This window comes from Anguilla anguilla, chromosome 5 (genome assembly GCF_013347855.1).
Source record: "Anguilla anguilla isolate fAngAng1 chromosome 5, fAngAng1.pri, whole genome shotgun sequence".
Classification (NCBI taxonomy): domain Eukaryota; kingdom Metazoa; phylum Chordata; class Actinopteri; order Anguilliformes; family Anguillidae; genus Anguilla; species Anguilla anguilla.
The window spans coordinates 27,069,213-27,567,856 of record NC_049205.1 but is presented as its reverse complement, the minus strand read 5'-3'; the positions used below and the strand labels follow the sequence as shown (position 1 = coordinate 27,567,856).

At 39.9% G+C, this 498,644-nt stretch overlaps 4 protein-coding genes and 2 pseudogenes across 7 annotated transcripts; 2 read left to right on the top strand and 4 right to left on the bottom strand.

Annotated features, from left to right (window-relative positions):
* Positions 1-104,026: 104,026 nt before the first annotated feature.
* On the bottom strand, positions 104,027-318,279 carry LOC118227486 (tryptophan 5-hydroxylase 1). 4 transcript variants are annotated; one of them, XM_035417998.1, is made up of 11 exons: positions 318,232-318,279; positions 120,804-120,941; positions 120,145-120,328; positions 119,913-120,013; positions 119,638-119,705; positions 111,448-111,644; positions 110,747-110,882; positions 109,623-109,749; positions 109,411-109,506; positions 106,305-106,438; positions 104,027-105,904 (listed from the first exon to the last, which is right to left on the bottom strand). In XM_035417998.1, the coding sequence occupies exons 2-11, from the start codon at positions 120,939-120,941 to the stop codon at positions 105,730-105,732; spliced, it is 1,356 nt and encodes a 451-aa protein (XP_035273889.1). In that variant the 5' UTR covers positions 318,232-318,279; the 3' UTR covers positions 104,027-105,729. The 4 variants fall into 4 exon arrangements, with proteins under 4 accessions (XP_035273889.1, XP_035273886.1, XP_035273887.1 ...); XM_035417995.1 differs by lacking the exon at positions 318,232-318,279 and adding an exon at positions 154,420-154,576; XM_035417996.1 differs by lacking the exon at positions 318,232-318,279 and adding an exon at positions 154,420-154,576 and having other exon boundaries at positions 106,305-106,378.
* LOC118227487 lies at positions 222,548-224,109 on the top strand (annotated as a pseudogene).
* Positions 257,865-277,719, bottom strand: LOC118228156. Its single transcript, XM_035419493.1, has 3 exons — positions 276,521-277,719; positions 273,699-273,718; positions 257,865-258,045 (listed from the first exon to the last, which is right to left on the bottom strand). Exons 1-3 carry the CDS (start codon positions 277,547-277,549, stop codon positions 257,865-257,867), a joined length of 1,230 nt encoding a protein of 409 aa, XP_035275384.1. The 5' UTR covers positions 277,550-277,719.
* LOC118228155 (mucin-5AC-like) lies at positions 291,511-373,151 on the top strand. The gene is made up of 47 exons (XM_035419492.1): positions 291,511-291,797; positions 292,147-292,261; positions 298,599-298,689; positions 298,777-298,883; positions 299,041-299,257; positions 299,463-299,588; positions 299,791-299,908; positions 303,129-303,267; positions 313,511-313,621; positions 314,085-314,154; positions 314,628-314,765; positions 314,992-315,156; positions 317,473-317,567; positions 317,684-317,810; positions 317,901-318,156; positions 318,302-318,354; positions 320,090-320,190; positions 320,290-320,441; positions 325,877-326,015; positions 326,158-326,268; positions 326,493-326,672; positions 326,785-327,024; positions 327,105-327,261; positions 327,353-327,481; positions 330,329-330,479; positions 330,587-330,630; positions 330,744-330,883; positions 343,869-343,989; positions 347,431-347,658; positions 347,762-347,940; positions 348,664-348,835; positions 349,158-349,405; positions 349,557-349,740; positions 361,671-361,854; positions 361,997-362,175; positions 362,279-362,348; positions 362,941-363,071; positions 363,886-363,920; positions 365,302-365,467; positions 365,655-365,753; positions 365,889-365,929; positions 366,204-366,326; positions 369,675-369,773; positions 370,879-371,007; positions 371,731-371,770; positions 372,428-372,551; positions 372,740-373,151. Exons 1-47 carry the CDS (start codon positions 291,511-291,513, stop codon positions 372,954-372,956), a joined length of 6,528 nt encoding a protein of 2,175 aa, XP_035275383.1. The 3' UTR covers positions 372,957-373,151.
* Positions 373,152-395,474: 22,323 nt separating this feature from the next.
* On the bottom strand, positions 395,475-396,733 carry LOC118228154 (annotated as a pseudogene).
* A 6,047-nt stretch (positions 396,734-402,780) lies between these two features.
* psmc3 (proteasome 26S subunit, ATPase 3) lies at positions 402,781-480,466 on the bottom strand. The gene is made up of 12 exons (XM_035418649.1): positions 480,325-480,466; positions 479,697-479,777; positions 477,259-477,384; positions 475,124-475,228; positions 474,308-474,370; positions 457,167-457,304; positions 450,980-451,123; positions 450,324-450,472; positions 433,674-433,770; positions 416,418-416,563; positions 403,670-403,751; positions 402,781-403,266 (listed from the first exon to the last, which is right to left on the bottom strand). Exons 1-12 carry the CDS (start codon positions 480,364-480,366, stop codon positions 403,156-403,158), a joined length of 1,284 nt encoding a protein of 427 aa, XP_035274540.1. The 5' UTR covers positions 480,367-480,466; the 3' UTR covers positions 402,781-403,155.
* Positions 480,467-498,644: the final 18,178 nt, after the last annotated feature.

Here is a 498,644-nt window from a genome sequence, read left to right as displayed (position 1 = left end):
TGCAAATAGCCATGTAATTTAGTAATGTTACATTGACATCAAATGTAATACAAAATCTACATCAACAAATAATATGACCTCTCATGTTACACAAAAAAACTTTTTAGGGTTCCATAACGCTAGCAGACACCGGGAAAAAAACAGTAGCCTACGCCGCTCACAGTCACAAGTGAGTTGAAGAGCGAGCCTGTTGCGTTAGCTCCATCTACCCTCTCTGGCGGACCAACCACTGATGGGTGATGGAAAACGCATCACTAAATGTGTGCCGCTTGTGATTTTTTCTCGGGAATGTCGCCACAGACACCCAGTTTAATCATAAATTATAATAATAATAACAATATAAATTAATATAATAATAAGCTCAAACGCCCTTGTGTTACCTAATTCAGCGATAGGCTATATAGTGACTTAACAGACATTTATTTTAATGAAAATCTTCGAGATTGTCACTTTAAGTGTATTGTAGTAAGAATGACACTTATTTTGTATTTCTGCGTTACAGTTTTACACTTTCTACATAAAACTTACCAGAAGAATCCAACCGGTCTCTGAATCTCTTTGTGTGGTTAAGAGTTTAGCTGGCTGTATAACTGAGCTCAAGGTGTAAGCTTAGTGATGACAGTACAAAGTCTATGGACTATAGTCAGAGCAATGCTGACCATGCAGTGAGCCACGTTGACAGAGTAGCGATAGTCAGGGCAAAAGCTACCAGGCAGCGCGGCGGCGAGAAGCAGGCCCAGACACACATGCGCAGGAGCAGTGCAGAGATGTGGCCATGCAGACGGTGTGGCGGTGAGCACCAGCCCCGACAATGTCCCACATATGGAAAGGAATGTCACTTTTGTGGCATGAAGAACCACTTCAACCAATCAAAGACAACCAAAGAAGGTCCACTGCATCGAGGAGGACGACGGATCCAGTGATGCATCCGGAGAATTATTTGTGGGCTCGGTGGCGCTCACAGGAGAAGAGGACAAATGGACTGCTACATACTCAGCCAACGGCACAGACATTGTCTTCAAGCTGTACACAGGAGCACAGGTGAATTTAATACCAGAGACTGACCTGCGGTTAGCGGTAAAACCTGACGTAAATGAACAGAAAAAAGTGAAACTGAGCATACCGTGGAGAAACAATTCCCACTCTAGGTACATGTACTCTAGTGCTTGACATTGCAGGTAAACCAAATGAGGTGCCTTATGTGATTGTGAAAGGGAACAAATCACCCATCATAGGGTTGAAAACCTGTAACTCCTTGGGGTTAGTGAAACGGGTACACATTGTCAATGGTGATACAGATGCAGGTGCAAAGGTAGAGGATGCTTATGCAGATGTGTTTCAAGGTATAGGGAAACAGTACAGCATAAAGCTAGAGAAACCCAACAAACCAGTGATACATGCAGCTAGAAAGGTTCCACTAGCCTTAAAGATGAAACCGAAATCTTTGATCCAAAAATGTCACAGCTAAATACAGAATAAAGTGTGCAGTCTACTGAAAAGACATGATCCTTTTATCTTTTTCTGGTTTTAACTCATCAACTAATTTATACTAAATATATGTTCTGTGTTTGATTAAATATTCTGATCACGAGCATTGTGTTGTGATGGGTTAGGAGTCCAACATGTCCAACACACATAGGTGAGAGACGCATTTTCTGCAATTGATCACGATTCTGCATTTAATGTAGCATACCTATGGTCTCCACAGAGAAAGAATGTTCAAGTTTCTCTCACCCCCATCTCTTCCTGCACATTTCACTAATTGTTCACTGCTCTGCAGCCATACAGTTAAGGGTGCAATACTAAATACAGTTTGATTCTATGTCCCCTCTCTCTACACTATTGTTCAGCCTGTTTTTATGTTATGATTAGTATTTCTTCCCCACATGTGAATTAAGACATACAATGCTTTGATGTGCCAGAGAGCTTTGATTTGTGTGTGTGTGTGTGTGTGTGTGTTTGTGTGTGTGTATGTGAAGGTTCTGGCCAGGTCTACATCACTGGGGACAGATACACCATGGCAACCCAGTTACTTAATTGGTCATGTTACCATGGTAACACACATCCCTGCTCTGTCTTTCAAGGGTAACAAATTCTTTCTGCCTCTCTTGGCTACAACCTCTCCATCACTTTGATCCTTTTCTCTGCACCAGCCTTTTCCGTGGTTCCTTGTGTCAAGCTTTTTCCTTTCCTTTTTGACATTTTTCCTCCCACTCTCTTCTCTACTGATAGTGTGACTCTGAACACTTCCCTGAAGCAGACATTGTAGAAGCAGTTTCCTATTATCTTTAAGAGTCTCTTGTTTGTTTCTAATTGTTATTGTAAAGGTTTTACAGTCCTTCTCCCCACAAACCACACAATCGTCAGTTCTGGGATGCACACAGGGTTTATTGTGCTCTGGTAACCAGTGCGTCCATACAAACAAAACAAAACACACACATGATAAGGAAGGGGATTACACCGTACGTCGCTCCTGCGTGCGTCTCTCATTCCAGCACTCTGGTCTCACTGCAGGCAAAGCATATAAACAATTACCAATCAAATGTAATTGCAGACAGCCGTGGTTACAGACCGAGTAAACCGCTCCCTCTCCGCCTGCAGATGGCACCTTAACCACACCACCACTCCACAGTTATGTTCTTCCAGACTTTACAAAGACATTAAGAACTTCCATATGTGCTATACTTGATATTGTATGGTAAATGTAAGTATACCTAATAAAAGTAAATGTAGTTTCCTAGTTTTTTTTTTTTTTGTAATGGGAGTTAATATTTCAGTAAGGAAATAATCTGAACTCAATAATAAATATTTTAATAAAACAAACTCACCATAGTTAAATGAATTGGTATAACTGTCATATGTGTGTCCAACCCAAACCACTGACTGCATTTACGCTTCATGTACCCTCCAACAAGGTATGTGGGTTGTAGCAACATGTTTCATTCCTTTATTGAGTCCACACAGACATAGTGTTAACCTAATGTTAGCTAGCTAATTTTAATTGAGACAGAGACTGTTGTCGCAACCTTTAGCTAGTTAATGTTTGCGCAACTGACTGTAAGTTTAAAAAACGTATGGTCATCAATGAATGTCCTGTACGTTAAAGGCAATCACTAGACTAACTTTAATTCTAATTAGCTTAATGTTTTGTAGAAAATCCCATGGGAATCTCCATTCAAAAATATTTTCATGGTTACAGATAGCAGCGGCAAACGCTTTTCTGCTTGGCTAATAACAGCAAGCTAAAATTAACTAGCTAGCTAGCTTGCTCAGTTCATCTTGGGCTGAAGAAACAGTTGCTGTAGTCAACATTATTTAGCTTACCTCAATGTGCTTCCTCAAATTTGATGGCACTTGTTTCCCTGGCTCGTGGCAAAGAAAGTAAACACTTTTAGATTAGTGCAGATTAGTAATGCTGATTTAGATTCTGCGTTTCAGAGTGTTCTAGCAAACAGTCTCATATTCTATTCTCTTAAGATTCTGTGTTCCCACGTGTCCCCGTGACCAACTGTAAAGGCGGACTGACGTCTTTATAGATGTCTTTCTATAATACATCGCAGGCCCATTGTTTCATTCTTCCATTCCTATACCTTCAGATTCTGCGTTTCCATGGCTGTGTCCCAAACCGCATACTTCCATGCTCCGAATGCACATAGCGAGCATGCCTCCATCTTGGCGTGCAAGTCCAAACCGAATGCGGTAGTGTGGAGCACGGATAAATTACCTGGATGCGCACTTCGTTTGATCAAAATTTGAAGTGTGCATCCGTGCATGCTCAAGAAAACTGTCAAGAACAACGGTAATGGCGGATGACAGGTTACAGATACAATCTGTGGTTTGGTCAATGCCATATGAGGACTGGAAAGCCTACTCATTCTTTTATTATGATTATGTTAATGTCAGCTACCCATAGGTTTTTATTGGTTTGGGGGATTGCAGAGGCATGGCAGGAGTATTTCCTAAAAGAGCTGCAAACTCTGCCTTACAATATTCAATCTACAGCATTACTCGAATTATACTGTCATTATCACTTGAATCCTCAGGGGAAGTCAGCAGTCAAGAAAGGTTTTGGCTCATTGCAACTGGATAATCCTACATTAAAATGTATGGCTACATTACATGGTCTTGGTTCTCATTTTGCGCCAATAGCTGTCCTGCCTGTTAATATACAATTGACTGCGCCGTTGTGGTCCACTGTTTTGAGTCGAGAGAAATGTCCCTGATATCAATTTCATTTAAGATGGCTGGATCCATAATGTGATCTCACTATTGCAGATACAGTGCCTTCGAAAAGTATTCAGACCCCTTCACTTCTTCCACATTTTGTTACGTTACAGCCTTATTCTAAAATTGATTAAATTGATTCTCATTGATCTACACACAATACCCCATAATATCTCCCAGTTTGTGTGTGGGTTTCCTCTGAGTACTCCGGTTTCCTACCACATCCAAAACAATTTCGTCAACCTATCCTATATAATTAAAGGTTGATTGTCATAGCTGCTAGATCTGTTCTGTGTGTATTTGTCTATGGAGTGTTTGCCCTTGCTGCTCCAATACCTACCTGACAGACAGGTTTCAAATTTTGGAGTTTGAAGTTAAAGTAATAATCTTGAAGATTTTCATTAAAATAAATGTCTGTTAAGTCACTATCTATCGCTGAATTAGGTAACACAATGGTGATTGAGCCTATTATTATATTAATTTATATTATTATTATTATTATTATTATTAATATTATTATAATTTATGATTAAAGAACTGGGTGCCTGTGGCGACATTCCCGGGAAAAAATCACAAGCGGCGCATAGTTAGTGATTAATTTTCCATCACCCATCAGTGGTTCTTCCGCCAGAGAGGGTAGACGGAGCTAACGCAACAGGCTCGCTCTTGAACTCACTTGTGTGTGAGCGGGGTACTGTTTCTTTCCCGGTGTCTGCTAGCGTTACAGAGAAAGGGGGGGGGGGGGGGGGGGGGGGGGGGGGGTTATGGAACCCTAATAAGTTTTTGTGTAACATGAGAGGTCATATTATTTGTTGATGTAGTTTTCGTATTACATTTGATGACAATGTAACGTTACTAAATTACACAGCTATTTGCACAGCTAACGCTAGCTACCAGACCATGTCAAGAAAGGCAACATTAGTTTAGACAACGTTGCGCACAGTATCCATCTCTCATATCAGGTAACGTTGCGTTAGCTAGCTAGCTAATGTAATTAACACAATCTAATGTCAGCTAACAATTAGAAAAAACGCTAACTAACGCTACCGACCGGTACCGACCTCGCAAACCGTCTATCGAATGCGATGCTACCTTGTTGCAACGTTGCAGTGTAGCTAACTAAAGGCCAGTTCAGATCAATGATTCGCAACGAGACTGGATGCAACCTGCAAAATTCCAAGACGTCTGATTGTAAACGTTCTAAATCTGCACTTTTGAGACCCCAGGCAACGGCTTCAGACACTCTGCAACTAACCAGTTGTTATTATTTTATTATGCTTCCTCATATGTTCCTTCAGCCTTGATGCCCTTTTTTGATGAAATCTCCTTTGTTTTTGTTTTATTATTCTTGTTCTGATTGCTAATTTAACACCCAGCTCAGCTTTATTCTCGAACAGTTTAGCTAGCAAAACCAGAAACAACAAGGCAGTTGTTTCAAAAAATATCACACAACAATCATTCACGAAAAAGACTGTTTATTGTGCACAAGATACATAATTGCACGAACCACAGCGAATCCCGCAAATTCTTCTCTGCAGTGTAAAGATGTTCATACCGAGCAAAAGGTGGATAAAGAACATTTGTGGAAATTGATCATCACTAATTCTACCTCAGGTCTGCTACAGCATTTTAACCCAGCTCGGCAGTGTAAAGACAGCTTAAGTTAGCCTAATGTTAGACAATGAATATGTACATAACATTACTTGTATAACAATCATTTTTTATTCAGTAAATAATAAATGTAATAGTTGGCATGGCCCAGGTGCCAACTGACTGACGTCACACAGGCGACACTGGTTGGATCTATGGGAAGTGAGGTCCAAAAACACACCTGCAATTACCGCTTCTCGCCATTGGTGCCGCCAAAGAGAACGAAACGGAAATCTTTGAGATTGTAACTTTAACCACTTATGAAGTGCCCCCTTCTTTAACACAAACATGAAAATGACATACAAGACCTACATCAAATACATATTTAAAGTGTTTTAATTACTTTTAAATATATATTTTAGAAATGATTTGAAATACAGCATTTACAAATACTGAGTATTTAATTATAAAATGTATTTGAAAAAACATTCAAGGAGCATTTGCACGTATTTGCAAATGTTTAAAAAAAACAATTAACCTCTTAGTGCACACCACCTAGTGGTCGGCACGCCAGCGTGCCTAGATTGTTCAACTCAGACATTCATTGCTCCTGCAACCAAAGCATGAGTTGAAAACAGAAACGCTTTGTTTTAGTTTCATTAGTAGACGATAAACGACAACTATGCCGAATACAGACGTTCGCAGTGCCACCAGGCATTGTCGCTCTGGTCGTTCATTTAACCCTCTGGGGTTGAGAGCTCCGCCGGCGGAGCTCGACAAGATGAAATTAACTTTTGTTTCTATTTGGATGATTAACTTCACGTGCTGTTATCATACAGACGCAACACAAACATTGACAGAAACCTTAGAATCGCGACTTTCCCATTGGCAAATAATATGAATTGTTTTAAATGTTCTAAATTTGATTAATTAGATCATGTATGCTTCGTTAAACTTTACTCATTACTATGTGAATTTCGCTCAGCAGGAAGTCCGCCCAAATCGCATTCACATGTTAACAACATTATAATTACTCTCCATAGAAGGAGACTAAAGGAGGGGCGATGCGAGATCCATGTGAGAAATGCCAAGTCTGCGAAAGCGGGATAGAATGTCAAAGTGTCGCCTAATTCACTTCTTTTGAGGTGAACATTTCGTTTAATTTTGGAAAATGGTCCGTCCGGAAGCCGACACTGATGAAGAGCGGTGTCATTTCGAACAGCGAACTGATCCAGCTGAGGATCAACTTCATGCGTGAGTTTATTTCTTATGATCATATTGGTAAATATGTGTACTGTATTGCAATGTATCTGTGTGTTTGTAGGAATATCCAGCAATGTGCGCGTTTGTAAATTCCCACACTACGAACGATTCGAACTATTGCATCTCAAAATTATAGGCTAGGCTCTCTGCGTCTGGTTGTGTTAGAAGTATCAGGTAGACTGTATGTTTTTCGATCATATTCATAATAAACAGCTCATGCCTGGCGTGTAGTGGCGTGGCTAGGATTCTAAAACTGATGTCCTTGCACAATCGATATTAGCATACTCTAAGTAAGTTCGGGAAATAGCAATAAAATAACCACTTAGCTAAACAGACCTAGCCTACTTCAGATTGAGGCATTGCTATTGATGAGTTGCGTGTAGTTTAGTTGGAATATCAGTGTTTATTAAGTTAAGCTAATGTTTTTTCGTTGATAGCTTGCATTATTTGTAAATGTGTGCTGTATTACATTCTCTGTGTGTTTGTAGGAATATTCACTAATATGCACGCTTGTAAATTCCCACACTACGAATGATTCTAACCATTGCTTCTCAAAATTATAGGCTATCTCTCTGCGTCTGGTTGTGTTTGTTTGGTTCTTTGTTTGTATATGATGTCACATTTCATAAATTGTGTTTTCATTAGTTAGTGGTTTGTCCCTTTTTTGTAAAGCACATTTAATTTTCACCTGTTGAAGGAAATGTGCTATATAAATTCTCCCACGTCACTCCTCTGCTGCGATCACTTCACTGGCTACCGGTCGCTGCCAGGATCCGATTCAAAGCCCTGACCCTTGCCTACACTGCCGCCAACAGGACAGCCCCCATCTACTTGCAGGACATCTCCGCTCTGCGGCAGGGCGTCTTGTAACCCCTCCCACCCGCCCAAAGGGATCACAGAGCTTCTCCACCCTAGCTCCCCAGTGGTGGAACGAACTCCCCGTCCCTCTCCGAACCTCCCCCTCACTATCCATCTTCCGCCATGGCCTGAAGACTCATCTCTTCAGACTATACCTAGACTAACCACCACCACGCTGTATAAAAAAAAATATATATATACCCTTTTTCCTGTCACTTGTTACATGTTGCCCCATCCCTGCACTTCTTGGTAATTTGTATTTGTCCTAATACTGTAGCTTATTCTTCTGCCTAGTTGGCTTTGCAGATGTTAGACCAGGATAGTGTTCATTGTTCTCGGCTAGAAATAGCTGTACAAAATAAGTAATTGTACCTTACTGAACCCGTGTTCAGCAGTTGTCTACGATCATGAAAATGCACTTTTGTACGTCGCTTTGGATAAAAACGTCTGCCAAATGAATGTAATGTAATGTAATGTTTGATTTGATTTCACATTTCCTAACAATTTTGTTTTTATTATATTTGCAGAGATGCTTATCAGGAAACACGGCCTAGTTCACCACTAGCTAAGAGGCCAGGCAGACGTTGCAAGAGTACACCAGTCTCATCTCATCTTCCATGCAGTTTACTTCAATAAATGTTCTAAAATCAAAAGTTGTCTTTGTTTCTGTCTTCTAAATGGCTCACTGAGTCTTTGTCTTAGTGGTGGGGAGGCATGCGGCCAGGTGTGAATAGCCTACTTAGCTGGCAGGTATTCCTACCCAATGCATATTCATTACAGAAAGGCCATTTGCCCTCCCATTCTCACCTGGTGTTGAAAAATAGTAGTCACAACACTAACTTTTAGCAATTTATTTTATATTTCTCATTGGATTTGCTAAAATATTTTGTCATCTTTTGATACCCAAGACCTTGAAGAACACATTTCAGTGACCAAAAGTCTTACTCACAATTGTTTAGTGTGTTTTATTACAACATTCCTGTGCATGTTCAAAACTACTGTTTACAGTTTGTGTGTTTTTAGAGCAGTTTACAATCCACACATTATTATGACCTACTTACTGCTGCCATATTGTTGTAGCTGAGTTTGTGCTGAAAACAAAGATATGAAACACTTTGGAATCACTGTATATAAAGTTGATGAAATTTACACAAATGTCAGAGCATCGCACAATCACCAGTGTGCCTCATTTTACCCTTAGACCCCAGAGGGTTAACAAGCACCCCCTCCCTGCAGTCTCATCTGCAACTACACCCCCACCCATGACATAATGGAAAATATTGTTTTTTATGAACGCCCAGATAGACAATATTCAACCTGAAAATAAGATATCATTATGGCCAGACAGTTCAATTTTTGTTTCAGCTAACCAGAGAACACTCTTCCAAAAGGCTAGGTCTTTGTCCTGGTGATTACCTGCAAAATTAATTCTGGCTTTTTTATGCCAGTCTTGGAGTAGGGGCTTCTTCCTTGCGCGACAGCCTTTCAGGTCATGGTGATGTAGGATTCTCTTAATGGTGAATTTAGATACTTTGGTACTTGATGCCTCCAACTCGTTCACCATTTCCTTTGTTGTTGTCTTGGGATTCAGTTAAACCTTTTGGACGAAAGTTTGTTCAGCCCTGGGAGTTCATTTGTTCCTCCTTCCAGGACGATGCAGTGTCTGTGTGGTCCCAAGATTTTTATATTTGCATACAATTGTGTGTACAGATGCTTGTGGTACTTTCAGTTGTTTGGAATTTGCTCCTAACGAGGAACCGGATTTGTGGAGGTCCACCATTTTTTTCTGAGGTCTTGGCTGAGTTGCTTGGATTTTCCCACGGTATCAAGCGCAAAAAGGCAGTGGCTCTCAAGGCAGGCCCTTAAATATAGGCACAGGTGCCAATTAAATCCCAAAGAACTCCTAACTACCTAATTATGACAATTGGCCAATCATAAGCTTTTAAAAAGTCATTACATCAATTTCTGGAATCTTCCAGTCTGTTTAAAGAGACAGTCAACTTGGTGTATGTAAACTTTTGACCCACTGGATTTCGGAATAGTGAATTGAAGCTAAAATAAATCTGTCTCTAATCGATTGTTTTAAAATTACCTCTGATGTGAACAAAGTAGATGCCCTAATTCACTTGCCAAAAGAAATGTATGTGTTACGAATTGAAAGCCCTACAATGTTGCAATAACAAAGAGGGTGGAACTGATCGTAACATTTAACCACCACAACCACTAACCTACACAAAGACGCAACCAACACGCGGAGGTTTTAAAAAAAGAAAATGATTATTTATTACGTACAGCCTAAAGTAATTTCTAGACTAACAGTGTCAGTCTAACTAAAATGTCCGTAAATCATAGGCTATTTATCAGAGCCTCACCGGGCAGCCAGTACAGCGGACCAAGTCCTCCGTGAGGCCGGTCCTCTCAACCAAGTCCAACTGCAGGGATCCCGTGATGTTTAGCATCCTCTGCTGGTCAGGTACTGAACTGCCGGATACGGCGACTAATCTAAACCTATTTGTTAACTTAAAGGTTGGATAGAATTCTCGGAGCAGAGCAAAGTCAGGCGTGGCTTTCAGCAGCAGATGAAAAGACGGTTCTGACGTGATGACGGCGTCCAGCTGTTATATAGGCCTGCATCTTTTCCTAAGCGTTGCTCCGCAACGGTCCCCGGCGTCCCCAGCTACGGCCGCATCTGGTCCGGTCTCCGAGCGACGACAACGGCGTCCTCGTCACCGTGCATCCTCTAAAACGGTTCCTCCGCGACAGTCGTGGGTGCGTCCTTCCCAACAGCATCCTCCAAGTCAGGTCACCCGGCAACAGGATGCATGTTTACCTCCACCTGTATAGGGAAACACAAACAACCAGCAATACCCAGCCAAAAACCCGAAACAGTAACATCCCTTAATAATAATTGTGTTCTAAATAATACACTGGGATGTAAGACCCCCACCCTTAAGACAATAGATAAATCATGTAAAACATAAACACGAAAAACAGCAACAATTTATTTATTGTTAATGTGAATAGGGCACTAACACGTCCCAGGATAATGTCGAAATCATACACCTAAAAATAAAGAAACTCCACCGCCTCAGTTGCTGCTAGTTTTTATGCATGCGATGAAGAAAACGATCTGTAATGATCAGTCAATCGGGAAAGCGAGTAGATGCGCACTTTACCGTTAGAAAATACGCATTTCCAGCTTCGGTCCGTTGTAATGGACCGATGCGTTGCCTGAACACTCTTTCGCCTTTACACTCATAACCAAGGCAAAAGTAGTGCTCCGAGACACCATCACAAACTGTATTCGGCTGCAGACGATCAGCCCGACAGTCACCACTAACAAGACCGATCACCTCAGAACCAGAACGATACGCAGGTGGAACAACAATCTGACAGTCAATATTCCAGTCCTGAACAGGAGCGTCCATTGCTCTCCACATGCGTGTTTGCAAACCGTTTTTCAGAAAAAATGAAGGTATGATTTTACCCAAAAATCCAACATACCTGACACAAAATAACAACCACAAATCCACGTTTCGGTGCCTGGATTCCAGTTGTTTCTGCGAATTGCAGCGATCGATTTCCTTCTCTTTTCTTTAGCTTTCGGCAGTCTGTAAAAAGATAGCTCCGATTTCTTGTTGAATGTCCATGGACCACTGGTTCTTTGGTAAGTTGTAAGGATCACTGTCGAGTCCAACTGCCTTTAATTTAAGTAGATAATCGTTTGTTTTACTCCCGGTTTTGCAGGTTCCTCTACTAAAGGCAGCCAGGTCGCAGCATGTTTTGCCACTCAGTCCGACAGAGGGGGCGTATTCCGGAAAGTGGCGTCAATACATACCCTCTATATAAATATAACTCTGAATATATGAATACAATTCTTGAATATATAAATGTAACTCTGAATATATAAATTCAATTCCCGAATATATAAATATAACTTTAAATATATAAATATAAGCCCGAATATATAAATTTAAGTCTGAATATATAAGTGTAAGTCTCAGTATATAAATCCAATTCCAGAATATATAAATGTAATTCTGAATATATAAATACAATTCCTGATTATATAAATGTAACTCTGAATATATAAATATAATTCCTGATTAAAGCCGCAAGCATTGTTGGGAGGGGTCCAAGCAGTGGCACTATTGCGCCCCCTATGGAGCAATTTTAAAATGGTTTTGTCTTCATGATCATATACCTTCACCCAACATGTCTACTGAATATCATGATGATTGTATAAAATATTGATGATTTACGGCCAATTTTGTGCTAAGAGACACTGTCGGATTACTTAGTTGCGTCGCCATGGATGTGTCCTAGTCGCTTGATGTAACGGCATTTACTATGTCGTAACACTTAGATGGCATGTCGTAACACTTAGATGGCCCACCGTGTATGTAGAGCTGCTGTCCTTCCGCACTGCAACTAAAAAAGGCGTCAGACTAGTGTTTCTCACAATACCAAAATTTTGACTTTGATACCGATACCAGGTTTAGTATCACGATACTCAATACTGAAACGATACTTCAAACTTAAACGATACTGATTCGATACTCTGTACCTAACGATACTGAAATTACCTTAATAGATCAGAAACGTAATGTCCACAAGGGTTGACCTCATTTTTGAATTCACGGTTTATTAACAACCTGGTTTATTAACAACCTTTAAGTTGAAGCCTGTTCAACATATTAATAAGAATAGGCCTATAGTGTTACAACACTAAACAATAGAAACATATATTAAATATATTTAAAACATTAAACAGTTGTAAACGAAATAATCTTGAAAGAAGTCTTTCACTTTAAATAGATCTAAAAACTGCATATTTTAATAACAATACAGCATCTTCATATAATAAAATATTTCCAAATTAGAACACATATTGCTACTGAAGTGTACTGAGTAGAAGCTTGCGCTGTATCAAAGAGAAGGAATGCACAAGCGCACGTCACCTGACTTGGCTACCTTAGTTGCTACTGCCATCTAGCGAAGATTCAGACAAATTACACCTTTCATCCTCTCAATCAGTAATGCAGGAGACACATTTCCCTGGCTTTTACGTTTGACCCGAAAGTACCGAACGTCAGAAAATTCTCATACCGAACCGTCTAATACCGAAAAGGTGCTGAAGTTTCGGTATACCGTGCAACACCACGTCAAACACATATTCCAATCCATTACTCAGCTTAGCAGAGAATGCACATTTCAGAGCGCCTCAGAGACAGATAGAATAATAATACATATTTCAAATAATAAATACGACATTGAAAAAAACAAAACAAAATATCAACTCGCCATCCCTGCTACCTGCGTGCTGCCCGCAGAGTACCGTATAATTTCTGAATATATGAATTACATTTATATATTCAGAAATTATATTTATATATTCAGAAATTATATTTATATATTCAGAGTTATATTTATATATTCGGGAATTGAATTTATATATTCAGAGTTACATTCATATATTCAGAGTTACATTTATATATTCAGGAATTGTATTTATATATTCAGAAATTATATTTATATATTCAGAATTACATTTATATATTCGGGAATTGAATTTATATATTCAGAATTACATTTATATATTCAGCTTTATATTTATGTATTTCCTCTGTTTGGCCCCTCATAATATATATAATGTTTTCTACATCACTCAACATTATTGTATGAGAGTGACATGTCATTGTGCCCCGCCTCTCTACAAATAAGTATATATTACTCATTTACAGCAGTCTACATTACATTACATTACAGGGATTTAGCAGATGCCCTTATCCAGAGCAATTTGCACAGCATTTACACTGCATATACTACTCCGTGTATGCCTAAATTGAAAATGAGCTGGCTCAGAGTTTACCCACTTTTTTACTACTACAACACAGCAGGTAAGTGAAAAGATGCAATACTTTTAATCTGAAAAGGCAACACAACAAGCTGGAATGAAACATAAGAAAATACACAAGAATAAATAAGAGAAATAAGGCAAGAAAGAGAAGCTAACACAAAGAACAAATGAAGAATGACAAAAAATCCAGGAACTAAAAAATATGAAGGAAAGAGCCAGCCACAAATTATTGGATAAATGTAAAAGGGCATAGAGATGTACATCCAACTAAAGAAGTCCTCCAGAAGTGTTGGGAACATGGTATGGCGGAAAATTCAAGTTTTAGCTTAGTGGGAAATAAGTTAGCAAAAGAGATAGGTGTATCGAAAATTGAAGTTAGTCCAACTAATAATTCCTGGAATGGCTCGATGGTTTGTATCTCTAGTGGTTGATTTATCTTGATGGGAAGTATTCAGAGTATATAGATATATATACAGATAGCTCCAAGGATCCAGAAGGGGAGACTACAAGATCTGCTTTCCTAGGTCCTGTCACAAGAGTTAAAGTGCTAAAACATGCATCAAATTATTTGAGTGTCTATATGGTGGAGATAGCAGCAATAATGATGGTGTTTTATGATTTAAGCCTGAGAAGGCTCTGATATGCTCAGATTTTTTCTCTGTATTAACTAGCCTAGTTAACTAATATCTTACTGTGAGGCGGTGGTGCGGTTGTGGTGCCGGCTGCAGGCGGAGAGATAGGGGACTGGTTTAGCCGGCCGGCAATCGCAGCTGTGGGCAGTTACCTGATTAAATCTAAAACTTTATCTGCACTGCCTGCAGTGAGACCAGGGTTTGACAGATACGCATGGTTACCAGAAACAGTGACAGCAATTGTGACAGCTACAACAACAGCAACAGTGCTACGAGGACTATCGGGAAGGAGTCAGTGGCGGATTTGGATGGAAGACATTTGGGCGCAAGGGCAATGGAATCTCCGCTAGGGCAGGCCTTAAGACAGCTCTCAGACTTGCAGGAGAGGCAGACGGCTGCCTTGTTCAAGCTTGCTCAGAGGCAGGCAGAATATTGGGCCCTCCTGCGGAGTTTGCTGCGCCCTGACCCAGCAAGACAACAACCCGCGGTTGCCTCGGCGGGCAGATGCGCCGGGCTACAGATGCCTTGCATGGTGGAAGCAGAGGACGTGGAGGCGTACCTGGCTATGTTTGAGGGTACTGGGCAACACAAGAGTGGGCCTTCTTGTTGGGGAAGCCCAGCAAGCGGCGCACAGCCTGCCGCTGTCCTTGAGGGCCAACTACGAGGACCTCGTAGAAATCCGCGACCAAGGAGGACCGCTGGCGCCGTTTCAGGTACCTCTGCTACGCTGGCCGTCCCTTCGCCCTGGTGCAGCAAATCCAAGATGTCGCAAATCGGTGGCTCCAGCCAGCAGTGCACTCAGCGGCGGAGGTGGTGGAGCAGGTAACACTAGAGCAATTCTTGCTAAGCCTGCTGAATGCTGCTGCTGACTGGGTGTGCTGCCATCGACCCATCTCGCTAGAAGCTGCCGTAGCCCTAACGAAGGACCATTTACCATGACCATTTACCATTCTTGCTTTCCCGCTGCTGCCCCATCTGCTGCCGCATCTGCTGCTCCTGCTCTGTGGAAATTCCGGTCTCCGAGGCCAGTTCCCACACCAAAGAGAAGACCACCCGCTGGACCCTCGTCGGTAGCAGGAGCGGCGTCTGCTGCTATTCCTCCTATCTCTTTCTCCCCCCATAATCCATTCCATCCCGTTCCCACAGGCACCCCGACCCCCAGAGGCCTCATAAAATGCTTGGGTAGGAGCGCTGGCAATGTAGCCGATCCGGCCACAACCGTACGGAATGGCCCCTGATGGAGGTCGGGTTGCAGGCTTGCCAGCACCCTCCCTGGTCAGGAGGGAATGTACCGGATACCGGTAAGGATCCAAGGGAGTACACACCAGGCTTTGTTGGATTCAGTGTGCAAACAAACCATGATGCATCAAAGCCTGGTTCAACCTGAGGCATGGTTGAAGCGTCATGGGTTTCAATAAGGTGTGTGCATGGGGATATTCACGATTACCCCGTGGTATCAGTGGAAATTCTTTATAAGGGGAAAAAACATGGCATAAAGGCTCCAGTTAGCTCCCCCCTGTCGCATTGACTTTTATTAGGGTCAGATTGGCCAGGGTTTTTAAATATAATACATGGTGATATGGGAATGTGATCATGACCGACAGGGAAATGTGAGCTGTGTGATGTGTTCAGTGGTGACGCGTGGTCGCCCGATGCTGCCGAGGAAGGGGTGGAGCCAGGAGGAACTCTCGCAAGTTTTTCCCATGCTTCCGCCATACAACTCCAGGTAGACTAGTCCCTCCAGGAAATCGCGATCTTGCAATCGCAATAATTAATGCAAATTCAAACAAACTCTGCAATATTTGCGGGGGCTTGCAATTTAGCAAAATTCCCATGATTTCTCCACATTAAATGTCCAAATCCAGAGCCGTATAAAGAGCTCTGGATTTGGACAAATACGTATCAAAATGCGTCTGTAGGGGCTGCGGTCATAAAGAAATGCATGACAAAATGGTTAGGGAAAGTAATCATAAGTACTTAACTGTCACAGGAGTCTTCAATAACATTGAATGGTGATCCATTTTGTGAATAAATTTGTTCTCTGATGAAACAATATCTTTGTTGGCAGAGGGCTCCTTCGGACAATAAGTCCATTTAAAGCACTTATTTTTACAGAAGATGTAGCCTATGTATTCTATATTGCAGTCACATACTGTCTGTTTTGTAAAGCTAGGTCACTTTTATGACTCAGGAATTTTTTTTGTAACTTTGAGCCCATGGTTCTTTATGTTCAGAAAATAAAAAAAGATGAGAACTAAAATATTTCCATGCTATTTCTGTTATGTGCAGTATGCTTATTATCATAGGAAGTGATGACATATGACTCTTTCTTCATTAGGTAGTAAAAAAAAAAAATCACAATTTTTTCCATCTACTTGCAATTCCCTCAATTTTACCGCAAAACAATCACATAAAACTTTGCAAATTGCATCACAATTTTTGAGAAAAGCCGCTGCAAAATCAAGCATTTTTGATCGCAACAATCACTAAAAAAACTCTGGAGGGACTAGTAGACTTTCCTCTTGATCAGTCTCGGGATGATACTCTACGCTTTGCTTTCTATCAAGTGATGTTAATTGATGGTCACCAAGTGTGCCCCAATGCCACACAAGCTCACCCTTATTTTGTTATAATTAGAGACAGACTATATTGAGTGAGTCGTGACACTCAACCCGAAAAAAAAATAACCCAGTTGTTGGTTCTAAAAAGCTGTCGGGAAATGGTTTTCCAGGCGGCTCATCATAATCCTATGTCTGGTCACCTCGGGGCAGATAAAACACTGAACAGGCTCATGACCCGATTTTATTGGCCAGGCATTCTGGCCGAGGTGCAGCGGTGTTGTGTAGCTTGTCCCGAATCTCAGCTAGTTAACCCTGCGGCCACTCCAAAAGCAACTTTGCAACCGTTGCCATTAATGGAGATCCCGTTTGAACATGTGGGTATGGATCTCATCGAGCCATTGGACCGAAGTGCACGGGGGTATCGCTTTGTGTTAGTGCTGGTGGATTATGCAATGCGATACCCCAAAGCAGTGCCATTGTGTAGCATATCGGCTAAAAGTGTTGCACAAGCATTGTTTCAGATAATCTCCCAAGTTGAAATCCAAAAAGAAATTCTAACTGATCAAGGCACTTACTTTATGTCACGCACACTGTGCAAACTGTATGAATTATTAGGAATTAAATTGATTCAAACATTTGTGTTCCATCTACAAACAGACGGACTGGTGGATCGATTTAATAAAACGTTAAAAACAATGATTCGTAAGTTTGTACACTAGGATAGTAAAAATTGGGATAAGTGGCTGAACCCTCTATTATTTGCAGTGCGTGAGGTGCCCCTGGCCTCCACGGGATTTTCTCCCTTTGAGCTGCTTTTTGGTCGCCAACCACTTGGTATATTGTGTACGTAAGCAGGATGGGTCTGTACGGTTCTGTGTTGATTATCGCAAGGTGAATTAAATCTCACGCTTATCCTATGCCTAGGGTCGATGACCTCATGGACCGGTTTTTTCACAACGCTGGATTTGACCAAAGGCTACTGACAGATCCCCTTAGCTCTGGGGTCCAAGGAAAAAATGACCTTCTCCACTCTGTGTGGCTTATACCAATTTGTCACACTTTCTTACGGGCTGTTTGGGGCACCCGCCACATTTCAACACCTGATGGACGGGGTATTACGTGCTCACTCTGCATATGCTGCGGCCTACCTGGATGATGTGATCATTCACAGTGACACCTGGGAGCAGCATGTGGAGCAGGTGGGGGTGGTGCTCGAGTCTCTCAGGCGTGCGGGGCTTACAGCCAACCCGAAGAAGTGTGCAGTTGGAAGGAGGGAGGTACGGTATCTAGGGTACCACTTGGGTGGTGGGCAGGTGTGTCCCCCTGGTGGATAAGACGGCAGGGATTGCGGCCTTCCCAACGCCCAAGACAAAGAAGAGATGAGACGGATCTTGGGGCTGGCAGGCTATTATAGGAGATTTTTTCTACCTTTCTCTGAGCTGACCAGCCCCCTGACCGATCTGACCCAAAAGGGTGCCTCAGATCTGGTCCAGTGGACAGAGCGGTGCCAACAGACATTTGAAAGTGTAAAACAGGCTCTCTGTGAGGAACCACTCCTCTATATGCTTAACTTTTCTCTCCCTTGTCTGCAGACTGATGCATTGAGCAGCGGGCTGGGGGCCGTTTTGTCTCAGGAGGTGGAGGGGGTCGACCGCCCTGTGCTGTACATTAGCCGAAAGCTGTCACAGCAGGAGGTGAAGTATAGCACAGTGGAGAAGGAGTGTCTAGCCATCAAGTGGGAGGTCGGCGCTCTCCGATATTACCTCCTGGGGCGCTCTTTCACCCTCTGCTCGGACTGCGCTCCCATTCAGTGGATCCACCGCATGAAAGATGCCGATACACGGATCACTCCTTGGTGTCTATCATTACAGCCCCACAAATTTAAGGTGATCCATAGGCCAGGGGCGCAGATAGTGGTGGTGGGCTTCCTCTCTCGGTTGGGGGGGGGGGGTCTGTTATCAGCCGGATGGCTCCCCGGCCTAAGTCGGGTGGTGGGGGTATGGAGGGGGCAGCGTGGTTGTGGTGCTGGCTGTAGGTGGAGAGATGGGGGATTGGTTTAGCCAACCAGGAGTAGCAGCTGTGGGCAGTTACGTGATTAATTAATTCTAAACCTTTATCTGTACTGCCTGCAGTGAGACCAGAGTTCGACAGATGGTTCGCACGGTTACCAGAGACAGCAACAGCAACCGCAACAGCAACAGCTACAACAACAACAATAGCAGCAGCAACAGTGCAGCTGTATAAAATAAAACATGTGCATCTTGCCACTCCGTGCCTGTGTGGGTCTCATATCACACTTAGAAATACAGTTTACATTATATAATGTATGACATACTCCAAATTCATTCAAGGATCAAACAGGTATCAATATGACTTTCCCTTGAATCCTAGCTCATGTTGGAATAAAGGGAAATAAGGAAGTTGATAGCCTGGCTAAACATGCTATGGACAGGGATTGAAAATTGGTATGACAATTAAATTGAGCAAAGCAGAAGCTAAATATTTAGTTTGGAGGAAAGTGGAAATGATGTGGCAGAATTATTGGGATAAAGAAGTAAAGGGTAAAGTACAGTACATCTTTATCAGATTGAGAAAAAAGTTTATATAAGGAGGCAATTTGGTACCAGCCGGAAAGAAGAGGTCGTTATTGCAAAAATTAGAATAGGACATACGGAACATTACGGATCATTGGAGGGTTATGTGATTATTGTCAGGAGGAGGAGTCAGTTGAACATTTCATTAGGATTTGCAGAAGATACCAGAGAGAGAGGGAGGTAATGCTTGAAGGAAGTATAAGTTCAGAGAATTAATTTACATCAAATACTGAAACCATTAATAATACAGCACGTTGGTCTATTGTTCTGGGTTATTTAAGAAAAATCGGGTCTGGAAGGCTGTTCCATAGTCTAGGGTTCTGACAGCAAAAGCCACATCACCTTTGGATTTCAACCTAGACCTACAGCAGGCATGTGTGTTTTCAGCTTAGTGGGCCAAACCTAAATCTCAGCAATCACCTGAAGGCCAAAATATTTAAGTATTTAAGTAAACAACTTTACAACATTTAGCATGTTTCAGCGCTAATACCATATATACCATTCTGTCCATGTATAACCAATTTTGTTTATGTAAACCGGGCAGACAATACTGCAATACATGTATTAAAATGGAGATGAAATTTCTTTCATGTATATCACTTGTACACAAAAGTACACAATGACCAAATGAATCTGGACACCCCTTGGTCTGGGGCTGTTCATGGTTTGAGCTTAGCCCCTTAGTTTCAGTGAAGGGAAATCTTAATGCAATGATGCTTCCAACTTTGTGGCAAGTTCGGGGAAGGCCTTTTTCTGTTTCAGCACGGGCATTGTGTTTCAGACAATGCCCGTGGGCAGAGAGCAAGGTCCATATAGAAATGGTTTTGTTGAGATTTGTGTAGAAGAACTTAACTGGCCTGCACATAGCCCTGAACTCAACCTGAACACCTTTGGGATCAATTGGAAAGCCAAATGCGAGCCAAGCCTACTTAATAAATCTGACCTCACTAATGTCCTTTTGGCTGAATGGAAGCAAATCTGCAGCAATGCTCCAACATCTAGTATAAAGACTTCCCACAAGAATGGAGGTTGTTATAGGAGCAAAGGGTGGACCAACTTCATATTAATACTCATAATTTTTAATGTGAACTTGAACTTTTGGCCATGTAGGACATGTTCTGAATCATCATTATAGGGCATACTTAACATTTGAGAGACAAGTTTATCTCATTCACATCACCTTTTACATATAAAACTTATTCACACCAAATGAATTATTTACCAGGGACCATTGAAGAAGATATACCTTTTTTCATTCCCATTCATCCCTTCATGTTTAGGTACCCAATGCGCAGGCATTTCTGGCTGAATTGAGTGGAAAGCTACAATAAAACCCATGGATAAATGCCAGTTGGGGTGTTCTGGGTGAGCAAGATTTGGAATTATGTATGTTTGAGGCCTACATTCTGATGCAAATTTGAACACAGAATCCGCTTATAGAATGAGAATGCAGTTTATAATATCTAATTGCGTTTTTAAATTGCATACCAAGCCTCCATAGTATTCCACAGATGTCTTCATCTGAGGTGAAAAATTAGATGAGATGGGGAAGGCAGAAAATGTATCTCATAGCTGCAATTAACACCTTCAGAATGGAAAAACGCAGAAGCTTCACACCTTGCTCAGCTCGTAATATATTCACATGCAGGCAGAGAGAGAGATGTGCACAAAGCTAGTCCTCCCACAGTGCCAGCAAAGCTAAAAATACCCCTTCTCAACCATGCGACAATCTCACAACCTCTCTCCCTGGGGGGAAGGGTGTTGAGCACAGCCACACAGTCCCTCTGTGTCCTTTGTCAGCATGTGTTTGCTGCATTGAATAGGCCTGTGGTATCATGTGGCTGTTTTGTGTGTGCATGCATGCGTATGATCATAGGTGTTTTGTATGTGTGCATGTGTGACACTGCACAGATATATTCTCAGATGCTGATTACCTTCAGGTGTGCTTCTCCAGACAATTGCAGGGAAAGACAGATATTTGGGAAATTGAAGAGTAAAAGCCTATAACTGTTTGTCATCTTTCCTCATTTTGCTTTCCCCTGACCTATTTCAGTGCTATGAATAGCATCTCTCAGGTCTCTGCTTCCAATCTGGTTCTTCTGCTTCATCGCCCTCTGCCACTGTTCCCTAGGAGGGAGGGAGGTTGAGGGAGCAGTGGTGGGATAGCAGGGTACTATCTAAGTCTGATGTACCATATGTTCTCTTTACTGGGACCATAAGACAAACTTAATTTGTAAGCCTTTTCCATTGTAGAGCCAGCATGGCATAATATGGAGCCAGATAAGTTTGGCCCAGTACAATGTAACTGCTTTTTCTTCACATTTGTGTACGACAAGAGCTCAAGCACCAGCCAAGTTAATAAGCACAATACCACCTCCGCAGTAGTGGAATTCACTCTTTCCAACCGCTAAGGTGTCCAGGTTTCGCTTGATACTTACCACTTAATTGATTACTTAAAGCAGTTGATTAAATCAGTTGACGTACCTCAACTAATTTTTTGGGGTCAGAACTGGTTACTGAATTTAAGGTGAAAGCAAAAATCAGTCCTGCAGTTGCCCAAGGGCAAGACTGAATACCGCTGTTTCACAGTATTTATTTGTGATTTATTGTTGTGATCAGCAAAATAATGTATTTTCGTCATCCTGCCTCCTCATTCTTTAGTGCGGTTACCAGTACAGGCAGCTAATAATCCAGCTAGCTAGCTCGGTCAACAGTGGAATGTGACCAGTCCAACAATAACATTAGGAGGCTGAAATGGAACTGACAAAGGTCACCCCCAACCTCAGAGCAAGAATAGTATTACAGGAACACCACATCGCCTTTTCCACTGGGTTGTAGCAACTAAAACAGGCAGGATGAAATGTCTTGGAACCAGGGGTTAAATTGGGGGTGGACGGCGTCCACCCACCTTTGGTAAATAAATAAATCATTTTGACCGGTAGTTTTACAAATAACTATGACAATCCAGTCCATTTTTCGTACGCTCCAGTCCATGTGTTCCCTCTAGCCAGTTACTCGCTCAACCAATCAAAAATCAGAAGAAAAAAAAACTCAGGAGGAACAGTCATTTATATAAGCCGCGTTTCCACCGCAGGAACTTTACCCCGGAACTAGGAACCTTTTGAGGAACTCAGTGCGTTTCCACCGCAGGAACTAGGGTCTAAATTTAGTTCCGGGGGCTTTATTTTACCCCCCAAAAAGTTCCTGCTCGGGGGGTAGTACTTTCCGAAAGTACAGGAACCTTTTGGGTGGAGCTTGCAGCGCTGAACATTTCTGATTGGTCGAGTACTCGCAGCATTTTTTTGTGTTTGTTTTCAGCCACCATGTTTAAAAATATTCAGCCGCAAACCAATTTATTTTCATAATAACTTCAAATCAAACTTGTATGTTATGTGGCGCAGTAGCCTAGTTTTGGTTATAGCCTGCCAACGTCTTGGAATTATAACGTGTGTTCTTCTGTTCTTTTCTTGCTTTAGTATTCGTTTTATAAATTTTTTAAATAAAAAGCATTCGTGCTGGGACAGCATATTACGTACCAAAACATTCAGACGGATTAATTCGGTTGCTGAATATTTTCTTCCGGATTTTCTTTGTTAGCCCGTTGTAATAGACTCAAAAGGTTTGATACAGTTATGTGAGGTATGCGGTAGTTCTGCGTAATTTACATTGGTGATACAGTAAAAGCAAACTGGAAATCACCTTCCGCACTTTTTGTCAGGGTAAAATAACAGGTTAATTCTAGTAATCGTCCCGTTAGCTTTTTCAGACTGCCGTAATTTTACTCTGCCATTCTTCAATTCCACAAAAAGACCAGGAAGACTATGCACTAATTTATGGTGCATGGTTCGCATCTGGAGGGCACACTTCGCTGCCCGGCTAGCAGTAACTTCGAAGGAAAGCAAACGGTGGCTGTACCACTACTAATTAAAATTTTCACGCAAGTCCGAGTTTTCGTTCTATTCTTGTCATTTTGCGATTTGCGATATGGAATTGACGATGAGAAAGTAATCAAACAGCAAGTTGTTTACAACGTGTGCATGTTTTCTGCTGTTGTTGCCAGTTATACATATAAATGTGAATGCATTCGGTCGCTTCGGATGTCAAGACATGAAAGTGAATGTTCGCATGAAAAAAAAATGAATGTGTTTGTAACTGTTTTATATATCCTCTCAATCTGACTATTGGCCTGTTATATCATATTTGTTGCATAACAACGGTCCAAGTTCAACTACCAACGACAGTTTTGCTTGACAATGGTAAAATAAGCCCAAACGGCTGCAGAAGAATATTTCAATTCCAGGTGATTAAATCAATAAAAAAATTTAAAAAATACAGAAGTAACCGTATATAATCATTGTTGGTAACCCCTTTGTATATAAGTGGAATAAACCCCTCTGGGCTGTCTCGGTTATTAGGAAATAATGTAGGCTACTTCGGTGGTAGTATGGGGTTACAGAAGAAATCATAGGACAGATGGACCGACGACAACGTCGTTTTTTCATACGTCAGTGGGCTAATTTGCCTAATCTTCGCGGGACTTTAGACCGCGGTGGAAACGCAGACAACCATGGGCTGAAGGAATCTTTTAGTTCCTTGAAAAGTAGTTCCTGGGACTAAAAGTTCCGGGTAATTTTGGAGGAAACACGGCTATAGACTGCCACAGAAAGAAAAATATTGTTGATTGTCTTGATTGTTTGGAAGCGGGTGCGGTAGGTAATTTCATTAACATGTAATTTCATCTATGCAACATTTTAAAGAGAGATGAATAAACAGCCCCCACGAACGCCGGCTATTATTAACGGCAACTTTGATTGCTTGAGCAAAATCTGCAGGTTTCTGGTCAGCAGCTAAGCTAGGATTGAATATTTCCCACATACATAACGTTTTATTCAGCGGCGACTGGTGAGCTGAAAATCGGTGGGGCGCAAAACTTTCCTTTAAACTAATCATTGATCTCAACCTGTTTTCATTAGTAATTTTCCTTTGTAATCAAGAGTGCCAATGATCGGATTAATCAAACGGCAAGTAGCCTAACACACAGCGTCTTCATACCGTGTTAGGGGGATTAAATCATAAATTCAATTTATAAGTTAAAAATCCGTTTTAATCACAAAGTAGTCTACACTTAACAAATAAGATACACCAGTCTGTTATCTACCGTGTTAGCTTTCAGAATAACAAGCAAAAACAAAACCTGCACTTCAATTTTGTTTACAATCTATGCATTGAAGATATTTGCCATGCATACAAGTGCGAAGAAAGAAGTGCATGTATCCACAAATAATGTTGATTAAAAATGTGCACAATTTAGTACTGCAAATAAAAATAAATGTAGGCTATAAGGCCTAGGCTACTCGCTAAACTGCCTATTTGGGGAGAGCTGGCATATGATAGTATTGAGTAGCCTATTTTGTGGATTAACCCTCTGGGGTCGAGAGCTCTGCCGGCGGAGCTCGACAAGATGAAATTAACTTTCATTTCTATTTGGATGATTAACTTCACGTGCTGTTATCATACAGACGCAACAAAAATATTGACAGAAACCTTAGAATCGTGACTTTCCAATGCGCCCATTGGCAAATAATATAAATTGTTTTAAATGTTCCAAATTTGATTAATTAGATCATGTATGCTTCGCTAAACTTTACTCATTACTATGTGAATTTCGCTCAGCAGGAAGTCCGCCCAAATCGCATTCACATGTTAACAACATTATAATTACTCTCCATAGAAGGAGACTAAAGGAGGGGTGATGTGAGATCCACGTGAGAAATGCCAAGTCTGCGAAAGCGGAATAGAATGTCACATGTCACATTAGAGTGTCGCCTAATTCACTTCTTTTGAGGTGAACATTTCGTTTAATTTTGGAAAATGGTCCGTCCGGAAGCCGACACTGATGAAGAGCGGTGTCATTTCGAACAGCGAACTGATCCAGCTGAGGATCAACTTCATGCGTAAGTATATTTCTTATGATCATATTGGTAAATATGTGTACTGTATTGCAACGTATCTGTGTGTTTGTAGGAATATCCAGCAATGTGCGCGTTTGTAAATTCCCACACTACGAACGATTCGAACTATTGCATCTCAAAATTATAGGCTAGGCTCTCTGCGTCTGGTTGTGTTAGAAGTATCAGGTATACTGTATGTTTTTCGATCATATTCGTAATAAATAGCTCATGCCTGGCGTGTAGTGGCGTGGCTAGGATTCTAAAACTGATGTCCTTGCACAATCGATATTAGCATACTCTAAGTAAGTTCGGGAAATAGCAATAAAATAACCACTTAGCTAAACAGACCTAGCCTACTTCAGATTGAGGCATTGTTATTGATGAGTTGCGTGTAGTTTAGTTGGAATATCAGTGTTTATTTAGTTAAGCTAATGTTTTTTCGTTGATAGCTTGCATTATTTGTAAATGTGTGCTGTATTACATTCTCTGTGTGTTTGTAGGAATATTCACTAATATGCGCGCTTGCAAATTCCCACACTACGAATGATTCTAACCATTGCTTCTCAAAATTATAGGCTACCTCTCTGCGTCTGGTTGTGTTTGTTTGGTTCTTTGTTTGTATATGATGTCACATTTCATAAATTTTGTTTTCATTAGTTAGTGGTTTGTCCCTTTTTTGTAAAGCACATTTCATTTTCACCTGTTGAAGGAAATGTGCTATATAAATAAAGTTTGATTTGATTTCACATTTCCTAACAATTTTGTTTTTATTATATTTGCAGAGATGTTGATCAGGAAACACGGCCTAGTTCACCACTAGCTAAGAGGCCAGGCAGACGTTGCAAGAGTACACCAGTCTCATCTCATCTTCCATGCAGTTTACTTCAATAAATGTTCTAAAATCAAAAGTTGTCTTTGTTTCTAAATGGCTCACTGAGTCTTTGTCTTAGTGGTGGGGAGGCATGCGGCCAGGTGTGAATAGCCTACTTAGCTGGCAGGTATTCCTACCCAATGCATATTCATTACAGAAAGGCCATTTGCCCTCCCATTCTCACCTGGTGTTGAAAAATAGTAGTCACAACACTAACTTTTAGCAATTTATTTTATATTTCTCATTGGATTTGCTAAAATATTTTGTCATCTTTTGATACCCAAGACATTGAAGAACACATTTCAGTGACCAAAAGTCTTATTCACAATTGTTTAGTGTGTTTTATTACAACATTCCTGTGCATGTTCAAAACTACTGTTTACAGTTTGTGTGTTTTTAGAGCAGTTTACAATCCACACATTATTATGACCTACTTACTGCTGCCATATTGTTGTAGCTGAGTTTGTGCTGAAAATAAAGATATGAAACACTTTGGAATCACTGTATATAAAGTTGATGAAATTTACACAAATGTCAGAGCATCGCACAATCACCAGTGTGCCTCATGTTACCCTTAGACCCCAGAGAGTTAATACTCAAGGAAAATCATGGGAAGATTCCGCCACTGCTTAGTGATTAAAACGGATTTTTCTAAATCGCATTTATCATTTAATCTCCCTAACACAATGCGAAGAAGCTGTGTCCCTTTCCAATTGATTAGTCAGATGTTTGCCTGCTTGTTAATCACTGAAAATTAATTAAAACAGTTTGAGATCAATGATTAGTTTTAAGGAAAGTTTTGCGCCTCACCAGTATTCTTTTTAAAACATTGTTTTCCTTAATTACAATTATGTGCACAACTATTTTGAGCTGAGACATTCATTGGTTGGTCCTTTTTTCACCCACCTCCCACCGGATCTCAGGGTCCACCCACCTCCCAAATCACAATTTAACCCCTGCTTGGAACTGCATCAAACCAGTAACTGGTCCATCATGTGATGACCAACTTAGCAGGATTTTTGGAATAACTATGCAGTAACAAAGAATTGCAAGCCCTAAAATCACGGATTTTAGTTATAGGTACATGTTTACATTTTATTTCCTGCAATTCTACATCTGTGATTATTACTGACTGAAAGCACCACTTAAACTAATGTGTCAAATTGAGAGTACTAACAGCAAACAGTTTTTTTTTTAACTGATAAGTTGTCTCCAGGTTTAAGTTAGCTATAAATAGAGAAACTATTTTCAAATACAGCAAGTCGTTGTTGGATTTTTAAAAAAATGCACGTGCCCATGCTCAAGGATACATCGCTTAGTAAAAAGTAACTAAACTTTTCTTTTAGAAGGCAATGAAATGTTGAAAATACATCAGATATTCAAAAAAAAACCATTTGACGTTGGTAGGCTACTCTCTTTTATTGATCTATTATTCTCCATAGTTGTTCGTGTTCTAACACTATTAATTTCCACGAGGTCATGAAAATTAATAGGAGTGAATCAAAAACCGGGAAGATGCCATTAGCAGCAGGGACAACTGACGTTGCTAGTATTCACACCATGCATATACAATGGGGTAAGGTCCACAAAATTACTTATGTTATACCAAAGTGAAATATCCCTTTAATGAAATTCAAAAAGGCCTTTATGATTTGCAGTGTGCAGAATTACTTTTGCCATTTTAACTCTTGCACCTGTGCTAAATATTCATCTGAGCACGAGAAGCATCTTCTTATATTCTTAACGAAATTCAAATGTTAATATTACAAAAGCATCACATATTACACTTTGAGTGTGTTCATCTCAATATAAATACTGTGTTAAGTGTATGTTCCACCCAGGTGGAATTAATGGGGGCTTAGGGCAAAACTACCCTATAAATTGGGTCATATGTCCTTGAAAATTATTTAATGGGTGTTACGTCCCAGTGTTTTTTTGTGCTTTGTGTTTTGTTGCTGCTACATTTCTGTGATTTCAGTGCTAGTTTGTACTTGGCAGGATTGTTTGTTTGTTTGCTGAACAGGTTACCCTACAGGGTACAGAGTCCTGATCTATGTGGTCACTTCTGGCACTACGATCTTTACTTCACTCTAGTGTGTTTCTTTTGCACCTCTGCACCTTGAACTGATGCACTTGTTGTACGTCGCTCTGGATAAGAGCGTCTGCTAAATGCCTGTAATGTAATGTAACGTAATGTAATGTCTCCCCTACAGCCGGAGGTAATGATGTCACAGCCCTGTCACAGAGATGAGGATCTGAAGATGTGGCTGAGAGAGGACCCACGCCATCGCTTGGCAACTAGTCTAAAGGATGCCTGTTGTGAGGACGCCGGGACCATCGCGGAGCAGTTTTATTAGAAAGTTGCCGGACTATATATTGATTATGTACATCATTTTATGTTAGTCTCGGTCTACAGCTCGGAGTTACCTACTGCCTACAGCCCACGTTGTCTGTTGACTGTAATCTGCTCATCTTAACAACACCACCTTTGCTTATGAACTTTTCTATACCATGTTAGTTGCACATAGTAGCCTTCGTGCTACCTTTTAGTCATAAAATTTTTTTATATATTGTAGATAAGAGTGCAAATTATATGGATAGTCAGCTATAACCCCAGTTTCTAACTTGAAACATCTGTATGGAAATGAAGGATGAACTTACAGAAAAGAGGACCACCTTCAACTCTGGCGTGGGTTCTATCTACCTGCCCGGCAACCTGCACTGAACCAGTATATATGCTTAGATCACCTTTAGGACAAATAGATTTAATTCCTTGCTTTGCTGTATAATAAACGCCGTCTTGCCTTTTATATATCACTTTGTGCTTAACTGGGTCTTCTTTCGGGTTGTGGTTATTGTTGAGGTGGCTTTGTGTTCCATCCGATAGAGTACACCTGTTTAATGTAACACAGATGAGTTATGAGTGGTAACGGGGGCAAAAAAATGCCCACAAAATTTTATTTTATTATTTACTTATTTATTATTGATTGTTTTTCTCATGCATAAATTTCCATTCTCTCCACCCATAATTTTGCAGTCTAACATCAGAACGGTCTAAAACACACAAATTTTATGGATCCCACATTTGTGTCCAGTGCACACCAGTGCAAACCTCTGATGTGGCACCTTAGTAAATATGGAAAAACGCTATTTGTCTCATTCGCATCTATAAAAGCCCCACAGATGCTTAGTAAATATGGCCCTAAGGCAGTGTTTCTCAACCCTGGTCGTGGGGACCCACTGCCCTGCATGTTTTAGATGTCTCCCTGCTCTAACATACCTGATTCAAATGAATAGGTCGTCATCAAGCTGATATTTTTGTACGATTTAGATTTTTTCACTTTGGTCTATATATACCTGCGAAAACCACAGAATTATTTCATCCTTCTTCAACCTTCAATGATTCCAATGAATTCAAAATTTTTAGGTAAAGTGACAGTTTTCAGAACAGCAACAGAAAAACACTACTTCACATAAACAGCTACACCACCCCCCTTTCCGAACTCATCTGTATCTGATGGAGGATGGACATTCGACCTCTGAGTCTGGCGATCCTCTGACTTTTTTTGAGGCAGCTCCTGCATTCCAGATGGGGAGTGAGTGTCGGCATAGCGTGGTTAGTTAGCGAGGTACGATAAAGTTGGTTAGTGAGGTACCTTAGCTAGACAGTGGTAGCAATCCATCCGCAATCTTGTTTTGTTCAAAATCAAAAAACGATAAAAACAACTAAAATCAAATATTGATGAAAACAATTTTTTTTAAATCTGTGATTGCTTAAGTTAGTAAGAGTAATAAAATGGCAAACACATTAAAGGCACAAGACTGACGTGGGGGCAGTCAACTCACAAGGAAGCCATGAGTTGAAATGTAGACATAGCATCTAAAAATGGAACTATTAAGTGATAAAAGCACAACACTTGTTAACTCTAGCAATTAATATCACCATGTCTGTTCGAAAAGAATATTTCATTGTATTAGCCAGTTAACTAATCTAAAGGCATTCATTACCCTGGCTTGTACAGTGAAAATTTAACCATTCCTTCACAGGAGAGTTGATACGGATATACTCCACATACATCTATGTGAATATATTTCAATACATTATATGGCAAAAATATCATGTTTGTCTGCCGTTCATTTATTGCCTAAATTTTTAAGAAAAAAAAAAAAACGGTCCACCCACTAAAAAGCCCTTCCCTCCTAACACATGCACACGCACTTTGTGACATCTGGGTACTGGAGAGAGAGGACAAGTGTGTTGAAAAGTAGGGAGATGAGTGCATCACATTACATTTTATTTGTTAGATGTATAAATAAGTGCATACAAAAGTTGTTGGTTGCATCCATGTCTCATTCATAGATACAAAAGAAAACATAACGTCATCATAATTAATAGAAACAATGAACATAGCTGTAAGGAAGGGCAGGGTTCCTGGATAATTTCTGCTATCCAGACAGCACCTGCTCCCTCGGATCCCTAGGTTTAACTGTCACTTGAGGTGTGATCACCACGGGGTGTTGGCAAGAACACTGACAGACAAGGATTCCAGTTCTACGTTCACGTGTGATCAGGTATGGTCTTGTGGCACGTACGCACTCCTATCACATGGTCATCTCATATTTGCCAGATAAGAATCCCCCTCTGTCCTCTCAGTCCAGTATCCAGCCACTAACTGGGGTGGGGTTGAGATTGACCATAAACTATTGTGCGTGGTGCCCTGTGCTGATTGGTGTGAGCCTACTGAGGTCGGTTGCCGAGCAATAAACCTCCCCAATAATCTTACTGTAGTGCCTAAGGGGGCAGGGCCAAAGGGTTAGCCTTAGCTTGACCCAAGGCAGAGGCAGAAGCGGGACCCCAGAAGCATTAAAACCAGTTCCGTTGGGTGATAACAGAACTTAATCTATGGAATGTGGCTCCCAACCCCCGGTCCTGCTGGCCTTTCATACAATAGCTATAGTTTTTTGTAAGGGAATTTTTTAAATAATTTATTTTAGTTATCTGTTAGACGGGGCACGGAAATACCCTCCCCCTCTTAGGCTTTTATTTTTATATTTTTGGCTGGACCGCAACAGCGGGGCCAGCCCTACAAACATGAATGTCTGTGACTGAGTGAGTGATGAAGTTACACCATTGGTCGGCCGAGTTATTAACATTTTTTCCATGTTTTTGTTGAAGTTCCAGGCAGTGTAAAAGTTGTTTATGTAAAATGTGTAAAATGAGTCAAATGTACATGCAGATGGCAGTTTTCAAAGGAAAAAAATACATCTGTCTTGGCTTTACACTGTCCTATCCACTTTTAATATGGGGTTTTGTCTTTATTAAAAGGAAGATAAAGGGTTCTGAGGTTGAAAATAATATAAAAATAATACCTTTAAATTTGTGATCTAAATCTCTCAGCTGTCGGCTCTGTACAGTGAGTCAGAAAGTTAAAGACCCAAAGCGTCATCTTTTCAATTATACCATTAGCTTTCACTGACATTTTGGAGAGGAGAAGAATGGGCCAGTACTGAAATTTTAATGCAGAGCAATTAAACCTTCAAAATAGCTTAACTGGGCTGGCTGGATGAAGACAGAAGAGGATAATGGGGAAAACAGGGGTGGGTTAGGGAATGAGGGGATGTACTAAAAGCTAATTAATAGACTTAAAGTCGGACTGAAATTGCTTCGCTTATATTTTGTACTACCCTTGGTGGTAAAATAGGCAGCGTCAGCTGTATTATCAAATCATTTACAATTTATAATTTTTTGTTTTGAATTATAAAAATTGGTGTTTTAAAAATTACTGCGCCACCTACTGCGCTTTTTTTCCACATTTTTAAAATAGAGCTTGTAAGTGTAAACGTCACCAAGCCACTCCCCTCGTTTTCCCGCAAATTTGTCAATGGGAAAATGAATGGGGCAATTTTCAATAAGCGATATTTTTAGTTACAAGTCGGGAACCAGTTAGCTATTGGTATGCGGTACTCATGACATATATGACTCATGAAATATAATATCAGCAGCACGATTGACCCATGAGAAGTACAAGGTACAACGTTGTGTACGTTTAGTACGCTTAGGAACTACACATACCGGTACTGTGCTCACGACGCACGCTTACATCGTCACGGCTCAGCTGGAACACGCTTGCGCCCTTCTATTTCTAGTGTCACTTCGATATCGTATTTCAATTTAAAATTACTGGAAATAACAGATTTGTTACTATTAAGTTATATTGTTTATTTCACATCATAATTGTACGGTCGTGATGACAACATGATTTCCTTTCAGGGATCTATTAAGTACAACCATAGACCGTATAAAATAGTACAAGCTAACCTAACTAACTTAAGACGTAATTTCAAATGGAATATAACGTCATATATATTTTTATCACAACACAACAACAATATAGCTAGCCAGCATGGTTTTCGATAAATTACCGACAATATATTTACTACTTACTATGTTTTAATAAAACTATTTATTAGAAATGGTCTATCTCTTGCCTACTGCACCCGTCTTGTCTAAGTGCACTGTGATTCTGATTTTTCACAATGTGTGTATTCCTTTGTAAGTGCTGTGAGCAGACTGGAAGTCTATGTTACACCGAAGCCTTGCGAAACGAAGTTTCGTTACATCGTGTACTGTACAGCATATGGTTTGTAATGACAAATAAACCTGACTTTGACAGCTAGCTAGCTACCTGCTGATCCAGCCATTCCTAACGTTAACGTTAGCTAACCGAAACTTTATAAACGATATCTTTCATGCTGGCGCTAACAGACCCACTATTCTACTCTGGCTGTATATGACCTGCTCTACATGGTCAGATTTGGAATGATTTTCTCCCTTCTTAACATTATTGTCCTGACCATTGAACAAATGCATTAAGCTAACCTGTGACACCGCATTTGTCGTGGGTATAGCTAGCTAGCCACCGGTGTTGGGTGCAGTTGGCCCTGCTGGTCCAGAGTCAGTTATTTTCTTCTCCTACTAATGGTTAAATTTAGGACCTGTGAAGGGAAATCTGATCCCAGACCAGCAGTTAGGGGCAGCCAAGGCACCGCACTTGGCGGGTAGACTTACAAGCACACGTGGTTGTGACGTTTATCGTGCGACATTGATTTTAGTGTAGTTCAGGACCACCAACATATCGTAAATCGAAATAAATCCGTTATTTTTCCCTCCAGAGATTGAAATAAATAGAACCAAGCACATGCTACGGCAGAGAATGACGGTCCCAAAAAAACGTGAGAAATCTTTTATTTTTAATCGCTATAGATATTTTACAATCAATGATTTTTAAAAAGTCAATAGGATTTTAACATTGGGCTGTGACGTCACGAACCAGACGCCCCCTGGAGGCAATTTGACTTACAAGCTCAATTGCCGCTTCCTTACGTCAGGAAGCGGTCTCATTTGCATGCAGCCTATCACAGCGTGTATTTGCTTATGATTGACACTGAGGGCTAGGCTGCATTTGCCACTGTCAAGTCTGGCAAACATGGCACCTTGCAAGCGGCACTGTTGTGTTGAAGGATGCACAAATACTGACTCACTACACGCAACCCCGAAGGACACAAATGTAAAAAACAAGTGGGTAGAATTTTTATCAGGTTCATTAGTGTCAAACAACACAAGAGTCTGCAGTCTGCATTTTAAACCAGACGACTTTTTGAATTGGGCGCAAAAACAGAGTGGATTTTGCAAAGAACTGCGACTGAACCCTGGAGCAGTCCCCACAATTCGATCAAGCACAGTACGGAGCAGTACGGAGGATAACCACAAAGTAAGTTTCTTATATTATTATATTTTGGATGTATAATTACTGAGTGTTTGAATTACCTTTGCCTGGCTTACAAGGGGGATATCTAACAGCTACATTCGCTAACGTTAGCTGACATAGCTAAAAAGCAATCTTAGCATCAACATAATTATCACACGAAATAAAGCAACAATTCAGGAAAGCCGAATATTATTTATCTAGCTACGGAGATTTGTTGACTTTGTGCAATATGACAACTCATTTAGCTTTACCTATCTACTGAAATGTAGCCTGTCACCCTATTATTTTATCTTGATGGCTGTCACAGACAACATTTTCCCACCATTCGCACTATTTTTTTTCGAGCCATCGTAATTTGAGTTTGACCGAGTTCATTGTACTAGCCTACTGGGAGGGAATTCTGACTTCAGCTGTCTATTTTTCTGTCATTTTAAAATGTATTTTTAAAGTATTTTTCTGCGCGCCATGGGAAAAACCGGAGGTCACTCTAGCTGTAATCTCAGCCTCAGATGGTCCATCCACTAGCTGTCACTCAAAACGCAAGGAGTACGCCCTCGACCTCGCCCACGCAGTATCTGACCTCCATAGTAACATGATAATAACATTTTTGTGATATGTCCAAAACTATAAATTTTTATCATTAAAAAAACAAAACATTTTAAAACCATTTAAAAACAATTTTGCAATGGTATAGAATATAAATAATGATACAGCATTTCAAATTTCAGTCCGACTTTAACTAAAAAATTTAAGGCAACATTTAGCATCAAGCAGTTTGAGTTCTACCAGATTTCAGTTGGATTATGAGGTTGCTACACACATCTTTAAGTGAAATCTATGCATGAACATAATTACTTAAGTTGACTATATTTATTAAAATTTAAACAATCTTTTTTTAGTTGGAACAAAAGTCAGTATTTTCAGGTAATCAAAAAAACAAATGTTAGGCAATGTATTTAGCACCATTTCTATGTCATTTGACATTACCTTGTAGAGCACATTGGTAATAAACATCTGTTCAAAATCACAATGCAAGTATATTTGATTTTTGTATTTTTTTTTTTGAAAAGCCGATCCAATTTATAGTCTGTTTTATGAAATTATCTGTGCTGCTTTCCTCCAGTCACAACTTTTTTCAAATGTCTATATTTAGTTTCCTTCTTGTTCTAGCTTGTCAGTCTAGCTTGTCACATGAAAGATAACCTATCAAAATACAATTGTTGATGGTGTCACCCGTCAAAACAATCACTTTTAAACCATGCCAGCTCCACTTCATACTGTTGTGTAGTACCACTTCTTACCGTAGCTTCATCAACACGAAGCTCATGGAACCCTCCCCACCAATGGATTTCAGCCCTGCAATTCATCAGTACAATCCCAAAACATTACAGACAAAAACTAAATTATGGATTATGTTTTTTTAATAATTTTCATTAAAATTTTATAATCCCAGGTGGTGACATGTCTCAAATCTTTGAATCATTGGACGAGAGTTGTCCCTGAATGTTCAGAGTGAAAGAGTCAAGGTGTTGACTCTTTTGGGGTCGACTCACGACCACTAATTTGAGTTAGCAGATGGCGACCAGCTCCAATAAAATTCCTGGCTCCTAAAATGAAGTTCAGGTACTTTACTAGCATAATAATTTCTTGTAATTTTGCACAGAAATAACAAGATTAAGTTTGTGACATTCTTGTTTGTTTTGTTTTTTTGTAACAATAGGCTTACGACAATATATTTGAATTAGACTATTATTAACATGCACAAGTATTCATAAAGATTAGCAGTGGTTGAGAGATTGCAGGAATAATATCTTATATTTTTTTACTTTACAGCAATACACATTAAACAGCAGATCATTTTTGTTACATTTATCAACCAACTTATTAACCATACTACTTACAGCCATATATCTGTCAAAACGAAAAAAGAAAGAAAACCTGAGATATCAAGCTTCTTATCTTAAAAGCAATGAAACTATTGAGTTTCATCGCAAAGCATCTTTTAATAAATTTAGCAACGATGAAACTGTGCAAAAGGCATCTGAAATAATTCAGCCGATTTGAGGTGATACTACATGATACTACAGCTCCCATGAGCACTGAGTGCAGACTGCGTACCTATCCCATTGGCCCATCCAGTTTGCTCTCTCATGCCTCCTCAGTCGAGCTGTGAGTATAACTGAAAAAAGAACTCGGCTGAAATCCAACCATTGCCAACCATGGCGCAGCATTCAAAATGTATATACGCTAGTGGAGAGCACTGATTCAGATTCTGCGGTTGTGATGGGAAAACACGGAAATTGACAATGGTTGCATCGCCAAACACAGAGAACAACAAGCGTGAATCCTCAATAGCTGCGACCGCACACGCGCATGCATCCATGTGTGCATGCATCCACGCACACACCCTCACACAAACACGTGGCCTCTTCTTTGGCTCATGACCAACCTTTCCACAAAATCCTGTGCAAATCCGTGAATCCATTCGGGAGTTATGCACCTTTTTGTGATAGGCCACGCCCATCGCCACGCCCCCTCTTGGCAAATCGGCCTGAAAGTTACTCAGCTCTACCTTCGGTCATGACCAATGTCCATGCCAAATTTCAGCCTCCTGGGGCGAAAACTGTGGCCGCTACGGGGTGGGACACTTTTGTGGACTAACCGACCAACTGACCGACCGACAGACCGACAGACCAACAGACAGAGCTATAGAGCTGCAGTCACAGCTAAAAATACCTCTGTAAAGGAGCATAAACTCTGACAGATGGATGTCTATGATTTCAGAGCCAAAAATTTTCACCGCGCCTTTTGGCACTGCAATAATACATTTTAAGCATTACCTTTTTTGTCAGTTCCCATACACATTGGTAATTTCTTAACACATTATGTAAATGATAGTAAACAGGAATAAAGGTGCAGATAAATGTTTTTTCTTTATTTAAATCACAGCACAAACAATAAATCGCAATAACCTCAATTGTTAAATAAACTTAAAAAGTGCTGATGATTAAAGTGTGCTTGACAAACTCAAATAAATAAATCAAACTCAAATAACTCAAACAAAAGTGTGCACTGCTCCCGGAGGAGTACAGAACGCGGTTTCACACATACACGCTAGTGATGCACGGATCGGCTCTGACGTCATCCGAATCGCATAATCCACCCGCCACCCACCCAAACAAATTATTTTCTCCAATTTAGAGACCCGCACCCCTACGACGGCTTATTAGGGCCACATTGAGTGGGAAAAAATTCTGGGAAAAAAGATTTCGAGAATAAGGTCGTAATATTACGAGAATAAAGTCGTAATTGAGAAAGAAAGGCATAATAGTACAATAATAAAGTCATAATTTAATGAGAATAATATAAAGTCATAATATTTCAAGAAAAAGTCATAATATTATGAGAATAAAGTCGTAATTTTATGAGAAAAAATCATAATATTACGTGAATAAAATCGTAAAATTTCAAGGAAAAAAACAATTTTTCTGAAAATATATTACTAGCAACCAACAAAGCGGGTGAGAGGACAGCCTAATGGCAGCCTGAGCCTGCAATTTCCTCCAAGTCCGTGTGGTTCTTTTTTTGGAATAGAAAAGTTTCTTGCACAATCTTTTCAAAGTCCTGTTACTTATGATAATGTGGTGCTGATTTATGGGCTCAAATTAATGCCAAAAGTATTTTGTATTTGTAAGCAATGACTTGTGCTTGCAACTTATGGTTTGTGTTTGTACTCTGCGAGTTGAACCTGTAAAAAAAACGTTGTGTTTGTGGATATAGATTTTCGTGAGGGTGGAGGGTCACGTCTGTAAATGAAAATCTACATGTGTTTTGTGAGATGAAGTGGTTTATTAACATTTGTGAACAGAAAAAGTACGAATGCAAAACAGTTTTTTACGTGCAACACTCCATCTACATGCAACGCCCAGTTTACAAGAAGACTTTTGGCACTGTTTTTACGCATCCGGCATGGAGAGCATTTTCAACTATCCAATCAGCGCTCCAGTAGAGACCAGGGTTGCCATGTTGAGCAATTTTTCCCCATTGAGTCTCCAAGAAGGTCATTATTAAAGGGAATATTGCAGGTTGGAGACCCCAGTGAATCAATGTGTAGGAAAATGAAGTGAACTAGATCTTCGTAAAAAAATATACTTATGTATACACTACCATGACTTCTGGAGTCATTTTGTGAGAGAATTTTACTTCCACATCTTTAAAAAAAAAACTAAAAAAAAAAACCGCCAAACCCAGAAGTGGCGTAACAAAAGGGAGCACGGTCAAGTTTTACCTGGGTACCATGTAATTCTACAGTCAATATCTGGGAATAAATATTGAATAAATATACAACCTTACCATTGGATTTACAAGTAGAGATATCCCTTTTGAGACTGAGTGGTCATATATTGTCTTGGACAATCTGTTTGTGAAATATACGTGCATTTGTGACGCCTGGGTACCTTGCAAAATAGCTGTGCGTAATACCACACGTGTTGTTTACGGCGTTGTTTCCCTTTTTAGTACAGTCTGGCTTGACTGACACTTCATTTATTCAGTAGGTGAGAGTATAAGCTTTCTAACGATGTATAACATGTCTAATTTTGCTTTTGGAACAGCGTTTTATAGGTCAGAGGAACCGAAAGTTCTCATCATCGCATTCACTTACACATTCACTCTGTAGTAGCAGACGCTGAACCTGATGAAAACGTTGTCAACGATATTATGTAAATTCTTGGAAAATACTATTATTATTCAGGACTTCTGGGCACAGCTAAGCCATATGTTTGCTGATAGACCTAGCTGACATCGTTTTTTGGAGCAAAAAAAAAAAACAAGCGAATAGAACTCTATCATTGATTTACTGTCTTTGTCGCCATCTACTGAACACAAGTAAGATTTCATCATTGCTAAGTAAGTATTAGGCTACTGCTCAAAATATTTCGGCTATATAGCCTACGTTATTTTTGAAATTGAGTGTCTTTAAATAGGTTAATGGTATTATATAATGTGGATATTTCACATATCTCACACTGTAATGTAAGCGTTAGTTAGCAGTTTAATATTCTTTACGAAATGTAGGCCTATACTTAACCTTCACTGACGGGACTTCACTGCTGCATCTCTCTCCCCCTTCTCTCTCTCTCTCCTCCCTCTATTTCCTCTGAATTTGTGCCCTGGCTTATGTCTTGTAAAAAATGATTAAAGACACAGAGACACACACAGAGACAGACCTGCAAAATGTCAGGCGCACCGGTGAGACCAATGAAAATGTTTAGTCGCACTTGACAGATTTTTGGTCGCATGTGCGACCAAAATGGTTGCACTCTGGAGCCTTGGCAGAGCTTCAATGTTGCCATTATCAAATGAACATAAGCACATTATATTCACACAATGCTCTATACCATCCAATAAAGCCAGTTCTCCTTCTATAAGCAAGTGATAAAATAATTTTTATTTGATTTGCAAAAGTTAAACGATCTTGAAGGTAACCTTTATTGTAGGCTGTGCTTTCATTATATGTAGAATAGTGATTAAAACTGATTTCTCTCCCACACTCACACACACACACAGGGGCGTCGTAGTAGGGGGAAAAGTGGTACTGACTACCCAGGGCCTGACTGGGGGGAGGGCCCTCGAAAAGCCTGGAATGGTGCGTGAGAGGCATGGATCAAGAGAGGAAGGGGGCCCACAGAGACTGCTTATGTATAGGGCCCAGAATTTTGTGCTACACCCCTGCACACACACACACACACACACACACACACAGAGTTTACTGAGGTTTAATAACTATAATGGTTTAACGTTTGTACCAAAATGACCAAATCCAATGGGAGTCTTACTCTGTAAACCTAGAGGACATATTTATTCTGAAAAAATAAATCCAAATAATTGTTTTGTATTTTCTTTATTATGTAGTGTATTAGAATGTATACAACACCAGGATTAAAGTTTGGAGTGGATTGAACCAAGTAGTAACATTTGACATGTGTTTTCCCTAAGGTGGGCCCAAATGTACCCAAAATCACTCTAAATGGCACCAAAACTCTCCAAAATAGAATATGGTGTATATAGTTTTTCCCAGCCACATTGCACTTCTAGGTTCTTATTCCATTGTGGGTGGTACCCTCTGGAGGCCCACCAAACAAATATTCTTTATTTACTAATTCTCTCTTTTTGACAAAGCCCTGTATTTCAGTTAAATGGTATCCTTTTGAAGACCTTCTATGTACAAAATGTGTTCATAATGGTTACTGATGGTTATTCATAAAACAAACTAAATTCATAGAAACAATTAAACCTCTGACCTGCACTCTGCTGTAATTTGCATATGGATGAAACGAGGCACAGCATCTCAACATCTCTTACATTCGATATCAAAGATTACAAAATAATTTCACAGGGAAGTGTGAAGTGGGGGAACTCATGTCTTTCACCATGAGGCTCATACGCAGATGCACAGATCAGATCAGAGCCCACAAGGAGGGAAATTACAAAAATATCAAATCATAAACTATTTACAAAAATATAGTACGCTTTATCACTACTGCTGTTTTTTATGCAAGTATTTGTCGATAACAAACAAAGCTTCGATAATCAAACTTCCACTCCTACACAATGTGAAAATGCAAAGTGAAAATAACTGTGTACGCAGCAGGACCGCCAAGATATCATTTCAGCTAGAAAGAAAGCCATAAACCACACTCGAAAGCTACGAAAATTTGCTTGAAATAGACGGCACTGTTAGGTTACTGTAATGTGTACGGTATTTTGTGGGAGGAAACGCCGTGGCGTGCGACTATCCCGTCCTTTTCCACCCTGGGTCCTCCAGACAGACAATAGGTTTGTCACCTTGGACAAACTAGATGACACCTCCCTGGCCGGTTGCCTCCAGCCTCCGTCGTCTCCTGCGTCACTAGCTGCCCCACGGCAACTGCCCTCACCACCGACGTCTGCAACTAGGCAAGCGCTCGCGGCTGACAGCCGTGTTAAGTCACGCAATACGCCTGGACAGCCTATTCCCCGGGCTGCAGCCGGCTCTCGGATCTCTGCCCCCCGGCCTCCTCTGCCCCCCCGGGCTGCAGCCAGCCCCTGGAGCTATGGCCCTCTGTCACCGCCGCCATCTCCTCCTCTGACTTCCTTAGTCATTGGTGATTTCATCGTCAGGCACATAAAGGACAGATCGGCTGTTACCCGCTGTTTCCCTGGCGCCAAGGTCTGGGACATATTAGAGCAGATCCCTAGCCTCCTTCGTGATCACCCACACGTTCGAAACATCATAGTTCATGTGGGTACTAATGACACGGCTAACCAACAGTCTGAACTGCTCAAAAGTGATTTTATTGATCTTTTTAACTCACTCAAAGTGTGCGGAAAACAGGTCTTTATCTCCGGACCGATTCCTCCTCTCGGCCGAGGGATAGGGAGCTTCAGTCAAGTCCTTAGCCTTCACACATGGCTACGGTCTGAATGCTGCAGTCACAACATGATGTTCATTGACAATTTTAATCTCTTCTGGGAACGTTCATCCTTTTTTAGTAAAGACGGCATCCACCCCAGTGTACTGGATGCACGCAAACTCTCAGCTAACATTTTTTACCCTGTTCACAGGGCCCCACGCAAATGACTGTCCACAACGACATGTCTGGATACACCCCTGGCCACAAATTGTCAACTGCCATCTGTTGGGTTGCAACCTCTACCTTTCACTACGTTACCGATTGCTACTGTTGTTTCTTGTAAAAGGTCTTCTATAGCAAAAAAATTAAGAGTAATTTAATCACCATCAATACTATGCCGACAACCCCCATGTGTAAAAATGAGAGGCTTAATATGGCTCTTCTGAACATCAGGTCGCTGACAAATAATATGTTTTTTATTGATGATTTTATCTCTGAGCATAAACTAGACTTTATTTTAATGACAGAAACCTGGCAGTCGTCAGCTGGCTCATTGAAGCCTCTCCCCCCAGTTATAGCTTTCTACAATCTGTTAGGGAAGGGAAAAGGGGTGGTGGAATTGCCTCAGTTTTTTCTGACATTTTTATCTGTACAGCAACCTCTTTTGGGAGCTTCCAAAGCTTCAAATATCTAGCTATATCACTCAGATCAAAGTCACCCACCCTAGTTATTACTCTCTATCGCCCTCCTAGACAATGCCCCAGGTTTTTGTCTGAGTTCTCTGATTTTATGTCTATTATTCTTACTAGCTACAACAGTTTTCTTTTAACCAGCGATTTTAACCTACACATAGACAATGCCACTGATTCCAGGGCCGCTGATTTTATTAATCTCCTAAACAGCCTAAATCTGGTTCAGCACGTGTCTAGTCTCACACATAACCGTGACCATATTTTAGACCTAGTTATCTCGAAGGGTATAGATGTCAATATTTCTTCCATTCTCGATATAATTGTCTCGGATCACTGTTGCATTCTTTTTAACGTCAATATGGAAACCACTGCCAAAAATGTTTCAGATTGTATCGTAAAGAAGCGTTACATCGATGCCACAGTAACGGCACGTTTCTCCACTCTGATACGCTGTTCAGCTCTGTCCACTTCAAATTCATTGATTCATGATCTCGCTAACAATTTCAATGAAAAATTAAGAAAGGCCATAGACTCTGTAGCTCCAATGAAAATAAAAAAATGCTCTCGTAGCCAAATTATACCGTAGAAAAACAGTACTACTTCTCAGCTGAAAAGGAACTGCTGCCAAGCTGAGCGACTATGGCGCAAAACTAAACTGGTCCACCACGATATTTCTAAGGAGCGTGTTGCTGCTTACAATAAAGTTATGTGGAAAGAGAGACAAACCCACTTCTTTAAGATTATCTCTAATAATACCAATAATCCTGCAGTACTATTCTCAACTATTGATACTTTGTTGAATCCCACATCCACTGCCCATATTAATAGCCAAGACTCCTCCAAAAATTGTGAAGAATTTGCATCCTTTTTTAGACAAGATTACTAAAATCCGTGCTGGTATGGCGAGTCCCAGTGGAAGTCCTACACTGGATCTTCCAACTGATCCTCCCACTGCATGCCTTAGTACCTTCACTGAGATAAGTGTACCAACTCGAGCACTTAGATCATCCACAGCGGGCTTACTTACCTGTGGTTAAACAGAAAAAAAGTGGTGAAAGTGCTTTCTGCTATTATGCACCAAAACTCTGCAACACTCTCCCACAAAACATTAGAACAGCATACCCAGTTGGCAATTTTAAAAAGCAGCTGAAAACTTTCCTTTTTAATTTGGCTTTTAATTAATTTTTATTCTTTCCATTGATACTTATTCATATTTTTATTTCTTGTTTTATAAATTTTTATTGTTATCTTTTATATTTTATTTTACTCATTTATTTTACTCATTACTCATTGACTCTTTCATATTAAATATTTTATTTTATTCATGTTTCTATTTCAATAAACAGTGTTTTATTCTTCTATGTTTTAAACCCTTATAACTGATTATGATTGCTGTGCTTTTCCCTGTTTTTGCCTTTGTTTTTATTTTTCCTGTTATGCACTTTGAGCTGCAGTCTGTATGAACGGTGCTATACAAATAAAGTTATAATTATTGTTATTATTATTACCTGCACTGTGAATCAGTGACTGATTAAAGCAATAATTTCAGAGAATGTTATTTTTAGATGCCAGCGTGTAATTGGGGCTATACGAATTTAAACGGCAGAATCAAGATCAGCTTAAACTATTTTTTTAAGCCTATAGGCCTCTGGGTTTCTGCTGTTGGGGAGGGACTGCTGGCTAATGCAGGCTGCTCTTACTCCCCCTGTTATGTGAGGTGCTTGAGACATGGTGGACAGAAGGCCCTGACCAGCAGTGGGAATCAGGCAGCAGTGCAAGCGGGATACCAGTCTGGGGACTTTTTTATATGGCAGGGGTGGGGAACCTTTTTCCTATCTGGGGCCAGATTAATATTTGCATATACGACAGTGGGCCATAGACTGCTATGAACTCTCATGTTAATTGCAGACACATTTATTCCATGTTATGCTGACTGAATGTTCATATGTAAACTGAACATACCTTAATTTCAATGTGATGGCTGACTACACTTCAGCCAGTTATGGAATGTCTGGTGGCACTGATGTTGTTGCCACAAGGAGCTGGCTCTCCAAGTTGATGTCTGTCAATCTCCAACAAAGTCTGTCCTTTACAAGTGAGAGCTTGGAAAAGAACTGTTCATGGCAGTATGTGGTTCCGAACAGTGATTCCATCTTAAGCGCGTTTCGTCAAACTCGGAAACTCGTCAACGCTCATGTTTTACTTGTAGAAATCTAGCAGATCCATGTTGCTGTGCCTGGCCTTTCATCGACAGTTGTTCTGCAGTTCAATGATCTCTAGCTGCACGCACTCCGGTACCCCTGGTAGGGTTGTGCGTAAGCAAATATCAAAATCCGTTGCATAACTTGCATGTCTGCAGGTGTAATATCTCTCAAGATTGCTCTTTTTGAGAACGGCACAAGCTTCTCCACAAATTAAGCAAATGGGCTTGCCGTTCACTTCCACAAAAAAGTAACCCTCCATCCGTTTCTCTTTAAAAACACGACCTTAAGCATCGGCTTTTCTTCGTTTTTCCATTTTCCAAATTAAATGGTACATTTGAAATATGACTTGCACAAGTGACGTTGCTAGATTTTAATTGGTGGAAACTGTTGCCATTGTATTGTCTTTTGTATTTCTTAAAGACAAAGTTTAATTTTGTTTTTCAAATTATATTATAACAGACTTTTTTTTTCAAAACAGGAAAAAATATACTGGCTATGCAAAATCTAGGAAACTCCTAGCGGGCCATGTGATATTGACTGGAGGGCCGTTTACGGTCCACAAACCAGAGGTTCCCCACCCCTGTTATATGGGATGTCGACAGGCTGATGAACTGATGCTGCATCCCTGGTTTTCTTTTAGTTTATTTATGTTCTGTTGTTTTGTTTTTATGTGTTCGTGTGAGAGTCTGTGTTCGTTTCTGCCCTGTCACTAAGACAGAATATGGGTTCCCTCGCAAAAACAGTGTGTGGCACTGCAGGGGCCTGAGGGGTAGGGATGCTCACTGTGTGCATAGAGCAGTGGTTCCCAACCTCTTCCGACTCACGGCCCACTTGGAAATCTCAGAAGTGTTTGCGGCCTACATTCGACCAGCACATTTATTAGCTGCGACCGCAGCTCTATAGCTCTGTCTGTCGGTCGGTTGGTCCACAAAAAGTGTCCCACCCCGTAGCGGCCACAGTTTTCGCCCAAGGAGGCTGAAATTTGGCATGGACGTTGGTCATGACCGAAGGTAGAGCTGACTAACTTTCAAGGCCGATTGACCAAGCGGGGGCATGGTGATGGGCGTGGCCTATCACTAAAAAGCGCATAACTCCCGAATGGATTCACGGATTTGCACAAGATTTTGTGGAAAGGTTGGTCATGAGCCAAAGAAGAGGTCACATGTTTGTGTGAGGGTGTGTGAGGGGGCGTGGCGATGGGTGTGGCCTATCACAAAAAGGCGCATAACTCCCGAATGGATTTACAGATTTGCACAAGATTTTGTGGAAAGGTTGGTCATGAGCCAAAGAAGAGGTCAAGTGTTTGTGTGAGGGTGTGTGAGGGGGCGTGGCGATGGGTGTGGCCTAGCACCGAAAGGCGCATAACTCCCGAACGGATTCACAGATTCGCACAAGATTTTGTGGAAAGGTTGGTCATGAGCCAAAGAAGAGGTCATGTGTTTTTGTGTGAGGGTGTGCGTTTGTGCCTTGGCTATGAGTTGGGTGACCCGATAGGATGCTTCCACTGCCTTTGCATTCTCACTGCCCATACATGACGATTCGATTACTTTCTTTTTGTTTTAATATTCCCTGAGGTTGTTCTCTAAAAATTCTAACGGCTTGGGCACATACTGTTCATGTTTTGTCTCAAGCTGACGGCGCAATTTTCATGGCTTTAAAGCTTCATTTGACAAAATCTCAGAACACACAACTGTTCGGCTTCAGTACCAGTCCAAAAAAATCCCAATGCACTGTACTTTCTCCGAACCTTTCGTTTTTGTTTGACGGGTGGGACATCGCTTGTGGATCCATCAGTCTCTTTCCTTTTCAGTGTCCCTGATGCTAGCCAACTATCCATTTTGATTCGCCAGTTTTACCAAGCAAGCTGAGACTAAACAAGTTCATATCAAAATGTAGACTATGGTGCATGTCGATCGCAGTCTGGCTTCGGCTATCAACGTAGCAGTCTACCAACGTAGTACCATAGGTTCCTATCTATCGGTTTATCACAGTAAGGATGCATTTTTTAAGGAAAAATTAAACGCATTAAAATGGCGAGTTCGCCTTTAGCTGACTGGTAAAGTATTTGACTTGGAGTGTTTGGTGCAGGTACGAATTTGAATCTCACCTCGGGCGAGTACATTCTTAACTGTAACGCTAATGATTTGGTGGCCCACTTGCAATGTGGCGGGCCACAGGTTGGGAATCGCTGGCATAGAGTATTAGTGTTGATTTACCCCCATATGCAGAGTAGTGTGACCTTTGCCATATCACTGGTGTGTGTGCAGTTTGGGGCCTGCTTATTTGTCTGTCCTCTGCCGTGGGAAGGAAAGAGACCCTATCAATGAACACCAAAAGTAAAGACCACTAATAAATAGAATGCCTTAAAATCTTGATTTTGCCAAACTGCCACCCAAAACTGGAACCCCTGCTGCTTGCCATATCCAAACCTCTAATGATGCTGCCAGTGCTGGCCTGGAACCTCATTACCCTCCTACTCTTTACTTCTGATTGTTCTTCCTGGGTCCATCACAGGCAGTGCCCAACAAAAGAAAGGGAACACCGTCACCAGGTACTGACCTGGTTATTGGAGTGAACAGGTGAGCTCTCCTTAGTAGTGACAGTAGGGGCAAAGGAGATGTGCATGGTGTCCTGTGTAACCACCTGTTTTTATCAACGGTGAAAACTGTGAAAGATTTCCTTATGCTTTTACCTGTCTTGCATTGTCTGTGGTTTTGAGTCCTGGCAATGGGGAAGAAGGGAATGGGGAATTTCACTCCTGATATTAATGAACTTTTAGTTCTGAGCATAAAAACAGTAACATTAGCCAATGTTTGGCATGGCCCATAAGTGACCGAATTTGTGTTTTGTTTTTCATGAAGTAGCTGCAATGTAATTAACTACTTAAAAAGCGTAGCTTTAGTTTAGCTAACTACTTTTCTTTTATTTGTAGCTATGTTGTAGCTTAATCACTTCCCTTGTTAAGTATTTTTTAGCTTAGTTAACTGTAGTGTTGGGGAAGATACTCTGAAAATAGTTATACTCAATCTATCCAGTTGGTGGTTAAACTAGGTGGAGAGTCCCACTGGTCTGCTGTAGAAGTAGTGTCCTTGATCCTATGTGGAATGGCTGGCCATGTGACTTGATGATAGTTTGTGCACTGATGCTGAGGAAATTCTCCTTGGTAGCAAAGGTGTGCACTACTTTATGTTTCTCAATGAAACCAACACCATGGCTTACCAGAATATTCTGCCGTGAGTATTTAAAAGGAAAGTCTTAGCTTGTCGCAAAGACAAATCCCTGTCTCTTATAATACAAAGTTCATCACAAGGCCTGATTTTTACAGGGCCTAGTCTGTTCTCATCAGGAACACAGGTAACATTTCAAAGCTCAGAGCTAGACCACTCAATAAAGTCACTCAGCAAAACTCAACATGAAAAACAGGTTCCTGTGTGTTGAGTCCCTTTATCCAACTAATGAATCAGTGTGGACTGAGTCACAATGAATGGGAAGTCCATACCACAATCATGACTGTTACCCTGAGGTTACCTTGCTTTCCCATTCTTTGGAGGAAAGGTGGCTGGAATTGCATTCTAGAATGGTAATAAAACAAATTCCCCTTCTGTTAATGGACGAGAAGGTTCTTCTCTTTGGAAAGGGGAAAATACGATGATAAAGAATGTTCAGAGTAGTTTCATTTTTAGTTTTTACTTTACCGATTTTAAGTTAGCTAGCCAGATTTACTCATTATTGACCTACAATGCAATGCATAAGCATTTGGACAGTGACATCATTTTTGTTGTTTTGGCTCTGTACTCCAGCACATTGGATTTTAAATTAAACAATGAATATGATGTGAAATTCAGACTGTCAGCTCTAACTTGAGGGTATCTATATCCATATCAGGTGATCCGTGTAGGAAGTATTGCTCTTTTTATACATAGTCCCCCATTTTAGGTCAGTCAAGAATATTCCACTTTTAGCCCTAAAAACTCCTTTGTTGCGTTTACAGTATGTTTTGAGTTATGGGCCTGCTACACGGTGAAAAGAAATTCAATGAGTTTTGAGGCATTTAGTCAGGTCTGAGCTTTAGTCAGAATTCATCACACTGCTGCCATCAGCGGTTACATGATCAATAAAGACAAATGAGCCTGTTCAAGTTGCAGCTATAAATTGTGATCTTCTTTTTAAAGAGTTTGCTTCTGCACTGTACTGGTTTTGGATACAAACATACTGAAGCTGAAACCAGGCATACACACAGATGCTCTAAGTTGTACAGTATGCAGAGAATCAGACATACATTGAGAAAACAAACAAAAACACTTGCACAAACTAAGATATGCATATGCACTACACACCAAAAGACACAAAAGCTGTCACTCATGGACTGTTTTGAGCACATTTAAGCACTCTGCTGAACCAAGGTTAGCACTGGCCTTCAGCAAAAAATTTTCTGTGCAATGCTTTCCTCTGCTGGCCATAGTAGGTAACTGCATTCCAACTGCTTCTTCTTTGTCCCAGTTTGGATGGTAGATACTGTATGTCTTCCACCAAGTAATGCCCTGGCAGAACATGCAATATACATATACTGGACAGACAGCTGAGCACTTTTCAGGCTTTTCCACAGAAATGAACAACAATGACCAGAGATTCCTACTCCTGACAAAGATTATCTTCTTTACCCTCTGACCTCACATAAACATTACATTATATAAACATTATTTTGACAACATGTTAGGCCGTAAAATCTCAGACTAAATTCATACTCTTGAATCAAAAGGATACAGCCAGCGTTAATCCATGTCTGTGTTGGCTAAGTGGCATTTTATTTAAAAAAATAACCATAATTCTGGATGGTTAGACACCCAGTGTATTGATCAGTTATGTAACAAAAAGATGAAGATATAAACATATTTATCTGGCAAGGCAGCTTCTTGAATAAATGTCAGACCAACTTAATAAATATGCTGATGTAATCACTGTGTAGACTTGGGTTGTGTTATAAAACTATTTTCACGAAATTTACTTCTTGGTCATGAGCATTTGCCAACCTCTTACTCTTTTAGATCTCCTTTATATATTTTTTTCAGTGATCCATTATCTTTAGAATAGCTATTAGCATTTCCCAGGGAGGGTGTGAGAGTTTTGGGTTGGGTTTTCCCCACTTCATCACCCAATCGTAGTAGGGTTTGGCATCCTGGTCTACCTGTGCCAACTTTGTCCTATGTCATAGGGTGTATACTCATAACAATTTGAATTGGTGCTGGATGTTGCATGAGGAGGCACACTTTGAGTAAAGTGGAAATTGAGTCTCTCAAAGACTGATTTTGGAGGCTCTTATCTTCTTATTTATAAATGACCGTCACCTTGTTTAGGACAATGAAAGCAAATGTTACTAATGGGGCATTGTGTTGCAGAATCAGGAGGCGTTAGAGGCAAGCACGGAGTATAAGAATTAGCTTTACTCAAGACAGTATGCATCTCCCTCCAATTCTTCCTCATCAACACACTTCCCCTACATCACATCCTCACTAGGGTATTCTTCCAACTATTGTCAGGAAAGTAACACAATGCCTCCTAGTGGTAAGTATACACTCAGCCTGTAACATTTACAACAGTCTAGTATTGGACACAACACAGGGTCTGCTGGTTTTTGTTTTCACCTTAAAATCAGCACCCTATTGATAGCCAAGACACCAAGTGAGTTGAGTTAACTGTGTAATCAACTGCTCTAATTGATTCATGAAGTGCAGTCACAATGAAAACCAGCAGACCCTGTAGCTCCAGGACCAGGGTTGGAGACCACTGCTTTAAAACTTCTGTCCATGGAATGAGATTTTCACTGTGTTCACTTGTATTTATTCTTCTCACACTCAAAATTGTTATGGCTCCGGTTCCAGATCATTGAATACCCTGTTTTTGTTTTTACAGTATTTCTGCATATTTCCTGTGTTTCGTGTCTCGCACCTGCTGCTTGTTTGTTGTAATTAGATAATTGATTTCTCACATTCTGCACATGTCTGGTAGTTTTCAGTTGTTGTCTGCAAGGCTTTCTCTGTGTATTTAAGTTCCTGGTTTTCTTCAGATCCTAGTTGCTACTCCTTCATGTCTAGTTTATGCTTACCTTGTTTCCTCGTGTTGCCGTTTATTGTTTGTACTGGGTTTTTTAAGCCGCCTTCAGTTAAAACTTTAAAAAAATTATTTACAGCCTCTGCCTCCCTGTGTGATCTCTGCAACTAAGTCCAAACTTTTGTGAACCATAACACTCAGTCCACACAGTCAGATTGACTGATTGCTAAAACTCTGATGTTTCTGCCACACTCAACTATGTCCACTCTGTTTCCAGGCTGTATTCCATTGTTGAGTGGGAGTGGTTTTAACAACAGCTTAGATTCATAGCCCCCCTCACATTCACTCATCTGTCTGCTGCCCTCTTGGGACAGTAATAATGTATTCCATATAAAGCAAAGTTGAATGGAATTAGGCAGTGGGACTGCTAGTCCTTAAAACACTATGGTAGAAAGCAATGCACAACCCACAACAGCGGCATCAGGGTTAGTTAATCGTGATACTGAGAGGTGGCTATAACAGGGATCTAATCAGGTAGCTAGTCATTTGTGGGGAGCAAAGATGGGGTTCTTAATCCAGCATTAATTATACTGGCCATCTATCAGTGAAGGCCGCTGGGTCTACGCAAGCTATTTTACCAGTCAGCAGGCCACATTATGTGAGGTATATGAGCCTTGTGAAAGTTACATGATGCCCAATTATGGGGTAGCCAGGCGATTAAACAAAAGTATGCTGGGGTCATGTCCTTGCTGTGGGAGGAAGGGCAGGGTAGGTGGATGAGCAAATTGCCTGAATTAGTCCATGCCTATAATGTTGACGCCCATGAATTCACAGGCTTCATCCAATTTTTCCTGATGTCGGAATGGTCATGGACAGCTGGTGGACATGGGTCCCAGAGTGAACCATGCATCAGAAACAGTTGCATTCCTGTCCTAATCTACCAGAGGACGGCCCTCAGTGGAGGACCGTGGAGAGCTCACCTGTTCACTCCAATAACCAGGTCAGTACCTGGTGACGGTGTTCCCTTTCTTTTGTTGGGCACTGCCTGTGATGGACCCAGGAAGAACAATCAGAAGTAAAGAGTAGGAGGGTAATGAGGTTCCAGGCCAGCACTGGCAGCATCATTAGAGGTTTGGATATGGCAAGCAGCAGGGGTTCCAGTTTTGGGTGGCAGTTTGGCAAAATCAAGATTTTAAGGCATTCTATTTATTAGTGGTCTTTACTTTTGGTGTTCATTGATAGGTCTTGTTTTGCTTTCTTTGTTCAGTTGTTTTATAATATATTAAGTTTCATTGTATTTCACATCATCGACTGCCAAAGCCAGACCTGGGTCAAATAGGCCTACGTATTTGTTTTAGAGTCAAATACTTTTCTGTGCTCTATTGATCTTCCCTGGTGTAATTGAGCCTGCCAATATGACCAGAAGGCGGGGTTTACACTTTTTGAGAGTATTTCATTGGTTCCAATACACCAGACCAGATCAGTAAAGCTTAGAAAAGTATTTGAATCCAAAACAAATACGTATTTGACCCTGGTCTGGCCAGAGCATATTGTTTTTTGTGGAAGTGTATATCCTTATGTAGAATGATTACCATTGTGTTTTTACTTAAATCTTAGCTTCAAAAACCTGTGTTGTCTTTGCAAACAGTGCTGTTATATTAGACGATTGAGAATGATTAAAATGTTCTAAAGCCACAACCTGTCAATAGTGCAATCATTGTGTGGGCATGTACTCATACCCATTGATTCTTGGAAAATATAACTGACATTGTGAAAGTCTTAAGAGCTCTGAACTACTGTTTCACACAGTTATAACCCAAAATAGTATGCCAGTCTTGGGCTTTGAAAAACTCCTTTGTTACTTCATCAGTATGTTTGGGATCATTGTCTTGCTGTAGGTTGAAGTGCCCTCCAGTAAATTTGGTGGCATTTGCTCCAAATTTTACTTCAGATTGCATTTGCTCCAATTTTACTTACTTTGTATACTTCAGAATTTATTCTGCTGCTGCTGTCAGTAGTTACATCATCAATGAAGACGAGTGAGCCAGTACCTGTGGCAGTCATACATGCCAAAACCATAACACAACCACTCACCATGTTTCACAGATGAGGTGGTATGCTTTGGATCTTGGGCAGTTCCTTTTGGCCTCCACACTTTGCTCTAGCCTTCACTCTGATACAGTGAATCTTGGTCTCATTTGTCCTCAAGACTTTTTCCAGAACTCAGCAGGCTCTTTCAGGCACTTCTTAGCAAACTGTAACCCCGCCATCCTGTTTTTGCGGCAATCTAATGGTGTGCATCTTGCATTGTAGCCTCTGTGTTTCTGTTCATGAAGTCTTCTCTGGGCAACACTCACTGACTCATCCATATCTGCCTCCCAAAGAGTGTTTCTGATCTGTTGGTCAGCAGTATGGGTGTTTTCCTTCATTATGGTGAGAATTCTTCAGTCATTAACTGTAGAGTTATGCCTTGGCTTACCAAGCTATTTGTGATTTATCAGCTCATCACTGCCCTCTTTCTTATTACTGATGTTCCAAACAATTGATTTTGGTGAGCTTACGGTTTGGCTTATTTCTCTGACTGTTTTTGTCTTGTCAGCCTCATAATGGCTTCCTTGATTTTCATTGGCACAACTCAGGTTCTCATATTGAAAAATGCCAATAACAGACTCCAAAGCCAATCAAAAGGCTAGAATGAAAACTAGCCTTATACCTGACTAAGGAAGCAATTGAACACTCCTGTTGATACCATTTGTCCCAAACAATGCCCTGAAATGGGCGGACTATTTATCAAAAAGTGCACTTTCACCACACATGAATTGTTTGATTACAAATCAAAAATTGTGGAGTACAGAGCCAGATCAAGAAAAAATATGTCTTTGTCTGAAACATTATCCCCTTCACAGACATGCCAAATCTCGCCAATCCTTGCCCTCATTTAGAGGGTACGCTATTTAAGGCTTTATAACTCTAGATATGAATATTACAAAAAACAAAAACATTACAAAAACATTACCACACTGTGTGTAATCATTACCTCTCATATGTTTTTCTGTACTCTACAGAATGTGATGTTTCCTTGTATGGGAATGGGACGAGATTAAAACAATATTCCACAGTCCACCACGTTTTGGCAATGCTCAAGCTCACATCACATTCAGTGCATGAACACAAACCCTGCTGAAGCTACCAACGAACGCTTACATTACAGTGTGAAATATCCTCATTATAAAATTCCACTAACATATTTGAAGACACTCAATTTAAAAAATAACTTACACAACCAAAATATTTTGAGCAGTAACATTTACATATCGACAAAGAAATCTCATCTGTGTTCAGTAGATAGAGACAGAGAATCAATGGCGTCGGCTCCTCTCCTGACTTACTCCAGAAAACTGTCAGCTAGGTCTATCAGCAAACATGTGGCTTAGCTATGCTCAGAAGAGGGCGACTACCTGCGGGGCAGCGGGCCGGGCAGGAAGCTCCTGTGGGGCAGCGGGCTGGTCAGGAAGCTCCTGCGAGGCAGCGGGCTCCGGCGCACTGGGCTTGGAGTACTTCTCGGCCAGAGGGGGCATATCCACGGCCCCCCGGAGATACTCCTCCCAGTGAAATGCCGTTATTACTAGGGCTTTAAAGTCACAACACCCTTCAAGCCTAGAGTAAATTAGCCCACCGTGGAGGGAGTCCCTCGTGCCGTCCAGAAATATCTGGCACACGATTGACTGGGGCAGGTCAGCCTGTACGGCTACAGCGCTAAATTCAGTTGCGTAATCCAATACATTACGCGACCCCTGACTGATATCAAAGAGTCTGTCGGCCATCTCTGGCGACAGGACTGGACCCAATGAGCCTCGGAGCGACCACCGGCTTGCTCCAGACCGGTGGCATGTCTAACGCAAAAAATGAAAACCCCAGGAAGGAAGAAGGCAAAAGAGGGAAAAAAAATCTCTGCTTGGTCCCGAATTGGCTGGATCCTTCTTTCAGGTAAGGCGAGGGAATGGACCCAAACGCAGAGTAAAAAACTCAAAATCCAAAAGGGGTAAATCCAAAACAAAACTTTACTCTTAATAAGAACAAGCACCAGGGAATACAAAAACAAAGCCACGCAGGGCAAGTCTCAAAAAACCCAAAAATAAAACTTCAGAATGCAAAACAAAGAAAATCCAAAAATGCGTAGAAAACAGAACGTGGGCGGAAACACAACAGGGAGCTCTCTCGGGCAGAAACACACAGGGCAGAACACAATCAGAAACACACAAGGATCCAGCACCTGAGTCAGGGAAGACAAGAACTTAAATAGACCAGACACTAACGAGACACAGGAGGGCACAATGCACAATCAGACCACAGAGGGAAGGGATAACTAGACACAACTGAAAAACAATAATAGAATAATTGGAACCAATAAAACAATTACACAGGGAAAAGGAACAGAACTACCACCATCTGGCGGCCCAGAACGGAAAAAACCGAAAACAGGAAAAGAAACCTGATACCAAGTTTCGCTTATGGAGCTCGCTGTATATATAGGAATAGTGTGTTAAAGGGGAATAATGGCCTTGAGGCAATAGAATAGTTATAAATCAAAATGCAATCCTCACTGGCAAGGTTCTATGCTCACATCTAGTTTGCATATGCCCAAAATAATTTTTTTGTATTCAAATGAGAAATAATATCTTATAGCACCTTCAAAAAAGTCGATTTAATCCCAGGTTTGCCTATATAAGTATTTGCTGCAACATTTTAGTTTGTATCTAATCTAGCCTTCTCTGTATTACACATTCTTCTTCCATGTAAGAGGAGCTAGTTTCAGTTCTATGAGCTGCTGGGCATATTGAACTAAAAAATAGTATATATTCCAGAGAAGGTCTACTCATAAATCTTTTTATTCTGATAAATATTTACCTAGGAATCGCGAGGACATGCACAGGAAAATGTCCAGTGTTAATTGTTTGTACCTTACTGAACCTGTGTTTTGTAATTGTCCAATGACCATGATATGCACTTTTGTATATCGCTTTGGATAAAAGCGTCTGCTAAATTTAAAAAATGTAAAATGTTAAAATGTTACTTGAACTCTAACATTATATATATTATAAGGGCTGGAAAAAAACGCAATCAATGGCATGACGCGTGGGTGCACTGGGCATGGCTATTGACTGTTGGTACTTTCAGGACCAGAGATGAGAAGGGCACAGTGCAAAGCACGTGGCACACCTGGAAAGAGGGCTGGATTTTACAGAATATAATATCAGTGGGTGTGATGCAGCTGGATTTATTAATAGCCAATCAAATAACGTCTTTTCATTCCCTTGAGCCGTATGCAGAGTGGTAGGCTACTGCTGCAGTGCATACAAATCAGATGTTTTTCAAAAGAGAAATGTTTTTTGCATGTGGGAGGAAGAGAGATGGGCAGTCACTTGTTTTTTTTTTTTTTCAAAAATTGAGACCGAACGCATATCTCATAAATAAAATACATTTGTTTGCATTTGTTTGAATTTTCTTTCGTCAGCATTAAAACATACCTAAACGTTTATTATAGGCCAGTTTTAATTTCCCATTAAACCTGTAGCTAAATAGCTTAAATGCATTATGCTATGAAATAATGACAAAAGCATCTTAAAGGTTTACTTCTTTAAAACCATGGAAGACCATACAATGCCAATGATCCCATTCACATCATTAAAATGACTTGATGTTACTAAAATGAAAGAAAGAAAAATTATAACAAGTCCATCATTACTTCATGTCATGCCCATGGCATGGCTTAACTAAACTGAGTAGGATTGAATGAGTTTTGGTTTTATCATGTTTTAAATACACTTATTTTGATTATTTATCTCCTGGTTCAGGGCAGCATGTGGTGCAGTGGGTAGTACGTTCGCCTCACAGCAAGAAGGCTTCAAATCTGGCCTGGGGCCTTTCTGTATGGAGTTTGCATGTTCTCCCCATGTCCGAATGGGTACCCCGGTTTCCTCCCACAGTCCAAAGACATGCATTTAGGCTGATTGGAGACTCTAAATTGCCCATAGGTATGAGTGTGGGAGTGAATGATGAGTGAATGGTGTGTGTGCCCTGCGATAGATTGGCGGCCTGTCCAGGGCGTATTCCTGCCTCTCGCCCAATGCACACTGGGATAGGCTCCAGCACCCCCTAAGACCCTGCCCAGGATAAGCGGGTATAGATAATGGATGGATGGATAGATTGCTGGAATTCCTGTTTAAAAATAAGCATAGGTTTGCATTACATACTCAAAGGCATTGCTAAGCAATGGAACAGCAAGTCTGTCACCATGCAGCCTAGTTGTCACATGTACATATCAAATTTAAATTTAACAAACACTCCTGGGCAAAAAAAAAAGGGCCAAGCCCAAAATGGTAAAAAAAAAAAAAAAGTTTTTAATGGTCTTAACAACAAATCTTTGGTCAGAAAATTAGCAAGAATTAAACAAATGCACTCCTGAGACCTCCTGCGCCACCATTTGCTCGTTTACTTTTGCTGCAGTGAACAATGATGTGTATTCTGTTATAGCAACAAGATAAAACCAACAATAGCCCTAAGGTATGCCAATACGGCAGTGAAAACTCACACTGAATAACAAAATAAATAAGACAAATATTTCTCAAATGATACCAAGTCATTGTCAATATCTGGGACTAAATATAGAATAAATATAAAACCTTACCATTGGTTTTATGTGTAGAGATGTCTCTTGAGAGTCATATATTGTCTTGGACAATCAGTTTGTGAAATATACACAAAAATGAGGTATGGGTATGTTCCAAAATAGCTGTGCGTAATACCACACATGCTGTTTACAATGTTGTCACCCTGTGTAGTACAATCTGGCCTGATTGACAATTAATTTATCCAACAGGTGACAGAATAAGCTTTCTAACGATGTATAATGTCTAATTTTACTTTTGAAATAGCATTTTATAGCTCAGCGTAACCAAAGGTTTTCTTTCATCATCCCCACCTTACACATTCACTCTGTGGTAGCAGTAAAAGACACTGCACCTGGCGAAACATTATTGATGATTTTCATAATTTCTTGGAAAATATTATTAATATTGAGCATAACTAAGCCATATGTTTGCTGATAGACCTAGCTGACATAGTTTTCTGGGGTAAGTCAGAAGAGGAGAACGACAGCATTGATTCTCTCTCTCTGTCTCTATGTATTGAACACAGATTGTTGGTTAGCGGTATTTTATAATGAGGATATTTCACGCTGAAATGTAAGCATTTGTTGGTAGGTCAGTAGTGTTTGTGTTTCATGCACCAGCTATGACGTGAAAGCTAGAACATTGCCAAAACGTGGTGGAAGGTTGAATATTGTTTTGATGTCGTCCCATTCCCATACAAGAAAAGATTAGGCTACATGCTGTAGAGTACAGAAAAACATACAAGACATAATGATTACACATTTAGGTACTGTACCACATTGTGTGACAATTTTATTGCATTATTTTTTAATCTGATATCAATAGGCCTCATTCACCAATATCTTCGTAAGTTTTTTCTTAAATTTGTTCTTGAGAAAGGTCCCAAGAAAAGTCTAGGTCAGATTCATGACGTGTTCTTAAACCGCAGAATTGTTCGCACCCATGTTCTTATAATGATGAATCTCATTGTCCTCGTAAACTGAAAGCGCGTGCCAGTTGTTCCTAATTAGTATAGGTAAACGCCCCGCCAATCCCCATAAAAGGGCATGAGACTACAGGGCCATGTGCACACACAGAAATTGAAAATAAAAGTTGAGAGAGAAGTCAAGAATGCCCAAATGAAAATCTAAATACAGACCGGACACCAAACGTAAGAAAAACTTCAGTAGTTCTGAAGTAGAGGTACTGCTGCAGGAAGTGAACAGCAAACGACCTGTCATATTTAGTAGCATCAGTAGTGGATATAAAATAACACAAAAAAGAAGATGCATGGGATGCTATTACTCATTCAGTGAACGCTGTATCCGGAGAAGGGCGTACAACTGATGAGGTAAAAAAAAAAAAAAGGTTTGATGCCAAATCCGAGGCAAAAAAATGCTGGTGGTAGTGGGCGCAAGGAATTGCGTGTTATGCATTCAAACGACAAAGCGCTTCTCGTCACATTAATACTGCTAATTAAATCAACCGGCAGTAAACTGCATCGGAGAAACTAGCTGTTTCAGCCCGTGTGCTGCACAAAAAATTTATTGCCAGTCATTTTGGTGTCACCCCACTCTGATGGTGTCACCCAGTGCAGTCCGCACCCCCCTAACGACGCTACTGAATAAGTGTTCGCTTCCTCAACATGTCCACGTGTTTAAAAAATGTTACCTAAGTGCTTAGTTTGTATTCAAAATTTAAACATTTGCTTTTTCATTATAGACCAAACATTGCATAAGTGAAACCCCCAAAAATAAAAGGTCACTACAATGGTTTGATTTTTATCATTTATTTACAGACGAACTCTCACTGAGGCAACAACCTTCTGAGGTGGAAACTGGCACCTTAATGCTTTGTAAAATAATGAAAATAATTATTTAAAAATATTATAAATGATAAAAATATTATTGTAATTTAAATCCTATAATATTATACAACTGTAGAATTGAAGAAAACATAATAACCAATTATTTTGCACAAACATTTCAGCACTCAAATGTGCTTGAGTGTGCGTAGATTCTGTTCTTACCTAAGAACAAATCCCAAATAAAACATTGGTGAATGTCAGAATCTTCGTGAAAACTGCGCAAGTGGGTTTTAAGAAGAAAATTCTTCTTAAGAACGGTTGGTGAATGAGGCCCAATGTTTCATCTTAAACCTTCATAAGGGGCACATTTATGCTCTTTATAATGGACAAAAATAATTTTATTCATTTTTGGAGAGATTTTGGATATGCTTCTGGACCCCTAGATATTTTAGACCACTGTACTGGAGAAAAGCTTGTAATTCCCACTTGAAAATGATACAACGGTGAGTTTGTGTCAAAATAGTAAATTAGTAAATTTGTAGTGAAATACATGATTATGCTGTGATTTACAGCAATGTATAATTTAGACATTTTGGATAAATTTGGAGACACTGAGTACACTGCTTACTTTTTTGCTTCATAGATCTTTAGTAGTTCTACATATCTATCTTTAGATTTTACGCACTTGCTGTCAAGGAGTTTTTGATTCAGGACATGCGTGGAAGAATATGCTGTTTAATCATTGTTTTAGATTATATACTCTAACATAAGTGATTAGAAAAGTATTATTTTAACCCTTTTCATGTGTAATGGCTAACTCCCATATTTTTACCATCGCGTGAGAAGAGAACATGCTCTTCATTAAAATGCTTAAATCTCAAGCATGAGATAATGACATGTGCTTTGAGATACTCAAATGCAACTATGCAATTCTGTTATGATTCAGGACGGTTCCATGAACAGGAGATGGGCCCCCCTTTCCCACATGCTGCAAAATAATTGGGCCCGGTGTCTTATCTTAGTTATGCTAGCAAACTGAAATGTCAAGGTTGCAGGAAAAGAAAGTGTCTATGTGTTAATTATGAAAATAGGTAATTTCTGGGAAATGTTTTTTGCAGAAGAAGTGTACGTGTGGCATGCAACCAAGTACTGAACCTAAAAGGTAAGATTCCCTATAAAAAGTGTGCAGTTTCTTTGTTATGTTGAGTTCATTGCGGTATGCCAGGGATTCCCTGTTGGTCCGCACCTACTGTCTTTGCGCTCCTACAGACTCTGTATTAAAGCCCTTGTGATTTGAATTTATCATTGCTTTCAGTGTTGAGTGTGTTTTAATTCAACATACATGGAATTCAGTACACCCGACTGAATCTGCTGAAGAAATGGCGATATGGTTTTTACTCCACAATTTTGGAGAGCCAGCCAGGAGGGCAATACCCCAAAAGACTGACCTGCTTCTGTTGAAGGATAGAGGACTTCCTGACAATAGAAAATAGAAAAAGGATAGCAGACGCCTCTTATGTGAAAAGTCTGTGTTAGTGTCAGTGTTGTCCTCCGTCCGTCAACAGGAAAGGGCTGTCTGCCCAGGTGACGCCCTCTTTGGGTGAGTTGAATTCTATTGAAACAAAGGATTGTTGTTAAATGTAGCCAGGTTGATGGCTGGAGTCAGGTTGATGATTCGGAGCCAGGTTGATGGCTCAACGATCAAAACCTGTATATAACTTTGATCGGCTGCACCATATGTAGCTAGGTGTTGAGAGTACTATGGTACTGTGATTGACTGCTTCAGCAGGGATACACCATAACTGGTACCTTGGCTGATAGATTGCAACATAATTAAAAACTAAATAGTCCTAACTGCAGCCTGGACTGAGTCGACATTAGTGTATAAACTGTATAAAGTTTTTGTTGTTAATGTGCATGTTTTAATCTGTAAAATTGTAGAAGAAGAAGAAAGATATAAATCATGCTCCTAAGTGATTGAAATAGTAACATACTAAATTTGAATCAACAAATATACAAGAAGAGTATTGTATGTCTGAGAATCGGACAGATTTGGACTCACTGTCCTGGGTTTTTGTTTAACTAATTTTGGTCTGCCTAAATATAAAAGATTATTTCCCATCAAGAAAAATTGAGTGGTTTATGAAATGAAAAGAGGGTAAAAGCAAATTTGTATACGTTTATATTATTGGGTGTTAATGTGTCTTTGGTTGTGGAGTATATGTGTCTCTGTGTATATTGAGCGCTCATGCTGTAGGTACCATAGCCTACAAAAGACACTAAACTACAAAGCTCATATGTCCACCTCAGAGTGACTCATTTAACCATGCCCCCTACCACAGCTTTCCAGCTACAGTATTGGCTTACTGTGAATTCGAAATGTGCAACAATCAATAAAACGGAGGTTGCCGTTGTTTCGCTCTCTGTTACATTTTCTCTCCCTGGACTCGACACCCATCTCCCGTCTCCCTCTCGTGTGAGTCCACATACCAGGAAGAGTTCGCAAGGCCTGCAACGGAGCAAGTCATGTATACCCTCGGCTACCGGCTGTGGGAGGAACGAGGCGCTCCGAAGCGCTCCTATGATTAGCGGTGTTTGAAGAACCAGGAGAGCCACGCACGACCGACGCATCCTGCAGGTTAAGTCCCACGAAGCAAGCGACCCGGGACAAGGCTGAGGCTGCATGTTTTTGGAGCCAGAAAAGAGCGGCTGGCTTCCCCTTTCTACCACAACTCCCACAGAATTTGTACTGGAAACCAGGAATTATTTCCAACAACGAAACCAAAGGGCTCAAGTAAGGCTGTAACTCTGGGCGTAGTGTAATTAGCGACAAACTGAATCTAGTAATGTTTATGACTAAATGTACATGACGCTTCTAATGGTTATTGTGTTTTAATGATTAATGTAAATGTTATGTATGTTTGGTTGGTCTAAGCCAGTGGTGTCAAACTCGTTGCCATGGAGGGCCGTGTGTATGCAGGTTTTCATTCCAACCAATTAATGCTGCCTTAATTGAGTCCAATTACTCATTCAGCTATATGGGTTTAACTGCATTGAAGCACAGAATATAAGAAAATTTTTATTTAGACAATGCGGGTCACCATAGACGTCGGGTCACCATTGTGCACAACCCTGCATCCCTAATTCAGCAAATAATTTAACTAATTATATAATCAAGATCTGAGGCTGGGATGAAAACCTGCATACACACGGCCCTCCATGGCAACGAGTTTGACACCACTGGTCTAAGCCATCCACCACGCTGCAATAGTTTTCATATATCACACACAGCTGATCATGCATGTTACCTATTTCAATTACTAACTAGTCATAACACAGCATGATCTCGAAAAACGCACACTTATAGCCATATAGCCAATATCTTTCATCTGTTCGGTACGCTTCATGTGCCATTGTTTTTTCACTGCTATGTCTAGTTTCAAAAACCCCTCCATTCACACACTCCATTTTGTTGAACATGTGTCCGCGGTACACAGCCCTCACACAGGAGAACATACACGCACATGCACACACTCACAACATCCAACACTCCCCACACACGTGCACTCACATAGTTTATTGTACCTCATTGTATACTCCTGGGCAAAAAAATGTGCCAAGCCCAAAATGGCAAAATATTAAGCTTTTAATTGTCTTAACAACAAATCATTGGTCAGAAAATTAGCAAGAATTAAACAAATGCACTCCTGAGACCTCCTGTGCCATTGTTTGCTCCTTTACTTTTGCTGCAGTGAACTGTTTGGGGATAAGCTAGAAACAGGGAAATTCACTTAAACAGTAGACAAATTAACATAATGTCAAATAAAAGAGTCATGTTTTGTATTTGGTTGCATATCATTTGCATGCCATGACTTCCTGATGTCTGTGACCTATCAACACCATCAGAGTCTGGATATCTTATTTTCAGGCTGTCCTACGAGCAATACAAAACTATCTTCATTTGAATTGATCTCTATGGGAATTGGGGGGGTTGGGCCTAGATTCAGCTGTAAATTGTGCTGATACAGTATGGAACACATGTGATGGTTAAACGGCTTTAAGTCATCAACGGACCAAGGTATCAAATGAGCTTCAAACCACCATGCTGCTGCCAGATATGCAGTAGATACTACAAGCATTGTTTCTCCTGATTAATTTTCCTGTTGAACTCAATGGAAAAAAATATTCAGGAGAAACAACAAAGAATTTGTGGGGCGCACACTAAAATATAAAAAAACACCCTAGATACAATTACAGGGACAATTAAGGAAAAGAGCAATAAGAGTTGGAATTAGATGAACAACATAAAGCAGTTTTTCTTTATAGTAGGCTAAGCAGCGGTTCCCAAATAAAAATAGGCCGCCATCATATGTTTCCCTTTACTCAAATAAAGAAAATACGTCTGCAATAGTCTCAGATTATGTTAATGAACTGCTGTCAAAAATTAATCAGCTTCTTAATATATTTGCATTTCATGGGAAGAGCGTGAGTGCCTTAAAGAGTAGCATTGGGTGCGTATGAGTGGTGCGGACTGCATGGGTGTGTCTAATGCTAGAAGTGTTCAAACACATGTGCCTGCATTTGTAGCATACTGTAATAGCCTGACTTAATCTATCTGTAATTATACAAGTGCGATTACCTTTGTGTATGTAAAACAAGTGTAGGGTGACACTGTAGTAGTCAATCAATCTACAGATTAATTTACGTTGTGTCCACATTAATGCAGTTTAAAAAGGGGCGTGCACACACATTTAGAGGGGCAGGGGCTCAAGCCAAGGTTTCTATACACAGAACGCTTTAGCAGTTTTATTTGTAATTAATTATTTCCTTGATTTAGTTGCATTTGTTCTATTGACAGCTAACGTTGTCACGTGACAAGAGCAGCTGCTGCCTCTGTTGCCCTATCATCTGACATTTTAGTTTTATAATGACTTTGGCGATTTAATTAAGTTTAATAATAGTAACTATAATTATTACAGCAGCAACAACACAAAAACAACAATATTTATTTATTTGGTCCTGAGGGGTATTTCAGCCACAGTGGCTCGAGCCAGTGGCTCTGCACAGCTGAGTTTAAACATTGTGCAGAATGTTTTATGTGTGGTCAGGTGACATGACTAAATTAGGAGTTCTGTCATAAGTGGAAAATGTTATTTAAATGAGTGGAACCCAATAAAAATCAGGATACAAAATTATTGCAATTGGCTGATAAACATACATCTAAAACAAATAGTGATTTTCTCAAGCAAAATGGCTTTTAGCATATGTTAGACGTATCGATATAGAACGCAGCAGATATTCATTTCACATTACACCAGATTATGCGGCAACAACAATGAATCGTGGCTTCCAGGATAGCTCTGGAAGCACGATGGAAAAAAAAACAGGAGGGAGGTAGAGGAATGACGAGAATGATATTAAAACCCCAAATAAAATAAAAACATTGTCATACAGTGAAAGTATGTTGCTTGTATGACAGCACAGATCACAGTAAGGAAAGAAAAGTGGATTAAGTCGCTGCGATATTACAAAACAAATGCATACAACTTTTTCTTTGTTACAGCAGTTTACTAGAAATGAACAGAACGTGTTTTAAACAGCAACTGAGTGTTGACTCCGCCAGTTGTTCTGCTAGCAATGCGAGCTGAACCAGAACCCACTAACTTTCTCCTTCTAGTTTGTAGGTGTCCTTATGAAGATTTCAGGGATGATGTGTGGTGAAGAACTGAATTGGAGATGCTTTAACAAATTGTTGTGTCAATCTAACTGAAACTGTTAGGTTTCTCCGTAGAACAACCCAAGAAGTCAGAGAAGCAGATGATCTTGAGCAACTATGAACAGATTACACAGTGCAACACCACCAGCCAAGGACAGCTGGAGTAGCCTACGTTTAGAAGAATTAAACCAAAAGCCTTGTCAGAATCCTTGGTTATTTATACAGACCATAATCCTTTAATGTTTCTTAATTCTATGCAGAATTCTAACCAGCGATTAATGCGATGGTGTTTGTTTTTATAGTTACAGGTACAACACATTAAGGGGTGAGAAAATGTGTTGGCAGATGCTTTGTCCTGGGCCTTTGCCTGAAGGCTTGTTTGCGTTTCGGTCCCTACTCTCTGTACTCTCTCCTTATACTTTTGTTTTCTCTCTGGAAATCCTTTATGGTGAATCTCTCTCTCTCTCTGTCTCTCTCTCTCTTTGTGCATGCTGGGAGTGGGGTCTGTGAGTGTGCGGTAGGTGAGTGTGCAGTTTCACAGAAAGTATTCCTTTTTCTTGTTTGATTCAGATTTGTGGTGGATTGTTAGTGCATTATATGGTGTAGTCTTTTAGTACTTTTTTTGTGATCGGTGTGCGGTGGTAGTTTTGTGTTGTTTGGAGCGGGGTCTCGGTGCAGATGCCGCCTGGGGAGACGCCCTCCCTCTCGCTTCGCCATGGAGTGAGAGTGGTACTGGACCCGGCTGTCACAGTGGAGGAGGTTCTCGCTGTCCGAGAACAAGTTGGCCATGAAAATCTTTATTAGGCCTCGAGGATGAATAAAGCGGTGGTTACTTTTTTGAAAGAAGAGCTCAGCTGATTGAGAGTGGCATATATCTTAATGACATGTTTGTTCAAGTTTCATCGCTAATTGCTCCGTCAACCAGAATAACGATTTCTGGTGTCCCTCCGTTCATCCAAAATGAGGCTCTCGAAAGATAATAAAAATAGACAGTAATTTTAAAACTTCTGGACTGGGCTGTAAAAATGAGAAGCTCTGTCATTTCAAATCTCTACGGAGACAGGTCTATATGTTAATTCTCCATCACAGACCCTAGAAATTTCTTACAGAGTTAAACATGAGGGTTTATTTTACATGGTTTATGCAAGCTCTAGTAACTTTAAATGTTTTGAGTGTGGTGATGTGGGCCATAAACGCTTTGCTTGCCAGTACAGACATCAGGCTGCGGAGCAGGGCTAGACTGGGACAAAAAATCAGCCCTGGCCCAGACCGGCCCACCACAATCGATCACACACCACCCATCTTCGCACTCCCCTGAATATGTATACCAACTGTGCCACTCTCTAAAAACACTAAAGCCGTGTAATGAGTAAGAGGGAATCAAGGAAGATTACGAGAGAGGAAACATGATAAATACCTTCAAGAAGTGGTGTTGCAAAATTGTATACTCCACTGTGATGAATTCACTGCGATGAATCCTAAAACAAGCGATGGCATCCTGTGTGTGTGAGGGAGAAAGAGAGAGAGAAAGTAGACATGATAAATGATTGAGCAGATGATCGGTGTTTTCCAGACAAAGTAGCATTGAATAAACTGTAAACTCACCAAGTCAAAAAGGATGCGGGTGAACTCCTTGGATGAATCCTTAAAAAAGAACAAGTGAGGGCATCCTGTGTTGTCTGTGAGAGAGAGAGAGAGAGAGAGAGTAGATATAATGATTGATCAGATGATCAGTGTCTTCCAGATAAAAGTAGCATTGCATAAACTAACCTCACCAAGTCAAAAAAGATGCGGGTAACCTCCTTGGATGAATCCTTAAAAAAGAACAAGTGAGGGCATCCTGTGTATGTGAGAGAAAGAGAGAGAGAGAGAGAGATGATAAATGATCCTGTAAGAGAGGGTGGGGGAGGTTCAGGCTTGAAGAAAACATAGAGAGCTGCTACATTACAATTAATATTTTCATAATCATTTTAATAATTTCATCTCACCTTATTAGGCTACAAGAGCAGCTTTCTCAATAGCTCACTCTTCTCAGTGACCCTATCAATGACCATGTTGGAGTCAAACGCCATGAGGATGTCTTTCTCGGTGGCCATCAGTAAAAACGTCTCCAGCTTGTTTGCTGACAGGCTGCTCCTAAGTCTGCTTTTGATGAATTTGAGCATTGAGAATGTTCTTTCACAGGTCACCTGACTCAGGGAAAGGGTCAGCAGGAACTTGTACGCAAGCCCAAGGAGATGATATGCATCTGACAGCATGTTGAGTACTTGATAGCAGCACAGTGGGCAATTTTTTCTGGAGGTGCAGATTTTATTCACAATATCAGTCTCCTCTTCCTTTCCTGCAGATCCATCTTCCACCGTTCTGGTCTTGTATTCATCCACATGTGATGCTTTAAGCCTGTCCCACTGTCCAGCTAAACGCTTCCGTTCTGACTGTAGATTGTCCACCGTAGCCCTGCTGTCAAATTTGATCATACATTTAATGAGGTCTTGAAGTGCATTATTGGGAAGAGAAGTGGTCCTGATCTGATGAAAGTTCCTGAGGCCCAGCCATGCCAAATCAGCAAAGAGAGTGCCATGTGTCATAAATTACATTACATTACATTCATTTGGCAGACGCTTTTATCCAAAGCGACGTACAAGAAGTGCATTTTCATGATCGTAGACAACTGCTGAACACGGGTTCAGTAAGGTACAATTACTTATTTTGTACAGCTATTTCTAGCCGAGAACAATGAACACTATTCTGGTCTAACATCTGCAAAGCCAAACTAGGCAGAAGATTAAGCTACAGTATTAGGACAAATACAATTTACCAAGAAGTGCAGGGATGGGGCAACATGTAACAAGTGACAGGAAAAAGGGTTTTTTTTTTTTTTTTTTTTTTTAAATATATATATACACAGCATGGTGGTGGTTATTCTAGGTATAGTCTGAAGAGATGAGTCTTCAGGCCACAGCGGAAGATGGATAGTGAGGGGGAGGTTCGGAGAGGGACGGGGAGTTCGTTCTACTGTGGATGGCCTTGATAGCTGTGTCCAGAATTGTGTTGTGTACATTCACCTCATATGCTCTCTCAGCATCGCTTAGCGCCTCATCTTGAGCCACCTCTCCGGCCCTGCTTCTTTTCTTCTTTGTTCTTTTCTGAGGCAGTGCAGCCTCCACTTCAATGTCTGTTCCTTCCTCCCTCTCTTCAATGTTTTCATTTGTCTATTTGACAAATGCGTCTACAGCTGCCTTCACAGTTGTGAAAACCCTGGCAATGCTTTTGAGGCTCCCTTGTGTGGCAATCACCATTTGATGGGCGGAGAGGACGTCTATCCCTTTTGTCTGGAGGTACTTGGACAGTGGAGTGGTTTGGTCAAATACACTCAGGAATATCTGTGCTGTTAACATTGTTTCATATCTCAGGAGTCCCTCTTTAAAGCCTCGTGCTTTGGCACGTACAGTTGGCTTTTCTTTTGCCTGCTGTTCTATGGCTGCCAGTGTGAGCACTGCATCGATGAAGAGGCCGTCCTCTGGTTTACCAAAATGTCCAATCACTTTCTTCAGAGCATTGTGCTTGGCCCACTACCATGCCTCTCCAATTGGAGAGAGGCGTCTGTGGCTTTTGTCTTGGGTTTGTTTCTCCCACAGATTGACCCTCTGACAGGATTCCCTGATGAACACAGCTATGTCATTCAGTAGATTGAACAGTGTTCCACTTTCGATGACTGTTTGAGTAGTGTCAGCCAGCACAAGATTAAGTACGTGAGCATAGCACCACACATGCACATGAGTGGGAGACTGGGAGGTCATCAATGCTGAAAAACCTTTGTACTGGCCCTGCATATTGGACACCCCATCTGTTGCATTCCCTATACACATGGCCTTGTCCAGTTTCAGATGCTCTAAGACTTCTGAGATCAAGTTCACAAAGTATTGCCCAGTGGATGCATAGCACTTCACTACAGCGACAAGCCTCTCCTGCACAGCATACCTTAAGATTACTGAACACTGATCCTGACAGGTTATATCCTGTGTTGTGTCCAGCTGAACAGAGAACATTCCAGCTTTCTGGACATTACTGGAGATACTCTCTTGAATTAGATGCCCAACGGTATCTATTACTGAGTTCACAGTAATTTTGGAGAGTAGGGTGATGAGAGACCCTCTACCTCTTGTTCCACTGGATTGATGTACTTTCTTGCTCTTCTCTATGCAATCATCAAGATGCTCTTTTAAGCAGACATCATACTTTCCTAATAAAAGGATGAGCTCCAAAAAGTTTCCATGGTCTATGGTGTTGTAATCCAGCGTATATGTTGCCTCATTCTCCACCTACCTGTAGCTCAGCCCCCTCTTCCCAAGCACTTTAACCACATCCACTACACACTCCAAAACCTGGCATCTCTTTCTCACTTGTTCCCTATGAGCAGACATCTGACTGCCAGCGAACATGCTGTTGATATCTGCTTTTGAGCACCTTAGGAAATAAGCTTCGGCACAGGTTCGGTGTGCAATGCTCTTTTCGTGCTCCTCTGTACGCTGGTGTACATGCCTCCAATCTGACATTCCAGTAATGAATATGCTGGTGTCAGTCCTCTTCCCAAGTACCAGACATACAAAACAAAACAATGTATGATGTCCCTCGCAATATGTGAGCCACTTTCTGCTGGTGTCATCTTTACAGATGAATACCTTCTGCACTACTGGATTTCTGGTATTCTGTTGCGGGTGGTGATCTAAAAATATTTGTAACATAGAAGGCTCAGGGCGGGCAAAGTAATCTATGTCCTCCTGCTCCTTGCTCTCCTCTCTCTCCCTGACACTCTCCTCCTCTGGGGATGCTAGCTCAACCTGGCTCAACGTGACATGTAGAGAGACACAACTGGGTGATGTTTTAACATAATGATACAGCCAGGTCAAGAATTATTGGATTCTCTGATAAAGAGGTGCAAACATAAGAGAGCTAGCTTGCTAGCTGCTAGCAAATGTTCACTAATGTGCACAATGTGTTAGCTAGCCACTGTGACCTCCCAACACCATACAGGGTTCATACACTTTTTCACCAATGATTTTCAATGACTTTTCCATGACTTCTCCACAACCTTTAACTGAATTTCCATGACCAAAACAAATGACTTTATCTCAGCGGGACGATTTAAAATTATTTATTGTAACACTAAGTAAAATTAGGTCTGCATCTGAAACATATGGTGCCTCTCTAAAACAAATAAACACCAGTCAGACACACTTAGATACATTCTTTCATATTTTAATTCGAATAGTTTAACATTTTTGTCAGTGTCTCAAACAGTGCTCGAAATTGCCACCATTTTGGTCGCATATGCTCCTGAAATTTAATCTGTGCGACCTCAAAATAATAATTGGGAGCATTTGTGCGAGTGCAAATAATTGTTCTGGTGCAACCTTTTTTTTTATTTTTCCAGTCGAACGTCTTTCTCTGTACATTCGCTAGTTAGTACACTCAGTATGTGCCTTGTGAGCTGACGGTGACCCTTCTAACCAATCGTGAGCTTGACATTCTTACTTTTAATGCTGATTTTAAATAGGTTAATATTAGCCTTCAATCACTCCCTTTCGTTGCACTCCACTGTCACGCGACACAGAGAGCTAACGCGTTAACTGAAGTTACCTGAAGACAAATGTTTATGTTCAATTTATTAGCGTTATCGAAAGCTGAAAAGTTGAAGCGAACGATTACGGCATTTTGTTTTGAAACGTTAACGTAGTGTTTTGTGTAGCGACCCGGTTGAAACAGCTAGTTTCTCCGATGCAGTTTACTGGCGTTTGATTTAATTAGCGGTATTAATGTGACGAGAAGCGCTTTGTCGTTTGAATGCATAACACGCAATTCCTTGAAGAGTCGACACATTATAGGCGTGACAGTTTAACTGTTACTTGTAAACCGTACTGTTATATTGTCGTTTTTTATCAATAAAAAATCTATTGCATGTATTGTTGGTGCTCCTTACATTTTGGTGGGTGCTCCTAACTTTCTGAAGTTGGGAGCACCAGTGCTACGATACATTTTGTAATTACAATTAACAACTAAAATAAACGTGCATCTGCAGTTTCAACATTGAATATCCAAATATGTGCTTTCTAACAAGCTAACTGGCTAACGTAGCTACGTTAAACGTAATTTGCTAATCATAACAAAAATATAGCTAGCTAACTGATTTTATGACATTCTTGAGTAACGAATACCACATGACTGAAACTGCGTTAGTTCTCAATGAAGGAAGGAGTTGGTAGTGGACTCAGACTTCTGGACCCGACTGTATGTGAGGAGAAAAGTTTAATATCGAGTGTAATCTCATTCACAAAGCAAGTTAGTTTCCAACATTATAACACAGTCATGCTACCTAGCAAGCTTTTACAGTCTAATTTTCAACACAACTACAACTATTTGTACACACCAACCATAGACCGTATAAAAACAATCATCAACCCATCAAAGCTAGCTAGCTTGCTAACGTTGTTAGCGTGACACTCACCCAGGGGAGGACGGCAGTCGTAGTCGTGATCCGTAGTTGCAATTGCAGCATCACTATGCTCTGCTTCACCTTCCATCTCCTCTCCAAATCCAACATCACCTCTTCTCAATGTGGCTGTCTCTCGACTTTTAGTTTTACCCAAGTTATTCCAAGCAAATCGGGAAGGCACTGACTGCGCAGTAAGGTACTTGCGGCCGGACTCAACATGAACATGCATGTCACTCCTGACAGTGCAGTCCACCCACGTAAGTGCTGTACTTCCTAACGGTAAAATCTTCTCCCTCATCTCTCCTAATCACATGAATCAATTTCTTTTTTTGGAGTACATCGATGGGAAAGCTGTGAAAGGACAAATAAGGCTGTTTCTGCTTCGAATTGGTACACAGGGGTACGCTACAAAACTGGTTGCTCTTCATCACTGCCATTGTTTTGGTGGCAGTTAAGATAACCGGAAATGAGAGACCCCTACATCCAGTTTACATACCCGGAAATGTGAACTAGGCCTATTAAGGCACTGAGCCCAAAGGGGTTTAAAGATGTGATTAGGCCGGCTCAGTGTCACTGACACTGTCAAGAAAAAAACCAATGGGCCGATCTACCTGTTTTATGGGCCGGTCAGACATACAAAAAAAAGCAGTTGTGTTGGCCCAAAAGGCACGTCGGTCCACCAGGAAAGTGCCCGGTCTGCCAGATGGCCAGTCCAGCCCTGCTGCGGAGGAAGGTGAAGCCGATGCTCTGTCATCGGAGCCCGAAGCAGGGGAAGGTACAAGCGATCAGGGAGACAAGGAGAAGCCTCAAAATGCACCCTCCCCAGAGGTAGTAAGTGCAGAACAACAGCTTGGTAAAGAGCAAGCAGATCTAATCGAGGGCATGACAGTCATTAGTGCTGCAGTCTCAAGTGAGGACTCCAGATGAAGTTGGACAGTATGATCAGGCTAGCTTAGAGGAGGAGGGGTCTGAGCAGCTTGTTTCGGAGAGCCAGAGAAATGAAGACAAAGATGAAATGGAATATGATTCGGATGGCACGTCAGTAGCTGAGTCAACGTCTCGCACTGGTGACTTATATACATTAAATGAGATTAACAATTTTCTTGACGAGACATTTGGAAAATCCATTAAAGTAAAGGATTTTTTCCCTAACACTGTGAAACTGTTTCAGTTCTTCAAAAATCTGCAGGCCTCAACGTAGTAGATGTCAAAAAACGCTACTGATTAAGAAAGCATGTGACTGCCTTGAGCAAGGGCAGGCAATTCCGTTCCTGGAGGGCCGGTGTGTATGCATGTTTTTGTTTCCATCAATTAGCCTGGCTAAATGAGTCAATTGGCTGTATACAACAACGCTGGTTCACTCGTAGATTACATCATAGTAACACGTTTCATTCAGAGACACGAAAACAGTCTTCGTCTGTCATAAAAATTAAGGGCTAATTGAGTAATTAAGGCCAGAAGTTGGCATGAAAACCAGAAACGGATACGACCACCATTGTCCACCTCTGACCTTGAGGAAAGAGGCTTTGCCAAAAAAAGGAAAAAAATTTAAATGGATGAGAAACATTAAATAGCACAAATGAGTGTGAATCACAGGGTGTCTCTGCTCTATCCGTTTTTTCTTTCTGTTTTTCTGACTCCACTCTATTTTCTTTATGCAAGTTTTGAGGGTTGGGTCTTTAAATATCAACGGTGGAAGGGATGGTCAGTAGAGGGCTCTGGTGTGAGAGCTCTCTAAGCAGAAGGGCTTAGATGTTGTTTTACTTCAGGAATAGTAACCTTTAGTTAATGAGGTTGACTTGGGCTTGTGGTGGAGGGGTCAGCACTTTCTTTGCCATGGGACTAATGATAGCGCAGGGGTAGCCATTCTTTTCTCTCTCGGTTTAAGTGTAAATATTTTATCTGCTACAGAGGTAGTGCAGGGTAGGGTACACAAGGGGTCAGATAAGGGAATTAATTTTTTGTTTTGTAAAAATCTATGCTCCAAATGAGGGTTCAGAGCAGGTGGAGGTTTTTAGGAGGTTGAGGGACATATTAGCACAGGGTGACCACAGGGAATGTATTGTTTTAGGGCGTGACTTTAATTGCACTGTGGAGTTTGCACTTGACAGAACAAGTGAGGAACCACATTTACAGTCATCCATTATTTTGTCCAGAATAAAAACTCTAATTCTAAAGAGTTTCATCCATCCTGTTGGTTTCATGGATCACCATCTAGTCACCACTGATATATGTCTTCAGGGGCATCATGCAAGCCAAAATTCTGGGGGGGAGGGGCACAATTAGAGCAGGGGCATGGGGGTCCTTCTCCAGAAAAAAAAGAAAATAATTACACAATATTCTGCAATTTGACATATATATTCAAAGTAGGGCTGTCAAAGTTAACGTGATAGTAACGCGTTAAAGCAAATTCTTTTGAACGCTACTAATTTTTTTAATGCACGATAACGCACATTCTGTTATGAACGTTTCCCGACCCTTATGCTGCGTCACATTAAGATAAATGGCGGCATTTGTAGTTTGTGGTAAGAAAGAAAAATGGTGTATTTAGGCTTTTCATGCATTTTCATTTGGGTGTGTGATTATGTGATATGCGTTAGTATCATTTATGTTTCCCATTCATTATAGCAATATGTGAAATTTAAAAGTTACGATATCCATCAGCAACTTTTTTCGCTAGCCAGCTTAGCTAGAAAACGTTATTTTGCTCAGAAATAAATGCTGCAAATGATATAACGAAACACCTGACAGTGATACAATATTTACATTTCAGTACTACTGCAGCCTAACTAGTTTCGCGGTTTCACTCTATTTACTCATTTAATATACTCCTTAACAATAAAATAAAGCAGGGTTTTCTGTGGGAATCCATGTTTCCCCGAGTAAAACAGCATGAACGCAGTTTCTCATTGTCTGGGCATAGCTATTGTTCAGAAGAAGGGAGCTGCCCTGTCATCCGACAATGTAAACAGGCTTGTCTGTTTAAGCAACTGGCTTGGTGCAAAGAAATAGAAGTAGCCTAACTGTTGTATCCAAAGAAATGGAAGTATAGCCTAACTGCAATATCCTAGTTTGAGTCCTAGTTCTGTATTACACTCCCTTTCCACTGTTTCCTGCTCACTTTATTTATTGTTTGTTTTATTTTGTATCATCTTGTTTTGATCCCATATAGTAGAAGGGGATGTTTTTGTGAGCCTTTATTTTCCCCATGTGAGGTTGGACACAATTGCGTTGTGTGATTTGCTTTAGAAGTGCGAGGGATCCAGGGAATGATCTTTGAGTAATGGAAAATTTAGCTGACCAATGTACCTGTTGTACAATGTGTCTGTTGCTGCGATACATTGAGGTCCATCATTTTGTGTTAATGCTTTAAAAAAAAACGGGATGGTTTAGTGAACCTTTATAAGTGTAAAGTTGGACACACTACATTGTGTGACTACCCATATTTAGAGCCCGACCGATGCCAGATTTTTGGGTCCGATGCCCGTCCCGATTTTGGAGAGTCCTAGCCCACCGATTACCAATGTTTTGACCGATATTTTGTCAAAAAATGCAACATTTTCAAATTAATTTGAAAAACTTATATTTTATTAAAGTTTCTATATTTAAGAACATTTAACTTATAAGCAAACAAATAAAAATAAAAATAAACTCACAAAAAACTTTTTAGAAAAAAAAATGTAAAAGATGATATTAAATTAAATATATATATTAACACCATCTTTAAGTGTGTGAAATCAAAATAACTCCACACCTTGCTTTTACTCCTTTCTTTTCCAGCCACCTATAAAAAATGAATTTAAAAAAATCAGTTTTCCAGTTTCATGTATTTTTATGAATATTATTATTATAATTGTTGTTGTTGTTGTTATTAATTTGTTATTATTATTTTTTGGTATCTATTCGCAGTAAATTCATTATATTTTCTTATTGTATTCCTAGTACATGATCTCAAAGAGTAAGGCTTTATCTAGCAAGCTTCCCTGTCCATAAGAATTCGGTGGTGAAAATAACTACAATGCGCTCTGACGCGTGACTAGATGACACTCGCTTGCAATAACGCATTAGCTATTGACAGAGCCTCATTATTTCTTATTATATATTCTCAGTAAGTTAAATGAATTATATTTTCTTATTTTATTTCTACTACATGATCTCAAAGAATAAGACATTATCTAGCGGAGCTAATGAGTGAATCAAGTGTAATGTTAGATGAAATTAAATTGACTGGATGAAATACGTGAAAAAACTACAATGCGCTTTCGTGCAGGTTACCCGCGCTAACTGTTGGTTGATTCACTTCTCCAACAGCAATCCTTCTCTCATGTTATCACGATAAAGCTAGATAACATGGCTTAAAATGATCCACGTTAGAAGTGTTTTATCGGCGTTTTTACTGTCTGGTTAGCTTGCTACGATGACGCGTGACTAGATGACACAGTCGCTTGCAATAACGCGTTGGCTATTGACACAGCATCATATAGTAGCTAATATCATTATCTCAGATAAAAAAAACAAATGTGTGATGCATTCAATCACCATTTTATTTTGGCTGGTCATTTATTTGAGAATACAGCGATGTCCTCTGGAAATGTAGATCCTACGCTGCTTATGTGCTCACTGCCACTTCATAAAGGCTTGCTAGCCAGCTAGCTTGCTAAAGTGAACCAAATATGTTAGCTAGCTCGCTCGCTTGATAATGAGGATTGATAAACATAGTGGTCGTATAAACGCATTTAATTAAAAACTTTCACTAAATATACATACCTTTATTGCGGCAATCGATCTGTGCAGACAAGTCTTGCAGTGGAGAATATTGGATGAGGCACGAGTGACAAACGTCTTATTACAGAAGTAGAGCATCAGCTGCTACAGTTCACACTTGTATTAGAGCTCCCTCTACTGGATAATTCTAGTAAATAGCAATTACAACGTTCGAACAGACAAGTACAGATAAATAATCAGTTTTTTTTTTTTGTTTATTATACTTATTTAAAAATCGGGACACATCGGCTGCATAACTGCCGATCCCGATGTCATCAAAAAAGTCAAATAATGGCTGATATATTGGCCAAACCGATATATCGGTCGGGCTCTACTCATATTATAAGTAATTTTAAATTTAACAGGTCAATATGCAAAACTGTTGTTGCCTGTTGGGCTTGAGTTTGCCATGTTATGATTTGAGCATATTTTGTTATGCTAAATGCAGTACCTTTGAGGGTTTCTGGACGATATTTGTCATTGTTTTGGGTTGTTAATTGATTTCAAATAATAAATAAACATACATTTGCATAAAGCAAGCATTTGTCCACAACCAATTGTGTCCCATAAGAGTATTAAACACTTGAAAAATATCCCTTTAAGCTACATTTTGAAAAGATAAAAAATGTGCAATTAATTTGCGATTAATCGCGATTAACTATGGACAATCATGCGATTAATCGCGATTAAATATTTTAATCGATTGACAGCCCTAATTCAAAGACTTTGGGGGGATTATTTTAAAACGTTTTTGTAGCTCAGTAATCTCCCACTTTATATTAGGGTAAATACTGTATATTTATTTGGAGATTTTCATGTCAATTATTTGTGCTGTTATGGTTATTGAAAATGACACTCACTTATTCACTTACTTCGACACTAGCTTCTACACTGCTGCCACTTTTCTTTAAAAAGAGCTAAATCTTGTTTGCTTCACCCAAAAATTTTAAGGGGCATAAATTCACATAAAAAGACTATATTCACAGTGCAAATTAATTTAGAGAACATAGATAAATAAAGCCACAGATGAAAAAAAACCTGCCAACATGGTAATAGCTGTATTTTCAAACACAATGCATAGGAAGCAGCATGAGAACAGATGAGATTGTGCTGACATCACATAGCAGTGTCTGCTCCATTGCCAATAAAAGCTCAGACTGAGCAGTAATAACCTATTTTCCAAACTGCTCAGCCTCCTTCATCACCACTAGCCTAAGTACATATAACCTGTAACCACACCTACACACAATTAAATCTGCATAAATTTCCATGAAGTAAAAATAGCCTATCACTATAAATCTCACCTAAGATAACCTACCGCTTGCACTATCACCCTCCTGACTGAGGACAGGGCTGGGGCTTTCTGTCGTTTTTTTTTTAAAGAATGATGAGATTTTCCTCTGCATCTTGACCTGGAGATATCAAATGGAATTCAGTGTTTTCCTAACTATAACCTGTGATAGTGGTGGTAAAAAATCAGCTCACTGCCATAAGATTCACACAGCTAGCTCTCCTTTACCAATATGAAATAGGATGCTATGCTAGCACAAGTCACGACTAGCTAGCGAGCCAGAAGGCTAAACAACCGGATTGAGGGATGGCTACTAACTTTAGCTGGTACTAACCAACTATCTTGCAAAGCAAACTATGCCTATATTTATCAAATGCAATTAAGTGTGTATAACTAATTGCATTTCATTTTGACACGTTTGAAAAAGGGATTGATGCTCTACTAACCACTTCAGCAACACACCATTAAGCTGTAGCCTGGTTTTTCCTCCAGTATTGATGCGCAACAGAGTGCTGTGTGTGTGCGTACCTGCTGTTGCGAACCAATTTCATCCAGCAACTTTTGGAAGAAACCAATACCATAGGGAAAGGGGGTGTGTGACTTTTTGAGGTATGATCTATGACAGTGGTGTCAAACTCGTTGCCATGGAGGGCCGTGTGTATGCAGGTTTTCATTCCAGCCTCAGATCTTGATTATATAATTAGTTAAATTATTTGCTGAATTAGGGATTCAGGTTTGTGCACAATGGTGACCCGACGTCTATGGTGACCCGCATTGTCTAAATAAAAATTTTCTTATATTCTGTGCTTCAATGCAGTTAAACGCATATGGCTGAATGAGTAATTGGACTCAATTAAGGCAGCATTAATTGGTTGGAATGAAAACCTGCATACACACGGCCCTCCATGGCAACGAGTTTGACACCACTGATCTATGACATAATTTGAAGACTACGTTTGACTCATAACATAAAATGATCATAACTACATATTATAAAAAATAATTATAATAAAATTTAAAAAAATATAAAAAATCCAGATATCAAAAATCTGGTGGGGCATGTGCCCCCCCAGCTTGAATGAGCATGACGCGTCTGTATGTCTTTCCCCCGGCATGAGGTGCAACTCATACTGGCATTTTAATCTTAAACTGCTACAGGACACTGTTTTCTGTGAAAGGTTTGGAATTTTTTGGGAAGTATGGAGGAGCAGGTGTGCAGAGGAGTTTCACTCTTTGAGGCAGTGATAGGAAGTTGGAAAGACACAGATTCACATTTTTTGTCAACAGTACACTTCCCACTCAACAGCCAGGGTAAGGGCAGCAGTGGAGAGGCTAGAGCAGGAAATTCAGGAAATACAGGGCAACTTGGTGACTTCTGGCATTCCTGCTCAAGAGAGACTGCTGCAGGGGAAAAGGAATGACTTGAGTATTCTGTTACACGAAAGGGGGAAGGGGCCATAGTGAGGGCACAGTTCACAAATATTATGGATATGGATGCACCTAGTGCTTTCTTTTTTAATCTGGAGAAGTCTGTTTCTCAAAGTAAGCAAATGGCCTGTCTTCGCCTCCCAGATGGCAGGGTGACTGATGAGCCTGCAGAGATGAGGAAGCAGGTTGTAATTTTTTATACTGCCCTCTATGGGGTGGACGACAGTAACTGGGACTGTACTGAAGAGCAACTCCAGGGCCTTCCTCAGTTGGGAGCAGCAAAGCATGCTGCCTTGGACTCTGAGCTCAGCCTGGGTGAGCTGACAGTAGCGGTAGGACAGCAGGCACCAGGTAAAGCGCCAGGCATTGATGTCCTACCAGTAGACTTCTATAAACATCTCTGGAATCATTTGGGGCCTGATTTTCAACAAGTTGGAAGTGGCTCACTACCTGCTTCCTGTCAACGTTCTGCTCTCTCCCTACTGCCAAAGAAAGGGGACCTGACTCTTTTAAAAAAACTAGAGACCTATCGCACTTTTATGTGCTGACTAAGCTTCTGTCGAAGATACAAATAGGCTAAAAAAATTATGTGGAGCTATTTGTCCATAAAGACCAGTCCTATTGTATTCCAGACAAGAGCATAATGGAAAATTTGTTCCTAATGAGAGACCTGGTTGATGTTTGCAATGTATACAATCTTAATATTGGCATTTTATCCTTAGATCAGAAAAAAGCTTGACTGGGTTGATCATGTTTTTTTGTTTTTCACTTTGTGGGCCTATGGTTTTGGGGAAGGTTTTTTTATCATGTGTAGGAGCACTGTACAAGGGGGCTTCACGCATGGTGAAGGTGGGGGGCGGGCTCAATCGTCCGTTTCCTGTTAGGAGAGGGATTAGGCAGGGCTGTCACTTATCTGGACTATTATACTCATTGGCTATTGAGCCACTTTTATGCAGACTCAGGACAAAGCTAACTGGGCTATCCCTACCAGGGGTTCCACAGGAACCACCTTTAGCACTATCAGCCTATGCAGATATATATTTTTATTCAAAATCAAGATGATGTAGAGGTTATAAAGGACAGTTTGGGGGTTTATGAGAAGGCCTCCTCTGCTAAAGTAAACTGGGAGAAAAGTGAGGCCTTGCACATCGGGCAGGGGTGGGAGGGGACAGCTCCCAGTCTGCCAGGGGGTCTGAGATGGGGGACAGGAGGGAAAGTTCTGGGTGTTTTTTTAGGGAATCATGTTAGTTTTTATTTGGCAGGATTATTTTTTGTCTGATTCTGATTAGGCAAATATGATTGCAGTGCTAGTTTGTACTTGGCAGGATTGTTTGTTTGTTTGCTGAACAGGTTACCCTACAGGGTTGGAGTCCTGATCTATGTGGTCACTTCTGGCACTACGATCTTTACTTCACTCTAGTGTGTTTTTTCTGCACCTCTGCACCTTGAACTGATGCACTTGTTGTATGTCGCTCTGGATAAGAGCGTCTGCTAAATGCCTGTAATGTAATGGAATGGAATGGAATGAGGAACACCAGAAGCAGAATTGGGAGAGTGTAGTGGAGAAGGTGTCCGCCAGGTTGTCTAAATGGAAATGGCTGCTACCCCAGCTGTCGAATAAGGGAAGAGTACTAGTCGCCAATAACTGGGTCGCCTCAATGTTATGGCACAGACTAACTGTTCTGCGTTCACCAAGGGGCCTAGTCAATCAGGTACAGCAAATGATTGTGAACTTCTTCTGGTCTGGACAGCACTGGTTAAGGGCACCTGCATTATATCTCTGAGTGCAGGAGGGAGGGCAAGGCCTCATGGACATCCCAGCCAGTAATATGGCTTTCAGACTACAGGCTGCACAGATGCTGCTCTATTCCTGTGGTCTAAACTGGCTGGATACGGCAGGGTGGCAGGCCTCACCTACGACAAGCAGGTGTCTCTGCTGTGAAATGAAGAGTTTGACTGGTCAGAGTTGACACCATTCTACCAGTCAGTTTTACAGACGTGGTAGATCTTTAATGTCCAATGGAATCCTACTGCAGAACCAGGCATGTGGCTCTTTGAGGAGCCATTGCACTTCAGCAATTTTATAAGAACTAACTGTCCTCTCCCGGCTTGCGGGCTAGTCTCTGGCAGGCAGGCTGTGTCAAACTGGGGCATTTGATGGGAAAAACTCTGGTTAGGCTGGAGGAGTTGACTAGTATCCAATCTTTCAGGCTGCCGCACATGCTGGTTGCACATCTCTGGCAGGGTTAACGGCGTCAAGGTGGACTGAGTTTTTTGGTCTGGTGTCTTCCCCAAAAGGCTGTTGGCAGTCCCTTTACAAGCCCCCTGTTGACAAATGGACGGGCAACCTCCAGTTATGGATTGTGCATGGGGTAATAGCTACAAACAGACATGTGTAGATCCTAGTGTTGGGGAGGGTTGTACTTTTTGCACACAGAGGGAAACGTTATGTCATCTATTTGTACAGTGTCACAGGTTGAGGTGTTTGTTTAATTTATTGGAGCAGTGGTTTCAGTTTTTAGGGGTACCATTTTCTTTTGAATTGTTTATATTTGGGCCTCGGTATTGTGCAAAATAAAGGTTGCTTCATGTTTTAATAAACCTGTTGTATGGGCTATCAAAGCTTTCAATTTGGAAAACCAGAAAGCACCACGCTGACGGTCAGGGGTCAGTTGACCCAGAATGTATGCTAAAGGGACTCCTTGCAACCCGTAATAAAGTGGATTTCAGTTATTATATACTGACAGATAATTTGGAGGCTTTTAGAAACACATGGTGCATTGACGAGGTGTTGTGTTCTTTTCAGGGTGACGTGTTGGTACTGCATTTCTGAAACACATTGTGTTTCTGTTTTTATTTTTCTTTCTTTTGTTTTTTGTCTTGCAAAAGGTAACCCATTTACTGCAATGGTGTTTGTTTTTTTGTGTATTCTGTGCTTGTCTTTCAAGTTAGTCAATGTATTCGTGTTTCCTTTTGGTTTTCCCCTCCCCCCTTGTGAGTCTTTTTAATTATTTCAGTTTTATCCTTTTTTTTAATTTCCTTTCTGTCATTGTGTGGATACTTTTCAATTTTCTTGTAACATAATATAAATGTAAATATGTTAGTCTTTTTTTATCTATTAACTCTTTTAACTCTTAAACTCAAGCTCTCTCTCTCTCTCTCTTTTGTCCCCACCCAATGGTTTCCTGTCCAATTTACAAAAGGCCATTGTTATTTTTTTTGGTTGTGTCAGGAATCCTGCCTGATTCTCTTTGTGTTCCGGTTTTAGTTTTGTTTATTTCTTATTTTCTAGTGTTTATTTATTTTTATTTTCAGTTTACTTTGTTTTCGCTTGCAGTTGTGTTTCTGTGTTCGTGTGCTTGGGTGTGCGTTTGTTATTGTTTTTCCCCCTTAGGTTCCTGGTTCCTGCCCACGCCCCGCCCCAGTTCCGCCGGTTCCTGGTTTTCGACTTTTGCTTGTTCTTTTCCGACCTCGAGATTAGCCTGCTCGTCCTGTTTCTAGCCTTGGTATTTTTGACCCTCGCCTGTTTATTCGACCTGCTCCCGGTTCCCGTTTTTGTACCTCTGCCTTGTCTTATTGATTTCCCGGATTTTGACCCCTGCCTGTACTTTGACTAAGAGACTGCTTCTGATTCTGTGCTTGGAAAATAAATCGCATCTTCCACTAACTCTGGTCCGCTTCTGAGTCCTACCCCAGACCCTGACAGGTTGGGGCAGCACTGGCTCAGGGCAGTGGTGCTACATCTGCCCTTGCTGGAAGGACAGGGTCTCATAGACCTGGAGAGTCATGTGATGACTTTTTGCTTGCAGGCCGCACAGAGACTTCTCCATCATGCTGATATGAGCTGGAGGGAGACTGCCTGTTCCCTGCTGAGGAAAGCAGGTGACTGGGGGCTGGACCGGCACCTTTTTTTGATGAACTTACAGGGGAAACTGTAAACACTGCAGGCCTTCCAGACTTCTACTCCACTATGCTGAGGGCATGGTCGGATGTTTTTAAACTTTCTAACGATGTATAAGGATAATAAATAAATAAATAAATAACATGTCTAATTTTGCTTTTGGAATAGCGTTTTATAGGTCAGCGTAACCAAATGTTTTCTCATCATCGCATTCACTTGTGCATTCACTCTATGGAACTAGTAAAAGACACTGCACCTGATGAAACGTCAACAATTTTTCGTAATTTCATGGAAAATACTATTATTATTGAGGACTTCTGAGCATAGCTAAGCAATATGTTTGCTGATAGACCTAGCTGACATCGTTTTCTAGGGTAAGACAGAAGCGGATAGAACTGTATCATTGATTTTCTGTCTCTATCTGCTGAACACAGATAAGATTTCATCATTGCTATTTAAGTATTACTGCTCAAAATATTTCGGTTATATAGTGTCTAAAAAAGTTAGTGGTATTTTATAATGAGGATATTTCACACTGTAATGTAAGCATTCGTTTGTAGTTTAATAGTTTTTGTGATGTATGCAACAGTGATGACGTGAGAGTTGGAACATTGCCAAAACGTGGTGGACGGTTGAAAATTGTTTTCATGTCGTCCCGTCTCCATACAAGAAAACATACGAGGGAACAGAGTATAGAAATACGCACAAGAGGTAATTATTACACCTTTAGGTACTGTACCGCATTGTGTGACATATTTTTGCATTATTTTTAAATCTGATATCAGTGTTTCATCTTAAACCTTCATAAGGGGCTCATTATGCTTTATAATGGACAAAAAGCATTCTATTCATTTTTGTTTTTTTGTGATCAAGTTTTTTTGTTGGTTTTTATGAGAAAGGTTGCAGGTACAAGCCCAAAAAGTTACATTCATTCACGTATAAGACAAAACAGGAGAAATGATATCCTAATGTACCTGCTGGCTGCAACTCCATATAGCATAATGTAAAAAATAAAATAAATAAATAAATAAATAACAATAATAATAATAAACATGTAACATGCACACACATATATAGCTTCTTGCGCATATTTGCATATTATTGCACATTATACATAATATTGTTACCTTGCAAATAGCAAATAAAATAAAAATAGTGATAAAAATAAAACAACAGGCCGGTATACATATATATATATATATATATATATATATATATATACACATGCATACATATACATACACATACACATACATACATATATACATATATACATATTATATATATACACACATACATATACGCACACACACATACATACACATGCCTATACTCATACATAAACACTATTATCCCATTATCCCCCTCCCTCTATAGATCCCCTTATCCCTCCCAGATGGGTGGCAACCCCCCCTCCTTAACTCTTCAATCGTATCAAATCAGCAACCCCTTATCCCTTCCCATCAAACCCTGTATCCCACCACCAACCACCATTGAAGAAAAAAAAAAAAAAAAAACATAAATTGGGCATCTTTGGCATATTTCTAAGGTAGAGGTCCTTACTTTATAAGGTAAAGGACTCAACTTGATCTAGAATGGAATTCCAACTCTCTATTGTCTGGTAATTAGCACCGTTTAATCTTGCTGTAGAAAGTTCCATTGATACAACATCTTGTAATAACTGTTTCCACTGGTTAAATGGGAGAGTATGTGGAGACTGCCATCTGAGTGCCAACATTTTCTTTGCCGCCATGCTACCTGCTAGCCAGAAACGTCTTTGGAATGTGTTTAAAATTAATACTTCATCATCATTAAGGAGCATAAATTTTGGACAACAAGGAATATTTATTCGTAGTACTTTGGATAAGTGTTTAGCAACCTGTTCCCAAAAACATTTAGCCATGGAGCACTCCCACATCATGTGTAGGAAGGTACCAGTTACATTTAAGGGACAGAATAAGCAATTTGGTGAGTTCGTTAGTTTAATTCTATAGCGTTTCTGAGGAGTTAGATAAGTTCTGTGAACAAAATTGAAGTGGATCAGCTGATGATTTGGGTTTCGGGATGCCATGCTAATATTTCCCCAAACTTTGACCCAGTTGATATGTTGTATGCCAAAACCAGTATTCCAAGCTTGAATGACAGGCAATGAGGATGAAGATCTTTGTAATAAATCTTTATATATTATGGAGACCTGTCCTTTGGGTAAACCTGATATTTTTTTAATGAAAGTAACTAAGGGGTGAATGGGTGGTTGAGACCATGGGACTCCATAGGCCCGCATAGCAGACCGAAGTTGTAAATACAAGAAAAAAGAAGTACCCGGTAAGTTATAAGTTTCTTTCAGATCTGAAAAAGTTCTTAAGCCATGACCATCCATGACATCGCTCAGTGCGTGTATACCAGAATTGGCCCACTGATGAGCCACAAAACGGAGGCCTCCTTTACGTAAGGAGGGATTGTGGAATAAGGGAGTCTGGGAATGCCACATAGTATCCCAATTAAGTAGTTTTTCGTATTTATGCCAGATTGATACTGCGTGAGCAATTATTGGGCCAAAATGTAATCTACACTGTTTCAATGAGATATCTATGAAAAGTATGTCCTGTAAGGGGGTAGGAGCAACCATATTTCTCTCCATGTTTATCCAGGGGGCCTCACAACCTGAATCAAACCAACTTGCTAAAGGACGAAATGATAAAGCTTGAAAATACAGTTTAAAATTTGGTACAGCAAGTCCACCAGACTTTTCCATTCTGCAAAGTTGATCATTTTATACAAGCTTGCTTACCTTTCCATATGAATTTTGATATACTTCTATGCAGCTTATCCCAGTAACCACTGGGTGGAGCAATGGGAATCATAGAACTACAGAAATTAACTTGAGGTAATATATTAATTTTAATGATAGAGATTCTTCCGGATAAAGAGACAGGTATATTACACCATTTATTGAGGTCATCTAGGATTGACTTAAGAGTTCTATTATAATTTACCGATACAATTTTTTCAATAGAAGGAAATATATCTATCTATATCTATATGCCCAACTATTTAAAGTGAGATACAGTAGGGATCTCATGAGTGGGGATATCTTTGGAAGGGATTTTAAGGTACATTAACGATGACTTGGACCAATATATTTTAATGACTTGAGATTGAGCTAAAATTGTTAAAAATATCAAGTAGGTTTGAGAGAGATTGAGAGATATCCTCAAGGTACAACAAAATGTCATCAGCGTAATGAGAAATTTGATGGTCAGAAGAATTAACAGTAATTGGTTTGATAGTTTTAGATTGACGGATAGTCTGAGCTAATGGTTCCATGGATAAAATAAACAATACAGGTGAGATCGGATCGCCTTGCCTACTGCCACGGGTAATTTTAAATGAAGGAGAGCAAATATTACCTGTTATAACATTAGCTGACGGATTAGCAAATAATATTTTAATCATATTTATAAACGTTGCACCTAGTCGCATATATTTTAAGACAGACCAGAGATATGGCCATGCTAGACGATCAAAAGCCTTTTCAGCGTCAACAGAAAGAACAGCTGAAGAAACTTTAGCATTAGAGGAAGAATTAACAATATGAAGGAGACGGCGTAGATTATCTAAAGAGAGCCTTTTCTTCACAAAACTGCTTTGGTCTGGGTGAACCAGTTTAGGTAAAAACAATTCCAGACGATGAGATAAAACTTTAGAGAATAATTTGACATTGGTGTTAATCAAAGACAGGGGGTGCCAACTGGAACATTGGCTTGGATCCTTGTCTTTTTTTAACAGAAGTGAGATTAATGACATATTCACATCTCTTCCAAATGAACCTTTAGAGATGGCTGTATTAATCATCTCAAGTAATAATGGGCCTAGATGATCCCAGAACTTCAAATAAAACTCAGGAGGAATTCCATCCCACCCAGGTGATCTACCTTTGTTCATAGCTTCCAAAGATGCCTTAAATTCTTGCAGAGATATTGGAACATCCAGTGAGCTTGATTCGGTCGCTGATAGAACAGGAAGTTTAAGACCCTTTAAAAACTTGTCAACCTCTCCTCCCTCCGAGGTATATAATTTATTATAAAAATTAGTAAATCTGAGGTTAATAGATTTTGAATTGGTAAGCAACTCACCGTTTTCTGACATAGTAGTTGCAATATTCGCCAGATGGTCACTATTAGGTAATTTATTAGCCAAAAAGTGACTGGGTCGATTGCCATGGAAGTAATGGTTGACTCGAACTCTGTGGATAGCAAATTCAGCTCTTTTCCTGATCAGGTTATTTAGTTCAGTCTTAACCTTGGCCAGTGTGGAGGCTACATGATGAGAATAATCTCTCTGTTGAGAGAGCTCTAAAACAGATAGCTAGTTTTCTAATTCAGATATTTTCTTCTGTTGTGATTTATTAAGACCTGAAGCAAATGCACCTGCATTATTTCTTATAAAACCTTTAATGGCATCCCAAATTATCCGAAAATCATCAACTGAATTTTTATTGATCATTAAGAAATGACTTAACTCAGATTGAAATTGTTCACAGAATGTTTGGTTGTCCAATAATGTACAGTTAAAGCACCATCTGGTGGCTCTTTTTTTCTTGGGAAATAGGCATGATGATCTGATAGACGCATGGGTCGAATTTCTATTTTTTTAACAGAGGAAAATAATGATGAAGATATTAAAATAAAATCAATCCGGGAGAAGGATTTATGTCTATTAGAATAAAAGGTAAATTCCCTGGTGCCTGGATTATGAGCACGCCAGGTATCAATAAGGTTAAAATCAGATAGCAAATGTCTTAATGCATTTCAATCAATCAATCAATCAAATTTTATTTGTATAGCGTATTTTACAGCAGTTGTCACAATACGCTTTACAGGCCTAAACCCCCACAGGAGCAAGCCTAAGGCAACAGTGGCAAGGAAAAACTCCCTGTGGCAGAAACCTTGGAAGGAACCAGGCTCAAGAGGGAAACCCATCCTCCTCTGGTCGGCTCAGGGTGCCGACTGGTGACCAGCATGTCAGCCAGTTTTATAAGATTTGTGATGTGGCTCAGATGATGGGTGGGGCCGGGTGGCGGTGATGGGGAACAGCAGGTGGCGACAGATGTGGGCAGGGTGGAGGCAATGACGAAGGAGGGGCTGGACCGCAGAGGTGGGGGAGACCAGATGACTCTCGAAGCACTCTCAAGGGTTGGGGCAAGAGCCCCACCGGCAGCGTGGGGAAGAGGGTAGAAACGGCAATTAAGGAATTTGCAATATAGCAGACAGTGGGTAAGGTGGCAGTAGTATATATTGGGCGGACCCCGCCAGGAGTAGAATATGGCTGCATATCTACTAGGACAGGGATGGAGAGCCCATGCAGTCATGAGGGGTAGACAACCATACCCGCCTATCAAGAGCCAGCCCATGTAAAGTCGGGTCACAGCTGATTGACAGGTGACAGTAAGGAAAGGATTGCCACCTACAAAGCTCTATGACTACAGGCTTCTCGCACCCTGTCTCCAGACTACAACTGATTGTAAGCCTGAGCATAGAGGTGCGTTTTTAATCTAGATTTAAATATTGAGACTGTGTCTGACTCCTTTATAAATTTTGGAAGCTGGTTCCACAATAGTGGGGCTCTGTAGGAGAAAGCTCTATCACCTTTTAGGTTTTTGGAAATTCTTGGGACTACCAAGTAGCCTGCGTCTTGGGATCGGAGTGACCTTGTGGGCTTATAAGGTAGGAGCAGGTTAGATATATACACAGGTGCAAATCCATGCACAGCTTTAAAAGTCAGGAGCAAAACCTTGAAATCTATCCTATGCTTAATGGGTAGCCAGTGAAGCGACGCTAGTACTGGTGTAATGTGCTCATACTTCTTAGTTCTGGTCAAGATACGAGCAGCTGCATTCTGCACAAGCTGGAGACTCTTTAACAAGTTATTAGGGCAGCCAGAAAGCAGGGCGTTACAGTAAGCTAACCTAGACGTAACAAACGCATGGATCAATTTTTCAGCATCCCCAACTGACAGGAAATGTCTAATTTTAGCTATGTTGCGCAGCTGAAAGAAGGAAATTCTGGATATGTTTTTATATGGGTGTCAAAAGATAGATCAGGGTCAATGGTGACACCAAGGTCTTTAATGACCATATTAGGTTCAGCCAAACAACCATCACAGTTTAAGGTGAGAGTAGACAATTTCTCCCTTAATATTTTGGGACCTAAAACCAACATTTCAGTCTTATCTGAATTTAGGAGCAGAAAATTTGAAAGCATCCAAACCTTGATATCTACAATACAGGCCTCTAACCATGAAAGCGGCAGTGCTTCGCCAGATTTCATTGAAATATAAATCTGGGTATCGTCCGCATAACAGTGGAACTCTACGCCATGTGCCCGGATAATATTGCCAAGTGGAAGCATATATAGCGAGAAGAGTACTGGTCCTAGTACTGATCCTTGTGGAATACCGTATTTCATTACTGAGGAGCTGGACTCTTCTTCTTTTAATTTGACAAACTGTTTCCTGTCACATAGGTATGATCCAAACCATGCGAGTGCCTGTCCATGAAGTCCAACACAGGCCTGGAGTCTGTCCAGTAGAATTCCGTGATCAATTGTGTCAAAAGCTGCACTCAGGTCGAGGAGCACAAGAACCGACAGAGTTACGGTCGGCTGACAGTAGTAAATCATTTGTAACCTTGATAAGTGCGGTTTCTGTGCTGTGGTGGGGTCTAAACCCTCAATACATTGAGATTATGGTCTATTATCAATTCGTTGACAAGATCTGCTTTTGGAGTGAGTGATCTAACATTTAATAGTCCAATTTTTAAGGATGGTTCACTATGATTAGTAGAAACGTGCCGTGTTTTTATGACAATTAAGTTATCCACATCAATTCCACGGTTAGCTTTACGTTTGGCATAGATGCGTGGAACAGACACAGTCTCAATATAACAGATATTAGATTCTAGTTTAAAAGTATCAGTTAAAGGGGCTTTTGAAATACTATTTCTGTTAGCTAGCTCTGAAACGCACCTTGCAGACAGAGGCGTAGGGCCACATGTCTGGGACACAGGTATAAAGAAACGAGGAGGCAAACACGTAAGGTTAGAAGCCTGCAGCCTGGCCGGCATTTGTAGACCGAGAATTATGGTTGACTGCCTTAGATTTATCCCACATATGATCTACAACAGCATTCATGTCTGACCCAATACCCAGTTGAAAATCAGTTCGATCCATCAATATATTGGTCAACGATTGAAAGAAATTTGGTTCATAGGAATTAGGTGCATACGCACTAACAAAAGCAATTTTTATACCATTATAAATACATTTAAGGAAAGCAATTCTGCCCTCCTGATCATTACCTTTGTCTACGATAGAGATTTTTAGCTTCTTGTCAATGATTATAGTGACTCCCTTAGTTTTGTTTGGGGGTGAGGCGAAAGCAGCTACTTTATAGCTGTTATTTTCTAATCTATGTACATCTCTATCACGTAAGTGAGTTTCTTGTAACATGGCAATCTCAATTTGATTTCTTGCTAAAATATCCAGACAGCTAGCCTGTTTAATAGCACTGTTAAGACCTTTAAGATTCCATGAAAAAATAATTAATGAAGACATTTGATTTTGGAGGAGTAAAGTATGGATGAAATATTTATTTCTTTGTTAATAAGGATCCTAAATTCAAAACAAAACAAAAAAACATAATAAGTACCACCCCTTGGTCCACGCTCAAAGTAACCCAACCCAATAATAGGAATAAAAAAGTAAATAAATATAATGGTAATGGTGTCCCTCCCAGCAAATCCTCCCCACCCTGCATAACTATCGCAGGGTTGCAGCATAGCTACAAATGGCTGCCCATCCCCTAAAGTCCCATAGGGTGGCGATGGACCGGTCAACTCCTGGTGCAACACTGTTGGGCAGCGCCAGGTAAACAAATGTCTCAAAGCATCTGCGCCATCTGAATTAACTATATGACAACCTCCCATTGCCCAAATAAAATCCATTATACATTTTCCTTGTATTGTACCTAGTTTCCCATTGGTAAGCGCATTGCCCCATCATGCCGACCAAAAGAAAAATAAAAAAAGAGTTTAAAAAAAAAAAAAAAAAAAACAACACCGCCACCCACAGGTTCATCATATGATGGACTAAATAAAGACTGTAGAATGATTTAATTTGAAGAAAATAAGACCGTAATATTAAAATAATGATGATGACGACGAAGATGACAACAATACTAATATTATTATCAATATCATCACACCATAATACCAAACACCAGTACCATTATGACAATAGACAATCATAAAAGTAATACGAACAAGATAAATAAAATAAAGTAAATAAGATTAAAGAATAATAATAATAACAACAATAATAATAATAATAATGACAATAACAACAACATGCTAGAGTAGCTGGTAGTAAATAATAATAATAAAAACACTAACAATAACAACAACAAATTGTAAACATTACCATTGACGTCATCATCTTCATCGTAGTCGTCATCACTACTAAACTCTACCACCCCATGTGCATTATAATAGCATAATATTAAGCCAAATCGGTAAGAAGTCAACAGGGACAGACAAAATTAGATTGTCCTAAGTATCGATCCTGTCCCTTTAATTCAGTATGTCAGAATAGGTTGTCCAAGGCTAGATAAGAAGTACCTAATATTACTAATAGGATATATATTAAAATATGATATTTATAATAGTATATCTATTAAAGCTTGGTATTGATAACAAGATATATATTAAAGCTTGATATTCATAATTAGATATAAATTAAAGCTTAGTGTTAATAATGATTTATATATTCAAGCATAGTATTAATAATAAGATGTATATTATTATGGTTATTATTTAATGTTTGGTATTAATAATAACAATAATAATAATAATATCCATTAAAGCTTTAAAAATGTGACAATTAGTATAAGATAGAAATAGACTAAGTTACTTGGCGTGATAGCTTCATATCTTCCAAGTCCTCATAAGGCACGAAAAACAAAAAAGAAATGAGTGAATACATGAACAAAAGTAATAACAATATAATAAAAATAGAGAAAAACAAAATTATCACGCCTCGAACACATACAGTAGGCAATCTAACCAACATAGTATCACATTTCATAATAACAACAACAACAAACAGAAAAAAAAATAGGCCAAATCAGAATGACCTGTACATTATAGAGAAAATTAGATCGTCCTATGTGTAGATCCTGTCCCTTCATTTCAGCATAGGTTATCCAAGGCTAAATGAAAAAGTACCTGATTTAGGAAGTCATTGTATGGATGAATAGATCAATCAGCCGTTGATCGGAGTAGCATCGTCCTCATCTTCTCCACGATTTATGTAATGATCGAAAAAGTCCTGTGCGTCTTCCGCAGTGGAAAACTTGTGTGTTGCATTACGGAAGGTCAAGATGAGTGTCGCGGGGTGGATAAATCCAGATCTCAGGTTAAGCCTCCACAGCCCCGATCTCACCTGATTGAAAGACGCTCTTTGCTTCAGAATTTCAGCACTGAGATCAGGGTAAATGCTGATCTTTTTCCCGTTATAGGACAGAGAACGGGATTCTGCTGCCAATCGGATGATCTTTCTTTTTACCTCAAAACTGTAAAGCCTTGCAATCATGCAACGAGAGTCGTTCCTGACAGGGCCGGTGCGATGCGCTACACTTATCAGTGGTACGGGACCAATGGTCTCTTGACCAAACAGATCATTCAGAAGCTTGATTGTAAAAGCAGTGGGGTTACCGGCTTCTGCACCCTCAGGAAGGCCGATAAATTTTCGGCTATGATTCTCAAGCTGGTCGATCTTCTGTCTCAGATATTTGTTTTAGTTCTTTATCTTATGTTGTTCTCATTCCAGTTCAGAGAGGCAGACGTCAGCTTCAACAGTGGCCCGCTCTAAGTCGGTAACTTTAACGTTGCAGACAGCCAACTGGGATTTCAGCTCTTCCAAGCATTGATTAACTGGTTGTAACTTGGTGTCCAAAGCTGTAGTAATCTCTTCTCAAACTATTTCTCTCATTACAGTAGCCATTTCGGCAGTAAACGTTTTACTCCCGCGCGTGCCTTGAGCCATGTTGAACAAGCGTATAAGAGGCTTGTTAAACCTTGTTAAGCGAACAGGTGAGAGCAATCCCGATGACCTCGTCTTCCTCAGTCTTTCTCTCTCTAAATAGTTCGGCGTTCAATCACAGCATAAATTCTCACGAATTAGCAGTCTTTTTCATAAATAAAAAGCGTTAGGTTATTTAGTAATAAGAATCCATCAAATACATTTTAAGTTAAATAAGCAGGACTAGGAGAGAAGCAACCAAGCGTGTCACAGCATGCTACCGGAACCGGAAGTACCATATTAGTATTCTATTCATTTTTGGAGAGATTTTGGATATGTTTCTGGACCCCTAGCTATTTTAGACCACTGTACTGACAGAAAGCTTGTAATTCACACTTGAAAATGATGCAACAATGAGTTTCTTCATTCAAACAGTTGATTTGTAGTGAAATACATGATTATGTTGTGATTTACAGCAATGCATAATTTAGACATTTTGGATAGATTTGGAGACACTGGTTACACTGCTTACTTTTCGATTCATAGATCCTTAGTAGTTATGCGTATCCACCCTTCGATTTGACACACTTGTGGTCAAGGAGTTTTTGATCTAGGACATGTATAGTTTAACCTGCTGTATATTTGCAATCTCTCAGTATTTCATTGCAAATTGATTTTTGATTTTTTTCCTAGACATTTGCATTTGTGGCACTTTAGTTTACGTTCATAATTTAGGAAGAAATAATCTAAGTTAGTATTGTAAATGGTACGAATGTCTTGCTTCATTTAAGCCATTTTCCAAGTCTCTCTAATGCTCACGTCTGGAGTTATAAAGCTTTAAATAGGGTACCCCCTCAATGGGCAAGGATTGGTCAGATTTGGCATGTGCGCTAAGGGGTTAAACTGGGGACTTGGGGGGCAGGGAGGTCAGAAAGTAAAAATGGTAGGGAAGTGCAGACTGCCAGGATGGAAGCTGTCAGGGCTTCCTATAATAGTGTGACCAAAAAGTTGTTATAGTGTAATAGTGTTAAAGCAAAGTTGTAGTAAGGGTGGCTTGGGACGGCAGGGGGTGAGGGAACAGGAGAGGATGTGTAGAAGTAATAATCTGAACCGTCTTTGCTTACATGCTAGAAGTACAAGAAAATAATACATTTTTGGAACTTGAGGCTGCTATAAATGGGGGGGGGGGGTTATGACATAGTTGGGATTACAGATACATGGCTTGGAGATGAGGATGGGGATGAATATAATATAGAAGGGTACAAACTCATTAGGAAGGATAGATCCAGTAAGGTGGGGGTGTAGCTCAATGTAAAAGAAAATTTTAATGTGCAGAAAATTCCATAAATTGACCAGCTTTTGCCTAGTGAGGACAGCATAGAGGTAATTGAGCCACTTGGGACTAGTGATCATTCTGCAGTTAGATTTGATGTATTATGGAAAATTAACAAGGCCTCCTCTGTGGCCAGAATTTTTAGAATTTTAGACAAGCCAATTTCAATGAGATGAGAAAATGTAAGTAATATTGACTTGGTGAAACTTCTGAACTGCAAGACTGTGACTGAAAAGTGGGTGATTCGAAAGGGTTATTCTTGAGGCGCAATGTCAATTTATTCCAAAGGTAAGGAAAAGAAAAAAATAAACTATATAATATACTGTATATATAAAATGACAGCACTGAGAGTAATAAGGCTGAATATTGTCATATGCATGCTAAGGTTAAAAAAGAACTACGGGAAGCCAAGAGATGCAAATTGCCCAAGATGCAAAAAGTAGTCCTACATGTTCCTTTCAATACTGTAGTTGGAAAAGAAAAGTCAAAGAGGATATCAGGTTCACCAGGAATGAATAAGCATTGCTTTCTAAGAATAAAGCTATTGCTGATGCCTTAAATAGTTATTCTGTTGAGAGTTTTACTAGAAAAGTCTAATAATAGACTGGAAGGCATATTCAGTACTCAGAAAGTCTTTGAAATCAGATATTGAAATAGAAGATAAAGAAGTGCTGCATGAATTACCCTAAAGACAAACGAGGCAGCAGGTCCTGATGGCATATACCCAAAAGTACTCAAAGAGTCAGCTTTTAAACCACTGGCAGGTATTTTTAGACAGTCCTTAGAAACTGGAGAAATACCTGAGGACTGGCAGCGAGGGAATATAATATCAATGTATAAGACAGGGGACCGTACTGATCCAGGAAACTACGGGCCTGTAAGTTTAAATTGCATCATGTCAAATACTGGAATCTATCATTAGAGACAAGTAGGAAGTATTTCTTGAAAATAGCAATATCCTAAGGGATAGCCAGGATTGTTTTTGTAAGGGAAGGTCATGTCTGACAAACTTTCTGGTATTCTTTGAAGAAGCTACAAAGTGTTTTAATTATAACAAGGCATATGGTATTATCTACTTAGATTTCCAAAAGGCATTTGATAAGGTACTGCATGAGAGACTTGTTAGTAAAATTAAGACAGTAAAAAATCCAGAAGTGGGCGGAAACCTGGCAAATGAAATTTAATATAGCCAAATGTAAAGTTATGCATGTGGGAAATAAAAACATTAGGCAGGATTACTTTATGGGAGGAACAAGATTGAAATGTGCTCAGTTTGAAAAAGACTTTGGGGTAATAGTTGTGACGACCCGCCCCCTTTTGGGTTGTTTCTGTTCACTTCTGTTCTACGTTGTCATTCTAGGTTGGGAGGCGGCTCATCAGAGCTGAGGGCGTACACCTGGATCTGGGCGTGTCCTCCAGCATAAAGGCTGCTGCCAGTTCCCAGTGCGGCCTCTCTCCAGTCCGCTGCACACTTAATTAGTTTGGTTATTTGGTTCACTGCTTGCAACACACACAACATATTCTACACACACACACACACACACACACACTCACTCACTCACTTACACCACTGATTCTACTGACGCTCATATACATAACATATTTGATGTAGTTCATTTCATTACCTCTGTTAATAAATTATTTGATTATTTAATGGTTTCATGTGTCCCCCATTTGTCTTTGTTGCAACCTGAGAGCCAGGGGTTGTAACAAAATGGGGGCTCGTGGTTTAAATTAATTTCTAAATTTGGGTAAGAATTTCTTTGTAATTTGTTAATTTGTTGTATTGGTTTAATTGATAGCGCTGTTTGGTCACTTTCAGCCTCATATGAGTTCTATTGGAAGCGTAGGCTGGTAAGTGTATTGGCTTTTCATTTGTTTGGCTGTATAGTCATTTTGGGTTAAGTTGTGCTATTTGTTTAGGGGACACTGATTTTGTTAAGGTCTGTATGTCCTAAATTGGATTATTGTTTGTGCGCTGTGTGTGTAGTGGGGAGAGCCTGTTGCTAGGGGTATTGTGTAATATGCAAAATTGACCAAGGTAGGTAGGGGCTGCTACCTGTGTGCAATTAAGTTTCAGAATTCTTTCCCTGTTAGGAATAGCGGCGTGTCTCCTTTGGGGTACGTTGGATTAAAAACCTGTAGTGCTGTGGTGAAAGTGATTAGTAGCAGTTGTCTCGGGGGCACTTCCGTGGTGTTGAGAGGGTTGCCGATTGCCAGTCGCTCCCTCGCCCCATCGGGCTTTAGGTGCATAAGTACCTGTCACCGGTAGCCACATGAGGACTAGGGAAGAGTTAGTTAGCTTCATGGTTAGGCAGTTAGTGGGGGAGTTCTGATTCTGCTTCTCCACACCTGTTTGATGTTCGTAACTTGCGTCTTCTGCCGCAGTTCAGTTCATCCAGACCCTTTCTTCTCTCTGTTTGAGCGTGTTGCGGACTCAAGGGGGTGGCCTGACGCTGATTGCACTTTGTTACTGCAGTGCGTCTTGACGGGTAAGGCGCAGGAGGCATATGCTGCTGTCAGTTCAGCTGATAGTCGTAGCTATTTGAAGGTGAAGTCTGCTGTGTTAAGGGCGTATGAACTGGTACCAGAGGCTTACCGACAGCGGTTCAGGTCGTGGAGAAAGGTAGAAAAGCAGACACATGGTGAGTTTGCTAGGGACCTGGCTACTCATTTTAATCGGTGGTGCGCCGCTTTGGAGGTGGAAACGTTTGAGGACCTGGCTGATCTTATTGTGCTTGAACAGTTCAAAGATTCAGTCCCTGGCTACATAGCCACATACATAAATGAGCGTAAAGTTAAGACTGCTGCAGAGGCTGCTGTCCTAGCCGAGGAGTATGTTTTAACGCACAAAAGTACTTTTGGAGATGCGCACACTTGCGAGTTGTGTTGGCCTAGGGCAAATGGTTCACATTCCGCGAGGCAAAATGTGTCAAAACCAGAATTCAGTTAATTCAATAATGATCGTGGGTCAAGTGGGAAGTTTGATCCCAACAGAGTTTGTAATTACTGCCAAGGGAAAGGCCATTGGAAGGCAGAATGTCCTGTTCTTAAAAATAAGGCTATGCTCTCAGGAGGTAGGGGGCAGGTGAAGCCTATGGCGTTGGCTGCCCCATCCAAATTGGTAGTCCTTTTGCACAGTGCCCAGAGCAGTTGCAACCGCTAACATCCTTGTGCCGCCCTGATAGTCCTGACTATTATTCTGACTACTCACCATTTATTACAGAGGGTTATGTCTCACTTGTGGGAAGTAATGTGAAAGTCCCAGTGAAGATATTGCGAGACACTGGAGCTATGGATTCTTTCATTTTGGAATCAGTGCTTACTTTTTTTTACAAGTCTGATAAGGGATCAAGGGATCAGCCCCAGCATACCTCCACAAGATATTCAAACCCTACATGCCAGCCAGATCCCTCCGTTCTGCTACCTCAGGACGCCTAGCACCTCCCCCTCTTCGCACCTGCACTTCCAGAACACGTCTCCTGTCTGTTCTGGCCCCACGATGGTGGAATGACCTCCCTGTGGAGGTCAGAACAGCTGAGACACTGACCCATTTCAAACGACGACTGAAGACTCACCTCTTCAGGCTGCACCTCTCCCCCATCCCTCCCTACCCCCCTGTAAATGACTGTAAGCTTAGGGTTGTAACTAGGCAGCTGTTTCGTAGGTGACTTAGGTGCATTAACTGTCTTAACTACTGCTTGTATTTTTTCCATAGACTGCGTTGTTGCCGTTCTCGTTGTTTAGTGTTAATCAGTTTAACCTTCAGGGTCCAAGTTGAACTATGTGGTTGTTCCCTGCACTTGGACCGGTACTTCTCTCTAGGGGTTTCGTCATACTTGTTCCTGGTTATGGTTATACACTTTGTTATACGTCGCTCTGGATAAGAGCGTCTGCCAAATGCCTGTAATGTAATGTAATGATACAGGTGACAGCGTCTTAGTACGGGGCATGGGCTTAACCACATTGTCTGTTCCACTTCATCAGATGGTGCTCATGTCTGATCTGGTGCAGGGGGAAGTTGTGGCCGGCGTCTGCCCAGCGCTACCAGTTGAGGGGGTTCATCTCATCTTAGGTAACGGACTGGCTGGGGGACGTGTTTGGGCTGATGGGCCGCCATCTCCAGTTGTTACCCCTTCACCGATTCTCCCGGGGGAGTCAGAGGACAGTGCTCAGAGGTTGCCAGAGGTTTTCACGGCCTGTGCTGTGACGCGCACTATGAGCCGTGCTACACCTGAACCAGAGCTTGAGCCTAGCGGTAAAAAAGAGGACTGTACAATGCCATTGCTACCCTTGCCAGATTTGTCTGTCTTACCTTTTCCTGTTTCTTTATAGGACGTGGCTAGGGAACAGCAGGTGGATCCCACCTTGAAAGAGCTCTGTGACAGTGCCCTCCCTGCTGGCAAGGGGATCAGCCTTGCGCGTGGTTATTTCATCCAGAATGGGCTGTTGGTGAGAAAATGGGTGCCCCATGGGGAGAGTTTTGTTGGCGACGCCATGGTGCAAATTGTAGTACCAGGGAAATTTTGTAGCTTGGTGTTGGAGCTCTCATGATCAGTCGGGACATTTGGGGGTGAGGAAAACATACAACCGTATTCTGAGATATTTTTTTTGGCCTCGTTTGAAGAGGGAGGTTGCCACTCATGTCAAAACATGTCACACGTGTCAGCTGACAGGGAAACCAAATCAAAGCATCAAACCTGCATCCTTGCATCCCATTCCAGCCATTGGTAAACCATTTGAAAATCTTATTATTGACCGTGTTGGTCCCCTTCCGCGTTCTAAATCTGGTAGTAGCTACTTGCTTACAGTCATGTGTCAAAGCACTCACTATCCCGCTGCGTACCCATTACGCAACATTACAACTAAGGCTGTAGCGAAGGCATTGTCACAATTCATTTCATTCTTTGGTATCCCTAGGACCATTCAAAGCGATCGCGGCAGTAATTTTTCTTCTCACATGTTCGCACAAATTTTGAAGCAACTTCGTGTTAAGCATAAGCAGTCTACAGCTTATCATGCGCAGTCAGGGCGCTTTGGAACAGTTCCACCAGTCGTTAAAATCGCTAATGCGTGCATACTGTGTGGAATTGGATCGAGACTGGGAAGAGGGGCTGCCTTGGTTACTCCTAGCAGCCAGGGAGGTAGTACAGGAGAGTACTGGGTTCAGTCCGAACGACCTCGTGTTTGGTCATACTGTGCGAGGGCCGCTGGCTGTGCTGCAGTTTGACTGGAGGGCTGAGGACCCTCCTACAAACCTCATCGGTTATGTCAATGGTTTTAGACACCGACTCTATGCGGCTGGGGAATTAGCTAAACATAAATTGGCAACCTCACAGGTTAAGATGAAGCGTCTTTATGATCGCAGGGTTGAGAGACGTCACTTTTCGGAGGGGGACCAGGTCCTCGCTCTTCGGCCTATAGTGGGTTCACCTTTTGAGGCTAAATTTGTTGGTCCATACACTGTGGTCCAGCAGGTTTCAGAGGAAAATTACCTGATTGCCACTCCCCATCGCAAAAAGTCAAATCAGCTTTATCACGTCAATCGGTTAAAGCCCTATTATGCGCACTCATCTGCCCTGACGCCACCAGAGATTAGGGCATTCCCATACAATGCCCGTCCGGCTCTCACAGTGGGTACCACTTCTGTCACCTCCGCTCATGTGATGGGAGTGGGTGGAGGGGAGGGGAGTATCGAACCTGATGACTGTGTTCTGCATGGCCGGTTGAAAAACTCAGAGTCCCTGGGTAAGTTGGAAAGCTTGCGCAGTCATTTACCTGAACCGAAGTGCGTCGAGTTGGCCAAATTAATCAGGTGTTATCCTGTTTTGTTTGGAGATACGCCATCACGCACACATTGGATCGAGCACGATATAGATGTGGGAGACGCTCAACCGATCAGGCAGCGTTTTTATCTTGTTTCATCAGAGAGACGTAAAACGTTAGACTCCGAGATAAAGTATATGTTGGATAACAATATTGCAGTTCCATCGTCGTCCAGCTGGGCCTCACCGTGTTTGTTGGTGGATAAAGTGGATAAAACGCATAGATTTTGTACTGACCTCCGAAAGGTTAACAATGTCACCAAACCTGACTCGTACCCTCTTCCTCGAATGGAGGACTGTGTAGACTAAGTTGGCTCCACTAAGTTTGTTAGCAAATTCGATCTGCTAAAAGGTTACTGGCTGGTGCCCTTGACAGCAAGAGCGCAAGAGTCCTTCATCACCCCCTCTGGTCTGTATTCATATACAGTTATGCGTTTTGGCTTGCGAAATGCGCCAGCGACCTTTCAGCGCCTCATGAACCGTGTCATTTCTGGTCTCGAGGGTTGCACGGTATATTTGGACGATGCAGTGGTCCACAGTGACTCGTGGGACTCACACCTCAAACGAATCCGTGCGCTATTTGACAGGTTGGCGGAGGCGCGCCTCACAGTCAATTTGGCGAAGTGTGAGTTCGCCAAAGCGACTGTGACGTACCTTGGTAAAGTAGTCGGGCGAGGTCAGGTGCGACCGGTACAGGCTAAAATATGGGCCATCCAGCAGTTACCCTCCTCCTACCACGAAGAAGGAGTTGATGCGTTTCCTTGGCCTTGTGGGCTACTATCGTAGTTTTTGCCGCAATTTCTCCACTCTCGTTGCCCCGCTCACAGACCTGCTTAAAGGCAAAGCTCAGTTTGTTTGGTCGCCTAGCTGTCAATCGGCTTTTGAGAATGTCAAGTCAATTCTGTGTTCAGAGCCTGTGTTAGCTGCTCCTCAGCTTCATCAGCCTTTCACACTGCAGGTGGACGCCAGCAACGTGGGTACTGGTACTGTCCTCCTGCAGACAGATGCGCATGGGATTGATCATCCTGTCAGCTTCTTCTCTCGCAAGTTCAACTCGTATCAGTACTCCGTAGTTGAAAAGGAGGCACTTGCGCTTGTTTGGGCCTTGCAACATTTTGATGTTTATGTGGGTTCAAGTGTGCCCATAGTGGTTTATACAGACCGCAACCCCTTGACATTTCTGAACACTCTACAGTGCCCAAATCAACGGCTAATCCGTTGGTCACTGTTTCTGCAATGTTATTGCCTGGATATTCGCCACATCAAGGGCTCAGTAAATACCGTCGCTGACGCCCTGTCTCGGGCTCCTTGCCCCTAGTAACATGTTTTTTTTCTTCTTTTGTCCTCCTCTTGTTGCCCTCTCCTTCTATTCCCGTAAATTGCTTCCTAGGAAGGCCTACTGGGTTGCTGAAGGTGGAGGGAGAGTGGCAGCCAGAGGATGGACAGCGGAATCAGGTGTTAATTTATGTGCATTTTATATTTATATTTTATTAGGTTATTTGTATTTTTGGATTTCTGGAAGAAATTCCGTCTTATGGGAGGGGGTGTGACGACCCGCCCCCTTTTGGGTTGTTTCTGTTCACTTCTGTTCTACATTGTCATTCTAGGTTGGGAGGCGGCTCATAAGAGCTGAGGGCGTACACCTGGATCTGGGCGTGTCCTCCAGCAAAGGCTGCTGCCAGTTCCCAGTGCGGCCTCTCTCCAGTCCGCTGCACACTTAATTAGTTTGGTTATTGTTTGGTTCACTCCCAACGACACACACAACATTCTACACACACACACACTCACACCACTGATTCTACTGACGGTCATATACATAACATATTTGATATAGTTCATTTCATTACCTTTGTTAATAAATTATTTGATTATTTAATGGTTTCATGTGTCCCCCATTCTTTGTTGCAACCTGAGAGCCAGGGGTTGTAACATAGTGTATCAAAGCCTTTCTGGTTCTAGGCACTGTGCTGTTGCAGTAAAAAAAAAAAAAAAAAAAGCCAACAGGATGCTGGGATATATAGCCAAAAGTATTGAGTATAAATCCAAGGAAGTTATAGTTATCTTATATAATACATTTGTTAGACCACACTTAGTGTATTGTGTGCAGCCTTGAGGAAACATACTACAAGAAAGATATAAAGGCTCTGGAAAATGTTTAAAAAATAGCAACAAAATTGATTTCTAGTATGAAAGATCAAAGCTATGAGGAAAGACTTAAGATGCTTAACCTCTTCAAGCTTAGTAAAAGGAGACTCAGGGGTGATTTGATTGAAGCTTTTAAATTCATAAAGTGGTTCAACAAAGTGAACAACGAGATTCTTCAGGTTGAGTTCTGTTAGTAGAACAAGGGGACATAAATGGAAATGAACAAAAGGCAGATTCCATACAGACATTACGGAGAATTTTTTCACACAGAGAATACTCAATGTGTAGAATAGCCTGCCAGGTCACATAGTAGAAGCAGAAACTCTGGGGATTGTTGGGCCGAATGAGCTGTTCTCATGATTATTTTATGTTATGTAATATGCAATAAAAGCATGGATTATGCCACTGCACGACATTACCTGGAGGCAAACCATGGATCTATAGGCAGTTTAAAGTTCTGGGGCATAGAAAAGTTCACTGCTTCTAAGAGGGGATGATATTTTAAATGTTTCTTCGCAGAGAAGCATTTTGTATCTTCACTCTTAGTGCAACCATTCGGGGTGTGAACGATCCACCCAGTTTGTCACGTTTTCTGTAATTCCCATATGCCTTGTTTTGTGTTCAATAACTGCTGGTGATAACCTGATTAGTTTGTACATACCTGTGTAATAATACTAGGTGCATTCTGCACCTAGTATTATTACACAGGTATGTACAAATTGGAGAATGGTCCTCTTCACTGATGAATCGCGGTTTCAGCTATACAGGGCAGATGGCAGGCAGCGTGTATGGTGTTGGGTGGGTGAGCTGTTTGCTGATGTCAACGTTGTGAACAGAGTGGCCCATGGTGGTGGTGGGGTGTTGGTATGGGCAGGCATATCCTATAGGCAGAGAACTCAAGTGCATTTTATCCATGGCAATTTGAATGCACAGAGATATTGTGATGAGATCCTGAGGCCCATGGCTGTGCTATTCATCCACTGCCATCACCTCATGTTCCAGCATGACAATGCATGGCCCCATGTTGCAAGGATCTGCACACAATTCCTCAAAGCTGAAAATGTCCCAGTTCTTCCATTGCCTGCATACTCACCAGACATGTCACCCATTGAGCATGCTTGGGATGCTCTGGACAGGCGCATACGACAGCGTGTTCCAGTTCTCACCAATATCCAACAACTTTGTACAGTTACTGAAGAGGAGTGGGACAATATTCCACAGGCTACAATCAATAATTTGATCAATTCAATGCGAAGGAGATGTGTTGCGTTGCATGAGGCAAATGGTGGTCACACAAGATACTGATCGGTATTCTGTTCATTTCATGGTATCTTCTTTTTTGAGGACTCTGTGACTAAGAAATGCATATCTGTATCCCCAATCACATGAAATCAATAGATAAATGCTTAATGAATCTATTTCAGTTGACTGATTTTAGTTTATTACCTTTGAATTCAATGAAATCTTCGAAATTGATAAGTGTTGCATTTATATTTCTGTTCAGTGTATGTACTTCCCCTTTGTCAAGTTCACCTGCTATCGTCAGTTGAAACATTAGTCTTATTTAAATAAATGTGCTTCATTTTGTATGAGTGCTCCAGTGTCTACTTTAGGTCCTTCTGAATAGCCCGGGTATAAAGTTTTGATATTTACAAATATGTTACAGATAATGATCTGGGCAAGCAGCTGAGATAGCTCGTTGAGGTTTGGCAAATCTCCAGGACCTTAAACTTTTCTATAACTCTATTTGGAGTACAATTATTTTCAATAATATGAACATATAAATTTTATATTTTAAAAATATAAACACCTTAAATACATCTGAAGGACCTTAAACACTTCTATAAATCCATTTAGAGTACAATTATTTTCAATAATGGGAACATAAAAATTGTATATATTTTTTTAAATTATCAACACCTTGAACACATCTGCAGGGCCTTAAACACTTTTGTAAATCAATTTGGAGTACAATTATTTTCAATAATGGGAACAGAAAAAACGTCTTTTTTTTTTTTTAAATGTCAGCACCCATCGGCAAAACAATTTTCACATTTTTGTCAACTGACTTGAATAAAACACAGTATTGGACATTATACAGACTTTATTTAAAAACTATATAATAAGATTATACATAACATTTGGAAGGAAAACTAAAATAAAAAATACACTGCAACTCAGTAATCCAAACAAATGCAGAAATATTAGGACTACCATCCAACGACATATTATTTTCAACAAAGCACAATTTAAATATTTTAAATAGGACTAGAACTACATTTCTGAGGACTTTTCCAAGTAAAAATGAAAAAGCTACCTGAATGTTTTTAGAATAGGGAATAGCAGATAAGCATAAAGAAATTACATAACTGATGTAAGTAAATGTTCAATAACAATGGTCAGGGCTCCTGAATTTGGATTTTTTTCTAGCTTTTCAAAAGATAAGTCTATTATGAGAGTGAAGAACAACATTTTTCAGCACATATAGTAAATATCACCATTTCCCAATAATGATTATGCAGTGCAATTGTAATGCTTTTGTCCAAAGTTACAATTTTAGTTGCACTCCTTTGTCCAGAGCTAAAAAGACAAAAGGTAAACTGAGAATGAACAAAAAAAAAAACTCTTCCACAAAAAATTTGCACATTACAATACAATACAAGCCATCTGAAGTATTTTTTCATGTTCAAGCTTTAGAAAGCGATAACATCCCTTTAATGTGCAATATGGAAATACAGACTGTAATGAAACTGCTTGCTGAAAGTAAGATAAATACAAATGAGCCCCCTTTCATCCAGCTATCAACACTTTAATATGACAATCAAGTTGACAGCTGTTCATTTCTAAAATAATATGTGCATTGAACGGTACAGTGGTTACACTATAGAAAGGTCTGTCAACACCAATGAAAGGAAAACAACCTCTAAGTAGAGGCACAAGTAGGATATTCTCCTTTTTAATGTTTTTACTTTAAAACAAAAAAGAACATTTAAGTTGATGCCGAGAGTGTAAATCAAATCATTTTCAATGTAGAAAAATAGGAAATATGTTAACAATTGGCATACAAATTCCAAATTGTTGACTGTCAAAGCTAATTTACATTACATTTTGTACATGCATGTGAAGCCCAAAGACCACTGAATCTAATATCATTTCTTCTATTAAATGATTGATGAATAATTTCACAAACTGTACAAACCAGCACAGCCTTGCTTTAGCCTCTCTGAGGTACTGGCCCACCAAATATTACACTTTTTCTGTCAATCCTGAGATATTACCGTTTAATATCCATTCTGAAACAACATTATTTAGGTCTTTAGCAGATACTGTTGGCACCTTCCCCTTTATCATGCGACCACAGAGAGAGACAATAGCAAGGCACTACTGGGTCATATATTGAAAATATGTGAATATGCTGGATGTGAATTCATAGGTTTCTCCTTCTTATGGTAAGCTTATAATCACTATTTTTAACTCCCACAATTATGCCAGAATAAAACTGTTTCAGCAGAAGTTAATTACAACAGAACATGAGGTTAACAACAGGCAATTGTGACTGGTTTTATCTTAAAATAAGCATTTTTAAATAGGTTCATGAGTTAAAGCAGTAATATTAACAACTTCAATATACTGTTCATTCAGGCTCAAGTCTTTAACAGAAACTTGAAAAGCACATTAGGCTGAATGTTTTGTCATAACTAAATAATCTTAAACCTATGGTTTTTAGTACTATACTTTTGTGACTGATAGAGAGTGCAGTTAATGGGTCATAGGGTAAGGTTAGCAGACTTAGACACCAAGCTGCTTGTTAAGTCGGTTGAGTGCATCACCCACAATGTCCAGCTCATGACGCAGCTCTTCCACCACACTGTTAATGCTGGGTGTGTCCTTCAGAACATCCACACTCTGGGTGTAAGGGTTGTAGCGCACGGTAAATGGCCTTTTGATGGTCTTGGCAAACTCCCTAATTGGCAAAAATAATGAAAATATAACACCACAGACGAGACTGCAAAATTTGAGAAAAATCATTTAACTTCTCAACTTCCCACGCGGATTTTAAGACAGCTTCAGGAGTTTCAGTTGCAAAGGTGGAAAGTAATGATTTCCAACTACTCTCGTTACAGTATTTAAGTACTGTGGTACTTTGAGTACAATTAAGTCAAGGTACTTTTACTTGAGTTGATTTTTTAGTATTCTACATTGCTACTTTTGACTCTTTCTGCTTTTCCTTTTCAGGGGTATACATTTCAGGGGTTTTCACTGCAGTTAAACTTAGGATAGGGTCCTTTTTGATTCTGAAGACAATAACAGGAAAGTTAAGTGGAAATACTTTTGCTTGCCAATAATACAAAATGACCACAAACCTCATCTTGACTTTGGCCTCTTCAAAGCTGTCTGACACAAAATAGACATCCTGGAAGGTGGTGATTATACACTCCTGTTTAGATGTGATTGTGGGATCAAAAGGCAAGATTTTGGCGTTCCCAGAGAGGGCATGCTGTAAGTAGATGAAATGATTTCCCTTAGGACAACAGTTTGAGGTTACGGTTATATGTGTGGACACCTGACATCCAACATCTCATCCAAAATTATGGGCATCATTTGCCTTCACTGGAACTAAGGGACCTAGCCCAAACCATGGAAAACATCCCAAACTAAGGAGTGTCCTGATACTTTGGTCATATAGTGTATAGAGTACTGTTTGTTTATTCAATTTCCAGTTAAGTCAGCCATTTGATGCAAAACAATGGTGTCAGTGTCAGACAATAATGCAGGAAAAATATATTTAACCTGAAATTACAGAAAAACCTAAAGTAAATATTTGTGATGAGAATAGATATAGAGTATAAAGTCAAAGAAAACTCTTTTTTTCATTTTAAAGTGGGAATTACAAGCATTCCGTCAGTACAGTGGCTTAAAATATCTAGGGGTCCTGAAACATATCCAAATCTCTCCAAAAATGAATATGATGCTTTTTGTCCATTATAAAGCATATACATGTGCCTCTTATAAAGGTTTAAAGAGAAACATTGATATCAGATTTAAAAAATAATGCAAAAATATTGCCACTAAATTTGGTACAGTACCTACATGTGTAATAATTAACTCTTGTATGTATGTCTGTATACTCTGTACTCTTGTATGTTTTCTTGTATGGGGATGGGACGACATGAAAACAATTTTCAACCGTCCACCACGTTTTGGCAATGTTCCAACTCTCACACGTCAGCACTGTTGCATGCATCACAAAAACTACTAAACCACCAATGAACACCTATTTAAAGACACTCAATTTAAAAAATAACGTATATAACCAAAATATGTTGAGCAGTAATATTTACATAGCAATGATTAAATCATAGTGAAATCATATCTGTGTTCAGTAGATAGAGACAGCGACAGTAAATCAATGATACAGTCCTCTCCGCTTCTGTCTTACTCCAGAAAACAATGTCAGCTAGGTCTATCAGAAAACATGTGGCTTAGTTATGCTCAGAAGTCCTCGATAATAATAGTATTTTCCAAGAAATTATGAAAAATCGTTGACAACGTTTCATCAGGTGCAGTGTCTTTTACTGCTACCACAGAGTGAATGCAATGATGAGAAAACGTTCAGTTACGCTGAATTATAAAACGCTATTCCAAAAGCAAAATTAGACATGTTATGTGTCGTTAGAAAGCTTATACTCTCACCTACTGAATAAATGAATTGTCAATCAAGCCAGACTGTACCAAAAAGGGCGACAAAACCGTAAACAACATGTGTGGTATTACGCACAGCTATATTGGAAGGTACCCAGATGTCACCAATGCGCGTATATTTCACAAACGGATTATCCAAGACAATATTTGACCACTCAGTCTCAAAAGGGACATCTCTATGTAAAACCAATGGTAAGATTGTATATTCCTTCAATATTTAATCCCAGATATTAACTGTAGAATGACATGGTATAATCTTTTTTTTAATTGTCTTGTTTATTTTGTTATTCACTGAGCAGCGTTTTCACTGCTGTATTGGCATATCTTAGGGCTATTATCGGGTTTATCTTGTTGCTATGATGAAATACGATGTTTGAGCGGTGAAAGAATATTTTTATGAATGCCCATTGCCTAGATAGACAAAATAGTCCATTATGTCATGGGTGGGGATGTAGTTGCAAATGAGACTGCAGGGAGGGGGTGCTTGTTAAATGAACAACCAAAGCGACAATGGTGGCGCTGCAAAACTCTGTATTCGGCATTGTTGTCATGGACCGTAATGAAAATAAAGCAAAACGTTTCTCTTTTTAACTCATACTTTGGTTGCAGGAGCAATGAATGTCTGAGTTTAGCAATCTAGGCACACCGGCGTGCCGACTACTAGGGGGATATCGCTAAGAGGTTAAATAAATGTTTACTGCATTTTTTTTGGACATTGAAAAATAAATAACTTATGCTTAATGGCTGCTTCACTGGAAAGGGTGGTCTTACTGATGCACAGGCAGAGGAGGATGCTCTAAATGGTTTAAATTAATAAACCATTACAAAATCTCAGCGTCATATAAAATCTTTTTTTTCTCTTAGAAAAAATCCACTATTGAAACTCTTGTTAAAAACCTTACACAGAAGTGTAAACCTACAACAAAACCTAAAAACGGTCAAGTGATGGTACGGTGGGGAGGACTGGGAGGAAAAATCTCACTGTACTCCCTTAGTGCAGGTTTTCTATTATCAATCTAATAAAAAATGTTCACTGCTAATCTGTGATTGGTCAAAACAAATGGGTAATTAACAAAATCATCTTGGCAAAAAGGCAAAAATTAAGTTGTTCCCCTTTAGTTTGAAATGAAATACTGAAGAGCCACATATATAAACCAGGTAAAACTATTTATGTCCTGGATCATACACTCCTTGACCATGAGGGAGCAAAATCTGAGGGTGATGTGTAGAACTATTAAAGCTCTATGAAGCCAAATGTAAAGTCTCTGGTATCCTTTAATTTCTCCAAATCTATCCAAAATGTCTAAAATGTGCATTGTTGAAAATTGTAGCATAATCATATCATCATCAATCATTTCACTACAGATCAACTGTTTTGACTTATGAAACTCAGTTTTGCATCCAATCACCCATCCAACCACCCAATGGATGTAAACACCCTCAAAATAATGGATGTAAATACCCTGAAATAAAGCTGACAGCCTGCAGTTTAACCTTGTATTCATAGTTTTTTTTTTTTAATCCAGTTTTCTGCAGAACTACAGAGCCAAAACAGCAAAACTTTTGTCACTGTGTCATATACATGAGCTGTTTCTGTGTGTAACTTCTCTGAAATATGTACTTGTATTTCACAATCTATTGATATCTATAAGAACCAAAGGTTCACAAGGCCCACTTGAAAAGTACAGAAGCGTATTTTATAGTAAGATGACCATAAACACTTGTAACATTGTATAAAAAATAAGACTTTGTTAAAGGATGTGTGACCTTGAGTTCACTGATAGAGGACAGCAAACCGGCTCCGTATGCACGCAGCTTCCCTTCCTGTTTACACAGTCCAAACTCCACTGTAAAAAAGTAGCACTGAAAAGCAGAAAAGAGTGATTTCAATACCATGTCAACACAAGAACTGGCATAACACTGAGGCAGCTTGATGCCCAACCTGAGAAGCACTGAAGGAGGCGTAGCATGGCACTCACCGTGGCCAGCTTCTGTACGGAGTCATCAGATGCCCCAAGTGAAGCCAGGCCGATCTCCTGGGAGAACTGGGCAAAGCTGGGCTCCGCCAGCAGAGGAACATGGCCCAGCAGCTCATGACAAGTATCCCTGACACCCACAGACATAGACATTTACGGACGTGCAACGGTTGGGGTGGGCATTAGGTTTGGTTAAGATTAGGTTCGGGAGAAATAATCAAGCATGTGATAATCTGAATTGACAACTTGAATTTTAGAACAGTTAGACATTTGCCTACAATTAGTGACTAATAATGAGTTATAAATTAGTATAAAACCATAAAATGATGCTGTTACAGGAAAGTGGGAAGTAAATAAGAAATGCACAGAAAAACTTTGTAAAGACCGATGGGCGAATAAAGTAATATCCTTGGGGTACACAGAAACTTGTAAATGAGCAAAGGTGACATCATGTAAAGTATGACTTATTTAACATTTTCTAGTAACACTTTATTTGATACTTCACTTAGCTAATGGCTTCATGACAGTGTCAAAAGAACTTCATAATGCTTTGTTACGTGTCATTATGTGTCATAAACTGTCACACGGGATTTTAACATTGGTCATTGTCACAGTAATATGATTTCATGACAGTTATGTACACAGTAGAATTACAGTCTTTGTCTTAAAAAGTAATAAAGTTGTAATGACAAAGTAATTTGTCACTTTATTTGAACTAGCCAAATTGTGTCTTGATGCTGTCTTAATGCATTACGACACGTCAACCAGATTTCTAAGTGCACGTTCAAAATTAAAAATTGATATAACAAATATGAAGCTGCAAAGTGATAGTGTCTTGTTTGCTTTTGTGGTGGTGGTAGGGGACTGAAACAAATGTGAAATAGTCATCTGATCATTTCTTCAGGCCCTCGATACGATTACTGTAGTTTGGTTGGTGTGAGCGCTGCAAAACATATACAAGGCCTGACTTGCAAGTACAGAACTATGCTTTTTTTGGAACAGGGCTTGCTGTCTTTGGAATGCCATAGTAATGTGAAATGTGTCAGACTAAAGTCTCAAAGATAAAGAGAAAATCATCACTCTAAGAGCAAGGCTAAAGTACCCTTAAGCAGTATGAGCACACTTACGGCTCGGGTGTGTAGAGGGGGTCTGAGCTGTGACGAACATACTGGGTACAGTGGAAAACCCGAAATGCCAGGCCTGCAAGGAAGTCACGAGGGGAAAGATAGCCTGCCACTGGCCGGATAGTAAAACCTGTACGCTCTGAAACATTGACACACAAGTCACATACTGGAAATAAAATGTATATCTTCTTAATGCATGGCAGGCAGAGAACTAATCCAGGCATAATACACTTACACTTGATGATCAGACAGACTCATATCATCGATTACTATGACCAGTCCTGCGTTTTGACCATTTCTTTGAAGCCCATAGACACTTACGCTGAGTTTGACACATAGACACTGAAACAGCCCCAGGCTTAGATTGATCTTGACACACTGACTGATGCTGAAGCAGGCTGAGAAAAATACAACCCTGATGCTTAGAAAACATGTTCCCGAACATAACAGCCTCGATGGAAAGTGAGACTGATACACTCTATGTTTCTAAGAGGCAGTTTCAATTGATCCCAGCTTATTTAGAAGTTACTATTTGGTTTAATGATTTGGCAATAAATAACTTTTAGATTTTCAGTGAAGAACAACATTGTTTTAAAAACCACACATAAATTGTGTGTCTGTAATTGTGATGCTTATTACTGTTTGAATTAAATCTGGTCCCAAAAACTCAAAGACAGTTGGCAAAGAGAGGTTCAGTGTCTCACCCCTGAGGAAACGTGAAACATCTTCCAGTTGAGGAATGTTATCCTCACGGCAGTCACAATATTGGGTAAGTAACGGCAAGTTCTTCAGGTACTCTCGACAGGCATGGGTGGGGTAAAGCTTGTTTAGCTCCCTGAACACCACACCCCATGTCTTCACCTCCTCCTCGGTGAACTCAATGCGAGGGATGGGGTCCCCACTGCAAGAGAAATAGAAATAAATGCAAGAAATTAAGCCCTGCATGAGAGACATAACTCAATTAGATAATTTAGAACATTTCTGATTGAATTTACTTTCATATTTATTACTTAAGACACACTGGATTAGCAGTCTGTTTTTGCACTGCATCAGAACAGCTAACTAGGGAGAACTGCAATTATCTTTGTTCCGTTTAAAACTAATCACTGGATTTTCATGTTTTAAATTATTTTCATTTTTTAAATGGTAAATGATTAATGATTTTCATTCTTAAAACACATCAATGAGATGTTTGATGAAACAATTTGCATTATGGTCTGATGATCCTGATGAAACAAACAGTACTGTCACAAGCCAAGTTGCAACAGTGTTTTGAGATGTTCATAATTACGGTTTTGTTAAATCCATAATAATATGGTATAGGACTGTAGTATCAGTGGTTCCAAATTCAAATGATTTACCCTGTATAAAACTAAATTATCTCTTCTGTTACAAACAGTTGATTCAAGAACAGACAATCAATTCTTTGTATATATATATATATATATATATATATATATGGCTATATTTTAACAATCTAAGCGCACGGTCTAAGGCGCATGGCGCAAGTGTATTTAGGGCGTGTCCAAATCCACTTTTGCTAGTTTAACGGCAGATAATCTGAGCGCAAAGTAAGGCGCATGTTTCAAAGGGGTTGTACTTAATTTGTCTCTTAATTAATCATAGGTGTGTTTTGGGTGTAACATGAAATAAATCATGTCATCTCCCATTCCCTTTAAAAGCCGGGTGCGCTTGCACCTTGGTGGATTGCTATTATAATGGCGGATTTGTCATTACTGTGATTAGCTAATTCTGATAAATATTATGACTAACCATTATGACATGTATTTTTTTTAAATATCGCGCGTTGTGCACCCTCCTAAGTAGGCGCATATTACTATCTTAATAATGCGCCCTTAAAATAACACTAAAATACTGCGCCATTGACTTAAGACCAGGTTTATGTTGATCAATCACGCAATTGCTTTCCGCTGCCTCAAGATAGCAATGCGCCAACAATGCGCCTGACCACACCTCATTTTAAGACCAACACGCCCATGGGCGTTCAGATGGGTGCAAGTACATTTGCTATTTAAACAACGTGGGCGCTGCACGGGAAAATGACAACTGCGTTGGTCTGAAACTAGCAAAGACACTTGCGTTGCGCTTGGCGTCGCTTTGCACCGGGTGTAATTTAGAGCCCATAGTCTCAATATTAGCAAATATATTTTGATATTTACAATGTTTTATAAACCATGCCCCGTTAGCCTTACAGCCAGTAATGTTGATTGCTAAGCACCGCAAAACAAATCATTGCTCACTGTGCTATATATTGGTTCAAGGGATTAGTAGTCATAGTCCAGTAGTTTGTGGATATTGTCCCCACAACCGAAGCTTCACCTTATGTTAAAATGAAGGTCACACATGCATCACCCAAACACATAAGCATGGCTGAACACAAAACTACTCTGGGAAGTGAACTGCAGCATGATGATGCAGCCTGAGGCATTTCCTCCAAAACGACAGAGGCGGACTGCTCTACAGGACAGACAAAGTGGTTTGACAACACAGCAGTTAAGTTTGAGACTGTGCTTGTTTGTTTGCTTCAAGCTGTACATGAATTTGATACACTACATTTCCGAAAGTATGTGGCCATCCTTCCAATTAGTGGTTGTGGTTATTTCAGCCACACCCATTGCTAACAGGTGCATAAAATCAAGCTGACAGCCATGCAATCTCCATTGGCACACATGGAGATTTTTATGCGCTGAAGAGTGTAGTGCATATAAACCATCTGTCCTCGTTGCAACACTCACTACAGAGTTCCGAACTACCTCTGGAAACAACGTCAGCACAAGAACTATTCATAAAGAGCTTCACGAAATGGGTTTCCATGGCTAAGCAGCCGTACCCAAGCCTAAGATCACCATATGCAATGCCAAGCATCGGATGGAGTGGTGTAAAGCACACTGCCATTGGACTCTGGAACAGAGGAAACATTCTCTAAAGTGATGAATTACGGTTCACTATCTGGCAGTCTGACAGACAAATCTGGGTTTGGGAGAATGCATAGTGCCAACTGTACTGGCCCGAATAGTGCCAACTGTAAAGTTTGGTGGAGGAAGAATAATGGTCTGGGGTTGTTTTTCATTATTTGGGCTAGGCCCCTTAGTTCCAGTGATGGGAGATCTTAATGCGACAGCATACAATAACATTCTAGAGAATTGTGCACTTCCAACTTTGTGGCAACAGTTTGGGGAAGGCCCTTTCTTGTTTCATCAGGACAATGCCCCTGTGGACAAAATAAGGTCCACAAAAAATGGTGGTGAAGTTTGAAGTTTGGTGGTGAAGAACTTGACTGGCCTACACAGAGCACTGACCTCTTACCCAATCAAACACCTTTGGAATGAACTGGAATTCCAACTGCGATGTAAGCCTTATGCAGAGCATCAGTGCCCAACCTCACTAATGCTCTTGTGGCTGAATGGAAGCAAATACCTGCAGCCATGTTCCAAAATCTACTGGACAGCCTTCTCAGAAGGTTACAGCAGCAAAGAAGGGTCCAACTCAATATTTATGCTCATGGTTTTGGAATGAGATGTTCAACAAGTACATATGGGTGATGTTCAGGTGTCCACATACATTTGGAAATGTAGTGTATCTGACCCACTGAAATGTGTGTTAAACACACTGAAAACTGCCTGTTATATGAAAAGATATTTTGTTGCTTTTTAGTAGTTGGGGATGATACTTCGCCTTGTTTTTTAATCTTCTGCTTTGTTACTGGAAGAAGTTTTGAGGACACGATATCTCACTTATTTTAACATGCTAGTGGTAGTGGGAAATGGATATGGTTTTCTGCTTTCCCATGTTTTTTTCATTTTCCCTAAGATGCATGGAAGTAAGCCCCCTGAATCACCTCAGAGACTTTTGCTTTTGTCTCAAAACAAATGTTGTTGTGGACAGTTTGGTAGCTCGTCCTGTACTATGTTGTACTATTCTCCTGTATGCATTGTCCCCCACGGTCTGGTATCAAATGTGGCCAGTACCATCATACTGTGTAGTACATTTTATAACACTAACCAAGTGTGTTCAGCAATAGATTTTAAGGCACAACTGTTTCACTCCCACAGACCAAGAATACATTCACAAACTAATTCTGAAATCCAATTCCTCCACTTCCCAACTTGATCTAGCACCAACTTCTTAAAGCCTGTCCCCCCTGTCCTTTCAGCTCATATCTCCTCACTCGTTCCCCTCTCTCTGAAAACTGCTACTGCCACACCCTTACTTAATAATCCCTGTCTTGAATCCACTGTCCTTAATATTTACAGGCCTATCTACAACCATCCCTTTCTTTCAAAGGTCATGGAAAAGGTAGTGGCCTCCCAAATACAGGCACACAAGTGCAGTAATGACCTGTATGAGCCTTTCCAGTTACGTTTTCACTCTCACCACAGCACAGAAACCTCCCTCCTCTGAGAATGAATAACCTCCTCCACTCTGCTGATTCTGGTTTCAATACAATTATACCCCTCCTTGATCTCATTAACTCATTTGATACAGTCAATCACAACATCCTACTTTCTCAACTCCAATCTCATCTAAATACTTGCAAAAGTGCTCCAGCCTGTTTCAGATCCTACTTCACTGACAGGCAGAATTTTATCTACACTGCCAAACACAAATCACAAACTGCTCCAGTCTCTCGAGGTATCCCACAGGGCTCTGTCCTAGGCCCTCTTTTGTTTATTATCTATGTGCCCCTCTCGGATCTATCATTCATCAACATGCTTTACAATTTTATTTTTATGCCGATTACAGTCAGATTTACCTCAGTACCAAACCTACTGATCTCTCCTCCCTGATAAACTGTTTACAGGACATTCAACGCTGGATGGCATCAAATCTCGTCAAGCTAAACTCTGACAAGACAGAAATCATGCTGGTTGTGTCCAAAGCTGTTGTCTAAGGCAAGGGTAACCAACAGGTTGATCACGATCAACTGGTCGATCTTCAAATCCTTCACTGTCGATCCCTAGCATTTTCGCATTTTCTAAATAAATAAATAAATAAATAAATAAATAAAAAAATAAAAAGTTTTTTCATGCTCTGGTTGGTTGGTTGGTTGTTTTAACAAACTTTTTAGACCTAGCTCTGGCTCGTTGATTTGAATAACACATAGGTCATATGTTATCTTACAATCACTAATTGGTTATTTGATACGCTGAGGTCTATGAATGGCTGCAAGCAATTGTGTGTGGGGGTAAAAAAAAATGAGAAGACACGCCTCATATGCCAACAGGCGGTAGCCTTGTCAAAACGTGGCAGCCTAGACGTTTCTGTAGCTGCCTTGATAAGATGCTGCCTTGCATCTTATCATTCATGGCAACACAGTTGCCCCCTCTGCTGCAGTCCATAACCTTGGAGTTACATTCGACCCCACACTCCTTTCAGACACAAATTAACTCCATAACCATAACAGCATTCTTCAACCTATGCAACATTCCCCGTCTTTGCTCCTGCCTCTGCCGTCATGATGCTGAAACTGTAGTTCATGCATTCATCACCTCTCATCTGGTTTACTGTAACTCACTCTAACTGCTATCTGGTCTCCCTGGAAAATCCCTCAATAAACCACCATACATCTAAAACACAGCATACATCTAAAACAAATCTGCTCATATCACCCCTGTTCTCCACCAGCTACACTGGCTTCCCATATCTGCCTGCATTTAATTAAGACTCCTCATCATTACATACAAAGCACTAAATTGACTTGCCCTTCCTGCCTCTCTGAACGTATTTTCCCTACACACCAATCCACCCAATCAGATCTTCTGGAACCAGTTTACTCTCCATTCCACACACGACTGTTTAACATGGGAGCTAGATCATTTAGTGTGACTGCCCCGAGACTTTGGAACACCTTACCCCAACACCTCTGTGAATACAGTAGTGTCTCCTCCTTCAAAACCAAACTCAAAATGTACCTATTCCACCAGCACTACCATATGCATACCCCCTCTTAACAAACCTTTAAAATTTACTCCTTCTTCTGCCTCTTATCTCTTTAGTGTTTTGATGCTCTGTGATTCCATGGAATCTTATTGTCTGCACATGTATTTTGTTTTTCTATTGTTTTATTTTTGGTTTTATGTTTTCTCTCTGTATATCTATGCATTTTACCTGTTTTATTTTTTCCCTAGGGTCTGAGAAAGGTGCTATATTAATAAAATGTATTATTATTATTATTATTATTATTACTATTATTATTACTATTATTATGATCAGAAAGCAGTTCTTTGAAAACAGTTAGAATCTCAGTGGAGTTTGTGTACATGAGCTGTTGCTGAACCTCAAACTTCAACTTCAGCAATGTTGATTGCATTATGGTTTGAGCCATAACACAGTTTGTAGCAGCAGTAACAAGATTGAAAATTCAAGTGTGCACAAATTAGATGCCCTAACCAATCATTAGTTATGACTACAGGTAAATAGCTATAAAGATATATATGTTTGAGGCAGTTCGAGCATCCCTGTGGATTTTACAGCCATTGTCCTGTGCTTGAAAGAAAAGGAAAAAGAGATAAAAATTAAAGCCGCAAGCGGCATTGGGAGGGGTCCAAGCATTGGCACGATTGCGCCCCCTATGGATCGATTTTAAAATGGTTTTGTCCTCATGATCATATACCTTCACCCAATATATCTACTGAATATCATGATGATTGTATAAACTATTGATCACTTATGGCCAATTGTGTGCTAAGAGACGCTGTCGGATTACTTAGTTGCGTCGCCATGGATGTGTCCTAGCCGCTTGCCGTAAAGGCCTTTATTATGACGTAACACCTAGATGGCATGTCGTAACACTTAGATGGCCCGGCATGTATGTAGAAAAAAAGGCGTCAGACTAGTGTTGTCATGATACCAAAATTTTTACTTTGATACCGATACCAGGTTTAGTATCAAAAACTTGAAACTTAAACGATACTGATTCGATACTCGGTACCTAACGATACTGAAATTACCTTAATAGATCAGAAACGTTATGTCCACAAGGTTTGACCTCATTTTCGAATTCACGGTTTATTAAGTTTAAGCCTGTTCAACATATTAATAAGCATAGGCCTATACTGTTACAACACTAAACAAGAGAAAAATATATTAAATATGTTTCAAAAATTAAACAATTGTAAACGAAATAATCTTTAAACAGGTCTTTCACTTTTAAATAGATCTATAAACAGCATATTTTAATAACAATACAGCATCTTCCTATAATAAAATATTTCCAAATTACAAAGAACTGAGTCAAAGCTTGCTGTATCAACGAGGATGAATGCACAAGCGCACGTCACCTAACTTGGCTACCTTAGTTGCTACTGCCATCTAGCAAAGATTCTGACAAATTACACTTTTCATCCTCTCAATCAGTAATTCGGGAGACACATTTCCCTGGCTTTTACATTTGACCCTACAGTACCGAACGTTGGAAAATTTTTAAAGTAAATTTTAAGTACCGAAGAAGTGTAAGTTTCTGTGTACCGTGCAACACGACGGACACATATTCCAATCCATTGCTCATCTTAGCAGAGAATGCAAATTTCAGGGCGCCTCAGAGATAAATAGAATAATAATACATATTTGAAATAGTAAATACGACATTGAAAAAAAATGAAACAAAATACGAAGTATCAACTCGCCATCCCTGCTACCTGCGTGCTGTGCGCAGAGTACCATATTATTTATTTCGACATTGGCATTACAGCACAAATTTTGTTCGCGTTTTTTGTCTATATTCAATATTAGTAATTTCAGCGAGAAACTGCAGCTGTAGACACAAGAAAGTTTGTTATATTATGGTAGCAACAGAACGAAAATATTTTTACCGTCATTATTATACCAGCGTGTTTTCGCACGTTTGCAGAGAAACTCAAATACTATCAATAAAAATGTAGATGTAGAGCTGCAGCTCTTCCGCGCCGCAACTAATAAAAATGTAAAAATGGCGGCAAACAATATGGTGGACATAGGCGTCCCAATAGCAAAGTTGTAGATCACATTCAGATGCATCGGTCGATGAAGTTTTGTGTTGATCTGACTTATGGTGTGGGTGTTATGGCCTTTTACGCATGACCCTTTGTTATAGCGCCACCATCTGGCCGACATAGCTGATTTGTAGTGCCTGAATAGTGGGGGGCCATAGGAACCCGCCTACTACATTTGGTTGGTCTACGACTTATGGTTGCTGAGCCTCAGACGCTTTTAGCGGAGAAAGCTTCCGCACCACAACTAAAAAGTCTAAATGGCGGGCAAACAATATGGCGGACACAGGTGGTCCCAACTGCAAAGTTGTAGAGCACATCCAAATGCATAGGTCAATGACATTTTGTGTTGATTTGACTTATGGTGTGGGAGTTATGGCCTTTTACGCATGACCCTTTGTTATAGCACCACCATCTGGCCGACATAGGTGATTTTTAGTGCCTGAGTAGTGGGGGGCCATAGGAACCCACCTGCCAAATTTGGTTGCTCTAGGACGTATGGTTGCTGAGCCTCAGACACTTTTAGCGGAGAAAAATAATAAGAATAATAATAATAATAATAATCCTAACAGATACAATAGGGTTCCACCAGCTTCGCTGCTTGGACCCCTAATAATAATCCTAATGGATACAAGAGGGTTCCACCAGCTTTGCTGCTTGGACCCCTAACAAGAGAGGGACCAAAGGCTCAAGGGGAAATTCCCATGCCCACGTACACCAAATCCAACTGTTCAGAATGGATTTGAGTTCAGGTGCTAAAGACTAGCGATTCATAACAAACAAACAAGACAAATGAAATGAACACTAAAGATGACAGCACTATGGCTTTCTCTTTCCATGAAGGAGAGAGATTTGTCATTGTCTTATTATCATTTAGCATATGATATCACTTTATTATATACTTACTGTTTGTAGCTCATGGCCAGATCAGCGAAATGCTTTCTCCTCTTGCGGTATACATTGTCCTTAAAACCCTGCCAAGAAACACAGAGATATGATAATCATGTAGTGTATGGACTCATAGCTGAGGCAAAGCATGTGGCTACTGGTGAATCAGGACAACACAGGGAATGAAGTAACATATTTATTGTACCCACTAGACTCCACCAAGGGGGAAGCAGTGCACTGAGTGTACTTACTGAGTACCACTTAGAGTGAACCAATGTACAGTGCATACCTACCGGGTGATCAGCATCCAAGTCCGACCCATACATCAGGACACGATTGGCACACTTGTCCAAATCAGAAATCTTCTTTGGGAACCAGGGCACATTGTCCATATCTGAAACATGGAGCAGTTTTTACATCTATGCATTACCAAGTGAACCAACTGGCACATGTTTCTTTCAAGCAACAACATGTCTCTTATAAGAAATGAGAATTGACCATTTATTAGTCAGAATAGGAATTTACCTTCCTCAGACAGACAGGAGTTGTCAGGTGGATCCATGTCAACTATGTTCACGTGCTTCTGAAGCAGCTGAATGATTTCGTTCAGCTGCTCGTGGTTGCTGTCGCAGTCCACAAAGATCTCAAATTCTGAGTTACGCCTCTTTGATTTCCGGGACTCAATGTGAACAAGATTGACGTGATTCTCCTGTCAGGTAGATAAAGGAATTTACTGGCTTTAAATGTATCACCATCATAATCTAACATAATTAGATTTTGGTCAGATTAGATATATTAACATGTGCTTTGTCACAATCTGACTAAAGAATGCATACTTGTGTTTGTACACAACATCTAGTGATTACCAAACTCAGCTCTGAAATAAGAGAGAAATAAAAAACTTATATTTGTTAGTTCACGCAGTAGACAAACCACATTGCAGTTATATTGAATCTGTCTTAATAAGAAAAAATTTATTCCAACAGTGATGTAGCAGCTAATGTCAGCTCTGAAAAACATTAAATTCACTACAAACCAGCAAAAATACATGTCAAGGAAATAATTCATTTTCTGAATCTTTTCTATATCTTATAACCCAGGTGGGTGAGACTTCCCCTTCACTGTAAAACACTTTATTTTATTATTTTTAATTATTATTATGCATACCATGTTTGTGTTTATACCTGAAAAAGTTTCAGAGCTTTAACCAGCCCACCAACTTCATTTTTCAAGGAGAAAACGATAGCGGCACGTCCTTTCTCTGTTGACAGTGTCTTGTTGTCTCTGTTTTCTTCAATCTTGCTGAAAGTAGATTTGTTCATCTGCACTCATGTAAAATAAGTATGTTAGTGTTAGTTAGGTAACAATGGTCCATTGTTAAAAATTAACAGGGCTTTCTCCGGGTAAAATGAATGGTCTTACATGAGATATTGTCCACACAAACTGATGATGAATTAAGCTTGCTCTCGACAAAAGGGTGAGTGCATGTGTGGTGTACACCAAGAGAATGGTACAGGCCTGACCCCCCTGACAGTGAGAATTTTCCTGGCCTGGTTTCGGTCTTTCTATACTGTTGGGAGTGGTGTCTTGCAGGATGACAATGCCCCCATTCACATGGCATGACGGGTCACTGAATGGTTTGATCTCAACCCAATTGAACACCTATGGGAGATTTTGTACCAAGGTGTTAGAAAGTGCTCTCCACCACCATTATCAAAACACCAAATGAGGAAATACCTTTTTGAAGAATGGTGTTCCATCCCTCCAGTAGAGTTCCAGAGATTTGTATAATCTATGCCAAGGTGCATTGAAGCTGTTCTGGCGGCTTGTGGTGGCCAAACACCTTACTAAGACACTTGATGTTGGTTTCTCCTTTAATTTGTCACCCATTTACACATAATGTTATTATTATTCTGGTAACAAGATGAGTCCACCTACAAGCTTCTCTGATGAGTACTCGCCAAGCAGTCTCTCAGTATAGCCGATGGGACCCACCAGCACAGCAACAACTCGAGCTGGACAGCATAAGTTCTGCCCAGCACAAAGCCAGTCTGTGGTGACAGTGTGCATGCTGAAAATGTTCTGAAAACGTTCTTGAAACTTTATGCCAGTAAAGGTTGTTGTTTATGACAAAATATATTGTGCAATGTCTAAGTCTAAACAGAAGACTTGAAATTTGGAGGCCTTGGAAGAAATAACTCATCTGAGTGAATATTTCTGAGGGGGATAGTGAAAACAGCTTTGACTCCATAGCACAGGTGCAATGAAGAACTTGATCCCAATTTATATTAGTGAGCATCGAATTACATTGCCAAAATATATTTATTATTACCCAGTATGCTTATAAATAAAGTGTAGGCCTGATTTTGAGTAATAAATATGGCATGTGAAATTGTGGAATGTTTGACATGTTGATGGGGGGGAGTATTTGACAAAAACTTTAATCAATCGACCTCAATCAATGCTAATAGTAAGTCGCTTCCTTGTAGCTGTAATGTTTCAGAACGTGCCTTCAAAAAAACGTTATCTTTAGCAAAGGCAGTTCAAGCCATATTTCATTCTATTGGTTCAGGAGGTAAAAGTGAAAGTGCACTTTTTGGGATGTGGATTTTTATTTCCATGCGATGTTTACATGCAATGGACTCAATCGAGGATGACGTAAATCCGTCATGAATACCTCTATTATAATAGGTTAGGTGTCTTTACTGCTTGTGTAATAAAATATGAACGTTACTAGCTACTTATCTACTTATATATGCTACCGCTATTTACTATTACAGCTATTGAATCATTGTTTTACAGGCAATACAAAACCTGCAGTTATTCTCACACTGTGTTCATTACATTGAGGTTTCATGTCACTTTCACTTTTGAAGCAGACTGCCAACTGCTTCAATAGCCTGTAAACTAATTGTTCAGTTTATGGCAAAAAAAAAAAAAAAAAAGTACTTGGGTAGTTATTTATAAAGTTTTTTTTTTCATCACAAAGTTATATATCATGTTAATTTATTTTTATTTTATAATTTATGATTGTTAAACATAATTATTGTTTGAATTGGTTGCAGCATCATTAAAATAAAAGTTTTATTTCACCATTTCAGTTCTCTGAACATATTTCCGCCATGTACTCTATTCATGTTTTTACCTATTATAATGCAATGGTGTGTTCTATTGACATGACTGTATGATATTGTTTGTCCATGCAACCTATTCTATGTAAGATGATATAACCCAGCTCACACATTTGGCATAGGTGATTACTCAATATAATGCAATTGTGTGTTCTATTGACATGACTGTATGATATTGTTTCTCCATGCAACCTATTCTATGTAAGATGATATAATCCAGCTCACACATTTGGCATAGGTGATATAGTCAAGTGAATTAATGTTTTAGCAAGTGAAAAATATATTTTTCTTCTCTCAAATAATAGGGCCTACCAAGTAATGAATATCATATACAGTCCAAAATTGACATTTCCTGCAGGGGTTATCTATTAGATAGACCTGTTAAATACGTAAAAAACTGAGGATGGTGAAAAATATTCAAAATCACCCTAGGTCTTTCAGGGTTAATCTCACCCGCCTTTTTTCTTTTTTTTTCACGAAAGGTCTGGGTATATACATTATTCATCAATTGGTTTTGGATGACACTGAGATTTTTTCCTTCGGATTAATTCATTTTTTAGTAATATTCAGCAATTCCTATGGACCTAAACTCCTGCATATATTGTATAGCATGAACACCCCAGAATGCAAGGAGGGAGCTTTATACGGGAGCTTATCAATGGAGGTAGGGTATGGGATTAGATACCCCTCCTCAGAGTCTTTGTGTTGGTCTTTGTAAGGATGTTAATAGTACTCTTTGCCCTTGAAACCCTGCCATAATAAGTGTTCTTACTTTACATATAAGCCCCTTTTCCATCGCAGGGCTGAACGGTTCTGAGCACAGAGAGGAACGGTTCCAATGGTGTTTCCACCTGGCGCGGAAGGATTACAAACCGTGCCCAGCACAATATTTTCAGCACAGTTAGACAACCGTGCTCAGTGCAGCAGAACCATTCAGGTAGGCGGGCTTAATGACGTATTCACTGATTGGTTTCACATTACATCAGTTTTGTGACTCCGCATACGGTCTCTTCACGTCCTCTTCCGTAAGGTAGGTCGGTGGAGAAGCTAATATAAATAAAAATGCCAATCAAAAATCAAGATAAACCCGACAATAGCCCTAACATATGCCAATACAGCAGTGAAAACACTGCTCACTGAATAACAAAATAAACGGGACAAAGTTTTAAAAAATGATACCATGTCATTCTACAGTCAATATCTGGGACTAAATATTGAATAAATATACAACCTTACCATTGGTTTTACGCATATAGATGTCCCTTTTGAGACTGAGTGGTCATATATTGTCTTGGACAATCTGTTTGTGAAATATACGCACATTTGTGATGCCTGGGTACCTTCCAAAATAGCTGTGGATAATACCACACCTGTTGTTTACAGCGTTGTCGCCCTTTTTAGTACAGTCTGGCTTGATTGACAATTCATTTATTCAGTAGGTGAGAGTATAAGCTTTCTAACGAGCTTTCTAACGATGTATAACATGTCTAATATTGCTTTTTCAATAGCGTTTTATAGGTCAGCGTAACCGGAAATTTTCTTATCATCGCATTCAATTACGCATTCACGTGGTAGCAGTAAAACAAAGACGCTGCTAATGAACTTGTCAGCGATTTTTCGAAATTTCTCTGAAAATACTATTATTATTGAGGGCTTCTGAGCATAGCTAAGCCATATGTTTGCTGATAGACCTAGCTGACATAGTTTTCTGGTGTAAGACAGGAGCGGATAGAACTATATCGTTGATTTCCTGTCTCTATTTCCATCTACTGAAAACAGATAAGATTTCATAATTTCTATGTAAGTATTACTGCTCAAAATATTTTGGTTACATACATTATTTTTGAAATTGAGTGTCTTTAAATTGGTTAGCAGTATTATATAATGTGTATATTTCACACTGTAATGTAAGCGTTAGTAGTGTAATAGTTTTTGTGAAGCATGCAACAGTGATGACGTGAGAGTTGGAGCATTGCCAAAACGTGGTGGACGGTTGAAAATTGTTTCCATGTCGTCGTCCCATCCCCATACAAGAGAACATACGAGAGTACAAAGTATATAAATAAATACAAGAGTTAATTACACATTTAGGTACTGTACCGCATTGTGTGACAATATTTTTGCATTATTTTTTAACATGATAGCAATGTTCCATCTTAAACCTTCATAAGGGGCTCATTTATATGCTTTATAATGGACAAAAAGCATTTTATTTAATGTTGGAGAGATTTTGGATATGTTTCTGGACCCCTAGATATTTTAGACCACTATACTGACTGAAAGCTTGTAATTCCGACTTGAAAATGATGCAACAGTGATTTTCTTGAGTCAAAACAGTTGATTTGTAGTGTAATACGTGAATATGTTATGATTCAGAGCAATGCATAATTTAGACATTTTGGATAGATTTGGAGATGCTGGGTACACTGCTTAGTTTTTGCTTCATACATCTATAGTAGTTCTACATATCCACCCTTAGATTTTATGAACTTGTGGTCAATAAGTTTTTGATCCAGCACATGTATAGTTTAACCTGCTGTATATATGCAATCTCTCAGTATTTCATTGCAAACTAAAAAAGTGCAAATTAATTTTTGATTTTTTGTCAAGACAATTGCATTTGCGGCACTTTTTTTCCAAAATTATGAATATAAACTAATCTGCATTAGTATTGTAAATTGTACAAATGTCTTGCTTCATTTAAGCCATTTTTCAAGTCTCTGTGATGTTCACATCTGGAGTTATAAAGGTTTAAATAGGGTAACCCTAAATGGGCAAGGATTGGCAAGATTTGGCATGTGCGCTAAGGGGTTAATAATCACCATTGCCATAAATTGGATTACATTACATTACGTTACAGGCATTTAGCAGACGCTCTTATCCAGAGCGACTTACATTGTATCCAACTATACAGCTGGATATATACTGGAGCAATGCAGGTTAAGTACCTTGCTCAAGGGTACAACGGCAGTGTCCTACCAGGGAATCAAACCTGCAACCTTTAGGTTACAAGACCAACTCCTTAGCCATTATACTACACTGCCGGATTAAATGCAGGTTACAGCTACAGTGCATGCACAAAGACTGTAATCAAGTGCACGCAGGATTCTGCACTACTGGCTGTCACTGTGCACACATTAAGTGGTCCGTATTGCGTAACCAACTTTGTAAAAACCCGGAGAACTTATAATTTATAATCCATAGCCTATATTTCTCCACCAACACGAGGGCTTTATGTGTGCATGTGCCAGGCTGGGAAGAAGAAAGGACTGAAGCTTTCACACTGCTTGTCTCCCTCTCCCATGCACTGCCCCCCAGCAACACAACTGTGGTGTGCAGGCAACTAAATTGTAGCAACATTTACTTTGCATATTTGCAGACAGATACACAGATACAGAAGGATACATTGTACATAACTGCACTTGATGCGCAACAGGTTCACCCTTTGAGCTTGGCTCCTCACATCACTGCTTGCAGCTATGCTTTCATTTGTTTTTCCTTTTTTACCTAAAGTGGAGGATTTTAAGTGACATTTTCAGCAAAAACCACACATTTGGTCACAAGTAGTATTAACATCAACGATTGCAGAGTTATTTGTTATTGCAAACTTTTGAATGCCAAAAGACTATGGTCATTCCATGCTAGCTAGATGACTATTTTTTCTGTAACTTTAGGAGTGATTTCACAAGCTCATTCTATAAACAAATAAACTTTGTAGCAAATAGTAACACTTACAACTACATATTCAGGCAGTATTAATGTAATGATAAATGTAGTAGGTCATCAAGAAGGTAAAGACAGGAGAATACTAAATAGCTTGGTAACAATTAATTTTTGCCATTTGAGTTGACTTCCAGCTTGGAATTCTGAAGCCAGCAGAGAGTTCCAGTGATGATAAATCAGTTGAGACTTAAAAAAGTTATGTACAGCTTTGTTGTAGAAGTATAAATAGCTTGCTTATCAAAGTCTAGCTTATCAAAGCTCAAGCAACACAATAGGTCAGGGAAAGTTTATCTTAGTAAAATCTGGTATAGTCTAAGGCCGTCTTTGTACTGCTATACCGGTTAAGAATGCCAGATCAGAGCTGGAAAAAATGAAACAATGACTAATTTTCACGGACGTTCTTTTATTGCCTTCTACTCGGTATTTGCTCTTTACACTGCTCCAAAGAACCGGCATTGTTTCAAAAATTATCCTATAGCATAGATTATAAATGTCCTCTTCATTTGTATTTTTGACTAACTAGCAGTTTTTTTCCATCTTTTTTCCCTTGCTTTCAGTTTTTCAATTTTTTGATAAACATTGTAATCACAGACTGTACTCTCAATTTGTTTAATAATGTAGCTTTCCCATCTTATATTTATAATTCTATGGCTTCCATTTCTGTCCATTTAGTTCCTCTATCCCCTCCTGCCCTTGGATTCAGAATATGTTTCAAGGCTGATGACCATGTCTGGAATTAATTACAGAGATTTTAATGGACATGCCCATATGGGTCAGTTTCATTTTCTTTCCATTCAGCCATTTTTTTATGTATTAACTATTGCTTCGTAATTTGGTTAGGGAAACAATGGTTCACACCGAATCTGATATCAACCAGATGTATGGTTCATGAGAGGATATTTAATTTTGTGTTTTTCAAAATATTCTAAATAGCAGAACATCTAGTGAGACACATTTTATTGACCCAACAATTGTATTTCTTCCTTGTGAACAGGAGCATCTAAGAATCTTGGTAGCATGTCTCTAAGTTGACTCATTCAAAAGTTATGACTTTTCAAAAGTTGGACATTTTTGAACATGCTCAAAAGTGCCACCACTAGGTCAATTGCTGCCATGTCCTAACAGATTGCAAATTCATAAATCACTAACATGCCAATCAAGTTTTAAGAGTTTTCACCATACTGTGAAAACTCTAGATATAAGCCTTTTCCCTGGGGAAAAAATTTATAATAATTATTATTATTATAATAATAACAACAGCAGCTAGAAGCAGAAATGAAGGGGCCAAGCACTATGATGGACTGATAGTGCAGGATAGTGCATCACTGATGCAGGATTGATAGAGCCAGATACACGGCTAATTGGGTTTTAGCAACTAGATGACACTACTGAGTTTGCCCAGTTCTGTTTATGCATCCCCATGGCCTTTAGCCAAAAATGTATTAGAAATTTCATTGTGATTACTAACAAGCATTCAGGAATTACACCTCCCTTTCTGTTTGTGCAACTTACCATTAAAACAATACATTTAAAATCATGACTCACTCATAATTATAACTACTACTACTGAACATGAGAAAAGCACATCAGTGCAGTAGATTTCACACGTTACTTAACCCTCCACTTTAACGACTAATGCTTTATACAAACTGTTATATATACCATTCGATAAGGAAACTAAGCGCGCTCATGGTCACTTCATTTACTTCGCACTGTAGTCTGTGATCATGTCAACCTTCACCTACATGCCCATTCTTCTAAAAACATATTGTTTCAACTACACAATTTCATCATTTCTCCTAATTTGTCTCACACTGTTGTTATTTTCTCATATGCAAAGCCTGCTGGGACATATGCATCTGCTCCTATTCTCCACTATCAAGTTTTCCGGTTCTAGCTTAGCAAAACAGCGAAGAGGATTCCTACCTGCAGATAAGCCTAACAAAATGCCTTATAAACCTTACAAACACTAAAAGTGCATCTCCATGAAATAACAGACAACGGAGCAGGACAGAAGAGTACACAAGTTGCGACCTAGGGAGTTCTAATTCTATGGGCTTGCTGATTCTTTTGTCAATCAAGGCTCGTTGGATGGCCGTCAAATCCGTGAGTACATACACTGGCCATATTTCACCTGCGTTTCTGATGCGTTTACACTTACGCCATCACACCCTTACATATATAGCAAACCGAAACTGCTAAACGGGACATGCTCATCACACTGTACAAATTCACACAAGGATAGCCATAATCCACAACCGTTTCTTACAGGGTCACTTCGCATTTCTCACTCTCATAATAAAACACTTTGCAAAAAGAAATGATCTCTCATAAAAAACGTTTTCAACGTACAAAAATGCCAAGTTACTCACACATACAAGACATACACCGTCTATAACTCATTCATTCAGACTGCCAAAATCCAGGCCTGCCATTAAAAGTATTGATATCAAAATGACGCCAAGTTACGGTACTACAAACAATATAGGCTATCTTGCCTCACCAAAATTAAATAAGATGTATTACAAAGCAATGCTACCCAATATTTCCTCAATTATTTCAAGTCACTTGGCCCTTTTTAGTACAGTCTGGCTTAATTGACAATTCATTTATTCAGTAGGTGAGAGTATAAGCTTTCTAACGATGTATAACAAGTCTAATTTTGCTTTTGGAATAGCGTTTTATAGGTCAGCGTAACCAATTTTTTTCTCATCATCGCATTCACTTACATATCCACTCTGTGGTAGCACTAAAAGACACTGCACCTGATGAAACATTGTCAACGATTTTGTAATGTCTTGGAAAATGCTTGTACTATTGAGGACTTCTGAGCATACCTAAGCCATATGTTTGCTGATAGACCTAGCTGACATCATTTTCTGGAGCAAAACAGAAGCGGATAGAACAGTATCGTAGATTTACTGTCTCTGTGTCCATCTATTGAACACAGATAAGATTTCATCATTGCTATGTAAACTTATTACTGCTCAAAATATTTCGGTTATATACGTTATTTTTGAAATTGAGTGTTTTTAAATAGGTTAGTGGTATTATATAATGTGGATATTTCACACTATAATGTAAGCGTTAGTTAGTAGTATAATAGTTTTTGTGAAGCATGCAACAGTGATGACGTGAGAGTTCTAACATTGCCAAAACGTGGTGGACAGTTGAAAATTGTTTTCATGTGATCCCATCCCCATACAAGAAAACATACGAGAGTACAGAGTATAGAAATACATACAATGGTAAATGGTAAATGGACTGCATTTATATAGCGCTTTTATCCAAAGCGCTTTACAATTGATGCCTCGCATTCACCAGAGCAATTAGGGGTTAGGTGTCTTGCTCAGGGACACTTCGACCATGCCCAGCGCGGGGGATCGAACCGGCAACCCTCCGACTGCCAGACAACCGCTCTTACCTCCTGAGCTATGTCGCCCCTCACATACATGAGTTAATTATTACACATTTAGGTACTGTACCGCATTGTGTGACAATATTTTTGCATTATGTTTTAATCTGATAGCAATGTTTAATCTTAAACCTTCATAAGGGGCTCATTTATATATATATATATATATATATATATATATATATATATATATATACACATATTTTTTGGAGAGATTTTGGATATGTTTCTGGACCCCTAGATATTTTAGACCACTGTACTGACGGAAAGCTTGTAATTCTCACTTGAAAAAGGAGCAACAGTGAGTTTCTTGCGTCAAAACAGTTCATTTGCAGTGAAATACCTGAATATGTTGTGATTTGCAGCAATGCATAATTTAGACATTTTGGATAGATTTGGAGACGCTGGGTACACTGCTTAGTTTTTGCTTCATGTACAGTACTGTGCAAATGTCTTAGGCACCTGTAAAAAAATAATGCTGTACAGCTAAGATGCTTTCAAAAATAATGAAATGAAAGGTTATAAATATCGAAAAAATAATATAAAGAGCAGTAAATAGTTAAAAACTAAATAAAATCAATGTTTGGTGTGACCGCCCTCTATTAGGGCCCTTTCACACCTACGTCGTTTGGTCTGGACTTTTGGAGTTTTCAGTTTGATCCGAAACAAATTTACAGGTGTGAAACCTCCCCCGGACGACAATATAAAAAGTCTACTAGAAAAAACTCACAAAAATTCCGACACTTTCCATGTATTTTCGGAGAGGATGAGACAGAGAGGGTATGAGAGGACAGGAGAACAATGCCACCTGCAGATAAAGAAACTGCGGCAGCAGTATACAAAAGTGCGCGATGCCATGAGAAAAAGCGGTTCGTCGACAAATGAGAAGGAAAAATGTCCTTTTTACGACGACCTGGATATCATTCTGGGCACTCGCCCGACAAGCTCACTCATTATGTTGGTGGAGTCTTCCCCAACTTCAACTTCAAGTGTGTCTACCGATGTTCCCAGTGCCACAGAAAACACTTCCGAAATTTGTGAGTAGCCTAACATTTGCTCACTACTCCAACGTAGCCACATTTTTTTTTTTTTTTTGCCTGTGCCTCTCATTTCTACTGTCATACTGCAATGATATTTTTTTCAGCAGTCCTTATTATTTCAACAGAGTAGCCTACAGCTTATCCCACCAAAAACACTAGCATAGCTTGCACTGATATAAACTAGGGTACAATGAATAATGAAATGTTGAAAACAGTGAATGAATTATTCATCATGATGTCTTGTATTCTATTGTAGATTAGTGGCAGTAGTAGGCTATTGGCTATCACACTTGTGCATACATTTTTAATTCAACATAACTCAATTTCATTTTACAGGAGGAAATGCAGCTACCAGCAACAAAGAGGAAGATGGGCCAGGCACTGCAACTCCTTCCCGTAGCAGAAAGAGGAGGGCCAAGGATGCTGGAAGAATTCAGGAATACAAGAGGTTGCAGGAATCGTTCAACCACGCAGAAGACAGTAGGCAGGAGAGGGAGGATGCCACTCTGGAAAGGTGGATGAAAATGCAGCAGGAGACTGAGGAGGCTTCAGGATGATGCTGGAGGGGCAGGCAGCCACAAATGCTATGTTTATGAACGTTATGCAGACATTAATGCAAACTCAAAGCATGTCTCACCAAAGCCAAGCTCCACACCGTGCAGCATCCTGGGGTCCCCTATATCATCCACCTCCTCCAGCTCGCGGTGACTGGTTTGCACAACTGTCTCCACAACTACCAACTACCCAGGCCCAACCTACAAACCCCATTGATCTGACCCCACGTGTCCTGCATCAAAATTATATTGGTGAACCAAGTGAGAAGCATTTTTTTCAGTTGTAATTTCTTTTCAGTTATGCAGTTCTAAATTGTTTTACTGAATAGCACCCAGCACTTTTAATTTGTATGCTGTATTTGTGATGCTGTGTTTTTACTTTTCATTTTACCTTCAATACAGTTTAGCTGTATAAAGTTATTTTTATGGCCAAGTCAAGAGCTGAAAAAGAAAGACAGTTATGCAGCTCTAATTTGTTTTATTGAACAGCAGCACCCAGCACTTTTAATTGTAAGCTGTATTTGTGATGCTGTGTTTTTACCTTCTATGCAGTCTAACTGCATCGAGTTATATTTTTTATGGCCAAGTCTGTTAGGAGCTGAAAAAGAAAGACAGAGTTATGCAGAAAATGTATGTCACGAGCCATATTCTCCTAGTTAATTTTTGTTTGGCTCTGTTGTTTGAGTCTGCCATATGTCTTTGGTGCTAAAGTTTATTCTTTAAATGTTATTCAACATTGTGAAAATTATATTTTATTTTTCTATAATAAATGTTGACCAAATGTGACAGTGTCATCTCTCCCTTACAATCAAACAACATACTGAAGTGAGATGTAATTACGAATAGATCAACACAACTATTTTACCAATAAACTTCAGTAAAATAATGATGAATTTATTATAGACGGTTTCAGAACATAACAAGCAATAATGATTATGTTTCACAACAAAGGCTGCAAGTGCTAAAACAGAGTTGAAAAATGAGCACACAATGCATTCCTAATATTTTCCCCACTCTCGCCACCAATGACACGGTCTGCAGGATCTGGTCTTGCATCATGATCTTCATCTTCATTGCCAATGTATTCTTCATTGTGACTCTCACAAAAATTGTGGAGGACACAGCAGGCGGAGATGATGTCACTGATTAAGGTAACATGACAATCACATCGTTTTAATAGGCACCTCCATCTTCCTTTCAAGCATCCAAAAGCCCTCTCCACAGTCATTCTGGCTTGACTCAAGCAGTGATTGAAAGAAGATTGTTCCGGTGTTATCCCTCTGCCCTCCGGGTATGGCTTCATTAGCCATGGCAGCAGTGGATACGTGGCATCTCCTAGTATCACGAGAGGTACATCCACATCCTGAATGGTTTCTTGCCATCCTGACAAGAGTGTTCCATTCTGCCCTCGTTCATAAAGGGACGAGTTTGAGAATACGCGGGCATCATGAACCCTCCCAGGCCAGCCAATGTTGACATCCCAAAACATATTGTGGTCCACAACACCTTGCAGGATTACTGAGTAGAAACCTTTGCGGTTGTAGTAGTCAGCTGGCTTGTGAGGTGGTGCCAGGATATGACTGCCATCCACAGCTCCTGCACACTGTGGGAACCCCCATCTGTCACGGAATCCTCTGACTATTTCTCCGACTTCTGCAGCTGAAGGTGTGTGTCGGTATTGTGGCTTTAGGGTGTCGTTGATGGCAGCGACAACTTGTTGGGTGAAGACACAAGCACTCAACATTCCCACACCAAAGAGGTGAGAGATAGATTGGAGGTCAAGATTGGTGGCCAGCCTCCATAAGCATATTGCCACGCGCACCTCCACTGGCACTGCCTGGCGGTATCTTGTATCCTGTCGAGTCAGCCTTTGACGAAGACTGTCACAGAGATGATGGAAGGTGGTTCTTCTCATTCGGACATTGAGCAGCCAATCTCTCTCTGTCCAAATGTCACATACATGCTGCCACCAAGCACGACACTGTGGTTTGACCCAGATAAGAAAAAAAACCCCACATAAATATAAATACCATAATATTCAAAAAATATCAGGCCCTATTAATAATTTAAAAATGAGGATCTAAATAAAACACATTATGAAACACACTATTAATCTGCAATGAACATAGTCTATTAGCATATATATGTTGACATACTGTAGGCCTACGGCTGTCAGTAGGCTGTCATGAATATTTAATTTTAAATTTTGTTGTTTTATTTCAGTCGTTGTAGTAACATAGGCAGGGTCGGAAATTAGCATCAGCCACCAGCCAAATGCTGTAGCCTTGCCTGCTACAGTTTTGAACTGGAAGCGTCTTCTTCATGCTACTGCACGGAGAAATGCATTGCAATAAGGACACAATAATAAATCGCACGTGACAGCTCATCTTTTGAAATAGACTGCCACTATGGAAGCAAATAAGAGACATAAGTATTTGCCACTCACCTTATTGGTCTCTCCCGAAACTGAGTTTCCAGGGCTCGCAGGATTGCTTGCAGTCTTCTCCTCCTTTCCTGCCGGCGACGACGCAATCTTTGCGAGACGAGGACGTTCGTTTTTCGAATATGAACAAGCCTCGAGTACTGTGCTTGAAGTTGGTGCTGCTGGTAGTATTGCCATAATAATAGTATAATGGCAACGATACAAATTTGTTGATTCATTTTTCTCAAGTTTTTCAAGGCTACCCGCCGAATTGACAACACGCTGACGTCAGACGCGTGCCCATTTACAAACCAATCAATGTCAAGTATAGGGAGACGCAGCTCACGTAGGTGATGACGACAGGACGCAAGTATGTCATGTAAAGTTATTTAGTGCGCTCGCATAATTGCAATGTGAAACCCTAACTAACCGGATAAAATGTATACAATGTAACAAAAACTTCGGTTTGGACCTTGGTGCGGACTTTCAGGTGTGAAAAGGCCCTTAGGTACACTGTCCTGCAGTTTTATAAGAAAATCGGCTGGTAGGTTGTTCCAAGCATTTTGGAGAACTTGCCACAGTTCTTCTGCAGATTTTGGCTGTTTCGCTTGCTTCTGGCTCTCCAGGTAATCCCAGAGACCCTTAATCAAGTTTTTATCTTAAAAGTAGTCTATTACTTAAAATATTACTTTATTTAACAAAATACAAAAATGTATCTGTAAAATTTCATTTTTTGGAAAATTCATGTTTGGAAATGTCAAAGTTGCTCTTTTCTACTGACACACTAATGCAGAAAACAAAAAAGACCAAATATATACTATATATTATATTTAAAAATCTAGGGTGCCTAAGACTTTTGCACAGTACTGTACCTTTAGGAGTTCTACATATCCACCCTTAGATTTTATGAACTTGTGGTCAAGAAATTTTTGATCCAGCATATGTATAGTTTAATCTGATGTATATATGCAATCTCTCAGTATTTCATTGCAAACTTTATTTGTAATAAAACACAAGATACGTGTGCCCTAATGATAAGGATAAGCGCTTAATGAAGAAACCCAATCCCATTGCCAAAAGAAAGTCTAACATGCGTATAAATAATTATACTATGGTACTACACACTACGAATGTATTACATGGCCCATAGCAGCTCCCAAACAGCATTGCCAACTTCAAATTCATTTTGCAAATTCATTTTTGATTTTTTGTCTAGATAACTGTATTTGTGGCACTTTATTTCTTCCAAAATTATGAATATAAACGAATCTGCATTAGTATGTCTTGCTTCATTTAAGTCATTTTTCAAGTCTCTGTGGTGTTCACATCTGGAGTTATAAAGCTTTAAATAGGGTACCCGCTAAATGGGCAACGATTTGCCAGTTTTGGCATGTGCACTAAGGGGTTAAGTGAGTCTAGATGCCAATTTTGTTTTAATGTTTGTATGCAGAATGCGTGTGAATACATTGTGGGCAGAAAGTGTCACCTCCATCTGCAACTAGAGTGATTACACAGGAAGAGGGAAGCGGCTAGTTAAAAAAAAATGATAAAAAGCAATAAAATATTTCACATGCACAATAAAGTTAAATAAAAATTTTCTCCCACAAATTCAGTAAAGCAAGCCTTAAAAAAAATATGCTTTTAAAAGAGTTATAAAAGAGGTTAAAGAACTAGCCAGCTTGCACAGGGAGATTGTTCCAAAGGCTAGGGTTTCCCAAACAGTGAAGGTCTTGTCACCCTTTGTTTTACAGTAAGCGTAGTCTGGGAAATGACCAGGGCCCCATTCCAATCTGAAAAAATGCTTGCTTCTTCATGCACACTTGCCCTCAATTTGAGATGGAAATCTCCAAAATGACCAGGCTGTAATATAGCTGCTACTACCAAGGGCATTCCAATCTAAATTAAGTAAGTGAATCCCTCAATCGCCCCATTTTCTTCCCTCCAACGGAACCACCAAAAGACATCCCTCCGAGTGGCGATATTACCCAAAATGCAATGTGATGCTCCCTTCACTCTTCTGACTTCTGTTTTAATTGAGACCATCCGTCTTTATCGGTTGAATGTTAGACAAGTGAACTTACAAGTGTAAGAACTGTAGTAACATTAACGCTGGTTTTTCAACATGAAATGTATGCAAGTTATATGATATTTTTGGGAAGAATATCAGTTTTGTGTTTGTTCCAAATAGCATTAGTTGATTTCAAACATAACTTAGCACAGTCTTGATTAAGTTCATAAGAGGATTGCTTGCAAGAGCAGCTTGACTTACTGTATAGATTAAAAACCTTATAACGTTATAGCACGTATGCCATCTGTCAAGTCACGACTTGGTGGGGCATGCTATATACCTATAGCTATAGCACAGAGTTTGACTTTTCAGGGTGATGGGTTATGATTGAAAAGTTGACTTACAGAAAATTTTATATACGCAATTATATAAAATATATAGATTTTATGGTAACTTGACAAACGTACTTCTGAAAATGATGCATGCCAATTTCATGGTCATCCAGTCAGTGGTCTAGGAGGAGATATTTAAAATGTGTTTTTTGGGAAATTCTAAATTATGGTAAATGCAATATGGTGGAAATTGATGGGGGTGGGTGAACTCAACAGGACCAAAGGAATCTAGGGGGGGAAAGAATCAAGACTCCTGGTCAAATGCTTCAAAACTTACAGCCAAAAGTTAAGTACAAATTTGGCCTGTTGGTGGCTCAAGAGGGGCTAATGTAATGACCACAAATTTGGTGAGGTGATACCTTGGACTGTGCTCAGTTTTCTATCCACAAAAATCCACCAAGTGGTTCTAGGGGCCACCATAGACTCCCGTGGGAGAAAAATGATAATAGTGAAAAAATCCAACAAATACAATTTGTGCCTATGCACATATGGTGCTTGGCCCCAGATAAAAAACAGCACAAAACAGTAGGTTCCAGAAGCTTTGCTGCTTGGACCTCTAATAACTAATAACAACTGCTTGTAATAAAACATAGATGCTACACCCATCCTTTACTAAAACCTTGCCCAAAGTGCAGATCTTTGAAGTGGCAGCATATATATATATAAGTCACAATATTCACAATATGTATATTTATTAAGGAATTGCTTAACCCCTTTGCACAGATACCAAATCACCATTTAGGTAGTGTGCTATTTAAAGCTTTATAATTCAAGATTTGAGCTTTACAGAGAACATTAATCATTTATATTCCTAGTTTAGGGAGAATAGTGCCACAAATGCAGTTATCTTGGCAAAAATGCAAAAATTAGGTTGTTTAGTTTGTTTCATTTTAAATTAATTACTGAGAGCCAAAACAGCTAAAACTATACATTTCCTGGATCATAAATTTCTTGACCACAAACGAGCAAAATCCTAGGGTGATATGCGGAACTACTAAAAATCTACAAAAAGTAAGCAGTGTCCTTTAGTGTCTCCAAATCCAAAATGGCTATATTGTGTATTGCTATAAATCATAACATAATCATATATTTCACAACAAATCAACTGTTGTGACTCACGTTTGTATAATTTTCAAGTGGGAATTACTATCTTTTCATCATGTACTGGTCTAAAATATCTAGGGGTCCAAAAACCTCTCTGAAAATGAAAAAAATAAAGAAGCATATAAGTTTGCCCCTTATGATGGTTTAAAATGAAACATTGATATCACATTGAAAAATAATGCAAAAACACTGTGACTCCAAGGGAAATTTTACATTCATCCAGCACATATCAGCACTGTAAATATTAATTTGTATTTGCAATGCCCTAAGTGGAACGTACAACCTATGGAGATACCAATACCACAAATGATATACAATAAAATTACAATAAAACAATAGTCCACTATAAGAAAAATGTTGGTGACATTCTAGCTTCATAGGAAACAGGTGCGCAACATACACATGACTGTGAAGTGTGGCTCAAGCGTCACTTTTATTGTTGCTTTATTCTCATTTATGTGTATGTGGTCTCATGTATGTGTGGTTACCCTGGATGTATTAAGCTCACATTATAATGACAAAAACTTGATTAAATTGAGAGAAGTGACATGTAATTATGGGAGTTTCAGTAAGGCAAACACAAAGCTGCAGTGAGGATTGTATTTTCATTTGATATAGCTTGACGTATCTGCAAAAAAAAAGTTTATCCCATTGCACTCAAAAAACACAAAGGAGAACATACATAAAATTGCATGGGGAAAATTTTCTTTTAACAGGTTAAGAATACATGTTGAGTGAACCTAGGTACATATGTTTCTAAAATAATGTAATCAGTTTAGAAGCTGTGCCAATTAGGTTGTTTTAAAGTCGCACTGAATTTGCTTCGCTTATATTTTGTACTACCCTTGGTGGTAAAATAGGCAGTGTCAGCTGTATTATCAAATCATTTACAATTTATAATTTTTTGTTTCGAATTATAGAAATTGATGTTTTAAAAATCACTGTGCCTACTGTGCTCTTTTTTCCACATTTTTAAAATTGCCGCTTCTTGACGTCAGGAAGCGGTTTCATTTGCATCCAGCCAATCACAGCATGTATTTGCTTATGATTGACATTGAGGGCTAGGCTGCATTTGCCACTGTCAAGTCTGGCAAACATGGCACCTTGCAAGCAGCATTGTTGTGTTGAAGGATGCACAAATACTGACTCACTACATGCAATCCCGTAGGACACACATGTAAAAAACAAGTGGGTAGAATTTTTATCAGGTTCATTAGTGTCAAACAGTATGGAGTTACTTTTGTGTCTTTATTATGCAATCAAACAGAATAGATTTGAGAGCAAAACTTTCCACACTGCAATCAAAAAATAGTTTTGAGAGAAAAACTATCGACACTGCAATCAAAAATGTTTTACTGCAAGCAAAATAAATTTGTAATTAAAAATGTATTCATGCGAATCAAAAACTTTTGTTTGCGAATCCAAAAGTTTTGAATGCTGTTTTTTGCAAATCCAAAAGTTTTGAATGCTGTTTTTTGCGAATCCAAAAGTTTATAGCTTAAGGTCTTCCTTTAGTTGTCAAGCTGTTTCCGAGTGCCTCCTTAGCTAAGGTATACCTTTTGAAAGGTAGAAGGGTGGTCTGAGGCACTCGTAGCTGTCCCTTAGCAATGCGCTCCGCTCATCCTGTCACAGTTTTAGCCTTATTAGGCCAACATTTTGCTTTTCAAATCGACAGTTGTACTACAGTGCGCATCTAGTAGGCTACATCTGCATGCTCAAATGACATAGATAGTTTAATATTAACTTTATGAAAATTAATTATCCAAACAACGTTTCTGTGAAAATGCTGTTGTTTTACCTGTCTATTGCCATCATGATGTATAAAGCATAAAGTATAGGGCCTATCCACAATACTAATCCAATTTGTGAAAAAAAAAATACCCGTAGAAAATAGTTTGTTTGTGTGTGAGTCAATGACTACACTGACTTGGAACAAACCGCCGGTTTAAGAATATAAAACCGTGTGAGCAAAGCCGACATTGAGTGAGTATACTTTCATGACCGAACTAGACGGAACTAAAGCACGTTGATTGGCCTAGCCATGAACACACATACAGGTACGGTGGCTCACAATGAACAAACAGGACAGATGATCTACACCCCTTTCCTTTAGCTCATACCTCCTATATAAAACAGAATAGCAGTGGGTAAATATCAACATTACAGAACATTTCTTTCTTACCATGTTGTTTCACGATTTTCAGTAAACAATCCAATAATGATATTCTTGGTTAAACTCTTGGTTAAGACTATCCAACAGCAAATCATGAACATATCACTTTAACAGGTAGGCCTATTCATAAGGCATACCCGGTATAGAATTAATCATGATCAATTTCCACAGACGCGTTTTTGCCTTTCATCTACGATCATTTTTGCATTGCAGAGAAAAGTCAGCGGGAATCAGTGGATATGCTGCTACAGTTGCCTGTATATTGTGTGACAAAAACAAATGAACATTAAAGCCGCAAGCGGCATTGGGAGGGGTCCAAGTATTGGCACTATCGCGCCCCCTATGTATCGATTTTAAAATGGCTTTGTCCTCATGACCATATACCTTCACCCAACATATCTACTGAATATCATGATAATTGTATAAAATATTGATGACTTATGGCCAATTTTGTGCTAAGAGACGCTATCGGATTACTTAGTTGCGTCGCCATAGATGTGTCCTGGCCACTTCCCGTAAAGGCCTTTACTAGGTTGTAACACTTAGATGGCATGCCGTAACACTTAGATGGCCCGGTGTGTATGTACAGCTGCAGCGCTTCCATGCCGCAACTAAAAAAGGTGTCACACTAGTGTTGTCACGATACCAAAATTTTGACTTTGATACTGATACCAGGTTTAGTATCACGATACTGGATACTGAAACGATACTGATTCAATACTCGGTACCTAACGATACTGAAATTACCTTAATAGATCAGAAACATAATGGGGTTGACCTCATTTTCGAATTCACGGTTTATTAAAAACCTGGTTTATTAACAACCTTTAAGTTAAAGCCTGTTCAACACATCAATAAGCATAGGCTTATAGTGGTACAACACTAAACTATAGAAAACTATATTAAATATATTTAAAAAATTAAACAATTGTAAAGTAAATTATCTTTAAACAGGTCTTTCACTTTAAAATAGATCTAAAAACAGCATATTTCAATAACAATACAGCATCTTCCTATAATAAAATATTTACAAATTAGAACAGCTATTGCTACTGAAGTGAACTGAGTCTAAGCTTGCGCTGTATCAGCTACGAGAAATGCACAAGCGCACGTCACCTCACTTGCCAACCTTAGTTGCTACTGCCATCTAGCGAAGATTCTGACAAATGTGACGGGTGCTGGAGAAAAGTTAAAGTGTTGAAGAAGTCACTCAATAGAATAAACAACATTTTTAGGGTCACTAAATACTTATAATTTGTCAGCAAAGTCGGTTTGTTTTAGTGATTCTTACAGCCGGGTTTTGGAGGCGTGATGGGGGTGCAGTTTAATTAGCATGTTTGATTTCATTGGCTATTGTCACTTTGTTTCGGTCAAGCCACCGCCCATAAATAAAGCCGTGTGGTAGTAGCCTATGTTTGTTTACTGTGTGAGGTTGCTAAAATGGCGGACGCTCAATCAGTAGGTGAGAGTATAAGCTTTATAATCCTTTCTAATGATGTATAACATGTCTAATTTTGCTTTTGGAATAGCGTTTTATAGGTTAGCGTAACCGAACATTTTCTTACCATGGCATTCGCTCTATATGGTAGCATTAAAAGACGTTGCACCTAACGAAAAGTTGTCAATGATTTTTCGTAATTCCTTGGAAAATACCATTATTATTGAAGACTTCTGGGCATAGCTAAGCCATATGTTTGCTGATAGACCTATCTGACATCGTTTTCTGGAGCAAAACAGAAGCGGATATAACTTTGATCGTCATTGATTTACTGTCTCTGTCTCCATCTACTGAACATAGATAAGATTTCATCATTGCTATGTAAGTATTACTGCTCAAAATATTTCGGTTATTACGTTATTTTAGAAATTGAGTGTCTTTAAATAGGTTAGTGGTATTATGTAATGTGGATATTTCACACTGTAATGTAAGCGTTAGTTAGTAGTGTAATGGTTTTTGTGACGCATACAACAGTGATGAGGAGAGTGTTGAAGCATTGCCAAAACGTGGTGGATGGCTGAAAAATGTTTTTATATCGTCCCATTCCCATACAAGAAAACATAGGAGTATAGAAATAGGCTACATACAAGAGTTAATTATTACACATTTAGGAACTGTGCAGCATTGTGTGACTATATGTTTGCATTATGTTTAAATTGTATCTATGTTTCATCTTAAACCTTCATAAGGGGCTCATATGCTTTACAATGGACAAAACGCATTATATTCCTTTTTGGAGAGATTTTGGATTTGTTTCTGGACCCTTAGCTATTTTAGACCAGTGTTAATAATTTAGACATTGTGGGTAGATTTGGAGATGCTGGGTACACTGCTTAGTTTTTGCTTCATAGATCTTTAGTAGTTCTACATATCCACCCTTAGATTTTATGAACTTGTGGTCAAGAAGTTTTTGATCCAGGACATGTATACTTTAACCCGCAATCTCCCAGTATTTCATTGCGAACTAAAAAAGGAGCAAATTCATTTTAGATTTTTTGCCTTGACCATTGCATTAGTGGCACTTTATTTCTTACAAAATTATGAATATAAAGTAATCTAAGCTAGTACTATAAATGGTACAAATGTATTGCTTCATTTAAGACATTTTTCTAGTCTCTGTGGTATTCACATCTGAAGTTATAAAGCTTTAAATAGGGTAACCCCTAAATGGGCAAAGATTTACAGGTACTCTAGTGGGGGAGTGGTTGGGGTGGAGTTAACTAGCTATTGTTCCCACCCATTATCTCCCTGTGAGAAGTGTGAAAAGTTCAAGATCTTTCAAGTGGATTTTCTCTGCTACTTGATTTTAGGAGTACCAACAATCAAATAAGCATATCTTCTTCAACTATTTTCAGATTTCAATGTATGACACATCATTTGAAAGTTTATAATCTGCACTTTCGTAATCTGTAAAAAACTGAAAAATGACCTTGCCCTACTTGCGGACCAAAACACCAGCACCTGTCACAAATTACACTTTTCATCCTCTCATTCGGTAATGCGGAAGACACATTTCCCTGGCTTTTACATTTGACGCAAAACTACCAAACGTCGGAAAATTCTAATACCGAACCATTTCTTTTTCTTTTTTTTTTAAGTACCGAGAAAGTGCTTAAGTTTCGGTACACCTTGCAACATTACGTCAGACACATACCTATTCCAATCCATTGCTCACCTTAGCAGAGAATGCACATTTCAGAGCGCCTCAGAGACATATATAATAATAACACATAAATATTAATTTCAAATAATAAATATGACATTGAGAAAAAATGAAACAAAAGACGAAATATCAACTCGCCACCTGCGTGCTGCGCGCAAAGTAGCCTACCGTATTATTTATTTAGACATTGGCAGATAAGAAAATTTTCGGTCACGCTGACCTATAAAACGCTATTCCAAAAGCAAAATCAGACATGTTATACATCGTTAGAAAGCTTATACTCTCACCTACTGAATAAATGAATTGTCAATCAAGCCAAATTGTACTAAAAAGTGCGACAACGCCGTAAGCAACAGGTGTGGTATTACGCACAGCTATTTTTGAAGGTAGCCTACCCAGGCATCACAAATGCGCGTATATTTCACAAACAGATTGTCCAAGACAATATATGACCACTCAGTCTCAAAAGGGACATCTCTATGCGTAAAACCAATGGTAGATTGTATATTTATTCAATGTTTAGTCCCAGATATTGACTGTAGAATGACATGGCATAACCTAATTTTTTAAAAACTGTCTTGTTTATTTCGTTATCCAGTTTTCACTGGTGTATTGGCATATTTTAGGGCTAATGTCGGGTTTATCTTGTTGCTACGGAATACGATTTCGCTCAGCTTAATGACGGATTCGAAGACTAAACGAACTCACCCGATATTGTCTTCAAATGGATCCATGCCAAAGAAAAGTGATGATTCATCCTCTCAAAAAGCTTTTACTAACAAACTTTTAGTAGCAAAAAACGAAATACCAACTCGCCATCCATGCTACCTGCGTGCGGAGTACCGTATTATTTATCCAGACACTGGCAGGCTACAGCATAAATTGCGTCTTTTGTTCATATTCAATATTAGTAATTGCAGCGAGAAACTGCAGCTGTAGATACAAGATAGTTTATATTATGGTAGCAAGGGAACGAAGCGGACTACATATGTATTACCGTCATTGTTTTATTATACCAGCGCGTTTTTGCGCGATTGCACAAAACTCAAATACTTTCAATAAAATGGTTTAGCTATTTCTCAGCATAATGACAGATTCAACGACTAAACGAACTCACCAGATATTGTCTTCAAAAGATGCCAAAGAAAATTAATTATTCATCCTGTCAAAAAGCTTTTACTAACACACTTTTAGTAGCCTAGCATGCACTCTGGCTGGTCTTCCATTGCTTCCCCGACATTCAGACCCTCCCCTCACTGATAAAAACGAGACCGTAGGTGGTGATTACTTAGTTGCGTTGCCATGGATGTCTTCTAGCCGCTTGCCGTAAAGAAGTTTACTAGATGTTGTAACACTTAAGATTTGGAGCTACAGCGCTACCGCGCCGCAGCTAATAAAAACGTCCAAATGGCGGGCAAATAATATGGTGGACATAGGTGGTCCCAATGGCAAAGTTGTAGAACACGTTCAGATGCATAGGTCAATGAGGTTTTGTGTTGATCTAACTTATGGTGTGGGAGTTATGGCCTTTTACGCATGACCCTTTGTTATAGCGCCACCATCTGGCCGACATAGGTGATTTTTGGTGCCTGAGTAGTGGGGGGCCATAGGAACCCACCTGCCAAATTTGGTTGCTGTAAGATTTATGGTTGCTGAGCCTCAGGCACTTTTAGCGGAGAAAAATAATAATAATAATAATAATAATAATCCTAACAGATACAATAGGGTTCCACCAGCTTCGCTGCTTGGACCCCTAATTAGACCTTTGTTTCAATGAGAACAAAATAATTCACCCATATGTAGCAATGTCCTTTTTCCTGGGCTTCCAAGAAGTCCCAGACTATGGCTTATATGTCCAGATTGATGCTCTTCATTTTATGTTTTGTAGCCTACAGTTTATGTATTTATTGAAACTATCACAAGGTCTCGTCTTGACTCTTAAAGAGATTAGCAGATGATCTTTAGTAGGCATAGCTTCCTCTTCTGCAATATTAGATTGATGAAAAATGATTATGACAACACTTGTTATATTAAAACGTCATTCATAAGCCTTTACAAGAGAGACAATCGATTCGCGTGGCATCGACTGATACATTTTTCAGCACCACAGTGAAGGCCAGCTCCAATTTACGATGTACCTTTGAAACTGTCCCTTAAGCAAGCTCTGGTATACATTAGAAACTTTCGTAGAACATTAAGGTACATCGAAACTGGGAAACGCAGCCCTGGGCAATATCATGGGATAGCCCATAATACTAAAATACTTAACTAGTAGTAAGTCACTAGTGCTCAGTGGATGTTTAAGTTACTTTTACTGTTATTAACTAAAACGAGACCCAGTTTAGTCCCAAAGCTGTCAAAGTCAGACTAGTGGGTCTATATTTAACGTTAACGTGTAGCCTACAGTTTTAATTTAATTAGATTTTTTGGTAAGGGGTGGCTTTATGGTTTTAAACACTGCGCGCTATGAAGTGGGTGATTGACGAGCATTTTTATGTTTTTATGCATGGTACGTTTGGTCTAAATAGGCTACATTTACAGAATATAGCGTTTTTTTCGCAAAGATGGTATTTCTCGATATAATTGTGCCGCCGTGTTAACACATACTACGGTTGCGGGTCAGCACTATTCAAGATGATAAGAAATTTTAGGATAGCGCTTCCGATTTTGCTTGTGTCGAAAGTGCTGCAACGGAAACAGCGATAGATTTACCCCCTAGCCAAATCTGTCCAAAATGTAAACAAGTCCGGCAGTTTTCACGGTCGGGAAAAATTTTATGACAACGATAGTTAACGTTAGCTAGCTAGCCAGCTTTTAAAATAAAGTCAACAGTGATAATGTTTTCTACGAAGTAACATTACTGAAAAATACTACCGTATGTCATCACAGACACTTGTTCATGTCATCCTCTCACTGATGTTAGCTAACAGTTAGTTAATAAGTTAGCTAACGTTAGCTATATTCCCATTAAATCACTGGCTAGCTAACTAAGGTTAGCTAGCACCTGATCGATGCAACATAATAATGTAGCGTTTCACAGGAGAGATACTGTCCACACACAGTTGTATCTTTGCGAATAGAACAGTTTATTAAACCAGCAAAACAAACGCACCTTTCTTAGGTAAAACAAGTGTTTAAGTCTCCAGCGGATTTAAAAATAGCAAAAACAACAAAATGTTGGCCGAGATACAAGTGTCATAGAGATGACAGTAATGAAACACCGGCTTTGAAGTTTTCCCCCTGAAACATTCATATCGTTGTTATTTCGGAACCATGGACAGAACTGTTGTGCTTTGCCAAGAGATTTATTTATTAGATTTGAACCTCACGGCACGCTGCACGCGATGTTATTAAAAATAAAATAAAAAACGTTAAAACCGTTAACACGCAAGCTAGTTTGCTTGCTAACTTGCTAGTTTGCTTGCTTGTTTTGTTGTTAAACTTTTGCCATTGTTACATTTGCTTAGCCAAAAAGCAGTTTAGAAAGAATGGATATCAGAACGTCGCTTTGTAAGAAAAAACAGAACACCCCAGCCGAGGCCAGTAGCCCCAGCAGCACCAATGATATCGCCGAGCCCGAACCAGGCGCAGAAGATGTTACCCGGGCGGAAAGCAAGGTCAGAATGGGCCCACAGCCCTACCCAGCTCTGACTGCTCCTGTCGATCTTGGGACAGAGGAGCCAGCCCAGGTGCACCTGCAATCCTACCCTACTTGGATATTTAATAATACCCAAAAACGCTCGTTTAGCAGAAGCTGGTTTAATGGAAGGAGTGGCTGGAATATTCAGTAGTTGCTGATGCTGCCTTTTGCTTTCCATGTCGGAAGTTTAGTATTGGGTCTAGTGCTAATGCCGACAAAGCCTTCACTGAAACTGGCTTCTCTAACTGGAAATCTGCGACGGAAAGCACAAAAGGTTTTGCAAGACATGCATCCAGCAAGGAACATTTGAAATGCAGTGCTCTCTGGAAGGAATACTGTGCTCGTAGTGCAACAGGAGCTGAGGTCTCCACACTTGCCAACGAGGGGCAACTGGCAAAGAATCGCTTGTAAATGGTGAATGGACTGCATTTATATAGCGCTTTTATCCAAAGCGCTTTACAATTGATGCCTCTCATTCGCCAGAGCAGTTAGGGGTTAGGGGTTAGGTGTCTTGCTCAAGGACACTTCGACATGCCCAGGGCGGGGTTTGAACCGGCAACCCTCCGACTGCCAGACAATCGGTCTTACCTCCTGAGCTATGTCGCCCCGCTTACATTTGAGTGCGATCGTAGATATCATTGAGTTCCTTGTGGCACACCAGCAACCGCTGAGGGGGACGTTGGACGCTTTGGAGTCAAGAGCATAGGGGGGAAGTGGACTATTTTTGTCTATGATGGAATACACGCTGAGGAAAGACAATGCCCTAGCCCAGGTATTTAGCACCATCCAAAAAAAATTCCACCTACACGTCACACGAAATTCAGAACGAAATAATAGTGGTCATGAGTGAAATAGTGACCAGTGAAATAGTTGAAGAAATAGGGAATAGCTGGTACACGTTGAAGGTGGACGGGACAAAGGATCCAACTGGTTGCGAGAATGTGTCAATTGTGCTCCGTTATCTAGACATGGATAATGCGACGCGCGAAAGGCTGCTGGTAATGGCCACTACAGAGCACTGTGATGCGTTAAGTCTGACAAACTTAGTCCTTTCTGAGCTGAGAAAAGGCAGGCCTGAGCACAGAAAAGATCCTCAGTCAATGAGGATAAATGCTATGATGGTGCAAGCGTGATGTCATCTAAAAAAAGAGGTGTACAGCAAATATTACAGGAGAAAGGTGATCGAGAAGTCCCGTATGTGCATTTTTTCAACCATCAACTACATCTGGTGGTTATCCACACCATGTCAGCTGAGAATGCACTAAAAGACTTTTTCGACGTGTGTGACATGCTTTACCGGTTTCTGAAAAAGCCAACTGTGGCCGCAGTGTACACGGGAGAACATCTGAAAAGGCTACTGGACCAAAGGTGGACCGATCACCTGGCTGCCGTGTCAGTCATCGTTAACAGTTATGACGCTATTGTGCAGTTCCTCGTGGAGATTGACAGCAGTGGCCTTCAGCTCATGGAACTGAAAGTAGAGGCAGCAGGGCTCCAAAAAAACAATCAATGACACCTACTTCAGGTTTACTGTGGTTATGGTCCACAGAATCCTTGCACTCCTTGATCCTCCTAACAAAGTGTTACAGGATAAAAAACAGACCTCTACACTGGAGTGAAGGTTGTGAAAAGTGTGTTGGATTGCGTGGAGAATATCAGATGTGACTTGGAGTTCCAAGCCATCTGGGCACAGCATGCCACTGGCCCACATGATGCATCAGAAACAGCAGCTCCTCCGCCAAGTAAGAGAATGCGCCAAGTTCCTACACACCTGAAGCAGTACGTGGTGGAGAGCACTTTAGGCCAGCAGCAGCAGGACAGAGGAAATGAGACAGAGTGCAAGCGGCTCTTCTTCAGCACACTGGATAGTGTCACTGGGGAGATGAACACAAGATTTAGTGAACAGAACAGGCAGCTAGTTGAGGCAATGTGTGCCCTTGACCCAGACAGTCCTTACTTTGGATGTACAGAAGGTGAAACCACTGCTGAAGCTCACCAACACAGCTTTGGTGGGATCTGAGTTTTCTGTAGCTCCACACTTTTTACAGTCTGAAATGGCCCGCTCTACCCAAGACAAATGGACCCCTGCTGCCATCCTGCAGCGCTACTCTGGGCCTCTCACCGCCATGCCACGCGTGCTTACTGAACTGAAACATGGAGTGACTTTTGGGGCATCCTCAGCGACGTGCGAGAACACATTTTTAACGCTAACTAACGTCTTCAGTCAGCAACGACGAAGCATGCTACACCCGAGAAAAGCTCACATGATCCAACCGGCGTTTGAAGGGGATCTTACAGAACGATTTCGGTAAGAAGCCGGGAAGGATCGCTTACTCAGGAAGTTCAACAAACAAACAAGGAGGCTGCAACTCTACTGAGGAAAGGTAATACAGAATTTAGATGGTTTATTTTTCTGCTGGTTTGGCATGTCGGAGACAGATACATTTAGGCTATTTGCATAGGGCCGCGTGGCACTGTCCCTGGAACTGAAAGGAGCGGAGGAGAGATACACAGAACACATCACTTCAGTTCAGCCTTGCTTGCTTTTTGTAGTTGTAAATAGAACTTTTCGGCCCTAATTTTATTTTTTCCATTGTAGCAATCCACAGAATGGAAACGACAGAGAAGTGAAGTTTTGGTCAACAGGAGAGAGAGAAAGGGAGAGAGCGAGAGAGCTGCATGGCATGAGCAGAAAGACAGACAAAACAATCTGATCTTTTTTTTTTTTTTTTACTTAATGACCCTGACACTGTTGGCTATTATTTTGTTGATTTTAGCAGTCATAACTCAGTGGACACTCGAGGACACTCAGGTTTAATACTGGCTTCACCACTGTGAAATAAATGTATTATTTGTTTTTGAAACAGTAGTCTTGTGTTGTTGTTATTTAGCCTTTCAGAGGATATTGCATGGTTAAATCAATGAATCTCATTAAACCTACAGCTGCAGCATTTTCAGGAATATGGCAGCATGCAGCTGAAATCCTCTACGGAAAGCAACCTCACAGTGATCTCATCTACGACCAGTAGGCAGTGTTGTGCTTCACTTTGGGGGGGCTTATTCCACTCTTACAGCTCGTTTCCAGCTCAAACCACTGCAAAGAGAGAAAACTTTTTAAATATTTAAAAATCTACGACAGCGATCGCGACCACAACATTTATTTTGCCTTTTTGTATAGCCATTTTCGTGGATAAAATCACATTTATTATTATTTTCTGTTATAACCTACTGTTTTACTATATATAAAGATTTGCCCCCTTGCCATTTTTAACTGCCCCCTCAGCCACTTCATCCTGGCACCGGGCCTGCATGGAGAAGACAGAAAATCAATGCGCATGTATGTTTACACATAACTTCCATCTTAATAGCAAGAATGATATGTTTGAACTGGTGCAAGTAGATTACTTTTGTTTAACAATTCTTTCTCGATATAATTGTGCCGCCATGTTAACACATTACTACGGTTGTGTCCGGGTCTACAGTCTACATGCACCAGTTCAAACATAACATTCTTGCTATTACTAAGACGGAAGTTATGTGTAAACACACCTGCGCATTGATGTTCTGTCTTCTCCGCTCCGCTCCATGGACTTAAAAACTCCCTCTCTCGTTTACCAACACTGTGGATGTTGCCAAGCTGTCACTCCGATCGAGACTGGCCAATAGAGACGTGTCTTACATCTTTCAGCGTAGGTCCCGCCCACGAAAACTTTTGGATTCGCAAAAAACAGCATTCAAAACTTTTGGATTTGCAAAAAACAGCGTTCAAAACTTTTCGATTTGCAAAGAAAACTTTTTTATTTGCAAACAAAAGTTTTTGATTCGTATTAATACCTTTTAATCACAAATTTATTTAACTTGCAATAAAACATTTTTTGATTGCAGTGTCGATAGTTTTGCTCTCAAATCTATTTTTTGATTGCAGTGTGGAATGTTTTGCTCTCAAATCTATTCTGTTTGATTGCCTAATAAAGACACAAAAGTAACTCCATAAAACAACACAAGAGTCTGTAGTCTGCATTTTAAACCAGACGACTTTTTGAATTGGGCGCAAAAACAGAGTGGATTTTGCGAAGAACTGCGACTGAACCCTGGAGCAGTCCCCACTGTCCAGCTGTAGCGGGGTTGTCTCTGAGTTGTGTTTCCTTGTAAAGATGACACGACAACTGCTGCGCGGGATCTGCATTTATTGCTGTACAGAGCGATAAAAATATTGTTGGAAACAGGTTCGCTCGCAACTTCGCTCTCAATGGCGCAATAAACGGATATTGTTGGTAACAGGCTCGCTCGCAACTGCGTCTGTAAAAATATCCAAAACGTCATTTAATGTATTTATGTAAAGCACATGTACTTTTCCTATGCGGTACAAAATAAAAGAAAATATATATTATTCTGAGAATGGCATGGTATTATCACTTTGGCCAACGCTGTAGTTGACTAGCACCATATAGCAACTTTAGCAAATAGCTATAATAAAAAATGCACGACAGAATGCAACTTAAAAATACGCTGAGCAGTCCCCACAATTCGATCAAGCACAGTACGGAGGATAACCACAAAGTAAGTTTCTTATATTATTATATTTTGGATGTATAATTACTGAGTGTATGAATTACCTTCGCCCGGCTTACTAGGAAGATGGCTAACAGCTACATTCGCTAACGTTAGCTGGCATAGCTGAAAAGCAATCTTAGCATCAACATAACATAATCGTCTGCCAAATGCCTGTAATGTAATGTAATAATTATCACACGAAATATAAAGAAACAATTCAGGAAGGCCGAATATTATTTATCTAACTAGCTATGGAGATTTGTTGACTTTGTGCAATATGACAACTCATTTAGCTTTACCTATCTACTGAAATGTAGCCTGTCACCCTATTATTTTATCTTGATGGCTGTCACAGTCAACATTTTCAGATGGTCCGCCCACTAGCTGTCACTCAGAACGCAAGGGGTACGCCCTCGACCCCGCCCACGCAGTATCCGACCTCCATAGTAACATGATAATAACATTTTTGTGATATGTCCAAAAGTATAAATTTTTATTATTATTCAAAAAAACATTTTAAAACCATTTAGAAACAATTTTGCAACGGTATAGAATATAAATAATGATACAGTATTTCAAATTTCAGTCCGACTTTAAGTTATCGGAGTGGTTGAAGACCCATACACACATTTTGCTGGTACTGCTGTGTTTATTTAAAAGATTAAATTAGCCATCGATTTTCTGTTGTCATTTTCATTATTATTGACATTCATCATAAGAAATATTTGTTATTTCAACAGTATGATTTATATAAACAAATTTACCATCAGAAGTCAAATGTTTGACATTCTCTCCAGTTTCTTTAAGAATCTATATGTCAATAACAAGAGAAAATGATTGTTTTTTTAATATTGCACTATTAATTTAGACAGTTTTGCAAGCACTTCTGTGTCACAGGTTTACCACATTCACAATATGCAGTGTAAAAATTATTTCATTTTCTGCAAAACCAATTTGTCTACCATATATCAGAGTATATAAACATATAACAAATCATGATTCAGCTTACTTCACAGTGATCATAAAGCACTGTGGCACTGCAGTGTTTTTCAAAGGAGAAATCCCAATATACCTTGTAATCCCTCCAATGCTCCTTGCCATATTATACAGGTCAAATGTGTATAAATGACAGCAGAGTATAATAAAGAATAGCATGGGTTACATTGGTACACATATATGACATGACATGACATTGCAGTGTGGTTTACTACAAGTATGCAATTACAGTATGGTAAAAAAAATAAAAATAAAAACCGTTTAACATACAAAGCTCTCCTCATATTCTACGGAAATCTTAATCCTGGGTTTAGCTCACTGCATGTGCCACATCAGATTGGTGTGAATAATACAGTGAGGGAGGTACAAACAACTTCATGATACATTCCCCCTTGCCCCACCACGTCGCACACCAACAACTGGAACACTCACAAAAAATGAAAGAATCAGCAGAAAGACACTAATACCGTAAAATGCCAAACTGTTTAAACTGAATGAAAACTATACTAGGGTGACCTATTTTTTAAATCTGTTTTATTTTATGGAATAACATATGGAAGTAAACTTGAGATTTGTTTGTTGGTACATTAAATTCAGTAGAATTATGTATTCTTATCTGGCAAACTGAGGTGTGCACATATAAGATGTCCGCATTAGATAAATATAATAGGTCAAATTGAATAGATTTGTTAATGCAACAGCATGAGTGACTTTGGGCTGTAGGTTTGAGCTGGATACTAATTTATTTGACACATGGATCCTGTAGCCTAGCAACTGGCATTAAGTATTAAGTGAAATGCAATTTCAATTAGGGACTAAATAGGACAACGGCAGCTAGTTGTCAGTGACTAGATGGGCCCAGATTAACAAAACTCAGTGCACTGACTTGTGAATATTTCAGAATGTTTTTCAATGAACAAAATTAAAAAGCAATAGCGAAACAATGCTAATTCAGGAAAGATAAATGCATCCCCTCATTAAATTCAGTTAGTTAGGCCTAATAATCTGTAAAGACAAGTAGGAGGAATATTAATTCATGTTTCACAGGTAATCACCAACCATGTTCTGCCCTGCGAGCAAGAGAGATACACCATGGGAAACCAGTTGCCGCTGGCTGGCTCTCCCCACGAGCAGGATTCCCGACAGCATGGGTGCTTAGACCGAAGCTCAGCAGGATGGGTCAACTCGTCGCAGTCAATTAAATACCTTGTTCAGAGCGATTCCTCGGGTGAGACAAACTGGTCTTATCCCTGCGTCCTGACAAACCCTTAAAGAAATCCCACTTGAAGAACAGTAAGACCTATTATTAGTGTCTTCTTATCTTAATCTAAACAGGGATTATTTTTTCCAGACTGCAAAAATTAACAATTTGGAGCCCTGATGCCGCTACAAACGGCCAATGTTGCCGCGCACCTTTGTTCCTCAGGTATGCGATCCAATTACTTTTCTTCGGAGTGTTCTAAAAAGCAGAAGCGCGCTTAATTAAATCTCTGCCCTAGTAGCACGAGCGGTTGTTCAGTCACAAAGGGCACGTCTCTTCGTATTAACGGTAATTAGCCTCCCATAACTGACGCGCGCAATCCGACACAAACGTCGATCTACCTGACATACTGCATTTGTAACTGCCTGGATAGGTCCATTAGTAAAAACCTACGACAGCCTACATTGTTTTACGTTGTTTACATACATGAAAATGACAAGTTGTTCACTAAATGATACAATAGACTAATCACATACATTTATCTTTCTGTTTAAGAGAGGTATAAACAACCGTTTTTCTATATGTAGCCTATATAAAGTGTTTGTTTCTTTACCCCTGACCGTCTTTAAGCTTGACGCAGTCGAACTGAAGCAAGACTATTATGCCTGGACAAAGTAGCCTACAGGCAAGACTGCAGAAAACTGCTCGTGAGTTAAAGAAGTAAAATAAACATTTTAAACATATGGATATCCATGGTTCATGACCTTCGCATAGATAATAGTAAAAGGTGCTGGCACGCCACAATACCCATTGAAAACAATCTAAAATATAACCGCAATATTTTAATATTTATACTTTTGTCCAACTTCAAGAAATCTTCCCCTAACCTGGCAGTCTAAACGTTTTATCATGTTTGGTGTCAGACAGTAATATCCATACAGAAGAAAGCATTCAAACTGTAAAAACACACGCACACAGTAAAATGTTCTGAGTTTATGGCAGTCAAAGATGGGGCAAAAAGTAGGTACTCTAGCAGAATGCAATATAGTGTACTCTATCATAGTTATGTACTCTGAATATCGACGATTTTACCAGTTGTATCTGAGCACCTATAAACCATTGTCAGAGTAGACTATTTGCTACAATAGCCAGTGCTGCTCAGTGACTGATAAAATTAAATACCCCCAAACGCTCCCCCACGCACCCCTCCAATTTTTTTTTTTTTTTTTTTTGCTTAGATATGGGAACACGAATAAAGGCGAAGGGCAGGTTACATATTTTTTTACCTCATTGTTTAGTAGCTTCTCCTCCAAACACGTGTTCATAGAGTCAAAAGATCTTCCTCTGCGTGGCCCTCCAGTCTTGTTAGAATACATATCAGAGTCTTTAAATAGTTATATAGTTCTGAGTTTCAGTAACTCGTGTACTTTAACTGTTACTCTTCAGCTGTAGTTCGCTAAATTCTACAGTACGGCAACTCGATTCAGTATTTATGAAGCGCAGGTAATAGGAAGGGGGTGGGGTTGGGGATGGTTGAGTGGGAAGGGCAGGGGGAGACCGGTAGACCATTAACAATTCATCATTTCACCCAAGAGGGCAAACGGAAAAATATGAACATCCACGTCATAGCGGAATAATAGCCTACAAGACTCGGGTTTTCATTACAGCTGGTTGAAATAAAAAGACTTCGGAACAATAAAATATCGACGTGACGATATTCCGTTTCGTACAGGAACGCAATGATCCATGATGACTGATTTACTCGTGCGTAGCCTATGTTTCTGAGATTATGAGTATCTACACATTTGTGTTCATGATAGTAAGATAGGATATAGGCCAACGCTTGTATTTCTCGTTACTTGGAGCAGGCCCACTATTTAAAAAATAGTTTGCATTTGTATAAAGTTGCGTGTATAAAGTATAAAGTAGCGTGCATTGTCCTTTGTTTTTTGCGTTACTTTTCGGGGACTGTAGGGGAACACTACAGAATTCACTAACAAGTAGTTTATACAAATAAAGCATTTTTATTTTCTGAAAAACAGAAATAATCCCCTGCCGTGTAAAACAAAAATACTCCTTCCTTTTCTTGAACTTTTCTTCAGCAGTTGTTTGCCAGAGCCATTTTTATCTGTAAAAATGTATACAGTTATCTTCTAACGACAAATAGTAATTATGGATTTTTATTTTTTTTATTTTTAACATAAATATAATTATTTTACATAGAAAAATACAGGACAAATAAATATATATTCAAGCTGATTATATAATTTTAAATAATAAGGTACATTAGACTGCTCAATTATGTAAGTTTGAACTAATACACTGTAAAATGTGTAGTGTTAAATCAACTCTTAATAGATAACATTTGGTACCACATTCCAGGTACCAACATTATCTGTTAAGAACTGAATTGGGACTGGACTGTGTACATATAGGAGGGTGTAATAATTATTACTGGTCTAATACAAATGCAAATTATTTCTTCATCTTTATTATATGTTGATATTACATTTATTACATGTAATGTCTATTATGCCAAAAGGAGAAATTGTTGTAAAATACTGCATTAATAGTGGAAAAACCTGTGTTTATAAATGCTCTGTTTCCATAATTTGTGCCAGCAAGTACTATCTATTTACACAGTAAAACGGCTAGTGTTGATTCAGCTCAAATGGAGTGCATATGAGTCCAATTTGGACCATATGTACTCTGTAAGATTTGATTTAACACTGAACATCTTAGTGTGTACACACACACACACACACACACACACACACACACACACATATATATATATATATATATATATATATATATATATATATGTATATATATATATATATAATGTATGCAGTTATTTAAAGGCATTTCACATGTAGGCTACTAAACATATAGCTACCTACTGCTGCCTCTGAATTTGCAACATTCATGTGCCGCATGTTACGAACTCTGTGTCATAATCAACAAAAGAGGAACATGATCCCTGTGTATAATTTAGCAGTGTTCTTTCCATTTGCCTGTCAGCACCTGTCATTTTGTATGATGCTCGACTGTTTCCTTTAAAAAAACACAAAGGCTTGGATTCCAATTAAAGCACAGTTGAAGGGCAGGCAAAGTATCCATTATAAGTGGAATACATTATGTCAGTATAAAATGCAATATATTATACTTTTCAAGTGATTCAACTAATTTCATTGGAACTTACTGTATTACCCTGCATACCCCAGATGATAGTTCAATTGTGCTTCAGTCTTTGTATATCACATCTGATGTTTACTTTGTCTAGGCTTATAGGGTATTTGTTATGCATGAAAACAGGCTAAACAAGTACACCTGGATCATGTCTTACAATGCACAACAGTTTGTTTTAATAATGCATTAATATTACGGGAAGAGTTTAATTAAATTTATATTGATTGGAAAGCCTATGATGAGATTTAACGTGGATGTGACATGGAATGAAGGTACTTTGTATTCTTGGGTTCATAAACATAGACCTGTCTAGGTAACCAGTATGCAATCAAAATACAACCAAAAGTAAACCATTACAATTTTTTGTGATATATGTATACACTGTCATCTAAAAGTATGGGAACAGAAGAGTGAAATTTGTCATTTTGGACCTTGGGCAGATCCTTTTGGACTACACATGTTGCTTTTGCCACCACTGTCACACAAGTGAATCTTGGGCTCATCTGTGCACAAGACCCTATTCCAGAACTTTGTGGGTTCTTTTAGGTGCTTCTTAGCAAACTGAAATCTGGCCATTCTGTTTTTTTATTGGTCTTCATCTTGCCGTATATCCTCTGCAGTTCTGTTTGTGAAGTCTTCTGTTGACAGCAGGCAGTTACACATATATGCCTGTCTCCTGAAAGGTGTTTCTGATCTGTCGGACAGTTGTTTGGGGTTTTTCTTCATTATGGTGAGAATTGTTAGAGGTTTTCCTTGGCCTACCAGGTCCTTTCTGATTTCTGAGCTTACCAGTGCTGTTGTTCTGCTTAATGATGTTCCAAACAGTTGATTTTGATAAGTTTAAGGTTTGGTCTATGTTTCTGACTGTTTTTTCTTATATCTCAGCCTCATAATGGCTTCTTTGATTTTCATTGGCAAACTCTGGTCCTCATATTGACAAATGCCAATAACAGACTCCAAAGGCAATCAAAAGGCTAGAATGAAAACTAGATATGGAAAGCTGTCTTATACCTTCATGATGCCCTGAAATGGGGGGACCATGGGTAAAAGTGCTGTAATTTGTACATGGTGAAACCAAAATACCCTTAAATAAAATCTGAGAATGTGCATTTTAACCACATGTGAGTGTTACAAATCCAAAATTGTGGGGTACAGAGCCAAATAAAGAAAACAAAGTATTTGTCCCAAACATCATGGAGCTCACTTCATATAGACACTGCAGCCATCTGGGATTAAAATTGTGAACCTCTAATTTACAGTTTTTCTTGATTGCTAAGACACACTTAATGAAACTGGGATCCACTTGATCTTCATCATCACCTTCTTAGCACAGCTGAAGTCTTCTCTTCTCATTGGTTTCACACATTTTTCACACCCTTTTTCAAAACATTTAACACAGATCTCATAGAAAGACCCAAAACTATATTGGATTAACTGTGTTAAATAAAAGGAAAACATCTATTCACAGCTGATAGAAATTACTTGCATAATTATGAATCCCTAATGCACCTGTGTGAAACTCTTCAATCAGCAATCAGTCCTTATCCATCTATAAAAGATGCCACCTCTGTGTTGCTATTTGCAAGCATGGATCGAAGAGGCCAAATGAACATAGGGAGAGTAAGAGGCCATGGCAGAGGGGCCCGAAGAAGAGGAGTTTGCATACGTTTCTGAGTTTGAAAAGTATGGAAACAAGACTAGGTCAAAACCTAGTATATGGCTGGACCGTGTATGAAACACTAGAGGGTAGAATGACATGGAAAAATCTGATGCAGTACAATAAAAAAATTTGTTTTTGAGTATTTCTGAGTTTGGGTGAAATTCTTTATTGGTTCTTTGGTGAAGAAAGAATGCAGTACAAAAGCTGTACCATAATGAATGTCCGGATTTGACTAGTCTGTAGGTCTTGCATGTCAACGACAGTTCATGGGCACAGAAAGACCTGCACACAAGAATAAAATGAATGAAGAAAACCTTCTTAGAAAATGTCTCTTTTTTTTTACAGAATTTCAACAGGGCATGTCAAAAGTGCAGAGTGCAGCAGGGTTTGTTATCTATAGTAAAATCATTTTGGCAAATACTATAACTATGTATAAGTATAAGTATAAGTATCAACAAATGGCACAGGCATATACAGTTTTTCTCAAATGTTTACACACTAAAACTGGAACTATGCACACGATGGTGAAAACTTGAAGCTCATGTGTCAACAACAAAGACTATTTCTACAAAACTCTAAGCACAATTCCTTTGTTTTCACTCAAATAGTAATTCTATATCACATTTTTGCACAACTCTACACACAAAATCTCATCATTTAGCACAATTTTCATAATCAAGCCTTGTTTGTTCACATGGAAAACACTTGCCTTCAAATGCCAAACTCTGAGTACCAACTGGTCTCACTCACGTCACACCTGCTCAAACTCAATTGGCTAAACTTTTCAATTATCTGTCAGAGCATAAAAGAGACCTCAGGTGACCTCTATTGTGTTGGAAAAAAATGGAGCAACACGCAGCACAGAGAGGTAGAGGTAGAGGAGGAGGTGTATGTGTACGAGGTGGACGAAGAAGAGGGAGACGAGCTAATATTTCAAATGAAATACGTGCAACTTTGGTTGATAATGTATTTGTGTTTTGTTTTTTTTTTACAGCAGGCCTATGAACTACAATTTTTATTTTTGCAGTCTGCTGAACAAAGATTTATTTTACAGTAACAAATAAAGATTTGCTTTGTTACTTTTTGAATTTATTCATTAACTTCATAAATGATAACAGATTATTACATCCATTGATCAGTCTAAGTATGTTCTAGTTTTGAGAAGGCACAAATGTTATCTATTTTGGCAAAACTCATAATTGCACTGATAAGGAAAATGAAAAAACACTTCTAACAATGTTCAGTATGACTCATGATGGAACCTGGGTTGTGAGTGCAGCCCAACTGTACCTCATTGGCAGGACAATACAGTAAATGTGCATTGTATCATACACAATAACAACAACACTCAAACTGATAACAGTTCACACACTTTGCTGTACTCTACTGAATTAGAATTAGGTTTACCTAGCAAGTGCACTATTTATATGATGATACATTTACTGTATTGTATCATGGCAACAGTCTTTATATTTACTGTAAAATTGCTGCCTATTTTGGGACCCCTTGAAAAGAAAACTAAAACTTCAAAAAAGGATAAAAAAGAAGCTATTTTTACACAATTTTGTGTAGAGTTTTGAGAAATTGAGCTGTAGTTTCAGAAAACGTGTTTAAACAATTGAGAAAAACTGTAAATACAAATTGAGGTTGAACCGGTTCATATTGATAGCTGTATTTTGTATTTTGTTGTCCAATGTGTAATGATTGCTTGAAAGAATATATTAATTTGACCACAAGTTGTGTTGTTTGATGGAAATATTTGCTTTTGTTGCATGTTTTTAATGTTTTGTGAGTGTTAGAGCATTTTGCAAACAAAATGTGTCATTTTGGCCAGCGACTTTCAGTTTAGGCCTGTGTGTGAACTGTTTTGAAAATGTAACTTCTGAATGGACAAATGTGTTCAAGCAAATGAGAAAAACTGTAAACAATAATAGTTACAATTCAATGTGAACTAGCCTTACTTGTGCAAATTTGTATAAATATACTACCACCATATATATTGCCTACTACTGTGTAACATAGCATAAATAAAATGATGTAGATGTTGGTTCTACTTTTTTCCCCATGTAAACTAATTTTAACTCTGGAAAAACAATGAAAGGGCTCACCAATCATGCCTTTGTTTTATTGTCCTTGAAGGTACTTATCCAGAAGGGCTGGCTGCACTGCTGAAGTCGCAACCACTTCTGCTAATTGGGCCGAGGCTTTCCTACTGGGCAGCAGTTTATTGATTTATTTGTTGTAGCTAGTTCTGATCCTGCAATGTGTATACAGATAAGGGGACACATTCCATGGAACTTAATCTGGAGTACAATATTTAACTTCAAATAGTATGGAATAGTGATGCATAGGGTGGCTTTTGGGAAATAATATATTTATTATATGTTTCTATACTATATCAGGAGTATGTAACTCTAGTCCTAGAATAGTTTTATTATTCTGATTAACATTTATAAAATGGTTTAATCCTATAGCAGACCACAGTAAAATATTTTCACCAAGCACACAATCCAAGTTTAAAATACAAGAAATAAAGGCAGCCCATGGCAAGATTAACAAACAAAAAATAACAGTCCAGAAAAAATAATAAGGAATTAAGAATAATATTAAAAATGAATAAGAACTTTACAGTTTTTCTCAATTGTTTAAACACGTTTTCTGAAACTATAGCTCAGTTTCTCAAAACTCTACACACAAAGCACAGCAACAGTTAACCTTTTGCCAAAACTACACAAATCTCTTGCAAAATGCATTCATGCATTCAAATCCATGTTCTCTCTTCTCAAAACTGACTTTTTCCATCAAAATGATTCACACAGGCCTCATATGAATAGGTCTTATTAGCATTGATTTCACACTGGTGCGATAAATTTAAAAACACAACCATCAAAATACTGTATATATGTTCTAGCCTCATGAGGTCATGTTACATTTCAAGTGTATAAAATTGTGTAAAAATAGCTTATTTTTTATCCTTTTTTGAAGTTTTAGTTTTCTTTTCAAGGGGTCCCAAAATAGGCTGCAATTTTATAGTAAATATAAAGACTGTTGCCATGATACAATACAGTAAATATATCATCATATAAATAGTGCACTTGCTAGGTAAACCTAATTCTAATTCAGTACAGTAGAGCAAAGTGTCTGAACTGTCATCACTTTGATTGTTGTTGTTATTGTATATGATACAATGCACATTTACTGTATTATCCTGCCAATGAGGTCCAGCTGGGCTGCACTCACAACCCAGGTTCCATCATGAGTCATACTGAACATTGTGTAAACACCTCACAGCTAGACCAATGAGGGTTTGTAACTGGAGGGGAAGGCACCGCGTGTTTTCCCTTGGCTGGTGTGATTCAAAACCGGAGATGTTAGTTATTTTTCCTCTGTTCATAAGAACAGGGCACAATTATACTTAAAGAATGCACTGGTTCCGTCGCCACGGGTAAGACGGGCCTGAAACGGACCCGTAACATTCTTGTTACTCTCCGTTCGCAAACGGGGCTATGCTGTCATCAGATATATATCTGATCTGTCGCCGGACCGTCAATATCCCAATGGGAGCATCAGAATACTCACAAATGAGCGGAACAACAGCAAATATATGCATGACCACAGCAAGTAAGCGTAACAGTTACTAGGTTTTACCCTCGTAATAATCTGACTCCAAATGAAATTATAATTTAAAATTTGGTTTTAACTATACGTGGAACTTGGAGTGGTTACACTCAACTCTATCTTGTGCCATCATTCCTCAATATATGCTCCCGGGTTTAGCACTATTGTTAAATCTCAGTTTGGTGAAGCACCCAGAGGGTAGGAGGCGGACCACCATAATACATGCCTTCCTTTGTGCATAGATAGTTATGAGCCCAGGACAGTGTGTATCTATCTGGCTCCTTAAGGCGAATTTGACAAGAACCGGCGTATAACGCCCATGGGTCCTCTTAAGCCAAAACACCAGAAGCAATACAACACCAATCCCGTTAGCGGGCAGATCGTGGTCGCCTATCTTGAGGACCTCACTAAAGACGTTCGCTGTACTAGACCCCTGATCAGTAGGTCCTAGTCATAATTGTCCCCCTGAGTATTTAATCGGAATTTCGGCTGAAAAGACGATAAAATGGATTAGAGTCATGAAGACCACGCAAGTTAAAAATAAGAAGAATTTATTTAACAGGCAGGTAGGTCATTAGCTTCAAATTCACAATCAATTTAAAATATGGAAGGTTTTAAAACATAAATATAGAGTAAAAAGTTCTTACCCAGCCTGTTTAGCAACATAAGAAATCACAGAGCATGCGCAGTGTGGGAAGTCAATTACGATCTTCCCTGTTCAGCTACGCACAGAACACAGTGCAGTGTGGGAAGTCGGTTACGATCTTCCTTGTCTAGCTACACACAGAGCACAGAGTATGTGCAATGTGGGAAGTCGATTACGATCTTTCCAGATTGCTTTGTCTCCCTTCCTTTTAAGCCAAATCCCGCGTTTGGTCTAGGTGGCATTGCCATAAATTAACCTGGACTAATGATAAAATCTGGAATTTCGGCCCCCACCATTTGGAGGCTGCTGTTAAAACAATTAGTGGGGAAATTGGGAAAAGGAGATGATTACCAGAGAGGACATTCCATTGTGATAGTTTTTCTTGAATTTCCCTGAATACGCCCATACCAAACATGTCCAGGGGATGTAATATTATGGTGCAGTTGTCATGAAAATACCCTTTTGTTGAACCATTTTACATGCAATCCATGTTATTATTACATAAGGCATAATACAGTAATATAATGAAAACGTGCATGGTTTGTAAGGTTTTCCGGGGTTTGTAAATATGATAAACAGATGGTTTAGAGTCCAGATCCAGAAAAGAAATAAAAAGTGTAATGGCAGAGGGGCCCACATAAGGGCACTGTGGTACTGCCCCACGCAGTTGCCCCACCATTTGGCCAGAGGCCTCATGATCTTTTCACCCTTAATGGTCCCAACACACACACACCCACAACCCTAGACAAAGAGACTAGTTCCCCTTATCTTAGTTGTGTCCAGATGGCAACATTCCAGAGAGCCAACGGCTTGCTCACACAACCATAAACAACCAGTCCAGTTCCCCTTATCTCAGTCTTGTCCAGAGGGTAACAGTCCAGAGAGCCAAATGGCATGCTCATCCAGAGGAAGTCCGAGTAACCTATTGTTTTATCACAAGGCTCTCGGGTCCTTTGAAGTACAGGATGAGTCCCAGCGTGCAGGCTCGTTCAAATGCTAGCCTTTTCTGGGTCCCAGTTTGACTCCCCTCTTACAGCTGTTAGAAGTGTTTTTTCATTTTCCTTATCAGTGCAATTATGAGTTTTGCCAAAATAGATAACATTTGTGTCTTCTCAAAACTAGAACATGCTTAGACTGTGTCAGTCTGCACAATGGATGTAATGATCTGTTATTATATATGAAATCAATGAACAATTTCAAAAAAGTAACAAAGCAAATCTTTATTTGTTACTGTAAAATAAATATTTGTTCAACAGACTGCAAAAATAAAAATCGTAGTTTGTAGGCCTGCTGTAAAAAACAAAAAACAAATACGTGATCAACCAAAGTTGCACATATTGCATTTGGAATATTAGCTCGTCTCCCTCTTCTTTGTCCACCTTGTGCACCTCGTACACGTACACGTCCTCCTCCTCTACCTCTGCCTCTCTGTGCTGCATGTTGCTCCATTGTTTTCCAACACAATAGAGGTCACCTGAGGTCTCTTTTATGCTCTGACAGATAATTGAAAAGTTTAGCCAATTGAGTTTGAGCAGGTGTGACGTGAGTGAGACCAGTTGGTACTTAGAGTTTGGCATTTGAAGGCCAGTGTTTTCCATGTGAACAAACAAGGCTTGATTATGAAAATTGTGCTAAATGATGAGATTTTGTGTGTAGAGTTGTGCAAAAATGTGATATAGAATTGCTATTTGTGTGAAAACAAAGGAACTGAGTTTTGCAGAAATATTCTTTGTTGTTGACACATGAGCTTCAAGTTTTCACCATCGTGTGCATAGTTCCAGTTTTAGTGTGTAAACATTTGAGAAAAACTGTAATAAAGAATGAGAATACTCAAAATAAAAATTTATATAAAAAATAAATAAATAGGAAAATAAATAAAATTAAAGCCTCAAGCGGCGTTGGGAGGGGTCCAAGCATTGGCACTATCGCGCCCCATATGGAGCAATTTTAAAATGGCTTTGTCCTCATGACCATATACCTTCACCCAAACATATCTACTGAATATCATGATGATTGTATAAAATATTGATGACTTATGGGCAATTTTGTGCTAAGAGACGCTGGCGGATGACTTAGTTGCGTCGCCATGGATGTGTCCTGGCCGCTTCCCGTGAAGGCCTTTACTATGTTGTAACACTTAGATGGCATGTCGTAACACTTAGATGGCCCGGTGTGTATGTACAGCTGCAGCGCTTCCATGCCGCAACTAAAAAAGGTGTCACACTAGTGTTGTCACAATACCAAAATTTTGACTTTGATACCAATACCAGGTTTAGTATCACGATAATTGATACTGAAACGATACTGATTCAATACTCGGTACCTAATGATACTGAAATTACCTTAATAGATCAGAAACGTAATGTCCACAAGGGATGACCTCATTTTCGAATTCACGGTTTATTAAAAACCTGGTTTATTAAAACCTTTAAGTTGAAGCCTGTTCAACATATTAATAAGCATAGGCCTACAGTGTTACAACACTAAACAATAGAAAAATATGTTAAATATATTTCAAAAATTAAACAGTTGTAAACTAAATAATCTTTAAACAGGTTTTTCACTTTTAAATAGATCTAAAAACAGCATATTTTAATAACAATACAGCATCTTCCTATAATAAAATATTTCCAAATTAGAACACCTATTGCTACTGAAGTGAACTGAGTCGAAGCTTACGTTGTATCAACGAGTGAGTTCACAAGCACAACGTCACCTCACTTGAAAACCTTAGCTGCTACTGCCATCTAGCGAAGATTCTGACAAATTACACTTTTCATCCTCTCAATCAGTAACGTGGGAGACACATTTCCCTGGCTTTTACATTTGACACAAAACTACCGAACGTCGGAAAATTCTAATACCGAACCGTTTCTTTTTTTTTCAAGTACCGAAAAAGTGCTGAAGTTTCGGAATACCGTGCAACATTACGTCAGACACATATAAGAAACAAAAAACAAAAAATCAACTCGCCATCCCTGCTACCTGCGAGCTGCGCGCAGAGGAGCCTACCTTATTATTTATTTCGACATTGGCAGACTACAGCATAAATTGCGTCTTTTGTTTATATTCAATATTCAATAGTAGCCTAATTGCAACGAGAAACTGCTGTAGACACAAGAAAGTTTGTTATATTATGGTAGCAACGGAACGAAGTGGACTATATATATAGGCTATATATTTACCGTCATTGTTTTATTATACCAGCGTGTTTTCGCGTGTTTGCAGAGAAACTCAAATACTATCAGTAAAAATGGTTTAGCTATTTCTCAGCATAATGACGGATGGGGATGGGACGATATGAAAACAATTTTCAACCGTTCACCACGTTTGAGCAACGTTCCAAAACTCTCGTCATCACTGTTGCATGCATCTCAAATACTATTACACTAACGCTTATATTACAGCGTGAAATATCCACATTATATAATACCACTAACCTATTTAAAGACACTCAATTTCAAAAATAACATATATAACCAAAATATTTTGAGCAGTAATACTTCCATAGCAATACAACATTTTATCTGTGTTCAGTAGTATAGAGACATAGACAGTAAATCAAAGTCCTATCCGCTTCTGTTTTGCGTCAGAAAACGATGTCAGATAGGTCTATCAGCAAAGATATGGCTTAGCTATGCCCTCAATAATAATAGTACTCTCCAAGAAATTATGAAAATCATTGACAACGTTTCGTTAGGTGCATTGTCGTTTAATGCTACCCCACAGTGAATGCGATGATAAGAAAATTTTCCGTTACGCTGACCGATAAAACTTTATATGATATGATGGTAAAGTCTAGTTTATGTTGATTTCTTATGTTTTGTCTGGTAGTGTAATGTCATTGCATGGGACAATCTGCTTTAACCAGCTCTAACCTAGCTTTGTCATGGTCCTGTGTTCCTGTCTGTGTTTCCCTTGTTGGGCCGCCAGATGGCGGCACTTCTGTTTTGTGTCCTGCTCCCCTCCTGTTAATTGTATGATTGTTTCAATTGTCTCGTTATCCCATCATTGTTCCCACCTGTGTCTTATCCCCTCCTTCTGGTTTGATTGTTTTTTGAGTTCACCTGTGTCTTGTTACCCCTGTCTATTTAAGTTCTCTGTTCCCTTGACTCGGGTGCTGGTTCCTTGTGTTTGTTCCCGATTTGCGTTTCCTCTGACCCATTATACCTGCCTGTGTTTCTTACCTGTTTGTGTTTGTTTCCTGACCGTATTATACCTGCCTGTTTTGTTTGACCTGCCCTTGTGCTCTGTTCGACCTGCCCTTGTCCTCTACCTGCCTGTGTTCTGCCCTGCCCATGTTTGTGAGTTCCTCTTGTTTTCTGTTTTATTTAGATATTTTTTGAGTTTGTGTTTTTGCCCTTCGTGTTCTTTCTGTTCCCTGTTTGTTTGCCTTATTTAGATTTTTTGAGTTTGTGTTTTTGCCCTTCGTGTCCTTTTCTGTTCCCTGTTGGTTTGCCTTTCTGTAAGTAAAGTCTTTGTTAATTTTCTCCCTTTTGAGTTTCGTGTTTTTTTCCACTCTGCGCCTGGGTCCCAGCACCCGTACCGTCATAAGCTTGTGATGAGGAATGGTTTACATATGCCATGTATTACGGATATGAATGTTAATGGGCACAGGATACCCTGTCGTTGTCTGCTGAACAGGTCACAATAATCTAATAGTGATTATTACAATTTAGTGGTTATAGCTTGAATGATAATTAACTGTCACTTCTGGGGAATATAACCATAATTTGAATCCAGTTTCCTGGACCTTTAAAAGAGATCAGCCCTCATGGAGCCTGATTCATATTAACATGACTGTCATCCATTTGATTGATGTTCTGATGCACTGGTTATTGGCCAAAGCACAAAAACATGCATTAATTAATACATTTTAAAGACAAACAACCAAGTGACTGTCCTGCTGTATTTCAGTCCACAGGTAACTATGTATCCTTTGTCATCATGTAATAGCCTAAATCTAGCATAGTGGTTAGAGAACGGCCTGCGCAGAGCCCTGACCTCAACCCCATCCAACACATTTTGTATCAATTTGAAAGACTGCGTGCTAGGCCTAATTACCCAATCAGTGCCTGATCTCACTAATGGTCTTCTGACTGCATGTAAGCAAATCCCATGCTCCAACAGTATAAAGCCTTCCCAGAAGAGTGGAGGTTGTTGTAGCAGCAAAGGGTGGACCAACTCTATATTAATGCCCATAATTTCTGATATGAAGGTGTCCACATACTTTGGACCATGTAGCATACTTTTGGTACTTAACCTTTTTTGCTTTAATAAAAATGACTCATGTATAAATGGACGGTATTTAACAATGTAATCTGTGTCTCTTTCGATAAATGCATCCTCTAAACTCCTAAAATGTAAATGCACCTTTCACAGAATAAGAACACAGGTTTTGTAGTTCTATAAAAGACTTATTTACACTAAATGAAGTAACTGATGCAACTCACTGTCTTTGTTTTTTATCTTAATTATTTGCTGTTGCCTTTGTTTTTGTTTTTAGTTTTTTTAGTTTTTTTGTCTCAGGGCCAAGGGCCATATTTACTAAGCATGTCGCAAATTACCATCAGTGCCGCAAAATTCTGCATTGCCGCATGTTTTAAATTTAGCGGTTTACTAAGACTGCTTATGTAAATGAGCACAGCCACAGTGACTTCATTTAAATGCACTGCCAGTATTTATTATGTGTCTTACACATGGCATGACAGCATCATTGTTGTACTGCTCCATCTCTGATGAAGTTGGTTTTTGAACAGATGTCAGGATCTATGGATGTAATGGATAGGCACTGTCACCTTTTAATATTAATATATCTCATTGGTAAAAACTACAGAACACAGTTTTAATATTTCAAAGTTGTTGAATTTCGTACCCAATAGCTAATCATCCTCAGAGTCACCGTCACTTAACTTCTTTAACAGGCGACTAAAGATGACGACGTCATGTCAACGGAAGGTCATTTTTTGGATATAAGGCTTTATATTTATTTGCAATAAATCAAGTGATTTTTTGCTGATATGTTTACAGAATGGCATCTAAAGAGAAAGTGAGAGGGTCGGAACCCAAAATGGTGTTTAATATTAATTAAAGATACCAATTTTACCCATTTGCATGGCTTTTTAAATTAGAGAGAAGAAACAGCCACCCTCATCTATTTGGACGTTACCTCAACTCTCATGGTAAGTTATGTAGTTGCTTGTGTTCCTGTGTTCAAGTGCAGTCTTTTTTATGAATAAAGCTCCATGCTTCATAATCTGAGGACGTGGCTGGTCTCACGTTACTATTGGAAATGTGTTTCCTTCATTAACATTAGTACCTGTATTGTAAAAAGCCTGCTTTATAGGGCGTTTTCATTTACTGTTACAATTATTCCGCACCCCTGATACAATCATACCCATTAGGTGATATGAATATAATATCGAACATTTGTGTACCTTGGTTTTTGCTCTATCTGACTTGATTAAGTTATAACTGTAACTGAAATGGCTAATGACTACTGACACGTCAAAGCTGTTTGAAGTAAAATTTCATAATATACTAAATATTTTATGAATAAAACAGCAAAATCGAAATATTGTTCCATTTATGGCGACTCTCCCCTTCACTTATGAATGGCCATGTTGATCTTGTGTTAGAGAGAAGTTAACTCCCACTTTTCGCAGACGTTAAAAAACAGATTACTTTTGCCGCAACGGCCACCAGTCACAATAAATCACCTTTAGCAGGAGATATGCAAATGTTTCTATTTCCCTACTCCCATATTTTTGCAGTCTAACTCTAAACACACTAAAATACATATGCATCAACCCAGAAACGCAAATTTTATGGATGCCGTTCTCTCGTTTTCCCAGTGCAAACCTACAGTGCAGCACCTTAGTAAATATGGAACAACGCTATTAGTTTAATTAGCATCAATATAAACCCTGCAAATCCTGAGTAAATATGTCCCCAAATCTTGACATGAATAACATGACTGCAATGACTTTTAATATTCTGTTGGGGAGCCTTTTCATTTTTGTTTTTGCTGAAGTATTAAACAGAGGCAAAGACAGGGAACCAAGAGGAAAACCAAGATCTAGAGTGAAGATCTACAGACAGAGTTACGAAAGCAGTCCAATTATCAGGCAGAAAACATTCAGAAATTATTCTTTGCCTTTCATAATTTTCTTGGGATGATCTTTGTGACCTTTTTCTGCCTTTTCCATTCTTTTTAGAAGATTGCCAGGATGTTGATTCACACAGGAACACTTTTTCTGAAGTAGAGATGGAGGGGGAGGGAGAGCTGGAGTTGGAGCTGTCACAGCTGCCATTTGCGAGTCCAGGCAGTCCAGCATCTCATTTATCATGACACCACCTTGAACCAAACAAGCAGCCAGCTTAATGTTTGGAGTGTAAGTCACAGATTTGCCCCATGTAAGCCCTCTGTCGCATAGTGAGAAAATTACTGTGAAAGGGTCAATCAGCTCATCTCCCTCAGAGACAGGATTACAGAGCTGTAAATCCGAGTCCCTCATTTCATGCAATGGACCCTGAATGTCATAAAAGAGCATTCTCATTTCTGACCTGAGGTACAGTGTGACCACTCAGTGGTAAAATGTGGAAACAAGTGGTACTGCAAGGGGGTCAATGGTTCAGTTTGGGTTTGGGTGGTAAATGTGAGACTCAGTGATACAGTGTGGGGCTTGGTGGTTCAGTGCCGGGCTCAGTATTTCAGTGTGGCATTCAGTGGTGCAGTGTGGGGTCAGTGGTTGAGTGTGTGGCTTACTGGTGCAGCATGGAGATCAGTGGAACAGTGTGAAGCTCTGTGGTCCAGTGGTACAGTGTGGAGGTCAGTGGTTGACTGTGGGGATCAGTGGTACAGTGTGAGTCTCAGTGGTACAGTGTGGAGCTCAGTGGAATAGTGCGGCAATTAGCAGTACAGTGTGGAGCTCAGTGGTCCAGTGTAGGGCTCAGTAGTTCAGTGTGAGGCGCACTGGTTGAGTATGGGGCTCAATGGTACAGTGTGGGGGTCAGTAGCTGGGTGTGGTGCTCAGTGGTCTAGTGTGAGGTTCAGTGGTTGAATGTGGAGCTTGGTGGAACAGTGTGTGTATCAGTGGTACTGTTTGGGGCTCAGTGATACAGTGTGGACCTCAGTGGTACATTGTGGGCTTCAATGGTACAGTGTGGAGCTCAGTGGTAAAGTGTGGGGTTCGCTGGTATGGTACAGCATGGATTACAGTGATTGAGTGTGGATCTCAGGGTAAAGTGTGGGGCTCAGTAGTGTACTCTGGGGCTCAATGGTACAGTGTGGGGATCAGTGGTATAGTGTGATGATCTGTGGTTAACAGTGGGGCTCAGTGACTCAGTGTGGATCACAGTGGTGAAGTGTAGGGCTGGTGGTAAAGTCTGGAGCTTAGTAGTTGAGTGTGGGGCTCAGTGGTTGAGTATAGGGCTCAATGATACAGTGTGGGGGTCAGTGGTTGGGTGTGGAGCTCAGTGGTCCAGTGTGAGGCTCAGTGGTTTGAGTGTGGGGCTCAGTGGTATGGTACAGCATGGATTACAGTGATTGAGTGTGGATCTCAGGGTAAAGTGTGGGGCTCAGTAGTGTACTCTGGGGCTCAATGGTACAGTGTGGGGATCAGTGGTATAGTGTGATGATCTGTGGTTAACAGTGGGGCTCAGTGACTCAGTGTGGATCACCGTGGTGAAGTGTAGGGCTGGTGGTAAAGTCTGGAGCTTAGTAGTTGAGTGTGGGGCTCAGTGGTTGAGTATAGGGCTCAATGATACAGTGTGGGGGTCAGTGGTTGGGTGTGGAGCTCAGTGGTCCAGTGTGAGGCTCAGTGGTTTGAGTGTGGGGCTCAATGGTACTCTGTGGAGTACAGTGGTTCAGTGTGGAGCTCAATGGTTGGGTGTGGGTCTCAGTAGTACAGTATACAGCTCAGTGGTTTAGTGTGGGGCTCAATGGTACAGTGTGGGGGTCAGTGGTTAGGTGTGGAGCACAGTGGTTAAGTTTGGGCCTTAGTGGTATAGTGTGGAGATCAGTGGTACAGTGTTGAGGTCTGTGGTTGAGTGTTGGGCTCAGTTGCACACTGTTGGCCTCAGTGGTCCAGTGTGGGGCTCAGTGGTAAACTGTGGGGTTCAGTGTGGAGCTTAGTGGTTCAGTGTGGAGCTCAGTGGTTCAGTGTGGGGCTCAATGGTACAGTCAGGGGCTTAGTGGTTGAGTTTGGAGCTCCGTTCTTGAGTGTGGGGCACAGTGGTTCAGTGCAGGTTGCGTCGTTCAGTCTGGGGCTCAGTTATACAGTTTGGGGCTCAGTGGTTGAGTGTAGGGCTCAATGGTACACTGTGGGTTTCAGTGGTTCTGTGTGCAGCTCAGTGGTTGAGTGTGGGGTCAGTTCTTGAGTGTGGAACACAGTGGTTGAGTGTGGGTCTCAGTGGTATAGCGTGGGGGTGAGTGGTTGAGTGTGGAACTCAGTGATACAGTTTGGGGCTCAATGGTACAATGTGGGTCTCAGTGGTACAGTGTGGGACTCTGCATGCTCTCCCCATCTATTCCTGTGGGTCCCCTCCAGGTACTCCAGTTTCCTCTCACAGTCTAAAGACATGCAGGTTAGGGTAATCGGAAAGTGTAAATTGCCTGTAGGTATGAGCGTGAGACTGAATGGTTTTTGCCCTGTGATGGATTGGGGCCCTGTCCAGGGTGTATTCCAAACTTTCACCCAATATATCCAGCCTTACCGCTAGGACCCCAACCAGAACCTTGACCTAGAAATTACATCAGTTTCTCAACTGCCCAGACTGGTGAGTAATTTCTGTCACCAATGCAAAGAGTGTAGAATATAAATACAGCAATTAGACAAATATTTTGATTAGACCCCCAATTAGTACTTAATGTCCTGGATTCTACTTTTTCTAAGGCAATCCATCCAAGGGCTGCCTTACTTTAGAATAAATACTGTGATTCAAAGAATTTACACAACCCAGAGGTGCCTTGCTAACACTTTAATCCCATGTAAAATGAATTGCTTGGTATACCAGTTGTTCACAGAGACATGGACATCATTATTTATTAATAAAGTAATTTTTCATCTCCAGATTTGGAATGACCAGTTATATTTGTAAGTTAGCCTCATTACTGTAATCCCCTCCTATTGTTCTGGAGAGCACAGACAAGCATGCACTTCATTCTGAAACACATGATACTGTCAACCTCTGTTTACTTTCTTTCTGCAGTCCACCGGTTACACTCACAGACATTGAGTCCGAAGGCACTTCATGTTCAGCTTGTACAAGCAGGTGTGCAATCAATCTTGGATGCTGATGAACATTAAGTCATACTAAATGGTAAATGGTAAATGGACTGCATTTATATAGCGCTTTTATCCAAAGCGCTTTACAATTGATGCCTCTCATTCGCCAGAGCAGTTAGGGGTTAGGTGTCTTGCTCAAGGACACTTCGACATGCCCAGGGTGGGGTTTGAACCGGCAACCCTCCGATTGCCAGACAATCGGTCTTACCTCCTGAGCCATGTCGCCCCAAGTACTAATCCCACAAACTGAATTTCCCCTGCCCTACAGGACTTCCAGCCACTGTCAGCACTGGCACTATTTTGATTCCCCCTACAAAGTCCTTGTGGTCTGTGTGGTTAAAATAAGAGGACCATTTGAAATTTGAATTAATGTTACAACAGGGCCACCTTGGCACGCAGTCAAACTGTAGTGGTGCATCATTTGTGAAATTTTTTTTTGGTGAACGAACGAAACTGACTCAGCTCCATGTAACAATTTGTTCATTTGATTAGCTCTCAGTAAATTGCAAACTTGCCATTCACTAAAGTTGCAACTATTTACCTATTTTCACCACTGAGCTCTGTAGTAGCCTTTAGCCAATGACAGCATTGTTCCACTTGAGTGGAGCATGCTCTCTAAGCCCCTCATGTCTGTGACTGATAGCAGCAGTTCCTGGACTGAAAGTGGTGGTAATGTTGAGAAATGAATCTGTGAAGGAACCAGGGGCTCATTTTATGAAAGCAATTTGTGAGGATTTTCACTCACAAATTGCAATATCTTGTCAAAATTTCTTGTTGCTTATGAATCGCAATTCTTGCATTTCGCAATGACTACGGACCTCACGCACAATCTTTTCTCACTCTGGGAAGTGAGGTCCAAAAACACACCTGCAATTATCGCTTCTCGCCATTGGTACCGCCAAAGAGAACTAAACGGAGATCTTTGAGATTGTAACTTTAAGTTTAAGGTAGATTCGTTTTGATTGGACACTGGCAGTTGGTCACACCCAATGAAAACGGAAGCACGACACAATATGAGGAAGTATTATTTTTTTGTTTGAATGGATGGCGTCCTAGTAAGCCTGGAACAGCATGGACAGTTTTTCTACCACACAAAATGCATCTTTTGTTTATTTGAACTTTGTAGCATTCATATTGCGTTTTGATGAATTACCACTTTAATGCACTGTTTTGACACTTCATACAAATAGACACACTACTGATTACGCCACTACACTGTATAGATATTTGGTTTGTTGCTTTGTACTTAGTTTGAATTCTCAGGAGCCTCTGGATCTAGGACAGCATATGCAAGAAAGGGAAGAAAGGGGCGTGCATTGAAACCATTTCACACTTTCTAGGGCGGTGGCTAAATTTTGGTTTTAAATGTTAACGATAGCCACTACAACTCAACATTATTAGTGACTCCAATGATTCTGATACTGCAATACAGCCATTCAGACTGGGGTCCAATAAAAGTAATGACATTTGGTGTACCGAGTGGACTTGTTGACCATTAAAAATAAAAGTCAAATTTAAATTTTTATTATTGAGTGGAGAAGTTGAACTGTTATCAACATGATGAGCGTGTCCCATGACTTCCTGCTCCCCTGAATGTAATGTTTGGTAAATGTAACACGCCTTTGCTGGAAATATTTCCAAAAAACTGTTTTTGAGCAAGCTAAGTAAAAATATGTTCTGGAAGTAATTTTCAGGTATAAGGCTTTGGAGATTAGGTGTTGAAAACCATCTGCAGTACATGTAATGTCCATTTGGGAAAACCTAGGTATTTCAAATGCTGTTTAATATTTATTTAAAAAATGAATTTGACTTATTAGAGTGTTTGCCATTTTTTGTTAGTTCAGCGTTCAATGTTAAATGTGTTCAGCTAATTTGCTTACTGCATTGACATAACCACATCTTCCAGATGCTCCAAGTGTTTATAATAAGCATAGACCAGATTGATCTGTATGTCAAGCTATTTGCTTTGTAAAAGCTTACCTGGGTGTTAAGAAACATCATCAATTTAGATGTTACCATAACTTAGTTCACAGTAAGTAACTTGTGCATCAATTTCTTTTTTAATGAATAAAGCCCCATGCTTCATAATCTGAGGATGTGGTTGGTCTCACGTTACCATTAGAAATGTGTTAACATTAGTATCTATCGAAAATCTATCTATTGAAAACAACCGATGGTCAGCTCTGATTAGGTCCTGTCAATCAAAGGAAAAAATGGTCTGTTGTTTATTTAAAATGGTGCTTTTATTTGCCTGTTAGATACAAAATAATTGCACTCCCATATTCAGTGTTTTCCCTATAATTTTACAGACCTGGTGGGTTGCCAGGCAACAAAATGTTTTTTTTTAAATAACGCCAAATATCTATTCATTTTAAATCAATAATCATTTGGTTTGGGGGCCTCTGTGGGGTGCTGTTTCAAAATACGAGCCAACCTCTGTGTTGTTGCTAGGGAAACTTGACGTGATAAGCCAGCAGATTTTCCAGCAGGCATACCACCATGCCCCATGTTCCTACTGGATGGCTGAAGCTAAGCAAGTGTGGGCTTGGTTAGTACTTGGGTGAGACCTCCTGGGAAAACTAAGTTGCTGCTGGAAGTGGTGTTGGTGGGCCAGTACGGGACAATCTTCTCTCTGGTCAAATTAACCCCAATGCCCCAGTGTAGTGATGGGGACATTGTGCTGTTGGAGATGCCATCTTTCAGATGAGATGTTAAACCGAGGTCCTGACTCACTGTGGTCATTAAAGACCCCATGAGACTTGTTGCGAAGAGTAGGGGGTTCCCTGGTGTGCTGGGTAAATTCCCAACCTGACTCTTTCAAACTTGTCACCTAATTATCCCCTGATTTAATTGAAATTGAATTTAATTGCTAAAAAATGTTATCTCTTCTCCACCTTAGCTAATGTATAGTGCGTGTTCTGGTGCAAAATGGCTGCCGTGCATCACCCAGGTGGGTGCTACACATTTGCTGGTGAGTGAGGTGAGTACCCACTCGTCACTGTAAAGCACTTTGAGCGTTCCAGAAAGTGCTATATATATGCAAGCATTCATTCATAAGAGTGTCAATGCCACGTTCTATTAATGAACTGTATATAAACTTGTTCTTATACAGATCATTGCATTCTATGTTGGTGCCAGTCCTACTGAACTGTGGTCAGTCTCTTTACTTTTCCCTGCTGAGTGAAGTGAAAGTAAGTTTCTGATATTTAATTTTTTTTCTTGTGGAACCGCAATCTCACTATTTGCACTGTCAACTTAATGTTACCGCATTGCATCGGTATGGTTGAATGTTGTTGTAAAATGTCTTACAGTGAGGAATCCTTGACTTGTCTACATTCTAGACAGATATGACTGCAAGTGAATCTATTGCTGTTACACCACGTGGCACTTTTGACACAAGCAATGCCGGAAGGTTTTATCTGAATGCAGTGACAGCATATAGGCCTTGGCTTTTTTCCAAAATGGAATTTTTCTATATAATTGTGCTGCAGTGGTAACAAATTTCCTATGCTAGCATGTCGGGCACTCTTCACGGTAAGAATTTTTTTTTTGACAGAGCTTCCAGCATTGCTTGTGTCAAACCTGCTGTGATGGTTACAGTGAAAGATTTCACTTGCATTCACCTCTGTCCAGCATGTAAACTAGTCAGGCATTCTTCACAGTAAGAAGAAACTTTTACGACAATGTGAGCATGGCCAAAATGAGAAAAAACCCACAGTGGACGGACAACAAATTAAACATTTTTACATTTATTTATTTAGCAGACACTTTTATCCAAAGCGACATACAAAAGTGCACATAATGGTCATTGGAACAACTACAAAACACAGGTTCAATAAGGTACAATAATCATACAATTTTTCTCCTATGTTCACATGCTAATATCTTGTGAAGGTTAGAGGATGTTAATATTAATGCACACAAGGAGCATAAAACCTTCATAAACCTGGAAAGTAATGCCAGGTGTGTAGCAATGCTTCAGACCTAGCAACTCCCTGGTACTTTAATCTAATGTCAATTATTTTGATCTATATTTGTACTGAATGTTTTAAAGAATATTCTTTGTCACAAGTTTGTAACATTGTTAAAGATGCCCGGTGTGCAAATGTGTTCAGGGGTTTTTCAACGTGTACCACCAAGCCTGAAAAAAATTCTAGGGAAAACACTGATATTTCAGAAATTAATTAATTTCAGTTGGAAGAACTAATTTTAAGTTGGATGAATGAAAAAATAAATATATAGAAATGTGTATAGAAATGTTTACTTTGTTGCATTACCTTAAAGTTGTATAATTAAAATAGTGAATAATTATGAATAAGAATGGCAAGATTTTAAATAGTTGTTTATTTAACTAAATTTTCATATCAGTGTATCCCTCGTTTTTTACTTCTGTGTTTGGAAGATTTTAGTCATTTTGTCAACTCATCAGCATGGCTAAAGCAAATGGATTTGGGGAGTGGGTCACAACAGGAGAAGGAATCGTGAAGTCTAGCCATAATACATATGAAGCATTACTGCTTGTAAGATTTCGGTTATTTACACTACCAGTCAAAGGTTTTAGAACACTTCAATTTTTCCAGTTTTATTGAAATTTAAGCAGTTCTAGTGAATGACCTGAAATGGTACAAAGGTAAGTGGTAAGCTGCCAGAGGTTTAAAAAAAAAAAAGTTTAGGTTACCAAAAATTGAAAAATAATGTAAATATCTGAGTTATAAAAAAGGCAAAGCAACCGACAAGTACAACACATCTGTGGGAACTTCTGCAACAGTGTTGGGAAGATCTTTCCAAACAGTATTTGATTTCCATTGCAGAACGAATGCCAACGAGTGTGTTCAGCTGTTATATCTGCAAAATGTGGCTACTTTGATGAGTCAAAATTTTTTAATTAATTGTGTTAAATTGAACGATTCCATGATTTGTTTTTTAAATCTCCAATTGTTTATTTGTTCTATGTTTTAATTTCAGAGTACATTGAGACAACTGGAAAAAACTGGAAAAATGGAGGTGTTCTAAAACTTTTGACCAGTAGTGTGCACTCCTGGGCAAAAAAATGGGCCAAGCCCAAAATGGCAAAAAATTCAGCATTTAATGGTCTTAACAACAAACCATTGGTCAGAAAATTAGCAATAATTAAACAAATGCACTCCTGAGGCCTCCTGTGCCACAATTAGCTCATTTACTTTTGCTGCAGTGAACTGTTTGGGGAAAAGCTAGAAACAGGGAAATGCACTTATACAGTAGACAAATTAACATAATGTCAAATAAAAGAGTCATGTTTTGTATTTGGTTGCATATCATTTGCATGCCATGACTTCCTGATGTCTGTGACCTATCAACATCATCAGAGTCTGGATATCGTATTTTCAGGTTGTCCTACAAGTGATACAAAAACTCTTTGCATTTGAATGGATCTCTATGTGAATTGGGGGGTGTGACTAGATTCAGCTGTAAATTATGCTGATACAGTATGGAACACATTTGTTGGATGAATGGCTTTAAGTCATCAAGGGTCCAAGGTATCAAATGAGCATCAAACCACCGTGCTGCTGCCAGATATGCAGTAGATACTACAAGCATTGTTTCTCCTGAATATTTTTTCCATTGAGTTCAACAGGAAAATTAATCAGCTCACAGACATCTGTCTACTGTATAAGTGAATTTCCCTGTTTCTAGCTTTTCCCCAAACAGTTCACTTCAACAAAAGTAAACTAGCAAATGGTGGTACAGGAGGTCTCAGGAGTGCATTTGTGTCGTTCTTGCTAATTTTCTGACCAATGATTTGTTGTTAAGACCATTAAAAGCTTAATTTTTTGCCATTTTGGGCTTGGCACATTTTTTTGCCGAGGAATGTGTACATTGTCATAGTTTTGATATTGGAATATTTGCATTGGTCATAAGAGACAACTGTTAGCCTTTGCTAATAATGCTCAAAACTTTTGTATTAACGGCTCCCAAATTAGCCCTTGCTGTTACTATAGGAACTTTGTTAGCATACCCTAGACTGTGTCAGCATAGTGCAGTGGCTCGCAGTGGCCTGATTGGTAGAATTCATACGACTCACAGTGAAATTTGGGCATTTCATGTACTTGTAATGTAAGCGTTCATAGGTGGCATATTCATGTATTGTAATCTTATTGCACATAATGTAGGTGCTCTTGGTCAGTCTGTACCATCCACGCAAATAAAAACACGAAGCGCATGACATCATCTGTGCACGCATCATTCTTAGTCTTTGTCACCCAACACAAGTGGGACCATTTCCTTCCCCCTCATTTGGTGAATAAAAGTAGGCAACATCAATAGCTTGCTCTCTCTTCCTGCCCTTTCACCCAAGGTCCCATTGTCCTTTGAGTTCCCACATACCTTGGAACTTCCACGGACTGGAAGTTTGCTGCTGTCACCAACTTATCTAAACACAGAGATAATCGCTGTAGGCAGTAACCTGGTTCTGCCAACCTAACTCGCTTGTGGTGACAGCCTTATCCATCCCGTATGGAAACCAGTGTATGTCTGGCACTGCAATGGCTAACCATGAGGAACTACAGAAAGAAGAACCTTTCTAATGACCAAGTGGAGGGGACAACATCGCCACTGCTACCGAAAAAGGACCTGGCTTGCGTGCCTCACGTCTGGAAATCTCCACAAATTCACCACGCCAAGACTGTTCTCTCTATGACCCAGACATGACCTCTGGACACAAAAATGTGTATGACAGGATCTCAGTAAGACTGACTGTACAACACAGGCAGTAGCAACAGTTTAACTTAGTTTTTACTGATGTTAATGTTAATTTGTGTTTTGATTTGTTCTCTCGAATTAGTTGAGCTGGCGAGTACAACCATACACATGGTCTGTCTCTTTTCCCCCGACTAACTTTCCAACTCTGATTCTACACTGATAGTATAGTCGGTAGGGGGAAAATAAATAGCTTGGATGCATGTCTCACTTAAGAGCTGAAGCTACGCTTCTCTCTCCGGCACTCCCGGGAGCCGTACTCCTTTGTAGCTAAGTTAAGTTATTCAGTTGCACTAGTGGTCTATACAGTATATCTTAGGCCCCTATATTGATGAAAAGATGTGTAAGTGTAAGGACTGGACACCATTTTGGTGCAATGACGTCCTGTCTCTCTCCTCTGCCCTTCTGCTCTTTGCTGCTCAACTGAAGAGACGTACACAAGGCACTCTCTAAGGGCACATGCCTAAAGAAAGCTAAGGCTTGCCTGTAATGGAACACGTGGAGGGACGCACTGGCTCTCTCGGGTTATAACCATTACTGGCATTTATAATTCAAAGTGTGTTCGCTATACTGCAAGTAAGCTAAAGAAACTGATCCATCATGATGTAAGGATTTAAAATTAGTGACAGGAACCCAGAGACCAAGAAGACCAGACATGTCCTGCCAGGGGTGTCATGTCACGGTCACCTAACTGTAAGGATTTAGCCATGGTCACAGGGAGGAAAACAAGTTTATTTAGATATTTTCGCAAGGAGGAAGATAAATTTATCTGACTCCATAAATCTGTAATGTGGATGTTTGTGTGAATACAGGTTTGCGTATACGTGTATTGACTAGAGTGTGCTGAAATAGTGGGTACCCCGGAGAGCAAGACTATCTACTGCTGCCAGGCATTCATCTAATGGTTCTCTAACACTATCCTGGCAGGTAAAGGTGCTACTCATCCGGGAATCTTACAAATAATGTTTTCACATCATGAATAAGCGACTTTAACCTGGAAAATATGTTTGTCCGGGTACTGAATCTAACACCTATCTCAGGGAGCCCTAACTAAGGTTACTCCGTCTGGTTAGTGAAACTATCTAAATAACCCGTACAATAATCTGATTACTATTTATATGAAATAATACTAGGATCCCTCTGGACACTGAAATAATACTAGGATCCCTCTGGACACTCTGTCCCAGAGCAGCTGCACTTCCGGTCAGTGAAACTATCACTATGCCGTAAACCATTTATAAGGCCAATACACTGACTGGTCCTCGTAGACATGCACACCCGAGTCAGCGTATAAGCAAACCACATATGTTGGATGCACTGAAAAGGGAAAACTGTTTATAATGAATAGGACAGTTGACGATAACCAAGGATAGGCAGTTAAAGGAAAATATGGTATTTTGCAAAGCAAGACAAAGACAGCTATTCAAGAGAAAAGACATACAATCTAACAAACTAAGACAAAGAAACAGAACACAAAGAGATGATTGATACATGCCCAAATTACAAAGTGCTCGTATGAGAAGACTATGGTACCAGGAGAACTGTCAAGCAGAATCTCCTCCGACGATGGTACCAGGAGAACTGTTAAGCAGACTCTCCTTGAATGTTTCATTGGACTTCCCTTAAATGCAATCCTGAGCAAGCCTTCCTCATTAGACAGTACCCTTTGTATGTCCAAATAAGGTCTGGACAGGAACACCCTCCACACCACCAAGAACCCCAGCACATCAGCCTGGCCAATGATCCAATTCCTAACCAATTAGATAACTAGCCAGGTCTAATTAGCTTGACCAAGGACAGGTGTGGCTGCTTAAACCAGCCATCCCCACACCACAGTGACCTTATGCTTTTATCTGTCTCCTAGATACTTTTTTATGGAGGTCCAAGGTGGTGGTCTTTCTATAATCCAAACACTTATGTAGGCAATACATACCTGGGATAAACCTCCCTATACAAACTTATAACAGCTCAGTGTGCCTGTCCATATAACATACAGTGACATATTATTTACAGTCATTTATATGCACATACATATAATCCTTTCAACAGTCCATAATGGTAATGGTCAACCAGATTCCCAAGTGACCGAACGGTGTCTGTGGGTGCTTTTATGACATGAAAACAGACATCATTTTGGTAATCTGTTTATTCTTGTTCCTGCAGGCCAGAAGTGTTGGTGGGGTAAACGGTCACGAGACCACATGGCAATCTTCAGATTGTGGGGTAATTTTCTTTTCAGCTGTGTTCACAACCTTCTGATCTTTATGACTCCACTGGAATACAGGCAAAGATCAAAATCCATGTCAAAATTGAACCTTACAGAGGACTAGAATGTGAAAACTATATTAGGCAAGTGAGGGTTTTATTTATTGTAAAGTATGCAAAAATGACTAGAACGACTCGAAAACTTGATTCATTTTGATGTGCTGACTCAAATGTAACTCTGGTTTCCTCCCACAGTCCATAGACATTTTGTTAGGTTAATTGAAGACCTGCAAACCTGCCCAGGATAACCAGGTATAGATAATGGATGGATAGGATGGATAGGCCTCGAATGTTCTTGATTCATTTTAATGAATCGAACTTCCCAACACTACTTTCAGCTTGTCTTCTTTCTCCGCTGTATCTAGGCTTCTTATCATCTGGTATTGCAGCAGCTAACTAGCAACAAACACTTTGCTCTCGCAATCCACAGGCTCTGTAGCCACGCCCGCCACCCCTCCCCACACAGAAAAGGGCACCACGCCAAGAAACACATTTTAGAATAACAAATACAGGTAAAAGGTACACAAATTTGGCTGAAGTGTGTAAAGACTGAGATTGCCAGTGCATCTATACTTTAACATCGTCATTTTATTATATTTTCAAATAAAAGATCCTGCATGGTATACCTTTAAAGTATCTTATCAGTTTCTAAAACCATGTTCCTTTCTAAATGCTCCTCTAGCAATGATGGCTTATTCATCGACAAGAACATCTTACAGACACTGCCTTCATTTCACCATGTGGCTTATTTGCTAGGTTCATGTTATCCAGCAAACTGAAGCTTAAATCTGTGGGTTTGCATGTTTGGTCTTAAGACCCTGTTGCATCATTAATAAGTCTAATAATCGTGAATTTGCACTGTTAGACTGAAAATTCTGGGTTTATAAACAAATTAATTGGCATCCCTCAGTTAGCCCGATGCATAAAGCAGGGCCCAGGTGTGTGTGTCTACTTAACCCTTTGAAGCTGAATGACACAATTTCAGCTTCAAAGGGTTAAGTAAAAGAAATCTTATTTCTGAACATTATTTGTGGTCAAACATTAAACAAGTGTTGCGTTTGAAAAATGCCTACATTTCACTAAGTTTCGTCTTTTTCATCAAAAGCAGTAATAGCTGTGGAAAGTACACACTGAGCACTGAGAAGATGTTGCGCTGTCGTTGTAATACTTCAGAAACATGTCTCCAAAACAAACATAAATAAACGTTATCAGTACACCTGCCATTTCAAGTCATACTTCATTTTAGTAACGAAAGGGATGAGGATGTTTATTTCCTTGCAATTGAGGACAAAGTGAAACCAAAACTGACATGAATAGCGCAATTCTAATAGGTTATTATTGAATTGTAATCTAATAGTAGAATACTATCTAATAGTGTTGCATTTCCTGTTTGTGTAATGAAACACAAACATTAATGTTCATAAATTCTACGACTGTTTTTACTGTTATAACTATTGGAATATAATCATTGTTTTTCAAACGATACAGAACCTAGTTTTTTTTCAGACTGTGTTCATTACATTGGGATTCATGTCACTTTTGTAGGCTGTTTTGTCACCCATTTCAATTGTTTGTAATCATTTAGTTCATGGCAAAAAATCATAATTAGTAGTCATTGTATTAGGTATTTATATGTTAACTTATTTTTGTTTGTCTTGTAGATACACTACCGGTCAAAAGTTTTAGAACACCTCCATTTTTCCAGTTTTTATTGAAATTTATGCAGTTGTCCCAATGTACTCTGAAATTAAAACATAGAACAAATAAATAATTTGAGATAAAAATACCCATCTGTCCAGTTCAACCCAAACCTAGCATAAGGTAGTTCTGACATAGCCTGGTGGTATGTTCTGGGTCATTATCTTGCTGTAGGATGAACCCCAGACCAACTAGGCGTTGACTAGAAGGTATTGCATGGCGATGGAAAATGCTGTGGTAGCCCTTTTGGTTCAGGGTGCCAGTTACTCCGTGCAAGTCGCCAACTCTGGATCCAGCAAAAGAGCCCCAGACATTCAGTTGGTGTCACACACTGAGGAACCATCCTTTCACCTACTCGACGGCATACAAAAACCCTGTGTGATGAAACAAAGATTTTGATTCATCAGTCCATAAGACCTTCTTCCAGTTTTCAGTTATTCCAGTTATTCCACTGCCGGTGCTTCATGGCCCCGGCAAAGCTATTTTTCTTATTTAGCCATTTTAGCAATGGCTGTTTAGCAATGGCTTGTATCACACAAGCTGTTGACTCTCAGAAACTTGTCTTCTGATTCTGTTGTGGCTTTGGGTCTGCCGGACCTCTTCCTGCCAGAGTTTCCTTCAGTTTCCAAGTGCCTTTCGATGGTGTAGGAAACTACTCACTGACACCGTGGCTTGCTTTGCAATTTCTCAAAAGGAAAGACCTACACTTTTAAGGGTTAAAATGGTCTGTCTGTCTTTGTTAATTGCCTTTTTCTCACCATTATGATAGCAATATACTACTTCCTGCAGTGCAATATTGTCCAAATAATGCTTTGGAGGGTGTTGTAATACAGTCTGTTCCAACACTGATTTTATACAGCCAGAATCAACAAAAGTTGGGACACCTGTAGGAATTGTTTGCATCAGCTTTCAAGGCTTAATTTACCTCCGTTGCTGCACAAAAGCTGTACGTTGTTAACCCATTACTTGTTCCCTGAAAAAGGCCTTTTTTATAACTATGAGATTTACATTGTTTTTCAGTTTTTGGTTACCTAAACTTTTTTTTTTTAAACCTAAAGCAGTTTACCTTTGTACCATTTCAGGTCATTCACTGGACTTGAACTGCTTAAATTTCAATAAAACTGAAAAAATTGGGGTGTTCCAAAACTTTTGACCGGTAGTGTATGTATAATGTTCAGAATTTTTTTTTTTTAAATGCATTGTTGTACATTTATTTATTGTTTGATTAATTGGTTGCAGTGTCATCAAAAAAAGAAAACTTTCATGTTGCATATTAAGAAATGGCATTTCCTATTGACACAATGTGGTTACTTCATACAACCTGTTCTTATAATGTAAGATGATATACCTGGGGCCTCATTTATAAAAATGTTCTTAGATTTATACTTGAACTTAGTCTTAAGATCATTTCCGATGGTGTGCTTACGTTCGATTCAAAAAAGATACTGAGCATAAAAATCTTGCTTACGCAGGTTCTAAGAAGCCCATTTGTAACTTACGCACCTATGATCTATAAATCTCAAATTAACTTAAAATTGACGGCACCTGAATGTGCCTTACAATCAGCGATTTCCCCTTATATACTGCTTGTACAAATGAGGGTTTAGTCAGGAATAACCATGGACCAAAACAGAAAAGCAAACTTTTTGGAAGACGAGATCACAGCGATGGTAGAGGAGATTGAAGACAGGCAACACATATTATTCGGTGGACTAAATAGTGGGTGGTTGACAAACAAAGCCGAACAGGTAGCTTGGTAGTGTGTTACTGCTGAAGTGAACAAATGGTTTATAAAGCTAATGCAAATTCACCACAGGCTTGGACGCATATGCGTCCCAAACTGCAATACCCCTACATAGCCAGCAGGAAAATCAATTACGTCAAGTCGAGACTTTGCGTAGAGATAAGATCATTTCCACGTCAAAGTAAGGTTTTATAAATAACTACTTATACGTGATTTTCTGCGTAAGTCATACTTTAGATCAAAATTGATCGTAAGTCCGTTTTATAAATGATGCCCCTGACCTGACACTTTTTTGGAGATATACTCAAGTGAACACATTTTTTAAATGAGCAAAAATGTTTTATCTGCACAAAAACTGAGGATAGTTTCTTTATTAGGAATAACCCCTTGAGATGTACCATCTCGTTTTCAAGGGGGTCCTCAACGACAATAATACAATATAAGCACAATTAGACAAAACATTTAACAAAAAACAAAAATAACAACAAGATAATTAAACGATACCAAATGTGACAAAAAACAAAAATAAATTAATAAATTAATAAATAAATATCAAATAATAAGACATACAAAATCAGGAGATCATACTCCAAGCAGAGCATGAAAAAGGATCATTCATTCATAGATTATAGAAAAGTATTAATGTCAGTGATAGCAATAAGTAATAAAGTTATAAAACATAATTATAGAGGTGTTATGTACATGTACAACTGATCCTATAATGAGACAGGGTATTTTTGAACAAGTGGAAAGATGATATGGATCAAAAATTTACAGGTAGATTATTCGAATCAGAGCTTTAAACATAAAGGCATTTCTTAGCTATTGACTTAGAGACTGCATGAACAGAAAAAAAGAGCTATATAGAGTGTCTCAATTGATAATTAGAGACGAAAGGTACCGCAAACTGTTTTAAATAGTGAGGGTACTTGAAATTTATACATTTAAAAATAAACTACAGCCAATGTCGCTGTCTTCTTATGATGGGAGAGGGCCAATTAAGAATTTCATACATTGTACAATGATGAGTTATGACAGGACAGCCAAGAACAAATCTGCATAGTCTATTATAAACTATATTGAGAGGAAGAAGATTAGTTTTGGATGCAGCCTGATATACAGCATCAGCATAATCCATTTTAAGGTTCAATATCCACAGCGGTGAATTCATAACCGTTTGTATTTGTAGTTTCCTGGCTTCTCGTAAATTGCTGGATCCTACAGTGAACCAGTTGTTGCTGCATATAGGTAGGTTCGGAAGATGTGTACATTTAACTAAAAGTGGGTGTTTCCACTAGCTAACAACCCTCCCATTCATTCACAAGTATCTGTAAGCCAGAGCGAGTGATGGATTCGCCTGGCTGAGGTAGCCTAATAGTGAAGTGAGGGTGTGTCTTCACCAATCAAGGTGCATGCATTTCTAAGGCTTAAGGTAGGCTAGAGGTATGGTAAGTAGGATTGCCTTATGGCATCCAAGGTAATTATTTTTCATAGCGATTGTCCGGTTACCTTGTTTGTTGGTTTGTTTTTCCCCTTTTTAGGTTGCTTCAATGTGCTGCTGTTTTGCCTCTTACTTAGCGCAACATTACTTGCTTACCACTTAACTACTTGTAGGGTTCCGCTGTGCTTATGATTTGGTAATCTAGCTTTGTCAGAAGGGTGTTTTGTAGTTGTACTACACTTGCTCCCCTGAACGCTCATGAAGTGCATTCGCGCTGGCCGTGTTTTACTGCCATTGTTCAGCTGTTAAATCTCCTCTCTTTTACCTTAACGGGCTAAACTGTGTTTGTTGGCGGAGATACGGGAAATACTGGTCTACCCGAATTGACATTTTAATTTTTAAATGATCGAAACTAACCAACTGTTTTTTTTGTATTTGATTCATTGTTTTTAGCTAGATCTATTACATTGTTTAAATTAAGGTTGGCAGTGAGCCCAGCGCTGCTCTGGTGGGGAGGTTAGTCCGGTGGTTAGGTCCCTCACTGTTTGCATTCCTGTTAATGGTAATTGTACTGAATCACTTATTTAACACAAATTTGATTGTGTTTCAGATGAGGTGGCACGCGTGGTGGTACGTAGAATTCACTTATACTAACAATAAGGGCAGTCAAGCTCCCACCGAGTGGGTTCTCGGCTCACTCGTTTGCGCCCTCTAGTGGTCATCTTAGTCATTTTTAACAAAGTATTTTGGAAGTCCCTGTATGAATTCTGATGTTAAATTAATATAAGTTTGATATCATTGCTATTTTCTTGTAGCTTCTAATCGTATTGGCTATTTGAGCTTGATTCTTCCACACAGGTACTTCCAGCCCTCTTAAATCTCAATAAAAGTTAAAATCATTTCTTTTGAACCATGCCTCTGTATTCTTTCAATGAAAGAACCTGGGAAACTGTTGTAAAGTGTCCGAACTGGTTATCTCCTTGGGTGAAATTCCCAAGGTGGCGTATTCTGGCTACTTGCCCTTACCCATTGCAACACGTATTTGAGGTTAATGTGAGAAAGGGTGGTCGCTATCAGCATGTCTAGGAATCCGTACATACTTACTGTTGTAACCCAAGTCGCAGGATGCAAAATAACCGTTAGGAAAGCAGTTTGAAATTATGAAGCAACGTCTGCGCCATTGGATTTAATAGTTCGCGATGAGAGAATTCCGAGCGTGTTGCTTGTCTTAAAGTTGATATAATAAATAAGGCTGTATTACTATATCAAAATCTAACTAAGTGTATATGTATGAAGTTGGTTTTTTACATTTAGATAATTTATTATATGTATTTTTACAGGACTTACATTTAAATAGGTAAGAATGTCCAGTTCGTTCTAATAAATAGAGTAAATACACTAGCGGTTAGGGTGGTTGATAATAGGTGCTCTCAATCTACTTGTTGCTCCTCCGTCGTGGAGTCTCTGGCTGTTTTATTAAATTTCATCAGTTTAGTCTCTGATGGCAACTCGAATTTCTACGTCATTGATTAGGCGCAAATGCAGGAAGGTCAAGGTGGAATAGTCCATTAAATGTGAAATGTGGGTGATAATAAATTTAGGCAAATATAGATATTTAATTGGATAGGCCCACATTTACATGTAGACTTATTTATTTTTATCTATTACAGATTATCATTCGTTTGGAGTGACAAGGTAAAAAAGTCACCTAATAAAATAATTTAATTTCTGCAAGTAATATAATTTATAGTAGAAATCATATAGTTAAAGGATTCAGCAGGTGCAGAGGGAGGTCTATAAATGTTTCCAATAGTTATGTACTTATTCTCATGCAGAGTTACCTTTACAAAAATACACTCAAAATGTAAAGATTCAACATCAGGGATAATTAGCTCAGAAACCAGATTAGAGGACACATATCACGTATGTGGCTACGCCACCACCCCTAGTGCCTCTGTCGACTATGTACAAGACTTGGTTTGTAAGTTTAATTTCATTGTTAGATATTCTGTTAGTGAGTCAAGTTTCTGATAAAGTAATAACATTAGGTTTGTACTGTTCAACCCATACTTGAAATAAATCAATTTTGGTAGAAGGCTTCTGATATTCGAATGAATTATTTTCAGCCCTTTAACACCATCCAATTTTACACTTAAAGTTTAAAAGTATATCACTGACCAAACATAGCAAAGCAAAGCAGATCCAGAGAAATAAGTTGTAAGACACAAAGATAACAAATGTATAATCAGTTACAGCTAAACATGCAGACAGGACGAACAAACAAAACACATAAAACACACACACAAACAAAACAAAAAAAAAAAAGTTAAATGAAGAAATCAAAATTACCTTAGGTAAGGGTTAACCAGTAGGCATCTCAGTAGATTGTCCCAATTCCCTCTCTCAGACTAAGCCCTGCCACAACTACAAACTCAACACATTCAACTAAGATTTACTGAAAATGTGATATGGATATTCTGAGCCATTCAACTCAACTCACTGACTGAAGACAGGCATTCTCCTTTTTTAACAGGAATAAACTGAAGTCAGGGAGATGCTGCAACAATCATTTTGGTTATTTATTGTCATAAGTCTATCAAATAGACTGCTACTAGATGGATAGACAGTGAATACAAGTAAAATTCTCTCAACCATGTAAATAGTACAATTGTTTTATTAAAAATTATAAGGTTACAAGTTAAGCATCCAGGTTGACACAAGGCTATCCTTTACCTTGTTGTTATACATACATATATGAGGTGATATTTTGTGAAATATGGCTGTATTTAGACTACTTGGGAAAAAAATGTAATAGTAATAAAACATAGTAATAAAATAAAACCTTCAGAGAATAATCTTTAAACAGTCATTAAAATAGGCTCATCTTTAAATATTCAATACATTTTTTTTGTTGAATGGTTGTTTTCCTGGGCCCTGGTGGATATCCAGTAGCATTGTAATCAGGGCTGTGTGCCCCTGCATTTTGCTTTCACAGGTGGAGAGCATCTAATTGTCTGGTGCTCTGTGAAGGGCCCTCAGCTGCCATTAAGATGAAGACAGCTTACACTGGGCTTGTGCTGCTCACACATCTCATTAAAATCACCTGCTCCCTGCTCCTCACTCAGGGTGCTGCCAAGGAAACCATGAGACCATGAGAGCGCAAAAACCTTTTCATGCGTCATTTATTTCATATCCTATGATACAATAAGAGCAAGCTTTATTCTGTTTTACCTTGTATTTATTGCATTTCCATATTGTCAAACAATACAACATTCATCCTGCTGTAGATTGAATAGCTAGACAAATTTTTAATGAATTATGACCTTTTGGGCATACTATACTTTATCACATTACACAGTAAAAACTCTTTTAACAGCAAACATTTTCTACAAATAATGTATTTGAAATGCTTACTGTCTAATAAGAAATAGCTGGTTAAAAAAATCCTATATGTCATAGCCAGTGGTGGCTGGTGATAAAAATTTTTGGGGGGGTGCAGTTTTGGGGGGGGACAAACAAACTGAAGCAGCACTTCATAGCTCACCAAATAACATAAAATAAATAAATCTAAAAACAACACAGCACACTAATGTTGCCTAAACACTGGCCAGTAGCACTACTTGAACATATTTTGCCCTCCGTAATAATATAAAATAATATGTAGAGATGACAAAATGCCCATTTCACCTACATCACCTAAAGTTACCAACAGGCAACAGCTCAATTTCTAAATATGGAACTACTAAAGTCATTTTTACTGCCACTGTTACATTCTATGAAGTCATACAAAGTAGGAAAATATTAGCTAACTCCAATGTCATTTATAGAGCCTTCTACTGCCATCTGCTGGACAGAATGTGAATGTGAATGCTGAAGTTTAAAGGAGGCAACAAAATTCACCAACCCACGAAATATCCGAGGATTATCGGAGCTCTCACTCTCATCATGGCCACACAAAGCCAACTCAAAGGCTCCACAAAGTTTAACAGTCTATTATTCTGGACAGGATGTGTCGATTTTGTCATCTCTTCGTTGTGCCTTCTAATGCCAATCCTGTAGCCGTCATCTAGCTGTTCAGCAGTGCTAAACCTGCCAAAAAAATTTAGTCTCATACTATTGTCTAGACGGCTGCGGCTACTTTCGTGCCGTTTGCATTTTTCAGAAAGATGTTATAGGTCTTGTACCCCCGTCATTGTCCACAACGCTTCGGTGCCGACACTTTGAAATAGCAAACAGGGAAAGCAATAAAAGGCATTACTTACACCACATCCAGCTAGCCAACTCCGTTTGTCATAACAAGAGCCCGTTCCGGGTGTATGCTCGTCCTCAATCACTTGCCTGCTGCTGAATTTGTAAAATGGGTTGGTCCGGTTCAAGCTCCTTTATCCTCTTTTTTTCTTCCAGTGAACGCCTTGTGAAAGGGCATTTTTGTAAGGAAATAAACAAATTTTCTTTGATTTCCATGGTTCTACTTGAAGTTGACATCTCCTGAAAGTACCTGTCAGCTAGCTAAGGAACAGGAGTGACACAGTCGCGCATCCGTAGTTATATTAATGGCGGGCGTGAACATGAAAGATAGCGTTGAGAATTGTCCAATCACATTATCTCAAAAAACATAAAAACAATACCAATTCGCTGCCAATAAAATTAGTGTCTGGGGCAAAGAGAGCTGCGCCCTGTGGAAAATCTGAAGCAACCATTTAGAGAGCAGCCTCAGGTCACCTGCTTGCCAAAAGTTGAAAGACTTACATACACACTCATTTGGCCGGCGCCCTTCACCCAGGAAGTAGGCTATAATCACACAGAAATTAACCAAATACAATTTGATTTTGGAACCAATTTTTAATGAATGCTGGCAGGCGCTGACAGACTACCAGGCACATTGTACGAGAAAAGTTTTTTATTTTATAATTATTTCGCATTTAGGGGGGCGGTGCCCAGCACAGTTTTAAATAGTTTTTGATCATTAAATCTACATAACAAATAGTGTTGACATAGACCGCATCTGGAAAAAAATGTTTGGCAGTAGTTGTCAAGTAAACAGATGGAGCTAACAGTCCCTGAAGAAACGGTTTCAGGACTCAAACCTTCATATGGGGCTTAATTTACCATTTAAAGAGCATTCAAATGTTTTTTTCCCTTGCCCAGCAACATAGGAGCAGCAGCCGTATCTCACTGTTGCATAGGCACAGGGATATTGAAACAGATGGTCAATAAACAGATTTTTCAATATCCTCAGTTTCATAGAAACCACTTAGGACAACAATAACCAGCAATGAAATAACACAGAAGAGAATGAACACAGCAGTCATGGTTGGCTTAGATTGTTGATACATTTTTATATATCCAGGTTTAATATCCAACAATTTGTCAAATTTAGAGTTGTCATTATTTCTGGGTAAGAAGTAGCAAAATAGTCTTACCTTGAGAAGAATTCAGATAATTCCCAGTCTCATTATTATTCTTGATATCATTTTTCCATAGTACTGTTATAACAAAACAGCATGGACATGTTCAGAATAATGACATTCACCCCCTTCGCACAATCCTCCTAGTGGTCAGCACGCCGGCATGCCTAGATTGCTCAACTCAGACATTCATTGCTCCTGCAACCAAACTATGGGTTGAAAACAGAAACTCTAGTCTCATTAGTAGACGATACACGACAACTAATCCGAATACAGAGTTTTGCAGCGCCACCATTGTCGTGCCGGTCGTTCATTTAACAAGCACCCCCTCCCTGCAGTCTCATCTGCAACTACACCCCCCACCCATGGCACACTGGACAATAGTGTCGATCTGGGCATTCATAAAAATATTCTTTCACCACTAAAAAATCGTATTCCATCATTGCAACAACGTAAACCAAAAAATAGCCCTAAGATATGCCAATACAGCAGTGAAACCACTGCTCACTGAATAACAAAATAAACAAGACAAATTTTTCTAAAATGATACCATGTCATTCTACTGTATGTACTGTAAGTACCTCAGACTAAATATGGAATAAATATACAACCTTACCATTGATTTTATGTGTAGAAATATCCCTTTTGAGACTGAGTGGTCATATATTGTCTTGGACAAACCTTGAAACAGATATTCATTTGTGATGCTGGGGTACCTCCCAAAATAGCTGAGAGTAATGCCACACATGCTGTTTAAGGTGTTGTCGCCATTTGTAGTACAATCTGGCTTGATTGACAATTAATCTATCCAATGGGTGACAGCTTTCTAACGATGTATAACATGTCTAATTTTACTTTTGGAATAGCGTTTTATAAACCTGCATAACCGAAAGTTGTGAATCATCATCGCCGCCTAGCGCATTCACTGTGTGGTAGCAGTAAAAGACACTGCACGGGGCAAAACATTATCGATCAGTTTCGTCTCATTTTGTAAAATATTATTATTATTGAGGTCTTCTGAGCATAGCTAAGCCATGTGTTTGCTGATAGACCTAGCTGACATAGTTTTCTGGAGTACGTCAGAAGAGGAGAAGAACTACAGCATTGATTCTCTGTCTCTGTCTCCATCTAATGAACACAGATATCATTTCTTCATCGCTATGTAAGTATTACTGGTCAAAATATTTTGGTTATATACGTTATTTTTTAAATTGAGTGTTTTTTAATAGGTTAGTGGTATTTAATTATGAGCACATTTCACATTGTAACTTAAGCGTCCGCTGGTAGCTCATTTTTTGTGTTTTCATGCACCTGATATGACGTGAAAGCTGGAACATTTGCAAAATGTGGTGGATGGTTGAATATTGTTTTAATATCCTCCCATCCCCATATAAAAAACACTACATACTGTTGAGTACAGAAAAACATACTACAGTTAATGATTACACATTTAGGTGCTGTACCACATTGTGTGGCAATGTTTTTGCATTATTAATCAATGTTTCATCTTAAACCTTCATAAGGGGCACATTTATATGCTTAATAATTTGACAAAAAGCATTTTATCCATTTTTGGAGAGATTCTGGATATGTTTCAGGACCCCTAGATATTTTAAACCACTGTACTGACAGAATGCTTGTAATTCCTACTTGAAAATGATGCATGATGTTGTGATTTATTGCAATGCATAATTTAAACATTTTAGATAGATTTGGAGACACTGGGTACGCTGCTTACTTTTTGCTTCATAGATCTTTAGTAGTTCTACATATCCACCCTTAGATTTTACACCCTTGTGGTTTTTGATCCAGGACATGTATAGTTTAACCTGTTTTATGGGATCTCTCAGTATTCATTGCAAACTAAAAAAAGAGCAAATTCACTATTGCTTTTTTGCCTAGATAGTTGCATTTGTGGCAATTTATTACTTCCTAAATTATGAATATAAACAAATCTTAGTATTGTAAATTGTACAAATGTCCTGCTTCATTTAAGGAATTTTTCAAGTCTCTGTGATGCCCACATCTGGAGTTATAAAGCTTTAAACAGGGTACTCCATAAATGGGCAAAGATAGGCCAGATTTGACATGTGCGCAGAGCTGTTAATCAGATTAACACAATGCGCATATTGTTAAAATATCATTGACATTGACTAAAATTAGATGCACATTTGAACCCTCTTGGCACTCTGCGTACTAAGTGAATTTTTTGTGTAAAAGGTAATGAGATGAGTAGAAAACATAAAAAGGTCTGGGATCCAGTTTTATCAAAAATATAGGTACCTGAAAATAGAAATAAAAACATGTCACTGAAACAAGAAACATTTTTATTATTTTTTATTTTTATTTTTTTGCTATTTTCATGAATAAAGGTTATTAGTAGACTGGCCACTTCAAGACAACTTCAGTCTCTTTTTAAAAAAAAATGTAAGCTATTTTTTATATTCCATTATATCAAACTTGCATTTTATGAGTGAACAATTTCTGGACATGAGAGTTGCTGGCAGAGAGAGAGGACAGCAAATGGGAGAGAGCATACGGGAAAGCCAAATACAAAAACCGTTACTTCCCCGCTTTCTCCTACTCTGTATTTCTGTTAAAACACAATTCCTTGTTCTCATATCAAATCCAAATCACCATGCCAGTACTGACTGTGGCTGGCAGACTCACAGGGCAATACACAATGGGCTCTATCATCGCTCAGACCTGAGAGGGTTTCAGCCAGCTAGGATTACAACATCTCATCACCACAGCTAGTCAAATCAAGTGCTGGAAAGTCCACCTGTTGAGCTTTACATTAGGTGTCTTCCCCAGACTCTGTGAACTGAGGTGCAATGAGAAGTGGTTTTGACATCACATGCTTCAGAGAAGAGAACATGCTTGTCTGTGTTCGGCTAAATCAAAAGTGGAAGTTGATGAGTGCTGATATACAGTACGTTTACAGTTGGCCATTCATAATATGAGAGGAGAAGTGTTAAAAACACAGTTCTGTACATCAGGCTGTGTATGAAAGTATTGATTGCAAAATCATGCCTACTCAAATCTCAACTTACCCCTAACTTATACAATAACTCACAACAAAACTTTTAATCTCATTGGATTTCTTCAAATGTGACATCATGTCAAAGACAGAAAAGGTGTGCTTGAAAATATCAGATTCCATATTAAAGCATTTGTAGAGGGGAGTCAAACTGGGACCCAGAAAAGGCTAGCATTTGAACGAGCCTGCAGGCTGGGACTCATCCTATACTTCAAAGAACCCGAGAGCCGTGTGGTAAAACAATGTTACTCGGACTTCCTATGGATGAGCAGGCCATTTGGCTCTCTGGAATGTTGCCATCTGGACACAACTAAGACAAGGGGAACTGGTCTCTTTGTCTATGGTTGTGAGGGTGTGTGTGTTGGGGCCATTAAGGGTAAAAAGATCATCAGGCCTCTGGCAAAATGGTGGGGCAACTGCGCTTGACAGTACCACAGTGCCCTTATGTGGGCCCCTCTGTCATTACACTTTTTATTTCTTTTCTGGATCTGGACTCTAAACCATCTGTTTATCATATTTACAAACCCCGGAAAACCTTACAAACCATGCACATGTTTTCATTATATTACTGTATTATGCCTTATGTAATAATAACATGGATTGCATGTAAAATGGTTCAACAAAAGGGTATTTTCATGACAACTGCACCATAATAGTACATCCCCTGGACATGTTTGGTATGGGCGTATTCAGGGAAATTCAATTGGCAGTAGTTGTCAGAAATTCAGAAATTGAATGAAATATGTTTCATACCAAATAACATTTAATAAAACATAGTTACAGAAACTCAGGAAAAGACTATCCCAATGGAATGTCCTCTCTGGTAATCATCTCCTTTTCCCAATTTCCCCACTAATTGTTGTGACAACAGCTTCCGAATGGTGGGGGCCGAAATTCCAGATTTTATTATTCGGCCAGGTTAATTTATGGCAATTCCGCCTAGATCAAACGCGGGATTTGGCTTAAAAGGAAGGGAGACAAAGCAATCTGGGAAGATCATAATCGACTTCCCACATTGCACATACTCTCTGCTCTGTGTGTAGCTAGACAAGGAAGATCGTAATCGACTTCCCACATTGCACATACTCTGTGCTCTGTGTGTAGCTAGACAAGGAAGATCGTAACCGACTTCCCACACTGCACTGTGTTCTGTGCGTAGCTGAACAGGGAAGATCGCAATCGACTTCCCACACTGCGCAGACTCTGTTTTCGTGTGTAGCTGAACAGGCTGGGTAAGAACTTTTTACTCTGTATTTATGTTTTTAAACCTTCCATATTTTATAATTGATTGTGAATTTGAAGCTAATGGCCTACCTGCCTGTTAAATAAATTATTCTTATTTTTAACTTGCGTGGTCTTCATGACTCTAATCCATTTTATCTTCTTTTCAGCCAAAATTCCGATTAAATACTCAGGGGGACAATTATGACTAGGACCTACTGATCAGGGGTTTAGTACAGTCTTTAGTGAGGTCTTCAAGTTAGATAGGCGACCATGATCTGCCCGCTAACGGGATTGGTGTTGTATTGCTTCTGGTGTTTTGGCTTAAGAGGACCCATGGGCGTTATACGCCGGTTCTTACCAAATTCGCCTTAAGGAGCCCAATAGATACACACTGTCCTGGGCTCATAACTATCTATGCACAAAGGAAGGCATGTATTATGGTGGTCAGCCTCCTACCCTCTGGGTGCTTCACCGAACTGAGATTTAACAATAGTGCTAAACCCGGGAGCATATATTGAGGAATGATGGCACAAGATAGAGTCGAGTGTAACCACTCCAAGTTCCACGTATAGTTAAAACCAAATTTTAAATTCTAATTTCATTTGGAGTCAGATTATTACGAGAGTAAAACCTAGTAACTGTTATGCTTACTTGCTGTGGTCATGGATATATTTGCTGTGTTGTTCCGCTCATTTGTGAGTATTCTGATGCTCCCATTGGAGTATTGACGGTCCGGCGACAGATCAGATATATCTCTGATGACAGCATAGCCCCGTTTGCGAACGGAGAGTAACTAGAATGCTACTGGTCCGTTTCAGGCCAGTCTTAAGCAGGATATGAAGCAGCGCATTCTGACCCGCGGCGATGGAACCAGTGCATTCTTAAGTATAATTGTGCCCTGTTCTTACGAACAGAGGAAAAATAACTAACATCTCCGGTTTTGAATCACACCAGCCAAGGGAAAACACGCGGTGCCTTCCCCTCCAGCTACAAACCCTCATTGGTCTAGCTGTGAGGTGTTTACACATTACAGCCTAAAATTTACATACAGGGGAGGTAAACACGCAACACATTTATATTTACTTGTTTATTAACCTGTTTAAATCAGGAAGTTCATTGAGATATAAATGTCTATTTCAAGCAAGACCCAGCCAAGATAGCAGCAACAACATATAACACAGAAACGCTGTCTGCTAAAAAAACAAACAGCACAATAATACATAGAAAATACCTGAACTAACTAAAATATGTTAGCCCAAAAACAATATAATTATGGCCAACGATTACACTGACATAGTATTATGAAAAAAAAAAAGTCATCCAGTTATATCCATCTGCATCCAATTAGTGCATCAAAATGTTTTGTTATTTTTCTATTAATATTTTAAACATTTAACACATCTTTATGTAGATAAAATTCCACAGCTTACATTCTTTTTACATACATCCATCTGTTCAGCTAGATATTACAACTGAAGCAATTTAAGTTAAGTGCCTTTCTCAATTGTACAACAGCAGTTCCCCACCTAGGAATTATAACTAACCTTGGAGTTGCAAGTCAGTTCCCTAAATATTATTCTGCTTGTCAGAAGTGTATGTTACAAAATATTACTTAGTTGATTAAAAATTGACAGAGATGAGGCTACAGAGGTAAACTTGGAGTGTTGGAGTGTCCATTTGCATCATTGCCTGAGACATTAATAAATGACTGGCAAGACATTTTACTTACAGGATTGAAAGGAAGCATAAAATATTTACAAAACCATTAAATCAATATCAACACTGCAGCTCTTTTCCAAATGTGTTACCTTTCGAGAGTAACGAGGTTAACTGGTAATAAGGCTGTCATTCCTCTCATTTTGGGCCCACAATCCACAAACAGGCACTGATCCAGATCCCATATTAAGTTTATAAAATCAGGATTTTAAGAACCATTAATACTTGATTTTTGTATTATTTTTTGAAGAATACAGGCCTCTGACACTACTTTTCCAACAAATAACATATAAAACAGGAGGTACATACCACAAGGTCAACAAAATGTTTTTATTGAGAAACTGCATCACTTGGTGTTGGTCACATGCTTTTGGGACAAACCCTTAATGGCTGGGCTGATTCTTTCCAATGGGTAACAGAATTAACAAAGAATTTCTGAGCACACATAAAATGAATAATTTCACACTTAAAATAAAGTTGGGTAACAAAGAAATGTCACTCTGATAAACATTGCTGTACATATATAAAATTAATTCAAATACAGGTTTTTTACAGCTTTTTTTACTGCAGGTTTTTCACTGCTCTTTGTCAAGATAAAAAAATACATGCAGTTAAAAATAGAGATCGCGAAATGGGCATATGAAATATTTTTTTCTGCAAATTGACAGCTCATACAACATTGATACAGAATGAATGAGGGAGTACTACACTTTTATAGTAGTACAATTGTTGCCTAAAATAGCACCTACCAGAGTGGAAGGTTGAGGAATTTACCAAGCGCAAGGAAAATTTACCTGTTACAACAATGTAACCTTCGAATATGGTGCAAATCCATCTCAATGTAAGCTATCTTATTACCATCGGATCAGGGGCAGTGCCAGTGGGAGGGGGCTTGTGGTGGCACGTACCCCCGCCCCCCAAAAAAAATGTGACTGGCCACCGTACACACTCTGGGAAATGGTAGGCTGGTAGGTCATTAGGCTGTCAATCACACTGACTCAGAGCAGCTACAGTTTCAACTGTTCCACGAATATACAACCCCAGCCCATAAATATTACAACAATTTTCAGTGGGGTTCTGTGTGAACAGAGCCTGAGCTGATTTTCCATGTAAGCAGTAGCAGGATTTAATTCATGGGTGGGCCAAGGTAATAGTGAGTGGGCCAAATTATTTAAGATTGAGATAGCGTTGCATTCATTTAGTTTATGTAGGACAATATTCTGGTTACATTGAAATAATAACATCATTTAGAGTGCAGAGACATCCTTTTCTCAGTTTGTCAAATAAAGGCTATAGAATGACCCATCAAAAAACATTAACTATTTTGAGGTGAAAATAACCACACAGACCAGCATAATGTCCCAAATCAAAAACCCAAATGTAATCAATATCTTTTTTTTTTTTTTGCAACATGAAATAACAATAGGCTAAATGTAAAATCACATATTCTGGCCTAATCTTTTAATAAAAACAGTTAATTAGTCAGTTTTTCTGTAGCTTATTCAATACCTAATGTCCAAATATTCACATAGCACTTCACATAACAATACTTACGTGATTTGGATAACATTCTTTGAATCGATGCGTATGTCAGTGTTGACACTTGACTGAAGCTTGTGTTTCCATCAACAATAACGCTACTGCTATTTCATTGGCCTGACTTCACAACGACAGAAACATTCATGTCACAGTTTCAATTGATTTTCCACATTAACAATGCTACACTGGATCCATATTGTGGACCAATGAGAAAAAAGGGTGGCCTAGGCTCACAGTGGTACAACGTGCCACTGCATGTAAGACCTTCATCCAATTGTACAGGTCAGTACTTGTAAAATGTATAGTAACCAGTTCACTTCACACCACTGCAATTTTCTCTGCAACATTCTAAAACCGTTTTGTCTCGTTGCAAATAATTGATCTGAACTGGCCTTAACGTTACCGTTATTTACATTGCCATCAAGTTCATCAATATATTATAATGATCGGAATAAAGCCGTCTTTGTACAGGGCAGGTGGAGCAGAGCCGGGTCTGATTTCTGGATAAAGATGTCAAGCCAGAGAAAAGGTGGATTAAACTGAGCTGGGTCTGACCCACCTCACCACCTAGGAGAAAAGCCAGAGCTGACCCGGTGTTTGTGCTGTGTAAAGTAGAGCCAGAGAATAGCCAGAGCAAGTGCCATGGTACCCATCTCATGCGCCACTACAAGCATTCTGTGGAAGTTGGGCTGTCAGCGGGAAACTGGCAAAACCATCACTTGGCATTAATTCAAGTGACGGAGAACCGTAATAAATTGGAGCTAGCTTGCTAATAATATTGTTAAGTTAATAGGCTTTTCTGGCCAGCAGTGAGAAGGGCAACAACTGGGGGGACAGCGAGGTGAGGGAGCTGTTGATAATCAGAAACGAAAACTAAATAAAAAATACGGTGGTATGGATTAGCGTTGTTATTATTTTATTATGCTTCCTCATATGTTCATTCAGCCTTGATGCCCTTTTTTGATGAAATCACCTTTGTTTTTGCTTTATTCTTCTTGTTCTGATTGCTAATTTAATGCCCAGCTCAGCTTTATTCTTGAACAGTTTGGCTAGCAAAACCAGAAACACCAGGGGTAACATTTTGCAAGGCAGTTGTTTCAAAAATATCACACAACAATCATTCACGAGAAAGACAATGTTTATTGTGTACGAGATACATAATTGCACGCACCACAGCGAATCCCGCGGATTCTTCTCTGCAGTGTAAAGATGTTCATACCGGGCAAAAGGTGGATAAAGAACGTCGGTGGAAATTGATCATCGCTAATTCTACCCCAGGTCTGCTACAGCATCACTAATTCTACCCCAGGTCTGCCACAGCATTTTAAGTGTAAAGACGGCTTAAGTTAGCCTAATGTTAGACAATGAATAAGTATGTACATAACGTTACTTTTATAACAACCATTTTTATTCAGTAAATAGTAAGTGTTATAGTTACCGTCTCAGAAGACATCATTCCCTTTTCGCTTTCATGTGCACTGGTGACCTTGAATTGTTATGGAGGCGTGGCCCAGGTGCCAACTGACTGGTGTCACACAGGCGACTCTGTTTGGATCTCTGGGAAGTGAGGTCCAAAAACACACCTGCAATTACCGCTTATCGCCATAGATGCCGCCAATGACAATGAAATGGAGATCTTCGAGATTGTTACTTTAAGATCTTATTTCTAGCACGATTTCTATATTAAATAATTTAGGCTTTTGAATATTCCCTTTCAACAATTCTTTCACAAGTCGTGGCTAATAGAATATATTGGAGCTGCATTGTGAATATATGAAGTTAATTCGATTATTTAGCTTATTGAAGAAATGAAATGAACAATGTTGATGTCCTTGGTTGGTATGGCTTGTGAGTACATCATTACAAAATTGCTTGTGTATTTTAAAGGGGCCTGCCTTCCCCTGGTAAACATTTGTGTCAGGCTCATCCAATTTAATGCCCATGGTATCTGTCTCCTGCCTTGCTCCAAGGATGTGCATGTGAAATATATATGTGAGGTACAGCATGTGAAGCCAATCATAATTTGCATTGTCTTAGATACATGGTTCAGACGAATGTTTAATGAAGGGCTTGTCAATATTTAACCTCATTTTAAGCACTGCTAGGTGTGTACAGAAACCATTTTTCTGCCAGCTATGGTTGGATACATTTAGAAAAATTCAACATATGGAGCAACAGTTCTATCAAGACCTGCATTTTAAATGTTATCCTTTCGATTGAACAGATGTTGCTTTGATTCCAGGCTAAGTACACAGGTTTTATATCTGTTCCTTAATCAATATATAATTCTAGCATTGAAAAATACTGACTCAAAATAAATTTGTTAAATACAAAATGTGTTATTAACAGCCAATTTAGTTAAAAGGCCAGTAAGATCCTTGCCACATCAATCACAACTACATTGCAGTGTTAAGCCTGATCCATTTGCTGTCAGCCACCTCGGTCAGCCTGCCCCAGTTCTGTTCTTATCAGTCAGGGATTTATACTGTCTGAGCGCCATGCTGTGAGGGCTTATTTTAATCTCTCCTACAGCTGCTTACAGCCAGACCATAAACAAGGCTCTATATCATGTACACTGTCATACTTACTGCTGCATATGCCACACATACGATCATACACATTGCTGCGTATGCCACACATACAGTCATATACACTGCTACTTATTCCATACATACAGTCATACAGTTGAGGCCAAAGGTTTACATACATCTAGGCTAAAGATATTTAAACTCAGTTTTTCACAACTCCGCACATTTCATGTTACCATACATTTCTTTTGGCAAGTCAATTAGGGCATCTACTTTGTTCACATCAGAGGTCATTTTAAAACAATCGATTAGAGACAGATTTATTTCAGCTTTAATTCACTATATCAGAATTCCAGTGGGTCAGAAGTTTACATACACCAAGTTGACTGTCTCTTTAAACAGTCTGGAAGATTCCAGAAATTCCAGAAATGATCCAGCACATGTATAGTTTAACCTGCTGTATATATGCAATCACTCAGTATTTCACTGCAAACTAAAAAAGTGCAAATTAATTTTTGATTTTTTGTCTAGACAATTGCATTTGTGGCACTTTATTTCTTCCAAAATTATGAATATAAACTAATCTGCATTAGTATTGTAAATTGTACAAATGTCTTGCTTCATTTAAGCCATTTTCAAGTCTATGTGATGTTCACATCTGGAGTTATAAAGCTTTAAATAGGGTACCCCCTAAATGGGTACGGATTGGCAAGATTTGGCATGTACGCTAAGGGGTTGAAAAGTGCTAGAGTACAGAACCAAAATAACAAAAAATGTGTCACTGTCCAATGAATTATGGTGCTCACTGTATATGTTGTGCACAACAATAATGGTAATTATAAATTATTAATAATTGTAAAAAAAAAATGTAATGTTGTACAGCTGAAACATAAAGTGGTTACTTAAGTTTAATTGTGCTGATTGTTAAATATAATTGCAAGGAGTACACAGACAACTATTTAATGAATTCAACTCCCCAACTGAAAGTAAAAGTGACAATATTTTCAGAAGGGTCACACAAACAACCACAATCCGGGGGGAAACTATCCGATTGAAACATATAAAAGCACCGTCCTTCGGCCAGTCCACTTGGAAAAGGGCGTCTCTATTCTTTCTGGATCCCGTAGAGCACAGTGGTGTTTTCGCAGGGCGAAGATTATATAGAGACCAAATTACTCCACTGGTTATCTTTGTGGATGTACTATACGAAAGATAGATTGTCATTGATAGATTAAATATCTAGTATCAATGTTAAATTAGGAGCTCTAGAATGAGCAGCTGTCACATTAGAAGTATCAATTCCTTAATTCACAATTTACCACTAACAAATAAATCTACACTATCGCTAATTGTTGTACTGTTTATTTCTAATGTGACAGCTGCTCATTCTAGAGATCCTAATTTAACATTGATACTAGATATTTAATCTATCAATGACAATCTATCTTTCGTTATTGTAGGTAAAAATTAAAAAAATTGTTTAAAAAATGTGCATGTATTAAATGAATTCTTCTCTACCTGAAGTTTTTTCTTTTTAGGTGGCCTAATAATTTTGGCCTGTACTGTATGAAATGTATCAAGTCATTCTGGAAAATAGAAACATATATCATAAGAATGTAAACTATTAATAATATAATCAGCATTTTGCCTGAAATTAAGGCATATTTCAACAGAACAATATGTGAGAACCTGGCATTCATTAGATAAATGAGCTGCCATCGGTAACTACTGTCAATTTGTACAAATGACTTGGCATGTGCATTAACTTGAGGAAGTCCACTGTGCCCCCCAGCCTCTCCCCACCACCTCTTCCCCAAGCCAATTTCCTATTAGCATGATGAAGTAACAGGTGAACAAACTTGATGCTGACAGTACCACCATGAGCACAGAGAGGTTTCTTCTCCTCAGTTTGTCAATGCTCTGGCGTCAAGAAGCTATTTTGGTGAGCAGAGAGTGTTGTTCTTGCTGTTTCAAGGTCTACAGCTGATGAGATTCATTATGACAGTGTTGACATTAGATAAAAAGCAGGCACACACAGGAAATCACCTGAAGGGGCTCTGATTACACCCGTCTGTACAGCTTTGTCATTCAGTACTGCTGTCAGGTGGACACCCTGCACAGGCTCAGGGAGAGATGTACAGGTTCAGGGCAAGTACGTGCCTTTCTGCACAATAAGCTGCTCTGCTCCCTGCTATTTTTATATATCTGGTGAAGCATATGGAAGCAGCCTTCTATGACAGCAAGACCTCCTAGTGAAATGACTCCCACATCTCTTGTCTATACCCTCCATGTCTATCTTCTTTGGTAAACAAGGTATTGGCACTGACACATAAACCTGTTCCCAGAAGAACATGGCCTGTCCAGAGCTGGTTACCAGAGAAACAGGGTTTGATCATGATTCATGTTGTCATGTTCACTTATGGGCTTATGTGTGCCAGGTCAAAGGGGAAAATTGAGAAAGGAATGATTGACAGATTCTCACAACAGAAATCTTATCGGTATTTTAGCCATAAGTCACTACATATCAGAATCCAGCCAGACTGACAGGCTGCCCATGAAAGTGACAGCAGCATGATAATGCCTTTAGCCTCCTAGCAGGGCTGAATGAACAGCTAATGCATCCGGCAAGGAAATGAAGCACACAAGATCTAGCGAGTCAAGATTATCAAAGCTCCTACTGCTGTAACTCAAATACTTCAAATGCTTTTCTGACCACAGTAAATTGAGAAATGGGGGGAAACACATTAAATGTTTGCTATAGAAAACTGTTGGCTATAGCAAGCAACCCTATATATGCTTCCAGTTCCCTGACATAAGATTCAGAGAAACATAACCATATCCTCTCTTCTGTCAAATGTATCTTTTTCACACTCACTTCCAGCCCTTATTTACATCAGAATGAGCACTTTGCATATCAATCTAGTCTGTAATTAAAAATCTACTCTATTCCAGCTGCCTCCAGAGACTGTCCCTCACCCCTCTGCTGGGTGGGTGATAGGGTGCATTTGGAAACCAAATGAGTTCACTGATCATAGACTGAGATCTTTCATCTAAATTTGTCATCCTTCAACAGGCTGATGGCGATTCTCAAATAAACACTCCAGTACGTGGAAAGAGACATCTCATTGTCTCCAAAAAAGGACTACTGATTTTACTGTATTAGTCATAAAGAAGTGATAATTCAGAGAGCTGTCGTCTCACACAGAGATCAATGTTTAAATGAGATCATTGTGCCATCAGGAATAAGTGCTACATTTTCTGTAAAGATGTACACCTCAGCGGCCACTTCAGAACAACAGGGAAGACGCTGTATTTGTAAAAACAAATGAGACATAAGAAATGGCATACACCAGAAGCCTTAAAAAAATGTTTTTCCCAAATAAGGGAATAGGAGTGGAAGACAGAGTCTTTGAGAAAAAAACTTTTTATTTGATGTGAGCGCTTCACTGTTGTATGCCGAATTTGAAAAAAACAAAACAGACACATCTCTAAAAAACTTCTCAAAAAAGTACGCTTGGGGGTGTCTGGCATACTATTCATCCATTAGTAACAGTACCTCAGTCTCATGCAGCCATAAGTCATTCTACAGGTGTATCCTTTTGTTTCAAGAGACCTGCGTTAAAGATGGTGTTGGTACATTACTAGAAGTTCTGCTCCCTGATCATAAAGGGATGCTTTATTCTGCTTCTTAAAGTGTTGTTCCCTCAGGTTCCACTAGATGGTGATTCAGTGTCATTTTGAAATTTAATTAGAAAAAGTTGATAGAATTTAACAATAAATTAATTGAAGGATCCAAGAATTTATGGGATGTGTTTAAAGGCTTTAATAGAATCAAATGTATAATGTTCTCTTTCAGCTTTAGTAAAGCAAATAAAAAAACACAAAGTACAAACACAAAGGCCCTAGACCATTTTTTGCAGTAGACATACAGTGATATCACCACCATTCAGCATGAATTTATGAATAAAGAATGAAAGTTTTTGCTTAAACAACATGCAGAATTCCCTTTAAACAGGACTAGGTAATGCTATTGTTTCACAGGTCAAATTCCTGGGCATTTTTTGGTTCAGACATCCAGGGCTAATGAGAGATTTTCTGACATAGCATTCATTATAGTAGGGGAAGATTGCATTCTAAAATACACTACATGGCCAAAAGTATGTGGACACCCAAACATGACACCCATATGTTCTTTTTTTACATCTCATTCCAAAACCATGGGCATCAACACAGAGTTGGTCCCCCCTCCTTTGCTGCTATAAAAGCCTTCACTCTTAGGGGAAGGCTTTCCACTAGATTTTGGAACATAGCTGCGAGAATCTAGTCAGCGTTCCAATTCATCCCAAAGGTGTTTGATGGGGTTGAGGTCAGGGCTCTGTGCAAGCCAGGCAAGTTCTGCCACACCAAACTCAGCAAACCATTTCTATATGGACGGGGGCATTGTCATGCTGAAACAAAAAAGGGCCTTCCCTAAACTTGTTGCCACAAACTTGGAAGCACACAATTCTCTAGAATGTATTATTAAGATCTCCCAATACTGGAACTAAGGGGCCTAGCTAAAACCATAAAAAACAGCAACAGACCATTATTCCTCCTCTACCAAACTTTTCAGTTGGTGCTATGCATTCAGGCAGGTAGCGTTCTCCTGGCATTCACCAAACCCAGATTTGTCTGTCAGACTGCCAGATAGTGAAGTGTGCCTGTAGGCAAATAATAACATTTTTTATTTGCAATGTAAAACTGCATGTTTTATCAGCATTATGTAAAATTATTGATACGTGTACTCTTCACTCTCTACACCAACACTTGGAGAATATTCATGGCAAAGATCACACACATATGCAACTTACTCAGGTTGGATAGCTGTAATGGCTTCTGTTCAAATAAAATGTTCTTCTCAAACAAGTGCATGCAGTTACATTGTCCAATTCCCAATTTTTATTTAAAGCAACAAAGTTTAATCAACAAAAGCTATGCGTTTTTGTCCTAAAAAAGTAAAATTGCTTTGTGACAGTGACGTTCACACTGCAGCTGGACATCGCTGTATGTATGTGAAGTAAGACTAAAACTAAAATGCATTTTAATCAAAAGACTCAAAAACTGAAGGCAAAAACAACATTGGTATGTACAAAGATCACGATCATTTATATCACGTGTTCTGAAAAAAATACTTCCACGAAGGATACACTCATGTATCCTAGCTGAGCCTCTTTGCTCCTTCATCCTCCAAGGAGAATTTAACAGATTAGAACGGACCTTGGTTGATTTCTGGGTCAGGCAAGGACTAAGGAGACAAAGATGGATAAAATAAGCAATTTGAATGAGCCCATAGCATGTCACAAACTGCTCCTTCTGTAAGTTCCGGAAAACAACTGGCACTGCAGTGACACCTACAGCAGCAGTCAATTTTGCCTAAATTGCGATTTTTTTTGATATGCTTATTGTGAAAATAATGCATCAGAATGAATGGATTCACAATAGTCAGCTATATTAACTTTTTTGCACAGTCCTACTATAAATGGCAGGTAACTGCCAATATAAAGCAGACACCAATCACAAAATGCCTCTCTGTAAAGTTTTTGACAAACTGTTTTATTCACTTGCCCGAACATGCCCTAACCACTGGCTCTCCTTCCAAGTCACTGGGATCACCATGAGTTTGTAATCCTGAAAACGCTTCAAAGGAACCAGACTCAACAGGGGAGCCCATCCTCCTCTGTCTAGCTAAGGGTACGTGTTCATAGGGACCATTATGGGTAAGTCAGTTGTTTCCATCTAATTCATTTAGAACAGGGAGATACGAGAATCCGAAAATATTCGGTCTTTATTAAGAAATTGAGAGAGAGAGAGAGAAAGAGAGAGAATGCAGTCACTCCAAAAACAAACAAAACAGCTTCGCCCTTCACCCTTCACGGGATCCGGGTAAAAATAAGAAAGTAACACAAACTAAAATAACAAACACAAAATAACAAAAACTACAAAAAACTTTCCAGCCTTTTTTGTGCTGGTTGGGTACTCTCTCGGTTTGTGTCTTCCTTGGTCACAGACCCCTACTGGGATGAAAACTTAGTTTAAATACATGTATTAATTATTGATGCACTCTAGGTGTGTATCCCTACTTAACCAGTAGGTGTGGTCCTCAGACTGCCCTGAACCTCTGCCACAAACCAAGCCCTTCCACAGACAGGTTCTATAAAAGTATGTGGAGGTGGGGGATCAGGAGTGTGGTGGCCGGCTGGAGTAAAGGGCATTTGGACACTTTCAAAGCACCCAGGTTTAGAGAGTCCGGAGTCCGGACACTCCTGCTTGACAAACACACATGCACACACGCAAACAAATACACACACACCCAGGATGTCAACTCTTTCCCGTGATAAGTTCTGTTTATCCATTATGTTATCTCCACAGCAGATTGTTAACTTTCAGAAAAACTGGGACACAGAGCCTAACTTTCTTTGCTTACAGACACTCCACCTCTTTGATATCCACTTGAAAATGCTGATAATGTAAAATAAGTTTATTTCTAGAAGATTACATTGTGAGTGAATGTTAATTTCCATGAACCCTTTACAATACTCACTTGTCTGTCCTCCAAATGAAGTTCCTGACTTTAGTATTTTCTATCCAGTTACTTTCATTAGAATGGATTGTATTGGGAGGGTCCAGGTTGTCCCTGGTATTTCAGTTTTATCAGCCATTCGATTCATATTCCTAAATCTGATCATAAAAATTCATTAGATTGAGAATGGCAGGTTTGACCAATTTGAGTTGGCTATCTTGGTGATCTGAGTTGAAGTAAGAAAATTTAATATGGCTGCGACCCACTCAGATATTAAACATTTCCCTCAAATCCAACGATTATGATTAAAGCAAAGTGTGCGATTCTAAGAAGTTAGAAAAATTACTCAGTGCTCAGTAATTTCATATTCACAAACTCAATATAATAATAGCTGGGATAATCAGGCAATTATCTTTTAAATCTTTACAAAGAAATACTGTATATGATAAATTTTAAGCACTTTTTTCTTTCCTATATTTTTTCCTGTCTGTTTTATTCCATATTGTTACGCTCTTCCTTACATCTGGAAATGAATTTCTTCTAATGGGGCAAAGAGTACATTAAGTGGAAATATTTTTAGTGAGCATAGCAAGATGACTTGTAAGCTGTGATATGTTCAGTTTAAGGGTAAAGGAGGTTGGGTGTTATACTGGAAGGTCACTAAATAAATAAATAAATAAATGTGGCACTGAGCAGAGGAGGGGATGAGGCCTAACTGGAGGGGTGATACAGGGGTACACTGATGAAACAATTGGTTAAGTTTGTTTATAAAATATTGTTGCCAGTATTAAACTGTTTTGTCAGTTATTTAGTTATATAGACAAACACCAGGATGGAAAAACAAATATTGTTTGCAGTTACTTGTATATTTTCCAGAATTTGAATTATTTGAAATCAAGCAAACAAATGATCAAATCAGTAGAGGCTTTCCTTTACTTCTGTAAATGCCTCTTATGATCATTCTTAAAATATTGGTTTCCCAAATATATTTGTAAAGAAAGTGTCTCTTCAGTTCTCTCTTAAGTTATGTGCTGTCTAGTTCAGCAAAGAACCTCTTTAACCCCTTCACACACGGCAAATCTGCCCAATCCTTGCCCATTTAGGGGTACCTTATTTAAAGCTTTATAACTCCAGATGTGAGCATCACAGAGACTTGACAAAATGGCTTAAATGAAGCAGGAAACATGTACCATTTAACAACACTTCATTTATATTGATAATTTAGGAAGCAATAAAGTGCCACAAATGCAATTTTCTGGGCAAAAAAGCAAAAATGAATTTGCTCTTTTTTAGTTTGCAATGAAATACTGAGAGATCCCATATAAAATAGGTTAAACTATACATATCCTGGATTTAAAAAACTCTAAGGGTGCGTAAAATCTAACAGTGGATATGCAAAACTACTAAATGAATCAAAAAGTAAGCAGCGTACCCAGTGTCTCCAAATTTATCCAAAATGTTTAAATTATGCATTGCTGTAAATCACAACATAATGTATTTCACTACAAATCAACTGTTTTGACTCAAGAAATTCACTTTTGCATCATTTTCAAGTGGGAATTACAAGCTTTCTGTCAGTATATAAATATCTAGGGTTCCAGAAGAAAATCGAAAATCTCACCAAAAATGAATAAAGTGCTTTTTGTCCATTATAAAGCATAGAAATGTGCCCCTTATGAAGGTTTAAGATGAAACATTGATACCAGATATAAAAATTATGCTAAAACTTTGTCACAATGTGGTACAGTACCTAAATGTGTAATAATTAACTCTCGTATGTTTTTCTGTACTGTAGGGCAGTTGTAAGTTGTTTCTCTGTAGTCCTCTCTCTGAGGGCTCAAATGCTTTATTTCTGCATAAGTTCCCAAATGAGCCTGTGTCTGTTACTTTCCAACATTCCAACACTATCTTCCACTTCCCTTCAGGATCGCCAGACCCCTCATGCCAGATACTCATAATTCTAAGAGCAAAGCTATAGATGACACTGGGGGGGATTAACAACCTCCTTGCACGTAGAGGTGGCATAGTAACAAATGTCCGTTCGCTGTTAACCATGCTCGCAGTGTGAACCCCCTACGAGGTGATATCTCTGGACTGCGCCAATTCGGCGCCTAGATAACTGCTGCGTATCCCTATAGAGCACCACCGGCGACTAGCGGGCACCGTCAGTATTTCAAGGCCACTCCATTCACACCGGCGAATTGAGGAAATTCTAATTTAATAATTAGCAAATACAATTACAATATCCAACAGGTCTAAAAAAAACTCCAAATGAGTGCAGGCTAGAATTAGAATATTACAGTATCACGTTTCTGAGTTCCCTAGCCTGCACGACTTAGAAATAATTCTTCATCTTCTCGTAACCTAAAGTAATCATGTTTGGTATGGGTATATTTTAATAATCACAACGAAGGTCGGGGTACAAAGTACATCTACCTTTCTTGCATTGCTAAATAATTATGCAACTAGATAATTATAATTATGCAACTATTATGCAAATAAATATTTACCAACGTTATTGAAACCCGCCCCACAATGGGAAAGGCAGACGTGATATGAAGGTGTGCCCTCCAAACAGCCAATGACAGCTCAGACCGCTCTCTCCCGGTTCAGTTTTTAAGTCAATGACCACCGAGGCTAGCCCTCTTCTTTTTTCTTTTTTCAATTTTTACCTTTTCCTCCGTACCCGAGCCGTGGCTCACGTTGATTTTTAGGAAGCTATCATCTAGCCTCAGTGTCCCCACCAAATAAACATGGATCGCTGTACCGTTGGACTTAAGAGTGTTCGCACCGCTTTGGAACCGTGTGTTTACGCCTTGAAGTACTGATGGGCTCGTGTTGGGAGACCGGTGTCGCCAATCAAGCTGGCCTGTCTCAAGCAGCATCTTCCAGCTTTGAACTTAGCGCGTACTGCCTCAGCTGGGCCTCAGGGATCACTCCTCCCTCTTTCCTCTCTTCCTCTCCACACTCCGACTCGTAAGTAACGCCATAATTCGAAGTTTAACCTACCGTAAGCTACTTATGTGTACATCCATACAGAGCCAGCAGTAGCAAGACAGCGGCTAGACCATAAACCTAATTGTATGGTTAAAGCACTTTGTGCTATGAGTCGAGTGTAACTGATTGTTGTCTCTCATACTAATCATAGGCTACGTGCGTAAAATGGTATTCGTTCATTCATAGTGAGTTTCTGTGTAGCGATACTTGCTGAGAGAGAGTATTACGCACAGCTATATTGGAAGGTACCCAGGCGTCACAAATAAGCGTATATTTCACAAACGGATTGTCCAAGACAATATACGACCACTCAGTCTCGAAAGGGACATCTCTACGCATAAAACCAATACTAAGGTTGTATATTTATTCTGTATTTAGTCCCAGATATTGACAGTAGAATTATATTAATTTATAATAAATTTTAGAGAAATTCCACATTTGTTTAGGTGTTCAGTGAGCAGCATTTTTCACAGCTGTACTGGCATACCTTTGGCTATTATTGGCTTTATCTTGTTGTAGACGAAATGTATTTTTTTAGTGGTGAAAGAATGTTTTTATGAATGCCCTGGTAGACACTGTTGCCCATTGTGTCATGTGTGGGGGGTGTAGTTGCAGATGCGACTGCAGGGAGGGGGTGCTTGGTAATAGGACGAACAGTGCGACAACGGTCTGCGCTTAGAAACACCATCTTCAGCATAGTTGTCATGAATCGTCTACTAATCAAGCTAGAACACAGAGTTTGTGTTTTCAACTCATACTTTGGTTGTAGGAGCAATGAATGTCTGAGTTGAGCAATCTCAGGATGCCGGCATCATGGCTTCTAGGGTGCACCAACAAGTTAAGATCCCATGTGCAGCAGTCCGCTCTGTCAGCACATGCAATACGCATGCACTTTTGAAGCATGCTTGTAATCACAGCATACATTTGCCTAAAAAGTGTAGCAACCTCATTGTTTATTCTTTTTCATGTATACTCATGTGAGTAAATATTGCAAAAATATGAAGTACATACCCACAAAAAAATCTATATGAATATGATTTGGAATGACAGTGAATTAAATTAAAATGAACATGACAATGTCACATTGATAAGTAGATTTTTTAATCCAATGAAATGCAAGTAATAAAAAAAATCTTTAATAAAACAAATTTAAGCACTTGTATAATTGTAAAAATAAGGCCAAAACAGTGCCACCACTAAATTGTGGATAGTAGGCTAAATTGTCATGGCTGCAATTCAGAATCCTACACCTGAACCAAAGGTTCTGAAAATTTTAAAATAAATGCTGCAATCAGGGTCAACTTTAATCTACTAGACCACTTCACAGATCAAGCCAGGGGTGGTAATTTTTTTGAGATTTTCCTTATTATTCAACCAATTTTTTGTGGAATTTTTTATTTTAATAATTATGTATTTAGTTTTAAAAGATGCTCGGAATCAAAATGGTTATAGTTTAATGATAACACGAGGTAGACTATTCTCACATTTTGACACAATTTTTCAGTGTTGATTCATGACATCACATTATCAAAAACACTGTGGCGAAAACACGCTTTGCAAATTAGGAGTTGGAGGCATCAGGAACCAAAGTATCTACACTCCTGGGCAAAAAAAATGGGCCAAGCCCAAAATGGCAAAATATTTAGCTTTTAATGGTCTTAACAACAAATCATTGGCAAGAATTAAACAAATGCACTCCTGAGACCTCCTGTGCCACCATTTGCTTGTTTACTTTTGCTGCAGTGAACTGTTTGGGGAAAAGCAAGAAACAGGGAAATTCACGTATACAGTAGACAAATTAACATAATGTCAAATAAAAGAGTCATGTTTTGTATTGGTTGCATATCCTTTGCATGCCAAGATTTCTGTGACCTATCAACATCAGAGTCTGGATATCTTATTGTCAGGTTGTCCTACAAGCGATACAAAAACTCTTTGCATTTGAATGGATCTCTATGTGAATTGGGGGGTGGGACTAGATTCAGCTGTAAATTATGCTGATACAGTATGGAACACATTTGTTGGCTAAATGGCTTTAAGTCATCAAGGGTCCAAGGTATCAAATGAGCTTCCAACCACTGTGCTGCTGCCAGATATGCAGTAGATACTACAAGCATTGTTTCTCCTGATTAATTTTCCTGTTGACCTCAATGGAAAAAATATTCAGGAGAAACAATGCTTATTGTTTCTCCTGAATATTTTGGGCCAAGCCATTTTGGGCTTGGCCCATTTTTTTTGCCCAGGAGTGTACATCCTCCATTAAGAGAATCCTACTTCGCCATGGCCTGAAAGGCTTTCACACAAGAAAGAAGCCCCTACTCCAAGACCAGCATAAAAAAGCCAGAATGAAGTTTGCAGGTGATCACCAGGACGAAGACCTAGCCATTTGGAGGAGTGTTCTCTGGTCAGATGAAAGAAAAATTTAACTCTTTGGCCATAATGATCAGCGCTATGTATGGAGGAAAAAGGGTGAGGCTTTTAATCTGAAGAACACCATCCCAACTGTGAAGCATTGAGGGGGCAGCATCATGTTGCGGGGGTGTTTTGCTGGAAAAGTGGCTGGTGCACTTCTGAAAATAGATGGCATCATGAGGAAGGAGGATTATCTAGAAATACTGACGCAACACCTCAAGACATCAGCTAGAAAGTTAAAACTTGGTCAAAACTGGGTCTTCCAGCAGGACAATGATCTTAAGCATACCTCCAAAGTTGTAACAAAAGGCTTAAAGACAACAAAGTGAAAGTATTGGAGTGGCCATCACAAAGCTATGACCTGAATCCCATAGAAAATGTGTCAACTGAACTGAAAAAGCATGTCTGAGCAAGGAGGCCCACAAACCTGTGTCAGGGTTTTCGGGGAAATGGACCCAAACGCAGAGTGGGAAAAACAAAACTAAAAGGGTAAATATACACAAAGAATTTAATACAAAAAAACTCAGGAACAAACAAAGGGGCCACGAGGGGCAAAACCACAAACTCAAAAACCAAAAGAAACACAGAACAGAACACAGGCAGGGCGGAACACAGGCAGGTCAGAAACACAGGCAGGCGGAACACACACAAACAGGCGGAAACTGTTTGTGTGTAACAAATTTGATCCGGGCAGCAAAAATGATCCGGGTGACGTAATGACATTCTAAAACAGCTGTTATACCCATTGTGACATACGTAAAGTTTTGTTACAGCGTCCGTTGCTTAGCTGACGCTGCCAGCCTTGCTACATTCTGTGGAGACAAAGATTCTAAGATAACTCAGTAATTTCTCCAGTTTAACAGGTTATTTTCTAGCCTGAAATGCGATTGTATTAGCAAATGGCAACATATGTCAACTTTCAAGTAGTTGGCTATCTCCCTGGAAATGAATTAAATGTTTTTAACAGAAAATAATAATAATTAATGTGATTTTATCCACGTAAATAGCTATACAAAAGGCAAAATAAATGTTGTGGTCGCGATCGCCGTCGTAGGCGTCAGAATGAAATGTCACTGACAAAAAAAAGTTGTCTCTCTTTGCAGTGGCTTGGGCTGGAAACTAGCTGTAAGAGCAGAATAAGCCCCCCGAAGTGAAGCACAACACTGCCTATTGATCATAGATTATAGATAAGATCACTGTGATGTTGCATTCCATAGAGGATTTCAGCTATGTGCTCCCATATTACTGAAAATGCTGTAGCTGTGGCTAGCTGTGTAAGTGCATACCGGCATATGTGTGCTGTGTGTGTTGTGTTGATAGTAGCTGTAATGGCAATTTTTCATTTTTTCCAATGTGCGTTTTGCCATTATTACACAGGTAGGCGTGAAATCTTACGCAGACCAAATACAATAGATTTTCCAGTCATTATTTGCCGTTAAGTTTGTTGTTTATTGAGGTAGCAAGCAGTTGTATAAAAAGATGAACGTACCCAGTTTGCTTCCAATTTTATTGCTCCAAGCTGTAGCGTGTTGGTTAGTAGTTGATCTGGTGAGAACTGTGTGTGCTCTCCCTTCCTGTGCCTTCCATTTCCTGTTACCTTTGCCCATAAATACACAACCGTGTGCATCTAATCACCGCCACCAAGTGTGCAAAAATAAATACTGCAAAATATATCTAAACAAAAAAAATATGACATGCCAACAATAAACCAACAATAAACAATAAACATAAATGGCTCCTACACACCGGCCCCTAATAGTATATAGCAAACAATTACCAATAAATAATAAAAGGAGCTATAGACATCACACCCTTTTTTTCCTTTTTTTAACACCTTTTCAAAAAGGTATGTGCTATGTGTTGGCATTTAATCTTCTTTTGTGATTCTTCAATCTTCTTTTCTTCCTTTTTATTTTAGGGCTATTTCTAGAGGTTCTAGAACATGGCACCTGATGGGTCTGGTCTTTACCACCAGTCCTTGCTGTACCTAGGTCTCAGCTTTTTGGAGCAGACATATCTTTGTTATTGGTTTTTCCAAGATGTTTCTCTTCGTCTGAAGTCGAACTGTGCGCACAAGACCTTGTGCATCTGGTTTGGTCTCCAGTATTCTGCCCATTAACCAGGAGCCTCGCGGTGCAGTGGAATCAATCACCACAACAATGTCACCTGGAGAAAAGCTTCTTTTTACCTTTGACCACCGTTGTCATTCTTGGATTAGTGCAAGTATTCCTGTGTCCAAAACAGATCTGCCATGTATTATACTAGTCTCCATCTGCATTTGATGTACAAGTCTTCTTTTACAAAGAGTCCAGGTGGTAGTAGTGGCTTGGTATTTAACAGAAGACGATGGTTTGGTGTGTGTGATTCCAGGTCCATTGGATCATCTGAAATCTTGGTAATGGGTCGATCATTTAAAATTGCTTCAACTTCACAAATAAAAGTTTGCAATCCTTCATCATCCAGAACTTGTTAGTTAAGAACAGAGTCCAGGATATTTCAAACCATGTGGATCAGTCGATCCTGCTGGGGGGTTAAAGTACCACTTTATCCATCGCTGAAGCATAGTACTCTGGATTTTGGCCTGTTTCAAGCCATTGAGTGCTTCTCTCAATTCTCTTTCCGCTCCGATAAAATTTGTGCCATTGTCTGATCTTATAGACGAAACTTGACCTCGTCGACAGATAAATCTTCGTAATGCATGGATGCAAGAGTCTGTCAAGGGTATATGCAACTTCAAAATGTATTGCACTGCTTGCCATGCAAGTGAAGATTACACCATACCTTTTAACAAGACTTCGTCCTCTCTTGATCACTATAGGACCGAAGTAGCCTACTCCTACACCTGTAAATGGAGGCTTATCTGGTAGAATCCTCTCCAGGGCCAAGTCTGCCATTTTTTGTTCTCCAACTCTTCCCTGCTGTCGTTTATTTTCATATATTTGTCGTATATTTCATTCTAAATCCACCCCCCCCCCCCCTTTCATGACACTCGTTACATGTTCCCCCATCCCAGCACTTTTGGTAATTTGTATTTGTCCTAATACTGTAGCTTGGTCTTCTGCCTAGTTGGCTTTGCAGAGGTTAGGTCAGAATAGTGTTCACTGTGTGAATTAAACTGTGTTCTTGGCTAGAAATAGCTGTACAAAATAAGTATTGTATCTTATTGAACCTGTGTTTTGTTGTTGTCCATGACCATGAAATGCACTTTTTGTACGTCGCTTTGGATAAAAGCATCTGCCAAATAAATGTTATGTAATGTAATGTTTATACACAACACAGACTTTGTCTGTGGATGAAAGGGGGAAGGGTAAACGGGTGGTCGCGTATGTGTGAGGAACAGTGTAACCGTCGTGGCTGAATAACTGAGCTCAGCTAGGAAGGAGTATTGCTTCCGGTAGTGCCGGAGGGTGAAGCGTAACTTCAGCCGTTAAGCAATACATGCAACCAAGCTAGTTATTCGCCCACTACAGACTATACAATGAGTGTGATGTCGTTAGGGTTGTAAAGTTAGTCGGGGAGACAGAAAAACTATGCATAGGATTGTTTCCTAAAATAAAATAGCCTGCGCAAATTACAATGCAGACTAAGATATACTATTGCCTGGAAAGTTTGTTCAGTCTTACTGTCCGTCCATTCACGCGGGTAGCGGCCGCTGCGGGGTCCTGGAGAGAACAGTCTTGGCATTGTGAAATTGTGGAGGTTTCCAGCTGTTCCGTAGCAACTGCGATGTGGTTGTCCCCCCCGATCCGTCGTCAGCAAGGCGTCGTGGTTAGCTGGCACAGTGTCGGGCGTGCGCTGGTTTCCGCGCGGGATGGATCGGGCTTTAGTCGCCGCAGGCGTTTAGATAAATCGGTAACTGCCGCGATCTTAAGCATTCTGCAAGCCCTTTGAATTGGAGTTCTACAGAGTTGTGAGAACTCGAGTTAGGCCCATAGGAGTTCCACAGTATGAGGGCACTCAAGAGACAATGGGAGAGGACGCAGGAAGAGAGAGGACGAAAAGAGAGGCGGAAAAAAAAAGGCGAAAAAGAGAACGGCGAAAAGAGAACGAGTGATTACTGTCCCTAACTCTTATACCTGGTGGGGGGAGGGGGGACCCGTGGAGTGTGATAAGGATCTTGAATGCTGCGTGCACTGATGATGCCATCAGATGCGCATCAGATGCGCTGCATGTTCTTAAAGAAGGTAATTTACATTTGGAGGGCACAGACTGACCGAGTGTGCCTACACAGCATATGATTTTGTAAGGCCCACGGGAACAGGCATAGAGTGGAATTTCCTCTCTGACTGTCGTAAAGCAATTCGCCAGGTGCAGAGTCTGATATTGTCGGGACAGAGTGGCCCGTAAGACCTTGGCATCTGGTTTTGCGACAGTTAACAGGTGACACCTCTTTTCTATGGTCAAGCAATTCTAAAATTATCCCAACATCCTGGAGGTTTCAGATGGCAAGTGGTAGGGTCGCATGGTGGAAGTGGGGCAAGTTGCTCAGGACGGTTGAGGGACAGTCACAGTGCCCTCGCCTGGTGTCGCTGGGTAACTTGTCTCCCAACCTTCATAAGGAGAGAAATTTACTCACGCACACTTTTTGTTGGGAAGTAAATCCCGATTTGGGTCGAGTGCATTGATACACTACACTATGCGGTCTTGATGCACTGTGGAGGGACATTGAGAGTTGACGGTTGGTTCATGTGAAAGATTGTGCAGTTGTTTCATGTTTTTCGGAGTTTTCATGACAATCACGAGAACAAATATTCATATTTGGTATGGTTTTTATGGTCTCTGTGCGAGTGATGCTCTGGTTTAGGTTTTAAAACCAGCAAACCTGTAGAAAATCTATTTTAATCAATTTGTAAGTAAACTGTATTTTTGGGACACTCCTCCTAGTAGCCTAAATCCATCTGTCTGATCCTGTCTGAACCAAATTCCAATCTTCCCCCTCCAAGTACATTTATGGTTTTATGACCCTTTTGTGGCGACATCCACCTGCCTGCGCTGGGTTCTTATAGGAGAGGAACAGGGCCCTCGGGGAGTCTGCAATCAGACTTCCCACACAAGACTCTTTCTGTGTGTAGACTGCTGTCAGGTATGCTCATCTTTATCTTTGATTGTTAGACTATTTTCTAAATTCTGTAACTACAAATTGACTATTTTAAGTGTATAACCTACCTGACATTAAAACTGTTAATGACTTGATTTGTGTGGTCTTGGTCAATGTTTCGTTCTTGTAACAGCCCTCTAAGTCGGTTTCCCCCAATTATGACTAGGGAACTGCCCGTTGGACTTGTTTGATCACCAAGTTTTCAGTTAAGGTGGGACCGTCAGCAGAACCAAGTTGATCCTGGGATGACCAATATTGGCCCTTTCGGAGTCCCTGAACCCTAATTAGGTTATACTCCCCATGAGGGAAATCTCACAACCGCTGTGTCGTCTGCAAACAGCTAGTTAAATTGTCGTTACGGGCGTATCCGCGGTGCGTACCGGGTGAAACTGCGTTGACCCTCGGTGTAGAACTTCAGACGAACTGAGTTCCATTCTAAATCAAGCCTAAATTCTAATTTGGAACATAACTTATTAATTAATATGGAGTCAGATTATCACGAGGGTAAAACCTATTAACTGTTATGCTTTCTTGCTGTGGTCATGGATATATTTGATGTGTTGTTCCGCGCATTTGTGAATATTCTGATGCTCCCATTGGGATATTGACAGTCCGGCGACAGATCGGATATATCTCTGATGACAGCATAGCCCCGTTTGCGAACGGAGAGTAACCTGAATGCTACTGATCCGTTTCGGGCCAGTTTTAAGCGGGATATGAAGCAGCGCCTTCATATCTAACCCGTGGCAACGGAACCAGTGCATTCTTAATTATAATTGTGCCCTGTTCTTACGAACAGAGGAAAATAACTAACATCTCCGGTTTTGAATCACACCAGCCAAGGGAGAACACGCGATACCTTCCCCTCCAGCTACAAACCCTCATTGGTCTAGCTGTGAGGTGTTTACAAGTGGTGACCTCGACGTGATTTGGAAGTATCTGGAGTGTTCCCTGAAATGTCTGCTGGTGTTTTTCATCCCGGCGTGATACCCTTCACTGTGGGTATCTCGCATTTTCTTCTCTGGTTTCCCGATCCTTGGTGTGGTGAGTGACACAATTCTCTTGTATATTAGCCTGTGCTAGGGAGAGTTTTTAGTCACTGCATAGGGGATCGACATATCCCAGACAGGCCTGGGACCGTAGAAACCAGGCATTTTTCATATTACTACCCTTTGGGGACTTCATGAACAGGGAAAGAGAGATGCTTAGGTTGGCATGTTTTTAGGAAATGTGTTGTGCTAATACGGCAAAATGCGTTTTAGGAAAAACTAGCCTATAGCAGTAGATGGTTGCGTATGTGTACGGAAATGTAAACGTTTGTCGAAAGGAAGGGAGTTTTGATGCAAAGCTTACTACTGTTTCTGCGCAGAGGCGCAGAAAACCTTGCTCAAACTCAGGAGAAATGAGGCGCTGGTGAAAAACCAGTGAATTTTGAAGGTGAACAGAGTGGTATACTGTTATGAAAGACTAAAAAGCAATAGAAAGTGAACAGTAAGAAAGTTTATAGCTGCCAGTAAGCGTGTGCAATCACAGAATGCACACGCGAAGAAGTTTGAACTTTGCTAGGGGGCTAACCCAGGAAAAGTGGCAAGCTTCTTATTATAATTAAATTAAATAATATTAAAATACTGCTGAATGCTGAATCAGGTGCATAACCTCGGCTTCGAAGTTTCAGCCCTGAAAGCAGAGTCTGTGCTGATCCTTAAACCCAGGTGTGGCCCTGCGGCAGTACACGCATCTCAAGACCTCTGACAGTGCAGACTGCAGCTGCACCAAGTTTTGAAACTGTTCGTATCTGTCCGGAGAAAACCATACTTTAAGTCTCAGAGATCGAGGCCGGTACCAGTGTAGTCACTGAACCTCTGAGTACCGCGCCCGATGTAATGTCACAGGACCGCTGAGTGCCACGGCAAATGCAAGTCTCCATCCCTCTGAAAGTGTAGCCGCAGGCTACAACAAGGGTGGCGACCGTCTGGAATTTGCCACATGTGGGACTCATGTCTAAAAGACCTCTGAGACTGGTGAGAAGGTATCAGGACACTGAATTTCTGAATTTCTGAGGTGCTGGAACCAAGGTCCTTGGCCTGTGTTATCTGTCTCAGTAACCAGTGGTAGACTATTAATTAAATAAATAGGTGAAGATTTATGAAACAGTTGAGATAAGCCAGTGTAGAAGGTAAAGTTCCAACATGGCCTATAACCAACAAAAAATAGACTTTGGCCTATTATAAATAAAATAACCATTAGCCTAGAGCTAAATTAAATTATATAGGCATAGGTGTACCACCATTCACCTTTCTTTAGAAAGCTCGCTTTCAAAAAAGTGTAGTGAATTCTGGTGTACCCTATTGTTTTCATCTGGGTTTTTATTCTGTGTGTCTTAGCGGCACAAGGAGGAAATCAGAGGATTTAAACTAATAATATATTAATTATTAACGCATGCCTGTGCACGCCATTTAGAAAATGTTAGAATTCACTAACCGACGTATTTGGGTGCCAATTAAATTAGCTAAGGCATGTTAGATACTAGAGATCTAATGGTATTTTTGTGTGAATTTCACCATAGCACAACATATACATATTAGAATCTTTGTCAAACCATTGATAAGCCAGTCAATGCCATAAATGAATATAATGTCATCAAACTTTAACTCAACTAATAAGGGCCAGTATCATCTGTGCCTGCAAGGGAAATTATTTAAGGAAGAAGTCTTCCAATCTACATATGTCAAATAAAGAAATAAATAAGGAGAAGAAGCAATTACTCCTAAGTTTACATAAAGTTTGTCTTTTAGCATTAAAATGTTGAAAGAGGGGTCATTTTTTGGCAAGGACTGGCTTACTGGTCTCACTTTATTCTAGTTTTTCACAGTTTCCTCTCCTTAAATTCCCTCCTTCCTTTTCATTTACTGTTCCTCCTCCTCCTTTCTCCCTTCTCCCCATCTGTCTGTCTTGTTCTGTTTCCCCCCCTTCTCTGTCAGTTGTTGAATATTTAAGGAGCAGTAAACCTACACTCCCAAGACAGTGTCTGATTTTCTTTTTGTTTTTTCATCTTTTTATTTTTTGTCAGTTGTGGTTTAACCCCAAATTATGCAGACAGTAACCCTACATAGATTTTCTCTTCTGTGCACAAATACAGGCAAGAAGTTAGCACCTCAAGCATCGGTGACAGACCAGTTGGGTGGAAATCTCTGAAGGGGTCATAAACATGTCAGCAGCTCATTTAGCCAACTCCTAACTTTAAACAGGCCTCCTGGTGTAGCACCAGAGCAAATTTTACAACACCCAATTTGTTACATTAGGGGATCCACCCATCCCATTAAGAACTTCACAGTCATCTAATCTAACAAGAGCACATAAACCAGCACACATCCAATCCTAAACAGCGCACATATAGGACACAATAGAAACACTATCCTATGTGATTCTATGAATTTCTTGGTGCAATAATGAATTTCTCTTATACCATTAACACATAGTATTAGACAACATTTCTTCAGTCTGCTTCAATTAAACTATTTTACCGTAATTACCATTCCAGTAATTTTCAACTTTTTAATAAATGTATGTATGTAGGCATTGTATGTTTCTGAACACTACTTGTCTTATATGTCTTAGTTTATGATTTTGGTGTTTTTCTTTATTTTTTGTTCTTTATTTTTATACTATCATTTTCAATAACCATCCACACAAAATGTATTGGGTTCTTTGTTTCTTTTCCTTTAATTCACCCAGAACAGGTGTACCCAAATTCCACTACCATACGCTCTATCGGCGTAGTAGTGAAGAATCAGGTTCTAAAATTAGATCACCTTACCGGGTATATCACTATGAGGGGCACAGAGACCATATTCACCACTCGCATGTGTTGTCATGAAAGCTCCAGCTATATCATCTGTACCTGTAACACCTTACAACCTTTTTCTCCCAATGATACCAAATTCATTAGTGTGCAGTCTTTGCATGGCCACGCTGACGCTATCCAGGTTTCCCACACACAATGGTGCGTCATCAGCGAGATGAACTCTTTCTCGTATGGAGGTCTGACCTGTCCAGCAAACCACACTTTCTGCTTGGAAGTGACGGAAGATTTGGCCATGGGTCAGATCAACATTCTAGGCCGAGTTCCACTGGAGGTGGACGTCTCCCCGTGGTGGGAGGACACATTCTACGAACAAGGAACGCGGGCCCTGACTGACCTAATGAGTTTGGTATAACAGATCATCCGTGACACCAATTATCACATCAACCAGGCTTAGGTGGAGGTGAATCTGGCCAAAAGAACGGCGGAGATCCTGGCCAGCTCCTCTACCCGGTCCGCCCAGGACACGTACACCTGGTGGGATTGGGTGTTCCGAGGGTGCGTCATCCCTAGCGCAGTCATCTTTACCATCACCCTGGTTCAATGCTGTTATTTTCGACACCTGATACACTCTCTGCGCACCTCCACTCATGCTGCATTGGTTCTCAGCCCCCTCCAGTTTCCAGCGAGGCCGGGCTTGAGACCATAAACACCGGACCTGGACTGCTGTCAAAGTTGGGCATTTTCAGTGACCCCTGGGACAGCGTTCTGTTTGTCCCACGGGGCCAGAGAGGGGAACTGTAAGGCCCACGGGAACAGGCATAGAGTGGAATTTCCTCTCTGACTGTCGTAAAGCAATTCGCCAGGTGCAGAGTCTGATATTGTCGGGACAGAGTGGCCCGTAAGACCTTGGCATCTGGTTTTGCGACAGTTAACAGGTGACACCTCTTTTCTATGGTCAAGCAATTCTAAAATTATCCCAACATCCTGGAGGTTTCAGATGGCAAGTGGTAGGGTCGCATGGTGGAAGTGGGGCAAGTTGCTCAGGACGGTTGAGGGACAGTCACAGTGCCCTCGCCTGGTGTCGCTGGGTAACTTGTCTCCCAACCTTCATAAGGAGAGAAATTTACTCACGCACACTTTTTGTTGGGAAGTAAATCCCGATTTGGGTCGAGTGCATTGATACACTACACTATGCGGTCTTGATGCACTGTGGAGGGACATTGAGAGTTGACGGTTGGTTCATGTGAAAGATTGTGCAGTTGTTTCATGTTTTTCGGAGTTTTCATGACAATCACGAGAACAAATATTCATATTTGGTATGGTTTTTATGGTCTCTGTGCGAGTGATGCTCTGGTTTAGGTTTTAAAACCAGCAAACCTGTAGAAAATCTATTTTAATCAATTTGTAAGTAAACTGTATTTTTGGGACACTCCTCCTAGTAGCCTAAATCCATCTGTCTGATCCTGTCTGAACCAAATTCCAATCTTCCCCCTCCAAGTACATTTATGGTTTTATGACCCTTTTGTGGCGACATCCACCTGCCTGCGCTGAGTTCTTATAGGAGAGGAACAGGGCCCTCGGGGAGTCTGCAATCAGACTTCCCACACAAGACTCTTTCTGTGTGTAGACTGCTGTCAGGTATGCTCATCTTTATCTTTGATTGTTAGACTATTTTCTAAATTCTGTAACTACAAATTGACTATTTTAAGTGTATAACCTACCTGACATTAAAACTGTTAATGACTTGATTTGTGTGGTCTTGGTCAATGTTTCGTTCTTGTAACAGCCCTCTAAGTCGGTTTCCCCCAATTATGACTAGGGAACTGCCCGTTGGACTTGTTTGATCACCAAGTTTTCAGTTAAGGTGGGACCGTCAGCAGAACCAAGTTGATCCTGGGATGACCAATATTGGCCCTTTCGGAGTCCCTGAACCCTAATTAGGTTATACTCCCCATGAGGGAAATCTCACAACCGCTGTGTCGTCTGCAAACAGCTAGTTAAATTGTCGTTACGGGCGTATCCGCGGTGCGTACCGGGTGAAACTGCATTGACCCTCGGTGTAGAACTTCAGACGAACTGAGTTCCATTCTAAATCAAGCCTAAATTCTAATTTGGAACATAACTTATTAATTAATATGGAGTCAGATTATCACGAGGGTAAAACCTATTAACTGTTATGCTTTCTTGCTGTGGTCATGGATATATTTGATGTGTTGTTCCGCGCATTTGTGAATATTCTGATGCTCCCATTGGGATATTGACAGTCCGGCGACAGATCGGATATATCTCTGATGACAGCATAGCCCCGTTTGCGAACGGAGAGTAACCTGAATGCTACTGATCCGTTTCGGGCCAGTTTTAAGCGGGATATGAAGCAGCGCCTTCATATCTAACCCGTGGCAACGGAACCAGTGCATTCTTAATTATAATTGTGCCCTGTTCTTACGAACAGAGGAAAATAACTAACATCTCCGGTTTTGAATCACACCAGCCAAGGGAGAACACGCGATACCTTCCCCTCCAGCTACAAACCCTCATTGGTCTAGCTGTGAGGTGTTTACAATTTCTTCCTCTATGTCCGAGTTGTTTATAGATATATCGTAACAATAGTGTGGATATGTGAAGGTCGTTTTAGAGAATAATCGGATGTTTTGCCTCTTCAGGCATCGCTAGTCTATTCAGGCGACCACCTACTCTCAGAAGTCCATCATCCAGTACCGGATCCAGTTTGTACGAATGACTGCTTCTTTTGACACCATTTTTACCAGCTTCTAGTACAGATAGTTCTTCTTTGAATCTTTGTCTTTGACTGAAAGAGATGACTGTGCTTTCTGCTTGGACGAGATCTTCAGGACATAAACACTGTCTGCGGAGTGTTGCTTTAAAGACTTGCATCTCTTTTTCAACCTTCTCCTTTAGTTTGCCAGGATCTTTTTCAAAGCTACTCACAGCAGTCTGAATCTCCTTTCTCCTTCGGGTCAGCTGCAAGATTGTTCAGATTCCTCCATGATGAGAAATAGTTGATCAGAGAGTTTGTGGGGTACAATGGATCTTTGACAAAGATGTTCATTGTGATGTCTTGTTTGATTTCTGGATCATTAACAGAGATTGTAGATTTTAAGTGAGGTTTTGGCCATTCTTGGTCTGGCTTACAGAGAAACTCTGGTCCCCTGATCCATCTCTTGCAGCTTAAGAAGCGGTCTGCTGTTAGTCCTCTAGAGGCTTCATCTGCATGATTTTCCTTTGTGCTAATATATCCCCATTGTGATACATCAGTAGCATCCCTTACAAGAGAGATACTGTTTGCTACAAATGTTTGGAAGCGTTTGGTTTCATTTTTGATGTACTTAAGCACTGTTGTGCTATCAGTCCAGAAGATGGATTTGTCCAGTTGAAGCTGTAATTCTTTTCGCAGCATTGTGTCAACTCTGACAGCTAGGACTGCAGCTGTAAGCTCCATTCTGGGAATCGTTATTTGTTTTAATGGAGCCACTCTGGATTTTCCTATTATGCATGCAACATGCACTTCTTTGCTATCGTTTTCCAGTCTTAGTTATGAAACAGTACCATAGCCATTTTCGCTGGCGTCCGAAAAGTGGTGCAGCTGTGCATATCTGATTTGACCAAAGCTTTTGGGCTTCATGCACCAGTCCACTTTTAACTTCGCCATCTCGTTGAGATCTGCTAGCCATCCTGTCCACCGCTGAAAGAAGGTTTGGGGTATGTTTTCATCCCATCCAAGGTTTTTCTTACAGAGCTCCTGCATAATCAGTTTGGCTGGCAGAGTAAATGGTGCTAGAAATCCTGAAGGGTCGTATATCGAGCCGACCACGGACAAGATGCCACGTCTTGTGTATAGTCGTTCCTGTGCAGCAATTCTGAACTTGAACACATCTGTTTCAATGCACCAGTGCAATCCCAGTGCTCTTTCCATTGGCAGATTGTCTTTGTTCAAGTCTAACTCCTTGGTCTCTTTGGTTCTGTTTTCTTGTGGAATGGATGCCAATACAGCACGGCTGTTGCTGATCCACTTTGACAGCATGAATCCTCCCTTTTGGCAGACAGTAGTCAGGTCTCTTACCATTTGAACTGCTTCCTGTTCCGAAGACATGGATTTCAAACAATCATCTACATAGAAGTTGTTCTTTACTGTGTTTGTCACCTCAGCTGGAAAGTGAGCTTTATTGTCTTCAGCAGTCTTCCATAATGTGAAGTTTGCACAAATTGGTGATGACACGGCTCCAAAAAGATGTACATTCATCCGGTATTCAACAAGATCTTGCTGAACATCACCATCGGGCCACCACAGGAATCGCAGATAGTCAATATGCTTTTCTGATACCTTGACCTGATGAAACATTGCTTTGATGTCAGCCATCAAAGCAACCGGTTCTTGGCTGAATCTGATGAGAACTCCAATGAGTGAGTTGGTAAGGTCTGGACCCTGCAGCAGTTGGCAGTTAAGCGATTTTCCTTTGAAGACTGCACCACAGTCAAAGACCACTCTTAAGGTTCCTTTCTTTGAGTGATACACCTTGTGGTGTGGGATGTACCAGGGTTCTCCATCACTTTGATTCAGCTGGTCCACTGGTACCATTTCAGCATAACTGTTGTCAATCATTTCTGTGAGGAAAGTTGTATATTCATCATTAAATTTTTCATTATTGCCAAACTCGTGTTTCAGGCTCTGGATGCGCTGCTCTGCAATGCAACGGTTATTTGGCATGCTGGGATTTCCTTGTTTGAAAGGTAAGTCTAGGCAGTAGTGTCCATCTGTCATCTTTGCTGAGTGATTCACAATATTCAATAATTTTACATCTTCTCTAGACATTTCCTCTGTTTCCATGCTGGCTATTTGAAGCATGGCATACTGAAGTCATGATTGTACTGTTCTACTGCGACTGGGAGCTTGCCTGAATGACTGCTGTCCGCAGTGCCACCTGACTGGACCCCGGCTACAGGAGCCAAAGAGGAATCCAACAGGAAATATGGCGCTTCCCCACTCGGCAGCTAAGAGATGCCTCCTGCACTTTGTCAGCTTTGGGTTGTCCGGCTTCCTGTCAAAGGAGACAGAGTCCCTGCACACTGTGCACAACTTGGCAGGAACACTGTGGGCAATGGATTGCCTTTCATTTCACAATTGCAACAATAAGGAAAAAAAGCACTGTATATTGCCCAAGATAGTCCGGGGAACCCCCCTCTCCCTTGCCAATCCTGATACCTAGACAACAGAGAAGGAAAAAACTGGTACTATGGTGTCACAACAGCAGCAGCATAGAAGAGTGTCTCGAAGAGACTGCTGATGTCTCCACACCTTACCATTGTGGGATTTATTTCTGTGTCCAGCGGGTCACAATTGGACTACTCAATTCTGACATGGAGTAAATGTTTTAAAAGATGGCAGATCTACCACTTAGTTTTTGTTAACTAATGCTATGTTAAAAAGTTTTGTAAGTCGCTCTGGATAAATGCATCAGCTCAATGTCTGTAATGTAATGTTAACTTCATCTCAGGTATGTAAATGTGCAGTTTTATTATAGCTATGCCCTAATGGTTATACTCTGTCATTTTCATATGGTGATGGGGAAATAGACTTTTAGCAGGTGCATTCACCTATTTTTCCAAGAGAGGGAATGTAGGATATGCAGTGTTTAGATTTTGGTCTTAGAGAGGGAAACAGTGAATAAGAATGTGGTCTGGCCTCCCCATCACAAGCATCAAATCAAATGTTATTGGGGCAATAAAAAATCCACTGATACCCTAATCTAGGCAGACAATCTATGGGTCTCACCTCCTCACCTCCTGAGAAGAGACAAACCAGATGACACAGGACACCATATCAGGGGTCAGAGACCCTGCATGCGTACATGCCTAACATTTCCCATTACTTGAAGTTTGAATGTAATCTTTAGGTAGGCCAGTCCTTGTCATATATTAGTCTAACCCCCCTTCCCTTCTCTCCTAAAACTTAACTCGGCATCACCCAATCAGGGAAAACAGCCTCAAACAATGCTGGGTAAGGTATTTAAGATGGCCACAGGAAAAAGTGTGTGTGTCACTTTTGGTATCGGAGCCTTGAAGAAGAAGAGTGTTTATTCTTTTTATTTTGGCGGTGGTTCCTAGGTGTGTGTTTTTAGCTGGTTTCCTTTCATCCTGTGGCACTTATCCTGGAAGTGGGTGATACTTTGACAAGGTCTGGCTTATCCGTCTCTCTCTTTTCTTGTATTTCTAGATTAAATTTTTAATGTCTTCTATTGTGTAATTTAGAAGTAGTGTGCCTGCATTCAGTTAAGGATGTATGTTTTCAATTCATTAATATAATTGACTGCTTCTTGATGAATTTGATTATTTAATCATAAAACCCAATATAGAGCTTGTTTTGACTTGGTTGATTTTGTTGGTTGATTCCACCAGTACACTGTAGACTGAGCTATCAATGAATTTGGTGATTTAATTGATAATTCTCATTTTTAATAATAATTGTTAAATTAAATCACATGAAATATATTTTACATGTAGGTTAAGTGAGGGGTTCTAGCACGCAATATCGCATGGTTCAGTATTCAGAGTGCTGAACATCTTAACAATGGCATTGACAATTGGAACCGCTGGATTCAGAAAATAAACATATTCTTAATGAATCCTTGCTTGTTCCACAATATGTATATGTATGTTGTGGTAATGGTGTGGTTATAAGTGTGACAGGTAGTTATAATTATAATTTTGAACTTACTGAATCAAATAGCTTATTCAACATCTGTAAGGTAAAAAATGAAAGTAAAATAATAATTATATATATATATATATATATATATATATATATACACACACACACACACCGATCAGACACAACATTTAAACTGCCCGATCTGCTAACACCAGGCTGAGGAAAATTCTGTATGTATATATATATATATATATATATATATATATATATATATATATATATATATATATATAATCATTATTTTGTTTTATTTTCATTTTTTACCTCACAGATGTTGAATAAGCTCTTTGATTCAGTCAAAGCAATGCAGCCTGAGGTAAATTCTTGCTGTATATATACAGTCCCCTCCAAAAGTATTGGAACAGCAAGGCCAATTCCTTTGTTTTTGCAATACACTGAATAAATTTGGGGTTGAGATAAAAAGATGAACATGAGACAAGAGTTCAGAATTTCAGCTTTTATTTCCTGGTATTTACACCTAGATGTGTTAAACTACTTAGAACATAGCACCTTTGGTATCAGACCACCCAATTTTTAGGTGAGCAAAAGTATTGGAACAGAGAGTATTTAAGTAAATGAAAGCAAATAACACTTAATATTTGGCAGCATATCTCTTGCTTGCAATAACTGCATCAAGCCTGCGACCCATTGACATCACCAAACTGTTACATTCTTCTTTTGTGATGTTTTTCCAGCCTTTTACTGCAGCCTCTTTCAGTTGTTGTTTGTTTCAGGGGCTTTTTCCCTTCAATCTCCTCTTCAGGAGGTGAAATGCATGCTCAATTGGGTTAAGGTCTGGTGATTGGCCAGTCTAAAACCTTCCACTTTTTCTCCCTAATGAAGTCCTTTGTTGTGTTGGCAGTGTGTTTTGGGTCATTGTCTTGCTGCATGATGAAGTTCCTCCAAATTAGTTTGGATGCATTTCTTCGTAAGTTGGCAGACAGAATGTTTTCGTAGACTTCTGAATTCATCCTGCTGCTACCATCATGAGTTACATCATCAATAAAGATTAGTGAGCCCACTCCAGAAGCAGCCATGCAAGCCCAAGCCATGACACTTCCTCCACCATGCTTCACAGATGAGCTTATATGTTTTGGATCATGAGCAGATCCCTTCTTTCTCCACACTTTGGCCTTTCCATCACTTTGGTAGAGGTTAATATTGGTCTCATCAGTCCATAAAACTTTGTTCCAGAACTTTTGTGGCTCACCTCTGTACTTCTTTGCAAATTGTAATCTCGTCCTCCGATTCTTACTACTGATGAGTGGTTTGCATCTTGTGGTATAGCCTCTATATTGCTGCTCTCTAAGTCTTATTCGAACGGTTGATTGAGATACCTTCACCCCTGTCCTGTGGAGATTGTTTGTGATGTCACTGACTGATGTTTTGAGGTTTTTCTTCACAGCTTTCACAATGTTTCTGTCATCAACTGCTGTTGTTTTCCTTGGTTGACCTGTTTGATATCTGTTGCTCAGTACGCCAGCGATTTCTTTCTTTTTCAGGACATTCCAAGTTGTCGTACAAGCTATCCCCAATGCTTGTGCAATGGCTCTGATCGATTTCCCCTCTTTTCTAAGCTTGCTTTTCTCCCAGCTCTCTGGTCTTCATGTTAGCTTATCTTTTATAACACAAATGCAGTTTTCACAGGCAAAACCCAAGGCTAAAACCAAGAGTATACATTCAGAACTATTTATTGTTTAACCAATCAATCTAACAGGACACATCTGGGCAACATGAAACACCTGTCAGTCACATGTTCCAATACTTTTGCTCACCTAAAAATTGGGTTGTCTGATACAAAAGGTGATATGTTCTAAGTTGTTTAAAAAATCTAGATAAAAATACCAGGAAATAAAAGCTGAAATTCAGATCTGTTATCTCATGTACATCTTTTGACCTCAAACTCAATTGTCTTCAGTGTTTAGCAAAAACAAAGGAATTGACCTTGCTGTTCCAATACTTTTGGAGGGGACTGTACACCGATCAGCCACAATATTAAAACCACCTGCATTTTTCTGCTTTTTTCTGATTTAATATTTTATTTTCTCTGTTTGTAATCAAGTCTTTTTTGCACACTGCCCCTCCTTCCTAAACTGTGCTGTGCATCATTATGAAGGATTCTTAATCAAGCCACACTATGCACCTGGTGCAACATGGATGTGTGTTTTCCTACTGTCTTTCTAGGCGAGGTCCTGTACTACAAAGATGGAGGGACATTGAAGAGGGTGATCGAAACCAAAGAGGAAAGGGTGGAGGTGGTCACTGAGGTCCATGCTGGCCATTTTGAAGCGAAGCAGATGCAGGAGAAAGTCAGGCAACGCTTCTACTGGCATGGTATTACACAGGACACTCTTGACTCGGTAAGCAATCAATTTTTAAAATTATTTTACAGATAGAATATAGCCAGACTTTTACAAGGTCACATAACAAAAGGCATTTTACATTGTTATCTCTTTGTGCTTTAAGGCGGTTCATTAATGCGAGGCGCTGGGGCGCCGCCCCCCTAAATGCGAAATAATTATAAAATAAAAATTGTTTACTCGTACAATGCGCCTGGTAGTCTGTCAGCGCCTGTCAGCATTCATTAAAAATTGGTTCCAAAATCAAATTGTATTTGGTTAATTTCTGTGTGAATACATACATATACTTCCTGGGTGAAGGGCGCCGGCCAAATGAGTGTGTATGTAAGTCCTTCAACTTTTGGTAAGCAGGTGACCTGAGGCTGCTCTCTAATTTGTTTCTTCAGATTTTCCACGTGCTCTCTGCGCCCCAGACACTCCCACTTTTATTGGCAGTGAATTGGTATTGTTTTTATGTTTTTTGATCTAATGTGATTGGACAATTCTCGACGCTATCTTTCATGTTCACACCCGCAATTAATATAACTATGGATGTGTGACTGTCACTCCTGCTCCTTAGCTAGCTGACCGGTACTTTTAGGAGATGGCCACTTCAAGTGGAACCACGGAAATCAAAGATAATTTGGTTATTTCCTTACAAAAACACCTTTTCACAAGGCGTTCACTGGAAGAAAAAAAGAGTATAAAGGAGCTTGGACCGGACCGACCCGATTTACAAATTCAACAGCAGGCAATTGATCGAGGACAAGCTTACACCCGGGGTTTCTCCCGCTCTTGTTATGACAAATGGAGTTGGCTAGCTGGATGTGGTGTAAGTAATGCCTTTTATTGCTTTCCCTTTTTGCTATTTCAAAGTGTCGGCATCGAAGTGTTGTGGACAACAACGGGGGTACAAGACCTAAAACATCTTTCTGAAAAATGCAAAAGGCACGAAAGTAGCCATAGCCATCTAGACAATAGTATGAGGCTAAATTTTTTTGGCAGGCTTAGCATTGCTGAACAGCTAGATGAAGGCTACAGGATTGGCATTAGAAGGCACAAGGAAGAGGTGACAAAATCGACACATCCTCTCCAGAATAATAGACAGTGATATTTTTTTCATGAATTTGCAAAAGAAATTGCAAAAAGACAAGATAACTAATATAAAAATGGATATATCCACAAAACAAATGACGCAGATTACCCTGTCTCACCTCCAAACAGCTCTTTAACCTCATTAATGACAATCTTTTAAACAAAGGAATAAACAGTCTCAAACCATCTACCTGTGCCCTGGACCCGATCCCCACAAGTTTCTTCAAAAAAGTCTATACTTGCTTTTCCGGTGAATTGTTAAACATTATCAACCACTCCCTGCAAACTGGCATTTTGCCATCTACTTTTAAGATCACCATAGTTAAGCCCCCTCTTAAAAGGAACACCCTTGACCCGTCCATTCTCAAAAATTTCAGGCCTATTTCAAATCTCATGTTTTTGAGCAAAATCCTTGAAAAACTTGTTTTCTGGCAACTATCAGAATACTTAAATAGCATTTTTATTTTTGAAAAATTCCAATCAGGTTTCTGTGCAAGCCTTGATGGACATCTTCTACACCCATGGTTCTGCCTGAAGTCGTTTTGACGGACTAAGGTTATAAGTTCTGGAAAAATGTAATTTGCATTGAATATATATTTTGGTTATGTGGTTAGCACAAATTCATTCTCCATATAGTTTATTGTAATCTCATAAAAAACACGTTTTCAACGTACAAAAATGCCAAGTTACTCACACATACAAGACATACACCGTCAATAACTCATTCATTCAGACTGCCAAAATCCAGGCCTGCCATTAAAAGTATTGATATCAAAATGGCGCCAAGTTACAGTACTACAAACAATATAGGCTATCTTGCCTCACCGAAATTTAATAACATGTATTCCAAAGCAATGCTACCCAATATTTCCTCAATTCTTTCAAGTCACTTGGCCCTGTGTTTTGTAATCTTACCATCTCATAAAAAACACGTTTTCAACGTACAAAAATGCCAAGTTACTCACACATACAAGACATACACTGTCAATAACTCATTCATTCAGACTGCCAAAATCCAGGCCTGCCATTAAAAGTATTGATATCAAAATGACGCCAAGTTACAGTACTACAAACAATATAGGCTATCTTGCCTCACCGAAATTTAATAACATGTATTCCAAAGCAATGCTACCCAATATTTCCTCAATTCTTTCAAGTCACTTGGCCCTGTGTGTATATTAGCGTGCAGTACATGGACAGTCCAAACATATGTGTGGATGGCTTTCTCACAGTCAAGATTGATTGAATAGGCATCTATATGTCCAATTTGTATTGGTATGTATGTATTTTGGTGCCCAGCCTTTCTGTTGCGTGAATGATTGTATGTTTCTTGGTATAAATGTCTGTTCGTAAATGTGAATGTAACATGCTGCGAGGGAAATGTCCCCATGGGGATAAAGAAGTTCTCTATGTATGTATGTACAATATGTATTTGACATGTATTTATTGTACGTTGCAAATATACAATCATTTGTACATTTACTCAAATTCAGTTCAGAAGCAATGTTTTCTGGAGAAATATGCTTCCTGTAGTGACTGACCAGCAGTTTTCTACATGAATTTCAATGTTCCATGAGGCAATACGAAATATTTGACACTTTGATCTGACAGAAAGTTTGCATGACATTATAATATGGTAAGATTACAAAACACAGGGCCAAGTGACTTGAAAGAATTGAGGAAATATTGGGTAGCATTGCTTTGGAATATATGTTATTAAATTTCGGTGAGGCAAGATAGCCTATATTGTTTGTAGTACCGTAACTTGGCGTCATTTTGATATCAATACTTTTAATGGCAGGCCTGGATTTTGGCAGTCTGAATGAATGAGTTATAGACGCTGTATGTGTTGTATGTGTGAGTAACTTGGCATTTTTGTACGTTGAAAACGTGTTTTTTATGAGATATCATTTCTTTTTGCAAAGCGTTTTGTTACGAGAGAGAAATGCGAAGTGACCCTGTAAGAAACGGTTGTGGATTATGGCTATCCTTGTGTGAATTTGTACAGTCTGATGAGCGTGTACGTTTAGCAGTTTCGGTTTGCTATATATGTAAAACAGTGGCTGTGCGGTGGCGTAATTGTAAACGCATCAGAAAAGGTGAAATATGGCCAGTGTATGTAGGCTACTCACGGATTTGACGGGCATCCAATGAGCCTTGATTGACAAAAGAATCAGCAAGCCCGTAGAATTAGAGCTGCCTAGGTCGCAACTTGTGTACCCTTCTGTCCTGCTCCGTTGTCTGTTATTTCATGAAGATGCACTTTTAGTGTTTGTAAGGTTTATAAGGCATTTTGATAGGCTTATCTGCAGGTAGGAATCCTCTTTGCTGTTTTGTTAAACTAGAACCGGAAAACATGATAGTGGAGAATAGGAGCAGACGCATATGTCCCAGCAGGCTTTGCATATGAGAAAATAACAACAGTGTGAGATAAATTAGGCGAAATGATGAAATTGCGTAGTTGAAACAATATGTTTTTAGCAGAATGGGCATGTAGGTGAAAGTTGACATGATCACAGACTATAGTGCGAAGTAAATGAAGTGACCATGAGCGAGCTTAGTTTCCTTATCAAACGGTATATATAACAGTCTGTATTAAACATTAGTTGTTGAAGTGGAGGATTAAATAACGTGTGCAATCTATTGCACTAATGTGTTTTTCTCATGTTCAGTGCTAGTAGGCTAGTTATATTTATGAGTGAGTCATGATTTTAAATGTAATGTTTTAATGCGGAGTTGCAGAACGTACATACGTAGTAATTGTTTGTATGTGGCTAGATAGAGAACAGGGCGAGGTAACATGAATGTAGAAACGTGGCGTTTGCTGATAAGAAGGTTTTGTACGGTAGCCAAGTGAAGAAATATAGTTAGTAGAAATGGCACAGTGGTGAACTGGTGTAACTTTTTAATAAAAGGAATACATTTGCCGTCATGAAATGCATATGGGTGGCCGTGAGTGAGTTTTGGTAAAGCAAATATAAGCGTAAGAAAACGTTAGTGTAAAAGAGGAAATGATCTGCCTGAGGGCGAGTCGGGATTCAAGCCTTAAACCGGAGGTTTACCAGTCTGTGACTTCATTAGTGCAGCACCATGCCATACCTATGCAATGCGTGAAATATCATTAGCAAACCTGCCGGTGGTTTTAAAGAAGAACACAGGCCAGTAAGCACAGAAGAGCTCCTGTTGAATCCATATGGCTTAGCAATATTGTAGCCGGTTAATAACTGAACGGTGAACGGCGGGTAGATATGGTGCAAAAGCAATAATTGATAAGTAGTAGACAATTATTAGTGAGGGTCGAAGCAGGTTAAAGAAACGTGTTCCTAGCTGGGCTTGAACCTACGATCCCGTGTTCCCAAGACTGTAACCTTGCCCACTAGGCCACAGGCGGACTAGCTGTTTAAACTGGAAATGTTTCAGAGTAAAAAGGTATGGGTATTTTGCGTGTGTATGCGCGTTTTTGATTGGGTCGTGTAGGTGAAGATTTGGCTGGTGTCAGTGAAATGTCCAATGGGGAGACATGTTGTTAGTGGGATAGGCGGCAGGAAAAATAAGAATGAGAAGAAGAAGAAGAAGAAGGAGAAAACGCAAAATCCCCTTAGTTTGGGGCTTTATTGTGTGGACATGTGAAGTTGTTTATGAATTCTGTCTGTTGAAATAGGGTCAGAATGTACAGAATTTAATGTTTTTAAGGGCTGAGTGTCTGTGGTTGTTGTGGTTATTTCTGTGGGGAACCCTGAAAAGTGCCAAACTCTCGGTGCTGTATAGGTATGGGGCATGCCCCCGCCAAGGCGTAACTTGGCGGGATGGCATACCTGCCATCCCAATAAGTGATGAAATGACTCTGGCAAGCAAGAAGTCTGTTGACACCTGTTTTTTGATTTAGATTAACCAGACCTTGTTTTAGAAGTTTGAGGTGAAGCATCGCATCACGTCGGCGTACCATCCTCAGACTAATTGACTGGACGAGCAGACCAACCAGACCCTGAAGAGAGCCATTGGCAAGACCTTTGATGGGCACCAAGACAGGTGGGAGGACAAACTTAAAGACATTGTGATTTCCCATAACTCTTGTGTCCATGCCTCCACTAGGAACTCACCCCAACTCACTCCTGATAACCCTGACTCTGGTATTTGAGTGTATGTACACCTTTTGGTTCTATAACACTGAAACATTGATTATTGCAGTTTTTTACCATGAACAATACAACTACTGTAAGAAAGAGAGCCAACTTTTTTTGTCAGTGACATTTACCTCTGACGTCTACGATGGCGATTATTATTTTCTGTTGACAACATGTAATTTTTATTCAGGGAGATAGCCAACTACTTGCAAGTTAGATGACATGTCTAGCCGTTTTCTAATACGATCGCATTTCCAGCTGGAAAACAACCCATTAAACCAGAGAAATTGCTGAGTTGTCTTTGAATCTTTATCTCCACATAATGTATCAAAGCTGGCAGTGTCGGCATAGCAATGGACGCTGTAACGAAACTTTAAGTACATCAAAATGGTTTTAGGATGCCATTACGTCACCCGGATCATTTTTGCAGCCCGGATCAAATTTGTGACGGTGCCACTTGATGTGATTTCAGGGGATGGGGTTTCATCACAGAGCAGCTGTAGTGAATAACGAGGGATGCAGGAGCCTGCTTGATCTGAAAATAAAATTGAGATTTGTTGTAAAAAAAAAACTACAATAATGAACATACAAAACAAATATGAGAGAAAGATAATCAATGTCCACACTACTTTTGGTAGAAAGCATTAACAAAATATTATTAGCTTATATTTATGGAAATGATTAGAGACAACAGTCAAGGACTGTTTTCCTACCTGCAGTTAGGTTTGTCAAGGTAGCAAAAATTTCACACCAGTGCTACTTTCCACTGGAACACCATCTACATTAACTCTTGCATATTCACCTGTCCCAATACCAAGTGCAGTCAATCAGAGCAGGTTTTTCAGTACTGTCATTTCCCAAGAATTTGAATTGGGAACTATTTAGCTCCAAGTATGTGAAATGCTTCTTGTGCATTGCAAAGTGTTTGATGAACAAGGCAAGATCAAGAGACACAATGCTCTCAAAGAGGTCGTGGCCAAGGCACGGAGGCAACCCTGGCTGACAAACGTGAAAATGTTTCAGTGCAATGAAGAGAGAATCAAATTTCACCCCGCACACAGAATCCAAACCAGAGGAAGCCAAGTCCTGGACACTGTTTTGATATGACTGTTTAGATCTGGTAGAACCAGAGAAATGTGGCATGTCTTGAAATGTTTCTGTCATTCTGTCAATGTCGCAATACCTGTAGAAATGTGTGCTCCTGCTGAAGTTCTCCCCTAACTCCAATATTGTGGGACCCCAAATTGTCACCAGTGATGGCGGACAAAGCAGCTTTTAGGACTCGTCCAACACTTAAAATGACACCACTCTCCTCAAGATCCTGAAGATCACTGACCAATGATTTGAGAACTGCATCAATACCAAAATACTTGTAATCTTGCTCTTTACATAGAAGAAAGAGTTGCATGTGGTCTATGCTCGACCTATTATGAGGAAGAATGTCGGCCAATGAGAGGTAGAAGGCAAGCACCTTATGTTTTTTCTTCCCTGAGCCCTGAACGGATTTGTAACCTTGAAAGCATCCTGATATAAGATCAAGCCCAGGGCTGATGTTTCTTTTTGGAAAAACAGATTTGCTAAAATGCCTTTCCATCTTTCATATCTCTAAGCAAACCCTCATCATGAGTTTTTGAATGCTCTCATACTGCTACTTCATTGCATCACACTTAAAAAGTGCAGCTAAGGAATTTTTTATAAGAATATACTGGGCAAAGGATGCTTTACCCAAATCATTATTGCCAAGATACAGCATCACAGGGTCCACATAAACAAAATCTTAAATACAGTTTTTCTTCTCTGGTCTGTTTTCAAAACTCCACTATTACTATACTATTACTATAACTATTACTATTACTATACAAGGAGATCCTCTTTTTTCAATTCAAGTTATCAATAACATTGTTAATGGTCATCTCTGGCATTCAAAGTAAAGTCAGTTTTTTTGTGAAGTTTAGAAAGTACATGTGATTGCACAACATCATGTATCTCCTGAAATTCCTCTATTATGCTTTGAATAGTAGAGACTGGTAACAACAGCTTTGCTAGTAGCTTTAAATAAAAAAGTCTCAAATATCCAAATTTAAAGAAGACACTGATAAATATTAGCAACAACAGTGTCTTCTGGATTTTTCTTTATTTTTTTGCCATTTTTTCCCCATTTTCTCCCCAATTTAGTTGTGATACCAATTCCCTGTGTGTATCACAGGCCTGGTCGATGCGCTATCCTCTGTCGGTCTGGGGAGGGTGTAGACTACCACATGCCAGCCTCCGATACACGCCAGCCGCTTCTTTTCACCTGACAGCAAGGAGTTTCACCGGGAGAGCATAACGTGTGCGGAAGTCCACGCTATCTCCCCCAGATCCCCTCCCTGCTGAACAGGCGCCCCGACCAACCAGTACGAGCGGCTAATGCAACGCTCAGGACTCATACCCTCACCGGCTTCCCACCTACGAACACTGCCAATTGTGTTTGTAGGAGGCTATGGCATGAGTTTCCCCGGTTAACTTTCGTTGATGGACTGTTATGCAGAGCTGTTTGGCTGTCTGAGGCGGAACAGCCTACTCAAATTGTTGTCCCTGCTGTCTTGGTCCCGGAAGTCCTGGGACACCTGTATGGGGCCCCTCTGTCAGCTCACCTGGCCTACAAACGGGTCTTGGCACACGCAAGAAGTGTGTGTTACTGGCTCTCTATGCACAATGATATTCATACATGGTGTGATCAATGTTACGCCTGCCAAAGGAGGAAGTCCCCTGTGCCCCGACACCATGCCCCTATGAGAACTTCACAGGCGGAGAGACCTTTCCAGCGGCCGACATACTTGATTTGCCAGTCACGTCCAAAGGCAACCGATATGTTTTGGTTGTTGAGGATTATTTCACCAAACTCGGTAATCTGTATGCCATCCCTTACCAAAAAGCCACCACTGTTGCCGAGTGTCTCTTTAAGGACTACATCCTGGAACATGGGGTATTGGAAACGTTGCACACGACATGGGTAGGCAGTTTGAGTCGGACGTGGTGAGACATTTGTGCAAGATGCTGGGGGTGAAGAAAACACACACCACACCATACAATCCAAAATCTGATGGTATAGTAGAACGATTTAATGGGACACTTATCAGTTGGCAAAGACTCTCCTGTCTTGTGAAGGGGAGTGGGACTCTTTTCTGTTGCAGGTCGCGTTTGCGTACAACACCAGTGTCCATTCCAGCACAGGGTTCACACCTTACTTCCTCACGCACGGCAGGGAGGCACGGACACCAGTGGATGTTGTGCTGGGTCTGCTGGTGCAGGGCGACCTGGTGCGTGGCCCCCGGTGCTTGGTCAGACGAGGGACAACAACCTTGCGGCAAGCAAAAGACAAAAGGCTTACTATGACACCAGGTTAAGGCACAACCCCTACGAAGTCGGGGATCTTGTGTGGTTAAGCAACCCCACAGAGAGTCGCCGTAAACTGGCTCCCCACTGGAAGGGGCCTTTCTCGGTACAACAACGAATGGACAGGGACGATGAGGTGGGGGTCACTTATCAGATTAGTAGCCCATTTGGGGATGAGCCCCCTCTCCAAACCATTCATTATGACAGGCTGTGGCACTACGAGCTACCTGTGGCCTTTCCTTTGGCAGGCCCATCCAGGACTCTCTTCACCCTTTCCCCACCTGCTGTTTTTCAGGGGGATGCTGCCTCCCCTGGCAGCCCAGCGGGTTCGTTTGTTTCTGACACGGGCACGGACTGTGATCTTAAACCGAATGTTGGTTCATCTGATTCCTCTGAGCACGCCCTTGCCCCACCTAGGTTCTCTCAGGCTGGGAGGTCAACGCATCCCCCTGTACGCTTTATGCACTATGTGATGGGCTGACTGTTACAGGGCTACATGCTCATGTGTTTCTGATTCCCTGTGTTCATAAGGGGGGTAGCATGTGAATGTGGTTTTTAACTGCTGTTATGTATTTCTGATGGATGCTGTTTGCTGCTATTTTCTGTTACGTTTAATATATACGTATATGTTCAGGGTAACTCTGAGTCTGACATGTTTGTTACTTGAGTGCCTATTACATGGCCTATATAGGTGAATTTTGTTTACATGCATACATTTGCCTTTGTTTTGTTTTTTTGGGGGGGGTTGTTTTTTGTGCTGCTTTGTGGAAATCTAAGGTTTTTTTATGCATAGAAATGGGGACATTTCTTTCAGTAAAGGGGGACATATATAGGCGCTCGATTGTATGGTTTTCATTGGTAATGCCTGGAGGGAGTTCACGCAAGCTGGTGACGTAAAAAGAGGAACAATGCTGTTGTAAAAAGTTTTGGCTGCTCATGTGTGAATTAACGGAGGCGGTTCATGACGCTAAAAGAGTACAAGTTCCTATGAGTTTTTGCCATGCATAAGAGTTATCTTTGAAGCCCATACACCTCGGACGCTACAATAATAATAATAATGATAATAATAATTTAAAAACTAAATAAACAAATATTAGGTATTTTGAATTATGATTATGGGCAAGGGTAGCTTTTGCTGGCAATTTTAAACAACCCATGCACTGCCTCTAACACACAGCAGCCTAAATTTCAGTACATGTCTTTGCATGGGTGGGATGTTTGGGATGGCAAACTCAGACTTCTTGATAAGCTACTTGCCAGTTTATTTGTACTCACGCAATGTTCGTCACCTTTTACTGTATTTCCCCTTTTTTTATGTTGTCAAAGTGTTCAACAGCCATTTTTTACATTTTGTAAGGTTAGACACTAATTCAGCCATGCATATTCACTACCAATTGACAATGGAAATCAGTACATTTTGACTGGGGCCGTCAGCAGCCACTTGATGCGTTCTCATCGAAATACTGTCCTCTAAATAGACAAAATGCTGATGTGATGGGTTCTCACATATCCAGTGCTTTCCAAGTCTTTCAAAAGCTTGGTGCAATTGCACGTTGCACCACTGGCCTTATTTTGTGAAAGTATTTTAAAATAATGCCAAAAGATCAAAAAATTTGTATTTGAAAATTCTGTTTTTTAAATGTTTTTTAAGACATATTTGAAAGTAATTTCAAATACATGCAAATGCTCCTTAAAGTTACAATCTCGAAGATTTCTGTTTCGTTCTCTTTGGCGGTACCAATGGCGAAAAGCAGTAATTGCAGGTGTGTTTTTGGACCTCACTTCCCAGAGATCCAACCGGATCCAACCAGTGTCGCCTGTGTGACGTCAGTCAGTTGGTACCTGGGCCATGCCAACTATAGCACTTACTATTTACTGAATAAAAAATGGTTGTTATAAAAGTAACGTTATGTACACACTCATTCATTGTCTAACATTAGGCTAACTTAAGCTGCCTTTACACTGCCGAGCTGGGTTAAAATGCCGTAGCAGACCTGGGGTAGAATTATTTATGATCAATTTCCACAGACGTTCTTTATCCACCGTTTGCCCTGTATGAACATCTTTACACTGCAGAGAAGAATTTGCGGGATTCGCTGCGGCCCGTACAATTATGTATCTCGTGCACACTAAACAGTCTTTCTCGTGAATGATTGTTGTGTGATATTTTTGAAACTGCCTTGCAAAATGTTACCGCTGGTGTTTCTGGTTTTGCTAGCAAACTGTTCGAGAATAAAGCGGAGCTGGGTGTTAAATTAGCAATCAGAACAAGAATAATAAAACAAAAACAAAGGAGATTTCATCAAAAAAGAGCAAGGCTGAAGGACCATATGAGGAAGCGTAATACAATAATAACGCTAATCCATACTGCTGTATTCTTTTATTTAGTTTCCTCCGGTTTGACATCTTTACACTGATATCAGACCTGGCTCTGCTCCACATATACCCCTGGTTAATGCTCTGTGTAAAGACGGCTTTATTCCGATCATTATAATATATTGATGAACTTGATGGCAATGTAAATAACGGTAACGTTAAGGCCAATTCAGATCAATGATTCGCAACGAGACAAAACGGTTTTAGAATGTTGAAGCCGTTGCCTGGGGTCTCAAAAGACCCACCTTGTCAAATCGCCAAGTGCAGTTAGAACGTTTACAATCAGACGTCTTGGAATTTTGCAAGTTGCATCCAGTATCGTAGCGAATCATTGATCTGAACTGACCGCTTTAGTTAGCTACATTGCAACGTTGCAACAAGGTAGCATTGCATTCGAGAGAAGTTTTGCGAGGTCGGTACCAGTCGGTAGCATTAGCTAGCGTTTTTTCTAATTGTTAGCTGACATTAAATTGTATTAATTACATTAGCTAGCTAGCTAACGCAATGTTACCTGATACGAGAGATGGATACTGTGCGCAACGTTGTCTAAACTAATATTGCCTTTCTTGCAATGGTCCAGTAGCTAGCGTTAGCTGTGCAAATAGCTAGGCTATGTAATTTAGTAACATTACATTGTCATCAAATGTAATACGAAATCTACATCAACAAATGATATGACCTCTCATGTTACACAAAAACTTTTTAGGGTTCCATAAGCTAGCTAGCTTAGTAGTATATCAAGTATTAGATAGCTAAGATAAGGACGTTGACTTATATCCAATTATAATTTTTGCTATCTAGCTAGCCAGGTTAAGATAAAAGCACAACTATAACGTCCTCATAAAAGCAAACTAGCTAGCTAACGTTATCGATAACATTGCCTTATGAAAGCAAACTACCTAGCTAGCTAACGTTAGCTAGCTAGCTAAATGAATATAACCAGAAATAATCTAATAGTCCTTAAAAGGCACTCTAATTTAAGTGAACCTAGCATTAATCAAATATTTGCATTGTCTTGCCTGTAAGCCAACGGCGCAAACTATGGGTCTCGAGCAAGCGGCCAAAACCAGACTTCGTTTTTGAAGCTCATTTCCTGGTGTTGTAGTTCCTGGTTGCTCACTAGCGCCACTACGGATGGCTCCAGTATAGGTGTTTTCATATCCGGTTTCCATGTAAGTCTACGGTACAAATGCAATAAAAATACAAAGCCACTAATTTTTTCTCACAAGAACAAATAGTCATAATAGGTGTATTTTATTCGTCTTATGACTGTCCATGGGTCTATTTTATGATTTATTGCATCATTTGGGCACAGGGCCAATATTTGTTCTGGACCAATGAGGTACAGCTTGCGTCACTTCCGGATTACTTCGGAGGACTATGCTACAGTAGGGGCCACAGTCTATGGTCACTGGGGTGGGCGGTGGCGCTTCTTGGCCTTGCCATTGCGGCTCCGGCTACGGTCCGCCTGTGCTAAGTCTGAAAATGCAGGCATCCCATTTCGTGGTGATTTCATTATGGCGTGTGCTATTTACAGCTGCACTAGACGACCATAAAATAATCCTCCTCTTAAGTTTTTCGGTAGCCGAGTCATTTTTACTATTTCCTTTAGCCTACTTAACCAAATAATTAGTTGGCAGAAAGCGTAATCAGCTTGCTATATTTGGTAGTCCAGTAGTAGCCTATGCTAAAACAGTTCGCAACTTCGGCTACCAAGCCATTTGACTAGCTAGCTAACCTTAACCGGCAAACATTCAATCTGTCAGACGTGTTTGGCGGCTTGTCAGTCGTACATTCCGTAAATGTCTACCTGGGCCATGCTTCAAGCATGTGACAAAGCTACTATAATCCCGATTTTGGGATAAACACTTTTTCAGTTTCACGAAGCGAATTAAGAGTCTCAAGGTTCATTTGCTGAAATCACACACACAGAATTTAACGAAATTAACCATCTTGGCATTTAGAAAGGAATATGTTTTTAGCATTTAAGAGACCGACAAGCTAGGCATTTAAGACAGTGGTTCTCAGAATCGGTTCTGGGGGCTCCTTGCGTATATTGGCTTTTCTCCATTGGTTTTGATGATTTACAAGAAAAAAAACGATAGCCTAATAATAATTAGAAATTCAACGTAGGCTACATTATTTTTGTCTTCATGCACCAGGTGGAAAACTTGCTGTACAAAGTGCGTTGTCATATTTACACGCCTGCAGATCAGTTATTAAAATACTCGGTAGATTTGTTAATAACCGCTGACAGTGTTAATTTTTATTCGATAGAAAGTGATTTGCGAACGATCGGTCAGCTAGCGTCACCCAGCAAGTGAACACCACAAACGGCGATGGAGTAGCTAGTAGTAGCAGTTACTGGCTCATTAACTGACTGGCGAAAACCTACGACGATAACTTGCTCGGTTAACAGCAGATCTACCAGACAGTTATACGAAAATTAGCCTAGTCAAATCACCAGTAGCCTACACATCTCCGATTGATTGACCATCAGTGTAGTCAATGTTCTTCCCCTGTGGTTCATATTGCTAATGCGTGAGCTAACCACGGATAGCCTACCTAGCTCACTGGCAAGCTGATATGCTAGTTAAGCATATTCGTTTTGCTGAGAAACATGAATTGAAGATAACTGAACATAGCCTAATTGTATTTTTAATGTCATACATATAACGTGATTACATGACAGTACAGTCACGGATGGAAATTAAACTCCGTAAACATCTGATAATATATTTTAAAACATAACGGCAGACAGTCAGCTAGCCTCGTTCAGGTTGATGGGCTTTTCCGCACCGGACTGTCAATCAAATTGTAAAAATCACAGAGCGGCTTTTAAACTCTGTGGTTTTGGCTCCAACTCCAAAATGGCCGCGCCCGCCATTGAGCTTCAAAACGTATTTTCGGAGACCCACGGAGAGTCAATGGGTGACGTCACAGTAGCTTTGTCCATATTTTTTACAGTCTCTGGTCTCGAGTTATCCATGGGTTTACGGGGCGTGGAAAGGGGAGTGGTTACTGTGTTCGTGACACACCAAGTTGACAACTTTCTCAACCGGTTGAAAATAGGACGATACATTTAAAACGGATATTTCTCCAAAAATACAGAACGGACATATTAATACTTTACTCATTGTGTTTCTTCAATACCTGTTGTGCAAATAGCACATAAAACCGAGAAAGTGTGAAAATCACCATGGTACTCCTTTAAATGTATGTTCAAATACATTTTGTAATTTAAATACTCAGTATTTGCAAATGCTGAATTTCAAATAATGTCTAACTAAGTATTTAAAAGTCATTAAAATACTTTAAATATGTATTTGACCCAGGTCTGCCCCACAGTATTTGCTCCGTTGTGAGAACAGCTGATTATCGAACTGGTCACGTTGCATGCACAAGGGGAATCTCAACTTGAGTGCATAGTCGTTGAAGATTCTGTCTGCGACCATTTTCCCTGATTTGGAGGTGGTTGCATAGGCAATGAGTAAAAAATGATCAATAATCACAATTATCAAGTTGGCGACAATTACATTTATCAAGATGGAGAAAGTGGACTGAGACCAGTTCAAATGGTTGAGGGGTCACTATACTTTGCAACACTACTTTTCTGACTGGTCACAAGCTAATAGTAGGCTACCGTTAGCTTTTCTCCGCTAAGCTAGCTGATGTGCACTCAATTGGTAAATTAAGAATTACTTTGTGAAAACATTAACATTTTTGATCAACAACCACTGTTTCTCTAACAACCACATATCATCACTAAACAGATGTACAACACTGAACAACTTTCTGGAAGTGGGTTCATACTTGAAAAATGAGGTATGTAAGTATGAGACTTGTAGACACAAACCATAGACCGTATAAAAATATGGACGAAGTGGTCATGATGTTACCTACTGATTTTCTATGGTTAGTGCTCACTGGCGCATGAAGCCCAAACCTGGACGCAACCATAGAGACACATGGAGTGACATGGCATGTAAAAAACACGGCCACCCTGGGTACAACCTGGACGAGTGATTTTTCTATATTAAGTAGTTGGTTGATGGCGATAACCGCTACTTATGTCAATAAGAGCACATAAAACATGTGGAAAAGTTTATTCAATCACAAAAATAGCAAACGCAGTTTATGTTGGAGGTGGTCAAAATATCAATCCTCAATTCATTTTAATAGCGAGTACCCCAGGTTGTACCCAGGGTGGGCGTGTTTCGGCATATTTTGACAAAGTACACGGATTAGCCGTGTGTGTCTATTGCCGGTTGCAACCAACGCAAGTGCAGGGGAGCGAAAGAGTGTAGTCCACGACTACAGGAAAATCCATCCCGACTACCTTACATGGTAATTAGACACGCCCACATCTGGACAACAAGCGTGGCCTTGCAACCACAGAATTGTACTCCTCATTACATTTCAAAAAAGGTAATTGTGCAAGATACGTTTAGTGACAAGATATTTACATAGAAAAATAGATCACTAGCTGTCTATATAACTAGCTAGTAAGCTAGCTAGTTATATAGACAGATAGGTAACAGAACTCTAGATAGCTAGACAGATATATCACGAGATAACTAGCTAGCAAGTTAGCTAGACAGACAGATAGATCAATAGCAAGACAGTAAGCTTGCTCCCCCTAGCTAGGTAAATCCCCCTAGCTTGTCTTCTTAAAGAAGCTTCAAAACTGCTTACAAATGTGATTTTGCCAACAATTTTAAAAGACGAGACTTTATGAGGATCTACTGAAACTTCGAAATGGTCAGAAATCGCGTTTTGACATAGAACCTTGTTTATCTGAAAATGTCTCAAATGTATTAATTGAAAGAACTGGAGAGAAGAATCCTTAGAATAGCAATTAATACAGTTGAACGCAGCACACAACATTTTTGGACCTTGGACTTAAAATGGTGAGATCATATGTAGTTAGCTAATCGGAATAAAACGACACAGCATCACACCTGCCGCTGAAGCACTCCGCCTGGCTGCGAGGATGGAAAAATCCTTATATGGTCATACGGTAGTAGCTAGGACAAGCCACATTGTATGCACTGAAATTAACCCGGATTTGGGAATTTTTGCTGAATTATTTTTAAAAATCAGACCCAAGGGAGACATTACAAGGGATGAGATTAACTAGTTAAACCATCATTTCTTGTGTAAAAAATGTATTGGCTTTATATTTCCTCAGAGAAAATTGGCCTCTTTTCAGGCTTTCCTCATTGACTTAACATTGGGTGGGTGGGGTTTCAAGTTCTTTTTGCAACCAGGTCGTTGCAGTTCACTCTGTAGCCACTGGGGTAAAAGGCTTCACTAATAGAGGTGAGTTGTTGGCGCTTGACACAAACTCTCTTTACATGGCATTTGTATTGAATGAGAAAAAGGTGCTCTCTAGTGCTAACAATCAATTCCACTAGAAATGATGTTAGTTGAAATGGAAGAAATAAGAAAATACATTTGTGCATATTAATACTAAGTATAACATGCGTTCCTATTCATCTTGCTACTAACAAATTCTGTAAGTTATATTTGTCACAATACTCCCCACAACATAAGATGTAACATCATAATCTCCAACCTCTAACCTCTTAGTGCAAAGCCCCTAGTGGTCAGCATGCCGGCATGCCGAGATTGCTGAACTCAGACATTCACTGCTACTACAACCAAAGTCTGAGTTAAAAACAGAAACGCTTTGTTTTAGTTTCATTAGTAGACGATAAACGACAACTATGCCGAATGCGGAGTTTCGCAGTGCCACCATTGTCGCTCTGGTCGTTCATTTAACAAGCACCCCCTCCCTGCAGTCTCATCTGCAACTACACCCCCCACCCATGACATAATGGACAATATTGTCTATCTGGGCATTCATAAAAATATTCTTTCACCACTCAAAAATTGTATTCCGTCATAGCAACAACATAAACCCGACAATAGCCCTAAGATCTGCCAATACAGTAGTGAAAACACTGCTCACTGAATAACTAAATAAACAAGACAAAGTTTTCAAAAATGATACCATGTCATTCTACAGTCAATATCTGGGACTAAGTATTGAATAAATATACAACCTTACCATTGGTTTTACGCGTAGAGATGTCCCTTTTGAGACTAAGTGGTCATATATTGTCTTGGACAATCTGTTTGTGAAATATACACGCATTCGTGACCTTGTGGTCAAGATGTTTTTGATCCAGGACATGTATACTTTAACCTGCTGTATATATGCAATCTCTCAGTATTTCATTGCGAACTAAAAAAGTGCAAATTCATTTTAGATTTTTTGCCTAGACAATTGCATTTGTGGCACTTTATTTCTTCCAAAATTATGAATATAAAGTAATCTAATTAAGTATTGTAAATAGTACAAATGTCTTGCTTCATTTAAGCCATTTTCCAAGTCTCTCTGGTGTTCACATCTGGAGTTATAAAGCTTTAAATAGGGTACCCCCTAAATGGGCAAGAATTGGCCAGATTTAGCATGTGCGCTAAGGGGTTAAGTCTGGACCAGAAAGAAGAACATCATTCAGAGAGATGCCTTGTTTTTGCATGCTGGAGTCGAAGGCAACTCTGATCTGACCTGGCTTCTGTGGATGGTACACCCCGAAGATAGGTAAGTACCAATACTCCTGGTCTTCTTGCAGGGAAGGGGCTACCTCAGCATGGTCACAATCAAAGATGTTCTGTATGAAGGTGACAAAATGAGTGTTCATCTCAGGCTTCTTCTCCAGTGTGCACAGAAGAGAGGTTAGGCGTATTAATGCCTGGTCTCTATTGTTGGGGAGTCGCTGGCATGGTGTTCTGAATGGGAGTGGTGCCACCCAACTGTTGCTTTCGTCCATGAACATCTCTTTATCCACGATTTCCAAAAAGAGTCTGTCTTCGATAAATAGTCCAACTTTGTAATTGTTCTCTGACCTTTCAAAGATGGCATTTCCTATGGCACAGTTGTCGAAGATGAGGGTGTTACATGCTAGTGAAACTTCAGGCAGAGGCTTGACTCTGAACTTCTCCTTGACACAGAACCGGTTGGGATATGGAGGAAGTAGGGAAGGATGTCTATTGTCAAGTACACGAGTGCGGTAAGTACTTACAGCTGCAGACTTGTGTACTGATTCTAGGCAGACGTCTCCTACCACAACCTAACCTAAGTCGAGTCTCTGTGCTTATGGGGTGTTGTTGGGTCTGTTCCGTTGCTCCCGCACTTTATGGACCTGGAGGATGTCACGACCCAGGAGAAGAAGAATCTGGGCTTCTGGATCCAGTGGAGGAATGCGATGAGCAATGGGCTTTAGGTGAGTATGCCACTGTGCTGCCTCACGAGTTAGTATTTCAGCCCTGGCATATTATCTAGCATATTGTTGAATTTGATCAGAGTTGGCAATTTCACCTTTGTCGCTCCATCCAAGGACTCCACAATGAAACCTGTGGCCCTTCTCCCTGCAGTTTCTGTCACACCTGCACAGGTGCGTAGGGTGTATGCTGAGTTTGCTCCTTTGACGTGCAACAGGTCGAAGAACTCAGTTCTGGCGAGCGATCTGTTGCTCTGGTCATCTAGGATTACACAGAGCTTGATTGCCTTCTCTGGGCAGAACCTCTGGGTAAACCTTAGCCAGGCAGATCTTGAAGCAGGACTGTGTACTTCTACCATCTCCACAGACTTCAGTACACTTTGAAGTGACAGCAGGTTGAAGTGCTTTGATTTCTCCCTCCCCGCCATGCTCGGTTAAAGGCGGTGGTCCTGGATGAAGTGCTGCAATGTGAGCATCACTGTCACATTCCTTACATTTGATAGCTGCCTTGCAGTTCGTGGCCAGATGAGTGAAGCAAATGCCGTTTTCTTTTAGGAAAGTCTTACGCTCCTCTAGAGGTTTGCTCCTAAACCCCCTGCAGCGTTTGAGAGGATTCTTTGATAGGGGCTTCTTATGAAGTGGGCATTTCATGTCAACATCGTCCAACTCACTACTTGAGGTGCGTATCTGACTCACAGTATCTGACAAGACCTCTGTCTTGTAGGTGTAAACTGAGTTTTTCCCTTGTCTCTTAGCTGGCTGCTCCAGTTTCGACACACTTTGGGTTCCTGAGGAAAGAACAAAGCTCGGGTCATTGCGTGTCCGTGCCTCTCTGCAGATGAAGTCACAGAAGAATGAGAATGGAGGAAAGGCAACATGATGTACAGTTTTGTACTGGTAACCTTGAGCCATCCACTTCTCTTGAAGACTATAAGGTAACTTGTCTACGATGGGTGCTTCACCGCGAGTGGTGTCAAGATAGGTAAGTCCAGGTAGGTAACCTTCATATTTTGCAGACTACACTTCCTGTAGGAGATCTCCAAGTTCCAGAAGTTTTATGGCATCCTTGTTGCTGATCTTTGGAAAGTTTTCGATCCTGTCAAAGAGGAACTTTTCAACAACCTCTGGGGAACCATAGCAGTCTTCCAGGCGCTCCCAAACCTCTTAAGCTTGTGACTGGATGACCTACGTGCACAGCTCTGATCCTCCGCACATGAGGATCAGCTGCTCACTGGCTGATAGGTGCAATCCTTTGAGGCATTAATGAAAGATAACTTCCACGCCAAACAGTTATCCGGATGATCGTTAAACTTGATGAGTCCTGAGTTAACAAGCTCTCTGCGTGCTAAGTACCTAGCAATATCATTCATATTGGCATTATTGTTGTGCGGTGGTTGTGGTGTCGTCTTAAAGGGTGAGGAAGTGAATGAAGGAGTTGTGGCGAATCACTTGCATTGACCTCTGAGGCTGCTGTGTCATATCATCAGTATCAAGCTTATTACAAGAGTCTCTGTCATCCCGAGCTGTAGAGCAATGCTGCCTCAATAGTGTTTCAGGTCTGAATTCAGGGATGATGGTCTCTAGAAGTGGTTGACATGGCTCGACCTCTACAGGAGGATGACGGGCTCTAGAGGTGGTTGATATGGCTGGACCCCTACAGGAGGTGATGACTGTAGCCGGGACTGACACAGGATGTAGTCGCGAGTGCGATCGGAGATCTTTTTCACATCTGAGTTCTCTCCACGCTCACTTTCTGCTGCTGCCTCCAACACTTTTGTCTCAGCGATGGTTGCAGCTACCTCACCTTCATGGTTTAGAGCTACTAAAGTCGCTTCCATACGAGCCTCTGTCACTTTCAGTTGAGCCTTTTCAATCATGACTTCAGATTCCTTCTTGAGGAATTCAGCCCTGGCTCGGGTGGCCTCCAGCTTGGCATGAGCCTTGGCAGTGGCTATGCTAGCTGATGAGCTTCTTGATCCACTTGCTCAAATGGAGGCTATGGGTCTTGTCTCTAATGCTTGACTTTGCTCCGCTGCATCTTCAATATCAGTAGTTTTCTCTGCCATCATGTATTGCTGATGCCATCTACGTGTAAGAAGCGTGATGATGAGGGAGGAATGCTTGAGGTGAAGCTTGCTTTCCTTGAACCATAATACCCGCTGTGAGGTTGCTTTTTTACTATTCTGTCCCTGATGCGTGTTCCATCTATGCAAAAAAAACTGACAGATAGCTAACAGGATTCAGAAAAGGTCAAACACAGGAGTAAAGTTAAGGGTTTACTGAGTCCTGTTTTCTCTTCTTTTTCTTTTCTTGTAAAACTGAAATAAATACAAAGTTACAATTGTCTGGTTACAAAATGAAACACAAATGAATTTTCATGTTTTACAAATAGCCTCCATGCACATGCTACGACAAAAAGGTACATTTAGCTTTGCTTAGCTTAGCATTTTTAGAAAATAAAAAACTGAAATATTGCACGTATAGCGTTCAGTGTGATGGAAGAAAGCACTGAATTCCTCTGCCATCATTGGAACTGCCTGCCGTTGTTTCAATTCTGTCAGTTCAATGCTGATAGAACACCAGATAGCTCCTGTGCTGCTAACACAACATGTGGGTTTCTCTACCTCTGTGTCCTTTGACATCATCAGCTACTACCTTGTGCAAGCTGCACTGTCCCTGGATTAAAGCTAAGTAACAGTTATCCTCTGTGCGCCAAATCTCAGGCCTGCAACTTTTGTTATTTTTGTGTCCATGTGCCTGTGTGTGGGGCCCTAGTATATGGTTTAATTGTATTGATGTCTATATTTTTATTGTTAATTGTTACTGGAGAGTCAAGTGAGTTACTGACACAGCCATTGAATGTACACAATTATTATTATTATTGGAAGGTATTTCAGGTTACACAGATAACCGTATTTGTTTTGCTAAGTCAGTTAAGTGTTATCGCTACGTATTGCAATATTTTGAGTTATTTTGATACCGTTATAGATAAATCAGTTTAAATAATGGTGTTTTATAGAATTCCTGATTTCATTTGCTTTAATTCTTTATATTTTGCACTAATGTGTATAAGGCATTGCATAATTTAAACATACTATTTGCATTGAATTATTTTATGCGGTACCACATTATCACTGTACATATTTTCATAATATAAATATTTCATTATCACAATAAGTCAGCCTACACTATTCAGTACTAACGTACATAGAAAATCTTAGTTAGATGCTAAATCTAGTTAAATAGAGCTGAGGTGTTACATTGCAATTATGCTTGTTATGTTTATTCGGCTTCTGTATGCGGCAGTTGTAAATATGTGCTTTATGGGACTAATGTTCTATTGTGTGTGCAAATGTAGGCCTGTGTATTTGACCCACTTGGATGCATGGCCAGAAATATATGCTATTTACTTATATATTTACTTGTGCTATATTGGTTCTAGTGCTTTTACTAAAAGAGCAGAGAAAGGAGATATATATGCATACATACACTACATGGCCAGAAGTATAGGATACCTGAACATCACACCCATATGTGCTTGTTGAACATCTTATTCAAAAACCATAGGCATTAATGTGGAGCACCCCCCCCCCCCCCCCCCCCCCTTGCTATGCTATAACAGCCTTCACTCTTCTGGGAAGGCTTTCCACTACATTTGTGAACATGGCTGTGAGGATTCACTTCCATTCAGCCACTAGAATATTTGTGAGGTCGGGCACTGATGTTGGGCAATAAGGCCTGGCTCGCAGTCGGCATCCAATTCATCCCAAAGGGGTTTGAAGGGGTTGAGGTCAGGGCTCTTAGCAGGCCAGTCAATTTCTTGCACACCAAACTAAGCAAACCATTTCTTCCTCACTTTTTGCATGAGGGCATTGTAATGTTGAAACAGGAAAGGGCCTTCCCCAACCTATTGCCACGAAGTTGGAAGTGCACAATTCTCTATAATTTCACTGCTCCAGAGTCCAATAGCTGTGTGCTGTACACCACTCCAGCTGACACTTGGAATTGCGTTTGGTGATCTTAGGCTTGTGGGCAGCTGCTCGGCCATGGAAAGCCACTTCATGAAGCTCCAACAAACAGTTCTTGTGCTGACGTTGCTTCCAGAGGCAGTCTGGAACTTGGTAGTGAGTGTTGCAACCGAGGACAGACGATTTTTACACGCTACACACTTCAGCATTCAACAGTCCTGTTCTGTGAGCTTGTGTGGCCTACCACTTTGTGGCTGAGCTTACAATTGGCACTTACAGTTAACCAGGCCAGCTCTAGCAGGGCAGAAATTTGACAAACTAAGTTGTTGGAGAGGTGTAATTCTATGACAGTACCACATTGAGTCACTGAGCTCTTCAGTACGACCAATTCTACTGCCAGTGTTGGAGATTGCATAGCTATGGAGATTGCATAGCTGTGTGATTGATTTTATGGGTGTGGCTGAAGTAGCTGAACCGACTAATTATATTTTGGAAATGTAATGCATGTACATACATACATACATGCAATCTTAGTAAGGAGTTGGCCCACCACAAACCACCAGAACAGCTTCAATGCCCCATTGCATAGATTCTACAAGTCTCTGGAACTCTACTGGAGGGATGGAACACCATTCTTCCAAAAGATATTCCCTCATTTGGTGTTTTGATGATGGTAGTGGAGGGCGCTGTCCAACATGTTGGTCCAAAATATCCCATAGGTGTTCAATTGGGTTGAGATCTAGTGACTGCAAAGGTCATAGCATATGATTCACATCATTTTTATACTCATTTTTTTGCACCACTGAACTCTCAAATGTGCATTTGTCTTTGTAATGATGGGTTTATGCATTTCAACCCTGCTATAATATCTCTCTCTATGATGTTGTCAATGGACTGTTCTTGCTGACAGAGTCTGATAACATCCTGCATTGACATTCTCAGTCTACTGAGGAAGAGTTACCATTTTGTTTCTCCCTACATATCGCAATAATGCACAAGCATCACAGTCATCGAAAGTGCACTTTCGACCACAATTTCTGACTGTATTTACTGATGTCTTTATCATAGATCTAAATGCAGATGCTTTAGTCACTGTTCCTATTGAAACACTATCCAGCTGAGCACTCAGCTTCAGTTTCAGTTGAGCACTCTTTGTAACTGAAGCTGTTGCCCTCGTGCCCCAGTAATGAACCCTCCTTCAAAGTCACTTAGGGTGTTTTTACACCTGTGCTTTTTAGTCCGGTTAAATCGGACTCTGGTTTGTTTTCCCCCTTGGTGCAATTAGTTTGGGCAGGTGTGAACACAGTAATCGCACTCGGGTGCGGACCAAAACAACCGCACCGAGACCCTTGAGAGGAGGTGGTCTCAGTCCAGTCCCAAAAGACTATATGAAAGTGGAATGAAATAAATAAATGTGGCTTGAAATAAATAAATGTGAAATTATGAAATAAAAGTCCCCTGAAATAAATAAAAGTAGTCCTTTGAAAAACTTCATTTTGAAATAAAAACCTATTTATTTATTTATTGAACTATATTGACTCATTTATATATTTATATTTACAATTATTTATATATTTATTGCCTCATTTATTTATTTCAGGATTTATTTCATAGCCGTATTTATTTATTTATTTATTTATTTATTTATTTATTTAATATTGACTTAAATGGCATTCCATAATTCATAAGGTGTCTACGAGTGATTCTTTGGTTTTAAGTAACTGGAGATATTACTGGTACATCTTAAATCACTGGAGCATTTTCTTATTTTATGTTGCATAAACAAAGGAAACAAAGAGCAGGAAAATGTTTTGTCCACATTGGTAATACTATTTACTTGCTAATAAATAAGATTAGTTTTGTGTAACCTAAGCCTTTTTTTGGCATAACAGTGGTGCGAAAAAGAAAGTACACCCTCTTTCAATTCCATGGTTTTACCCATTACAACATAACTAACCTTCTAATTCTCACCAGGTCCTAACAGTAAATAAATCCAACTTCAGCCATTTTTGCTATATTTAAATTACAGACCTGTGGCCTTGGTTGGACATATCAAAACTTTATTTTCAGTTTAACACAGTGACATTCTGTCGAACGTGCATGATGTATTTGGTGATAATCTGGCAAACACTGAAGGAGAAGTACAAAAAAGTTATATTTTTCAAGAAATTCTAAATGTTTGAAAATGGGTTATATGAAATTACATTTTTATTTTTTTGAGATGAGGAGGTAGACATGGAAGAAATTTGGGCATTTGCTTGAAATAGGATGGCCATAATAATTTTTGAAATGTTGCGAATTTTCAGGTGAGGCTGCAACGCCAGCTAGAATGTCAGTTCCATGAGTGTCATGAATAATAAACTGGCAGGAATGTTGTGAAATTTTGAGCATGGGCATTAAAGTATTGTTAACAATTAAATTAAAGGTAATGTGTTGCAAGTGTAGATTTATTAGTATTATTGATTGTTGTTACTGATTATAAAATGTGCACAATGCAGATGTAAATTATTATTAAGAATATAAAGGATAAATACCATAGATGGGATGTTACATGAATTTACTAAAAATAGTTGTCTTAAGTATTTAACTCTTGACTGTAGTAATATACTGTATATAAAATACATGGTTTGCTTTCAAAATGTTTAAATTGAGTGCTTCTACTGTTTATGCTCAGAACTCCCATCAATAATATAATCAACACCTCACCAATTATGGAGGTGATATGAAAGCCAGAAATACCACCGCCACATTTGATGTCTCAGGTTACTGTGGTCAGTTTTTCTCTGTTATCTCCCTGCCAGAAGAAGACTTAAAGCATTGGTTTTGGATTAGATGTCTATCTTCATAGTTGGGTACCTAAATATTCCTGTATTTTCCATGAGAGAGAACATCAAGATGTACTTGATTCGATATCAGCATTCATATTTATTTTGGAGGCAGTGTTCTGAGTATTTGATTAAGTAAGGGCAGGATAAATATTTACAATACCTGTTCACACCTAAGTTACCTGGTTGCACTCACATAGAAGGTGCTGCAGAAGAGCAGTGATTCAGAGGATGTCAGAACGTTGGAGGGAATCCATTTAAAGCAGTATTTTGTCAGCCGTTTACTGTAGCCACACCACTCCAACAGATTTGCATGGAATTGTATCATTCAGTGCGTTTACATGCACAGTTGAAATCAATCTATATTAATAGCTTGATTTGGTCAAAGATGAGATTTAATTGGATTATTGTCATTGTCCCAATATACATGACTCGGAAAGAATCGATTTATTGACCGAGGTGTGTCTGACGAAGGCTTCTCATAAATCTTGCTTCCTCCAATTTTATCGCAACTTTTTTGAATAGTTTGCCATTCCGCATTTTTCTTCCAACCATGTATTTTAGGATGTTTAACCCCTTTAGTTGCGATAGCATGAAGTTGGTCTCCTTCCAGAAATGTGTTTTTTTCTCCATGATAGTAGGGAGGGCAAAACGAAGCTTTAGAACGTCGCCAGCAGTGTATGCGCGTGAGCTCGACAATGCATTTCTCACAGAAAAGGTCGTTAGTCACCTTTTTTTAGTTCATTACAGTGGTGATAGAAGTGACAATAATTAAGTGGTACTTTGCTGTTAGCCTTTATTGATCACCGTACAAGGTTAATGTGAAGTAGCTAGCACAATCGGACAGCGCTAACCCATAAAAATGACTTTGAATGGTACATGCTCAATCAAATGGTAAATGTGAAAAACATTTGATTGTAGTCAGCGGCGCCAAAATTTCCTGTCACACCCTTGTAAGGTAAAATTTCAGTTTTCCCAATCAACTCTGTTGTCCCCTCACAACTGGACATATTCTTCCATGGCACGCACACTGGTGGAGTTGTAAAAATTCCACTGCCGTTCATGAGTGGAGCTGAGTGGAGCCATAAAATGCCCCAGGATGGGGGCAGCAGCTGGAAGCTGCATGGGCCTGTCTTTTTTGACCCATGGGGAATCAGTCTTCAAATGGCTTATCCTCCTGGAAGAGTTGGAGGAATCAGGTGACAGGATATTACCCTCTTGGAGCTGTGGCCATACCAGGTGGAAGGTCAAGAAGAACTTCAATTGGGGGCCATAAACGGCTGCTCTGAAATTCATGGACAATGGCCCAGGCTCTCCTGGGTCAGACAAAACTACTACCATGGACTGAAAGAATGCATCATATGTATTTGCATGCAGATAACTAAGGATGATATGATAAATGTGGGGGACTGTGAATAATATCATACATAGACAAACACACTAAACGGGTATGACATGGTATGTGGGGTTATGATCACAAGTATGCAATGCATAGTATATTTATTCATAGGTATGCCTACATAAGTGTCTGGGTCACAGATGGGTCACCACCATGGACTCCCATAGAGAAGTATTTGGAGAATTGATAGGTAAAATCATAGGATCACGTGCCATCGTACAAAGTATCTAATTACTGTCACTGGATTTTGATACTTCTCCTTTGTCTACAGAGTAGGGGGAAAGGGCAGTTTCTCTCTTTTTGGAGGAGTAGGGGGGGTTTCTTGGTTGGGCAAACCCAGGGAGCTGTGGGGTGTGGAAGGCTTTCTCAGGATTGGATTTAAGGGAAGTCCAAAGAAACATTCTGGGAGAATCTTCTTAACAGTTCTCCTGGTACCATAGTCTTTGCTGTACAGAATATTTGGGCATTCAATCAATACTCACTTTGTGTTCCTTTTCTTTGTCCTAATTTGTTAGTTTGTATGTCTTTTCTTTTCATAGCGGTCTTTTGTCTTGCTTTGTAAAATAATGTGTTCACCTTTTTCATCATGGAAACTGCTTATCTTTGGTTATTGCCAATGGTCATATTGTGTCATAATAAACAGTTTTTTCCTTTTTCAGTGCTGCCAATGCACGTATACGCAAACCCGTATTCACATACATCTTCACATTACAGTAATTGAAGTTAATGGAGTTCTTCCCTGCGACTAAATTTAATTCCTTATACCCTCAATAAACGGCAAAAGTCCCAGTAGAATATTGAATTAAATCTTTTAAAGTTATATATTTTCTGAAACGTTATCGATTCCGCTTGGCCACAGTGAGAGTATAGTTGCTATGTAACTTATGGAACATGTGCAGAATGCCTAGGCCAATTTTTGGCCTATTGAAGCGTATATATGCCGTAGTAAATCGTCCCCCAACCACATTATCTAGGTATGTTAGTCCGACTCTGAAAAAATCGACATTGTACGATTTCAGTCGGACTACAATTTTTACATGATTTTTCAAAGTCCAGTTTTAGCCGGACTACAACAATAAATTGACTTTTTCAAACATCATGTAAACCCACTGATTTTCATAAAATCAGTTACCCCCAATCTAAAAATAGCTGGACAAGAAAAACAAAACTACTTTTAGCCTCATACTTTTTCCAATTTAAAAAATATTTTAAATATTATGTTTTTTTTAACTTTGTGCTCAGAGAAGGTCAGAGGACATTTGATCCAAAGGATGATTGGAATGTCCATAGTGGTCTATAGTAAAATAGCAGTTTTATACATTGTGGAAATTAGATCTGACTTCTGGAGATTATTATCAAATTTTAAGTAAAGAATCTGCAAATATGCCCATTTTTTGTGGTGCTTTCACTGCGGTCTTTCACAATGAACTTTATAAGCAAGACTATACCAGGGGGAAAACAAAACAACTTCACCATTGTTTTGTCTGGTCAGTGAGATCCCTTGAGTGCTCTAATGAAGAATTCCCATAAACAGACCCACCACACAGTAGTTCACTTCTAGGCATATGAGACAATGTGAGTACAGGAGCCTCTCGGGTGAGGAAGACTCTTGGTTATAATATCACAACAGATTTCTAGCTACCTTGATGAACATTTCACACCTTTCTGGCCCATGATGATTCACTTGACTGACAGCTTCTGATTCCAATGTTCCAATATCTGTGATTGCATAGTATTTTAGTACATGTTGTTGCTGACTTGGTTGGTTTCAATGTCATTGATGTCATTGTCATTTTCTATATAATTCTCCATTTTCTGATACCCAGCTAATCGCGAGTCCATTCCAGTGGCACCCACTGCATTCTTTCCCAAGATACGCCCCTGTATGCAGACAATGGGCGAACCAGGCATCTTCCTTTAATTGCAAACTGTTCTATTACAAACAGTTTCACATTATCTCTCACATCTGCATAACTCTGGAGAGAATCCTGCACGTGCCACTGGTCCATTCAGTGGGATCTCAAAAAGTGGACTTGTGAATATTCATTACAGAAGGAATATGTAGAGGCACTGCCAGTTTGGTGTTCACTATATGCTGTACATGATATATCATCACAGAGGTCAGAACACAGGGTCAGGCGCAGTACAGTGCCTCTGGAGCAGTTATGGGGTTCAGTGCCTTTCTTAAAGGCGCTTTGGTGATATGCACCATAGATGTAACACCAGCTACTTTCTTATATTTAAGGCTTTATAAATCCAGATGAGAGCATCACAGAAACTTTTAAAAATGGTTTAAGATTAAACATTGATATCACATTGAAAAATAAAGCAAAACATTGTGCCATATTTTTTCCCCCAATATCCAAGATTTTAAACTAGGAAATACAAGTTTTTAAAGTCATATTTGTGAGATTAAAGCTGTAGCAGTCCAGGTAGTTGCCTGGTAAGGGTAATATTGTATAATTCTGTAACTGGTTCCCATTGTAAGAAATGCTTCATGATAACTAGTAGGGCGACATAGCTCAGGAGGTAAGAGCGGTCTGGCAGTGGAGGGTTGCCAGTTCGATCCCCCGGCCTGGGCGTGTCGAAGTGTCCCTGAGCAAGACACCTAACCCCTAATTGCTCCCAACGAGCTCATTGGTACCTTGCATGGCAGTCTTTCACTGCTGGTGTGTGAATGGGTGAATGAGAGGCATCAATTGTAAAGCGCTTTGGATAAAAGCGTTATATAAATGCAGTCCATTTACCATAACTTTGTTGTTTTTTTTTCTTTTCATACGAATTGAATTGAATTTATGTTTGTTTACTAATAAATTTGTTTATATATTTATTTAGAAGTGAATAATTTACATTTATACAAGTATTACCACATTTATTTTCAATTCATTCATTGTTTTGGTTGGTAACTGCTGTACTATCTATGAGAGCATTATAAATTTCTTCAGAAATCAATGTTCTGATGATTCCTGACAGCCCTTGTCCCTCCTTGTCCCATGGCTAATGTGGTCTCATTTGGAAATATAACATAAAAGTCTATTCAACAAATGGGTGGGACAGCGACTACTTTGACTTTTAAATCTCCTAAACGCAACTTTTAAATCTCAAGAAGACACAATTAAATCTTGCAGATATGACTTTAAAAACATGCATTTCCTATTTTACAATCTTGGATATTGTGGGGGAAAAAATACTGTGTTCTGGCTCAATCTGTCTTCCGTAGGAATTAGTTATTTATGCGGTTTATCCAATTTATCCAGAACAGGTTATTATTAAGCATGTGGTATCCAGTGCACTGGGTATAACATAAAAAATTCACTGGTGACACCAGCTCTTCGGTGCACATACTGCTCAAGGAAAGGACATTGAGAAACAATGATAAATCTTGGACCTTGCAGAACTATGTGTACACTCCATGTACTGTGTGGTGAAACACCCATGTCTACCTCCAAGGTCTGGATCTTTGGCTCTTATGAAGCCTTGCTTTTATTAAAATACTGCTGCTACAGCAAGCATTTCCCTAACGCTTCTGCTTTTGTCCATTTTCGCTACATTGACCAAGACATTTGCCAGAAGAGTATTGCAACCAATAACAAAGTAACTGTAAACAAGCAAGCAGCGAAAATTATTGCTATGGTAACTGTAGGCAGTCGCATCTTGTGAATGAGTCAGTCTTTGAATGGTGCGAACTGTGAGTTTTGTGAGGTTGCCAGTTGCAGCTTGTTACTTTGCAAATCTTTGGTCTGAACTATCCTTTAAACTATGGAATAGAAGCAGTCTTCAGGAAAAAAGAAGTCTGAATTTAAAACCTTAGATGTTCAGCCATCCACAACAGTCTGGTGAACACCATAACCAGATGTGACATTCAAGGTATCAACAGCAACAAAAGTCTCCTAGATGGATTTACTATGATTTGAAGTCACATTTCATGGACAAAATAACAATTGGAGAGCTGCAGATTATTCTCTTGAAAACCTATAATTATATGCTACACAGTTAAGTTAACTTTTGTTGCACATATGAATTTTCATTTTGAATGCAGGCCTATATTTAGGCTAACTAGTTTTAGTATAAGTTCGTTAATATAAGTAAGAGTTAAGAACAACACGCATAGGGGCTGTTTGCTTTGCGTTTATGTGTTTAAGTTGACATTCTTGAAAAGAATGATGGTGGGGGGACCACATTTTGGTAAACTAAAAGCTGTTGACGGGTGGGGGGTCAGAGATTAGTGGGTGGCTGCTCGGGCAACCCGCCAACTAATGTATATAGTAGGGGAAACATTGAGAAAAAATCTTTTTGCTTATGGTTTCTTACCAATTTTTTTTATCGGTCAGTCCATCTGTGGATATATCTCTGAGGTTGTACTCAGGGAAAAACCAAGAAAAGCATACGAGGAACTGGAAAATAAATTTCAAATAAATCTGGACGGACATGGATGAAGGCAAATCTAATCAACTGGAAAACCTTTGTTTTTGAATGTTTGCCTTCATGAACAACAGGATCTTAATCCTGAAGCTGGTATTAAGCTAACTGACTCATATCAGTTATTCTGCCTTACTGTAATTTCAGCCTACACCTTCTGAGTAATAGGAAAAGCAGTTGGCACAGCATAAATTTGGACATATTAGAAAATGGGAATCATTCTTTGAAGTAAGGGAGAGATCAGCTCCTCTGTTTTGTGATGATTCATTCTCATTTCCTTGTCCTCGGGACATGGCTTGACAACCCTGCCCTTGGATGTGATGGGTAGGGCAGCACTGGAATATAATTTTTTATGTTTTGTAAGTCAGCAGTTTTGTGTTTTGTTTAAAGAACATAAACACATTATAACATAAAAACAGTAAAATAGTTAACTAAATGAATGAAAGATCTTGTCCAGGACCCCCTGCTTTCTCATATACAAAACGTTGACTTACTTCTAAGTCAAAGTAAAGGATAAAATAATGTTCATTCAGTACAGGCCCATATTTAAATTAACAGCTCCCTGCTTGGATATTTTAATTTCATATTGGCATCAGAGAAGGATTCTCTGTGCTCCTAAGCATACCTAGAATACCAAGAAATTAATTACTGCCAACAAAATTTCTGTTTTGAAACCCATAGGAAACAAAATCCAAGAAGAGATCTCATAGTTGTTTCTTTCATTTCTCCTTTACACAAATGAGCTATTTTTAATACTAAGGCGAGACCAAAGGCTTTTTCTCCTACTTCTCAAATTCAACTCAGGAGAAACAACCACATATAATCTCATTTATGTCTTACTCTGATCAAAACAAGAGATCTCTAAATGATCTTAAATAAGTCTAATTTAAGTCTCCTGAACATGGGACCATGAGATCAGAGAAAGAGCTCAAAGAAAACTCAGCTATGACTCCTAGGATCTCATGATTCTTCTCAAATATGTCTCAGTTTTCTCATAGTGACCTCATGAGAAACAACCACATTGGAATCTCAATTCAATATCCATTAGTCTTACTGAAGTCTCATATTCATCCTCTCATTATCTCATCTTTTCTCCTAAGGGGGTTTTAGGAGCAACAATTCAGATTGAAGTGATCTCAAAAATATGTACAATTGACATCTTACTACTTTCTTAAGAGTTAAAGAAAAGACTATCCTGAGCAAAAGATTTTTCCTCTGGGAATGGCCATCCTAAGCCATCTTTACTGTTATACGAGTTAAGAATACTGGATCAGAGCTGGGAAAAATGAAACGGTAACCAATTTACACTGACGTTCTTTGATCGTCTTTTACCCGGTATTTACTCTTTACACTGCTCAGAAGAACTACCTGGACTGCTCAGAAGAACCGGCATTCATTGCATAATTATCCTCTAGCATTCATATAGGCTACTGTATACATGTCCTCTTCATTATTTTTATTTTTTAGGTAACTTCCTGTGTTTTTCTTTTCACCCTAACCTATTCCCCTAGCTTTCAATTTTTCCACAATCATTTTATAAACATTGGACTCACGGACTGTACCATCAATTTGTTTAATAATTTACCTTTCCTGTCTTATATTTAATAATGCTCTGACTTCCATTTCTGTCCAGTTATTTCCTCTATCCCCTCCAGTGGCCATCGTTTTGTTTGGTCATTTTTTTGATCCCTCTCAACACAGATTTTATGTGACTGTTACTGTTGAAACTGTTGACACAAGGTAACTCAGATGGACAGCTGACAGAATGTTTATGTGGTATGTTACCAAGGCAATGTACTGGCATTTCTCTGGCTTTATTTTACACAGAAATACTGGGTCAGTTCTGGCTTTTTTCCTATGTCATGAGATGGGTCAGAGCTGTGTAATTTAAACCTGCCTTCTCACTGGCTTAACGTCTTTACACAGGCATGTAGTCTGCAGTCTGTGTAAAGACCACTCTAGTCTCCAGACTTGAACCAGAGGGTGGGCCATAAGCAGAAATCAGAGCATCTTAAGGATCCTGAAATATTATGTATGGAGCAATGATCAAAGATCCCCTCAATACTGTATATTCACCAGTCTCATAAAAGCACAATAGAAGCCAACTTGATGTAAAAGGAAGGTGGACATCCTTTTCAAGGGTGCCAACAATTCTGGAGGTGACTGTGCATAAACTGAAAACTGGTGAGAGAAAAAACCAGAGAAGAGAGGGATTCAAACGCTAACCTTTTTTGTCTTTCTTATAAGAACATTAGATTTAGACAAATATACATCAGTATATCTAGGAGGTAGACTGGGATAGCTGTGTGTGTAATGTCTCTCGCTCCATGGCCATGGACTGCTTCAGCCCTGTTCCTCCCCTGACCATGCCTTGAAGCAGCCTGGAGCTCCAGATCCATCACCCATCTCCTCTAAACTGCACAATATATACCATTTGTAACTATAGCATTTATTCTTCTGTTATTACTGTTAGCTATTACCTCAACTGTAATCTGCTTAACCCAATTTATTTGCTGTGATAGGTCCCTTGTAGCATTTCTGACACATTCCATTCTATTGCTACTTTACACCTGGCTAGCGGATGATGGGCTCCCCATCTATAGCCAGGTTCCTCTAGAGATTTCTTCCCATTGGGGAGTTTTTTCTCACCACCGTTTGTTTTCTCCCCACTGGGAGTTTTTTTTACCTCATGTACTTGTTATTTGAGGGTTCAGGCCTGGTGTTTTCTCTGCTCTGTATGCTCTGTTTCTTGCTTTGCTACTCTGTAAAGTATCTTTGTGACAGTTCCCTGTAGAAAGTGTGATACAAATAAAATTGAATTGAATTGAATTGAATTTATGTTTGTAAATAGAGACTAGAAATAGCATCAGCATTGCAGGAAAACAAGGAAACATTTTAAATACAACCATTGACAAGCATTGTTGCTGTAGCAGAAGTCATTTTTATCATCAAGGGTAACATATTTAATTAATGTATTGGGTAATATAATTCCATGAAAGATTATTCCATAAATGTTTTGGTTCCAGCTATCTGCAATGTGTCCACAGGAATGAGAGTGCTTGTCTTGCGTGTTAGCCCCTGGCTTATTGCACATATATGGTAATGCAAAGGATGATGAATGAATAATGGTGGAACCACACATAAAAATACCACATAATCACAAACTCATGAAACAATTATAACAAAGAAAATTTACTTTGAAAGTATGCTTGAACATAATAATGAACAAAGCACAAAACACTTTCATTGTTGAGTCAAAAGGACCATTCAAGATAAAGAATGACATTCAGTCAGGCCCAGGAATAAAATAGGCAATTCATCTTGTTCCTGGCACATACCTGGCCTGAGTTATGCAAGGCTATGGTGTGACTGAGTCCAAATTCAGTAAATAAACATAAAGTATAGACACAATTAATGACTGCTTTTCCTCATATGCTAATGCTACTGAAAACAAATCCTGTACTTTATTTACTCAAAGTTCTTAAGGAATACAGATTTTTAATCCTTCAAAATAATAATGGAGATCAAAGGTCCATATTGAGACTGTGATATGAGAACCCCCACAAGAAGTTACTTTATTGCTTGAGCCCCACCTTCTCTTCAGATACTTGAAGCATGATGAGCCTTCTCTGCCAAAGGTGGTATAAAACCCAGAACAAAGTTTATCGCCTCACTTTAAGCACCTGTGGAGATCCTGCTCACAACCCACAAGGCCACCATGGGGACACCTAAAGAAAGGTTCACGTGGGCATTACTATTGTTAGCACTGTCTATAGGATTAGCCCCTGCGGAAAAAGGTAGGTATTTCCTAAGCCTGTGTGCTTCTTCTATGTTTTACTTTTATATTGAATGGGAATAGACTGATCCTTAAGCATATTTAAATGAATTAAATATGTATTTGCTTCATGGGTATCTCCTTTACTATTAATGAAAAATACATTAATTATCTTTGTATTTTGAAAGAAATTATCGGGATATGAACAATGAGTGAGAATCTATTTTTATTACCATGTAATTGGTTTCATTGTTTTAAAAAATAAAGCTTGATTCTCAACAGCATTATAGCTTATGCATTTCTGAACCATTTTATTTTTAAAATAGTTACAGTGTTTTCCAAAATGATTCAAAATAATTGTGATGTAAATATAATTTTTCTTTTTCTCTGACCAACTTTATTGTATAAATATTGAGAATGCATTATAGATCATTTCTGTTTGTTTTAAACAGATTTTTTTGGTCAGCTTTATGAAGGATGTGAAAAATCTATGGAGGTATTATACGTTCATAAGAGAGACTTACTCCACACAAGTGTCTGAAGAGCAGGACAAATAATTGTTTTGTATGAATGACATGCTGCTTGGTCAGAACTAAAAATGATTTCAATTATGGTTTCAGGGAGCTCCACAAAGGTTAACATTATCCCTCCAATGAAGATTCCCATAATAACAGGTAAAAATATTAAAGGCATGTTCACAATGCTACTATTAATTATACCAAACTAAAGTTTAGTCATTGTTACATTTTTTTCAAAGTTGAATAAAAATAAAAGATTCACTTGTCTTATGAATTTATGACATATATATAATTTATAATATATATATATATAACATGTTGTGCCACATTAAGTTATGACACCAGTGATTTACTATGAAATTGATAAAAAATGTTTTCTGAGTTGGTCACACCTTATCAGGCAAAAGAAAATATTTGTTTTATGAGTAATCTTTTTAAAGGAGATTGGGACAGGTAGAAAGTAGAGCAGGTAACAGATAGAGAAGGGACCAGAGCTGAACGCATTCCATGTTGGGGGTTGAAGCTACATCTGTGTGAGGGGCCCTGCATATGGTTTCACAGTCAGCAATTCAATGGACTGGCCAGACCTCTCACCTGGGATATATGTAGCCTGATATCATGTACAAATATCAATTCTTGAAACTCATTAAAACTCATTAAAAATAGCAGAAAACTCTTCTGAAGGTCCCCATTCAGAGTAATGCTTCTGAAATACTAGATTATGCAAATGACAATCCATGACTAGCACACACACGTGCACACACAGACACATATACATACATACATACATACATATAGTTATTTATATATATATATATATATAGTGGGCTCCAGAATTATTGGCACCCTTGATAAATATGCACAAAAAAAATGCTAAACTAAAAAATAATTGACATATTGACATAAGCTTTATTTTCCAACATGTGTAAACTAGTGTGCTTGATTAATGATTCATTGGAGTCAACCAGTCTTAAATTTTTTAAATAAAAAAAATATTTCCCCAAAAAACAGGTTCCACATTGGCACCCCTGGTTTAATACTTTGTGAAAACACTCCCGGCAAAGATGACAGCCATGAGTCTTTTCCTGTAATTTGTGATAAGGTTAGAGAAAACATTTGGAGAGATTTTTGACCATTGCTCCATGTAGAACTTTTCAGAATCATTGATATCTTTGGGTTCCCCCTCCCCCGCTTCAGTTCAGACCACAGGTTTTTGATGGAATTTAAGTCTGGAGACTGAGATGGCCATTGGAAAACATGGATGTTGATTTCACTTAAGCATTTCTGTTTAGATTTTGATGTATGCTTGGAGTCATTCTCCTGCTGGACAATCTACCTACAGTATGACCAGATCCTAGCTTCTTAGCAAAGACAACCAAATTTTCTGCCAGAATTTCCTGGTACTTTGTTGAATTCATTGTGCCATTGATCTAAAATAGTACCTCGGGACCCACCTCCATATTTGACAGTAGGTATGAGGTGCTTCTCCTGAATGCATTCCTCTTTTGCCGCCAAACATGTCGATGGTGTGTATGGCCAAAACGTTCAATTTTGGTCTCATATGGCAATAGCACTCTCTTCCAGTCATAATTCCAATAACGTTTGTCAAGCTCCAGATTCTTGGTTTTGTTTATTGTGCTCAGTAAGGGCTGTCTTCGTGCCACCCTTCCAAAGAGTTAGTCGGTATGGAGGTGCCATTTTATGTTTTTTTCTTTTAGACTTGTTGACCACAAGAAACAAACCAATTTCTGCAATTCTTAAACAGTGATCCTTGGGTTATTAATGGCCTCCCTCACCATCTTCCTCACCGTCCATGGGGACACCATGCACTTGCTTCCTCTTCCTGGAAAAATTGCAACCATTCCATATATTTTACACCTATTTATTATTGCCCTTACAGTGCTAAGTGGTATGTTTAACCATTTATGTCTTTTTTTGTACCCATTACCAGACTTGTGATGGTAAATTACCATTGATCTCTTCTGAATTGACAGTTATTTGGCTTTTCCCATGCTGATGGATGACAAAGGGATTTTGTATGCTTGTTACCTAATTTTTATTCTATAGTGAAACTGGAAGTGATGGAATGACACAATATAGTTCCTTTAGACTGAGATGAACTAAATTAAGTAAAATTGTATTGCCAATTTCATTTTGTTTGATTTTACTTACAATAATTGTTAGGGGTGCCAATAATTATGGCACCTATGGTTTTCAGAAAAAAATTAGATTACTTAATAAAAAAACTTTGAAGCATGAAAGTAAATGTATTGAAATACATTTCTTCATTTTTATTAAGGGTGCCAATCATTCTGGAGCCCACTGTGTACATATATATATATATATATATATATAGGATGTGTAAAAGTAATTATCTGGAATGTCTTTGCTTAAATGCTAGAAGTATAAAAAAATAAATTGGGATTACAGAGACATGGCTTGGGGATAAGGATGGGGATGGGTACATAATATAGTAATATATATAATATAGAAGGGTACAAATTCATTTGGAAGGATAGATCCAGTAAGAGAGGTGTGGGTGTAGCTCTCTATGTATAAGAAAATTTTAATGTGCAGAAAATTCCCAAAATTGACTAGCTTGTGTCTAGTGAGGATATCTTAATAAAGCTCATAGGGGAATATGAAAAGGGCCTTACAGTAGGAGTGTGTTACCGGCCGCCAACTTCAGACAGTAGTGTAAACTCAACACTCTTTGGAAGAATAAAACAAGCTTGTCAGGATTGTGAGACTATTATTATGGGTGACTTCCATTACCCTGCTATTAATTAGGAAATGATGATAGGACAAGGAAAATGTGAGGAAGATTTTTAGGCATTATAAATGACCTTTTTTGGCACAGTATGTCAATCAGCCCACAAGAGGGGAATCAATTCTGGATCTGGCGCTACGTAATGATCCAGACAGAATTTGTAGCATAGAGGTAATTGAGCCACTTGGGACTAGCGATCATTCTGCAGTTAGATTTGATGTATTATGGCACATTAACTAGACAGTCCTTAGAAACTGGAGAAATACCTGAGGACTGGAAGCAAGGTAATACAATACCAATATATAAGAAAGGGGACCGTACCGATCCAGGAAACTACAGGCCTGTAAGTTTAACTTGCATCACATGTAAAATACTGGAATCTATCGTTAAAAACAAGTTGGAAGTATTTCTTGAAAATAGCAATATCCTACGGGATAGCCAGCATGGTTTTCTTAAGGGAAAGTCATGTCTGACAAACTGGTATTCTTTTAAGAAGCTACCAAGTGTTTTGATATAACAAGATGTATGATATTATCTACTTAGATTTCCAATAGGCTTTTGATAAGGTACCACATGAGCGACTTGTTAGTAAAATGATGACAGTAGAAATTAGAGGACGTTTTTCAGAGTGGATTCGGAACTGGCTACAGGGTAGAACACAAAGAGTAGTGGTAGGAGGGATATTATCTGAGCAGGTAACTGTTGGAAGTGGAGTCCCACAAGGATTGATGCAGGGACCACTGCTCTTCCTCATTTATATCAATAACCTTGACAGGGACATAGAAAGTACATCAACTAATTTTATAGTTTGGAAGCTACTCAAGTAATCCAAGAAGATTTAAACAAAATTCAGAAGTGGGCGGAAACCTAGAAAATGAAATTTAATATAGCCAAATGTAAAGTTCTGCATGTGCGAAATAAAAACATTAGGTAGGATTACTTTATGGGTGGAACAATAGTGGAATGTGCTCAGTTTGAAAAAGACTTGGGAGTAATGGTTGATCAAAGCCTTTCTGGTTCTAGGCACTGTGTTGTAGCAGTAAAAAAAAAGTCCAACAGGATGCTGGGATATATAGCCAAAAGTATTGAGTATAAATCCAAGGAAGTTATACTTATCCAATACAATACATTTGTTAGACCACACTTGGGGTATTGTATGCAGTTCTGGGGATTGTACTACAAGAAAGACATAAGCCCGTTTCCACCGCAGGAACCAGGGTCTAAATTAAGTTCCGAGGACTCTATTTTACCCCCCAACAAGTCCTTGCTCGGGGGGTAGTACTTTCCAAAAGTACAGGAACTTTTGGGGTGGGGAGCAAGCGCTGAACATTTCTGATAGGTCGAGTAGCCTGCTCGCAGCATTTTATTTCAAGCGCCATTTTTAAAAATCTGCAGCCGCAAACCGATTTATTATTTTCAAAATAATAACTTGAATTCAAACTTTTATGTTATGCGGCGCAGTAGCCCACTTTTTTATAGCCTGCCAACGTCTACAGATGAGAAATTAAGATTGAGGATTATAACGTGTGCTCTTCTGTTCTTTTCTTGCTTTAGCATTACGTCTGTTTTATAAAATATTAAGCATTCGTGCTGGGAAGGCATATTACGTACCAAAACATTCAAACAATTTAATTTGCTTGCTAAATATTTTCATCCGGATTTTCTTTAGCCCGTTATAACTGACTCAAAATGCTTCACACAGTAAGTGAGGTATGCGGTATTTCAGCGTAATTTACATTGGGGATACAGTAAAAGAAAACAGGAAAAAAATCACCTTCCGCAATTTTCGTCAGGGTAAGATAACAGGTTAATTCTAGTAATCATCCCTTTTGCTTTTTCAAACTGCCATAATTTTACTCTGCGATTCTTAAATTCCACAAAAAGACCAGGAATACCAGGCTGCAGGGCACACTTCAAGTAGGCTATTTAGCTGCTCCGCTAGCAGTAACTTTAAAAGATGAAAGCAAACGGTAGCTGAGTTTTCATTCTATTTATTCTTGTCATTTTGCGATATGGAAATGACGATGAGAGTCAAATTAATCAATTCAACAGCAAATTGTTTACGATGTGTGCATGTTTTCTGCTATATATCTTGTTACCAGTTATTTGTGGAATATGAATGCAGTCTGTCGCCTCGGATGTCAAGACATGAAAGTGAATGTTCGCATAAAAAATATAATGAATTTGTTTGATAAGATATATAAAACAGTTACAATCCGTATATTGGCCTGTTATATCCTGTTTGCTGCATAACAACGGTCCAAGTCGAACTACCAACAAGAGTTGTGCTTGACAACAGTAAAATAATGTGCCCAAACGGCCGTGGAAGAATATTTCAATTTCAGGTGATTAAGTCGATAAAAATCAATAAATACTAAAGTAACCATATATAGTCATTGTTGGTAACCAGTTGTATAAGTGGAATAAACCCCTCTGGGCTGTCCCGCTATTGGAAAATAATGTACTTCAGTGGCAGTATGGAGTTACAGAAGAAATCATATGACAGATGGACCGACGACAACGTCACTTTTTCATACGTCAGCAGACTAATTTGCCTAATCGTTGCGGGTCTTTGGACCATGGTGGAAACGCAGACTACAATGGGCTGAAGGAATCTTTTAGTTCCTTGAAAAGTAGTTCTTGGGACAGTTCCGGGTACTTTGGGTGGAAACACGGCTATAGAGGCTCTGGAAAAAGTTCAAAGAATAGCAACAAAATTGATTCCTGGTATGAAAGATGAAAGCTATGAGGAAATATTTAAGATGCTTAACCTCTTTAAGCTTAGTAGGACGAGACTCAGGGGAGATTTGATTGAGGCTTTTAAATTCATAAAGGGGATCAACAAGTGAACTACAAGAGATTCTTCAGGTTGAGTTCTGTTAGTAGAACGAGAGGACATAAATGGAAATTAACAAAAGGTAAAGTCCATACAGACATTATGAACAATTTTTTTTCACACAGAGAGTAGTCAATGTGTGTAATAGCCTGCCAGCTCACGTAGTAGAGGCAGAAACTCTGGGGATTTTCAAGACTAGGCTTGATACAGTGTTAGATACTATCTAGTCTGTAGGTAATCAGAGCACTAATTTAGTTAGGAAAATGGCAAGCATTGTTAGGCTGAATGGCCTGTTCTCATAATTACGTTATGTTATGTTATTGTAGCAAACTGAGTGCTACCGCTCGTTTGAGAGATGAGAGAGAGACAAGTTCTTTTTCAGGACGCGACTGCGTCTTTTTATTTTCCGGCCGCCACGCGGCTTTCTGTTCGCAATACGCAAAACACAATACACAATACACAAGGTATGTTACAATTCACGGCTGACTGCCCGTCAGCTCTTCTTCCTCCTCCAGTTCTCTCGCTTCTCTCTCTGTCGAGGCGCTTTTAAACGTCCAGGCTCACTGTCGAGGTAATCAGCACATTGTCAATCAATCAAACAATTAACTATCCGTGCTGATTAATAAACCCCAACAGCCGTGGCGCAGAGTTCCGAGAGCCGCCCCGCCCACTCTCTCTCTCTGCAGCCAACGCAAAAACCACGCCCACCTTACCACATACCCCCACCGCCCGACTTAGGCCGGGGAGCCATCCGGCCGATGACCGACCCCCCCCCCACCCCCTTCGGGGCGAGAGAGGAAGTCCGCCACCACCATCTGCGCCCCCGGCCTATGAACCACCTTAAAATTAAAGGGTTGTAGAGCCAGATACCACCGGGTGATTCGCGGGTTGGTATCCTTCATGCGGTGGAGCCATTGGAGGGGAGCGTGGTCCGAACAGAGGGTGAATGGGCGACCCAGCAGGTAGTAGCGCAGGGACCCGACCGCCCACCAGATGGCGAGGCACTCCTTTTCTACCGTGCTGTACCTCGCCTCCCGCTGGGATAGTTTGCGGCTGAGGTACAGCACCGGGCGGTCGACTCCCTCCACCTGCTGGGTCAAAACAGCCCCCAGCCCTCTGTCCGATGCGTCGGTCTGCAGGATAAAAGGAAGAGAGAAATTAGGGGTGAACAAGAGCGGCTCCCCGCAGAGGGCTTCCTTTACCCTCTCAAACGCTCGCTGGCACGGCTCCGTCCACTGGACCGGATCTGAGGCACCTTTGCGAGTTAAATCAGTCAAGGGGCTGGTCAGCTGTGAAAACGCCGGAATAAACCGTCTATAGTAGCCGGCCAACCCCAAGAACCTCCTTACCTCTTTTTTCGTCTTGGGTCGTGGACAGGTCGCAATCGCCGCGGTTTTATCCACCAGAGGTCGCACCTGTCCACTTCCCAAGTGGTACCCCAAATACCGTACCTCCGCTCGGCCAATCGCACACTTCTTTGGGTTAGCCGTGAGCCCCGCCTGCCTCAAGGACTCGAGCACCGCCCCCACATGCCGCATATGCTGTGCCCAGCTGCTACTGTGGATGATAACATCATCCAGATAGGCAGCAGCATACGCAGCATGCGGACGCAGCAGCCGATCCATCAGGCGCTGGAAGGTGGCTGGGGCCCCGAATAACCCAAACGGAAGTGTTCGGAATTGGTACAAACCGTCCGGAGCGGAGAAAGCCGATTTCTCTTTGGACTTTGCAGACAAGGGAATCTGCCAATAGCCCTTAGTCAGATCCAGTGTCGAGAAAAAACGAGCCGTGCCCAGCCGATCCAGGAGTTCGTCGACCCTAGGCATAGGATAGGCATCAAAATGTGACACAGCATTCACTTTCCTATAATCCACACAGAACCGAATAGAGCCATCCGGCTTACTTACCAGCACGATGGGGCTATTCCAGGCACTGTGGGACTCCTCTATTACACCCAACTCCAGCATGGCCTTTATTTCTGCCTGCACCAATTTCTTTTTGTGCTCCGGCAGTCTATAGGGGCGGGAACGTACCGTTACTCCCGGGGGGGTGTCGATATGGTGGTGTATGAGGTTCGTGCGTCCTGGTAGGGGAGAAAACACATCCGCAAACCGTTTTTGCAACATGGCAAGGTCTGCTCTCTGACTTGGCGAGAGGTGGCTATCTGAAAGGGGTGGGGTCTGATTGATTGAATTTACTACCTCCGGCCCCAGCTCGTCCCTCTCCTGATCCACCGTTACCAGAGAAACAGCCACCACCTCTTTCCAGGCTTTTAATAAATTGAGGTGATAAATCTGTTTCGCTCCCTCTCTATCAGCACGCTCCACCTCATAGTCAACCTCCCCAACTCGTCGTGTGACCACGAAGGGCCCTTGCCACTTGGCGAGTAATTTTGTACTGGAGGTTGGAAGTAATACCAGGACTTTATCTCCCGGCGAGAATTGACGTAGTTTCGTCCCTCTATTGTAGTGCCTCTGCTGACGTTCCTGAGCCTCGAGCAAATTCTCCCGTGACAACCGACCCAGTGTATGGAGTTTTGCTCGCAGGTCCATAACGTATTGCAACTCATTTTTGCTGGGGCTTGGACCGTCCTCCCAGCTTTCTTTAACTAGGTCCAATATTCCCCGAGGTTTTCTACCGAATAACAGTTCAAAGGGAGAAAATCCCGTGGAGGCCTGGGGAACCTCCCGCACTGCAAATAATAGAGGGACTAACCACTTATCCCAATTTCGGCTATCGTCGTGAATGAACTTTCGAATCATGGACTTCAGAGTTCTATTAAACCGCTCCACAAGCCCATCTGTTTGGGGATGGTATACACTGGTTCTAATAGAGCGGACGCCCAGTAATCCGTATAGCTCATTTAGTGTACGTGACATAAACGAAGTGCCCTGATCAGTCAGAATCTCTTTCGGGATTCCGACCCGGGAGATAATTTGAAACAGAGCTTGCGCAACACTCTTAGCTGAAATATTGCGCAACGGCACTGCTTCGGGATACCGGGTCGCATAATCCACCAAGACCAACACGAAACGGTATCCCTGGGTGCTCCGTTCAAATGGCTCGATGAGGTCCATAGCAATTCGATCAAAGGGAACCTCTATTAAGGGTAGTGGGCGCAACGGCGCTTTTGGGGTGGCCGGGGGGTTCACTAATTGACATTCGGGACAGGACGCACACCACCGACGTACGTCCGCCCAAATGCCCGGCCAGTAAAACCGAGCCATTATTCGGTGTAGTGACTTATCATACCCTAAGTGCCCCGCCATGGGGTTGTAATGAGCCGCCTGGAAAACCATTTCCCGGCGGTTTCTGGGTACCAACAACTGGGTCGTTTCTTCACCGGTCTGAGCGTCACGACACACTCGATACAACCTGTCCCTAATAATAGAAAAATAAGGGTGAGAGAGTACTGCATCGGGGCGCACCTGCTGACCATCAATCCGCATCACTTGGTCATAGGCAAAGCGTAAGGTGTCGTCCCGAGACTGCTCGAGTGGGAAATCCTCCGCGGGTTGGAATACAGGACCCCGGGGAGTCTCAACCGGAGGCTCGCCTGGGTCCCTCCCCGCCCCGGCCGTGTCGGACGGCCCTGCGTCACCACCGTCAACAGCACACACGTCACACTTCCCTATCGGTCGTGATCGCAACCCCAGTATGTTTCTAGAGATCTCCCTAAACCCCGCCCAATCAGTACCCAAGATTAGGGGATGCGCAAGCCGGGAGCTAACCGCAGCCTTCACCATATGCGTTTTTCCCTGGTAACAAATTTCCACGGGTACTACCGGATACTTGTGCACATCTCCATGCACACACCGAATGGAAACCCAGGGTGCCTTTACCAATGCCTCGGTTCGAACCAGGTTTTGCTGGATCAGGGACTGCATAGCCCCTGAATCCAACAGCGCCCGGTGTTCACTCCCTTGCACCCTTACCGGGATGCAGTACGCTCCCTCCTGATCGGGAGCGGAAGTGGGCGGCCCGACCACCCGGACCACCTGCCCCACTTCCATAAGTGGACAATCGCGGCGCAGGTGACCCAGCTGTCCGCACCGCCAACACCCCGGTCCGAGCGTCTGAGGCGCCCTCTGCGAGCCGGAGCCCCCCGCCACTGAGCCTGGACCTGGAGAGGGAATCGGAAAAAAGGGGGGATTAGTTTGAGGCAAGGGAGGGGGCAGAGCCCGGGGGACAGGGAAGGGGCCAGCACGAGGAGGGGGTCTCCTCCTAGGCGCCGGTTCCGGCCGTGCTTGCTGCTGGGCGCTGGGGTATAGCACTAGGTGGTCTTCCGCCAGGGTAACCGCCCCCTCTAGGTTGGTCGGGCGATGGCAGCGCACCCAATTGGCCGTTCCCTCCGGCAACCCTTCCAGGAACTGTTCCAGTATAACCTGCTCCACCACGCCCCCGGCGGACCGGGTCTCTGGTTGCAGCCAACGCCGGGCCATGTGGGTTAGCCTTTGGGCGTATGCGAAGGGACGGTCCTCCGCCACCAGTTTCGCCGTCCGGAACCGGCGCCGGTAATCCTCCGTGCTGCAGCCCAGTCGGTCCAGGATCGCCCTCTTCACAATCTTGTAATCCGCCCGGGCTCCGGGCGGCAGTCCATGCGCCGCCTGCTGGGCTTCCCCGGTTAAAAGGGGCAGGAGGTGTACAACCCACTCCTCGTGGGGCCACTGACACGCCTCCGCTGCCACCTCAAAACTTTCCACGAAGGCCTGGATGTCATCTTCGGCGGTCATTTTTGGTATGTGGATCCGGAGAGGGGATCGGGACGGCGGGTCCCGGGAGCTGGTTTCCCCGGCGGCAGCCAGCTGTCGCAGCGCCTGGGTCTGGAGGGAGGCTTGTGCACGCAGAGCCTCCATCTGCTCTGCGTGTACGGCCGCCTGCCGCTCCTGCATCTGGGCCATCCCCTCCAGCATCCTCGCCAGCGCTACGAGAGGCTGCGCCGTCTCGCTCCGGTTTGGGTCCATCTCTGACCTTCTCTCTCTCTCTCTTCCTGCCGTCTCCCCCGCACGGGCCACCACTGTAGCAAACTGAGTGCTACCGCTCGTTTGAGAGATGAGAGAGAGACAAGTTCTTTTTCAGGACGCGACTGCGTCTTTTTATTTTCCGGCCGCCACGCGGCTTTCTGTTCGCAATACGCAAAACACAATACACAATACACAAGGTATGTTACAATTCACGGCTGACTGCCCGTCAGCTCTTCTTCCTCCTCCAGTTCTCTCGCTTCTCTCTCTGTCGAGGCGCTTTTAAACGTCCAGGCTCACTGTCGAGGTAATCAGCACATTGTCAATCAATCAAACAATTAACTATCCGTGCTGATTAATAAACCCCAACAGCCGTGGCGCAGAGTTCCGAGAGCCGCCCCGCCCACTCTCTCTCTCTGCAGCCAACGCAAAAACCACGCCCACCTTACCACAGTTATGTTATGTTATGTCGGGGAAGTGAGGATTATGTGAAATACATTTGATTTTCTGAATTCAACTGTTTTAACCAATTAACACTTTTGTTTGATGTCCGGCAGTCTGAATACCAAACACAAGTGCATCAACGGTTAAAACCCCTCAATTATCCAACATGTAAAATAATCTTAGTCAATTTATTTAGTTAATTTTTATCAAAGATATTCATTATTAATTAAATTTCTGAATTTGTTAGGCACAGCAACCTGTTCGATCAACCTTTATCAAACATACAACTCCAAACAAGATTAAAATTAAGAAATGTATTAAGTTACAGCACATATTCACATCTGATCTAAATACAAGGTTAATTTACCTTAAAAAAAAAGCCAACACAATGTTAAAGACATGGGTAAGTCACAATCACAAAAGAAATGAATGAAAGAAAATACCGAACCAGATACCAAAATACCAAATACCAAGATTCTTTTTGCACAGGTAAATACACTATATAAAACATTACATATTTAGACTCTAACTGTGTTAGTGTCACAGAATCCTCCCCAGCCAGGGAAGAGTCCCCAAAATAGGGCTTGGGATTTACCACATTCACAGTATCAGCCTTGTCTGTTCTATTGAGCCATTTTGTAGTTCACAGGCCCTAATTTTTCATTACCTCAGCTAGCCCTATCCACTTAAGTACAAGCTTAGATAAAAAGTAGTCAGAGGCTTTGGAATGAATGAATGAATGAATCATTGCATTTATATAGCACTTTTCCAAACGCTCAAAGTGCTTTACAGTGATGAGTGGGAATTCACCTCACCCACCACCAATGTGTAGCACCCACCTGGGTGATGCACAGCAGCCATTTTGCGGCAGGACACTCACCACACATTAGCTAAGATGGAGAGGGAGAGAACATTTTTTAGCCAATTAAATCAGGGGATAATTAGGTGGCAAGTTTGAGAAAGCCAGGTCGGAAATTTAGCCAGGACACCGGGGAACCCTCTACTTTTTGCAACAAGTGTCATGGGGTTTTTAATGACCACAATGAGTCAGGACCTCGGATTAATGTCTCATCTGAAAGACGGCATCTCCTACAGCACAGTGTCTCCATCACTGCACTGGGGCATTGGGGTTTATTTGACCAGTAGGGAGAGTGCCCCCTGCTAGCCCACCAACACATGGTGTGCCCCGACCCAGACCAGATCTCCCACCTGACAGTGTGCCAATCTCCTGTGGACATTGTAGTATTAGGCTTGTCTGTGTTTCACTACTCCCATTCTCTCCCTCACCTCTTCTGTGAAGTAAAGTTGATGTTCCAGTACAGAGTATTGAGATTTCTGTGGTGTCAGAGCTTGATGTATAAGCCTCTCCAAGGGGCCTTACAGGTGCCTTCGCTGCCTGTTCAGCAGGTGTGCATTGAGTGGTGTCATGCTTGCCCTTGTTGACGGCAAACCTGAATTCTGACAGCCACAGATCCCACTCCCTATGACGCTGCCCCACGAAAGAAGCAATCATGAACTTCAAGGTCCTCTTAACTCTCTCAGTACGGTTTGTCTGAGGGTGGTAACTGGTGGTCAGTTATTGAGTTACCCACCACTTCTTGCACAGGTAAGAGAGGACTTAGCTGGTGAAATGAGCACCATGACCAGAGACAATATATTTAGGAACACTCCATCTGGTGAACATTTCATGTTTCAGAATGTGGCATATTCTGAATGTTTTACTGTCTCTGAGGGGAAACAGCTCCACCCATTTTGTGAAGTAATCCACAATGACTAGCAAGTATAGCTTTTCCTTCTTACTCCTGGGTAATGGGCCCATGAAGTCCATGCCAAACATGTATCCAGCTTCCTCCACAATGGTGGACTGTAGAAATCCCGCTGGTTTCCTGTTGTCGGGTTTGTATGGTTAGCACCTACAGATAGTGCCGCCATTTCTCCACTGCCCACACTACTGCCAGGCACTCTGATGCTGAGTAATTGGTTTCTGCTCCACGGAGCCCCCTAGAGGCAAAGGCGACCACCTTCTAATCCTCAGGAGAGCTTTGGGTCAGGACAGCCCCTAGCCCTACATCACTTACATCCATATGAACCTGGAAAGGTAATTTTAAGTCTGGATGAGCTAGGACAGGAGGGTTCTCAAGAGCCTTCTTCAGAATTTCCATGTTTTTACATTCTTCCGTCCACCATCATCCTACTCCTTTCCGCTTCAGATTGTTCAGCGAGGTCAGCAAACCAGAGAATGAACTTGTGGTACCATCCGACCAGACTAAGGAAATGCTGGAGGCTTTTAAGATCATAGGGTGTTGGATATTGGGTCACTGTTGTGGTCTTTTCAGGATCAATTTCCACTTCCTTTCCTGAGACAGTGTGCCCCAGGAATTTTAGTTGATTCCTGAAAAAGTGGGACTTTTTATGTTTAGTGTGAGATTGGTATTGTGGAGTTTACTGATGCATTATGGTCTTTAGTGTGCTGTTCCTGGTTAATTTAATACTAGGGCTGTCAATCGATTAAAATATTTAATCGCGATTAATCGCACGATTGTCCATAGTTAATCGTGATTAATCGCAAATTAATCGCACATTTTTTTATCTGTTCAAAATGTACCTTAAAGTGATATTTTTCAAGTGTTTAATACTCTTATCAACATGGGAGTGGACAAATATGCTTGCTTTATGCAAATGTATGTTTATTTATTATTGGAAATCAATTAACAACCCTCAAAGGTACTGCATTTAGCATAACAAAATATGCTCAAATCATAACATGGCAAACTCCAGCCCAACAGGCAACAACAGATGGGCATATTGACCTGCTAAATTTAGCATTACTTAGTAATATGAGCACTCACACAATGTAGTGTGTCCAACTTTATGCTTATAAAGGTTCACTAAAACATCCCGTTTTTTTAAGCATTAACACAAAACGATGGACCTCAATGCAACAAAAGACACATTGTACAACAGGTTCATTGGTCAGCTAAATTTTCCATTACTCAAAGATCATTCCCTGGATCCCTTGCACTTCTAAAGCAAATCACACAATGTAATTATGTCAAACCTCACATGGGGAAAATAAAGGCTCACAAAAACATCACCTTCTACTATGTGGGATCAAAACAGGATGATACAAAATAAAACAAACAATAAATAAAGTGAGCAGGAAACAGTGTAAAGGGAGTATAATACAGAACTAGGACTCAAACTAGGATATTGCAGTTAGGCTATACTTCCATTTATTTGGATACAACAGTTAGGCTATACTTCTATTTCTTTGCACCGAGCCAGTTGCTTAAACAGACAAGCCTGTTTACATTGTCGGACGACAGGGCAGCTCCCTTCTCCTGAACAATATGCCCAGACAATTAAAAACTGCGTTCACGCTGTTTTACTCGGGAAAACATGGATTCCCACAGAAAACACTGCTTTATTTTATTGTTAATGAGTATATTAAATGAGTAAATATAGTGAAACCGCGAAACTAGTCAGGCTGCAATAGTACTGAAATGTAAATATGGTATCACTGTCAGGTGTTTCGTTATATCATTTGCAGCATTTATTTCTGAGCAAAATAACGTTTTCTAGCTAAGCTGGCTAGCGAAAAAAGTTGCTGATGGATATCGTAACTTTTAAATTTCACATATTGCTATAATGAATGGGAAACATAAACGATATTAACGCATATCACATAATCACACACCCAAATGAAAATGCATGAAAAGCCTAAATACACCATTTTTCTTTCTTACCACAAACTACAAATGCCGCCATTTATCTCGAATTTCTGACCTATAATTCCGAGTTCTACGACCGTTCAGTTGCTTTTTTCACAAGTCGGACCTCGTTTTTCACTAGTTTTGAGTTGTCTTGAACGCAGCATAAGGGTTGGGCAAACATTCATCATAACAGAACGTGCGTTAAAAAAATTAGTGGCATTAAAACAAATTTGCGTTAACGCGTTATTATCGCATTAACTTTGACAGCCCTATTTAATACACAATGATGTAGTTCTCCAATCACTCTCCCTATCAACCTCTGGAAAGGGGTGGCAGAATATTTGAGTCCAAAGGGCATGGTTTTGAATTGGTACAGCCCAAAAGGGGTGGTCACTGCAGTCTTCATCTGGCTGTCTTCATTCATCGTTACCTGCTAGTAGCCCGATTGTAGGTCTAGCGACCTGAACCAGGCAGATCTATGCAAGGACTCTTAAGATATCATGAATGATGGCCATGGGATAAGCATCCTGAGGCATTTTGGCATTCAGCATCCTATAGTCGATACAGAAACAGAAGATCCCATCAGGTTTATTCCCCAAAACAATTGGTGATGCCCATGAAGAATGTGTGGGTTCTTGATCCTTCAGCATTTGTTCCACTTGCCTTTGCTTTGCTTTTTTATTATGTCCCTTTTTAGTGGTGAGACTCAATAGGCTTGGGATCTGACTGGGATGTCATCATTGGTGTTGATTGTGTGCTGGATGATGTAAGTCCTACCTATCTTCTTAGAGCACACTGAAGGCCATGTATTGAAAAGACTTTGCATCTCTGGTGGGTGATTGTTCAGGAGATCCCTGAAGGTGTTGGAGGGTTCCCCACAGCTGTGTTGATGTGTTGGGTACACAGCAGGCATGACCATATATAGGCTCACTGCTAACTGACTCTCAGCCTTATCAGCCGGCTAGGTGAGACAGTCACAATTGAGAAAAAGAAAAAAGGATCATTTCCTGTTAATCTTCATTCCATAGCTATGTTCTCCTGGGTTCTTCTGGATCCTAGTTTTCATGAGGAAATCCAGCCCAAGAATAAGGGGAAAGGCCAGGTGGTTGTCAACCATGACATGTCTCAAGAGTCCACACACTCCCATGCCAGGCATAAGACAGCAAGGCTTTTTCATACTGCTGTGTTTGTCTGCCCATGTGCTAATACAAAGTTACAGTTATCTCCTGTGATCAGCTGCTCCCCTGGTCTTGTTACATTCTGCCAGAGCTCTTCTGCTTTATGGTGAATGTGTAGCCAGTGTCAAGGACCACTTACCCAATTAGGACCGGACTTCTAACGGGACCACTAGCAATGCAGGAGTCTTGGCTTAGGCTAAAGCCATGTGCTGTGTCAGCGCGCTGTCTGGGTTGCCTTTTGTCTTCAGTGGTTTCCTTTTTGTCTTGTCTGATACACTTTGCTGGTTCACTCTAGACCAATATTCTCTTTCCGAGGCCTAACATCTCCATAGTATGGACAGTCTCCCTCAGACTGCAGACTAGGGAAGGATTACTGTTATTCATTATCCTCCTCACCTGTTCAGACCTAGCCTTGTCTGGCTTCCATTTCAGACACAATGCCCTATAATCATAGGCAAAGTCACAAAGACATTGAGCCTCATTCACCAATATCTTCCTAAGCTTTTTCTTAAATTTGTTCTTGAGGGTTAGGGTTAGGGTTCTTAAACCGCAGAATTGTTCGTACATGTGTTCTTAACCTCTTAGCACACAGCCCATAGTGGTCGGCACACCGGCATGCCGAGATTACTAAACTCAAACATTCGGTGCTGCTGCAACCAAAGTGTGCGTTAAAAACAGAAACGCGTTGTTTTAGTTTCATTAGTAGACGATACACGACAACTATGCCGAAAGCGGAGTTTCGCAGCCCCACCATTGTCACTCTGGTCATTCATTTAACACGCACCCCCTCCCTGTAGTCTCATCTACAAAACACCCCCCACCCACCCTTGACATAATGGACAATATTGTCTATCTTCGTATTCATAAAAATATTCTTTCACCACTAAAAAATCATATTCCGTCATAGCAACAAGATAAACCTGACAATAGCCCTAAGATATGCCTTATACAGCAGTGAAAACGCTGCTCACTGAATAACGAAATAAACGAGAAAAAGTTTTTAAAAATGATACCATGTCATTCTACAGTCAATATCTGGGACTAAATATTGAATAAATATACAACCTTACTGTTGGTTTTACGTGTAGAGATGTCCCTTTTGAGACTGCGTGGTCATATATTGTCTTGGACAATCTGTTTGGGAAATATACACGCATTTGTGACTCCTGGGTATCTTCCAAAATAGCTGTGTGTAATACCACACCTGTTGTTTACGGCGTCGTCGCCCTTTTTTTTCAGTCGGGCTTGATTGACAATTCATTTATTCAGTAGGCGAGAGTATAAGCTTTCTAACGATGTATAACATGTCTAATTCTGCTTTTGGAATAGTGTTTTATAGGTCAGCGTAACAGAAAATATTCTTAGCATCGCATTCACTTACGCATTCACTCTGTTAGCAGAAAAATACGCTGCACCTAACGATGGTCAACGATATTTTGTAATTTCTTGGAAAATACTATTATTATTGAGGACTTCTGAACATAGCTAAGCCATATGTTTGCTGATAGACCTAGCTGACATCGTTTTCTGGAGCAAAACAGAAGCGAATAGAACAGTATCATCAGGGGTGGACAGTAACGTACATAAGTACATTTACTTGAGTACAGTACTTAAGTACATTTTGTACTTTACTTATGTACTTTACTTGAGTATTTATTTTTTTGGAAACTTATGACTTTTACTCCACTACATTTGAAAGATAAATATTGTACTTTTGACTCCACTACATGTCTATGATGATTGTCGTTACTCGTTACTTTGAAGCATAGCTTTGAAGTCAACAGTTGAATATTTTTTTATTTCATAAAATGAGATTGGCCACATGCTGTGTTCCTCACAGGAGAAAAACCAATCACAGTAGCCTACTCCTAATAAGCTGTCGATCAAGTTCAAAGTGCTTGCTTGTTGCACCAGTGGTTGAACAGTTCAATTTCAACGGTAATTATGGCGACGGCAGAAGATAAGGATGATTCTTCGCCACCAGAGCACCCATGGCCATATCTCAAGTCCATGTTTGAGATTTGTGAAATTCAAAAAGATTCATATTGTTTTAAATGTTTGCTCTGCTTACCGCACACAAACTACATCGCTGCATTCAAAAACTCACCGTCCAATCTGAAAAAGCATGTAGGTATGTAAACGTTAGCTAACGGTAGCCCGTTTGCTAATTATGAAGTTGTCTGAGCTTGTAGTGGTTGCAGTTTTTATGCTAGGATTGGTCAGATGAAATTTTATTGAATTTGAGCGAAGGCTCATCCAACTGTTTCACATTTCAGGCAATGCTATCTATCACCGGGGTTAAATTGGGGGTGGACGCGGGTGGACGGTGTCCACCCACCTTTGGTAAATAAATAATTTTGATCGGCAGTTTTACAAATAACTATGACAATCCAGTCCATTTAGGCTCCAGTCCATGTGTTCCCTCTAGCCAGTTACTCGCTCAACCAATCAAAAATCCAAAGAGAAAAAAAAGCTCAGGAGGAACAGTCGTTTTTATAGACAGCACAGAAAGAAAAATATCGTTGATTGTCTTGATTGATTGGAAGCGGACGTGGTAGGTAGTTTCATTAACATGTAATTTCATCTATGCAATATTTTAAAGACAGGTGAATAAACAGCCCCCACGAACGCCGGCTATTATTAACGGCAACTTTGATTGCTTAAGCAAAATCAGCAGGTTGCTGGTCAGCAGCTAAGCTAGGATTGAATATTTCCCACATATATAGGCCCTAACGTTTTATTCAGCGGCGACTGGTGAGCTGAAAATTGGTGGGGCGCAAAACTTTACTTTAAACTAATCATTGATCTCAACCTGTTTTCATTAGTAATTTTCCTTTATAATAAAGCGTGCAAACAATCGGATTAATCAATTGACAAGTAGCCTAACACACAGCGTCTTCGTACCGTGTTAGGGGGATTAAATCATAAATTCAATTTATCTGTTAAAAATCCGTTTTAATCACCAAGTAGTCTACACTTAACACATAAGATACGCCAGTCTGTTATCTACTATGTTAGCTCTCAGAATAACCAGCAAAAACAAAACCTGCACTTCAATTGCGTTTACAATCTAGCCTACGCATTGCAGATATTTGCCATGAATAAAAGTGCGGAGAAAGAAGTGTATCCGCAAATAATGTTGATTTAAAATGTGCCCAGTTTCGTACTGCAAATGAAAATAAATGTAGGCTATACGGCCTAGGCTACTCGCTAAAACTGCCTATTTGGGGAGAGCTGGCTATATATGATAATATTGAGTAGCCTATTTTGTGGATTAATTGTATTGATACTCAAGGAAAATCAGGGGAAGATACCGCCACTGCTTAGCGATTAAAACGGATTTTTCTAAATCGCATTTATCATTTAATCTCCCTAACACAATGCGACGAAGCTGTGTCCCTTTCCATTTGATTAATCAGATGTTTGCATGCTTGGTAATCACTGGGAATTTATTAAAACAGTTTGAGATCAATGATTAGTTTAAAGGAAAGTTTTGCGCCTCACCAGTTTAAGAAAGATGGATAAAGGAGGACAAAGTGAGGACAGGAGGAGGACCGATTATTTTCGTGGGTAAAAAAAATTCTCAGCATTAATGACACTCAATAAACTTGAAATATATTATGTAACAGCTTGCATCAATAGTATACATTCTTTTTAAAACATTGTTTTCCTTAATTACAATTATGTGCACAGTACATTAAAGAGACATTCATTGGGTTGTACCTTTTTTCACCCACCTCCCACCAGATCTCAGGGTCCACCCACCTCCCAAATCCCAATTTAACCTCTGTCTATCACATGTTGCTATCTAATAACAGTAAAAATGCATCTGTAAATGAGCTTCTGTAGATGCATCATAGAAACAATACAACAGTGCGTTGACATTAAAAATAAAATGTACTTGTGAATACTTAAGTATTTTTAAAAGCAAGTACTCCAGTACTTTAACTCAAGTAAAAATTTGACTGAACAACTTTCACTTGTAGTGGAGTAATATTTGACCAGGGGTATCTATACTTTGACTCAAGTAACGGAGTTGTGTACTTTGTCCACCACTGAGTATCATTGATATTGTCTCTGTCTCCATCTACTGAACATAGAGGAGATTTCATCATTGCTATGTAAGTATTACTGCTCAAAATATTTCGGTTATATACGTTATTTTTGAAATTGAGTATCTTTAAATAGGTTAGTGGTGTTATATAATGTGAATATTTCACACTGTAATGTACGCGTTAGATGGTAGTGTAATAGTTTTTGTGAAGCATGCAACAGTGATGACGTGAGAGTTGGAACATTATAATATTATATTAATATTATTAATATAATATTATAATTATATTTTTTGCATTATTTTTTTAAAATCTGATAGCAATGTTTCATCTTAAACCTTCATAAGGGGCTCATTTATATGCTTTATAATGGACAAAAAGCATTTTATTCAATTTTGGAGAGATATGTTTCTGGGCACCTAGCTATTTTAGACCACTGTACTGACTGAAAGCTTGTAATTCCCTTTTGAAAATTATGCAACAGTGATTTTCTGTAAAAACAGTTGATTTGTAGTGAAATACGTGAATATGTTGTGATTTACAGCAATGCATAATTTAGACATTTTGGATAGATTTGGAGACGCTGGGTACACTGCTTAGTTTTTGCTTCATACATCTATAGTAGTTCTACATATCCACCCTTAGATTTTATGAACTTGTGGTCAAGAAGTTTTTGATCTAGCACATGTATAGTTTAACCTCCTGTATATATACAATCTCTCAGTATTTAATTGCAAACTTAAGAAGTGCAAATTTATTTTTGATTTTTTGTCAAAACAATTGCATTTGTGGCACTTTATTTCTTCCAAAATTATGAATATAAACTAATCTGCATTAGTATTGTAAATTGTACAAATGTCTTGCTTCATTTAAGCCATTTTTCAAGTCTCTGTGGTGTTCACATCTGGAGTTATAAAGCTTTAAATAGGGTACCCCCTAAATGGGCAAGGATTGGCAAGATTTGGCTTGTGCGCTAAGGGGTTAAAATGATGAATCCCATTGTCTTCGTAAGTTGAAAGCGCATGCCAGTTGTTCCTAATTAGCATAGGTAAACGCCCCCTAATGCCCATAAAAGGGCATGAGACCGCAGGGCCGTGTGCACACACAGAAATCGAAAAGAAAAGTTGAGAGCGAACAAAGTCAATAATGCCCAAACGAAAATCTAAAGATGCTGGAGCACCGGACTCCAAACGAAGAAAAACTTCAGTAGTTCTGAAGTGGAGGTATTGCTGCAGGAAGTGAACAGCAAATGACCTGTCATATTTAGTAGCGTCAGTAGTGGATATAAAATAACACAAAAAAGATGCATGGGATGCTATTACTCATTCAGTGAACGCTGTAGGCTATCCGGAGAAGGGCACACAACTGATGAAGTAAAAAAATGGTTTGATGTCAAATCTGAGGAAAAAAAAAAAATGCTGGTGGGAGTGGGCGTAAGGAATTGCGTGTTATGCATTCAAACGACAAAGCGCTTCTCGTCACATTAATACCACTAATTAAATCAACCTACCTTACCTAAGAACAAATCCCAAATAAGAAAACATTGGTGAATGTCAGAATCTTCGTGAAAACTGCATAAGTGGGTTTTAAAAAGAAAATTCTTCTTAAGAACGGTTGGCGAATGAGGCCCATTGTTCTGACCCTTGAGCCATTGTTCTTAACTGTTCTTACACCTAACTCAAGTAATCAGTTGGTAGAAAAGCTGTCATGAATTCTATCTGGTCATGCACTCTGTGCTTTTCCATTATCCAGTTTCTGATGGGCCTCAGGGACAAGAAATTTTCACATTTTTCTACAGTCTAACACTTGAGCCGTCATGACATTATCCGATAGCAGGGAACTCCAGGCAAATTGGAGGCTTAGCATAAAGAGTTGGAGGACCTGACACACTGCCTATGGAGCTGCCATGACCTCACTGCTATTAGGGATGGGGTAGTTAAAAGATTTTTGAGAAATTAGTTTGTTAGTTAGCTTTAGCTTACTGACTTCCTTTTTCCATTTCATCTCGTCTCAACAGGCATTAAAGTTGTTTTAGGGAACTCCTCATAAATGTCTCAAGGCCTTCAAACGTTAAGTCTACATAATTCTTCAGGCTTGCCTTTCTATTCACAGCACTGTTTAATGAAGCTCTGAAATCCCCCTCTAGTCTCTACCTTGTCCTGCATTTCTTTAATGTTGTGTTTTACCGCTTGTAATTGAGCATGAGTATTGCCAGCCACGGCAGTTGCAGTTTCATCATCATCATCATTTTCATCAAGGTACACTTCACGTTTTTTGCATCTAAGTTCGAAGTGTCTAAGCTTTACAACAGTGTAGATGCAGCAGTGCATCTTGAATCAGTGACTAATAAAAGCTATAATTTTAGAGAATGCTATTTTAGACACCGGCAGCTAATTGGGCTATAAAAGATAACAAAAGCTGAGAATCTGTACTTTAAAAATTTGTTTGTTTACAAATCTAAAATTGCAGAGTACAGAGCCAAGTCAAGAAAAAACAATGTGTCTTTGTCCCAAAAATTACAGACCTCAAAATATATACTACAGTGTTCAACAATAATGGTGGCCTGAAACTCAGGATCTCACTGTCCTGCAGGATTATTATGCTTGATCTGCCCTCATTAAATGTAGCTAGAGACACACAGTGATCTCCCTATTGTTTGGTACAAATGGCTTCTCGGGTGTTTCTGATTATTCAGGTGTGTTCAATTGCTTCTTTAGAGCAAGTATAAGAGAGCATTCAGTATCTAGTCTTGATTCTAGGCTTTTGATTTCCTTTGGAGTCTGTTTTTGGTGTTTGTCAGAATAAGGAATGTGTCCTCCACACTTGCCATCACTCTGATATTGGCGCCGCAGATGGCTGCCTCGGTGTGTTGACCAAAACAAATTCCTCGTATGTGCAAATGTACTTGGCAATAAAATACGATTCCGATTCCGATTCCGATTCCGATTACGATACAAGTGAATATTGGTCTCATTTGTCAACAAGGCCCTTTTCCAGAACATTGCTCCAGAACAGGCTCCTATAGGTACTAAGCAAACTGTAACCTGGCCATTCTGTTTTTGCAGCTAACTAATGGTTTGTATCTTGCATTGTAGTCTCTGTTCATTAAGCATGTGAATCTACAGACAGTAGTCATATCCATTCCTGAGTCCTGAAGAGTGTTTCTGATCTAATGCCCCGTACTTATACAGCACTGAGAGTTTGCCACTTTTCAGGTTTTCCCACAGAAATAACCACAATGACCACAGACTCTCAGCCCTTAAAAACATTACTTTCTGTGCCTTCTGACCTCATGTCAACAGACAGAATTCACAAACAACTTCACACGTCTGCACAATAAAGCCCCAAACTTATGGATTTAGCATTTTCTCCTACTTCTTTTTCTTTTTACATCATTACATATGCTCCAGGCCCACAAAGAATACATCTCCCCACTGGACAGCTACATCAGCAAATAAAAACATCAGACACTCAGGCAAAATGGAGGCAGGGGTGGGATAAATACAGATAAAAATTAGACATATGAAGGCCTATTAAATAAATGTTAAATCTTTCAAACTTATCCACACGTTTCCCCTATTAATGTACTGTATGCTTCTCCACACATGGCCAAGTTACATTAAACAATTTAGGAAATATTGGGTAGCATTTCTTTGGAATACAGCTTGTTTAATTTTTGTGAGCTAAGAGCCTATATTGTTTCTTGTAACTTGGCGGAATTTTTATATCATTACTTTTAATGGCAGGCCTACATTTTGCCAGTTTGAATTCATGACTTATAGATAGTGCCTTGTATATGTGAGTAATTTACCATTTTTCTACGTCAAAAATGTTTTTTCAGTAGATATATACAGACGGGTGACTGAGTGGAGGTGTACTGCATAATACAATTAAGAAATTAACATCCTATCATACACTGTGGCATGTATAAAAATGCTGAGCAGGCCCAGTTGACCATGATTTTTGATCAAGATGGCAAGAGAATCTAAAAAAAAAAGATCTTAGTGACTTTGAAAGAAGGTTCATTATTGGGGCATGGATGGCAGGAGCTTCAGTCACAAAGACTGTTCCACTGGCTAGTTTCAAATCAGAACATTGATTAAAGTGACATCTGCATTTAGACCTATAGGAAAGACATCAGTAAATGGGGTTGGAAATTGTGGTCGAAAGTGCACATTCGATGACCGTGAGGCTTGTGCATTATGTGTGATATGTAAGTAAAAACAGAAGAGCAACTCTTCCTCAGGTGACTGAGAATGTCAATGCAGGATGTGATCCGACTGTGTCAGCAAGAACAGTCTGTCGACAACTACATAGAGAGGGATATTATTAGTATGGTTACAAAGTCGAATGACATTTGAGAGTTCAGTATAGGTGTGTGTGTGTATATATATATATGTGTGTGTGTGTGTGTGTGTACGTGTGTGTGTGTATCCGTGTGCGCTGTATTTAGTATATTGCTCAGAATTATTTTTGTTTTACAGTCAAATCCTTTACAATTGCAATTTAGCAGGTCTCAACTGTTTTAATAACTTATGCTGATCTAAGGACAAAAAAATGCTTCCTTGCTCAATAACATGTCATCTGCCTTTTTAGGTCCAGGAACGAGCCCTGCCCATAATGGCCAGGTCTGCAGCACATGGGGAAATTTCCACTTCAAGACCTTTGATGGGGATTTTTTCCAGCTCCCCTCCTCCTGCAACTATATCTTTACGTCTCTATGCAAGAGCAGCTTTGAGGATTTCAACATCCAGATAAGGCGGCAGGTGGTGAACGGCCTACCTACCATCACCATGATCACCATGAAGCTGGACGGGATTGTACTAGAGCTGTCCAAAGATTCCCTTACTGTCAATGGCGAGATGTGAGTTATTAGACTTCTAAGACAGGTGTGGGTAATGCAGTCCTGGAATGCCAGAGATGTTCTGTTTTTATGGGCTCATATTAATGAATATGAAAATTAATCGATTAATCGATTAATCGAGTCAGGAGATTAGATGAAGGAAAACCAAAAGATCTCAGGCACTCTAAGATCAGGTTTTGAATTCTTCTCTTCTAAATAATACACATAGACATATCTTGAGAAAATAAATCGAGGTATAGCACTTTGCAGAAAAGAATGTTAGTCCCACATATACACTTAAGCAGAGCTTGTTCCAGGTTTAAGGAAGCTCTTCCCAACTTAACTGATTGTGACCTTCCTTTTCTTCCAGTATAACCCTGCCATACAGTCAGTCTGGAGTCCTCATTGAGAAGACCCCCTCTTATCTTAAGATCACTGCCAAACTGGGACTTGTTGCCATACTGGATGAAAATAATTCATTCATGGTATGAAACTAATCTAATTATTCATTCTTTTCCCATCATTAATGTAAACTTTAATCATAGCTTCCATTTATACAACTGTTCAGCTCTATAACTGGATTGCATGTTAAAAAATGAAAACTTTGTAAGTCACTCTGGTTAAGAGCATCTTAGCAGCTAAATGCATAATAATGTAATGTAGCCACCTGGACATTACTGGATGTCATTACGTATAATTCTCAGTGGACAGTCCAAGATGTGAAAGGTCCAGTTAAAACAAAAACAAAACAAAAAAAACCTTTTGGTGAATCAGTTCACCTGAGGTAAGAAAAAAAACTTTTCAAAGAAAAGTGTGTTAATACAGTCTACTTTTTGGTATGGCAATTGCACATGTAAATAGAAAAGGGATATAGACACAATAAACATGCAGTTGAATGCAAAACTACTGGGACAGTGAGACAATTTTTGTTATTTTGGCTCTGTAATCGAGCATACTGGTTTTGAAATAACACAATGAATGTGGTTAAAGTGCAGACTGTCAGTTTTAATTTTAGGCTATTTACATATCATGTAATCAGTGTAGGAATAACAGCCCTTTTTATACATAGTCTACCGTTTTAAGGAGAGCAATTGGCTGCTCAGAATGAAGGCAAACCCAGTGCCTGGTGATGCCTATGAGTTCAGGGAGTCATTAAATGCAAAAGATTTGCAACAAGTATTATGATGATTATTTCAGATAATATTAATTATTCAAATTTTTTCTGCTTCCCTAAAATGGGGGCATTACTTTAAAAAATGTCCGTAATTCCTATTTGGATTACCCGATATTGATGTAAATCATAAATACCGTCAAATTAAAGCATACCGTCTGCACTTAATCCTCAAATTAATTGTTTCATTTCAAATCCAATGTGCCAGTTTGCATAGCCAAAGCAAAATGTTTCACTGTCCCAATATTTTTGCATTTAACTGTATTAACTGAGACTATGTAAACTGTTATGCCACAATTCAAATATTAAACAATCACATTGTATTGTGAAAACTCAACACATGAATTAGAAAACCACAACACTGAACAATAAAAACTCAACATGATTTTTTTTTTTTTTTCATATGAAAAACCTCACAGTGAAGCATACACTGATTCATTCTTATTGTAATGTGAATCTCTGCAGTTTGTCATTTGATGCTTCCCCATTTTTAATTTGTTGCCATGCTTTCATTCAATTCAACAATTGCATTTTAACTTTGAGGTACAATGGTTTACGGTTTCATTGGACACATTTGCCTCTGCTGCAGAGGTTCTGCCAGCCAGAGGGAAATACTTGAGGTTGTCTGACAGTAGGGGGCAAGAGTTTCCAATTTTTCCTCATAAGGACTGCTTCCATCATTCAGCATTGGGAAATTGTAGTTAACGTCACGCCGCGTTGCATTACGGGGTGACTCGTCATCTTTTGAGGAATGCTTAGCTCATTGGTATTTGGGAAAAATAAAGTCCCAGCTAATATTGTGCTGATATCAACTGCCATACTTTAGGATAGTGGTGTAGTGTAGTCATCAATTCCATGTTTTAATGGATCTGGTAACACTCCTATCAAACCCCGAGTAAGACCCTAATAGGGAGGTCAACCCTATTTGCGTGACTATTCAGACAGTTTTTTTTTTCATGTGTAATGTCATAAATGCTAAATCAGATAACAACACAAATTGCTAACTTGAAAATAATGACTGTTTATATGATTTTAAAAATGAAAAAAATAAAATAAAATTAGCTTCCCTCTTCCGTGGAATCACTCCCAAGGGATAGGCCGCAGTGCACATTGGCAGCAGGTTGGGAACTTGGAATTAAAAAGACGCATGTTTCCTTTTTACCATAATTTTAAAGAACACCCAAATACTTTATACCACATTGTAGATAAGATCTTGGTGAAGATGTAAAAATCTTATTAAAACTAGGTTTGTGAAGGTGGCCATAAAGTAAAATTTGCTGCTACTTGTTTGTGATGGTTAATAGTTACCTGCCAGAGCTCCTACTTGATCGTGATAGGTAATATCTACCTGCCAGCTAGCTAACAAATAAAACATTTTCATGAAATTTTTTAGGAGTTGGGTGAACTTTTGCATATTTTAATTTTAACTCAACAATATAGCTGTCAGAATCACTTAACATTTAGGACAGTTTACTAAGTTCGGCTCAGTAAATAAATAACAGGCTGTTTGTACCATTTTCTTCACACCCCACTGCCAGACAGTAGTCAGATGTTAAGTGTGAACGTGTCTGTCTCTCTTCTGGCCCACAATTTAGCAACTGAATGATGGATGAGAGGAGGACGGATATTATTCTCTGATTCTTATTCTCTGAGCATCAAATATTATCAGAGGGATAAACTTTTTCACATTGTAGGCTACTGTAGGCTATTGTGCTACTGTTAAGTATCCTTGTTCAATTCTCAACATAAGAAGGGAGACGCAGGAAACATTAGGTTGCAGCCAAAAAACAGTATTTATTAAATAAGCAAATACCCTACTATAATCCACAATAAGAGATGGTGCATGTATAGTAGGCTATGTGGAGGGTAAATGTAAGCTTAAGGTGTGGAAGGTATGCCTGTAGATGTTGTAAGTGGGGAAAAGAAAAAAGGTGTTTGTCCTGCTACGGCAAGGGAGAAAAGGAGAAAGAGCCAAAAAAACAAAATAAAAGGAGGATAGGGGCTTATAAACCCAAGCCGCCAGGTGTTCCAATTGGGCCAGTTACGTTCCTCTCTACTACCAGCCGTCCGAATAATCACCTGCAACATACAAACAAATGGAAAAGATGGCAGGGCACGGAGAGAACCATAATACTACCGTGGAGATAAATTCACACAAACCAATAGGCTATATTTGAAAAAATGGTTTTAATTATATTAAAACTGATCAGCAACAAAAAGATCACAGATGCTGCAGATAAAGAACTACCACAGTGGGATGAAAGAAATCCAATGAAATTTTCTCCACTGAAGTTACAATTGCTCATTTGTGAAACAAAAGGAACCTGCGTGGTGCAGGATAAATGGAGATTTCCATATGAAATTTAGTTAAGATCATTTCACTTGCTTTCGTTTTTTTTTTAATTTTAATTTTAACAAATAGACAATTAAAAATGTGGGCCTATGGGTTTTTACACAAATGTTTTAACACTAGAAAAGCTGTGTTTTCATTACTTCTTATTACCATCCATCATTGCGGTCATCATTCGGTTGCTCAATACCCTCCGAGGAGAGGAGACAGCGAGACATTCGCACCTAGCCGCATATCAAAACCTGCATGTATTCAGTGACGTAAGTTTGTGAGGTTCCTTTTTGATTTTGAGACTTTTCTCGCAACTTCATGCAGTCCAATCAACAAACTGTATAAGAACTAGAAGGTAAGCTGCCTTCTTGAAACGGCGCTTTTTCCAGGGCTCATTGTTCATTCTCTGATTGTCCAATGTGACATTTTGTGTGAAGGTGGTCATTTTATGCCTTTTACAAATTGTAATGGCTGCCACTGTAATCTTAAAATAGCGACAACTAGCTCAGTTAGCTGACTTTATTAGCTAGCTAAGTCAGCTGTTCTAGTTGTAATGCAGTTATGAGGTCTGAGGTTTAAACCTCAGCAAAGGACATTGAACCATTCTGTTCATAGACTTTAATAACTTTAATAACTGTTATAGGCAACATACTTGCAGATTTTTCTTAATTTTAATTTTCTTAACTTTTTCTTAAGGAGTAACATGGTGGCTTTCACACTTTCTCGGTTTTATGTGCTATTTGCACAAGAGGCATTGAAGAAACACGATGAGTAAAGCATTAAATATGTCCGTTCTTTATTTTTGGAGAAATATGCGTTTTAAATTAATCGTCCTATTTTCAACCGGTTGAGAATGTTATCGACTTAGTGCGTCACAAGTACAGTAACCACTCCCCTTTCCACGCCCCGTAAAGAAATCTGACAGTCTCTGGACTGGACACACCGTCCTGCTACAAGTGTGCTGTGAAGTTTAGGTAGCAAACAACAAGGCTGAATCCTTCTGACGTAATTTACATAGAAACTATATGCTCAGATCGTGTAGTTTCACTCACTGTGGCCAAGCGGAATCGATAACGTTTCAGAAAATATATAACTTTAAAAGGTTTAATTCAATCTTCTACTGGGACTTTTGCCGTGTATTGAGGGTGTGAAAGAAAATTTTGGTGCCGCTGACTATAATCAAATGTTTTACCGTTCAATCGAGCAAGTATCATTCAAAGTACATTTTTATGGGTTAGTGTTGTCCGATTGTGCTAGCTACTTCACATTAACCTTGTACGTCAATCAGTAAAGGCTAACAGCACAGCACCACTTAATTATTGTCACTTTTATCACCACTGTAACGAACTAAAAAAAGGCGACAAACTACCTTTTCTGTGAGAAATGTATTGTCGAGCTCACGCACATGCACTGCTGGCGACATTCTAAAGCTCCGTTTTGCCCTCCCTACTGTCAGTCAGATTGCTGTGATGGCTCATTCTAAATCATATTTGGGGACCCATGGATAACTCGTGACCCATGGTTTGTACCACTGGCTTACGGCAAGACAACGCAAATATTTGACTAACATTAGGTTCACTTATTAGAGTGCCTTTTAAGGACTATAAGACTATATCTGGTTGGTTATATTCATTTATAGCTAGCTTGCTAACGTTAGCTAGCTATGTAGTTTTCTTTCATAATGTAATGTTATCGATAATGTTAGCTAGCTAGTTTGCTTTCATAACGACGTTATATTTGTGGTTTTATCTTAACTTGGCTAACTAGCAAATATTATTATTGGATATAAGTCAATGTCCTTAGCTATCGATACTTGATATACTAAGTTAGCTAGCTTGTGAAAATTCAGTCTCGTATCATGGAGGTAGCTATGGTAACAGGGCACGGTCTGTCAATCATAGCTAACTGACAGTTCTCATTACCACGCCCAGACAGTTCAGGTGAACTTTTATAGTGGGAAATTTAGGCTTAGAAAAATATGTTTTAAAATACATTTAAATGACCGAATAATAAAACAATTATGCGCATTTGTTTTGTTGTTGCCTAAAGACAGCTGGCAAGTGTCACATTCAACCACCATGTTACTCCTTTAATCCAACTTTGGTAGAGGCAGGCTACATACACCCCACCACTGCCTCAGGCTTGCCTTGCGTGGCTATCCGCCTAAATAATGTGAAATGATGATGGAAATGCCCATGTTGAAAAATCAGCCTATATCGCAGCCCCGGAATGTCACTCTTTGGATATATTGAGAGAATAAACTATCATCTTGTACTTTACTTTAGATGGGGATTGATATTTAAGGTTCGCCCATCTTGAAATCACCTCAGTAGACAACCTGAAATGCAATTTTGACTGACATGCAGGTTTTGCTGGTAGCCTAACGAGGACATTGTGATATTTTTCAGTTGAAATAGGTATACACGTATTTCACATGGGAAACTTAGATTCAGTTATGTAATGGCCATAAGGTGGATTTTAACAGCGCAAACCCATTTAAATCATGACAGAGAGACAGGAGCCAGATAGCCAGCGACTCCAAGCCGGATATCTGTGCAGATTCTGGCCTGAAATCAGCACTGCCTGATCTGTCCCGGTGTCGCTGAGCCAGCGGCAATAAGCACTCTGACAATAAAATAATTTTCAATACAGCGTTCGTTCCAAAATGCAATCACGATACCAGAGAAATTAGTAGTTGCTAAAGTAACTGTTTAGTTAGCTATTTACTTAACTAGATTAACAAGATGTTTAGTATAACATTTGGTTGCTGTGTGAAGAAAGGCGTAACCGATTTAACCAACGACCTGCTGCAGGCTACTCCCAAAAGTGTTCCTGAAGCACTTTTATTTTACACTTTACCTCCATCCAGCACTCATGTTGCACTTGTATCATCTTTATATTGTAGCTTGTTGTCATGCCTCCTAGATTGACATACCTTTCTGACTTAGCCAGATGCTTCCTGTGTGAGCTTTCTTAATGTGTACTCATGGTTATGACTGTTACACAAGTAGCATACCTTATCGGACCTAAGTTTGTATGTCATTTGGAGTATATTGTCTACTTCACTTTGAAGCCTGACTTTCGCCTGCCATGCAAAGACTCCACCTCCAACCTGAAATAACATTTTTTATACATGATCCCCATTTAAGGGCACCATAATGTGTGGGACAGCTGGCTTCACAGGTGTTTCTGATTAGTCAGGTATAGCAGGTATAAGTGGGCTTTCGGTGCCTAGTCTTGATTTTAAGCTTTTGATTGCCTTTAGAGTCTGTAATTGGAGTTTGTCTGTTTGTCTTATGTTATTTAATAGGTGGAGATGGACAACAAATACAAAAACCAGACCTGTGGGCTTTGTGGTGACTTTAATGGTGTCCAGCTCCATGGAGAGTTCTTTAAAAATGGTGGGTCCTTATTACCACTCCAAAAAGCAATTTCATTTGAAGAAAATCAAGCAGATTAATCTAATTTTCCTTTTTCATTTTCTGAAGATGTGAAACTGACTTCTTTTGAATATGGAAACTTCTGGAAGATGGATGATCCAACAGAACGCTGCAATGAACAGATATTAAGCTATGATAAGAAATGCTCAAATCTGGTATTTATTCTTTATCCTTATGAACTTTTTGTCATAGATTTTTTCTTGTAAAATATTTGCAGTTCTTTATACAAGATAGCTTTTTTGAACTGAAGTTTCTTATTGCTCCCACTGAAATGTAACATTGACGCCTTTTATTTTTACTGTCGCATTGCAGACATTGGTGTGTGAGCAGCTGTTTTCCAGCCCATTCTTCAGCAGCTGCAGGGACCTGGTGGATGTAGAACCATTTGTCAAGGCTTGTGTAACAGACATGTGTCACTGCGATAACAGTAGCAGTGCTTCCTGCTTGTGTGACACCATTTCAGAATATTCCCATCAGTGTGTGCATGCTGGGGGAAAGCCACAACAATGGAGAACTGTCCAGTTCTGCTGTATGTGTCCTTACACTCATCTCCAACTCTGACATCAAATAAATATCCTCGCTTCAAGCATAAATCTTAAGAAAAATGACAATGTGCTGGCATGCAGATTTGTGCGGTTTTACATTTAATTTTTATTATTAAGTATTTGTTTCAAACTACAGTATTATAAATGTTGCAATTCAGAAGCCATCTAACATGATCCTTTATGGTTTAGCGAAGTCATGCCCTTTCAACATGGAATACCAGGAGTGTGGAATCCCCTGTGCAGACACCTGCTCTAACACAGAGAGAAGTTACCTGTGTGAAGACCATTGCAGCAATGGCTGCTTCTGCCCACCTGGTAACATCGATTGAATATCATTGCAAGTTCTTACTAAACACCAGAGCATTGTTTTTTTAAGCATTATTAATTTGGGGCAAGGTATAAAGTATGGGTATGACATGAAGGCAAGAATGTTAAACTGACCAGTGAACAAACAAAATATCCATAATTAATGGAATAATGTTAATTAAGAGTAATGTTATGCTTCTTTGGTGCAAAGGTACTGTTCTTGATGACATCAAACAGAGCGGCTGCATCCCAATCCATGAGTGCTCCTGCATGCACAATGAAAAGGCATACGCATCTGGAGAATCTTACACAAGCAGCTGCAAAATATGGTGAGCTATGCTGGGTATATTTGACCTCTAAGGCTGGTGTTTTTACTATCCAAAAATATGGAATATGCATTCTGTGTCATTTATTAGCCATGTCTGCACCCAATTTCATGTCAATACTGTGATTTATTCCATTTTAACATTACTAGGAAAAGTGCATACCTCTACACAAATTTCAGACCACCCAGCCTGTTGCAAAATGTGGCAAGAAAACAAGGATCAATACCATGCAAACATCAATCTATGTAGTTCTGTTTTTACTCCGGGAAGGAGTTCACAAATAAACCTTTATAGTGATGGAGTGTGGTGGAAGAATATAGTGCATGCACCAAAATAAATGCATCAGCACAAAGGTGGTAATGGCAATACTAATACAAATACTAATAATACTACACATAAAGGTAAACAATACATTTACAAAAAACACACATACCTTGTTTAAAAATTCAAATGTGTTCTAATAAACAGGTGGCAATGACATCTTTGTTACAATGCATCAGCTAATAGGTTTACATATTGTCTTCTAATTTAGAGTATTAGGTAATTAACCAACTAATGCATTGATTTGAGAAAATTTTTTTTTAGTAGATGTGTATAATAAATACAAATAAAAATATACAGTAGCTGCAAGGAGAAATTAAGCAGCCAATTAAGCAGCCACGTCCATGCAACCAACTCTTTTGCTTGCCCAGTTTAAATGTTTCTTGGTATAGCACCCCCAAGAGACCAAATTTCACTAAACTTGGTGTGTGCCTCTCCCAGGCCTCATGGTAAATCATCTGGACCAGGAGACAAAGGGTTGTAATCTTTCTTTATGGCGCTTTTGGCACCAAATTTGTCCGTATATGACGGCCATATTATTTGACCACAAAACTATCTTTTAAAGTCGGACTGAAATTTGAAATACTGTATCATTATTTATATTCTATACCATTGCAAAATTGTTTTTAAATGGTTTTAAAATGTTTTTTTTTTTAAATGATAAAAATTTATACTTTTGGACATATCACAAAAATGTTACTATCATGTTACTATGGAGGTCAGATACTGCGTGGGCGAGGTCGAGGGCGTACTCCTTGCGTTTTGAGTGACAGCTAGTGGGCGGACAGTCTGAAAATGTTGACTGTGACAGCCATCAAGATAAAATAATAGGGTGACAGGCTACATTTCAGTAGATAGGTAAAGTTAAATGAGTTGTCATATTGCACAAAGTCAACAAATCTCCGTAGCTAGCTAGATAAATAATATTCGGCTTTCCTGAATTGTTGCTTTATATTTCGCGTGATAATTATGTTGATGCTAAGATTGCTTTTCAGCTATGCCAGCTAACGTTAGCGAATGTAGCTGTTAGCTATCCTCCTTGTAAGCCAGGCGAAGGTAATTCATACACTCTGTAATTATACAATATAATAATATAAGAAACTTACTTTGTGGTTATCCTCCGTACTGCTGTGAACTGTGCTTGATCGAATTGTGGGGACTGCTCAACCTATTTTTAAGTTGCATTCTGTCGTGCATTTTTTTATTATAGCTATTTGCTGAAGTTGCTATATGGTGCTAGTCAACTACAGCCTTGGCTGAAGTGATAATACCATTCCATTCTCAGAATAATATATATTTTCTTTTATTTTGTACCGCATAGGAAAAGTACATGTGCTTTACATACATACATTAAAAGACAATGTCAATCATAAGCAAATACACGCTGTGATAGGCTGCATGCAAATGAAACCGCTTTCTGACGTCAAGAAGCGGAAATTTTTAAAAAAGTGGAAAAAAAACACAGCAGGTGGTGCAGTGATTTTTAAAACACCAATTTCTATAATTCAAAACAAAAAATTCTAAATTGTAAATGATTTGATAATACAACTATTTTACCACCAAGGGTAGTACAAAATATAAGCGAAGCAATTTCAGTCCGACTTTAACAACAAAGAAACAAAGAAATGGTTCATAGATATACTGTAACACCTAAAACTGCAGCTAGATTTGGTGAATGGTGATGGCTCTGGGAGGAGATGGCTGATACACAAAATGACCAAAACCAAGGGCATATGATTTGCCTGTTTTGATCATTTACATTTAGTCTTGTTGAAATATCTGCTATAATTGGCTTAAAAAAATTTCCCTGTATAAGTGGTAAAATTTCATGCAACTTTCTGTGTACCCCCTGAAAAAGAATGGTACCAAGTTAGCTATCAATACAACAAGGCTCTGCAGAGTTACGGCTCACTTCCTCACTTTTAGCACCTTCACCCTCAAATTTATTTACAGTGACCATATTGTTTGATCTAGTAACTATCTTGTCAAAACTTTTGGTCACCACCCTCTAGGAGTAGATGTCTTTAACAAAAACATTTTTTTAATTCAAAGCAGCAAAAAATCCAATGTACTCTAAAGTATTTGAATTTTCCATAAGGATAGACATACTGTGAGGTAGGATTCAAGTATCTTGCTCAAAAGGGGCATGAGTTATGATTATTTTAATATTGGACATTCTAATGATAATTATAGTGCGACAGAGTGGCCAATTGGTGCCAAAATAACCCAGTAGCCATACAGATATACCCATGTGAATGCTGAGGAAATTTATCACTGCAACAAGTTTAAAATATCTAAAAGGCAACAGTGATTTTTCATGAATTTGTGAATTTTTAAAACATATTGTGCCCTGTAGCACCACCATGTGATTCCTTTGGGCCACTACTTTATGGCTGGGCTATAGACGTGAGTGCCAATATAGCTAAACATTTATGTCACACCATTTTATTATTATTAGCATTTTTGTGATATGCCACATCAATTTTCATTGGCTTAATGGCTGCCAAATGGTTCAAGCAAGAATCAGCTTTGGCCTGTTGGTGGTGCTACAGGTGTGGATGAACTGACCCAAACTGGGTGTCTGGATACCTTGACCTGTCCTCAATCACTGCAAAATTTCACAAAAATCCATGTAGTGGTTCAATGGGCTGCTATACACTCCCATGGAAGAAACTATAATAATAGTTAAAAAGTCTGACAATTACAATTGATGCCTTTACACCTTTGGTGCTTGACCATTACTAAGTAAATAAAAGTTACACTTCAAGTGTTTACATGCTATATGAAGTTTGTGTTAACAAGTTTTGGATTGCATGTACTACTGGTATATTGATTGTAAATATAGACAGGTGCTGAATTTAATTGATTTCTGTTACTTAAATGGTTGAATTTTTCAATGCAGTACTTGTTCTGAAGGCCAGTGGAGCTGCAATGATGAGGAGTGCCCAGCAACCTGTTCTATTGAGGGAGGTTCACATGTGACCACCTATGACAGGAAAGCATACACATTCCATGGTGACTGTACTTATGTTCTTTCTAAGGTAGGTAACCTTCAGTCATTACCTTATGGTGTGGGTATTTCCAATCCAGAACAACATATTATATACACATGAAGCAATACAGATTTTATCAAAGGTAAAAAAAAAAAAAAAATAGAACATATAATGATAGGAACACAATATTTGGCCCATTTAAGCATTTATCTAGTATATAGCACTGCACCAAGCCTGGACACCCTGAAGGTCTCTGCCTCTACTACTGGATATGACCTGACAAGAAGTTCAATGCAATGCAGTGCCCCAGCCCCCCACCTCCCCTCTGAAGCGCACACCTAGGGTGACAACAGCAATGAAATCTCACTGGCTGGTAACAGGAAGAAAAGAAATCATGAGCAGAACTTGACTCAGGTTTCATTGAAACATAGCAACTTAGTGATTGGTAATTGCCTTTGCTGTCAGTGATCAAATTTTAATTAAGCCGATATTTAACTCCATTTGGTGGTTTCTTGTAAATTTACAGGGCCAGATTTTTTTCATGTGGTCAGAACAAATGGCCCTAATGGGGTTCTTTAAAAAGCTTAATTTAGAAGGTTGAGGTATAGACACTATCTCAATGGGATAAGATCTGGGGGGTATTTCATGAAGCAGGATTACTGAGTTAGCTGGATAACGGCACTGAGTATTTACTTCAGTCCATGTTCCAGATTTGTTATGGTTCTAGGTTTTACTCAGTGCCGTTAACCAGCTAACTCAGTAAGCCTGCTTCGTGAAACAGGGCCTTGGGTAGCATTTTCAGTTACTAGCACATATCTGTGTATGACAGTAAGTGCTGCTGCCAATCCTTGGCTTTGGTGAATCAGGGATTTGAATTTTGTGTAAAGAAATACTTCTTGATATGCATGCAGAATGTACCTGTTCATTGATTTATACTTATGCCCCCTTGTTCTACTAACCTAAAAACTAAAAAAATATTGTTCTTCCCTCTGATAAATCTAAAAGCCTCAATAAAATTTAGAGGATTGAGGATTTTAGACTACTGCTATATTTGATCATCTACTACTTAAATATTTTACAATATAAACACATTTTACATTTTCCTTCCCCTAATATACTCCTCTCTAAAAATTTCCCACATGCAAACTTCATATTTAACTATGCTGAATGTCGTTTGCCCAGTTTCTACCCACTTCTCGATTCTCTTTCATTACTTTCCAGTGTTCCAGTGTTTGCTAAACCTACTGTATCTGCAAATTTAACATAACATAATGACGAAAACAGACCATTCAGCCCAACAACGCTCACCATTTTTCTGACTAAACAGTACCTAGTGCTTTGATTACCTACAGACTGGATAGTATCTAACAACGTATCAAGCCTGATCTTGGAAATCCATGACCTGGCAGGCTATTCCACACATTGACTACCCTCTGAGTGAAAAAAATTCTTCTGGAATTTACCTTTTGCTAATTTCCATTTATGTCCCCTCATTCTACTAACAGAACTCAACCAGAAGAATCTCTTGTAGTTCACTTTGTCAGCCCCCTTTATGAATTTAAAAGCCTCAATCAAATCACCCCTAAGTCCCCTTTTACTTAGCTTGAAGAGATTAAGGATCTTAAGTCTTTCCTCATAGCTTTTATTTTTCATACCAGGATTCAATTTGGTTGCCCTTCTTTGAACCTTTCCAGAGCCTCTATATCTTTCTTGTAGTACAGTCTCTAGAACTGCACTCAATACTCCAAATATGGGCTAACAAATTAATAAGATAAGTATAACATTCTTGGATTTATACTCAATACTTTTGTCTATATATCCCTGCATCCTGTTGGCCTTTTTTACTGATACAGCACAGTCTCTAGAACCTGAAAGGCTTTAATCAACCATTACTCCCAATCTTTTTCAAATTGAGCACATTCTAGTTTTGTTCCTCCCCTAAAGTAATCCTCCTTATGCTTTTATTTCCCACATGCAGAACTTTACATTTGGCTATTTGAATTTCATTTGCTAGGTTTCCACCTACTTCTGGATTTTGTATAAATCTTCTTGGATTACTTTGATAGATTCCAAACTATTAGCTGGGCCTCCCAGTTTGGTATCATCTGCAGATTTGCAATGTACTTTCTATGTCACTGTCAAGGTCATTTATTTAAATGAGGAAGAGCAGTGGTCCCAGTACCAGTCCTTCTGGGACTCTACTTCCCACAGTTCCCTGCTCAGATAATATCCCTCCGTCTTTCATTTTGCTAACAAGTCTCTCATGGTACCTTATCAAATGCTTTTTGGAAATCTACGCATATAATATGGTTAGCCTTGTTATAGTCAGAACACATGGTAGCTTCTTCAAAGAATACCACGTTTCTTTGGCTTCCCTTATGAAAACCATGCTGGCTATCTCTAAGGATGTTGTTATTTTGAAGAAACATTCCTAACTTGTTTCTAATGACAGATTCCAATATTTTACATGTGTTGTAAGTTAAACTATTAATCAGTACATCCCCCTTTCTTACATATTAGTATTATATTACCTTGCTTCCAGTCCTCAGGTATTTCTCCAGTTTCAAAAGACTAAAAATCTAAATAAAATACCTGCCAAGATAATCTCACCTAACTCTTGGAGTATCCTTGGATATATGCCATCAGGGCCAGCTGCGATATTTGTCTTTAGTTTATGTAATTTACCCAATTTTTCTTTATCCTTTATCTCAAAATCTGATAAAACATTCTGAATATGCCTTCCAGTCTATTAGTAACCTCTTCTTTAGCAAAACTCTCAACAAACTAACTATTTAAGCCTTCAGAAATATCTTTATTCTTATGCAACTATATATAGGAATGTTTGGGGCCTCTGGCTCCCTGACCACGCAACTGGCCCTTTGTTGAGTCACGTTCTCCATTAAATCTTTCTGGTCAACCAAGACATAATTAAGTGCCTGTCCCCTTCCACTTGTGACCTGCAATAAACTCTCTGCTTGATCAATTAAAGCACCAGTTTGAAACACCCCTTTTGGGAGGATAAGCAGGCAATTTAACAGGCTTCAATATTAAAGCAGTAATTAATCTATCCATGTTTTATTGGGCCTCATTCATGTGTAACACCTGCCACGTGTGCTAGCAATGTAGATGTTGAATTTGCTATAAGCTACCCTATAGCAATAAGTTACCATGTAGTTAACTTTGGTGATATTAAAATAATATACACGATTACACAAATCACAAAACCCACAAATCATATAACCTGTAAGTGAGTTTCAGAACAAATTGTTTTACTTCACGTAGCCTTCGTTATCAGTGAACAAACAATTCCCTAATCCATATACATCTAAACACATTCACAAAATAAAAAATGTACACAAATGGCCCTCAAAATAAAACCAGTTGGCGTGCTTCTCCATGGCATTGGAGCACCTGTGGTTATTGTACTCACAGCTGCCCACACAGTTCTGCAGAGAATTGGTGAGGAAGAACTTGGAGATTCCAGCGTTGGAGACAATCTGTTGAGAAACGAGTAAATCCCCTGGTAGGTTCCCTCCAGGGTACAAGCAGTCTATCCTCAGAATTGTAGACATTCGGCTGTGCATTCGCCCGCCGTTAAGTCTCACCAACGTTCTCCGTCCTTCTCCCAACTCTCCATGGCTACACCTTTCACCAAGAAGGATCTCAAATCTTTTTATTTCCTCTTATAACCACTCCAACCCAGACATCAATTTAAAACAATGTAACAAATTTAAAATGCACTGTCAATTGCGTAAAAGGTCAAAATCAAAAAGGTACGCGTGATCACAACCAATTAACCAATAGGAATACAGTAAACAAGCATCGCCATTAGGTATCAAAAGTTCAATATAAAAAAAACACATTGGGCACAAAAATGTAACCCTGTGCGTTCCTGACCAATTTTAACCAGTTTCTACGTGGGTTACACACTGTCACACGCCGATGTGACACCCCTGGGAGGGAGATGCGGCAGTGCCGGGGAACACCGTTGTCTGTCGCATGGAGAGAGAGAGAGAGTGCATCCACACAAACATGAAATAAAATAAACCGACACCTTCACCTTTCCCCCTCACGGGTTCTGGGCAAAAACAATAAACTAAAACAACAAGCTAAAAGAAAGTAAAACAGAGTGACAACTATTTCAGTTCCCTGCTCTGTACCTGACCCGCCTTCTCGGCCAGGTCCAGTTCCTCCAGCATCCCAGCTGAGGATTCCTGTTTTTTTAGTGCTCAAAATAAAATGAAACGAAAATTATAACTGCGCTCTTGGTGTTAGCTCCCGGTCTATGTACGATATATAACATGTCTAATTTTGCTTTTGGAATATCATTTTATAGCTCAGTGTAACCAAAGGATTTCTCATCATCGCATTACGCTTAGGCTACACATTCACTCTGTGGTAGCAGTAAAAGACACTGTACCTGACAAAATGTTATCAGTGATTTTCATAATTTTTCAGAAAATATTATTATTATTGAGAACTTCTGAGCATAGCTAAGTCATTTGTTTGCTGATAGACCTAGCTGACATCGTTTTCTGAAGTAAGACAGAAGAGGAGAGGACAACAGGATTGATTTACTGTCTTTGTCTCACAATGCTGAAGTTGGCTCCCAATTCGCAGCACCCGATTCAAAAATTCCGGTCCACCTTAAATCGGTTGCGGTATATGATTGGATGGTTTCGTGGTCTTTCCTATGTGTTTGCAAAGTTTATAATTTGCTTTTAAAAGTGAGATAAGACTCAAGACAGAAATTGAACAATGGTGGTAATGTGAAATTATTATTATTATTATTATTATTATTATTATTATTATTATTATTATTATTATTTGATTATGTTGCATTAGCTTCACATGTCTTTTAAGGCTCTAATATGGAAGGATCAGAACACATTTTGCTTTCCCCTCAAAATATAATAGTCTCAACATTGCATAACATGTGTATGACAAAACAGGAACTCATGTACCTCTGAAATGGTGTGGATGAAATATCACTGCACTGTATACAAATAAAACTCTAAACTGTGTATATAAATAAATGCAGTAATAAAATCCTTTCGGAAAATGAACATATTGGATGGCAATTTCACCTCAAAATTTGAAGGTCTCAAACTTTTGACACTTGGGGTCCTAGTCTACATCCCACCCATTTCCGTGAAATTTTACTGTACCATTTTTGAATATTCCCACCTCAAACCAATATAATCTAATAGAAAATGAAAATTTGGATTGAAATAAATCCTGAAAATTTAAAGGTCTCAAAGTTTTGACACTTGACATCATCTATGATAATCAAGGGTCAAAATTTTGAGACATTAAAATTTTCAGAAGAAATTGCAATCCAAATGATCACTATTTTCAATATGGCTGTATTGATATGCACAGAAAGTCTGTAGTGGAATTATTTGAAAACGGTACAGTAAAACTCCACACAATTGGGCTAGGATGTAGATCTGGACCCCTTCTCTCATGAAGAAGTATCAAAAGTTTGAGACCTTTTAAATGTATGGAGAAATTAGAAAACCAAATTTTCTCATTTCTCACTTAGTCTATATTGAATTACATAGAATGTTTGAAGCAGGATGATTCAAGAATGCTACAATAAAATTTCACAGAAATGGGGTAGAACGTAAATCAAGACCCCTTCTATCATGAACAATTATCAAAAGTTTGAGACCTTTTTAAATGCTACAGTAAATCTTCACACCTTTTAATTCTGGTGAGATATTTCAATCTAAAATTTCACTTATTTAGATTAGTCTATTGAATTACATGGAAGGTTTTAAATGAGATTACTCAAATGCTACAATAAAGTTCCACAGAAATGGGGTAGGACATAGAACAGGACCCCATCTGTTATGAACAAGTGTAAAAACTTTGAGACCTTTTACATTTCGGTAGAAATTCCTATCCTATTATCATTCATTCTGGGATAATTACATAGCACCAGAATTGATTTCGCTCTTGAAGGCTGACAATATTTTCTTTTACATAGAGAGCTACACCCCCACCTCTCTTGCTGGATATATGCTTCCTAATGAGTTTGTACCCCTCTGTATAATTCATCCCCATCCTCCTCCCAAAGCCATGTCTCCAAACTATGTCATAGCCCCCACTATTCGTAGCAGCCTCAAGCTTTTTGATAGTATTTTTATACTTCCAGCATTTAAACAAAGACATTTCAGATTATTACTTCTACACATCCTCTCCCATTCCTTCACCCCCTGCCCATCCCAAGCTTTCTTTAAAAGGATTTCATTGGTGTTCACAGTATTATATGTTGCCTTGACAGCTTCCATCCGGACAGTGTGCACCTCCCTGCCCTTTTCACTGTCTGACTTCCCTGCCCCCAAAGTCCCTAGTTTACATCCTGTGCTACCCTAAGCATACATTATCCCAGAGCAGCAGTACCCCTCTGGTTCAGATGTAGCCCATAATGCTTGTACAAGTCACCCCTGTCCCAAAAGGAGTCCCAGTGCCCCATAAACCTGTACCCCTATTTCCTACACCAAGTTTGTAGCCACGTGTTAAACCTCCAAAAAAGATTTTTATTCCCTCTGCTTGCATGCGGTACCTGTCGTATTCCAGAAAAAACTACCATGGAGGTTCTGCTCCTAATGTTTTCTACTAGCTCCACAAATTTGTCCTGAAGAACCTCAAACCTACCCTTACCTACAGTCAGGTCCATAAGTATTTGGACAGTGACACAATTTGCATTATTTTGGCTTTGTACGCCACCACAATGGATTTTAAATTAAACAATCAAGATGTGATTTAAGTGTAGATTTTCAGCTTTAATTTAAGGGTTTTGTCAAAAATATTGTATGAACAATGTAGGAATTACGACCATTGTTATACATAGCCCACCCACCCCAATTTTAGCGTTTTGCCTTCAGTTTTGCCTTCAGCAAGTGAAATGCATGCTCAATTGTATTCAGGTCAGGTGATTGACTTAGCCATTGCAGAACATCCCACTTCTTTGCCGAAAAAACGTCTTGGGTTGCTTTCGCAGTATGCTTCAGGTCATTGTCCATCTGCACTGTGAAGCGTCGTACAATGAGTTTTGAAGCATTTGGCTGAATCTGAGCAGATAATATAGCCCTATACACTTCAGAATTCATCCTGCTGCTTTTGTCAGCAGTCACATCATCAGTGAATACAATGGAATCAGTTCCAGTGGCAGTCATACATTCCCACACCATAATACTACCTCCACCATGCTTCACAGATGAGGTGGTATGTTTTGGATAATGAGCAGTTCCTTCCCTTCTCCATACTCTTCTCTTCCCATCATTCTGGTACAAGTTGACCTTTGTCTCATCTGTCCAAAGGATGCCATTCCAGAACCGTACGGTCTTTTTTTAGATGTTTTTTTGGCAAACTCTAATCTGGTCTTCCTATTTTTGAGGCTTACCAATGGTTTACATCTTGTGGTACACCCTGTGTATTTACTCTGGTGAAGTCTTCTCTTGATTGTTGACTTTGACACAGATACGCCTACCTCCTGGAGGGTGTTCTTGATCTGGCCAACTGTTGTGTACGAGTTTTTCTTCACCATGGAAGGTATTCTTCTGTCATCCACCACAGTTGTTTTCTGTGGTCTTGCGGGCCTTTTGGTATTCCTGAGCTCACCAGTGCATTCTTTCTTTTAAGAATGTACCAAATAATTGATTTTGCCACATCTAATGTTTTTGCTATCTCTCTGATGGGTTTTTTTTCAGCCTAATGATGGCTTGCTTTACTGACAGTGATAGTTCTTTGGACTTCATATTGAGAGTTAACAGCAACAGATTCCAAATGCAAATGCCACACTTGAAATCAATTCTTGACCTTTTATCTGCTTACTTGTAAATGAAATAATGAGGGAATAACACACACCTGGCCATGGAACAGCTGAGCAGCCAATTGTCAAATTACCTTTGGTCCCTTAAAAAGGGGGGGACCACATATAAAAAGTGCTGTAATTCCTACGCCGGTCACCTGATTTGGATGTAAATACCTAGTTAAAGCTGAAGGTCTGCACATTGAGCTCATATTCATTATTTAATTTCAACTCCAATATGCTGTGATAGACAGCTAAAAAAACAATAACTTCGTCAATGTCCAAATATTTATGGACCTGACTGTATGTCATTGGTTCCTACGTGAATTATGACCACTGGATCCTTCCCCGCCCTGGCCAGGAGCTGGTCAGCACGTTCCAGGAGATCTCCTGCCTGGGCATCAGGCAGGCAACATACTATACCATACGAGATTCCTTTTTGTGTGAACAGTCTATGCTGTCTATCCAAATAATTGAGTCCCCCACTATCACCAACTCCCTCTTCCCGACTCTCGGGGTCAAGGGCCTGGCTCTGGAGATGCCGCCCCGTGGGGTGTGCACACCCTTTTTTGCGCTTGCACCCAACTGTCACCCAACTATTACTCTCTGCCTGCTCTGGATTTCCCCCCTTCCCAGCTGTGGCATGCACACCAGTTCCTTAAAGGACATGCTACTCAGTTCCTGGAACTCTACCAATTGCCAACTGTGGAGTCCAGCAAGCTGGCTCTCAAGAATAAGGATCTTGCTCGGTCGGCAATGGTGGCAGACTAACTCGCCCTGGAAATCACTTTCCAGAAACGTGATCATCCTGCAACGCTCACACAGCTTTGGCCACATTTTTACCACCCTATCTCTCCATAGTTACTGCCAAGACAGAGACACCAAGACCACAACTTAAAAATACACGGTTGGGTCTGGACAACCAGCAGCAGAAATTGGAAAGAAAATAAGGCACTTTTAACTATCTAACACTAAGCGTTGAATTAATAACACAAAAAAGACTACTGCTGCAGAATTAATCTAACTAACTAAAGGAATCTTTGTACTAGGTAATATTTTATTTATATATCAGGACAAAATACAACCAAAATTTAATCGGAATCAGATTATCATAAACTATAGCTAACGTTAGCACTTAACAATAAAGGGAAACTCATCTAACTACAGTTATTTTTTGCTCCTGGGGAGACAAAAAATCTCCCGTCAGCAAGAAGCTGTTCGGTTTAGCTAACTGGCTAGGTTGCTATCCGAGTGCTTAATGGAGATGGGGAAAAAGTGGAAAAATCCCCCTGTCCCTCAACAGCAACAAACATTTTCACCTTAGGAGCAAAACAGTCTTACCTTACTTATAATATGGGCTTTAAAAACTCAAAGTAATATCAAATACACACTTGAAAACACAATACAATCCTGAAACAAACATTTCTAAACACCACCAGACTCCTTTCTCTCACTCATTCCATCACAAACTGGAAGTGCGTGTCTGACACCAGTAATCGAGCAAGAGCAGCAGCAGCCAAGCAACTGCCCCACCCAACTTGCTACGAATGTCCCTAATGAGACAATTCCAGACCCACTGTGAAATAACTCCTGTAATTCTGACTGACTGTATTTTGACAAGGAGCCCAGTTGAATTTTTTCAAATTCATTTCGGGTGGATTTAAATCAAAACACTTTGTGGCTCCCTCAAGGAGATCTAAGAGGTTTGTTATGCATGACATAACCCTCCCCCCCCCCCACCCCACCCGCCCCCCGGTTGACGCCACTGGCAACAAGCCACTAATCCCTTTTTCTGTTTCTGTCTGTCCGTTATGTGATATTATGGTTACACCCAGAAACTGCACATACAACTCGCATATAATTTATCAGGATGTAATGAAAAAAGTTTAGGAGTCGAAAATATGACAAATACATGCTTTATGTGATGGTGGCACTATAGAGCACAACTATTTGTTCTCAATGTGCTTTGTGGACTTCAAACAAACAGGGGAATGTGAGTTTCATCCAGGTTGCATGCATTTGGGGGGTTGCTTTGGAGTACAAAAATTTAGATAGCTTTTCATCCACATACTCCAAAGTGATAGAATCCTGTAGTTTGTGAACCCACCAGTCTCAGAGGAGATCATTTTGGCCATGGAATGCAATGTTCTAAATTATGGAAAACAACAAATGAGACAAGGAATCTGTAAAACGGATCATCTTTGTAGGTTTGTGAGATATCTGCCATAAAGTAAAACAGTGACAGAAGTGAGTGACATTTGCAAGCTATCTACCAAATAATGTAGCTCTGTATGCCGTTCGTTTTTGGTTGGCATGTGGAACAGAAAGCTGTACTGCATTTCATAATTTGTTTTTCCCTATTAATGTGAAAATGTAATTTAAAGAATTAAAGAAATTTAACTTCTGGCTCATCAAGTGCTGCTGTTCCATCACCATTTGGAATGTAAGCTGTGATGCCATTCTTTCCCCTAGGAATGCAATGGAACTCTATTCACAGTATTGGGTGACATTGTTAAGTGTGGACTGACAGACACTGAGACCTGTTTCAAGCATGTCACCATGGCTCTTTCTGAAGACTCCACTGTAAGTTGCCTCTAAATTATCTCTGCAAACATTATTAGACGCCAGGTTGGAAATTACATTATTCAATTTTAGCATCTCTATTACGTGACCAGGAGTATATTTATTTCTGAACCAGGATGTGTCTTCTGGCCTAGGATTTTACTTGATCCAGTTATGTCCTTGACTTGGTTTTGGACCTGACCTTTATTAATAGGACCTGCCTTGTGTCTCTGACATTAGTTTTTTAGCATATAGGAAGATTAATACAACACAGTCATCATACCTGTCAGGCAAGTAATTCTACTTCACCACAGGGCCCAGCCTTTTGGTGATGTGTAAATGTCACTGTACTGTGGAGTGGGAAGCCAGCATTGAATTCCCACATCCAGAGAGCAAGCCGTTCACCTTCTTGTAAAGCTTGCTGTAACTACAATAAGAGAAACTAATATCCTTTACAGTGCATAAGGTAAATTTTTATCCACAGGTGATTAACATCCAGGCAAATGGGAATGTCTATGTCAATGGAATCTATTCTCAGCTGCCCACATCTACTGGTAAGCCTTTTTGCTTGCACAGAAATGGAATATTAGTACATGTGAAAGATGGAAATTACTTGTAAAATGTATACACAGCCTTCAGTTCAAAAATCAAATTTATGGACATGTGGTGTGTCTCATACTTTTAAAGGACTATTCTAGGGTGGCAATCGGCCCCGTAGTTTGATGATGGGATTTTAGTTGGTGAAATGTCCATGCCCATGTCCAAGCGACCCATCTGCTCACTTAGTAGCACCAGCAATCTGCCCCCTGAAAATGCACATGAATTATTTTCCTCTGACCCAATGTCTGTGCAAAAAGAAGCAGCTGCTGACCTCACATTTTAGAAAAATGTGTGTGGTTTCCTGCATTCTCTAAAATTAACAGAGGAGGTTGCTACAATGGGCACTCCAACTGAGCATTCCAAATACTAATTGGGATAGAAAAAAATTATTATTTTATCTCTCTAACGTGCTATTTGAATTTCACAGGAGGGGCAATGATTTTCAAACCGTCAACTTTTTATATCATTATCAAGACATCTTTTGGGCTTCAGTTGGAGGTCCAGCTCTCACCAATCATGCAGGTCTACATCACTGCAAGCATTTTATTCCGGAAAAAAACATGTGGTATGTTTCACCAGCACCAGGACAGTACATGAAATCCTGCATCAGACCTATATTCAACAATTACCTCACATGCTCAACCTGTATTAGATCAATTTTATTCATGTAAACACTGATTTCACTGACCCTCTGACCTTACCTTAATCTGCATTACACTCACACCTACAAATTTGAGATGTCATGCAGTATCATTTGTTGTTTAACTAAAACATTACTTTCATTCTTCTAGGCCTGTGTGGAAACTTTAATAGCATCCAAGCTGATGACTTAAGAGCTATCAGTGGGGTGGTGGAGGGAACAGCAGCAGCTTTTGCCAATACATGGAAAACAAGAGCCAGTTGTCCTGATATAAAGAGCAGTTATGAAAACCCCTGCAGTCTGAGTGTCCGAAATGGTATGTCATTATAGATATTTCATGGCATAATGTTAATGGGTATTGGCTGTGTGACCAACAGGACACGTGTGACAGCTAGACATTTTCATTTAGAATGACTAGAACAGTGCTTTTTTCCGATAATCCGATAATCAATTCTGGTTCAGAATTGAGCTGGAACTCTTGACAAATTCTACTCAAATTATTGAACAAGTCTAAGTAAAGATATATAATTTATATTTGAATTGGAATTGGAATTAAAAGAATCATAACTGAATTTAATTTAATTTAATTCTGCTTACAAAAATAGAAATGGCACTCTATGTATAATATGATTAAATTATAATATGGAAACAAGCAGTGCAATCTTTTAAATATATTTTAATTATTCAAAAAAAGAAGTGGTTCACACTCAAAAGAATGATATAATTTTATCGTCATTTTTACATTTTGAAGTCTTCTTCAGTGTGCTACAAGTGACAACAGTCCTTTAAATTGATTGTGTCAACACCTAGTTTCTAAAGGAAGGGTGATTGAAGGCTATTCTTCGCATCTTGTGTAAACTGGTCCTAAAACAATGATAATAAAATTTTAAAATTTCATTAAAAAAATTATTTCATTTTCTATCAAATATATTTTCTATAAACAATTTGTCTTGTTTTGGCTGTGTACTCTGTGCAGTGCTTTGTGTTTGAAATGAAACAATAAATATGAGGTCAAACTGCAGATATTCAGCTTTAATTTGATAGTATCTACATATATATTGGATGAGCCTTGTAGGAGTTCCCCATTTTAGGACACCAAAAATAATTGGACAATTGGCTGTTCATCTGTTTCTTGGCCAGCTCTGTCTTTGTATCATTAGTTCATTGACAAGACAATAGCAGCATATCAATGTCAAAAATCTTGAGGGGAAACAAGAACAAGATCTACATGCACAGAAATCGAACAGCCATGTGTGCAACCTGAAACTCATGCATTCAAGTTTCTTTCAGTCAGGACAACTGACGCATTAAAATATTTACATGGATATGTAAATACATATTTTTGGTTTGGCGGTGAATGGCAAATTTAAGGCATCTAGCCCCCAAAACAAGAAGGGACAGAAGAAGGCTGCAGTACACGCTACAGTACAAATTGCGAGGTGGAGCCAAATCAAGGGGGAAAAGTCTGTCCCAAAAATTATGGAGCCCACTGTAATCAATGACATAGGTATCTCCACTTAGGGTTATAAAAAAGACAGAATAGTCTTTGTTTTGACCAAATGGAGATGCAGGGCTCTATTTTCCAGAATCAATGTTGCATGGCACATGGCTGCAGTCAATGGCACGGTACATGGATGCACTGTGTGTGGCTATTGAATGTTGCTATTTTCATGACCAGAGGCAAGGAGTGCATCATTAGTGCTCAAACAGGTGAAAAATGGATTGGACTATGCTGAATATATTATCAGTGGTTGTGTTGAAGCTAGATTAATTCAGCCAATAAGTGACCTCTTTTCATTCACTTTAAGAGCCGTGCACTGCCAATGGTCTACCACTGTGTTGGAAGACGAAGATAACAATATACTGTACTAATCAGAGGTTTCTCTCACAATGTTTTTTTGCAGAAGAGTTTAGATGTCACTTTTTCAAAAATTGAGCTTGAACAAATCTCATAAATAAGAGAAATTTGTTTAAATTTGTTCACATTTCCTGTTTTAATTTTCCATTAAACTAGCGAAATAGCTTAAAAATACTATAGCTAAGAAATACAGACAGCAATATTATGGTTTTCTTAAACAAAATAAAACCAGGGAAGATCATACAATTCCAGTGATCCCGGTCATAGCAGAGGAATGCATCTGTGTTGTTCAAACAAAAGAAAAAAAAATAACAGCGGCTGAGTGCATCATTAATTCATAACAATGGCATGGCTTATCTGAAATGAGTGGGATTGAATGAGTTGTGATTTCATCATGTTTTGATCATTTTGATCATTTATCTCCTGGTTCCAAATCAGCATTCATTCAACTTGTATTGCTTACGCACAGATATTGCCTAGCAATGAAACAGCTAGTCTATCCCCATGCAGCGTGGTTGTAAAATTAGATTTTACATTTATTATGCCAAAAAGAGAGATTGTTGGAAAATATTGCATTAATTGTCAAACTCTGTTTGTAAATATAGGCTATCCATTATTTGTGCCAGTACTGTAAATACCATTTTTATTACAGTCAAATAAAATGAAATGTTTGTTCAAGTTGTGGTATTTTATTATTTTCATTGCAGGTATGTAAAAAATCTAAAATTGATTTTTGTGTGAAGTTCTCCATTAAAAGCCTGATGTCTGTTTCAGAGAAATATGCCCAACACTGGTGCTCTGTGCTGTCAGATCCACAAGGAGTTCTCTCCCCATGCCATGCTGAAATAAGCCCAGACATCTACAAAGCAGTGAGTCTAATCAAGTTTCAAATGACATGAATAAGTAATGACTGTTGTACTATAATACACAGTTTTGATATGTCCAAGAAGTATGTATATATTGACACTCAGCCACTCTTTCCTAGAACTGCATATATGACACCTGTAACTGCGAGAAGACTGAGGACTGCATGTGTGCTGCCATCTCCTCCTATGTCCATGCCTGTACAGCGAAGGGAGTTCAACTAAACGGCTGGAGAAACACAATCTGCAGTTAGTTCAACCCTATGATAAAATGAGAAACCATAAAAGGGGTCAGGCAAGCATGAGGTCATTTGGCATCTTTTCTCTTTTTTTTCACAGGTAAATACTCCACAAACTGTCCCAGCACAATGGTGTACAGGTACAATATAAAAAACAACAATGGCACCTGCCGTTGCTACAGTGATCCAGACTCTAGTTGTTCATCAACCTTTGACCCTGTTGATGGCTGTTCCTGCGCTGAAGGAACATTCTTGGATGAAGACGGCAAATGTGTTTTGCCAACAAACTGCTCCTGCTACTACAAGGGCTTGGTTGTTACCCCTGGAGAGGTTTTGACCAAAGATGGAGCCATGTGGTAGGGTCATTAACTATCCTTGTCTAAATGTCAATGCTGCTATAATCTGTCATCATTTAGGTTAAGAGTTCTCACCTCTGGTCCTGGAGCACTGTGGGCGCTTTCGGTGTTTCTTGGATTTTATTTAATTTTGTCCTCATTTCAGCACCTGCAAGCAAGGAAAACTGAGCTGCATTGGACATCCATATTATCGTACAGGTGAGTCATACTGGCTGTGCTGTCGAAATGGTACTTTTGTCTGCATAACTTTATACATATATAAGTACAACGTTACTCAGATAAAAAAATTGAATTATATGCCTTCTCATATTAATGTGCAATGCTTGATGTGCATTTAACAGGTGCCTTTTTGAATGAACTTTTTAAATTGTCATGCAACATAATACCTGAAAATATTGATTCAGAAATGGTTCATGATAGAACACAAATTATCAGACAAAACCAACTGAGCCATCTATGGTGCTGGCTCTACATAGATTCAGTCATCTATTTTTATGATAATTACTTAAAGCTACAGTTGATAACTTTCTCGACAGTCACAGTGTTGTGAAAACATCTTGAACATCAGCACACCCTTTGGCCCTGCCCACAGAGAAAGAGACCCACCCTGCTTCTCCACACAGCTCATTGTGAATGTGTATCAACATTTCTTGCAACAAATCCTCAGCAAGCAGGATCACCATATTACTTACTGACATAGCTAACACTACACTAAAAATTTCAGCTCCAAGAGTCCAGGTGAAACAGTTGCTGTTGTTGCAGAGCTTGCCAATAACACAATAAAACATTTTGGCCTTAGCCCTGATACAGGAACATTTTTGTGTCTGGTCGTATAGACAACAATATTAGCTACAGCTGGCATGCAGGGTTCTACCAGGTTTATGATCATGATCAGACAGCTGACCTAGTTAAACTACCTAACTTCACCTACCACACAAATAACATTATCAAACATTTCCTTCTTCCAAGAACTAATGAAGTAACATTATCAGTAATAGCTACCAAGCTGCTTCTGTGAAGGTACAATTAGCTGGCAAAATTAGTTCGATAAATTAGTGTTGAAATTTATAACTGTCCAGTAGAAACGATACCAGCTCAACTCCACCTGCTGCTGAAGTTCTCATGACCTTCTGAATTGTGCTCCAATGTTTATCGTACTTTTAAAGCAAGCTGTATCCAATTTTCTTTTATGGCAGTAGATTGTGCCGACAAAGCAAGAGCAGTTTATCTTCCATTAACTCTTTCTGTCTTTCTCAACACATCCAGCTATACATGCTGTACCGTTATGTGAACATGCAAGGTCAATCTCATTGTTGAATGCTTCACAAATGTGAACCGGCCTACCTCTTTGTTTGGTTCATATAATAAATCACTGTGTTTAGAAAATTCAAACATAGAATTTGAGAGTGTAAACACAGTGTATGGTGCTGGATTTCTATGACTTTCTATGACTGCTACTATTTAATCATGACCATTCCCTGAAATCTTTATTCAAAAAGTTACCAACTGCAGCTTTAAATTTATGAAAGGTGTTAGCTGAGTGATTCTGGAGGTCAGGTTTTTCCCATTTGGCCTGTCAAAACAAAAACAAAGAAGAATATTTGCTGTGGATCCAGCTTAGTGGGTAAACAAAAACCACCTTGGCTAATCTCGAAAGAAGAAAAGGGAGCTCCAGCCTGCTCCATAATACTGTTGATAATCAGACATCATCTATCCAGGTAAGGTCAAATATTGAGCCAGTGTCCTTTGCCAGGCTTGTGTTGCTCATTAGTTAGCAGCAGTAAAATGTTACAAATAAGGTTTTCATTTTTTCTGTTTCCTGTGGTACATTTCATATTTGCATACTGATTGGTGTTACTTCTCTGGTGATGTGCACTTGGTGTGTTTAGCATGGATCAATATTAACAATAGACATTGATTTAATTTCCCCCAGACTGCAGTGCCCCAATGGTCTTCTTTAATTGCTCCAATTCTGGGACTAGAGTGAAGGGGGCTGAGTGCCAGAAGAGCTGCCTGACAATGGACATGACTTGTGTAAGCTTAAGCGACTTTAAATGCGATACTTTGGTACATAGCTGTTTATACTTATACTTCTTGTATATGTTGTTTACAATTATACTTTTCCCACCCCAGATCAGCACAGAGTGCCTTTCAGGCTGTGTTTGTCCACCTGGACTGGTATCAGATGGAAAAGGGGGTTGTGTCAAAGAAGAGCTTTGTCCTTGTGTCCACAATGGAGCTTCATACCAACCTGGAGACAGCATAAAAGTTGACTGCAACACCTGGTATGCTTATCACGGTCAAATGATTAAAAACAATATCATGTATTTTCGTTCAATAGTAAGGGATACACACATATAGTTCTCTCCAGGCTTTATCACTGCTTTTATTAAACTTTCTACAAAACTCTCATGACAGATTTGGACAGATACAAATAGTCATTTAAAGTTTTACTGAGTAAAAAATAAAAAAAATCTGCCTTTGGGTGTGGGATTCTCACACTGAACAAATCACTGAATAAATATAATAATTTAAACATTATATAACATAAACAACATAAGCTGTCAAATTCTTCACATTTCAAATAACTTCTATAATGTCTGTACTATAACATAAATGTAGATTGTGCACATTGACAGGTAGTTTGTGATGGGATATGAAGTAGTTTATGTGGATGACATGGCCTTTGGCTCCTTCAATATTACTTGCAACTTTTTTATGCTGATTAAACAAGACAGCTCCCACAAAATTATAATAGCTTGTACAATCAATGAGAGCATGAATGTTGGTGGACATGTACTTTTTATATTAAACAGGAATACGTGTCAGTTAATAGTGTGGCAGGCTTACGGGTATGGGGTTTCCACGTCACCAATTCAATAACTAAACACGCACACGAAACACAACTAGAGTGCAATTGGGGGATTTATTAGGGAAATTTACAAACGGAGGGAAAGGGGGAAATTCAGCAACCAATTCACAGTCCACAATCCGTTCTCGTTGTCCTTTCTCCGTATTCCAGGGGTAATCCAAAAAACCAGGTCCTCAGCCAAAACAATAACACAGCGGGGTTAGTCAAACAGTCCAGGTCACAACAGGTGATCACACAGATATTTCTCAGCTCTCTCTCTCTCAGTCTCCGCAACACGCGTTTCCCTCTCGGTACTTTGCGCAGTTTGTGCAAACCGCTTCCCCTTTTATCCCCATGCACTTAATGGCTTAATGAAGCCCAGGCTTGCCTCGTTGGGGCAGGAAGTCCATATAAGGCTCGGGGGTGGAGCCAGCAGGGTGCAACATATCTGCCCTCAGTTACCACTCCCCTCACCTCTCCCTGCCGTCTGCCACACACCCCCCCACCTCAGCTCCGACCGGGAGGGAGGGACGGTCCAGCTCCCTGGAGCATCCCTCCTGGAGGGGGCATCGGCATTTCCATGGGCTGCACCTGATCTGTGGACGACAGAGAAAGCAAAGGGCTGTAAGGATAGGAACCAGCGGGTGACCCGGGCATTACTGTCCTTATTGCGTGACATCCAAACCAGTGGTGCATGGTCCGTTACGAGGGTGAAGTGCCGTCCCAATAAGTAATATTTCAGCGTTTCCAGTGCCAACTTGATCGCTACACATTCTTTCTCCACAGTGGAATATCTTTGCTCCCGCGGTAACAGATTCCGGCTAATGTATAAGACTGGATGTTCCTCACCTTCTTGTAGCTGTGATAGGACGGCCCCCACCCCTGTTTCGGACGCATTGGTCTGTGCACCACCAGTGGTTTGGAGAAGTTTGGGGTCACCAGCACGGGTCCAGAACACAGTGCTCCCTTTAGGTCCTGGAAGGCTTTCTCCGCCTCCTCGGTCCATGTCACCTGGGTGGGCAGATGGCTCCTGGTCAGATCCGTCAGGGGGCTGGCTCGAGAGGCAAAGTTGGGAACAAATCTCCGGTAGTAACTGGTCAACCCCACAAACGTGCGTACTTGCTTCTTGGTGAGGGGGCGTGGCCAGTCCCAAATCGCCTCCACTTTCTTCACCTGGGGTTTTACACATCCCCTCCCGATCGTGTACCCCAGGTACTCAGCCTCCCGCAGGCCGAGCCGACATTTTTTTGGGTTAGCTGTTAGCCCCGCCCCCCTTAAGGCCTGCAAAACTGCGTTCACCTGGTTTAGGTGGATCTCCCACTCGTTCCCATGGATTACAATATCATCGAGGTAGGCCGCTGCATACTCACGATGGGGACAGAGAACCTGGTCCATCAACCTCTGGAAGGTGGGTGGGGCCCCGTGCAATCCAAAGGGCAGCTTCCTGTAGTGGAACAGCCCATCAGGGGTGGCGAAAGCGGTTTTCTCCCTCACCTCGGGAGCTAAGGACACCTGCTAATAACCCTTCGTCAGGTCCAGTGTGCTGATAAACCGGGCGGTCCCTAGCCGTTCTATTAGTTCATCAATTCGGGGCATCGGGTAGGCATCAAACTTTGAGATTTCATTCAACTTTCTAAAATCATTACAGAAGCGAATGGTGCCGTCTGGTTTCGGCACTAACACTATGGGGCTGCACCACTCACTATTCAACTCTTTGATGATTCCAGTTTCCAACATTTTTTACCTCATCCCTGATGGCGTCTCTCCTTGCTTCTGGTATGCGGTAGGGTCTCAACTTCACCTTTTTCCCGGGTTCAGTGATGATGTTGTGCTGTACCAGATCGGTGTGTCCCGGTTCACTGGAGAACACATCCTGGTTCTGGCCGACCAACTCCCTCAGCTCCTGCTTCTGTGCTTGGCTCAGCTGCTCCCCCAGTCGCACCTCCACAGGCTTGGTCTCTGTAGTAGCCTTCTTCGGGGGAATAGAGTAGAGTACCTCACTCAATTGCATTCAATTTTTTCAACAAATTCACATGGTAAATCTGGGTCAGATGCCTACGCCCCGGCTGTCTGACCCTATAATTAACTTCACCCACCTTCTCAAGTCCAGTAGTCCTCGGGGTCGTCTCCTGTACAGGAGTTCAAAGGGAGAGAAACCTGTTGAAACTTGGGGCACTTCTCGGATCGAGAACATCAGGTAGGGTAGTAGCTGGTCCCAATTCCTCCCGTCCGCCTCCATCACCTTCTTTAGCATCTGCTTTAGGGTTCGGAATCTTTCCACCAATCCATCGGTCTGCGGGTGGTACACTGAGGTGCAACTGGGTTATCTTCATTCGTATGTAGAGATCCTTCATGATTCGCGACATGAACGGGGTTCCCTGGTCGGTTAATATCTCGTTGGGGATGCTGACTCGGGAGAACAGCATGACTAGCTCCCGTGCAATTCCTTTGGTAGCCATGGCGCGCAGGGGGATGGCTTCTGGGTACCTAGTGGCATAATCCAGAATCACCAGGATGTATTGGTGCCCTCGGCTGCTCTTGGGTAGAGGTCCCACCAGGTCCATTGTGATCCTGCTAAAAGGGACTGAAAGGATTAGTAGGGGAATTAAGGGGCTGCGAAAGTGTGGTTTTGGTGCCACCTGTTGGCACTCCGGGCAACTGCGGCAGTAATCTTCCACTGCCCTCTTCACACCAGTCCAGTAAAATCGTGCCTTGATCCGGTCTAAGGTCTTCTCCACCCCTAGGTGAGCCCCAAGAAGGTGGGAGTGTTCCAACTGCAGGACAGTTTGTCGGGGCACCAACAACAATTCCAAACATTCGTTGTTTTTCTTCACAACCTGATATAACAATTTCTTCTTTATCGAAAAATGGGGGTATGTGATCTGACTTACCCCCTCGATAGGCTTTCCGTCCACCACTGTCACCTGCTGGAGAGCGCTGGCCAGGTTGGAATCCTCCAGTTGGGACGTCCCAAACCGTCCCGCTAAAGAGGCTGGCTCTGGCGCCATCTCGTGGTCCATCCAGTCTTGCTTCATCTGAGTCGCCCTCAGAGAGGGGTTCTGTTGACGCCTGGGGCTCCACTTCCTGGAATCCACACATCCGGCTATCACCCCTTCTGGCGTCCCTCCCGCCTCTCCGGCTTCCTCCTCCCTTTTGGTTCCCTCGTTTCCCCACGTCTCCGGACATACTGGCCCACAGTTGGTGGAACATCGGGGAATCTCTCCCGATAAGGACAGGCACCGGTAGGTTTGGGATGACTCCCGCTGGTCCTGTGTGTTGTCCCTTTGTGGTCTGTAGGTGGAGGAGTGTGGTAGGGTAGTTCTTAGTCTCACCGGGTATGCATGTGATGGCCATGGTGTCAGTCAGGTTCGGGGACTGGGCGTAGTCGAGGCGAATCAGGGTCACCATACTCCCGGAGTCCAAAAGTGCTGTGGTGTCCTTTCCGTTGGCTCTTACCGGGGTAACGGGGGTAGGACTACTCTCCTCAGCCCATCATGCCATCAGTAAGCCGCAGGGACGTCCAGTGGCTACCTCACTGGCTGAGACTGAAGGCATCTGGGCATCACGGTTTGGACAGCTCCAGGCAATGTGTCCCGACTCACCACACTCGTAGCACTTCCTGCCATCCATGTTCAGGAAGGGGCGTCGTCTCGGGGAGCTAACTATCGAGGTCCCTCCATCCTTGGCCGTGGTCCAGGCATGGTCCTCCATCCTTTTCCGCTCCTTCGGGCGAGTGGAGGGTTCAGCCTTTAGTGGTCATCTGCTGCGCAGGACCTCCAAAGCCACCTGTTGACCTTCCACCATTTCCACCAGCTGAACCGTGCTCTGCGGGTTAGCTTGGCTTGCCAACTTCTTAGCTCAAATGGGAGATCGTAGAAATTTATCAATGACCACTTTCTCGAGGGGCGTGGTCGTCAGTGGTTCCGTCGTTAGCCAGCTCTTGGTCAGCCTAATCAGATCATGCATTTGCGATCGGGGGGACGCTGTGGCATCATACGTCCAATCATGGAACCTTTGCGCCCTGCTAATCAGAGTGTAACCATATCGGCACAGGATTTCCTTTCTCAGCCCCTCATAATGCGTCGCCTGTTCAGCCGTCAGATCCTGATAGGTCTTCTGTGCCGTGCCTGACAGGAAGGGTGCTAGCAGGCTGGCCCACTGCTCATGGGGCCTTTTCTCCCTAGCCGCCGTCCTCTCAAAGGCTTGGAGGTAAGCCTCAATGTCATCAGCTTCTGTTAGCTTCAGCAGAAACATACTGGGTTTAGGATGGGAGACTGCTGCACCTGCAACCACGGCGGCATGGGCGGCTGTCAGCTGGCTGAGTTCAGCTCGCAGGAGAGCGGTCTGCTGACGCTGTTCCTCCAGCAACTCCTGATGCATAGCCTGCTGCGCTATGTTCGTCTCCATTAGTTGTTTCACTAATACTTCCATTATGCTCCGTGTCTGTTTAGTTATTGAGCTTGGATGATGCCCGCATTCTCCACCATAGTCTGCCACAATAGTAACAGTTGTGAGACTCTGCACCAGTGTGTAACAACAGCAGTACAAATAATAGCACAGTTTTGTAAAGGAAAAATATATTCATATGACCTCAAGCATAACTGGGATGTTAAAGGTTTTGGGAGTGCTTTTAAACTTACTTTGAAACAGAAATTACTGAATACACTTTATCTGAGTTTGGGTAAAGGTCATGTAACTGCAACTGCTCAATATGTATGAATATGATTAGATATGTTTATCCATTTACCTTCTTCCACCTACTTGTTCTCTACCTGATAGGAGTGCAGGGACAATATTGGATAAATAAAGTACATTCATATGTACATTGTAGCCCTTAGTTTAGTTGAGCTTCTCCTTTATTCTTTTTAGCACTTGCAAGGAGAGAAAATGGCATTGTACAACACTTCAGTGCCAGGGTACTTGTGGGATTTATGGTGATGGGCATTACACCACTTTTGACGGGAAGAAGTTCACTTTTAGTGGAAGCTGTGAATACACTCTCACTCAGGTATGTTATGAAATATTTATTTAAAAATTGACAATGCTGAATTTAAGACATGGTTAGGCAACTGAAAAAGTATACTTGAAATTTATGGAACTTCAAAATGTATTATTTATTATTATTATTATTATTATTATTATATATGTAGGACTACTGCAGCAACAATATCACCAATGGCACCTTCAGAGTCATCACAGAGAATGTTCCCTGTGGAACTACTGGCACCACTTGTTCCAAAGCCATCAAACTCTACCTAGGGGTAAGTATCACAGGCCTTCTTTAAATGCATCTGTTTGTACTGATGTTGCTCTGCTGAAACTTGGAGGCATTGTGTATGAGGGTTTCTCCCTCAATGCATCAGGAAGATATAAATAAAGGTTGAATGAATGAAAAATGAAAAATTTCTTGATCCTTGAAAACAACCTCAAAATCAGATATCAGTCCTGCAGTTTTTGATGGTGAAACCACATTTGCTCCTTTCAGAAAAATGAGCTCATACTGACAGAAGGGAACTACCAAGTGATCCAAAGAGGTGAAGGAGTGCAGGTGCCATATCACATCCATACCAAGGGGATTTACCTGGTGATTGAGGCCAATAATGGCTTGATCCTAATATGGGACAAGAAGACCAGCATATTTATCAAATTAGGCCCTAAGTTCAAGGTAAGATGAATGAATATGGCTGCATTATACCTTTCCCCAACAATTTGTTTAATTAAAATAACCAAAACAAAGCTTATGAAACTAATTTCATTTTGTGAAATTCCTTCCATAGGGGCATGTCTGTGGTCTTTGTGGAAATTATGATGGCAATGAAAATAATGATTTTACCACCAGAAGCAAAGGAGTAGTTGTTCATGTTCTAGAATTTGGAAACAGTTGGAAAGTCTCTCCAAGCTGCCCAAATACTGGCAGTAAAAAGGATCCCTGCACTTCCAATCCGTATAGACAGTCTTGGGCTCAAAAGCAGTGCAGTATCATCACCAGTAAGGTGTTCACAGCCTGCCACTCTCAGGTAAGTAGGCTAAACTAGAGCATGGTGCCTTCAATTAAACACTGAGGTTGTGTATGTATTATGAGTTTTTTTGGGTCTAGGTGGATCCCACTCAATACTATGATGCTTGTGTGAGTGACTCCTGCGCATGTGACAGTGGGGGAGATTGTGAGTGCTTCTGCACTGCAGTAGCAGCTTATGCAGAGGCCTGCAATGAAGCTGGAGCCTGTGTTGTCTGGAGAAGCCCACAAATCTGCCGTAAGTTGTAGCCACAGACAATGTTATCTTTTGCGAGTTAAACCATAAACATTGTAATGTCATTTAAGTGAATTTTGTTCCTTCTTTGTAGCTCTGTTCTGTGATTTCTATAACCCTCCTGGCGAATGTGAGTGGCATTATAAGCCCTGTGGAGCGCCGTGTATGAAGACCTGCAGGAATCCTTCAGGAACATGCTCAAATCTGATCCCAGCACTTGAAGGTAAAGAACAATATTCAATTATGTTCCATAATCTGGGTGTATGCCTCAAATGCAGAGGAAGCTTCTCTAAGACAACAGGGGTAGCAGTGCTTCACCAGAAAAATAAATAAAAAAGAACATACATAAACACACCCCACATATCTTTCTTGTTAATGTTGAATTATCACCACAACCGCAATGTTCCTTGTGAAGCTAAAAAAAGTGCCTTGGTTCAATAGCATGCCTGGTATTGTGAAAAACAGCGACACCCTCAGACTTTACAAAGGAAATTCAGTGAGGCAAGACTGTCTGGCTCACTAGACAATGTTCATCAATGGATGCACTGGCGTCACTAGAGGGGTGCGGGGGGTGCGGACCGCACCGGGTGACACCATCAGAGGGGGTGACACCAAAATGACTGTCTATAAAATTTTTGTGCAGTGTTTCAGCAGTAATGTATTATTATTATTATTATTATTATTATTATTATTATTATTATTATAAACGGTAGTTTCTCTGATGCAGTTTACTGCCGGTAGATTTAATTAGCGGTATTAATGTGACGAGAAGCACTTTGTCATTTGAATGCATAACATGCAATTCCTCGTGCCCACCCTCTGGCGCTACCATTTTACCTGTCTGATTGACTGATGTCGTCCTCATCACGTTTAAACACTGCCTGTTTATTAACCCCCCCCCCACCGCACTGGGTGACACCAACCCTAGTGACGCCACTGAATGGATGACTATACAATTAGATTGGACAATTCTGGATTGATTATGACACATTTTTGAGCCCGCCCATGGAGCAGTGCTTCACTAGCCTTTACAATCATGAGTGTTCTTTTGCGTGTTCTCATCCTGATGATTGATATAATATCTAACTATCCAGAACAGGAGTTCAGCTGTCCAGCAAAATAGCTATATTCATTTATATAAGTTTCCTTGATGACCGCCATTAAACGAAACCAATGAAGAAGTTGTTTCCTTGTTCGGTAATAGAGGTAAGTTAGTTTTAGAAAGAGAGAGAGAGAAAGCGTGCGAGCGAGCAATTATTAGAAATGAATTTTTTGTGGATGTGGCATTGTCGGTGATGATTTGTATATAGTGTAAATTGTTTAAAAATATATATATCGGTGTTGTAGTGTTAGCCTATTTTTTTTCCAGAAAATCAAGACTTCAGTTAGCCAGCTAATTACTGGCGAACAGCTGCTAATTGCTAACGTTCATGATTTGACTGGCTAGCTAACCTTAGCCTAAACTAGCCCACTTTTTGTTGCATTAGCTTTTGGCATTTAACCGTGCAATTGAGTTTTTTTGGAAATGTGAGAACTGATCATTTGATTGAGGAGGTCCATGTATCAAAATGGCAAAGCATAACAAAATAGTACGTAAAAATTGTGACATTCTCAAGAAGTTTATTAACATGACTCAGTTCTTGGGTTGTCAGGAGCTGGCATTTAGGGGGCATAACGAGTGTGACAATTCGGATGACAGGAAACTACATGAGCTGGACATTGTGGTTCACGTCAAGATGCTAATTAATATGTAATTGGCAACATTAGATCAAAGTAGGCTAGATCTCATAATATAAAAACATTTTAATGTTCAGTCCCCGGCAGCGGTACTTCCGGCTTAGACGTTCCTATGAACACAATTGGCAATGTTCGCAGGTGGGAAGCCAGTGAGGGTATGAGTCCTGATCGTGCATTAGCGACTCCTACTGGTTGGTCGGGGCGCCTGTTCAGCAGGGAGGGGATCTGGGGGACATAGCATGAACCTCCGCACGCGTTACGCTCTCCCAGTGAAACTCCTCGCTGTCAGGTGAAAAGAAGCGGCTGGCGACTCCACATGTATCGGAGGAGGCATGTGGTAGTCTACACCCTCCCCAGACCAACAGAGGATAGCGCATTGACCAGGACCGTGATTCACACGGGGAATGCAAAGTGCTTAAAATTATCCGATTTCTCATGAATAATCTGGCTGTCATCGCTACTATGTCCAAACAGACGAAACACACACAGCCGGTGAAGGGAACAAACGCCATGTCACTCCCACATATGTCTCTCATTCCAGAGCCCCGATCTCACTGCAGGCAGAGCATGTAAACAGTTAACAATCACTGAAAAATGCCCACAGGTGTGGTTACAGGTCACGTAAACCACTCCCTCTCCACCTGCAGATGATGCCCTAACCACACCACCCCTCCACAATGAGCAAGACCTAACTAATTTAATTTGATGTGATGCTTTATGTTGAGCCACTGTATTTTGTAGCATACAAAGGTGTACTGGTGGATTTACGGAAGAGATGTTTTTTTCTCTTTTCTGGAGAGGGAGTGTGGGCAGGAGATGGGCAGGGCAATTGTGTCATTCCAGGTCACTTTACCTATCAAGAGCATCTAAAAACATGACAATGCCAGCCAAAACTGCCTGTTCAGCTTAAAGAATATTTGTTTTTAAATGTACTGGAACATTTTTCCCTTAAAAGCTGTATAAATGTATTTCATAGACCTAGTAGAATAATATAAAATTGCTGAAAAATTGTATGACACGGGACCTTTAAACATTTTTAATAAGTTTAGTCCCAATTTGGAATGCCCTTTTGCATTTCTAGGTCAGTCCTATCATTGATATATCATCTGATAGTTCTGTAGAGTGCAATCTCACATGTGTGACACTGGCGGTGAAACTCTTTTGATATAATACTCAACATCTGGGAGGGTGATTGTTTTCTGGTTTCTTGTCAAAATAATTGGAGATTTTTCATCAGTTTTGTTGGTTTCATTTGTGGTATAAATTCTTTATGATGTAGTAAATTGGAAAATGCATTCCTGAAATGTTTTAACTTTTTCATTTTCTCCCTAAGGTTGCTATCCAAATTGCCCTCCTGAGCAGCCTTACTTTGACGAGGAGACAATGAAGTGTGTTGGGAGAGAACAGTGTGGTTGCTATGATGGAGAGGGAAATCACTACAGCAATGGAGAGAAAGTTGCTTCCACAGAGAATTGCCAAACATGGTATGTTTAAATAATTAAGTTTAACTTAATTATGGGTATCATGAAATCTTTAAAATGGCTATTAAACTAAATGGTTAGTAAACTAAAATTGCATTTTCTTTCCAAAGTTTTTGTGAATTATTAGGGATACACTGCAGCTATGATATTCAAGGTAAGAACATGTACATTTGATCTTTTAGAAATATAACCATTCTTTATAATGCTAAGAACAATTTACTTAACTTGAATGACCAACATGCTCTGAAATTGCATCTCTGCTTTTAGCTTGTTTCTGCACATTCCAAAAGAACACATACCCTTATGGCGCGACCATATACAACACGACTGATGGCCTTGGAAGTTGTATCATTGCTGTTTGTGGGGAGAATGGGATCATTAACAGGACAATTGACCGCAATTGTTCTGTTACACCATCCCACACAACTTACACTCCGATTACAACAACATCAATGCCTTTCTTTCACTTCTCATCAGAGCCTTCTACAAAAACCAGTAAGTTCTACTACCACATGGGAAATCATATATGGTGATATTTTTTAATCATTTGATAATTTCTGGTTTTCTTAATTCATTTTTGAAACCATGTCAGTAGATAGATTGATTGTATGACACAAGACAAGGTTTCCATGGGTCATCAGTGGCAGTAGCAGCAGGCAGAGAAACTATGAGAGAAAACATGAAAACATGTGGTACCATTACAGTTTTGCTACAAGGCAATATACAGTACCACTAAAGTCTGCAGCACGACTTTTTTACACTCTACAGGATTGAACCATTTATACCTAAAGCAAGAATGTACAATGGAATCCCTGCAGCATGCAGACATGTACCATTTAAGTTTTAAAATCTATATACAGCAACTAATTTGTATATTGACACGAAACCATGCAAAAACATTTGCATGAAAATATGTAAATGAGAAGATTTTAAAGGTTTATGGCTGATGTTGAAACAAAAATATTAAATAAAAAATTAACTAAAGACAAAGGAGGAGTTTTCTGACCTAACTCCATAACACAAGCATCAGAAATGACGAATAATCTCATGGTTATGCCAAAAGCAGAACATACAAGCAGATGTTAATAATATTTTTTTAAATAGTTGCTTACCTCTTCACTACAAGGTGTTTACATACAAATAGTCTAATTTTGTGCTTTTTACATAAAATGATTAGATTTTGTTTCATTTTTACAATTTTTATATACTTATTTTTTATTTGCAATTACTTTATTGCGGAAATGTGTCCATCTTGGCAATAGCAATTTCAGAGGAGATCTATATATTGCAGTCAAAACTGTTGTGGGAGAATACAGGAAATTATATTATGCTGTGGGTGCTGTCTGGAATTTGTTGGTGGAGAGTGTAGGAAAAACCAACACTTTGCAGGGCTCGAATCTACAATAAAAGATCCTCTGTTTATAATCCCTTTGTACAGGTGAAAAGTCTCCAGGAACATCCACAATTACAACTTATTCAACATCTTTCACAACATGCACACATTCGTGTGAATGGTCATCCTGGTTTGATACTACATTCCCTACACCTGGGACTCCTGGAGGTGACTCTGAAACATACAACAACATCAGAGCAGAAGGTCATAAGATATGTAGTAAACCAAGCAAAATTCAGTGCAGAGCTGAGAAATATCCAGAAAAAGATATTAAAGATGTAGGTCAAGTTTTGCAGTGTGATGTTGCAAATGGACTAATTTGTAAAAATGAAGACCAGCCTGGTCCTATCCCATTGTGTTACAATTATCAAGTAAGAGTCTTATGTTGTGATGAGAACAACTGTGCAACTAAGCCACCAGAGACAACCATTCAATCAACTACATCAACTAAACACCCTCTGACTTCATCTTCAGCTCCAGTCTGCCATGTTTGTGAATGGTCAGGCTGGTACAATGTTGACTATCCTAAATTTGGTCCAGGGGGTGGTGACAATGAATCAATCGCCAACATAATACAATCTGGATATAAAATATGTGAAAAACCAGAGAAAGTGAAATGCCAAGCAGTACATTATCCTGGAGTACCATTAAATGAATTAGGACAGAAAGTACAATGCAATACGAAAGTAGGATTAATTTGCAAAAACAAAGACCAAGGTATACCACCAATATGCATGGACTATGAAATAAAAGTGGAGTGCTGTAAAAATATAACATGCGACATAACAGCCACAACCCCAAGAACAACAAATCAAAACCCAATGAGTACCCAATCACATGTGCCTACAACTACAACATGTATTGATGGACAATACTGTACATGGTCAGACTGGATAGATTCCAGCCACGTTACAACAGGTGATGGTGGTGGGGACAGTGAATCCATCAAAAAGATTTTTAACTCTGGTAAAATAATGTGTAATAATCCAGTGGAAATTGAATGCAGAGCAAAGGAATATCCAAAACTTCAACTCTCAGAGTTGGGACAAGATGTAGAATGCAATCGATCCGTTGGACTCATTTGCCTGAACAAAAACCAAGGTCTCCAGAAACAGTGCTTTGATTATGAGATAAAAGTCAAATGCTGTCAACAGTGTAACACTACAACACTTCCACACAGTTCAACCATCCCAGGTACAACCACTTCTACAACCATAGAACCATCCACTGCAACATTCTCCACAACAACCCAGCCTCCCAGGACAACCACCCCTGGTACAACAACGTCTAGAACAACAGAACCGTCCACTTCAACTTACTCCACGACTGCCCAGCCTCTCAGCACAACCACCTCTGGGACAACAAGAACCACAACTACTACAACCACGACTGCACCCACAGAAACACTCACTTCAACTCACTCAAAATCAACTAGCGCAACCACCACTGGAACAACGAGAATCACACCCAATCCTACCACAACTAAAACCACTGAACCATCCACTTCAACTATTTCCACAACAGTTACCACAACAGCCCAACCACCTTCTACAACATCACCTGTGCCCACAACAACAACATGTATTGATGGACAACATTGTGAATGGTCTGCCTGGATTGATTCAAGCCACGCTACCATTGGCAATGATGGGGGAGATAGTGAATCCATTCAGAAGATTTTTAATTCCGGTAAAATAATGTGTAATAATCCAGTGGAAATTGAATGCAGAGCAAAGGAATATCCAAAACTTCAACTCTCAGAGTTGGGACAAGATGTAGAATGCAATCGATCTGTTGGACTCATCTGCCTGAACAAAAACCAAGGTCTCCAGAAACAGTGCTTTGATTATGAGATAAAAGTCAAATGCTGTCAACAGTGTAACACTACAACACTTCCACACAGTTCAACCATCCCAGGTACAACTACTTCTACAACCATAGAACCATCCACTGCAACATTCTCCACAACAACCCAGCCTCCCAGGACAACCACCCCTGGTACGACAACGTCTAGAACAACAGAACCGTCCACTTCAACTTACTCCACGACTGCCCAGCCTCTCAGCACAACCACCTCTGGGACAACAAGAACCACAACTACTACAACCACGACTGCACCCACAGAAACACCCACTTCAACTCACTCAAAATCAACTAGCGCAACCAGCACTGGAACAACGAGAATCACACCCAATCCTACCACAACTAAAACCACTGAACCATCCACTTCAACTATTTCCACAACAGTTACCACAACAGCCCACCCACCTTCTACAACATCACCTGTGCCCACAACAACAACATGTATTGATGGACAACATTGTGAATGGTCTGCCTGGATTGATTCAAGCCACGCTACCATTGGTAATGATGGGGGAGATAGTGAATCCATTCAGAAGATTTTTAATTCCGGTAAAATAATGTGTAATAATCCAGTGGAAATTGAATGCAGAGCAAAGGAATATCCAAAACTACAACTCTCAGAGTTGGGACAAGATGTGGAATGCAATCGATCTGTTGGACTCATCTGCCTGAACAAAAACCAAGGTCTCCAGAAACAGTGCTTTGATTATGAGATAAAAGTCAAATGCTGTCAACAGTGTAACACTACAACACTTCCACACAGTTCAACCATCCCAGGTACAACTACTTCTACAACCATAGAACCATCCACTGCAACATTCTCCACAACAACCCAGCCTCCCAGGACAACCACCCCTGGTACGACAACGTCTAGAACAACAGAACCGTCCACTTCAACTTACTCCACGACTGCCCAACCTCTCAGCACAACCACCTCTGGGACAACAAGAACCACAACTACTACAACCACGACTGCACCCACAGAAACACCCACTTCAACTCACTCAAAATCAACTAGCGCAACCAGCACTGGAACAACGAGAATCACACCCAATCCTACCACAACTAAAACCACTGAACCATCCACTTCAACTATTTCCACAACAGTTACCACAACAGCCCACCCACCTTCTACAACATCACCTGTGCCCACAACAACAACATGTATTGATGGACAACATTGTGAATGGTCTGCCTGGATTGATTCAAGCCACGCTACCATTGGTAATGATGGGGGAGATAGTGAATCCATTCAGAAGATTTTTAATTCCGGTAAAATAATGTGTAATAATCCAGTGGAAATTGAATGCAGAGCAAAGGAATATCCAAAACTACAACTCTCAGAGTTGGGACAAGATGTGGAATGCAATCGATCTGTTGGACTCATCTGCCTGAACAAAAACCAAGGTCTCCAGAAACAGTGCTTTGATTATGAGATAAAAGTCAAATGCTGTCAACAGTGTAACACTACAACACTTCCACACAGTTCAACCATCCCAGGTACAACTACTTCTACAACCATAGAACCATCCACTGCAACATTCTCCACAACAACCCCGCCTCCCAGGACAACCACCCCTGGTACAACAACATCTAGAACAACAGAACCGTCCACTTCAACTTACTCCACGACTGCCCAGCCTCTCAGCACAACCACCTCTGGGACAACAAGAACCACAACTACTACAACCACGACTGCACCCACAGAAACACCCACTTCAACTCACTCAAAATCAACTAGCGCAACCAGCACTGGAACAACGAGAATCACACCCAATCCTACCACAATTAAAACCACTGAACCATCCACTTCAACTATTTCCACAACAGTTACCACAACAGCCCACCCACCTTCTACAACATCACCTGTGCCCACAACAACAACATGTATTGATGGACAACATTGTGAATGGTCTGCCTGGATTGATTCAAGCCACGCTACCATTGGTAATGATGGGGGAGATAGTGAATCCATTCAGAAGATTTTTAATTCCGGTAAAATAATGTGTAATAATCCAGTGGAAATTGAATGCAGAGCAAAGGAATATCCAAAACTTCAACTCGCAGAGTTGGGACAAGATGTGGAATGCAATCGATCTGTTGGACTCATCTGCCTGAACAAAAACCAAGGTCTCCAGAAACAGTGCTTTGATTATGAGATAAAAGTAAAATGCTGTCAACAGTGTAACACTACAACACTTCCACACAGTTCAACCATCCCAGGTACAACTACTTCTACAACCATAGAACCATCCACTGCAACATTCTCCACAACAACCCAGCCTCCCAGGACAACCACCCCTGGTACGACAACGTCTAGAACAACAGAACCGTCCACTTCAACTTACTCCACGACTGCCCAGCCTCTCAGCACAACCACCTCTGGGACAACAAGAACCACAACTACTACAACCACGACTGCACCCACAGAAACACCCACTTCAACTCACTCAAAATCAACTAGCGCAACCACCACTGGAACAACGAGAATCACACCCAATCCTACCACAACTAAAACCACTGAACCATCCACTTCAACTATTTCCACAACAGTTACCACAACAGCCCACCCACCTTCTACAACATCACCTGTGCCCACAACAACAACATGTATTGATGGACAACATTGTGAATGGTCTGCCTGGATTGATTCAAGCCACGCTACCATTGGTAATGATGGGGGAGATAGTGAATCCATTCAGAAGATTTTTAATTCCGGTAAAATAATGTGTAATAATCCAGTGGAAATTGAATGCAGAGCAAAGGAATATCCAAAACTTCAACTCTCAGAGTTGGGACAAGATGTGGAATGCAATCGATCTGTTGGACTCATCTGCCTGAACAAAAACCAAGGTCTCCAGAAACAGTGCTTTGATTATGAGATAAAAGTCAAATGCTGTCAACAGTGTAACACTACAACACTTCCACACAGTTCAACCATCCCAGGTACAACTACTTCTACAACCATAGAACCATCCACTGCAACATTCTCCACAACAACCCCGCCTCCCAGGACAACCACCCCTGGTACAACAACATCTAGAACAACAGAACCGTCCACTTCAACTTACTCCACGACTGCCCAGCCTCTCAGCACAACCACCTCTGGGACAACAAGAACCACAACTACTACAACCACGACTGCACCCACAGAAACACCCACTTCAACTCACTCAAAATCAACTAGCGCAACCAGCACTGGAACAACGAGAATCACACCCAATCCTACCACAACTAAAACCACTGAACCATCCACTTCAACTATTTCCACAACAGTTACCACAACAGCCCACCCACCTTCTACAACATCACCTGTGCCCACAACAACAACATGTATTGATGGACAACATTGTGAATGGTCTGCCTGGATTGATTCAAGCCACGCTACCATTGGTAATGATGGGGGAGATAGTGAATCCATTCAGAAGATTTTTAATTCCGGTAAAATAATGTGTAATAATCCAGTGGAAATTGAATGCAGAGCAAAGGAATATCCAAAACTTCAACTCGCAGAGTTGGGACAAGATGTGGAATGCAATCGATCTGTTGGACTCATCTGCCTGAACAAAAACCAAGGTCTCCAGAAACAGTGCTTTGATTATGAGATAAAAGTCAAATGCTGTCAACAGTGTAACACTACAACACTTCCACACAGTTCAACCATCCCAGGTACAACTACTTCTACAACCATAGAACCATCCACTGCAACATTCTCCACAACAACCCAGCCTCCCAGGACAACCACCCCTGGTACGACAACGTCTAGAACAACAGAACCGTCTACTTCAACTTACTCCACGACTGCCCAGCCTCTCAGCACAACCACCTCTGGGACAACAAGAACCACAACTACTACAACCACGACTGCACCCACAGAAACACCCACTTCAACTCACTCAAAATCAACTAGCGCAACCACCACTGGAACAACGAGAATCACACCCAATCCTACCACAACTAAAACCACTGAACCATCCACTTCAACTATTTCCACAACAGTTACCACAACAGCCCACCCACCTTCTACAACATCACCTGTGCCCACAACAACAACATGTATTGATGGACAACGTTGTGAATGGTCTGCCTGGATTGATTCAAGCCACGCTACCATTGGTAATGATGGGGGAGATAGTGAATCCATTCAGAAGATTTTTAATTCGGGTAAAATAATGTGTAATAATCCAGTGGAAATTGAATGCAGAGCAAAGGAATATCCAAACCTTCAACTCTCAGAGTTGGGACAAGATGTGGAATGCAATCGATCTGTTGGACTCATCTGCCTGAACAAAAACCAAGGTCTCCAGAAACAGTGCTTTGATTATGAGATAAAAGTCAAATGCTGTCAACAGTGTAACACTACAACACTTCCACACAGTTCAACCATCCCAGGTACAACTACTTCTACAACCATAGAACCATCCACTGCAACATTCTCCACAACAACCCAGCCTCCCAGGACAACCACCCCTGGTACAACAACGTCTAGAACAACAGAACCGTCCACTTCAACTTACTCCACGACTGCCCAGCCTCTCAGCACAACCACCTCTGGGACAACAAGAACCACAACTACTACAACCACGACTGCACCCACAGAAACACCCACTTCAACTCACTCAAAATCAACTAGCGCAACCACCACTGGAACAACGAGAATCACACCCAATCCTACCACAACTAAAACCACTGAACCATCCACTTCAACTATTTCCACAACAGTTACCACAACAGTCCAACCACCTTCTACAACATTACCTGTGCCCACAACAACAACATGTATTGATGGACAACATTGTGAATGGTCTGCCTGGATTGATTCAAGCCACGCTACCATTGGTAATGATGGGGGAGATAGTGAATCCATTCAGAAGATTTTTAATTCCGGTAAAATAATGTGTAATAATCCAGTGGAAATTGAATGCAGAGCAAAGGAATATCCAAAACTTCAACTCGCAGAGTTGGGACAAGATGTAGAATGCAATCTATCTGTTGGACTCATCTGCCTGAACAAAAACCAAGGTCTCCAGAAACAGTGCTTTGATTATGAGATAAAAGTCAAATGCTGTCAACAGTGTAACACTACAACACTTCCACACAGTTCAACCATCCCAGGTACAACTACTTCTACAACCATAGAACTATCCACTGCAACATTCTCCACAACAACCCAGCCTCCCAGGACAACCACCCCTGGTACAACAACGTCTAGAACAACAGAACCGTCCACTTCAACTTACTCCACGACTGCCCAGCCTCTCAGCACAACCACCTCTGGGACAACAAGAACCACAACTACTACAACCACGACTGCACCCACAGAAACACCCACTTCAACTCACTCAAAATCAACTAGCGCAACCACCACTGGAACAACGAGAATCCCACCCAATCCTACCACAACTAAAACCACTGAACCATCCACTTCAACTATTTCCACAACAGTTACCACAACAGCCCAACCACCTTCTACAACATTACCTGTGCCCACAACAACAACATGTATTGATGGACAACATTGTGAATGGTCTGCCTGGATTGATTCAAGCCACGCTACCATTGGTAATGATGGGGGAGATAGTGAATCCATTCAGAAGATTTTTAATTCCGGTAAAATAATGTGTAATAATCCAGTGGAAATTGAATGCAGAGCAAAGGAATATCCAAAACTTCAACTCGCAGAGTTGGGACAAGATGTAGAATGCAATCTATCTGTTGGACTCATCTGCCTGAACAAAAACCAAGGTCTCCAGAAACAGTGCTTTGATTATGAGATAAAAGTCAAATGCTGTCAACAGTGTAGCACTACAACACTTCCACACAGTTCAACCATCCCAGGTACAACTACTTCTACAACCATAGAACTATCCACTGCAACATTCTCCACAACAACCCAGCCTCCCAGGACAACCACCCCTGGTACAACAACGTCTAGAACAACAGAACCGTCCACTTCAACTTACTCCACGACTGCCCAGCCTCTCAGCACAACCACCTCTGGGACAACAAGAACCACAACTACTACAACCACGACTGCACCCACAGAAACACCCACTTCAACTCACTCAAAATCAACTAGCGCAACCACCACTGGAACAACGAGAATCCCACCCAATCCTACCACAACTAAAACCACTGAACCATCCACTTCAACTATTTCCACAACAGTTACCACAACAGCCCAACCACCTTCTACAACATTACCTGTGCCCACAACAACAACATGTATTGATGGACAACATTGTGAATGGTCTGCCTGGATTGATTCAAGCCACGCTACCATTGGTAATGATGGGGGAGATAGTGAATCCATTCAGAAGATTTTTAATTCCGGTAAAATAATGTGTAATAATCCAGTGGAAATTGAATGCAGAGCAAAGGAATATCCAAACCTTCAACTCTCAGAGTTGGGACAAGATGTAGAATGCAATCGATCTGTTGGACTCATCTGCCTGAACAAAAACCAAGGTCTCCAGAAACAGTGCTTTGATTATGAGATAAAAGTCAAATGCTGTCAACAGTGTAACACTACAACACTTCCACACAGTTCAACCATCCCAGGTACAACTACTTCTACAACCATAGAACCATCCACTGCAACATTCTCCACAACAACCCAGCCTCCCAGGACAACCACCCCTGGTACAACAACGTCTAGAACAACAGAACCGTCCACTTCAACTTACTCCACGACTGCCCAGCCTCTCAGCACAACCACCTCTGGGACAACAAGAACCACAACTACTACAACCACGACTGCACCCACAGAAACACCCACTTCAACTCACTCAAAATCAACTAGCGCAACCACCACTGGAACAACGAGAATCACACCCAATCCTACCACAACTAAAACCACTGAACCATCCACTTCAACTATTTCCACAACAGTTACCACAACAGTCCAACCACCTTCTACAACATTACCTGTGCCCACAACAACAACATGTATTGATGGACAACATTGTGAATGGTCTGCCTGGATTGATTCAAGCCACGCTACCATTGGTAATGATGGGGGAGATAGTGAATCCATTCAGAAGATTTTTAATTCCGGTAAAATAATGTGTAATAATCCAGTGGAAATTGAATGCAGAGCAAAGGAATATCCAAAACTTCAACTCTCAGAGTTGGGACAAGATGTAGAATGCAATCTATCTGTTGGACTCATCTGCCTGAACAAAAACCAAGGTCTCCAGAAACAGTGCTTTGATTATGAGATAAAAGTCAAATGCTGTCAACACTGTAACACTACAACACTTCCACACAGTTCAACCATCCCAGGTACAACTACTTCTACAACTATAGAACTATCCACTGCAACATTCTCCACAACAACCCAGCCTCCCAGGACAACCACCCCTGGTACAACAACGTCTAGAACAACAGAACCGTCCACTTCAACTTACTCCACGACTGCCCAGCCTCTCAGCACAACCACCTCTGGGACAACAAGAACCACAACTACTACAACCACGACTGCACCCACAGAAACACCCACTTCAACTCACTCAAAATCAACTAGCGCAACCACCACTGGAACAACGAGAATCACACCCAATCCTACCACAACTAAAACCACTGAACCATCCACTTCAACTATTTCCACAACAGTTACCACAACAGCCCAACCACCTTCTACAACATTACCTGTGCCCACAACAACAACATGTATTGATGGACAACATTGTGAATGGTCTGCCTGGATTGATTCAAGCCACGCTACCATTGGTAATGATGGGGGAGATAGTGAATCCATTCAGAAGATTTTTAATTCCGGTAAAATAATGTGTAATAATCCAGTGGAAATTGAATGCAGAGCAAAGGAATATCCAAACCTTCAACTCTCAGAGTTGGGACAAGATGTAGAATGCAATCGATCTGTTGGACTCATCTGCCTGAACAAAAACCAAGGTCTCCAGAAACAGTGCTTTGATTATGAGATAAAAGTCAAATGCTGTCAACAGTGTAACACTACAACACTTCCACACAGTTCAACCATCCCAGGTACAACTACTTCTACAACCATAGAACCATCCACTGCAACATTCTCCACAACAACCCAGCCTCCCAGGACAACCACCCCTGGTACAACAACGTCTAGAACAACAGAACCGTCCACTTCAACTTACTCCACGACTGCCCAGCCTCTCAGCACAACCACCTCTGGGACAACAAGAACCACAACTACTACAACCACGACTGCACCCACAGAAACACCCACTTCAACTCACTCAAAATCAACTAGCGCAACCACCACTGGAACAACGAGAATCACACCCAATCCTACCACAACTAAAACCACTGAACCATCCACTTCAACTATTTCCACAACAGTTACCACAACAGCCCACCCACCTTCTACAACATCACCTGTGCCCACAACAACAACATGTATTGATGGACAACATTGTGAATGGTCTGCCTGGATTGATTCAAGCCACGCTACCATTGGTAATGATGGGGGAGATAGTGAATCCATTCAGAAGATTTTTAATTCCGGTAAAATAATGTGTAATAATCCAGTGGAAATTGAATGCAGAGCAAAGGAATATCCAAAACTTCAACTCTCAGAGTTGGGACAAGATGTAGAATGCAATCGATCTGTTGGACTCATCTGCCTGAACAAAAACCAAGGTCTCCAGAAACAGTGCTTTGATTATGAGATAAAAGTCAAATGCTGTCAACAGTGTAACACTACAACACTTCCACACAGTTCAACCATCCCAGGTACAACTACTTCTACAACCATAGAACTATCCACTGCGACATTCTCCACAACAACCCAGCCTCCCAGGACAACCACCCCTGGTACAACAACGTCTAGAACAACAGAACCGTCCACTTCAACTTACTCCACGACTGCCCAGCCTCTCAGCACAACCACCTCTGGGACAACAAGAACCACAACTACTACAACCACGACTGCACCCACAGAAACACCCACTTCAACTCACTCAAAATCAACTAGCGCAACCACCACTGGAACAACGAGAATCACACCCAATCCTACCACAACTAAAACCACTGAACCATCCACTTCAACTATTTCCACAACAGTTACCACAACAGTCCAACCACCTTCTACAACATTACCTGTGCCCACAACAACAACATGTATTGATGGACAACATTGTGAATGGTCTGCCTGGATTGATTCAAGCCACGCTACCATTGGTAATGATGGGGGAGATAGTGAATCCATTCAGAAGATTTTTAATTCCGGTAAAATAATGTGTAATAATCCAGTGGAAATTGAATGCAGAGCAAAGGAATATCCAAAACTTCAACTCGCAGAGTTGGGACAAGATGTAGAATGCAATCTATCTGTTGGACTCATCTGCCTGAACAAAAACCAAGGTCTCCAGAAACAGTGCTTTGATTATGAGATTAAAATCAAATGCTGTCAACAGTGTAACACTACAACACTTCCACACAGTTCAACCATCCCAGGTACAACTACTTCTACAACCATAGAACTATCCACTGCAACATTCTCCACAACAACCCAGCCTCCCAGGACAACCACCCCTGGTACAACAACGTCTAGAACAACAGAACCGTCCACTTCAACTTACTCCACGACTGCCCAGCCTCTCAGCACAACCACCTCTGGGACAACAAGAACCACAACTACTACAACCACGACTGCACCCACAGAAACACCCACTTCAACTCACTCAAAATCAACTAGCGCAACCACCACTGGAACAACGAGAATCCCACCCAATCCTACCACAACTAAAACCACTGAACCATCCACTTCAACTATTTCCACAACAGTTACCACAACAGCCCAACCACCTTCTACAACATTACCTGTGCCCACAACAACAACATGTATTGATGGACAACATTGTGAATGGTCTGCCTGGATTGATTCAAGCCACGCTACCATTGGTAATGATGGGGGAGATAGTGAATCCATTCAGAAGATTTTTAATTCCGGTAAAATAATGTGTAATAATCCAGTGGAAATTGAATGCAGAGCAAAGGAATATCCAAAACTTCAACTCGCAGAGTTGGGACAAGATGTAGAATGCAATCTATCTGTTGGACTCATCTGCCTGAACAAAAACCAAGGTCTCCAGAAACAGTGCTTTGATTATGAGATAAAAGTCAAATGCTGTCAACAGTGTAGCACTACAACACTTCCACACAGTTCAACCATCCCAGGTACAACTACTTCTACAACCATAGAACTATCCACTGCAACATTCTCCACAACAACCCAGCCTCCCAGGACAACCACCCCTGGTACAACAACGTCTAGAACAACAGAACCGTCCACTTCAACTTACTCCACGACTGCCCAGCCTCTCAGCACAACCACCTCTGGGACAACAAGAACCACAACTACTACAACCACGACTGCACCCACAGAAACACCCACTTCAACTCACTCAAAATCAACTAGCGCAACCACCACTGGAACAACGAGAATCACACCCAATCCTACCACAACTAAAACCACTGAACCATCCACTTCAACTATTTCCACAACAGTTACCACAACAGCCCAACCACCTTCTACAACATTACCTGTGCCCACAACAACAACATGTATTGATGGACAACATTGTGAATGGTCTGCCTGGATTGATTCAAGCCACGCTACCATTGGTAATGATGGGGGAGATAGTGAATCCATTCAGAAGATTTTTAATTCCGGTAAAATAATGTGTAATAATCCAGTGGAAATTGAATGCAGAGCAAAGGAATATCCAAACCTTCAACTCTCAGAGTTGGGACAAGATGTAGAATGCAATCGATCTGTTGGACTCATCTGCCTGAACAAAAACCAAGGTCTCCAGAAACAGTGCTTTGATTATGAGATAAAAGTCAAATGCTGTCAACAGTGTAACACTACAACACTTCCACACAGTTCAACCATCCCAGGTACAACTACTTCTACAACCATAGAACCATCCACTGCAACATTCTCCACAACAACCCAGCCTCCCAGGACAACCACCCCTGGTACAACAACGTCTAGAACAACAGAACCGTCCACTTCAACTTACTCCACGACTGCCCAGCCTCTCAGCACAACCACCTCTGGGACAACAAGAACCACAACTACTACAACCACGACTGCACCCACAGAAACACCCACTTCAACTCACTCAAAATCAACTAGCGCAACCACCACTGGAACAACGAGAATCACACCCAATCCTACCACAACTAAAACCACTGAACCATCCACTTCAACTATTTCCACAACAGTTACCACAACAGTCCAACCACCTTCTACAACATTACCTGTGCCCACAACAACAACATGTATTGATGGACAACATTGTGAATGGTCTGCCTGGATTGATTCAAGCCACGCTACCATTGGTAATGATGGGGGAGATAGTGAATCCATTCAGAAGATTTTTAATTCCGGTAAAATAATGTGTAATAATCCAGTGGAAATTGAATGCAGAGCAAAGGAATATCCAAAACTTCAACTCTCAGAGTTGGGACAAGATGTAGAATGCAATCTATCTGTTGGACTCATCTGCCTGAACAAAAACCAAGGTCTCCAGAAACAGTGCTTTGATTATGAGATAAAAGTCAAATGCTGTCAACACTGTAACACTACAACACTTCCACACAGTTCAACCATCCCAGGTACAACTACTTCTACAACTATAGAACTATCCACTGCAACATTCTCCACAACAACCCAGCCTCCCAGGACAACCACCCCTGGTACAACAACGTCTAGAACAACAGAACCGTCCACTTCAACTTACTCCACGACTGCCCAGCCTCTCAGCACAACCACCTCTGGGACAACAAGAACCACAACTACTACAACCACGACTGCACCCACAGAAACACCCACTTCAACTCACTCAAAATCAACTAGCGCAACCACCACTGGAACAACGAGAATCCCACCCAATCCTACCACAACTAAAACCACTGAACCATCCACTTCAACTATTTCCACAACAGTTACCACAACAGCCCAACCACCTTCTACAACATTACCTGTGCCCACAACAACAACATGTATTGATGGACAACATTGTGAATGGTCTGCCTGGATTGATTCAAGCCACGCTACCATTGGTAATGATGGGGGAGATAGTGAATCCATTCAGAAGATTTTTAATTCCGGTAAAATAATGTGTAATAATCCAGTGGAAATTGAATGCAGAGCAAAGGAATATCCAAACCTTCAACTCTCAGAGTTGGGACAAGATGTAGAATGCAATCGATCTGTTGGACTCATCTGCCTGAACAAAAACCAAGGTCTCCAGAAACAGTGCTTTGATTATGAGATAAAAGTCAAATGCTGTCAACAGTGTAACACTACAACACTTCCACACAGTTCAACCATCCCAGGTACAACTACTTCTACAACCATAGAACTATCCACTGCAACATTCTCCACAACAACCCAGCCTCCCAGGACAACCACCCCTGGTACAACAACGTCTAGAACAACAGAACCGTCCACTTCAACTTACTCCACGACTGCCCAGCCTCTCAGCACAACCACCTCTGGGACAACAAGAACCACAACTACTACAACCACGACTGCACCCACAGAAACACCCACTTCAACTCACTCAAAATCAACTAGCGCAACCACCACTGGAACAACGAGAATCACACCCAATCCTACCACAACTAAAACCACTGAACCATCCACTTCAACTATTTCCACAACAGTTACCACAACAGCCCACCCACCTTCTACAACATCACCTGTGCCCACAACAACAACATGTATTGATGGACAACATTGTGAATGGTCTGCCTGGATTGATTCAAGCCACGCTACCATTGGTAATGATGGGGGAGATAGTGAATCCATTCAGAAGATTTTTAATTCCGGTAAAATAATGTGTAATAATCCAGTGGAAATTGAATGCAGAGCAAAGGAATATCCAAAACTTCAACTCTCAGAGTTGGGACAAGATGTAGAATGCAATCGATCTGTTGGACTCATCTGCCTGAACAAAAACCAAGGTCTCCAGAAACAGTGCTTTGATTATGAGATAAAAGTCAAATGCTGTCAACAGTGTAACACTACAACACTTCCACACAGTTCAACCATCCCAGGTACAACTACTTCTACAACCATAGAACTATCCACTGCGACATTCTCCACAACAACCCAGCCTCCCAGGACAACCACCCCTGGTACAACAACGTCTAGAACAACAGAACCGTCCACTTCAACTTACTCCACGACTGCCCAGCCTCTCAGCACAACCACCTCTGGGACAACAAGAACCACAACTACTACAACCACGACTGCACCCACAGAAACACCCACTTCAACTCACTCAAAATCAACTAGCGCAACCACCACTGGAACAACAAGAATCACACCCAATCCTACCACAACTAAAACCACTGAACCATCCACTTCAACTATTTCCACAACAGTTACCACAACAGGCCAACCACCTTCTACAACATCACCTGTGCCCACAACAACAACATGTTTTGATGGACAACATTGTGAATGGTCTGCCTGGATTGATTCAAGCCACGCTACCATTGGTAATGATGGGGGAGATAGTGAATCCATTCAGAAGATTTTTAATTCTGGTAAAATAATGTGTAATAATCCAGTGGAAATTGAATGCAGAGCAAAGGAATATCCAAAACTTCAACTCTCAGAGTTAGGGCAAGATGTAGAATGCAATCGATCCGTTGGACTCATTTGCCTAAACAAAAACCAAGGTCTCCAGAAACAGTGCTTTGATTATGAGATAAAAGTCAAATGCTGTCAGCCATGCCCATCTCCTGGAACATCAACGATAACCAGTTTAACAACATCTGATTATATTATCAGGACAGGACCGACACCCACCACACCTGCCACTTCCCATCTTGAAAATATGACTACTTCATTTAGCTCTTCACTAAATCCTTGTACGTGCCTTTACAATGGGACATTGTTTATACCTGGTAAGTTATCCTGTAAACAATATGTTACATATTCATAAATTTCTTTTCATCCATTATTTGTATAGTGGTATCAAGAGTTTGAATTTTTTCTTTTTTTCACCAGGCAAAATTATTTACAATGTAACTGATCATGATGGATGGTGTTACAAGGCTTACTGCAATGATACTTGCAGTATAGAAGTTGAAGGAAGCCTCTGTATTACAACTCCAGCTACAAGTACTTTGACACCAACAACCACCCACCTACATGGAAACTGTGACACATTTCATCCCCCAAAGAAGGTAATCAATAACAATATATCAGTAATAAGACTGACTTGTGGTGCATTCAACTTGAACCTAATATTTACATTCATCATAGCTGATATCATTGCTTTATGAGGGGGATTTCTCATATTTTATTGTAACTGTGATATTTATTGTCATTTTTGTACCCGCAGTCTGATATATATGAAATGTAATTCTCTGATGCATAACTTGGTACATAAGCTAGGGACTGCCAAGTGAAAAGTATTAGCATTGGCAGCAGCTTTGTGGTCAATTCATTCTAAAATAGATTTTTTTTGGTAATGCAATTCATTTCAAGAATTGACTGAATTGGAATGAAATTGACCACAACCCTGGTTGGTACCATATGTTTTGGCAGGCCAGGCCTTCTTCCTCTGACTGAGTGGTTTGTGTTGTCTTGTGGTTTCCTAGATAAAAGACACGGTCAAGTCAGGTCAGTTTTATCAGTACAGACGTGGTTGCATAAAAGGGTCCAGGGGTGGCAGCCATGTGGTGGGTTGAGGCTCTGGAGTCGTGGATGGCAGAGCATATGCTTGCGCCCACTCCCCCAAATATGACCGTGGATGTTACAGTGATGGGATAGGACCAACCTAATTGTTCATTCTGCACTGAAAGAGAAGAGAATAATTTGTGATAAAAAATTTGGTTGAATTAAACAATTTGGAAACATTGATGCTTTTTTTGATTGACCAATACTATTTATTTTATTTTTTTTAGAATGGTGAATCTTGGCATTATGATAACTGCACCATAGCCACCTGCCACAGAGGGATTGTAACTTCGAAGCCAGTGCAGTGTGACCCTGTGAAGTCAATTGCATGTGAAAATGGCCTTCCTCCAATTAAGGTCTACGATGAGTCTGGATGTTGCTTCCAATATGAGTGTCAATGTAAGTCCTGGGAAACATAAAACATTTCTTGAGCCTGACTGACTATTTATTAATTTATTTATTAATTTATATTATTACGTTACACTAACATAATGGACAAACAGTATTGAAGTTCCATGATTTATTTGTTGTATAGCTTTTCAAAACAGACTATTCACATACACACATAAAATTAATCCAATTAACATTTACCAAAGATTATCATTAAAATAATTTTAATATTTTTGCCATTTTATATTTGTGTGTGTTTTTCTTATTACGTAGCTTAATATTATGATATTAATGAGTATGATTTCTTGCCACTCTTATTTTATTTTCTTAGGTGTTTGCTATGGTTGGGGGGATCCTCATTATGTAACATTTGATGGAAATTACTATGGCTTCCAAGGAAATTGTTCTTATGTCTTGGTCAAAGAGATCCTGCCAAAATATAACTTCAGTGTTATCATTGACAACTACTACTGTCATGCCCCCGATGGTCTGTCCTGCCCCCAGTCTCTGACAGTGCATTACGAATCATTCATTATTTTTATCACCCAGGAGGACATTCATGGCGTCTTTACAAACCTGGTAACTTTTACTGATTTTATTTTCCTCTGCGGTGACAGTATGCTCAGCAGTTAGTACTTTTTAGCACACAAGTATATATATAATTTTTAGAACTGATCTTAAAATTGACACTCAACCTTTCATTGTTATTGTTAATTCTGTCATTTCTCAGATTTATATCAACCAGGAACAAATAATCCCACCCTTTGAAAACAATGACTTCAGGATCACAGACAATGGAATTGAGACACTACTAGTCATTCCTGCTATCGATGCACGTGTGTCCTTCAGAGGCCTAATGTTTAGTATCTACCTGCCTTATTCTCTGTTTCATGGAAACACAGAGGGCCAATGTGGTAAGAACATGAGATGGTAAACCATTTTTGTATTTTCTCTTCTCCTCAGCTTAGACACCTGTGATGATGTTGTAAAGTTATCTCAACAAAAACAAATTTTCAAAAAACAAAAATGGAAAATTACAGCATATACATGGCATATACAGTTGAGGCCAAAAGTTAAACTCAGTTTTTCATAACTTTGCACGTTTCATGTTACCATACATTTCTTTTGTTAAGTCAATTAGGGTATCTACTTTGTTCACATGAGAGGTAATTTTAAAACAATCGATTAGAGACAGACTTATTTCAGCTTTAATTCACTATAACATAATTCCAGTGGGTCAAACGTTTATATACTCCAAGTTGACTGTCTCTTTAAACCGTCTGGAAGATTCCAGAAATTGATGTAATGACTTTTTAGAGGCTTCTGATTGGCCAATTGTCATAATTAGGAGTTAATTGGGAGTTGTGTCTGGCACCTGTGTCTGTATTTAAGGACCTACCTTTAGAGCCAATGCCTTTTTGCCCTTGATACCATGGGAAAATCCTAGCAACTCAACTAAGACCACAGAAAAAAAATTGTGGACCTCCACAAGTCCGGTTTTTCCCATTCTCTCAGTTTGTGAATGCTGTGCTGCTAGCCAAAGTTCAGTTTGACCAACATTACATTCCATTCATTTACTTTATCCAAAGCGACTTACAACACTTACCGGCCCTGGTATGTAAACTTTTGACCCACTGAAAATCTGATATAGTACATAAAAGCTGAAATAAATCTGTCTCTTATCTATTATTTTGAAATGACCTCTTTTAGAAATAAAGTAGATACCCTAATTGACTTAACACAGGAAATGTATGGTAACATGAAATGTGTGGAGTTGTGAAAAATTGAGTTTGAATGTCTTTGGCCTCAACTGTAAAGCACTGTCTGTAAGTCATTAAAACTAGCTAAATCTAGGCCTGCTGTGAAAAGTACTGAGATCAAAATTAGGCAAAGTTATAACAAACATATTGCTATCATATAGCTATTTTAGCTCACACAAATTAAACAACCTCATTCAAAATCAATGCTACCCAATGTTTCCTAAATTATTTCATGTAACTTGGCAGTGTTTTTTCATCTTAGGCTGATTCTGATATCAATACTTTTAACGGCAGGCCTAGATTTATCAAGTTTTAATGAGTTATAGACAGTGCTTTGTATGCGTGAGTAAGCTGACATTTTTCTTTGCTGAAAACATGTTGTTATTGCAATATAATTTCTTTTTGTACTGTGTTATGAGTAACTGATAATACTAATACTAATTCATAAAAGCACACATACATGCTAGCTAATGGAAACAAATGGGTTCAGTCATTTTTCATTTACCATGAATTACAAATAAATGAAAATGTTTGTCATATTTTTAAATGGATTAAGGTAAGTGTTTTTCATGGGTTTGATTGTATTCACAGTAAACCTAATTGTATGTCAGTAAATGATCTATAGGCCTAGCTAACATTAATTGTGGTGTTTGCAAGGTAGCTACAGTACATTTAACAAGTTGAAGTAGTTAAACTGTAGACTATAACTGTTAGTTGGGGTTTGGGTAACACCAATGGCTTAGATGGGTTCATTTCATGATCAGTGATGATAAAGAAAATGATAATGTCATAAATATTATTATTACCCCCTGAAGTGAGCATTTTTCTTTTGAATGCTTGTAGAAAAGTAATGTTTCCTCGACTCAGTGCATACTAATATCGTTAGCAAATAGGGTCAGCAGATGGCTAGTTTTTGACCAGAATGTCTAGTTTTCTCATTATTTGTACATGTCCAGTTTGTGCTCCCATTTGGGCAATTTAATATCCGGTACAAGTAATTGATGGCAGAAAGTTATCAGTAGTTTGTAATGAATTTTCGTAGCCCCCTGATCTGACAGGGTCGTGGTTCCAAGGGGGTTCCCCGGTCTAACGGCGGCCCCAAAGGGGGAAACCCCCACACCAGTCCTACAGTTGTATTGTTCGCATGCTAGATAGCTAGCTAACCTGAACATTACATGTGACAAGTTTTAACTGTTGGCAGCTAGCTGATTAACAGTAGTGAACCTTTAACTATAGTTGTCACTGGCTAGCTAGCTATTGTCCAGTACTTTTAGTTTTAATTATGGCTGCTAGCAAGAATACCTAGGTAGCTACTAGTTAAGCATGCAAATAGTTATCTTAACTAACATTATTAATTATTTCATAGAAGCCATATGGCAGTGCTGGCTAGCTAGCTAGCTACACTTCAGTATCATTAGTTTGACTTCTCATTTTAACTGAACTGAGGTGAGGTTAGTAAGCTAGCCAGCCATGCAGCTGGTTTAATGAGGCTGTGTAGCTAAGCAGCCAGCCAGCTGTATGAATGAAACAAATGTGGCTATATAGCTGGTTACACCATGTTTTGGTTAAAGAGTAATAACGGTTACAAGTTCAGTCCGAGGGTTTTATGGCCTAAATATAAATGAGCTTACCACAAACATTATCCAGTTGTAAACACAACATTATTATTAGTTAGCAAGCAAGCAAGCTTCCACACAAAACCAACCAAAATGGAGACTGCAAAGTTTTTACAATGTCCAATGTCCTTGACTGTGCTGCATTTGGCTAGTTTCAAGATGAGATGTTGTCACTGGCAAATATAGCTAAATGTCCAATGGGGAAAATTAGTGATAGTAGTACTGGAGCATTTATGATTATGTAAATGGCAAGAAAAATAAGTTAAAGAAAAATATGCAAAAATCATCTTAGATTATGCAAAAATCATCTTAGATTATGAAAAAATCATCTAGCCTGCTAGAACTCAACAATATCATTTTTTTTTTTTTTGGATATAATATTATAATATTCAGATAAAAATCTCAAAATTAACATTCATTGTATTTAGCTGTTGTCTTGAAATAAGGCCACCACAAGCAAAACAATTTGCAGTCACTTGCACATAATATGTTAAATACATGCTTCTGTCACTGGAAAATAATGATATTAAAATAATAGACATCACAGATCTGTCTACATTGCTGTGTTTGATAGATACATTACATTACATTTATTTGGCAGACGCTTTTATCCAAAGCGACCTACAAAAAGTGCATTTCATGGTCATAGACAACTGCTAAACACAGGTTCAGTAAGGTACAATACTTATTTTGTACAGCTATTTCTAGCCAAGAACACAGTTCACACAGTGAACACTATTCTGACCTAACCTCTGCAAAGCCAACTAGGCAGAAGAATAAGCTACAGTATTAGGACAAATACAAATTACCAAGATAGATAGATACTTTTATTTGTCTCCGTAGGGAACCTGGTTTGCAGCATAATCACAAGGCATTTCATCATAACCAGGGGTCATCAACGTGTCCGTACACGGACAAACGTGTCCGTGGCAAGACTTGTCTGTGTCCGTGGCAACAAAAAAAAATTGATTGGGAAAAAAAGTTTATTTTTTTCCCATGATAATATACATTGCAATCTGTTTGAGAACAGCAAGGAGTACAATGAATTGATTGAACAAACTTGCAATACTCCTGCTCACATTAAGCCCAGACACCTGCAGCTGTGAGCGAGGTTTCAGTCATATGAATGCTATTAAATCTCAAACACGAAATGCCGCATTGATGCCTGTTTTAGGATTGCCACCTGCCCATATACAACGGCTGACTTTCCAGTCTCCAAGTTTTCGTCATAACAAGGTAGAGCACTGTTTTTTTAATGTTAGAACTACTATCATCATAAATTGTGTAGCATATTAAAATATGTACTATGGCACATTGTGAGGTCTAGCATGCAATTGTGTGTTTCTGGTAATATTTCACCACTTCAAGTTTTGTATGTCCGTGGAAAAAATCGCATTTTGACCAAAAAGTCAGTCACAAGCCGACACAGTGATGACCCCTGATCATACCATCATAAAAATCACTAATAGACATACTCATACACATAATTTGCACCTTTCAATAAATTAGGTGTAAAAAAGAAAGAACAATAGTTAGGATGGGGGCAGCTCCTGCCCAGACCAGCTGGACATCCTTTGTGACCAGGAAGGAGTGGTCAAAGTGCATAAGGGATAAGGTGCCAGTGCATTACCCGTTTAAAAACGTGATGGCTTGTGGAACAAATGAAAACTTGTATCTATTTTTAGTAAATAGAGGGGGGCGATATCGTCGCCCAGATGGCAACAATTTAAATGAGGAGGCAAGGGGGTGCCTCTGGTCACCCACAATGTTGTTTGCCTTATTCACCGTTCTGTCTCTGTAGATGCATTCCATACTTGGTAACGTAATTCCTAAAAGTTTACTGGCCATTGTTACAGTTTTTCTGACAGTCTTTTTCTGTGCCTCAGTAGCATTGCCATACCAGCAGATGATGCAGAAGGTTAAAACACTTTCACCGTATACTGAAATGTAACACTGCAGTGTTGCATGTTGAACTGAAAGCCAACAGGGCTCTATTTTCTGGAATCAATGTCGCATGGCACATGGGTGCAGTCAATGGCGTGGCTTGTGATTGTTGATATCATCGAGACCAGAGACAATTAGTGCACTGTGCAGAATGCTTGGTGCACCTGGACCCAGGGCAAGGTTATACTGAATATATTACTAGTGTCTGTGGTGCAGCTTAATTTATTAATGGCCAATCAAATTACCTCTGTTAGGCTAATTCCCGGGAAGAGTCCTGCGCATTGCGCAGACCGTGTCGCCAATTTCCATAGTCTACCGCTGCAATTAAAGATGAGGATAATGATATACTAATCAGATGTTTTCACAAGACATTGTTTTGCTGGTGGTGCACAGTTGGGCTTGCACATTTTGTTTTTTTAATTTCAGAATTAGAGCATTGCCTGAATCTATATTATGGGTCAGTTTTAATTTCCCATTAAACCTGCAGCTAAATACCTTAAATGTTCTATGCTATAACTAAGAAATGAATAGTATCTTGAAGTTTTATTAACCCTTTAATTCCCACTTAAAATGGGGTTTTTTGTTAGAATCCTGCCCCATTTTAAATCAATCCCATTGTCTCCAAAATTATATACAGTACAGACATCATGTTTCAAAGTTTGAAATAAATATGTAATTTCTACCAAATTTAACCAAATCCCCTGATCCTATGAGAGTTTCACAAAGAAATCCAAATATTGTTTTGTATTTTCTTTATTCTGTAGTGAATATATGTACTTCTGATTCTGGATTGAACCAGATTTCTTTTTCCAATCATACCCCAGGATGTATACAACACCAGGAAAACAGTTTGGAGTAGAGTGAACAAAGCAGTAAAATTTACAAATACCATATTCAGCAACACTCGGATAATGCATTCTCCCCAAATGTTTTCTCCTCCTGAATTTGGCCAATATTATTCGGATTCGGATATTTTTTCCCAACTTTTTGATGCAATTTCCCATCTCTTTGATGCGAGTTGCTCAGAAGTCAGCATCCAGTTTCGCAATTAGACACACACACACACATACATTTGCAGAGAGACAGTGAGTGAGCGTTTCCTTTAACACTAGATGGGCCAGAGTGACACTATCGTTGGGGACTTTATAATTAAAACTACTCCAACACTGTAAATGCTATATCCTCATCCATCCACGACTTTCCTAAATATCTGGCCTTAAACTAACCGCATTTTTTAAATTTGAAAAAAAATGTTTTGACTCAGTAAAAAAATACAGGCAGTTCATGCCATTTTCTTCATAAACCCCAAGGTGCGAACATGTCGCTGTCTACTCCAGCATCCTGTTCAGCAACTGAATGACCAGCACTTTGATACGAGTTATTCAATCTAGCACTATCGAAACTAACTTCAGGGAGAAAAAGTATTAACAAACAAAAAACACCAAACCTGTTAGCCTTAAATTCTGTAGTTTTTTTTATTTTATTTTTTATTTGGAGGTCCTTGCATACAGTAGTTACAAATACAAATACAAATAGTGGCATCTCCCTCAAACATTACTGCATGGAGCTCACTGTGTGCCTGGGGGCAATTGTCATGCTGAAACAGGGAATGGCCTTCCCCAAACTGGGGAAGCACAAAATTGTCTAGAATGTGATTGTATCATGTAGCAGTAAGATTTTCCTTCACTGGTACTAAAAGGCCTAGTCCAAACCATGAAAAACAGCCTCAGACCAAGAAGTGTCCAGATACTTTTTGTCATATTGTGTATGTCTAGGCAGGTTTCCAAAAACACCATTTGGAAACTCTAAAAGGTCAATTGGTAACCAAATGATATAATAACATAACATAGTGACAAGAACAGGCCATTCAGCCCAACGATGCTCGCCATTTCCCTAACTAAATTGTACGTGATTAGTCCAGTGGACTGCGAGCACGATTGCAAGTGGCTTGCAAGTGGTCCAATGGATAGCACGGGCAAAAGAAATGTAGCAGCCAGTTAGGTAGTTTCACATCAGTTAGCTATATAAATACTTAGTGTCCTGAGTTAGAGTATGATCATGTTGACAGCTGACATGTTGTTGCTTATTTCCAATCATCAATAAGGCTTAGTAGCTAATACTCCATTGTACTGCTAAGCTAGTTCGTGTCTGTTGATTTACCATGTGAATTACCATTGAGCTAATATAAAAAGGATGATGATCATTTCCAATTTTCGAAAAGGGAACTCAACTGTTTTCTGCATTGTCATACTTCATGTATAGAAAGATAACAACCACTATCACTACCAGGTTGTTTACAATGTCAGTATTACCATGCTCCTATACCATTAATTGACCTATTTGGCAACATTTCAATGATGTTGCAGTACGATTCAAGTATGCATTTTACCTCCAGAGCATTGAAAAGACAGGATGTTCTTGCTTTTAAAAGTATATTTTAATTAAGACAAACACTTTTTCGACATGGAAACCAACATGCTATAATACATACCACAAGTTTTATCAAGTTTTGTGTTTATAAAGTATTGTGTCAATGGGGTTCGTTCGTTCATGCATACTTACTATAGGTAAATAAACTATAGAGCTTAAAGGGGTAACACTTTAAGCTCTATAGTTTTCTTACCTAGAGTGAATGATGTTTAGTCATTTTGCCCTATTTTCCAAAAAAACCAAATCTTGTTCCATTTCACTTTTCATTTCACAAAACAGTGAACCGCATTGACACAGAATTTGATATCATGATAACTCGTGAATAGATACATTTATTGAGACCACAGCCTACTACAGTGGTAACCAACCTTTTCAAGCCCAAGATCACTTTTTATTCCAAAATGCCGAGATCTACCACTCTGATATCTTCCAAAAAACCCACTTACCACAAGTAAGACTGTTCATTGTCATTTATTTTAGCAATTTCTGTTACGACAGGCTCAATGTCTGTCGACCAAGTGTCTTTTTTGATGGGGGCCCGGCGCGGGCCAGCGACAGACTGATGGCAGCATTAAGGTAGGGCCCTATAGTTTCTGTGATAATAGAATCACGGACGGAATCGCGGAATTGAGAATTTAAAAAAGCTATAACACAGATTCCATATGGCCCTACATTAACCTCTTAGCGCAAAGCCCCTAGTGGTCGGCACGCCGGCATGCCGAGATTACTAAACTCAGACATTCGGTGCTACTGCAACCAAAGTATGAGTTCAAAACAGAAACGCGTTGTTTTAGTTTCATTAGTTGATGATACACGACAACTATGCCGAAAATTGAGTTTCGCAGCCCCACCATTGTGGCTCTTGTCCCGAGTCAGATACATATATATTTTGTAGATACTTTGTATGTACAAGGATATTTTGTTGTTGTTGAAATGTGCCCAGCAAAGAGAGCAATTTTTTTTTTTCTGTGGCATTTCCTTCTGACATCTACGACGGCAATCGCAAACACAACATTTATTTTGCCTTTTTGTAGGCTATAGCTATTTCCATTGATAAAATCGCATTTATTATTATTATTATTATTATTATTATTATTATTATTATTATTATTATTATTGGTAAAAAACATTTACTTCATATCCAGGGAGATAGCCAACTACTTGCACGTTACATGACATGTGTAGCCATTTAGTAATACGATCGAATTTCAGGCTAAAAATAACCCGTTAATCCAGAGAAATTGCTGAGTTGTCTTAGAATCTTTATTGCAACAGAATGTATCAAGGCTGGCAGCCCGGATCAAATTTGTTTTGCAATGCGCAGCTGTCCTAAAAACATGCTGCCTTCGATAAGCGGAATCGATAAGCTCGGAGCCATACGATTCCAATGAATAGGACAACTTGGAACCGGTTCGCGATTCCGATTCCTATTTAAATGCGCCCAGCATTACAAGGCTTGTTGATTCAGTAGCCAATCAGGACTTAAATACAAATTTTTTGTAGAGTGCAAAAAATTTGATATTATTTATTTTAATTTAATTTCTTTTGTTGTTGTTGAAAACACAGCATTCCCAGTCTGTACATTGTTGTCAGATTCTTTGTAAGACTCTGCTATGCTGTAAATAGTTGTTGATTTTTTAAAATGTGTGTTGAATAAATGACATAACAACATTCACATTTACGTAGTGATATTTTCGAATCTCCGGTCAGCTTTTAGCACTGACTTAATGTAGGGCCCTATGGAATCTGTGTTATAGCTTTTTTAAATTCTCAATTCCGCGATTCTGTTCGTGATTCTGTTATCACAGAAACTATAGAGCCCTACCTCAATGCTGCCATCAGTCTGTCGCTGGCCCGCGCCGGGCCCCCATCAAAAAAGACACTTGGCCGCCGGCCACCGGCCCCCGTCAAAAGATACTTGCCACCGGGCCTAACAACTTTTCTGGGGGAAACCCTGGATATCAATACTTTTAATGGCAGGCCTGGATTTTGGCAGTCTGAATGAACGAATTGTAGACGGTGTATGTCTTATATGTGTGAGTAACTTGCCATTTTTGTACGTTGAAAACGTGTTTTTTATGAGAATCCTCTTCGCTGTTTTGCTAAGCTAGAACCGGAAAACTTGATAGTGGAGAATAGGAGCAGACGCATATGTCCCAGCAGGCTTTGCATATGAGAAAATAACAACAGTGTGAGATAAATTAGGAGAAATGATGAAATTGCGTAGTTGAAACAATATGTTTTTAGCAGAATGGGCATGTAGGTGAAGGTTGACATGATCACAGACTATAGTGCGAAGTAAATGAAGTGACCATGAGCGAGCTTAGTTACCTTATCGAACGGTATATATAACAGTCTGTATAAAGTACTAGTTCTGAAAGTGGAGGGTTAAGTAATGTGTGAAATCTATTGCACTGATGTGCTTTTCTCATGTTCAGTACTAGTAGTTATAATTATGAGTGAGTCATGATTTTAATGTAATGTTTTAATGGGGAGTTGCGGAATGTAAATACGTAGTAATTGTTTGTATGTGGCTAGATAGAGAACAGGGCAAGGTAACATGAATGTAGAAACGTGGCGTTTGCTGATAAGAAGGTTTTGTACGGTAGCCAAGTGAAGAAATATAGTTAGTAGAAATGGCACAGTGGTGAACTGGTGTAACTTTTTAATAAAAGGAATATATTTGCCGTCATGCAATGCATATGGGTGGCCGTGAGTGAGTTTTGGTAAAGCAAATATAAGCGTAAGAAAACGTTAGTGTAAAAGAGGAAATTATCTGCCTGAGGTGAGGCGGGATTCAATCCTTCAACTGGAGGTTTATCAGTCTGTGACTTTGTTAGTGCAGCACCATGACATAGCTATGCATTGCGTGAAATATCATTAGCAAACCTGTCCGTGGTTTTAAAGAAGAACACAGGCCAGTAAGCACAGAAGAGCTCCCGTTGAATCCATATGGCTTTGCAATATTGTAGCCGGTTAATAAGTGAACGTGCAAACGATACGTCATAATGCAGAGTATACGTTCGGTGAACGGCGGGTAGATATGGTGCAAAAGCAATAATTGTGAAGTGGTAGACAATTATTTTTTAGTGAGGGTAAAAGCAGGTAAAAGAAACGTGTTCCTAAATGGGCTTGAACCTAGGATCCCATGTTCCCAAGGCTATAACCTTGCCCACTAGGCCACAGGGAGACTAGCTGTTTAAACTGGAAATGTTTCAGAGTAAAAAGGTATGGGTATTTTGCGTGTGTATGCGAGTTTTTGATTGGGTTGTGTAGGTGAAGATTTGGCTGGTGTCGGTAAAATGTCCAATGGGGAGACATGTTGTTAGTGGGATAGGCGGCAGGAAAAATAAGAATGAGAAGAAGAAGAAGAAGAAGAAGAATAAGGAGAAAACGCAAAATCCCCTTAGTTTGGGTCTTTATTGGGTGGACGTGAAGTTGTTTATGAAATCTGTCTGTTGAAATGGGGTCAGAATGTACAGAATTTAATGTTTTTAAGGGCTGAGTATCTGTGGCTGTTATTTCTGTTGGGAACCCTGAAAATTGCCAAACTCTCAGTGCTGTATAGGTATGGGGCATGCCACCGCCAAGGCGTAACTTGGCGGGATGGCATACCTGCCATCCCAATATACTTGCATAGCTATACTACCTTTTCTGTGGAATACTTGCGCCATCTATTGGAGACAAAGGATCCGCAGTTGTGCCCCAGAAGTGAACTGATGTATTGTGTCAGTCTTGAAGTTGTAATAAAGCAAGCCAGTTATACCTTACCGACGGACCTTGTTATTTCATGTGATTAAGTGTATAATCATCCAGTATATTACACACTGGACCTCTTGTTGGGTTTCAATTGTTCTCGCTGGCAAACTGGGTCTCTCTCATACAAAAATGATTTGTTTCCTCTCGCTTTTTTCTACCGACTTTTGTCCACAACGGCACCTCATAATAGTGCTCTGGTTAGTTAGTGTGATCCCAGCTGGACTGCAGTTCCTTCCACTGAGTCACAACTTTGTTATTTTACATTGCTATTTCTCCTTTATTATTTTTGAAGGTACTCTGGGTGTAGTTTTAACTCTCCATTGGGTTTACACTATTCAGATTACTGGTTTCAGAATGTCGACTAAGTCGCCCCGTGTCAGGTACCTTTTGAAGGTTAGCTAGTTTTCAGTTAGATTTGGATAGGCAGATAGGGACCCGAGTTGCTGGTCAGTTTGCAGTGCATTTCCCTTACCCATTCTCATTTCCTTCACCATTTATCCTGTTACGGTCTGACCCTAGACCAGATCATAACAGGGGTGAACTGTTGCTCAGATGTTTCCTTTCGCGTGGATTGTTCACACACAAAAAAGCGGTGAAAGTCTAGGTTTGGTTTTAGCCTTTATTTTCATCTGTAGAGATTACATTTAGAGACAGAGGCATACATGACCATGAAGATCATAGAACCATGGCTGAATCACAACTAATCTGTAAACTGAGAAAACTCTTAATTCATTAAGAAGGAATTAATTGCGCTGTGAATAAATAAGCTGTGAAGAAAACCCCTAAAACTAAGGTCAGTGACAAGCACTCTCTTTAAAAAATATCACATATAAAAATATCACAACCCTACAGAACAGAATTATAGAGGCTACACTGCAAGATGGAAACCTCAAATGTCTGTGTCCCAAACATTATGGAGTTCATTTTGTTCAGAATATTTCATAACATAAACAGCATTTTCTAGTTTACAACCATGAAGAAGAAGAATAAATAGCTCATTTACAGGAACCATATCTAGATATACTTACAGCATATCTATACATGCTGTCGTTATACATGGTTAGCTTATATAGAAAGCACGGATTGATAATAAACAGCTTATTCACAGTTATAAAATGCTAAATTAATACAGACAAAAACAAGATAAAATGAAGAGAAGCCTTGAGCATCACAGATTCTCCCCGTGAAAGACTCAGCTGGACTGGAAGCATGGGGTTGGTGTTTGGGTAAACTGCCTTCCAACTACTGGATTGCAGCCCAGAATATTTTATCAGTGAGTTGTCCATTTGTGAATGTAATTTTATGAGATGTCCTTTATTTTCCAATGACGTTAAGGAACCTGTAACAACACTCGCAAGGATGATTGTCGCTTGCCAAATGGGACAATCGATTCCTCCTGTTCTGACATGGCACACAATTGGCATGTTCCTGAAAATAATCAGAGTTACTGTCAGCCACCAGTACCACTGCCTCCAGCACCTGACTGTGATCCACCTATCTGTAAAATCATCACGAGCAAGTAAGTGGGCACAGTTACTAAAATTATTATAAAAGAGTCCAAGTGAAGAGAAACGAAGGAGGATGCATATAATGATGTTAAGAATTCTATTATTCTGATGTGACTTACTACCATGCTAAATTATACATTTGTTTCATTTCAGGGTATTTGAAAAGTGCCACAATGTGATACCCTATGAGGCATTCATTGAAGCTTGCAAATTTGATAGCTGTCACATGCCTGACACCCATATTGGTTGCAAAAGTTTGCAAATGTATGCAGCTATGTGTTTGAATTCAGGAATTTGTATTGACTGGCGAAACTTCACAAATGGAGAATGCCGTAAGAACTTTTGTTTTCTCCTTTAGAGTATTGAAAAGATTATTTGTACTTTGAGACGCTGAATAGTATGTCATTCATTAATCAAATTCTCTTTTAAATGCAGCCTATCAATGTGAAGAACCTAAAGTTTATCAGGCATGTGGTTCGGAAGTAGAGCATACCTGTGATGCCAGGTATGTCCAAGGCTTTGTTTTATCTTCCATTATTCATGACCTCAGTTTGGAATTACCATTTGTACCTCTCAAGTCACTGCAGTGCCTCCAGCAACAAACAGTCCCCCCTCGCATTTGAAGTACACGCTTTCACCAAAGATGGACCGGTAACTGTATTCTATAAAAGACACAGTACAATTTCTCTCCAACTGTAGAAGCATATGTAACGGATGTCATTCGGTAGCCTTTGGGCTCCTGGCATATCACTGGGAGGGGCTACTTCAGTGTAACCCAAGGAACCCTGGCTGAATAAATCCCTCTATAGCCCTGGCACAAAAAAAACAACTGTGTCCCTCCAGTGCAGATGAGCCAGTTTATCATCAGCTTATAACATGGCCTGGGCTAAACCCTGCATTATTTTGGCAAGCATTGATGGACATAATGTGTTTGTGTGGAGAGGTTTATATATCCCTTAATTATAATGGTTATATTAACCATTAAATACTGCATTTGGTTGATAGTCGGGCAGCTTTTGTCTCTTGTTCAGAAATATAACTAGTTGTATGATAATGATTTGAGAGTAGTTTTTTCTAATTTCTGATTCTTTTATTAGGTGCAATCCAAAATTTATGCAGCAGCAGAACAAATTCAACCAAATGGACAATGTGTTTACTGAAGGATGTTTCTGCCCCCCGGGAATGACTCTTTTTAGTTCCCACTCAAACGTGTGTGTGCCCAGCTGTGGTAAGGACAGCATACCAACAACATTCAATTAAGAGGGTCAGAAAGCAGTTTCTCCAAATCATTCAGCTGCATATCCTTTCTGGACAACACCTCTAGTAGACAATGCTATTTTGTACACCTCATTATGCCATGATAACATTCAGTTGCATTATATTCAAAACTTAATATTAAAGGTGCAATATGTAAGTTTTTTTAGAACACTTTTGTTCAAAGCTGGTAAAATTTCCTTCACATCTTGACAAATATTAATAAAAATAAACTCAAAGAAAAAAATTTCACTGCGCCTGAATCTTTACAACCAATCAGGACAGCTTTCTGCGAGGATGCTTGGCTACCTCCCTATTAAACATTGCACATTCACAGCGCTATCAGAGCACTGGTTACACAGTTAAGGTCAGAGCAGAGATATTGCTATAGCTAGCTAGTAGCCTAGAAAACAATAATAACAAAAATATATTTTTTTTAAATAGCAGAGAAAAATGTGCCAAAATGACCTGTTCTGCCTTTGCCTACAATGATGCATACTGTTAAAAACTTTAGGAGGAAAGGAAAAGAAAAGATTATGACCAAAAAGGAATTGCACAGCATGAGAGACAAGACTAGAGTGAATGTCCATTCAAATCTTCAAAAGCTAGCTCTGTCACGCTCATTTCTTCAAAGCTTACACACTGCACCTTTAACAAATGTGTACACTGTTTTTTGTATATTGATACAATCCAGTGTTTTATGTCAACCAGCTTCAGATGCCTTTTTTCAAGGAATTCACTGGCTCAGCTAACAATTGTTTTGTTTTTGGGGGGATATGGTTCCATAGAAATTTGTGCATTACCAAATGGAAAGTGGAAAAAGGTAATTTTACATTTAATCTTGTATTCACTGAAAACATTCCTTGTGTTTTCTTGCTTATAATAATTGATGCTTAATTGTACATTTAATGTAATGTAATTGAAATTAATTTAATTGTATTTAATTTTAATCAACTACATTTTGAGTATATTTAGCATGGAATATCGCATGTTAGCTATTGCCTTAACCTCATAGAAATCATCTTGTTATTACAAACCTCTTTGTGTATTGAACAATGACATAAGCATTAGTCCATTAGGATGTACAGTGCCCCAAATAATGTTTGGGACAAAGATTTGTAATCAAACAATTCACATATGGTTACAGGGCAGATTTTCAAAAAGGGTATTTTTATACTCTACTTCATGTATTTTGTTCATCATGTATTGTTTGTTCCCTGAAATGGGGGAGGGGGAGAAAGTGCCGTAATTTCTACATGGTGAAGGCAAAATGTATAAAAATTTTTATATAGTATATTTATATAGTACAGAGCCAAATAAAAGAAACACTAAATGTCCAAATATTGTTGGTCTTGATAGCACAGCCATATAATAACAATGCTTTTTTTATGATGTATTAAAACATTTCCTAATTTATTTTGATTAAATTAAATTAAAATAGTATAATTTCCTTGGTTGGATGTGGCCAGTATTAGTTCTCTTTGAACTTGCTTTTGCTACATGTGATTTTAGAACAGAGTGTGATTTTTTTCATCAGAAACTGATAAGGTAATATAATTTGAGGTAATATAAATTGAACATTACTTGAAGGGTAAATTTCCTCACAAAACTACAAAACATTAACCTTAATAAACAGATCAAGGTGTAACTGATTAAATCTCACTTAGTGGCTGGCCCATTTCTGAATAATTACAATGGGCAAGTTGAATTTAGAGATACTGCTTCTCGTACATTCTTTAGGGTGTCTCAGATGTGTTTGGAGGATATTTGCTGTTTGCGGTTTCTAGTCAGCCATTGTTTTTTTGCACCCTCATCTTGCGGTAGCTCATTAAAATACATTCCTTCCTTTGCCAAAGTTAAACCCTTGCAATTTGCCACACTACAGCAAAGAAAAGTAATGCCCAGCCCCTCCATTTGTATTCAGTAAAAGTGTGTATTCACCCTGTTATAGTGCATAGTAAAGCAGGTACCTGAAACATTGCACTGTAGTTCTGGGCTATATCTTTGCATTCACTACAGGTAGAGAATTGACTGAGAGCTCATTTTAATGAGAAAGATAACTACCCTTTACAAGTAAAAGAAAAACCCAGGGTGGAATTCCCCTTTAACACATACTCTACTTTGAAACCCTGAACAATAAATACTTCACCACTTGGAGTACGCTGTTGTAAAACACATGTGATTGGCTATTTTTACACATGTAGGTTGGCGAGACCTGGGTGAATGGCTGCCAGGAGTGTATATGTACCACCTCTCTGAATGTCCAGTGCAAGCCAGTGGAGTGCCCATCCCAGCTACCTGTTACCTGTGATGAAGTAGGACAGGTAGAGGTCAATGAAACAGATGGCTGCTGCCAGAAGACCAGATGCAGTGAGTGATAGGCAGAACAATGGATTCTTTGGTGTATGCGTGCATGTTATTTGGAAGTTCTGAAAATAAATCATAGTTTCACAGAGGCTATAGGCTAAATATGCTTTTCCAAAGCTCTGTACAAAACTATTTTTTCATAATATTCATTGTCTTCTGTGAGTTATAACATTCTACGCTTTTGTTACAGTGTGTAATGTTACCCTCTGTCCTGCAACTGAACACACTTGCAAGGTTGGATATGAGTTAAAGATTAACATGGGAGTGTGTTGTCCTACCTACAAGTGCCGTGAGTTTTTCAGTTTTCCTCATTGCTATGTATGTGGAAGCCAATTCCTTTTATTTTTGTTTTTTCCTCAATGACCCATGAATTGTCTATTCATATAACCATTTATCTTCTATCTTCTATTGCCTTTCTTTACAGGAAGTAAGGATGTCTGTGTCTTCAATGACACAGAGTATAAGGTCAGTATTTGGGACCCTTTTGTCTAATGATGGGACTGCCCTTACGCAATTACTGTGTCCTTGGTATGACTTTTGATGTCCATGGTTAATTCGACAAAAAAGTAAAAACCATGAAAATTGCCCGTTCAAAAACATTAAAAAGTTAATGTCTGTCACAAATCTTGTATATTTTCAAAGTGTCGGTCATGGAGTTCTCTTGTGAAGTTAATGAGATGAAAATGGAAATGCATCTTCCACTATTGCAGGGTTTTGACTGTCTGTCTTGCTTCTTCAGCCACAGGACAGAGTCCCCAAAGACAAGTGTAAACAATGCTACTGTAGCCCTGATGTGGACTCAGAAACTCATCTGCATATCATTAAGTGTTCACCAACAGTCTGTGAAACTCACTGTCAGCTGGTAAGCAACTCCTGAAACTGTTGGCCTGCACTCTAAAAAGCAATTATCTCCCTCCACTCATAAAAATAAAGGCAGAAATGTAAATATATATTTTTAAAATAATTTCTACGTGGGGTATTATTAAATAAATGCTATGAGCCTAACATTATCAGAGTAACACAGCTAATGTAAGTACAACAATTGTGGTTTCCCTCCATATTTCCCTCCATGGTGAGCATTGAGTAAAATATTTTTATGTTCTGAATCCACAGGTTTTAACAGCTAACACCCTCATTTAGCATTCAGCATTATGAATACCAAACACAAGTTCATCAGCATTTAAAACTTCTCATTCTCAAAATGTACAACTCACAGCCAGATTAAAATTAAAAAGCTTAAGAAAGTCACACAAAAAATAATTTTCAACATATACTAAAGACAAAGGTTCAAACTACCTTAACATATAATGAATGTTATAGACATGGATAGCTTACAGTCACAAAGGAAATGGGTGAAACTCCAACCAGTTTCACAAAATAGTCTCAGAAAACCAAGATCAAAACCAAAAGACAGCTGAAAATCTCAAAATGCCTGAAGACTGTGACACAAAAACATCTGACACTGTGCACACCAAACACCAGGTCAAGATGCAAGATTCCAGATTACTCACATGGCAACAGCAGATAACAACCCCAAATGTCCACCACAACAGGCTGAAGTTAAGCATCCAAAAACTCAGATAGAGCAAAGTAAAGAAAGGTCTACATTTTATGCTGTCACAAGGGGGGAAGAGTTTTTGAGAGAAGGGGAGAATGGCTGATGGGTGAGGAGTGGGAGGAGGGGCAGGCAGAGTCTGTCTTATCAGAAGGCTAGGAAATTTAAGTTTTAAAGTGGCCTTATGTTGGAAGCAGGGCTAAGCACTAGGACATTATTACCAAAAGATTAATTGTCTTACGGTCTTAATAATGAGACCAAATATGAATGTGTAAGGAGGTAATCCAGATCAGCTTTGGAATACCTAAAAAAACAGAAGTTTACTTCTGCTACCAACAACAGAGGTGGTTTCAGTTAAATCCCACCATCTGTAATTTCCACCTTCAGGAAAAATAATTTCCATTTTACCAAAACCAAATCGCACCACCACGGTGGTCACCACTTAAAACTGGAACTACTCTGAAAAATGTAGATTTCAGCGACCAGGCCTCAACAATCATTATCTATATAGACATTAAGATTTTCAATCAGTGATTTCTATTAAATGTCACAGACTGCATTCAAACTTTAAAGGAAGATGGTGTTTTGACCAGTCATTAGCCACAATGAGTCTCCAAGTGTCCTGTGGTCCAGAAGGTAATAAACAGTATGAATGATATAACACATAAGTAGGGAATGGGTAAGGAAAAAATACTGCAAACTGACCAGTGACTCCAGTCCCTACCTGCTTATCCAAATCAAATTGAAAGCTGGCTAGTCTTTGAAGGGTACTTGGCATGGAGCGGCATTGAACGCTGAGCTTCTGACAATTAGTCGGTAGTCTGGAACCAAACGTCCAAATAGTGAACCCAAATAGAGAGTTAAAACTACACCCAGAGTACCTTTAAAAATAATAAAGGAAAAATAACAAAGCAAAATAACAAAGTATGTGTCAGGATGGAAGGATTTGTAGTCCAGCTGCGGCAAACAAACAAACTAGAAGGGCTAAGGCAGGAATTGGAGTCAAAGGGAACGAGTCAGTGGTAATACACAAAATCTAATCTGCAAAGAAACCAGAACGGCTATAAGGTAATCCGAATCAAACAAAAATAGTGTTGAATATGCAAAGTCAAATGAAGCGATTACTATACACAATACACCAAGTACGCGTTCAAAGAGCTAGTCTCCACTGGTTAGTGGAATATGGCGGTTTTTTCTCATTGTGACCTGTTGGCTCAAAAATATATGGAAACACTGATGTGAGTCCCAAAATAATAAGGTGTGGAGCAGAGACATCAAATATCTCTCCTAGACACTCTTCTGTGTTTCTGTGGTTGTAACACCCTGGTACCAGTGTCCCGTGACAGGGTATCTGGACTAGCAAAGGATAAGCGGTTCCCTGAGACTTCCTTGAATAACATGCAGTGCTTTTTTCCTGTTAATGTTGCAATTATGTGAACTAAAAGGCAGCTATTTTCTGCCAGTGTCCCTACCAAATCCTCCACAGTGTACAACAGCTCTGTCTCTAGTGACAGAAGTCAGGCAACCAGCGATAGAAAGGTACAGAGACGCCAAGTGTGGAGGCGCCTGTAGCTGGGGTTCACTCGGATGGGGTTGGGCTCAATGGCAGGGCTTGGATCCAGTAGCACCGGCATCTGTAGGGGCCATTTAGGGGATGGCAAGAAATTTGATTTGAGGATTAGGCCTTTTCCTTTACAGAAACATGTGAAAAGGAGTAATAGTATCACTGCATGTGGTAATTGCTGTCAGTCAATTTAGAGGAACTATTTGAATTGAGTATTCAGTCCAGGATTGCCAGTTAAATTTAACAGACAGGGAGGGAACGTATACTCAGATACAGGGAGTTAAATGGGCATGGTTCCATGTTTAAAATTAATGGGAAAGATATGAAGGCAAAGCTGCCAGTTTTACCTCTAAGAACAGTCCTTTGGCAGAGGAGGGCAGCAGAGTTCAGCAGACCTGAACATTGACAGAAGGCATTCTGTCATCTTGCTTCTTTTGGAGATGGATTCCCATTAGCCACGCAGAGGGACAAATGGTCCCTGGAAGATGCCCAGCCCATCACTTAATGACTTTGAACCTACTTAAATATTAATGTTTGAATTCATTTAGATATTAACTAATCATCATAATCATCTTTTTTCATTTCTGCTCAAATCTTTTGCAAGTTGAAAATGAAATGATAAAATGAAAAAGATTGCAAATGAAAATGAGAGAATATTCCTTGTTGAATTATCTTAATTTTTTGATTACTTAACTTAATATCTTTATGAATTTGAAAATTAATATTAAAGTAGTTTCAACATAATTAAGCTTATAAATGTGGAGGAAAACCCCATTTGTTGTACTTAAACTAACTGTGTTAGTCTGACATTTTCTTAATAAGACCCAAAGTAGAAATGGCTCAAAAACCTCAATGCAAATTGATGCCTTAATTTTTTTGAGTCAGGCAATGAATGTAGCAACCAATGTAATTTAAGAGCAAATATAAAACTAATTCAGAAGCCACTTTAAACCAAAGTAGTTAACTTACCTTATATTGTATTTTCCATTGTCATTGGATTGTGCATCTAGGAAAAATATCTATTCCAAAATTTACTAGAATTTGATTTGTTTCATAATTTGCAGGTACTATTGAAAATATTTGTTTTGCAGGGCTTTCAGTACCAAACCATGCCTGGGCAGTGTTGTGGAAATTGTGTGCAAACCAGCTGCGTTATTATGCTGCCTGACAAATCCACATATGCCATAAAGGTAAATAGAAATTAGAATCGTATTCTATTATATAGAAGCGTATTTTAACATCATTAAATCATAACAGCACTGGGGCGTCTTAGGTAGAATATCCCAACTGAAGTAGTAACCCTTTGTGCAGTGATGCAGCCCACAGTGTGCAAGTGAATCCTGAAAATGCTGAATGTGGCCGGAAGCCCTGTTGGGTGGCACAAAATTATCCATAGAGTACCCAGGGGGGTACAAGATTTGCCCTGCCTCAGTGCACAGGAGCAACTCATCACCTTGATGAATCATTTGGTGGTACTATAGTTCAGTAGGTATAGTCCGCTAGAAAAATTATTTTGCAGCTCAGCTGACTGACAGTAGAGAGAAAAGTGCTACATGCATTTTGAAGAATGCACATAGTTCTGAATACATATTCACTTTCTTGAATGGCTAAAGGATGCTGCAGCAATGGGATAAATGTACAAATATACTACATGGCCAAAAGTATGTGGACACTTGACATCCAACATCTCATCCAATATTATGGGCATTAATATGGAGTTGGCCCAACCTTTGCTGCTAAAACAATCTCCACTGTTCTGGGAAGAATTTGTATTAGATGTTGCAGCATTGCTGCAGGGATTTGCTTCCATTCAGCCAGAAGAGCATAATTGAGGTCGGGCACTGATTGGGCGACTACACCTGGCTCACAGTTGACTTTCCAATTTATCACAAAGGTGTTGGATGTGGTTGAGGTTAGCGCTCTGTTTTTTCATATCATTCTCGGAAAAAAGCTTTTCTATATGGACCTCGCTGTGTGCCCGCGGGGATTGTCATGCTGTAACAGGAAAAGGCCTTCCCCAAACTGTTGGGGAAGAACAGAATTGTCTAAAATGTGGTTGTATGCTGTAGCATTAAGATTTGCCTTCACTGGAACTAAGGGGACTAGTCCAAATCATGAAAAACAGCCCCAAATAATCTACCTTTGGGTATTACAAAATTACTGGATAAAAATAAATAATAACAGCTCCACAGATTAAGTATAACTTATATCAAATGTAAGGAGTAAATTTGTGTTTAAAAAACAAAAGGAGATTGCCTGCAAAAGCTTACCTCAGGATTTAACTCCCTTTAACAGCCCAATGAAACCTTCAATGAACCTCTTAATAAGTGTGTTAAGTATGCGTGTGTGAAGACTGGGGATCTGTATATAACCACTGAGGCCAAGACCATCTGCCCTGACTACCATTCAGAGGACTGCATTCCTGTACGTAAGCATAACCTAAGGAAATTAATGTGTATGACTGCAAATGCCTGGTATGAGGGGGGGGGGAGCTTTAACCTACAGTACATTGCCAGAAAAAAATTGTGTGTGTGTGTGTGCTTGTGCTTGCGTGCGTTTGTGTCAAATGTCATACCCTTTTGTTTCTCACTCATATTTAACTCATCAAAGCAAATAAGTATAAGAAAAAGGTCCACAGCTTTCCCCAGCAAGTATTAGCAACCTTTGCATAGCTACAACACTACACACAGCAATCAATACATTATGTTAAAAACAGGAAGATGGAATGGGCTACAAAACAAAAAGCCTAAAGAAGTGGCATATCATTAAATTGACTGATCCTGTGTAGAGTAGTTTCATAAGCAGCAAGGTGACATCCTTGTGCAATCAAAATGGAAACAATGACTGAGAAGGATTAATCAAATCATATGATATACACCCATAGATATTCCAATGACATACTGTAAATATAGAGCCCTGTATTTAGGAAACAATAGCCTTTAGACTATAGTCGTTTTTATTTTTGTAGTTAAACAAAACCTTTGATCATTTCTCTAGAAGCTTTTTCTTGAAGATATTTGGATGGATATAACATTACAGGTTTTCATTATATTTGGGTTTTTTTTTTATAAATCCAGGCACAGTTAGAAAAATTGATGTTTTGCTCAACTTTACTTAAAAATTTCTATTATTATTTCAATCCTGCAGGGAACTGAAGTTATTGCTCCTGGTGGCTGCTGTCATGTCTGTAAGTAACATGTCACATGGGAGGCACATTAATGTACTCAGTCTTAATTAAACTTAACATAAGATCATAACTATAAGAAGGGACATGCACATCACACAGGAACCCCACAATTGTAGTTTCTAACCAATTCCTATATTTCTAGTGAGCACATCTAAGCCAAAGTTTGAAAAGTCAGAGTATAGGTGATCTTAGGGTACATGGGTGGCCATATCCTTAAAAAAGGGAGTTAATCATAATGGGGGGACTCAATTATTACAGCATTAGCTACTTTAGACATGTTAAAAGCCAACTAGTGTTGTATGTTACCTGCCTAATACCCAGGTGGGACACCTTGCGGGTAGCAGATCAGGGTTGTGGTCATTGTTCACTTTGGCATGTTGGAACTTACACTTTAACAAGTTGGGCACTATACATTGGGCAGCAATACATTGCCTAGTAAAACCTAGTAAATATCATCATTATTACGGACAGTACTGTTTCATTTTCAGATATTATGTACATATGGCTGGCACCTACTGTATCCTGAGCATCCCCCATATTAAACTTATTACAGATACTTGATAGGGTGTGCATAAATCTACTAAAAACTCCCCTGAGCACAACAGTAAATAAAGGAATGAATTTAAAGTGTATACTTAAGTGTAGGCTTTTTTCCAGGTGTTCCAAAATATAAGCCATGTACGGTGACAAAGACATCTTCCTATATACAAAGTGATGACTGCCAATCCATAAAGCCAGTAGAAATGACAACCTGTGGGGGCTCCTGTGCAACCTACTCCATGTGAGTGTGATTCATACCACTGCTTAAAACTTGCTGTGTCAAATTTTTTCTATTCAAAAATTCTTTGTTCATAATATTATTTCCCAATTTGTTTTGGAATCTCCAGTTTAGCATGCTGCCACAATCATTCTACAACTTGCTAAAGTTAGTCTTGTTCTCATTTTACTCTTCTGGACTTTTCCTTCCAGGTACTCCAGCCAAGCAAAAGATCTGCAGCGACAGTGTTCTTGCTGTCAGGAAACAGACACAAATATGAAGGAGGTTGAGATGATCTGCCCTAATGGGACATATTTTAGACACTCCTATATTAATATTGAGAAATGTGGCTGCCTCCAAACGGAGTGCACAATCAAAGAAGCCATCCCAGCTCCAGCAGTGGCAAAGTTACACCAAGGCCCACAGTGAGCATGTGGTAGTCATATGACCTCATCTCTGTTTAAGTCTTCTGCCTATTTGTAGTTTTCATTCACAATCTGATTAACCACATTTACAGCAGCCCATCTGCTAAGATTTTAACCTGAAATTAAAATGATCATTCTTATTACTTACACCTGCCATTTTTCTCTACACACAAAATGTCAAATTATTAATAAAAGGTAGCAGTGTGCACCATCTGTGAGTCTTGTTTTTTTATTGCCTTTGAATGTATATAAATCTCTCTCAAGCTTTCAACAATCCAATTGAACTTCATGACTCAAAATATTTATATTTTTAAAACAATTTAAAAATGTACTGGTTCATAGAGACCACTTATAATTGGCAATTTAATAACTATTTAAAAGGCTATGCAATGGTAAATTCCACGTAGTGACTAAGGAGATCTAAGTGTTATTTGTAAATGTTGAAAATGGAAAAGAAAGGGAGTTTATACCATATTATGGGTATAGTCCTCAAATTGATTTGATCATGGCAACTATTTAGCTCAAAGGAGATTACTGGCCTTTGAACATTTAAAGAAGCAAATTAACAATGAAAAAATCTGTGAAAGCCCCAAGCAAATTTAAAATGGGAAGAAAATGTGTGTCCCTTTAAATATTTAACGTTTGATAAATGTAATATGGTCAATACCATATCCATTTCATGTTTGCACAAGTGCAATTCGGTCCTCTACCAATTCCCAAAGAAATGGAGTTTGTGGGAAATATTTCCAAAAAACTTATTCCAGAAGAAATTTTCAGGCATAAGGCTTTATTTTTATTATAAATCAAACCATACAGCACGTTGAACTGTTAGTATGGTTTTCAAGGTGTATTCCTGCAGGAATTGGAGGCTAGGTGACCAAATAAAATATGATGCCCCCGTCTGTATGTATGTAACAGCTGTAACAGTTATGCTACCTTTGAGTTTCGCTATTATATGTTTATAGAATGCCAACTGAAGAGAAAACGAGAGGGTTAGTACCCAGGGAGGTCATGGAAAGAGCTTCGGATTTGGAAATTAGGGACACAAGTTGGTGTTGAAAACCATATAGTTTCCTTTTGGGGAGGCCTTTGGCATTTTAAATGTTGTTTAATATTTATTAAAGAAATAGTTATACTCACCAATGTGTTTGACTTTATAAGTTGGTTCAATGTTTTGACTACCTTGGTTGAATTTGTCCAGACTAATTATTTGGAAAAAGTGACATATACCTCTTGCAGAACACCTCTTGCGAGTTTCTTCCGATGAGTATATCCTCATCTTCCATTGGAGTGGTAGAGCATGGAAATAAAGTGCAGAACTCTTAAAGGGAATGAAGAGAGGTAATTTGATTGACTATGAATCAATCCACGTGCAACACACTACTGCTAATATATTCAGCCTAATCAAGCCCATTTCCCACCTGCACCACATGCTTTGAACTGCACTCCTTGCCTCTGGTCATGAAAATTCAAAACATTCAATATCAATGTCCAGTGTGCTCACAAGCTATGACACTAACTGGTCTAATGTGTAGTGTGACATTGATCCCGGAAAACAAGACCTCTGAGTACCAACCCAGATAACAAGTCTGAAGATGGAGTGGATTTAGTGATAAAATAATTTACATGTATTTCACAAGTTGTATGTTTTGTGGACCACAAAACACAATTCACACATGTTTTACACTTCACAAAACCACAAATCTTGTTTTACAGATTTGAAACTACAAATTGCTAACTGTAAATTTCAAGCCATGGACACACAAAACATGTTTTCCGCATTGCAAAACTATAAATCCTGTTTTATAGATATCATTTGGCAATACATTTCCATGTGCTTTTGGGAAAAAAGCCACACGTATAATGCACTGATGAAAATTAAGCTATGCACATCCAATCAGGGCAACAGTATCAAAGTGGCAGGGAGCAGGACGCAAGCTGAAGCTCTGTGAAGCTAGAGATAGTTAAGATGCTGCCAACCAACTGTAATAGCATTCAATAATTCCGCTTTTCCTGGGCAGGGTCGCGGGGGTGCTGCAGCCTATCCCAGTGTACATTGGGCAAAAAGCAGGAATACACCCTGGACAGACCACCAATCCATCATAGGGCACACACACCATTCACTCACGCACTCATACCTATTGGAAATTTAGAGTCTCCAATTAGCCTACCTGCATATCTCTAGACTGTAGGAGGAAACTGGAGTACCCAGAGGAAACGGGTGACACAGGGAGAACATGCAAACTCCACACACAAAGGCCCAGGCTGAATTCAAACCCAGGACCTTCTTTCTGTGAGGCAACAGTGCTACCCACTGCACCACCATGCCGCCCTCAATAATCTCAAAGAATAACAACATAGTAACCATTTCTGTGCTTTCATAGACTTACCTTTATTTAAATACATTTCATAGAAAAATTTCTTACCAAATCACAAGCAACTAAGCTTGGTATTTGCGTGGTTTTCAAGCTAGCCAAATAGCTAACAAGCCAGCCAGCAGCCACCAAGTTACGTCATGGCCTTGAGTCCAGCAACAATAACAAGATGTCAAAGAATTTTGCATGCTACCTAAAAAAGTTGGCAATTTACATATGCAGTAAATATAACTGTAATATTGTAAGATTATTAATTATAAAATTTTTATCAAATTAATCCAGAAATTTAACTTTGTATTTATATTTTTATATAAATAAATAAATATAAAATAAAAATCTATAGCACATTTTCTGTAACTGTACAGCAATTTATAAAATTATTGCCACTTCACCACTGACCTCTTGTCAGTGCTACAGTGAAATAGGAGTAAACATGAGTGGTATCATGTTTAGAAGGAGAGGATTCCCCAAATGGATTTTAACTGATATATTGGCCCAGAAATCATCCAAAAACTAATAAAAATGCTTTCCATTTCACAATTAAATTAAAATCAAATCAAGTTTACGTATTTATGTAGTGCATTTCACAAAACAATTGTCACAATAGGCTTTACAGTATACCACAGTCTAACCCACCAAAAAAGCACACCTATGGCAAAAGTGGCAAGGAAAAACGTCCTCAGAGGAAAGAAACATTAGGAGAAACCAGACTTAAGAAGGGGATTCTGGATGGCTCAGGGTGTTTATAATGAACAACAGGTCAGATCAGACAGTTAATAATCAATGCTGAATAGCTATGTTGCTAAGATGTCCCAAACCGATCCATGGATTGGTATCAGCTCCAAATACCACTATATTTTGTGGATTGGGTATCGGCTAGGACACGCCTGATCTGAATCTGATGACACTACAACATTTAATATGGATATTGATTTTTGCCTGTAATAAAGCCTCCAGAGTTGCTTTTGCCACCAGTTTTTGATTTAGTTATGGTCTTAATCTTTTGACGAAAATGCAATTTAGTTTTAGTCATATTTTAGTCATCCGTTCTTGATTCATTTTACTCAAGACAAAAGTCATATTCATATCATATCATATCAAAATATATTTATTTTAGGCAACAAAAATAAGTATTTTAGTCACATTTTAGTCCTAACTTAATTTTTGCTGCATTTAATGCCCTGCCTACTGTAATGACTATAAAATACTTTGTACCTTACTCAGGGAGTGCTTGTAACAATACATTATTTGTAACTATGCATGTCCCTTTTACATTACTGTACTGTTGCATACAGCAATGTCCAGCTGCAGTGTGAACACTTATTTTCTGAAGATAATAAAGACATTAAAGATTAATAGTTTTATTCAGAAACTTTAAAAAAAGCTCCTATGTTGATTAATCATTGTTGATTAAATAAATATAGGTAATTGGACAATGTAACTGCATGCATTTTTTGGGAATAACATTTTATTTGAATAGAAACCATTACAGCTATCCAACCTGTTTAACCTGCATGCGTGTGATCTTTGTCATGAATATTATCTAAGTGTCAGTATGGAGAACAGTTTTCAATAATGTTTATAAAAGAAGCCTTAATGTTAATGACAAATACTTCCATTGCCCCACTGGTGAGAGAGGAAGACAAGGGCAAAATGAGCCATTAGGGAAGCGCAATGGGAAGCAAACAGGGACACATATGGGACATTTGGCAACAGAGTTCCCTGTAAAATGTCCCCATCACGCATTGCCATATGCTATTAAAAAGGTGTTAACAGATAAAACAGGGTATACATTTTATCTAATGTATATCTTTGAGATCATACAGTCATTTCTGTGAAATCACATTCTCAGCAATTGTTGCTGCTGTTTATTTAGGCACTGGTACCATTTTAAAAGTATCATTTTAGCACTGGTGTCATAAAAATCTAAACGGTTCCCTTCCTGAATTAATGCTATGGAACAAAAACTCCAAATAAGGAGACACTGAATGTGTCTTCATATCCATGCTACAAGCTTCAGCTCTTCCCCTGATTGGTTGTGGATACCTTAATTTTGATTGGTGCATAGAGGTGTCACACAGTTTTGTAGTTTGCAATTTGTAGTTTGAGATCTGTATAACAGGATTTGTAGTTTTTCAATGCATGAAACACATGTTCCCTGGCATGACACCAGGCAGTCAGCATGCAGGACCACCTCCCTCCACCTCTTGAGCTGCAGGCAGACCCAGTACACCCCATCAGGCAGATGCTGGAGGACGGTTTAGGGGCCCATCCAGTTACTGTTTACTTAGGTGACTGGTCATTCTATTGGGGTTGTAGAACCAGACCATGTCCCCTTGCTCATACAGTGCAGTTCATAGTTGGTTTTCTCTCTCACTGCTGCACTGCTCAGGCGCTCCCTTGCCAGCTGGTGGACACGGTCTAGGTGGTCTTGCAGCTCATGTACATACTCAGGGCCTGGACAGGTAGCAGGTCACTGTCGGGGGGCCTGCCGAACACCAAGTCCACCGGCTTCCTCAGCTCTCTCCCGAACATGACTGCAGCCAGGGTGTAGCCTGTCCCTCTGGGGGTGCATCGGGGTGGTGTAAGTATTCTTTATTGGGACAAGGTTGCAGAATACTGCAAAGAGCTGGGTCTCAAAGTTCCTCCCTCATTTCAGTGTCACCAGGATATAGTGGTTCCCCCTGTTGGTGACTGGAAACAGCCCTATGACATCCACCGCCACCCGCTCTGTCTGCGCTGTGTTCCACAGATGCAGGAACGGCACCCTCACCCTGTCCCTTGGCCCCTTTATGGCTGTACAGGCATCGCAGCGGTGGCAGTGGCTCTCGATGTCTCTCCTCTCATTGGCTTACCAACACATTCACACTTGTGGAGAAAGCAGGCAAACCAGACACAATAGGCCACCACCCCTCCCTCACCCAGGGGGGCACCGGACCCACTTGCGGGTCCTCCCTCTGGTCCTGCAGGAGGTGGGTAGGTTTAATGTCATCTAGGATGAGTGTGGGACTGGCAGCAGTCTATGCTTCCCCCTCGGCAGTGCTCAAGGGCAAAGTGTCAGTTTTGTAGCAGCTCAATCAAGCAGGCTATCCAGCATGTGTAGTTACACAGACTTTAAGGTTTAAGTCAGGTACCACAATATTCACCTACCACAAGCATGAACTTAAATGTTTTCAGTAAAGTTTTGTAAAGTAAATGTTTTTCGAAAGTTTTTGGAGATCACCAACAAAAGCCCCAGAGGCAAATCGGCGTTTGCTCAGCACTTGCAAATCGGCGCTCGATCGCTATGTGTGAACTGTTCAAAGACCAGATCCAAGAGACTCGCCGATGCATCACAGACACCCAAAAGATATCAAGCAGGCTAAATATCTGGACCTGTCAGGGAGTCCAAATCCTGTAGTGTGAAAAGTGTTGTGACTGGCAATGAGGGTGGCGACGAGCTACAGCTAATGAGAGCGCAAGACACAGGGTGAGGGGAAACCTGGGGGAGGAGTCGTTTCTTGTGGACATCCATTTTTGGAAGAAAAAAATCCTGTCTCACCAATGGTAGCGCGTCATTTCCCCTGTCACTTCTCGCGTGTGTTTTCGTGACAAAACGTAGTTTGGAGACCAGACAGACTCGTCGGGGATTCCTCCTGGTGAAAGATCTTGAAATGTGTGACCCCCTGTGATCAGTCATTTAGTGTGCAAACCACAACGACTTCAACATTCCCGATTACAAGACAGAAAGTTGTGTAGTGTGAACAGTACAGCGATCTGATGACTTTGAAAGTCATGTAGTGTGTGCTTGGCATTATATGCCTTGAAACATTTTCCCTTAGCCTATATTACAAAACCACTATAATTTAAAAATAAAAATGTAGAAACTGATGCAGTTGAAACTGATCCTTTATTTAAGGAAACTTGTTTTGCAACATATGGTTTCATAATCTTTATGAAATTAGGTCACTGCGGGTGCAGAAATCTATGTAGTAATGTAGGACCAGCATCAGGCTTGGTGGTAGAAGGTAAAAAAAAGTCTGGAGACTGGAATCTGCCACATGTGGAATGTATATCTAGATCTCTGAGATCAGTACTAGGTATCATGTCAAAGGACTTCTGAATTTCTGAGATGCTGGAACTGGGTCCTTCAGCCTATTCCATCTGTACCAGTAATGGATTTTAGACTTCTGAGTATCTCACAAATTAAAAACAAGTCCCCCAACCTCTGAGACTAAGCCAGAGGGGGTGCTGGTGCCAGGCATGGACTCTGAGATATAGGTGTGCTGCCTAATACTAAAGCATACACATCAGGTTATCTCTGGCCAAAAGGTGAGGGTCTCACAGAATATTGGAAACTGCAAACTCCTTTCCCCTCTGTCGGCTACCTGCGTTCCCTCCTTCTGTCTTTGTCTGCGGCTCCCCACAATCGCAGCTCAGCCTTTCCCACCATCCGAGCTGCCACCTCAGGACTGCCACCTAGCTGTCACAAACTTCATTAACATGGGCACTGACTGATTGAGCGTCTTGGTTATTAAAACCCACACCCTAAAGCCGCGTTTCCACCGCAGGAACTTCCAACAGGAACTAGAAACCTTTTGAGGAACTCAGTGCATTTCCACCGCAGGAACCAGGATCTAAATTAAGTTCCGGGGACTTTATTTTACCCCCAAAAACTCCCTGCTCGGGGGGTAGTACTTTCCAAAAGTACCGGAACTTTTGGAGTGGGGCGCAAACGCTGAATATTTCTGATTGGTCGACTACTCGGAGTATTTTATTTCAACCGCCATTTTTAAAAATCTGTGGCCGCAAACCGATTTATTTTCATAATTAAAGCCGCAAGCGGCGTTGGGAGGGGTACAAGCATTGGCACCATCGCGCCCCCTATGGAGCGATTTTAAAAAGGCTTTGTCCTCATGATCATATGCCTTCACCCAACATATCTACTGAATATCATGATGATCGTATGAAATATTGATGACTTATGGCCAATTTTGTGCTAAGAGACGCTGCCGGATGACTTAGTTGCGTCGCCATGGATGTGTCCTGGCCGCTTCCCGTCAAGGCCTGTACTATGTCATAACACTTAGATGGCATGTCGTAACACTTCGATGGTCCGGCGTGTGTGCGCAGCTGCAGTGTTTCTGCGCTGCAACTAAAAAAGGCGTCATACTAGTGTTGTCACGATACCAAAATTGTTACTTTGATACTGATACCAGGTTTAGTATTACGATGCTCAATACTGAAATGATACTTGAAATTTAAACGATGCTAAATCGATCCTCGGTACCTAACGATACTGAAATTACCTTAATAGATCAGAAACGTAATGTCCACAAGGGTTGACCTCATTTTCGAATTCATGGTTTATTAACAACCTGGTTCATTAACAACCTTTAAGTTGAAGCCTCTTCAACATATTAATATGCATAGGCCTATAGTGTTACAACACTGAACAATAGAAAAATGTTAAAAATATTTCAAAAATTAAACAGTTGTAAACTAAATAATCTTTAAAACAGGTATTTCACCTTTAAATAGATTTAAAAACAGCATATTTTAATAACAATACAGCATCTATCTATAATAAAATATTTCCAAATTGGAACACCTATTGCTACTGAAGTGAACTGAGTCAAAGCTTGCCCTGTATCAGGTAAGTGAATGCACAAGCGCAGGTCACCTCACTTGGCAACCTTAGTTGCTACTGCCATCTAGCGAAGATTCTGACAAACTACACTTTTCATCCTCTAAATCAGTAATGCGGGAGACACATTTCCCTGGCTTTTACATTTGACGCAGAACTACCGAACGTCGTAAAATTCAAATACAAAACCGTTTTTTTTTTTTTTTTTTTTTTAAGTACCGAGAAAGTGCTGACGTTTTGGTATACCGTGCAACACTACGTCAGACACATTCCATTCCATTGCTCAGTTTAGCAGAGAATGCACATTTCAGAGCGCCTCAGAGACAGATAGAATAATAACACATAAATACACATTTCAAATAATAAATACGACATTGAGAAAAAACGAAACAAAAAACGAAACAAAAGACGAGTTATCAAGTCGCGACCTACGCGCAGAGCAGTTGACCGTTTTATTTATTTATTGGCAGATGAGAAGCAACAGGAATCACAAACGGATTGTCCAAGACAATATATGACCACTCAGTCGCAAAAGGGACATCTCTACGCGTGAAACCAGTGGTAAGATTGTATAATTATTCAAAGTTTAGTCCCAGATATTGAATGTAGAATGACTGGCATAATTTTTTTTTTAAACTTTGTCTAGTTTATTTCGTTATTCAGTGAGCAGCGTTTTCACTGCTGTATTGGCATATTTCAGGGCTAACGCCGGATTTATCTTGTTGCTACGGAATATTACAGTAGCCTACATTACAGGCATTTGGCAGACGCTCTCATCCAGAGCGACGTACAACAAAATGTATTACCATAACGAGGAACAAGTGTGTCGAAAACCCTAGAGGGCATAATTCAACTTGGACCCTGTAGGTTAAACTGATTAACGCTAACACAAACACACAACACAGCAACAACGCAGTCTATGAGAACATTCAAGCAATAGTTAAGACGAGTTAAGACTAAGTCACCTACGGAACAACTACCTAGTTACAACCCCAAGCTTACAGTCAATTTAGAGATTAAATTGAGAATACGATTTCTCGGCACAATGACGGATTTAAAGACTAAACGAACTCACCCGATATTGTCTTCAAATGGACCGTAGTATTTATTTAGACATTGGCAGACTACAGCGTAAAATGCGTCTTTTGTTTATATTCAATATTAGTAATTGCAGCGAGAAACTGCAGCTGTAGGTCGTTATGTTATGGTAGCAACGGAACGAAGCGGACTATATATATGTATTAGGCTACCGTCATTGTTTCATTATACCAGCGTGTTTTCGCACGTTTGCACAGAAACTCAGAACCTATCAATAAAATGGTTTAGCTATCTCTCAGCATAATGACAGATTTAAAAATTTAACGACTCACCCGACACTGTCTTCCAATGCTTCCCGACGGTCACACCGTCCCCTCACTGATAAAAACTAGACCCTACGGCAATAGTTAAGACGAGTTAAGTCACCTACGAAACAACTACCTAGTTACAACCCTAAGCTTACAGTCGATTTAGAGATTAAATTGAGAATACGATTTACAGCATAAATTGCGTCTTTTGTTTATATTCAATATTAGTAAATGCAGTGAGAAACTGCAGCTGTAGGTTGTTATGTTATGGTAGCAACGGAACGAAGCGGACTATATATGTATTACCGTCATTGTTTTATTATACCAGCGTGTTTTCGCGCGTTTGCACAGAAACTAAAAAACTACCAATAAAATGGTTTAGCTTTGTAAGAGGGAAATTAAACTGGGACCCAGAAAAGGCTGACATTTGAACGAGCCAGCATGCTGGGACGCAGCGTGTACTTCAAAGGACCCGAGAGCCTTGTGGTAAAACAATAAGTCACTCGGACTTCCTCTGAATGGGCAGGCCATTTGGCTCTCTGGAATGTTACCACCTGGACACAACCAAGATAAGGGGAACTAGTCTCTTTGTCTGTGGTTGTGGGTGTGGGTGTTTTGGGGTCGTAAAGGGTGAAGCGACTGGCACCTGGTGGGGGCACTACACGGGACAGTACCACACTGCCCACATATGGATCCCTCTGACATTACACTTTGTATTTCTTTTCTGGATCTGGACTATAAACCATCTGTATATCTTATTTACAAATCCCGGAAAACCTTACAAACCATGCACATGTGTTCATTGTATTATTGTATTATGCCTTATGTAATAATAACATGGATTGCGTGTACAATGGTTAAACAGAAGGGTATTTTCATGACAACTGCACCATAATATTACATCCACTTGGCATGTTTGGTATGTACATGTTCACAATAATTCGAGCCATTGAATGAAATATGTTTCATACCAAATAGAATTTGAAAAAACATAGTTTCAATAACTCAGGAAAAACCTAACACAATGGAATGTCCTCTCTGGTAATCATCTCCTTTTCCCCATTTCCCCACCAATTGTTTTAACAACCTCCTCCAAATGGTGGGGGCCGGAATTAGAGATTTATGATTCGGACAGGTTAATTTATGGCAATGCCGCCTAGACCAAACGCGGGATTTGGCTTAAAAGGAAGGGAGACAAAGCAATCGGGGAAGATCGTAATCGACTTCCCACCGTGCACATACTATGTGCGCTGTGTGTAGATATAGCCAGGGAAGATCATAAACGACTTCCCCACGTTACACATGATCTGTGTGGTGTGTGTAGATTCACAAGGAAGATCGTAATCGACTTCCCACCGTGCACATACTATGTGCGCTGTGTGTAGACAGACAAGGAAGATCGTAATCGACTTCCCTCAGTGCACATACTAGGCTATGTGTTCTGTGTAGAGATAGCCATGGAAGATCGCAATCGACTTCCCGCACTGCGCATACTCTGTGTTCCGTGTGTAGCTAAACAGGCTGGGTAAGAACTCTTTTACTCTGTATTTATGTTTTTAACCCTTATAATTGATTTGGAATTGAAGATAATAACCTACCTGCCTGTTCAATAAATTCTTATTTTTAACTTGCGTGGTCTTCATGACTCTAATCCATTTTATCTTCTTTTCAGCCAAAATTCCGTTTAAATACTCAGGGGGGCAATTATGACTAGGACCTACTGATCAGGGGTATAGTACAGTAAACGTCTTTAGTGGGGTCTTCAAGTTAGATAGGTGACCACGATCTGCCTGTTAAGGGATTGGTGGTATTGGTTCTGGTGTTTTGGCTTAAGAGAACCCATGGGCGTAGTACGCCGGTTCTTGTCAAATTCGCCTGAAGGAGCCCGATAGATACGCACCGTCCTGGGCTCATAACTGTCTATGTACTATCCATGTAAGCCAGGCATGGAAGGCATGTATTATGGTGGTCAGCCTCCTACCCTCTGGATTCTTCACCGAACTGAGATTTAACAATAATGCTAAACCCGGGAGCATATATTGAGGAATAATGGCACAAGATAGAGTCGAGTGTAACCACTCCCAAGTTCCACGTGTAGTTAAATCCAAATTTTAAATTATCATGTAAAATGGAGTCAGATTAACGCGAGAGTAAAACATAGTAACTGTTACGCTTTCTTGCTGTGGTCATGGATATATCTGTTGTGTTGTTCCGCGCATTTGTGAATTTTCTGATGCTCCCATTAGGATATTGACAGTCCGGCGACAGATCGGATATATCTCTGATGACAGCATAGCCCCGTTTACGAACGGAGAGTAACCTGAATGCTACTGATCCGTTTCAGGCCAGTTTTAAGCGGGATATGAAGCAGCGCCTTCATATCTAACCCGTGGCAACGGAACCAGTGCATTCTTAATTATAATTGTGCCCTGTTCTTACGAACAGAGGAAAATAACTAACATCTCCGGTTTTGAATCACACCAGCCAAGGGAGAACACGCGATACCTTCCCCTCCAGCTACAAACCCTCATTGGTCTAGCTGTGAGGTGTTTACAGCTTTTTCTCACCATAATGACAGATTTAAAGACTTAACGAACTCACCCGATACTGTCTTCGAATGGATCCATGCCAAAGAAAAGTAATTATTCAACCTCTCAGAAAGCTTTTACTGAAAAGCTTTTGGTAGCCTATCCTAGCATGCACTCTAGGTGGCACTGTCAGACCGTACTTTCACTGATAAAAACTAGACCCTACGGTGTCGGATTACTTGCGTCGCCATGGTTGTCGCTTGCCGTAAAGAAGTTTACTCGATGTCGTAACCGTTTGGATTTGGAGCTCCAGCTTTTCCGCACCCCACCTAATGAAAAAGTCCAAATTGTGTGCAAACCATATGGCGGACATAGGTGGTGCCAATGGCACAGTTGTAGAGCACGTTCAGATGCATAGGTCGATGAAGTTTTGTGTTCATCTAACTCATGGTGTGGGAGTTATGGCCTTTTACGCAAAACCTTTTGTTATAGCGCCACCATCTGGCTGACGTACGTTTTTTAGTGCCTGAGTAGTGGGGGCCCATAGGAACCCACCTGCCAAATTTGGTTGCTCCAGGACTTACGGTTGCTGAGCATCAGACACTTTTACCGGGGAAAAAATAATAAGAAGAATAATAATAATCCTAACAGGTACAATAGGGTTCCACCAGCTTCGCTGCTTGGACCCCTAATAATCCTAACAGATACAATAGGGTTCCACCAGCTTCGCTGCTTGGACCCCTAATAATAATCCTAACAGATACAATAGGGTTCCACCAGCTTCGCTGCTTGGACCCCTAATAATAATCCTAACAAAAACAATAGGGTTCCACCAGCTTCGCTGCTTGGACCCCTAATAATAATAGTAATGATGATGATCATAGCGGAAACAATATACAACACATACTATAACAATTTAATAATAACAACAGTTATAAATAATAATTAGAATAATATCTGTTGTTGCAATTGCCAATTATATATTTAACACATTACAGTCTCATTGTATGTTGTCTTGTTACCTGGGGAGTGTGTGGGGGGGGGGGGATACACAACAGTAGGAGATATAGGGTGTGTCCGTTTGGGTGGCTGTTTGCGCCTAGGCCTGTGTGCAGCGCCTGTTTTGTCTGGGGAGCAGGTGGGGGTTTTGGCAGGCTTCGTCGGTGGCTTTGTCACTATGGTGGAGTGGGCTGTGCACTGCGGCCGAGCCTTGGGACGGTTGGCAGGTGCTGTTGGCACCTCTGGGCGCTGCTGTGGCGCAAGTGCATCATTTGCTGGAGTGGCGGGGTTCTTTGGGCCTCCTGGTTTTTTCCAGTTGAGGTGGGCCCTGCTTGTGGTTCTGGCTGCGATCATGTACTCTACTTGAACATAGCCATGTTCATTTTTTTAAAGGCTGGGTTGGGGGGGCGGAGTTCTATATGTTTGTCTTTGTGTTTAAAGGGTTACTTTATTGTATGTGTATTTTGGTCTGTGTCTCTGCGTTTGTCTTTGTCTGGGTGTTTGCGTCAATGTTTGTTCTGCTTGTGAGGCTATGTGAGGTTGGGATGGGGAGACCTTTTTTCATATCCTACTATCTGCTATTTGTGCTGGGGGGAAGGGGCATAGGAAGATACAGGACCTCTTTAGTAACTCTACATTACTGATGATAATCTTATCTACTTGTTCATTAACTTGTTCCTCTGTTCTTATTTATGACTATCATGAATAATCTAAGATTGATGTTGTGGAGTGTACCACATAAACAGACTAGCTGCCTGGACCTACTTCATCGTAAAAAGATTGACCTGGCCATGATACAAGAGACACATCTCCTTCCGAAAGATGTTTTTATAATAGCTAATAAGAACTACCATGTTCTGACCTCCTCATCCTTCATTAAAAAATCCAAAGGTGTAATGATTATTGGGAATCATAAACTACAACTCTCCATCGTTGGTACAGGGGGAGATGCAGATGGCAAATTAACTTTTGTTAAAACTTCATTATTCTCCAAGAAAGTTGCATTTGTTTCAGTTTATGCACCTAAATCCGATGATCAGAATTTTTTTTGATTTACTCACTAAATTAACGCTTGTCATGTCTGATTTCCAGTTGATTATTGGAGGGGATTTTAATGCAGTATGGGAATATACTTTGGATAGAACAGGCTCAGTTGAGGGTAGAGAGCAGCCCCTGATGACAGTAGCAATGAGGAGATGGGCTGACAATACAGTAGTAATTGATTTCTGGCATACAGTTAATCCTTCTACAAGAGTCTTCTTCAATTCTCCAAGATTTAAAACATTCTTTATATTTGTATCGAAAAATGTATTTGATAAGGCCCAGAGCATTCATCTGATCTCCACAGCACTGACAGATCACAATGCTGTAATCTGTGGAGCTTCAGTCATTTTTGGAAGAAAACGTGCATCCCAATGGCGATTTAATACCACTCTATTCCCAAATGTTCACCTCAAGAAACAATTCTTTGATCAACTTACTGACTGCATTGCCATTAACAAGGACTCGGTAGATGACCCACGTGTTTTATGGGAGGCAGTGAAAGGCTTTATAAGAAATAACTTCATTTTATTTGCATCTAATCTAAACAAATCATGGTTACATAGAATAAATGAATTGTAAAATAAATTTCTATTGTTAGAAGAATGAGAAATGCATTTGTCCACTTCACAACAAACCCTCCCTGAACATCCATCCATCATCTATACCTGCTTATCCTGGGCAGGGTTGTGGGAAGGTGCTGGAGCCTATCCCAGCATGCATTGGGCGAGAGGCAGGAATATACCCTGGACAGGCTATCAATCTATTGCAGGGCACACACACCATTCACTCACACACTCATACCTATGGGCAATTTAGAGTCTCCAATTGGCCTACCTGCATGTCTTTGGGCTATGGAGGGGCGGGGGTTCAGGCTCCACACAGGGGGGCCCCAAGCCGAGATTTGAGCCCATGACCTTCTTGTTGTGGGGCGAATGTGCTGCTCACTGCACCACCGTGCCGCCCCCTCCCTGAACACGATTTGGTTAAAGCAGAGCTGAATGATCTACTTAGGAATCGATCTGAATTCTTCATACACAGAACTCCGAAATATTATTACCTGAATGATGCTTGCCCAAGTCAAGAACAGTTTGCTAATATCTCAGATATTAGAGTGCCAAATGGAGAGATGCTAACTGAACTATCTCAGAATTCCGTTCCTTCTATTCAGATCTATATAGTTCTAAAATCTCACACAATAAGACAAAGTCTACAGCCTTTTTAGAAAACATTCATATCCCTCAATTATCTTCATACTCAGATGCAGCCCTGAATGCATCAATATCTTTAACCGAACTTACAAATGCCTTGCAGGGCATGAACAAAGGAAATCTCCTGGGTCTGACAGCATCCCTCCGGAGTTCTTGCTAGCATTCTCATCCCGACTTGGCCCTCTCCTTCTGAATATAATTGAAGCTTCTATTAAAAATTTCTCAAGAGATGTTAACTCTGTTGTCAACTCACTACTCCTTAAAATAGTTAAAGACCTAACCGTATGTGCAAACTACCACCCTCTCACCCTCTTAAATGCGCATGTTAAATTGTACATTGTTACGCTTCGACTCAAGCCCTTAATGACTCACCATGACCAGACTGGTTTTTATAAAATCTTGCTGACTGGAATTCTTGCTCTGCCCAATTCAGTATCACAAAAGGAACACGTCAGGGTTTCCCTCACTCCCCTTTGCAGTTTGCTCTGTCACTTCAGCCACTTGCTCAAGCTGTCCGTCAATCAGACAAGTATGCTCCCATTTGCATTTACAATACTAATCATCACATCTCACACTATGCTGATGACATATTACTGAAATGTATCTTAATCCTTACCTTATATACTTCAAATATTGATTTTAGCTTGATTTCAGGTTATAAAATCAACTGGAATAAGTAAGCATTGCTACCCTTAAACCAAGCTATGAAAAGCAGTCCTTTGCTGCCTAATATACCTGTGGTTCTACATTTTAAATATCTTGGTTTGGATATATGTAGCTTGTTACAAACTACAACATTAACAAATTTCACCAATATATTTAAAAACATGGAATCCGATCTAAGTAAATGGGCTAGACTGCCCAACTCTTTTCAATCACGTCTATCGACTATTAAAATGAATATTTTTCCGCGTATCAATTTTTATAGCTCTATACTTCCTATTACTCCGCCACCTGGATACTGGGAAAAACACCACACGAAAGTGTCAAAATTTATTTGGAAAGGCAAACACCCTCATCTCAAATTTTCCACACTGAAACAAGAAAAATGTGCAGGAGGCCAAGGTGTTCCCAATTTAAAATTTTACTTCTGGTCCTTTGTTTTACGTCCATTACATACATGGTTTAAACCAAATATATCGGTAGCATGGTGCCCCCTAGAGGAAAGTACGGTATACCCCCACAGGCTAGAGGACCTGGCATTCTCTGTAATATTCCTCTCAAGCACTCTAAACTAAAATTCATCTCTATAATTTCACATTTGATCTCAGTTTGGAGACAGGTGGAAAATCTCTCAAACAAAACTCAAATGGCACTCATACTCTCCTTTGTTTCTCTCCTCATGGGGAACTGCCCTAACTTCTTTCCATCATGGTCTGACAAAGGAATACACACCTTAAAGGACGTAATGGCCAACTGTGCGCTCTGTGCATTTCAGTACTTACAGGCCCATTACAATCTACCAGGAACCTAATTTTTCTCATATTTACAACTTCGCTCCGGGATGCGTGCCTATGGAGTACCCTGGTGGGAGCCACAGCTGACATACAGCCTTCATCATATATTGACCAAATTAAATGCAAGGGGAATGGTATCCAAATTAAGCAATACACTGCTTCAATCTACATACAAACCAATAATTTCTAATGAAAATACTTCCTAACCCCAACTGCATGCTGTGCTCTCAGGGTGCTCCAGGTGCTTTTATTCATATGGTTTGGGATTGCCCCAAAGTCTTTGCTTTATGGAATTCAATTTCAACTACATTATCCATAATTCTCACCAAACAAGTTCCATGCTCACTGCCTGTTATTGCTTAATGATGACCCCTCAATATCACTGTCCCTTCAAGAGAGGCTATTGTGGCTTGCCGGTCGAACCTCAACAAAAAAAAAGATTGCACAACACTGGAAGCCCCCACACCCTTTACCATGGCGTCAATGGGCTCTCTCATTTTTAGACATTACTCATATGGAACGCACTATATCCGTAAGACATGGGACCAATGAATCCAATACAAAATTCTGGTCTGACATATTTTCTAGCATCACAGGGCTTTTGTAATTCTCTTTGAGGTCCTATGGGGGGGTTGGGGGAGGAATACCATACCTGTCTGTCTGCTTTGCCTTTTTGTTTTGTTTTTTGTTGTTAATAATAATAATATAATAATAAACTTTATTTGTATAGCACTTTTCATACATGAAATGCAACTCAAAGTGCTTCACATTGTAGCAGATCGAATTTAAAATCATAGATAAATTAAACAAAATTGTTGTTTTGTTTCATTTTATTTATGTCTTATTGTCTTTGTCATCCCTTAACAGTATAAAATAAAAACATTTGATCAGAAAAAAACTATATCATATGATCACATCTCTCCAATCATGTACAAACTACACTGAACAAAAATATAAACACAACACTTTTATTTCTGCAGCCATTTTAATGCGTTTAAATAATACCTCAAAGATTTTTTCTATGTGCACAAAGATCTTATTTCTCTCAAATTTTGTCCACAAATTTGTTTATATCACTGTTAGCTAGCATTTCTCCTTTGTCAAGATAAGCCATCTCCTGCACAAGTGTGGCATATCAAGATGCTGATTAAAAGCCATGATCACTACACAAGTGCTCCTTATGATGGGGTCAATAAAAGGCCACCCTAAAATGTTGAGTTTTTTGTTGTTCAACACCATGTCACAGATGCCTCAAGAGCTAAGAGATCATACAATTGGCGTGCTGGCTGCAGGAATGTCCTGTAGAGCTGTTGCCAGAGTAATGGGTACTCCACCATAAGCTGCCTTCAGCGTTGTTTCAGAGATTTTGGAAGTTAGTCCAATAGGTCTCACAACCGCAGACCACCTGTAACTATGCATTACATTACATTACAGGCATTTAGCAGACGCTCTTATCCAGGGCAACTTACACAACTTTTACATAGCATTTATACATTTATACATTGCATCCATTTATACAGCTGGATATATACTGAAGCAATTCCAGTTAAGTACCTTGCTCAAGGGTACAACGGCAGTGTCCTTACCCGGGAATCGAACCTGCGACCTTGCGGTTACAAGCCCAGTTCCTTACCCACTGTGCTACACTCCGTCCATGCCATTCCAGGACCGCCACATCTGACTTCTTCACCTGCGGGATCATCTGAGGCCACAGGATACCTGATGAAACAGTTGGTTTACACAACCGTAGAATTTCTGAACTGTCAGAAACCGCCTGAGGGAAGCTCATCTGCATGCTCGACATCCTCACCGGGGTCTTGATTTGTCTGCAGTTCGGCGTCACAATCGACGTTAGTGGGAAAGAGCTCACCTTCGATGGCCTCTGGCACACTGGAGAATGGTCCTCTTCACTGATGAATCACGGTTTCAGCTGTACAGGGCAGATGGCAGGTAGCATGTATGGCATAGGGTTGGTGAGCAGTTTGCTGATGTCAGCGTTGTCAACAGAGTGGCCCATGGTGGTGGTGGGGTGTTGGTATGGGCAGACATATACTATGGGCAGAGAACTCAAGTACATTTTATCCATGGAAATTTGAATGCACAGAGATATTGTGATAAGATCCTGAGGCCCACTGCTGTGCCATTCATCCACCGCCATCACCTGTTTCAGCATGACAATGCATGGCCCCATGTTGCAAGGATATGTACACAATTCCTCGAAGCTGAAAATGTCCCAGTTCTTCCATGGCCTGCATACTCACCAGACACGTCACCCATTGAGCATGTTTGGGATGCTCTGGACCGGCGCATACAACAGCGTGTTTCAGTTCCCACCAATATCCAACAACTTCGTACAGCTATTGAAGAGGAGTGGGACAATATTCCACAGGCTACAATCAACAATTTGATCAATGCGAAGGAGACGTGTTGTATTGCATGAGGCAAATAATGGTCACACAAGATACTGATCGGTATTCTGTTCATTTCATGGTATCCTCTTTTTTGGGGACTAACAAACGCATATCTGTACCCCCAATAACATGAAATCAATAGATATGTGCTTAATGAATCTAGTTCAGTTGACTGATTTACATTCATTACCTTTGACCTCAATAAAATCTTCAAAACGGATGTGTGCTGTATTTATATTTTTGTTCAGTGTACATTGACTGCCATTAAAATACAGAATACAACTCAAAGCCCTTCTACTAACCTACAGTGCACTCCATGGTTTAGCTCCGGCCTATCTTACCGATCGTATCCTGGACTACACACCCACTTGTTCGCTCTGCTCCTCTTCAGCAAGACTTTTATCTATCACCCCATCTCACCACTCCACTCCTGGGCCCAGTATTGCAAAACCTTTCATCTAGATCAGAATTATCCAGATTTTGTAATCCCTTTTTTTTGTTATCCCAGATAAAATTGACCTTGTAGGTTTTGTCCTGGTTTTTCAAAGAATTTTCAGATATGATCATTCTGATCCAGATACCACAAGAACAGGATCCACTCCCAACTTCCCAACAGTGAAAATGTTGGGAAGTGTAAATCAGTTTGCATATTATTTATATTCACTTATCTGCATTAGTACACAATATATAGGCCAGAATTGCATAATTTGGCTGGGGCTGGTTATAACCATCTCTCTGGTCTAACTACTGCTGTATTTATTATTATTGTTTTGTTTTTTTAGTGTGCTTGCTGAAAGCAACACACTATATTGTTCTCTTGCAAACTTTTCTTGTTATTATTCCTCCTCCACCCGCTTTTTCGGCACCTTTTCGGCACCTATCTACTTTCACACCGTTAAGCTAGAAACACCATTTAAACTTTTTTAAGTGCAGCTTTACATGCTGATGGCTGCTATGACTTTTTATTTTGATATCACTTATATCTTTTGACAGTATAGCAGCTCAAAGAGGCAAAAAATGAATGGAAGTCAATGGGCGAAATATGCTTTTGATCACTACTTGCTCATTTTTTAAGCTACAGATTCAGTTGGAAGGTTAAACTACTCAGACTGACAAGCCTATTAACTGTGTGAACGGTCACCTTTCTACCATTTATACCTTTAATGGTATGAGGTCTTGAAATCCAACATGAGAACCATAAAGACTCAATTCAATGGATGTATATGGGAGATACACTTTTCTTGCCACCTATTTCCTCTTAACCCCTTAGCGCACAAGCCAAATTTTGCCAATCCTTGCCCATTTAGGGGGTACCCTATTTAAAGCTTTATAACTCCAGATGTGAACACCACAGAGACTTGAAAAATGGCTTAAATAAACAGATTAGTTTATATTCATCATTTTGGAAGAAATAAAGTGCCACAAATGCAATTGTTTTGACAAAAAATCAAAAATGAATTTGCACTTTTTAAGTTTGCAATGAAATGCTGAGAGATTGCAAATATACAGCAGGTTAAACTACACATGTGCTAGATCAAAAACTTCTTGACCACAAGTTCATAAAATCTAAGGGTGGATATGTAGAACTACTATAGATGTATGAAGCAAAAACTAAGCAGTGTACCCAGCGTCTCCAAATCTATCCAAAATGTCTAAATTATGCATTGCTGTAAATCTCAACATATTCACGTATTTCATTACAAATCAACTGTTTTGACTCAAGAAAATCACTGTTGCATAATTTTCAAGTGGGAATTACAAGCTTTCAGTCAGTACAGTGGTCTAAATATCTAGGGGTCCAGAAGTATATCCAAAATCTCTCCAAAATTGAATAAAATGCTTTCTGTCCATTATAAAGCATATAAATGAGCCCCTTAAGAAGGTTTAAGATGAAACATTGCTATCAGATTTAAAAAATAATGCAAACATATTGTCACACAATGCGGTACAGTACCTAAATGTGTAATAATTAACTCTTGTGTGTATTTCTATACCCTGTACTCTCGTATGTTTTCTTGTATGGGGATGGGACAACATGAAAACCATTTTCAACCGTCCACCACGTTTTGGCAATGTTCCAACTCTCACGTCATCACTGTTGCATGCTTCACAAATACTATTACACTGCCATCTAACGCTTACATTACAGTGTAAAATATCCACATTATATAACACCACTAATCTATTTAAAGATACTCAATTTCAAAAATAACGTATATAACCGAAATATTTTGAGCAGTAATACGTACATAGCAATGATGAAATCTCATCTATGTTCAGTAGATGGAGACAGAGACAGTATCAATGATACTGTTCTATTCGCTTCTGTTTTGCTCCAGAAAACGATGTCAGCTAGGTCTATCAGCAAACATATGGCTTAGCTATGTCCAGAAGTCCTCAATAATAATAGTATTACAAAATATCGTTGACCACGTTTCGTTAGGTGCAGCGTCTGTCAGAGTGAATGCGTAAGTGAATGCGATGCTAAGAATATTTTCTGTTACGCTGACCTATAAAACGCTATTCCAAAAGCAGAATTAGACATGTTATACATCGTTAGACAGCTTATACTCTCACCTACTGAATAAATGAATTGTCAATCAAGCCAGACTGTAGTAAAAAGGGGCGACGACGCCGTAAACAACAGGTGTGGTATTACGCACAGTTATTTTGGAAGATACCCAGGCGTCACAAATGTGCGTATATTTCCCAAACAGATTGTCCAAGACAATACATGACCACGCAGTACAAAAGGGACATCTCTACACGTAAAACCAACAGTAAGGTTGTATATTTATTCAATAGTTAGTCCCAGATATTGACTGTAGAATGACATGGTATCATTTTAAAAAACCTTTTCTTGTTTATTTTGTTATTCAGTGAGCAGCGTTTTCACTGTTGTATAGGCATATCTTAGGGCTATTGTCAGGTTTATCTTTATCTTGCTATGACGGAATATGATTTTTTAGTGGTGAAATAATATTTTTATGAATGCCCAGACAATATTGTCCATTATCTCAAGGGTGAGGGGTGTTTTCTAGATGAGACTGCAGGGAGGGGGTGCGTGTTAAATGAACGACCAGAGCGACAATGGTAGCACTGCGAAACTCCGTATTCGGCATAGTTGTCGTGTATCGTCTACTAATGAAACTAAAACAACGCGTTTCTGTTTTTAACTCATACTTTGGTTGCAGTAGCACCGAATGTCTGAGTTTAGTAATCTTGCCACGCCGGCGTGCCGACCACTAGGGGCTTTGCGCCAAGAGGTTAAACACAAGCTTTCAGCAAGCACACACATTTTCTTCAGAAAATGTACATTTTCTAATTTCCTCTGTGAAGCACTTTGGGTTTATGAAAAGTGCTATATAAATGTCATGTATTATTATTATTATTATTATTATTATTATTATTATTATTATTATTATTATTATTAATAATAATAATAATTAAATATCTCACTGGATTAAAAAAAAGTCAAACACAAAATTGGTTTGTCAGCACACTACTGTTTTCATTAATCAAAAGTCCCTAAGTAAAATAGTGGTTGACTATAGCATCTCTCATTGATCGTCCAGCTGGTCCATCTGGTTGCAGTGCTGCCAGTGGTAGGTCAGGGCCATCTACTTGGGGCTGTGAATGATGACCTGTTCCATCACAGTGAGGAACCTTGCTTTCTTCAGTGATGTTATGAAGCACAATGCAGGCGAGAATGATGTTGCATGCTTGCTGTGGATCTACACGTAGGTAGTTCAGACATGCAAAGCGCCTTTTCAACACCCCATTTAAGCATTCAATTGTGCTCCTAGTTCTTCCATGAGCGCAGTCAAATCTCTCCTCTACATCATTGTTTGCCATGGTAAGAGTGGGTATGCACTGTCACCCAATATGATACCATCTGGGGGATTTTGTTGGAGGTTTCTGAAAATATGGCTCTCCCTCAAGATCCTTGCGTCATGGACTGACCCTGGCCATTTCACAACACAGTTGGTTATGATGAGGTCTGCATTTCCCACAAGTTGCACATAGATGCTGTGCCGTCCTTTCCTGTTCACAAACTCCCATTCCCTCTTATGGGGTGCTTGGCTGTGGACATGAGTGCAGTCTATCACCCCAACAGTATTTGGCATTTCCCCATTTCATAAAACTTGAGCTTGATCTGCTTAGTTTGTTCTGGATTTGTTGGAAATTTTACAAACTGGTTGACAAGGCTGGCACAGAAGACACTCTGTGTACTACAGAGCTGACAGTGGATTTCTGGACACACACACATCATCTCCAATGACTTGGTAGAATGATCTACATGCGTAGAAGCGCAAAGCAATAAGTACCTGTTCCTCCACAGTCAATGCATAACTCCTATTAGTAGTGTGTTCCAGTCGTGGTTGAAGTAGACTGGCAATGAATGAATGTCAGCTGCACCAAATCTGAATCTTGCATACAGTTCATTTGTAAACTCCTGAAGTTGTTTTGGGCGTGCAATGTGCACCCTTTGGCTATATTTTCTCTTTTGCCATTGTAGACGGTGAACAATGGATGTCATTGTGTTGGAATGGTCCCTCGTTAGAACAACTGCTTTCAAGACTCCACAATTAACTTCCCAGTTCACACCTGAGCTCATTTAAGTGTGTGTCTTTAATACAGGTGGGCTTTGCAGGAGAGACAGACAGAAAGAGAAAATGGACATGCCAGCAAGTACTTCAGCAAGTACTTCAAAGGGAAGCAATTTCACCCTTGCTGAAACACATGCCTTGCTAGAAGGTGTAAGGGCAAATTATGCCAATATAATGGCTAAACTTAGCACCTCAGTAACAGCCAAGATGAAACAACTGACATCACCAAGAGTGTAAATGCCACAGGGACTGGTCAATAAAGAACCCTGGAACAGGTAAAACTGCGCTGGAAGAATTTAAAAAAGAAGGCCACAAAAGACCACAGTGAGTCTCAAAACCCTAAAACAGGCAACAAACCATTTAAGTGGAGGGAGTTCACTGATGTCATTCTAGACATCATTGGTGGAGAAAGATCCCAGGCTCTATATAGCATTCAGTCAGTCTCACAAGGTGGTGAGTCTGGACTGTGTGGGACTGAGACTGAAACTCCAGACTCAAAGACGGCTAATGAGTTGGGAGAGCAATCTGTTATCCTCACTGTTGAGGCAGAGCCTGAAGACCCCCTGACCAGCGACAAACAACAGGAAGAGGACCCTCACTCTTCAGAGGTAGAACCGCCCCATAAGAGGCGACGTCTGGAAAAAGACCCCAAGAGTCAAGATGGCTATGGGGATCTGGTGAGGAAAGAAACTGAGAGAGCAGAGAAACAGATCTCTCTAGCGGAGGAGCAGATTAAACTGACCTTGCTTCAACAGAGGGAAACAAAACTTTGCATTCGCCTCTTAGAAGAGAGGCTGAAAGATGCTGGCATTGCACTTTTGGAGGAAGAAATGTGACATTCTTGTTCTTGCACCTACCCATTTTTCTAACAGCTTGGCCTTGGAGATTTTTTGGTGTTCTAATTGAAAATATTTTATTGGTTAATTATTTAATTTAGGATGGTCATTGTTTTGGAATTGTCTGTGTTACTTTAATATGCAAGCATTGAATAAAAGAATGATTAAATATGTGCCATGTGTCCTACATGTCTCTACATCCACCTTGAATCCATGCTGGATCCACGCTTCCAGTGGGATCAGGATTATCCTGATTTATAGCATTAAAACTATCCTAATCTCCACCTTAGAGTTTTGAAATACCCAAAAACAACATTTGATCTGGATTCTGGGTAGGATTGGATTACCAAATCCATATCCCAATTTTGTAGGATCAGGATCACATCTCCTGGTTTGAAATACCCAATTTTGAGATCCTATCCAGATCATTCTGATCTAGATTAAATGTTTTGAAATACTGGGCCTTGGAGATTGGGGTTTCTCCTGTGCAGCACCCAAACTCTGGAACTCACTCCCTCCCCACATCCATAACGCTGAGACTCTCCACTTTTCAGAAACATCTAAAAACTCACCTCTTCACATAAATTTTCACATAAAAAGGAAATAGCTTCCCCCATGGCACTCATGGGTAATTAGTCATCAAGTGTTTTTTTATTTATTTAAATACCATGTCCTGTATGTGCAGTTTTTAAAAATCTTTTTTAAGGTTTTTAATATCATGTCCTGTATGTGCAGTGCTTTTGTTTTTTTATAACAGTTTTTAATACCATGTAATGTCATTTTTATATTTTAAAAACCATGTAAGGTGACCATGAATACTCAGAAGGGTGCCTGATCGTGAAGCGTTCCATATTTTTGTGCCCTACCTGAGGTCTGACTAATATTTTTCCAATGTTTGACTCTGTATTTTGGTCCTTGTTCCGACTCTAAATCCTGATCCTGTATCCAGGACAAGAGAGTGGTGCCCTGTGTGAGATCTGATATGTTTCTGTGGCTTTTTTCCGCTTGTTTTTTTCATGTAATGAGAGTAAAATGTTTCCGAAAGGTGGCAGCAAGCAGAAAGGCCATTCATAGCAACTTAGGCCTACGTAGAACTTGGGAAATGCTGCGATATGATCGGTTAGTGGCAGGTTAAAAAACAAAACCGAACAGAAGATTGTCTGAAAGTGCAGGTCTAGCGGTCAACATCTGCTTGACCTTTGCCTGTAGTCCCCCTGGGGACAGCGAACAGCTGCCTAAAAACGCAGAGATGGCAGAAGTCCCAGGCTGGGGTGTCTTCCTATGAAACCACTTTACGTAGCTGAAAGATTTTATCAATCAGTTACATTCTCTGCAAAATTGCAATAAGAGCGCCTGTTATCGAAAACAATATTTTATGGCACTTACGTGATCTTGCTCTTTGCCTTTAACTCGTAGAGGTCCCTCAGCATGTCCAATTTGTGTTTTCCAAAGCCAACAAGGTTTGCTCGCTCCTGGCCGGGATGGCTGGCCAGTTACCGCGCTTCCTCCTGCGCCTTGTGCAACCTGACTAACTCCACGAATCCCGTGGAGATGACGTAGCCCCGCACCGCCTCCACCACCTCCAGGTTCCTTTGTCTGAACGAGGCTTTGCCTCCAGAGGCACCTGGGGGCAGAGAGCCTCAGCGCCTCTGAAGACTGCTTTAGGATCAGACTCCCCGAAGGGAATCTCCTAAAGATCGGATCTTCCCTGATTGATGGAAAAGGTATTCATTAATAATTGACCTGGTCAGACCCTGGTACTTTCCAAACTCTAACGGTGCTGTGGCTCAGAATTAGTTTGGAGTTCCCCGGAGACGATTTATGGAATTAAAGCATGCACTCCCACACTCCCATGATGAAGGGGAAAATATGCTTTTCACAAGGTTCTTAGACACGGGAAATGACATGGAGTATTTCTGCAAATTTTTTGGTATTTTGATTGGTTTGTGGCAGTCATTCCACTCCCTTGAGCATTCGTGAAGTTTCCAGAGGCTTCACTAAAGAGTCTAGAAATGAAATTTTGTTGAATTCCCAATCAATTTTTGAAGATGTCTTCAATTTCCAATTAAATCCCAGAGCGGGTATTTAAGCAGAGTATTGAAAAGTCACTTAAGTCTGCATAAAATACAGTTTAAATACAGTTAAACAGTATTCACATTTAAAATGCTGTTTGTAATGTGCTTGAAGTATTTCCAAATAATAATGCTTTTTTTATTTAAAGTATTTTCAAATACTTAAAGTGCTACAGAATACCCACACCAGGGAAGGGGCCAATTGTGTTCCCAAGGACTCAAGACCACAGATGGCTATTGTGGTACAGCTGAGATTCAAATTGTCATCTCAGATGCAAGACACCTCACTAGTACAATACAGTGACTGAAGTAGATTTGCCACTTGGTGCAAGACAGGATACAACTGTTCCATGTTATATATTATTTGTCATTTCTGTTGGTTGTTAAATGAATTGCTTGAACAAAATAAATATAAAAATGCAATATTTTTTTTTTCAATTTTTCATTAATCTGTTTAATAAAACCCAAAGTAATGTAAATAAGACAATTTAAAAGTCTACACAGCAAACAGAAGACACACATCAACTAGAAACCTTGACTGCACCACTTTCATACAAACAATATATATACTGTATTTGACTTTTAAGATAGTCTTCTTTATGAGGACCAAAATTTTATATACAATGTACGAACAACAACCAAGGGGTTTTCTTCGTTCTCGAAATTCCACCACATTCCACAATTTTATTTATTTTCATAGTTGATTCTAAGAAGGCAGAAGTGAGACGTAGCATGTCCCTTCTTTATTATTATGGTGCACATCCCCTTATTCTTTTGCCCATTCTCCTACATATGTACATAATCAGTGATTGTATCTATATTTATGTTTATATATTTGACTCGCTCTGTTTTTGTTTTACCAACGCATTTATCATTCAAAAATGTTTTCCAAAAAACAAAAACAAAAAAGAAATTTAACACAACAAGAGTGAGTCCTTCTCAGAGTTTAGACAAATGTTAAGCCCTTATCTATTTTCACAGTACGAAAGAGTGTTATGGCTGTAGTACAGGAGTTTGCTGGTATGTCCTCTAACTCCGCCATCAGACCCCTGCAGCTCATCCAGAATGCCGCAGCTCGCCTGGTCTACAACCTCCCCAGACATTCCCATGTCACCCCCCTGCTCACTGACCTCCACTGGCTGCCTGTTATGGCTTGCATCAAATTTAAGACTTTGGTGCTTACATACCAGGCAGCTATGGGGTCAGCACCAGGATACATCCAGTGGATCATCAGACCCTACACACCAGCCAGACCTCTCCGTTCTGCCACCTCTGGACGCTTGGCACCTCCCCCTCTTCGTGTCTGTACTTCCCGTTCGCATCTGCTGTCTGTCCTGGCCCCTAGCTGGTGGAATGACCTTCCCGTGGCGGTCAGAACAGCAGAGAATCTAATTACCTTCAAGTGCAGACTAAGAACTCATCTCTTCAGGCTGCACCTCTTCCCACCCCTCCCTAGCCTCTAGTTTACCTCAATGTACCTAGTTAGGCTAATGCGATCATGTTAGTTTTGTATTTGGCAGGATTGTTTTGTCTGATTCTGATTAGGCAAATGTGATTTCAGTGCTAGTTTTGTACTTGCAGGACTGTTTGTTTGTTTGCTGAACAGGTTACCCTACAGGGTTGGAGTCCTGATCTGTGGTCACTTCTGGCACTACGATCTTCACTCTAGTGTGTTTTTCTGCACCTCTGCACCTTGAACTAATGCACTTGTTGTACGTCGCTCTGGATAAGAGCGTCTGCTAAATGCCTGTAATGTAATGTAACTCGGCAACTGGAAGATGCATATTCCATTTGGTTATACAGTATATTCATAAACAATGTGTTGAAGGGACACGATGCAGAATTTTTATGTTGAAAATATTCTAAAATAACCATGTTGTCATATCTATGATGCACTGGCAGTCTCCGTCTTTGCACATGTAATCAACAAATTAATCAATCGCTACACACACGTTTGCCAAATCCGTGCTCCTCTGCCTGTATTACTTCCTCTAAAATGTGTTAGAGACATTTCTGTGCCTGCAGCATTTCTGTGAAGGGAGGAGTGTGTGGACACAGAGACTGTGGGGTGGGATCAGGTTTCGGCAGAGGTGGAGGTGAAGAAGTACAAGTACAGTGAAGCAAAATGACAAGCTGACAGAGCTCGTTAAAAAACCAGAGACAACCCTGGAATTGCTTTTCCTCAATGACGACAGCTGAAGTTCACAAAAGCATTCTGTTGAACCAGTAAGTCTAGTACGTTAGGTAGCTAGATAGCTGAAGTCAGGTACTCGGGGTGAGAGGGCAGGGTTGAAGACGGAGGACCACAGCAAGGCTAAAAAATTCTGCATAGTATACCTTTAACTGTTCAAACGGGTTGCAGATTCAAACCATTTTTACAATCATTACTACATATTTTTCACGTGAACTGTATTTTACAGAATATTTACCTGTGAACGTGTTTAAATGCAGTCTGCTGTTATTGATCCTGCCTATTTGATATATTTGTAATAATAATGGTTGAAAGTGTTTGTGTAGCAGCGGCCTGCAGCAATGCCAGATACAGGACGTGCAAACAATGGTTGGCAAATTTATGCAATGTGCAGAAAAGTGGCGGGGATACGCATGGTGATTATCCCTCACAAATAAACAGTGTCTCAAAAATAGAAAATGTAGCTGCAGGCAGAAATTCCTGGGTTCTAAGCACCTGTTAGTCTATCCAAGTCTTCCTGTTGATGGGATGTACATACAACAACTAGGATTAATGTACTGCAGCATGTCTCTTAGTCACAGATGTAGCATTTTAGACTTAAGACTAACCTTTTCAGCACTAATAGCAGGGAGAAGCTTAAGCTGGTGAGGAATAGAGATCTGAAAATGTCAGTTCCACAAATTTCTTGAGATATGATGCTCTACCTGACATCATGTTGGGCAATAAAAAAAGAAAATGTTGGGGGAAAAAAAAATGGCAGGTGATACCAAACTTACTCCTAGTCTGGCAAAAACAGAATTTTATGGCATAGATAAAATACAAAATTTATACTTTATGACATGAAAGATTAAAATGTTTGACAATCCTTTTAGTAAAATTCTCAAATTTGACCACATAACGAAATTTGTCCTAGTGGCTGAAGCGCAAATTCCATAAATGCAGCATGCACCCAATTTATCACAGCATTTAAAATAAGGGGGTCACATTTTCTTTGCCTTCATTTTCCTGAAGAATCTCTCATCTTTCTCACTCTGGAAAACAGACTCTGTCCAGCACTATATATGGGCATTTACCTGCATGTGAAGGGACCAAACTGGCCATTAAGAAGTGTACACAAGTCATTCATTCATTCATTCAAAAAAATCTTTTAATTCTTGGGATTATGAGATGAAAGAATTGATACGAAGAACATAATACAGGTACTCTTCACTCCTGTTAATAACCCCAGTCCTTGAAATGTTACATACTGAAAGTAAGGATGGAAAAATGAGGCTTCATGAACCTAAAACCCTCATATCGAGTAAGGTTATTGTATGCCAACTGAAAACACTCCACACCACAGCACAACAGTGAAATTGGTTCTAATAAGGGTACTATTAAAGGAATGTAATCACTCCACTGAGAAAGAGAGGTCCAAGAAACCTCATTTAAACCATCAAGGACTAAAATGCCACACATGCCCACAGTGCCCCCTAGTTTTGATGTCCCACAATCAACCTCTCAGGCATAGTACTGTAGGTTAGCCTTCTTCTTGGCCTGCACCTCCAGGATGCCCTCCATGTAATCTTCATGGTTTAGCTCTGTTGCCCCCCTACGCAGTGCAATCATACCCTGGGGAGTAGAGGGGGGGGGGGGGGGGTTTACATAATTTTCATTCACCTATTCCACAAAGTAGTAAATCCTCCACAAAAAATACTGTTCAATCTGTAGTACTGGTATTGGCAAAGGAACAAAATATATCTCTGTGTGTGTTGAAACATGTTGATAAAGAACTAACGCTAGGTGTGGAGTGATCTAATCACCTTAACCTTGCATTTTAGAATGTATTTTCCCACATGTGGATCTTATGAAATAAACCTAAATTAGATCTCTCATAAATGTGCTAAAAACCCTCCAGCACACTTTACCATCAGAAATGAAATTACATCTATACAGAATTCTTCAAAAACAAGAAAAAAAATGTCATGAAATTATGTGACAAAAGAATGTCATTGGGGGAAAAAATAAGACTCACTGCCTCCACGCATACAGCCTTGCACTGGGCACCATTGAAGTCATCTGTGCACCGAGCCAGCTCCTCATAGTTAACGTCGAGACTGAAAGTACAATGTTGAAGACACATAGACAACACTGGCTGCATTCATACAATTTCAGCTTGAGACAACTGCATAAACATTTTTTAAAGGGGATGGGGGCACAAAGAGGGAAACAAAGCAAACAAAAAAAGTAACACAAGGATATAGTGTCGCCACTTCCGATTTCATTGGGTGGGGGACAATTACTTGATTGCAGCTACCTATTTTATCATATTATGAGCTATAATCCAATTGTTATAAAAATTGCTACAACCCAATCACTTAAAAATATAAAAGGGAACATCTGCCCACCTAAGTTACGTCACAGCTAACATTAGCTAACTACAGTACCTTCATTTAGCAGACAGTCCTAGGACAGTCAGCTTAATGCATTCACCTGATTAATATAAGCAATTGTGTCAACAACATTCCCAGACCGGCGTGTAAAGATACGGTGAGCAAAACACAAGCGCAAGTTAACTGTGGCAACCAAGAACCAAAGTATAAATTCTAAACACATACCCATAACTTATTGAAAATAATTACATAGTTATACATATACATATAGATTTGACACTGCATTTTATCACTGGTTTGGTTCTTTTATCATTTTTAGCAAAGTATGAGAAATCCACTTCACTGGGGCTGTTGCATCAGTAAAAATCTCAAGTTGGTTGCTTTTATTACTTTTCTAATTAGCCAAATAAAAATGAAACCAGTAGTCAACCTGCTGATTAACACAAATGCTGGTGTTCACTCTTTTGCCAGGAAAATTTTGAAATAAAATGAGAAAAGTTCACGAGTTGCAGAATTGCAACCCTTTGTCTTGTCTACATCCTAAGGTAAGCAACATGTACAATACCCAATGCATTCTGCATTTAAAAACTGCACTCAGCTAGCTAGCTAACTAGCGAGTTAACTATAATTGTTCAAGAACTGATATCTTAATTTATAATGGGTTAAATCAGGCACAACTTGCCTGTGTAAGCCATGATATAACTATGTTGGCAGCCATCCAATGAATACAAGAAGCAAGATAGTTAGTTAGCTAAGTTACTATACAAACAGTAAGCTTTATAAGCTAGTGGTGAATCCAACCAGAATGATGTACGTCTCTTCTGGACTGGCGCATCAAAGTTTAAAAATGAAAAAGAAATACTTATCAGTATTGCTAGATGTGTAAACGATACTCAGAACTGAAAACAGTATCTGTTACATGTAGGTCAAACCAAGACTGAGCTAACTTCTTATTTCATGGAGAGTACTAGGTTATAATGGTTGTCATCACCTTGTAGCAGACACACAATACTACAGTCTGACAAACAAACAAATAAATAAGCAAATTGATGAAGAACGATCCATAGTCCGCCCCCGTTTTCACTGGGTGGGGGACAATAAGAGATCACAATTTAATTTTTTTTTTAATTTAACCTTTATTTAACCAAAAAAACCCCATTGAGATAAAACTCTTTTGCAAGGGGGACCTAACATAAAACACAAAGTTACACAAGACATTAGACAAACAAGTTTTGTGATTCTGCAACAAGGTGCAAATCTGAAACATTGAATGTCTCGTTATACTTTTCTGGGTGTACTTTTTCATTGCGTTTTTTATGCCAACATCAGCAAAGATGTGATTTTAACCCAACAATATATGGCTCAATGAAAAAATAAAAGAAAATAACTAAGCCGACTGCAAACTTCATCTCGAAATATTTGTGCCTGTACTCTACCATAAGTAATCAATTATGTGTTTTGGTGATGTGGTTATCCCCAGGAAAGTGGAACTGAGAGAACATATTCTTAAATTTAACGGCCAATGTGAGCTGTACTTTCTGTACTCTATCCAGAAAGATGTGAACAACAACAACAACAACCAAGAAGAGGACACCCTGGAGCTGAAGCAAGAGGAAGAGGACACCCTACAGCCAGATATCTCTAAGGAGTGGCATGAAGGCCATCCTGTCTCCAAAAGAAGGGCATCACCTTCACTTGTGAATCTGCTGGGGCAGGCCTTCGCTTTGGTCAACAGTTTTGCCCAAGTCAGTCAACATGAGGGCTAAAGAGGAACTGAAGAAATAACAAGAGGCTCCACAACTTCCTCAGAAGACCCGCTTAACTGGTGGTGGAGTGTCCGTGATGCAGTGCACATACAGTCATGCAATTTCCATAGACATTGGCAGCAGAATGTCAAACTGAAGAGCTCAGTGACTTTCAATGTGTCATAGAACGCCACCTTTACAACAAGTCAGTTTGTCAATATTGTCAATTTCACCCTTAATCCCACACCCCCCCCCCCTTCCTTCATGACACTTGTTACATGTTGCCCCATCCCAGCACTTGGTAATTTGTATTTGTCCTAATACTGTAGCTTATTCTTCTGCCTAGTTGGCTTTGCAGAGGTTAGGTCTGAATAGTGTTCACTGTGTGAACTAAACTGTGTTCTTGGCTAGAAATAGCTGTACAAAATAAGTATTGTACCTTACTGAACCTGTGTTTAGCAGTCGTCTATGACCATGAAATGCACTTTTTGTACGTCGCTTTGGATAAAAGCATCTGCCAAATGTAATGTAATGTCAAATTTCTACCCTGCTGGAGTTGCCTTAGTCAACAGTAAGTGCCGATATTGTGATGTGGAAATGTCTAGGAGCAACAACAGCTCAGCCATGAAATGGTAGGCCACACAAGCTTACAAAACGGGACCACTGAGCATGCAAAAATTGACTGTCCTCAGTTGCAGCACTCAGTATCACTGTCTGTGAGTCTCAACATACACAGGGTGCTAAACAGTGTGGGTTAGACTAGAGAGGAAGGTTATCTGGCATTGCTCTCGTAGTGAACTGCTTGGGCTAGTTTGTCTGTTATATGTGATGACAGGTTATTGTGTATATTATGACCCGTCTGTTTTTGATGTTGACTGATAATATGCCCAGCAATTTATTGCCCCTCAGGGATAAATTAAGTTTACTGAATTGAATAGAATAGACTTGAATTACGTTCCAGACTGCCTCTGGAAGCAACGTCAGCACAAGACCTGTTTGTCGGGAGTTTCAAGAAATGGGTTTCCATAGCCGAGCAGCCGCATACAAGCCTAATATTACCAAGCACAATGTCAAGCCTTGGCTGCAGTGGTGTAACGCACACCACCATTGGAATCTGGAGCAGTGGGAAAAAGTGTTCTCTGGAGCGATGAATCACACTTGACTATCTGGCAGTGCCAGAAGAATGCTACCTGTCTGAATGCATTGTGCCAACTGTAAAGTTTGATGGAGGAGGAATAATGGTCTGGGGCTATTTTTCATGGTTTGGGCTGGGCCCCATAGTTCCAGTGAAGGGAAATCTTAATGTGACAGCACACAATGACATTCTAGAGAATTGTGTGCCTCCAACCTTGTGGCATCAGTTTGGGGGGGCGTAGGCCCTTTCCCGTTTCGGCATGACAATGCCCCCATGCACAAAGGGAGGTCCGTAAAGAAATGGTTTTCTGAATTTGGCGTGGAAGAACTGGAACACTGGCACAGAGTCCTGACCTCAACTCCATCGAACACATTTGGGATTAATTGGAACACCGACTACGAGCCAGACCTTATCGCCCAACAGCAGTGCCTGACCTCCCTAATGCGCTTCAGGCTGAATGGAATGGCCATGTTCCAAATGTAGTGTAAAGCCTTCCCAAAAAAGTATATAGCAGCAAAGGGGCGATCAACTCCATATTAATGCCCATGGTTGTGGAATGAGATGTTCAACAAGCACGTGTGTGTGATGTTCGGGTGTCCACATACTTTTGGCCTTGTAGTGTATGTATATAAATCTTTCTAACCAGTACTGGATAGGCATCCTTTCATATTAAGTTGTTCAGGGATCTACAATGCACTGATTTTTGCATTACAGGGCTGTCAGTACAGTTTTCTTCATGTCGGATACATTTGTTTTGATTACTGTTAACACAATAAAAAATATAGTATTGCAAGTGAATTCGCTATTCTAAAATGAAGTTTAACTTTTTAATGTTCTTGGAGATACGCAGACAAGTTGCAGAAAAAAAATGTATAGCGATGCATGGAATAGACTTGAAAACGTTATTGTATAGACAATCGTTCAAAAATCAAATCGCAACCCTAATAATCAGAATCACACTGAATCGTGAGGTAACGTAAAGGGTGCATATAATTCAAGAAGGATTACACTGTTGGGTTTGGCTATAATGATAAGAGGCACATACACTCACCAGTCACTTAATTAGGAACACCTACCTAGTACCAGGTAGGACCCCCATTTGCCTCCTGAACAGCCTGAATACTTCATGGCATGGTTTCAACAAGATTCTGGAAACACTGCTTAGCGATTTTGGTCTATGCTGACTCGACGGCACCACGCAGGTTCCTGCAGATTTCTCAGCCACACATTCATTCAGCGAACCTCCCGTTCCACCTCACCCCAAAGGTGTTTTATTGGATTAAGATCTGGGGACCGCGCAGGCCATTGGAGTAAACTGAATCAGTGTCATCTATGTGGAACCAGCTTGAAATGATGTTTGCTTTGTGACCTGCTGCACTACCCTGATGGAAGTGTCCATTTGAAAAAGGACTGTGGCCATAAAGGGATCTATACAGTCAGCAACAATGTTAAGGTATTAAGTGGCATTCAATTGATGGTCAATTATTATTAAGGGACCTTCTGTGCGCCAAGAAAATATTCCCCACACAATTACACCACCATCACCACCAGCTTGCACCGCTGACACAAGGAAGGATGGTTGCATGGATTCATGCTTTTTACACCAAATTATGACCATACCATCTGCATGCTTCAGCAGAAATAATGATTTGTCAGAGCAGGCGATGATTTTCTCTTTTGTGATACCTTCCTCGCCAGTTGCCGCATGCACACGTCCACGTGTTGTATGGCACATTGTGCGCGTGGTGGCCGACGGGGAAGGGTGTTATGGATTTATAAATTATCAGGAAAATAAAAATATGAAGTAATGAAGTAAAAATAACTAAAGTAAATGGGATGGTGAGGGGAATGATGATAATGGCCATGATATTGGTGATCTTGGTGGTTTTCGGTATTGTACTTAAATTGTTGTTAAATTGTTGTGTCCCCTGCTGCTTTTTCTGTGTCTGTATTGTTTCAGTGAGCCAACAGGGGGAGTTGCGGAACTAGGTGTGGCCACCCTTAATTGCTAATTGTCCTGGGAATAAAAGGCTGAAGATGGCGTGGATCCAGATCTCCTTCTCTCCCGACCTGGCGGGACACTAAATTAATCTAATGTATAGGTTGTAAATAAATAATTCACTTTTTGCACCGTGATCTCTGCCTGGTGTCCGTTTTTGTTCGGCCTGCCTGACCCGGGCCGTAACACTAGCCACTGTGTCTGGTAGATTCTCAGCTTCTACCAGCCACGCACCTTTTTTACCAGCCACTTTTTAAAAATCAATATTAAAGGCTAAATACAACAGTGGGAGCAATACATTGTTTTTCTAGATGGCTCGAACACCAGCCAGTCGCGCAACTTGCCTGCCTCATCATGTCGCCATTTCTCATTGAAATATCGTCTCTTTTTAGGACCCAATGTCGTCTCCATATCTGGCAGCGGCACACCACCTGTACTTTTTTCATTATCAGTGTCTGCTGGCCTCCTCACATCTGCTATATACCGCCAAATTCCTCCACTTTACAGTCACTGTCGGTGTCTAGATATCCCTACGGGAAACGTGCCAAAGAGGAGGGGTGGAGGCTCATGGCTACTTCCTGGTCAGGCGAAAGGGCGGGCAGAACCGGCCAATGAGGAGCCGAGTTTGACGAGTCTCGAGGCCGTGACACAAGATGGGTGGCCAGGTTACTGCCATGTAAATAACGCGATAACACAGTACAGACAAAGTTTGGGCATCCACCACCGTGGCATGTGAGCCTCACAAATTTACCAGCCACACAAAATCACCCGCATTTGGTGGGTGGTGGGTGTTAATTTTACATCCTGACCTCAACTGACTTCTTTCAATGCGGAGGAGCAGTGGTTCTACTTTGAGGTACTCCTGGATAGCTGAGCTCCTCATCCTATCAAGGAGAATGAGCCCTGCCACCCTACGGAGAAACCACATTTCGGCCACTTGTATTCACAATCTCACTCTTTTGATCACTACCCATATCTTGTGACCACAGTTGAGAGTAGGGATGAAGATCGACTGGTAAATCGAGAGCTTTGCCTTTCGGTTCAGTTCCTTCTTCACCACCACCGTCCGATACAATGCCAGCATTACTGCGGCCGCTGCACCTAGACGGCCATCTATCTCAAATTCCTTTTTCCTTTGCTCGTGAATGAGAAGATACTTGAGCTCCTCCCTCACCTGAAGAGGGAAAACCATCTTTTCCCAGGTGAGGTCCATGGCCACAGACATGAAGGTGCTGATCCTCATCCCGACCACATCACACTCAGCTGCAAACCACTCTAGTGTGCATTGAAGGTTACAGTACGATGAGGCCAAAAGAACGACATCATCTGCAAACAGCAGAGATGCCACTCCTATGTCCCCAAACTGGACACACATACCTCAGCTTCGCCATGAGATCCTGTCCATTAATACCAAGAACAGGAGGAGAGACGAAGCGCACCCTTGGCGGAGTCTGACACCCACTTTGAATGAGCTTGACTTAATGCCGAGAATGCGAACACAGCTTTCACTTCGAGTATAAAGGTTACCAAATGGCATGCAACAGCGACCCCAGAACCCTATACTATCGCAGCACCTCCTCCAAAGCACAGGGTCACATGTCTTCTCCAAATCCACAAAAAACACATAGACTGAATAGGCAAACTCCCATGCCCCCTCAAATATCTGTGGGTAAAAAGCTGGTCTGTTGTTCCACAGCCTGGATGAAACCCGCATTGTTCCTCCTGAATCTGAGGTTCAACTATTGGCCAAAGCCTCCTTTCCAGCACCTTGGCATAGACTTTCCCAGGGAGGCTGAGGAGTGTGGTTCCTTGATAACTGGAACACACCCTCCGGTCCCCCTTCTTAAAAATGGGGACCACCAGCCCGGTCCGCCACTTCAAAGGCACTGTTTTCCACGCGACATTCAGGATTCATGTCAACCAAGACACACCACTAAAATCCAGAGCCTTCAACATTTCTGGATGAATCTCATCCTCCCCTGGTGCTCTGCCACTGAGGAGCTCTCCAACCACCCCAGTGACTTCTGAAATCTCTGTAGTGCTTAAAAATTCCAGATGGCAGCTGTTTCCGAGATGCTGTAACCACTAGGTCTGGCATCAACAACACCACGGTCACTTGGATAAAATCTTGCCCATTCTAATGTTTGGTCGAACCAAAAAACTAAACCTCTTCACCATGTCTGCATGCTTTATATACTGAGTTGCAGCCACATAATTCACTGTTTGGAGGAGCAGGCCATTTGTTTCAATGAGCAGGTGTACATAGCCTATAGGGGTGTGCAGAGACATCATTATCTGTATCTGTTCAACCAACAAAATAATCTGTATCTGTATTCGGATAGAAGACAGGAAGTGGGCGTGGTTTATACAGGAAATCACGTTAAATCGGGCAAACGTTGTATTTCCTAACCTAATATTCATTGGTAATGCAGTTGTTGTGCCTTCAAAGCATCAAATTGATTCAATATTGGCATATAAATAATTATGAAATATATTTCCACATCCTCATACTGTACTTTTCATAATATAATCTTAAATTCTAATGATGCTGTATTTGCGTTTCATGATGTGTTAACGTTACTGCAGTTCGCTAGGGAAACGTGAATTACTACTTTACAATAGTAATTACATAACAGTAATACATTAACTTTTTTTGCCTGTTTAATTTTTTTATTTTTTTTCCCCCCTACTGAACCAAGTTTAGATAGACTGCAAACCATCTGATGTCCTCATATCTTCCCTAGGTGGCAACGGTTAGCCTACCATGAAAATCTGGACTGGATTTTAAATGGAGGAAATTAACACACACAGCTAAAACTACATGTTCTAAGCTTCATTTTGATGTATAGATTGCGGGGGTTTGAAAGAAATCCAGCTGCCACACCAGGCTTTTGTCTCGCCAGCTCCCGCACCTGACGTCTCCTCCTCGATGCGAGTTTCCCTGAGTGATAGCTGGGAATGGTCAGTTCTCAGCCCGCTACCTGCTGTGCGCTGTCTCGGTGGGGGCAACTACAGAATATAGCGATCACTTTTCAATAATGTGCAGTAACAGAAACGACTAGTTAGTGACATCAAAGTCCTATGTTGCAAACAGAATTGGCATTTTTTATCTTGTGGCCATCCACAATGATATGAATCGATTTAAAGAAACATAATGGCTGACGCACAGAACTCATTTATTAAACGTTTTGCAGCGCAGTGGCTAAAAGTTTGTTGTGTGTGTGCCGGAGTTCCACATACAGCTAGCAGCCGTGCGTAACCCCGCCCCCCCCCTCTCTCTCGCTCTCTCCCTCTCTCTCTGCCCCTGTAACGTTAGATAGAGGCTATGAGAACTCGACATGGAGCTGAGTTTTCTTCTTTTTTTTTTCGAATCCGAATAATAATGAGCAACTTCCGGTAGAAGAAATATCTGTTTCCATCGCATTATTCATGCTTTCCCGAATACAGTATTCAGATTCGGATACATCCCTAACAGCCTATTGATTTTTTTCCTGAAAGTACAGTTGTTTTCCATTTAGAAACAGGTGCTATACACTAAAAAAAACGTGCCTGTGTTTCCTGTGCCACATTGCATGGAAACCAGAAAAGAATTCCCTTAACACATGATTAAAGTAAAATCCTGAAAAATAATCGAAAAAAACAATCAATTTTTTAGTAGCTACACAGAGGTCCAAGCAACATAGGTGCTGGATCCCTATGGTTTTTGTTATGCAGAGACATCAACAATGCACATATCAAAATAATAGCTTCAGATAGTCTTGATAGGTAGAAAAGCCTTAGCTTTAGAATAAAAAATATCATGTGACATAGCTCTCAAGTTTCAGAAATCCAATGCATGAAACGGTGAATTGTTCATGGGGAGTGATATGGTTTCAGTAGATGTGGCTTCTCATAAAAATGTACTGAGATTTCAAATAATGATACACAATCAAATAATACACAATTCTCAACCTTGGTCCTGCAGATCAGCTGTGTGTTTGTCAAAACCAAACATTATACTGATGTTTCAGGTATCCACACACAGCAAAAAGGACTCTGCTGATTTCACCTGCCAGTCTGTAATTGAATCTATTAACCCCTTAGCACACATGCCAAATCTGGCCATTCCCTGCCCATTCAGGGGGTACCCTATTTAAAGCCTTATAACTCCAGGTGTGAACATCATGGAGACTTGAAAAATGGCTTCAATGAAGCAAGACATCTGTACCATTTACAATACTAACTTAGATTCGTTTATATTCATAATTTTGGAAGAAAAAAGTACCACAAATGCAATTGTCTAGAAAAAAAAAATCAAAAATGAATTAGCTCTTTTTTAGTTTGCAATGAAATACTGAAAGATTGCATATATACATTAGGTTAAACTATACATGTCCTGGATCAAAAACTTCTTGATCACAAGTTCATAAAATCTAAGCATGGATATGTAGAACTACTATCAATCTATGAAGCAAAACCTAAGCAGTGTACCCCCAGCATCTCCAAATATATCCAAAATGTCTAATTTATGCATTGCTGTAAATCACAACATAATCAGGTATTTCAGAGCAAATTAACTGTTTTGACTCAAGAAACTCACTGTTGCATCATTTTCAAGTGGGAATTACAAGCTAAAATATTTACGGGTCCACAAGCAAATCCAAAATCGCTCCAAAAATTAATAAAATGCTTTTTGGCCATATAAAGCATATAAATGAACCCCTTATGATGGTTTAAGATGAAACATTGATGTCAGATAAAAATATAATGCAAAAACATTGTCACACAATGCAGTACAGTACCTAAACGTGTAATAATTAACTCTTGTTTGTATTTCTGTACTCTGTACTCTCCTATGTTTTCTTGTATGGGGACAGGACGACATGAAAACAATTATCAACCATCCACCACGTTTTGGCAATGTTCCAACTCTCACGTCATCACTGTTGCATGCATCACAAAAACTACTAAACTACCAACAAACGCTTACATTACAGTGTGAAATATCCTCATTATAAAATACCACTAACCTATTTAAAGACACTCAATTTCAAAAATAACGTATATAACCGAAATATTTTGAGCAGTAATACCTACATAGCGATGGTGAAATCTTATCTGTGTTCAGTAGCTAGAGACAGTAAATCAATGATACTGTAGGATATGTAGTGTTTAGATTTTGGCCTTAGAAAGGGAAACAGTGAATAAGAATGTGGCCTGCCCTCTCCATCACAAGCAACAAAGCAAATGTGATTGGGGCAATTTTAAATTACACTGATACCCTAATCTAGGCTGACAATCTATGGATCTCACCTCCTCAGAAGAGACAAACCATATGACACAGGACACCATATAAGGGGGTGAAGACCCTGCATGCCAAACATTTCCCATTACTTTTAGTTTGAATGCAATCTTTAGGTGGGAACAGTCATTGCCATAAATTAGTCTGACCCCCCTTCCCTTCTCTCCTGAACCTTAACTCGGCATCACGCAGGGCAAACAAGCCATGCTGGGTAAGGTATTTAAGATGGCCACAGGAAAAAGTGTTGTGTTGCGTTTGGTTTCGGAACCTGGAAGAAGAAGAGTTCTCCTCTTTTTATTTTGGTGGTGGTTCCTTGGTTGTGTGTGTTTTTAGCTGGTTTCCTTTCATCCTGTGGCGCTTACACTGGAAGTGGGTGATACTTTGGCAAGGTCTGGTTCTCTCTCTTTTCTTGTATTTCCTAGTCAATTGTTTAATGTTTTGTATAATGTCTACTGTTTTGTAATTTAGAAGTAGTGTGCCTGCATTCAATAAAGAATGTATGATTTAAATTTGTTAATCTAATAGACTGCTTCGTATTGAATTCATTTATTTAATCTTAAAACCTGGTATAGAGCTCATTTTGACTTGTTGGTTGATTCCACCAGTGCACTGTAGACTGACCTATCAATGAATTCTGCCATTTAATTGATAATTCTAATTTTAAACATAATTATTAAATTAAATCAAATATATTTTACATGCAGGTTAAGTAAGGGGTTCTAGCATGCAATATCGCTTGAGTTCAGTATTCAGAGTGCTGAACATATTAACAAGGGCATTGACTGTTGGAACCACTGAATTCAGAAAATAAACATTCTTAATTAATCCTTACTTGTCCGACAATACAGTTCTCTCCGCTTCTGTCTTACTCCAGAAAACGATGTCAGCTAGGTCTATCAGCAAACATATGGCTTAGCTATGCACAGAAGTCCTCAATAATAATTTTTTAATTACGAAAAATCGTTAATAACGTTTTGTCAGATACAGTGTCTTTTACTGCTACCACAGAGTGAATGCGTAAGTGGATGCGATGATGAGAAAACGTTTGGTTATGCTGAGCTATAAAACGCTATTCCGAAAGCAAAATTAAACATGTTATACATCGTTAGAAAGCTTATACTGTCACCTACTGAACAAATAAATTGTCAATCAAACCAGACTGGTCTAAAAATGGCGACAACGCCGTAAACAGCATGTGTGGTATTACACACAGCTATTTTGGAAGGTACCCAGACGTCACAAATGCACATATATTTCACAAACGAATTATCCAAGATAATATATGACCACTTGGTCTCAAAAGGGACATCCTATATGCGTAAAACCAATGGTAAGGTTGTATATTTATTCAATATTTAGTCCAAGATATTGACTGTAGAATGACATGGTATCATTTTTGAAAACTTTGTCTCATTTATTTTGTTATTCAGTGAGCAGCGATTTCACTGCTGTATTGGCACATCTTAGGCCTATTGTCGGGTTTATCTTGTTGCTATGACGGAATACAATTTTTGAGTGGTGAAAGAATATTTTTATGAATGCCCAGATAGACAATATTGTACAGTGTCTCATGGGTGGGGGATGTAGTTGCAGATGAGACTGCAGGGAGGGGTGCTTTTTGAATGACCAGAGCGACAATGGTGGCGGTGCGAAACTCAGTATTCAGCATAGTTGTCACGTATGGTCTACTAATGAAACTAAAACAAAGCGTATCTGTTTTTAACTCATACTTTGGTTGCAGGAGCAATGAATGTCTGAGTTGAACAATCTAGGCACGCCAGCATGCCGACAACCAGGGGGTGAGCGCTAAGAGGTTAAAAATAGAACCCCTTTCAATTGGAATTATATGCCATATAGTGTATGCAGCACAGAAATGGAAAGCATAAATAGAACTGACTGATTTAAATTCCTTGGATGAGAATATGGGACATTTATTATTTTGGACAAAAATGGCATTTCTAGCATAAAGTGGCCTGAAGTGGGAAAATCTGTAACAGCATCTAATGAAGAACAACTAGAATCACATTACAATACAGAGCTTATTATTATTATGCTTGGAATAAAAACCACCATACACAGTGGGTCCCCAGGACCAGAGTTTAAAAACACTGAATTAGTATATTCATATGTAAACTGTCCGACTGGATTAGCCCAATCAAGAACCATGGTTGCGCTACAGATCTTCAAATACTAAAGCCTTGCGGCTCTGGAATGGCTTAAAATTTTCTACCTGACATTCATCTTGCGTGAGTGGATCTGCATGATGCGGGCCCGCGCTTCCTCATTGGGCATGGGGAACTCAATCTTGCGGTCGAGACGACCTGAACGCAGCAGAGCTGGGTCCAGTATGTCTACTCGGTTTGTGGCAGCAATAACCTGTGGGATGAAACACAAAATAAGACTGATTAGGAACAGTGATACCGTCACATAAAGGTCAGAAGATATGAACCTTATGAGAACAGGCCATTCACCCCATATGGGCACTCCTTTTACACATGTCTAAGACAGCATGTTTTACTTGTGATGATTAAAAGCTGAAATAGGCTTTCAGGTGGCTCTAAAGCACTAGTTATTGAGAGTAGTGACATGCAATACAGCCTGCCCCAGAGCCAACCGGCCTGTAAGTACATGAACTTGTCCTTTGTGAAGCACCATTCCAAAAACTTTTAAACGCAGTATATAACGAGCACGAAACTATCCAGACCCACCGCACAACTTGGCAAACTATATTTTTTGGTTGATTTTACACAGTCATATATGGCAGTTGGTTCTGTCAGAATTCTGACTGATAGCCAGGTCAATATTTTCACTCGAAACTTGATACATCCCGCCGTACAACTTCAAAGTCCAGGTCATTTGTGAATGGTTTAAATGAATTTTGAAAATAGACACTTCATGTTACAATCATGATAATGGCAATGACTGTGCTGTGAATTTTAGGTAGCAAACAACAAGGCTGAATCCTTTTGACATGACTTACACAGAAACTATACACTCAGATTGCCTAATTTCACTCACTGTGGCCAAGCGGAACCGATAACGTTTCAGAAAATATATAACTTTAAAAGATTTAATTCAATCTTCTACTGGGACTTTTGCCGTGTATTGAGGGTGTGACAGAAAATTTCGGTAGCGCTGACTATAATCGATTGTTTTCCCATTTACCGTTCGATTGAGCAAGTACCATTCACAGTACATTTTTATGGGTTAGTGCTGTCAGATTGTGCTAGGTATTTTACATTGTAATGAACTAAAAAAAAAAGGGTACAAACTACCTTTTCTATGAGAAATGTGTTGTCGAGCTCACGCACATACACTGCCGCCAACATTCTAAAGCTCCATTTTGCCCTCCGTACTATATAGCTAGCTAGCTATGGAACGTCCTCACCTCTGTAACATTATTTGTTGTCCTCCCTGTGTCCATACATCTGTATCGGTGGTTGTAGCTGTGTGTCCTTATCTCCTAACTCATGCATGCAGGACAGTGTCTGTATGCGCGAACTAGGTTAACCTAGTTAGCGCGAACTAGGTTAACTAAAGTAGGCAACCCGTACGCGTTTTAGCGCGACGCCTTTATCTGTCTGCATCTCCCGAAATCACCACTTCGAACGGTACATTTTTAAGCACAGCTTTATCGCCTAATGTTACTTTAGCTAACCCTACCATGTTCGCGTTTTGCCTACTCCTACTAAACGAAGCACCACCAGCGCATGCGTCCCGTTTCGCCTACTCCTACTAAAGGAAGCACCACCTGCGCATGCGTCCTACTAAATGTCCCTCTCAGATCGTCTGTGAGTGAGTGAGTGACCACACTTTGCCATGCATAGCCCACGGTGCCAGTTCCTGCGCGCTGTGGGAAAAATGGGAGGAAAGGATTCCTTTGCCGAATATTCATAGCTCATTACTGAAGAGCCATATGGAGTGTGTGTAACCCCCACAGTCACAGCAAAGCTCATTGTTTGGAGGAATTGTAGAGGGCTGGCAGGAGAATGTGTACTTGTACATGTCTAAGTTACTCCAAATTGACAAAGGATGTTTCACTGATTTATCAGGTCTTGGAATAATCATTATTCATTCATTATTCATTATTGAATAATCATAGTTAATCATTTTATAATAATTTTGAGTTTATCCAAAGATATGAGGTTGCTAATAAGAATCCCACAAATGAATAGTGGGGCATTAGTTCCCTATCAACCTTATCATTATTGCTTTCATAGCAAGCATCAGAAGGGCTTAAATAAGTTTCTTATGCATTTTCAAAATAACAGATATGACCCCAAGTAAACAACAGAGTGGTTCAGCCTCTATAGGCTGCCCAAGTATCCCTCAAAGCCTGCCACAGACCTCGCCCAGAATGCTTGTAGGCTATGTGTATACATTCCCATAAACAAAGGAATCTGGTACCAACACAGTTTTTACATTCCGGACAATTTGGTGAGGTTCCACTCTTAAATTTACTATAAATACATTGTTGTACATTTTACTGGATTTTCCTAAACCTATTACAGACTGAAATTTTTGAAAGATGGCTTGAATGAAGCAATACACTTGTACCATTTACAGTACTAACTTAGATTAGATTATATTCATAAATTGGATAGAACTAAAAAGGCAAAAGAAAAAGATCTTGGCAAAAATGAAGTTGTTCTCCTTTTGAAATGAAATACTGAGGGATCACACACATAAACCAGGTAAAACTATACGTCCTGGATCATAAACTCCTTGACTAGAAGTGTGCAAAATCTGAGGGTGATATGCGGAACTACCCAAGTAGCAGTGCAACACAAGAAATAATGTAAGCAATGTACCATGGTGTCCCATCGCGTCTCCAAATGTCTAAATTGAGCATTGGAGTAAATTATAGCATATCTGTATATTTCACTTCAAATCTGTTTTCACTAATGAAACTCAAGTCTGCATCATTACCGTCATACGTTTTCAAGTGGGGATTACTACCTTTTCATTGATATGGGGCTATGATATCAAGGGGTCCAAAAACATATACAAAACAAACCTCTCAAAAAACAAATAAAATGCCTTCAGTCCTGTATAAAGCATATAAATTTGAAAAATACTGCATAAACATCGGGACACATTGTGGTACACATAAATAAGTAATAATTCACTATTGTATGTTTTTCTGTGCTCTACAGTACATAATCTTTTGTTCCATGGGAAAAAAACAAGATTTTACTAATGTTACTATTAATGATCACTCCAAGGGAAATTTTACGTTCATTTAGCGCAAATCGGCACACAGTTAATTTGAATGAGTTCTTCCCATGGCCTAAGTGACAAGTATAACCCATGAAGATACAATACAGAAATGAACTAATCATGATGTCACCTTATTCCCTTTGGCTGATCGATATCAGAGGGTATAGCTCAACCATACATGCCTTGGCTTCAACACTGGTTGCTGTTACTACTGTAAGGCCCACGGGAACAGGCATAGAGTGGAATTTCCTCTCTGACTGTCGTAAAGCAATTCGCCAGGTGCAGAGTCTGATGCTGTTGGGACAGAGTGGCCCGTAAAACCTTGGCATCTGGTTTTGCGACAGTTAACAGTCGACACCTCTTTTCTACGGGAAAGCAATTCTGAAATTACCCCAACGTCCTGGAGGTTTCAGATTGCAAGTAATAGAATCACATGACAGAAATGGGGCAAATTGCTCAGGACAGTTTAGGGACAGCCACAGTGCCCTCACCTGGTGTCACTGGGTAACTTGTCTCCATACCTTCATAAGGAGAGAAATTTACTCAAGCACACTTTTTGTTAGGAAATCATTCCAGATTTGGGTTGAACACATTGCTACACTACACTATGCAATCTTGATACACTGTGGAAAGACATTGAGAGTTGGCAGTTGGTTCATGTAAGAGATTGTGCAGTTATTTCATGTTTTTCAGAGTTTTCATGACAAACACAAGAACAAATATTCATATTTGGTATGGTTTTTATGGTCTCTGCTCGCGTGATGCTCTGGTTTAGGTTTGAAAACCAGCAAACCTATAGAAAATCTATTTTTAATAACTTTGGAAGTAAACTGTATTTTTGTGACACTCCTCCTAGTAAATCCATCTGTCTGACCCTAAGGAAGGAACCAAATTCCAATCTTCCCCCTCCAAGTAAATTTATGATTTTATGAGCCTTTTGTGGCGACATCAACCCGCCTGCGCTGGGTTCTTATAGGAGAGGAACAGGGCCCTCTGGGAATCTGCAATCAGACTTCCCACACAAGACTCTTTCTGTGTGTAGACTGCTGTCAGGTATGCTCATCTTTATCTTTGATATTATGTACGTTTATTGTTTGACTATTTTCTAAATTCTGTAACTACAAATTGACTATTTTAAGTGTATAACCTACCTGACATTAAAACTGTTAATGACTTGATTTGTGTGGTCTTGGTCAATGTTTCGTTCTTGTAACAGCCCTCTAAGTCGGTTTCCCCCAATTATGACTAGGGAACTGCCCGTTGGACTTGTTTGATCACCAAGTTTTCAGTTAAGGCGGGACCGTCAGCAGAACCAAGTTGATCCTGGGATGACCAATATTGGCCCTTTCGGAGTCCCTGAACCCTAATTAGGTTATACTCCCCATGAGGGAAATCTCACAACCACTGTGTCGTCTGCAAACAGCTAGTTAAATTGTCGTTACGGGCGCATCCGCGGTGCGTACCGGGTGAAACTGCGTTGACCCTCGGTGTAGAACTTCAGACGAACTGAGTCCCATTCTAAATCAAGCCTAAATTCTAATTTGGAACATAACTTTTAATTTGGAGTCAGATATAACGAGTAAGATCAGCGGGGATAGTAGAACATAGATACAGTATTCACAGGCTGCTTAAAGAATAACCTTTTTCCAACAGCAACAGAGGAAGACTCTGCATATAGATTCTGCATAAACCTTCACTCCGAACTATTTCCCTCCTTGGTGTAGTTTCGAGAGCCTACACTACGCTTACATTAGTAGGGGAGAGTGGGGCAAAACGAGTCGTTGCATCAGAGCTCGAGCATCGTATTTCTGGTTAAACAAAACATCCTCTACCTATATGTTCATTTATCAAGTCATTAATTTATTTATTTATTATAAATTTTGGCATTTTTGGTCGTCCATAGGTTTAAATCCTATCATACATTATGTTACCATTAAGAGGTTGGACACAGCATGCATAACATGTCATTCTGGGTGTTTTTATAGCTGAAGAACAATTATGCAATAGGTTACAGTCTGCATGATGTACAACAATATTGACTGAGGCTCTGAAATAATCATCAAGTCAAACATGTGAATGAAATCATTGTTAGCTTAAAACAGGATGAAAGAAGTACAATGCAGAGGATTTCAAAAGTTGCTGAAAACTTATGGAAAGCAAGGGCTGTTAGTAATGAAGGGGAAGACAGCAAATGGATATTGTATAAGGCAGTGGCTCCTAGGGGACCACCATAAACCCTGGTTTTCATTCCAAACTCTGTTTAGAGGGAATTTGTGTTTAGTTAAGCTAGTTTTTCTATTTTCCACAACCTTTCAGAAAAGTGTGGCATATATTGTCTGTGTGCCAGTTAATGTGTTTAATGTAATGTTGATATCTGTCTATGTTTGATGTTACACCATTGTATTGAGCTTCCCACTATGCTATACTGAAAGCAAATTCCACCGGCCTCGGTCGTGTGGTCATTAAAAGTGATTGATTGATTGATTGATTGACTACTCAACAGAAGAGCAGTGTTTTTCTTCTGAGGTTACTGCATTAGGAGCCAAACAGATGCAGGAGAAACTAACTTGCGTGAGCTTTGGATAGTAAATATCAGCTTTAGTTAGCCATGTGAATGAGGATTATTGCAAATTACAAGTCTGTGTAAAGCAACATTTAAAGCCAAAGGCTCAACTTTCTTAATGCACTAAATTAGATTTGTTTTTTGTGACTTAAAAAAAACATTGCAAAAGCTAACGCTCCAGCCAACACAACCAAATAAATCCATGGCTTGAAGCGACCAAAACCAGCACTACCTTCCTATCTATATTCCTAATGACATTTAAAGACAATATTTATCAGCAAACATTACTCTGTGGCGCGCAATTTCAGTATGTGTTCGATGTGCAGCCAAATAAACTGTAGTGTCGCCTTGTAGCTGTACGATGATTCTAGCAAAGTTTATAAAAACAGTTGTAATTAAACCTCAAAATCAATCAAAATCCTTATATTGCAGTTAGCTAACATTAGTTACAGTAGCCTACTACTACTACTATTTTTGCAAGCTATTCCACACATTGACTACTCTCTGTATGAAAAACATTCTTCATAATGTCTGTATGGAATTTACCTTTTGCTAATTTCCATTTATTTGGCCTCGTTCTACTAACAGAACTCAACCTGAAGAATCTAAAGTAGTTCACTTTGTTGACCCCCTTTATGAATTTAAAAGCCTCAACCAAATCACACGAGTCTCCTTTTACTAAGTTTGAAGAGGTTAAGCATCTTAAGTCTTTCTTCATAGCTTCTATCTGCACACAATACTCTAAGTGTGGTCTAACAAATGCATTGTATAATATAAGTATAACTTCCTTGGATTTATACTCAATACTTTTGGCTATATATCCCAGCATCCTGTTGGCCCTTTTTACTACTACAGCACAGTGCCTAGAACCTGGAAGGCTTTGATCAACCATCACTCCCAAGTCTTTTTCAAACTGAACAAATTCCAATTTTGTTCTTCCCATAAAGTAATCCCACCTAATGTTTATATTTCCCACATGCAGAACTTAATATTTAACTATATTTAATTCCATTTGTCAGGTCTCCACCCACTTCTGGATTTTATTTAAATCTCCTTGGATTACTTTAGTAGATTCAAAACTTTTAGCTGGGCCTCCCAGTTTTGTATCATTTGCAAATTTGACTAATGTATTTTCTATGTCCCTGTCAAGGTAATTGATATAAATGAGGAAGAGCAGTGGTCCCAGCACCGATCCTTGTGTGGTGCTACTTCCAACAGTTCCCAGTTCATGTTCCCTTATGAGCTTTATCCAAATATCCTCACTAGGCACAAGCTGGTCATTTTCTGAAATTTTCACCACATTTACATTTTCTTTTACATAGAGAGCTACACCCCCACCTCTCTTACTGGATCTATCCTTCCTAGTGAGTTTGTACCCTTATATATTATATTCATCCCCATCCTCATTCCCCAGCCATGTCTCTGTAATCCCAACTATGTCATAACCCCCCCATTCATAGCAGCCTCAAGTTCTAAAAATGTATTTTTTATACTTCTAGCATTTAAACAAAGACATTTCAGATCATTACTTCTACACATCCTCTCCCGTTCCCTCACTCCCCGCTGTCCCAAGCCACCCTTACTACAACTTTGCTTTAAAAAGACTTCATTAGTGTTCACACTATTATAGGAAGCACTGACAGCTTCTATCCTGGCAGTCTGCACTTCCCTACCCTTTTTACTTTCTGACCTCCCCACCCCCCAAGTCCCTAGTTTAAATAATCCTGTGCTACCGTAAGCATACGCTGGCCCAGGTGCAGCAGTACCCCGCCGGTTCATGTGCAGCTCATCGCGCTTGCACAGGTCACCCCTGTCCCAGAAGTAGTCCCAGTGCCCCATAAACCTGTACCCCGCTTACCTACACCAGGTTTGTAACCACGTTAAGCCTCTAAATAAAATTTTGCTTGCCTCTACTTGCATGTGGTCTAGTAGTGTTCAAATAAAAACTACATTGGAGGTTCTGCTCTTAATCTTTTCTGCTAGCTCCACAAATTTGTCCTGCAGAACCTAAAACCTACCCTTACCTATGTGATTGGTTCCTCTGTGAACCATGACCACTGGATCCCTCCCCGCTCTGGCCAGGAGCTTGTCCGCATGCTCCAGGAGATCTCCTACCTGGGCACTAGGCAGGCAACATTCAGTACCATAACTGTATGCTAACAGACTATGCTGTCTAACCCCCTAATAACTGAATCCCACACTATCACCAACTACCTTTTCTGAGAAGACGTGGCCACCTAGGTGCCCAGTGGCTCCTCAGTCCTCCCATTCTCAGTGTCAAGAGCCAGATCCAATTCCTGCAAGGGCTGGAATCAGTTGAACACCAAAGCCTCTGGAGATATTGCCCCAGTGTGGTGTGCATGCCCTTTTCTGCGCCTGCGACCCACTGTCACCCAACTATTTCTCCCTGCCCGCTCTGGATTATCCCCCCTTCCCAGCTGTGGCATGCATACCAATTCCTTAAAGGACATACTACTCAGTTCCTGGAACCCTGCTAATTGCGAACTGTGAAATCCAGTATGCTGGCCCTCAAAATCAAGAATCTTGCTCTTGAGGTGCTCAACCAGTTGGCAACGGTGGCAGACAAACTTGCCCTGGAAATCGCTTTCCAGAAGCACGATCATCCTGCAACCCTCACACAGCTTTGGCCACATTTTTACGCCCTAACTATCACCCTCTCTCTTCTTATGTCTAGGGTAAGTTACAGCCGAAACGGAAACACCAAGACCACAATTTTTTTTTAAATGAGGGTGGCTCCGGACAACTAGCAGCAGAAACCGGAGAGAAAAACAAAATAGGAAACACTTGTACAAGGAAATATTTAAATTATATCTCAAATTTTATGTAATGTTAAGTGTTGAATAAGTAACAAGAAAAAGAACCACCCCAGAGTGGAATCACGTAAGTTATAATAAACTAACTTGGCTAGCTTCATACTAAATAGCAATGACTGAAGGAACACTGGTAGTAGGACATATTTTAATTATATCTCAGAACACATTACCTATCAGAAATACGTAAATCCCTGTTGTTTGACCTAGCTAGCAATGTAGTTATATATAAAACTAATATCTAAGCTAGGTTTTAAAAAAAATATAGCGAGGGGACAGTGGCAAGCCAGCAAGCAAAATTAGAGAGGCAGCACAATGGTGCAGCAGCTAACTAGCTAGCTTATTTGTATCTGAGATGATTGGATCTTTTTCTGCAGACAAATCAAATAGATAACATTTACTGCATTATGAGTTACCTGGCTATATTACCTAATGGGATGCAATGTCCATGTAGCTGTCCACTCAATCCTGATGGCTTATATACATTACATTTATTCGGCAGACGCTTTTATCCAAAGCAACGTACAAAAAGTGCATTTCATGGTCAGACAACTGCTAAACACAGGTTCAGTAAGGACAATACTTATTTTGCACAGCTATTTCTAAGCAAGAACACAGTTTAGTTCACACAGTGAACAGTATTAGGACAAATACAAATGACCAAAAAGTGCTGGGATGGGGCAACATGTAACAAGTGTCATGAAAAAAAGGGGGGGGGGGGGAGATTTAGAGTGAAATATACACCGTGGTGGTGGTTAGTCTAGGTATAGTCTGAATAGATGAGTCTTCAGGCCACGGCGGAAGATAGGTAGTGAGGGGGAGGTTCGGAGAGGGACGGGGAGTTCGTTCCACCGCTGGGGAGCTAGGGTGGAGAAGCTCTGTGATCCCTTTGGGCGGGTGGGAGGGGTTACAAGGCGCCCAGCTGCCGCAGAGCGGAGTGGTCGAGCAGGCACATAGAATCAAGTTATGTCCTGCAAGTAGATGGGGGCTGTCCTGTTGGCAGCAGTGTAGGTAAGGGTCAGGGCTTTGAACCAGATCCTGGCAGCGACCGGTAGCCAGTGGAGTGATTGCAGCAGAGGAGTGACGTGGGAGAATTTGGAAAGGTTGTAGATGAGTCGGGCAGCGGCATTCTGAATCATCTGTAGTGGCTGTATGGCACAAGCTGGTAGGCTTGCAAGGAGAGAGTTGCAGTAATCAAGGCGAGAGGTCACCGTAGCCTGGACAAGCAGCTGGGTGGAGTGCGTCGTCAGGTATATCAGGTATTTGCATCTGGCCTGCACTCAGTTCTGTGATCCATATGCAGTTCAGTAACCATGGAAGTGTAAACTAATTCACGGTCATGCTCCTAGTTGTATGCGTTGCACTAATCAGCCACAAGTTGAGTCTTATGCTGGCTAACTAGTCTAGTGTTGATTTACTATAAGTAAAACAATCCACTAGCTCTACAAATTCCCTGTTGAATCATGTCAAGGAAAATCACACATTGTTTCCTATTCTTATATGCATTGTGGGTATAAAACTGGGTTGTTCCTGCAGGAGTTCCTACATTATAGTCTATGGACAAATTAGGATTTGCAGTGCATTAGAAACCGTACTGGTTTCTGCAACTTCTTGCACCTCCAGCCTCTCCAGTTCCAATACACTCACCGACCACTTTATTAGGTACACAACTGCTCGTTAACGCAAATATCAAATCAGCCAATCACGTGGCAGCAACTCATGCATTTAGGCATGTAGACATGGTCAAGACGATCTGCTGAAGTTCAAACCAAGCATCAGCATGGGGAAGAAAGGTTATTGAAGTGACGTGGCACGGTTGTTGGTGCCAGACGGGCTGGATTGAGTATTTCTGAAACTGCTGATCTACTGGGATTTTCATGCGCAACCATCTCTAGGGTTTACAGAGACTGGTCCGAAAAAGAGAAAATATCCAGTGAGTGGCAGTTCTCTGGGCGAAAATGCCTTGTTGATGGCAGAGGTCAGAGTAGAATGGCCAGACTGGTTCGAGCTGATAGAAAGGCAACAGTACCTCAAATAACCACTTGTTACAACCGAGGTATGCAGAAGAGAATCTCTGAATGCACAATACGTCGAACCTTAAAGCAGTTCTGAAGGCAAAAGGGGTCCAACACGGTACTAGCAAGGTGTGCCTAATAAAGTGGCCGGTGACTGTATATTCTCTATTGTTCATTCGCCTTATCATTTAAGTCCGCAACTGCTTACATTTCAGTGAAGGTGGCCCGGAAATCAATGGAACCGACTGCAGCCCATTGATTTGCATGTCACTTATAACTCAAAATCTACATACTTGCTTATCATGAGGTCTGGTATCTTTGATAAACATCCAATATTGAGCATCTTTACAGTTACATGGGGGTTTCTATTGTACTTGTACCTGGGGTGGGATATAAATAAAATGGATTCCTATGGAGATAAAGTTTTTATTGGGACGGTAGGTATGCCATCCCACCAAGTTACACCTTGGCGGGGCGGCATGCCCCATACCTACACAGCACAGAGAGTTTGGCATGTTCAGGGTTCCCCACAGAAATAACTGCAACAGCCACAGACTCTCAGTCCCTTAAAAACATTTATTTCGGTACATTCTGACCCCATTTCAACAGACAGAATTCGTTAACAAGTCACATGTCCACACAATAAAGCCCCAAACTAGGCGGATTTTCTTCTTCTTCTTCCTGCCTCCTAGCCCACAAAGAATATATCTCCCCATTGGTTATTTTACGTACACCAGCCAATCCTACACCAACACTAGCCAATCAAAATGTCGCATACACACGCAAAATGGACATATCTTTTATCCAAGAAAACTGCCAGTCACTACAGCTAGTCACTTTGTGTCTTGGTGGTAACGTCACGGTATATGGATCGTTGAATCACAGGTTCAAGCCCCACCTGAACAGACTTCCTTATACATGCTTATTTGCTCAATAATAATTGTCTTTTATTTCTCATCTCTTGCTTTTGCACCACATCTACCCACCGTTCACCGAACGAAAATGCACTATGACATACCATCATCACGTTCATTTAACCTCCTAAAATATCACCAGGCCATATGGATACAACCGGAGCTCAGCTGTGCTTACTGACCCTTCTTTAAAACCACGGACACATTTGACCGAAGAAATTCAGTTTTACACAGCTATTTGACGGTGGCGCACTGCCAAGGTAAATGACTGCGAAGCGCAAGGTCGGATGATCGAATCCTACCTCGTCCTCAGAGGCAGATCTATTTGTATCTTAAACTAGCATTTTCTTACACTTACTGCTAACTAATAATTGTCTCTTGCTTTTGCACTTATCAAAATATCACAATCATCTTCAATGCAGATGTTTACCAAAAGTCACTCATTGCCAGCCATATGCATTTCATGACGATAAATGTATTGATCTTCTTAAAAAGTAACACCAGCTGACCACTTTGGCGTTTCACCTAACTACATTTCTTCAGTGGCTACTGTAGAAAACATTCTTATCAGCAAAGGCCACATTTCTACATTCATGTTACCTCATCCTGTTCTCTATCTACCCAAATACAATTACTACGTAAGAACTGTCTGCTACACCCCATCAAAACATTACATTTTAAAACATGACTCATTCAAAATTATAACTACTAGTGCTGAACATCACAAAAGTACATTTATACTGCAGTTTCACGGCGCAATTTCACGCATTGCTTCAACAACTAATTCAATGTCTAACTAGTAATACCGTCTGTTTTATACACCGTTCAATAAGGAAACCCATCTCGCTAATGGTCACTTTATTTTTTTTGCACTATAGACTGTGATCATGTCGGAGGAGGAGGTGGTGTGTGTGTTACGTATCTTCGTGTGCGTGTGTGTGTAAGTCCATGGACTTCATCTCCACCACAGTCTCAACATTGTCTCTGCCGTCTGATACTGATGACGAGGACAAGGCCGTTGCCGTGGAGACGACCTTGAAGAGTCCTGATCCAGAGACAAAGTTCCATAGGAGCAGGGAGGTGGGGGTAGGGCCAAGCATCTGTCTGCATAACAATCCAGGAGAGTGGAGAGATATCAGCCTTCCGAGGCCGATGTGGGGGAGCCAATGAGGATAAGGATTGTTTTGGGTTCAGGCAGACTTCTGCATTTTTCGTCTACCTTTAGTCCTGTGGTTCTCTCAGCGTTGTTCCAATCATCCGAATTTGATGACCCATTTCAGTGAGCCGAACCGACAACTTCTCCAAGTTGGTATCCGTCATGCGAATTTGCGATCCAATCGCATCCAGTTTGCGATTGAGCTCGCAAATCGCTTGAATCTGAGTGTTGACAGCCCTGCCCGTTCCCTCAATGGCGGGCAGCTTCCCAATTAGTGCTGCCAACGCCTTCTGAACTTTGTGATAAATCAGGATGCTGCCAGCATAAAGCCTGTTATCATAATTCCAATCAAGTAAACGTCTTCAACATCCTCAACGGAAATGATCGACAGGCACACGACCCTCCACTCCTTCCAGGAGTCCATCGTGTATCCGGCTGCAAACGTTCCGTCAGGGCAAGAGGGCTCTCCCTGACCCGTTCTTCTCGTCGAGAAAATACTATCAATTGCGTTGAGAGACCAGTTGATCAGATCCATGATTTTAGGTTTCGGAGAGAAATGCAGAGAGAGGCTCCGAATAGTTCAGACAGAGACAGCACAAGACAAGAGAGCAGCAAGCAGGCGCAGGGGCATATGCGTGTGCTGCTATTCTGCCCTGGCTAGCTAAGCAAAACAGCTAAGCCTATCCAAATGCCTAATAAACCATAGAAACACTGAAAGTGCATCTTGACAAAATAACAGAAAACAGAGCAGGACAGAAGAGTTGCAACCAACGGAGCTCAAATTCTACAAGCTTGCTGATAATTTTGTCAATGGAGGCTCGTTGCATGGCCGTCAGATGAGTGACTACATACACTGGGGACATATCTGTTCATTTTCTAATGGTGCAAACTTCTTTTTATACTTATGCCACTGCACCCTTTGTCACAGCCATTGTTTTACATATATAACAAAGCGAAAGTGCAACAAGGTACACGTTCATCAGACAGTACAAATTCACACAAGGACAGCCATAATCCACAACAGTTTCTTAAAGGGTTACTTCACATTTTTACACCCTGCTCCGCTCCACTGTTCATCACGAATCATGTCCTCAACTCCGCCCCCCCCAAAATCTCGCTCAGCCGCCCAATCAAACCACTGTACATCCAGCACTGCCTATGCTGTATGCCTGTTTGCATGTATCTACGTACGCATACTTCTCATCGTCTACATTTATATGCATTACTGTTCTCTCTCTCATAACAAGCACTTTACAAAAAGAAATATTTCATAAAAACATGTTTGCAACATACAAAAATGGCAAGGTACTCACACATACAAAGCAATGTCTGTAATTCATTCACTCAAATTGGCTAAATCTACGACTGCCATTAAAAGTATTGATATTAAAATGACGGCAAGTTACTGTACTACAAACTATTATCCCTTTCACACAGAAGAAAAAAGGAGTTTTCGAGATGGCTTCGATAATGCTCTTATGTCTGTGTGAACACGTTGCGACGGCTTTTAAAATACCGCATCGAAAACGCCGCTCGTGTTTTGAAGGCGCCTTGACTACCGCATTTCTCCTGTGGGAACGGAAAGCAGCATCGACGACGGCTTTCTGGGCGGCGTTCAAATTACATTACAGATCTGCGTTCATGCGCAACTATCTCTCAACTGAAAAAATGCAGAGGAAATACCTGGACCCACAAAGAAGCGCTTTGTAGCGCACACAGACGTAGCAGATAGTTACACTGTAAATGCATTGAGAACGCGAAAACTAATAACATAAAAAATGCAAGCACTTGCACTTTGTTTGTTTGTTTGTTTGATTGTTTCGCCGGAAATTGCAAGAAGATTGCAACGAAAATAAATAACAAGTAACGTTATAGCTTTGGGCCTACATCAAGTGTGTTACTACGGTAACGGAACGTAAACAATTCAATCACGACAGTTGAGTTCTACTGTGTGTGAAAGGTAAAGACTCGAATACTGCACTACAAATTCTGCGGGAAAGGGAACCTGTTACCGCATCAGAGGCGGCTCAGATGCGGTATTAGCTGTGTGAAAGGGGCTTATATAGGCTATCTTGCCTCACCGAAATTAAAGAAGCTGTATTCCAAAGCAATGCTACCCAATGTTTTCTAAATTGTTTAAAGTCACTTGGCCCTGTATTTTTTCATCTTACCATCTTACAATGTCATTTAAACTTTGTGTCACACCAAAGTGTCAAATATCTCAAATTTCCTCATGCAAGGCATCTAAATGAATGTACAACACTTCTGGCGAATACCTACAGAATGCATATTCCTCTAGAAAACATATCTTAATACTTGGTTATCAAGTTCATTTCCCTAAATGTACAAGTCATTTTATCTTTGCTACTTACAGTAAATACTGCATGTAAAATAAATATTGTACATATATTCATACAATACTTCATTATCCCCATAGGGAAATTTCCCTCACAGCATGTAACATTCACATTTACAAACAGAAATTTATACCAAGAAACATACAATCATTCATGTAACAGAAAGGTTGGGCAGCTAAATGTTGGGCAGGAATCTGAGGTCCTCTGATCAGGGTGTGTTGGTTGTTCCTCGCTCCAGGCTCAAAACAAAAGGAGACTGTGCTTTTGAGGTTATAGCTCCGAAACTCTCTCCCATTGGAATTAAGAATTGTGGACACGGTGGACTCCTTTAAAAAGCAGCTGAAGACCCATTTTTTTAGACTTGCTTTGGTTTAATTTGTTTAAAAAAAAAAAAAAAATTAAAAACATTTTTTATCTTGTTTTATGTTGTTGTTGCCTTGTGATTTTTGCTATCAGTTTTCTCTTTTTGATTTTACTGTAAAGCACTTTGTCTGCTCTTGAAAGGTGCTAAATAAACTTATTATAAATACATACATACTGATACAAATATTCAGGCCTACTGAATCAATCTTGACTCTTACAAACCCATCCACACATATATTTGGCCTGTTCGTGTACTATATGCTTATACACACAGGGCCAAGTGACTTGAAACAATTTTGAAAACATTGGGTAGCATTGCTTTGGAATAGAGCTTCTTTAATTTCGATGAGGCAAGATAGCCCTTACAGTCTGTAGTACAGTAACTTGGCGTCATTTTGATATCAATACTTTTAATGGCAGGTATAGATTTAGCCAATTTGAATGAATGAGTTATAGACAGTGCTTTGTATGTGCGAGTAACTTGGCATTTTTGTACGTTGAAAACATGTTTTTTATGAGATGTAATAAGCCATGCCCACATTCAACAATCATGACCAAACGTCTGTTTTGAACTGGAACATGGATAAAGACCATGGGTTTCTAATTTCATTATAATTCATTACTGAGAAGGTTTTTTGGCATTTATCGCACCCATATTGATCAATTTATATCTTATTTAGCAAACTGCTTTAATATATAATCAGAAACATGTCTGTCAACTTTTGTGAAAATTGATCTGATGAAAATTGACAGAGATATGGCCATTTTTGTGTGAAGCCACATCTTCAAATTCAAATACAATTTCAAATTCATTGGTCATAGCTGCAAAAATATGCTAATTAGCTAAAAATCCACTATGGCAGAATTTAAATAGAAAAGTACAACATTGTACAGGTTACTCCAGAGATTATGAGTAAAAAGTTTCTTATGAATTAGAATTGACTGAGCGATCCGCACAAGAATTCCAATGCCCTTGTACACCTGTACCTGAGCAAATGGTAAATAATAAAGTGTTATGTCCTATGTCGTATGTCTTACAAATGGTGTGGGAGTTACGGCATTTGAAAGGGCTGAAAATGTGACCTTTAATTATAGCACCACCATGTGGACTATTGGTTACCCTCCATAATTATAAACCTTACCACCTTACAACAACAACAACAACAACAACAAATGTAGTGGGGGGTCAAGCACCAAGGGTGAACTGCAGAGCAGTTTGTGTCTTTCTGAAATATCAGCAAAAACATAGTTATAAATATATATTTCTTAAATATAACAATTTTAAAAATATAACTATTTTTGTAACAATTTAGTTGCCTGCAGACCACAGTTGTATTGCAGAGGGGCAGTGCATGCAGTAATATACGCTACCCCAAAATGATAAATATAGGCTATGGATTATAACTGATATGTTCCTTGGTTTCAAACGAAGTTGGTTACACAACACGCATCTTTTAATGCGTGCAGTCACAGTCAGTAGTGCACAATCCTGTGATGTGCACTGCATCCCTACTATATTAATTTACTCTGTATACTTGTTGACAGACTGTTCTTGCTGAAACAGTCTGATCACAGCCTGCATTGACATTCTCAGGCACCCCAAGAAGAGTTGTTCTTCTGTTTTTCCATACATATCGAACTAATGCACAAGCATCACTGTCGTCGAATGTGTGCTTTCGACCGCAATGCAGATGTCGTTTTAGTCCTTGTTCCTATTGCCAGTTGAGCAGTCTTTGCAACTGTCTCAGCCATCCGTGCCTCAATAATAAACCCTCTTCAGATTTTTTTCCTCTTGCCATCTTGATCCAAAATCGAGGTCAGCTGGGCCAGCTCAGCATTTTTTATACATGCCACAGAGCACTGGCAGCCATTTTGGAACATCTTTAGACCCCTGTATCTGTCTAACTAGATGTCTAAACTGTATAAAATTCTGTTTTATTAATTTTAATACACAAAGGGAAGCGTGAATTTAAAACATAAGCCTCATTAATACAAACAATTGAAATCATGGTTCAATTTTGATGGAGCCCCCCAGAAATTCAAGTAACAAACTACAGAAAAACATACCTTAACTTGCATGTTGGGCTGAAATCCATCCAGTTGATTGAGAAGCTCCAGCATGGTTCTCTGCACCTCTCTGTCTCCAGCTTTTTCACTATCAAACCTGGTAAATGGCACAAAAGATTCATGTTAGAAATTTTATGAAGTCATATAAAACAACTATACCACTTTGAAAAGACCTCACTATTATAACTTGTGAAGTGGCAAATCAGGACCCTTGGGGATAAATCTATGACATAATGTGCTTTACTTCTTTGATTCAGTTATTTCATGTATTATATAATCACATTTAATTATATCTACCTCTAATCATTTTTTATCTTCATTTTATATATCTATAATCATCCATAAAATAGAATGTACCCAGATAAGAAGGGCATTATTCTGTACTGTGCACGTGTGTGGGTGTGTGTGTGTGTGTGTAAGTATTTGCCAGTTGAATCACTTGAATCTTTGTAACAGTTTCTGATACCTCCGTGAAGTTGGCACCCCATGTGATCAGAACATGAATAAAAATATTGTCATTCATTGGTGCTGCGTTTGTGCCGGTATGGTTTTTGATATATTTCACATTATATTTTATGAGCTGTGTCGTCACTTTCCACCCCAAGTAACTCCAAATCGCTCCAAAGTAGTCTCGGTCGTTTGCTCTACATTTGTGCTCATTTGCACCGCTGAAAGAAACAAAAGTGCTATTTTTATTCTTTAGATATTAAACAATACTTTTTTCACCAGTGACGTCATTTTCCACCCCATCATTGTCCAATTCGGCCCAAAGTGGTGTTAATCATTTGTGCTGGGTTCGTGCTCATTTATGCCTTAAAAACAAAACAGAAGTGCTGTTCAACCCAGTTTTCCGGTCCCCAATTCACTCATTTCACTCATTCACTCATTTCAATTCATTTTTGCGACCTCACCAAAATTAATCATGTTAAAACACAAACTACGGAGGATAATAGGTTGACAAGAGTACTAATGTCAAATGGTCACAAATCTTTTTTGATGTCTGATCTATTTTCAATGTTTTTTTTGCATTATACAAGAAAAAGAAGATTCAAAAGTTGTCATTTCGTCATTCAAGGGAAATACATAATCTGTGCAAAAAAATTATTTGATCAACATATCATTTTGCCAGATGTTTCATATATGTCTGTTTGTTCCTCGTAAATAAGCCATTCACTGAAAATGAAAACTGGCTATTTCAGCCTGTATGTGAGCTTGCACAATATGGCTGTCTTCCAGAACAGCCACCAGTGGCACCGGTCAGAAGTTTTTAATTAGTGAACAACCAAAGCAAACAATACTCGTCTCGAGAATACTCGTTCCCGAACACGTCTCCTGTCTGTTCTGGACCCACGATGGTGGAATGACCTCCCTGTGGAGGTCAGAACAGCTGAGACACTGACCCACTTCAAGCGACGACTGAAGACTCACCTCTTCAGGCTGCACCTCTTCCCATCCCTCCCTACCTCCCTGTAATCACTTAAATGACTGTAAGCTTAGGGTTGTAACTAGGTAGCCGTTTCGTAGATGATGCACCTATCTTAACTACTGCTTGTATTTTTGCATAGACTGCATTGTTGCTGTTCTCGTTTATGTCAGTGTTAAACAGTTTAACCTTCAGGGTCCAAGTTGAACTATGCGGTTGTTCTCTGCACTTCTCCGGTACTTCTCTCTAGGGTTTTCGACATACTTGTTCCTGGTTATGGTTATACACTTTGTTGTACGTCGCTCTGGATAAGAGCGTCTGCCAAATGCCTGTAATGTAATGTAATGTAATACTCATCTTATTTTCGACTGACTACCTAGCACGAGGCGACCCGCTCTATGAAGAATAAAACCGCTCCTCCAAAGCCTACAAAATAATTCGAATCTTAAGACTCACGTGAGTATACACGATTCAAAAATACTGAGAAAATCAGTATAAATTTTTTAGGAACCAACTTATATATGATCTAAAAGATCGCTTAGTGCACCTTCAAAATTTTTACCGCATCTTCAGGGAGTGGGGGTGATGTAACTGCCTACCACAATATTTTCAAGTGCCAACACTGCTGTATCGTTTTTAGAAATATCGACCAGCCCTATGATGGAATACAATTTTTGGGATTGAAAGAATAGATGCCATTGTCCAATGTATCACTCTTGGTCAATATAGCTGCATAAGAGACTGGAGAGAGAGGTGCTTGTTAAATGAATGACCTATGCAACAATGGTGGCACTTAGAAACTCGGTACTTGCCATAGCAGTCATGTATTGAGTATTAAAAAAGCTACAACACACAGTTTAGCCGCGTTTCCACCGCAGGAACTTTCCCCAGGAACTAGGAACCTTTTGAGGAACTCAGTGCGTTTCCACCGCAGGGACCCTAAATTAAGTTCCGGGGACTTTATTTTACCCCAATAAAGTCCCTGCTCGAGGGGCAGTACTTGCCAAAAGTACCAGAACTTTTGGGGTGGGGCGCAGGCGCTGAATATTTTTGATTGGTCGACTACTCGGAGTATTTTATTTCAACCGCCATTTAAAAAAATCTGCAGCCGCAAACCGATTTATTTTCATAATAATAACTTGAATTCAAACTTGCATGTTATGCGGCGCAATAGCCTACTTTTAGTTATAGCCTGCCAACGTCTTGGAACAGATGAGAAATTAAGATCGAGGATTATAACGTGTGCTCTTCTGTTCTTTTCTTGCTTTAGTATTCGTTTTATAAAATGTTAAGCATTCGTGCTGGGACAGCATATTATGTACCAAAACATTCAAATGATTTAATTCGGTTGATGAATATTTTCTTCCGGATTTTCTTTGTTAGACCGTTGTAATTGACTCAAAAAGTTTGATACAGTTATGTGAGGTATGCGGTAGTTCTGCGTACTTTACATTGGTGATACAGTAAAAGCAAACTGTAAATCACCTTCCGCACTTTTTGTCAGGGTAAAATAACAGGTTAATTCTAGTAATCGTCCCTTTCGCTTTTTCAGACTGCGATAATTTTACTCTGCGATTCTTCAATTCCACAGAAAGACCAGGAAGACTATGGACTAATTTATGGTGCATGGTTCGCATCTGGAGGGCACACTTCGCTGCTCCGCTAGCAGTAACTTTTTTTGAAGGCAAGCAAACGGTGGCTGTACCACAGCAATATTAATTTAAATTTTCACGCAAGTCCGAGTTTTCATTATATTTAGTCTTGTTATTTTGCTATTAGCCTATATGGAATTGACGATGGGAGTCGAAGTAATCAATTCAACACCAAATTGTTTACGATGTGCATGTTTTCTGCTGTTGTTACCAGTTATTTGTGGAATGTGAATGCATTCTGTCTCCTCGGATGTCAAGACATGAAAGTGAATGTTCGCATTAAAAAAATAATCAATGTGCTTGAGAGGATATATACAACAGTTACAATCTGACTATTGGCCTGTTATATCCTATGTGTTGCATAACAACGGTCCAAGTCGAACTACGAACGAGAGTTTTGCTTGACAACGGTAAAATATGCCCAAACGGCTGTGGAAGAATATTTCAATCTCAGGTGATTAAGTCGATAAAAATCAATAAATACTAAAGTAACCATATATAGTCATTGTTGGTAAACCGTTGTATAAGTGGAATAAACCCCTCCGGGCTGTCCCGGTTATTAGAAAATAATGTAGGCTACTTCGGTGGTAGTATGGGGTTACAGAAGAAATCATATGACAGATGGACCGACGACGAAGTCGCTTTTTCATACGTCAGTGGACTAACTTGCCTAATCTTCGCAGGTCTTTAGACCGCGGTGGAAACACAGACAACAATGGGCTGAAGGAAACCTTTAGTTCCTTGAAAAGTAGTTCCTGGGACTAAAAGTTCTGGGTACTTTGGGTGGAAATGCGGCTTTCGTTGTTTCTACTCTTCGTTTGGTAGCAGGAGCGATTCATGCCTGGGCTCAGCAATCTCAGGACGCCAGCACCTTGGCCACTGCCATGCCTGTGTCAACAAATTAAAGCTGTCATGTTTAGCACTTTGTTGCACGCCCTTTGCATTCAATGACTGCCTGAAATCTGTGACCCGTAGACATCACCAGATGCTGGGTATCTTCCCTGGTGATGCCCTGCCAATCCTAAGATTTTTACGTACACTTCAGAATTCATCCTGCTGCTGCTGCCAACAGTCACATCATCAATAAAGGCAAGTGAGACAGTACCTGAGGCAACCATACATGCCCAAGCCATAACACCCCCCACCACCACGCTTCACAGACAAAGTGGAGTGCTTTGGACCATAAGCAGTTCCTTTCTTTCTCAACATTTTCCTCTTTCCATTGCCTTGGTACAGGTTAATATTTCTCTCATCTATCCACAAGACTTTGTTGCAGAACTCTAATTTTTAGTGTAATTTTAGCAAACTAACATGGCTGTTCCTTTTTTGAGACTTACCAGTGGTTTGCAGTTTTTGACACATGTATGCTAATATCCTGGAGTGTGTTCTTTATCTATTTGACAAGTATTATTCAGTCATCCACTAAAGTGGTCTTCCCTGGTCTACCAGGTCTTTTGTCTTTGCGGAGCTCATCAGTGCATTCATGCTTTTTAACAATGCACCAAATTGTTCATTTTGACACACCCAATATTATGGCTACTATGGGTAAAGGGAGATGCCACTATTTGTATTTGTATCTGTATTCGTTCAACCAACAAAATTATTTGTATTCGGATTAAAAACTAGATGTGGGCGTGGTTTAACCCTGAAGCTGTATAAAATGTCAAAAATCCCTGATGTTCAGATACTAAAGTATTAAAGTCATGGTTTTACAAAAAATAAATAAATAAAAATCCAGTTTAACAACAGGTAATTTGCTTTTGAAAGGTGTATTTAACAAACAATAACCTATATATTATATAGTCATAACAGGCTTTTATAACACTGAAGAAAACAAACAGTTAAATCAAGTTTCAAACAGACAAAATGTTTTTCTACATAAAATTGTTACTCATCCTTACTCTGAACTGCATAGTCTGAACAACATGAACCCCACCCCCACCTCTACCTCTACATGAAGGACACTTACGTCTATTATAAACTGAAAAAAAATGATTTTAAATTCAAAAAAGTTCCACATCTTCATTATGAACTAGTGTATGCAAGGAACTCCTAATGAAATAAACTACAGAATGTAAGGCCAGCATGTTTTGTTGTTTTTTGTTTGTCAACACTTATTCTCCCCTCTTTGTTGAAGCCCCACTTTACCTGGATGTTTCATGTGTGTAAGCTTGGATAAATCAAATAAAACCTTGAAAAGCTTCGCTGGGTGGAACACATCATCAGCTATTATGCTCTTGCTCAAATTTCCCCAAGCTGTATTTTGTGAAGACAAGCTTCTGCACGTGAGCTGGCAGCGGCATCAGACGTATCCAGCATAACATCGATTTCTGCACCAGTAACAATATAACTTGGTAAAGATTATGAAATTACGAAATAATTTACTGCAAAACCATTTTTCTTGAAATAAAGGACACAACTCAATCAATTTGAGTTACAAAACCTGCAATGGACCTCTTTTTACATCAGTCTGAAATAAAAATTTGAAAAAAATTTCAATGTTTGTATTTATAAATTATAGTGGTTTTGTTATATAGGCTAAGGGAAAATGAACCGAGGCATATTAAAGAAACACTGAGAAAAGCGCTAAAATGTGTGCGACAAAACACAAAATGGAAATTTTTTCCGCTCATAAGGACTTCAGTACATTTCTATCTCTGATCTCCTTGGAGTCCGCCTACATAGCCTACGCACCGTCGTTTTCCTCTTATCAATTCACAGACAGCGCACAGCTTTGCAGGTTTGCTGGGACCGCATGCACACAAATTGGTTACATTTCATGCAGTTGTCATGTAGCTGCACTATTCAGTTAATTCAAAGTCTCAGTTTCAGAGAAAACCTGAAAATATTTTGGTGACGCCATTCATCTCCATCCCAAAGGTTTTATTAATTTCATCAGTCGATTGCAGTGAATGAATTTCATGTGATTATATGTTTGAAGTTAGTTTCAATAGTGCTTGATTGGGAAACTTATCAAAGCACTGATCATTTAGTTGCTGAACAGCATGCTGGAGTGGACAGTGACACATTCGCACCTGGGTAAAATCACTTGTAGTCTAATTGTCGGGGGTTGTGAAGAAAATGGTCTGAACCACCTATATTTCTTTCTTAAAGTGGAAATCTCAAAGATTTCTGATTCGTTCTCTTTGGCGGTACCAATGGCGAGAAGCGGTAATTGCAGGTGTGTTTTTGGACCTCACTTCCCAACTTCCAAACAGTGTCGCCTGTGTGTGACATCAGTCAGCTGGCACCTGGGCCACGCTAACTATAACACTTACTCTTTACGCTACTGAATAAAAAATGGTTGTTATAAAAGTAATGTAATGTACATACTCATTCATTGTCTAACATCAGGCCAACTTAAGCTGTCTTTACACTGCCGAGTCGGGTTAAAATGCTGTAGCAGACCTGGGGTAGAATTAGTGATGATCAATTTCCACAGACGTTCTTTATCCACCTTTTGCCCGGTATGAACATCTTTACACTGCAGAGAAGAATCCACGGAATTTGCTGTGGCTTGTGCAATTATGTATCTCATGCACAATAAACATTGTCTTTCTCGTGAATGATTGTTGTGTCATATTTTTGAAACAACGGTCTTGCAAAATGTTACCCCTGGTGTTTCTGGTTTTGCTAGCTAAACTATTCAAAAATGAAGCGGAGCTGGGTGTTAAATTAGCAATCAGAACAAGAAGAATAAAACAAAAACAAAGGAGATTTCATCAAAAAAGGGCATCAAGGCTGAAGGAAAATATGAGGAAGCATAATAAAATAATAACAATGCTAATCCATACTGCCGTATTTTTTTATTTAGTTTTCTCCGGCTTGACATTTTTGTAATAAAACGTGTAAAAACGGCTTTATTCCGATCATTATAATGTTGATGAACTTGATGGCAATGTAAATAACGGTAACGTTATGTCCAGTTCAGATCAATGATTCGCAACGAGACAAAACGGTTTTAGAATGTTGCAGAGAAAATTGCAGCGGTGTGAACTGGTTAGTTGCAGAGCCTCTGAAGCCGTTGCCTAGGGTCTCAAAAGACCCACCTTGTCAAATCGCCAAGTGCAGTTTTAGAACGTTTACAATCAGACGTCTTGGAATTTTGCAAGTTGCATCCAGTCTCGTTGCGAATCATTGATCTGAACTGGCCTTTAGTTAGCTACATTGCAACGTTGCAACAAGGTAGCGTTGCATTCGAGAGACGGTTTGTGAGGTCGGTACCAGTCGGTAGCGTTAGATAGCATTTTTTTCTAATTGTTAGCTGACATTAGATTATGTTAATTATATTAGCTAGCTAGCTAACACAACGTTACCTGATATGAGAGATGGCTACTGACTGTGCACAACATTGTCTAAGCTAATGTTGCCTTTCTTGACATGGTCCAGTAGCTAGCATTAGCTGTGCAAATAACTATGTAATTTAGTAATGTTACATTGTCATCAAATGTAATACAAAATCTACATCAACAAATAATATGACCTCTCAGGTTACACAAAAACTTTTTAGGGTTCCATAACGCTAGCAGACACCGGAAAAAAACAGTAGGTTACGCCGCTCACACTCACAAGTGAGTTGAAGAGCGAGCCTGTTGCACTAGCTCCGCCTACCCTTTCTGGCAGACCAACCACTGATGGGTGATGGAAAACGCGTCACTAACTGTGCTTGTGATTTTTTCCCGGGAATGTCGCCACAGACACCCAGTTCTTTAATCATAAATTATTATAATAATAATAACAATATAAATTAATATAATAATAGGCTCAATCACCATTGTGTTACCAAATTCAGTGATATATAGTGACATTTATTTTAATGAAAATCTTCTGCCACTTTAAGTAGTTTAAGCCCAGATATTTAGGAAAGTCATGCAAGGATGAGTATTATAGCATTTACAGCGTTGGAGTAATTTTAATTATAAAGTCCCCAAAAATTGAGTGTCACTCTGGACTATCTAGTGTTTAAGGAAACCCTCACCCCCTGTCTCTGCAGATGTGTGTGTGTGTCTAATTGCGAAACTTCTGGCTTCTAAGCGTATCGCATCAAAGACATGGGAAAAAAGATCCAAATCCAAATAATATTGGCCAAATTTGGGAGGGGAGACCATCCGGGGAAAATGCATTATTCGAGTGCTGCTGAATATGGTATTTGTATTCGCCACCATCTGAAGTGGCTACATCTCTGATCAACTTATATCAGTTTTTCAGCCGCATCATGACCTGCTTTACTGGCATTAGGGCTAGCAACATCGGCCAAAAATAAATTAATATTTTTCTTGAATACATGAAAATGAAGACATTTCACAAACTTTCAGGCTGTGTTATTTGTGCGTTATATCCACAACATAGCAAACCAAGACAACTAGAAATAACTACCATCAGTACATTTAATTTAACCATAAACATGAACGCAGTCAAGTTGTGGAAAAAATGTTAACATGAACATTTGAGATGTTTTTATATATACAGTGGTTTGGGATTTCATTAGGCACTGACGCTCCAAGATATCTTCCTGCAGAGGAAAATTTGCATATATATTTTTGGTTTTTCCACAGGAACTACAGTACTTGTTTGCACAACCACCACCAAATGTGAGCACTCAAATTCATATCTGACAGTTAACACTTTGACCACGGGACCCACAAATTGCTTGTGGTCAAATACCACTGCTCTTTTTTTAAACAACAAATGAGAGGAAAATACATTTTAGTGACATGCTGTAAATAGGGACAGGCTATTCTCGTTACCCATATCATTTGTGTGCATTTACAGGCTATACAGTGAAATGTACATATATAAATGGTTGTTCAACTTCGTGGTCAGACTGAAACTTAATAGTCAAGATCATTTTGAGCAGTCTATAGGCTATAGGCTAATGTCATTCATGTTAGTTTTACTTAGGATATAGGTATAAATGTAATGCCTCATAAATGTAACACGGTAACTTTTTGTACACTGCTGCTACAATAGCCATTTCAGTCCTGTACAAAGGTCAAAGAAATCAACTTGAACAATGATTGTAAAATGGTAGTAAATCACTGATCATGTCTTTTTGTTTACTTAAGCACAACTGACCCCACCTATGGGCATAAGCGACCCCAAGGAGCAGTTGTTCCTATGAATATATTTTCTTTGAAGTGAAAGTTTCATGTTAACGATTGAATAAAATCATTACCAAAATTTAACACAGTATCAAGTTTTTAACCCTCTGGGGTCGAGAGCTCCGCCGGCGAGCTCGGCACGATTAAATGAACTTTCGTTTCTATTTGGATGATTAACTTCACGAGTTGTTATCATACAGACGCAACAAAAACATTGACAGAAACCTTATAATCTCGACTTTCCAATGCGCCCATTGACACATGATATGAATTGTTTTAAAAGTTCTAAATTTGATTAATTAAACCATGTATGCTTTGTTAATCCTTACTCATTACTATGTGAATTTCGCTCATCAGGAAGTCCGCCCAAATCGCATTCACATGTTAACGACATTGTAACTAATCTCCATAGAAGGAGAGTAGGGGAGGGGCGATGCGAGATCCATGTGAGAAATGCCAAGCCTGCGAAAGCAGGACAGAATGTCAAAGTGTAGCCTAATTCACTTCTTTTGAGGTAAACATTTCGTTTAATTTTGGAAAATGGTCCGTCCAGAAGCCGACATTGATGAAGAGCGGTGTCATTTCGAACAGCGAACTGATCCAGCTGAGGATCAACTTCATGAGTAAGTATATTTCTTATGATCATACTGGTAAATATGTGACGGGTGCTGGACAAAAGGTCCGCAAGTAGCAAATCTTGAAATCGCGCTAGGAGGCAAAAAAGGTTTTTAAAATTTTTTTTTACTGTTTTCCTTTTTTTCATATTACGGAAGTTAAAGTGTTGAAGAAGTCACTCAATAGAATAAACAACATTTTTAGGGTCACTAAATACTTATAATTTGTCAGCAAAGTCGGCTTGTTTTAGTGATTCTTACAGCTGGGTTTTGGAGGCGTGATGGGGGTGCAGTTTAATTAGCATGTTTGATTTCGTTGGCTATTGTCACTTTGTTTCGGTCAAGCCACCGCCCATAAATAAAGCCGTGTGGTAGTAGCCTGTTTGTTTACTGCGTGAGGTTGCTAAAATGCCGGACGCTCAATCAGTAGGTGAGAGTATAAGCTTTCTAACGATGTATAACATGTCTAATTTTGCTTTTGGAATAGCGTTTTATAGGTTAGCGTAACTGAACATTTTCTTACCATGGCATTCGCTCTATATGGTAGCATTAAAAGACGTTGCACCTAACGAAACGTTGTCAACGATTTTTCGTAATTCCTTGGAAAATACCATTATTATTGAAGACTTCTGGGCATAGCTAAGCCATATGTTTGCTGACAGACCTATCTGACATCGTTTTCTGGAGCAAAACAGAGCGGATATAACTGTCATTGATTTACTGTCTCTGTCTCCATCTACTGAACATAGATAAGATTTCATCATTGCTATGTAAGTATTACTGCTCAAAATATTTCGATTATTACGATATTTTAGAAATTGAGTGTCTTTAAATAGGTTAGTGGTATTATGTAATGTGGATATTTCACACTGTAATGTAAGCGTTAGTTAGTAGTGTAATGGTTTTTGTGACGCATACAACAGTGATGAGGAGAGTGTTGAAACATTGCCAAAACGTGGTGGACGGAGTGTACAGAGTATAGAAATAGGCTACATACAAGGGTTAATTATTACACATTTAGGTACTGTGCAGCATTGTGTGACTATATGTTTGCATTATGTTTAAATTATATCTATGTTTCATCTTAAACCTTCATAGGGGGCTCATATGCTTTACAATGGACAAAAAGCATTATATTCCTTTTTGGAGAGATTTTGGATTTGTTTCTGGACCCTTAGCTATTTTAGACCAGTGTTAATCATTTAGACATTGTGGGTAGATTTGGAGATGCTGGGTACACTGCTTAGTTTTTGCTTCATAGATCTTTAGTAGTTCTACATATCCACCGATTTTATTAACTTGTGGTCAAGAAGTTTTTGATCCAGGACATATATACTTTAACCCGCAATCTCCCAGTATTTCATTGCGAACTAAAAAAGGAGCAAATTCATTTTAGATTTTTTGCCTTGACCATTGCATTTGTGGCACTTTATTTCTTACAAAATTATGAATATAAAGTAATCTAAGCTAGTATTATAAATGGTACAAATGTATTGCTTCGTTTAAGACATTTTTCTAGTCTCTGTGGTATTCACATCTGGAGTTATAAAGCTTTAAATAGGGTAACCCCTAAATGGGCAAGGATTTACAGTTACTCTAGTGGGGGAGTGGTTGGGGTGGAGTTAACTAGCTATTGTTCCCACCCATTATCTCCCTGTGAGAAGTGTGAAAAGTTCAAGATCTTTCAAGGGGATTTTCTCTGCTACTTGATTTTAGGAGTACCAACATTCAAATAAGCATATCTTTTTCAACTATTTTCATATTTCAATGTATGACACATCATTTGAAAGCTTATAATCTGCACTTTCGTAATCTGTAAAAAACTGAAAAATGACCTTGCCCTACTTGCGGACCAAAACACCAGCACCTGTCACATATGTGTACTGTATTGCAACGTATCTCTGTGTTTGTAGGAATATCCAGCAATATGCGCGTTTGTAAATTCCCACATTACAAACGATTCAAACTATTGCATCTCAGAATTATAGGCTAGGCTCTCTGCGTCTGGTTGTGTGTTAGACGTATCAGGTAGACTGTATTTTTTTCGATCATATTGGTAATAAATATCCCATGCCTGGCGTGTAGTGGCGTGGCTAGGATTCTAAAACTGATGTCCTCGCACAATCGATATTAGCATACTGTAAGTAAATTCGGGAAATAGCAATATAATAACCACTTAGCTAAACAGACCTAGCCTACTTCAGATTGAGGCATTGTTATTGATGAGTTGCATGTAGTTGATCTGGAATATCAATGTTTATTTAGTTTAGCTAATGTTGATAGCTTGCATTATTTGTAAACGTGTGCTGTATTACATTCTCTGTGTGTTTGTAGGAATATTCACTAATATGCGCGCTTGTAAATTCCCACACTACGAACGATTCTAACCATTGCTTCTCAAAATTATAGGCTACCTCTCTGCGTTTGGTTGTGTTTGTTTGGTTCTTTGTCTGTATATGATGTAACCATGTCACATTTCCTAAGTTTTGTTTTCATTAGTTAGTGGTTTGCCCCTTTTTTGTAAAGCACATTTAATTTTCACCTGTTGAAGGAAATGTGCTATATAAATAAAGTTTGATTTGATGTCACATTTCCTAACAATTTTGTTTTTATCATATTTACAGAGATGCTGATCAGGAAACACGGCCTAGTTCACCACTAGCTAAGAGGCGACGCAATCATTGCAAGAGTACACCATCTCATCTCATCTTCCATGCGTATAGTTTGCTTCAATAAATGTTCTGAAAATCAAAAGATGTCTTTGTTTCTGTCTTCTAAATGGCTCACTGAGTCTTTGTCTTAGTGGTGGGGAGGCATGCGGCCTCGAATAGCCTACTTAGCTGGCAAGTCCTCCTACCCAATGCATATTCATTACAGAAAGGCCATTTGCCCTCCCATTCTCACCTGGTGTTGAAAAATAGTAGTCACGACACTAACCTTTAGCAATTTATTTTATATTTCTCATTGGATTTGCTAAAATATTTTGTCATCTTTTGATACCCAAGACCTTGATGAACACATTTCAGTGACCAAAAATCTTAGTTACAAATGTTTAGTGTGTTTTATTACAACATTCCCGTGCATGTTCAAAAGTACTGTTTACAGTTTGTGTGTTTTTAGAGCAATTTGCAATCTACATTATGACCTACTTACTGCTGCCATATTATTGTAGCAGGGTTTGTGCTGAAAACAGAGATATGAAACACTTTGGAATCACTGCGTATAAAGTTGATGAAATTTACACAAATGTCAGAGCATGGCACAATCACCACAGTGTGCCTCATTTTACGCTCAGACCCCAGAGGGTTAATTTGAAAATGCTGTAATTGAGTAAGCAACTCAAAGAAATCACGGAAACAACGATAGAGACCCGGCTACACTGACGATTATCCTAAAGTAGGCCTATCCCATCCGATATCAGCCTAATATTAGCTGGGGCTTTATTCTTCTGAAATACAAATGATATCTCCAAATCACATAGCTACACACCTCTAAAGTTGGTGAGTCACCCAGAAATGCAACGCAGCGTGACATCAACTACAATTTTTCAATGTAGATTGACCGATGTCCTTATGAGGAAAAGTTACACTCTGTTGCCCCATAATGTCAGTAGTATCTCCCCCTGGCCGGCAGACCTTCTGCTGTAAAGACTAATACGTTAAATGAAACCCATAACCACATAACTGGTAAGAGAGTACACATGCACGGAAAAAAAGATTTAAACTCATTACATCAACTGTTTATAATGCCAATGTTCAAATAGCTTAACCCCTTCGCGCAAGCCCCTAGTGGTCGGCATGCCGGCGTGCCCAGATTACTGAACTCAGACATTCAGTGCTACTGCAACCAAAGTACGAGTTAAAAACAGAAACGCGTTGTTTTAGTTTCGTAAGCAGACGATACAGTACAACTATGCCGAATACGGAGTTTTGCAGCGCCACCATTGTCAATCTGGTCGTTCATTTAAAACACCCCCCCCTCTTCCTGCAGTCTCATCTACAACTACACTCCCCACCCATGACATAACGGACAATATTGGCATTCATAAAAATATTCTTTCACCACTAAAAAATCGTATTCTGTCATAGCAACAAGATAAACCCGACAATAGCCCTAAGATATGCCAATACAGCAGTGAAAACGCTGCTCACTGAATAACAAAATCAATTACGCATTCACTCGGGTAGCAGTAAAACAAAGACGCTGCCAACGAAACGTTGTCAAATATTTTTTGGAATTTCTTGGAAAATACTATTATTATTGAGGACTTCTGAGCACAGCTAAGCCATATGTTTGCTGATAGCTAGCTGACATCGTTTTCTGGTGTAAGACAGGAGCAGATATAACTATATCATTGATTTCCTTTCTCTGTCTCCATCTACTGAAAACAGATAAGATTTCATCATTACTATGTTGTATTACTGCTCAAAATACTTCGGTTATATATCTTATTTTTGAAATTGAGTGTTGTTAAATAGGTGGTATTATATAATGTGGATATTTCACACTGTAATGTAAGCGTTAGTTAGTAGTGTAATAGTTTTTGTGAAGCACGCAACAGTGATGACGTGAGAGTTGGGGCACTGCCAAAACGTGGTGGACGGTTGAAAATTGTTTCCATGTCGTCCCATCCCCATACAAGAAAACATACGAGAGTACAGAGTATAGAAATACATACAAGAGTTAATTATTACACATTTAGGTACTGTACCTGCATTGTGTGACAATATTTTTGCATTATTTTTTAACCTGACAGCAATGTGCCATCTTGAAACTTCATAAGGGGCTCATTTATATGCTTTATAATGGACAAAAAGCATTTTATTTATTTTTGGAGAGATTTTGGATATGTTTCTGGACCCCTAGATATTTTAGATCACTGTATTGATGGAAAGCTTGTAATTCCTACTTGAAAATGATGCAACAGTGAGTTTCTTGAGACAAAACAGTTGATTTGCAGTGAAATACGTGAATATGTTGTGATTCACAGCAATGCATAATTTAGACATTTTGGATAGATTTGGAAACGCTGGGTACACTGCTTAGCTTTTGCTTCATAAATCTATAGTAGTTCTACATATCCACTCTTATATTTTATGAACTTGTGGTCAAGAAGTTTTTGATCCAGCACATGTATAGTTTAACCTGCTGTATATATGCAATCTCTCAGTATTTCATTGCAAACTAAAAAAGTGCAAATTCGTTTTTTGTCTAGACAATTGCATTTGTGGCACTTTATTTGTTCCAAAATTATGAATATAAACTAATTTGCGTTAGTATTGTAAATTGTGCAAATGTCCTGCTTCATTTAAGCCATTATTCAAGTCTCTGTGGTGTTCACATCTGGAGTTATAAGGCTTTAAATAGGGTACCCCCTAAATGGGAAAGGATTGGCAAGATTTGGCATGTGCGCAAAGGGGTTAAAGCATACAATTTTGAAAAATGTTACTAAAATGAATTTTTGATCCAAAAGGATAATTTATAATTAAATGCTATTAAAAGTCAAAAGTATACTTTCTTGGACCTTTTGGATAGTGAACAAAGATAAGCATAGTTTTGAAGTTATCATCCCAAAACGCTAGAACTTCCAAAACCCTAGTGTGGAAATGGATAGAACCAATTTAACTGGTTAAGCATTTCATGCCAATATCAGGCCTGCAGGTTATTTGTCAAAAACACCACTGATGGTCCACTTGCGAAGAGGCCAGTGCCAATCTCCTTTTCATCCACTTAAATCACTACATTCCACCGTGTTCTAATTGCCCCAACGATGAAGTGAAAGTGCGCCCAACAGCTTCCATTTTCAACCCAAGCTGAAAGGAAGACAGCCACAATAAAGACAAGTTGCATTTTTTCTTTCGCATTCAAATAGAAATTTTCACATTCCAATGTCAATATTTTTTTTCTTTTACAATTCAAAGAGCATTTGAATATTGAACCATCATTTTACAGCCCTAACTGCCATTGATAGTTCTTTGGTGCTCATGTTAAAAGGCAACAGAAAAAAACTCAAAATGGAAATTACCTACCTAGAATCAACTCTAGAACTTTTGTTAGCTTTCTTGGGTATGAACTAATGATGCAACAACACACAGCTGGTCAAGAAACAGCTAAGCAGCCAAATGTCCAATTTTTGTTCCCCAAAATTGTCCTACATGGTTCACCTGATATGGATGTAAATACCTGGAAATTAAAGCTTACCCCCGCATTTGAACCCATATACCGAATATTCATATCCAATCCAATGAGCTTGAGTAGAGCCAACACAACAAAAATTGTGTGAGTGTCCAAATACTTATGCACTATATGTAGACTTATTCCATCCAGTTCCCTCTCCATTGGTAAAGTCCTAAGGCAATTCTGAATTGCCACTTGGGACTCCTAGCCACAGCTGGCCCAAGGGCAAAAGTACTTTAGGTGGACAACCCATTTGGGAGAATGTTATGGGGTATGTTAACTGATGCGCCCAGTAACAACATCACTACTACTTCACATTATACAATTTAATTTAATGACGATTAAGAATAATTAATTTTTCCCAATATTGTGTGTGCATTGTTCCACATAAAATTACAATTTTTTGTCCAATGTATTCTCCTCATTTCATGGCTAAGCATTAATTATACGTCAATTAAAATTGTCAGATGAAAATACAAGAGGTTTTTATAATCCAGAGCTGCATTAATTCAAATGGCAGTGCCACAAAACATTTTGCTTACAGGACAAACTGATCAACCACTAGTGGTTAGAGGTTTATGTTTTTGGAGTATACAGCATGACCTTTTCCCCCAAACTACATAAACCTTTCGTAGCTGTGCACATTGAAAGCGGCTAAAATCATACACTGACTGCCCACTTACCGTTTAGTTCCAATAGCATCAAGCTCATCAATGAAGATAATTGAGGGGGCCTTCTCTTTGGCCAGAGCAAAGGCATCACGGACCAATTTAGCCCCATCACCAATAAACATCTGGACAAGCTGTGGGCCAGCGAGCTTCAGGAAGGTGGCCTGGGATAGCAAGGACAAAAGGATGTTACTGAAATATGAGAGCAACAGCAAAAGGCATGTGGGCTTAAGCCTAATGCCTTCTTTTAAATCAGCTGGTACAGAATGTAATTTAATACAGGCATGCCCAAGGTTGTCACTTAAGATTTTAATTCCTGCACTTTAGTAAATGATATGCAGTTGATATTTAATTTATAATACCCATTCCTAACTTTTCAAAAAAAAAAAAAAAAATTATAAAAGGTCCTAAATATACCAAAATAAAAAGCAACATGAGTGTGGTATTCACAAATAACTATGAAAACACAAAATATGTTGCCAGTAAATAAGTCATCATCAGAAAGCTGGCGTGGCCTGTTTGATAAAAACAAATTAGGGTTTCCATTGTATGATCTAGAGGTTTTGTGTCCCATTAATTAAACAAAATGTGACAAAGGAAAAACTGTACAGAGAAACAGTGCCATTGGTCTGAACAGCACAGTTGTAGAAACAGAAACAAATGGACTTTACCTTGGTCTGGGCAGCACAAGCTCTTGCCAGCAATGTCTTCCCTGTGCCTGGGGGTCCATACATCAGCACCCCCTTTGGCGGCTGGATGCCCAGGTTCTCAAATTTTTCCTTATGATTCATTGGCAGAACAATGGCTTCAACCAGCTGCAAAGCAGAAAACCCAGTTAACGCACAACTTTAAATCACCGGCTGCAAGGCAAAGAGAACCCAGCTACTGCACAACCTTACATCAGCTGCTGCAAGGCAAAGAGAACCCAGTTACGGCACAACCTTAAATCAGTGGCTGCAAGACACAGAACCCAGTTACTGCACAACCTCACATCAGCGGCTGCAAGGCAAAGAGAACCCAGTTACTGCACAACCTTACATCAGCGGCTGCAAGGTAAAGAGAACCCAGTTACGGCACAACCTTAAATCAGTGGCTGCAAGACACAGAACCCAGTTACTGCAAAACCTTAAATCAGGGGCAAAAAGGACAAGTATAAAAGATATATACTCCCATTTAAAAAGTAATCAAGAATACTCTATATTGCAATTCAATTTTATTTGTCGGCCTTGATGTTTACCATAAGCACAAAAAGATTTCAAGTTCCTGCAAGACGTTTTGCAGGTTGGCCATATGCAGCAGCTAGCACTGTTTTTTGGCAGTTTCTTACCTTACAGTGAAAAAATTCTCAATTTGACATTACAGTGCAAAGTAAATGACCTAAAAGCAAGCTACCACTACCCTCTCGAAGAACTACCCATCGTCGCTTTTGCCCCTGCTTGGAAACCCATTACACGTTTCAGTAATCACACCGTTCCAAGTTCATCAAGCTCATTTACATAGCTGTCGACTGCAGTTAATGGCTTCCTTCTAGCTTAGCTTAGCTATTCTACTGCGCACTGACCTATGAACCGTGTAAGAACTAAAATGTAAACTGTATTCTCAAAACAGCGCTTTTTCCACGGTAGTTAATAGTTCATTCTCAATGTAATGGTTGCCAAGTAATTTGCAGCTAGCAACAGCAATTAATTTATAATAAATTAGCTATCTTTGTTAGCTAGCTATGTCAGTTAGTTCACGCATAGCACCGTAGCAGCAATGGGAATAATATCGGTTAACACTTGGTTACCACAATTTTCTGTGTCAATCAAGTATCTACTTTTCGGGTCATTTCAAAATAATAGCTAAAAGAAAGATTTATTTGAGCTTTTATGTACTATATCACATGTTCAGTGGGTCAAAAGTTTACATACACTTTGTATTTTGTGCCATTGCCTTTTAATTGCTTAACCACTTAGCGTAATCCCCCTAGTGGTCGACAGGCCGGCATGCCTAGATTGCTCAACTCAGACATTCATTACTCCTGCAAGCAAAGTAGCAGTTGAAAAGAGAAACTCTGTTCTAGTTTCATTAGTAGACAACACACAACGAACATGTCGAATACTGAGTTTTGCAGCGACACCATTGTCGCGCTGGTCATTCATTTAACAAGAACCCCCTCCTTGCAGTCTCATCTGCAACTACACCCCCCACCCATGGCACACTGGACAATAGTGTCTATCTGGGCATTCACAGAAATATTCTTTCACCACTATAAAATCATATTCCGTCATAGCAACAAGACAAATCCAACAATAGCCCTAAGATATGCCAATGCAGCAGTGAAAACGCTGCTCACTGAATAACAAAATAAACGAGACAAAGTTTTAAAAAATTATACCATGTCAATCTACAGTCAATATCTGGGACTAAATATGGAATAAATACACATCCTGGTTTTCCATGTAGAGATGTCCCTTTTGAGACTGAGTGGTCATATATTGTCTTGGACAATTCATTTGTGAAATATATGCGCATTTGTGATGCTTGGGTACCTTCCAAAATAGCTGTGCCTACCACACATGTCGTTTACGGCGTTGTCGCCCTTTTTAGTACAGACTGGCTTGATTGACAATTTATTTATTCAGTAGATGAGAGTATAAGCTTTCTAACGATGTATAACATGTCTAATTTTGCTTTTGGAATAGCGTTTTATAGGTCAGCGTAACCTAAAATTTTCTTATCATCGCATTCACTCTGTGGTAGCAGTAAAAGACGCTGTTATCGTTACTCTGGTTTTATTAGTTTTTTAATGAACTGACAGTTTGAAGACAATAGTAGAGCGCGCCAGGTTACAGTTGGCTAACCACGATGTACTGTATGTCTTGCGATTTCAGGTGAGCGACGACGTCTAAATTTGCACAAGTGATATTGCATTAGTACAATGGATGTATAAGAATGCTAGGATGTCAATGATGCTAGTAGAGTGTGTGTATGAGATTGCTAAATGTTAGGAAATACAAGTACATGCTTATATCATGTAGTCGCTAGCTAACTGGCTAGTTAGCCCACTGTAGCAGCTAGTTAACTGGCTAGTTAGCCCTACTGTAGCAAGCTAGAAGCTAGAAATGTCCGTTCGTAATCAGTAATATGTGCTTACGTGTGAATGTCTAGTAAATGTGTGTTTAGTTATGGTGAGAATAATGTGTTGATCCGAATCTGAGAATTGCAAACTTTATTTTATTGAGAATGTATGACAATAGATAATAGATCGCTGTGGACAGAGCAGCTGTGATGATGGCAAGATTGTGTTGTGTGGCGCAGCAGCAGTGAACTTTGTGTAGAGGAGCAGCTCTGTGTGTGGCTGGCCTATCACAAGTACGGATATTGACACATTTTACTCGGATGGTACTCGTGCTCGTAAATAGTACATTATCCCTACCGGATACTCGTTTCATCAGAGTATTCGGTTCAACCTTAGTGTTTATATCTTATTTTGCATGACAGTGCCACGAATAGGACATCCTCACAGGCCAAGTGCTAGGGATGAGGGGAAATTAGCGTGCGCATGCAGGTGAACACAGCGTTCGGGCTCATCTAATTGCAAACTGTCACGATTCTTAGCTGCTGGAGTAAATTTTCCTTGTGGGTTATTCTCGGTCGGAAGATGTGGGTGGTTGCAAAAGGATTGCTTTCTTCTCATTCGTCGGGAGTGGTGAAATTGCCTTTTTGAATGGCGGCTTCTCGCTCCTTCTTCGTCACAAACCTTGACTTTGATTGTAATCTTGATTAAATATATTCGTATTTAAACTATTTCTATTGCTTGCTGGACATTAAGACTCTCATAATTTGGGGGTTTTGGGGTATTTTATAAATGTATATTTTGGTGTTAATTTAACGTCGGCTTGTGTGTAGACTAAAGTTGAATGTGCGTCCATTGAGACGTGATTAATTGATTAGCCTGCTTCAGTACACTGTGGGGCTATATTATCATCTCCGATTGTTTCGTTATACATATTATTGTTATATTGTCAAAAAAGGAAGTGTATGATTTTCAGTTTGTGGCTTTAATTAGTAGCCTCTGCCCAGTCTTCCAGCACCGTCAGTAGGCTAGCCCGGTACTACCAACTTGTACCTAATAAAGTGGCCGGTGAGTGTATATAATTATACCGACATCCAAGTAGATTGTATGCCTATACAAATCAGCTACCTATCACCTGGTAGTGCGATTCCTAAGTCCCGTAACATCCCCCTCCCCTCGCTCCCCTCGCTTTTTTTTCCCTTCAGATCCACACTGATCTCATATATGGCCTCTCTGGAGTCCAGTTGACGGAAATCCGTCGTAGCGACGGAGAACTTTAATCCCTGGGTCTTTAATAGGTCGAATTAACTGTATTAAAATGAATATACTACTCCTCTACCTGTTCCAAATGCTACCTACCGTTGTACCAAAATATTTCTTTAAACAATTGAATTCAAGCATGTCAAGGTTCATATGGAGGAAAAAACCATCAGGAAGGGGGCCTAAAACTTCCTAACTATCAAACCTTCTACTGGGCAGCACAATCTCGGGCAGTTTGGGTATGGCAAGCAGATGTACAACAGCCAGTACAACTATTTGGTTGCAAACAGAACGGCATGATCTCAACTCTATGTCTCTAGCTTCAGTCCCATATGTACCTTTCTTCAAACAACTACAAACACTGACAACGAACCCATTCATAAAACACACTTACAAAATATGGTCTGAAGTAAAAAGTGGAAGTATTCAACCCATCTATGACCTTACTCTGTTACACACAAACCCTCTCTTGCCTAAGGCTATAAGAGACGGGCTTACTCAAGTATGGTTTAGGAAGGGCATCAAGACATTTGGGGATCTATACAAGGAAGGGGTCTTAGAATCATTTAAAGAACTTACTGCTAAGTATGGCCTTGACGGGAGACAAATTCCTGCAACTCAGACACTATATTTTAACAGAACAAGGGGGTAAACTTTACCGATCACAAAACAACCATTAAATAATATGCTGAGTAGCAAAAAATAAATTAAAGGGTTTGTATCTTACACCTACGCTGGCATTAATCATCTACTAGAAAAGGAGGGGCATAAGGTGAGGGGAAAATGGGAGGGTGACCTAGATCACAACTTTGATGAAGATTTTTTTTAATAATAAACACACATTGACTCAGTTCAATCTGATACATAGAGTCTACTACACCCCGGAAAGACTGCACAGTATAAACCAAACAATCTCTCAATACTGTCCAAGGTGTAAATCTGAAGTTGACTCCCTTATTCATATGTTCTGGTCTTGTTCACAATTATCTAGCTACTGGGAAAACATATTAAGAAGCATGTCCACGATAACTAAAATAAACATCCCACCTGAACCAAGGCTAGCTCTATTAGGGGATACATCGATATTGCCAGTGCAGGGTAACAAAATAAGATTTATAAGAATAGCTTTGGCAACAGCTAATAAATGCATAGCCCTTAAATGGAAGGATGAGCACCCACCACCGCCCTCTCTCTGGCTCAGCGAACTAACTTCTTGTATTCCCAATGAGAGAATAATGTACAATTTGAGGCAGAGGCCTAATGTATTTGAGGGAATATGGCATAACTTGATTGACTTTGTGGAAGCAGCTGACCTAGATGATTGAGGAGTCATGCCTAGACAAGAAGTGGTTGCAGTTCAATCCAATTTTAATGGTCGCTCTTTTTTCCAGAACTGTTGTTACATTTATTTCTAAGTTTATTAACTTTCTTTGTATTCCTGTGTGCATCTTTTAATATTTTTTTTTTATATATATAATTTTTAGGTCTATTTTTCTGGAGGGTCCTGTTAATATGCCCTGTGGTACTTAGTACATATCTCTGTATTCATTTCTGTATACGTCTTTTTATTTGTTTTGGTGGTTATCATCTTGCGTTGTTTATGTACCAGTAATGGGAAATGGGGGGGGGGGGGGGTGGGGGGGGGGGGGGGCATGGGTTGAATTATGTGTTCAAATTGCATCACTGTCTATTTTGTGAAAAAATTCAATAAATAAAAAGTTCAAAAGAAAGAGTCTGTGGTCATTGCGGTTATTTCTGGAGGGAACCCTGAAAAGTAGCAAGGTCTCGGTGCTGTATCGGTATGGGGCATGCCGCCCCGCCAAGGCGTAACTTGGAGGGATGGCATACCTGCAATCGCAATTATTGAACACACTGTACAATAAATGGCATTCATTTTGACCAGGCATTCCTCTTGAAATCTTACTGCCACACACCTAGCAGTTTTAGGGTCCAAACACACACACAGAACTCAGGATATCTGCACCCCAGGCACTCACCTATACACAAATGTATCTATGTACGTTACACAAGCCAGAGGCTTGGGTAAAAGCACCAGTGCAAGTTAACTACACATCAGCAAAGACTTCATTAATTTCAGTTTGCCAGACTTTTAAGTCCATTCATACAACCAACATTAGGCATCAAGTAATTTCCCCCCACCCTAATTAACTTGCATGACGACACAGCATCATTGGTGGGGGACAACATGTTTTTATATAAAAAGGAGAGTTGACAGTCCGCACTGCTTGTTTTCTTTTTTTTTTTTTTTTTGCTTGATTCAAACAAGGAGAAATAAGAGATGGTGAGAGACAGAAAGGATTGAAACATGGAAGATGTGGTGAAAGGGATCAAGCCACACTCATCTATCTGGGAGACTTGTATATGGCTCGAGTTAGCCACCCTATAGACTGTGTCACATGTCTTGCCAGTAGCATACTTTTTAGCAACAGCACCTAGATTTTGTAATGGACCAATACATTTTGGATATCGCATAACAGAATGCAATGAATATTTTGTCTGTGTGTGCTTCAGTATCTCACCTCCTGAATCTGTTTGTCCAAGCCCCCAATGTCGCTGTATTGCTCAGTGGGACGTTCATCCACCTCCATGGCCTTTACCCGGGAGTCATACTCTGTGGGCAGAGTCTCCAGGATTAGGTAAGAGTCCTTGTTCACCCCCTGAGGACACAAATAAACCAAAAAAAACAAAAATGACACAGAAAGAATATAACTATAAACATTTTAAGTGGGCATTTTGTGCATACAGGGTATGCCTGCCATACGCAGATCCATTATCCTTTGTTTCACACATACACTGTGAATTTTTAAGTGTTAAGGACACTCCTACACTCAAGAGGAAGCAACCTAGTGTTTAAGAATAATTACATGTTGTTTTATGCAAAACATAATTGTATTTACAATGAAGATTATAGTAAGAAAATATGCTGTGAAACAGCTGGGTGTGTGGGCGTGTGCGCACGTGTCTGGAATAGTGTACTGTATCATAAGGTATAGCACGGACCCCTAGTACTGGGAAGGTATGAATGCAAAAATTACAGGTAGGCAGGGCAAACCACCAAGAGTGTTACAACTTTTCAGAATTCCTCACAGAAATATCTATAACCACACACTCTCAAAGCATAAAAATATTAAATTGTTTACACTCTGACCTCACATAGGCACATGGAACGCAGACAGAACTTAACACAGCCACACAATAAAGCTCCAAGGTTATTTTTTCCTTATATTCATTATCTCTTTCACCCCTTTGCGCACATGCCAAATCTGCTCAATCGTAGCCTATTTAGGAGGTACCTTATATAAAGCTTTGAAACTCCAGATGTGAGCATCACTGAGACTTGAGAAATGGCTTAAATGAAGCAAGACATTTGTACCATTTACAACACCAACTAACTTAGGTTTAGTGCCTTCGAAAAATATTCAGACCCCTTCACTTTTTTCCCACATTTAGTTACATTAGAGCCTGATTATAAAATGGATTAAATTCATTTTTATTCTCATCAGTCTACACACAATACCCCATATTGACAAAGCGAAAACAGGTTTTTGGAAATATTTGCAAATTTACTACATATAAAGAACTGAAATATCACATTAACATAAGTATTCAGACCGTTTACTTTGTTGAGGCACCTTTGGGAGCGATTACAGCCTCGAGTCTTCTTGGGTATGATGCTACAAGCTCAGTACACACCTGTATTTGGGGTATTTCGCCCATTCTTCTCTGCAGATCCTCTCAAGCTCTGTCAGGTTGGATAGGGAGCTTTGTTGCACAAATATTTTCAGTTCTCTCAAGAGATGTTCGATCAAGTTCAAGTCCGGGCTCTGGCTGGCCCACTCAAGGACTTGTCCCGAAGCCACTCCTGCATTGTCTTGGCTGTGTGCCAGTTGTCCTGTTGGAAGGTAAACCTTCAATCTTGGTTTCATTAGACCAGAGAATCTTGTTTCTCATGGTCTGAGAATACTTTAGATGCCTTCTGGCAAACTGCAAGCAGGCTGTCATGTGCCGTTTACTGAGGAGTGGTTTCCGTCTGGCCACTCTACCATAAACACCTAATTGGTGGAGAGCTGCAAAGATGGTTGTCCGTCTGGAAGGTTCTCCCATCTCCACAGAGGAACTCTGGAGCTCTGTCAGGGTGGCCAACGGGTTATTGGTCTCCTCCCTGACTAAGTCCCTTCTCCCCTGATTGCTCAGTTTGGCCGGGCAGCCAGCTCTAAGAAGAGTCCTGGTGGTTCCAAACTTCTTCCGTTCTTCCAATGATGTGCTTCAGCACCTTCAATGCTGTAGAAATTTTTTAGTACCTTTCCCCAGATCTGTACCTCGACACAATACAGTCTTGGAGGTCGATGGACAATTCCTTCGATTTCAGGCTTGGTTTTTGCCCTGACATGCACTGTCAACTGTGGGACCTTATATAGACAAGTGTGTGCCTTTCCAAATCATGTTCAATCTATTACATTTACCACAGGTGGACTCCAAACAAGTTGTAGAAACATATCAAGTATGATCAATGGAAACAGGATGCACCCGAGCTCAATTATTTTGAGTGTCATAGCAAAGGGTGTGAATACTTATGTAAATGTGATATTTCAGTTTTTTATTGTTAATAAATTTGCAAAAATTTCTAAAAACCTGTTTTTGAGTAGTCATTATGGGGTATTGTGTGTAGATTGTTAAGAACAAAAATGAATTCAATCAATATTAGAATAAGGCTGTAATGTAACAAAATGAGGAAAAAGTTAAGTGGTATGAATACTTTCCAAAGGCACTGCATATTCATAATCTTGAAAGAAATAATGTGCCACAAATGCAATTGACTAGGCAAAAAATCTCAAATGAATTTGCTCTCTTTTAGTTTGCAATGAAATACTGAGAGATCCCATACATAAAACAGGTTAAACTCCTGGATTTAAAAAAAATCCTTGACCACAAGTGCGTAAAATCTATGGTTGGCTATGCAAAACTACTAAATCTATCTATGAAGCAAAAAGAAAACTGTACCCAGTACCTCCAAATCTATCCAAAATCTCTAAATTATGCATTGCTGTAAATCACAACTTAATTGTGTATTTTACTACAAGTCAAGTGGAAATTACACTTTCCATCAGTACAATGGTCTAAAATATCTAGAGGTCCAGAAAAATATCCAAAATCTCTTCAAAAATGAATAAAATGCTTTTTCCTATTATAACGCATATAAATGTGTCCCTTATTAAGGTTTAAGATTAAACACTGATATCAGATTATAAAATAATGCAAAAACATTATCACACAATGTGGTACAGTACCTAAATGAGTAATCATTAACTCTCGTATGATTTTCTGAACTCTACAGTAAGCAATGTTTTCTTCTATGTGGATGGGACGACAATATTCAACCGTTCACCATGTTTTGGAGATGTCCCAACTCACGTCACATCCGGTGCATTAAATACAAAACCTGTTGAACTGCCGACTGAGCTATCAACAAATGCTTACGTTATAGTGTGAAATATCCTCATTATAAAATACTACTAATCAATTTAATCCCTTAGCGCACATGCCAAATCTTGCCAATCCTTGCCCATTTAGGGGGTACCCTATTTAAAGCTTTATAACTCCAGATGTGAACACCAGAGAGACTTGGAAAATGGCTTAAATGAAGCAAGACATTTGTACCATTTACAATACTAACGCAGATTAGTTTATATTTATAATTTTGGAACAAATAAAGTGCCACAAATGCAATTGTCTAGACAAAAAATCTAAAATGAATTTGCTCTTTTTTAGTTTGCTATGAAATACTGAGAGAATGCATATATACAGGAGGTTAAACTATACATGTGCTGGATCATAAACTTCTTGACCACAAGTACATAAAATCTAAAATCTGCAGAACTACTACAGATTTATGAAGCAAAAACTAAGCATTGTACCCAGCATCTCCAAATCTATCCAAAAAGTCTAAATTATGTATTGCTGTAAATCACAACACGTATCATGTATTTCACTACATATCAACTGTTGTGACTCAAGAAACTCACTGTTGCATAATTTTTAAGTGGGAATTACAAGCTTTCCATCAGTACAGTGGTCTAAAATATCTCCAGAAATGTATCCAAAATCTCTTCAAAAATGAATAAAATGTTTTGTCCATTATAAAGCATATAAATGTGCCCCTGATGAAGGTTTAAGATGAAACATTGCTATCAGATTAAAAAATAATGCAAAAAATATAGGGCTGTCAAAGTTAACACGATAACGCGCTAACGCAAATTCGTTTTAATGCCACAAATTTTTTTAACGTACGTTAACGCACATTCTGTTATGATGAACGTTTGCCCGACCCTTATGCTGCGTTCAAGACAACTCAGAAATAGTAAAAAACGAGGTCCGACTTGTGAAAAAAGCAACTGAACGGTCGTAGACCTCGGAATTATAGGTTGGCAATTCGAGCATCATATCTGAGCTCCGACTTTTCCAACTTCCTGATTGGTGATGTCACATTAAGATAAATGGCGGCATTTGTAGTTCGTGGTCAGAAAGAAAAATGGTATATTTAGGCTTTTCATGCATTTTCATTTGGGTGTGTGATTATATGATATGCGTTAGTATCATTTATGTTTCCCATTCATTATAGCAATATGTGAAATTTAAAAGTTACGATATCCATCAGCAACTTTTTTCGCTCGCCAGCTTAGCTAGAAAACATTATTTTGCTCAGAAATAAATGCTACAAATGATATAACGAAATACCTGACAGTGATAGCATATTTACATTTCAGTACTACTGCAGCCTAACTAGTTTTGCGGTTTCGCTCTATTTAATCATTTAATACACTCCTTAACAATAAAATAAAGCAGCGTTTTCTGTGGGAATCCATGTTTTCAAAAAACAGTGTGAACGCAGTTTTTTATTGTCTGGACATATGGTTCAGAAGAAGGGAGCTGCCCTGTCGTCCGACAATGTAAACAGGCTTGAATGTTAAAGCAACTGGTCCGGTGCAAATAAATAGAATAGTAGCCTAACTGTTGTATCCAAAGAAATGGAAGTATAGCCTAAGAGCAATATCCTAGTTTGAGTCCTAGTTCGGTATTATACTCCCTTTTCCACTGTTTCCTCCTCACTTTATTTATTGTTTGTTTTATTTTGTATCATCCTGTTTTGATCCCACATAGTAGAAGGGGATGTTTTTGTGAGCTTTTTTCCCTGTGTGAGGTTGGACACAATTGCGTTGTGTGATTTGCTTTAGAAGTGCGAGGGATCCAGGAAATTATCTTTGAGTAATGGAAAATTTAGCTGACCACCTGTTGTACAATGTGTCTGTTGTTGCGATGCATTGAGGTCCATCATTTTGTGTTAATGCTTAAAAAAACAGGATGTTTTAGTGAACCTAAGCATAAGCATAAAGTTGGACACACTACATTGTGTGAGTACTCATATTACTAAGTAATGTTAAATTTAGCAGGTCAATATGCCCATCTGTTGTTGCCTGTTGGGCTTGGGTTTGCCATGTTATGATTTGAGCATATTTTGTTATGCTAAATGCAGTACTTTTGAAGGTTTCTGGACAATATTTGTCATTGTTTTGGGTTGTTAATTGATTTCCTATAATATAGACATTTGCATAAAGTAAGCATATTTGTCCACTCCCATGTTGATAAGAGTATTAAACACTTGAAAAATATCACTTTAAGGTACATTTTGAACAGATAAAAAATGTGCGATTAATTTGCGATTAATCGTGATTAACTGTGGACAATCATGCGATTAATCAAGGTTAAATATTTTAATCGATTGACAGCCCTAAAAAAATATTGTCACAATGCGGTACAGTATCTAAATGTGTAATAATTAACTCTTGTATGTATTTCTATACTCTGTACTCTCGTATGTTTTCTTGTATAGGGATGGGACGACAAAAACAATTTTCAACCGTCCACCACGTTTTGGAAATGTTCCAACTCTCACGTCATCACTGTTGCATGCTTCACAAAAACTATGACACTACTAACACTTATATTACAGTGTGAAATATCAATATTATGTAATACCACTAACCTATTTAAAGACACTCAATTTCAAAAATAACGTATAACCGAAGTATTTTGAGCAGTAATACTTACATAGCAATGATGAAATCGTATCTATGTTCAGTAGATGGAGACAAAGACAGTAAATCAATGATACTGTTCTATTAATTTCTGTTTTGTTCCAGAAAACGATGTCAGCTAGGTCTATCAGCAAACATATGGCTTAGCTATGCCCAGAAGTCCTCAATAATAATAGTATTTTCCAAATAATTTGCAAAAATCGTTTACCACGTTTCGTTAGGTGCAGGGTCTTTTACTGCTACCATAGAGTGGATGCGTAAGTGAATGCGATGATAAGAACATTTTCGGTTACGCTGACATAAAAAACGCTATTCCAAAAGCAAAATTAGACATGTTATACATCGTTAGAAAGCTTATACTCTCACCTACTGAATAAATGAATTGTCAATCAAGCCAGACTGTACTAAAAAGGGCGACAACGCCGTAAGCAACACGTGTGGTATTGCGCACAGCTATTTTGTAAGGTACCCAGGCATGACAAATGCGCGTATATTTCACAAACAATTTCATAAATAACATATAACAGAAATATTTTGAGCAGTAACACTCACAAATCGACCAAGAAATCTTATGTGTTCAGTAGATAAGAGACAGAAAATCAATGCTGCCGTTCTCCTCTTCTGACTTAGACTCAGCTGATACTCTTTTCTGGCCTATCAGCAAACATATGCCTTAGTCATGCGCAGAAGTCCTCAAGAATAACATTTTTCAAGAAATGACAAAACTCATCAATAACGTTTTGCCGGGTGCAGTGTCTTTTACTGGTGCCTCAGAGTGAATGCGTAAGGGGATGATGATGATTCACAACTTTCGGTAACGCTGGTTTATAAAACGCTATTCCAAAAGTAAAATTAGACATATTGTACATCGTTATAAAGCTTGTACGACCATCTACTGGATAAATTATTATTCTCAATCAAGCCAGGTTGTACTGAAAAGGGCGACAACACCGTAAAGGACCTGCATGGTATTACGTACAGCTATTTTTGAAGATACCCAGGCGTCAAATGAACATATATTTAAAAAACGAATTGCTGGAGATATTAAATGACCACTGAACCATGAAAGGGACATCTTTACATGTAAAACTAATGGTAAAATTTTATATTTATTTCATATTTAGTCACAGATATTGATAGTAGAATTCCGTAATACAGTTGAGGCCAAATTTTACATACACCTAGGCTAAAGACATTCAAACTCAATTTTTCACAACTCCACACATTTCATGTTACCAAACATTTCCTGTGTTGTCAATTAGGGTAGTATTTGGTGGCATTGCCTTTTAATTGCTTAACTTGAATCAAACGCTTGGGGTAGCCTTCCACAAGCTTCTCACAATACTTTGCCAGAATTTTTGCCCATTCCTCCTGACAGAACTGTCAGGTTTTGTGGGCCACTTTGCTCAGACAGGCTTCCTCAGTTCAGTCCACAAATTTTCTATGGGATTCAGGTCAGGACTTTGTGATGGCCACTCCAATACTTACACTTTGTTGTCTTTAAGTCATTTGGTTACAACTCGGAGGTATGCTTAAGATCACTGTTCTACTGAAAGACCCAGTTGCAACCAAGTTTAAACTTTCTAGCCAATGTTTTTAAGTCTTGCTTCAGTATTTCTAGATAATCTACCTACCTCATGATGACATCTATTTTCTGAAGTGTACCAGTCCCTTTTCCAGCAAAACACCCCCACATCATGATTCCGCCACCCCCATGCTTCACAGCTGGGATGGTGTTCTTTGGATTAAAAGCCTCAACATTCTTTCTCTCCATATATAGCGCTGATCATTATGGCCAACCAATTCAAATTTTTTTCATCTGACCAGAGAAAACTCCTCGAAAACACTAGGTCTTCGTCTGAGTGATCAACTGCAAACTTCATTCTGGCTTTTGTATGCCGTCCTTGGAGTAGGGACTTCATCCTTGCGCTACAGCCTTTCAGGCCATGGCGATGTAGGATTCTCTTAATAGTGGACGTAGATACTTTAGTACCTGATGCCTCCAACTCCTATACCAGTTCCTTTGTGGTTGTCTTGGGGTTCAGTTGAACCTTTCGGACCACAGTTCATTCAGCCCTGGAAGTTAATTTGTGCCTCCATCCTGAACGATGCAGTGTCTGTGTGGTCCCAAGATTTTTATATTTGCATACAATTGTTTGTACAGCTCATGGTACCTTCAGTTGTTCCTAAGGAGGAACCGGACTTGTGGAGGTCCAGCATCTTTTTTTCTGAGGTCTTGGGCAAAAAGGCAGTGGCTCTAAATGTAGCCCATTAAATACAACAACAGGTGCCAATTAACCTAATTATGACAATTGGCCAATCAGAAGCCTCTAAAAAGTCATTACTTCAATTTCTGGAATCTTCCAACCTGTTTAAAGAGACAGCCAATTTGGTGTATGTAAACTTTTGATCCACTGGAATTCTGATATAGTGAACAAAAGCTGAAATAAATCTGTCTGTAATCGATTGTTTTAAAATGTGATGTGAACACAGTAGATGCCCTAATTGACTTGCCAAAAGAAAAGTATGGCAACATGAATTTTGCGGAGTTGTGAAAAACTGAGTTTGAATATCTTTAGCCTAGGTGTATGTACACTTTTGGCCTCAACTGTATAATTCTACTAAAATTCCTCATGTCTCTCTATGCAGTACATCAGTTACATCAACTTGTTTGTGACGAGTTGAAGTGGTACTATGTTAACTTGCATTGTCCCTACCAAATGAACTATATGAATGAATGTTTATTTCAGTATTCAGTGAGCAGCAATTTTCACAGCTGTACTGGCATACCTTTGCTATTGTTGGCTGTGTCTTGTTCCTATGACGGAATGCAAATTTTTAGTGATGAAAGAATGTTTTTATGTATGCCCAGATAAGACACTATTGTCCAGTGTGTCATGTGTGGGGGGTGCAGTTGCAGATGAGACTTCAGTAAGGGGGTGCTTGGTAAATGAACAACAAACGCGACCATAGTGGCGCTTAGAAACTCCGTCTTCGGCATAGTTGTCCAGAAACATTACTAATAAAGCTAGAACACAAAGTTTGTGTTTTCAACTGAATAATTTAGTTGCAGGAGCACAGTATGTCTGAGTTGAGCAATCTCAGGTCGTCGGCATCATAGCCGCTAGGTGACAGCACCAACAAGTTAATTGTCATGTGAATTATAGCCCCTTTTCCACTGGGTTGCAGAAACTAAATGCTGGCAGGAACTATCCACAACAGGAGCTAAACTGATTCCTGGACCACGTTCGCATTTGCTTTCAAATAACACCTCGAGAACCTTGAAGATTTTGCAAAGCAGACCCATCTATGCTCAAGAACTGCATATACAGACTGCATAAATAGGCTATGCTCCCATTATGAGGAGAAAACAATCGGTTACACTCCACAGAGTATTAGCAGTCAGTAGATTATCATGATTATAAAAATTCCAAAATAAACAAAGAGTAATTATTGTGTAGTTATACCACATCTTTCTACTATCAATATCAGTGAATACATATGAAATAAATATATAATCTTTCCATCAGTTACACGTAAAGATGCCCTTTCTAGATTCAGTGGTCATTTATAGTCTTGCACAATCAATAAATGGATTGCACAACTGCCAGGCACAAAAGCCTCACTTGCGGTATATACCTTTGTAACATTTTTCAGTACAATCAGGTTTGATTGATAACTCTTTTATCCAGTAGAGGAAAGTATAAGCTTTCCAACAGTGTATCATGTCTCCCAAGAGCTATATAACAAAGATTGAGAGCCTCGCGCAACAGTTTGACTTGTCACTTCAAAACAATGTTGTGCTGTCAACTGTAATATTACGTAATTGATTTTTACCTTCGGTTATTTGAAGATTTTACTAATTTTTCAAACTCATCAGCATGGCTAAACTGAAATCTGGCCTTGCTGATATGATCTGAGGAGTGGGTCAGAAGAGGAGGAAGCATGAAGTCTAGCCAGGATAAATACAAACCATGATGAAGATATCTGTATCACTGCTTATAACATTTCAATTATTTACAATTTGTAATATTTTTATAACTAAAAAAGCTTTCAGTATTGAGCAATTGTTTCCGTGCCCTGGGCAGTGTCAGGATAGTGGCCTGCTTTGTAAGAATTCATACCACTGACAATGAAATTGAGTGTCTCTCAGGAGGTTTGCGCTATTCTCTAATGCAGGGTTTTCCCTACCATAGAAAGGCTTAGGCGCAGCGCCTAAGTGATTTTGCGGAGCACCTTAAGCCGAACGAACATAAAAAGGCATTTAGCCGACATATCAGAATGAATGTAAAAATAACGGTGATGCGCTGACAAAAAACAAAAAAAAAAAAAAAAAAACGGAGAGGTGGCTTTATAGTTTTAAACACTCCGCGCTATGATGCCACTATAAATATTAGGGGGTGATTGACGAGTGTTATGTTTTTATGCATTAGGTTAGGTTAGGTTAAATGCATTCACAGAATATAGTGTTTTTTTCCCCAAAGATGGTATTTCTCGATATAATTGTGCCGCCCTGTTAACATATTACTACGGTTGCGGGTCAGGCACTCTTCGTGGTAAAAAGAAATTTTAGGATAGCGCTTCCAAATAGCTTGTTTCGAGAGTGCTGTGACAGAAACAGTGATAGATTTACCCACTAGCCACATCTGTCAAAATTGTAAGCAAGTAATCCTGTTTTCACGGTCGGGAAAAATTTTATGACAACGTTAGCCAGCGAAGCTAGTTAGTTGAGGTTACATAAAGATACCTCGATTGAACTAACGTTAGTATCTAACGTGGCTTGGTAGCTAAACAAAGTTAGGCTGTGTTCACTAAACAAAGTTAGGCTGTCTTTTTCTGATGAAAATCACTGGTCAAAGCGTTTTTTCATATATTAAAAAAAAAAAAGCTGTTCCAAAATATAGCTGAGAGCGCTAAAGCCCTCTGAAAACCTATGGAAAACCCTGTAATGGGGGCATTTGAGATACTGTAGTATAAGCGTTTATAGATGGCTCAGTCAGGTGCCATGTTGGAGGTTAGAGGTTTACCCTGAAGCGAGAACATCACCAAGATTTTTCTGACGGTAGAGTATTATTTTATTGTAATCTTATTGTACAAAATCTGGGGTATTAGTATCTCCATCAACAGTTGGCTGTTGTACATGGATGAAGTTAATTTTTGTGATCGTGGCTGATGAGGCAAAATCTATAACTGAAAGTCATGCACCTTCAATTCCAGCATCAGACTCTAAAACAGGGCTGCTTATCATCAACTCCAGAGACACAGAAATCAACTTCCATCTTTGGTCTTGGAAGTGGCATTACTAACAATGATTCCCAAATAACTGGCTCACGTCTCGCATGTTTTCCAATGGCCATCTCAGTCTCCAGACTTAAATTCCATCAAAAACATGTGGTCTGAACTGAAGAGGGGGGGTCCATAAGCACAAACCCAAAGATATCAATGATTCTGAAAAGTTCTACATGGAGCAATGGTCAAAAATCCCTCCGAATGTGTTCTCTGACCTTAATCACAAATTATAGTATAAGACTCATGGCTGTCATCTTTGCCAGGGGTGTTTTCACAAAGTATTAAACCAGGGGTGCCAATAATTGTGGAACCTGTTTTTTGGTGAAATATTTTTTTTATTTAAAAGATTTAAGACTTTGGTTGATTCCAATTAATCATTAATCAAGCACACTAGTTAACACATGTTGGAAAATAAAGCTTATGTCAATATCTGTATTATTTTTTAGTTTAGCTTTTTTTTTCTCTATTTTTTGTGCATATTTATCAAGGGTGCCAATAATTTTGGATCCCACTGTATCTAATTTGATTGCATTTAATTTGATTCAACATTTAATTGCAATTTAATCGATTCAGCATTTAATTAATAACTTTTGCTACTTCCATCCCTCATACAATTATAGCTAAATGGACAGAACAAAAAACGACAGAATTGATAGATTTACATCAAATAGGTTTTATCAAATCAAGGCAAACCCAGGATAATATAAGAACGCTACATATAATGCATCATATTGCAAAAAGTAAAATCTCAGCTATTTTAGTCAGTTTAGATACAGAGAAAGCATTTGACTCAGTGGGATGATATTTCTTATATCAGGTTCTTAACAGATTCGGCTTTGAGAAACACTATACAATGCTTTAAGACACTGCATTCTTCCCCATCAGGCAGAACAGAGGTTAATGGTGACTTGTCGCTAAGTATTTTCATTGGACGAGGCTCAAGACAAGGGTGCCCCTTACGCCCCACCTTCTTTGCTTTGTACATTGAGCGAATAGGAATAAAATCCTATTGCATTTTTACTCAGAATGGAGTGTTTTAGAGCTTTCAGGCTTGGAAAACATGGATGTTTTAAAGATAGGTGCAAGCCCAATATTATTATAATTATAAAATTAAGAGAGATGTCTGATATGACTCAAAAATAATAAACTTGTTGGCGTCAACACCTAGCGCCCATGACGCCGGCGTCCTGAGATTGCTCAACTCAAGACATTCTGTGCTCCTGCACCCAAACTATGAGTTGAAAACACGAACTCTGTGTTCTAGCTTCATTCGTAGATGATTCAGGACAACTATGCCGAATACGGAGTTTTGCAGTGCTACCAATGTCACACTGACCATCCATTTACCAAGCACCCCCTCCCTGCCGCCTCATCTAACTACACCCCCCGCGCATGACACGTTGGACAATAGTGTCTATCTGCGCATACATAAAAACATTGTTTTACCACTAAAAATTTGTATTCTGTCATAGCTGTAACAAGATACAGCCAACAATAGCCAAAGGTATGCCAGTACAGCTGTGAAAAACACTGCTCACTGAACACTGAAATAAACAAGATACATTTTTCAAAAATGGTACCATTTCATTCTACTGTCAATATTTGTGACTAAATATGGAAAGAATATACAACCTTACTATTGGTTTTACGTGTAGAGATGTCCCTCTGGTCACATATTGTCTTGGACAATCCCTTTGTGAAATATACGTGCATTTGTGATGCCTGGGTACCTTCCAAAATAGCTGTGCATAATATCACGCACGAAGTTCACGATGTCGCCCTTTGTAGTACAATCTGGCTTTATTGACAATTAATCCATCCAAAAGGTGACAGTATAAGCCTTCTAAAAACGTATAACATGCCTAATTTCACTTTTTGAATAGCGTTTTATAAACCTGCGTAACCGAAAGTTGTGAATCATCATCGCCGCCTTATGAATTCACTCTGTGGTAGCAGTAAAAGACACTGCATCAGGCAAAACGTTATTGATCAGTTTTGTCTTATTTTGTAAAATATTATTATTGAGGACTTCTGGCCCTAGCTAAGCCATGTTTGCTGATAGACCGAGCTGATAGTTTTTTTGTGTAAGTCGGAAGAGGAGAACGACAGCATTGCTTCTCTGTCTCTGTCTCTATCTGCTGAACACAGATAAGATTTCTTTGTCAATGTGTGTTACTACTCAAAATATTTCAGTAATGCATGTTATTTTTGAAATTGAGTGTCTTCAAATAGGTTAGTAGAATTTTATAATGAGGATATTTCACACCGTAACTTAAGCATTCGTTGGTAGCTTCAGCAGGGTTTGTGTACATGCAAATGTGATGTGAACTGGAACATTGCCAAAACATGGTGGACAGTTGATTATTGTTTTAATGTCGTCGCAGAACATACAAGAAACATTGCATACCATAGAGTACAGAAAAACATATGAGAGTTAATGATTACACATTTAAATACTGTACCACATTGTGTGATAATATTTTTGCATTATTTTTAAATCTGATTATTAATGTCTCATATTAAAGGAGTACTATGGTGATTTTCACACTTTCTCGGTTTTATGTGCTATTTGCACAAGAGGCATTGAAGAAACACAATGAGTAAAGTATTAAATATGTCCGTTCTATATTTTTGGAGAAATATGAGTTTTAAATTTATCGTCCTATTTTCAACCGGTTGAGAAAGTTGTCAACTTGGTGCGTCACGAACACAGTAACCACTCCCCTTTCCACGCCCCGTAAACCCATGGATAACTCGAGACCCATAGTTTGCGCCGCAGGCCTACAGGCAAGACGATGCAAATATTTGACTAACGTTAGGTTCACTTAAATTAGAGTGCCTTTTAAGGACTATTAGATTATTTCTGGTTATATTCATTTAGCTAGCTAGCTAGCTAACGTTAGCTAGCTAGGTAGTTTGCTTTCATAAGGCAATGTTATCGATAACGTTAGCTAGCTAGTTTGCTTTTATGAAGACGTTATACTTGTGCTTTTATCTTAACTTGGCTAGCTACATAGCAAAAATTATAATTGGATATAAGTCAACGTCCTTACCTTAGCTATCTATCGATACTTGATATACTACTAAGCTAGCTAGCTTGTGAAAATTCAGTCCCCCAAAAAGAGCGCGTATCATGGGGGTAGCTATGGTAACGGGGCACGGTCTGCCAATCATAGCTAACTGACAGTTCTCATTACCACGCCCAGACGGTTCAGGTGAACTTTTATAGTGGGAAATTTAGGCTTAGAAAAATAAGTTTTAAAGTACATTGAAATAACTGAATAATAAAAAAATTATGCACATTTGTTTTGTTGTTGCCTAAAGACAACTGGGAAGTGTCACGTTCAACCACCATGTTACTCCTTTAAACCTTCATAATGGGCACATTTATATGCTTTTTAATGGACCAAAAGCATTTTATTCATTATTGGAGAGATTTTGGATAAGTTTCAGGACCCCTAGATATTTTAGACCACTGTCCTGATGGAAAGCTTGTAATTCCCACCTGATGCAAAAGTGAGTTTCTTGAGTCAAAACAGTTGGTTTGTAGTGAAATACATGATTATGTTATGATTAAAAGCAATGCATAATTTAGACATTTTGGATAGATATGGTGACACTGGGTACTTTTTAATTCATAGACCTTTAGTAGTTCTGCATATCCACCCTTGGATTTGACAAATTTGTGGTCAAGGAGTTTTTGATCCAGGACATGTATAGTTTAACCTGCTGTATATTTGCAATATCTCAGTATTTCATTGCAAACTAAAAAAAGAGCAAATTCATTTTTGATTTTCTGCCTAGGCAATTGCATTTGTGGCACTTTATTTCTTCCTAAATTATGAATATAAACTCATCATACACATGGTACAAATGTCTTGCTTCATTTAAGCCATTTTTCAAGTCTCTGTAATGCTCACATGTGGAGTTATAAAGCTTTAAATAGGGTACCCCCAAAATGGGCAAGGATTTGCCAGATTTGGCTTGTGCGCAAAGGGGTTAAGGATGAACAGTTAATCAGGTAACTGTTAGTATCTCTAGCTTTAACAAATCTTTCTCTTTGGCACAACAAAAGTTTCAAATGGCAATACTTAATTTTTAAGTTTTGGTGGGTATGGCAACATCAGGGGCGACTGGTGGTCACAAAGGTTTGTTTCCATACTCCAAATACCAGAGTTCCAATCGAAATGAAGCTAGTGAATTACTAGAAGCTTGAGTGGTTATTTTTCTTAGAAGGTAATGAATGGTATGAAGAATTCTGGAGAACGCAGACTGCTTAGAAACAACCAACAACACCATTTGACATGGTCATATTAAACAACATATCAAACCAATTTTAAAACGCCTTTGTTGCACCTGACACCACCAGTGGAAAATAGCATATAGAGGAGAAATTTCAGAACGTAAACACATTGAATTGACATTGCTACACATATGCCAGCGTGAAAAGGTATCAAATATGTTTTTTTTTATATGAAAAAATAAAGGATTGCCACTTTAAAGGAAGAACAAATTAGATATCTCAAGTTGAAGAAATGCAGGGTCATATAGAGAGCTGAAGTGTGACGCCACTCCACCAGGTTCAGTGCCAGAATAAAATTTCCCTAATGAATTAGGGAACAACCAGTGATTATAAAGAGCTGGTTTTAGTATGCTTACAGAACTTTTTATATATTTTACATCTATGCCCCTTCTCTCAAAGGTGTTACTCCCCAGGGCAGTTTGGATGGAAAATGCACAAATTATATTAACTACATTTCCTCACAGTATGGACTGACAGCGGGTCGTCGGTTTATACATCATCACCCCTTGCTTTCGGATGCAAGTGCGTTTTTACCATTGTTTTTAGTCAGAACAGCACATTTGTCATAGCGATTAGGCCAGTTTAATTATTTTATTCATGATTGATCGGTATACAGGTCAGCATGATTGAACATGAACATCCTGTCAGCATGTATTTTGCCTAAGTTAACCTTACACTATTTGCTTTGTATGTTAGCTAGATTGTTGACTGACTATTATCAGGGTTAACAGATGCCCGGTTTTTGACTGGAATACTGACTTTCAAATCATTACAGGTTGTAATTATTTCGACATTTTTTTTATTATCATTTTAATTATCTAACCAGAAAATGTACGGTCTTAGTAACTGAATGAAAAAATATACTGTACGTTTGTAATTAATTTGGTTCTGACGGCCCACATCCAGGTGTGCGTGCATGTTGTACTGGTTTTGACAAATTATAAATCTGGCAACCATCGTAGTTAACATTTGTTATTTTGCCATCTTCGACATACACATTTTCTGGAAATTAACATCAGTCATTACAACTTAGCTAACTAAAAAACAATGACACCACCCCAGCAACTTTAAACCTGTTTACAGACTGCTTTTTATATGTTTGCTGTGAGAATGTGGCTGTAATAAGAAATGATTTGTCTGTTCAGCCAGAGTAGTTCGTCTTATCGCTAAAATTTTGGTTGTATTCGCTATTGCTCATTTGGGACTAGTGCGCCCTAACGTACCTTAACAATTAAATCCATCGTCGCTATTCTTTTACATTCGAAGGAAATGCAATGAACAGACAGGACGGACACATGACTGATTCCGACAATCTGGCGCAAAACATTGTACCATCTTCTATCTAGCTAATAAATGTTTACAATTAAATGATCCTGTAAAAATGTAAGGAATGTAACGTTAGCAAACTGCACGTAAAATAACTGGCTGCAATAAGCCTGTCTATAGTTAACCGCTCCCACTGACCGAGCTCTGTCCAATCAGTGACGTAATGCTAAACGTGACATTAATATAGTTTGTTTGTCACACAAAAAAAATAGCCCACAGTCTTTTACCTTTAGTTACATGACGATACATTTTGTATTGCTTTCACAAATTAGACAGTTTCAGTGTTAGGTAGTAATGTTATGGCAACGAAAAGCTAGTACAATCCCTTGTTTTGTTAAACAAGTCGACAGAAGAAAAGTCAATGGGAAAATGAATAGGTAAATTTCTCTTCCGGAACGGAGCACCCCGGCCAGTGATGTGGCAACTTCGGTTCTCTATTTGATCAAGAACTTAAGAAAATATTAGTATGTATTCGGAATAGTTTTGTTGCTGAAAAAAATACCAGTGAAACATGGCATAATGTTGATATCAATAACTTGGGATGCACAAATTTCAGGATCTGTATTTCCTCAGATGAAGATATGGTATATGCTTTGTATATCAATAATGTTTCTTTACACTGAAAATGTTGAGACCGATATGTACTTACCACAAGGTCTCCTGGCTTCAACTTCTCAGCATCCACCAAACCAATTACTGGGAGAAAGTATGTCTAGCAGGGATCATACAATTCACATTCAGTAGATTCAGAAGCAACCTCTCAACAGGTATTAATAAATTAACAAGAGATTACTGAAATGATACAAATAGGAAAAGGGAACCCACCATTTGCCATGTTATAATGAGCCAGTCAGGCAGTCGAGTCAGCTAGATAATGCTGGTACCTTTTTCGTCTTTTGTAGCATTAGTCAACTGTATTTTGCAGTCACTGGAAACGTTTGCCAGCTATCTAACTAGGCAGCTGCTAGACTGGTTAGAAAACTAACAGTGACCTGGCCAGGCAAGCTCCAGATAATAGCTGCCACAAGTAAACACAACAAGCAAGGGGTTGCAAGTGGTGTGGTGTACATAAGCAGAAAAAAATTAAATTATTAATTGAATGTTTATTAAGTACTTTTCAATATCACAACCATAACCATTCAGTGGTATTTCTCAACTTGCAGCAGCACTGCACACTGGCAAATATGTGGCAGGTAACCTCATAGAAACCACTTAATTTTGCTGGAGGGGGTTTTAAAGGTAGATAAGATAATAATGACACTGTTTATATTTAGAAGGCAGTTTTAGAATGTACTGTAAACTGTGCAATTTACAAATCACCTCTGCCACAGATTAGACCATAAATAATCCAGTATAACACAATGTAGAAGTGGTGTGCACAAAGCCTACTATCTATCAACTGAAATCATTAAAAAAAAAAAGTTTTTTAAAATCTAGCACTGAGTATTTTTGAAAAAAATCTTACCTGTCTTGTTGAAGTTTTTATGACAGCACATTTCCCTTTACGCTGTGAATCCAAATCAATGTTCGCACCATCTTCCTCCTGGTCATTTGGATCCACATCCAGCAACTACAACAAGTTCAACAGTACAGTTCCTCACTTGCCAAGACTTACCCAGTGCTCACAAAGCGAGAGACTCAAACCAGTTGCTGGAAATCATTTTCTACGTAACTGAGTGACCCTAGCCCCTGAGCGGATGTTGCCATAGAACAGTAGACCATTACTGAAGTGATACAAATAGGAAAAGGGAACCAACCATTTGCCATGTTATAATGAGCCAGTCAGGCAGTCGAGTCAGCTAGATAAAGCGAGAGACCCAAACCAGTTGCTGGAAATCATTTTCTACGTTACTGAGTGACCCTAGCCACTGAGCGGATGTTGCCATAGAACAGTAGACCATTACTGAGGCAAAAATATTTGCTGGCATTGCCCACCAACAACCATTTAGTTCCATGCTTCCTTGTTTTCCTACTGATATATCATTTTGTGAATAATTGGTCGGCCCGAACAAAATAATAATTTTCAATTAAACAAGGCTTTATGTTAAAAACTACATTTTTGACCATTTTGAGGTTTCATCTGAATCAAATAAAACAAAGTCATCATAATTTCTATGTGGTCTACGAAACCAAAATGTAAACAGTATTGAAGCTTCTTTATGGACCTAAACCAGCAAGTGAACTCTCTCGTAAGCTACCTAGTGATACATCTATCATCTCGCTAGTTAGAGATCTATCCCACTCGCTAGCAAGCTAGCAATCTATTTTCTCTTTCATTAGTTAGCAATTTATCGCTCTTGCACTAGCTAGCAATCTATCCATCTCTAAAAATAATGATCGATGACATAACATAACTGAAAAACTTTTTTCTTCATTAAAAATTTGCAGCTGCAGAAGATCCCCAAAAGGACACGACAGGAAGTTATTGCCCCTGCCACAGCCTGGTAAACTACAGCAGCCCATCACCCAAGTTGTACACTGTGTGAATGCAGGGTCAGTACTACCAATAATACTATAATGGGAGATCTCAATAATTTAAAATACAAATTGAAGTGACAATGTGGATCTTGCATAATTATTCTGTAGTTAGAACAGAGCATTTTTGTATCTCTAGCCTTTAAATCTACCCGTTCACCCATATTTTCATAGATAATGGCAATTAGGCTCCTGGAAGTCCATACATACAAAAGCCTATTTCACATCAACATTTAAGAGTCAGCCATAAATACACCGTCCTGCTTACCCCCTTCTAGAGCTGCATGATATATCAAATCAGTTCTTTAATGCATAATAATAATAACTGCCATCATAGGGCATAAAGTTGATCTTTTGTTTTTTTTCTTCCTTTAATCATACTTGATGAGGTAGTAAACATCCATACATTATATGCCATGCAAAATGCTTCAGGGGAAAACAAATCAGCATGTTGATAAGACAGCAAATTAGCAGAAAGGTTGTACAACTTCTTCCAGCATGTGATGTGTTTTTTTTTTAATCGCATGGAAGCTGCAAGTCCTTGCTACCAGCTTATCAGCACCCAATATATATCACTGATGTTTTTCTCCCCAGAAGCATTTCACATGGCCTCTGATGTATCATTTTTTACTACTGCATCAGGTATGATTAAAGAAAATAAATACGAAAGATTGTCTGTATGCTACTAGGCGGCAGCTAATCTTATTACTCTTAAAACAAACCGTGATTCTATATATCGTGCAGCCCTACCCCCTTCCTACATCATTTGTAAATATGGTGTGCGATTCATTTTTCCAGAATGAGTCTGTGTCATCTGTATCATGTACTGTCTCATTAGTTCTAATGTGGGTTTACAACGGAGTTTAGGACGGAGTGTAGCACAGTGGGTAAGGAACTGGGCTTGTAACCGAAAGGTCGCAGGTTCGATTCCCGGGTAAGGACACTGCCGTTGTACCCTTGAGTAAGGTACTTAACCTGCATTGCTTCAGTATATATCCAGCTGTATAAATGGATACAATGTAAAATGCTATGTAAAAGTTGTGTAAGTCGCTCTGGATAAGAGCGTCTGCTAAATGCCTGTAATGTAATGTAACAACGGCAAGACAGTTAACAGCAGCTCCATACCTCAATAACATTGGAGACCAAGTAAGGCAGGGTCTTGTTAACTTTGATCTTTTCAGTGTTTTCTTTGATTTTATCCTTCATTGCTTGAAGTTCATGAGTCACTCTCAGAACTTCACTCTTCATGATCTAAGAATAAACACAAGCACTACTGTCATTCAAAGGCAACAAACACATCAAATGAATCACTATAACATTCCAGTGGGCACTTAAAGAAGCCAAAATGTATGATCAAACATAATTCAAGGAAACCAAAGCACTCTCTTTTATGAAAATGTTAAGCCTTTTTGCAAACAAATATGGAACCATATTTCTGCCATGTTTCAAATTCTAACTGTAAAATAAATCAACATTTGTAATTACATTTTTATTATCTTGAGTTTGCACACAAGCATTGGCACAAATTGAAAGACAATTTGAGACGCGCTGTCATAACAAATATACCCCTGCCACACTGAAACAAAGAGAGACATGCTTAAAAGATAAATCAATGTGCACTTTTCTAATTTTATCATTTTGCAATCACAGGACCTGTCACAAAACAATTCATACAATGTGCAATTTGACATCACCTGTCCTTTTTTTACCTAAAGAGCACCTTGTAAATATACATTATCAAATTTAAAAATGAATCCAAGTTGGATAAACCCAGAGCAACGCTCTAATCAGAAGGCGTGATCAAAAATCTTTTCCACAATTTATGCATTTTCATATTTTAAGTTCTTTAAGAATCTTGGATTGAGGGAGTGTACTCAGGACTGTGGCAGGGAGGCTGTCAGAGGGTTCCTGTCAAAATTTCATATAATTTGGTAAAGAAGATGTCAAATGCACTTATAGCCAGCTAAATAAGAGGACTGGATAGGTGCTCAACAGCCAGAACAGTCAAACTACAGTAAAACTTCTTATCTGGACACTTCATGGGGACTGGCCCAAAATAACACTGGAGTACAAGAGCTTTTTTGTGTTAAAAAAAATCTACAGTAGACTTCATGGGTCCAATGTACAAATTTGTCCAGAATAAGAAGGTACACATGCGAAAGACATTTGGTGGAAGTAAACGAAAGTAGAAGAGGCATTCCATATTTAACTCACACAAGGCGACAGGACCTATTTTTCTCAATATCTTTGTGAATGATTGCGTTTATAGTTAAACCATTGTTTTGAATATACACTACATGCCCAAAAGTATATTGACATCAGACATCCAACATCTAATCAAAGATTATTAGTATTACTATGGAGTTAGTACACCCTTTGCCATTATAACAACCTCTGCCCTGGGAAGTCTTTATGCTAGATGTTGGAGTACCGCTGCAGGAACTTGCTTCCATTCTGCCAGAAGAGCATTAGTGAGGTCGGGCACTGATTGGGTGATTAGGCCTGTCTAGTAATTGACTCTCAAAAGTATTTCAAAAGGGGACTTGCAGGGGACTCCAGAACTGCAAAGGAATTTTGAAGACTGTGGGCCTTGGTTTGAAACTGAGAATTTTTCGCAGGTATAACATTTTTAATTTACACATTTAATTAAATGTAGCATTCCACAACAATATGTCGGAGTAAATTGGTACAGTATCTCTGTACGTTTAACTGTAAAAATACCCCTAAATATTGGTTCATGTTTAAAAATAAACAAATAAACAAATAAACAAATAAATAAATAAATAAATAAATAAATAAATAAATAAATAAATAAATAAATAAAACCTCCACCCTAAAAGTCGCACAGACGATGAGTTTCCCCGCAAGGAGAGTAATTACATGCGAAGGGAAGCGGACAATTTTTCGTATAAAATCAAATAACGGTTCTTTTCTGGCGATTTGGCGATTTATATGTTGTTATTTGATGATACTGTAGTATTTATGACATTTCTGTGTGAAAAATAAACAGCCAAATATGAATTCCGAGAAAATCACCAAAACATGTTTGTCCTCCCTTAGGGCCTTAAAACTATAAATCTCGGCAAGGTCCCGGAAATTAATGGGAGTGAATTGAGAGCAGACAACCGGGAGTTAGCGATCAGCAGGGGCATCTGATATTGCCCGTATTCAGGCAATGTAAATTGGGTAGGCTCCACAAAATTAGGCTGCTATACCAAAGTGAGGTACGTATCCCTTTAAATATTTTTTGTTGTTGTTGTTTTCTGCATTATTTGTTTAAGCTCATCTTGCCTACCCTGAAATTGTCTTACTGAATTTAAACCAAGCTGGGTGATATTTTGTGTAGGCTAGACTAGCTGTTGAATAATTTTTAAAAGTCAAATGACAATTGTAACCTGTCTATCATTGTTTTTGTCTTTTCTCCCGATATTAGACCTATTTTTAGATGAGTCTGAATGTGACTGTACTAGGTGCAGATAGTAAGACAAAAGACATGGATTGGGACATCCAAATGAAATAACTAGTCATCATATTTTTACATTTTGTAAATGCAGAAGACGAACCTTGATTTCACTGTCCAGAAGACGCGTGCGCTGAATAATCTCTTCGGTGGACATTTTGAGTACTTCCTCACCAATTCCATCCTGTTGTACACAGTAAAGAAAAGGCACAATAAACTTGCATGCATACTGCTAACGTCATAACACTTGGGCAGGCCTTTCTTTGCCCAGCTATCTAACCATCTAGTCAAAGACAAAAACGTCATATAATCGAAATGCTGACGTGCTGGTTAATAGTAACAACCAGCTAGATCTAGTATACATTCTCTAAACTAATGAGCCGCAGTGTAACGTACAACAATAGCTAATTTGCAGCACAAACGAACATAACCGGCCAACCGACACATGCCTATGAAGTGTAGCAAATTAGACGAATGACCACTTTACACGACGTACATTTGCTATTTAATACAGACTAAAGTTAACCGATAATTAACGTTAACTATGAACAAAAACGATAGAGAACGTTAGCTAACAAAGTTAGCTTGGAAGGTAGGTTCTATTTCCCCGTCGTTAGTTAGATTGAAATAAATTTAATAATTGAGCTGTCCTGAATCAATGATTGGCTTTTCTAATATTTCTAAGGTTATTCAGACGTAATCATTTTGTAAATTTCACAAATGAAGCATACCTCCACCTCATCCCACACCGATCTGTCATTAAGCGACGCCATATTGGAAATGACTCCACTTTTTTTGCAACAGAATGGTTTTCGCAAACTCTTCTGCAGAGAAGAGTGAAGACAATGACTTCCGGTAACCACTCAAAGCGGGAAATTTCACAACAAAAGTCGTAACTACGCGTTCATAAAAGTCATTGGTAGTATTAACTCGAAAAAGTTCATCTTCACATATAATCCTGCAGTGATAACAAAATTTAGTTATTGAAAACATTTGCCGGGTCTTCATTAATAAATTTCTCCACTTGATCAACCAAATTTGTATGGCCATATTTGGCTGTTCTTCTTCAATCATGTGAAATTTGTCCCACAAGGAATATAATTTCCGGTAGTCTCTCCCGATTTTCAAACTTAAAAGCCGCGATTCCACCGAAGGAACTTTACCCCAGAACTAGGAACCTTTTGAGGAACTCAGTGCGTTTCGACCGCAGGAACTAGGGTCTAAATTAAGTTCCGGGGAGCAGGGACTTTTTTACCCCCAAAAAAGTCCCTGCTCGGGGGGTAGTACCAAGCGGCCAAAACCAGACTTCGTTTTTGAAGCTCATTTCCTGGTCTTGTTGTTCCTGGTTGCTCACTAGCGCCACTACGGTTGGCTCCAGTATAGGTGTTTTCATATCCGGTTTCCATGTAAGTCTACGGTACAAATGCGGTCAAAATACGAAGTCAATCATTTTTTCTCACGAGAACAAACAGTCACAATATGTGTATTTTATTCGTCTGATTTATTGTGTCATTTGGGCACTGTTATAATATTTGTTGTGGACCAATGAGGTACAGTTTGCGTCACTTCCTGATTACTGGAGAGGACAAAGCTACATTAGGGGCTACAGTCTATGGTCATTGGGGTGGGAGGTGGCGCCTCTTGGCCATGACGTTGCGGCTCCGACCACGGTCCACCTGTGCGAAGTCAGAAAATGCAGGCATCCCATTTCGTAGTGATTTCATTATGGCGTGTGCTATTTACAGCTGCACTAGATGACCATAAAATAATCCTCCTCTGAATTTTTTCGGTAGCCAAGTCATTTTTACTATTTCCTTTAGCCTACTTAGCCAAATAATTAGTTGGCAGAAAGCGTAATCAGATTTCTATATTTGGCAAACCAGTAGCCTATGCTAAAACAGTTTGCAACTTCGGCTACCAAGCCATTTGACTAGCTAGCTAACCCTAACCGGCAAATATTCAATCTGTCAAACGTGTCTGAAGGCTTTCATCTACAACCTCCCCAAATTCTCCCACGTCACTCCTCTGCTGCGATCACTTCACTGACTACCGGTCGCTGCCAGGATCCGATTCAAAGCCCTGACCCTTGCCTACACTGCCGCCAACAGGACAGCCCCCATCTACTTGCAGGACATGACTCAATTCTATGTGCCTGCTCGACCACTCCGCTCTGCAGCAGCAGGGCGTCTTGTAACCCCTCCCACCCGCCCAAAGGGATCACAGAGCTTCTCCACCCTAGCTCCCCAGTGGTGGAACGATCTCCCCGTCCCTCTCCGAACCTCCCCCTCACTATCCATCTTCTGCCGTGGCCTGAAGACTCATCTCTTCAGACTATACCTAGAATAACCACCACCATGCTGTGTATATATATATAATAAAAAAATAATAATAAAAAAAATAAAAATTTAAAAATTTAAAAATTAAAAAATTTTTAAAAAATAAAAAATAAAAAAAAAACCTTTTTCCTGTCACTTGTTACATGTTGCCCCATCCCTGCACTTCTTGGTAAATTGTATTTGTCCTAATACTCTAGCTTAATCTTTTGCCTAGTTTGGCTTTGCAGATGTTAGACCAGGATAGTGTTCATTGTTCTCGGCTAGAAATAGCTGTACAAAATAAGTAATTGTACCTTACTGAACCCGTGTTCAGCAGTTGTCTACGATCATGAAAATGCACTTCTTGTACGTCGCTTTGGATAAAAGCGTCTGCCAAATGAATGTAATGTAAAAGGCTTGTCGTGTACATTCCGTAAATGTCTACCTGGGCCATGCTTCACGCATGTGACAAAGCTACTATAATCCAGATTTTGGGATAAACACTGCAAAATTTTCATTTTCATGAAGCGAATTAAGAGTCTTAAGGTTTATTTGCTGGATAACACAACACACGATGAAATCACACACACAGAATTTAAGGAAATTAACCATCTTTGTAAGACTGGCATTTAGAAAGGAACATGTTTTTAGCATTTAAGAGACCGACAAGAGCATTTAAGACAGTGGTTCTCAGAATCGGTCCTGGGGGCTACTTGCATATATTGGCTTTTCTCCATTTGTTTTGATGATCTACAAGAAAAAACTAATAATAGCCTAATAATAATTAGAAATTCAATGTACATTATTTTTGTCTTCATGCACCAGGTGGAAAACTTGCTGTACAAAGTGTGTTGTCATATTTACACGCCTGCAGATCAGTTATTGAAATACTGACAGTGTTAATTTTTATTCGGTAAAAAGTGACTTGCGAACGATCGGTCTGCTAGCATCACCCAGCAAGTGAACACCACAAACGGCAATGGAATAGTAGCAGTTATTGGCTCATTAACTGACTGTGGCGAAAACCTATGACGATAACTTGCTCGGTTAACAGCAGGTCTACCAGACAGTTATATGAAAATTAGCCTAGTCAAATCACCAGTAGCCTACACATCTCTGATTGATTGACCATAGTCGATGTTCTTCCCCTGTGGTTCATATCGCTAATGCGTGAGCTAACCACGGATAGCCTACCTAGTTCACTGGCAAGCTGATATGCTAGCTAAGCATATTCGTTTTGCTGAGAAACATAAATTGAAGATAACTGAACATAATTGTATTATTAATGTCATACATATAACGTGATTACATGACACAGTACAGTCACGGATGGAAATTAAACTCTGTAAACATTTGATAATATATTTTAAAACATAACGGCAGACAATCAGCTAGCCTCAAGTTCGTTCTGCAGTCGTTCGTTCAGGTTGATGGGCTTTTCCGCACCGGACTGTCAATCACATTGTAAAATCACAGAACCGCTTAACTCTATGGTTTTGGCTCCAAATCGACAATATGGCCGCGCCCGCCATTGAGCTTCAAAACGTGTTTTAGAGACCCACGGAGAGTCAATGGGTGACGTCACAGTAGCTTTGTCCATATTTTTTACAGTCTCTGGGGTAGTACTTTCCAAAAGTACCAGAACTTTTGGGGTGGGGCGCAAGCACTGAAAATTTCTGATTGGTCGACTAGGCTACTCGCAGTGTTTTATTTCAACTGCCAGCCACTGCAGCCACCAACCAATTTATTCTCATAATAACTTGAAATCAAACTTGTATGTTATGCGGCGCAGTAGCCTACTTTTGGTTATAGCCTGCCAAACGTCTTGGAATTATAACGTGTGCTCTTCTGTTCTTTTCTTGCTTTAGTATTCGTTTTATAAAATGCTAAGCATTCGTGCTGGGACAGCATATTATGTACCAAAACATTCAAACGGATTAATTCGGTTGCTGAATATTTTCTTCCGGATTTTCTTTGTTAGCCCGTTGTAATTGACTCAAAACGTTTGATACAGTTATGTGAGATATGTGGTAGTTCTGCATAATTTACATTGGTGATACAGTAAAAGCAAAAATCACCTTCCGCACTTTTTGTCAGGGTAAAATAACAGGTTAATTCTAGTAATCGTCCCTATTGCTTTTTCAGACTGACACATTTTACTCTGCCATTCTTCAATTTCACAAAAAGACCAGGACTATGGACTAATTTATGGTGCATGGTTCGCATCTGGAGGGCACACTTCGCTTCTCGGCTAGCAGTAACTTTGAAGGAAAGCAAACGGTGGCTGTACCACTGCTAATTTAAATTTTCACGCAAGTCCGAGTTTTCGTTCTATTCTTGTCATTTTGCAATTAGCCTCTATGGAATTGACGATGAGAAAGTAATCAATTCTACAGCAAATTGTTTACGATGTGTGCATGTTTTCTACTACTGTTGCCAGTTATTTGTGGAATGTGAATGCATTCTGTCGCCTCGGATGTCAAGACATGAAAGTGAATGTTCGCATAAAAACATAATGAATGTGTCTGAGGATATATAAAACAGTTACAATCTGACTATTGGCCTGTTATATCCTATTTGTTGCATAACAACGGTCCAAGTCCAACTACCAACGACAGTTTTGCTTGACAACGATAAAATATGCCCAAACGGCCGCGGAAGAATATTTTAATTTCAGGTGATTAAATCGATAAAAATCAATAAATACAAAAGTAACCATATATAGTCATTGTTGGTAACCCATTGTATATAAGTGGAATAAACCCCTCCGGGCTGTCCCGGTTATTAGAAAATAATGTAGGCTACTTCGGTGGTTGTATGGGGTTACAGAAGAAATCATAGGACAGATGGACCGACGACAACGTCGCTTTTTCATACGTCAGTGGACTAATTTGCCTAATCTTCGCGGGACTTTAGACCGCGGTGGACACGCAGACAACAGTGGGCTGAAGGAACCTTTTAGTTCCTTGAAAAGTAGTTCCTGGGACTTTTGGTACTTTTGGTGGAAATGCGGCTAAAGTGTGTACTTTTTTATGAGAGGTTGATCTTCTCAATGACCCTGGTTAAATAAGCAAATAGGTATACACCACCAGCTAGCTGTATATGTAACACTTCTCTTCTGCATTGTGTTTTATAAATTACTCTGCATCCTTCATCGTTTTCATGTTTTATTCTGTAACAAGAAACATCTTATCAACAGCCTGTCTGTCTGTCTGTTCATCTCTCTGCAACATGCACTGAACACGCGCTCACCAACTGGGGCCTATATATACACTCACTGGCCACTTCATTAGGTTACAGGAGTGGCACCCAGTGTGGTCTTCTGCTGCTGTAGCCCATCTGCTTTAAGGTTTGACGTGGTGTGCATTCCGAGATGCTCTTCTACATACCTTGGTTGTAACAAGTGGTTATTTGAGTTACTGTTGCCTTTCTATCAGCTCGAACCAGTCTGGCCATTCTCCTCTGACCTCTGCCATCAACAAGGCATTTCCGCCCAGAGAACTGCCGCTCACTGGATATTTTCTCTTTTTCGGACCATTCTCTGTAAACCCTAGAGATGGTTGTGCGTGAATCCCAGTAGATCAGCAGTTTCAGAAATACTCAAACCAGCCCAGCTGTCACCAACAACCATGCCACGTTCAAAGTCACTTAAATCACCTTTCTTCCCCATTCTGATGCTTGGTTTGAACTTCAGCAGGTCGTCTTGATCATGTCTACATGCCTAAACGCATTGAGTTGCTGCCACGTGATTGGCTGATTAGCTATTTGCATTAACGGCTGCAGTTTGCAGTTGAACAGGTGTACCTAATGAAGTGGCCAGTGAGTGTATACATACATTATATATATATATATATATATATATATATATATATATATATATATATATAACATAAAAATAAATTCACATAAAAATAAATGACTTACACCATTAATTAAAATAAACATATACAACAAAAACAATATTATTTACAATTAGGATGATTTTAACTCAAACATTATCCATAACTTAAAATAATCAATACATGACACTTAACAAGGAGAGATGTGGTACCTGTAACAAGAAACATCTTATCAACAGTCCATCAGTCTGTCTGTTCTCTCTGCAACATGCTGTCCGAAACATACATTGCCATGTGAAACTGTGCACTAGCTAACAACTAGTACATCGGCATTAGCTCAAACACTCAGATTCAAATAACTCTGAAAATATTAATTTTAGAGTCATCACATTCATGAGAGATGTTTACTATAACTTTATGTTCGACACCATATCATTTAAATTGAACCATATATATTCTAAAGTGTTATATTTACAATATCTACCGGACAACTTATTCACTGTGACCTACCGCTGAACACGCACTCACCTGGGACAAACGCAACGTTACTTCCACCCCTAGTCAGTGAACATCCAACCCAACCAGCAGCGTGCTGCATAGGCCGAGAGAAACATACACAAACAGCAAATACAAAGACAAGTGGAATATTTATAATAATCCGTTACATATACACCAACACTGGTTCACTTGTAGATTAGATCACAGTAAATCAAGCTGAAATTTGGCATGCTGCATCTCTGTGAAAGCCCTTACGAAACGTTCCTAATATGAACATATATCTTAAAAAATAAGGTAGATGAAAACTTGAAACATGAAACTTTGTGAGTATATTCCCAGAGGAAAAATCTTTTGCTCAGGATAGTTTTTTCTTCAACTCTTAAGAAAGTAATAAGATCTTAATTGTACATCTTTTTGAAATCACTTCAATCTGAATTGTTGCTTTTAAAACGATGAGATAATGAGAGAATGAATTTGAGACTTCAGTAAGACAAATGGATAATGAATTGAGATGAGGTCAATATGAGACATATCTGAGAAGAATCATGAGATCCTAGGAGTCATAGCTGTCATGGGTTGTCGAGGGAATGGACCCAAATGCAGAGTAAAGAAAACCCCAAGAACTCCAAAACGGAAATACAGACTTTAATTACAAAAAAACTAAAAAAAAAAACAGAAAACAGAGAATCCAAAGAGAAGCTAAACAAGCAGGACAGAAACAGGTGGACAAAAACAGGCACGGGGAAACACGGGCAAACACTCAGGCAAGACACATGGAAACACAAGCGGAAACACAAGGAACCAGCACCCGAGTCAGGGAAGAAGAAGACTTAAATAGACGAGACACTGACGAGACACAGCAGGGCACAATGCACAATCAGGCCACAGAGAGGGAAGGGAAAACGAGACAACCAAAAAACAATAATAGGATAATTGAAAGCAATAATACAATTAAACAGAGGGAGCAGGACACAAAACAGAAGTGCCGCCATCTGGCGGCCCAGCAAGGAAAGACAGAGACGGAAACACAGAACCATGACAATAGCTGAGTTTTCTTTGAGCGTTTTCTCTGATCTCATGGTCCCATGTTCAGGAGACTTAAATTAGACTTATTTAAGATCATTTAGAGATCTCTTGTTTTGATCAGAGTAAGACATAAATGAGATTATATGTGGTTGTTTCTCCTGAGTTGAATTTGAGAAGTAGAAGAAAAAGCCTTTGGTCTCACCTTAGTATTAAAAATAGCTCATTTGTGTCTAGGAGAACTGAAAGAAACAACTACGAGATCTTTTCTTGGATTTTGCTTTCCTATGGGTTGACCTCTAGACTCTATTATTACTGAGTAAAATTTGGGATCAGTCAACCCTGAGGGGTTGCTATACCAAATATGCATATCTTTGGCTATGGTTTACTGATTTAAATTATATCAGTAGATCTTGGGCCTTCAGTAGAACAACTGTGCCTCAAGAAACAACATAAGCAACCATTTTGTTTTTCAGCCATCTTGAATTTTTTGCAAAACCTACTTTTGAAAATTAGTCTGGAGCTGTTTAGCCTATTGTCAGCAAATTAGACTAGAAAGAGCCTCTGGAGTATAAACCTCAATAATTATCAAAAGAAATGTATATTTTTCAAAACAATATGGCCGCCATACGTCGATCAATTTCTGCAGGCATGACCATTTTTACTTAAAAAGTTGTAACTCACGAAACCATGTTCAATCATCATGAAATTTAGTATATATGTACAGACCATGATTCTGAGGAAAGAGGCATGTTTTGACGCCTGTGTGCCAATAGGTGAAGATCTAAGAATCATATTTAATGCCTATAACACTTTAACGGTTTGACCAATCAGGCTTCCATTTTGTTTGCTACAACAATGTGAAAGACCAAACAAGGGAGCATCTTTGCCTCAAGAAACAACACTGTCATCCAATTTGTTTTTCCACCATTTTTCATTTTTGTCAAAACCGTGCGTGCGTGGGTGCGTGTGCACTGTTACTGTTACTGTTAGTCACTGTTCCTATTGAAACACAAGCCAGTTGAGCAGTTTTTATGACTGAAGCTCCAGCCACCCGTGTGAGGTGGTGTACTGAGTGGACCCAGGTGCAGACAACGAAGTGGAGGCAGAGATGAGGTGGCAAACAATAAAGATTTACTGGTGCAAAGCAAAACAACAAAAACACTGAATTAAAGCCGCAAGCGGCGTTGGGAGGGGTCCAAGCATTGGCACCATCGCGCCCCCTATGGAGCGATTTTAAAAAGGCTTTGTCCTCATGATCATATGCCTTCACCCAAAATATCTACTGAATATCATGATGATCGTATGAAATATTGATGACTTATGGCCAATTTTGTGCTAAGAGACGCTGCCGGATGACTTAGTTGCGTCGTCATGGATGTGTCCTGGCCGCTTCCCGTCAAGGCCTGTACTATGTCATAACACTTAGATGGCATGTCGTAACACTTTGATGGTCCGGCGTGTGTGCGCAGCTGCAGTGTTTCTGCGCCGCAACTAAAAAAGGCGTCATACTAGTGTTGTCATGATACCGAAATCGTTACTTTGATACGATGCTCAATACTGAAATGATACTTGAAACTTAAACAATGCTAAATCGATACTCGGTACCTAACGATACTGAAATTACCTTAATAGATCAGAAACGTAATGTCCACAAGGGTTGACCTCATTTTCGAATTCATGGTTTATTAACAACCTGGTTCATTAACAACCTTTACGTTGAAGCCTCTTCAACATATTAATATGCATAGGCCTATAGTGTTACAACACTGAACAATAGAAAAATATGTTAAAAATATTTCAAAAATTACACAGTTGTAAACTAAATAATCTTTAAAACAGGTCTTTCACCTTTAAATAGATTTAAAAACAGCATATTTTAATAACAATACAGCATCTGTCTATAATAAAATATTTCCAAATTGGAACACCTATTGCTACTGAAGTGAACTGAGTCAAAGCTTGCGCTGTATCAGGGAAGTGAATGCACAAGCGCAGGTCACCTCACTTGGCAACCTTAGTTGCTACTGCCATCTAGCGAAGATTCTGACAAACTACACTTTTCATCCACTAAATCAGTAATGCGGGAGACACATTTCCCTGGCTTTTACATTTGAGGCAGGACTACCGAACGTCGGAAAATTCAAATACGAAACCGTTTTTTTTTTTTTTTTAAGTACCAAGAAAGTGCTGAAGTTTTGGTATACCGTGCAACACTATGTCAGACACATATTCCAATCCATTGCTCAGTTTAGCACAGAATGCACATTTCAGAGCGCCACAGAGACAGATAGAATAATGACACTAAATGCACATTTCAAATAATAAAGACGACATTGAGAAAAAACGGAAAAAAAAAGGACATAATATCAACTCGCGACCCGCGTGCTGACCGCAGAGCAGCCTACCGGTTTATTTATTTAGACATTGGCAGATAAGAAAAATTTCGGTTACGCTGACCTATAAAACGCTATTCCAAAAGCAAAATCAGACATGTTATACATTGTTAGAAAGCTTATACTCTCACCTACTGAATAAATTAATTGTCAGTCAAGCCAAATTGGACTAAAAAGGGCGACAACGCCGTAAGCAACAGGTGTGGTATTACGCACAGCTATTATTGAAGATAGCCGAGCTAGGCGTGACAGATGCGCATATAACGGATTGTCCAAGACAATATATGACCACTCATTCGCAAAAGGGACATCTCTACGCGTAAAACCAATGGTAAGATTGTATATTTATTCAATGTTTAGTCCCAGATATTGTCCTATCCTATCCGCTTCTGTTTTGCATCAGAAAACGATGTCAGATAGGTCTATCAGCAAAGAAATGGCTTAGCTATGCCCCGAAGTCCTCAATAATAATACTACTCTCCAAGAAATTATGAAAACCGTTGACAGCGTTTCGTTAAGTGCATCGTCTTTAATGCTACGCCACAGTGAATGCGCAAGTGAATGCGATAAGAAAATATTCTGTTACGCTGAACTATAAAACGCTATTCCAAATGCAAAATCAGACATGTTATACATCGTTAGAAAGCTTATACTCTCACCTACTGAATAAATGAACTGTCAGTCAAGCCAAATTGTACTAAAAATGGCGACAATGCCGTAAGCAACAGGAATCACAAACGGATTGTCCAAGACAATATATGACCACTCAGTCGCAAAAGGGACATCTCTACGCGTAAAACCAATGGTAAGATTGTATATGTATTCAATGGTTAGTCCCGGATATTGAATGCAGAATGACATGGCATAATTAAAAAAAAACTTTGTCTCGTTTATGTCGTTATTCAGTGAGCAGCGTTTTCACAGCTGTATTGGCATATTTCAGGGCTAACGCCGGGTTTATCTTGTTGCTACGGAATATTACATTAGCCTACATTACAGGCATTTGGCAGACGCTCTTATCCAGAGCGACGTACAACAAAGTGTATAACCATCTCATAAAAAACACGTTTTCAACGTACAAAAATGCCAAGTTACTCACACATACAAGACATACACTGTCAATAACTCATTCATTCAGACTGCCAAAATCCAGGCCTGCCATTAAAAGTATTGATATCAAAATGACGCCAAGTTACGGTACTACAAACAATATAGGCTATCTTGCCTCACCGACATTTAATAACATGTATTCCAAAGTAATGCTACCCAATATTTCCTCAATTCTTTCAAGTCACTTGGCCCTGTGTGTATATAAGCGTGCAGTACATGGACAGGCCAAACATATGTGTGGATGGCTTTCTCACAGTCATGATTGATTGAATAGGCATCTATATGTCCAATTTGTATTGGTATGTATGTATTTTGGTGGTCAGCCTTTCTGTTGCGTGAATGATTGTATGTTTCTTGGTATAAATGTCTGTTCGTAAATGTGAATGTAACATGCTGCGAGGGAAATGTCCCCATGGGGATAAAGAAGTTCTCTATGTATGTATGTACAATATGTATTTTACATGTATTTATTGTACGTTGCAAATATATAATCACTTGTACATTTAGTCAAATTCAGTTCAGAAGCAAGTATAAGCAAGTTTTCTGGAGAAATATGCTTCCTGTAGTGACTGACCAGCAGTTTTCTACATGAATGTCAATGTGTTCCATGAGGCAATACGAAATATTTGACACTTTGATCTGACACAACGTTTGCATGACATTGTAATATGGTAAGATTACAAAACACAGGGCCAAGTGACTTGAAAGAATTGAGGAAATATTGGGTAGCATTGCTTTGGAATACATGTTATTAAATGTCGGTGAGGCAAGATAGCCTATATTGTTTGTAGTACCGTAACTTGGCGTCATTTTGATATCAATACTTTTGAGTAACTTGGCATTTTTGTACGTTGAAAACGTGTTTTTTATGAGATATCATTTCTTTTTGCAAAGCGTTTTATTACGAGAGTGAGAAATGCGAAGTGACCCTGTAAGAAACGGTTGTGGATTATGGCTATCATTGTGTGAATTTGTACAGTCTGATGAGCGTGTACGTTTAGCAGTTTCGGTTTGCTATATATGTAAAACAGTGGCTGTGACAAATAGTGCGGTGGCGTAATTGTAAACGCATCAGAAAAGGTGAAATATGGCCAGTGTAGCTATGTAGGCTACTCACGGATTTGACGGGCATCCAACGAGCCTTGATTGACAAAAGAATCAGCAAGCCCGTAGAATTAGAGCTGCCTAGGTCGCAACTTGTGTACCCTTCTGTCCTGCTCCGTTGTCTGTTATTTCGTGAAGATGCACTTTTAGTGTTTGTAAGGTTTATAAGGCATTTTGATAGGCTTATCTGCAGGTAGGAATCCTCTTTGCTGTTTTGTTAAGCTAGAACCGGAAAAGTTGATAGTGGCGAATAGGAGCAGACGCATATGTCCCAGCAGGCTTTGCATATGAGAAAATAACAAGTGTGAGATACATTAGGCGAAATGATGAAATTGCGTAGTTGAAACAATATGTTTTTTAGCAGAATGGGCATGTAGGTGAAGGTTGACATGATCACAGACTATAGTGCGAAGTAAATGAAGTGACCATGAGCGAGCTTAGTTTCCTTATCAAACGGTATATATAACAGTCTGTATTAAACATTAGTTGTTGAAGTGGAGGATTAAATAACGTGTGCAATCTATTGCACGAATGTGTTTTTCTCATGTTCAGTGCTAGTAGTTATACTTATGAGTGAATCATGATTTTAAATGTAATGTTTTAATGCGGAGTTGCAGAACGTACATACGTAGTAATTGTTTGTAGCCTATGTGGCTAGATAGAGAACAGGGCGAGGTAACATGAATGTAGAAACGTGGCGTTTGCTGATATGAAGGTTCTGTACGGTAGCCAAGTGAAGAAATATAGTTAGTAGAAATGGCACAGTGGTCAACCGGTGTAACTTTTTAATAAAAGGAATACATTTGCGTCATGAAATGCATATGGGTGGCCGTGAGTGAGTTTTGGTAAAGCAAATATAAGCGTAAGAAAATGTTAGTGTAAAAGAGGAAATGATCTGCCTGAGGGCGAGTCGGGATTCAAGCCTTAAACCGGAGGTTTACCAGTCTGTGACTTCGTTAGTGCAGCACCATGCCATAGCTATGCAATGCGTGAAATATCATTAGCAAACCTGCCGGTGGTTTTAAAGAAGAACACAGGCCAGTAAGCACAGAAGAGCTCCTGTTGAATCCATATGGCTTAGCAATATTGTAGCCGGTTAATAACTGAACGTACAGACGGTAAGTCATAATGCATATGGCTTAGCAATATTGTAGCCGGCTAATAACTGAACGGTGAACGGCGGGTAGATATGGTGCAAAAGCAATAATTGATAAGTAGTAGACTAATTAGTGAGGGTCGAAGCAGGTTAAAGAAACATGTTCCTAGCTGAGCTTGAACCTACGACTCCGTGTTCTCAAGACTGTAACCTTGCCCACTAGGCCACAGGCGGACTAGCTATTTAAACTGGAAATGTTTCAGAGTAAAAAGGTATGGGTATTTTGCGTGTGTATGCGCGTTTTTGATTGAGTCGTGTAGGTGAAGATTTGGCTGGTGTCAGTGAAATGTCCAATGGGGAGACATGTTGTTAGTGGGATAGGCGGCAGGAAAAATAAGAATGAGAAGAAGAAGAAGAAAGAGAAGAAGAAGAAGGAGAAAACGCAAAATCCCCTTAGTTTGGGGCTTTATTGTGTGGACATGTGAAGTTGTTTATGAATTCTGTTTGTTGAAATGGGGTCAGAATGTACAGAATTTAATGTTTTTAAGGGCTGAGTGTCTGTGGCTGTTGTGGTTATTTCTGTGGGGAACCCTGAAAAGTGCCAAACTCTCGGTGCTGTATAGGTATGGGGCATGCCCCCGCCAAGGCGTAACTTGGCGGGATGGCATACCTGCCATCCCAATAACCAGGAATAAGTGTGCCGAAAACCATAGAGAGAAATACCGTTCCAAGTGCAGGGAACAACCGCATAGTTCAACTTGGACCCAGTAGGTTAAACTGATTAACGCTAACACAAACAAGAACAGCAACAACGCAGTCTATGAAAACATTCAAGCAATAGTTAAGACGAGTTAAGACTAAGTCACCTACGGAACAACTACCTAGTTACAACCCTAAGCTTACAGTCAATTTAGAGATTAAATTGAGAATACAATTTCTCTCAGCACAATGACGGATTTGAAGACTAAACGAACTCACCCGATATTGTCTTCAAATGGACCGTATTATTTATTTAGACATTGGCAGACTACAGCGTAAAATGCGTCTTTTGTTTATATTCAATATGAGTAATTGCAGCGAGAAACTGCAGCTGTAGGTCGTTATGTTATGGAAGCAACGGAACGAAGCGGACTATATATGTATTAGGCTACCGTCATTGTTTCATTATATACCAGCGTGTTTTCGCGCGTTTGCACAGAAACTCAGAACCTATCAATAAAATGGTTTAGCTATTTCTCAGCATAATGACAGATTTAAAAATTAAACGAACTCACCCGACACTGTCTTCTAATGCTTCCCGACGGACAGACCGTCCCCTCACTGATAAAAACTAGACCCTACGGCAATAGTTAAGACGAGTTAAGTCACCTACGAAACAACTACCTAGTTACAACCCTAAGCTTACAGTCGATTTAGAGATTAAATTGAGAATACGATTTACAGCATAAATTGCGTCTTAGTAAATGCAGCGAGAAACTGCAGCTGTAGGTCGTTATGTTATGGTAGCAACGGAACGAAGCGGACTATATATGCATTAGGCTACCGTCATTGTTTCATTATACCAGCGTGTTTTCGCGCGTTTGCACAGAAACTCAGAACCTATCAATAAAATGGTTTAGCTATTTCTCAGCATAATGACAGATTTAAAGACTTAACGAACTCACCCGATACTGTCTTCAAATGGATCCATGCCAAAGAAAAGTAATGATTCATCTTCTCAAAGCTTTACCGTAGCGTATTATTTATTTAGACATTGGCAGAGTACAGCATAAAGTGCGTTTTTTGTGAATATTCAATGTTAGAAATTGCAGCGAGAACTGCAGCTGTAGACACAAGATAGTCTGTTATGTTATGGTAGCAACGGAACGAAGCGGACTATATATGTATTACCGTCATTGTTTTATTATACCAGCGTGTTTTCACACGTGTGCACAGAAACTCAGAACCTATCAATAAAATGGTTTAACTATTTCTCAGCATAATGACAGATTCAAAGACTAAACGAACTCACCGATACTGTCTTCAAATGGATCCATGCCAAAGAAAAGTAATTATTCATCCTCTCAGAAAGCTTTTACTGAAAAACTTTTGGTCGCCTATCCTAGCATGCACTCTAGGTGGCAGTGTCAGACCGTCCTTTCACTGATAAAAACTAGACCCTACGGTGTCGGACTACTTGCGTCGCCATGGTTGTCGCTTGCCGTAAAGAAGTTTACTCGATGTCCTAATCGTTTGGATTTGGAGCTCCAGCTTTTCCGCACCCCACCTAATGAAAAAGTCCAAATGGTGTGCAAACCATATGGCGGACATAGGTGCTCCCAATAGGAAAGTTGTAGAGCACATTCAGATGCATCAGTCGATTAAGTTTTGTGTTGATGTGACTTACGGTGTGGGAGTTATGACCTTTTAAACTATGACCCTTTGTTATAGCGCCACCATTTGGCCGACATAGGTGATTTTTAGTGCCTGAGTAGTGGGGGGCCATAGGAACCCACCTACCAAATGTGGTTGGTCTACAACGTATGGTTGCTGAGCCTCAGACATTTTAGCGGAGAAAGCTGCCACACCCCAACTAAAAAGTCTAAATGGCGGGCAAACAATATGGCGGACATAGGTGGTGCCAATGGAAAAGTTGTAGAGCACGTTCAGATGCATAGGTCGATGAAGTTTTGTGTTCACCTAACTTATGGTGTTTTTAGTGCCTGAGTAGCGGGGGCACATAGAAACCCACCTGCCAAATTTGGTTGCTCCAGGACTTATGGTTGCTGAGCCTCAGACACTTTTAGCGGAAAAAAATAATAAGAATAATAATCCTAACAGATACAATAGGGTTCCACCAGCTTCGCTGCTTGGACCCCTAATTAAGGCTAAACAAAGGGAAGACAAAATAAACTGGAGATGAGACTCCAAAATTAACAAAGTTAATACAACAAACAAAAAAACAAAGATGTTAAACAGGAACACAAAGTACAGATAACAAAGAAACAAGTAAACACTCCAAATGACTAAATAGACTTAACAACAAGCAGAACTTTTAGTGTGCAAGAAGTGAGAGCTAAGACAAGAGTCCATGAAAACTCAAGACTGAGCAAAGTCGGAAACGAAAGACATGGAATAAATAAAGAAAACCAAACAAGACACAGGTGGAACAGATGACACTTAATGAGGTTGGGTAATCGGGACAGACACAGGTGAAAGAAATCAAAAGATGCTGACGACATCTAGCGGCTGGTGCTGGAAGGACCCGGGCGAACCCTAACAGGACCCCCCCGTCCAGGAACGGCACCCGACATTACCCTAGGACGCGCTGGGTGAAGACGGCGGAAGTTCCGGACCAGGGAGGGGTCCAGGACATCCCGAGCTGGAACCCAGGTGTGCGCTTCTGGACCGTAACCCTCCCAGTCCACCAGATATTGTAGGGCCCCATGCACCCGGCGGGAGTTCAAGAGCCGGCGGACTGTGTAGGTGGGCTGGCCGTCGATGATGCGAGGGGCGGGAGGAAGCCTCGCGCTGGGCGCCAAGGCACTGGTGTCCACCGGTTGGAGACGGGAGACATGGAAAGTGGGGTTTATTTTCATGGACCGGGGGAGTGAAAGACAGTAAGCGACGGGATTGACTAGTCGCACAACCTTGAAGGGACCAACAAACCATGGCGCCAGCTTGCGGGAGTCCACCCACAGCAGAAGGTCCTTCATGGACAACCAGACCCTCTGGCCCGGGCGGACCGTAGGCGCCGGTCTGTGTCGTCGGTTGGCCTGGATCTGCTGCTGCCGGGACGCCCTCAGCAGTGCCTGGCGAGCCCTCTGCCAGGTCCGTCAGCACCGCTGAAAGAACCGCTGGGCCGATGGCACTCCCACCTCCGCTCCTGGAACAGGGGTGGTATGTACCCCAGCTGGCACTCGAACGGGGACATGCCGGTGGAGGAGCAGCGCAGAGTGTTGTGAGCATATTCCACCCACACTAGACAGTCGCTCCAGGAGGCAGGGTCGGAGGACACGAGGCACCTCAGCACAGTCTCCAGGTCCTGGTTGACCCGCTCTGTCTGGCCATTGGATTGGGGGTGGAATCCGGAGGACAGGCTGACGGAGGTGCCGAGGAGCTGGTGGAACACCTTCCAGAACCGGGATGCAAACTGCGGACTGCGGTCCGACACAATGTCCAGGGGCAAGCCGAACACTTTGAAAACATGCTGCACCATAAGTTCAGCAGTTTCCAGAGCCGAGGGGAGCTTAGGCAGAGGGACGAAGCGGCAAGCCTTGGAGAACCGGTCGACAATGACAAAGATGGTGGTGTGACCCTGAGATGGTGGGAGGCCGGTGATGAAATCCACCGAGAGGTGTGACCAGGGACGGCTGGGGATAGGAAGGGGATGCAGCAGACCCATGGGACGGGACCGGGGGTTCTTGTTTTGGGCGCAGATGGTGCAGGCGGCGACGAAGGACCGGACATCCCTCTCCATAGTAGGCCACCAGAACCGTCTGCGAAGGAACTCGAGGGTCCTGGAAGTCCCCGGGTGGCCGGTGAGGCGGGATGAATGCCCCCACTGGAGAACTTGTGACCTGATAGCCCTAGGGACAAACAGGCAACCTGGGGGCCCGTTGCCGGGATCCGCCTCCCTCCTTTGGGCCTGCCGGACCTGAGTCTCGATTCCCCAGCGAACCAGGGCCAGGATGCGGGAGTTCTGGAGGATGGGCTTGGGGAGATCAACCAGCTCAGGAGGGTTGAACTGTCTGGAGAGGGCGTCGGGCTTGAGGTTTTTGGACCCGGGGCGGTAAGACAAGATGAAATTAAACCGGTTGAAAAAGAGGGCCCACCGGGCTTGACAGGAGTTGAGGCGCTTGGCGTCTTGGATGTATGTCAAATTCTTGTGGTCAGTCCAGATGAGAAAAGGATGTTGGACCCCCTCCAGCCAGTGCCACCACTCCTCCAGCGCTAGTTTGACCGCCAGTAGCTCCCGGTTGCCAATGTCGTAATTCCGCTCCGCTGGGGTGAGGCAACGGGAGAAGAAGGCGCATGGATGGAGCTTGTTGTCTTGAGACCTTTGTGATAAAATGGCTCCCACTCCAACGTCAGATGCATCCACCTCCACGATGAAGGGTAGAGTAGGCTCTGGTGTGGCCGGGACAAGGGCAGTGGTAAAATGGTTCTTGAGAGCTCTGAATACCCTGTTGGCCTCAGTGGTCCAGGTGAAGTGGGCCGAGGAGTTTTTGGTGAGGGGGGTGAGAGGAGTGGCTATGGTGCTGAAACCCCGAACAAACCATCTGTAGAAATTGGCGAAACCCAGGAAGCGCTGCACCTGTTTGACTGAGGTGGGTGGTGGCCAGTCACGGACGCCTTTGGTCTTGAACCCCAGGAACAGAACGGTGGTGGCGCGGAACTTACTCTTCTCCAATTTCACAAATAATCCGTTGGTGAGCAGACGGTGAAGGACCTGCCTCACATGTTGGATGTGTTCATGGAGGGTTCTGGAGAAAATGAGGATGTCGTCGAGGTGGACGTACACGGAGTGGTTGAGAAGGTCACGGAGGACATCGTTCACGAGGGCTTGGAAGCTGGAGGGAGCGTTAGCCAATCCGAAAGGCATCACCAGGTATTCATAGTGGCCAGTGGGTGTGTTGAAGGCGATCTTCCACTCATCCCCCTCGCGGAAACGGACGAGATTGTAAGCGT

Coding starts and splice junctions, on each gene's coding strand:
- LOC118227486 (XM_035417995.1), bottom strand. CDS start 154,509: ATGTATTCTAACAAGACTGGAGGGCCACGCAGAGGAAGATCTTTTGAC. Junction 120,014..120,144: donor CTCCTGTCTGTCTGAGGAAG/GTAAATTCCTAT, acceptor TCCATGTTTCAG/ATATGGACAATGTGCCCTGG. Junction 110,883..111,447: donor TGTTTCACGTTTCCTCAGGG/GTGAGACACTGA, acceptor TCAATGTTTCAG/AGCGTACAGGTTTTACTATC.
- LOC118228156 (XM_035419493.1), bottom strand. CDS start 277,549: ATGGACCCAAACCGGAGCGAGACGGCGCAGCCTCTCGTAGCGCTGGCG. Junction 273,719..276,520: donor AGGGAGCGTACTGCATCCCG/GTAAGGGTGCAA, acceptor TTTATCCTGCAG/ACCGACGCATCGGACAGAGG. Junction 258,046..273,698: donor ACCGACGCATCGGACAGAGG/GCTGGGGGCTGT, acceptor CAACTCTTCCAG/GAGGATAAGCCATTTGAAGA.
- LOC118228155 (XM_035419492.1), top strand. CDS start 291,511: ATGTCATCTGCCTTTTTAGGTCCAGGAACGAGCCCTGCCCATAATGGC. Junction 365,754..365,888: donor TTGTCCTACCTACAAGTGCC/GTGAGTTTTTCA, acceptor CTTTCTTTACAG/GAAGTAAGGATGTCTGTGTC. Junction 369,774..370,878: donor AATCCACATATGCCATAAAG/GTAAATAGAAAT, acceptor TCCCTTTAACAG/CCCAATGAAACCTTCAATGA.
- psmc3 (XM_035418649.1), bottom strand. CDS start 480,366: ATGGCGTCGCTTAATGACAGATCGGTGTGGGATGAGGTGGAG. Junction 474,371..475,123: donor TAAAAACTTCAACAAGACAG/GTAAGATTTTTT, acceptor GATCCCTGCTAG/ACATACTTTCTCCCAGTAAT. Junction 450,473..450,979: donor CTTGTGCTGCCCAGACCAAG/GTAAAGTCCATT, acceptor TTGCTATCCCAG/GCCACCTTCCTGAAGCTCGC.